The 518,214-nt window shown below is 41.5% G+C and overlaps 2 protein-coding genes and 1 long non-coding RNA gene across 5 annotated transcripts; 2 read left to right on the top strand and 1 right to left on the bottom strand.

Moving 5' to 3' along the window:
* Positions 1-85,423: 85,423 nt before the first annotated feature.
* Positions 85,424-91,283, top strand: LOC132679371 (uncharacterized). Its single transcript, XR_009610113.2, has 2 exons — positions 85,424-85,750; positions 91,055-91,283. It is a non-coding gene; the product is annotated as an uncharacterized LOC132679371 (long non-coding RNA).
* Positions 91,284-99,096: 7,813 nt separating this feature from the next.
* BMPER (BMP binding endothelial regulator) lies at positions 99,097-345,842 on the bottom strand. 3 transcript variants are annotated; one of them, XM_060632862.3, is made up of 15 exons: positions 345,453-345,842; positions 344,337-344,422; positions 314,879-314,978; positions 289,054-289,136; positions 284,820-284,910; positions 280,573-280,655; positions 213,330-213,429; positions 208,215-208,324; positions 204,478-204,618; positions 202,178-202,282; positions 198,884-198,929; positions 177,126-177,455; positions 170,199-170,535; positions 110,973-111,103; positions 99,097-99,421 (listed from the first exon to the last, which is right to left on the bottom strand). In XM_060632862.3, exons 1-15 carry the CDS (start codon positions 345,583-345,585, stop codon positions 99,240-99,242), a joined length of 2,058 nt encoding a protein of 685 aa, XP_060488845.2. In that variant the 5' UTR covers positions 345,586-345,842; the 3' UTR covers positions 99,097-99,239. The 3 variants fall into 3 exon arrangements, with proteins under 3 accessions (XP_060488845.2, XP_060488848.2, XP_060488846.2); XM_060632865.3 differs by having other exon boundaries at positions 345,592-345,842; XM_060632863.3 differs by lacking the exons at positions 344,337-344,422; positions 345,453-345,842 and adding an exon at positions 328,362-328,579.
* LOC144614846 (uncharacterized) lies at positions 344,441-346,560 on the top strand. The gene is made up of 2 exons (XM_078440671.2): positions 344,441-345,520; positions 345,838-346,560. Exons 1-2 carry the CDS (start codon positions 345,479-345,481, stop codon positions 346,558-346,560), a joined length of 765 nt encoding a protein of 254 aa, XP_078296797.2. The 5' UTR covers positions 344,441-345,478.
* Positions 346,561-518,214: the final 171,654 nt, after the last annotated feature.

Here is a 518,214-nt window from a genome sequence, read left to right as displayed (position 1 = left end):
GCAGAGCCCGATGTGGGTCTCAATCTCATGAACCGTGAGATCATGGCCTGAATCAAGAGTCAGATGCTTAATCAAGCTAAAATCAAGAGTCAGATGCTTAATGCATCCAGGCGCCCCAAAGTTAGGGGTTTTCCCCCTCTTTTAATAGACGTATTCATCTAAACCCTGGCAGTGCTAGAGACCCAATAGTCAAGGATTAAAGCACACTTTCAATGGTAAGAATAACACAGAACTAGCTATTTGAGCTCAACTCACTAACTCAGTGGCAAGAACCAGGAATCTCTTTGGGAGCTTCCTGGGAACTGTAGCCCTTTCCCTGCCTCAGTTTCCACACTCTCAGTGGCTCCTGACTCAGGCATGAGCTAGCACTTCCCTGGGCGACACTCCAATCTCTCTTGTCTTCACAGCCAGAACTTCTCTTCCAGCTAAAGTTGCCAACTGCTTGACAGCCATCCTCACTGGACTGGAGTCAGCTGAATCCCACACTGAATCCCACTGAATCTCACTAGCCAGTCTTCAAGTGTCTCCTGGGCCATGTCCTCAAGAGGGGGGTGTGTTCCTTGATAAAGTGTCAGGGCAGAGCAGCCCCAGGGACTCTTCCACCTGCCTTCCCCCTAATACACACACACACACACACACACACACACACACACACACACACTTGCTACTACTGTGAAGAGGAAGGGTGTCCAGCTCCAGGCTGATTACTGCCTCTCTTGGATCAGGTCACTGCCCTCTCTGCTTCTTCTCAGCAAGTATTGCCAAACCTCTGCACCCCCGTCTCCACTGGGAGGCAGTGCAATGAAATGGTTAAATCATGGGCTTAAAAGCTCATAAAATTGGCCTTACCTCCCAACTTGCTGCTTTTTAGCCAAGTGACTATGAAGAAGTTACTCAACCTTTCTGAGCCTCAGTCACCTCATCTTTAAAATGGGATTAATGATTATCCATGTGATTTTTAAAAAGATTATGTAAGATGATATGGGTGAAGTACTTAGTAATAGGGCTAATTCCTCATAGGTGTTGATAAATTGATGCTTCCAATGATGGATTTCTTCCTTTTGCAGTTAATGTGGAGGCTGGAAAGCCAGCACACAAACACACACACACACACATACACGTGCCACTTGCTGGTCTCTCTTTAGTGGGGACTAGTCCCTCTCCAGCAAAGTAGGGTCTGAGTCTCCTTCTAGTCACCCCTCTCAGTCATTTTGTTCTTGGTTCCTCTCACCAGGATCTGACACAACATTTAAAAAAGAGAAGGTAAACTCTGGAATATGGAGGCTCGGTTCCCCCTAGTTAGGCTGGTGATGCTCTTTGGGGCAGAGTGAAGGCCAAGCAAACAGAGAAACCACTGGAACCAGACAGTTTGAAATAAGTCCTCTAAAAGAATTACAAAGAAAAGGCATGGGATTCAGACCAGAAAAAGGCGACCATGTGGATGGGTCACTTGAGATGGGCTTTGAAAGAAAGGATTTTCATGCGCAAAAGGTAGATGGGAAAGTCGGTGTGTGCAGAAAGGGAAGCAAAAGCAAAACATCAGAGTTTGGAAATTATGGAGCCTAGTCAGTGTGGCTAAATCAAGAGCTAAATTTCTGGTTTTTCAAAGTAAAGTTTGGCCTCTGTTGATGTCTGGCTAAGCTTTTGTCTTTTCTGCCCATTCATTACAATGGAGGCCAGGAAAAGATCCTTCTGCGAAAATGTAGACAAGTTGAAGAAAAACTGAAAAATCAGCCTGGTGGTCTTGCTGGGTTTCTCTATGGAATCTGTACTTCCTGTAAAGGAGAAGCCATTATAATGTTCCCATTTGACCCCATGTTGATATATACATGTGATCTTGCCTATACATATGTGTATGGTATGTGTGTCTTTATTAATATATATTATATATATTATTAATATATATTATATATATTATTAATATATATTATATATATTATTAATATATATTATATATATTATTAATTATATATTATTATATTATATATTAATATATATAATTATATATTATATGTATATATTATATATTAATATATATAACTATATTATATGTATATATTATATATAACATATATGTTATATATTATACATATGTATATTATACATATACATATATTGTACATGTATTATATGTACAAATATGTGACTGGAATTATATATGCCCATGTGTTTATCTCTGGTTGGTAAGATTGTGGGAAATTTAAGTAAAGATCCCTGTTTCCTAACTTTCTTTTTTCCCTCTTTTCTCACTTAACAAATATTCAGTGAGGTGAGCTTGTTTGGACAAGAAGCCCACGTATGAAATAAATGGAGCTTTAGAAAACAAAAACAAAATGCACCTTGTTCATGTTACTAGTTGGCTTGCAAATGTCAGGGAACTTGAGGAAACAGAAGTAACATTAGCTAAATAAGATTCTACCCATAGCAGAAAGATTTTATTAATAAGCCCCCCTCCAGGCTACGTTTTCAGAGTAGACCCATGAAATCTTTAAAAGCTTATTTTAGCAATCCCCCTGAGATTTCCCAGCAGCTCCAGAGGAGTAAGTTGAGAATAAAGATTTCAAGGGAATTGGCCTCTGCTCCTCTTCCTCTGCTCCCATCCCAGCCCCACTGCACGTCACCACTGACTCCTAGGTGACACAGAAGAGGAACTGAGTGAGCTGCTATCTAGTTGTCTGACATTTTTGCCCATCTCTGACTTAACCCACCTGAAGAACATGCACCTGCGGCTTGCAACTTTACTCAGATTATGAGAGCAGTTTTGCCCAAAGGTTATTCATTGTTCATATAGAAACAGAGACAGTGAGTTAGAGATGAGAACAGAAGGACACAAAGGGGACATACCACACATGGCCCTGAAGGTATTGGGAATGAGTTTAGCTTTATTCTAAATGTGGAAAGAATGCATTAGAGATTTGGAGCAAGGCAGTGCCATGATCTAGTTAAGAAGGTCCTCTTACTGCTTTGTAGAGAATTAACTGGTGTGAAATGGAAGCAGGAGGACGAGTTTAGGGAGTGGTCTAGGAAAAAGATGATGCGTTAAGCTCGCACACATACATGAATAAATATATACATATACATGCATATATACATATATACATACATACATAGAAATACATACATACATACATACATACATAGAAATATCTATAGACACATGTATTTCTGTTTACTTGAAATCAAATGGCTACTATACTATGCCCTTATGTAGTTCTATTTCTTGTAACAATTATTTTTCCATCTTCTCTGAAAAATTCTTTTTGACAGGCATATAGTGTTTCATTGAATGGATGTGGCATGGGTTATTGAACTAAATTTTTGGTGTTTGTTATTTCTTTCCAGTTCTTATTGTAACGGATTATACTTTCACTAATGTGTTTGCCAAAAGATTGTTGAGCATGTCTCTGGTTATTTCCGTCTCTGGTTATTTCCTTTTGTTTAAAGTTTATTTATTTATTTTGAGAGAAAGAGAGACAGAGAGAGAGGCAGAAGGGCAGAGAGAGAGGGAGAGAATCCCAAGCAGGCTCTGCAATGTCAGCACAGAGCCCAATGCAGGGCTCAGACCCACAAATTGAGAGATCGTGACCTGAGCTGAAATCAAGAGTTGGATGCTCAACCGACTGAGCCACCCAGGTACCCCTCTGGTTATTTCTTTAGAGTTAATTATTGAAGTGCACTGGGTCAAAAGTTTTCTTTTGATGGGTTTTGACACAGAATGCCAAACTGCTCTCCACAATGGCTGCCCTAATTTATACCTACACCAGAAGTTTATGATAGTGCCCAACTTCATATACTCTCCCATATAATTTAAATTTGCCAAGTTAAGGGGCACCTGGGTGGCTCAGTCGGTTAAACGTCGGATCTCGTGGCTCAGGTCATGATCTCATGGTTTATGAGCTGGAGCCCTGCATGAGGCTCTGTGTTGAAACCTCAGAGCCCGGAGCCTGCTACATATTCTGTGTCTCCCTCTCTCTGGCCCTCCCTTGCTCATGTTGTGTCTCTCTGTCTCTCTGAAAAATAATTAAACATTAAAAAAAATAATAAAATACTTGTGCCAAGTTAATGGACAGAAATCTTACAGTTATTTTTTTTTTAATTTTTTTTTTTTTACTCTTTATTTTTGAGAGACAGGGAGAGAGAGAGAGATACAGAGTGCGAATGGGGGAGGGGCGAGAGAGAGGGAGACAGAGAATCCGAAGCAGCCTCCAGGCTCTGAGCTGTCAGCACAGAGCCCGATGTGGGGCCTGAACCCATGAACCATGAGATCATGACCTGAGCTGAAGTCGGACGTTTAACTGACTGAGCCACCCAGATGCCCCTCTTGCAATTATTTTAAGTGGTATTTCTTTGATTATTAGTGAGGCTAAATATATAGTGTCCTTTTTAATTTATTTTTTCTGTGCATTGTCTTAAAGTAGAGCAGAGAGGGGCGCCTGGGTGGCTCAGTCGGTTGGGCGTCCCACTTCGGCTCAGGTCATGATCTCATAGTCCATGAGTTCGAGCGCCACGTCGGGCTCTGTGCTGACAGCTCAGAGCCTGGAGCCTCCTTCGGATTCTGTGTCTCCCTCTCTCTCTGCTCCTCCCCTGCTCATGCCCTGTCTCTGTCTCAAAAATAAAATAAAAACATTAAAAAAAAAATTAAAAAAAAAAAAAGTAGAGCAGAGAGTTAATCATGAGCGTTCCTTAAATTATGGACCTAAGACCATAAATCATGCACAAAAACTTGGGCCAGTCAGTAAATTCTCTGTGATTTATTGAGCTATTTCTTGCATCTATCTGACATCTAGGTTGCCTCATGCCATCTCACTTGCTGAGCAAGCCTGGAATGAATGTAAATAAAAAAAAAAAATGCTTTGAAAGTTGGTTCAAGTTGCTATCTTGTATGTGAAACGTGGTGCTTAACAAATGATCCTACAACACTCTTGTGAATGCCATGCTGGTCTCGCTGTAAAATTAATTGAACAATTAGAGTTTGTGGCTCTCTAGTGAAGGAAGGAAACTCAAAGTTTCAGGCAAGCTGTGTGAGCCAGGAAGCCGCATCGCCAAGAGACATATTATAGAAAACGGCTCTCAAAGGCCATCCTTCATGACGGTACCAGGATTGCATGAATTCAGCCGTGGAGCCGTGCCGTCTGAAGCCTCACTTAAATGTAGCCGTGGCTTGCTACCTGTAGGAAGAAAGAAGTCATGCTCACTTTTTATTGGCAAAACATTAAAAATGTGAGAACTTCGAAAGGGCTTATAAGTTAGGGGATATAAAAGCGGAGAGACTGGTAGTAAAATAAGTGAACAATTTTGTGGTTTTCATTTCTGAGGTCTAGTCCTGAGCTTTTATTGACTCAGAAACAAATAGGTAAATCATTCACTGAAGTTCTAAGGCGCAGTCTGAATAGCTTTTGACTTTAATCCTCTACTGCCTAAATTGCAGCAGGAATGGGGTTGATGGGCATGTGTTTCTTTCAATAAATATGAAAAAGGTAGAAATCCCTTTTCTCATCTTGTTTTCTTTATTGAATCCTGTAACCTTGGAAATAAGACCGCTGGAATTAACGTAACTTTCATTTCTTTAAACGCTAGGGAATCATGGCTCTCAAGACCCTACCACACCCCTGGGTTAGGAGTCAGGATTAAATCTCAGCTGTTGACACTTCACACCAAATCACTGTATTCCCAAGGACATCATTCAAGCAACGTTACCCCTCAAACCATGTCATGGGAAAACACAGTATACCAGGATTTTTGATCTTTTTCTTCCTGGGGGAATGTAACACAGTCCTAGAAGGATGGAGCCTTTGAGCAGAAGAAGAAAAGAGGAAATAACATTTATTAAGCACCTTCCATGTACCAGGCCCTCTAGCTGTGCCTCATATGTTTTACTGCAGTTAATTCTCATAACAATCCTCTGAGATAGGTACGATGCCCCCATTTTCCTAATGAGGAAACTGGGGATCAGAGTAGTTAAGGAGCAGGTCCGTGGCCCCACAGCCAGAAGTAAATTTAGATCTGTGTGACTTGAAAGCCTATGAACCTTCTACTGCCCATTGAACATTCTGGATTTCAGGATCTGGGGAAAACTCCCCCTTAACTCAGGATGGAAGATAGAGGAGAGCAGGAGAAACCGGTGTGCCCCAGCCCAGCCTGAAAGGCCTTGACGCACAATTTGGCTGCACCTCTGTCATGTGCAGGTGAGGACATGGAAGCCCGGGGACACAGGCCGAGTTTCCTAGAAGCAGGGACCAAAGTGAGGATTGGTGAAGGGATGCAGGCTGGCGGGGGGGGGGGGGGGGGGGGGGGAAGCAGAGATGTGGTTTGGGGCTCCCGGCTGACAGCCAGCACTAGCTGCCCGACTTGTGAGAGGCCGTTGTGGATGTCCCCAGCCCCAGAGCAGCCTCTGCCGCTGACATCATGTGGAGCAGAGACAGGGCATCCTCCCTGAGCCCTGCCCAAAGTCCTGCCCCTGAGAGTCATGGGCAATGTCATGGTTTTGTCTTCAGCCAGCCACTAAGTTTTGAGGTAGTTTTTTTTTTTTTTTTCTGCAATGATAGATTGCTAAAACATCTGCAAAGCCTGTATCTGATGGGGGGGGAGAACATTCCCTAAAGTAAAGTCTAATTACTGTTTCCAACAAAGGGGAATGTTAACAAAGGGGATGTTAATCCCTTTATCTGTTTCAGCCATCCCAACCTCCAACCTGCCCTCTGATCACCACCAGTGTGTGCTCTGTATTTAGGAGTCTGGGTTTTTGTTGTTGTTTGTCTCTTTGTTTCTTCGTGTATCTGTTTTGTTTCTTATATTTCATGTACGAGTGATGTCATATTGTAGCTTTGTCTTTCTCTGTCTTACTTACTTCACCCAGCATTATATCCTCTATATTTGTGTGTCTGTGCACTCTGTGTGTCTGTGTGTGCCCAGCACGTCTCCATGGGAGTGTTCATATTCTATGTATATATCCATGTGTGTCGAGTGTTCCCAGAACTGTGCACCTGAGGGGCGGCGGTGGGGGGGCGGGGGTGGGTGGGAGGTATGTTGACTCTATGTCTCCCCCGTATGTCTGCGAGGCTGGTGTCCCTGGACTTGTCTCTGTGTGCATGGTGTGCCCTATGGACATCCTTGTGAGTCTATGTCACTATTTTCTGTGTGCCTCTGGACTCCTCTCTCTCTCTCTATTTCCGTTCTGAGGATGTTCCTCCCGTCCTGTGGTGTGTCCAAAACAAACAAACACACACACAAACAGATAAACAAAGAAGAAAAGGAAAGGAAAGAGAAAAGAAAAGAAAAGAAAAGAAAAGAAAAGAAGACATGTTACATAGTCTCTTAGAGACAAGACCTTGGACCTGCTCCTTAAAATCTGCAGCCTGATTCCCCTGAGAGCATATCTTACTACCTTTGGATTCTGTCAGTCATTTTCCCTGACATTCTACTTGTAGGAAGAGAGCATTGGCTAGGCCTGGCCAGGCTTGGAGGCTCATCCCTGACCTGGGAATGAGTATCAGACAGTCAAATGCTTGGATATAAGAAGCTGAATCTCAGGTGGTACAACATGCATCCTGTGTCCTGTGGAAGCATCCTGAGGGGATGCTGGGTTGTTACATCCTGCTTCTCTCAACCTTGACCTTTCCTACTCTTCTCCTTTCTGAGGCCTGCTTATGCGTTTCTTTTTAGACTCTAATTCTGTCTTTCTGAGAATTCCTTTGGATGCTTGCAACCAGAGAGCCTTACCTAATACACAAATTTTGAGAGGAAGTAGCCTCGGAGCATAGTTCTAATTTAGCACAGGAGGAAACTGAGGCCACGGGAGGTCGAGATTCAGTGCTCCAGGTGGGTAGCCAGAATCAGAGTCCAGGCTTTCTGATGTTCAGCCCAGTGCATGTCCTCTATTCCAAAAGGGAAGCAAGTCTTGGGATGGAATTTTCATTTTGCAGATGGGGAGAATGAAGTCGAGCCCATATAGGGGGAGTGCCTCTATGGTCAGAAGAGACCCAGACCCTGAAGACGGGCAAGCCTCAACACTGCAGCTACTCAACGTCTAGTCTTCTCTAAAGAGACACTCCAACTCTGACCAAAAAATCTAAACTACTCGCCAAGGTAAGTAGTTACCTTATGTTTTGAATCATTAGTAAAGAAATACATTTGTCTCTCCCAATTCAATTCTAAAAACTAATGGGAATTTAGGTTGTAATAAATGAGTTAATTGGGAAAGTAATGTGCCTACTTAGTAGAAGGTCTCAGAAGCATGACAAAGGCCCTGGAGTACATTCATGAGATGCTCTTAAAACCCACATAACAAAAGGATTTACACTTTTAAACCATGAATTAAAAACTATGAATCTATTATTCATGAAATGACTTAACATTAGTCAAGCAATTTCTACTTTCTTTCTCTTTCTCATCCTTAAGTTACCGATGTGTTTCTCAATTTTCTCTGCTGAAAATCATTTTTTCTTTATGTCTCCTCTCTTTATTTGTCAAGAAGATATGTCCTTCAAACTAAAGACATATCTTATTTTCTACAACATCTGTTGATGTTGAATCTATCCACACTGCTTAGATGTTTATAGACTCTGGCTATATTAGTTTTTCATTTCTGAACTTTTACAGCACTCATATTCTGGCAATTAAGTACAGTTTCTTACTTTGCTACTTCCCACCTGTGCTTTCAGCTTCAAGATTACATTTTCATGGATGGTAATAAATCTTTTTCCATCTTTTACATGCCTCATTGTTCACACAGAGTTGTAAGACAAGAGATTTTTTTTTTCATTGATTCATTTCTTCAACAAATATTTATGGAGAATCTTCTAGGTCCTAGGAATGGTTCTCACCTTACTGCTCCCCACGTGAAGATGATGGCATTCTGGCTTCACAAAGTGAATGAATCAATCAGTGCCTCTCTCAAGTCTTTACTCATTCAAGTGTCCCACCACCAAAAAGGGGAATTAGCCAGCTAGGGCATTATGGAGCCTGAGGCATATCCAGGTGACACATTCTAAGAAGAAAATTCACAGAACTTGACAATAACAAGTTAAAATACTCAGGGTCTTCGAATATCAGAGAGGTTGAAAGATCCGGGCTAGGAATCTGAAGACATGAGCTTTGCTTCCAGTTCTGCTAAGACCAATTTTGTGACAGCAGTCTACTCAGCCACCCTGAACTTTGGTATCTGAAAAATTGGGAAGATGGACTAGACATGCTCTAAGTTTCTCTTCAGGTCTAATATTCTATGAACAAAGAGCAAGGTAAAGTTCCTCTGGTTGCTAACCAGAAACAACAGGATAAAATTAGGAACATTAAAATTAAGGGTAGTTGTGGGAGATAGTTCCCCTAGTTCCCCTTAGTAAGACCTTCAAGGAATATCGAGTTGTTCTCAAAGAGGAGAGTCCTCCCTGATTAAAGGAATTTAACAATAAATCCTGACAAATATCATGACACATACTGCCAGCGTCCTAAGAAAGCCTTTGGAAAAAGTAAAGAGAATAAAGGAAGGAAACAACGATAAATGGGCTTTTTTCTTTCTGGAATATCTATTACTGTATAAAAGAATTTTACTAGTCCCCAGAAATATACCATTCTTTGCTTCTTAAACAGAATCAAAAGAAATGAGATGATGGTAGACTAGATTTGCAAAGTGTTCAATTAGAGTGACAAATTTACAAATAAACCCTTTTTCTACACAGGACTGCAGCTCCAAGACATCAAGTATGTTTGCTATTTTGTACAGCACATCAGAATGTTAAGTTAACGAGACACAGGAGTGAATAATATGTCAACATAACGATAAGCCTGAGTGACAAAGTAATCGAATATGAGGAAAACATTTTTGGAGCAAAGTGGTAACAGCTGCAATAAGGCATGAGATAAATTGTGCAGGATCCATTTAGCTCAGGAGACCCAAGTGAGAGGGGAAAAAAAAAAAGTAGCAGCCGGAGTTGAACACAAGCTTACATCGTGTCAATGTTCAAGGACTGAGGAAAACCCTCTAGACAGCGGAGGAAGCATACAAAGGAACCAAACTCAACTCAAGAAAGCAGAGCCTGTTTGAAGGCATGTAGATGATTTGGATCATCGAGGTATCACACAGAGAGAATTAATGAGTCAGAACAGAGTTGGAACATAAGATTTCCATAATGTTATTTTACTCCCTTTTCAAAATTCAGCGCTCTTCCTTGGAAAAATGTATGGTGCCCCCGAAGCGAGTCCCCATATAGCTTTGGAGGAGAACTTGAATGGATTCCAAAGAGGCAGAAGGCAGGAAAATTAAAAGTCGATGTCCAAAAACGTGGCCTCAAGTGTAGACAGCTGTGAAATAAAGCAGAGGTCCGAAAGCCTCCGACTGTAAGAAAATATATTCTCAAATGTACAAAGCTCTGTTAACATATAAGTGAGACAACGGGAACGTTACACCTTAATGGAATTGAATTCAAGTTTAAACAAATATCAAGGTGGTTAGGCTTTTAAAGTGAAGTCAGAAAATTCAAACAGATGACTCCCCTGGTAACAATATCTCAGACACCTTATCCATGCGTGTATTTCATGTCTGTTGGCTATGTTAACTTTTAGACTTCTCTATTTTTAAAATGGCCAGCCTGAATTGGGGTGAGAGCAGTAAATTTTAACAAAGATGTACAAATCACGTTGGGACCTGTGGTTGAATTGAAACAGCATACAAAAAATAAAATCTTGTGGAAAGATAAGACATTCTCCCTGTGCTCTCCTCTGATGGGGATATTTTAAAGTAGCATACGTTGAAACCAAAGATTCTTTTTTCCGTTTGAAACCGAAATTCTTAACATGAGCAAAGAAAGATGGTGTGAGTCCAGGGGCATGAGTGGATAACCCAGTCATAGCATTGCTCTTATATATTCGACACAGCTCTTCCGTGATCCTGGACATACAGAAAAATGGGGCAGGCAAAAAAAAAAAAAAAAAAAAATAATAATAATAAAGTATCCTTACTGAAATACCTCATATTTGAGCTAGGTTTTGCATTTCACAAAGTTTTCTGTGGAAGATATTACCAACATTTTCCATACAAGTAAACTGAGGTCTGGAGAGATCTAATTTGACCAATACCACAGCAGCTAAGAAAGGAGACCTTCACGCAGGTCTTCTGACACCTAGTCTAGTGCCTTCCTTCTATCTTGATCCAATGGAGTCTGTGGTGGAGAAGGATTGGGACATTATTCAAGGGGTTTACTTACCAAAGTAGCCAGTTACTTGCTAGAGAGCCTATATAACCATAAATGAAGAAGGCTCTTTCCCTATTTCCAGAAATGTACTGAGACAGGCAGGGACGCAAAAAAGAATTGTCTCTGTGCTGCACCTAGGGGGCATTGCGCGGGTGGGAAAGGGGAAGGAGAACTAACACTTACTGGGCACAAACTGTGTGCCAGACACAGAGCTAAGGGCTTCGCATGCTATTTCTCTTAATCTCACCCTGAAGACTAGGTCTTGGAAGCCCCATTTTAGAGCCAAGAAGACTGAAGAGCAGAGAAGTCAAGGAATATTCCCAACATTACCTAGCTAGAAGGGAGTCCAGATGGGATTTGAAAAGATGTGGGTCTGATGTCAAAACCTCCAATGCCGTGTTGCCTCACAATGTGCGTGTCTGAGAGTTACAGGTTACAAAAGGCTTGCGCCTACCTAATGTGACTTGATCAGAAGCACAGGGCCCTCTGCTCAGAGTCGGGCTGCAGAGTTGGTAGACAGGGCAGAGGCCCTCACCTTTCTCTCTCCCTTTAACCAGGGATGAGAGGAAAATCTCGTCTGGAGAGAAGGCTCTGGTGGACTCTCCTGAAACCAGAATCCGAGTGCCAATGTGGAAGAGAGAAGCAGATTGTGTCATTTAACGGACTCACCTGCCCCTTCAGGCCACAGCAGTACGATTGTACTTCATGCCGTGGTGTTTCTTGTGTAAGCAGCATCTGCTGGACACACATTTCAGAGTTTATTACAAACAGGAGGCTGGAACCTGAGGGAAAGAGAGAACATTCTTCAGTGTAGGGTGTACCATTCTCTTTTCGGACCATGAGAACTGCTGCACTGAGCCCATGACAGAAGAGTATCCCAGGAGGCAGATGTTCACCAGTGCGCAACTGGAGATTTATTTCCTCCTGGGTGGGGGGGTTGCCAGGGGAAACCATCACGTTGAGCTTTATGGCTCAGTAAAGAAATGTTAATTTACTCAATACCTCTGATTAAGCACAGATAGAAACTGCCTGTTCCCTCACTCCAAATTTCCCCACCCACATCCCCACATCACCTACCCACATACTATATGGTGCCAATTAATGAAAAAAAAAAATGGAGAAATGAGTCAGTGATCTTCATAGATCAGATAAACAAATATATGTTTTTCTAAACTATTAGGCTAATTAATACTAGCTACTGTTACAATCTCAGCCTTAGTGGCCTAACACAATAAAAACTTCTTTATTTATGTCACAGTCAAATAAAGACCCATAAGGCAGTAGCAAAGGGGGAAACTGCTTTCCTCCACTAGTGTGGTGTCAGAAGAGGCATGCTGAAGTAGAAGATTTAATAATTTAAATAAGATGCAGAGTTCCAAAACATAATGCCCAAGATACAATCAGAAATCACTTGTCACACTAAAAACAGGAAAAGACTCAATTTGAATGAGAAAAGACAATCAACACATAACACCAAGATCTCACAGATGTTAGAATTATCTCACCAGGATTTTCAAGCAGCCATCAAAAAAAAAAAAAAAAAAAAAATGCTTTAGTAAGTAATTACAAACAGACTTGGGACAAATGAAAAAGAAAAAAATCTCAGCAAATAAATGGAAGATGTAAAAAAGAACCAACTGGAAAATTTAGAACCGAATTATACAATAACCAAAATGAAAAACTCAGTTGATGGGCTCAATAGTAGAATAAAAAGGACAGAGGAAAGAATCAGTGAACTGGAAGATAGAACAATAGAAATTACCCGTTCTGAATAACAGAGAATATACACCGAACCGAAAGGAATAGTCTTTGGATATAACACAAGATCCAACATTCACATCATAAGAATCTCAGATGTAGAGGAGAAAAAGGGCGGGGCTGAAAAAAATTCAAAGAAATCACAAGTAAAAATTTCCCATATTTGGCAAATTACATGAACCTAGATTCAAGAGCCCGAAAGAGAATACATTCAAAGAAATGTACACTAAGACCCATTTTAGTCAAACTTCTAAAAACCAAAGACAAAAAATCTTGAAAGCAGCGAGAGAGAAGCGACACCTTACCTACAAGGGAGAAACGATCGAAATGACAGCAGATGTCTATCAGAAATAACCAGCACCATAGTTTTTAAGTGCTGAAAGGAGAGAGCTATCAAGCCCAAATTCTATATCCAGGAAAAATATCCTCCAGGCTTGAAGGAGAAATCAAGACATTCTCAGATGAAGGAAAACTACGAGCATTTGTCACCTGCAGACTCACCCTAGAAAAATGGCTAAAGGAGGTTCTTGAAACAGACAGGAAATGTAAAAGAACAAACTTAGGAACATCAGGAAGGATTAAAGAATGAGAGAAAAAGTAAATATGGGTAAGTAGCTTGTGCTTTCTTTTTCCTCTTGAGTTTTCAAAATCGTGTGTGATGTTTGAAGAAAAATTTACAGCACTGTTAGATGTAATTGTCAATATATGTAGGAACTATTTAAGTCATTATATTAAAAGTGGCAAAGGACAAGGGGCGCCTGGGTGGCGCAGTCGGTTAAGCGTCCGACTTCAGCCAGGTCACGATCTCGCGGTCCGTGAGTTCGAGCCCCGCGTCAGGCTCTGGGCTGATGGCTCGGAGCCTGGAGCCTGTTTCCGATTCTGTGTCTCCCTCTCTCTCTGCCCCTCCCCCGTTCATGCTTTATCTCTCTCTGTCCCAAAAATAAATTAAAAACGTTGAAAAAAAAAAAAAGTGGCAAAGGACAAAAGAACTTAATGTAGGATAGGGGTTCGGTACTTTATATTAACTGGTAAAATGTCAACAGCAGTAGACTTTTGGTAAGTTATGTGTGTTTAATATAATATCGAGAGAAATGACTTAAAGTTTTATAGAAAGAGAGCACTAAAGTGCACTATAGATAAGTTAAAATAGAATTCTAAGGTTCAAGTAACTCACAGGAAGACAGGAAACAGAAAAAAAAAACACAGAAATAAAACGGCAGACCAAATGAGAGGCTATCAGAATCTTATTTCATATACAAAATCTGACGTTCCTTTGCCTGCTGAACCCGATCCTCTGCTTTAGTGATGGGCTCCTCTTGCCTGAGTAAGTAGCTAAACAAGAAGAAATCAATTTTCCTCATACTCCAACCCATACCTACTTTTCACTGTCCCCAGGTCATGAGTGAAGCAATAACTCAACATACTCCAGAGGTCATTACAAAATTAAGCTGAAGAAGAGAACACTTACATATGAAAGACTCAGGTTCTATATTTAAATAGGTTGGGTTACACAGGGGCATATATTTGTCAAAACTCCTGTGCATGCTGAACTATTTAGGGGGAGAGGCATCAAACCTGCAACATACTTGGAACACGTAAAAGAAAAAGAGTTTAAAGAAAGAGGGATGAGAAACAGATATGTGATAAAACACATATGATAAATGTTAATGGTAGAATCCAGATAATGGGTATACACGTGTTTACTGTAGAATTCTTTCATTGTTACTTTGTACTGGACAATTTCCAAAGTAAACTGTTAAAAACTTTAATAACTGCTAATTTTTTTAGGCAGAAATAAGAAATATTTATAGAAATCTTTTCTTTTTTTTAATTTTAATTTTAATTTTAATTTTAATTTTAATTTTAATTTCCAGAGCAAGAAAGACAGAACACGAGCAGGAGAGGGCAGAGAGAGAGGGAGACAGAGAAACCGAAGTAGGCTCCAGGCTCTGGGCTTGTCTGCACAGAGCCTGATACAGGGCTCAAACTCACGAACCGTGCGACCATGACCTGAGCTGAAGTCAGACGCTCAACTGACTGAGCTACCCAGGCACCCTATAGAAATCTTTTCTGAGGGTACTTATCAAAGGAAGAAGGAAATCAGTTTTAAAATCAAGCTGAAGCTTTTATCTTTTCAAATTAGTGTTTTCCTTTTCTTTGGGTAAATATCTAGTAATGGAATTATTGGATCATAGGGTATTTCTGGTTTTAATTTTTTGAGGAACCTCCATACTGTTTTCCACAGTGGCTGCTCCACACAATTAATAATAATGGCCCCTCATCCATTCCCGGATCTGGAGCTCCTTAAATGGAGTGGAGTTTTTACCTTTGAGAAGGGATATTGTAACCACAATCATTAAAAAAAAAAAAAAAAAAAAAAAAAAAAAGGAATCTACATTTAGCCTTCCTCAGAGACATTTGGGGGAGACTATTAAAATCAACTAATAGTTATGACTCTAGCCCACCTCCCTGGTAGGCAGACTGAGACCCAGATCTGCCTTGGGATATATTCCCTGTTCTTGAGTGCAGAGGTGGAAATAAAATCTTCAGCCGCAAGCAGAATTCCTACACTGATTCCCAGATCCTTGACAGAAGCTATTGAGGCAGGAAGGGCAAAGTAGGAAACCTGAAACTCTTCCTTCATGTTAAATAAATAAAAACCAATACTGCATCCCTGTGTGATTTAGAGTTACTGCCACTTTCAGTCTGAAAACTTGCAGGGGTGGTGACTTCCCTCGTATCTCTCGTTGTCTCAAGTTAAATGCATAGAACTTACACAGGTCTATGAAAGAGAGGGTTATCATAAAGTTGATCATGTGGGATGGCTCGATTATAGCCGAGAATTGGCACAAGAGATACAGCCCCAATACCTGGTATACAATTATTAAACTGACAAATGTTTTTTACTGCTTTCTGCTGAAGAGAAATAACCAGAACAGTATGCTTTTACCTGACAAGGACTAGTACGTTTTGCCTCAGGGTTAATTCTCCTCTGTGGATGTGTGCCACAATTTATTTATGGGGAACTTTACCATTCCACTAACTCACAAGTCAATGATTACATTGGCCCAGTGCATACATAGGATCATGACAGAGTAATGCTTCTATCAGGAGACGCAGCAATGATTCCATTGAATTGGAACATGGCCATTTGGGGTTCTTCAAGCCACTAAGTTAAATAGACATAAAAGGAGGTCACAGTGTTGACTGTAATTATTGATCATAATTATCAAGGAAACATAGAGACATTTTTGGACACTATAGCTGGAGAGGAATATGGATGAAACCCAGACGATGTCCTCATATTACCATGCCTAATAGCAGAAGGTCATAGAAAACTACTGTGGTGCTATACAGGAAAGATGGCCAGGGGCTCACATCTCTCAGAAATGAAGGTGTAAAGAAGTGCCTGGGTGGCTCAGTTGACTAAAGTCCGGTCATGATCTCAAGGCTCAGGAGTTCAAGCCCCGCATCAGGCTCTGTGCGGACAGCTCAGAGCCTGGACCCTGCTTTCAGATTCTGTATGTCCCTCTCTCTCTGCCCTCCCCTGCTCATGCTCTCTCTTTCTCTCTCTCTCAAAATTAAATAAACATAAAAAAAAAAAAGAAATGAAGGTGTAAGTAAACTGGGTAGGAGAGCAAGAAAGTAACAATACTAGCCAGCTACAGCTCCATGATCTCTTGCCTAAAAGCATAGCCTCTACCAGAAATCCCTTCCTTATTTTCTCAAGTACATATATTTATATATTTTACCTAAATTCCATTTTGTTTCATTTCTTTCTCCCACTACGGGTTCTTGATGGTGAATTTTCCAATGTAGTTTATAGGTGTAGACTAACTGTGAAAGAAAATAGAGGAGTACAACGTGGAGATCCCAGACTTGGAACAGGATGCAACACTTGACATGACTTTAGTTGTCTCCTTTTGGGGCAGTTCTGAGTGCATTTTTTCCCCTAAGCAGAATAGTTAGATGATAGTATTATTTTTGAAAAAGAAGAGGATACATATGGTTTGTGAGCTCATAAAGGGACTGAGTCATGGTAAGACACGGGTTCACTTCTCAATACACAGGAAGCTCCTTTTCCGTATTCCCTGGGAGTTAGAGAGGAGTTTAACCCAATCAGTGCTCCCAATCAAAAGACACTGGAATAGCTGAGAAATTGTTTACACCAGTGGTGATATTGAGAGGCCAACTGTCCAGTAACATCAAGTGTCCAGAGGTAACAACACAGAGTGGCCAAGTTCTAAAACAAAAATCAGATCATGCATGTTCCCTTCTCCCCAAAACATTGTTTTAGGTAGCGTCAATATGGCCACCATTAACTTTATAGAAAGATGGACAAGAGAGGGGAAGAGAGAAAGGGAGAAAGAGAGATGAGGAAACAAAGCTGATTAAAATTTAGCCTAGGAGGGGCACCTGGGTCGGTTGGTTAAGCATCCGACTTCAGCTCAGGTCATGATCTCGTGGTCCGTGAATTTGAGCCCCGCGTCGGGCTTTGTGCTGACGGCTCAGAGTCTGGAGCCTGCTTCGGATTCTGTGTCCCCTTCTCTCTCTGCCCCACCCCTGCTTGTGCTCTGTCTCTCTTTGTCTTTCAAAAAAACCGAATAAAACATTTAAAAAAATTATGCTAGGAAAAGATGTGGGTATTGGTGCTGGTACATGAGATTTACTGAAGCAAATAGATCGAAAGCCCACACAGTTTTTGAGGGACTTCTGTTGTCAAAGAAACCATGATTCTGGGCTTAACACCTTCTTTGACAGTTTCACCCTTAAAATAATCTTTGGGAAACCAACCTTACAACAGCACAAAATGGGCTATGAAAGTCATACATCTTTCAAGAAAGGCCTGTTCTCCAATGCTCGCTTCAGGAGTGGTAGAGGAAAGCGTGTAACTAAACAAAACGAAACAAGACACGACACAAGACAAGACAAGACGAAACGAAAAACCCTGAGGGTGGTACCAGGTTCCGTGGTGTTCCTTTTATAGAGCAGAATGAAGGCTTAAATGAGAAACTTTGAAATTAGGTGGCCTTCCTGGTGCCGGCCCAGCAGGATCCCATCATTATTATGGACTGGTGCAAGACAAGTATCTTCTTTTTCTGAATGGGAGTTTTGTGCTACCCTTCTCATGCTCCATTGTTGCTTGTGGAATGTGTGAGGGGCAAATGACTTATTCATAGATAATTGTTTCACTGGGTCATCTAGACCTATGGACAAGACTGTATATCACACAGAGATCAAAGTTGGATGTGGTGACAGGATGGGACTTTAGTTTCCTTCCTTGATGAGAAGGTTGAGTGTATTTTCATGTGGCAAGAACAGCGGGACAAATACCACCTTTGGTGAAAAGGAAAAACCATGGCAGACTGGCTACCTGTTCTTCAACTTATAATCTATTTCGTTTACTTCTTAAACATACAACAAGTCTACCTCACAAGATTTCTTATAGTCAAGTGTATACAGGTGACTGAGTTCTCACCTATGAAATGTGAGCAGAAGTGATATGGGTTCCTTTCAAGCCTATCTCCCAGAAACCACCCATGGATCATTCCTGATGCCTTTGTCTGCTTGCTAGGTTCTCGTAAGTGAGCACGGTAAATTGTGAAACAGCAAGAGAGAGCCTGGGTCGCTGATTGCTGCTTGCCAATTACGAACATTCATTTCAAACTCTATGTAAGAAATCGACTTCTCTCATAATTTTGCATTGAGCCATTTTGTATTTTGCCACTTGTTCATTACCATGGTTGGATTTACCCTAGCTAGAAAATCTCTTCAGCATTAAATATAGAAGATTAAATCTAAAATATCGTAAACATATGGGTAATAACTCTACCAAAGAGATTTGTTTCTTTCACCAATATCTAGGCATCAGCAGGATGCTTAATCTAGGCAAATTTTATTCTCAATTTTCATACTCCCCATTTTAGCATTCAATATATATATATATATATAAAATTTGCAGAGCTATTCTCAGTAATTGACAGAACAGTAGCCTCAAGCGGCATCTTTATGTCTAATCTGGGGTTTTCTTCAGGGAGATAGACCCTGCAGAGAACCACACCAATCATTGGCATAATGACTCAAGACAGCAGCATCTACATCTATTGCACATTCTCCCCCCAGAAATTTTTCTGGGCGTGAGTCCCACATGTTGATCTAGCAGAAAATTCAATCCACTTCCTCACTAAGACAGAGTAAAATCGCAAGAAGTACATTTTTCCCCCCACAAGGCAAAGGCGTATCAGCTTGTAAAAAGAACTGCTCGGATGTTCTTCCTCCATAAGGAATGCGCACTCCCAGAGCAGTGGGGATCTGGAGAGGGGAGGTCTCCAAGTCAGTTCATACTTCAGAGGAGAAGACCCACTGTCCAAGCCCATATTGTGTTCCCACTTCCTGGGCCCTTGCAGGGAGACAGGGCATCCACATGATATGAGGGTTTTGCTTGTCTCCATGAGGACTGCTTGAGTTAGGAACCGGTATGTATAAACCTGCCCTGAAGGAAATGGGGAATAAAGCTGCCCACTGAAAGAGATTTGAATTCTGAGCAGGGAAGCCCACACTGTCCTATCCCTGTTTCTGCTTTTGTGTATCTTGATCAACAGTAGGTCTGCTACTCCCTTTATGCCACTTAATGCCACACTGGAGGCCTCAGATGCTCTGTCCTCTGTGCCTACACTTCTTCCCCTGCACCACTCTGCACAGAACGCACCCAGTGGCCTTCTAACTCACGTTCCCTCTGTTTTCCCTATAAGGCTGTGGGCTTCTCAGGGCCAGGGGCTGAGTCATGCCCATCTTTGCTTATTCCGTACGTAGCTCAGGGCCTAGCATGCACTAAAGGATCAAAAGGTGGAAACCGTTTGTTGTCAGTCTGGACAACTGGAGCTTCCCAAATTACCTTAATAAATCTCCCCATTCTCATTTCGGGGCCCAGGCATATGATTGCTGAAAAACCCAATTTAACTTAAAAGACTAGATTTTATGCACAAAGCACAATGGGAGATAGTATGAACTTGCTCAGTAGAGCAGCATTCCCATGGAAAGTCTCTTGTCTTCTTTCCATTGTCTCTCTCAGCTGTTCACTTGCTTGCGACCATCTTCATCTCTCACCAGCCCACAGATCTCAGAGCTCCCCATTCTTGCACCTCCGCCCCATACCCTGCTGCTGGAATGAATCACCCAAAGCCCATCTGATTCAGAAAGCATTCCATGCCTCTTGATTGGCTACAGATTTAAGTACAGACTCGAAGCCGGATACATTCTCAGGGCCTTTCGCAGCCACTGACTTTCAAAGATTTTCGAAAAAGCACACTTTCCCCCCACATTTTAACATCTCTGAAATCAGTTTGTGTCTTAACGTGTCTGGCAGCCATGTGGTGGGAGTGATACGGTTGCCACCGCCTGAGAACACACATCAGAGTCTGCAGAAGAAGTGCCGGCAGTGTGGAGGAAGGCCCACAGACAACAGCAGAGCAGGCACTCCGTTAAGGCATACCTCGTTAGCAGCGCTCTCAGGGGGAACAGAGGACAATATTGTCCTGAATGCACACATGACGCAGAATTCTGGAAGTGGTAGGGCTTTAGCGATTCTTTTTTTTTTTTTTTTTTAATGTTTATTTATTTTTGAAGGAGAGAGAGAGTGTGAGTGGGGGGAGGGGCAGACACACACACACACACACACACACACACACACAGAATCTTCAGCAGGCTCCAGGCTCTGAGCTGTCAGCACAGAGCCTGACGCAGGGATCATGACCTGAGCCGAAGTCGGCCGCTCAACGGACTGAGGCACCCAGGTGCCCCGGGCTGCAGGCGTTCTTAAGCCAGTTTATTCTGCTTTTTTGTTTTTCTGACTTCTGCATGAGAATAACATATGACGTCCAATTCTAAAAGAGCTCTTTCAATAAAAGAAATATTTTATGGCACTGCTAGTTGGCTGGGTTTTTATCTTTCTGAAGGGAGCCTGAAATTGTAGTGCATCTTACGCTGGTTAGTATTTTTAGATTTGGTTAAAATGGAATATACCAATCTCACCATACTATTAGTTCCTCATCTCTCCTTCTGTTAACCTTTTATACAGAACCAATCCTCACCACTAGTGATCCCTGGATTACTACTCTTTTCTGGCTTTATTTAACCCATGTACTGTACTGGACTTTTGGTATCGCTAATCTCCACCTGTTGACACTTCAACCATTCTTCAAATGCCAGCTTAAATGTAACTGACTCTGAGAAGTCTTTCCTATATCACTCATTTACTCTGACCTCCTCCAGTCTCTAAAATCCTGCATTGCTTGTGCGTCTGTTACACTTCAGATACAACCCATTCTTTTGAAATCTTTCTAAGGTCTGGGCACAATGGTAGGCACTTGAGAATCTGTCGTCCCATTTAATCACCACAATAACTTTTGGAGGTACGAATTAGCCTCCACTCCTCAGTGTGTTTAACTGATACTTAGAGCCTTTGACTTATATTTTTACATATATCTAGTAGGTGATAAGCATGGGTCTTTTGGCTCAAATCTGGTCTACCACTGAACATCAGCTTCCCTTTCTCCAAAGCCTGCCCTCCCCATCTACATATTGAATACACTGTATTGAATTTAACTGAATGTGAAATGCAAAATACCATTAAAAACTGAATTTTCTTGATAATAATGTTCCAAGTTCACTTGAAAAACAGGCTGAAGCTTTTTAAAATTCACTTTGTCGTTATTGGGCTGGTATTCTTTGTTAAACCCCATTTGCTCAAGAAAAATTGAAATTATGTTTCATTGTAAGAAAAGAATCATTGAAGCTTAGCCTCAGAAATTGCATAATTATTTTTCTTCTCCCTTTTGTTATTTTCTTACATAATAATGCAGAACTCCTGAAAATCTGACAACAGCCAGTTTACATTCACAGTATTAATATATAAGAAGTAGAATTCTCCCTTGTGCTTGTGGAAGAGTCAGCTATGGAAACACATAAAAAACATTTCCTGGCAAGGAAGAAGAGAGGATGTGCCTTTTCCCAAGAGCAGAGCAGAAGCAAGAGCAGCCAGTACCATCCTGAGATCAAACAGACCTGAATCACAGTTCAGGAACTCCCTCATTCTGTCATCTTGGGCAAGTTCCTTAACCTTGTTGAACATCGATATCCTCATTCATAGAATGAGAACCAGTAAAAACTACATCATAGTGTCAGTTTAGTACCAATTGAAACAGGACCTAAATTAAAGGCATTATCCTCATCCTCATTATCATTATTATAGACGTTCTTGATGGAACATTGGGCCATACCTAGGAAGAATACTGTGACATCCTTTGATTTCTGTTGAAAACAAAAACAACCTCTTGCTGCTGTGTAGAGAGTAGATTACAACGGGTTGGGTTAGGCAATCAAACAACTGGTGGCAGTTTTCCAGAGAAGAGACTGTGGAGGCCTGTACCTGGATCATGGCAGTGAAGATGTTTCAAGTGTCTTCAGTGGAGATGGTTTTAGGAGCTAGAATCCATATAATATGCTTTTGGATTCATTGTGGAGGATGGAGAGGAGGAAGGGATCAAGAATAACCTCTACGGCTATAGCTTAAGCATCTGGGTAGATGGTAGTACCATTAATTGAGTTGGAGAAGACTAGGGGGAAGTGGGGAGGAGGTCAGGTTGGAGGGTGGGATTAAAATGAAAAATTTAGGGGCGCCTGGGTGGCTCAGTCAGTTGAGCGTTCGACTGCGGCTCAGGGTGCGATCTCACAGTTCATGAGTTTGAGCCCCACAGTGGTCTGGGCTGCCTGCTGTCAATGCAGATCCCACTCCAGATCCCCTGTCCCCCCCACCCCCACCCCTCCTCCTCTCACATTCTCTCTCAAAAATACATATTTTTAAAAAACAATACATTTATTATGGAACAAAGTCCACTTTTATACATCACTAGCATGGTTTTGAAAACCAGAATTCACATTTTTATTTTAATTTTGGTGATTTCTTTATCTCTGTCCACATCCAAAATATTGATCCAAGTAACAAGTGTTTTCTACTCCTCTTCCTTTGCCACATGGGTGACAGGAAATATTCTAGAGATCTTATCAGCTTGATTCCCTCCTAGAAACCTTTTGGATTTTCCTCCCTCTTGCAGCCATTCATTACCTCAGCAGTTTAAGTCAGCCATCATGCCTAAAGCTTGAAATTCTCCCCACAATTTCCCTTGCAGAAGCAATAATTCTGATCCAGGAACTCAGGTCCTCAGAATGGGTTGGCTCCTTCGTCCTTGAAGGCAGAGACTCCTTTTAAGGCCTGGAAAGTGTGATTGTATCACCTGTCATGTCAAAGCACTTCCGAACTTCATATCTTTCCCCACACCCTCTTAGAATCTCCCTCTCAACAATACCCACATTGTTTTATTTGACAAACTCTTTCCTGATTGATTTATGAACATAAATTCAATTGTTACCTTATGGTCACTGTAATCACAGTTGTAATTTCTATGCTGCCTTTGCATTTAGAGTAATCACCATTACAACCCGCATCTGAGTGTCTTAAGCTCCCCCTCCCTGAAATTGTCCAAGCAGAGTCAGTCTAGAGGACCATGATGGATGAGAGGTGGAATGGGATGACCTCAAAGTAAACCTCCTTTTCTCAAATTCTGTGTATTTTACATTTAATATTTTGCAGAAAACCCAAAGCACTTGCTGATCACATGGCTGTTCTCCTTTACTAAAGCTTTGTAGTACCAATCACGTTTTACTTGATCGTATTCAGCTAAAAAGCTGAATAAGCAGAAATGGTCTCCGATTTACTACCAAAGGAGCTATTGCTGTCATCTTTCATTTTCCATGCACTTATCTGACATTTACAGGGAGTGGCTTGTTTTAAATAAGCATCTGTTAAGGAGGTAAGGTGTTGCACTAGAAAAAGTGACAGTGTTAGATTATTTTCTTCATTCTGGCACCTACCTAGCTAACTGAATTTGAACAGGGCACCCCACATCTGTGAGTCTTAACACTGCTCATATGCAAGATAAAAGGGTTTAACTAGATCAGGATTTCCCAACTTCTGCACCACTGACCTCTGGGGCTGGATAATCCTTTGTTGTGGGGGCTGTCCTTTTCATTGTAGGATGGTAAGCCGGGTCCCTGGCCTCTACTCACTGGATGTCACTAGCACCCTTTCTCCCTGGGTTTTGACAACCATAATGTCTCCAGACATTGGCAACTATCTTCTGGGGGAAGAAAACTGTCCCAGTTAAGAGCCTCTGCACTAGGTGACTATAAGAGGAAAATATACTTAGAAAAAGAGATGTTGGGGTCCCTGGGTGGCTCAGTTGGTTGAGTGTCGAACTTCGGCTCAGGTCATGATCTCACAGTTTGTGGGTTTGAGCCTCACATTGGGCTCTGTGATGACAGCTCAGAGCCTGGAGCCTGCTTCAGATTCTGTGTCTCCTCTCTCTGCCACTCCCCTGCTTGTGCTCTGTCTCTCTCTCAAAAATAAATAAACATAAAAAAAAAAAGGAAAAGAGTTGTTAAACAGGTAGTATCCTACCACCTCCATTAATGTCTGCTATAAAAGTTTTTTTTTTTTTCTTTGTAACTTAAAGATAACCACTAGTGGAACTTTAAAGTGGGTGTGTCCTTTACAGATTTCTACAGAAAATAAAAGCAAATAAAACCCCACCACTTATTTAAAATAGATACTAAACAAAAGCAGACTATGCAGCAGCACAGAGGCATTAAAAAAGAATTCAGAGCATGTCATAAGACAATGTCAGATCAAACACACCAGTGATGACAGGAACTTAAATGGCTGAATACATCTGTCAAAAGACAAAGGTACTCAGATTGTTTTAAAAAATGAAATTGAGCTATACACTGCCTAAAATAACAGATCTAAAACAAAATGTCTTAAAGACTTGAAGTTTAAAAAGAAAAGTATAGACAATGATTTATCGGGTAAGACTAAATAATAAAAAAATTGAAATGGCAAAATTAATTTTAAACAATCTAGAAATCAAAGCAAGAAAACTAAAATTTAACAACAAAGATTGTTTTGTATTAATAAAAGGAATAATTTAGGGTGAACATATACAATTAAATGAAAGGCATAAACTTTTATTCAACCAATAACAAAACATCAAAATATCTAAAGCAACACAATGACCTTTTATTACAAGGGAATCCAGGAAGTACTTTTTAACGATATCTAGTTGGCATCCCATATAGCATTGAAATTCTATTAGTAAGGAAAATTAGGAGTATGGCTCTTGTGTTAATAGCTGACTGCCTTGCCCACTGCCTAGCAACTATTATTGGGGATAACGGTGGGCAGGTGGAAAACTTCTGCTGGCTTAAGGCAGTTTTCATGAACGTGATTTAAAATGTACCTATGTGGAAAGCAAGAAAATACAATTTCTACCTTTATAAAAGAAAACCTGGTTAAAAAAAGGAAGTATTTTCAGTAAATTTTGTTTGACCATTGTTAGTCAAATATTTCCTGTGAGCTGAAGTATTATTCATTCAGGAAAGCAAAAGCAGGCACATAGTTCTAGGCACCCAATGAATCATATTGAAATAAATTACATTGATCTTTTTTTTTAAATAGAAGTCCACTGTGTGGTTTCCTTATTAATTCAGGATAACATTACACTTGATGAAGGCTGTCATCAGGCAAACTAGAATTACTTCCTTATAGTTCAGTTCCTTCATTTTAAAACATGACAGCAGAATGTGATAAGTACCTATTTTAACAAAACAACTCATGCTTGACCAATAAAATATATTCAAATAAAAAATATACACCAAAAACTGAGACAAAAAAGAAAAAAGACAGCAGAATGTGATAAGTACCTATTTTAACAAAACAATTCATGCTTGACCAATAAAATATATTCAAATAAAAAATATACACCAAAAACTGAGACAAAAGACAAAAAACACAATAATGGTAAGAAAACTTAGCACAATATGATTCATGCTTGAGTGATAAAATACCCTAAAATCAAATAAGGATGCACAACTTTTGAATAATATAATCAAATATGATTAAATAAATTAATACTAAATTTGAATAATATAATCAAAATGATTAAATAAATTAATACTAAATTTGAGGAGGGTTATATAATCATTTCATTGACCTACAAAATAATCGTCTTGAAAGTAATTGTCTATCAAACTGAAAATAAGCCTCAATCCATTTCAAAAAGTTGTAAATGTATAAGCTATAATATTTGATGTCAAAATAGTAGAATGATAACGTAAAATAATGGGAAAAAAGGTAGAAAAAAAGCCTAAGGAACCATTTCATTTCATAAAAATGAAAAGTAAAATTACACCCTTTGGAAGATACTGAAAATGAGAATTTCACATTTAAAAATATACCTGATGCAGACTTGCAATCTTTACGATGACAGAGTTGCTGGTATGACAGTGAACAGCGATGAAAGTGGATGAAGTATGTGCTGTGACTCCTCTCGGGGGCTGGGTAGCAACCCACACAGGAAGCAACTGGTGTAGGAGAGAAGTACAGAGTTTAGTGCCATCCTGGGTTTCTCCCTGGGGCATTTTCCAAATGGCAGCGGAGGCAGTGCAGAGCCAGGTCTGGTTGGGGGAAAGGAACAATGATAGAGCCACTAAACTATGTGGGATTGTGGGTCAGGGTACCTGAGAGGAGGCAGCTGCTGAGGAGCCCCAGAAGTCTTGGAAGATTCCATCCTTGGCAGGATCTTAAACTGTGCAGCCACCGAGCAAGATTCAGGTGGCCTGCCAGAGGGCAGCCGCTGGTGGCCAAGGGATAACAGGCATTTCTGAGGTGGTACAGGGGCAAGGACACTTTGGAGTTTTGACCACCCAGAAGGGAGACACCTTGGTCAACACCTTAGGCTTTCTACTGAGACTAAAAAGTTCACTGAACCTAAACATGAGTCAAATTATCCAAACTTATGTGCAGAGGAAAAATTAAAAAAAAAAAAGCCAGAAAAGAACATCTGAGATCTAGGAGACAATTGCAGATGATCTCATATATGTGTGATTGGAGACAAATACATATCCAAAGTGGATGCCTGGGTGGCTCGGTTGGTTAATCATCCAACTCTTGTCTTTGGCTCAGGTCATGATCTCACAGTTGATGAGTTACGACCCCACATCAAGCTTTGCGTTGATGGTTCAGAGCCTGCTTAGCATTATCTCTCTCCCCCTCTCTCTCTGCCCTGCCCCCACTGTCTCTCTTTCTCTTTCAAAATAAATACATAAACTTCAAAAAAAATAAATTTCTGAAGGGATACTGACTGAAGGTAGTCTAAAATGTATGAGATGTACCTAAGCCATATTCACAGGAAAATCAATAGCTTTATTCAGTTTAACAATCTTTAAGAAAAAAAAAATAACTGAAAAGATTATAGCAGACATAGACAGGACCAAATAAGTTTTCCAAGTACTTTTTTACATTCTGCACCCTACCTGTGGTCACATTGGGGCCTAGTAGATACTTTTGGCCCATGAACAGTGAGCAGGTGAGGTTTCTGCTCAAGTCTGAGGCACTTAGGAGACTGTCTCCTTCATCTCTCTTCTGTTACTCCAGCAACCGTGGCAGCTAGCCAGATGGCATAACCACAGGGCGGAGGAGGGCCGGCCAAGTCTCACTGGACTTTCCATGTGTGACATATCTTTCACGTTCAACCCCCTGTATCATATAGCATTAAGCACTGAACTCCAAAAATTATATGAATACAGTCAGAAAAAACACTAGAACAGGAATCCGGGCAGTCTCATGGCACTGGAAACACTGAACGCGGAGGTGGGCTTGCTAGGGAGATGAGACCATTATAAATGTCCCAGAATTTTAGCTGAGACCCTCCCCACCACGCACTCCAAGAGCCGCTCCCTAGGAGTAAGGACAGATAGAAAATACATGTGCCTCCCAAAACTAAAGTCATGGCAATGGCTGCTTGCATTAAGGTGATTTGCCTGTATTCTATCAGCCTGCCAAAAGAATATTAAATCCACTCTAGAGGAAGATAAAATCTTCCAGAGCCCCATATTATTTTTCATGGATAATGTCTGACATTCAAATTAAGAGGCATGCCAGGAAACTGGACCAAATAACTACAAGGCAAGAGGAACAAAGACATGTAATGGAAACAGACCATAGGTGATCACAATATTGAAGTTATCAGACACGGATTTTAAAATACCCACAATTAATGTGTTCAAGAAGTAGATGATGAGATGAGTAATTTCTTCAGTGAACTAAAATATACAGAAAATCAAAATTGTAGAACCATAAATAAGGCAATACTAAAGAATTAAATAGATGAGTGTAACAGCAGACAAACCAGCAAAGAGGATTAAACAGCTGGATGTAGTCAATAGAAAGCATCTAGATTTTTAAAAAAGTGTAAAATTAAAAACGGCAAGACTCAAATAGAACATAATAAAAATACCTATATAAAAATACCCAGGGGGCACCTGGGTGGCTCAGTCAGTTAAGTGTCAGACTCTTTTTTTTTTTAATGTTTATTTATTTTTGAGACAGAGAGAGACAGAGCATGAACGGAGGAGGGTCAGAGAGAGGGAGACAAAGAATCTGAAGCAGGCTGCAGGCTCTGAGCTGTCAGCACAGAACCCGACGTGGGGCTCGAACTCACAGACCGTGAGACCATGACCTGAGCTGAAGTCGGATGCCTAACAGACTGAACCACCTAGGTGCCTCTAAGTGTCAGACTCTTAATTTCAGCTCAGGTCATGATCTCATGGTTCATGGGTTCAAGATCCACGTCAGGCTCTGTGCTGGCAGCATGGAGCCTGCTTTGGACTCTCTCTCTCTCTCTCTCTCTCTGCACATTCCCCATTCATCCTCTCTCTCTCTCAAAAATAAAAATAAAACTTAAAAGAAAATGCCTACATTCTGCAATAGGGATCTAAGACGTGAAGAGAGAATGGAGCAGAAGAAATATGTGGGAAAAAAAATTGTCCAAGGACAATCTGAAATTTATAAAAACTATAAAGCCACAGATTCAAGAATCTCCATAAACCAAAGCAGCATAAATACAAAGAAAAGCACCCCTAGGCACCTCATGATAACAAAGAAAAAATCTTAAAAGCTGAGAGAGATAAAAGACACATGACCTTCTGAGAGAACCAATAAGACTGACACCTGAATGTTTAATAGGAGTGATGGAAGCCACTAGACAAGGGAATGTATTTTTACAGTGTAGATAGAAAACGCCTGTCAACTTAGAATTCTATATCTAGCAAAAATGTCTTTCAGAAATAAAGTAAAACAAGTTTTTGACGAAAAAAAGCTAAGGAAATACATTCCAGCAAGACTAGATAGATGATAGATAGATAGATAGATAGATAGATAGATAGATAGATAGTAAAGGGAATTTCTGAGGAAGAAGAGAAATAATCCCAGATGGAAGCAAGAAAATGTAGGAAGAAATGAATAATATTAAAATGGGAGGAATGTGGGTATATTAAATGACTATTCCCTTTTTAGTAAGAATAATGTCTAATGAGGATTCCAATAAATGTAAAATAAAAGGAATCAGTAACAATAGCACAAAAAAAGTGGAAAAGGATATAAATAGACCAAAGTGTTGTGAGTCCTTGCATTACCTGAGAAGTAGTAAAGGTATTAATTGCAGATATATTCTATTAAGTCAAGCATGCATTATAGGTAGCCACTAAGAGAAGAATGAAAGAATATGTTACAATACAACTAATAGAAATAAAAATGGATTTAAAAGCACCAGACTGATACAAAAGAAGGCAAAAAAAAGAACAAGAATAAAACAGGATACATATAAAACTGATAGTGAGTATATTTAAATCCAAATATGTCAGTTATTGCATTAAATGTAAATAGACTAAATTATCCAAATTAAAAAACTAAATACAGATACACCTTATATATCTGTATCACATATATCTATGTACATGTATATATATATATATATATATATATATATATATATATATATATATCACATATATATCAAATATGTATTTATATAAATATAAACATAGAGAGAAACAATAAACCTTATCTTATAAGATTATACCTTAAATATGAGAACACAAAAATGTTGAAAAGGATAGGAAAAAACACATGCAATCTCTAATATATATATTTTTAAAAGGCTGGCATAGCTTTACTAAGATCTGACAACAAAAATTTTAAGGCAAGAAATATTATTAGGGATGAAGGAGACATTTGTGATAATAAAAATTTCAATTCAACAAGATACAAAATAAAATAATTCAACAGGAAGATACAATGATATAAATTTGTGTGCAGCTATTAACATAGCCATCTTATATACCTGTGATAAAGAGCAAACTACTCCCACATGCAGCAACATGAATGAAGTTCTTAGACATCATACTGACAAAAGATCCACACATAAAAGAGTATACACTGTATAATCTCATTCGGATAATGTTTAGAAGCAGGCAAAACAGCTCTATGATGAGGCGAGTCTGACAGTGATTTCTTTCATGGGTCCAGAAGGCACTAACTAGGAAGGGGCTCAAAGGGGCTTGTAGGGTGCTGGCAGTGGTCTATATCCTGATCCTGGCGATGTATGGGTGAGATGGTTTTTTAAATACTCATGGAGATATACACTTGGGATTTCTGTACTTTACTAAGTATATGTTTCTATACTTTAAATTTAAAAAGAAAATCTATCTTCAAGAGATTCTAACATGCCCCAGGTTTGAGAATCGCAGAGCTCTGTGATACTTGACAGTTGGCTGATGTTTTTGCTTCTTCAAACCAACTGCTGTTTGTGAGGCCCCACCTCCCAACTAGACTAACTGCACCCTTGGCGACTCAGGGCACTGTGGACACTCCGAGTACCATGGGGCATAGCAATACTGATGGAGACCACGCACCTACACATAGATCCAGGATCCCACTCCTCTGACCTGTGGAGTTGTATAGCCTGCACTCCACTCATGAAATTCCTCCTCTAGAAAATACTAGAATATACCAAACACATACCCTATTTCATCAGTTTCTCTTAAATAAGCCTCAGCTGTTTCCTCTCACAAGTGGCAGAAACCTAGTGCTCTAGGACCTATATGTACTAACCTTCTACAACCTTTATCTTTCCCAAAGCTTCACAACTACAAATATCACTTTCTTCTCTCCCATCTACTACAACTCCTTTTCTTGCTCCTGATCACAGACCCCCACTCCTAATCACTCACGTCACTTTGAGAATGGGCAGACATGGCCTGATTTTAACACAAAGTGGTGGTAAGTCTCTACTTCTGACCACAGATACTATAGGACTCATTTGGGGAGCAAAATATTTTGGTTATTATATATAGAAATCTAGGAAAATGCTCCTTTGAGAACAATTTGATAATCAATGTGCTTATTTTGCAAATGTGGGAAGCATTGCAAACTATAATGCCTTGGACTGGTGCAGCGACTGGACATATCTGGCCAATCTACAAAGACATGCTTTCTCTTATTCATAAACATATGATTCCAGCAGAACTGGACCAGCTTCTTACATTGATATGATTAATACACTTATGGATGCATGTGTTTGCCGAAGGTGCCACTGGGTTCTCTCTCCCTGTGCTTGAGAAGAGGGAAGTTTCCTGGAGAAAAATATGCTTTGCGTTTCTGCTCGGGTTTATTTATTTATTTATTTATTTATTTATTTTACATTATGATAAATTGCACTGCGTTTTGGGAAAATGAAATGGTACATGTTAAAAATAAAAGAACAACAGAGTGGAGGAACACAATATGGGAAGCAGCTGGAGCATCTTAAGATAAAAGGGGAAAGTAGAAATGACAAAGGGTTTTTAAGAAGAATTAATTTCCTCTTCATCCTCTAAACAAACAAAAAATGTATCTGCTAGGATCCATTGGGAGAGATGAACGTTTGATAATGCTCATGTTTAAAGTGGTTTGGCATGATGGATAGATATCCAGTCTCCCCCACAAAAGAGCATTGTATCCTCAGTAAATTACTTTGTCTTTCTGTGCTTCAGCTTCCAAATTTGCAAAAACAGGGGCACCCAGGTGGCTCAGTCAGTTAAGTGTCTGACTTTTGACTTCAGCTTAGGTCATGATCCCAGTTTATGAGTCAGACACAAAAGTGTCTGACTTTTGACTTCAGCTTAGGTCATGATCCCAGTTTATGAGCCCCACATTGGGCTCCATGCTGATGGTGGGGAGGCTGCTTGGGATTCTCTCTCTCCTCTTCTCTCTCTCTGCCCTCCCCTTCTCACTCACACACTCTCCCTTTCAAAAATAAACAAAACTTTAAAAAAAAAAGTAGTTTCCAAATTTGCCAAAACCGAGTGGTAAGCATAGAAAAAACCCACATAGAGGACTTTTACGTGTCAGTCGATGTTTTAAGCACTTTCCTCATTTAATTCTTACAGTGAAGTGAATGCCATTATCATGTCTATTTTATAGATGAGAAAACTGAGGCACAGAAGAGCTAACAGACAAGTGGATTCAAACCCAGGCTGTTTTCTCAGTGTCTGTGCTGTCTTAAGCATTAAATTCTACTGCTTCTATTTTAGGTTTGAGCATGTCCCTTCACTTAAAGTGTTCCTCTTGCCTCTTGGACTCCTAGTTGCCACTAGGATAAATTCCCAGCTTCACAACATGCAATAGATGACCTTTCTCAATGGAGCTTAATCCTAACCTCTACAATCTGCCCTCTCCTGAGCTCCTGGCCTCAGCACTTCACCCACGCGGCCACATATGTTCACTATGTGTTCCCTGAACATCACCTGTGCTCCTTCCTGCCTTGAGCTCTTCTCTTGCTCCTTCCTGTGCCTGCAAGACTCTTCCCACGCCAACCACTTCTGATCTGCTTTATGGACTCCTATGCATCCTTCAGGTCCCTGAAAAAGTATATTTCCTCTCAGGAATTTCCTTGACTTCCCTGGGTGCAGTTAAGTCACCCACTTTCTATATTCCCATACAACTGAATAAAAATGTTTTTTAAGTTTTATTTATTTATTTTGAGAGAGAGCGCAAGCAGGGGAGGGGAAGAGAGAGGGAGGTAGAAAGAATCCCAAGCAGGCTCTGCGCTCTCAGTTCAGAGCTTGACATGGGGCTCAAACTCATGAACCATGAGATTATGACCTGAGCAGAGATCAAGAATCAGACACTTAACAGACGGAGCCACTCAGGCACCCCTCCCATACAGCTTAATGTGCACTTCTTCTCTAGTGTCTGTCACTCAGCATGACATTATTTTATGCATGAATCTGTCTCTCCTGCCAGATAATGGTTTAGACATTGGATTATCTTCTCTACTTATCTAAGGAATCAGTGGTACTATCCAGAGCACTGTGTTGAGAAGGATTCTCAGGCCACATTTGAGCTCAACAGAAGAATGTTCAATGCAGACTTCATAAGGGCAAGGGGCCTTACTTGATTTACACATTTTGATATCTCTAGTGCCTGGCTCAGTGTGAATACACAGTAGACACTCAATTGGTATTTGTATGAATGAGTGATATGTTAACCCTGTGTGTTACAGGAAGGGAGGTGAAAGTGGTGACATTCATGCCGTATGCTTTACAACCCTCTATGGTCTCTGAACTCCTCATGGCAGAGACCACATGTTATTTATCTTAGTATCTTTGGTGCCTCATTTAGTGCATTGAGGAAAATTTTATTGCTGTGTATATTCATGGTTGAGGGAAGTACCTTAAAGCTCAAAGAGGCCGTACTAAGGCAAGGAAGGGAAGGGGAAAACCAAGCCACATGACTCATTCTCTCCTCTGTTCTATAATGAGCCAAATGGAATACCACAGAAAGTATTTTCTGTGGCTAGAGGTGTGTGTCCCTGTATTGTGACATAGCAGCGATCTGCTGAGGGTTAGCAGAAAGAGGGAGATGGCAGCTACCAGAGGGGGATGGGAGGTTATGAGCCACACTCCGCATTATTACTCTCATCTCCAGTCCTCAGGAGTATCTTCATCTCCCTCACCTGTTTACTGTTGCACTTCATGTCCTGCTGGGTCCAAGGTTCATCCCCCAAAAGACCCTCTCTAGGCCCTTTGGACATGAAGAATTGTTATTTGTTTAATTCTACTGTGAAACTCCTTCCCCAAATTGTGACATGACATGGAGAGGAAGTTTAGTACTAAAAGTGATTACTATTTTTTTTTATAATGAACTAAAGCCAGTTGGGAAGTGTCCCGTCAACATGCCAACTTGACATTCACATGATTGTGTCTCCTGTATAAGGATATACTTACTATTTATCCACCAGCTGACCTTAGATTCCACTCTTTGGGAGGCACCAGAAAGTCTAAATAAAAAAGGCGGAAGATCCGAAGGGAGAGATGTCAAAGGGGTTCTGGACAATGAAAACACCTGAGCAGCACCAAGGGGCCAACTGCGTATTGCTGTATCCAAACTGTGCTGGTGGTGTAATCGGTAGAACAAACAAGCCTGTATGCTCTAAACAGGTTCTATTTTCAGACCTGCTCAAATAGCTCTTCTGAGAAGATGTGAACAAGAAATATTTGCTCTTCACAGAAAAAAAATGGAGTGTGACTTTTTTTGTTATAATTGACTTGAATCGGAATGAATTAACTTCAAAATAATTTGGTGGCATTTTTTGAGATGTTCTGGAAATATTGGCAGTGTCATAAAACCCAAGATAGCTTGGGGAAAGTGAGTGTTTCCTCTTTTCTGACCTTATTCTGGGGCTTGGAATGAACTCGCCAGGAGACCTAGAGCACAGCATGTTCAATAGAATTTTCTGCAATGATGGCAGTGTTCTACATCTGCATTATCCAATATGGTGGCCACTGGCCACATGTGGCTGCTGAGCATTTGAAATGTAGCTAGCGTGATCTTATTTTACTCTTTTCTTCAAAACGAGTTTTACAGTCTAACCAGGAGAATTTTCTTCTTTCCCCTTAACATACACATATATCTACAACTCCAAGCTTCAAGACCCTCAGGATTTTGGTATCACGAGCTATACCTGATCAAGAGAAGTCACAGAGCCCCACTTTTAATGATTTTCCCAGAATATCCTGAACCCCTGGCACATGCTATCTACCTCTTCGAGATCTAATGTAACCCAAAGATTTTTGCTAACCCTCACCACTTCACTGCTCTCTTGCTCAGCCACTGATTTTCCATCCCTCCTCCACCATGACCCCTCTCCCTTCCCTACCTTGGATCCCTAAAAGTAGCTCTGGAAATAATCTTACCCAAGCCCCTCATTTTATAGAAGGGGATACGGAGAAACAGAGAATAACTCACTTGCATCAATTCTCATAGGGAATTAACCCTCCCCATTAAAATCCTACCCCTTGATTCAAGGTTTATTTCTAGTACCCTGCTTTCCTGCAAGGCTTCCTCTGTTTTGTACCCATTGATAATTCTTTTCTGTGCATTTTTCTAGCATACTGCCAAAATCACCCATTTTGGAGCAAAGTCTTGCGTTGTTCTATTACTCTTTTCTTAACAAAAATGTAGAAGTCCAGAAAATAGAGACCATTTCAGCTGTCTTCCCACACAGTGCTGTGTATCAGAATATGTGCTTAATAATACTGTTGAAAGATAAAAATGACAGAGATCGTCCTGACTCCTAAGAGAATAGCGTGTACCCAAAAGGGAAAAAGAATAATCACATCAATTCTCCACCTCTCACACAAACTCCTGTGGAAGAGAAATGTTGCTTAAGTTTCCTTTGTGTTTAAATGGCCGCTTTTGATAGACTATGCCCAAGCACATATTTAAAAATTAAAATTATTTCCAACCTATGAGCCAGTCAATTCAATTTGGCAAGTATTTATTAAATTCAAAGACCTTTTACTACAGTTTAAAGGACAATACTTTCACACATGAAGGAGATTGAGATTAATATGGCAAAATGTAATTTAATTCAAATGCTTATTAAATGCCCACTATGAGCCAATGTGTAGCTCAGAGCTATTCAAGGTTGCAAAAGTTACTTTGGGCAGCAAAAGTTACTAAGGATCACTTTAGCAATATGGAGAGAATTAAAATAGACTTTATATGATGGTAGAAAATAACAAGGCTGATACTAGGAAGAGGAAGAAGACTTGCCTGTTATAGGAATTAGCTAAGCAATGGTGTTGATGAGGTACTGCATGTGATCTGCATAGACTTTGGCCAGAGTTGAGGGTATTTACTGAGAAAGGTGAGAATTTCACCGTTTTGGAAGTAGGGTCAACCAGCCCTGATGGGGACATGAGACTGGACTTGACTGCTCAGGTGACGGGGAAGCACACTAAATTTCTGAACTGCAGAGGGATATATGGAAGCATTAGTGACATATACACCAATTATGGCTGTTCAGTGGCAACAAAGAATAAGACATTGACCCATTTTAAGAATAATTGGCAGGCAGGAAACCATCAAAATCCTACAGGGGAACACAGGCAGCAACCTCTTTGACTCTGGTCATGGCAACTTCTTACCAGACACGTCTCCAGAGGCAAGGGAAACAAAAGCAAAAATGAACTCTTGGGACCTCATCAAAATAGAAACTTCTGCACAGCAAAGGAAACAAACAACAAAACTAAAAGGCAACCTATAGAATGGGAGAAGATATTGGCAAATGACATCTAATAAAGGATTCGTGTCCAAATCTGTAAAGAACTTATCAAACTCGATGCCCCCAAAATAAATAATCCAGTGAAGAAATGGGCAGAAGACATGAATAGACATTTTTGCAAAGAAGACATCCAGATGGCTAACAGACACATAAAAAGATGCTCAACAACACTTATCATCAGAGAAATACAAATCAAAGCCATAATGAGGTACCACCTCACACTTGTCAGAATGGCTAAAATTAACAACACAAGAAACAACAGGTATCGGTGAGGATGCACATAAAGGGGAACCTCTTACACTGTCTGTGGGAATGCAAACTGGTGCAGCCGCTCTAGAAAATAGTGTGGAGGTTCCTCAAAAACTTGGAAATAGAACTACCCGATGACCCAGCAATTTTACTACCAGGTATTTACCCAAAGGGTATAAAAATACTGATTCAAAGGGGCACATGCACCTCGATGTTAATAGCAGCACTATCAATAATCACCAAATTATGGAAAGAGCCCAAATGTCCATTGACTGATGAAAGGATAAAGATGCAACAACATGGATGGAGCTAGAGGTGAAATAAGTAAGTCAGAGAAAGACAAATACCATATGATTTCACTCATATGAGGCATTTAAGAAACAACAGATGAGCATAGGGGAAGGAAGAAAACAATAGAGGGAAACAAACCATAAGAGACTCAACGATAAAGAACACACTGAGGGTTGCTTGTAATGAGCACTGGGTGTTGCATGTAAGCTATGAATCACTGAATTCTACTCCAGTATTACACTATATATTACTCACTAGAATTGAAATAAAAACTGAAATAAAAAAAAAAGAATTATTGTCAGAATAATTTAAAGATATATTGTTTCATGGGTATAAAGAGTTTTAGGGGCGCCTGGGTGGCGCAGTCGGTTAAGCGTCCGACTTCAGCCAGGTCACGATCTCACGGTCCGTGAGTTCGAGCCCCGCGTCAGGCTCTGGGCTGATGGCTCAGAGCCTGGAGCCTGTTTCCGATTCTGTGTCTCCCTCTCTCTCTGTCCCTCCCCCGTTCATGCTCTGTCTCTCTCTGTCCCACAAATAAATAAAAAAACGTTGAAAAAAAAAAAATAAAAAAAAAATAAAGAGTTTTAGGGGAGGAAAGAAAGATGATTCCAAGTTTTGGGGTCAGGAGAATGAAAGGGTGTTTCACTGATGAATAAGGATTACGAGAGGAAGTGAGGAGTTCATGTAATAGGACATACTGAACGAGAAAGGATAGTGAACCTGCAGGCAGGGATGCTAAATCAATTTCAAAGTAGGGAATTAGAGATAAAATTAAGAATGGGGTTGGTTCCTCACAGTCCTTTTTGTCTTTCCTGTTTGTGTCTACACTGCTCCAGTTGAAATCAAAGAAGTCCCTGCCAACCTCTGCTGTTCCTCTTTACTATAGAACTCCAAGCAAAGGCCATTCTATCTTAGCCCATCACTATTGTGTGCCAACTCCTTAATCTGAGTCACCTTTCCAGATTCTTCCAAAAACCGTGGAACAAAATTTAACATGAGAGAAAGAATAATGTGTGTTGTACCATCACCCGTCATACCCAACATCGTTTTTTTCTCCTACCATTGCCCCTGGACAGAGCTCAAAACCAAGTTCTCACCGAGCTAAGGGCAATTTTTCTGCTCAGCTAAGGGGACATGATATGGGAGACTATGTCTCTTGTCATAGTTCTCACCTATAAGCCCTACTGTCAGATTGGATGTACACAGCCATCTTCTCTGCCCTAAGACTCAAGGACTCCATTTATGAATAAAACCATAGGAAGCCTGTCTTCACCTCTTGTGTCATGTCAGGGTTCTATGTAGGACACCCTTCTTATTTACACACACACACACACACACACACACACACACACCCCTTAGAGCCCTCACTACACTAAGAGTAACAATAATCAGAGACTCTACTAAAGGCTAATACTTTCTTTCAGTAATAAGGACCATGTGTTTCAGGAGATGTAACTAGCAATTATACAGGATTATTTGACTAAAGCCAATTGCCTAATCTTATGTAAAACATATTCCATTTTCTTTGAAATCTCTGATATGACCTGGAAGTTAGTTTAGGATAATAAGTTTCAAAATAAGATGAAATCATAATTCCTTACCTCGTCGAGTCCAAAAATTCCTTGGTTAGGACTTCCAATTGTTTCCAGTCATTTATAAAAGGCAAAACATTGCTATGTTGATAATTCTGCTGAACATTTCTAGCTGGCCTTTATGAAAGGGAAAATGATGCTGGTTCCAACATAATAGTTGATAGCTCAATGGGTCCAGTGTTTTTGTTGTTGTTGTTGTTTTGACTGCCAGTAAAATAATAGCTTGGAAGGGAGCAAAGGAAAAATAAATTCAAACTGTAAGTTTTGAGAATATGTTGGACCATATCATCTTTCTGAGAGTATGACTGGCTTGGCTAATAACCTTTCAGGAAGTGCATCAACATGCAGCAGGAGTGAATCCTGATTTTTTTTCTGACACAGTAAGAATTGTAAGAAATGGAAACACACTGAAGATAAAAAGTATAATTCACCGATCGTCATTTGCTACCGATTGGAAATAGAGAGTTCTATCCTAAATTGTTCCAGCAATTTTTCATACCCACAGCATGTCTAGGTAAAAACAGCTGGCTCATGCTCAGAATGTAAATCACAGCCGGACTTTTAAGTGCTTATTTTAAAGGTCACAGCTTTAAAGCTATTTAGAGAAGCTGCAGTGAGAGGTAGAACGAAAAGGAGAGCCGGGATAGAAATAGGAATCAAGTGGACAGAAGAGAGTCTAGTGTGACCATCAGGGCACATACTGGCAAAACTCAAACAATGATTTGTAGAGCAGTTGTATTTTGAAAATTAAATGTAGATATTTTTGCCATTATTGGCAGGAGAGGGCCTGGGAGGTACTAACTTCATAGCTGCTTTGAATTGTGACATTTATATTCCTGTAAAGTCACTTTAATCACTGAGATCTCTGGAAGGTTCATTATACCCTCCTCAAATTTTACCAGGAAATATATTTGATTCTGATCTTGCCACCCTTATAATGGTATTCCCAACACGTACAAGGTCAAGTCAAACCCGTTGCATAGCTTAGGAGATCATTCACCATCTGCTACTACTTTCCTAGTGTTCTCCTCGACTCCAACCCACTTCCATCATGTAAACCCTCCACACTGGGGCACCTGGGTGGCTCAGTCTGTTAAAGCGTCTGACTTTGGCTCAGGTCATCATCTTGTGGTTCGTGAGTTCAAGCCCCACGTTGGACTCTCTGCTGACAGCTAGGAGCCTGGAACCTGCTTCAGATTCTGTGTCACCCTCTCTCTCTGCTCCTGCCCCTCCCCACTCCCAAAGATGAATAAACATTAAAAAAAATTTTTTTTTAATTTAAATCTCCCACACCAACCATGTTAACATGCAATTCTGTTTCCCATGTGGGCATGTTCTCAAATGTGGTTTTCTCTGCCTGAATATGCCCTCCACCCTACAGTCAGGGTTCCAGTGTGATGCTCAGTCCTCCAACAATGGCAATGGCAGGTCTCCCCCAATAGATTTCTTCAAGGTTCCTTTTGCATCTTTTAGCTGAGTGGAACGATTTCCCTCTGCCAGACCAACCCCAACACTGCACATAGGACTAGACTTAGACAAAGTCAGATCCTGGACCCCCAAACTGGGGGCTCTGGCATCTGTGGGGAGTTCTGATGCATCTGACCGCAGGCTGTAGTGTATAGAGATGAGACAGGCTGCCTCTCAGAGAGAAGCAAAATGAAGCGGTCAGGCACACATTGCCACATGGCAGAGCAAGCTTACAGGGCAGGGAGGGAAAGAAGTATTCAGGCTTAATCCAGGAAAATAGAAGAGAAACAAAATGATCCCAGAGGCTAAAAGCGCAGTCAGAAGCAGCACTTCAAGAAACACCCTGTAGGGGCAGCTGGGTGGCTCAGTCAGTTAAGCATCCACCTCTTGATTTTGGCTCAGATCATGTTCTCATGGTTCGTGAGTTTGAGCCCTGCATCCGGCCCTGCGCTGGCAGTGTGGAGCTTGCTAAGGATTCTCTCTCTCTCCCTCTCTCTCTGCCTCTCTCTCTCTCAATAAATAAATGAATAAGTAAACTTAAAAAAATTACTTTTTTTAAAAAAAGAAAAAGAAACACCCTGTAACTGTGGGTAGAAGTGAGTTCTGACTTAGTAACAGAAGGACAAACTATCTAGGTTTGAATGGATTGGATTAGAGATGCAAATCAGATTATCCATTAAGCAGCTATAATTTTAGTTCAAGTTCAGTGTCTCAACATGCACAGTGATTATCTTCTTTTACGTCCAGTTGACTTCCTAGAGCACATAGTTTCCAGTGATTATGATGCCTCTCTTGAAACGTATCTGGATGAAATTGCAAAGAAAAGTTGTTATGTGCTAACTTTTTCTTTTTTTTTTTTTTTTAATGTTTATTTATTTTGAGATTGGAAGAGAGAGAGAAAGCAAGCCGAGGAACAGAGAGAGAGAGAGAGAGAGAGAGAGAGAGAGATGGAGGGAGAGAATCCCAAGCAGGACCCGTGCTGTCAGCACAGAGCCTGACATGGGGCTCGAACTCACAAACTGTGAGATCATGACCTGAGCCAAAATCAAGAGTCAGACACTCAACTGACTGAGCCACCCAGGTGCCCCATGTGCTAACTTTTTCAAAAGGGAGTTTAACATTACATGTTATTATAACACTTAAGCTCCAAAAAGCTTGTTTCCTTAAATATTATGACACAGGCAACTTTTTTTTAATCCTAGGCTATAGAGAGAAACATTTTTGGAGTTAGGGTAGACCGGCCAACCCTCATATTAAAGATTAAAGGAAATGCAAGTTTAAAAAATGTAAGCATAAAGGAAATGTCAATTAAGCCCGCCAGCTCATGCCAAAGGGGTGTTTTCCTTCTGGTGCTAGTTCAGTTCTCCAAGAAAGTAAAGGCGCTTTGTTTCAATATTCTGTTGCAACTTTGCCACCAGAAAAAGCGATCCTTGCTATCAGATCCGTATGCCATGCATCTCACAGTTCTGAAGATATCTTAGATGAACATTTACAAGCTTCTACGTGGAGTCCTTGTAGAATGAAGTGATGGTCGTCCATGATTTGGTTTTGCTGAATGGTTAACACTTTGGTAGATGGAGTCACTCTGGCTGAATGCCACACCAGTTGTTTCAAGGAATGGCATCTTGAAGTGACCAAAGGTGCTCATCTTTCCCACAGTGCAATCTTGGCATAGCGGCCCTCACGTTGATCTGTGCGCATGAGTGGACCAGGGTTCGTATGGAGGATTAAAAATTTGACTGGATTGGGGAACATTCTATGTCTATTAGAATATTTTACTATCACTCCTTCAATTACTGGTTTGAAAAGTATTGTCCGTAAGTTGGATAAAAACAGGCCAGCTTGGTAATGTGGCAGATGAAACAGAATTTAGAAAGGAATTCAGTAAAGTCAACCCAGAACAATAGTAAATTTCAACTTTATTAGAAAACCACCATCCCTTCCCAAACACTCACATATGAGATATACTTCTGGAAAGACCTGGGCTTACTTAGAATTGAGAATAAAGGCAGACTAGGGGAATTATCCATGAATCTGGTAAACAAAATCTTAGAAACCAGATCTCATCTGATATCTAGGAGATCCGTTTCCTCAACTTCATAATCCAGGCAAAACTTAGGAACTTTGTAGATCCAAGTCCCTTATCTTTTTTGGTTTATAGATAACACTAGTGATCAAGAAGTTTAAATTTTAGGGGCACTTGGGTGGCTCAGTTGTTTAAGCATCTGACTCTTGATTGCGGTTAGGTCATGATCTCAAAGTTCATGGATTCAAAACCCACAGCCAGCTCGGTGCCAGCTCAGAGCCTGCTTGGGTTCTTTCTCCCTCTCCCTCTCTTTCACTGCCCCTCCCCTGCTCATGCCTCACTCTCTCTCTCTCTCTGTCAAAATAAATAAATAAACTTTTTAAAAAAGTTTAAATTTTAACACATGCATAATGAAGATTTTCTGTCCCCAGAATGTTGACATTCTGTTGAGCCTTTCTCTTCACTAACTTGTAAGACCTACTTCTGTAGGCCTAGTGTAATTTTTTCCCCCTTTTAAAGAACATTTCCTCTCTGCCGTCTAAACCATAAGCTAAGTAGTTTATTGGATGCCTCCTTCTCCCTCCAAGCTCTCGTGCCAGGTTGCTTCATGAGCAAAAGGGCAATCTGGTGTGTCTTAAGCTAATAGTTAATTTAAGGAGCAAAAAGTCTTTAAGTATGATTTGGATATGCTTGACCACTGTAATACTTCCTTATCACCTTGAGAAGCAATCTGTCTGAAAATGATTCAGTAACCTGCTGCTGGTCTCTGTTGATTTTTTCCCAGCCTCTGACTTGGTATATCATGGGTGAAGCTACTCTGACCCAGGTTATTGATGTCTTCACTGAGCTTGTTCCTTAACAACAAGGTGATGGTCAGGGTTAGTGGAAACAGCTGTGACAGATTAACAATAATTCTTGGCAGTGAGAAACAGAGTTGCTTCTGGCCCTGGTTCTTTTTAACTTATATCTTAATTATTGGATTGCTTGTTTGTTTGTTTATTTATTTATTTAAATTCAAGTTAGTTAACATACAGAGTAGTATTGGTTTCAGGAGTAGAACCCAGTGATTCATCACTTATATAGAACACCCAGTGTTCATCTCAACAAGTGCCCTCCTTAATGCCCGTCACCCATTGAGCCCATCTCCCACTCACCTCCCTCCAGCAACCCTCTGTTTGTTATCTGCATTTAAAAGTCTCTTAGGATTTGCCTCCCTCACTGTTTTTATCTTATTTTTCCTTCCCTTCCCCTCTGTTCATCTGTTGTGTTTCTTAAATTCCACAGACATGAAGTCATATGATATTTGTCTTTCTCTGACTGACTTATTTTGCTTAGCATAATACCCTCTAGTTCCATCCACATTGTTGCAAATGACAAGATTTCATTCTTTTTCATTGCCTGAGTAATATTCCATTTTGCATTGTATATATACACCACATCTTCTTTATCCAGTCATCAGTTGATGGACATTTGGGCTCTTTCCATTATTTGACTTTGTTGGCAGCACTCTTATAAACATTGGGGTGCATGTGCCCCTTCAAACCAGCATTTTTGTATCCTTTGGATAAATACCTACCAGTGCAAGTTCTGGGTCATAGGTTAGTTCTTTTTCTAAGCTTTTTGAGGAAACTACATACTATTTTCCAGAGTGGTTGTACCAGTTTGCATTCCCACCAACAGTGCAAAAGTGTCTCCTGTTCCCCTTTCTCTGCATCCTGGCCAACATCCAGTTTCCTGAGTTGTTACTTTTAGCCATTCTGACAGGTGTGAGATGGTACCTCATTGGGGTTTTGATTTGTATTTCTCTGATGATAAGTGATGTTGAGCATCTTTTTATGTGTCAGCCATCTGGATGTCTTCTTTGGAAAAATGTCTATCCATGTCTTCTGTCCATTTCTTCACTAGATTATTTGTTTTTTGGGTGTTGAGTTTGATAAGTTCTTTATAGATTTTATAGATTTTATCCAATATGTCATTTGGAAATATCTTCTCCCATGCTGTTGGTTGCCTTTTAGTTGTATTGACTGTTTCCTTCATTGTGCAAAAGCTTTTTATCTTGCTGAAGTCCCAATCGTTCATTTTTGTTTTTGTTTCCCTTGCCTCCATAGACATGTCTAGTAAGAAGTTGTTTCAGCCAAGGATCCTATTTTTAGTTGCAGTTGAGAATAGGTACATATTCTTTTATATTCTGAAGAACATATACATTCTTTTCTGTCTCCGATATTTTTATTATGATGACATACAAATGGCACCCATATATAACTTGCATTATTATCTGATTATGGTCAAAAAGAATGGCTTAGGATTCAAAATCATTAGGTTTGGCAGACATCCTCCAAGATTCAGTAGATCTATATTCATTTTTCTAATGGCAGGTTAAATTATTTACTTACACCCATAGCACCATTTTGCAGGTATTTACCCTGAAGGGTTTATCAGGAGATAATGCTTAACGTTCAACTTTAAATTTTATATGCAAAAGTTCCTGGCCAAGTGCCTGATGCTCAATAAATAGTCTCCCTCACAATGATAAAGATGACTATGATGATGAGTATGATGGAAGCCACAGCGATATCAACACCCTTTGGATGTTTCGTGTACTGCTCTCCAAAGAGTGAAAAACACATCCGATTAAAAGGTACAATGTGAAATATCAAAATTAACCCTCCCCCCTGAAATTAATGTATGTCTGTTATATGACACAATGTCATCTTACATTCCAGAGCCACCTAATAGAAATGGCCACTGTTCAGTTGGATTCATTTTCGAACAGAGTGATTGTATCATTCTCTACAATCAGTGTTTGACAGCAACTGAAGATGCATCTCCTTAGATGTTTTCTAGAGGGATCTAATTAAAAGAATGAGGTGTCTTTTTCAGCCAAGAACACAGAATGCCTGGCCTAGATCAGGATAGTAGGAGCAGCAGGAGACCACAGGCAGGTGGAATCACCTGATGAGAAGCTGGAGGGGAGCACTTGGTCCACCTCACTGAGGGCCACTCTCTCTGAGCAGCAGAGTGAGAAATGAAATCAATGGGGAGTGTGAGTTATAGAAATGGAAGCTCTCCCTCCACTATGGCCCGATAACAAGTCATAGAGATAACACAACTGAAGCAGCTTTATCAGTGCAATTTTTCATGAATTGAGTAATTAGCTTCATTGACCTGTCGCTGGATACAAGTTCCCCTTTTCTGGGCACTCTTGGAAATATCTAAATTATAAGATAAACTCTATTATCATAAAAATGTGAAGCTCGCCACTTTGTCAGGTCTTACCCTGACTCTGCCCATGCTGAGACTTGGCTTTGGGTGAAAAATGCTCTCATGATTCACCTGCAGCAAAACTGCCACCTCTCAGCCACCTTCCAGAAAGTCATGGGCAAGCTGTCTTTGTTGGCTGCCTGGGCTCCTCTCTCAGCCTCCAATTCCACACTGCCTAATCCTGGTGGGGCAGGAAAACTCAATCCTCCTCGATGCCCATCCCCCATGTTTTTTTCTTGCATATTCTCATTTTTCTTTCTTTTCACCCCACAAAAATATCTGTGGCTTGCTCTTCTCAGACAGTTCTTCAGATCACTCAAGGACTTCTCTGTATAATTCCGCATATCTGAATTGTCCACCTGAAGCATTTAAACAATTTCTTTTCTTAATGAATTCCCATATATCCAATATAAATTCTAGACACTACTACTTAAAGGTAGAAAGTGTTAAGAGACCAACATGTATGAAACATTATTTTCTGTCAGGATTTCTCTGAGACAATATACCTTCAAGATTATAATGGGGATTAAATCAATGTTTGTGGTTTCTATTATTTCCATTTCACTCATTAGGAAAAAAGACAAAGTGGTGAAGCCACTAAGCGAGTACATAGAATGGATAAATGATGGTACACAGAATAAAACCCAAGTTAGTTTCATTCCCAACCCATGTTCTGGCAGTACAGCTGTGTTTCTGTCACGTTTATGAGCACATGCATCACCCTGGGTCTGGCTAAAATGCAGATTCTGATTCAGAAGGTCTGGGATGGGGCCTGGGATTTTGCGTGGGTGACAAGCTTTTAGGTAGGAAGAGGCTGTTGGTCTGCAGACCACAAGTTGAATAGCAAGGCTCTACAGTGCTTAGCTAAACTTTTTTCCCGGCAAAAAAGGCTATCCTCAGGCCAATCCTGTCTAAACGCCACAATCCCACCTTGGTGAGTCAAAATGAATGCATATTGACTTCATGGGAACACAGAAGATGCAGCATAGTATTTCCGAAAGTGTGCTCCTTAGAACATCTGCACAGAATTCCCTGGAGTGCTTGTTAAATGCAACTTTCGGGGCATGTCCTCAGCCCTAGTGGTCAAAATCATGGGAGGCAGCACCTGAGAAGCTGTTTTTATGACAAATTCTACAGACCCTTGTAATGCACCTTCGAAGTTGAGAAGCAGAGTAGTCTAAGCACTGAAAGGGGAGTGAGGATCCCGGAGGCCGATTGAGCAAGACCTACAGACAAAGGAACTCAGATGACATCTCCCTGAAGGGAAAGGAAGCTCTTCCTCTGTGGTTAAAGTGGGATTAAAGCTGAAAGAGTGAGCCATAAGGTTTGAGGGTTGGAAGTGGGCCAACAGACTAGGGACTGACAAGCAGATCAGCTAGGAGATCTTAAGGAGATTATTCTCTGCTCCTTAGGAGGAAGGAGTCACATCATCTTTACCTGCCTGCATAAAAACTTGATAGATATTAAATATTGAATTGATACATGCTTGAGCTGCTCTCTTGGCAATGCCTGTTGAGCAGAAGAACAGAAATAAGCTCTTACTTGTAAAGCATTTCCACCATGTGTGTTAATACCCATGACATAATCTGTTCCATAAATTACCTCAGTGGGTGTATAAGGACAAGAAATATTCATTCCCAGCTCACAAGTAAGCACACTGAGCCCCAGGGAGTGGTAGTAATGGTAGAGCCAAACTTCCAGTCTCCAACATAGTGACGGGACACTTCAACCAGTCCAAGAGCTCCCAGACTGGCTGTACATTAAAACCACCCAGGCCTACTGCGTCAGGGCCTTTAGGAGGGGACCTGGTAATCTGTATTTTTAAGAACAATTCTACTGGGATTCTTATGCAATCAGTCTATGGAACCATGGTTGGGAATCACTCAACTAGAATATGTGGTATGAAAAGAGCTTCCTATGACTCAAAGGGTCATATGAAAAGAGAAGAAGCAAAGGCATTGAGAACCTGCGACCCCTTTTAAAGATCAGAATGGTAGCAGGAAGATTCTGGGGTCTTCCCTGCTTGGAATGATGAGCTTAGAAGTAAGATGTCATAACCGCTGCAAGTGGAAACTTTAAGAGATTTTCTTTTTGAAAAATTGGTCAAAAGAAAACATAGCTCAAGACCTAGATGGTTTTATTAGCAAGCCCTTCCAGACTAAGGGACAAAAGTACATTTCTATAACTATAAGATATGGAGAAAGTTCCAGTGCTGAGTTTAGGATGAGCCCTCGCTGCAGTCCTTACTAGTTATGTGGCTTTCTCCAAGTCAACTAACCTCGAGATGTTCAGCCACCTTCTCTCCAGAACATAAAAAAATGTGGGAAAAGATGAGAAAAGATGAGTGAAAGCACATAATATGCAATGGGTGCACTTTACATGTTAGTTGGAATTGAATCTGAGGTTCCTTAGATGGGTGGGCTGGAGGTAAGAGGCAAGAAGGAGGAGATTTCCTACGGCGGCTGGCAAGATCCAGTGTAGCTCAGACTCTAGGATCTAGCCCTTCTGTCAGCACATCTGGTCTTCCTAATTGACATATGGAGCAACAAACTGAGTAGTGTGATTGAGGAGAGTTCCTTGGGGATGCAGTGCCTGAAATGTTATCATTTTATCATTTAGAGATTGCTCCTTGAAACATCTATTCTTGTGCTTCTCTTTGGGAAGTGAAAAAGCCCTAATGGGCTGACTTTCTTCTAAATTTTAATCATCTATTCTTTTGACCAGAGGAGCCAGAAGAACGTGTGTGGGGAGAATGGGTAGTTCGGGAGCACTGTGGAGAAAGGATGTGGTTAAGAGACGAAGGTGCCCAGGAAAGGGAGGCGAGGGGTGCTGAGGCCGAGTTCTACCAGCTTCACATTTTCCACACCATAGGTTTAGCAACATGGTGTGGTGAGATGAACTTCAGAAACCACTAAAGGGAGAGGTTTGCTACCAGAAGAAAATCTATCTGAGTCTGGCATCACTCTCCACAGATGGAGCAGGTAGCCCATATGAATTAAGGGGAAACCTACATAATAGGAGGATCCTTAAGAAGGAGGTAGATTCTCCTTATCAGAGTAGGGGGAATTTCTTTTAGTAGGACAAAAAACACCATTCATAGGAGACCAGTCTGTGTTGTCTCTTGAAGAAAACAAAATCTTCCTGTAGATTTGTATTTGCTGATAGATGACTCACCAGGAAAAGCAACACAAATATAAAAATATACACGAGTTTATTAATATTCATGGAAATGCACATCTGGTCACAATAAGAAACCATTTTATACCTATAATATTGGTAAAAATTAAATTCTGACAATGCCATACCTGGTAGGATTTGGAGCACAAAAAAACTAATCATTCTCAGAGAGAAAAAATTGGTATTATTAATTAGATAGTTTGACATTTTCTTATAAATTTGCAAATGTATATAGCCTAAATCCTAGAATTTCCACTCCAAATAAATACTTACATGTGTGCAAAAGGACACATGCAAAAGAACGATCATATAAAAGTTGTTTTTAAAAACATAACCAGAGCAATCCAAATATGATGGATAGAATAACATCAATTATTCAAACAATCCAAATATGATGGATAGATAAACAGCATGGATGAATCTTTGAAACATAATGTTGAGTTAAAAAAGTAAGTCACAGAACACTAAAGACTATTTGATACTATTTTTATAAAGTTCAAATATAAGAACAACTAAAAATTACATTGCTCAGGAATGTAACCAATATATAGCAACAACATTCAAAAAGCAAAGGGATGATAATGTCAAAGCAAAATCCAAGGTAATTGTTACCTAAGGAGAGGAGAGAGGGACTGGATAGGGGAAGTAATATATTCCATGGTATTATTAATGTTAGAGTTTTTTTAATCAAAAAATAAGTTTACTTATCTAAAAATGTGTTACTGTTAATAATCAAAAGTAGAGAGTGGAGACCATTCTTTTTCATTTTATCATTGAATCAAAAACATGTATTTAGATTATACAAATCATTACCAATCTAATTATGACTTGGCTGCAGTAATCCATAATGTTAGGTTTTTTTAATATGTAATATACTTCCAAGGAATAATCTATTATTTAGTTTATTTATTTTATGAGTAAGAGAGAGTGCACATGCATGCATGAAGCAGGGAAGGGCCAGAAAGAGAAGGAGAGAGAGAATCCCAAACAGGCTCTGTGTTGTCAGCGCAGAGCCTGACGCAGAACTCCATTTTGCGAACTGAGAGATCATGACCTGAGCCGAAACCAAGAGTCAGATGCTCAACTGACTGAGCCACCCAGGTGCCCCATAGTGTTAGTTTTTGATATGGGTAGTGGGTCATCAAAATTTAAATCACGATTCAAACTCATATTAATATTGCAAATATTCCTTTGTATGTTTCAAATAATTATAATGACAAATTCAGTAAGGTCACATTCATATTTATACGTGAATCCAGATAACTCAAAGTCTCTGCTTCATACCTGTTTTAATTCAATCTCTTAAAGCTATTCCCACCCTTAATGCATTTCTGGGAATCCCTCAGAGGTGTCTTATGTGCATCCAGAGATATATTGGCACTCACCTCTACTGTTTACAAGGCCAATAGCTTCTAATGTCCAAGGTGGGCTTCTGTCTCTATTAATGATCTCTGCTGATCTTCGCCAGTTGCCTCAGTTCTCACGGGGTCATGGAGGTTCAACAATCTCTTGAGAACAGAGGGGGAGAATGTAGTTTATTCATTGTTACTATGGTATTGTTTGACCTACTCAAACGTGTTGTGGAGTTTACCGAGCTAGATCTTCCATCTCGTATCCAGGGCCCTTCCTTCTCCCATGTTGCCTCCTACCAGAGTGACTGAGCAGGTACCACTTTAGTGCCTTTGGCTCAGTGTACCTGCTCCCCTCCCCTCAGCCTTCATCGGGGAACCTCTTGCTGTAATTGGCTCAACTTGCCACCTTCCCTCAGGCAAAGCGAATTCTCTTTCGGGAGCACAGGGGTCACTCCATGCCATCTGACTTCTGTTACCATTTCTTCCTGCCTCCACCAATCGCCCTAAACACAACATATACACAGAATTCAAACTTTATTTTTTAGCTATTCTCCTGTTCAACCTCCTATACAAGTCATGACAAGTTGGTGTGAGAGAGTAGATTACTTCAGCCAAATCCAAAACCCTTTTAGTCTGTGTCAATCCTTACCGGAAAAAAAAAGAAAAAGAAAGAAAGAAAGAAAGAAAGAAAAGAAAAGAAAAGAAAAGAAAAAAAGGAAAAAAGAAAGGAAAGAAAATTTTGTATCAGAACAGAAACTCAGAATTGCTCCTTCTAAATACAGGGGATGTCATGTAGGACTTAATGGAAAAAAAGATTGGCTTGACCAAAGAATTGGTAAACCCGAGATGTACCTTTCATAAAGGATAGTGTGTGTGGAGAGGAAGTGGATAGTACTTCCCACCAGACACTCTCAAATATGACCATCCTCAAAGTGGCAGGGGCTAGAGGTGAAGGCAGCCTACTGCACAGTTGATGAGAAGCAAAAAATAATAGTGTCTCTGGGGAAGGGTACGGAAGCTCGTACGGGAAGTAGCTAACTACAGCACTCACTCCCAGCTTATTTTTGGGGGTAGAGAGCATGCTTAATAAAACATGACAGCCCCTGTGGCCATGACATGCCCTGTGGGCATGCCAAGTAAAAAAGGAACATTGCCCAAGGTAGCTTTGACTTGAAGATAAATTCTTCGATGTAACAGGGATCTTGCTAAGCTGTGCCTCTGCATCTCGTTCTCTTTTTAACCCCAAGAGACAATGCTATTTAAGTAGACAACATCTACAGAGTCTATTTAAAGGTCTGTCTAAAGTTTCCCTTCTCTCTTTGTCTGGACTTGTATTCTTTGATAAAGACTCTCTCCTATTTCTGAGTGAAATCCCCTCATTTCCCAGACCGGAAAAGCGATGCCTCACCCAATAAAGTTGAGCAAAGGAAGAGAAATCATCCAACATGATAAGACTTGTAAGTTAAAGGAAACATACGGATCAAGGCTGAGTGCCATTTCACAGTGGCCATGATTTCCTGTTGCATGAGCATCACTGACTGACAGTCCCAGGTGCTGCTTCTCCAGACCTATCCCATCATTCACACGGAGACAGCTCTTCCCATGGGCTACTCCAGCACTGATGCAGGGCCATTCGTGCCAGACAAGAGATTCTCTTAACAGGTGGCTTTGGCTAAAGAACTCACCATCTGCCTCACCTAAACTTTCTTAGAACTTTGCTTTAGTCAGAGAACCTGTTTCTCCTTCCTTCCCCTCCTGCACAGGTGTCAGACCTCTTGGTTGGAGCCATTTTCCACCTTCTCCTGTTCTTTCTCCTTTATCTTTCACAGGCATTTTCCCTAAATTTTTTTGAATATCTACATCTGTCTTAGAGTGCACTGAGTAGAGAACATGAACCCACACATGAAATAAAAAAAGATTACAAATTCATCACATTTTGAGGGAACCTGCATCAGGGTAAAAAGGCTAACCTGAGACTTGGCAAATCTGCATTCAGACCATACATACAACTGCTTAAAACATTTCTAATGGAGACAAGAAATGTTCTGAATACTAGAACCTATCAATCCAGCTAAAGTCTGGCTCACTCTTGTGGAACCTGGGGGGAAAGGATGGATATTAAATATATAGAGAATAGATCCAAGAGAGCCAATACATGTGCTATAAGAAACCTAGGGAGAAGATCAAGGCAATAAGAGAGAATTAATGATTAAAGAAATAAAAAGACATCCCCTGAGACCCCGAGATTAAAGGGGTCACCTTCCTGCACCAGATTCTATCATTCAACAGCATAAGAAACAACAGAGTCACATTCTTAATTGCCTGAGGGGTCTAGAAAGAAGTGGTTCTAGAAAATTCTATCATAAATTCCAACCTCTACCAGTCATGTCCTTCGTAAGCTTAGGAGCAAAGAACAAGATTCAAAGAGATGGATTAAATTATAGTTTCTGATTCATCATTCTAAGAGACTGGATACCAGCTGTAACTTATTTGGAAACCTAGTTCCAAAATGATCTGTTAGTGACATAGCATGAGCATCATGCTATCAAATCACAAGGAAACGGGTGGTCTTCATGTGATGTGCTTCATCTGTGTGGAAAACTGGAGATTGATTTTCTACAGATTATTTTAAAAAACCAGGTTATTATTTTTGTAAACTTTTTATCAAAACTCAAAGGAGATCCTCTTAGCTACCTCTATGATAAGTCTGTCAGTAGGACCGGAATATGTGACTGATTACTTAGAGAAAAGGCAAGGTGTTTGGTGGTGAAAATATTATCACCATAATTCACTCAGCTCTGCCCAACCACACGATATGTCTACATAGCTATTTGTGTCATCAAGGTTACATCCAAATCCCAGTTAGTAGAATCCCACTCTGACATTTCTTTTTGAAAACAATAAGATAGGATATACTCAGTATCATTTGCTTCCAGAAGACAGATCTAGTTGTTAATCATTGGTGCCTTCACTGCTCATATTTTATACTCAAATTAAACTGATTGCTTTTGATGGACAGGAGAAACAGAAATCAGGGAACAGATTGCAATTTCAGGTTATCACGCTCTAGTTATTACCAATAGCTATGAATGCAAAAATTGTATTAAAACATGTGTGTCTCATTTCATGCGCCACAGTCCCCATGATTGTTCTGTTAAAGGCTCTGGATTTTGATTTTAATAAATTAATGTAACCACTCTGTATCTATTTATAGAATATATTAAAACCCCATATTATTTGGTTTGTGGTATATGAAATTATTTTCCAGTGAATCAAATATCCTCATTAATAAATTCCATATAGGTACACTATATGGGCATTATCAATTTTCAGAGAATTAGAACAAAATCGATTCAACGCTAAAATAGTCCTGAAAAAAGTTAATACCATAGATTTATATACTTGGTTCTACTATAAACTTTTAAAGTCCTGACTTATTTCATTTTAATGAATCTTTTAAAATAAACTTTTTGTTAATTTTTAATTTTTATAAAAATTTTATTAAATTTGAATATTTAAGAAAGGGAGGAAGAGAGTTGAAGGAACTTTTGATGATTTATTAAGATATGAGTACTAGCTACTTCTTTTTCATGGAGACAATGGGAAGCAAAAACGAGTACTGAAATTATGGTAGAAGGAAACTCTCACCAGGAAGTGTCCCCATGACTGCCTGCCAGCCCAGAGGATTTCAGAGAAACACAGATGGCCCACTAAAGAAGGAAAAACTCGGGCTCTACCCCGATGGTATACCATAGAAGAGGTGACATCATTGCTATAGAAGTGATGGGAAAGAAGATATGATTTGGGTAAGTCCCACTAAATGAACCGTACAAATGTTCCAGTGGTCCCTCCTTCTGACATGGCAATGCCTGGACTGTACTGGTTAAGAAATAATTTGAATATCACTCCTGGGTTTGAAGGGTATTGAGGCCATTGGCAAAACGAGACCAATGCAGCTTATTTACTGCATCATAGCTATGCCGGATGCTTTAAGCTGCAAGTAACAGCCAATTTAAGCGGGCTGAAATGAGGAAATGAAATGGTTTACGTAGTTATAAACTAGAGGAAGCCTGGCTCCAGGTCATTTGCCTGCTATCCCCTCTCCTCTGTCCTCATCTCTGTGTCCGCTACCTTCCAGGCTATCAGCAAGGTGGCTGTAGCAGTATTTTCCCTCTGTATGTCCACAGCATCATCCATAGGGAGAGGAACCATTTATCCCGAAGCTCTGTCTAAATGTGACAAAACTTTTCTCAAAAAACTTGGATAACCTTCCACCGGAGTCTTTCTGACCTGTATTGCAGTCCCATACACATTCCTATAGCAATTCCATAGTCATTAATTGGCTCAGGCTGGGGTTTCTGAACTAATTCCTAGCAAAGACAATGGTGTAAAAACAATGTTTCTCATATTCACGTGTGCCCTAGAGTCTCCTGGAAGGTCTGGCCCTTCAAGTTTGTGAGATACAGTAGGTCTGGGGTGGAAACAGAATTTGTATTTCCAAAACTATAATTTTATGTATTTATTTATTTTATATTTAAAAAAAATTTTTTTTTAACGTTTATTTATTTTTGAGACAGAGAGAGACAGAGCATGAGCAGGGGAGGGTCAGAGAGAGAGGGAGACACAGAATCGGAAACAGGCTCCAGGCTCCGAGCCATCCGCCCAGAGCCTGACGCGGGGCTCGAACTCACGGACCGCGAGATCGTGACCTGGCTGAAGTCGGACGCTTAACCGACTGAGCCACCCAGGCGCCCCCAAAACTATAATTTTAGACAAAGCTTATTTTTTCCCCAGGTTATACTGATGCTTCTGGCCCCAGGATCACCATTTGAGAGACACTGGATTAGACCAATCAAGAATGCAGATTATGGTTCAGGAAAGGATTCTGCAGTTTTAACAAGCTCCCATGTGATGTTGATGTTGCTGGTCCGCAGGCCACTCATTGAGTAGCACAGCCTGGGAGGCCTCCTCACACCCTTTCATCCCAAGTCATGTCTCTTCCCCTTTCCAGAGTATACTCTCCCCTCCTCCAACCCTATGCCTAGAATCCTTTTGTAGGGTGAGCATTTCCTCCTCCTGAAGAATAAGGAAACAGCATACCTGACAATAACCAACAAAGGGTTACTAGACAACCCCAAGACCTATCTTTAGCAGGTACATCACCCTCTGGGGTTCAGGGGTAAGGGAAGCAAAGATACATCACTGTGGTGCTACGGTCCAGGCATCTCAGACCGAGGCAGCATCCTCCTGGCTGAAAGCTTGGTGTCAGGAAAACCAGTAAGACTTGATCTCAAAAGGTCAGTATAATCTTAAGTGAAATGAGGGAGAGCTTTTTCATTTCAATAGCATCCTTCTTGAAAAAGGCTCAATCACACTATAGTGAGCATTGCAATTTATTACAAAAATACCATGATATGAGTGATCTCTTTACTCCTAATGCACTAGTCCTGGTCTGGGAGGGGAACATGTCAGCTGGGAGTGATATAAAAATTCATCACTATTCTCTGCCTTCCCTTTTGTCTATTCTTTGCTTAAAATGTTTTATTTAGGAGCCACAGGAGACAGTAGAAATGAATCACCTCCAAGCCCTCTATGACGCCAATGAATTATACTCATGAGAAACGATCACGTCTAAGGCAGGCAGGAGGGCCAGCGCAGGTAATCACAGTGCAATTACAGCATTAGGCTGAATAGCACTGGGCCAGGCCAGATGATGTATGACTTTTCTGAAGGAGAACAGGGTAAGAGCACTTGGCAGCAATGGCTAACGCTTCCTTCGATCATCAAACATCACACTGTATTTTCTCAAGAATGAGGTGAAGCACTTCCATAAGGCAACTTTGACCATGTGGCATGCTAAAGCAATCGCTTACTAAATGGAGCAGGTCAAAGAAAGAGAAAAATAAACCGAGAGAAGACCTGGATATTGTACCCTTTGGACTATCTCCAGCAGTGCGAGAAGCCCCATGAGCAAGAGGAAATGGAGACAGAGGAAGTGGATGTTGGCTGATTACACATATTGAGGAGAATGGCATTAAACATCTTGCCCTGGTAGCTGCTCTTCAAGAGTGAGCAGAGAGGTCAGATGTCTGGGTCTATTGATTAAAATCCCAGCAAAGTAGGAAGGGCTGAGAAGTTGGCTAAGTGGAACCAAAGGAGAGCAGAAGGAGAATGGGGAAGAATGTGAGGGGAGTATGTGTGAGCTTTGATAGCTGAGATGGAATCTGGGGTGGGCCAGTCTCCACGGGCTGTGATGCTTAATGTTCAGTGGGAGGAGAGGGTGCATTTTATTTATTTAGTGACTGTAATCACTTCTGCATTCAGAGCGCTTAATCTCATGGAAAGTGGCTCCCTTATGAATGTCTCTATTGAATATGGAACACAAGGCTTTGGCATAGTCTGAGAGAAGAGGGTTAAGACAAAGCAAAGATAAATTGCTCTGCTTAATAATGAAATGGGAATCTTGGACATTTAATAGGAAATAGGGGCCTGGGGATTGAGAGAAGAGATAGGAGAAAGTTCTTATGGGGGAAGACAGAGAAGTCAGCAATGTGGTGAGAAGCCAGGTCCCATAAGGAGTGACATATCAAAAGGTTTCTGTGGGTTAGAGAATGGCTGATAAGATATTAGGAATAGTGACTCCTGACAATGCAATTATAAGCCTCCTGTTCTGTGATGTAATCTCTCTGATATCCCGAAATATTTTCAGCAGAAGTCTATTAGATACAACCTGTCTTGTATTAGTAATGGCTTGGGGGAATAATTTTAAGTGTGCAGGGTCCATGTTTGGGCGAAGTCGGTGTATTCCTACTTCAGCTGCAGATATATGAACTAATGGATTACCAAAAGGAAACAGGAACTCTCAGATGGAAGCAGAGGATTGATAAATATTTTCAAATTATTAGCTATATATAGCTCATTAGAGGCTTTAAAGAGCCTTTTGGTTTGTTTTGTTTTAAGTAAACAAGATTTGCAGTACTCCTGGAGATATGAATCGCCCTTATAATTTTGAGAGTCATTTGCTTAAGTAGTCAGAGAGACTGTTTATAGGTATCTCACTGAAATGACATACTGTGTTCGCATCTTGAAATAACGAGAATGGGGAAATAATTTTCAACCAGGCCCCAGCCTGGAAGATAGTCTTCGCTAAACCTTAGAAAACCGTTTCTACTGCCTCAGCATGTGTGGAAAGGGAAGCGGTGCTGTCGAAGCACATCGTGGCAGACAGCGTCCTCGGAGAGACAGGAAGATTCTGGACCAGGAAGTACCGTCTGCCAACAACCAGGACAGGTGTTCTGCAGAGGGCATCAGAGGAACCAGTGGCTTCACCCACTCCATTTCGAGAATGAATGAATGAACGAAGAGTCCATATGGTCAACTATGGAGATGATAGTGTGCAGTGACTAGGAAAAAGGACCTTGGGGGCAAGAGGAAAGATAGAAACCGACGAGATCTGAGGAGACAGAAGAACCAGGCAGAAGAGAGGATTTTGCAATTCTTGGTGGAGACTTAGAAATTTATATCAGAAGCTCCTATGTGTCATTTATAACGTGTTATGTGTAATTTTCCTTAAATTGTCTGTATAATGAATTATGTATACAGTTCTTATTCTAGTGCCAAAACACGGGTTCTGTCATTGCCAACAAGTAGCTTGTGCTGTTATCATAAATGATTGGGCTACAGAAGCCCTCCAGGTATTAATGTAAACAGACACCTTCCAGACACAGTCGCTTATACCCAATCCTCACCCATCCACATACACAGGTAGACACACTATTATAGAAGATTCTGGGACTCAAAATGAACATAAAAGTTAGAGAGCCTGTTTATTTTTGAATCTAAGCCAAAAGTACAAGGTCATCAACGCGCACACACACACACACACACACACGCACGCGCGCAGAGAGAGAGAGAGAGAGAGAGAGAGGAAAAACAATTCCATATGAAAAAAATTGAGGGATAGAATGCTAGTTAAAAAAATCAAATCTGTTTTGTGGAAATTTCAGTGCCAGTTTGTTTTTCTTCTTAAAATGATCGCCTGCCTTCCTTCAGTGAGGAGAGATTGCATTGAGGAAATTACATTTTTAGAGAATCTGAACCTCCACATCCTAAAATTATCTAGGGAAAGTATTGCTGAGTCTATTTTATCAGGAAAGATAAAAGAAAAATATTCTAGGAAAAAAAAGAACAAAGGAAATAGATAAAATATAAGTGGCTAAGAAACACATAAAAAATGTTTAAGCTCTCTACGAAGCAAGAAATGCAAATGAATACAAAATACCATTTTTTCACATCTCAAATTGGCAAAGTTAAAAGAGAATGAAAATGCCTATTATTGGCAAAGGCATGGGAAAACTGGCTTTTTCTGGCACTCTGGTGGGAGTAGCACACGGACAGCCTTCTGGCAGGAGTGTTGGCCTGAGTATCAGGAGCCATAAAATGCACATAGACTTTGGCCCCATAATTTAACTTCCAGGAACGCTTCCCCAAAAAACAATGAGATAAGCAAATAAAAGATGTTCACTGCAATATTGTTCATGATGATTGATTTTTTGTTAAGTTCCAATAGTAAAAATTATTTCAAAATATGATTGCACACCAATACAATGAAATATAATTCAGCCACTTAAAATAAAGATGTGATTAAATAGACATTATCAACATGAAAAAAATGTTAACAATGTATTACCATGCAGACAAGCAGGTTATGAAAGAGTAGAAAGTTTTACACATACACACACGCACATACACATGAGGGAAGGAAACAAAGGAAGAATTTGCACCAAAGAGTTAAGAATCAATGCTTGTTATATGTGGAGGTGAGATTGTGGGGTGGGGTTTCTCCTTATGATTTATCTGTACTAATAAGTTTTCTATAATGAACATAAATTAATTATGTAATATTTGTAATAAAAAGAAAAAGAGTACATTCTTTCACTTCTGTCTAAGGGAGATTGGATTATTTTGTAACTAAATTAATGTTATTATTATTTGTGATTGTTTTTCCTAATAACAACACAACAAATAGGAATGTCTTTTTGTACGTGATCTGTATCTAAATGGGTCTCTAAAAGGCTAAAAACCCCTTTCATATTCATCTTCATAATAAATGTGTAGGAGGACTGAGGTCAGCTGTGTTATAAGTAGAGAAAATAAGACAGGCAGTGAAATTTTCTCTTGGGTTTAAGGAGGAATTAGAAATAGCTCTAAGAGGGCTTGCAGGGGGCTCAGTCAGTTAAACACTGGACTTTGGCTCAGATCATGATCTCACGGTTCATGGTTTTGAACAGAGCTTGCTTGGGATTCTCCCACTCCCTCTCCCTCTCTCTCTCTAGTCCTCCCCCACTTTCACTTTCTCTCTCTCTCAAAATAAATAAATTAAAGAAGAAGAAGAAGAAGAAGAAGAAGAAGAAGCATCTCTGAGAAAAGAAATGAAAGACCCTAGGCTGTTGTTTTGAATAACAGTTGATTTCCCCATGGATGTCAGTGGTAATTGTGTCATCATTGCAGCCTGAACACAGTGTGTTATTTGTCACGCAAAAAAAGAATCCAAAAAAAGATGTTTTACAAGCATCTTCCTTGAGCTAGGAACACATACATATATGGATGGCACTGACACTGGCATGTACCTCATGTTTCACACTGGATAGATGCTCAGGTTGTCCTCTGAGCCCAGCATGTCCTTAAGAAGAGATCATTCTCCTTCCACCAGGGTGAACCCCTCCCCCCCCCCCCCCCCCCCGCAGTAGGAAGGCAGGCTTTAGCAGCGCTTGGTGAGAAAAAGAACACAGAATGGGACATAATCAGGTTTCTCTCTTAACATCCCAGAGCCTTACCGCCTCCATAATGAAGAGAAGTTAACTGAGGAAGGGGAGAGAAAACCGGTGCATGTGATATGCACGATGCCAGGCTCCTGGTAGGGGCTGAGCAAGACTGGCCCTCTCTCCATAGACTCCTATACCATCTATACCATCCTATACCATCCTATACCAACATCTGCCACTTGTTCATTCCCCGCCCTGCAGGAGGATGTGGTCCCCTCAGCCACTGGTCACCCCCATAACTCTAAACCCGGATGGAGCTCAGCCAAGGAGCATGGGCCCTAAAGTCATGAGTGTTAAGCTTCAGGGATCTTCCTTACAGGGGCCCATTGGAGAGCTGGGAGTTTTGCTGAGAGCTGCAGAATGTTCTACATGGAGATGGGAAGACAGGTTAAAAGAAAAAGGGTTTCTGGATAAGTATCCCCAGTAAATTGCCTGGAAAGATCTCAAGGGGAAGTAACATGAATCTCCAAGGTCCCAGTAATCTGTTGTGATTTTTTACATTCTAAGTAAATATTTACTTTTATATCTAATTGCATGTTTGTATTTCTGTAGCTTTTAAGAGGCATCCCAAAATTGTGTAAACTCTAGTCCTCACAAAGCCTGGATCATCCCTGAGATCTTAGTTTACCTCTATTGCCATCCCCACCTTGGCCTCTGCCTGAAGTGACAGTGACATTTCTATCCCCAAGGCAGTCCACTCAAATACGAAACAGTTCTAAACAAATCCGTCAATGGAGTCTCTATAGCCTTAAAGTCCTGCTCCTAGGGCCCGTTTCTGCTCCCTGGAACCACACAGAATATGTACTAGCTCTGAAGTTGTTTGCCAGTCCTCACACCCAGTCTTTAGCCGTCTTTCATCTCTTTGCAACCCCCCAGTCTGCTGCAGTCTCTCTTCAGGTGGTGCCTGCAACTGAGCCCAGCACGAGAGGTGTGGGCTGACTCACCAGAGCATGGCAGGCGTGTTGTTACCACCTCCGTAATGCTGGGCACTCTAAAAGTAATCACCCTAAAAGGTCAAGTTTTTCCCCGAGGAAATAATGGTAATGAATTTTAGTGTGACATTTCCAGGGCCAAGACTGCCGCAGCCGACTCACTGCCTGTTGGTTGGAAAAGAGCTGTACCCACACGAACCCAATTCTGCCTGCTCTACGGAAGGTTGGGACTGATGTCAGGCACAGTCAGGTTCTAAACATGGAGGCACGGGGGGCAGCCTCTGCGTGGGACCTGTGTGCTCAGAAGGAGCCATCTTTGACGGCCTCCTTCAGGTTTGTCAGGGTCTGGTTTCCACACTGCCTTCTCTCATTCCTTCCGCTGTGGTCTTGACAATGGCTGTGACAGTGCATTACCTCAAGTTGTCGAAAGGACGCTTTTTCGATTATGTGCTCATAGGGAGAAGTTGCTTTCTCTGCTTTGGCTACCCACAGCCTCCACCCTCCCCCAGTTAAAGGAAGAATGAAACCGATCTGCCTCCTAAAAGAAGGTCTGAAACTGGAAGGGGCTGTCTTGATATCTTTGTCCCAGGATTTCCTGGTAAATAAGGACCCTCTGCTGATGTAATGCAAAGTGTCGTTCCAGAAGCCAGTTCTGCAGTAGGGATAGCTTAACAGAACAGGCATGACACCAGACATGGCTGAGATGTAGTCAAGGTACCGATGCGTCCAGGCACCACTGATGGGCTCTCTGACTCTTCAGTTCACCTACATACACACACAAACACACACGCGTACACACCACCCCACACACCACACACTTGTACCATGGTGGCAGCCTGTGGTGAACTTTCCATCACGGTGCAGATTGTAAACTGAGGCACAGTCATAGAGCTAACACGGGATAAAATGAAAGTGGTGTCCCAATTGAAACGAGCCAATGCAGGCAGTTCAAGCAGTTTCTATATAGGCATTTTATTGCTGCATTTATCAAGTAGGAAAACCTTAAACAAGTGAAGATATTTCTGGCATTTTCACACCCTGTTTGCTCTGCCCTGTGAATGTAACTTGATTTTGTCTTATGTCAGCACCCACAAGTTAGAGCACTTCCCAAGCCAAGAGCCTCCATAGATCCAGCTCTCAGTTACTCAGAGCCTGTTAATGTCAGTGCAATGGATTTGCACCGTTTGTGATCTGCCATGACCTGTGAAAATTCAGATTAACTGGGAGAGGGATAACTGCTAACAACAGTAAAAGACTAAATTTCAGTTTTCGGAAACAAGCCAAAATTGATTAAATGGGCAGATTGGCTTTGACAGCTCGTAGTTTGAGTGTCATGAAATAAACAACACTGGTTAATATGTTCTGTCATGGAGGACCAAGCAGATGATATTTCATGTTTTTTAGAACTGACCGAGATTACAAAACATCACACTAGAACAACCACTAAACTAGCTACTTGCTCATTCCACCCAGAGCCTAACGAAGTCCAAGTGAACTGAACTTACTCTTCATTTTCTTTCATGCACCAACCCACCCATCCATCCAGTCACCTGCAAAACCAGTTTGTCAACCAAATGAGACAGTATAGAGGTATTTTCTTGTTTTGAGAATACAGTCATTTTGTCAAGGTCTGACACATACAACATGCTCCATAAATGCTTCTTTGGCCATTTGGTCTTCAGGGCTTCCATGATTCAAAAAGCATATTCATTCAACAAATTTTGTTTTCGTGCTTTCCACATGCCCAGATCTATTCCTATCACCCTCATACAACAATGAACAAGACAAAGTGCCTTCTTGTATCGATATAATGTTGGGGAGGTGAGGAAGGAAGAAGAGGTGGCATAAGGAAAGGAAGGGAGGAAGTTATCAGTCTGTGACCAATGTTATGCAGAGAATAACTAGGATGCTCTGGGAATAAAAAGCAACTAGCTTTGCTATTTTGATACGATGCTTAGAGCAGACGTCTCAAAGCAGATGACATTTAGTTGAAATCTAAATGAAGAGAAGGAGTCGTCTGTGGCCAGACCAGGGGGAAGCCTTCCATGTAGAGTTAACACTGAGAGTTAATGCTCTAGGGTAGGATTGAGCACTGAGTGTTCATGAAAAAGAAAGAGAAACAGTGTAGCTGAGATTCAGATTCATTTAGAGCAGTGCTGTCCACGGTAAATATAATGCAAGCCACCATACATAATTTAAAATTCTCTAGTGGCCATATATGTATTACAAAATAGGTGAAACTAATTTTAATAATAAATTTTACTTGATCCAATGTATCCAAAATGTTATCATTTCAATATGTAATCAATACAAAACGTATTGAGATATTTTCATGCCCTTTTTTTTCATTCAAAGCATTCAAAATCTGGTGTATATTTTACACGTACAGCACATGTCAGTGTGGACTAACCCTATTTCAAGGGCCCGATAGCCACATGAGGCCAATGGCTTCTGAATTTGACAGTTCAGTTTTAGAAGTTTGTAAGATAGGATAAAGAGCTTGGATTTTTACTCTAAGCCATTGGAGGGTTTGAGCAGGAGAGCGATATTATCTGATTTACATTTTTAAAAGGTCATTCTTTGTGGGCTGCTTGTGAAAAATGGATTATAGGGGGACTACAGGAGGAGAGAACCAGAAGTCAGAGCAGCAGCTGGGAAGCCACTGGGTTGGTGCAGCGAGGGAAACTGGTGGTTTAGACTGAAGTAAGAGGTGGGTAAGGAGATGGAGAGGCTGGATTTGGCCCATGCACGATATGCAGGGTAAAGGCTTGTGGGTCACAGTGTTGAAATCAATACTTCTATATATACATTGGACTCTGCCACACTTCGTAAATTACACAGACCTTCAAAATATTGTTCTACTATTAAATAATGCCATGAGGACTGTGCTAGTCTTTGCTGAGTGTAAGATCCCCAGTACCAGGTCAAATAATAATGATCCATGCCGAGAAAACAGAATTAAAGCACAGGATGACTTAACACTGAGCCTGGAGCAGTGAAAAGAAGAAAGTGTAGACTTCACTAGCACTGGCCTGTAAGTTTCCCTCTCAATTGCCTGCCTATCTGTGGCCTGCTGTAGAAGCCTAAATTTCTTAGGATCCTGCCCTTGCCCCATTTCAGCTCTGCACAAATCACTGCAAATAACTCCTACCTTTGTTTTTTATTTTTTGGTTTTTTTTTTTTTTTTTTTTTTTTTTTTTTTTTTTTTTTTTTTACTCTCTTCCAAAAGAGACACCAGGAAGTAAGTAGTCCAGCCTCTCATCCATCTCCAGTCTCAGCTTCTGCCCTTCCCAGTCCCTCAGCCAATGAACCTCAAAGTGAGACAGGGCCACAGAGGAGAAGGAAAAAGTGATCTGCTCAGAGAAACTTCTGAGCAATTGTGGAAACACACAAGTGGGGAGACAGCCAGAAAGCCAAGGCAGAAACAAGCAACCTACCTAAATAGTCCACAGAATTAAAGGTCCCGTGTTTACATAACACTCTACAATCTGCTATGTGCTTTCCTATATTTCCTTGATTTAGTCTTCAGGAAGACCCTGGAGGTAGGTGTTTTTTCGAACATTTTCAAGAAAGGAGCTGACTCATCTGAGCTCATACAACCTGGAGGAAATGGAACCGGGGGCTCCGAATCAATCCCTCAATCCCATTACACCCATGCCAAGGTAGGAATGAGTCTGTGTGGCCACTCTGGGGAGGCAGCCATGATCAGGCAGCTGTGCAACACACAGGGAAGTCATACACACCAGGGATCAGTCTTCCATACTGAGCATGGAAGTCATTTAGATCAGGCCACGTGCACGCCGGGCACCTTTTCCTCATTTGTGTCTTCTCGTATTTGAGTTTCAGACACTGCGTGTCAATAAGTGAAGGGCTGCTCTGAACTGAGGCTATCAGTAGCATCTGGGATCAGCCCTAGAGTGGAGAATCTGGCCAGGGCAGGATGGAAAATGTTTTCCATCACAGTTTATTTAAATATTTCCAAATTAAGCTGACCAACCTTGAAATGCCTCGGAAAAGACAACCAAAACCCCTAACACCCTAAAAGAAAAAAAGCAGCTAAGATACATGAGCTATTTATTTCCTTTCAATTGTGGTTCTTGTCTAGATCTAAATAGAAAAACATTTTTAATACGGACTTGTTTCACCCTGTTTCCATCACAGAAGTACCATATGAAAACAAATTAACATCAGCCGATGCAGCATTTACTACTGGTAAGGCACACCTCTGAATGTTATACATTTAATCTTAGTAACAACTCTTAGAAGCAAGGCCCTACAATTATTCCCATTTTACTTATGAGGACAAAGAGAGAGGAAGAGAAGAGCAGGAAGTCGGTAACTGGCATTTATTGAGCACTTACTAAAGGTTCTCCACTGAAGGGAGTGTCTTGTACACTCTGAATTAACTCCTGAATCCTCCCACAATGCAAGGGGTCCTGCTATGCACATTTTACATGTGAATAAACTGACTCAGAGAGGCAAGCAACTTGCCAGAATTCATAGGACTCTATAATAGAAGCAGGATTCAAACCCAGGTCTTGCTAGTAAGTTCTGCTACTGCTGCCAGAGATCCTCGTGATTAGAGCGTCTCATATAAAACAATTCAGTGATGTGGAATTGAAGAAGACCATTATGTTCTGGTGCACGAACAGCATGACTCTTCCTTCATTGCCTTTTCATAATCTGGCTCACCGGTCTGTTCATTTGGCTGCTTAATAGGCATTTATTGAGTGTCTCCTGCACGCAGAGCACATGTACATCATTACCCTTGCTCTGTCTCTGAACATCTGCCCCCAGCATGGTCATGCCCAGTCTGGGATGATGCTATGCAATAAACCCAGGCCTGAACTGCTTTGCATAGCTGAAGAGAGAAGGGGGATATTTATTGACCAGAGACTATCCATCAGGCTCTGTGCTTGGCACTAGCTAGTAATCTAATACCACAATCCCAAGAAGTAGGTATTTGACACTCATTTTATTATAAAAGTGGACACCAAGGCTCAGATAATTTAAGTGACAGAGCTATAAAGCACCGAATCTTAGTAAAATGATATATATGCTACTTCCAATTGGCTACCCAGTGAAAATTAATGATTACAGCAAAAACAAACCCACAAAAAAACAAAAAACAAAAAAAAAAATCAAAGACAACCTGAAGAGCACTAGGCTTCTTAGGGTCAAAGCTAGTTATGAAACCTCCCTGTCCACCCCTTCTCCCGCCACCCCCCCCCCCAAAAAAAAAGAAGGAAGGAAGGAAAATCATTTATCAACTATTGACTCAGGACTAGGACAAGATAGGTTGGACAAACAACTCAAATCATATTTTGAATATTTGGGGGTCAGCCAAACTCTCAGGATACTCTGCCAAGCTTATAAACTCATTCAAAAAAAAAAAGCCCATGTGAAATTGATGGGAAATAGGCTCCACATGTGTCTTGCTCATTAGCTTAAAGTTTAAAACAAATCTTTTCAAGAGCCACTGGTGACACAAGAAATCTTTTGAGAGAGGGCTCTCCAATGATCCTCACCCCAATATAAAACAGGAAGAAAATCTTTCTAAAGTTGATTGAGGAGGGCACCTTTTGGGATGAGCACTGGGTGTTGTATGGAAACCAATCTGACAATAAATTTCATATATTGAAAAAAAATAAATAAAGTTGATTTTCTGAAAAACAGGATATTGTATGTGGCAAATGCCATTGCCCAGAGGTCTAAATGTGACTCCGCCTGGAAATTATAGTTCTTGATTGGGGCTATGAAATGGGACATTTCCTAAACCTCATTCATTCATTTATTCACTCATTCATTCATTCCTTCATTCATCTATTCATCAGATATTTTCAACTCCTGGTTTATACCAGCCATTGGGCGGGAAGCAGGAGATATTGTTGTGAATGATATATCCTCATAACAAAGCTGAGGTTTGAACTTTCCATTTATTCTGCCTTCACTTCCAAGAGCACATGGTTGGGGGCCATGTGGCAGCTGCTGTTATCTTCCAAATTCAAACAGAATATAAACCTTTTTTCCATTTCCAGACAGAATATTTTGCCTTCACATCCCCTCTATGAGACCATTTAGTCTGACATTTATTCATGCATCCATTTATTCACTCAGCCAACAATAATTAAAATGTGCCGAAGAGCAGTATACAGTAATGTATAATGTAAGCTCCACGGCCAGGCTGACTAGGCTTTTCTCCTTACTAGCTATGCAACCTCTCCAAGGCTCTATTTCCTCCCCTGTAAAATGGGGCTTCTAACAGGACCTGCTTCAAGAACTTGTTAGGAGGATTTAATCACACACAGGGCACCTGACACACTCAATAAAATGGTCATTGTTGGGGCGCCTGGGTGGCGCAGTCGGTTGGGCGTCCGACTTCAGCCAGGTCACGATCTCGCGGTCCGTGAGTTCGAGCCCCGCGTCGGGCTCTGGGCTGATGGCTCGGAGCCTGGAGCCTGTTTCCGATTCTGTGTCTCCCTCTCTCTCTGCCCCTCCCCCGTTCACGCTCTGTCTCTCTCTGTCCCAAAAATAAATAAAAAACATTGAAAAAAAAATTAAAAAAAAAAAAAAGGTCATTGTTGCTATCGTTGTTACTGTCATGTGCCATGACCATAATCAAACAAATCAGGCAAATCATAAAATCAGATGAAATTTACAAAGGGACCTTGCGGGGACAGACACCACACAAGCACCGAAACAGAAAGAAGTGGACTGTATCTGGCAAGTCTAATGTGTCCAGCAGCCTTGAAGCACTCCAGCTTGCAGCCACTTCATTTTTTGCCTGAGTGAACATTATACATAATTGATCACACTGCACAGCCCATACCTGAGAAAGCTGTTAGTTCAATAATTCACCCTGTCTGCTTGCATAACACAGACGTGACTCTCACAAGCTGGCCTGAGCAGCCATTAGTCAGGAGATGCAGTGCTTATGTGATGGTTCTAGAAGAAGTAGCCTGAGCATATCCCGGCACTGGGAGGTGAGAGACGACCCCTCCACATAGTGCTTTGGAAAAACAGGCCCACAGTGAATATCTAGGATGGACAGGTATCAGGGGCAGGAAATGAACTTCTTCCCCCAGGATGGGATGTGTGCTTTTTCAGTTTATAAGGATTAAACTTAGCAAATGATGTTGCCCAGAAGAATTGTTCCCTAAGGAAACTTGAAAGAGAATAACAACGTTCCAAGTAGGGTCAATTTACTCGTTTCAATGGTAAATAATCGTGCAAATGTGGATGAATGAAATTATCACAGCTTTAAACTCTATCTTTGGGACAAATAGAATGGTAAGGAAAGAGGAGTGAAAACTGATACAGGAAACAGGAAATAATCACAGATAAACGACTTGAGTATCAGAGAAGAGTCTAGAAAACACGGGCCAGTATTCATGCCTCCCACATGCAGTCAGTATTCGTGGGCTTCTACATTATGTACTGTTGCAGAAGGCCATTCGTTCATTCATCTAATAATTTATTTGTTGAATATTTTAAAGAGAAATTTTCCATATATATATATATATATACGCATATATATGTATATATACACATGCATATATACATATATACACATGCATATATATACATACATGTGTGTATATATGTATATATGCATATGTATATACACACATATATGTATATGCGTGTATATAAGTATACATATGTATATGGAGAATTTCTTTAAAATATTCAACAAATTATATACATATATGTACATACATGTATATATGTATATGAAGAATTTCTCTTTAAAATATCCAACAAATAAATTATTAGGTGAACAAATAACCCTCTGCAAAAGTGTACATATATAAATATACACATATAAATGTATATATGTGCATTTATGTATATGTGTATACATGTGTGTGTATACACACACACACACACATGAATGTATATATATTTGTGCAGTTACCAAAAAAGAAAAAAATTACGAGAGTAATAGACCTTCAACTGACAAAATTGACCCCCATGGAGCAGACCTAAACCCAACCTACAACCTGAAACCAAGCCCAGCTGAGCCCAGAAAAACACCACAGAATCCTAGCTCACTCATAAACCTGTAAGTATGAAATAAATATTGCTTCTATGGGAGGGCTGGGGTTGTTACATAGCATTATTGCCACAAAACCTGACTAACACAAGAAGTTAAACTCAGCTGATACTTGCACTCACATTCATAGTATGCAGAGAAGCGTGGAAAAGTCAAGAAATTTCCCTCACTCAGTGTTGCCCGAATATGGCCTGTATCAGCTGACAGAGTCACTCATATAAGTAGTCTGAAGTCCAGAAATCAGATGGCATTCCCATATGCTATAATCTAGGAAACGCTCAGTTATTTACAGGTGTTATCCACTTCCTTATTAATACTAATGCTGCCACTTACAAAGGGCTTGCTGCTAAGCCCTTGCATATATTACCTCACTGAATCCTCAAAAAACCAAAATGAGATCGTTATTAAGATTATTCTCATTTTAGGGGCACCGGGGCGGCTCTGTCGATTAAGCATCAGACCCTTGGTTTTGGCTCAGGTCATGATCTCGCGGTCCGTGGGTTTGAGCTCTGCGTCGGGCTCTGTGCTGGCAGCACGGAGTCTGCTTGGGATCCTCTCTCCTCTCCTTCTACCCCTCCCCCACTCAGGCTCACACAGAGAGGTTAAGAGAAGCATCCAAAACCACACAAGTGTAAATGGTGGAGCCAAGATTTAAATCCAGACGGTCAACTTCCAGAGTATATTAAACTGCCACTTTTGGAATCCATGGGGCTTGCAAAACTGTTCACACCTCCCTACTCCTCATCCAGCCCTATCCACAGATTGTTCTTCCACCCTCTGCTCCTTGTCAGGCCTCACTGATTCGGGATCCAGACAGGGGTTTGAGGAACCCACGTGTAAACTAACCCCGCGCATTGTCCTTAAGTAAACAAATCCTGTGATGACTCAGAGGTGGTCCTGCTGGAGGCAGGAAGGTGGGTTGTGGGCTAGGAACCTCCTTACAGCCATCTGGCTGTGGGCTATTTATTGGCTGGCTTCTTCCTTCCTTACTTCAGTGTGTTCTCACAGAAACCCCACAGTTGTTTTTTACCACAAACTTTCTCTTCCTTTCCAGGAAAGGCTACATTTCTTATTTTTTCTCTTTAGATACTCAATATCCCTTGCCCCCACTTTTCTCTTACTGCTCTTACAGCTTTGTGTATTTTTCTTTGGTTTACAGTCTTTGCTTTTACTGCCCTCAAAATTCCTCAAGGGCTTCTAAAGGCTTTTTATGTTTCTTCCATCTTCTCAGGATGCAGTGCAAGGCATATTTCATTCAGGTGGATCCAACATTGTACTTGGAAAAGAAACAATCCCTTCTGAGATTGTTTGGCCAAAGGAAAAAAAGAAAAGTAAAATTTCTGGATTACAAAGGCAGTACATGCTCATTGTAGAAAAAGTTGGAAAATACAGGTAAGTAAAATAAATAGAAAAGCTACCCATAATTCTTCCCTCCTGAGATTACTGTTTTTGGTTAATATGCTAACGTTTTTGATCTATTTCCTGCCAGTCCCTTAAATACATTTTAACATAATCATGATTTTACAGTACATGAAATTTAGTAGCTTGCTTTCTCACTTAATATTATAATGGAAACATTTTTTTCCAAATCCCTAAAAATTATTAGAAGGGCACTTGCCAAAGCATGCCAAGGACCATTGGTCTCTAAAAATATCCCACATCCAAAAAGTATGGGGACCATGGTCAAACACATTTGAGAGACAACGTATGTGACATGGCCCCATCTTGGAGATGTGCGTAGAGTGGTTTGTTTAAATACCTGAAAGCCGTGCGGTCAGAAATCTGTTTCATTTTATTTACTCAGCTATTCCCAACGACATTTGAGCATGCATCCCATTTTTTGGAGGAACAACTGTTAAAGTCCCACAAAGCTAGTGTCTTTTGAGGCCAGATGGAGGCCTGATGAAGGTGCTAGGGATTGCTTATTGGGTCCCCCCGAACTTCTCTCTGGGAATCAAGTGGTGTTAAATACGTGGGCCCCAAAACTCTAAAAACAAGACATTTTTATCAAGCTCTACAGGCAAACCTAGTCAAAGTTAAAAGAAGAGATTCAGGAGCATATGCTTTTCCAGATTCGGTTCACGTTCTTGAAGAAGACAAATCAAACTAACTCATTCACGCATTTCAGCTCGTATCAGTTGGTCACACACACTGCCAGGCCTCTGGCAGGCCCCCCTGGTTTCCTTTCTTTTGTTATTTTTCATACTTTGTTTTATTTTTTAGTTTTTACTTTTTCAATGTTTATTTTTTGAGAGAGAGGGAGAGAGAGACAGAGCGTGAGCAGGGGAGGGAGGGACAGAGAGAGAAGGAGACACAGAATCTGAAGCAGGCTCCAGGCTCCGAGCTCTGAGCTGTCAGCACAGAGCCCGAGACAGGGCTTGAACACAAGAACTGTGAGATTATGACCTGAGCTAACGTCAGATACTCACCCACCTGAGCCATCCAGGTGCCCCCTTAATCCTTTTTTTAAATGTTTATTTATTTTTGAGAGACAGAGAAAGAGAGCGCTGGCAGGGGAGGGGCAGAGAGAGCTCTCTCTCTCCAAAGCAGGCTCTGTGCTGACAGCAGAGAGACTGATGCAGGGGTCGAACCCATGAAACGTGACCATGACCTGAGCCAAAGTCGGACACTTAACAGACTGAGCCACTGGGTGCGTCTCTACTTGTTTACTTTCTCATTTCATTGTCCTCACACCCTTTTCACTACTTATCATTGTACCCATTTCACAGGTGAGTAAACTGAAGCTGAGCAAGTATGAGATACTGACTGCAGGACATGGGACTTCTGTCGGAGACCACACTCCCTGCAACATTGCAGCTGGCTCTGGCCAGTCTCTCTCAGCAGCCAGCAATGGGCACCCAAGCTTCCGATGTGGAATGAAAACTGGTGGTCTGAAGCCAAAAGCTTTCATCCTAAAACTATTAGCCATCTTCTCAGCCACTTTATTATGCCCCAGCCAGCATGGATATTTCTCTCTCTTATCATCTAGCAGCATCTTCCTCTGAATGCACCTCGTGTTCCTGCATATTTGGATTATACGCTAAATCTCTCTTTCAATCTCACACATTAAAAGCACTTCACTTAATGTATTGAATTTCGGCTCTTTTGGTACATTGGAAGATGTTAGGAATGCAAAATCAGAAATCCATTTTAAGATAGAATACTGAGTGGTGGATCACAGACCATCTTCCCTTTAAAGGAGAGGAATTGGAAACAGAGTTGGCATGCTCTGTGGGTTTCATTAGGGAAAGATGAAGAAAAGCAAACTAGACTTCACTGAACTATTCCCAGTCAAAAGCCTTATATATATTATCTTACTTAATCTTTAAATCCATATATAAGACAGTTGCCATTAACCCGTTGTACAGAAACTGAGAGTCACTGAAGAAACTACTTGTCTAGGTCCATGCATTTAGCAAGGAGTCCATCCAAGAGCTATACCAAGATCTTTCTGAATGTAAAGCCATATGGTGGCTGTCACATTCATCTACCACTTGCAAGAGAAATGACTCCAGATTCAGCCCCCGGCCAAAGAAAGTTTACTCGACCCCCAACCCTCGAGCATCTGGATTGATGGGTAGAGAAGCAAGGTAGGAATTGTATTACAAGGCCTGGGACAGTGCTGTGGGCTGGAGGGACTAGGCAAGTGTTCAGTTAGGACCAATGTCAAAGGAAGATCAGTAGACCTGAGACCTGGGATTCTTATGATCTCTGAGTACAGCATGGGAGTGGCCTGCAGGGGCCCAAGCAAAACAAGCAAACTGGAAACAGAAGTGCTAAGGGAGATGAAAAAGCATAGGAAGAAATGCAATCAAATATTAAAGTCCCAAATAATCAGGTTAGAGAACCCATGTAGTAATGAGATAGTGGGGGTAAATCAGAAGGAATGGATTCCTAGTCATGAGTTACATAATTCAGTCTTGGATTTTAAGACAGGCTAAAACTGAGGATGTTATTTTATTTATTTCTCCTTGCTTTTGTAGTTATTCGTTTGGTGCATTAATGAAAAACACATCCTTTAGCTATTTCACATATTAAGTTCCAGTTTCATTTACTTTAGTCCCCCCCCCCCACACACACATTTGATAACTATTAATGAATCCAGTATACAAGGCAACTCATAAAAATAACCAAGCTACAATTCATCACCTCCTCTTCTTTTGTGTCAGGGAAAAAAAGTCCACATGGCAGGACCTGAGTTAGGACTGCTGCCCTCATGGCCAGGGGTTGGCCCGGTTATGACAGGGTTTACTATAGGAGAGATGTTGCTGGATAAGTCTCAGGTTGCCCTCTCTACCTCCCAGGACAGTTACAGCTTGTCTGGACCAATAAATTCTAGAATATGACCTCCCTCCACCTAGCCAGTGAGGGAGAGATAAACGAATAGTGAGACGAAGTGCATTCATCAACTCTGGAAAGGGACAAATTCTCTCTTGAATAGAGTTGTGCTCTGACATCTCCCCTGCCCTCAACCAAGCATGCTTATATCTTGTTAGTGCATGTGAGACAAACTGGAAGTCCCCCCCACCCCCCAGGCAGAGAGCACACCCTACCAGGGTCAGTGTGGCATTAAGTATCTGTTACTTTTGACCATTCATAGGTGTGCTGGCTGGAGAGAGGGGAGATTCAATGGGAAGCTTATGCTAAGAAAGATGGAAAGGTGGCATTCTAAGAATCAACTCCAGCAGACTGGAAGTATCCACCTGATGCGTGGTGTCAAGAAGGATTCTAAGGCTCGCTAGAAAAGAGTTGCTCCATTAGCCATGACCGCCATAAGTTCCAGAAGTTGGATAGGACACCACTTTAACCAGCTCGTGAACCCTCTGCTATTCATAGATGTCTGGAATGTAGTACTGGTAGGACAAGCCCAGTGATGATCTGTTCATATGAGAGAAAGAGGACGTTTTGGAGAAAGATGCATCCTTAATACTTTGAAAGTCACAGTCGACCTCATCCCAAAATGACCCCCTACGTGGCAGGAGAAAAACAAGCTGAAATAATGTCCCAATAGAGAATGGTGCTGAGCTGGTGGAGAGAGCCATGTGCAAATTCCAGTGAGGGACTGCTCCCCAGCACAGACATGAGGGACAACGGGCTGTAGCCCAATGCCATGACACTCAGAGCAGCCTCTAGCCTGGTTCTCACTAGGCCACCTGAGTCCTCAGAAGAGAGAGCTATAAGGGAGAGCAGAGCCAAAGAATTTGGACACAAAAACACATAGGTAGTGCTGCTTTGTGTTTCAAGAGGGAGAACGGCACTCTTGGGGATAACAGAAGTTCTCACTCTCTCGGTATGGGACCTTTAGACTGGAAAAGAGAACTGGGTCTCCCAGAGCAGAGAAGAGAGAAGCATCAAAGTAGCAGTGATGCTGGTACCCAGACCTGCCAAGGCATTCGCAGATGGTCACCATGGCAACTGGTAGCCAGAAGGCCACAGGTGGAAGGTCACAGCGAGTGAGCTACCCTACGAAGTCTCTCCTCTAAGCCAGAGAAATGGGCTTGGAGGAACTATAGCTTACTAGGATCTTCCTCCAGGAGCAAGTCATGGAATTGGCATCTGTGATTCCCGTTGGTGACTTTTTTTTGTTGTCCCCCAGGGCCAATGGCCTGGAAATCCCTGCTTCCTGGTATCTCTGTCACCACAGCCCTGGAGGAGCACTGATGTGTTTTCTGTTCTGTCTGCCGCTCTGAGGCCAAGCCTGCAATCAGCCCAGACTTCTCCATTCTCCCCTAGATTTCTAGAAGGGCTTCTCATAGTTTTCTATTTCTCCCTTTCCCAAAACCCCTCGCCTGAGTTGCCTGACCAAGGGAGCCAATAAATCCCTCTTAAACTAGTGGGAGAAAGGAAAATACTTCAAAGAGCTGATTAGGAGCAAAGCAAATGTTTCTGTGGAAACATTTAATTCATTCCTGGCAAGCCAGGCCATCAGTTTGGAAAAACAGAGCTGCTGTGTGATCATCCAGCAACAAGAGCCGCGCTTTACTGTTCTCCCTCTGGAAGCCTATTCACTGGGCCACTGAAAAAAGAAAACAAGAACGAAAGAAAGGTAAAGCGGGCATTCTCTCTAGCAATCTGGAAGTAATGGCAAACGCTGTGAGTAACTATTGTTAGCAGGACTCGCACAGCGGGGGAGAGAGCCGGCTCCAGACTGGCCTGGGAGAACTCTGAGCATTGCCCCTTTTGGGTTCATCTCTGGGGCTCTTTCTTCTTATACACGAAAATGATCTCTTAACTACAGAGAACAAACAGAGGGTAGGTAGGGCGGGGGAGATGGGTGACGTAGGCAGAGGGGGTGAAGAAGGCAGAGGGGGTGAAGAGTACAGTTGTCAAGATGAGCACGGGGTATTATACGGAGTTGTTGAATCACTATATTGTACACTTGAAACTAATACAACACTGTGTTAACTACCCGGAAACTAAAATTAAAAAAGAAAGAAAGAAAGAAAGAAAATGATATTAGCTCTAAATGGAATACTGATAACTATTAGACCTCCTTGCCTCCCTGCCCACCACGAAGGGAAAGTGGAATTGATTTATTCACCACTCACGTGTCATTTCATTAAGAACTCACTGTCTGATGTTTGAAATACTAGCAAATACAACCACACACGGATCTGGGTGGATCTGGCGGCCTGAATCCGCTAAGGGACATTCAGTAGGCTTAACGGTATCAGCAGACGCGCAGCCTGAGGGCAACTCCTCACCTCCGAGGGAAGGCTCTGTGAAGGGATCAGAGTCCCCTTTCCTGTCAAGATCTGACCTACAGAATCAATCCAGCCCTCCAGCTGGCCACTACAAACTGAGGGGAGCGGCACATGACATGAAACACGTCCCTTCCAGGTCTCAGCCCCCACGTGAGCTTTGCATTGCCACCGCCACTGTGGCTTCATCTGACAAGGAATGAGTGACCAGGCCAAGGTCAGGAAGCCTGGTGGCGGCAGAATCCATGGCATTTCCCCAGACACCTGCCATGTCCAAACTGCACCCGACTGAGACCACCAGCGCTCTCCAGCTCACCCTCCATTATCTAGCCCTCAGACTCCCCAGACTCTTGGCTTCTACTATGGTCGCCCTGGACTCCTGCCCCCAGCCAGGCCCCCTGCTTCCAAAAGAGACACACAAAATGCAGCGGTCACCCTCATTCTGACAGCTTGTCAACACAGAGGGGAGCAGAGAGAGGTAAAGGAAGCTACCGTGTGCAAACCCCTGGGGCCAAGAGCCATTGCACATACCAGCCGCAATATTGGCATAAATCACTTTAGGAGGAAGATATCTCTATGTATTTATTCCGTTATTCTTTTACTGCACTACCAGGTTTGAGCCCCTGTCGTCAAAACCTGTGAAGGAAACGAGAACACAAAAATAAAAGATATGACCCTTTTCTGGAGGATTCAGCCTGGAAGAAGAGATGCACTGCCTAGCCCTAGACAAAGTTCCCTCCTTCTCCATGTCACAGCTCTGGAGACTGGGCCCCCACCCCCCTGCTCCCTCTCCAGAGCAGCCAGCTTCCAGTTTACCTGGGGAGGTCCCCTCCAGAGCGGGGCACTGGTGCAGAACACGGTGACCTCAGCCGAGCCCACCGGTGGCTACAAAAGCCAGGGTGTGGGCTTAATTGCTGATTCTACAGGGAAGCTTTTGGGGAAGAAAAGCGATATGAAAACAGCAATATGGAATTAACAGATGGTTAATTTCTCTAACCATCCTGGTCACTGGCTGGCGCTTCCCAACCTCTCCTGCGATAGCACTGGCAAGTCCCCCCACCGGCTGGTTTTCTGCGTGTTCAGGCTTTGCTTTCTGACCCTCATTACCTCCCCACCTCCACCTCCTGAAGGCTATTTGTCCTTTCCTCAGCTGTAGGCAGGGAAACTCCTGCTCCCAACCCAGGCTGCCAGCACCCTAGCCCAGGTCAGATCCTTAATTATAAGTAAACAAAGAGTGTGGAAGACGGTCAATTTGGTGAGGGTGAAAGGGAGACTTCAACTAGCCAGCGAGTAAATGGCAATGAGAGGAGGAGAGAGGAGGAGAAAGATACGAGAGAAAGGCAGCCAAGAAGAAAAGTGAGAGACTCCCAAAGAAAGCACTGCTATTTGGCGAGCTCGCCTGGAGCCAACCCTGCTGCCTCATCGCTTCCTTTCCCATAAAAGGTGTGGAAAGCACTATGTCCTGTTTCTGATTTCCTGTGAGATTGAGCTAATGAGAAAGAAGTGATGGAGGGTGGGGGGGGGGGGGGGCGGGGGCTAGTGAGAACACGTGAGGACAGAGGCCTTTTATCAAGGAGTCCGAAGGATAGAGCACTTGCCGTAAGTTAGATCTCATCAAAACAGCTTCGTGTGTGAATAACGCGTTTTCCTCACTAGTGGTTTTTGTCTGCGGTGATTAAGCCTCCACGTTCAATTCCAGATAACCCTCCCTAACCTGACATCCTCCATTCAGTCTACAGAGGGAGAAGTGGGGTTTGGGGAAGGGCTAGAGGGGACGGAAGAAGAACTGAACCAACACCACTACATTTTCTGTGCATGGCTGCAGCTGTGATGACAATGGTGGGCTTGACTGATGGCCACAGTGGGCAGGAGCACCTTCCACACAGAGCCAGCACCTCCGAAGTCTGTTCTATGGGGGAATTTAGTCTCCAAATGAAAAGGCTTCAGCCCCCAGCTCCAAGGGAAGTTCAGTGACCCCATCATCCCACAACACGTACATAATCATGGCGATGTCAGGCAATTTCCCAGAGGGTGACGGCTCGCTCAGGGTCTGCTTGCTGAGAATTCCAGCTCTAGCTTTGAAACTCAGCAGCTCCTCACTGTCCCAGCTCCCGCGCTGCTGCTCTCACTCTGCTGGGTCAGGCCCAGCCTTTCCTCCCCGGTTCACCTACACTCACGTGTTTGGTGGAGGCGTGAAGATAATACAAACTCGGCCACAGAGTATCTGTGGGTCTCTGGCCTCCTGCCTTCTTTTTACCATCCCTTTTTTTAGGACTTGTTTGATTGCCTTTAACTTCCAGGGCACAACTTACAAATTTCTGTATAACTTTGTATGTGGAATAAATGATATCTTTGTTTTCTCATTTCTCCCCCATCTAGACCAGCTCAAGAACTTATTGTTTCATACTCACGAGGCCCTTTAAAGAGTTTTCCTAAATAAAAAAGACCATATTCCAAGAGATAAGAATGCCTGCCTTAGAGTTTAGGACAGTCATCTTGTTCCTACATTATTATGCAATTTGGATATTTTCTAATGACCTATTCTAGTTCACTCATCCTGTTTTCTGTCATGTCTATCTTTTTCTATCTTAGAGTTCACAATTTCAGACATTGATCTTCTTAAGCTCTAGAATGTTCATTTTAATTTTTGAAAATAATGTTCAATACTCTGGTAAAATTTTCAAATGTTTCTTTTTTGAATGTAGAGTCCCAAAGAAAGTTTATTCTCCCTTTTGCTGGAAAAGGGGAGGTGGTGTTGATCATCTTAATCCAGTCCTAGCTGAGATGAATCTGGGCTACTCTGCATGTTTTGTTAGGCTCGGTCTACTTCTGGTTCACCCTTGTTTCTTGTATACAGCTCTTCGGGGCTTTTAACTGACTGAGTCGAGTGCGTTCATGCAAGTGAGTCTTAAACTCGACTGTTTTCTCAGCACAACGAGACTACTGTTCAAATGTTTTTTATCGTATCTCCAATTTTTCATTCTAGCCCCAAAGACCACAAAAAGGACCTCCCACTTCTCTGTCATCCATTTTTCTGTGTCTCTGCTTGAGTCCAGCTGGCTGTTCAGCCTCTGGTCCTTGCCCAGAATCAGGCAAATGGCCACAAGCAAAAAGCAGCAACAGATTTTCAGCTCACCTCTCTGCAGTTCTGAACTCTCTAGTCTCCACTTTTCAATCTTCATTGCTTCAACAGATCCCTACTGCCTTTAAACTAATTATTCTCGTATTTTACCCCGATTGTTTTATTTGTCCTTAGCAGAAAAACTGGTCTGCCCCCTAAACTTCCATTGTACTTATAAGCCACATTCCATTCATTTATTTTTAATTTTATTTTTCTTCCTGGGGTATCCAGGTCACCTGAGTTTTCCCAAATTATTTAGCATATTAGGAATGTCCATCTATTTATTATCCAAATAATAATATGAGAAACCAGGCTACATGCCTGAAGATATATTGGCCTGTTTTTTTGGCATTTTTTTAAATGTTTATTTATTTTTTTTGAGAGAGAGCTAGAGCGGGCAGGGGTGGGGGGGGGGGGACAGAGGATCAGAAGCAAGCTCTGCTCTGACAGCAGTGAGCCCAGTGTGGGGCTGGAACTCAGGAACTGTGAGATCATGACCTGAGCCGAAGTCGGATGCCAAACCGACTGAGCCACCCAGGCACCCCTATTGGCCTATTTTTGAATAGGAATGATTACAATCAGTAGAGACTGTGGAAAATTTTCTCCAAACAAAAAAACTCTGAACTTCTGAAATTATAGATTTCCTTGAAAATTTTAAAGTTAAGATGAAATTCTTAGGCAAAGATCTGGTTCCTTATATATTAGAGGCTCCCTTCTCCTTATACGTCCATAGCTCTCTGCTCTGCCCCAACCATTTCTGTAAGTTGAAATCTTTGCTAGCATATGAAAATAGTGCAGAATTAATAAGGAAAGAAGGGTTTGCTACAAAAACATTATGTTTCCTTTATGCAGCAAACTTCAAGGGTCATATCATGTTTCCTTTACACACACTTTACAGATGAAAAGTGAAATTCAGAGAACTCAAGTCATTTGTCCAAGATCAAATAACTAGTAAATGATAGAGCAAATAAGGGGTCTAATTCTGATACCCTAGAAAACACATGCAAATCCAGAAAAAGTGACACAGCATCATCTCTGTACTGGTTTCTCCATGTGGTATTATAGGGGAAAGGTGAGGTTGATTGGTTTATTTAGTTCTTTCCTGGAACCATCTGTTTTCTCATTTCTCCCAAAACTGAAACATATCTAGATGCCTATAGCATTCCAAATGTAGATTTTACAGATGTCTTTTTCTCCCTAAATACAGCACAGATTGTAGGTCCTCCAAGGGTTCCATGAGAAAATAAATCCTCTTGCAACAGACACAGAGATGCAGCATCTTGTAAGTACGGAATAGTCATATCAGAAGGAAATGCATATTTATTGGGAAAATTTTTGGTTAGGTGGCCCATCTAACAACAATGAGCTCTGCAGTAACAGAGTAAGAAATGGAATCTGTACCATCCTGCTTCAGTCCCATGAGACTCCTGGAGAAAGAAGCTATGGAAGGGGAAAAAAAAAACCCCAAAATACTTCTGTTCATGTGGTGGCAGGCATAAAGTCTCTAATAGGAGAAGCCTCCAACAATGACCTTCCTTGACCATGGGATAGAAATTGATAATGTCCCCAGCAGCTTTCTTCAGAGGCAGTAGCCCACTTCTTGTCAGCAGTGGACACTAATTAATATCTCCCAATTACTGAGGAACAACATGTGCTGGCCACTATGCAAAGTAACTTGCATAAATTTTATACCAATCTTTCCAGTGGGATTAGCTACCATGATTCCCATTACATAAGAAAACCAGGCTCAAAGGGAAGCTAGTTGGCCAAAGTCACATAGCTACTAAAGTCTAAATGAAGTCTGTGACTCCATAGCACATATTCTTTTCAATTCTTACATTCCGTCTTTCTACTTAGGCTTTTCATAATCCTTTGTACATAGGAGGAGGCTTATAACATGTGACCTGCTCATTTTTGAAATTGTCTAGGCATTGATGAGGTTTGTTTAAGCTGATGTTTGAAATCTGTGCAACTTCTGCTGTCTCTGCCACCTTAGGAAATTCACCTACGATTTCTTCTAATTTCTCAAGTAATTTGAAAAGCCACGTTCTCCTGGTTAAGTTTCGAAATGACTTGCTTGTGATAATCAAAGGCTTTCTTGCCTGGGATTTTTGGAACTACTCTATTTGACTGGTCTCGTGGAGTAAATTCATCTGCGGGATACTACTTGGTGCCTCAGTGTTACAGAAATGAGCAAAACATAATCGTGGGCCTCATGGAGCTCCTGATTCATTAGTTATGGAAGTCCATTAATTAACCCGAAGAATGATAAATCTGTATTAGAGAAATTTGTTGGTGCAGTTGGGAGTAGAGAAAAAAAAATGGCACCAATGTCCAACTCAGGAAATACGAGAAGCCTTCCTTAAAGGAATGCTTTAGAATTTGTCTTCCATCCATCCTCAGGACTCAAACTGCTGATGTTAAACTTTCTTCACCATTTCGCTAATAGAAGAGAGCACTCTCTTTACCTCTCTGGCAAGAGCAGACCCGAATAACCAACTACTTGTCCATCTGTTGAGATATCAAAAGCCCCAGGAGAAATTCTCTCCCCTTAAATTTATAGCAGTGTAGCTTCATCTTTTCACCACTTGGGTTTTATTCCACACTAACACATAAACACCCTGAGAGAGATAAGAAATGATAACATCCTTCCCCCCTCCACAAATTGGCGATCAAGGTGAAGAATATGAGAAAGATCTGTGGTATGTTAAATACTAACAATAATAAGTTCAATTGGTCTTGAATTCCAATGCTTCCATTTAATTGTTGTATAATTCTAGGTTTGATATATCTCCGATCAGATTCTTACTTTCCTCATTGTAGACAAAGAAACACAGCTGCTCTACTTGATTCTTGATGAGGATCAGAGAAACAAAGGATATGAAAGGCTCTCTGCAGTTATCATTGGGCAGAAAGAGTAGACAGGATGTGTACTGGAGTCAAATCAGGGATGCCACTGAAAGCAAGATTTTATGCACAGGGGATCTTACAGCCCCCTTACCGCAGTAGAGCGATGACAATAATGTCCTTTCTAGCATATCTGTATTTTTAAGGCAACCTATACTTCCCATGGCACCTGAGACCCCCATCCCATCCGCAATCTGCAGCCAAGGGTTAATTAGACTAGGAATGAGATTTGACGCCAAAGTGGCAGAAGCAATCAAAAATATTTCTGGAATAATTAGATTCTGCTTTTAGAGATTTGAAAGAGAAATTCATAGATTCAGTAAGAAGAAACTGACTCCCTAATGTCAAGAGGTAGATTGAGGTCAAAGAAGGCTACATTGATCAGGGTCTCTGCAGAAAAACAGATGGTATGTTCAAATCAATTATTTTGAGGACAGTTTTTAAAATAGGCTATTTATAAATGTATGAGTCAGGGTAGGAAAACCATAAGGAATAATGCAATACCCTAGGTCTAGTCATTTCAGACACCATCACCAACGAAAGGTAAGAAAATGTAAGACAGGGACAGTCACTAGAATCTAGAGTTATATGAACACAGCCATGTGCCCTTCAGTTGGCAGACAAAAAGTTTACTGAGAAGTAAGTACCAGATCTTACTCTGTTTTTTCTCCCCAGTCTTTGGCCAGTCCTATATAATAGCCAAACCCATCTAAAGCCACCTAGAAAGGGAACCCTTTGGTATAGACTTCTGGAGGAAAAATAGGATGAGAAAGAATAAGAACTGATCTAGAAGGCAAATTGAGCATATGGCGGCCAGCACATAGACCTTAATGGACCATGTGCAAGACTACTTAAAAGTAGCCAAATGGCTAGGAATAGCTGAAGAGACCAGAGATGCAGAGATGCTCTGACACACCATGCATCTGATGAGAGAATAGCCTAAGTTCCTGCTTCCATATTATGTGCTTCCTGTACCCGGAAATCCCTATCTCCTTTTACTGGTTCTGACTGAAGCAATTCCTTAGTCAAGCACTGCTCACCAATGCTCTACTCCCTGTGGTAGGCCATTTCAGATATGGCTCCCAGTGATCTCTGCTCTTGTAATACCTTTCCTTGAGATGTGGGGTAGGCCTTAGTGATTTGCTTCTAACATAGAGAATATACAGCAAAACTGATGGGATGCCACTTTTGAACAAAGACTGGCTGGGAAGCATAGACTTCTATACTCATCAGGCTCTAACGAGATGCCTCTCTCTCCTGCTTGGGTGGTGTTAGAGAAGGCTGAGTGGGGAACTAGGACTTTCCGACCCACCTGGTAGAAATAAGGAGAGCCCCTGCAGTGTCAGTGGAGGCCATGTGGGGAACAACAACAAGGTGCCCCCTCTCTGAGCCTGGTGGTATCAGCAGAGGTCTAGTGGGAGGCCTGAATCTCCACTCCTGCCAGCAGTAGCGATGAGCTGCCCCTGCACCCATGGTGTGAGTAGAGGCCAAGTGGAGACATGGCCTCCCCACTGGCAGGAACAAGAGAACTCTGCCGGTGCAGTGTCAGAGGAAGCCAGCTGTTAGGGACTGAATCGTGCCCCCCCCTTCATTCATACCTTGAAACTCTAATGCCCTGTACCCACAAGGCCAACAGCTATTTTCCCTTGCTTCGTCTCTGACTGTGGCAACTCAGGGTCAGCTGGGGTGAGGATAGGGAAGTGGCAAGAGAATTACAGCAAAAGTGACAGAAATCCTGTTTTACATAACTAGTGCTATTTGTAGTATCCGTTCAGCTACTTTCAGTGCTTTCTTTCTTTACTTCTACTTTGGGTAGAAGGCATGGCAAGTAGCCAAATTCTAGCTCTTTCTCGTGGAGCACATTAATGGCTCTGGTAGAGAATGAACCCTCCAATCCCATCCTAACAAGGAGTCTGCGCTGCACACCTCCCTGGCTGACCTCTTACTGTGTCCCCTCAGCTCCTTCCCTGAAGCAGTCGACCCCTGCAGACCCTGTGCCCTGGGTCCCACAGCTGGAAAATGGTCCACCAGGGCTTTCAGGGTACAGCATAGCCTCTGTCTTCTCTAACTAGAAGGGGCAATGACGAAGAGAGAGTATGTCTCTGATGTCCTCCTTTTCGACGCACTACATCTTCCGTCTCTAACATCCATGTTCCCATGTCCCATTGATCCAGACTCCCTACCCGTGCTTTGGTACCCCATGTAAGGGGATGGGTTCCCCAACTGTCTTCCGGTTCCGTGGCAGTGTCTGCTGATGGCTTAACCCTCCTCATCTTCTTCCCCCCCTCGGGTAATAAACAGGATGTTTGAACTCAGTAGAATATCTTCTTCTTGTGGTCCAGATTATCAGGGCTTCACGGTGGCTAAGGAAGTCATGCGAATCAAATGGACTTTTTAATTCGTGGCTCTGCCATTTATTAGCTACATATATTTGGGTGGGTCATTCCACCTCTCTAGCCCTCAATGTGCTTATCTGCCAGTGGGGAGGGCTCCCTCAGATGGATGGTGCACACGGCATGTCCCACAGAATGTTAATATCCCGTTAGAGGCTTTTAGATCACAGTCCTAGGTTCACAGCCATTGAAGTAGAAGTGTTCTCTGACAAACAAAAAATGATTCATTCCTGTATATAGAATTTTCAGTTTACTCCGATAGGGACTTCGGCTTCTCTGTGATTCTCCTGGCACAGGGCTTCCAGAGAAAATACAATGGAGAGAAAGCCCGGGGCATCTAGGGATTCCTGGCTATCTGCTTTCTAAATGAATACGCTTTCATCTGGTTCCATGTGAGAATTTTGTCCTCCTATGATCTATGTCAGTATTTAAATACATTTCTGTTTTAAACAACCTCAGACCTGTGGGAGCTTGTTCTAAAAGAAGTGTGATAAACTCCCCCATATCATATATATATATATATATATATATATATATATATACAGTTAAAAAAATCAAACATCTCGCCTGCCAGGGATTTATCTCTTGAAAATGACAATAGGCTGCCTCAGACTTTAAAACATCTAATTTGTAAGTGATCTATTTTTATAAAGGGCAGAGAAGGGGTGGTGGTGGGGAGGTATACAATCTCATTAAAATTCTCACGACAATTTAATGAGGATGGATTGTCTTCATTTTACAGTCGATGAAACAGGGGTTCAGAAAGATTAAGCAACTTTTTCAAGGTCACACTGCATGTTAATAAGGAACCTGGAATATGAAGCTAGCTTTCCCTAACTGCAAATCCCATGCTCTTGGTGCTGGCTATAGGAACCCCACTGATGCCACTGGAAATACATAGGGGTGCTTTGAGTAGGAGAAAGAAAACAAAACGAAAAATGAGTCTTCCAAGTTCTAGAGATAGAAAAAGGATGGGCACAGCTAAGCAATGACAACAAAAACATAAGAGACGAGAACCTGAGGACGATCTCACAGGGAAGGCACACGGGTCATCTGGTATTCCCTCCCACCTCTACCCCCAAGCCCTCTGTGTGACGCAATGCACCTTGTACCGTCTCAGGAATGAAACATACAAATAGCTGTGGGAATAGCATTCTGGGAAAAGGAAACAGCAAGTGCAAAAGCCCGGAACTGGAAACCTGTCCAGCATTTGGAGACAGCAGAGAGGTCTATGGAGAGCAGAATTTCTGGAGCAGGACTAGAGGGGGAAAGGATAAGATAAGATGGGAAAGGGAGCAGTGAGCCAAAACATACAGGTTTTTGTAGATCCTAGGAAGCATTTGGGGTTTTATTCTAGCTGAGATGAGTAGCTGCTGGGTTTTGAAAGGAAACAAGCAATACTCTGATAGAGCTTTTAAAGGTTTACTCTGGCTGCTGCTCTTGGGGTGCATTGGGTGGGGGGTGGGGGTGGGGAGAAGGGAAGCAAGGGTAGGAGAGGGAGCACCATCAGCAAACTCTTACAATAATAAGAGAGGTTGACAGTTTGGACCAGGGCAGGAGCTGTGCGATGGGGAGAGATGGTCAGATTTGGGATGTATTTTAAAAGTAGGGTTGACAGAAGTTACTGATGAGTGAAATATGAGATACAGAGAGTGTGGAGTCAAGGACGGCTCCAAGCTATTGTTCCTTCTCAGAACCTTTCCACCTGCTTTTTTGTTCCAGCAGTTGCTATGGCAACTAACTGCAGTGGGCGTAGCCCGGCAGCACCTTGGCCTCACTGCACTTTGCATCTTCCTGCCCTTTCTGCCCCAGACATTCGGGCACCTGTGGAAGCCTGGAAGATCCAGGAAGTCCACACCACAAGGGCAACTTTTGGCCAGTGGTGATTTGGAACAGGTGGGTAATATGCACCCTCCTTAGAGAGAATCCACTGAAAGTAAGCCCCCAGGAGCCCACAGCAGTAACCAGCTCAGCCGTATTCCCTTGGACAGGATTTCCCTCTTTCCTTGTGACTCTTCCCAGTCCTTTACTATTGTTCCCTGGGTTCCCTTTCCAAAATAAAACTCCTCCAAGTAAGCCCTTGCCTGAGGCTTTGCGACTAGAAGCGTCCTCCATTTACTGAATTGTAGGGAACTGAAAGGAGAATTTAGAGAGAAGAACGAATATAAAGAGTTTAGCTTTAGTTTGAGATGCCCGTTAGACTTACAAGTGGAGGTGGTGAGGAGGCAGCTGGCTGGCTTGAGCCTGGGATTGAGAACACAGTGTGCAGAAGAGACGAGGCTACTTGTTTGCAGTGGTCCTGTGTCGGGTGTAATGCCCCATGTTCACGGACTCCCCGCTATGACGAGTCTCCATCTCTCACTGTTCCCACAGTGGGTGACTCTGTTCCTGGCCCTGAAGGGCAGCTGAAGAAGACAACGAAGTGGGGCTCTGTGGAAGGAGCAGACAGTGGCGTGTCCTGTCTTGTGATGACAGCTCCCCATGCTCTCTTAGGTCTAGCTCCAGCAGATACTGTGTCCTCACGGCAGATGAGCAGTCACATTAGAATGAAAGCTTGTCGGAAAAAGTCAGTGCAGCCGCCTCTGCAGAGGGACCTTGTCTGATGGGATTCTCTTCCCTCCATTAAGATCCCCCCTGAGCTTTCAGGGAAGGAGAAGACCAAGTGAGATGAGGGACAGTGGGAGGTGGGGGAGAGAATGATCAGCTGTGTTCCCTGGAGCACCTCTGACAGCCTGGCCCCGGTCCCCAGCCTGAGTCTGGCTTGCACAGACACTGCAGAGACAGGACTTGGCTTTTGTTTCACTTCCATTTAATTTGCCCAAATGAAAACTGCAATTACTGAGCAGTTATACATTCCCATGTGCTTCAGGGATGCTGTCCCTGACATATTTGCCACCCCCATTTGGAAAATTCACCCATAAAGGCATCACACTTGCTTGCATAGTGTGTGGAAATCTGCAATGTCATCCTTTGTGCAGGGGATAAAAATTCACCCCAGGGTACCAATTTTAATAAGGTTTAATTAGACCAATTTGTAGTAAGCTGAGGTTTCCACTTTGCAATTTGACAAGCAGCTTGAGCTGCTTCACTACATTTTTATGTTCAGGAATTTCTGGATCTCAAACAAAAGGTCGAATGGAACATAAAATTCTATCTGAAAGACTCCTAAAGGAGTAGTGAATTTCTGTCATCGTGTGTGTGTGTGTATGTGTGTGTGTGTGTTTTAGAATGTCTTTACTGATGATTAAATGGTGATCTTGGGTAGCCATGGAGTCGAGCCCATCAATGAGGTCCAGGAGGGCAAATAAAACTGGTCCTCCTCTTGTGAAGACCTTGCTACTAGCTCATGGCCCTCTTTCCAACAGAGTACGTGAAAGGCTTTGCAGTTTCCAATACGGCCCAGAAATAATCACTCAAATTTACTTGGAGTTGGCTCAAGAGATCAGCCATCTTTCCTAGGGACGGCAAATAACTTTTATATATTATTCTTGGATCAGAAAACTGATTGAACTACGTTATCTTTATGATCTGCAACAAAATTGTGTTTACTGAGTTGTACTGTGATGCCATATCCCTGGAATTTCATCCAGGATCCTTAGAAGGAAAAATTCTGCAAAATTCACTCATATTGCTGTAGGGAAATAATTGAGGCCACTGTTCATCAGAAGGGGGATGCGGGTCAGGACACAAAAATGGAGCAAATGGAATAATTCTTTCTTCAATGAATGTTTGACATCAGAATTTATAGATGTTCTGCATAAAAACGGAAGGAATGCTCTACAACCAAAATAAGTTTCAAAAAGGTCTCTAAGGCAAACAAAGCCAGTCCTCTATGGAGATAGTGTCTACACTGCATCTACACTGCTGGGGGCAACAGAATGTTCTCCTGCTCTCTAAATATCTTCCCTTCTGATCTGATATAGCACCTTAAATGCCTACATTAGAAATAGACTACTGCTTAAAGATGTTAAATGCCAGGGGACTGAAGATAAGGAAAATGGAAATATGGTACCTAACACTGATAATGGGTAAGACCTCAGAGCAGCTTAAATATATTTTCAAAAAATTGATTCCTGAGGGAACAGAACCAGGCCAGCTACATTTTTTAAAGTTTATTTTATTTTGAGAGAGAGAGAAAGACAGAGAGAGAGAGAGAGAGAAAATGAGCAGGGGTGGGGCAAAGACAGGGAGAGAGAGAATCTCAAGCAGGCTCCACACTGGCAGCACAGAGCCCAATGTGAGGCTCGAACCCACGAAACCCAAATCATGACCTGAGCCCAAACCAAGAGTCAGGCACTCAACTGACTGAGCCAGCCCAGGTGACCCTAGGTCAGCTACATTTTAAAAAAGTGCCAGGAAGGTATTGGAACATAAGATGCTGCCAGGAGGGCAGGCCAGTTTGGAATGGAGATCAGGGAGAAGGAGAGGGAAGCACGGGAAAACTCCATTTAGGGAGAGGAGGAGAGAAGTAAGATAAAGGGACAAAACTGAAAGGTGAGAGGAAGGAGCTCCTGTAGAAAGGAAGGGGACACAAGTCAATAGTGACGAGATAGTTTATTTGCATTCCTGGTAAAACCTCTCTGGAAGCCACACTGTTATCTGCTTCTTCCCAAGGAAGAATTGCCATTGGCCCTGCATGCTCTAGTCCAGCTTCTGGGACTTTGGCCGGAAACGCTGAGATCCCATGATCTGTGAGGAAAAACTTTCCTCTCTACCAGGGAAGAAGCATGAGCAGAAAGCAGGAGGCCAGTTCTACAGGCTCAGGGGACATCTGGCAGGAACGCCTTCCCAGACATGTACACACCTGTGCCCATGACCTATGGTGGCTTACCTGGGGCACCTGCTCACACCCAGGGTCAAAGCACCAGGTAGGCCCAGGCCTACAAAATCCCTGCCATCCAGCCAGCATATGCCATCAGAAGGGCCAGGCCCTCTTACCCCTTTTTGCTCCTACCCCTAACAGCTTAGCCATCTAGATGACAGATCACAGCTTTGAAGGAGCTCAGTGGAGGTTTTTAGACATGGGGACTCTGTTCGCCTGTGTCATAAAAGGCACATTCCCAGAGGTAATGTGGGTCAGGCTATGCAGTTCATAGGATGAGAATCTGAAAACTGGATTTTATTTCCTTCCATTTGTCTGAAGGCAACATTGATTAGGCTACCCCTGCATGGTTCCTGCATGCTGCAGCCCTTCTTGGGCTGTGCTGCAGAAAGGTACACATACACGGTTGTATCTGTTGCATGTTTGCAGTTTGCCTCACAGCCTCACCCTGTCTCCTACTGGTCTTCCCTCCCAGGAGAAAGGATTGTGCACTTGTACTTGGAAGAGCAGAAACAAATGAAGTCACATGCGTTAGTGATGAAAAGAGAATAAACGCTGTTATAGGAGAAAAATAATATGCGTATACATTATTTAGACAGATATTTCCATACATTTGCTGTCACAAAACAGACGTCCCAATGAACTAGTCATATGAACAGTAAATCATGGAACCAATTTCAAGGAAAACAAGTTTTACTTTGGAAAATTGCATTCAGAATGTATGCACTTGGAATCAACTAAATATGAAAATTTTAACGTTCAATAAATTATACTGGGTAGAACTTGAATCCATTGAAATATAAAATTCCCAAAATTTGAAAACAATTTTTATTTTACCCAAGTTATTTTAGCGCAAAATATTAAAATGTGTATATCATATTGCTCCTTGATATTTTTCCCCTCAGAGTAAAACTGAAGGAAATAAATAGCAAATTTAGAGAATCATCACGGAAAAAGCCTTCCCTCCCTTGCTGCCGTCTCTATTCCCAAACAGAAGGGTGAAGCCGATGGATCCACTCCGATCCTCAGGAACAGTTAGACACAGCAAACACCTCCCAGCTCCGCTGGACATTCTGGTTCCTCTGGGATGCTCCTCCGGCCGCTATCTTTATCTCCTTTAACCAAAGCAACCCTACCAATCTGTGACCCGAGCCAACGACAGAGCAAAGAAGGGCAAGACATTCATGCCATAAATGATGGGGGATCTCAACAGGCAAACCAAAACTGGTTTAGAGTCTAAATTCACCTGCCAGCACCTTTGAACGGGATGGCCTAATGTATTAACAGACCACTGGGAGGATTCTCCCCCATGCATCTCAGGGAATCACAAAATTAGCATAGCCGTGTGGATCCATCATGGAAATGAAATCGCTCAGGCTGGGCTGCTCTATGAAAACAGATATTCCCAGAATGTCGTCACAGGAAACAGAGTGGAGAATGCTTTTCAGCATGATCAAGCAGCCTGTCCTACGTCCTCCCTGAGGTTTTCGGGCTGGATAGGAGTGGCAGATGCTATGGATAAGCCTGCCTTTTAATCTTCCCTTTCTTCCCACTGCAATTTCCTATCACAGCCAGTTAGTTCCGAGAACAAGTGAGCAAGCAAGTTCCGTAGACTGAGTGCCCCTAGTCTGGCTGTTTCCAGGAGGGCAGTGGGAATCTGTACTGAGAATCCTTTGAACCGCCTTCTTCCAGAAGTGTGCAGGTGATCCAGCAGGAACACCTCACATCACAGTCTCCCAAAGCAGCCTGCACAGTGCAGGAAGGGATCTGGCCAAGCTTCCTGCTGCCTTCCTCGCCCCTTCATGCCTGCTTAAGCACCCGAGCCAGAAGGAGCTGTTCAGGATCCAATTCTTTAAATTACATGTCGGAACATGGTGAAAATGGCAATATAACAAATGGTATTTACACTCCCGGAGCCAAAGTGAAACTTTTTCATCACCACAAACATTTCCTAAAGCCCAAAATTTCACCGCTCAAAGAACCCCTCAGAAGAATTACTTAGTAAGCCAAATTCCAGTTGGAGGAAGCAGAGAAGTTTATGTCAGCTTTTAAGGCATAAGCTGGATTATGACATAACGTGGCTAAAACATGACAAGATCGTTCCAACCAGAACTCTAGGCGAGCTATGTTTTCCAGGCCTTTTACCCGTAGGTGTGACCAGACCTGCTGACACTAGGACTGTGACACTGGACCCTAAGCATCCTCTGTTCCTACCATCAGCCAGCTCAGTAGAAGCCGTGGTTACTGCTTGGACCAGGTCTATAAAAGCAAGCAGTGCCTAGAGGGTCTGAAAGGCCCTCCTCACTATACAGTTCAACACGGAAGGTCAGATAGAACGGTCTCATTAGAAGCCTCTTCCCTCTTCTTTCCCTTTCTAGATGCTCAGAAGACACATCAAGGAAACTCAAACACACCTAGGTACAGGAAGCAAAGAGGGCTTATAACAAAATGCCAACATTTCCTCAGTCTCTGCTCGTGCTCACCCCACCAGAAATCAAAGGAAGCTTGCAAAGTCTCTCAGAGCGTGTGAGCTACACCGGCACAGCTCAGAAGAGTTCTGTGAATTTGTTGAACCCCGGCAGGACCGAAAACCTGGTGTTCTCTGCACTCCCAGGCTGCCTGCTTATTTTTTTCCTTATCTGCGCCATGACTTGTGCCTTAAACTTCCAGACCACACCATCCCTGCCAACACACACACACACACACACACACACACACATGTGCACACATGCACTTTTTTGCATTCAGCCTAGGAAGGAATAAGTAGAGCCTAATTAGCCTAGCAATGCTTATTTGAGAAGTCACTTTCTCTAGCAAAACTTCCTTGACCTATACCCAAGCAGAAAACCCCAAATTGGGCTTTCCGAGGTTCCACGGCCAACTCTGTGCTCCTCTGGTTTACCACAAGTCACAGGTTCTAGACTGTAACTGTCTTAAGGACCATGTCTGCATCTGAATGCTCAGGATGTCTGTGGAAGTAAAGAAAACATTTTTTTTTTACAATAGAAATTTCCATAAACCTGCCCCCTGCCAGTGTTCCTTACGTGACACACTAGCATAGTCACCACCCATCACTCAAGCCAGAAACTTGCCTAACTGCCATTCAGTCTGTGACACAGTTCTCTGCTTTTTCCTTCCTACCTCCGAGTTCTGGGGGTCTTTCACCTTTCACCTGGACTATCTCAGGGACCTCCCACCTGCTCTTTCCACTGCAAATCCCACCTCATTTCACCCGCTGAGACAAAGCTGTAGTCACGGAAGTGCCAGCTGCAAACAGCTCTGAATTTTTACCCCAACTTTTAAAAAATATTCATTTATTTATGTTGAGAAGGAGAGAGAGAGAGAGAGAGAGCAGGAGAGGGGAAGAGAGAGAGAGGGAGAGGGAGAATCTGAAGCAGGCTCTGTGCTGTCAGCACAGAGCCCGATGAGGGGCTCTATCTCACAAAGCATGAGATAAGGACCTGAGCCAAAACCAAGAGTCAGACGCTTAACCGACTGAGCCACCCAGGCGCCCCAGGCAAATGTTTTCTGACTGCATTACGGCATAAAACATTTTGGGAATGGCTGCCCCATAAATAAAGCTCAGACTTCTTGGCATGTGTAGGAGGCCCTCCCTTCATGGTGCTTTACCTTTCTCTTCACACCACACTTCTTACAGCACAGCCTCAATGCTTTGCCTTCCCTGTACCTGGAACATGTTTCTCACTTGCTTAGCCAGGCCCACTCTGAATTCCCCTTTAAGGCTCAAGTTTGTGTATAGATTTCCCAACCTCCTCCCCCACAGTGATGTTTTCGTAGCTGACTTTCTCAAAATTAATCTGAAAGGGAACCATAGTGAAAAATGGATCTCATGCAAATGTTTGTCATTCGATTGGTTTAGTGAAGCCCAATATAGCGACATGGCTCTAAAGCCCAAAAGGTCCCCTTAGAGGACTGAACGTCTGGATTATGAACGCAGGGTCAGCATAATCACCAGTATTGGTTTCTTCTCCTTTTTTGCTCATTCTTGGCTGCTTGAACATTCTCAATTTTCAGAATTAAAATCCTGGTTTCTGAAAAGATTTTCACTTCAGGATTTAGAACCGGAGACGATCTTTGCTTGTTCCTGAGGGTTATGTTTGCAAGAGATAGCTAATTAAGATATCTTGGCACCTGTCCCCTAAGGCATTCTCTTTCTCCCAAGAGCTTTTCAGCTCACATCTTTAGCGTTTGTTAGATCCATATGGATGTGAGTGACAAAGAGCAGTCAGTGAACAGAAACTCAACAAGGAATGATTCCACACAGAGCTGTTGCAACCGTGAGGCTTGGCCTGATTTTGTTTATGTAAGAAAAATTTACTGACTACCTACCAGGTTATTTTTCTTAATTAGAGTAATGTATTCGTGGTGTTTTTGCACCATTATTCTCTAAATCTTTTATATGTCTGAAACATTTCATAACAAGAAAAAGTTTTCCCGTCAAAATGGTTTATCCATGTTCAACGAAAGCTGGGGAAGAGTCGACCACTGGGTTCTTCTCATTTCATTAGGAGATGCCCTTTACAAGCTGGTGGACAGGTGCTCAGGAAATACTCAACAGGTTAATGGGGGGAGACCTTCCACCTGAAGAGTTGATGATTCTCAACGTACCACCTTTTTAACGAATAATCGCTACTGTCAATGTCAAAGATTCATTTTTCTTTCCAGCTCAAAACTTTTAGTTCAGGGTCTTGAAACATTCCTATTTTCACAGGGAGTGAGGAAAGGACTTCCTTTTACTAAGCACCAACTACATGTAATTGGACTCATAATTGTGCCTGTTCTTCATCAAGGGCGTTGTCCCTCATCAAATTCAATATTCATAGCTAATAGCATCATTAAAATAGGGATTCTATGTATGTAGGCAGGGTGATACTAACCCATCTTTTAATTTTATATATGCCATGGAACCAACATGAATAGCTAGTTTAGGTATATACATTGAAGAGCGAAATACAACATTTTGATTTCAAAGTCTCTAACTCCATAGGAGTTAGCCTTTGAGAACCCATTGAAAGTACCCCATGTAAATAAGGTGGGGCTACTATCACCAAAGCGCTTGGTTAATCTCCATTATCATCAGCCGTTAGACAAAACCAATGCTCATCTATAGCCCATGGCCAAAACCAGAACATGGCAAACGGACCATTCAGCTCATTTCCCCATGCCCCCCATCAGACAGCTGCCTGCTTGAATTAGTAGGCCTGAATAACCCTCTGTCCTTTCCACCTTCTCTTTTTTCTAGGATTAGGAATGGAAAAAATGTACAAAGGTTAAACTAGTCATGGATAAAGTACATCACACACACTTGTAATGATGCCACCCAAACTGACAGAGTTGGTCCATGAAGAAGAGTCTTTATCTTATTTACCATAGTTAGGTGTAATTAAAAATGCTGGGATAGAGGCTATTAAGCATTACTGGACAAAGCCACTCAGTTTTTGGATGAATCATGAACAGTAACCATTCCCAATTTTCCCTTCTGCATCCTCTTTTACGGAGGGAAAACTAAGAGCAAACTGGAAAGGAATTTAAAGATGATCTAAAAGAATTAAAGATAATCTAAAAAGGAACCAACCAGGAGAGGTCAACTGATTTGCCCCACACCTCCATTCAGTACAGGGGGAAAATACATAAGATTATAAATGTAAAAGTTTTGCAAACTCGAAGTGTCTCAGATGTCTCTGCAAGTAATTTCACCAGAGGCAGGATGCCTAGGTGTCCTGATTCTTAACCCTGCCTATATGCTACCCAGCCTCTGTGTGACAGATAAGCAAAAGTGTGGCCCCAAGTGCTTAAACAGTGTGGACAAATTCAGAAACTATATTTGGAAACCAAGTCCCTTAAAAAAACTCCCTTTCCAAGTGCAGCTCTAAAGCAATGACCTGGATACCTTGGGTCCCAGATATTAAGATGTTTAGGACCCATGGAAAACAGTAATAACCACATTCTCTGGTGGTTCCAGAGAACACATTCCCAGCCAGTCAATATTATACTCTGTACTTATTCAGTTTACTCGAACAACTAAAGATGTCCCAGTAAAAAATCCAAATTAATATTTTAGCTGTCATGTATATAGGTAAAAGGAACACAAATGTTGTAACAGGCAATGGCAATATGCTGATTGTAAAAAATTTGGGGGTTTCTGGGGAGGAGCCAAGATGGCAGAACAGCATGGAAGTTTTTTGTGTGTCTCGTGTCCATGAGACACAGCCAGACCAACACTAAACATCCTACACACCTAGAAAACTGGTTGGAGGATTAACACGACAATCTGCACAACCTGAACCACAGAATTCAGCAGGTACCATGGTGTGGAGAAGTGAACTTGGGGAGAGAAGCCAGCGGCAGGCAGGGAGCTGCTTTTGCAGGTGGAGAGAGGACGGAGACTGGGGTTGGGGGGAGGGAAGGTTACGGGAAAAGCACCCCTCCCCAAAAGCAGCTGGAGAAAAAGTGGAAAATTGGAAATAGCCACAGGGACTAAACTAAAAAGGGAGAAAGGAGAAAGGAGAGGGTTTAAATTCCGTTAAGACTATAAACAAGGGGAGTGCAAAGTCTGCAACTCCTCAGCTCGATACCTGGCAGTGCTCTGGGGGGAAGGGCGAATCCCCAGGAACAGAATGGGGTCTGGGAGGCTCTCAGGACACACAGGGTAAAGCGGTTCCACTGCTGGAAGGACATTTGGTAGAGACTGTTGAAGGCACCTGGTCCCAGCAGACCCCAGAAGGCGGCCACAGTCGCTGGTGCTGGGGCAAGGTTGTTAAGGGTGAAGCCTGGTGCCAGATGTGTGGTGTGATTTTCCTGAAACGCTGCTGCTACACTGTCTCGCAAACTTTTTCTGGGGCGGGCTGGCACCTGGCCACAGTCTCGGGGCACCGGCAGCAGCAGGGTCCAGTGGGCATTCCTGGGTGCAGCCAATATTCGGCCATTGCTCAGTGAGACCCTCCCGTAGAGGGGCGGAACGGGTCAAAGCCGTAGTCCTTTGGAAGTAAGGGGCCTGGGAAACAGCCACATCTGAGATGAAACTCGGGAGAGAGGTACTGGGGCCTGGTCACAGAGAGTGAAAAAGCGGGGGGTGGACGAGAGCTGAAGACAGAGGACGGGTACACGATTGCTGATCCCGGAGAACAGACTGGGTAGCTGGGTGGCGCCATTTTCACCGTTCCCGCGCATGCGCATATGCACCTACGAGTGCCGCAACAATCCACCCCAGTAGGCTAGCAGCGCCATCTAGTGGAAAGCGGAGCTGTTACACTGAGCCCCGCCCAACTGGGCCAACTTTGCTCTTCAAGAACACAAGTCTCACTGCCGGCTTAATTTATGGACTCTAAAGGGCTACATACTCTGACTTCTAGGGGAAAACGAAGCAATTTCAGTCCTACTTCAATCTGTTAGCAGGTTCATCTATTCAATTTTCTTTCTTTTTTTTTCTTTTTTCTTTTTCTCTTTTACAATTCTTTTTCTTGAATACAGAAAGAGAAAAATTTATTTTTATTTTCAATTTTTATTAAAAATATTTTTCTTTAATTTTTATTACTATATTTTTTACTTTTGTGTAAATTTTTCAAATTCTACTTTACTTCCATCATTTTATTTTAGTCTACTACGGTGTATTCACCTTTTCAAATTTTCAAACAGTTTCCCTTTTTTTCTTTTTCTTTTTGTCTCTTTTTTGTTTCTTTTCTTTTTCTTGAATGCAGAAAGAGAAAAACTTCATTTTTACCTTCAATTTCTATTAAAATATTTTTATTTATTTTTTATTACTATATTTTTTGGTTTTATGTAAATTTCTTCAAATTCTATTTTACTTCCATCGTTTTATTTTAGTCTACTACAGTGCATTCACTTTTTCACATTTTGAAACGATTTCTTTTTTCTTGTTTTTTTCTTTTTTATCTTTTTTCTCTTTTTCGTTTATTTTCTTTTTTCTTAAATACAGAAAAAGAAAAAAACATATTTTTAATTTTTATTAAAAATATTTTTCTTTATTTTTTTCTACTATATTCTTTTCTTTACTTTTGTGTATATTTTTCAAATTCTATTTTACCCCCATCATCTCATTTTAGTCTACTTCAGTGTGTTCATTTTTTCAAATTCTCAAATGATTTCCTCCCCCCCACTTTTTTTCTCTAATCTGTCAAACCACTTTCAATACCCAGACCAAAACACACATAGGATCTAGCATCATCTATTCGATTTGTGTGTGTGTGTTTCATTTTTCATTTTAATATTTTCATTTTAATTTAATTTCAATTTTTCTACCTCATTAATTCCTTTTTCCCTTCAAAATGACAAAACGAAGGAATTCACCCCAAAACAAAGAGCACGAAGAAATGACAGCCAGGGATTTAACCAACATAGATGCAAGCAAGATGTCTGAACCAGAATTTAGAATCACGATAATAAGGATACTAGCTGGAGTCGAAAATAGATTAGAATCCCTTTCTGCAGAGATAAAAGAAGTAAAAAATAGCCAGAATGAAATTAAAAATGCTAGAACTGAGCTGCAATCATGGATGGACACAGCGGTGGCAAGGATGGACGAGGCAGAACAGAGAATCAGCGATATAGAGGACAAACTTATAGAGAATACCGAAGCAGAAAAAAAGAGGGAGATTAAGGCAAAAGAGCATGATTTAAGAATTAGAGAAATCAGTGACTCATTAAAAAGGAACAATATCAGAATCATAGGGGTCCTGGAAGAGGAAGAGAGAGAAATAGGGGTAGAAGGGTTATGTGAGCAAATCATAGCAGAAAACTTTTCTAACCTGGGGAAAGACACAGACATCAAAATCCAGGAAGCACAGAGGACCCCCATTAGATTCAACCAAAACCGACCATCAACAAGGCATATCATAGTCAAATTCACAAAATACTCAGGCAAGGAGAGAATCATGAAAGCAGCAAGGGAAAAAAAGTCGCTAACCTACAAGAGAAGACATATCAGGCTTGCAGCAGAACTAGCCACAAAAATTTGCCAGGCCAGAAAGCAGTGGCAGGATATATCCAGTGTGCTGAATCAGAAAAATATGCAGCCAAGAATTCTTTATTCAGCAAGGCTGTCATTCAAAATAGAAGGAGAGATAAAAAGTTTCCCAGACAAACAAAAATTAAAGGAGTTTGTGGCCACTAAACCAGCCCTGCAAGAAATTTTAAGGGGGACTTTCTGAGGGGAGAAAAGATGAAATATATACATAAAAAAAATTGGGGGGTTTCCTATTGTCTATTATATCTAAATAAAGATGTTAAAAATTGGCCAATTTGAAGTTGATATAGCTTACTTATAAAATATAACACAGCACATCTTGAAAGAGAAAATGCATTGTTTTAAATATTGAGCCCTTTATTGACTACACTGTGGAACATAGTATATTGAAATGAAACATTAGTGGGTTTTGTTTTGTTGACATTTTCATTTATTCAACTGAAAAAAAAAGTCAGGAAATTCATCTGATGACCAGTAGTAAACTACCTGTAAATTAGAGCAAATACAGAGACCAGTCTTTGTTTGGACTGATATTCAATCAACTGGTCAGAAAAGGCTTTCTTTTTGTAGAATCATGACGTATTAACAGTCACCAAATAGCACTGGGCTAGGAATTTCTAGAAATAATTAATGATTTTCATTTTACACATGGAATAGTCATAAAACATAGATGGCTTACATCAACTCATATTGGCCCATCCTTAATTGCTCTAAGATTCAGACAAATGGCTATTCTTTCATATGTTGTGCAAAACTTTCCCTAAATATCTGCTCATGCTCAATAAAACTGACATGTCACCCAAACATTCTTTAATCTCACTGCGACATATAAATGGACACATCCATCATACACACATGTATAATTAGGTGACTCAAGGAATATGCAAAGATGGCAAGAAACCATTCAATTCTTTGGTTATGCTCTACTGACAAATATATATTTCTTGGCAACTAGCCAATCGGTTTTGGAAATAATATTGGACCATGACCCAATAAAGTCTAACAACCTATCCCTTGCTTTACATGCATCATTAGGTCCTGTCACCAATCACCAGTCATCTCCCTAGGGCATACACTCCTTTCTTTGGAAGCATGAAATGCCCCTAGATAACTCTGCCCTTCTCCAGAGAAACACATTTTCCACTCAACTGCAAGTCTTGATTCAAAGCTAAAATTAATGCAGGCAGGCAATTTAGGTCTCTTAGAAAACTTCTTAGAAATGACAAATGTATGTGATGTTAAAGCCATCCAATATGTCTGCATGCTGCCTTATTAAATTACAAACACCTGGCTTATTTATACAATGTATCCAATGGCTTACAGATTAGGATCCTAGAAATAATACATGTCTTATAGCAAAAAATATACATATAATAATCCACCTATAGTTTATATAAATGATGAAATGTTTCTGAATATATCTATATATCTATATATGTACACATATATACTCTGTGTGTATTTGAAGAATCAGCACACAAATACCGCAGTCCTTCATTGGCTCTTCCACTTCAGTGTCAAAGACACCGGATTTCAAAGTCTTAGGAGCAGAACAAAGGTCACCGCTGAGGACAAAGAACTGGCTTGATGCACCTTCCCTTGTGAAGGACCAGGTTGGCGGGACAGTGGCAACCTGCGATGCACGGCTTATTGCATGGACCGATCTCATTCCAGTTGTCACAGGTCTTGGCACATCCCGGGCCACAGGTATCATACACAGCTCCATGCTTACACTGGGTGGCTGAGAAAAGGAGACATGGGTGAGATGTGGAGAAAGAGCCACGTAGATTCAACCTCGGCCCAATGCCATTCTGCAGGCTCATGTCACCCACTGCACTGGCTCGTCCAAATAGCAAACATCCAATGTTCCTCAAACACTCTGGGAATCACCTGCCCTTGAAAAAACAACATCAAAGATCCACCTTCTGGGCTAGTGATCTTCAAAGTAAAATAAAATGGAAAGCTTTTTATTCCCAGGGAAGACAAACTACCCATTAGTGACGCTACCGGGAAGTCTATGAGGTTATTTGGTTATTGAGAACAGTATGAAAAATCAACTCCAAATTGTGCTTAGAGCTATCAAGTTGTGATAAATAGGAATATTTTGTGCAGCCCCATCAATATTCAAATACACAGAATTACACATACAGGAAAAAAAAAAAAAACCTACCAAGCTTACTGGAAATACACGACATATTTTAATCATAGTGATCAATTTGAGGCAAATTAAAGCAAGAGTGGGGTAAAACCAAATAGGGAAAAATGAGATGAGTGACTGGAGAGAGGGAAGTAGGTGGCTGTCTGGCCACAGAGAATACAAAAATGACGAGCTAGCCAAATCATAACCAATTTGCCATCTTTGTTTGCTTAGAGCTAGAATGATTCTGACAATATTCTAAGAGTTCCTGAAAACTCATGAATAGATTTGTCAGGAAAACAAACATTCTGGGAGTTGTATGACATACAAATTTTCCCATCTGAGTTATTTCCAGTGACAAAGAGGCCACCCTTTATCCTCATGAGTAGGAATGTTGACACGTGTAGGGATTTAGAAGAGGGACTTTCCAAGAATACCAATAACAATCTAACCTTCATTTGAAGTCGCTCCAAACAAATTTAATAACAATGGAAGAGTATCAGTTTAAACACCTCTATTATAGCTTATGCAGTTTGCAAAATAATACCTTGCAAAGATTGTAAAGAATGTAATTGTAAAACTGAAAAATAGGACTGGTTTTTAAGCAAGTGGGCCTTATATCGAATCTTTCAAATTATATAGAGTTATCACAGAACATTCATGTTTGACCATATCTAACTTACAATAAGGCTCCTCAAATACCCATTACACTAGTTAAACACAAATGAGAAAAGGGATGCTGTGAAAAGAGTAGTCAATTATCACTCACAAGTTCTTCCATATTATTAAAAAACTGAACTGTATGAAACACAGAATTTTGAGAGACATCTGAGTCAAACCTACTTTATAATACTTGGCTCTATAATTATCATTTTTCTGTATAGATTTTAATTTCCATATTAAGCTTTGGCATTTCTATCCCTGTCCTAGTTGCCTAAGCTGTTAAATAAACTAAACTAACTGTTACCAACCACCTGTTTTGAACAAAGCCACTATATACGATGCTTTCTTGTTAGAGATACACGACATGATATACCAATAGAGGGATGGGTTACGGGAAGCTATTGCCAGCCAATTATATTGAAACATCAAATATAGTCTTATTGGTTCTATGCCTGACTTACTTTCCCCTTTTTGAGGTGTTTTCTCAAAGGTAACTTCCTATCCAAAACAGTAGCCTCACATTCTCGATTCCTTTTCCATATTTTCTTCTTTATACATATCACTACCATTTCTATCATTTGTAACATGTTTATTCTGTCTTCCCTCACTAGAATATACACTCCTTCAGGGAAGAGTTTTCATTGAGTCTCCCACTGCATCTCTAGCTCCTAAAGGGCGTTAGGTATGGAAGCCAGCAATACATACTTGCTGAAAAAAAAACAAATGAGTTATGAAACAGATCTAACTACACCAGAGAGCGGATTGGACACTTTCCATTTGCCCCTCTAGACCTACTCTCTTTCTTTCTTGAACCTGCTCTATGTCTGTGCTCTGTGTTGATCTCTAGGGATGATTTCAACTGGTTCACTTTTGAATGGTGAACACTAGTTGGCAATTGGAGGAAAGGAGAAGAGTGAGGTCCAGTTGCTTATTTCCTTAGCCCTCTCCTTCTGGCATCACTGTGGGCCACTGCACCCCTCAAACAAATGCCACTGTTCCTAGTGAGTAGTTTTCATACTCTACAGAGCTCTCTCTGTCCCCACTTTCTGACAGTCAACCCCTCCCTTGCTTCCTTAGGCCCAGGAATGATAACAGCCTCTCTGTTATGACACAGGGTATGATATAATAAAAAATAAATATTTAGTCTTTGTCCCTGGTTCCTGGCACATAGTTCCTAAAGTCCATGGACTCTCTAGAGTATTAAGGGTCTATTGTATGCTAATGACATGACTGGTGGCTAGGGGACCCTAGATAGCTTCAGGATGCGACTGGTCACCAGAAAGACCAAGGCATGATTAGAGGGTTGGCACTTTCAGCCCCACCGCCCAATCTCCAGGAAGGGGAGAAGGGGCGGATGTTGAGTTAATCACCAGTGGCCAATGATTTCATCAATCGTGCCTGCATAATGAAACCCTTATAAAAACTCCTAAATGACTAACAACAAGGTTCAGAAAACTTCAGAGCTGAAGAACATATCAGAGTACTGGGAGGGTGGTGTACTTACTCCCCTGGGACCGAAACTCCTATGTCAGGACGCTTCTGTCCCTTGTTGTATGCACTTCTTCATCTATTCAATGGTATCCTTTATAATAAACCAGTAATAGTAAACAAAGTGTTTTCCAGAGGTTAGTGAAATAGTCTAGAAAATTGTTAAGTCTAAAAGGGAAGGGGGATAGTAAGAACACCTCCCTCCCCCTGCTTTGCAGCCAAGGCACACAGAAGTGAGGTTAACCTGAGGACCCACTACTTGCAACTGGCATCTGAAGCGAGGGCAGTCTTGTGACACTGAGCCCTTAAGCCTGTGCAGCCTTGTGCTAATTCTGTGTAGTGTCAGAATTGAATTGAATTGCAGGGCATCCAGTTGGTCTCTGAAACTTTGGAGAATTGGTTGATATGAGAAAAAAGCCCCACACATCTGGTATCAAAATATTGTGAGGAAGAACAGTTCATTTCCAGGGCCCTGGGCTTTTCTTTGTTATTTTCCTACATCCTACTTAATCCTTTATAAGACATCCATCTATTAAACTTACTTCAATTGGTAAGTTTGAGTGTGCCGTTTGTTTTCTACCTGGATCCCAAATGATACAGTAGATAAGCAAAAACTTAGTATTACTCATTAATGCTACATTCCCTAACATCACCTCTATAGTGTAACAGTATTAAGTTGCTTCGGCTTTTCATAATTTAATCATATTTCTTAGGCTACCAGGAACTGCCTGTAGCAAAGTCAGTCCTGAGACCTAAGCTCTGCCTTGATCTAGAGCCATCACCTAGCTTGGTGAATGTTACTACATCCACCCCAACTTCCCCTGTTCTAGACACTCCCCAACCTTTTCTCCCACCTCTCTTATCTGGGTGAGCTGTCCCTTGACTGTATTCACAGAGCACCCGCTGCCCACCTCCATTTCTGCGTTTGCAGCATGAGATTATAATCCTCTCTCCAGCTTAATCTAGGCTACGAGAGGGAAAGGCTATTTTGTTTCTCTATTTTCGGCAATAGTGTGGTGTTTAACGTGTAGTAGGTACTTAGAGGACCTGCATCGATATATGGATGAGTGAGTGGGTAGATCAACATAACTATTCCTTTAAATCTTGCTTGCTTTTTGGATAATCTTTTGGCTTTTGATAGATCCCTTCAAAGTTGTTGTTGTTGTTGTTGTTGTTGTTGTTGTTGTTGTTTTGTTTTTTGCTTTTCAGTGGCTAACAGAATACCCTATACATTGTATATGCCTAATAATTTGGAAACATCCTAGCTGAATACCATATTCACACACAACTATATCCGAGTGTTGTTATGTTTCCATGGACCAATGGTGTTCAAAACTGAAAATCAGTTTCATCAGGGAACTTCCCGATACCTGACAACCCCCTTAAAAAACCTAGCCCAGGTTATTTTAATATGCAGTCAGAATTGAGAACTAATCCTATAAACAACCCCCACATTCATACTTCGGTCACAGTAGAGACTCATGTCTTTTTAGCAAATGAGAAGGCAACTATTTCCAAAGGGGAGGTAAGTGCACAATGGAAGCTCCTACTGTTTCCCATCATCTTGCACCTAAAACCCTACTGGAGCCCATCCTCAGCCTCAGAGTGCCCACCCTTCCTCATCGATGATTTTAGGTCATCTGCACAAGCACCCTTAACTCATCTCCCCACTGCCCCTGCTCCACATCTGCACCCATCCTTGATTGGCCATTCCTGTTTTCTGACCCATCTCCTCCAGGAACTTGCTCTATTCTTTGTCCTTCTCATTGAACATTAATCTCCGTTGGCTTTGCTTCCAAATATTACCAACATTTTCAGATCAACACTAATCTTTGACAAAAAAAAGATTTCTTATCAGACTTACTTTCTTCTTCCTTTTACCTCCAAACTTCATAAAAGACTTCAGTCATTATATCCAATTCCTCTGCAATTAATCAACATGGGTGATCTGTCTTTCTTTCTCACCTACCACTTTACTGAAGCAGTTCCCACCAACATTTTCAGTCATGACTATATCCACCGGCATCCCCACTCTCCTATAACCTCTCCACAAAATATTTGGCCTTATTGTCTACTTTATCTTTGGACATTGAATTCTCCAGGCTCTTCTGCTAACACTTGGAGAACACCTCTCTCTTGGGCTTCTTTGCCTACTCCCCTGGCATTACAAGTTCCAATGACCTCCAAGACTCTTCCCCTTACCTTACCTTGTCTTCTCTCTCTCTATCAGTTACTACAGTTTCATCTCTAATTTCTAGTTCTGATTCTCTTCCCAATCTATCTTATCATTTTCCAAGTCTTAATTCAAATGGCACCTCCTCCAAGTAGCTTCCTGGATCTCCCCCAGAATGTCCTTCCTCCCTCTGCACCCCACAGCACTTTTCACATTACAGTTATTTATTTGTTTTAATCCCCCATCTCCAGGGCAGCTGAAGTTCTTAATCAGAGAAGCTTATAAGAGTCCCCTGAGGATATTTTAAAAGATATTTCTCAGCCCCATTCCCTGAAGACTTTTGCTCTCATTCTGCATTGGGGCCCAAGTAGCTGTAGATTTTTAAATTCCAGGGGTCACTAGGACAATCATCCCCGGTGGAAGAGGGTGACCTGCCAAGGCCCAGGCTCCTGTGGGCAGAGTCCCTTCTACCATGACCCAAAGTTCTGGCACAGGACCAAGCACACAGGAGCAGCTTATTAAATGTTAGTGCCTGTTGGAGGATGACTTAATCTTAATGATGCTCCATCCATCATCTCATTTCCCAGTGTGGATTACATTTGGCTGGCCTTGAGTTCATTTTCCACTCAGCTGCTTCCAGAAAGCCTCTCTGAACTCACTTCACCCTCCAGATACTTTGTTTCCCTTGAAACCGTGCAAAGATCACTTGCAGTACGAAAACTTGATAGAATTTCCTCTTTCCTACCTATGTTCTTTCCTTTCCCCACATTCTCTCATAGACACAAGCTCTCCCATGTCTCATCCTCTCTCTGACCTCTCAATTCTTCCTTCTGGCTCTACCACTTAACTTCCTGATGCTCTGCTGTGACATTTCACCTTTGGCCAACTGAACACTGATTATTTCTCTCACGATCTACAGGGAGAAAGTAGAACGTAGAAAATGCAGAACCACTAGGGGGAAAAAAGGTCTTTTCTCGTTGAACAAACACCATTGCCATTTCCATTTCAATTAATAAACATCTCCCGCGTATCTGCCACGTGGCTGGCATTCTCTTAGGCCAAGGAATCAAATGTGAATCAGGTATCATCTCTGACCTCCCATTACAGGAGCCTGGGTTTACCACCGAACAGGTAAAGGTGGCCCATAAACAGATTTAAAAAAAATTTTTTTTAATGTTTATTTATTTTTGAGACAGAGAAAGACAGAGCATGAATGGGGGAGGGTCAGAGAGAGGGAGACACAGAATCTGAAGCAGGCTCCAGGCTCTGAGCTGTCAGCACAGAGCCCGATGCAGGGCTCGAACTCACGGACTGTGAGATCATGACCTGAGCCGAAGTCGGATGCCCAACCAACTGAGCCACCCAGGCACCCCTAAACAGATTCTTAATAAAATGCAAGAGGCACTATATCAGATCATGAGAGCAAAGTACCATGGAGGAGTAAGAGAGAGACATCAACTTGAGGTTAAGGGGATGTCAGCATCTAGGAAGACCTCAGAGAACAGAGCCCACTTAGGTCTTAAAAGGTGAGTAGCAGCTGTCAGACAGACTGTGGTGGGAAGAGCTCCCCAGGCAGAGAGAGGGCAAGTGTGGGATGCGGGCAACAATAAACTGCCCGGCTCCATCAGGGGAAGGGGGTCTCAATTTGGTAGGTGGGAGCACGGAATTTGAGGAGGGAGAGATGGGGAGACAAAGGCAGACAAGTAGGCAGGGGCTGTGAATCTAGGCAAGGGGGAGTCTTGGAAGGGTTTTAGTTAAGGGATGCCATGATTAGATTTGCCTGCAAATTGATCATCAACTGTTATATGATCCTAGAAAGTGAATACTGACTCCGACCCTGTTTGACTCTTCTGTGAATTCAATGTTTTTTTCCATATATATAAAAGACAAAAGATATATTATTTTCAATCGATTAAGCATCTGGCTCTGGATTTCAGCTCAGGTCATGCTCTCGCGGTTGGTGGGTTTGAGCCCCATGTCAGGAGTACTAACAGCGTGGTCTGCTTGGGATTCTCTCTCTCCTTCTCTTTCTGCCCCCTCCCTCTCTTTCTAAAAACAAATAAATAAACTTAAAAAAAATAAAAAGATAAAAATAAAACCTAACTGTGACCAATTTGAACATATGCATTTAAAGAAGGATTCATCTGGTTAAATAATTTAAAAAAGAAAAACCAGCCAACTACCAAAGTGATTAGGGTTGGCATGCATTTGTTCTCTAGGGGACACACAAGCAGACACTGTGTAATGTGTACAAGCAGCATTATGTGTTACTTCATGTGGTAACTCAGAAAAGCGCTGGGTGTTAGCTTTATCAATAAATTCAATAAGCACGGCTCTGTGCCCTCTGGAACCCCGCTGCCTCCATATCCCCTACTGAGTGTTGAAGATCCCCGTACTGACTTTATCTCCTAATCCTTTACAGGAGGCACCCAGTTGGCCAAGGAGAAGCTCACTGTGTATAATTAAAGCCATTGCTACAGCAAAGGGCTAGAACCACCTGGAATTTATAGAGACAAACAGAGGAAAACCTGCTCATAGAACCCAGCAGGCTATCTGATGTGCTATAGAAAGACACATGCCACTTCGAGTATCCCAGATGCTTTTCCACTTATAAAATGCATTACTGAAAGTGCACTGACAATTAGTGTGGGCTACAGGGAGATGTCAGGAAATCTGCTGAGAATGGCCAAGTAAGATGTGAGGGCAAGAGCATAACAAAGTTACGGTCAGAGACTACCAACTGACAACTATCAGTGATAAGGCACAAATGAATAGAAATCGGAAAGACCTACATAACAAATATTTGAGTAAATTAGTTGATGCTTATGTAAATACGCAAATAAATATATACTCATATTTGACTATATTTTTCCACAGTGCTCTTGCTGGTCTGTTTTCATAATGATTAACTACAGAGGCTGTGAGGCAAATTTACCTGGGTTTCATTCCCAACCTACTCATTTTCTAGCTCTGTGGCTTGCAGCAAATCACTTAAATATTCCAAGCCTCAATGTCCTTATCCGTAAAGTGTGGGTAATAGAATGCTACCGTATAGATTATAATGCAGAATTAACAACATAAAATGTCATAAAAGTGCTAGTGTAGTCCTTGGGGCAAAGGAAGTGCTTAGAAAATGGTGAATGTTAATATAAACGGTCATTATTAAACTTTTATTCTAGACCTTTACGATGGTCCTTTGCATAGCATATTATATTCAGTAATTCACATGCTAAGCTTGAGCTCCATCAGTCCTTTTTGCCACACGCAGTGGGCATACGCTTTGTGCTAGTAGTCATGATAGTGCTAAAATCCGGGCTACATTTGGAAATGTCACTTGCTCATTCAGAGTTTCTTGCCTGGCTGGCTTCTTATTGGTTCAACCTCCAAGCTTTTTACTCTGGAAAATTTCTCTTCTCTGTATTAAGTGCCCTTACGTGCTGTCATAAGTCGAAAAGATCTGGAAGCTAAAAATAAGTAAAGGGTACTCTTATAGTCTTCAATATTCCAGATCAATTGGAAATGAATCCACTGAAAGATGCTGCATGTCTCCATAAATTTATTTTTCATGTGCCAACTGTCAACCTGTGCAAGTTCATTGTGTGTGTGTGTGTGTGTGTGTGTGTGTGTGTGTGTGTATGTGTGTAAAGGTTCCCCTGCAACTGCACAGAGTTATACTTCACTCAGATGACTCCATTAATTTTAAGTGGTAAATGAAATCTTTCGAGAGCCATATTCCTCGTCCATTAGAAAAGTAATTTTAGCTCCTGAGATTTGGTCCCTGAAATCAAGGGGAATGCGTAGTCCTCAAATGGTGCACCCAGACGGTGCTAAGTATAGCTGTGGGCTGGGAAGAGAGGACTCCTATATTCTGTATCTAATATAAGCCTTACCACAGCACCACCACAGCTAATGAAGTTTATAAGTTTCTTCAGAGCCCTAAATTACAGCAGGATGGATGGATGGGACGTGGCTCCGTATATCTTAGTCTTTTTCTGATAGATTCAAGGGAAGGAGGACTCAAAGGAGAGAAAGGGAGCTAGGAATATTCAAGGTGTACTAAAAGGACCTGGTCCCACAAAAACATCACTTTTACTATGCTACCCCACACTGATGCATTAGGTGAGAGGTAAGCCATTCCGTCTTACTTTTTAGGAGCCTCAACCACACCATGTTATTGAGATAGGGAACCTGAAGGACTCCATAAAAATCTATTTTTTGCTCCCTTTCCTTCTTCTATTCTTGCTAGGACCTGCACCCCTGTCCTGCACATGCCTTACTTTATGTCCTCCTTGTAAGGGATGAGGAATTAATGATTTCTTTGGAATCTTTCAACACAATAGATAATACCTAAGGAATGATAGGGTGAAGCCATCATGTTCATATTCCAGATCACTGGCATTAGACATCTTGAGGATGCCAAGGTCCCCTGGCTTCAGGGGATACATGACTTATGATGGACATCAGGACACTGTCCTTGTTCTGACCAGTTCCTGTATGCCCAAGAGGACATGTGCAGCAGACCACAATCATCAGTAAAAACTCCAGACCCCTAGCAAAGATGAGATTCATCTTCTACTTCCTTTCTGAGTCTCCCGGATGCTCTGTCTGTATCTGCTGTCTCTGTATCTTCAATAAACTCTGCTCTCACTTTCTGCTGGCTTGAGTTTGCTTTCCATCCTGTGTGAAGCCAAGGACCTTCTTGGCTGGCCCTGCAGGACCCCCCTCTGCATCCTCGGACCCAGTCCACCAGGATCACTGTGAGTTATTTTTATCAAATCAATACTCCTTTCAGAAGGGCAACATTGATAGACATTCTTGCTGTAGAAAGTGAACTCAGATACAAAGACTGGACTTGGGTTTGCAGAGAAGAGAGCAAATTCCAAAACGGAAGTTAGAAGTAGGTAAAAGGGCTTAGTGCTTTTCATGGACACAGACAAGTGATTTTGTCAAGGGGCAGCTTGGAGAAGTTTTAGTAACCCCCAAATACCTGTCATCCTACTCCCTCAAAGCCACCCAAGTAGGCATAAAAATTAACTCAGTGGTTTCAACTCTGGCTACAAGTCAGAATCACCTGAGAAGTTTTAAAAGCTATATAAGGCCAATTAAAACAGGATATCTGGGCATAGGTTTCTTGTTTATCTTGTAAACTCCCTGGTGACTCCAATGCCCAGCCAGACTGAGACTCACTGGTCTAAGTAAACAAGATGGCCACTCAATGAAAACACAGCCTCAAGGCAATCCTTCTTGACCTCTCTTCCAGCCAGGTGACCTCCACCAATATAGACATTCTAGAGTTAGCAGTGCCATGAACTGCCTTTTTTCTAATATCAGAGCTAAGGTTATTAGGATTAGTGTAGAATTAGTGCAACCCCCCTGTGTCTTCATTCCAGGCAAATCTGTCCCTTTTCGGAAAAATGTCTGCCAACCCTTGAAGTAAGTGACAAATACTCAGCCATCTCCTCTCCAGATCTAATTAGCAGCAGTAGCTTCTATGAGGTAGACACTCTTTCAGATGTTTCACATACATATCACTGGTGCGTATCACTCTGCGTCACAGATATTATTGTAAAATTCCAAAATATATTGGGAATCTCTTTTCTTCTCTCCTCATATACTGCCTCCATCTTAATCCAAGTCACCATTGTTTGTTCACCACCACACTCCTGCCTGGTCACCTGCTTTCAGTTTGCCCCGGCCAATCTATTCTCTACACAGTAGCCTGGACACAGGGTGATGTTTAGAAAGCAGAATGAGGCTTGCTCAAAGTCCATCAGTGGCTTCCACTACTCTTGGAATAAAGGCTACCACCCTCCCAAGACCTGCAAAGCCCTGCACGATCCAGCTCCTGCTTCTACTCCACCCCCATTTTATGCTTCTTTCCCCTGCCCACCATGCTTGAGCCACACTGACTCCCTTCCAGTTCGAGAGCATGCTATTTTATTCCTGCTTTATGGTCATAAAATATGTTTCTTCTGCATAGAATTCTTGCCCTAACTCCCTTCAATCCTTCAAGGCTCCTATCATCACTACGGAGAAGCCCTCCCTTGTCCCCATATAAATAGCCACCCATTCCCTCTCCATTTGTCTTTTGTTGCTCTGCCTTATTTGTTTCCTACATCACACTTAACATACTTAGCCAGTATTTTCTTGTAGAGTTACTATTTTCATCTGGTTCTCCTTTTGGACTGCCAGCACCTCAATGACAAGGGCTTCGTCTCTTAAGCTACCAGAGTACTCACTGTGTTCAGCACAATGCCCAGCACGTAGACACTTTGTAAGAAATAATTATTGAATGAACAAAGAAGTCCATTTTACAGATATCCAATAAGCTAATTAACTTGCCTGAGATCAAAGGACTATAACAAGTATTATAGAAATCTGTCTCTCAGAGGCAAAAGAATATTCTGCTAGGGTTTAACAATCTCTCCCTTTCTCACACAAACACACACACACACACACTTATCCTGAAGACCTTAAATGACTGTAATCATCATGAATATTCTTTGCGCCACATATAACCTTAGCCACAGCTGTGACTGTCCGTGTGCTAAGTACATCCAGCTGATAGCTTGAGGTTGAGAGGATTTTGCAACAGTGGAAATCCTTAAATTGTTCAAATGTGCTTGTCACAAAGCATTTCTCTTAAGTGCTTTCTATCCTGCCTAGTGGGAAGCCCTTGTGTTTTATCAAGTTGCAATCCAGTTGGACTATTGATGGAATTTCCCTTTGGCCAAGGGAGAATGTGGCCATTCGTATCAGAGAGTCTCTTTCATTGCTATTTTGGGGATTGTAGTGAACTTCTGATGGATGGATCCACCGGGAATTTCTCACCTGCACAGTTCTGCTGAGGCTCCCAGTGGACACTGATGCCTTCTCTCTGGCAGGCCCGGGTATATGCCAGAAATGACTCGCAGTAACAGTTTTTATGGACTGGACATTCACACATGTCTGTCACACAGGACCTAAGGAACCCAACAGAAAGAAATGAACATGTAAAAATATCAAATTATCAAACACCGTAAGCGTGACTTGCAGGAAAGGGTAGGTAAGTGGGATGTCAAACATTGATTGGCCATGAAAGTTTGCTAATTCACGTTGGAAATCTAAAAATGGCATAAAAGTTCTCCATGAAACCTTATTGGGTACCTCTGAAGAAGGTGATATTAGGTTCCCTTTCTTCTAGAGGATTGTCCAGTAGAACTTTCTGCAAAGACGGAAATGTGCTATAATCTCCACTGTCCAAAGTAGACTCCATGACCCATATCTGGCTGTTGAGCACTTGGGATGTATCTAGTGTGTGTGAGGAACCAAATTTTTTATTTGATTTAATCTTAATTGACTGGGATGCAAATAATCAATATGTCTAGCGGTTGCCATGTTGGAAATGCAGCTCTTAGACTACAGTCACCATTCAAAGTGCTGCCATTTTGTGAATAGCTCTAATACAAGAATAATAGTTTCTACTACAATATAACCAAAATAGTGCCCAGTATGATAAAAGTATAAGATCCCAGGGCTTTCTGAAGACATACAATTAAGATTCGCTTTGGCAATATCTTAGAATCTTAGTCTCTTGAGAAACACTGATGCTCATTCTTTAGAATGTGGGGTGACAAATTCCAAATAAAGCAAAACTTCCAGGCCTCGAATTAGACCGAAAGATAAAGAAGGTTGAGCCAAGGTCTTCATAGCTTAAGTTTAATTTTTTTTTTAATGTTTATTTATTTTTGTGAGAGACAGAGATAGGGCATGAGTGGGGGAGGGGCAGAGAGAGAGGGAGACACAGAATTAGAAGCAGGTTCCAGGCTCTGAGCTGTGAGCACAGAGCCCGACGTGGGGCTCGAACTCACAGACCGTGAGGTCATGACCTGAGTTGAAGTCAGACGCCCAACTGACTGAGCCACCCAAGCGCCCCTAGCTTAAGTTCAAATGTGGAAATGATGGGCCAGGACATGAAGAGAACTGAAATAGGCTTCAACATAAACCAACAAATTTTCAAGCATGTTGACCGCAAAGACACAGTGATGACCTTACGTTGGTGTGTAGTATTATCGTTTACAAAATGCTTCCACATGCAGTCTGTCACTGAGTGCTACATAGGACAAAGCACAGTCCCTATTTTATAAGTAAACAGGTCATTTTACAAATGAATACATGGGCCCAAAGTCACGTTAAAAAGAGGCAAAAGGGTGGACTAAATTACATCCCCTGAGACTACTGCTCTTCCTGTTATTCCACAGGACCACCTTCATCTTCACCTTCCAGCAAGTTTACTCCCTAACAATTCTGACTTAACAGTAATGCAAGAAGCCCTCAAGATTAAGAACATGAAGCTACCCTTATTTTTTTCATAACCCTTGCCAGCAAAACCTCTTCCTTGCAGAACCAAATTCAAGGCTGAAAGCAAAAACAATTAATAATAATACTCAAGATTACAAACAGCACAGATGATCTTGAAAAGTGACCAGAATATGATAATCCACTGTGAATATGCCAGCATTTTCTCTTGGCATGGGACGTGTGTACACATCTGATTACAGAGAGCAGCCAGCTAGCTGTGTGTAAGGGCTGGAGCGCTGCCTGCTCCCAACAAGAATTAAATGGCAGAAACCATATTAAAGAATCAATAGACTCACCATCTCCCTGCAAAGATATTACAGCCCAACTCTCGAGGACACAGCCTTGGAAATATGAACTAACAGGGACAAAAGAGGAACAGAACTGAAACCTAAGGAGCCTTCTCCATGTCATCAAGTGAGAAATTATTTGGTGACTGATGACTTAAGACAGAAAATTATTTGATGACTGATACAGGACAGGAAAACAGATCTCTCTCTTCTCCGGAATAATCAAGACTGCGTATCTTCATACCTCCTCCCACGTGCATTACAGAAATCCCATGGAATCCTGCTCACTAGAAAACCCTTTCTGGTACCCGACACCACGCTGTGCCTTTAAATTTGTGCAGAGCCTCCAGGCTTCTGACAAGGGCAAACGAAAGCCTGTTCTTAAAACTACGACGGCCTCTAAATGTCTGACTATGAACCCTCCTGAACGCCACGATCGCGATTGCCTTTGTTGTTTTGATTTTTATTTCAGACCAACCCACACCCGTCACATTCCGGCGCAGACTTTACATTACGGCCACATTTGGGCTGCTGGTGCTGACCTCTCAGCCCACCTCTGCTTCACTCCCAGGACTTCTGTAGTCCACCCTCTTCCCTGGCCCATAGGGTGCGGGTCCCTTTCTCTGGCATGGCTCCCATTGATGTGACGGGGATAGAGTGGGCGCCGAGGGGGCCTGGTGGAATGACGGTCCTTGTGTGGGAAGAAGATGGTCTCCACACGAGGAAACGTGTCCCCCGATTTGAAAAAGCATCTAACGTCACTCTGTAAAATTGTGTGGACAGTAAACAAAATTTAATTTGGGTGAAGGAAGTGAATGTTTTCCTTCTTTTTTATTTCTACCGGGTGTCTTAGGAAGCTATTTATACAATTTAAAATAAATTGCGGGCAGCTACATCCAATTCATCGAGACTGTTGGGAGAAAATGAGGTAGGCACACATTTAATGTTGAAGCACACATTTACTAATCACTGCATATAAGTATTCCACCTCCACAATATGCCACTCACTACGCAGATGCAGTCAACAATGTATCTGCCCTTTAAAACTAAGGACGACTCGAGCTTCTTCTATTACTTGGCACTCATGAGGAACAACATTTGAGGAAAAAGCATGTGTCAAAGCCACCCATCGCTTGAAATATTTCACATATATTTAAAGGCTTGAGAGATGTGTTTTGTCACGGAAGTTAAAACTACAAGATGTCTTTTTTTCACTTGTCAAGCTGATGAGTTTTATACACAAAATTGTACCCAGGGTTTGTGAAAGAATGGAGAAATAGATGGTCCCTACTCGGTGGGCAGAGTATGTAATTGTTAGCTCTCACATCGGGCATTTTGCCGTCGTCAGCTCTTACGCGGACTGTCTCATCTAGTCCACACGGCAATGGGACGTGAGGCAGGTCTTATTACCGGCCCACTTAACATCTGGGGAGACTGCAGCTTGGAGGTGTTGGCTTGCTCAAGGTCACACGGCTGATGACAGATCTGGAACTGCAAAACCAGGACTGTACTTCAGGGCCTTCTCATCTCAACACCCATAGTAATAAGGACGACTGCATTAGAAGATCTTTCTAGGGGACAATTGGGCAATACTTATGAATAGCCCTAAGAAAGTTCCTCCCTTTGGCAGGGAAATTCCGCACCCAAGAAAATAGTAATGCGTGTGGACAAAGATTCTACAGACGGGGGTTTTCATCATAACGCTATTTGAAATAAAAAAGAAGGCAGGAAGATGGCCTGTAATAAATTGCCTATATGTTGCCTAAATTGCCTATAATAGAGGCCTAGTTAAATACATTTAGGTGACCTCTATATCCTGCAGACATTGCAATGATGTTCTGGAAATACATTTTAAGATATGAGGAAACACGGAGGAAATATTGACTGAAAAAGAGCAAAACTGTGCTTCAGTATTGCGTGAAAACAAATAAGAAAACAAAAGTAACTGAAAACAGATATGGCCAAATGTTCACAGCGGTCTCTAAGCGGTAGAATTGTGGCTGTTCTTATTTTCTTCATATCCGAATTTTCTATAATAAACACATATCACTTTTCTAAAATGATAAATCAACAAAAAGAGTAACATGAGACATATTAATATTCCAATCAGAATTTACGGACTAGAGTGAGAAAATAAAGAATAAGGAATGGGAGGAAATTAAAATATCCATTTGTAGGTCTTAGTTGCTGAATATGTCTCCAGCTAACATTTTCCAGTCTGTACTGGTCTGTGCCTCCGACTCAGGTGTTGATTCTATTCACCGTGTGTTATTCTCAGACTCCCACCTCATTGGTCTACTGACGCTATGGACTTGACATCCAGATGGATGGAATGGATAATGGGATAATTAGGTATGCTTCTGCTGGAAGGAATTTATTAAGAAGGAGGAACTTATTAAGAGAAGCAAGCATCCTCAAATGCACTTCAAATTTCAGGGTTGGGCAAAGCAATTGTTATTCAAGTGTTCAATTTGTGTTTATCACACTTAATAGTTCAGTATGAGAAAAAACTCTAATTTATGACACAGTGGAATTGAATTTTTATATGTTAATGGAAGATTGTTGCTCTTCCCCTAGTCCGTGTGCACCAATACTGCGCATTTATATTCATGTTATAGGATGTGTAGGAGAATTTTATCACTCTTAGTAGTTAGTAAGATTTATGGCTTTGGTTTCCCTGCTTTCATGGCATTATTCTGTCCCAGTTATGTTCTGTTCGATGTTGAGCTCCTGGTCAGGAAACACAGCTGCCCAGCACTCCAGGGGGAAAACACAGGTTGCATTACAATAGAGCTTTTCCAGGGAAGCTCTACAGGTAATACAGAATAAAGGCCCGCCTATGCAAGCCCTTTAAAGCAGACTTTCTGTCACAGGAGCTTATGAATGTATCTAGAAATGATGTTCTGATTTATCCACCCTGCTCCTGGCACCTTTCCTGACAGCAGAGAGGTACAGGCAGGATTCTTGTTCCTTGGGGCACACATAGCTGTGCAACGCAGTGACATGGAGACAGGATGCCAAGGGGCACGGCAGGGTGCTCCCGAGCTGGTGCCGTGCCGGGCAGCACTTTGTCACACACCAGCTTCCCCCTTCTCTAATTATTTCATGTACGGTTGTCATGTCTCAATCAGACTCTTCAAAGGCCTCTCCTCACTGCGTCCAGCACAATACTGTCAGAACCCACCTGGGGTCAGTTCCCTCCCTGAAACCCAGCTTATCTAATTTACCTGCAAGGAAGCTTGCACCATCTTCTCCCCTCCATTAGGTCACAACCACTGCCTCGTGCAAAGCTCTAGAAAGAAGCCACTAGCCACACGGAGCTGTTTAAGTGGAAATTTACATTAACTACGAGGAAATAAAATTTTCAATTCACTTCCTTAGTCACGTTTCAAGTGTTCAATGGCCATGTGTGGCTAGTGGCCACCATGCTGGACGGTGCTGATCTACACAAGTTCCGTCATGGCAGAAGGTTCTAATGGATGGTGGTACCAGGAGTGCAGCTCCATCTGTGTTGGGAAACCATTCCTGCTCTCCTCAGAGAAGTTTGTAGATGTAGTGATACCAAGATCACTCACTCCTACTCTTACTGGGCACCTACAGAGAAAGTTCAAATTCAAGGTCACTGGCGATCTAGATCATCCCTTTTTCCTCCCCACCCATTCTTTTACCTGGGCATAGGGAATGTCTCATTAACCCTCAGGCTTCCTTCCACCTAGCCATTCCTGCCTTGAATGTGCTTCCTTCTTTTCCCCACTGGAAGAATCTGATGTCTATCCTTTAACATTCAGTTCAGCTGCTCCATGGCGCTTCCTGACTGGCCCAAGAAAAGTTAGCCCCTTCCTATTGGGTCCTATCCCCTCTACATCTTTATCCTAGCACATACCCTCTGAATCCTAATTACCACTTCCTCTGTGCGGGGGGGACTGTATCTCGTTCATCCAGCCAAACAGTGCTTTGAACAGGCAGCTCAGTAAATATGTGGTAAATCACCCAAAGAGCGAATAACAGTCTGATAACTTTTGCCCAGCTTCCACAGGGCCACAGTTGGACACTGATATTTGAAGAGTGTGAATTCCACCCTTGCCCAATCCTCGGCCAGTGCCTAACCCAGCCCTCCACCTGGGGCTGCTCACCATAGCAACCTCTGAACTAAGCTGCTTCCACAGGAACCTTGCATTTTCATTTTCAACTTCTTACACTCCTCTGCTGTATCCCAGAGGATTTTCTTTTTAATTTAATGAATGGCAGAATAAAGAATTTGATCAGAGAAGTCTGCCTTCATGACACACTTTCAGAAAAGCATATATTCAATATCATAAGAACAACCTATAGCTCTTCGTGTTATTAAAAAGGCAAGCCTCCAATACTGCTAAAATCAAAACATCAAACATCTCTCTGCCTCCTAGCAACAGCAGACCGAGTAGTTTTCCCTCTGCTTTTTCTGGCATGAAGGCCACCCCTGTCAGAGAGAGGTAAGCGTGCATGCGTTGGCTACCCAGAGTTTTGAAAGACAGATAGATTAACCATTGGGAACTCTCCACACTGCTTCTGGGAGAACAGAAGGGCAAGCCAAGAGTTGCCACAGCCAGCACCATCTGGGAGCCAGAGGCAGAGCTTTGGCTCTCCCCTCTGCCACCGGGAAGGGTCTTTGGCTGTACTATGTTGTTCTATTTGGAAATCAGCCTTCCTGAGAACAACAGTAGAACATGGCTACATCTGGACGATCACTAGAAAACCACACTGGGGTCATATGGCTTTCCTTGCTCCATGTATCTAGGAAGTTCACAGAATCAGGGGAAAGCATCTCAGGTTGGTTAGTGCCTGGGCGTCCCTGGGAAAAGGGGAAGGGAGAGAATTCAGGAAATAGTCCTGGCTGGGTGGACAGAAGTGTGTTTAACTACCAAGAGACTATCAATAGAGACTATTAATAAATCCACTTATACTTTAATCCTTGAAATTCTGCCCCGACCTCCCTAACCTGAATTGCATGGAAGTTACTAGAGGAGGTAGTCATACGAAGGCATAGCCATGCCACATTAGACCTAAGAAAATAACTTCATCCCTGGCTTTCTAGTGCCTACATCTGCTCTTCTCAATACTACATGGGCACCCTCAGCAATTCACATAAAAACAGCATTTTGACATAAAAAAATAGGGCCAAAAGATTTAACAGTGGGACACATGAGGTTGCTTTATTGAGATGTTAATAAGCGTGGGGAAAACCTGCAGAGCCAGCTGGTAGGGAGTCTGTACTGCTCCTTCCAGATCCTCCCTGAGCCAGCCATGGTTTGACATCATGGTGGCTTAAATATTGGTGAGGATATCTGATATCAAATATTGGCTTAGCTATTGGCTCTATGGTTGCCTAGGTTTCCAGGATAGCACAGCAAGGCCCGGTATTTCTGGATGAGCTTTTTTATTTTACAAACTCGATCTAAGGAGACGGGGCAGGAGAATCTGGGAGTCTACCTGTTTCTCTGGTTGTGGATACTGAACTTATCTGCAATCCAGCCTCATTAGGTCTCCCACACAGACCCACATACATTATACCTTTATTCCACTCCTAAGTGTGAAGAAGAATGAACTCATCGAGCCCTGTTTGTTCAGACGGAGGCACAGACATGAACAGAGGGATGCACCTTCAAACTCCAAATGACGTAAAGGGTATTCTGGGCCGGAAATCAGTGCAATGGGATACTGAAGACTAATTCCATGGGGGGTGGGTAAGGGTGTCTAGAAGTCTTTGCAGAGTAGGAGAGACATGGGAACTGGGTCGTGAAGGAAGTGTAGAATTTTGCTTCATTACAGAATGAGCAAAAGGGAATTTCAGGAAAAAGGAGGAGCCTGATTAAAAGCCGAGTTTCCAAATCACCAGATCTCAGATTTGATGCTCATGTGGTCCAACCTCGGATAGTAAAAAATGAGACAAGACAAAAAGCCCATGACAGTCACACAACCTGTTTCTGAAGACCACGTTTCCTCACACGGCAGCACAGCAGGTCTGTTGTTAAAACATTTCTTTCGGGGCGCCTGGGTGGCTCAGTCGGTTGAGCGTCCGACTTCGGCTCGGGTCACGATCTTGCGGTCCGTGGGTTGGAGCCCCGCGTCAGGCTCTGGGCTGATGGCTCAGAGCCTGGAGCCTGCTTCCGATTCTGTGTCTCCCTCTCTCTCTGCCCCTCCCCCATTCATGCTCTGTCTCTCTCTGTCTCAAAAATAAAATAAAAAAAAAAAAACAAAAAACATTTCTTTCTTCTAGGGATCCAAATCCTCATAATTTCCAACCTTACTTGTAGGTGTGACACTCATAGGTGCCACACAGAATCAGTCAGCGTGCTTGTGCCCGTGATGACTTCTCAGTTATCTTCCTGAGCTCCCCCATCGGCCTTGGGCGTTTGCTCTTTCTGCCTTGACAAGAATAAAAATCCGACTACCAAAGTAACAGGGAAAAACCTACTGAACTGCTTTCATAATTATTCACAATGAACCCCTTTTCTTGATTGCCTGCACTCTGTTCTTGTCACATATACATTGCCTACTTATATGTATGTAGTTCCGGTTTAAAACCTAGGGACTCTACATTTTTTGCCTAATTTACACTCTCTAGATACTGAAAAATATTGATTGCTTTAACTCTCCAAGGTTATATTCCCCAGGAGGCAAAAGGTGCTACGTGCCTGGCAGATACTAGGGTGGCATAGGAGTTCCAGAAATGGTCCTCAGCCTTGGACACCTTTCTAAAGCTAGAGATTGCTTTGTGGCTAACACAGCAGGCACAGAGACTCCCTTTAAAGATAGCAATGCTTATGATTTTCCATAGATGCCAATTTTAACAGGAATCCCTTACACTTGCTCTGAGCAGAGACCAAACAATCATGGTGCATGTTCTGGAGCCTGAAATATTTCCTCCTTTGATAAAGCCATCTATAAGACCATCTGTGGAGAATATATTCCCCACGGCTCATAGTTAAGTTTTCTTGCACCTTATGGCTGGGGAAGGTGTGTGCACCATCCTGCTATTTGCTGGAGAGACTAACGTGGTTAGAAAACACTCCTCTTGGGAAAAAATGAGATATTTTTGCTAGAGTATGAAACACTGGCTCCACAGAGGGAAAAGATGACCATGATTAGCAAACATTTGCTAGGTTGTCACTCTCCCAGTGATAACTCATTACTTCAGTTTGGGCAAAGAGGTCTAATAATCCAGCCAGGGAGAGAGGAAGCCTGGTCACTACCCCCCTCTAGTGGCTGAGAGTTAGAGTGCCAAGTAACCTTAATTCTTATTCCAACATTTGCTTCTTAACTCTACTTTTTTGAGGGGGAGGCTGACTGATAAAGCAGAACATGAAAATGGCTGCTCGTCAGAAAACCGATTACTTTTCTCTTAAACATGTTCAACTCATCACTGTCACGTTCACTGTAAAACAACCGTGAGGCTGGCTGGTGGACTAAATCCCCACATAATCTAAAAGTCTCTTGGTTTTCTGCCACAGAGGCTAGAAGAGCTGAGGCACTCCCTGCCAGAGGGCAGGTGAGGTGGAGCATTGGTGGGAAAAATCTCAGCTTTTGTACTTTTTGCAAAATCTCACTTTACTCATGCACTGGATCTAGCTTCACATACTCTGTTTTTGCAAAGACTCTCAAATACAAAAGAGCACCCGACCCTGCACCTAAGCAGGAGGTACCACATCTGAGGTGGTAACACAATCAGAGGCCAAAAGCGCAGCGTGTTGACAATGTTCAGCCATGTTCCTGCTTCTTAATTAGTAAAATGGTGGAATCACTGTAGTACTGGCATTCTAGGACTCTATCTAAATATGAACTTGCCCAGCCCTCAGCCAGCCTTAACACTAGGTGATATTCACACTTGGAAGATCTTCCAGAAAGAGAGATCGCTCTTTACCGAGAAAAATCTCCGGGCGCCTGAGTGGCTCGGTCTGTTGAGCGTCCAACTTTGGTTAGGGTCATGAGCCCACATTGGGCTCGCTGCTGTCAGCGCAGAGCCCACTTCAGATCCTCTGTACCCCCCCCCCTTTACTCCTCCCCCACTCACGCTCTCTCACTGTCTCTCAAAAATAAAGAACATTAAAAACAAAAGAGAAAATAAAGTCTCAATATCTCTTCTGTGCGGCAAGCCCAACTCATTCTATTTCTACCCCCGACATAGACGCACATCACCTTTGAAATCGTTCCATTCAGCTTGACAAACACTGTCTGCCCTGTGCAAAAACACAGGCCGGGCTCGGTGGAAATGTAGAAGGAAAGAAGACCCTGCCTTCAGCTTGGGACTTTCACAGAGTCATGGGGAGGGCAGGGCGAGACTGGGCAAGGCCACAGGCCGCAGGACTAAGGAGGCTCAGTCTGGGGCTCCTGTGGGTGCGGGTCGGCACTCTAGGGGGAGCTCCTCCTTCAGCCATGCTCCCAGGGCACCCTGCTCATCTCTGGACCCTGGGGGAGAGGAAAGTGCTCCCACAGGACAGGCCATCAGGGAGTCCGCAGAGGGAGGCAGCAAGGGGCAGCAAAAAGCGCTCCGGAGTTCCCACACCTGTGGGAAACCCCGCCTGGGTTACTTGGGGCACAGCCTTCTCCCTTTCTAGGCCGGTTTCCCCCGCATCATCGCTCAGAGTGTTCTCAAGAAAACAGACTGTCCGGTTGTGACAGAGGAGAGAGAAATTCATCCGCACAGCCGCATGCGGGCTAGCGGTGGGCGCCAGGCAGAAACCAGGGTCTCCAATCTTTGCCCCGCCGAAGCGCAAAGGGAGAAGGGTGCGTAAGTGGAGCTTTGTTTTTTTTCTCTCATTCCAGGGTGGCATCCCCCTCAGCGCCATCCTCGGGGACTCCCAGCCCCAGCAGTCCTCTGTGAAATCTTGCCATTGGTGGCCCAGCGTGCCGGGACAGGTCTGCGGGTCTAGACCACGGCTGCCTGCTGAGGGGTATGACTGGGAGCGCGCCGTCACAAGTTGGCAGTGAGGAAAATCCAAGGAAGTGAAGGCGCCCAGCATCTGGAGGCCACGCCCCAGCCATATGCAGCAGCCACCACCAGCCCAGATGCTTCAAAGGGGCCGATCCTTCCAGAGGCCTTGTTCACATTAGGCGGTGGAGGCTTGCCAAGTCCACAAACCCTCCACTACGTGCGTTAATAAAAGGGCAGAGTGGTGGCCACGCCCCCCAGAGGATGCATCGCTGCGGTGAACTTTTTCAGATGCTGGGTGCCTTTCATCAAGCATCTTCCTGCTTTGGGCTCCACAGCAAACCAGTATTCACATCCAATCACTGCGCTGGGATGGGGGTTTTTTGTGCTCCATACTCTGTGCAGCTTGGCTGTATAGGGAAAACTCAGTCCATAAGACCTAAGAGGAGTATTATTCTTGAGGGGCCCACCGCACCCTCATCAACGCGGGATGGCGCGTGGCCATTCTCAAATCATGGAAAAGAGATTCAGAAACCAGACATTCCCCAAACCCAAACCATAAACACCATGGGCCAACCACCTTCCTGCAGCTTCCCACCCTCTGCTAGAATGATAGCATCCTCATATAAGCCCCAGAGAGATGGAAAGTGAGGCCTGCTTCCTAGAAGCAACTGAGAATATTGCTTTGAAAGCCCCGGAATATTCATAGCCCTGAAAGTGGAAGAAGTCGGGTAAGGCAACATTTCCTCAGTGCCTGCTGTATGCCAGGTGTGTTGCTTATATAAGCACATATAATTTCGACTGCAAAATTTTTAACGGAAGGGGGAACTTAAACCCAGAGAGATCACAGAGTTTTTTTAAACGCCACACTGGTAGTAAGTGACAAAGCTAGGTCCATGTTCTTTTTCCTACAACACACTGCCTAATACAACACATGCTGTTTCCCCCACCCCTTCTCCTGGTTAGAACCTACTTCTCCTTCAATATGCAGGCCAATAGCTTTCTCAGGGAAGACTTCTGAGATCCCCAAACCAGTGGGGTTGCTATTAAACATTCTCATGGTGTTCTTGAGTGACCCGTGTCACAGCCTGCAACTATGTTCTTGTCTGATTTATCCCTCACTCCATCCACATCTCTATCCTCCCTCCAGGAAGGGCAGGTTTTATTTGCCATCTTTCACCAGCCCTGGTCAAGAGTTAAGGCTCAAAACCTGTTTTTCTGAGTGAATCATTTATAGATGTTTATACAGGCAAGGCAAGATAAAGTGAATTCTAAGATGACAATGAGAATGAGATGGTTAAATGGCCTGAAAAAGTTTCAAGGAGGAGTGAGCATCCCATGGATTTAAGTACAACCAACGGCCAAGGGGAAGAAGATCTGGAAACAGGCCACTGGATTAGGCAACTAAGAGGTCAGTGATGTTCTTAGTAGGAATAGTTTCATGGGGCAGAGACAAAAGTATTGAAGGAGGAAAATATATGAGACATTGAGTGAATACCATTCTTTCAGTAGGTTGGCAGTAAAGAGGAGGACATAAATGGGATGATAGAATGAAGGGAAGCCAGGGGCAGCTCTTGTGCATTTGTGTGTGTGTGTGTGTGTGTGTGTGTGTGTGTGTGTGTGTGTGTGTTAGGATCAAATAGACTTGAACATTTTGCACTGAGGAAAAAGAAGTCCAAGAGAAGATGTTGAAGTTAAAGAGATGGAGGGATTAGGTAACTGATAGAGTAATGTCACGAAGAAAATAGGTAAAGATGGGGTCAAGAATGTAGGAGAAACGTTGTCCTTCTCTTCAATTACAGTTGCTAGTAAATCCCTGAAAAAATTTCTGGAAAAAGTCTCACACACACACACACACACACACACACACACACACACAAGTCCTTTGGCTTATACAAATCAGAGTGTGGTAAGGGGTAAAAAAAAAAAAATCAAGGCTACCTTCTAAATCAGCAGTTGGATAAAGATCAATAACCCAGTGCAAATACCTAGCAGAGAAGGGGGTAGAATTGAATGAAATTTTCAAATGGTGTTTCCAGGTGAGGAAGGACTACAGATGAGGGGCAAGATTCCCACCTCTGGAGAATAAGAGTTCCACTCTATCGCATCCATGACCTTGGAGACCCATGGCAAATGAACTAAAATAAAACTAAGCCAGAAATTGAGTGCTGGAGAACTTGGTCCTTAGCTCCTGTGGAGAAAAACACAATACAGCAGGTTTCTTAAACCTTAATTTAATTATATAAAATTAGTGGTGGAACACTTTCCCCCAAGTCAGAGGACCTGACACTTAGACACCACTTTTTTTGTGGGGCTGGGGTGAGGCTTTTCTAGATGCTTTTCTTCCTAAATATTTTAATTTCTCATCTGAATAGTAAGTCTTAACAGCAGCCACTATGGCAATCTATCTTGGTAAAGGACAGTGAGTGCTCAGAAGTCCTACCAATAGGCTGGATGACTCATAAACAGTCACAGAGCCATAGAATCAAGAGTCTTAAAAGACCTTAGTGAACATCTACTTCCTGCAGGAATTCCTTTTATAACATCCCTGACAGATGGTCATACATCTGCATCATGTCGGTGATAATAGCTCAGTAGCTTTTTAGGAGTATCATTCCTGCGATAAACAATGAAGCCTTCTATCTCTCAGGAAGTTTTCTTATATATTAAAGGAAAACGTGTTCTGTAGCTTCCACCCATTTGTTCAGATTCTACCTTCTGTTACATTGTTCTATTCTATTCCAGCCTCCGTATGATATCCTCCTCAAACACATTACCAAAAGTAAAAATGTTCCCCTTGAAAGTTAACTTTTGGGGAACTTCCAGCAATATGCCTATTAGGCCATTTTTTTACTTCCTGTGCTTTTATTTTCTTTACACCTAGCAGTTAAAGGGCATTCGAGTTAAGTATAAACCTCCTTTCCCTTTTATTTATTCTTTCAACAAATCTCTGCTGAGCAGGACATTGTGCTCACCTCCAAGTTAGAGGCCAAGATGAAAAAGATAGAGTTTCTACTCCAACTACACAATGTACTAAAATAAATTGTAATAAAAGGAGGAAATCAATGAGTGCTATAAAAAGCATTACAGTATTACCAGGGGAGTGCAAGGAGAGAGATTATTCTGGCAAGGAGGGTAGGGAGTGAGAAGCTAGAAAAGATTTCAAGGAGGAGGTTTCATTTGAGTTACATCTTAAAAGAAAGAGCTCGTTTTACCCAAAGAGGAAGGAAGAGCTTTTCAGAAAACTCGTTATTTAAGAAATAAGAAAAAAAGTAAGAAATACTTTTGTTTGCAATGCCACCTGTGCCACTTAAAAATTCCTGATCATCAAGAGGAGGAACAAAAGTGTTAGGAAATTACCAGAAAGGTAGGTTGTGCTCATTTAATGGACTGCCTTGTATGCTATGCTATGAAGCATGAACCTTATTTGGAGATCAGGGGAGTCACTGACTGGTTTGAGCAGAAAAAGGATAGAATAGAAAACGTACCTCAGGAAAGTGAGCTGATGAAGTGACCCCTGGGGTCAAGCACCTATTGAGGATGACCCAACGACAGGTTACAAGAGCAAAAAAGACACAAGCAGGGATTTGGGGGGCAGAAGGTGATGGTGCCAGTAGAACCAGAGGGGAGACATAAAGCCCATGGGATAGGAGAAGGTATACCCCGTAGAATTTTTAAAGGGATCTCATGCCAGGCAAAAGGGAAGAGAAAGGGTCACATATGCCTCTGGAGATTTGAGCCTGGGTTTATAAAATCTGTCACCAAATAAAGAATGCAGGAGAAGAGACTGTCGGCAACAAGAGGAAAGAAAGACAAGGAGTTTGTAGTTAAACAACGCGGAATTTCCGGTAGAACATCTGGGCAGTGAAGGGGTGGTAAGTGGTTAGCAACTGGCTCTTGGGGAGTTGGGGAGAATAGAACCCCCGACGCATAGCCTCTTCCAATTTCTGTTGTGTAAATTCTCCCAGTGTATTTGCTTTCAGGCTCCCCACATGACTTCCCTGATCCCTAAGCATGGTGTTGGGAAGAGAGGCTAACAACTGCCTCTAGAGAGCCACTTCAAGCCAGCTCCAGCTGGCTACACCCGGTTAACAATGTGTAACAGGCGCTGGAGAGGGGAGATATACGTTGAGCCAAGAGGGTTCCTTATTTTTCAGTAAACAAAATGCGATTTTGTGTGTGTGAGACAAAGTTAACACCATGGCTACAGGCAGAGCATCCCTACTGATGTGTTCTAACGTCAGCCAAAAGTCCCAAATAAATTATCTCATTCTCCGTTACCAACGTTCATGTAAACACCATAAAAATGAGTGCTGACAGCAACCAATGAGTTTATGCTGGTTTTATTTTTCATAATATCCTAGAAAGATTCCTCCTTTAAGATTTATTATTGTTTTGCCTAGCATGAAATAGTAACTAAGTGTTTTGCTAAATCAATTTAAAGGTTGCTTTGTTTCACTGCCACCTTCACAAGTACCTCTGGGCCGTCTACTGTTTTATAATGGCTCATAATAATGCTGCTCAGTCAATCATAGGATGCAATTTGGCTTACAAAAAACTATAAACTATCTCTTTTAAGATTGTATAAAAATCTAGCAACAAGACTGATTAATACTGGGGCAGTCAGTAATGCTATGAAGTTGGTAAGGCATTGGAATAAGAAAGTTAAAAGGTGAGGAAAGTGGATAGCTCGTATTAACACAGTGATTCAAAGTCATGCACTGGGGAAGAAGATAGGGATGAGGGAAAATGAGTGGTCAAAAAAAGACTTTACTATGACTCAGCAGTGAAAAATTCTAATTTCTCCCCCATATCTTTCCAGTGATAGCATGGATATCTTCATATGCTTTCTTCCGGACACAGCAGCCACTCATGTGTTTTGTGCAAACACTTCTCATAATAATACTTAGGGGAACATAAACTCCTCATTCCTCACATAGCAGCCAAATGTTCTTTTTAAAATATAAAATAAATCACGTTGCTCCTCTAATCAAAAGTTACCACAGATGCCTTGTCACATTAAAAATATAATGAACATAAACCCTAATCGTGGTCCACATGCCCCTGACGATCTAAGCCCTTCCTGCTTTACATTTTCATCTCTGTCTTCCAGCCTTAGCTCACTACCTTTGGATGGGACTAGACTCCCTGCCATTCCTTAAACATGCCATGCTCAATGCTACCTTTGGCTGAAACGATCTTCCAATGTCCTGGAGGAGTGGCTTGCACCTTCTCAACTTTCAGAGCAATGACTACGTCCTCAGATGTTCCTTCTCTGATCATCAGTATCTACAAAAATCCTCCATCTCCTTTCATCACCCTCTCACACATACTCTACTCTATCTCATTGATTATTAGTTTAGTTTTGTTTGCATTCCCCAATGAGGATGTAAGCTTTGTGAAGGCTCTTGTCTGTCTAATTTCCTGCTGACTCACCAGCTCCCAGCACAGTTGCTAGCATGTAGAAGGTGCTCAGTAAACATTTGTGGGATGAAGAATGCTCCCACTCACATTTAACTGGACATATTTTCATGAAAGAAAAACAAAAGAATGACTAGTCCTGTCTCCACCATCCTGTCCTCCATTATGTCTGAATATAATGCTCCCCTGCCATGAATGCCACATTAAAGTAACACAGCAGATTAAATAACTTAAATACGTGACTTGGGGTCTTGTATAGAAACACAACCGAGGTTATACGTGTTGACTTTTCTGTGACATACTAAGAGCAACTCACAGTACTTCCCAGGAAGCCTTGCAGTAAGGTGAGGTAAGTGTAAGTATGAGTTCCCTTCAGTCACTCATTGCTCTAAATTGCATTTACGAAGCACCTACTACACAGAGGCATTGTGCCGATACACAGACAAGATGTCAAAATCTCCACCCTTAAAGACATAAAATAGAGAGTAACAGGTATAAAAAGAATTTTTATGCCATATGATCAGCTTTATAATAGAGATATTAAAGAAAGGACAAACAGCAGAGGGGAGAACGGTGAGTCCAGTTAAGAATGTGAGCTGTATATTGAGCAAACTTCATTGAAGGGGGACCAATAATGACCAGTGATCTCAGTTTTGCATAAGTTTGAAACACATACAGCCATTAAGTCCTGAAATGACAGTACCTACTTAGGGAATTACGTTTAATTTTATATGGCATGAGTGGTTGCATATATGCAAGGAAGGACCTATCAAAATACAACAAAGAGAGCACAGACAGTACAACTACAGACTATCTATTTACAAAAATAAGGGCAAAAAATACTGTATCTTTAAACAGAACCCAACAGTACATTAGAAGAATAACATATTAAACCGAGTGGTGTTTGTTTTAGAAATGCAAGGTTGGTTTGATACCAAGATGTTTAATGATATAATTTTCACATTAATATATGAAACAAGAATAACTATGTATTCATGTTGACAGATGCAATACAACATATCATAAATTATACATTTATTCTGGGTTTGAAAACTTTACAAATATGGTAAAACTGAAACGAAAGAATGCTTCTTTAACACAATGAATGATGTCTACCTCAATGTAAGAAGTCAGAATTATTCTTAGTGATGAAACATTAGAGGTATGTCAGTAAATTCAAAAGCAAAGGCTGCTTTTCAATACTATTATTAGGTAATGATATTCTAAAGTTATGCCTTCTAAAATTATACAAGAATGGGACACCTGGCTGGCTTAGTCGGGAGAGCATGTGACTTTTGATCTCAGGGCCATGAGTTCAAGCCCCACGTTGGTTGTAGAGATTACTTAAAAACAAAAATCTTTTTAAAAAAATAAAATCACACACAAAGACAAACAATAGACAAGATTTTAGAAAGGAAAGAGCAAAATTATACTTTGCATGCAAATTATGTGATTGTCTATAATTAGGAAACTTCAGAAAAAGAGAAGCTCTAAAAACTGTTTTACTAAATGCCAGCAGTAACTGCTTAGGAACTATACCCTACAAAAAGATCCAATTCACAATACCAACCAGTCAATGTAGAAGAAATGAGACTCAAAAAGTACAGAATCTATATAAAGCAAATAAAATATATAAACAAAAAGATTTCCTGGGATAATATAGTACACTTTATTTTTATTTTAAAAAGTTCTGTATTGTGTTAAGTATTAATGTGATACAAATCAAAATAATGAATTTGAAAAAATAATTTAAAATTCTTTTAATGTTTAGTTTTGAGAGAGAGAGAGAGAGAGAGAGAGAGAGAGAGAGAGAGAACAGGGGAGGGGAAGAGAGAGAGAGGAAGGGAGGGAGACACAGAATCCAAAGCAGGCTCCAGGCTCTGAGCTGTCAGCACAGAGCCCTATGCGGGGCTCGAACCCACGAGCTATGAGATCGTGACCTGAGCTGAAGTCAGAAGCTTAACCAACTAAGCCACCCAGGCGCCCTGTGAAAAAAATAATTTTTAAAAACCTCTTTGGCTGCTCAGTGGGGGCTAGGGTGTGGAGACAGGGTTAGTGTTCACTGCGGGAGAGGGATGCAGCTGAGGGAGGGGGTATAGAAACTGGAAACACAAAGAAATAATGATAATTTACACCAAGGTAACAATGGTTACTAATTCAACCAAGAAAATAGATTTTAGATATGTTTAAGAGCTTATATCAATATGATTCAGAAACTGATTGACTATTTGAGCATAAGAGTTAAAGAAGAGAGAAGAATCAATGACTTGTATGTTCAACAAATATTTGCTGAGTACCTTTTATGTGTCAGGCACTAAATTAGAGACCAGAAACCATGGATAATTAAATGAGAACACACATTCAATTCAGCATCCTCTTAGGAGGATGCATTAAAAGATATCATTTCAACACATAAGAAACCTACACGTATTTCTTTCACACAAAAATAAAATCCAATATGGAACTTTATTAGTGGAAATTATGAAGAAATGATGCCTTCAAATGAATAGTCAGAGGAGAATCTAAATGTGTTTAGTGAATGGAAAAGAAGAACATAGAACTGCAGGGAATGGTAGATGTAAAACTGAATCTGGCTCAGACTGAGCAAACTCAGAGAAGCCAGAATCATAATCCAAGAGGATTATAATACAGAATGAAATTCAGAAGTAGAAGAGGACTCAGGTCCCTGGAACACTGGTTCTCAAACCTCACTGCACCTTAAAATTGCCAGGGAACGTTAAGTCTCAGTGATGCCAGGGGTCTCAGGCTTCAGAGTTTCTGACTTCATTGGCTTTCGTGTGGCCAGGGTACCAGAAAACCCTAGAGTGACTCCCTTGTGCAGCTCTAACGGAGAAGCCCAGAATTGGATCCTCATCACTAGCTAGATCTTGGTTCATGGTCTAAATAGTTACTGTTAAGAAGGCCCTATTCTTCGGGGTCACAGATCCCCACTAGCCCCTAATTCTGCATAGGAATCTTCCAACATAGTCAATAAACTCACTTTTTTAAAATAGGGGAACTAAGATACAGATTTTTTACAATCTTCTACAAGCTAAATAGCTTCTCCAACCTTAAAAGTGCTAAAAGCACATTATAGTCTGTTGATTTTCTTCCATCTCTGTTGTATAAATAAAATTGGTGGGTCAAAATATAATCCTGCTCCCCCTAAAATTTCATCAAAATAATTTTTACTTAAATTTGGAAATACTGATTGGCATTGAGCTCTTATAACTTTATCCTTCTATGCCATAGTCTAGAAAGAAAGAATATGATATTAAAGAATGCACTATAAACACTGATTCCTGAGTTTCTATGCACTCTGAGAACATTATGTTTGCCCATTAACCTTTACACAAGAATCAGGTAATTGCAGAGGCAAATGTTATTTCAGAACTTTGAAGAAAATCATCCCTGTGTACATATCATAAACTCGGAGACAAACGAACACTCTGGGTCATTATTAGAAACATTCCAAAGAAAGAACTGTAATCTCTCTCAAAGTTCTGTACTCACAATGGGCTTTCAGTGGAAAGTCACTAAAAAACCAAAATTCTCAAAGGGAGGAAAGAGTTAAGGGCAAATAATAGGACTGCCTGAGATTTCTCATAGGAAGACTTTTCTCTTTAACAAAAGCATTTCTCCGTCTTTGCTCTGACTGGTGTCCACGTGCAGGAAAATTCACTAAGCAGCTAAAGGTCCAGATGAATTCGGTGCCCATGGTCCTTCCATCAAACCAGCAGCCTTGACCTCACATAGGGTCTCACCTGGGCTTTGTTAGAAATGCAGAATGTCAGTCCTACCCAAAACCTATGAAATCGAGCTCTGTGTTTTAACAAGATCCCAAGGGATTTGAACGTGCATTGAAATTTGAGAAGTATTGGTCTAGAAATGAGCTACAGAAAATGCAGTCAGAGGACAGCTTTGGCATCACCCAGAGTTGAGTAGAAATGCAAATTACTGGACTCCATTCCAGACCAACTCAATCAGATGCTGGGGGTGGGGGTGGGGGCTGGGGCCCAGGAATTGGCATCTGACCTACCCCTACAGGTAATTCTTCTGCACAGCCAGGTTTGTGAAGCAGTGGTCTGGGACAGGTTTTTGTTCCACCCACCCCTAACTCCAGAGCACTTACACTCTGAAAATGGGTAGTTTGGGCTGAGTAGGAATTAAATGGAAAAGAAAGGGAAGGGGTTGCAGTTTCAGAAAGAATGGTACATCACCTATCATCTATGCCATAGCCTGAGATCGTCTCATCATCTGATGATGGACCTTGGGTTCTCCTTAGAAATTTCAGAATAAAATGATAAATCCAGGGGTTTCAAATCTCAATCTTAATTTTTTTCAGAGCCTACTTTTAATTCCTATTTTTTTTTTTTAATAAAAAGTTTGAAGGGGCACCTGTGTGGCTCAGTAGGTTAAGTGGCTCTGGTTTCAGCTCAGGTCATGATCTCACAGTTCATGAGTTCAAGCCCTGTGTTGGGCTCTGTGCTGATAGTGTGAAGCCTGCTTGGGATTCTCTTCCTCCCTCTGTCTCTGCCTCTCTCTGTCTCTCTGTCTCTGTCTCTCTCAAGAAACAAACTTTAAAGAGTTTGGGTCCTGTCCCACTTTTCCACCCCTGTCCCCAGTAAAGATGTCTGCAGAGTATTAAAAGCAAACCTTCACAACGATGGACAACTTCTGATGTGCACATCTCTGAAATACTATTATCATTGTTATTGGTAAGTTTAATTTTTCCCATATTTTCATGGTGATTTCATTGTATAGGAAAATGCAGCTGCATCCCTCAAGGAGTTCACTGTGTGCTTCATTTACTCCCTCCCTCTCTCAACAAACATGCATTGAGCATCTCCTATATGTGAGGCCGGGATAGGTCACAGGGCGAGGCAGACTTAGTCCCAACCCTTATGGGGCTTAGAGCTAGGCAGGGAACAGCTAAGTAATCAGACCCTTAGCATGTTAAGGGCTATGGTAAGAGCTACAAAGAACACTGTAGGATGAACCTTCCCTGACTCCCAATCCTGAACTATGGGGCACTGAGGAGGAGGCTTAAACTCAGTCTGGGGAGTCAGGGATGGAGTTTCTGAGGCCAGCCGTTGGTGGCAAAAAGACTTTTCTTTTCTTTCAAAACGCTGATAATTGAGGCTTCATTTGTTCCTTCCAGTTCTGTTATATCCTTGCTACAAGAATGCATTTGGCTTTCTGTAGATAAGCAAAGGAAGACTGCCATCTTTTCTAAGTGTAGGAAAAGTCCTTGTTCCATATTTCTTCAGTCCTCCACTGTGCTCTAGATTTCACACAGTGCACTGGGTTATATCATAGATTCTTAGTAAATGTGATTGTTATTTGACTGAAAAGTAAAAGAAGAAGACTTGCTTTCTTCTGAAGTCCTGTTATGATGCTCACTGAATGGCAATCAAGCTTAATTCAGAGTTGAGTCAGTGATAAGGGCAGATTTGTATTTTGTCCTTACAACTAAATGTTCTCCTAATGAAAGATGACTCTATGATTCTTTATTGTTTAATATTCATGACCAAAACACTTGGGAGCCAAGGAGAAAAGTGAGTAAGAATGCAAACAAAGAATAAACTTTAAGAGTAGAAGACCAAAAATCAAGTCACTCTTTAAATATAAATAAACTTGAGAAAAATGGGAGGAATTCAGTTGGAAATCATAAACATTAAGAACTCTTGTACAATAAAAAGTAAGGACACCAAAATATTGAAACTAAAATACCAAATACTAACTCCGTTTCCCTGGGCAAGTAACTCAAACTTTTGTTCATCATGAAATATTTCAAACAGAAAAGAACAGAGAGTAATACAGCAAGTAGCTATGTACCCAGTACTCAGAATTCAATAATGTTAACATTCTGCTGTATTTGTTTTAGGTTTTTAAAAGGAAGAAAACATTAGAATTATAGTGGAAATTCTTTGATCTCCTCTATCCCTAATTCCGTTCCCTTTCCTTCTTCTCAAGGCAAATGATTATTCTTTCTTTATAATAATTCTATATTTTTACTATATATAATTGTATCCATGAATAATATGTGGTATTCTTTTTAATTTTACACAAATGGTACCACACTGTATATCTCTCTTGGACTTGGTTTTTCTACACAATATTGTGTTCTGAAAAATTATGCATGTTGACACCACTAGATCTAGATCATTCAGTTTAATCACGGGCAGTAGAGATTTCCAATTTGCAGCTACTATTAAAAATACTTCAATAAGCATTCTTGTAAGCATGTATATAGATAGATAGATAGATAGATAGATAGATAGATAGATTTGCTACCTGTATGTTATGTCAATCTTCGAAACACATTGAGACTTGTTGGAGTCTAATAAATGTCATGTGTTACAACATTTTTTACAACATTCCATGTATGCTCTAATAAATGTATATACTCCATTTCTTGAATGCAGAGTTCTGGATATGTTGATTAAATCACACTTAATTCCAAATGTTCAAATTTCTGCGTTCTTATCAACTTTTAACACACATTTATCGTGTGTTAAAATATTCCCTTATGATTAAGGAGCTCTTATATTCTCCTTGTCTGTTGGACAATTTTTGGTGGATGTATGAAGTCAATGTGATTGGAAATGGACAGGATCATGACTATAATATCTTCTTATCATATTGTTTCTAACATCGTATGTTCATTGTTTTCATGTTCAATTTTATTTTACCTCATATTATTGCTATAATAGCTTTCATTGGTACCGTTAGGATACATTTTCTCTACTTTCAATCTTTCTGTGCCATTCATTTACGTATTCCTCTTGAAAACCACATATATCATATATAACTACTTTTTTAGAAATGCAATTCTAGAGTCAATAATTTTATAAAAAATAATATTTATTTTTGAGAGAGAGAAAGAGAGTGAGAGACAGCGGGAGAAGGACAGAGAGAGAGGGAGACACAGAATCCGAAGCAGGCTCCTGGCTCTGAGCTGTCAACACAGAGCCCGATGCAGGGCTCAAACTCACAAACTGTGAGATCATGACCTGAGCCGAAGTTGGACACTTAACCAACTGAGCCACCCAGGCGCCCCTAGAGTCTGTAATTTTTAATAGGCAACTTTAATTCATTTACACTTATTCCAATTACTGATCTAGCTGGACTTTTGCTTCCATATTTTTATCATTTCTATTTCTAATGTTTTTTCTTCTTTATTTCTCTATTTCCTACCTTCTTCTATTCTCTTTAGGACAATATGATCTTGCTACTGTGCTATCCAGCAATTCTATTACTGGTTGTTTACCTATAGAAATAATGAAGGTATCAGAAAGCATATGTACGTGAAGATGTTCCATGAAGCATTATCTATAATGTTGATCTAGAAACATCTGTCCAACAATAGAGAACATGATGAAATATTTTATAACCACTACAAATATTTTGAAGCTTCTGTAGCATAAGGAGAAAATGTTGAATGATGTTTTATTAGGAGGAAAAGCAGAATATAAAATCCCATATATCCCATGTGTACCACTACATTTCAACCATGTAGACATAATTTGGTGTTTGGCTGGAAGATGTTCAGCCCATCTGGTTTTTGAGCAGCACTGCTGTTCTCTGCTATGGGTGCTAGGTAGGTCCCCTGGCACATGTGATTTGAACATTGGATTTAGCCTGTGTCATACATCCCTTGCTGCTTTTAAGTGTTAGCAATCCTAGCCAGTGATGTGTATACTCATCTAGAAAATTCCCCTATACTCACTGTATTGGTCAGGGTTCTCCAGAGAAAGACTGAGAGAAATTTATGATATTTATTTTAAGGAATTGGCTCACAAGATTGTATAGGCTGGCAAGTTCAAAATCTGCAATGTAGGCTGAAAACTGGAGACACAAGGATACTGCAGTTCATGAAGGCAATTCTGCTAGAAGAATTCCCTCTTCCTTGAGGGAGGTCAGTCTTTTTCTATTAAGACCTTCAACCGGTCAGATAAGGTCCACATACATTACAGCCGGTAATCTGCTTTACTCAAAGTCTACTGATTTAAATGTTAATCTGACCTAAACTATGCCTTCATAGAGACATCTAGAATGTTTAATCAAATATCTGGGTACATTTGCCTAGCCAAATTGTCACATAAAATTAACCATCACACTCAGCTTGTTTGTGTTATACATTCATCTATCCAGCCAGCCAGCAAATTTTCACTGAATACCAAATATATGCCAGGCATTATCTTCCCACTTACCCAAGGTGGTTTTCCCCACTCATGACAATAAATCCCAGATCAACTGGTCACCCTCCCACCCACAGGGAATCTGCTCTGGAAATGCTCCTCCCCTTTGAGCAGGGAAGGTCTGTTAGAGAGAGAGAGAGAGAGAGAGAGACAGAGAGAGAGATGCAAATATGAATATCATTGCATAGAGATAATGGGATAATTTCTTTTAAATTACCTTTCGTAACTCTAAGTTTTATTTTGTTTTGTTTTAATAAGATAGGGTAAATGAATTCAAGGCCTTCTTAAGAAAAAAGAAAGTGGAAAAACCATAACAAAGAAATGCACTGAAGGTAGAAATTTCGTTCTCAGGGATTTTCAGAGGCTTATGCTTAAATCTTTAACACAACGAATACAAGTTCTGGAAAATGCTTTTTCATCCCCTTAGGATGGCCTGCATTTATTACATTAGCAGAGTGTCCTTTTAACTGGCCTTACAGCAACCTTTTTGATGCCAAATTGGCAGAACGTCTTCTATCTCAACCTTCTGGTTTTGGGTGAAAAATGATTTTTGAAGCAAGTTTGGCTTGTGCTGTGCAAAGACTTTTCAGAGACCCACAGCTTCCAAGGTATTAAATAACAGCCGACCAAAGTGAAAATTAAAAAATAATAGTAAACAGGGCAATAATAACACTTTAGAAAGCCTTTCTTCTAGTTATCATAAAGATCCTGGGGTTAATAGGATAATGATTTTATTGCTTCTCTTTAAAGAGACTGACTGTCAAAAGTGATTGTCAACATAAGAGCTCACTTGTCTGTTTCTTATTACTTATGACTTTTTGACCCCACAGGGACCTGGATAAGATATGGTCTCTTTATATGAGGAGCCGAGATCAGTGCTTCTGAATCAAGAGACCCTTGAGACACCACGATATGAATATGTGCTTAGTACTTTTGACTCTGGTGGCCTTATTAAATTGGCTGTGACAAGGAGAAAGAACACAGTTTTAAATTCAGAATCACCTGAGTTTCTGAGGTGGCCTCCCATTGACGAATGAGGCAATTTGCCCTGAAGCTCTGACATTTTACTGTATCATAGATAACTCCCAAAAACTTAAGGGTAAATGAGATTCTGCTTGAGAGGATATGGATTTGCATTTATTGTCAGAGTCTGGCCCTCCTGCATTTAGTCATTATTGTCTGTGTAACAATAATAATACACATTAAGGAAAAATAATGACTTGAGAGTCCTAATTTACTTTGGAAGTTTATTAATGAATGATTGCTGGACTGGGGTAATATTTCTGCTACTCTTGTCAGGTTTCAAAAGTCTCTCCTAACTTCCACAATTTCGTAATTATGAAAAGTGACTAATTTAGAGAGACAAAGAAAATGAGCTATAGAGATCTAATACCTGACAAGTTTTCCTTCTTTGTAAATATAGGAAAGAGTCAATAAACTGAATAATGCAAGACACAATGCAGATGGAAAAACTATATTCCATTTTAGAAATCCCTACTCTACCCTCACCAGAAGGAACAAAGCATTCATCCATTCATCCATCCATCCATTTATCCTTCCTTCCTTCCTTCCTTCCTTCCTTCCTTCCTTCCTTCCTTCCTTCATCCACCCATCCATCCATCCATCTCTCCATCCAATATTTTGCTGTATACTACCACTGCCTACTACTAAGTAATGAGATTACGCCTGTGAATAAGACAGAAAGGTCACTATCCTCATGGAGTTTATATTCTGTCTCATTTTCATCTCATTCTTTCATCAACGGGAAATGATGGGAGCTTTTCATTTTTGTAACATAGGAACTAATGTCATCACATTAAAAGATGCTGAACATCAATAGTTGTCACGGAAATGCAAACCAAAACTACAATGAGATACCAATTCACACCCACTAGATTGGCTATCATCAATCAGTGAGATAATGACAAGTGTTGGCAAAGGTGTGGAGAAATCAGAACTCAAATTTACTGCTAGTGGGAATGAAAACTGGCAGTCACTCTGGAAAACAGAGGCAGGCAGTCTGGCAGTCCCTTCAATGATTAAACATAGAGTTACCATACAACCCAGCAATTTCACTCTGAAGAATTGAAAACAATTATTCAGATAAATACAAGACTGTTCATAGCAGTGCCATTCAGTACCATACAATATGGTACAAGAGCCAAAAAGTGGAAACAACCCAAATGTCCATCAACTAATGGATGGGTAAACAAAACGTGGTATAGTCGTACCATGGAATATTATTTGGCCGTACAAAGAACTAAAATACTGATACATACTACAACATGGATGTACCTTGAAACTATTATGTTAAGTAAAAGAAGCCAGTCACAAAAGGCCATCTATTGTGTGGTTCCATTCATACTAATGTCCATAAAGTATATAAGATTGCCTAGGAACAAGGGTGGGCTGAGACAATGTGGGAGGAGAGGGGTAGATAAAGCATACAGGGTTCATTTTTGAGGTAATATAAATTTTTTTTAAGTTTTTAAATTTATTTTGGTGTAGTAGGGGCAGAGAGAGAAAGAGAGAGAGAATACCCCAAGCAGGCCCCACGCTGTCAGCACAGAGCCTGATGTGGGGCTCGATCTCATGAACCGTGAGATCGACCCAGGCGACCCAGTAATAAAAATGTTTTAAAATCAACTACAGTGATGGTTGCATCTGTCTGTGGATATAATACAAACTGCTGAACTGTACATTTCAATAGGTGAATTGTATGTATATGAATCATAATAAAACTTTTTTAAAAGAAGAATATCATTGCCATTTTCTCAAGAGATTAGTCACTTTTCTCCTAAGGCAATCATCCTATTTCTATATATTTGTACGTGTTTATCTCTACTGTTCTTACTTGTATTAAACTTATTTGTGCATATGCTTATTGTCCCTTGCTAGAATGCCAGCACCTGGAGGGTAGGACTTATATATGCTTCGTCTTTGTAATCTCAGAAGCACCTAGGATAAAGCCATTTACATGATAAGCACTTAATATAGTTGTGAGTGATCAAACCATTGATTAGTTCAAAATTAAGAATTATTTGATTAATTGATAATTGGATAATTTTTTAGAGACAGTACATGACAATCTTTCTCACTTATCACACTTGACTTCCGGCTTTTAGTATGACGGTGTGATGACCTGAATCGTGCCTGTGACCTCTGCAATCCGGCCTAGACCCATCTTTCTAGCTTCATCTCACTTACTCATCCTCTGCCTTCACCTTGATTCCTTTCAGTTCCTGAAATAGGCCCTGCTCCTTTAAACTTCAGGACCTTTGCACTGGAGTTCTCCTGCACTGCCCTCCCCTAATTCATGCCCACTCCTCTTTGGATGGCAGCTTAAGGCTCCCTTCGTCACAACACCTTTCCTACGGCCTTAGACCACACCTACGGCCTTCATGTTATAGTATCTCACACTGCTCTCACTTTTTCTTACATCACACTTCGCACTTACCACAGTCAGCAATAACATTTACTCGTGTGACCACATAATGTCTTTCTCCTTGCTAGGCTGTAAACTCCGTGAGGACGGAGAATCTGCCTCTTTTATTCGCTTACACATTCCCAAGCCTAGCACCCACTGGGCACGGGGGAAATAGTTCTGAATGAATTCATGAATCGGGTTCTTAATGGTCAATAGAGAGAAACAAAGCGCAGAAGAACCTCAGTGCTAATGTGAACAAGACTTCACAAACCAACAATGCACATAGTGAATCTGGTTTCAAGAGCAAAGATACAAAGGGACAAGGAGAATCCATGAATGGAGCTGCTGCACACACTCGGGGCCCAAAAGTCAAGTAGTGTGGCCCGTGGCTGGCTGAGTGTGCAGTAGCACAGTCGGAGAGGTAAATCCCTCGGGCTTTGGGCCCATGGGGGTGGGAGTGAACTCCCAGAGATGCTGGAAAAACATGTGCACATGTTGCTGCTTGCGGTGGAGCTTATAAGAGGAAGGGGGAAAAAACACATGGCCACATGAAGACAGCTGCCTAAAAATGGAAACCCAGGCTTATTGTGCAGGAATCATCTCGCCTAGATTAAAAACAGAAAGGCAATAAAAATGCCAATTGTGTCAATAAATGCTGTCAGTAAGAGAGAAGATGCGCCAACACTCATTCACGGAACAGCTGCACTGACAAACCATGAGAGGAATCCAACAGGAAAAGAGAGACAGTGACATTGCCCAGACTACATCCCAGCAGCAGGGAGGCACGGACAGAAAGAGGGAACCCACAGGCGAACCCTGGGTAATTATGCACCTCCCCAAGCAGTGTCCTGGGCCATTTTGGCAAGATGACTGGTTACCATGATACCAAAGGGTAACTGCAGGATACTTTCAACTGAGCTTCTTATTGGAAATCCATGAAATAATACAAGCAAAGCTCTCAGCATACTACCTGGAACATGGTAAGAAGTTAATAAATGTTAATTTTTTAAACTGTTACTATTATTAAATTCAAGGTTTGATATTTTCCTACACAACTTGTTCCAAAGCTCCATGGACAACATTCGCTCCTATGTACTGAAAGCATCGTTAAAAAAAACAAAAACAAAAACAAAAAAACGTATCCTGATCAAAATAAATTCCAGATGGATTAAAGATTTAAAAAGCAATAAATGAAACCATAAAAGTATTTAAAAATTTATGTATATTTTTATGCAATCTAAGAGCAAGTAAAACCCATATAAGCATAAATGCAAAGGGAAAACCCATAAACCACAAAGGAAAAAAAAATAGATAACATATGACTACTAAGAAAAGAAACACTTGCTTATGATATAAACTATCAGAATAACAAAATAAATGACTAAGGGGAAAAACTACAACATATTATAAAAGGTTAATACCTTTAACATCAAAAGAACTCCCCAAGACAAATACCATTAAAAATGAGAAATCAATTTTTACCTATCATTTTAAAAAGAAGTTTTTTCTTTGCTTTTGAATTTTTTAGAATTTATTGTTTCTTTATTGTATCTTTTCATGAGTTTATTTTTTTTCTTTCAAGTTTTTATTTTGTTTGTTTTAATTAAAATACTCTGTTAGCAAGGGTTCTGGCTCACATATTGCTAGATAAACCATGAAATTGTCTTAGTCTTTCTGAAGGCAGTTTAGAAATACACACACACACACACACACACACACACACACACTATATGTGTATATATACATATATATATATATACATATATATATATATATATATATATGTATATATATCTCTCAAAAACCTTAAAATTTTCCTGCTGTTTGACCAGAAATTCTGTTTCTGAAAATATATCCTAAAGAAGTAAGGATAAGCACAACTATTCAGCTGCAAGGTATGTTCACTGCAATGACTTTTAGAATCATTATAAAAAAACCGTTAATGTCCAACATTGGCAGAATGGAAAAATGAATTATGTTACATCTATATTTATATGAAATGATTTAATATTTATAATTCAACTAAAACTTTGCCTGGCATATAATAAACTTCACATAACTATTTAATAAATTAAAACAAAAATAAATGAAACACTATACAGGCATTTAAAATAATAGTATAGAAGCATATTTACTGATACATAAGGATATGAATACTATGTTGTTAGGTGAAAACAACAGGTTACGATGGCGTATACAACATGATTTGGCTGTTGTAAAATAAGTGTATATGTGAATACATACACATGTACACCTCCGAACAACATAAAACAGCTATCTTGGTGGAGTTATTTTTACTTTCTGCATGCTCTGTGTTTCCGAATTCTCCTGTGGCATTTATGAAATGTGTGCGATACATTTTCAAAGCATACTGTTTGCATTTTAACTTGCTAAAAGGGAAGGATTTTATAAATCTTGTAAACTTTCCCAAGTGTTTAAATGTAAAATTTGTACAAAAGTTTGTATAAATTCTATTAGAAAATAGTCATATCCATTTTTTAGCAACCATTTAGATAATACAAGATTTTTTTCTTCTAGGTTCATTTCAGAATTGACAGAAATTCCCCCAGACCATAATTTTGCCTTATGCTATTTTCTCCTCAGGGGGCTGAAAAGGGTGTTAACCTGTGGGCTTCACACAGATTACCAGGGAATTACTTATCATCATCCCATACCAGCTGAGATCCAAACCAAAGCCTTGAATCCAGATTTACTCCACCTTGTTATCCCCAAAGGAGATTTATTTCCAGCAGACCACCCAACTGTCTCCAAACGATTGTAACATTTGAGCCTCATCCAACCAATGAAGTCTTTACAATCCAATTAGATCAACAGTGAATTCGTTTTGATTGATTGTGCAGACAAACCATATTCATAAAAACGTAACTGGGGGACAAATTAAATTTGAACAAAGAGTTGACGCACAGCCACAGATAGGTAAAACCCCAGGTATAGCTCACCGGGACAAAAACCTCTGCTAATAATCTAGTACTGAAATATTATGCTACCAAGTCTCTGATTTCCCATTTAAAATTCTATGAAACAGCAGGAGAGTCCATAAAAGCTTAAGAAAAAAAATAATAAATAAAAAGCTGTCTCCCCTCAATAATTTTTCCAACGAGCTGTTAACAGGATCATGTCACTGAAAACTAATTTAGGCATTAATCTTTCTTATGGAAATCCCAGCACCTACTTTTCCTTGCCTTGCTCTCAAAGCAGGTTCGGCCAGTAGCTTTAAAGGAAAACCACTGAACCAGAAGGACTTTTTCCCTTGGACACGTTTTAAGAGCAAAAACAATCTTTATCTTTCCACATACATTCTGGAATCCTTGTTAGTCCCTCCTATACCTTTAACACAGAGTTTTACCATCATTTTTCACTACCCAAAGGATTAATATTGCTCTACTCTTAATTCTTCTACACTCTTTATCTGATTATTCAATCTGGGTGCATTCCTCACTTCAAACGATAAGTTTCAAAATTAAAAGACAACGAGAACTGGATTAGAAAGAAGAGCTTTGGAGTCTGAGGCCAGCACCTTTGGCTCCCAGAGGAAACTTCCTTCCCAGATGCAGCTCTTTCAGGGTCTCCATAGGACACAACTAAACCTTTCCACCCTAGATCCATTTGTACGCATTCTTCCAAATATCACAGGAACACACAGTATATAAAGTCTGAAAGCACATACAACAGTGATGAGGAAAGTGACAAACATACTACTTCTGTGATTTCCAGACCAGCAGGCCAGCTGTTGTTCTCATCACTACATCCTTTCCTGAACTCTCCGGAGGCTCTGCGATCTGGCACTAACCCTCAGCGCTACACTAATCACACTGAGCAGGAAGCAAATGCTAACCTGTGCATCTCCTCTCCTGCTCGCCCTGCTGCCCCACACCCTCACTCCCAACAAATACAGACACTGAGGGGGTGTGGGGAGCAGGGCGGGGAAGGGGCAGGGAAATTGTTGGAACATGCCGGCCTGGGATTGGCAATTCGAAGTAACAAGACCTTGGTGCTTATAAAGCCAGGTGTCCTTTGCCCATGAGAAGACCAAAGATGATAAAAATGCAAACGACAGAGCAGAGCCAATGGAGAAACAGCCAGCAAAATCCACGGCACATGAGAGCCAGTGGAAACCTTGATACATGGTTCAAAATCAGGTCACCGCTTCAAAATCTCATCAGAAGCATGATTTCATTTGAAAGGCTTCTGGGGCAGTGGAGGGTTTTCCTGGGATGGCATTTTCCCTGTCACCGTATAGTGACTGTCAGCAGATTCTACATAACATTAAAAACCAGAAGGATACAAAGCAGCTCCTTCATTCTGCAAGTATGGCAAAGAAGCCAGAGCAAGTGGAGAGGAAATAATCCATTGGTATTGGTTAACCATGAGAAAGTCAAATTTTGAAAGAATCCTTTTAAGTGCCGACACACTCGGGATCGATTAGATTAAAGAAAATGAACTTCTAAAACTAGGTTGGCAGCAGGCATCTGGTATGGAGGAAGTTTTAATCTTGAGGCAGAAATCATAACCAGTCCAGTTTTGTCCCCGCCTCCCCCCGCCCCCCGCCCAGAGTTTGACCAGTACCCACATAACAGTAGGAACTCAATAAATGCTTACTGAGCTGACGTCTCTTTACTATTGTATGGATTATTCCAGTCAAGAAATCTGAAAAAGGATAACAAATTAATAGGACAGCTGTTGTATGACCTAGACAACTGAGTCAAAGTAGAAGTTTATACTCTGATTGCGAGGCTTAATTTTACAGATCAATTCCTCTAGACAGGAATACAGGGTACACAGATATTTGGTCAAACTTTATTCTGGGTGCTTCTTTGAGGGTGCTCTTGGAAGACATAAACATTTAAATCTATATACTGAATAAATGAGACTATTCTCCCTAATGCCAGTGGGCCTATCCAATCGGCTGATGATCTGAATAGAACAAAAAGGCTGACTTTCCTTTGAGTAGGAGCGAATTCTTCCTGACTGCCTTCCAACTGGGACAGTGTGGTTTTCTGGTTTTTGCGTGTTTGTTTGTTTGTTTTTGCTGCATTTGAACTGGAAATGAAACATTGACCCTTCCTGGGTTCTTGTGAGCCTGCTGCTCCTTTGACTGGAACTACACCATTGTCTCCAGCTTGCCAAGTCACCCTGCAGACCTAGGGATTTGTTAGCCTTCATAAGCACGGGAGCCAACTCCTTGTAATCAATCTCTTTATATCTCCTGTTGATTCTGTTTCTCTGGAGAACCCTAACTAATACACCAATCCATTCAAAAAGCACAATCCAGGTTGAGGGGATATAAAATGGGTGATGGGGATTCAAGAGTACACTTATGATGATAAACACTGAGCAATGTATGGAATCACTGAATCACTATATTGTCCACTTGAAACTAACATAACACTGCATGTTAACTATACTGGAATTAAAATTAAAAACTTAATAAAGTTAAAAAAGTCATAATCCAACCCCTCCCATGACTGCCCATTATCTTGCAAGAAATATTTTAGGCTCAATCTAAGACTAAGGCCATCTGGTAACCCATATTAGGGTAAAAATTCAAACTAAATAATACTCTAGGGAGTATCCAATGATTAGGAACATTCAAAAATCCATGGGGCTTGTCAGCATCTTTTTCTTGTTCTAACCCAGGAATTTGGCATCAGGTAGAAACAACTCTTAACTTCATGTTTCCCATGTAAGTATCTAAAAATACAGACAAAAACAATGTAGTCAGGGAAGTACTCTCCTACTCTCCACTCACACTCAGGATCCCTGCTAAATATTACAAGAAACCCTAAAACAGAGAATGTCTGCCCTTGAGAGAGGAGCAAACACACTATTTGCCACTCAACATATCATGTTGTTCTCTAGCATTCTGAAGATTGGTGACCAAGAGAAGACAGTGGAAGAAAATTAACATGGAAACCAAGGTCTCTGGTATGACCTCAGTGAGCAGGTCGGTTCCAAGCTCCAGTAATAAGCTGACTTCACCTTCAGGGAACCTTAAGGACAGTGTCCTCTGTTGGTTCTACATGCCTCCTTGGCTTATCCAGGGTTATGATTCAAGGCCATTTCTAATAAGCCAAGCTCATTTCATAACACCGGAACAGCCAAAAATGTACACCCTCCATGTAGGTCCAACCCGCCATGTAGGTCCAAATTGATATTTGGAAAGATGAATGTTTTCCATTTACCTATCAAAATCACTTTTAATAATTAGACTTCAAGAATCAGCACAGCTCTCCCACTGATATTTTTATTTTTTTATTTTTTATTATTATTTTTTTTAAGTTTTATTTATTTTTGAGACAGGGAGAGACAGAGCATGAACAGGGGAGGGTCAGAGAGAGGGAGACACAGAATCCGAAACAGGCTCCAGGCTCCGCGCTGTCAGCACAGAGCCTGATGCGGGGCTCGAACCCACAGACCGCAAGATCATGACCTGAGCCGAAGTCGGCCGCCTAACCGACTGAGCCACCCAGGCGCCCCAACCCACTGATACTTTTAAATCTGTACAAAATCCTGCAGATCCAGGATCATAGTCTGAAAGGGGTTTTTGTTTGTTTCGTTTTGTGTTACTCCCTATCACTACACTGGTAAATGAATATACAACAATTTTTAAATTACAAACATTTGTTGAGTATTTACTACATCACAGCTTTGTACTAAGTACTTTAAATATATTATCTCATATAACAGTTACAAAAATCTTAGGAGGTAAATATTGTATTATGTGTACTTTACAGATGAGGAGTTCAAGGCCTAGAAAGTTTTAATGGCACAGAGTAATGGTGCACCCAGGATTTGAGCCCAAATAGTTAGACAATAAGCCCTCACTTTTACCTATTACACCAAAACTCAACACATCAAAGAACCAAAAGTATACAACCTCACATGTTGAGCATTGAACCTCATATGTCACACAGTTTCCACAAAAAAAAAAATAGGGCCTGATATGCCATGAAATGAAAAGGAGTCGCATTGGAAAAATAATCCTAAAACATCATGAGCTGCTCTAGATTTATTTTTTAAAGACCAGAACACACAGGAGAGGAGAAAAACACCTGGACCAGAGTCGGTGTCATATTGCTATTTTACTTCCGAAAAAAACTCAACCTAAGTCCAAATTACATAACACTCCAAATGGCTTACTTAGTCAGTTGCCTCTGCTCCAATTTAATCTCTGGAGGATGTCAGATAGAGCCATGCTCAGAGGTTTGGCAGAAATTATAAAGTCTGAGAGAATTAGCATTCTAATGTCCAGAGGATACACTGACAAATTAGTTTGAGAATGCTGCATAGTTAATAAGTCATTCAAACTGACATGTCCCAATGGAGAATAAGATGCTGCACATTGAGTTGCCACATCTACTGCTTATATATGCTAAAAACAAAGAGTTCTATAAAGAAAAGATTTATTCTCATCATGATGAACCTCTCCTGCATCAAGTAACTACTGGGAGCCTCCAAGGCAAGGAACGTCATGCTAGAAGATGTGATATATAAATGTGATATAGTCCTCAACTTTGTGACACTTACACCCCCTGCTTGAGGAGTTGGGAAATGAGCTGAAGAAGTGACAGAGGATCTAAATTCCAACTCATGACCCAACAAGAAGCTAGGTAGTTTGGTTATTGATCGGCCAATCGATGTAGTCAATGCATGTAAGAATTCAGAAAAAAGAAAAAGCATGTGTCTTTGGTGGTCAGGAAATATTTTCAAAAGTCATGACATTTGGCTAGATATGGAAAGATGGGTAGGACTTGAAGGGATGAGAAAGTAGAATCAAGGCAAAATGCCTAAGAAAAAGGCAAGAGGCACAACAGAGCAGGGCACACTCAGAGCTGGTCAGTCTGGCTGGACCAGAGGGTTTGGAAAGTAAAAATTGACACCACAGAAATAGAAAGGATTATATGAGAATACTGTGAAAAACTGTATGCCAAACAGATTGGACAACCTAGAAGAAATGGATAAATTCCTAGAAGCATAAAATTTTCCAAAACTCAATCAGGAAGAAATAGAAAATCTGAATAGACTAGACTGTTCACTAGTAATAAAACTGGATTGGTAATCAAATACCTACCAATAAATAAAAGTCCAGGACCAGATGGATTCACAGGTGAATTCTACCAAGCATTTAAAAAAGAGTAAATATCTATTCTCCTCAACTAGCCCAAAAATTAGAAGATGAAGGAAAGCTTCCAAATACATTCAACAAGGCCAGAATTATCCTGATACCAAAACCAAAGACACCACACACACGAAAAGAAAACTACAAGCCAATATCTCCAATGAACACAGATGCAAAAATCCTGAACAAAACATTCCCAAACCACATTCAACAATACATGAAAAGGATCATGTATTGTATCATCCACAATCATGTACATCCACAACATGTATCATCTACAATCAAGTGGAATTTATTCTAGGGATACAAAGATGTTTCAATATTTGCAAATCAATCAATGTGACACACCACATCAACAAAATGGAGAATAAAAAATCATACGATCATCTCAATAGAAGTCAGAAAAAGCACTTGACAAAATTCAACATCCATTCATGATAAAAATCTCAATACATACTTCAACATAATAAAGGTCATATATGAGAAACCCACAGTTAACATCTTACTCAATGGTGAAAACTAAGAGCTTTTCTTCTAAGATCAGGAAAAAGACAAGAATGTCTACTCTTGCCACTTGTATTCAACAGAGTAAAGGTTTTATTTTTAAAAGTTTGTGGGGTAGAGACTGGAGCAATCCTTAAATGCCAAGCTAACGAGTTTGGACTTTGTCCATTAAGTAAGGGAACCACACTTAAGATCTTTGATGATGATACTGAAGAGGTCAAAGTAGCACCTGAGTGTGGAGCTCATCAGGTAGAGAGCTCTAGAGGAGGAAACAGAGTCTAGCAGAGGTCACAGGTTCAGGAGTCTGGGGCCGTGGTGCTGGCTCTTGGGAATGAGGTCCTCACACTGTGCCTGTGAGTGAGAAACTCAGAGGAAGAAGGACAGCGATGCTGGCTGTGCCCTATCTACACATGCTCTTTATGCCTAGATGCTTTGTGTTCATGTCTCACTGGGTTCTAACAACCACCCCAAGTATAGCTCTTATTCATCCCATTCCACAGACAAAAAAAGCTCAAGAAAGTTACCTAATCATAGAGCTGGTACATGGAAGAAGTGATATATACATAATTTCTTAGGATAAATCAGTAGAGGCGGTAACTGGTTGAAGAGGGTGTGAAAAGCAGGACAGAGTCAATTATGCCTATAAGGTTTCAAGCAGAAAAGACTAAAGGTCTTTCCTAATAAAAATATGAACCAAGAGCACATAAGAAAGGTAGGGTCCCCTTTCTAGGGTAGTTGTTTTCCCCATAAGTGTGTGAAGTACACCCCTACACAGAGGATTGCACTCTGTTTGTTCCCACCCAGGCTTGAAATAAGCCCCCTAGGTGGCATAAGCTTTGCATACATAGTCTTGTGGCACCTGTGGTTAGGTCCACATGAATATTATATTGATAAGAAGCAACAATACCTTCTGCGAGATGGACTTTGGGAGCTGGGACACTGAAGGCCTGAATATCAATCCAATGCTTATGTGTCCCTCACAGACTGGGCCACATTTGGAAAATAGGCCTGTGATCTGATTATCCCCATCTCCTTATCTGTTAAAGGGCAGCAATGAAAATTGTCTCGATGCTCCTTTGGTTCAGGAGCAATGTTAGCTTGAATGAAACAGTGCCTCTGATCACATGGAAGATAGTTTATCTACTCACTTCAAGGCAAATGGACCCTTTGGAAAGGACACAGCCACCTTTCTTAAATAGGACTGTGAAGTAAGCCTGCACTTTGTACACTTAATTGTCTTAAACTCTGTAAGTCAAAAAGGGACTAACTTCATCCTCACTGAGGAATCTACATATCACAAATTATTTCATCTTCCACTGGAAAAATAACTTGACTCATGAGTCAAAGGTCAAACCATTCTCATCACTGGTGAGTCCAGACATCACTGATTAGCCCTCTGTGATGAACTTGGTTTCTAAGCATAAATATGATTGACTTTGACAGGTCCTCAGGTGCTTTTAGTTTTCTTCCAATGTCATCTAGAGGGAAGAAGAATGAAACCCAAATTGAACCTGTCTTCTTAGGCCTCTTTTAAGAAAGTCCAGATCAGGACAAGAAGGCGTGTATGACTCCAGGAGCACGCTCACAATCTGTTGCCAGCCTCTGCAGACGTACGGAATGTGTTCAGAATTCACACAACATGATGGCCCTGACAGCCCAATTATGCACAACACGCCTCAACTTGTAATTCATCTGTGAGATGAACTTCACAAAAGACAGCAGTTATGAGCAAAGATGACTAACTAACATACTCGTAAAAAGCTAAGGCATACTGCATCATTTGCCTCCCTCCACCTTGTAGAAGATGTACCTCCTACCTTCACAGAAAGTACACATTCCTAGTCAATCATTTCTACATAGGAGGCAATTTGTAATTAAGAAAAATCCAGAAGACAGATTGTTGAACAAAAGAAAGCAAATCAAGGTACATATATGAAGTAAGGGACATCTCTGGGAATCCCACAGCCCTGAGATTATGCACAAATCAGCTCTCTCCATTCCCCTTTCCAAGCTGAAAGGTGTTTCTGAACATGCCTTACTCCAATTTTTCAGGTTGGGAGATCCATGATGGGAACATCTCATGTTCTTCCTGCCACCCAGGCAATGGGTCAACTGAGGGAAGATAAGTTTGCAAGGGAAAGCCAGGGAACTAAGCATATCCAGGAGCAGAATGTGTCTGGGCTCATTTTGGGGCCTCTGCAACCACCACTGCACACACATAGCTCAACCCCAGACCATTTGGTTGGGTTGAATCATACTTCTCTTTCTAGAGATGGCTCTAGAAATTTCTAGACAAAAAGGGAAAGTGGTCCTGAGCTCAGGAAAGTGTAATCCATGTGTTCCTAAAGAAAAGGAGAGACTGTGTAAGAATATGAGAGGGGGGTGGGGAGGAAAGAGAAGAGAAGAGAAGAGAAGAGAAGAGAAGAGAAGAGAAGAGAAGAGAAGAGAGAGAAAGGAAAGGAAATTGCCTGACAAGCCCCAAGATTACAATGGCCCATAATTACCATCACTCAGTTAAAGCAGGAATTTCTCTTAAGTCCCTCTAGCATTATGCTGGGGTGTGGTGGGTGTGTGAGAGGAACATAAACACACATGACAAATGGCCTCTTTCCTCAAGAGCTTTTATCTCTTGAGGAAAGCTGTCCTATAGAGGAATAATGGTAATATATCCAAGGCCAAATGGAATTAGTGCATAAAATGGAACAACCAAAGCATGAGAGGCACAGGGGAAGGGGAATAAATTTTAGCTTTAGAAAATGCTTTTAGAAAGCATTTAAGCAGTCCTTAAACTGAGTTGGGACAGGGAGAGGTAGGGAAGGACAGTCCCAGCAAATGACAGGAAACAAAACCAAAGTCACACTCATGAGAAAGTATGAAGTGCACTCAGGGGTTGCCAGATTGGCTGGAATACAATGTAGGTAAAAATGAGCAAATCTAAAAACATAAGGAATCACCAGATGGCAAGGAGCCTCGACAACCACACTCAGGACCATGAACTTGACGGAATAAATGATAGAGTCACTAAGTGCTCCTGAGCACCAAGATAGGCTACGCTAGGTTTCACCGCTGGCCCCAGCACCACAGCTTCTGGATGAGTTTAGAGCCCCCTGGATGAGCCCGCCCCCTGGGAGACTGTCTGGTGTTCCAGGTTCATCTGTATTGTTAGAATCGCTCTCATGATTCATTCTCTTGAAGGTCCCAAGAGTTCTTCCATTTCAGCAGCCCTGCAGAACCGGAAACATGTTACCCCTCTGCGACACCTGTATTTTAATCAGAACTACTTTTTCATTTCTTCCTTTCTTTTGAAGGGAAGTTACTTAAAGAAAAAAAAATCAGTGTCCTTCCAAAACTTTTTTCCAAGCAAAATTCAACAGCAATCCCTTCTCCCTAATGCCTGGAAGAGGAATGGAAGAAATGGTAGAGTTTCAAGTTTATGTGATGGTGGGTTATCACTCAGTGCTTACATTCAGAAGAAATAATCTTTTATTCAACTTTACTAAAAAACTGAGACAAGGGATCAAGAGGCACTGGCCAGAAGACAGATGGATAACGTCTCCCATCCTCTGTAGAATACCTAGATTCAAACCATATGGTCACAAGAAATGATTAGGGAAGGGAGCAAAAATGCCAGGTCCACTTAAAGCCCAGTGCTGGATTTTCAGTAGTTGGACCCTAACTGAATATGAGGGCACAGTTCATTCTCTCTATACCCATGTTTATTCTATCATATTTCAAATCCCTATTCCCAGAGGTGCTGCTCATGTCTCAGGGAAGTTTCTCTTCTTCCTCACAGTAAATACTTTGGGTAGCTCAGTCGCTTACGTGGCTGACTTCGGCTCAGGTCATGATCTCATGGTTCCTGAGTTCAAGCCCCGCATCAGGCTCTGCACTGACAGCTCAGAGCCTGGAGCCTGCTTCGGATTCTGTCTCCCCTCTCTCTGCCCTTCCTTTGCTCATACTCTCTGTCTCTCAAAAAATGAATAAATGTTAAAAACATATTAAAAAAAAAAAACCCAAGGCCCTTTCCACAGTCTGTAAAGCCCTATGTTTCTGCATTTTTTTCTCCCTCTGCCCCTCGCTCCTTCTGCCTCCAGTACAGTGGCCTTTTGTTATTCCTCAAAGTCTCCAAGCCCCTTGGACTCTGCCTGGAAAGCATTTTTCCTAAATTGGGGTACGGCTCACTCCCTCTCTCCCTTCAGCTCTCAGCTCAAATGGTACCTTATCCAAGAGGCTTTTCCTCATCAAGTTACAGGAAACTGCTTCCAGCCCCCAGCAGTGTTCTCCGTCCCCTTTCCTGCTCTGTGTTTCTCAGTAGAACATGAAATCACCTCATGTACTACACATGCATTTGCTTATTCTTGCCATCCTAACCACCCTTCCAGGTCATGAGAATAAAAACTTTGGGTCACAGCTGCATTCCCTGAGCCTAAGAAAGTCCCTGGTAGAGGTGTTCCTCACGACACGGTGGCAGGAATTGTGGTTAACAGGAACACAAGCAGGCTAGAGAGGGAGAAATGGAAACATCCATCTCCCCTCCACAGGTAAAAGAGGACCTTCAATTACGTTGGTGTCTCTCTCCCAGTCTCTGTGTGATAAGCCATTGATTAGTTTAAACCAGTGGTTCTCAAGGTGTGGTCCTCTGACCAGCAACATCAGCATCACCTAGGAACTTGTTAGAAACTCTCAGATCCCACCTCAGACCTGCTGAATCAGAAACTCTGGGTGTGGGGTCAGCAATCTGTGTTTGGACGGGTTCCCCAAGTGAGTCTGATGCCTGCCTAAGTTTGAGAACCACTTGTCTAAATGAGTCAACTCATGTGACTTTCCCAGTTATGGTGATTGATTGGTTTAGAAATGGGCACAAGACTCAAAACCAAGGAGGTTCATGAGACTTGCTGGGGTTTGAGGGAGAAAAGACTCACCCGTGTCTGCATAATTTGTCTGAAGCTCTAACCAAGAAGTATTTGGGGCGGGGGGCAGGGGGGCTATATTCCAACATAGACACACTGTGGCAGGAACTGGAGAAAGCACAATCCCCGGGAACCTCATTTAAACTCTGAATCAAGCCATGAGCGAAACTGAAAAATGCCCTGACTTTTCAGTCACACGAGTCAATTAATACTCATTTTTACAGATTAAACCCATTACTACTAAAGCTAGTTTAATTGGGGTTTTCTTTAAATGCAACTGAAATAAAAGATCTAATTCATACAAGGCGAGCGACAGTACATGCTACAGCTAAACTTAGGAAATAGAGGATGCCTTCAAAGTGCAAAGAAAAGTTATTCTGCCACTTTAACACCTGGACTCTTGCACTCTCCCTGAGCTGTGATTCTCCACCACCCGAGGGGTGCTCTGGGCCTGAGACTCATGTGGGAAGGGCCTTACCCAATGCTAAAATTGAGGGAAGGGAAAGCAAACGGGTGGCTAGATGGCCCAGCGAGGCAGGGAATGAGTTACTATTATCAAGATCTGAAGGACAGAGCCTGAGAATCAGGGAGCAGGCAGGAATGGGCCCAGTGGAGAGTGAAAGGCACAGCTGGGCAGATGGAGGAGCCGTGCTGGTGCCTGGGCTGCTTTTCACTGTAATCTTGTGGCTCAAGGTCTGGGAAGACCCTTTTAAGAACCAAGCGTGAAGCAAACACAAATGACCTTACGCCTCATAAATATGAGCTATTTCACTGATCAGTGTACAATTGCCTTGCCCTGTTTCAGCATCCCTAGTTGCTTCAAAAAGTCCTGTTAAGAGACTTTCCATCTGATGTAAATAATGAAGCACAAGGCCAGTAACTAATAGGGGACCAACTCACAAACAGGTGAAAGCTCTTTGCGGAAGTGTGACCCAACTGCGTGCCTTCAGCCCCTGTGACACACTAGAGTCAAATTACAACTGTCTCACAAAACAGTTACCTGGACTCCTTTTCTCTGCATAGGAAAAGAAATTGTTCTATTAAAATATAGATAATTATGGGGCGCCCCCCATAAGTGGGTTAAGCGTCCAGCTTTTGCTCAGGTCATGATCTCATGGTTTGTGGGTTCAAGCCCTGTGTCGGGCTCTGTGCTGACAGCTGGGAACCCGGAGCCTACTTCAGATTCTGTGTCTCTGTCTCTCTTTGCCCCTCCCCCACTCACGCTCTGTCTTCTCTCTGTATCTCTGAATAAACTTTAAAAAATGTTTAAACAAAATATAGATGATCAAAAGCTTCAATGTGTTATCAAGCCTTTAATGGAAGCCTTTGACAAAAATATTCAACAACACAGTACAGATTAGGTCCGGGCGGGAATGTTGAAAACCACACCGGCACTCATCAAGCTCCCAGCACTGCTGGTCCAAGGATAACAAAGAATAGCAAAGGTCTGAACCTCGTGCTGGTGTCTTACGGACTGTGCAGTGGCGGCGTGGACATGGCTTGGCATGCGTGTCTGTGCGTGTGTGCCCACATGTGCAGCAAGTGTGCCTTGATCACTCCAGATGTGCCCTGTGAAAGAACACGGTGTGCCCAAGCATATCATAACAAGTAATATAAAGCCCTGCCCGAGATATAACCAAGTCAGTGATACGGTCACCCATGAGGGTGAGGAGAAAACCCACTTGAAAGCTCCATGAGAAGGATTTACCTTCAGGGGAAATATGATTTGACATATAACATGAGTGAATCACACTGACAGGTGAGATTCTGTGTCCTGGGACCTTATTACGTTGAACACAGGAAGTACACAGAGCTCCTTGGGATGGGCACACAGGTAATTCAGGCTTGGCTACATCACTTTAGGGGCATATGAATATGGCACAAAACTCCCTAGTTAGGCCCCTCTCTTCTTGCCTCTGAGCTTGGTTCACTGCTCCCCATCCTTCTGATGTCAGCTCAAATATCATTTCCTGTGAAGAGGGAGTTCTCTGATCCATTGGCCTCCCTCTTCCCCTATACACACACCTACTGGGTCTGATCCTCCTGTAAAATCATCCTCTTATACACCAGTTTTCCTTTGAAACAGACACATATCACAGCACATTTATTTGTGAGGACACTAGATTACTGCCTGTCTCATTCACTAGACTATAAACCCCATGAAGACAGGGACCATGTCTATTTCACTCACCACTGTAATCCCAACACACAAACATCACCTGACATTTAACAGGGCTCAAGAAACATCAGTTAAACAGCTGAAGGGAAAGAAGGAGGGAGGAAAGAGGCAGGATTTTTAAACCCAGCGTCCACTGACCCCTACACAGATAATTCCCTGCTACATGCACAGGTGTGCATGCATTTTTCTGGAAAAAGGACCCTTAGCTTTCAACAGATTCTCAACAAGGACTGTGACTTCCCAGAAGTTAAGAATCCTACCAGTATCTCATCAATCTCAACATCTTAAGAAGTGAAACAAAAATCAATTTCTTTCTTTATAAATTACTTCTAAACAATCTTGAAAAGCAAAAGAAGAAAAAATATGAAAGAGAAATACTTTACGGGTGCAGAGCACCAGAACCAAGGATCTCTGTTCCATGATGAACTCCGCCGTTCACAGTGGTATCGGGCACTAGTGTGCCTTAGTGCTAGGATAATACCGTGGACCAGAAAAACATTTGAATAGAGAGGTTCCTGGGTGGCTCAGTTGGTTAAGCATCCGACTCTTGGTTTTGGCTCAGGTCATGATCTCAGGGTTCATGGGATTGAGCCCTGCATCAGGCTCTGTGCTGACAGTGCAGAGCCTGCTTGCGATTCTCTCTCTCCCTCTGTCTCTCTGCTCCTCTCCCACTTATGCATGCATGGTCTCTCTCAAAATAAATAAATAAATAAACAAATAAACAAACAGACTAACTAAAAAATTTTTTTTTAATAGGAAAACGGTCACCATTTTGAAATTCATATATTTCTCCTTAAAAGACCAATAGGATGAAATTGGTTTACTTAAAAGTCAGCCAACATAAACTGTAGCATAAGACTTCCAAAGCCTGAACAGATAATTTTGCTTAAAAGAAAATATTTTAAAAGAAAAAAAAATGAAAATAAATTGCAGTATATGAAACATTTGCAAAATCCAAGTGTTTTTAGCTCCATTTAGAAAATGGAGAAAATTTAGGGCTGAGGATGAAGGTTACAAGGGGGAACTATTACCAGATTATGATGGTAATGGTCAAAAGCATAAGCTCTGGGTCAAACAGATTTGGTTTCAAATCCTGACTCTGCCTCTTTTTTGCATGGTGACCTTGGGTGATATTTTTAACTCCTTTAAACTCTAGCTCCTCATCCACACAAATGGAATACTACGGGCAGGCAAAGCCCTTAGAGGCCACTCGGCACATAGCAAGCACCCAAACATGTAAGCTCTTACTCCTCTGTTATTGTAGCATTATCCATTATTATTAACATTGTAATATATTACTAGGACTCGCAGAGTTTCTGGCACATAACGCATGTCAATCAATGCTAGCTAACACGGTCGTTGGTACCTCCTATTACCGAAGCCCATGGATTCATTATATAGTAATTCAGCCCTCTATTTCCAGTCAACTTCAGGATCTTACTCTTTTTATCCCCTCAAGTAAATACGAACCTCAGCTTTTCTACAGTCCTTATTTGCTATTAAGGCCAATAAACCCTAATGGTGGCCACAGAACTATGGGTCAGTATCTGCTTAATATCTTTCCTTCCCGCCTTTGATCACAAAGACAAAATGAAGACTCCAATTTCCTGGTTTCCTTTTCATATGGAAAAGCTTTCAGGGGCTCTGAAAGGTCTTCTGGCCCATATTCTTTGAGCAGCTCAAATGCATCCTACCTTCATGCTCACACATGGGCCATTTGCTTGTGATGCAATGAACAAACCAGCTTGTCTTCTCTCTCTTTTAAAACTCCAAACACTAGGTAAGACAGTAAAGATCATAAGGAATGGCTCTTTCATGTTAAAAGAATTATTAATTCCAGGATTGTCACCAGATTTCCCCATTTCCTTGCAAAGCATTTATTTCTCTATTCTCTGTGCCCATTGACCGGGCTCTTTAAAAGCCTAACGCCAGTAGAAAGGAAACAGATTTTTACAGATACATCCTGTTGGCCGTTCTGGCCGCACAATCCTGGCCCCTGTCTCCGGGTCTGTCTGAGTGCATGAGGGAAGAGAGGATTTGGGTAGCCCTGACTCTGCACAGGAATCCTGGGCTCTGATCCTGATCAACAACAAAGCTACACGGTGTTCAGTCCTCTCTCCCGCCTCACTGGCTGGGTCCTGGGTCATCTAAAAGTGACCCAGGTGGTTCCCTGCACCGGGCTCTCAGTGAAAAGGCATCTCAGCAACCAGGAGAACTTTGACTCTGGATTCTAATTCTGACGCACAAATAACCCAGCAGGGCAAATCCAGCCCTTCTGGTTGGCCTGGCCTTATGAACAAGGAGGCAGTAAGACCAGTACCCTTTCACTCACAAAAACAGACATAAAAAGATTTACTTTGGTGCTTGTACTTTGAACGACACACCAAGAAAATGCCACTGAGGTCCCATTACCGCTTTGGTCTAAGAGGGCATACACTTAGCTCCTAACCCCCTAAGCCATGGGTCCCTCTGCATTCTCATCTCTAACATCTGGAGATAGACTGTAGAGGACAAAACCAAAACCAAAACCCACACATAAGCCCCGTGATCCAAAAAAAAAAAAAAAAAAAAAGATCATTGAGACAAAATCTCAGAGAATTGAGTCCCTTGAGGACCCATAAACACCTGGAAGCAATTCTTCTTGTAATTCTTCCACTTTGTGCAGAGGCTCTCCAGGTGTGGTCCCCCACCCGCAGCATCACCTGGGAACTTGTTAGAAATGCACATTCTGAGGCCCCACCCTAAACACACTGAATCAGCTCTCTAAATGATTCTGAAACTTGCTAAAGTGTGAGAGCATAGAATATACAACAGGTGCACAAAAACTAGGAAATAAATGAGTGAGGAATAAATGGAAAGCTTTGGCTCTACTGAACCACTGCTCCGAATAACCTGCTCCAGTTAATGTCTGAATGACACTACAGTATGCCCCTTCCATTGTCTGATGGATGGTGGGGCATACACTGTTATGATCTGGCTGAGGCCTTTGCCTCCGGGCCCACTGTCCACACCCCTCATTGTTTATGACACTGCACCATGGAATACCCTTCTCCTAGCTGCCTGGGCCAGGCTCTTGCTGGCCTCCACAGCTCGAACATGCAGTCTTCTATGGCTGGAACCTTTTCCTCTGTCCTTTTCCCCAATACATTCCTCCTCTTTTTTGTGCAACTAAACCCTACATATGTTTTAGGAAGTCACCTCCTCCAGGCAGCCACCCCCTGGCAGATTCCCACAGCATCGTGTACATCTTCTTTCAAAAATGCATCCCTCCCTATGTACAGTCCTGTTTACTTGTCACCCTCACTCACTAGCCTGTTCTGCAAGTTCTGTGAGCCAGAGGACTGACTCATTTATCTCATTCACTGCCATATCTCCAGCACCTTGAACAGCGCCCACTGAATTATGTAATCAATCAATCGTGACTCTAAAATAATCCTTTTTACAATAGATAATATATATCTATTTTATTATTTATTGATTTCACTGACTCCTAGACATGAGTAATTGACCATAAGCCTAGAAAAGAGGACTGTGGATATATAAAACAATAATTCACCATTTTTTTCCCTTAACTAAACTACCCCTTGGTCTTTTTATTTTTTTTTTTAACCATATGCACACTTCTGAATTCTTTTCCCTGGTTGAACCATTTCCCCTCTGAAAGCCTGCGTGTGAATGCCTACGACTCCTTGTCTGTGCCAGGTAAGAAGAAAAATGAGATTGAATTGCAGATTTCCATGTAAATAAAGGAAAATGTGTAGAAGGATCCAGGAATGTAAAACGTTACCTCTTATTTTGTATTCACACGCTCTCCATTGATTTAAATTTTTGCCAGCTCGATTGGGAAATGGTCAAAGAGTCCCAGATGGCTGTCAAACTCAGTACAGCTCTGAGCTCTGGACCAAAGCCCTGTAGCTGCTCCCACAACATATGAGGGCCACCATGACACCTTGGAGAAGTCCACGGTGTTGCCAAGACACCAGCTAATTCTCAAGATGCTGCACCTGTCCCTGTGGTTTCACTGAGCCACAATGCTGTACTCATAATACATCAAAGTTCCAACAAATCTGTGTGGCCTGATGGAAGCCAGCCTACCCAGGGCCATCTCTGAGGACTCCCATATACAGGTTCTCTTGATTCTTAGTTCTGGCACCCAACTGCATACCCTGATTTTCTAAAGGACGATGTGAAACACCAGGGCTCAGGCCTGTCCTCACATAAGCCACTATATCTTGCTGCTGATACGGCCAGCAGAAGTCAGCTCCTTGGTCATTCCATCTGGGCTTTACAAGGGGAACCTCATTCAGCCTCATAAGCAACCGTTGCTCTATTTCATGACGAAAACCATGGAAGTTCAGAGGTGTTAGATCCCTTGCCCATAATCACTTCACTTATTTCCCAACTTGTTCCAGAAAGGATTTAAATCACCTTACAAAACTACATGCAGAATGAAATAAAATGAAACTTAGTAAATGAGGAAAATGCACAAGGTAAAAATGAAACCAGGATTGTGATTAGTTTAAGAAATAAAATCCTCAACTGAAGTTCTGTACATTTGATTGAAATGGGTCACAAACTTGCTCTGAGCTGTCTGGTTACCACTGGCAAGAGGAAAAAAAATACAGTCCATATCCCAAAGGACTTTTCTCATAAGAGAAAGCCTTGTGTCTTTTATCAGAACCTTTAAATACTTCATTTGCAAACAGTATTAACCAACAATATTTTCTACATCGAAACAACAGCAACAAAAGAAATGAAGAGAGGGAAATAGGGCCAGGGGAAGCCACAACAAGAAGACATGAGCTACTAGGAAGGTCTAAACCTCAAACAGAACTCAGGAACCCCCCTCCCAGGTCTCCTAGGAACGATGTAGCTAATACCCCAGTAAGAACCTTGAAGCGTCATGTGAAGGTTAAATTATGCTCAGATACTATTAAAGAAAGCAAAGAATATTGACATGAAAAAAGTCAGAATTTTGCATACATTTCTTCTTTTCCAGTACTCTGTATTCTTCTAAGAAAAACAAAACATGACACATGAACTCCTTCTATTGTTAATCTCTACCCTCATTAGGGATGAGTTCAATTTTTTAAGTTCACATCTAAATGCTCATCTAAGAGAATTAATTGTCCCTTCTTCCCCTCCCCTTCTGGGTCCATACTGTCAGTTGAAACCATGTGTGAAGCGCACATTGTGAAAACTTTAATGAATTCCCAACTGGCTTTTGGGTTTGTTTGCCTTGTTTTGTTTTAAGAAAAAGCATCCATTTCCATGCAAGATATGAAGAAGTTCTTCCGGCTGGGTCTAGAAATGATCACATAGAACAAAACCAAAACACGTCTTCAGGCTCTGGAGCCAGGCTGAATAGGTTATACTGAGGGCTAAGTACAAAACAGGTTTCTATTTCAGAGCAATGAAATCATATTAATAATAAAATTGCCATTGACTGAGCATTTGCCATATTCCAGGCCTGGAGAAAATATCCACGTGGAGTGCCTCCTGCAAGCCTCATAACAAACCCTCAGAGCAATCGGATAGGTCCTCTTACCGCCCTCTTCTACACATGGCACATCCGGGGCTTCAGCAGGCGAACTCACCTGCCCAACAGCACACAACTTGGGAATGGAGGAGCTCAGAAATTAATGCAGATTCCAAAGTCTGCCTGACAATCACAGGCATTTTGTACCATTTTATCCATCACTTATTAAAAAGCATTTCTTTGTTTATTCATTTTTTTTTCTATTTAATCATTCAACATATATTTTTTCGAGTACCAGGAAATATAAATATTTCACACGCCTTCTTAGGTGTTGGGCATACGATAATGAGCAAAACATAGAGCTTCAAGGAGGCTACAGCTTAGTAGTGATAAGGTTTTTAAAAACACACTTAGAATACATTTTTCAAATCTGCAATGTTAAGGGAAGTACAGAACCACGTAGTAGAGACAGGGAACCCAGAACTGGTGGTGTCCCATCAAACTATATAAAATGGGAAAGTTTGAAATAGTTAAAAAAAAAAAAAAAGAGTGCTCATATTGCACTTTCTGTCAATATTTAAAGAACAGTAAATCCAAAGACAAGTCCAAGTTGCTTTCTACATAGAGTAGCTGTCTATTACTGTGTAAAAAGGTTAGTGGCTTAAACAACAAATTACGTGGCTTAAAACAACACACATTTACTATCTCTAGATCAGGAGTCCAGGCAGGGACTCTGCTCAGGGTCTCACAAGGATGTGATCACGGTGTTGGCTGGGGTTGTTGTCTCCTCTGGACCTCAATGGACAAGGATGTGCTTCTGAGATCACAGGGCTGTTGGCAGCATACCCATTACTTTCTTGTATCTTCCTGACAAGTATGTGTTTTTTTTAATTACTTAATTTATTTTTCATTGAAGTATAGTTGACATACAAAGTTATATTAGCTTCAGGTTATAGCATGGTGAATCAACATTTACAGACATTACAAAATGCTCACCGTGATAGGTCTAGTTATACCTATCACCACACAAAGCTATTACAATATTGTGGACTGTATTAACTATGCTGTACTTTTCATCCCCATGACTTATTTATTCCACTTCTGGATATTTGCCTAAAGAAAAACACACTAATTCAGAAAGATATATGAAGCATTATCTATAATAGGCAAGATATGGAAGCAACCTAAGTATCCGTCAATACATGGATGGTGGATAAGGAAGATTTGTACATATGCAATGCAATACCACTCAGCCATAAAAAAGAATGGGCTCTTGCTATTTGTGACAACATGGATGGAGCTAGAGGGTATTAGCAAAGTGAGTCAGACAAAGACAAATACTATATGATCGCACTTATATGTGGCATCTAAAAATCAAAACAAACCAACGAACAAAGCAGAACAGAAACAGACTTAGAGATATAGAGAACAAACTGGTGGTTGCCAGACTGGAGGCGGTTGGGGGGAAGGGAAGGGTGGAAGAGGTGGAGGGGATTAAGAGGTACAAATTCCCATCACTTTCTCAAAGTGTCAGCCGTGGCAGCCTCCTTTCAGGTCTTCAAACAGGCCACACCCTCCCAGCCCTGGGGCCTCTGCCCTTCCTCCTGCCTTGGCCGGCCTCCTCGCAGTCCTTTCCCATCTGCAGTGGATTCCACTCAAAGCGGAGCTCCTCATGCAGCCTCTTTGTGTGCACCTAATTCAGAGTTAGCCTCCCTGACTAACCAGCCTGTTTCCTCCATTACTCTTCTCACAGTTGGCAGTGACCTTGTTTCCTATTTATAGTTGTCTGCTCATGCTAGACTCCGGGTCCTCTGAAGGAAAAGTTTTTGTCTCTCTTGTTCCGTCCTGAATTGCCAACCTGCAATGGTACCCGGCACACAGCAGGTGCTCAGTTGAAAGTTGTAAAAGGAGCAAAGTAAATAATTAATGAAATCCTCTTCCACAGACTCGTGGCGGAGCAGGATATTTGAAAACTTGAATGGACAGTGAGAGACGTTGAGACCAGCCATGGACGTTCTTACCAGAGTTCCCAGACCACAACAGGGAAATGAAGAAAACACTATCCACGTCAGCTTCGCTCTCACGGATGGAAAATGCCTTACGCTCATAAATAATGAAAATGTAAGGAAGCTACACCAGACTGTCTCCTGCTTACTGGGAATAATCAAGGCATCCCCTAAGCAGCCAAGAGAGGTGCTACAAAATAATTAGTGTTTGACCTGTGACAATGACACTCATTCAAATCTGTGTTCAAAAGCCTCATCTAATTGCATCCCAGAATGTAATTTTCTGAGGAGAAACACTGCAGGATTCTAGGAAGTTGATGCTGAAAATAAATTCAAAGCTAACATTAAAATCAAATCAAAATTAGATTTAACCTTGAGCCAGGCAGGTTGTATAGTGAAAAACTGACCTTGCCCCAAAGTCTGGCCCTGGTCTTTGGCTCCCCAGGGGTGTGAGGGAGTGATCCCCAGGCCCCTGGAATACCCTGCCTATCCGGAGTATTGTTTTCTACCTGGGGGCTTTGGACACCAGACACTCTAACAATGGGATTTATGGTGGGGGCTTTGGGCCATATCACAACAGTCCCAACCTCCAGAGGAACTGGGTATGAAAGGCATTAGCATGGCCTCCAGGAGGAGCTGGAGACCACGTCATCCATGTAGATAGCAGGTGGTAGTCCCAGGAAAATCTTGGGATACCAAAGGCTCAGGTGAACTTCCGTGATTGGAAGTATGCTGTGAAGAGTGAATATTGCCAGCACTGTGGCCAAGAGGAGTTAATGCCAGTCCGTGACTCCATAAGAGATAACAGCAGAGGCTCATGCTTAGCCCTTTCCTGGGCTCTGCCCTGTGTCTCTTCTGATCTTAATCTGTATCCTTTCCCTATAATAAACTATAACCACTAGTGTAACAGCATTCGGTGAGTTATGTTAGTCCTTCCAGCAAATTGTTGACCCTGAAGGTGATTTGGGAATGCCTCCAAACTGGTGGTGTCAGAAGGGAGGGTTGTCTTTGTAGTTGGCTGGCCACACAGTTGGCTCAAACTCTCCTCAAAGGGTAACCTACTTGCTAAGATAGGTCCCATTTTTCTTTGTTTCTTCTTTAAACCATAGTGTTCCTCTCTTTTTGATATGAAAATTTAAACAGGAGATGATTTTAGACTTGGATGCAATGATGTTCCAAGCAACCCTTACCTTTCTAAGCATACTTATGTATTTTTCTTTCTGCTTTGGCCCCAAGAAAACTGGATTAACCTGGAGGGCCCTTCTGAGCTGAAATCCAGGCATCTAGAAGGCAGTTTAAAACCTTTCTTTTGGGTTATGCTGGTGGGGCAAACAGGAAATAATCTACCTGTGGCTGCCATGGAAAAGAATAAATGAAAGATGAAGGGAAAAACCACAATGAGGCTTTGATTCCAAAGTGGCAGAAGGCTCAGGGCCAGTGACAAGGTAGAAGGAGTGTGCCTCCTTGGTGAGAATACTGAGAATTCTCAGTACTGAGAATACTGAGTGAGAATACTGCACAGGGTCAGTTGGCCATGGCAAGATCACCCCACTGGAGGTCAGTTGCTGTGCCTCCAGAGGAGGAGGCTAATTTGAGGTCCTAAGACCAACTGAAAGAGACCAACACAGAAGTGTCTGTGGATGAAAATACTGCGTAAGAAGATGGCAAGGCCAAATCCTAGCTGAGACACAGAAGAGGAGCTGGGAGGTCCAGGTGGCTTTTACGTGAATTGTGAGTAGACACAGGTAGGTGCTAAGGTCCAGAGGCAGTCACAGCAGTAGGCTCATGCAATAAGAAGCGTGGACAGTTCTTGGAGAATTGAAGGTAGACCAGAGGCGCTGCTTGCCCTGACTAGTCTACTCCCTGATAAGACCGAGATGCATGCACATTCTGACTATGGGTGTGTAGCTGCGTGTGGGGATAAAGACGTAAGATGGACGTGGAATTGAGGGTAGCAGAAGTCACAGTTAGTTCAGAGAGGATGAAAACAGGAGAGACCTTGGAAGGGAGCTAAGAAACATTTCCTTCCAGGGGTGACTTCCAGGGGTGATGCTGGGTGAAATGCAAAAGGGTAGGAAAGATATTCCCCATTTCCCTGTGAACCTAAAATCCAATGCGGGGGAGACAATGGCAGTGCAATATAGTATAGGTGCTAAGTAATGATGAGCACAATCAGCATATCTAAGAAACTAAAGAAAGAACATTTATAGCAGCCTGGATGAGACTTGAACTGTACCTTCAGCTGAAATCAATGTAGAAAATGAGGGCATCCCAGGCAAGGGAATAACATGGACCCAGAAGCAGGAATGTACATTGTATATTTAGGTACAGTGAAAGGAATAGCCTAGGGCAGAAGTTAAGAGTGAGAGCAAGAGCCAGAGAGCAAGAGGGCGAGAGAGAGAGCGAGAGAGTGCTAATAAGTAGGAAGCTAGTCTGACAGGTGGTACAACTCAGGTGTCTACTGCCACCTGGTGTCAGCATACCTTTTTGACAGATTCAGAGGGACTCCTGAAAGATTAGTTTGCCAAAAGAAAAATAAAAAGAAAGGCCCATGTCACACTTAAAAATGAACATCTCATTTGCTTTAGGACTCTAGTTCTAACGGCAATTTGAGACAAGTTATTAAAAGATGTAAAGAGAAACGTTCTAAGCATGTTCTTCTTTGAAGCAAGGGAAGATTGATTTTAATTATAGAATAGTAGTGAGCTTTATATGACTTTCTCACACACACACACACACACACACACACACACACACACACGAAGTCTGTACTCCTTGCCTGATCTCTTCTCTTGTTTTATAATAAATGATTAGTTTCCTTTATAGGAAAACACAAAGTGGGTTCTCCACAGAGTCTGTGATCTTCTGGAAGGAAGCCACTGTCAGTCCCAGGACGCCAGTATATCCAACACCGTTGTGCTATCGAAGTTCTAATATCCTCTTGCTCTACCTCCCGCCCCCTACCTCCCGGTACCTCTGCAGGAAGGACACATCTGTGAATCCTCTGGCATTACTTCAATTCCTTACAGCTGTAAAAACCACTGCATGGAAAGAAAAGAACATTTCCTAGACTGGGAATCCCCAGACACTTTCCCATCCCGAACAAGTGAACAGAGCTTTTGCTCTGATGAATTATACCCCGTTAAGGAGAGCAGAGAGAGGAAAACAGCGCCGAGATGACTGTGGTCTATGAATGTCTGGGCTTTGTGGCAGTTCCCATTCATTCTTCTGACTTCTCTCCTGCCCTGACTTAAGAGCCCTGCTTTACTGGGAGGTTACACTTTCTTGTTACTATTTTATCCAGGATTGGGTCTGCATTAAGGAAAAAGCCCATTGCTGATGTTTCATACGCAGTAACTAGGTCTTCTCTTTCCCCAGTATGACCCACAGAGCCCAGCCCACCTCCTTGCCTCTCCCATCCCAAGGCTGCCAAAGTTTTTCTTCAGTGTGGCCCAAGGCAGCAGTGGGGAGCAGATTTGATATTGGCTGCTGAGGGTCTCCAGGGAGCCTTTGAGGTGGGGGATGGGGGGGTGCATCTGCCTATTCCTCCTGGATGTCTCGGCTGGCATCCGGGACACGAATAGACAAGGCAACATGAGGCCGGGAAAGTAAGGTGAACAAGAGAAATGAGACGAGAGGCTTGAAAATACTCGACATTTCCCCCTCGGGGAAGTCTCTGTGTGAATCCAAATAGAATTCAAATGACTTTGCATCAATTTTTCCACACTACACTATCTCCCTAGCTTCTAGGAATTTCTCCATAACACACCAGTGAAGGAGAATGCAAAACATTATTAAAGGGAATTATCTAATTTAAGAACAAGTCAATTAGCAACTCTAGGACTTAAGACACATTAACAATGCAGCCAGCTAAAAATTTTATGTGATTCATAATTAAATCACCTTGCACCTAAACATATTTGATTAATGAATTAAACCAAATTATGCTGATCACAAAGATTAAATTAATATTTAATTAAATATCACATTTTTCTTTTTTTAAATATCACATTTTTATGCCAAATCAGCCCACGAGGGGTAGAATTGATTTCTGAATAAAAATTAGCAAAACCTAAAAAGTTTCCCAAAAGAGAAAAAAAAATTTTTTGGCTAATTTCTTACTCACAAAGTTTTTCAATTTTTCAGATGATAGTTTACTATTTAAAATGTTGAATTGGATAAAAGACCAAAATAAAATAAAAATAAGAGTCTAAAATCCTAGACATCTCAAAAGTAAATTCTAATTCAGAAAAATTATAATTATTATTTTCACTTTATAAGAATATTTCTCATACTTATAATAGAATTTGCCCTGTGGAATTTATCATATAATTAAGAAAACCCCAAAAAGGTACCATTTCCTCAGAGAAATGTCTACTTTGTTCCCTTTCTTCTCCATTGTCACAAACACAGTGGTGCTTGGAAGGCTGCATTTGTATGCTATGTGACCTTATTCTTTGTCCTTGAGGGAAATACTCATATTTCTTTGGAGGGTGAGGGGGAAATACAAGGAGTCAAATTTATATACAATTTATGTATATGACTTTTCATGATATCAAGGCAAATCTCTTTAGTCCTGTAATGATTCAAAACTAAGGTCACAACCACAGTCATGACTGTGTTTTCAGGTTCATTTTAGAAATTCCACCAATGACATAAAATATATAAGCAAAAATTTACATGGGTGAGATATCATATGATTGCCATTTTCTTCTTTATTCATTTTAATATTATTTAAATGTCATACAATGAACATATATTACTCTTAAAAGACAAAAATGCATTTTTATTTTTTAAATTTATTTTTAATGTTTATTTACTTTTGAGAGAGAGAGAGAGAGAGATTGATTGCGAGCCAGGGTGGAACAGAGAGAGAAGCAGAAGCAGGCTGCAGGCTCTGAGCTGTCAGCACAGGCCTGATGTGGGGCTCGAAACTGCGAGCAGCGAGATTATGACCTGAGCTAAAGTGGGATGCTTAATTGAGCCACCCAGACTCCCCCAAAAACACGTTTATAAAAAGGATTTCAGGGGCACCTGGGTGGCTCATTCTGTTAAGCGTCCAACTCTTGGTTTCAGCACAGGTCATGATCTCATGGTTTCACGAGTTCAAGGCCCATGTCCAGCTCCGTGCTGACAGCATGAGCCTGCTTGGCTGTCTCCCTCTCTCTCTCTGCCTCTCCCCCACTTTTGCTGTCTCTGTCTCTCTCAAAATAAATTAATTAAACTTAAAAAAAATTTTTTTAAAAAAGATTGCAATGGAGTCTTCTCTTATACTATCTCATTTAGTGTCACCAATGAGAAAGAGTTGACTTTTAATTGTTCCAGGGATTTATCAGTGAGAAGCTATCCAATTAGTTCTCCATGATGTAAGCAGGAGAAGATATCAGCAATCAGAGAGATAAGTAGCTAAACTGAGGACAAGATTCTCTAGGGAAAGAAAGGGACACAGGACAATAACACACGGTGCCAGTACTGGCTGTCTACCATGTACAACATGGCACTGCCCATTGACCTTGGTCCTTGGAGGAGAAGCCCCACCAGGCCATTACTGTCCTACCTATTCTATAGGTAAAGAATCTGAAACTCAGCTAGCCACCAGGGTCACACAGCTAGAACACCGCAGAGTTGAGATTAGGTCCAACTCGGCATCACTCAGCACATTCTCTGTCCATTGCTTCCTAAAGCCTCTCTGAGGTTTGGTCCTCATCGGAGATCCCATGGAACACAATTACCTTTCTATGTTGACCTTGTTTATCTTCTTTTTCCTGTCACATGTATCCTTGAAAGAAAGGAAGAAACCCGAAATCTATCCAACATTGGCCACCCTCACCCTCACTTGAAAATGCAGGAAGGCGCACCTCGTGGTTGGGGCATGAGATCATCAGCAGGATGTGTGACAGGCAGGTTGTCCAGCTCCACTCTACTGAGTTCCCCTGCCTCTTCCAGGAAAGAGTGGCTGGCCGCAGAAGGGTGCCCTGCCACTACACCATGCATGGCAGAACGTGAGCTCATCTCCCATCACATCTGGTGCTCCAAACCTCAGTACACAAAGATCCCGGGAGCATTCTCATAAACTCCCCAACTCTACACATCAAGCCCCTTCCACAAATAAGCAACCCCCACTATAGTGCTGTGGTGGCTGCAGCAACTTCCAAGGGCAGAAGGCAAACATTTGCCTGGCCACCTAACAATTTTGGTTCTCTCTGTTCATGACTATGCCATTTCTCATGACTTCTGCCAAGGTGTTAATCATATTTCTGTTTGCAGTCCAGGGATCATAATATGAAATAAATCACCAAAGGGAAAAGAAATAGAAATTTGCAAAAAGGGACTAATCTCTGCAGCCCTGCTCTTCAATTTTTGTTTTCAACACACTCCTTTGAAATGAGATAAAAATCAAAGGTGTAGACTATTGGGGACCTGGGAGAAGTACAGCCTTTCCTTTCTTTGTTAGACAGAGAAGGGTCTAATCAAAATCTGCAACCGAGGCAGGGGAGCTTCCCAAAGAGTCATTATGGTTGCTCATCATTTAATTTAATTAATAGAAGAAATTACAGGAGCCATCAATTACATAGCATTTGGGCACATGCATTTACATTATAATCACATTAAATCTGAATTACAACTCTTTCAGGTAGGTTCTTTTATTATCCCCACTTCACAGATAAGCAAACTAAGGTTTAGAGAGCTTAAATCATTGCTCAAGGTTGTAAAGCTGGGCTGTATTTTTAGCCCCAGAAGACCACAAAGTTCTTAATTGGTATGCCCTACTGCTTCCCCTCAGACTTTCAAGTGATGAGTATTTAGATTCCAAACAAAGCCTGGTTTCTCTGCCTAGCTCTTCAACTCACTCCGAAGTCTTACATTAAGATTTTTCAATTTAAAAAGCCATGCAGGGGCACCTGAGTGGCTCAGTTGGTTAAGTGTCTGACTCTTGATTTTGGCTCCAGTCATGACAGTTTGTGGGATCAAGCCCTGAGTTGGGAACATCTACTGTCAAGTGAGGAACCCACTTGGGATTTTCTCTGCCCTCCTCTGCTCACACACGTTCTCTCTATCGCTCTCTACTCCCCACCCCAAAATAAACAAATAAATAAACCTTCTTTAAAAAATGATCTTTCAATTTCAATAGACAAGGGTGGGGTCAGTCTAGGGGGTGGTACAGGAAAGAGGAAGAAGGGAACCCAGGGATTCAAATTATAACAGGAAAATGGCTTGAAAGAGCTAAACGTAGGAGTTGGACCCAAATGGTTTGGCAGACACAGCCATGTTTAGGGGTGTGTGATGACAGGGACAGTCCTTTTTCCACTCCACTTTGAGCTGTCTTTGTAGAACTTTATCTTTTATGTCCAAAGATCAAATAAAAAAAGATCACATTTAACGAGAACTAGGGGAAATAAACTGGTGGCAATTAAAGAGTAAAAATAACTTTTCTGTGGCTTCAGACCACAGGAGTTTTCTCATTTTAAGAGGCACAGGCAAATCACTTAAACAAGGCCTTTTGGGCTGTGTCTTCTCATGTTTCCTCCCACACCCATGGTGGTTAAAGTTATAGACAGTCATAGCTCTTGAACCCATGGAATTGTGTAATAAATGGAAGTACAACCAGGCCAGACTCATCAACTCACAAATTCAGCCTCGCAGCATGGAAGAAAAGGTTATAGAATCCATATTCTCAATGAGAGACCTCTCTTCTTCCATCTTCAAGCCTTCTTTCTGCTCTCCCCTAAATTTGGTTGTGAAGTCTGATAGTTGGCCAAGATCTAAGGAATCCTCATTTCACTGCCTTGTTTTCCACCTGCAGATGTTTGGGACTAGACCAGGAGGCAGACCTGAACTGTTCCTCGGGCCTCAAATGACCAAGCTCACTCAAACACCCAAGTCACCCAGAGTTGTTTGAGATTCCCATCTCTATCCTAAACCACTGTAGTTTAGACAGAATTTGGGAAGCACTCCTCAGTCTTAGAGTCAAGCTAACACCTAGAAAAATCACCAGCCTTCCAGTGAGCCTGCAGACACAAAAACAGAATGATCTATAGGAGACAGCTCTGAAATACTCCCTACAATTTCTTTATTTGGGACACAATGTGGTACTCAAAATAAGATCAGTCTCAACACAAGAAAGAAAAAGTGTTTATCCTGTGACTTGGGGTCCCTTGTTTTGTATGCCAGAAGATTTGATATACTCTGTTTCAAGATCAGGTCAATCCTTGGTCTGTAACCCAAACCATCCCCCAAAACACTGTACTTACCAGTAGAAAGTGGCATAGTCCACAGTTGAGTGGCAGGTCTGAAACTCCCAGGATTTGAGTTTTTGGCATTCTCGATGAGCTCGGAGCTTTACCTTCACTGTCCCTTGACACAGTTCAGGCACTGGTTTTTTTCGAGGTCTGTTGCAGAACTCATTGGATTCTACCCTCCAGGACTCAGCAAAGTCATCCACATCAAATTTGAAGTTTCCGTCTCCACCAATTAAATCATCACGCTTATGTCCATTGTAGTTGCCACAAAGACCACAGAGTTTGCCCTTGAGATGAGGGGCAGCCATGACTTCGACAAAACTGTCTCCATCCCAGGATATTTCCAAACCTGGAGTAAAAGGAGAGGAAAAGAGGATCAACCACTTCTAAACCCACCAATTATTCCCAAGTGCATATATGTAAGGACACAGTACATATGACTAACCTCTAACAAGGAACACTAAGTGTCTATCCAAATTCCTGTTACTGTTTAATCTCACCACACTAAATGTGGTATGACATTACATGAGTCACTTACTTTTTGGGGTTCAGAAGTTTTAAACTGTATAAAGTTTGTCCTAACCTGATACCTTATGTACCCTGGCTTGCCTTGCAGAGGACTCTTCATTGACCGTGGTCCTCTAAGGTTTATAGTTTTGCCCTTTCCTATAGTAATTGTGTTGGTCCAACTTGTGCTTTCATTTATCCAATGATAAGTGAAATGTAGAAATGTAAAGATAACAAAGATGATAGTTTTTAACATAATCTTCTTTTTATCCAAAATTCCTCCATGCAATTATACCAAATGTCAAATGAAAATTTCCAAGTTATTTGTTATAGTGGAAGTATCGAGGTAATAAATATATAGCTTCTGAATAGATCCTATTCAAAGGAGAACACTTATATAAACACAAATGTTTGCCTCCTCTTTGTTTTACAGACATCCCTGAAACAAGGATGGCTGTTTAATCAATGTTTCCTAGGGTTGAGTTGTTGTGGAACCCTTCCAACCTTCATAGCCCCAAGCTGATCATAAACTTCAACATTTGAGAAGGCACTGGAGGCTACCAGGCCATGGGGGAAAGTTTCTCGTGTGCTAGATAGAATCAGCAGGACAGTACAATCTTGTTCACCAAGGTAATAATCTTCACTCCGGAAGGCAGAAAATATAGGCTTCTCTTAGTTTGCTGAACTGACCATCTAAAATATTGGAGGCTCTGTCTGTAAATATTCATGTTTTTTCAGATACGCTAGCCCAAGACTTCCAAGATCCATCAGCCGATGAAATGACCCCATTGAATAGAATTTCTATATCACATGTAGGACAGCCAGGTTATGTGGTCACACAGCACAGATCAGTCTGACTAAAAGGTCAAGAAGAAATGTTCTCATGTACCTCCTGATATTGTGTGTGAAGACACTGTGCATTAGATAAAGTTGAGGACTTTTATGAAAAGCCTTTTGAGGTTCATTCCAGTGCAAATGACAAACTCTTCTTTCTGGTCAGAGTTTTTCTTTATGTTTCAGGTGTGCATTGGAAGCTTTTCTTACTCTTTTCCTGATATTACCCTGGCAGTGCCTGAGTTTCCCAGCAAATAGACAAAGTAGGTACCAGTTCTGTGACATGAACACCAGGAGAACATCTACAAAAAGCTGATATTCATTTCTGCCCTAGGACTTCTCCTTATTCACTGTCACTGTCTCCTAAGAGTGACAACCCAAAGAAAAAGTTTTTGTTTGTTTTTTTTTTAACAGAAAAAGTCTTCCCATGTATGTATTTTTAAGTCTTACCCTCTTGGGTTTCTAACAAAATCTAGTCTTTCATTTGGCCTTTTACTGAGCCTCTGGAAAAAGCAACATGACTTTCCTCTTAGAAGACCTTGCAAGACTAGGTTGGTGGACAAATGTCCAACAGATGCTCAGAAGTTGGGGGATAAGGCAGTGATGGGAAAGAGAAGGTCAGAGGAGGAGGGAATGGATGTCGTCTGGATATAAAATTGGCATAAGACAAAATCAGAGTGATGTCAGATTAGTAAGAAATGCCCAGAAGTAAGATTCTAAAGCCAATATTCCCTAAGTCAGAACATGATCCAAGAGGAGAGAAGGCTGGCCAAATAGCATTCCTGTGAGTAGGCCACACAACTGCCACAAGAAGGAGTTACAAATCCACGTTAGGGAGTTATTGACAGAATAAATCTGTGCTGTAAAACTAGGTTTCTCAAGAAATAAACAGGCCCATATGGAAATCACTGTATGGTACATGAAAGGAATGGAAGTGTTCTTAGTACAAGGCAAATGGTAGAGAAGACCTCTTGGTATGGAGAAGAAGTTGGATTCAGAAAATTAAATAGAGTTGGATAAAGAAGCAAGAAAGAAGGTCATAAGAAAGTCTCTCTTAGAGAGAGGCAAACCAAGAAACAGACTCTTAACTATAGAGAACAAACTGATGGTTACCAGAGGGGAGGTGGGTAGTGGGATGGGTTAAATGGGTGATGGGTATTAAGAAGGGCACTTGTTAAGAGCACCAGGTGTTGTATGTAAGTGATGAATCCCTAACTTCTACATATGAAACTAACATTACATTGTATGTTAACTAACTGGAATTTAAATAAAAGCCTGGAAAGGAAAAAATCTCTCTCAGGAGTAATTTGATGAAGAGAATAGAGTGATGGGGCAAGATGATCTGAGAAAGGACACACTGTGAGATTATCCACACACTGGACTGCCCTCCTCTGTGGATCTCTGTGACACAATGGTGTCATCTCCGACAACTACAATTCTCCTATAAAGTGATTTATATTTTTTCATACCCCATCATCGAATACATTATCTGGCACCTAGTGTGCACTCACTAAGTGAATGAATTACCCTGTAAATTGATACATTTTGAGTTGAATCTGCAAAGCCAGAGAAATTGTGAATTTCATGCTAGTTAAGACACTGAAATAACAATTTTGAAAAAAAGACAAGCAAACTATAATATGATTTGTAATAAACTCTCTAAGGTATAGAAGAAACATGACCTCACAAGCCTGTAGCCAGGCAGCTGCCCAGCAAGAGAAATGAGGGAAGAAAATCAATTCCATACAGCATTCTAACTTTTAGAGCATAATTCCAAAGACTTTCCATGTTGCAAAATTTTCCAAACTGCAAATCTCTTTCCTAGACAGTAGGCAAATACTATTCTTCCAAATGCCACAATGGTTGAGAATTTATATCCAAAGGAGTTCCAACATCATTACTGACAATGATATAACAAATTTGAGAGTTTGGGCAACTGAGTTCGTGTGAAATCAACTCACAGTGGACAAGCCAGTCATTATGTTCTTTTCATGCAATGGATTGCCTGTCCGTTGCATGTCTGGGAAGATGCAGACCCACCGTTTTTAGCAAACTCTTCTCAAAACTCTTGACCTCTCAGTCATAAAACATGGTCCCAAAAGTAAGAGAATAATTTGTAATTCACTCTCTCTTCCTCCTCTTTCCTTTGTTATTATTATATTAAGAGGATTTTCACGGACCAATGCTAAGGGATGACTTACCCAACTACAGATGGCTTTGTCTACTGCTATATCATATACATATGTGTTTGCATGATTATTATTACCCTCTACGTGAGTAAAATCTATGCAAAGTAAATTACAATAGTGACAGGCAAAAAAAATGAGTAAGTTATAAATGAAGAAATTGCTCTTTCAAAAGACATTTTAAATAGGCATCTTACGAGATGAAAACATTGTGGAAGTGTTTGAGAGGCCGGGGTTAGTTCTTTCTACAGCTGGGATGAGTTTCCCAATTCCTCTGCACGGGAAACTGAGTAGAAATAACTGGCAGAGTCAGAAGGCCAAAGCCAAAGCACATGTCCCATCTGGAGGTGTAAGCAGCAGCCACATTCCTTCCACTGCATAAAGCGCCTTCCAATTATCCCTTCTCACCAGTGAATGTTTTACCAACTTGTTTTTCACCCTTCAAATGTATGAACAGTCTCCACACCACTGGTTTTGGGGTTGTGTTTTTTTGTTTTGTTCTGTTATGTTTTGTTTTTTGAGGGGGAGAAGTCATTGTTCTTTTATTTTCTTGCTGTTTTTGTTTTGCTTTGTTGTTGTTTTGTTTTTGTTTTGGGTTTTTTTTTGGTTCTTCTTCTTTTTTTTTTTTTTTGGTCATTATTGCTTTTGCTGTTGCCCAACTTAAAGACAGAGGAGGTACAAAATCTATAGAAATACCATAGTAATGCTTAAATATGGATGGTTTTTCTGTTCAGATTTTATACCAAAGGAAAAAAAAGAAAAAAATATATATATATAGTCTCCAGGTTCATAAAGTGTAGAACTCTACCAAAAATAAAATAAAAAACCACACTCCCACGTGTTAATGCCTTCGGGTGGAGCTGACGTAACTCTCTCAGGTAGAGTTGATGAAGTGAACAGATGGCAGAAAGGAAATATTTTTAAATTATTCACTAAGTGCCAAGAGTTGGGGTAGGAGTGTGATGGGGGTGGGCAGTGCTTTCTCAAGCTACTAAACCAGCCCCGTGCCCTCTGTACCACCCCGGTTGTTATTAGGTAAGGCAGCTACAGCCTAATCCCACCAAGCCACACGGCCACCTGTGCTCCTCTGCCAAATGATTCCGTCATGAAGTGCGGAGTTCATAAAACACAGGGGCCAAGAGTCACTTCTCCCCACTTCCCAGCCTCCGAGCTGTAGGCTTGATATAAACTGTTATTTTGAAAAAAGTTCTCTTTGATCATATGAGGCTTACAAAATTACAAAAATAATCTATGGGAGAAGAACACTCCAAGGATATACTGTGATATTTTAAGTAGACAATCAATAGGTGATTAAAAAAAAAAATATCCCTAAGGCGTAGTACAGACTGAGATTGGTCTTGGGAGAAGACTAGTATCTGGAAATGGAAGTGTTCCACTCATAGGATAATCTCAAAGCACGGTTAGTGCCCAGAGGAATACAGTTCTTCCCTAGGAAGCAGAAAGTTTATGCTACGCGTAATTGTTCAGCTGGGTATTAAGGGCATCACATGACTTACTTGCATCATGGTAATAATAGAGATGGAAAGAAGAAAGGAAATTGTAAAACTGAGTTCAAGGCCAAGAAGAGTTAAATTCACTAATCTAATTATGGTGTTTATGATCTATTATTATTTTCCTAGCAGCCTCATCCTTTCACTAATTTTTACAATGTGGAATCCTTACAAGAGTACACTTATTCCATACGGTATTGCCAGCTATGAGGGGAACAGTATCGAACCTCCTAGACTGTTAGCAATCTTCCAGTATCCAGGATCCCTTTGAAAATTGGGCTGTGGTTGACCAATAATTTCCATATCAGTAGAATCCATTGTGTTCAGCTGGCATGCAAACAGATAAGCAAGGTGCTTCTAATTAGTGCTGTATAATAATGAGCTATCTTGTGCACAATTTACAGGGAGCCACAAACTGTAGCCTTCGTTAAAAGAATGAGCTGAGGCCTATGTCTACAGAGTGACATGGCATTTGAATAAAACAACAGGTGTCTGAATTTTCTGAGGAGGACTAAGCCCTCTAAAATTGAATAAATAGATCTCTTCACACCTGCTACATTCAAAGTGAAGTTGGGAAACCTCCCTTTATAGAATGTTCCAATACATTAATATTTAAATTTTTCTCACTGCAACCATGTTATGCTCCCTAAATAAAAGCTCCCTAAGCTTCTCCTTGGCTTGCTGCCTTTGTTTAGCTAAGCTGGCATTCCATAAACTCAGATCAATTTGTCAAATGTATTTTGGCTTGAAGTGAAACAATTAACAAGGTTCTGAAGGACAGCAGAGAACAGACTCTGTAGTGCTTCAGAAGTGCCTGCTCTATCAAATATTTCCCTTTTGGATCCATATTATCTAAAGGAACTGGAACATAATTGACGCTTTGACACTGTTAAATTCTCACAAACACAAAAAGCAAGAAACATACTGATTTCCTCAAGTATCCTGCTGACCGAAAGAGCATACACCAGGAGAACATGAAGTTCAATATCCAAAAATATGCATTAACCAAAGGTAGCATGGAAGGAACCATGATATAATTGAATGTGTAAATGAGCTGAATTCATTTTGGGGGCCGCTATTGAAGGACTGCGTTCTGCTTCTAAGATGCCTCGTTAGCTATGCCATCCCGCAGGCAAGAATTTGAGCCTTCACCGAGCCCCTGGAGTAACCTGCTAGCAACGATGAACAGTTTGGCCTTGGGGGGATGTGTCTAACAGTGGAGTGGAATAGAGGGCCCAGTGGGTCTCAAGTAACATGGGATGCTGAGAAAGAGTAGTGGCAGCACCTCCGTGTACCCAAGCCTGGGGGACAGTGCTTTCAGAGCAACCTAAGCATCTTCCAGTGGAGCTCATGGTTCTAGACATCAACCCAGCAAGTACCTTCCCCACGGTCCAGAATGGACAGCACTGCTGGTCACACAGCCACGCACACTCCCATCTGCACACACACACATTTGTGGTTTCCTTTTGAGGATTCCACCCCCCCCCCCCCCCCCCCCCCCCCCCCCCCCCGGTCCTTGGACAGATGCTAACAAGAAAACTCTTCCTCACAGATGTGAAACTGCACATTATTGGCTGAGCTGGGAGAAACACTGACAGTTCCAAGCTGGACATCAATGTCCTAAAACTACAACAAAACATGAGAAAGAAGTTATTTGGAGTGCACAAGTGCTATTTTCGGAACGAAGATGTCAGCAGATTACAAGGGTGGTGTGACTGGTGCCGGACTGCAAGGCTCCGCGGTTTGCAGATTTCTCCAGCTATTTTGTGGTATCTTCCAGGTCTCAGGCGGAAGCCCTGGTGAGCAGGGATGAGGCAACGCCTGCTGCAGAAACACTGAGGCGGCGTTGCTGTGCGGGTTCGTGAGGCAGAGGCGACAGCCAGAGGGACCCAGAAGCCCACCTGCTTTGGTCGTCACTTTCAAGAGGTAGCCATCCAGGTCGATGTGGAACTGCGGCGCCTGGCAGGGCAGCGCGATGCGCGAGCCGTTCCAGCGCACGGTCAAGTGCTGCTGGAGGCTGACGGTGCTGGAACCCAGCACCAGGTCCACAGACTTGGTCCAGGAGAAGGAGCGGGTCCTGCGCGCGTCGTTCTTCACCAGCACCTGAAAGGGCGAGGCAGGGGAGGAGCAGTCTTTTGTCAAAACGTACTGACACGTCCCCTGAAAGTTAAATGTCCGTCCGTCAAAAGTGTTGTAGTGGGGATCTCCGAATACCGTGCAAACGCCAGGCTCTGCGGATGAGTGAGAGACAAAAGCAGGTCATAAAGGATTCAAAGGATTCAAAGAGAAATCAGGGGTCCCTGCAATAAACCTGGAGGGAGCACCTGCCAGGCAAGGGAGGGTCTTAGCAGAGATGCACTAGTGGAAATCAACTTAAAAAAAAAAAAAAAAAAAAAAAAAAGAACTGGTTGTTTTCAAAGTCTGTGCCAAACCTCACAGGGCATGCAATATTTCAGGTACTTTTATACGTGAAAGTTATTTATAACACTTCCAAGTTTTTAAACCATCTCTGTTTTGGAGCCTTGATATACTACTATGGTCTTAACATAAGCTATGGAGAAATAAAACTAAGATAATTTTGTGCACAGAACTGGCCTCACTGCATAACACATATAAACAAAACCTAAATAAATAAATAAATAAATAAATAAATGGCAGCAACATAAATGACAATAGAGCAAAGTAATAGTATTATTTCCATTTAACTGATTCAAAAACATGTGGAAACATCGTATTCTAAATGTCTTCATGGGTCTTCATTTCTTAGAGGTATTGTATTTCATTTTTTAGAGGTATTATATTCAACACCCATGTATTTACTAAGGACCAATAAATAGAATTGCCAAATAGATACATGTTTAAATACCACTAGGAAACAAAGTACTAATAAAATTAATAGTCCCTGTGTTTTTTACAAATATAAGGTTCGATATTTTGATCTGTGTATCAAAATCTAAAATTGGGGAAAAATAAATTGTAAAACCCATCATTTAGTAGATTTAGGAAATTCCAATGCATTCATCACTTCAAAATACCATTCATTCAAATATTTGTGAAACCCAGGTAAAGTTTTACACTTGGAGCATCTCAAAAAGTTTTAGAGAAAATTAAACATCGTTTCTTTTTCTTAAACAATATTTGGCATTGATTTGTTCTCCACGTAAAGATTTTTTATCTGTTTTCAGGGAGGCATGAACAACCAGGAAATGAGGAATTCATTTAGGTAAAGCAGCCAACATGATGAAAGAACTATAATCAAAAGATCAATTTCCAGTTAACACCAGCATAGGTCAAGAATATGAAACTATCCTAAAAGCAATTGCTCTGAATATGTAAGAGAATAATTAAAAGTCAATACAGAGGGAGGATGTGCCAACTGATCTGATAGGACCAATGGGATCCAAGGCAACCATGTGCTTTTAATTTCTAAAGTGTTTGGAGAGTAATGTTGTTTTGTATTATGATACATTATATCATTACATATGTCAATTACATTGGACTCCATATAAATCACATGTATTTGCAATTTGGTAAATTAACTGCCTGTTCTAAGTTAGCTTTCCTTGTCAATAACTCATAGAGGCTCAAAAAGATACAGATTTTTGTGTGTAGGATAGTTCCAATGAACAAATACTTCAAGGAATATATAAAAGGCACTACTTGGGGGAAGAGGGTGGAAGACCAGGATGGGGAGAGAAGCTTTGAGAGCTCAGTGACAAAATTTTAATTTGCCCTCCATTTCTGTTCCTTTCTTGTCCTTAATCGTTTTTTCCTTGTGACTCCAACTCCACCCCCCACTTTCCTAATCCTATATCCACCCCCAACTAGTGTTCCCACCTATCTAACCAACCCATAATGAATGTTCCAGTCCTCTCTCCACACGATTGCTTTCAAAATTGTCCCATCACACATTTCCCTCACATTCTAACAAATGGAATCTCTCCCTGGCATGAAAATGCTGGTTTTTTTCATTGACAGGGGGCAAGGCAGTTCTTGGGACACCTTGCCACCAAGTGGCATCAGGAAAATTATAGTTCTGGGTTAATACTATCGTGTGCCACAAAAAGACTTGTCACATGACCACCAGATGCACCAAATTCAAGAGAAGGGCTTTTTCAGAGTTTTTAACACACCCAAGAAATCACCCAGAACCAATCAAGGCTTTTGAGCTTTCGAGCTTGAAACAGATGGATCTCAGCCTGGAGAGGCCAAGGCACTAATGGAGGAGCTGAAATACTCCAGAAGAAATCCTCTCTCAGCTGGGAGCAGGATGAGGAAATGCCTACACCACCTGCCCAGAGCCTGCAATTGGCAATCCTCTCCTTGCACCATGGACAATCCAGGGCTTCTGCTGGTTTTCTGACAACTGCAACCAAATTATTATTAATAAAACCAGTAAGAGCTAGCATTAACCAAGGAATCACTACCTCCCCTAGTGCTGTTCTACATGCCTATTGATCCCGGATACATTGTAAGAAAATGGATATTTAGATTGTCTCCTAACATTAAACAAACAGCTAAGCCCTTGGTAGTAAATCCATAACATGAACTATTATCTAGTCATTGAAAAAGTTTATGAATCATGTTCACGATTAAGGAAATACTTATGACATGTTAAGTGAAAAATAGGAAACAAATTTCTGTCTACAGGATCATCTTAACTGTGTTAAAATAAATACACACACACACAGAGAGACTGTAAACTGTGGTTATTTCTGGGTGGCAGAACCATGAGTGATGCTTTTCCTTCCTTTCTTCCTTTTGCTTTTCTGTTTTTTGTTTTTGTTGTTATAATTTTGTTTTTAAAGTCAAAATGTGAGCGCTTGTACATAAGACCAGTTAAATGACTGAGCAAATCCTCAAAGAAGCAACAGAAAATATGTAGCCTATGGTGGCCCCAGGGAAGGCTGAGCTTACTCATAGCTGGGCAGAAAGCAATGAGGGACATCCAGGGGGACCAGGCAAGGGAAATCATGTGTGAACAAGGCTGTCAGGAAAGATATTTTTCAAGAGGCCCTAACTTGTGGAAGAGAGGGGTTTGGAGATCAGAATGATTTTTCTGTGTAACAGCAAGATAGAAGAGGCCAACAAAATTTCATGACGAGGAAGATGCTTGAGAATTATGTGTTGCATTTGGGGACATTTGTATCATGAGCTAAAATAATTTTGAAACTTGGGCCCTTTTTCCTGGCACCTCAAGGTCTCCATGCCAGATCCTGCAGGAGCAATGAGCATGTGCACTGGAGGATGGCTTAAAGTGCGAATCTCCAGGGACACACAAGCCACCTAGCTGGAAAGGACAAAAGCTAGACAAACATTTAAGGGACACAAATGAACATTGTAAGCTCATACCATTTTTTTTCCAGCAGACCCAGTGAAATGAGCTGCAGTCCAAAAAGTCCAGATGTCTGGTCACACTATTCTGGAAAGCTTGGAGTGATGGTTAGAGCTAGATAAATGGACCATTCTATAACTAACCTTGTTTGAATGTGTCTAAGAGGATGGAGAGAAAAATTCCAATTTACAAGTAGTGGTATGTTTTTTTCTAAGTCCTTTAAATAAAATCATCAAATGTCATTTTTGGTTTGGTTTGTTTTCCTCATATGTACACAATGTCTAAGCATAAAAAAACATTAGAAGTATATAAACCCAAATATTAAGAGTGGGTTTTTCTTCTCTTAAGTAATAGAATTATATGTGACATGTATTTTCCTCTTTCTTGTTTATGTGTATTTACATTATTATTTACATTACATTTCATTATTTACAATGACTAGGTATACTTTTGGAATAAGAATATTTGCCTTACAAAATTAAAAACACTGGATTAAAACACATTGCTTTGATGTTCCATGCTTTAATAAGATTGCAACGAGAATTAAGAGAGTCAGGCTGTTTCTAAAAACATAATTCCAATATTTTTCTCTTAACCTCATCAGGTATAGGTATTTCAGCCACTGGTATATTTATTCTAATGAAATGCCTTCCTTCTGAGAGCAGTGATTATTCTCAAAACATCAGTCAAATAAAATTAAGGGAAAATTATACAGAATGTTATAAAGAAAGTAAGAGAAATCAAACAGACTCTAAACCCCTCTCCCCAAAACACAACCAAACAAAAACAAAAGAGAAAGGAAGAAAAAAAGTATCATTCATGGTTCTGCGACCAAGAAATAACCACCGTTTACAATTGTGTGTGTGTATGTGTGTGTGTGCAGTGTGTATGTGTATTTTAACACAGTTAAGATTATCCTGTACATGAAATTTTATTTCCTCGTCACTTACCATGTCGTAAGATTTCCCCAGTCATTAAAATCACTTTGAAAACATAGAAAATGACTCTCATCCTCAGTCCTTTTCTCCTGCAAAGAGGAGGGTTTCCCCTACTCATGGCACCACAGCACCACACAGATCAGCACATTTCCAGAAGTGTCCTAACCACAAGAAAGTCTATCAAATAAAAAACGGTTTTAAACGTTTCTCAACACAAATTGCAGGGAATCAGGCCCTGTGGGACTCTGGGTCCTTGGGTCATGCAGGGAACCCCAGGTGGGTAAGCTTCGTGATGATGTGCCAAATTTGGGTAAAGAACCGGGAAAGGGTGGGATTAGAAACACTGCCCTTAACACAAGCCCTGATGCTGTTGGTCTACGCTCCTCCTGAACATGACGTAAGCCTCTGACATAAAAAGGCTGTGAGTGCCCCAGCAGAAACTGAACTTCTGCATGCAGGAGGCTCTGGCCTCACGCACAGGTGTCCCTGACAGCTGTTGCCCTGCGCACTCCAGGGGCCAACAGATGCTCCAACAAGCGGCACCCGGATTCCTAGAAAATTTTGCATCTTTGTCTTCTTAACGAAAAATTTAATCTAACTTTACTGTGCGAATGGGGGCGAGGGTGAGCAGAAAGCCGGTAGTAGGTTTCTTTCTACAAATCTATAATTCACCAGACAGACTTACAAATCTATATAAGAAAAACTGATTTTCAAAAGTTGAATAGGCACCTGAAACTAATATATATATATATATATATATATATACACACTATATATACATATATATACACTATATATATATATACACTATATATACGTATATATACATATATGTATATACATGTATATATACATATACATACATATACATATATATACATACATATCTACATATATAATATATATATGTAGATATGTATGTACATATATATACATACATATCTACATTATATATATGTAGATATGTATGTATATATATGTATATACGTATATATAGTGTATATAGTATATATAGTGTACATATATATAGTATATATTATATATACCTATATATACACTATATATACATATATATATGTGTATATATATGTATACATATATAGAGGCATATATAGTGTATATATATATAGGAATATACAGTGTGTATATATATATATATATATACACACACACATATATTAAGTTGAGTAGGGATACCGTTAAGAATGTAAAGTTCTTTTCACATATTTTCCATACACTCACCAGTCTCAAACAGAAAATCAAAGAAAGCAGTCCATACCTTCAAGATCTAATCTGAAATACACCTAACCCCAAAGCCATGGCTGACTTTCTAGGGCCTCCCCAACGGAGCCCAGTGCTTCCTCTCACCTTCCCCCCTGCAGTAGCCTATGCCTGTCCCACACTTGGCAGTTCACAGTACATGGATCCTTCACTTCCTGGTTCAAATGCCAACTCCGCACAGTGCCTTCCCCAATGACGCAGCATCCCTCTAAGTCCCCCAAGCAAAACTGACCAATGGTTCAGATTATCTGGGACAGCCTTAACTTCAAATGCTCCATCCTACAGATGCATTATGTTTTTCAGTTTGAGGGTTAAAAATGTCACCACCAAATCCACTGCAGACTTATGATAAATCAATTTCTTCCATAACTTATAGTTAGAACGTACCCTTAACTCCCAAATCAGGTTTTAAACTCCTTATATGTAAGTTCTGTTCTCAGTGCCTGGCACACTTCCTCGTAAGTTGGAGGTATATACATACGTATTACATGGATTCATCTTGCATTACTCACAGCAATGCCTGCTATAATACAAGTTAGCTATCCATAAATATTTGTTGAATGAATGGGTTAATTAATTAAAGAATACATGCTAGTAGAAAAAGCTAAACTGCCCACACTGAACTTACTAAAATAGATGGGTAATGACTAACATACAGCAGGTTATCAACAGGATTTTTCTTAACCAGTTAACTAATTGGATCATTCATTAATGCTCTCAAAAAAAAGGAATTAAGGCTGCAGATGAAATTAAGGCTGTTAATCAGCTGACCTTGAGATGGAGAGATTATCCTGGATAATCCAGGCAGGATGAACATCATCACAAGCATCCTCAGAAGTGAAAGAGAAAGGCAGAAAAATGAGCGTCACAGTGACATAGCACAAGGTGGACTCAGCTTGCCATCGCTGGTTTTGAAGACAGAATAGGGTCTCGAGCCAAAAAGGTGTTAAAAGCCTCTAGGTGTTAAAAAAGATGAAAACAAACAAACAAACAAACAAACAAACAAACAAACAGGTTCTCCACCAGAGCTTCCAGAAGAAACACAGCCCTGCTGATACCTTGATTCTGCCCATTCAGAACCACTTCAGATTCTGATCTTCAGAACAATATGTGTTGTCTCAAGCCACAAAGTCTGTGGTAATTTGTTATAGCAGCAATAGGAGACAAATACATTTGGTGATAGCTGAGGTGAGTAGTCTAAAGTGACTAGTTTATGCCAGGAACCATGCCAGACGCTTTCCACATTTTGGCTATCCCCTTTAATCCTCACTACTTCTCTGCACGCTGTATATTATTACCCTAATTTCTTAGCAATGCAGTCAGAGACATTGCCATGTTGCCCGTGGTCACTTGGCCAAAAGCAGTAAAGACAGAGTCCAACCCAGCTCTGCAGCTCTGAGGCCAGTGCCTTCCTCATCACCACTTGATGCCTCCACTATACCCTGTACACAGCACCCTGCTCAGTGGTCGTTAACTAGCTGGGATCACAAAGCTCTTTGGGGATCTGAAGAAATGTGTGAGACATTCTTCCTCCCAAATGCACAGAAACGTATCCACTCAAATGTAGAGGTTCATGGACTCTCTGTCCCAAGACTGATCAAGGAATCCATCACCTTTAGCTTAAGAACACTATCTAGAAGTTAATTATAAATGATATTATATGGTTCTCTTATTTGATATGTTTATATTTCATCTCCCCAACTACATTACACATTCCTAAACTCAGGGTCTGTACCAGCTTTTTTATCCATTTCCTCCAGAGGGCCTTCCAGAATACTGGAAACTCACCAAACTTGTTAGAGAAGATTCAGTTTTGTCTTTCTTGCCATCCAAGCTCTGACCTTAATATGTCTGCTGTCTATAAACTAGAAATTATTATTTATCACTTGAGGGCTGTGCACCTGAGCTGAAAGAGGTGGGCTTCGCATCTCTAAGTTAATCTCACTTTAGAGCTTTGCAAACATGAAATATGTTGCATTGAAGACAGTCCTGGGTTTGCATCCTAGTCTTGCCACTTAAAGACTACAAAATCATGCACAGACTACCTAGTGTCACCTCAAGTTTGTTCACCTATAACGTGGTTCTAAAAACAATTACCTTGCAGGTTGGTTATAAAGATAAAGACAGTATTGGAAAAGCGCTGAGAATGTAATAGATGCTCAAAGAGTAGTTACTATTAGTTTTATTATTATAAATAGCATGCAAATCCAGCAAGTCCATATCCACTGCTGGTGAAAATAGGGCTGGATAAGATTGCAGCATACATGTAAAACATACATGTTTTGTTGTTGAAAAGACAACATGAGTTGAGTCCATCTATAAAAGACATATAAGCATACATGTAAAACATACATGTTTGTTGTTGAAAAGACAACGTGAGTTGAGTCCATCTATAAAAGACATATAAAGTGTAGATCTGGGGCTACAACAGAGTAAGCCTTCTAGGCCAAAAGAAGAATGTTAATCAAGTCACGGGGCAGCTTGCAGAAGAAGAGCAGGACACCAATCTGACCAGAGTGGCGAGTTACTTCGGGAGATGTGAGACACCCAAAACGTCTAAATAAATTGGCCTGAGATTTATTGCCAGCATGAAAAGTTTAAATGTATTCCAAAGAACCAACATTCCTTAATGTGTTTCCTATGAAACATCAATCCTGCCTGTGACTCTGCCAAAATAAGTAGAAATAAAAAAAAATCTCGGCGGCTCAAATTAGTTCAGGAGGTACTCCATACTCTATCACCCTCCTGAAAGTTTACCCTGCACATTGGCATATAAAGGACCCTGCCAATTCTGCAGCAAAGAGACATATTTAAGTTTACTTGACCCAGCATTTTCATCATGTATTTAATCACAGAAGCTTGTTTTGAAATATTATTCATTACTCTTCCTCAGCACTAGTGTTTTATAAAACAAACTTTGGGAAACTGCGAGAGACAGTGAAGGAAGCCGGAGTTCTTGTGAAGGCCAGGGCCCTACAGAAAGGGCTGAAGGAGAAAAGACAGAGGTTAGTTGCAGTCAATAGGTTAAAGCTCTGGCCACTATGGAAATGGGAAGGGAATTATTTATTAGAAAAACAACACAAAGAGACAATCAAGCAGATTTGATGACTTATTAGCAACGTGGGGGACAAAGGCCAAAACGATGAGAAATAACCTTAAGGCCCCAAATCTGTGCAGCTGGGTTAATGGGGGTGCCAGAATTCAGTCAACAGATAGGGGTTGGAATCAGCCGTTCATTTCTCCATCCAACTCCCAACCAACACAATTAGGAGAATCAATGGTAGCAACTGTTAATAAAATTCAAATGCAGTACTTTGGAAGAATGTGGTCTCCAAAAAAATTAGGAGCTGAGATCTACCCTATTAGCATCTTGTCAAGAAGTCGTGTGTGAAGGTCCTAAGAAATCAGAAACGTGAATGAGAGAGCAACTCCAGGAGGGGTACTGTGGAGGCAGAGCTGTGAGCTCACAGGATGAGAAGGTGAAAAATAAAAGGAGAAGAGATATGTGTTCTCAGGACAGATGTGGAAAGGCAGAGCAGAGGAGCGGAGCAGGGGCGAGGAGGCTGGGGGCGGAGAGTAGTAAGAAGGGATTGTGATCAGAAGAAAGAATGATAGTACTCATGAATAAAAACTTCACATCAAAGGGAACTACATAGTGCAGCTAGTGAGTCATTTCTCCAAACTCCCAGGGAAGGTTAGAACTCAAGTGTTGTAACCCAAGAGACTGGAGGTTAAGTGACCTCACAAATGTAGATACGTTTTTAAAAGGTGAGCAAATACAAGTGCTTTCAAACAGAAGCCGCTAGTCATGCAGAGAGAAAAGAAATTGGCAAACTTCATGTATGTTTGGAGGCAAACCTCTAAACGAATAAAAATGTAGTCAACAGAGAACATAGAATAGTTCTCATAAGTGTTGGCTTTGGAGTCCCATAGAGCAGCGTATCAGCTGCCCTCACCCTATTTATTTTTCAGACTCTTAGATCTCTCATTTGCAAAATGGAGCTTCTACTCCGTGGATCATTGTGAGGATCAGAGGACAGGATACACAGAGAATGTTCATCACAACACAGACTGACACAGACTTACACCCAATAAATCTTTACTGGCAATAGGACCAATTTTAGTGGCAAGAGATGTAGCAGTTTTTATTGTTCTTGTTTTGCTCTTAGTAGACGTGACCTCCAGAGAGGAATAAATCTGCCTCGGCTTTGCATACAGTAATGCGTAATTTATTATACAGTGTTTTCTGTAAAGTGAAATATTCATTTCAGAATCTAGGATCTATATTGTTTGTTTGGTCACTTCACTGTATTTTCGGTACACCAGTGCTAAGGTTTGGTCACCAGTTCTTTCAGTCAAAACCGGGTATATGCATCTTTTTCCAAAATTCAAGATGGCAGCCTTGACTAAATGTACCAGATGTCTAGTAATGAATTTATATATCTCTTTCTGTTCAAAATATATTCTTTCAGGGGCGCCTGGGTGGCTCAGTCGGTTGAGCGTCCGGCTTCGGCTCAGGTCATGATCTCACGGTTTGTGGGTTCGAGCCCTGTGTCAGGCTCTGTGCTGACAGCTCAGAGCCTGGAGCCTGCTTCGGATTCTGTGTGTTCCTCGCTCTCTGCCCCTCCCCCGCTCACACTCTGTCTCTCTCAAAAATAAACATTAAAAAAAAAAGAATATTTTCCTGGTGCACCTGGGTGGCTCAGTCGGTTGAGTGTCCGACTTCTGCTTAGGTCATGATCTCACAGTTCATGAGTTCGAGCCAGGTGGGGCTCTGTACTGACAGCTCAGAGCCTGGAGCCTGCTTCAGATTCTGTGTCTCCCTCTCTCTCTCTGCCCCTCCCCTGCTCATACTATGTCTCTCTCTCTCAAAAATAAACATTAAAAAAATAAAAATAAAGAATATTTTCCTAAGCAAAGACCCAAGGAGGCCATATGTTATGTAAGAATGAATATTGGACCAGAAAGTTAACAACAACAACAACAACAAAACAGGTTCTCATTCAGCTCTTCTAGTTAATACTACCAAAGAGCCTCAGTTTCCTCACCTGGAAAGTGAAAAGGTTGACCCCATAATAAAGGTTCATTCATTTATACAATTCTTTGGTGCTGAAATGGTGATGAGTTTGAGTGACAGAGCAACTCTACTCTTTTTTCTTACTCCTGGTGGAAATTCTACACAGTTATTTCAAGTTTAAAACTATAGTATTTTAATACCGTAAGTACGAAAATTTGGAAAGGTCTTCACTTATCACTGAAAATACCTCAACCCTGAGTTGCCAGACGGGGGGATGAGGGGTGGGGTGGAATCTGGAAAACTGAGTGGACATGGAAAACCAAGCCAGTATGATTTGTCAGTGGAGTACAGAGAACACCAACTATCACCACTCTGCACCCAAGCAGGCATGGAGGTGTCACCACGTAGATGAAAGCCTGGGCACTGAAGTGGGCATTTCCTCCAGGGTAGGGTGGAGGGAAATGCTATTAAACTGGAAACTCCTCCTAACATCCTTCTCCAATTTCTAATCCTTAACCTTTATAAAGCCCTCCGGACCTTCTCTTCCTTTCCCAATTGCAATTGGTTGTTAAACTGTATAAAATGACAAATAAGGCAACGGTAGATATTCCAGCCCAGGCCCTGGGGCCAGATTTCACTATAGGAATTCAGGCTCCACACTTACCTTGGGCATACTTCTTAACCACTAAGCCTCAGTTCCTCAGCTCTAAAATGGAGCTGATAACATCACTTGACTATAAAATGGCTGTGAGCATCAAATAAAGAAGATCAAACGAGACAGCCCACGAAAGTGTTTAGACACAGCGGACACTAAATAAATATTAGCTGCTGCTGCTGCTGCTACTGCATTTCTTGCCATTATTATTTGATGATGATGATGACTGTTAACTAAACCATCAGAACTTACCAAGTACTTACGCCCTGTATGGACTACAACAGGTGGTAGATAAAAGATGACCCCTGATAACCTCAGGCTCCTCTTTCAGCTTTTCACCAACCCATGGCCAGAAATTGTAAAGTAACGGTATCCCTTACAACAGAGCAGCAAAAAAAACCAGGCAACAAACTGGTGTCCTCATGTCCCTTCCAACGCTGCTCCTGCTGGTGTGGGATTTCCTAGCCACCACGTGTGACACAGTTGGGTTTTATTTGCCACCTCTGTCTGCTGGTTGAGCCTCAGGAGTGGTGACAAACCCAACTCCAGATGCTCCGGCAGAAACTTCAGTGGCCACTTAGCTTAACACCTCCTTGGCAGGGTTAAAGTCAACACCCCAAATTCTTATTCTACAAGCATCTTGAGCTCTGGTTTCAAATTTCCTTGCTTTCCTGAATTAAGGACAGACCCTTGGTGTTAAGGGACCTGGAGTTGCCTACAGTCTCAGGGGCCAGAAACCTTGCTCCAACACAGAATTACTAATTTGCAGAACCTCTGTCAGTGGAGATTTCTCATAAAGTGGGCCTCGAGGTCACAGTTTCGTTAAATTGTTGTTGCAGTCCCCCTCCTACAGCCACTCTTTAATTGGAGATACCTGTAGGCATACCCAGGGAGTTAAGTAAGGTGTGCCAAAACCAACCAGAGCAATTCCACAGCCCCTGTCCTGGGTGCACGCAGCAGGCAGGGCCCTCTCTGAGAGCAGGCACACTAATGCTGTGCACAGCTGGAAACTAACCCTGGGGGAGGGTTTAAAAAGTCACCTGGCAACTGTGAGCCTCCTTGCACCCTGAGTTGCTGAAATCTGATATTTCCTGTTACTTGTGGGACGTGTAGCTGAGGTTATGTCAATTAAACGCACATCTGTGCTCTGTATACCGTACCCGCCTTTGTGTTATGTAATCTTGAACTTTCCTTTTGAGTTGGGATTCTGATGGTTAGGGCTAATGTAGCTAGAGGCACAGTTTATTGAATCTATGGGGTCTGAGTTTGGGCATCCACATCTGGGCTGCCTTTCGTTGCCTCTGGTCTTGTAGATGGTTAAGAGATTTAATTCTCTCTCAGAGTCCATGTCTCTCTGTCTCTGTCTCTCCCTCCCTCTCTCCCTGTCTACATACGCGCGTGCGCGCACACACACACACACACACACACACACACACACACACAAACACACCCCTCTCTTATCAGTGAAAACTTTGCCACTAAGTATTATTTCCATGCCTGAAAACTGACATTCTGCCAGCAAAGAATTTATCCGATTCAAGTCTCGCCGTTGGGTGGTTAGGTCAAGATTTCACCTACTACTTTGCCAACTCACAGTAAGATAGCATTTTACTTAAACCAAGTGCTACATGCACAACAGACAGTGGCCTTCTTGGCACCCAGTTCACAGTCCTGTGACGCCCAGCACAGGCAGAGTGGGATCCGCTCTAGGCTATAGCTCTTACTTTGGCAAGAAACAGCATTTGCATGAAAGCTTTATAAAGTTTATTTAGCTTACTTCAAATATTTTATTTTAAATAAATCACCCAAACCAGATTTAATTCTTTTCATTTGGACAAGGAGCGAGAACGTCCATGTTATTAAAAGACAACAATGCTTTTCATTCTTCCTTCAGGTCTGATTTTAATATGACTTTTTTTTTTTATTTTGATAGAATTATCATTGCCCTTTCAGATCAACCCCACAAAGACGGCTCTACTACGGGGAGTACAACAAGGTTTAGCCTAATTGTTGCTTTTTACCTAATGAATTGTAAATTACTACTTTCGCAGAGAAGCCTGTGAAAATGTTCTACACATTTACGTCAAGTTTCCTCTTTGCTATTCTTTTCAGGGGTCTGCAAGAGCCCCAAACACTACCAAGACAGACTAACCCAGTCAATAAGGCAGCAATTATGCGGGATTTTAGAAACAGACAATCCAGTGTCACCTGTGCCGGAAATAATGTGACACTCATTTAATGACAACAAATAATCAAAGTAAGTTTTAGACTATTTGAAGCCATATAATCAATCCTTTTCATTTGTGTAGGAAACTATATATGAATCTAAGTATTTATTCTTGCCTCTTTCCAAGAAGGATTGTGAATAGCTTATGGGCATACATACTAAATGATTCAAATCACATAAGGGGAGACATTTAAGACAAAGTAAGGAGTCACTTGTTACTCAAAAGCTGCATGCTATTAGAGGTGGGCTACAAATTTATTTCTAGCTTCCTAGCAACTAAAGCAAAGATGGTGACTTTTAACCAGTCAAGATTAATTATGCCTTTATAATTTTTTTGGAGGGCTAAACAATGAAAATATAAACACACTCAACTAAATCCAGAGGCTTCTAGTCTGCGTTTTTATACCAGGTTTGTTCTCCTACTTCATCTACTCATTGGGTGTTGAGAGTAAGTTACATGTACCACAGGTGTTCATGTCTGCATTCACCCTGCTGTTACCCTCGTTAAGAGTATCGATCATTCTCAACCATTTGCCCTGGGAAGGGGGTCACAAATGACCCCCAGGGGACGTTTGGCAATGTCTGGAGACACTGTTGATTGCCAAAATCTCCAGGAGAGAAGTGCTACTGGCCTCTAGTTCGTAGAGATCAGAGATGCTACCAAACAGCATACAATGTGCAGGACAAAGCCCACAACAAAGAATTACCTAGTCAAACTACATAGCACTGAGGTTGAAAATTGCAGCAACTAATGGGGTGTGTATGGTTGTGTGTGATTTTGTTCGAATAAGATAGAAATCAGTCACTTTTCTCGTTATAGAAAACACTAGACTTAGTTTGTACTTCGTTGGTCTTCTCTAGAAACCCATATGTAAGAAGAGCTTTTGTAAATGACAGATTAGGAAAAAATGAGCCCGAAGTTTGTTCTGGATCCTGGATATAATGCCAAAGGAATTTCAAAATAGAATATCTTTAGGCCACAGCTAAGGGACATCAGAATATGTCTACCCGAATGTGTTAGGAAAATCTGGGCACTGCTTAAAAAAATTGGAAGTCATCCCATCTCTTAACTCAATCTAAATAAATAAACCTTGCCAATAGAATGTGTTTTATAGCATCGGTGGAAGAACTGCTGGAGAGCAAGAGAGAGTAAACAGATGGAAAGGACACCAAAGGAAATTGAGAAATAGCCATCTGATGATATCACGTAGATTTGGACCAAGAACCACATGCCTGGGCTCTTCCCGCACTGACCTGCTGGATGCAGGTGCACAGGGTCAATGGTCTCCCTGGTGCCCCAACAGCTGGATGGTTTTGTCCTTTGCCAATTGCCTCTCTTAGTGACATAAGTTTTACAAATACAATAGTTAATATGACCTGTTAAAAACTTGGTATTATTTTGTCATGTCCATCCTTCTATTCTTTTTCTCATTTTTTTTTCTGATAAACCACCATTAATATAGGTTTGGCAAGGCTAGTTCATAGTGGATAAACTAATAATGAAATGTAACTTTTTGTTCAACTATCTCAATAATCATCACCTTGATTCTTGTAACATAAAGTCAGATAATTCAAGATTTGGGCTGTTTCTGCACAAGACTTGTCCTATGTTTTTATTAAACTGATAAGCAATGATCCTGCCTGACAGCACTGTGATTAGCAGATGTAATTTATCTGTGCTCACACAGATTGAAGAGCTTAGCTAGGAAATCTTAGGAGTTCCTCTGAACTTTGTCTGCTTCAATAAGGAAATGCTTTCTAGAGAAATGCAAACATCTTCACTGACATGGCTATAGAGGAAAACTTCACCAATTTAAATTCTACTCTGCTCATCTAGAAACGAAAGAAGCTGGAGGTAGCCTCCAGACCATCCATAAAGAAAGTTTCCTCACAGCGTTTCTGGGAGGTTGATTAAATGTAATAATTTATACACATTTTGAAATCAATTGGTGTGTTAGTCATAGCTAATTCTTCTTCCTGCACTAACTGTTGGGCTCTACTAAGGCATACTTGGCTGGCTTTCTTTGAGTTGTTTTATGTATGTCATTCTCTTTAAATAAAAATTATTTTACTAAATCTACAATTTCATTTTCATTAATTCAATCAACATTTTTATCTAGTGTATAATGTATAATTGTTTAATAGCTCTCTATCATAGATAGTGTGATAAATATACAATAAATATATTTATAATATATCACATATGTATCTATTGTCAAAAAAAAAAACAAAAAAACGCCAGGATACCTTTTAGCTATGAACTCTGATTTTAAACATGTGGAATAAACAAACTTGTGCCCACATGAAAGCTGCTTTCAGCCATCATCTAAGCCCACTTCTCTAAGGTTAACTAGTTTATAAAATACTTTCTAATTGATTTCATGGATTTTTTAAATCCTGCTTATACATTAAAACACTTTGACAGTGGGGCGCCTGGGTGGCGCAGTCGGTTACGCGTCCGACTTCAGCCAGGTCACGATCTCGCGGTCCGTGAGTTCGAGCCCCGCGTCAGGCTCTGGGCTGATGGCTCGGAGCCTGGAGCCTGTTTCCGATTCTGTGTCTCCCTCTCTCTCTGCCCCTCCCCCGTTCATGCTCTGTCTCTCTCTGTCCCAAAAATAAATTAAAAACGTTGAAAAAAAAAATTAAAAAAAAAAAAAACAAAAAACAAAAAAAAAAACACTTTGACAGTGACATTATTAATACTCCCCTTTTGATGAAACACTTCAGAAAACTATCTGCCTACAGGAGAGTATAAGAAACTCATTTCAGAATTAAGACACACATAGACTATCTATCATATCAGATATCCCATGCATATCCCATGCAAATGAAAATGATAAGAAAGCTGGAGTAGTCATATTCATATCAGACAAAATAGACTTTAAAACAAAGACTGTGCCTGGGTGGCACAGTTGGTTAAGTGGCTGACTTCAGCTCAGGTCATGATCTCACAGTCCGTGAGTTCGAGCCCCGCATCAGGCTCTGTGCTGACAGCTCAGAGCCTGGAGGCTGCTTTGGATTCTGTGTCTCCCTCTCTCTCTCTGCTCCTCCCCTGTTGTGCTTTATCTCTCTCTGTCTCTCAAAACTAAATAAATGTTAAAAAAAATTAAAAAAAAAAAAAAACAAAGACTGTAATAAAAGGCAAAGAAGGGTATTTACATAAAAATAAAAGTGTCAATGCAGAGAGAAGATATAACATTTTTATGTTAATGTCATGTTTGTTTATATTAAATGATTTATTAAGTTTATATTAAATGTTATATCATAATATGTAACATTTAGAAATATATATGTACCCAACATAGGAGTACCAAGATATATAAGGCAAATATTAACAAAACTAAAGGGAAAAATTGAAAGAAATACCATAATGGAAGACTTTAATATCCCATTTTCATCAATGGATAGATCATTCTGACAAAAAATCCATAAAGAAACATCAGCCTTAAATAACACATTAAACCAGATTGACTTAATAGTTAGGTATTATACAGAACATTCCTTCCAAAACCAGCAGAATACACATTCTTCTCAAGTACACATGGAACATTCTCCAGGACAGGGCACATGTTGAACCATAAAAGTCTCAATAAATTCAAGAAAATTGAAATCATATCAAGTATCTTTTCCAACCACAATGGTATGGAACTAGAAATTAATTACAAGAAAAAAAAAGGGAAATACAAAAACATGAAGATTAAACAACATGCTACTTAGCAACCAATAAGTCATCAAAGAAATCAAAGGAAAAATCCAAAAATAACTAGACAAGTGAAAGCAGAAATGAAGCATACCAAAACCTATGCAATGCAACAAAAGTGGTTCTAAGAGGGAAGTTCACAGCAATACAGACCTATCTCAAGAAACAAGAAAAATCTCAAATAAACAATCTAATTTTATAACTAAAGGAACTGAAAAAAAGGACAAAGCCCAAAACTAGTAGAAGGAAGGAAATAATAATGATCACAGTGGAAATAAATGAAATCAAGACTAAAAAGACAATTAAAAAGAACAATGAAACTAAGAGCTGGTTCTTTGAAAAAATAAATAAAATTGACAAACCCTTAGCTAAACGAGCCAAGAAAAAAAAGAAAAGAGACTCAAAGAAATAAGATCATAAATGAAAGTGGAAAAGTTAAAATTGACCTCAGAGAAATATAAAGGATGATAGGAAACTACTATCAACAATTATATGACAACAAGCTGAATATCCTAGAAGAAATGGATAAATTCCTAGAAACATACAATCCTCTAAGACTAAAACATGAAGAAATATAAATTCTGAATAGATGAATTTTTTGTAAGGAAATTGAAACAATAATCAAAAATCTCCCCCAAAACAAAAATTCAGGACCAGAGAGCTTCATTGGTGAATTCTACCAAACGTTCGAAGATTCAATACCTATTCTTCTCAAAATTTTCTAAAAAATTGAAGAGGAGGAAAAGCTTCCAAACACATTTTTAAGGCTACCATTACCCTGATACCAAAACTAGATAAGGACACCACCCAAAAGGAAATTACAGGCCAATATCCTTGATAAACATAGATGCAAAAATCCTCAACAAAACATCGTCAAATCAAATCCAAAAACACATTAAAAGGATCATATACACAACCAAGTAGGATTTATTCCAGGGATGCAAGGATGTATTCAACAACCACAAATCAATCAATGTGATACATCACATTAACAAAATGAAGGATAAAAATAATATAATCTCAATAGATGCAAAAAAATCATTTGACAAAAGTCAACATCCATTTATGATAAAAACTCTCAGCAAAGTGTATATAGAGGGAATATACCTCAACATTAAGTCATATATGACAATCTTACAGCTAGCATCATACTCAACCATGAAAAGCTAAAAGCTTTTCCTCTAAGATCAGGAACCAGATAAGAATGCCCCTCTCACCACATAGTACTGGAAGGACTACCCAAAGCAATTAGGCCAGAAAAAGAAATAAAAATCATCCAAACCAGAAAGGAAAGAGAAAAACTATCATTATTTGCAGATGACATGATACTATATAGAGGAAACCGTAAAGAATCCACCAAAAAAAATTAGAACTAATGAATGAATGAAGTAAACTTTCAGGGTACAAACTCAGTATTCAGAAATCTGGGCATTTCTGCACACTAATAACAAAACATCACAAAGAGAATTTTTTAAAATTTTTCACTCACAATTGCATCAAAAAGAATAAAATATCCAGAAATAAATTTAACCAAGGAAATGAAAGACCTGTACACTGAAAACTATAAGACACTGATGAAAGAAATTGAAGGAGACACAAATAAAGGGAAAGATAATTCATATTCATGGATTAGAAGAATTTATATTGTTAAAATGCCCATACTACTTGAGGCAATCTACAGATTTAATGCAATCCCTATCAAAATGCGTGTCTTACACATCTAGAACAAATCATACTAAAATTTGTATGGAACCACAAAAGACCCCAAATAGCCAAAGCAATCTTGAGAAAGAAAAACAAAACTGCAGGTATCACACTCCCTGATTTCAAACTATACTACAAAGCTATAGTAATCATATTTTTTTGGTAAAAAAACAGACATGCAGATCAATGGAGTAGGACTGAGGGCCCAGAAACAAACCTATACATAAATGGACAATTAATGTATGACAGAGGAGCCAAGAACATAAGATGGAGAAAGGACAATCTCTTCAATAAATGACTATAGGAAAACCAAACAGCTACATGCAAAAGAATGAAACTAGACCTCTATCTTTACTATACACAAAAATTAACTCAACTGGGTGTTATGCTAAGTGAAATAAGCCATATAGAGAAAGACGGATACCATATGTTTTCACCCTTATGTGGATCCTGAGAAACTTAACAGAAACCCATGGGGTAGGGGAAGGGAAAAAAAATGAGGTTAGAGTGGGAGAGAGCCAAAGCATAAGAGACTCTTAAAAACTGAGAACAAACTGAGGGTTGATGGGGGGTGGGAGGGAGGAGAGGGTAGGTGATGGGCATTGAAGAGGGCATCGTTTGGGATGAGCACTGGATGTTGTATGGAAACTAATTGGACAATAAATTTCACATAATAAAAAAAAAAAATTAACTCAACTGGGTTTAAAGATTTCAATGTAGAACCTGAAACCTCAGAATTCCTAGAAGAAAACACAGGCAATAAACTCCTTGACATGTCTTAGGGACGTCTTTGTGAATCTGACTCCAAAAGCAAGGTAAACAGAAGCAAAAATAAACAAGTGGGACTACATCAAACTAAAAAGCTTCTGCACAATAAAGAAAACCATCTTCAAAATGAAAAGACAACTTACTGAATGATAGAAGATATTTGCATACCATAGAGCTGATAAAGGATTAATATTCAAACTATATTAGGAACTCATATAACTCAACAATGAAAAAACAAAAACCCAATTTAAAAAATGGGCAAACGCTCTGAATAGACGTTTCTCCAAAGAAGACATCCAGATGGCCAACAGGCACTTGAAAAGATGTTCAACATCACTAATTGTTATGGAAATGAAAATCAAAACCACAATGAGATATCACCTAACAGCTGCTAGAGTGGCAATTATCAAAAAGACAAGAAATAACAAGTGTTAGAGAGGATGTGGAGAAAAAACAATCCTCGTACACTGTTTGTGGGAGTGTAAATTGGTGTAACCAGTGTGGAAAATAGTATAGAGATTCTTCAGAAAATTCTGCTATATGACCCAGCTATTCCACATCTGGGTATTTTTCTGAAGAATACAAAAATGCTAATTTGAAAATATATCTGCACCTCTATGTTCATTGCAGCATTATTTACAACAGCCAAGATATGCAAACAATCTAAGTGTCTACTAATACATGAATGGATAAAGGAGATGTGGTATATTTCTATAATGGAATATCATTCAGCCATCAAAAAGAATGAAATCTTGCACTTGTGACAACACAGATGGACCTTGGGGGTATTATGCTAAGTGAAATAAGTCAGATGAAGAAAGATAAATACCACGTGATTTCACTCATATGTATAATCGAAAGCAAAGAAACAAATAAAATTTTTAAAAACCTCAGAGATACAGAGAACAGACTAGTGGTTACCAGAGGGGAAGGTGATGGGGGAAAGGTATGTGTATGAAATGGATGAAGAAGGTCAATTCTGTGGTGATGGATGATAACTAGACTCGTGGTAATTACTTTGTAGTGTATTCAGATGTTGAATTATAAAGCTGCACACACGAAGCTAAAATAAATAAATAAATAAACAAATAAATAAATAGATAAAGTGCAAGCTGTCTCAGCGCCATATGAATTTGAAGAGGACTAAAATGGCAATTTGCTAGTCATATGTCTACATGTGGGGATAACACTGAACTTGTTGCTATGCTCTGAGTGATTAGCAGTGCAGTCTCAGTCAGCTTTCAGAATAAGCCATTTTGGGGAGAGAACCTTCAAGAACTCAGTTAAAAAGAACAGGATTGGGGTGCCTGGGTGGCTCAGTCAATTAAGCAGCTGACTCTTAATTTTAGTGCAGGTCACGATCTCACGGTTTATGGGATCAAGCCCTATGTTGGGCTCCATGCTGGCAGAGGAGAGAAACACTAGTCTGTTTTCTCCTTCTCTCTGCCCCTCCCCTGCTTACACAAGCGTGCACTCTGTCTCTCCCTCTGTCTCTCTCTCTCTCAAAATAAATAAATAAACATTAAAAAAAATAACAGGATGGCCAAACCATTGCCACTCTAAAGACCTCTTGTTTAACTCTGCCAATAGCAACACCAAACGTGCCAAGGTGAAATGGTAAAGAGGGTGGGGTTGGAGAGGGGGAAATAAGTGTGGCTGTTTGGCTTTATAATGATACAAGGAAAATCCCTCCTAGATTATGTATATTGTTTGTTTTACTGGATATCATCTTAACTGCTATGACTGCAGATGCTATTATTTAAAATGCATATTAAGTTATGTGGTCCTTCTTTAAAAAAACCTCATCAGACCATTTAACTTCTAAATTTCTATTAGCAACAAACTCTAATGGAACTATCTCAGTGGTGCTTCTGAGAGAGGATTCCAACTGATTTAAAGTCTGTAGAAAAGTGGGATGACCCCATCCCATACCTAGAGACACAAAATGTGCAAAAACTTATACCACCATTTTTCTTGCTGAATTATAAAAGGTGAAGCAAATATTAATAGCAATTTCCAAAGGAATAAACTTACTTTCAGTGCAAATAGGACAGCATCCTTTCCTGTTGAGAATTTTACCCTAATCAAGAGGAAAAAAACAAAAAACACAAGAGCTTAATGTTAAGAAACAGGGCACGCTGAAGACAAAACTTTTTAAAATACCAGTTCAACTAATGAAATCAGTCCGAGCTATATTTGAACTCAATGCTCAGATGGTGATGATGATAGTGAAAATGAACTTAGAAGTATCAGGTTCTAATGCCAGGCAAAGTCATTCAGGAAGCTTTCTTGCTCTTATCCTCTGAGAAATACAATATCTAAAGGACTCACTGGTGTGATTTTTTTCACATGGAGGGAAGATGCAGACAGTCTGGATTACACCTTTTCACTTATATCCAGACTAGCCCTCTAGAGACCAAGCACACACATAAAAATGAGAATCGTCTATCAACCTCTCGATCCATGTAAGGCCTTCATTCTGTCTTTGCTTGTTGGAGGGGCCCAAACAATACATCATAACCCAAGCACAGGCCTATGGATATGGACAATATCTGTGCTGCAGATCAAATTCATTCAGGATTTCTTCTTTCATACAGTGGTATGCTATCCATGTTAAGTCACTGTTACCCAGTCAAAGCCAATGAAGCTGAGGGTTTTGAAATGCTGAGTAATTTTCCATTACCTTTCTGGAAATACAATGTAATCTCCTATATTCCGTTCTTTCTCATTTTTTTTAATGCATGACGTTAAAAAAAGGAAACATACTCTCAGGGCCGACATCAGAAAATGGCATTGTCTTATCTCTGACTCAATGAAGCTCAGAGACAAAAAGAAATGTGGTCAATTGCCACTACTGATCAATTGCATATAGAATAGATTTAGGTACTCAAAAAAAAAAATCATACTGACTTAAAAAATGCTGGTTGATAATTGAGGAACTAGAACATCATCTGATTCATTTTTGCAGCAGAGCCAGGCCTAAAATGGTACATTAAAAGCTATGACAACTTTGCGACTTAAAACTTAGTCTCTCAGCTCACTCAGCTCTCCCTTGGTTTGGGGCATTAGGACCTATTTTCATTGCCTAAAGCTCTATTCATTTCTATTTGGCACAGAGGCCCCTTTTAGTTTCTTGTGACTGAAAGAAGCTGAGGACAAGATCAAATGAGGTCTGCTCTAGCCAAAATCAATGAGGTTGGCTCCCCCTGGAGTAGTGGCCTCGAGGGAGTACAGAACAATTTGAACCAAGGCCCTAGGGTGACTATATGAACCCCCACATCGGCACCTTGGCAGAAACTGCCATCTCCTTTCTCCTGGAACTGGGTGCGGCTGGTAATCTCACTGAATCATATAAGGAATAAATCAAGCACAAGCTATGAAGTCTAGGTCCCCAAGTTATATGATGTAAAACTCTGGACATGTGACCTCACTGGTAAGAAGGGTCTAGTAACAGCACTCAACTCAGAGGGGTGGTCTCAACATTAACAGAGTAATGTCCTGTGACTATACAGAAAGTCTCAGTATGCATCAGTGATGATGAGATGGAAGTGTTATAATGACCCGTCCTCACTGGAACCCCCTACAGGCCTTCTCACAAAAGGCACTCCTTTGCCTCCGGGGAGGGCTTCAGGGGAGGATGGACAGGAAGTCCAACCATAAAACTCTTCAACAAGGCACCCACACTTCTGGAAAAAAAAAAGAGGAGCAGTAGCCAGGAAGAACAGAGCAGGGAATATAGTCTGCTTCTTTAAAAAAAAAAAAAAAAATTTAAATTTCCCCAGGCAATGCAAGGGAGGGGAAATAAGCATTTAACAGGGTTTCCATGGTAGAACTAAGTTATCTTCCAAAGTCCTATGCTGGCCCCTGAGGAGGGAAAGTGTAAACCGGAGGAAAGGCTGGAAAGATGCCTAGAAGCAGAAAGGTGGCCCCTGGGGCAGGAGCCAGGCCCAGACAAGCTTTGACAAGACCAGGAGGGGGAGGAAAGGTCTGCACTTGGAGAGCTGGATGCTCCTGGCTCAAATGAGGCCCCCACAGAGGAGATGCTAACAAGATGCCACGGACATAAAGAACGCTGACCTCCCCACAGCAAGAGGACAATGAAACCCATCAACCCTGCCACAAGTGGCAGGACTCAAGTAAAGCTGGAAACTCCACCATTGCCTGTTGGGGCTAGTTACTTGAGCCACCAGGTTGGCACAGCATCCTGTTTTTGTCTTGTAGAATAAGGAAGCCCATTATTACCAACATGTGCTGCAGGAGTTCATTAGCAGTGAGGGTTCCCCAAGGACTGGCATAAATGATGTGATCCCATTTTTCCCAATGAATATTTATAAGCAGACCATGTTCAAGTCTACTTATTGTATCTCCCTTTTTTTTTCTTTTATGGGAGATTTTCAGTTTTATGTCTGAGGCTTTTTAAAGCAAGACTAATTAGGGTTTTTCCCCCCTTTTTTTCTCTCCCCCCTTCATTCAGTTGTGCAATAGCAACAGCTGTTGTTTTTTTGTGCCTCATTTGGCACTCAAGTAAAAACAGCAACTTTTTGTTTATAATAATAACAGATGTGAATAAAATTAAAAGCTGTCTATAACAGAGAAGGGAGGACATGTCCCGAATATATGGATATATTTTTTTCATTCACTGGAAGGTATTGAATAGGTTTGACATTTTCCCAAAATGCATAAAACCTTGAAAGGTTTCAAGTTGCCGAGGTGAACTCAATGAAGCTCAAGCCGTAGAAGATAATGATTGCTTTATTCAGCATGCTGGAACTGTGGGTTTCTGAAAAGAGATATTTCCATAGGGGCACTATTTCCATTTTGGGCTACAGTGGAGGCCAGGGTCAGAGAGGGAAAACATCAGTAAAGGGGTCGGGGGTGCTGCTAGGCCAGAGAAACCCCTTGGGGAGTTTATTAATAAACAACTACATACACTTTGAATGGCGAAGGGAAGAAATCTCTGATTTGAGAAGAGGAAAAAGAAAAGAGAAAAATATGGTGTTCAACAGAAAACCCTGCAAAAGGATCAAGAGAGCAGATCTAACAGGAGTTGGAGACATTAAAACAAAGAAGTGGGAGAAGTCAATGAGAAATAGGAGACTTGGGTCAAGTATAAGGTAGGAGCTATCTTCCTACAAGGCTAGAATTTGGGTGGGAAGTGCAAAAAAGAAGGAGAGAAATTTGCAAAGGGGGTTTGTGGCTATTGGGGGACCCAGAAGTATCAGGAAATCTAGATTCTGTGTTCAGAAGACGGCATGTGGCCATGCCACAGGTAGGACGTTTCCCAAGACCTGAAGGTAAAGAAAAAGTCAACCTGCATTCCAGACATACCTGCGGGCAGCTGCTGATGGGAACGCACTGCTTCTTTCGACACTCTGTCTTGCCTTTCACACAAGCACAGATGGTGCAATTAACAGAGGACCACATCTCTCCATCCTATGGGAGAGAGCACAAGATTCTGCTATCAGCTGGAGGCTGATGGGAGCTAATCCAACAGGCTGGGATTTCTCTGCCAAGGAGAGCATTTCTTACTCTGAGTGAGAGATCCATCATCAGACTAAATTACTCTGAGGTGTCTATCTACACCTACCCAATTTGAAGGTGTGTGTAGGTGTGTGTGTGTGTGTGTGTGTGTGTGTGTGTGTGTGTATGTGTGTTCCCCCTCCAGGATATAAAAAGAATTCTTATGCATCTAACCAAACCATATTTGCATCGTGCTCCTCCTACACTGTTTACTTAGCTTCACCCTGGAAGACAAGCATGAGTTGAACATGATGCAGTAGCAAAGGTCTAATGTTCCTGTGTGATAGACCTGAAATGTTGAAGCTATTCCAGGCAGCAGCAGTTGAGATGTACAAAGGTGGTGAATTTATTCCCACATGTGACATGGTTCTGGACCACACAGGGTATGATCCATTCAAAGAACAGAGGCTAATTCACAGGACTCTCATTGCCCAGGCAGACACTTGATCAGCAAGCCATCCAAATATGTGGAGCCCAGATGGAATACTCTGAATACCATGCCCCTGCCTGTCTGATACTTTCCTCCCCAAAAGCTAGATAGCACCTTGGGACACATTTCCTAGCCCACAAAGGGCTGTTTGAGGAATATTTTTGGCTCATTGAATCTATAATATGCAGTTGCCAAATACCCAGCCACAAGAAGCCCTGTATCTCTGGAGAACACACAGGGATGTGCATCCTAGCTTATGCAAGAGTAGATTACAGGCACAAGGGTTGGATGTGAAAACAAAACAAAGATTCCTTCCTGAGTTTGTAGATATAAGCAGAAAAATTTGTTAAAAACAGAGGAACTATCTCAGATTTTGATGATGACTCCTCTTCCTTTTCCTTCACACATTTTGAAGCTATTTAAGGACTATTAGAACCTTTTATTTCTCGAGAAACAAAGACCTAACTGAATCTGTCCTAAAGGGCATCTGACGAGTCCAAATTCTCTGTGTGCACATTTCTAGGATTTGGCGTTTCAAAGATGACTCTCTGTAAATTATTTTAGGCTTCATCACATAAAGGAACCTTTGTACAGTAGCCTTGAAAGCACTTTGCACACAATACCATCGTGAGAGGGGGTCTATTGCATCCAGGTGCTCTGGAAACACAAGAATGACTTTATGTAAAAAGGATACATGAGTGGCTCTGAAAGCCTGGTGTAAATACAACACACATGTGACCCCCTTCTTTTGGGCATGACACATCATGTCTTCTTACTGATTCCATAAGAATCAAGACTCTCCTTCCAACTCTATCAATGCAAAAGAAAATCTGGCCAAGTACAACATGAGGATCTCCCACATCTGACTTGATTCTGAGGGTCCCAGTCTCAAGAATGTCCTGAGATGATACCTCAGGTACAGAAAGACTCCCTCCACCCAAAAAACTAAATGGAAAGCAGTTTGGACAAAGATAACAATCTTCATCCTGACGTTTACATGGTCACTGCACAGCTATGCTGTCAGAAAACTACGGGTAGTATTTGATAAGTAGCAGATGGTCAGGAGACAACCGTGCTAGGTCAGTTGGGGCAAGGCTCTCTCACCTTTGCTCAATGGCTGTGCCAGCATGAACATCCTCACCCGAATATCTTCCAAGTGATAAAATCTCTTTGAAAAAGCAGCTTTGTAAAAAGTTCCAAAAGTATTAAGCTATAGGACCATCAGGATCTTGGAAAGGGACACTGAGCATCTCTGACTGAATGAGGTGTCCTCAGCATTTGGGCTCCCATAAGAGTACCATCCAGAGGTGGGTGGGGGTGGAGGGGTATCTTCAGCTCAATCCCCATCACTGGATGACCACATTTGGAAAAGGCAATAATGTTTTACAGGCTTAAAACACTTCGTAAAGCAAAAATAAAGCTGAAGAAAACCATTTTTTCAAACAGTTGCTTCTCTGCCCCATGTATACTTGATTTTAAAAATATGTATATATATATTGCCATATAAATAATTACATTTGTGCACGCATAGACACACACACACACACACACACACACACACACACACACACACCATATGTGTCTACAAAATATGGAATACTCCAGTCTGCCTTTTATCTGGAGCTTTTTACATTTCAGTATAGTACAATAGTTCCCATGAGCTTGGCTTGTGACATACCCGGAAAACCTTGTTGCCAAACTTGCACACTTTGACATCTTCTGGAGGCACTCGCAGGAGGCACTCTTCACAACACGTCTCCTCCCCTCTGACGCAGCCACCAGGGTGGGAGCATTTCTTCTTACATACTACAGTAGAGTCCTGGGGACCCAAAGGCAAACCAGAAATTAAAAATGATTTCCATCTCTACCAACCATCTTACCTGGCCTTCCTTTAACAATCCACAACTAACCGCTTTAAAACATATTCTGGGGGCACCTGCATGGCTCAGTTGGTTAAGTGACTAACTCTTGATTTTGGCTCAGGTCATGATCTCACAGTTTGTGAGTTCGAGCCCCATGTCAGGCTCTGCCCTGAGCATAAAGACTACTTGATTCTCTTCACCTCCCCTTCCCCCCAAAAAGAAAACATATTCTGAAGAAATCATATTTTAACTTGTTGTAATAAATCTTTCATCTACTTCAAAATGTTATTTGCTGACTAAACATCCGGATGAGAAGGTGAAGAAGCTATGAATAGTCTGACATACCCTCACTACTTTCCAAGTGTTTATAATTTAACGTTCAAGAAGCTGATGATTCCACTCTGGCCAGCGTGTGGCAAGAAGGTCCAACTCACTATGGGCCAACCAGTTTCCCTCTTCCTGCCCTTTTCCTCTTGCATGCTTTTCATTAACATGACTCTCTTGGGTCTCCTCGAGGGCATTTGCCACCTTTGAGGAGTTTAGCAGAAAGGCATGATATCCAATCAAATAGCAAAAATTAAGAGCTAATGTTCCTCCTCAAGATAAAATTCCTTAGTGTGTTCCATGTCCACAGAAGAATTGAATGAGCTATGCCAAAACTGACCATTCTAGACTCTTCTATAAAATATGTAATCTTTTTTTTTTTAAATATGTAATCTTAACCAGGTCGCTTAACCTCTGAAAATGATGAGTTTATATCTGTAACTTTAAGAGGTATGGCTTGATTTCTAGCCAACTAAATTGTGCCCGCCAATTCATTGAACAACATGTTGAAGAAAAGTTCAGAGCAGTTTAAGAAAAGTAAACTCTTCTAGTTCCCCATCCAACAAGATGCAATTTCACTGGAGTAGGTTATCAGCTACAATGAATGTTAAGAGCAAAATATTTATGAGACTTGGTGGCAGGCAGGGAGGGAGGAAGGCAGTGTCCCTGGTAGATGGACAATCCCTTCACAGTGTGGAATTAGTATCAGACCAATGATAGGGAAATGAGACCAAGCCCTCTCCTTAGTTAGTATTGAGAGATAACTCATTCAAACAGGTTGTATAAATCAACGTATGTAACTTCTGCAGCTTCTATGTTAATCCTATGACTTCAACAGGTACTTCTGGTATTATCTCCTATACTCCTACTGACTTATCCATCTAAGATTAATATAACAATGTGATGATCCTTTTAAGAAAATGGCATTGGTTGTCTTTTATTTTTAAGGTTCTACCACATCAGATAATGGATAGGACTCAGCATTGGACAAGACCAGGGGGGAATGCCAGTTCATCCATTAGGTATGTTATCTTGTGCAAATCCATCTCCGTGAGCCCCAGATTCCTCATCTTCAAAAACCTACTTCTCAGGTTTATTGTGCAGCTTAAATGAAATATTTAAAGTACTTGGCACAGTTTCTGGCACATAGAAATTATTATAGGTCAACTCATTAATTGGGGGAAAAAAAAGTCCTTTGCCAAACTGCACGTATTGATTTCTAGTTTGAAAAACAAGGACACATACTAGCTCTCAAGTAATGCATATTTCATGGTAGACTCCCCAGCTTTCATTACACACACACACACACACACACACACACACCCCCCACCCATTAGATCATATGCCTGGCACTAGTTTAAGCAATGAGAATATTGAGATGGATAGATGTGCTTCTGTCTACAAGGAGCTCACAGGGCAAAAGGAGAGAGAACCATGTGAACTATTAAATTGCAATATAATGTCATTAACAGAACTAGTAAAGGTATAGAGGTAGCAGAAAAGAGGGACAATTACCTACTTATGTGAGTCCCCTAGTCAGTCACTAGGGGAGGAGCTAACATCTGAGAGAGGCTGTTGTTCATGAAGAGGAGTTTGCTATTCAAATTGAAAGAAGATGAGGTCGCTCAAGGTAGAGGAATCATCAAATATGAAGGCACAAAGATTCTGTGTTTTAAAAATTGGTTTTAAAAATAAATCACTGCCATAAAGACTCTGTGTTCAGAGTACTATGAAATAATTTCCTGCACCTGTCATGGCACTGGGTGGAGATGCTGGAGAGGGAAGCTCCAAGCAGATAGAAAATAATAATGATTATCCAAAATGATTGAAGCCTGATTCTTGAAACATCCAATTTCCCAAAGATGACTGTGAACTCATTCTCTCATTCTCTCTCTCTCTCTCTCTCTCTCTCTCTCACACACACACACACACACACACACACACACACACACAAATCTCTTGAAGGAACAGTATTAATTACACTTCTTTTCAGCACTGAGAAATACTGTCTGATCTCCTCTCAAAGAATCCATGAGACCCAGAGCAGTGCAAGCATAACAAATTCCCATTCGTGGGACGTCTGGCTTTCCTGCAATCAAGAGAACTTGGGGATGTGATGTGTTTCATCAAAGGTTTAGCATCCTCAAGAGGAAGCTATAACCTGTGAAATTCCTGGAGAGGAAGAGAAGTCATGAGGATGAAGGCCAAGGCAAACAGAAGGAGTGGCTATAGGTTTAGCATAGGAAAATATAAACCATGGAAGAGAGGAAGGAGTCTCAGGAAAGTATTCTCAGGCTTAGGAAATACTCAGTGTTCAGTGCCAGGGAACAGACAGTTCAGCCCCTACTCGGCCACTTCCCTGAAGTAGTGCATGCTACTTAACAAAGCATGCCTCAAGTAATCAGGAACTTCTGAACTCCAATCCCAACTACTGACTCAGAGCTGACATTGAGCAAAACTCTCTTCCTTCCCTCTCTAGCCCTTTAGCTATTAAAGACAAAACAACAACCATCACCGCCAAAATGTATTCTTCTAAATTCATGTCACACAGATGTTTGCATTAACTCACTAATGAATGATTCTAAAATCTTCCATTAAGATGGTTCTCTTCTTGGTTTAAAAAAAAAATCACTGTATAAGCACAGTCAATGAATGTGGGCCGTGTATTCCTTTAAAATTCTGGAGCTGCGGAATTCTTTCTTTACCAGTCATTAGGCCTCTGGTTGCCTTTTGAAAAAAGCAAGCAATGCTTTTCTTACTTTTCAAGTAAGAAATGGTACAATGAACAACACATAAATACTCCCCTCTCAAACTACCAGGTTTATCTTTGTGATGAACTGTAAATCCTTGTCTTTCTTTTCTCTTGAATGTGATTAAAGTCATTTTTATTATGTGGTATGTTAAGGAACTCATCTCGGATAGTTAGAACCAGAGAATGCTGCCAGAGACACTCTGTGTCTGATTTTAGAAAATACCTTAGGACAGTCCCTCAGACTTTAGTTCTCACCTCCAGAAGCTAACTTGTAGGTCCTGGGAAGGTAACAGTGAACTGTAATCTGGGTCCTATGTTTGAACGTCCTTACAACCTTAAGCATGATTTCAAGTAGTAAAATGGCATTAATAATGCCTCCTTCCAATAAATGACAGATCATTATGTTTGGCTATAAAGTTAACAGTAACGTCCCCAGTGCAATCATTGTCGGATCATAGCCCCTCAGAACCACCTTACCCGGCAGGTGCATGCAGTGCAGTTATCATAGAGAAATGAAGATCCGTTGTCATAAACATCACTGCGAAAGAGGCAGCTTCCAAATGGAAGGTCAAACACTTTCCTCTGACCTAGAGGGAAGCAACGGCATGGTTAATGCAAGACAGAAGCCAGGATTTCCCACTTTGTCATCAACAATTCTATCACAGGACTGTTAAACATTCTCACAAGACCAGGTAAATCTGGTGCACAAAAATAGTCCTCGGCCAGATGTTCCCTGGAGTAATTAATTTAGAAAGTTTTTATTATAAAGAGCTTGACTCCACACTGAATCTTGTAAGTTCAACAAATCTTTATTACCATCATAGTGAACCAAGATGACCAGATCTATTTGACCTGCCCTCGTGGAGTTCACAGTCTACCGGTGAGACAAACGCACAAAAATGATTTAAATACAACAATATGGTAAGTTCCAGAAAGAAGACAATCTGGGAACTGTGGGGACAGGGAGGACAGAGAAGACTTCTTGGAAGATGCAATGTCTCAACTGCATTTTAAAGAATAAGTAAAATTATCCAGGAAGTAGGTATTGGCAGGGAAGAGGCACAGGAAGTCAAGCTATTCCAAGAAGGACTAGAATGAGTGAAAAGGAGAACCAATGATATAGCATCTCAGCTGGAGAAATTACAAGTCCGTTGGTATAAAGGATGGCACTAACTCAAAATGCACATAGAGGCAGAATCCAACCCACATGTCAAGTGCCCAAGCTTTCACAGGCATCACACTTCTGTAGAATTAGCGTGATTTTCCCTGATATGAAGATTTGATTTATGATCAAAAGGTCCAAAAAGTAACCCCAAACAAAGAATGCAATCCAATTTCATCTTTTCTTTCAAATTGTGAGATTCTACTCCCTGGAGCATATAAAAACATCCCTGACATGTTGCTTGAGTCAAGCAACATGTTAAGAAGATGAAGATTCATAATCACTCATTAGATTTACAACCATACTCTTTCTTCTTAAAATTTTTTATGTTTTATTTATTTTTTGGGGGAGAGAGAGAGAGAGAGAGAGCAGGGGAGGGACAGAGAGAGAGGGAAACACAGAATCCAAAGACAGGCTCCAGGCTCTGAACTAGCTGTCAGCACAGAGCCCGACATGGGGCTCGAACTCACGAACCGTGAGATCATGACCTGAGCTGAAATCGGACACTTAACTGACTGAGCCACCCAGGCACCTCCACACTCTTTCTTCTTATAAAAAGATTAAAAGCAAACTCTAGTTATCAGGAGGCCCAGTGAAATGCTGAAAATACCTACAGGCACATACTAAATGCCACTCTCAGAATTCAAATTGTTAGAATTACCATTAACAGGAATCACAAAAAATGTCATCTTCCTGTTACAGTCAACTTCAAGGCTAGGATACGGTATAGATGCAGAATTAAATTACTAGCTTGGTCCTTACTACCAGAAGTAAACTTGCTTGTCATCAAAAGATGACAGTGAGTTATAGTCTGGGTCCCACATATGGACTCCCTAGTGACCTTGAGTAGTTCTCCAGGCCTCACTTAGTTCACTTGTAAAATGGTAACAATAATGCCTCCTTGCAGTAACATACTACCCTCTCTGCCTAAAATGCTAATATAAAAAAAATAAAAATAAATAAATAAATAAATAAATAAATAAAAAAAATGCTAATATGAAAGTAGGCAACCAAAAACCCTTTCGTGGTTAGACAAAATCGAACTAAATGACTGTATTTGCTCCTAGCAAGTATTAATAATCCAACTAAGACAGGCATTCTTGTGTGCACCCCCAGGTCCTGAGTTTCTTGAAGCTTGTGGAAGCTTGCAGACTAAATTAGAGGACTGCCTGCAAAATGCAAAATTCTGCCTTTCTCTAGATTTTCCTCTAGGCCCTGAGGTATCAGAAAGCTGTGTGCAGGCCATCTACTCAATTGTTTCAACTGAGCAATGTTTAAAGATGGGGATAACCTGGTTTGCCTTTTTCTTATCTTTCATCTACATGTGCTTCATGTACTTTATAAGTGACCTTAATTCCTTTTTGGCAAGAGGCAGGATATAGATACATAAATATAGTCAAGCTTCTTTCCCTACCAATGAAAATACATTTTATGGTTGAGCTCCACATTATTCCTCAGAGGACCTTTCACCTCTTAGAATGAACTGCTCCTTCCTGTGTTCCCATAGCTTGGAGCTTTTACTACATTTATAGTACCCAATATTGTGGCATAGATGGATGAATGAGTAGGTGAACAAACAGATGGATAGATTGGAGAACTGATGCACTAGTAGGTCACCAAATAAAAAGACTCTTCAATAATATCCCCCTGAAAAAAATATGACCAACTACTTACCTTATCACTCAAAGATAATTTTTACCTAAAAATATTGATGTAAAGTCTTTATCATAGAGCCTGGAATTCCCTAAACAACCCCAATAAGTGGCACATAATGAGTGTTATCGTTATTAGCGGTGGTAGGATTCAAATATGATCCTAGGCTGTGTCATTCTAAGAGGTGCATTGGGTGCTCAGTATACACAAACCTCTGATGAGTCTCTTCATTGAAAATGAAAAAAGAGAGCTAGAGAATGTTGCAATGCAAAAGGCTAAGGTATGTCATGTAAATGAATCCTGTCAAAGGAATATGTCATAGCAAATTGGTGTCCAACCAGCCAAAAGTCTGATTAGTCTAAGATTTCAGGATCTAGAAAGTATCCTAGTGTTTCCTTTTTTTTTTTCCTTTCTGTCTTTTGTTGTGTGGGTATATTTCTTTTTACCCCCGAGGAACACAAAATCTTACCGTAGTTCCAAAGTCATCATGGCCCCAAATTAAGATGAAACATTCAAAAGAGTGGTTCAGAGAAGTCCACATTCAGCTTAATTTAAGCCATTTCTACATTATTCCACTGGGGTTTAGCCTAACCAAAAACGGTCTCGTTTGGGAGAATTAAGATTTTTAAGTTTCCTAAGACTTACTGTTCCTTTTGTAGTCTGTCTTATGACCACAAATGGACAGGAACGTCTGCATTCAATACAACAGCCATTCCTCATATGAGAAGCTTCTGAGTTGACTCAGCACATCCATAGTATGGGCTTCAAAGCAGTAATCAAGTCTACTTATCTTCAATGTCAGGCCCCAAATGCCACCTCTTCTGTAATGACTTTCCTGCTCAGATGGAATGCTGTGTCCACCATGACCAAAAGCATGACGATTTCAACAACAGTGAACTGGCTAACTCTATTCCAGGAGTACAAGCACACATTGGCAACCCAGGAAGCACACGTATCAGTGGAAATGTCTTTAATCAGGCATGTATAAACAATTTTCTTTTGTTCTTTTAATTACTTCATAGTTACTTAAAAAGTATTACATGCATGCGTGTGTGTGTGTGTGTGTGTGTGTGTGTGTGTGTGTGTACATGCAGCAAGAAGGCAAACATTAGATGAAGGGTTGACAGGTGAATCCTGTAAAGAAAAGAAAACTGCCTTAGTTTAACAAGATACCTTTATTCAACAAGTTGGTTGTAGAAAGATAGACTTTAGACTATGGCTGTGATAAGCTGGGAATGAAAAATATCAATCAACAGGAGATTCTGGAATTGAGAAAAGCAAGCTATGAAAGAAAGGAGAGAAGATTCAGAAAAAAGGGTGTGGACAGTAGCTGATAGGACGCTGGAGCCCAGATACACAGTGACATTTTCCTAAAGGCATAATAGCTGAGACCTCTTAAGAACAAAGGGAGGATCCATTAAGGATCCATTTCATGTTGTTCACTGTGCTCCACTAAAAGGTAATCACCCTCATTGACCACAAACCTTCAGTAAAATCTACTACACAACTGTTGATTCAGTAGCACCACAGAATGTGAAAAGACTGGAGGGGAATGTCCCTGCAAGTACAAAATGATGTTGAAGGAGGAGGAAGAGGAGGAGCAGGAGGAGGAGAGGGAGATGAGGTGGAGGTGGAAGAGGAAGAAAGGAGAGAGAGGAGGAGGGGGAGGAGGAGGAGGAGAAGGAGGAGGAGAAGGAGGAGGAGAAGGAGAATTAAGAGAAAAACAGCAGGAGGAGACCAAGCCAGGGGTGACTCAGAAATGTATTAGCCTCCTCAAAGATCCCTCAAGATTCTAGTGGGGTTGCTGGAGGATTTTAGTGGGAGATGCTCTATTGTATTCACACACTGGGTCAGGCTACTTTTCTTTGAATCTTAGTCTGACCTCAACCAACTCAAGAGTTTGAAGATCATGTGTAAGAAGCTGACATTCGGATTATAAACAAGACCTAAAGGATCTCTTGCCCTAGAGACTCTCCATCACAGGCTGTCTCTTTCAACTGGCAATGTATATGCCTCTCTCCACATCACCACGGAGGCTGGGCAGCAGCAGGTTAAAGCCTGGGCTTAGGAATCACAGGAACTCATATTCAGGTACCAACTCTGTAACTCACCAGCTGTGCCACCTTCTAGGAATCTACTCCCCTCTCCTGCAATAATACTAACCACAGCATGTATATTACATATCAGAATGATATACTTAGCACCTATACGGCACAGCTTCTTGAGAAAATTCAATGAGAAAAAGCATGTAAAGTGATTTTCATAGTACCTAGGAAATAGCAAATGCTCAATAAAAAATAGCTCATTCTCCTTTCCTGTTGGCTACTTTTCATTGCTCCCTTCCAAACCTCTTGCTTTTGGTGTCATCCTCCTGCATACTTTTGCCTCTAAAAGTAACACTAGTCTATATTCTTCCATGTGTTAATTTCATATGCCTTTAAAATACTAATCATTTCTACCAATTGTCATATGCCCAATGAAAGACAGTTTCTTCAATACTGCTCTCGCCATCAGGGGTTATCATCCCAAGTTGCCTGGTGAACCAGGTTTACAGATACGAGGAAGCACAAGAGAAAAGAAACACCTGTAGAGACCTCAGACAAGAAATAAACGCTGGGCACACCTTACATTCCTATAACCAGAAAAAGCAGTTATTTCTAATAAGCCATGAAACAGGACAACCTGAGAACCCCAACATAACAATGTGAATGAAGACTCTTAGCAGAAACTCCTAAGAATAAATTACATTGTTCTTTTATCTGAAAACAGTCACTCACCCAAACATTTGGGGCAGCACTGTCCTGGGGGAATGTGGCTAAGGTGTTGAGGACAGGAGAGAATAGGACAGACTTCTCTCACGCACTGTATCCTGCCTCCCTGAAGAAAAGAGAGAGAGAAAAAAGCACATTTAGAAAAGTAAGTGCATTTATACTGTATAATCAAGATACCTGAAACAAACCTAGGGTCTTCCCTGGTATCGGGTCCTTGGGGTGACGGCTCAGGTCTGTGTAATTTCTCCCAACTATCCTTTTTCCTTTTATCTTCCCTGGAGGCCACATGAACTGTACCCTCGAAAAGACTGTCCCTGAAGAGATTATTACAGTATTACCTCTCCCCACCCACCCACCACCTTTCTTTACCTTTTTCCTTCTCAAGACTAGTCAACTATCTTCATTGGCTTGAGATTGGAGGCTTCCAGTACTAAAACTGGGAGAGTCTTAGGCAAACCAGGAAAAGTTGGCTTCCCTTTCCGACACCCAAGCAAGCAAAGGAGTCCTCTGGGCATTACTGAGGCTTTTCCTCCTCTTTCGGACCCTCATCTTTCTGTAGGTTCTGCAGACATCTTCCTCCAGGAATACTTCCTTTTCTGTAACTGCTTAAAGGTATTATTAGGATGGCTCTTGGAGGTTTAGATTTCATGAAGCAGCCAATCCGCTGAAAATGGATATGCTGCCAATATTCAGAAGAACCATTTCACTGAATTCACTCAGCTAACCAAACTTTTCTATCACAAGTAGAAGGCAAAAGATGATTGATATTGGAAGGAATGGCAGAGGCTTAGCAGCCTATGGGAGAAGTTCTAGAGCTTTCGAATTTTTCCCTGCCCCTCATTCTCCACCCTTCCTGTCCTCCTTTCTGACATCCATTCCTTCCTTCTTTATCCCAGCATGCCCCCCTTTCTCTAGCCATCAGTATCTCTCCCCTCTTTCTGTGCTTTCTTACAACTTGAAGATGCAACACGCCTACTCCCCCTCCTCGATGCCTCTGCCGAGGTGTCTGTTTTCCCAGCCTCAGCAACTTGTAATTGAATCTTCAGAAAGCTGGGGCAGGAAAAAAAAAAATAGTGCTTTCTAGTCAATTTACACCCAACACCTTTGTAAGGTTCATGTGAAAACTATCCTGTGCAAAATGAATTGCTACTAAATTTATGAATAATTTATTTTTTTCAGAAAATCAGAAGATTTGGTAAATAGATCACTAGACAAATGGAATTTCAATGGATTGGCTTCTCTGGGATTTGAGCTAGAAAGCAAAGGAGTAGACCCTCAGGTACCCGCTGTCTGAAACCGGTAATTTATATCTCAAGGGGCCTCAGGAAATGAGGAACTCACACTGTAAAGAAGGGAAAGATTCCCTGCGGCATTTCCTCACACCTTCTCCACCACTTTATGCAATAACACCAGACGTTAGCCGTCTGGATCAAATTCATGCCCATCCTAGCATACTGCTGCCATCCATTGTTTCTGCTTTCCCTTCCTGCTTTTGCCATTTTTATTATTACAGTTTATTTTTTGGTAGGGGTGGATGAAAAGGGTAGGACATGTTATGTCTTTTTAAATATTTATTATTTTTAAGCCACTTTAATGTCAGATTCTTCCCCAAACCAAGAGAGAACATACAAAAATACCACAAAAAGCTCTTCTGTTGTTTTTACATTATTTCCAGATCAGCAAGAATCACTAAAAATCTCCTAAGAATCCCTGGCTGTTTTCTGTGAGGTTCCCTCACTCAGCTCTGCGTAATCCTAAAGTCTGGCCTTTCCCCAGACTTCAGAAGCACATAACCTGAGTCTAGGTCAGACACCGAGGTCTGCCCCAGCTTATACATAAACCACAAAAGTTAAATCTAGAGGGAGGGCAGAATGCTTCCCTTAACTTTTAATTTCAAAAAAATTCATCTGCAAGCAACTTCCTAAAATCATGAAGCCTCGGGCCACATGAGGCTGCCTGTGTGTTGGCTTCTCTTAGGTGCACAGAGAACATATTCTTTTCATTGATAGTCTCTGTTCTTGTTGGATCAGCATCTATTTTCCAAGCATATTTTAAAGTTAAAATTTTTACGAAATGTTACATAATTGCATAGGAGTTAACTTGTCCAGCACTTCGGAAAGCTGGCAAAAGATTAGGTGGGCTCCAGTAATTTTTCGTACAATAAGGTCAAAGAGCGGATTTTGCATATATAATACAAATGCAGTTTGTGTTTCCCAAGAGCCCCTTAAAGTAACTTGAACTGCAATCTGGGTTTGCTGGTTTAGTCAAGTTTTATTTTGTTTGGGTTGCAGGATTGTGGCACAGCCCAAGTCCCAAGGCTGCATTCCAATTAATACCTCCAAAGAAAGTGCCAGGCTATTTCGGCTCACAACCTGCTTCTATGATTTCAACTCAGCAGGGAATCTGGTTAAACTATGAGATGTGGCTATGCTGTAAACTAAGAAAGTTAAAATAGCAGAAGTGAACATTTCTGTTTCTAAAAATGTACTAATTCCTACTGTAACTGCACTAACTCCGGCTCTGTCAGATTAGCACACTCTTTTTAACCGGCCTCCCTGCCTCAGCTCTCTTCCACGAACCCACCTGGAAAGTTCCATATGCCCAGGATTCATTTCCAACATCCATCCATCATTTCATTATTTGATCAAATAGTTGTTTAAGGCCTAGATACGCTGAGGATACAGCGGTGAATATAACATACAAAAATCACTCACCTTATGGAGCCTATGTTACCATTGCGCATGTCCCCATGCTAACGTGGAGGATGAGTTACCACTGCATTTGGGATAAAGTTCAGGCTAAAAGTCAATTGTAGAAGCAACTATAGCCTCACTAAAATCTGCTTCTTTTTCTCCTGACATAGACCAACACTACATTTCTCAGACTCCCTTGCAGTTAGGCCTTACGACTGACTACGTTCTGACCAACAGGAGGTGGATGGAAATAAATAACACGCTTCTAGGCCTGACCCATAAAGGTCTCTCACACTCAGTGCTCCACACTCTCGCTTTCTATCTCCGCTACATGGATAACCACCTGAATTGAGGGGATATCAATAACTTTGCACAGAATGGAAAGAGCTTGCTTCCCTGGGTCACCATGTGGAAGTCTATCCACTAAACACTCACAATGAACTATTAAATGAGCAAGAAATAAATTTAACTGCATTAAAATACTCAGATGTGGGGTGCCTGGGTGGTTCAGTCAGTTAAGTGTCCGACTCTTGGTTTTGGCTCAGGTTATAATCTCACAGTTCATGGGATCAAGACCCGTGTCGGGCTCTGTGCTGACAGCGCAGAGCCTGCTTGGGATTCTTTCTCCCCATCCCCTGCTCGCACACGTGCTCTCTCTTTCTCTCTCTCTCTCTCAAAATAAACAAACTTTAAAAAAATAAAATAAAATACTCAGATGCATTAGATCTTTATTACCACAGTTAGTCTAGTTGGTCAAGATACCCCATAACCTTCTCTCCCATCTCCTTTCCTCACAATATCAACCTGGAGAGGAGAGTCCATTATATATTTTTTATTGTCCCCAGGCACATCTGAGGCCTTCCATCTTCTTCATATGTACCTCTTTCCTTCTCTCCCCCCCATCATTGACCCCTATAAAAATCCTGCTTCATTCAAGGTCAATTTGGGGCCTCTTCTCCCCTGTGAAGCCTTCCACACCCCTTAATTTCCCAGTGACCCCCTCTATCTTTCCATATCTTTCCCTTTCTCATGTATATTCCTGTATTCTTGACACATACATAGAAGTTTAATCTGGCAAGATGACACTGGTTTTGCCTTCAACCTAGACTTTGGTGACAGCAAGGACCTTTGAGCCTAATATCCTTCAGGAACATGACGGGCTCAAGGAAATAACTCAGTAAAAATTTCTTAAATGAAAGGAAGAGCCACCACACATGATGGGCCCTAAGAATCTAAATGAATTTCTCAAATCGCTGTGAACTACAGGATGCTGATAAGCTGGTATAGTTTCAGGGCTGTCTGCATCTACTTACCTTGTATCTCCTTGGGTTTTACACATTTTGGGTACTAACTAAATGTTTGTTGGTGCTGATATATCAAAAAGCAACACTCAACTTCACCTTCTAAGCTGGCAGGATTTCTAGGACCCCATGTGTTTTGTTAAGTGTTTGAAAATTTCTATATGGTTAAAATACACAGGGACTAATCACTATTCTCATCTGGTCAACAAGGAAAGGAACTCTGGGAACTTCCACAGTACTGGTGAGTTACGATTTCCACCATTTTTCTTTAATTTGTTCTTTACAGGTGGTCATTTGTTCTTTACGGGTGGTCATTCGGTCATATCCAAGTGCTTCTCCAAAAGTGGCTGTTTTTAAAAGAAAGACATGAAACTTGTCCCGAGTCTATTTTCTACCCCCTTATTTTTGTCTTAGCTGATTTAGTCAAGAACACAATTGCTTGGTGTCAAAGTTTACCCTAGAGTAGCAGTCTTGCTGCATAATAAAATCTATCTTCCTGAATATAGTAATGAATGCAAGATGATAAAACCACAGCCATATGCATGCAGGATTCTTCCCCCACCCCTGAGGACCATTGAGAACTGAGGGCTGGAAACCATACTGTAACGTGACATAGCACTCATCTCTTGAACAGCATGCAGAGTCGGCTCCCCAACAGGAGGTGGGAAGCAGAGTAGTACATTTCTAACCAGTTAGAACCAATCAATTATACTCAACCACATTCTAGAAGGATTTTTTTTCCCCCAACGTTCAATTGTTTGAAGAGAATGGAGTTCTCCATTGATTCTAGATGAAGGTGAGAACAGGGGAGAGAAGACCAAGAGGGGCTAGTATAGGGGAGAAATATACCTTGAGTGCAAAGAGATTATGTGTGACCCACAATTCTTATATCATAACAGTCAATGAATGGTACAAAGCTGATTTGTGAATAGAGTATCCACTCTGAATTGCAAATTGGGTCCAAAAACTTCACAAGAGGAAAAGGATGTCCTTATCCATGCTTCTTTTTGGCCTGCAAATTTATTTTGGTAAACTTTCAGAGCATGCCAGTTACTTCCATGGGTCTTGGTATTTAGCCTCCCCTGTTCTTGGCCAGTGTAGAACAGAAAAAAAATCAAAGCAAAGATGGGCAGTAGGTAAGCTGTCCAGCTGAGAGAGCAGGAGTAGAGTGGACAATGGAAGAGAGAACACCCCAAATTGTAATGAGTGATGAGCCTACGTAGAGAAATGTATTTATAGATATGATACATACACAAGGACACATGTATATACATATACACATGCCATATTGACATATATGTATATACCACTACGGTATAATAACGTGTGTGTGTGTGTGTGTGTGTGTGTGTGTGTGTGTGTGTGTTTGTGAGAGTTACTCACTAGACCAGAGTTTTTCAAATTTGGCATTATTAACATTTGGGGTCAGAGAGGTCTCTGTTTTGGGAGCCATCCTGTGTATTGTAAAATGTTTAACAGCATCCCTGGCCTCTATCCACTAGATGCCAGTATCACCCTTTGTCCCCTGGTTGTACCAAACAGAAATGTCTTCAGACATTGCCTAATGTCTCTGGAGGACAAAATCATTCCCAGTTAAAAACCACTGTACTAATAAACCAATGCTTTCTCAAGCCACAGCCCAGGAACCCGCATTTTTAATAACTTTCCCAGATGAATTAAATGCTGCTATCCAAGGCACTGCATTTTGCAAAATGTGTCACTCACATGAGCTTCTAGCAAGCAGCATTTAAGGCTTATTAACCTTGTGAGTTCCTCCAGCAGCTAGCACATATCCCAGCTTATAACTGTGCTCCGGACGTGTGTTCTGAGTGATAGAGCACATTTCTCAGGTGGGGGAGTTGTCTCTGGGACATGAGCCAGGCCCTACTTCACCTCGCTAGGGGCTGGGGGCCACTTTTACTCAGGCTTGTGAAGGAAGAGGGCAGCAGGAGGAGAAGGGAGGATGGAGTTGTGGTTGAGGTTGATGGGGCTGAATTCACCAAGTGGTTCTGTGCTGAGACCAATGCAGGCTTTTTCATCGTAATCTGTGAGGACTCTGGAAACTGTCTACCCCAAGAATCTGAACATTGTGCTACACATGGGCTTATGTTTCCAAGTGATAAAGTACAACTTAACTTTGATTCTATACACACAGAGTCCAGAACACGTCAGCAAAAGCTTGACCAAAGTACTTATTCTGACCCATAAAAATCTTGAGCAATCACCCTTGAAAAGTGCCCCCCCTGGACTGACAAAAATAAAACCCTTTTGTCTTTCATACCTATTCAAAGAACCATGACCTGATGCTCTGTCTTGAGAATCCAGCCTAAAACAAATTCCTTTTATTTTTTCCATCAATTAACGTCTCCAAGTCCAATTGTATTGTTTATATTATTGCTCTGGTTTCCTATTGCTGCTATAATAAATTACCACATAAACTCAGTGGCTTAAAACCACACACATTTGCTATCTTACAGCTCTGGAAATCAGAAATCTGAAGTCAGTCTCCCTGGGCTAAAATCAAAGTGTCAGCAGGGCTGGATTCTTTCTGGAGACTCTAGGGAAGAATCTGTTTTCTTGTCTTTTCCAGCTTTCAGAGGCTGCCAGCCTTCCTTGGCTATTGGCCTCCTTTCTTCATCGTCAAAGGCATCAACAAAACATTCTCAAAATCTGTATGACTCTGACCCTTCTGCCTCTGTTCATAAAGACTCTTTTAAGAGGGTCCATCCAGATAATCCGGGATAATCTCCTATCAAAATCCTTAATTTAACCACATCTGCAAAGTCTCTTTTGCCATATAAGGTAACAGTCATAGGTTTTGGGGATTAGAATTTGGATGTCTTGGGGGTCAGGGGATCCATTATTCTGCCTACCACATATATGTTAAACAAATGACATTTAATTTCACTGTTCCATCCCAGATGTAATATTTCAGGCCTAATGTGACTACAAAACACTAAAATCACCCATTCTATCATCCTTTCCCTCCTTGAAGAAGCTAAATCCCTCCCCCACCCCACCTTTTTTTTATCAGAAAGAAAAAGATAGCTAAGAATCTCAATTTAAATCCTGGTCAGGGCGCCTGGGTGGCTCCATCGGTTAGGCGTCTGACTTCAGCTCAGATCATGATCTCACTGTTCGTGGGTTTAAATCCCACTTTGGGCTCTGTGCTGACAGCTCGGAGCCTGGAGCCTGCTTTGGATTCTATGTCTCCCTCTCTCTCTGCCCCTCTCCTGCTCACGTTCTGCCTGTCTGTCTCTGTCTCTAAAATAAATTAACATTAAAAAACAACAACAACAACAACAACAACAACAACAAACCCCACATAAATCCTGGTCATATGGTTGCTGAACTGAGCAAGTTCACACCCTATTACTGTTTGTTCTTCCTACGCTCTTCCCTAGTTATTTCATTGTACCTTTCAGAAGGTGATACGCAACTCAGACAATCTGAATTTCACATCCTACGCACTCTCTCTTCATTGTTATAGGCGACTCATAAATGTCAATGGACATCTTCAGGAGCAACGTTTTAGGTGTTAATAATGTAGGAAAGCTTTCCTGTTGGCCAATAGGCCCCTTCAGGGTCAGCACGCTGGGTGAGCACTCATCCCCCAAGCTCAAGCTCCCACCACGCAGTATGTTGGCTGTTCACCCTCTGGCCTATACTGGTGGGCCCCGTAGGGACTTCATGTCCTCTGGTGGCCAGACAGATGACTCCCAGAGAGTTTGACTGCTCATCATATTCAAAGACGCTCACAGAAGAATGCCTGCACTGGCATCTTCACGGGTTTGCACAGCCCCACAGTGAGGTCTTAGCCTGCTGGCAGCATTATCAGGCCAGCTTCCAGCAGATGCAGAAACCAGCAGGTCCAACTGGGTTGTGGAGACAGTGCTGGGCTTAAGTGCACACAGAGGCAGAGCCAGAGTTTGCAATGGTGTAAAATAAATATTAGATTCTTAAATAACCAGGTGATATAAATACATTTACTACTGTTTCTCTAACTTCATTTTATTTTTTTTTAATTTTTTTTTTTAAACGTTTGTTTATTTTTGAGACAGAGGGAGACAGAGCATGAACAGGGGAGGGTCAGAGAGAGAGAGGGAGACACAGAATCGGAAACAGGCTCCAGGCTCCGAACTGTCAGCACAGAGCCCGATGAGGGGTTTGAACTCACGAACCGCGAGATCATGACCTGAGCCGAAGTCAGACGCTTAACCGACTGAGCCACCCAGGTGCCCCTCTAACATCATTTTAAAAGGAAGTTTCCATATTGTGTTTGCTTAGGCCTCACATTTAAAGGTAAAATTTGCCTATATTCTTCGTTGAGTCCTCGTTCTTAACTCTGTCTTGTCACTCAGCTGAATGGCGGATTGTTGTTCTTGTTTTTGTGTTTTCATGTGCTTGCTTTGGAAAAGAAAATTTTGAAATCCTTCCTCCTCCCCACACCCCACTTCACACAGAGGCTGACACACACATTGCTGATAAGACTGGAACACCGTTTGAGGCGAATTCCAACTGGTTCTGGGCTTCCACAAACATCTTAGTGTATTGTCTATTTTAAAAGCAGGAAAATAAGACCACCCTATGGGACCACGCTCAGATGAAACCTCTAAAGAAATGCCCTGGGAAGGAAGGGATGGGGAAGGCCCTGTGAATCGGAAGAGGTTGGCCAGCAATAGTATGTTTGGTGTCTACAAGCAGGCGCTGAGGGATGGCTGGAAACATAAGTGATCTGCCCTGAGGAATATGAAAACCCTTCCCAGGGCTCACAGAGCAGAGCAGTAGGGGCTTACTGATAAGGTCTGAGAATCTGGTCCTGCGATGCTGGTGAGCAAGGGTGTCCTCCCTCTCTCAAACAATCAATAAAATAAGCAAATAAATCCACAAGAGAACACCCTCCTACTATTGCAGATTCCAAGGGACCTCCCAGACCACCCCAGTAGGATGCTTCTCAACTACCACCCAAAAAGAAAAAAAAAAAGGAAAAGAAAGAAAATGAGCCCTTTTCCTTTTCTTGCCTTTTTTTTTTTTTTAATCAAAGTTCAATCTTTCATCCTCATGTAAGTAGTCAAAGCCGTTACAAGCCTACTGCTGACACATCAAACGCTTTAGCTTCAGTCTGGCCTGCTTCCAGGAAGATGAAAAGAACAATCATTCAGAACTCACACCTCCCATGAGTTATGAGCCATTCCTGAAAGGAAGGAAATAACCCCATCGTGGAGGAGAAAGGGCATTTTTCATATTCCTCAGGTTGTCCACACCACAGCAAAACTGGAGATGCATGGAGGAAGAGGCCCCATGAGGGCTCAACAGGGGCAAGTCTCTACAAATACTGACCCCCAAGACAGAAAGCCAAGCGTCACTGAGGAACTGTTTCTCTGAAACCTTTCAGCTGACTTTTAAGTTTGGCTACCAAAAACAGTATATGTGCACCACCTGCCTTATATATTGTTTTATTTTATTTCCAATGTTTCGTTTGCATTTATCATTTGCCCCAAACTAGGCTGAGAGTTTTATCTTCCACAAGTGGCTCAGTCTTCCTAGCTCCACAGCGAGGCCACAGTAACATCACAAGTGTTTGGTTTTCACTTAAACACCTACTTGGAGGGTCATGAGCTAGAGCTGAAAGTCAATCAAATATGTGTGTGCTCTAGTAAGGTTTCCTGAGGAACAAAATTATCTGTTGTCTTGAAATGAATTAGTCCTAATTAAGGTCTATCTGGATCACCTCACTGTATTGACAAAATTATACTTAACAAGTCTTTGGGATAGTTCCTAAATATAGTACGCTTGAACACACTGCTAAAAAATAAGATTACACTTACACTTCATTTTCATTTCTGAATAGCAGTGGGCTAGTCATAGCATTTTGGCTTTCGTTTGCCGTTCAGCAAACATTTGAGTTTCTGTGTGTTACATATAGTGGTCTTTAAATAAAAAATTTCAAAATCTTCATTCAATATACATTACCTTTTACAGGTCTCTATTTTGTATCAAGTGACAATTTCCTGAAATTCTAACAAAATCTAAAATGGTTAAGTAAAACATGAAGGAGAGTCCTATAAACACCCTGACCTCCATTAAGGGACACTGTCCAGGGAGACCAGAGATTTCTGGCACTATTCATTCAAACTAGGGGTGCCCCTGGGGATTGGTCTTCTCAACCAATTCAAAGTTTGTGTTCTGAGACAAACAGGCTACAACCCAATCTTGGCAAGCTCTTGGGACGATCATAATCTAGGCCAAAAATTATCAAAGGAAAAGAAGTATACAGGCTGTTGGAAACAGCTGTGGAAGGGGTGGGAGGAGGGTCCCAGTTTGAGCCAAAGCTAGCATTCTGACATGTCTGGGCAAGCCCAGTGAAAGGGAGAGGTTCATCTACTTAGCCTCTGGTGAGGGGAAAAAAAAAAAAAAATCCATCCTAAGGGAGGAAGAGATTAACACAACAGAATCATTGGTTCCAAAGCCTAATCATAGAAGCAAGGCGTTATTGCAAATACAACTTGGCATCTGTCACTCAGTCATCCCAAGTCCAGTGTCATGGATGGCTGTGTTGGTCCTAGGGGAGAAAGATGATGGAAATAAAGCCTAAAAATCTGTGTCCTTGAAACCTCTGACATTCAAATACAGACCCCACTGATCTTGGATTCCTATAATTGAGTAAACCACATAGAAAAGAAGGTGTTCCTGGTCCTTCCCACTTCCCCTCCACACTGCTTTATCATCACAGGTCTCCAGGGTATTAGCAGCGATGTGCAATCAAAGCGAGTGGAAATAGTAGCCGTGCTAGGCTGAAAAGCAAAGCGCCTATGACATGGTGGCAGTGCTAAAAAGAGGAAACAATGGCAGACAGACCATGGTAGAAGATGGACTTTTATCCAGTCCAGGAAAATGAGATTTCCTGTATCATGAACTCTGACTTGCTAAGAAGACTGGTAATCAGTGTCCAACATTGGACAATATGAAACAGCACCTAATAGACAAGGCAGGGGTATATTCTCTGACAAATGGATTCATATGTTGGTCAGGTAGAAAGAAAAAGTGGCCTTTTACAGAAAGAATGAATTATATTAAATCAATCTTGAGGAATGACATCAGGCCAGGTTCAGAAGCGTTATCTTGTAATCTTGGCCAGAACATGCTACAAAGAGGCCAGAAAAGGGAAGATACCTGAGTGAGGTAGCATCTGGATGGAAAGCTTGCCTGGCCATGTATAGCTCTGTAACTGTGACAATACCTCAGCAACCACAGGCATTTTTTTCAAGACAGATGGAGAACCAGGCCTGGACAGGTCAAATCCTTAACCTTACAGATAGGAATGGAAAAAAGCTCTATCCTACAGAAAGGACTGGGTTCAGGACTGGGTTTTTTAGGCCATAGCTAGGATAGCAGTTCAAGTGCTTGTCAGAACTTCCCTAAATGCTTCAGTGAAAACCAAGGATAGTCTCCATAGTTCCTATGAAACTAAAGGAAGAAGAGTGGAAGGCCACCTTTGATTGGAAATCAAAGGAAAGCCAATCCACTTAAAATAGCTGCCAGGACTTTAGTGGTGAGTGGACCAGACACAAGCCCCTCAGAACATGCCCAGGGGCTCTCTCTAAAGACCAGTGTTGAAGAGGTAAATATGCGGGGGGCGGGGGGTGAGGGAAGGACTAGGACTCGGGGAGGCAATGGTTCAGAAATATCAAGCATTTTATTATACCAGGCCAACTGGAAGATGATGGCAATGTCTTGAAAACAGGCAGATTAAGTGAAAGCCTACTTACAGAAGATGAAATATCCATCCCTTTTCTCACCAAGAAATCCAGTGTTCCCACTGGTCTAGGACAAAGAGGATGATCTACTGAGCCTTTTAAACCGTCTGGCCTCAGATGGCCTCTAGGCTCGATTCTTGTTTGCTTTTTGGCAAACCCTCCCAAGCAGACTCTAACTTTGAAATCACAAGTGGCAATTCTCTAGGATCAATTCTGCCTGGAAAATGGTTGCCTTCAACATTTATTGCAACATTTTATCACAACAATAATAAGATATGCCAATGGTGGGGGAACTTGGGCAACCACAAGAAGGTAAGGATTCAAAATCCACAGTTCTCAACGGGTCTAATGGGTTTTACTTTTTTTTTTTTTTTTAACATTTTTTTAATGTTTATTTATTTATTTATTTATTTATTTATTTATTGCATTTAAATAGAGAACTTATTCTTTATTTTTTTTAATATAGGAAATTTATTGTCAAATTGGTTTCCATACAACACCCAGTGCTCATCCCAAAAGATGCCCTCCTCAATGCCCATCACCCACTCTCCCCTCCCTCCCACTCCCCATCAACCCTCAGTTTGCTCTCAGCTTCCAAGAGTCTCTTATGCTTTGGCTCTCTCTCCCACTCTAACCTCTTTTTTTTTTTCCTTCCCCTCCCCCATGGGTTTCTGGATCCTGGGTTTTACTTTAAAAAGCAGAAGAGGGGGCACCTGGGTGGCTCAGTCAGTTAAACGTCTGACTTCAGCTCAGGTCATGATCTCACATGGGTTCCAGCACTGACAGCTCAGAGCCTGGAGCCTGACTCTGATTCTGTGTCTCCCTCTCTCGCGGCCCCTCCCCCACTCACACTCTGTCTCTCGAAAATAAATAAAACGTTAAAAAAAAAAAAAAAAGCAGAAGAGTTCTCAAAACTTGGAAAATGTAAGGAGCAGTGCTAGCACCAGAATTGTTCATAGCAAAATTTTTAAATGACTCTATTCTCAAACATTCTTAATTCCAAAGGGTACATAGGAATGGAGGAGGGGACTCTCAGTTACACACATATTCCAATGTTATAAGCAAAAGACTGAAAATCTTTGTAAAGAGGCCATTTCTTTCATCTAACATTTATACATAAGGTATCTGCATTGAAATATGCTCAAAACTCCAAATATGGTCTAACATTAGAGCTGTAGAACAATCCCCATGAATGTGGAAATGATACTAAACTTCAGATAATGCTTTTTTTAAATGCTTATGAACCTAGTTCATGAAGACATGAGCAGCTCTGTGCCTTAAGCTCAGCACAAACCAGGAAAGTTTCCAGATTCTAAATCAAGAAGGAAAACTGGGAAACCACATGATTCAAAGAAACAAACCCCTGTAAGGGCTCCTTCTGACTCCAGTTCTAGCCTTTATTACTTTGTGCCGAAGTTACTTAACTTCCCTAAATTTCAATTTCTTCATCTGTAAATTAGTAAAACAACAGTACTCAGTGTCACAGAGTTCATGTAAAGCGTAGAATAAGATGATGGAGGAAAAGCTTTTAGGCCAGTGCCTGGTGCATAGTAAGTGCTCATTAAATGTTAGCTCTTACAAATGTTTAAAGTCAAATTAATTTTGAATCCCAGCCAGCTCCATAAATGAATAAATGAGTAGCCTTGGGCAATTTATTTAATCTGAGTCTTGGTTATTTTATTACTAAACAATGCCATTTTCCCCACAAAGCTGCTGTGAAAATTTTATGAGTGAATATGCTTCAAGTGCCCAGCACTTGTACTTGATCTATAAAAGTTACTGATAAAAATGGACCTTCAGCACCCTCACCCCCACCCTGCTTTCTTTAGGATCCTCCATTCAAAGTATGTTTCACTGGCCAAGAGAACAGGGCTGTGAAAGGTATAGGGCTGTGGTGGCTTTTCCTCTGAATTAGTTGGAGAACATTTGTGTTTTTCTTGGCACTAGGAACACATGGGGTAGTCTTTGGGGTGCACAGTAGTATATACATCGCCCATGTATTTGCATAAAGTTTCAAAGCACTTTCTTGATATATACAGTATGACAGCTGCTGTCACAATATATTTATATAAGTTCTACACAGATTTTATAAAATAAACTTGCAAATGTTTGTTTTCCTAAGGAGGGGTGTGTTTGGGGGGTTGATGGAGATAATCATTTCATCTCACTCTAGAAAGTAACACATGCTGGCACGCTCCCTTGCTGTATTGCCACAAGAAGGCTGGTGTTCCCTATGAAGACGTGAGGCAACCCCACAGATACAGTAGGTCACTCTATAACCACTTTTTTAAAAAAAATGCTTTTTCTGTAAAAAAGAGCGTTAATGGGCACCATAGCCACAATCCATCTAAGGCCTAATGGGAATAATGAAATAGGTGGCTGTGACTTTCAGCACCCAGAATCCCTCAGGCAAACTGTCATAGCCCCAGCTGACTTTCCATCTTTCCATATGATGGAGTTGATGTGAAAGACAATGACAATTCCTTACCAACATATGCCAATGTTTATCTCCGCCTTCTTTCAGAGCACCAGAAGAATTGTCTGGATTGCACAAATCTTTCCCTCAAAGACATCAAGGTAATTTATAATCAAATTATCTTCTGTAGCATCTCCTAAACTAGTACTTTGCGGAATCCTGTTTCATAAGAGGTTACTAGGGCTTCCATTACATGACTCCTATAAAGAAAGAGTAAGTTGTGCAAAACAAAGTTAAATAGCTTTCTTTATTGCAAGACTTTTCTTATTCTTCAATGCATATGGATATCCAACAGGGACATTATAGGATACGGTGTTTCTCAAACTTATTTGACCACAGAACCCTTTTATCATGGCATCTGTACATATTCCAGTACAATATAATGAGGAACACAATTCGGAAAACGCTAGTCAACTACAATTTACTACTATATACCTGCCCTAAGTATCTACAGCAACAGGGTCTTTGCTCTTCGGGCAAATTTCTTGGCAACAATTTTTGGTTAAACAAGTTCTTATATTGAGCAATCAATATTCTTTCACTGAGCAAGCATTTCCATCTCCTCAAAGCCTTCCCCTCCCATAAATACTACATTATATAATATACTCTTCAAATTCAACATTACATTTTGATAGATTCCTAAAACCATTTTAACAATGTTTTGCTTTATTTATTTATTTTTTTCATCTGAGGGATACTATCAATATAAGTTATCTCAGGATTCCTGTCAATTTTTTTCACGATTATCTTGATTTTTTTTTTTTCGGAACCTTTACACATTTTACTATAGAAGAAAAGAATTCTTGACTTCAACATGGCCTTTTTCCAATTCCATAAACCAGGTCACCCTACCAATATGTGGCATTTCTGGAATATTTATAAATACCATAGTATGAAAACTACCTCCCACATCCTCTGAAAACATAGCTGGCTACAAATTCCCCAGGCAGACTATGTGGGATATGTGGTTTCCATGCCTTTAAAAGAAGGTATTTGTAGGATATGCTAAGGAATATATCAACCAAGTCTTTCTCTAGTTTTTGGGAGCAGGGGGTTTTGTTTTGTTTCGGTTTTGGTTTTGGTTTGGTTTTTTGCCTAGCAAACTTGCCCCTCAATACCTGCCTCTAGGTGGCCTGTAAAAAGTGACATATTATAAACAAACAGAACTCTTATAGATTCCTCAGTAGGTGGTAATGGAAGAAAACAAACATCCAAGGGAAAGGCTGTTTACCTCTGTAACTCCCTTTAGATGAGACCACATGGGACTACAAGTGAGGCCCTGATAGCCCTGGGCTAGGTGAGGTCAAGTAGCTGTGCAAATGGAATTTAAAAAGGCAGGAGCTTTGGGGATCAGGCAAGGACACCAGACTGGGAGCAGCCAGAAGGATCAGTACCCTTCCCAGTGTCTCTCTTCCACTTGTGTCCGGTGTTTTCAAGAGGCAGGAATCAAAATAGTATGAATTTCAATCTCTAGCCCCTTATTTCCCTGATATTGAAATTAAAATAATATCAAAAAAACATTATTTTGTTAAACGTGAGAGGTTTGAAGCAGCTTCTCCATTAATATTTTTCATTTTTACTCATGACCTTCAATTTTGTCTCAACATGCATGGGTACTTTTATATCCACAGTTCAAGGACTATTTTTTATTAATTTATGCCTCCAGTGCCTATCATAATATATTTTTCTAATAAATAATTACAGTTTTTGTTGACAGACTGCAATACCATTGGGTAATCTACCTTTTCACTCAAAATCCTAGCAAGCAATTTTCATGATTTTTTCATAATTAACATTTTATTGCCCATTTAATATTTCATTATGTTGAGGATATTCTTTACGATGAACTCGTAAACACTGTTCCAAATTCTAATTCTCTTTAGTTTAGAAAGGTCTCAGACAGAATCATTCAGGCTAGTCACCATATCCCCAGCTGGCTGTCCATCTTTCCATAAAAAGGAGTTAGCTAGATGTGAAAGACAATGAAATTTGTCCATAACTACACATTGACTCCTCTCTTCCCCTTCAGGTAGATGGAGCCCACGCGTGGTGTCTCCTCTCAGGTGGACAATGTGCATATCTGGGAGTCTCTAGATTGGAGTCCAGCAAAGATATCTTATGGGCATTTCTGGACAGACGCACAGGAATCAAAGGGCAATCGTAATGCTAAGAAAACTGGGAAAGGGGCAAAACATGACTTATATTTAAATTAGACATGGATTTCTACTCTGGGCTATATGTGGAAAGCCAACCTTAAACTAGTGGTTTTCAAAGTTTTGCTTTTCTGTTTTTTTGTTTCAGGTTTTTTTTTTTTTTTTATCTCAGTATCCCTTTACAGTCTTAAAAACTATGGATCCTATCAAAGAGTTGTTGTTTACGTGGGCTATGCCTATCTATCAATATTTATTGTATTAGAAATTAAAACTAAGAAGAGCACCTGGGTGGCTCAGTCAGTTGTGTCCAACTCTCGATTTCGGCTCAAGTCATGATCTCATGGTTTGTGAGATCGAGCCCCGCATTGGGCTCTGCACTGACAGTGAGGAGCCTATTTCGGATTCTCTCTCTCCCCTTCTGTCTTGCCCCTCCCCTGCTTATGTGCACTCATGCGCTTGTGCTCACTCTCTCTCTCTCTCTCTAAGTAAATAAATAAAAATTCAAAAAAAAAAAAAAAGAAATCAAACTGAGAAATTTCTAATGTTTATTCATTTTTGAGAGACAGAGAGGAGAGAGAGAGAGAGAGCACACGCGCATGAGTGGGAGGGGGCAGAGAGAGACAGAATTCAAAGCAGGCTCCAGGGTCTGAGTTGTTAGCAAAGAGCCAGATGCAGGGGGGCGGGGGGGGGGGGGGCTCTTACTCATGAGCCATGAGATCACGACGTAAGCCAAAGTTGGAGGCTTAACTAAATGAGCCACCCAGACACCCCAAAACTGAGAAATTTTTAAAACTTGTTCATTTTAAAAGAACAAAAATCTATTGCATCAACATAGATAACACATTTTTATGAAAAATATCTATACCATTCAAAATAACACAAAACAATTAGTGAGGGAAGCAGCACTATTCTACGTTTTTGTAAATCTCTTTAAGGGCTTGCTTAACAAGATATTGAATTTTCCTACTTGCTTCTTTCAATTTATTGTAATGTGTTGTTTTGGGTGCAGTATATGAAGAAACTCCAGCCTTACACAGATTTGTAGTCAGAAAATAGAGGCGAATTTTCAGAGCCATTTCATATCATTGTGGATACTCTTTTTTGATGCTATACCAAAATTCAACAATCTTAAAAGTTGGTTGTAATGTGAAATTCAAAACCATACCTTACAGGTTAAGTGGAAATTTTCCCCATGCATGATTTTGTATCACTATGTATTGGTCATTTGGAAAATATTGATTTAGGTAGATCTCCCAAATGTTGGTACATTTCATTATCAGATATCAAAAAGAAATTACATTCATTAATACCATCTTTCATCTCTTCATAAAAGTCTTTAAATATTAGAAATATATCAAGTTCGCAGTGGCAAATACAAGGTTTCCAAAATTCTAATTTTCACATGAAAGCTCAAATTTTTATCACTGATTTTATCACTAGACTGCCATTTATTTTCTTTTAAGTGACACTCCTTTTTTTTAATTTTTGAGAAAATGTCTGCCAAATGCCTAGTCTGAATAATTTGCCTGCCCATCATTCTTTCAAGTAAAAATGGAATTCCCTGGAAAAAACATGCTGGCTCAGCTCCCAACTCAAATAAACACATAAGTGATTTTCCTTTAGATATCCACTGTATTTCAATATTCAGCAGTATTTTTTTCACACTTCTCATGTTAAAATGATGTGTATTCAAGAGTAAAACTTAATAAAAACAATTTTTTGTTTCGTCCAAAAAAATTTTAAGTAAAAATGGCTTATAAATTTTTTTTTTTTAACTAAGAGTACCTGATGGTGACCAATATAATGACCTCTTTGGTGCCACTGCCTTGATCCATGCTAAGGCTCTAGCACTTTTACCCGCTGTCAGTGTAAATGTGAACATAGCAAAAAAGGCAAAAAGTGTTTTAGTATTATGATAAAAATAGTTTTAAACTCATAAACCCTCTGAAACAGTCTTGAGGACTCCCAGGGGTCCATGGATTACACTTTGAGAACCGCTGACTCGAATGCCTTGACTTTCACATTCTTGAGGTCTACCTCCATGAAGTAATTCTTATAACCATGATAAACAAACCAAAGGATAGCAGCACACTTGGGTCACAGAAATGAACTCTATGGTCCCAGGGAAACACTGTACATCATCACTTACGTCGGCAAATTCACTTAGTGGACTGTAATGCCATATGGACTTCGGAACAACAAAGGGATAATCAACACCACCCACAGAGCCAGCCAGATATGGGCAATCAAAGCTTGAAAACACCAGTTTTGCTCCAGTAAAACTGTCAAGGATCCATATTAGTCATTTACACCCATATTTTCAGATATTCAATAGAAAAAAAAGAAAGCCTTTTGTGTGGGTAAAAAATGCAGTATAAACCCAGGAGGCAAGACTGAGAAAGAGCAGATGCTTGTGTCTCTAGAGTTTGTACTTTTCTCTAAAAACACATCTGTCATCAACTTCAACCTAGAAGACCAACAAAGTACTTTTATAAATAAACACAGTGGCCATTTTCATTTTAGTGACTCTGAATTCTTGGTATTCAATCTGATGGCTGTGAAACACCAGCTAACCCTCTTCCAGTATGCTTTGGGGAGGGTGTCTTCACAAGATGGTCACTGTCTTGAATAAACCAGAACCTGCAAGAATCAGATCTGATGTGCTATAGTCAACAACATGGCATTTTTAGCTACTTGTTTAGAATTTCCGTCTAAAGAAAGATATATGAGAAGTTTCCACATTCCTCCCATTTCAAAACCCAAGAAATCCTTGCATTAAGTTGACTCACAAAGAAGAAATAATCCAGTGGAGAACCTGTGATTCATAAAAATGATGGTGGTTGAAATGTTTCATTGCCTAATAAAGTCATCCTTTGACTCTACCTGGTCCTGTTTCCCTACCACTGCTCCAAATCTGTCTACCTAGAGCCATGACCCTGTCCCAGTTCCTACAGCAATCAGGGCAAAAGAAAGTAGGGGGTCAACCAGTCTCAATCCTCTACCTTCCCATCTCCCCAGAGGTACCTGATACTAGATTACTTTCTTTCTTGCTAGGCTGGGCCAAGAGCAATATTCTACTCCTAAACCCAATGTAGGGTATCTGGAATTGTTCCTGAAACTCCAGAAGTTCTTGAGCCTTTATCCTGACATCTCCTGGTGATGGGCTTCCCCTGCCCTCCCAAAATCCCTGGAGCTGGACAAGCTAACTAATAAACACTGTTTCAACTTCCAAACAAAGGTAAAATCCTAACAGGTAGGTCAGAAATATCCTGGCAGCTCTAACTCCAGAGCTTTTCCTTTTAGGAACTAACTACCCAGGAACACACTCTACGCTCCCCTGCTATGTCCTAAATCTGGTTCATAGACAAACATGCCTGTCACCTGAAATCAGTACTATTCTCCCCTCTGCCTTCACCCAAAGTGACTCATGCTTTATGGCTAAGCTTTTGCATGAGCCCCTTTTATTTTTTTTATTTTTTTTTTTTTCAAGTAATAGCATTAAATGTTTATTCTATTTTTTTTTTTAATATATGAAATTTACTGTCAAATTGGTTTCCATACAACACCCAGTACATGAGCCCCTTTTAAATCACTGAACACTTATTCTGCCTGCTATCCAGGACCTAGAGTTCTCTTTCTGCCTCTGAACCCCAGGATAAGGGGCATGAACTTCCTTCTTATGGGTACGATTTCCTAAAGAGGATCTGACCTTTGCCTCCCTGGATGCGTGAGCCCCAGGCATTCCCGATTCCCAGAAGGAGATACTGCCTCCTGGGATCCCCCGACCTCATCTCAGGCCCCAGGCACTAACTGTCTGAAGCTGGGCTGTGAAGGTTTTGCTACCCTGTGCCTGTCCCTCTGCCTGGTTGCACCTCGAGTTTTTGAGTCTATCCTCTGCCTCCTCCCCCCAGTTATCACATCTGAGAGCCACTATACTTCCTAGACACAAACACATGTTCAGAAATCAAAGAAAGCATTTCATAATATTGTTTCAAACATCATAAATCACTGAATTAAAAGGCCAAGTTAAGGTTTATGCTTTCATTGGCAAACCATTTTAGGGGGTACACTTTTTATGTTTAGGGGGAGCTAAGCCAGTTTCAATCTCACTTATAAACAGCAATTATGTAAATAAAATTTGTGTGGAGTCTACAGATCATTTTATCTATTCATTAAAACAGAACCCCTGAGTCATTGCTTATAAATTACTATGCCTTTATATCTTTCCCTAGTTCTAGAAATCCTGCATTTCCTAACCTTAGAGAAGAATCAAGAGTCAAACCTTCAGCTAGTTTCTCCAGATATCTTCTTTGAACACCTTCGTCAGAATTACAGGAGTCATTTGCTAAAAATGCATATTGTGGAAAAAGGAGGCCATCTTGAACCTACTTTATCAGAATCTGAGTGCAGAGCCTGGAGTTTTAATGAACACTTTCATATTTAGGATTTGTATTATTAGTGGTATTAATATGTCACATTCAGGATAATAGATGAATAAGGAGAGAAATATGCAAAAGAACAAAAATAATCCTCACCAACCACTGTAGGAAATCTATAAGTAATATTTTAATTGATGAATGAAAAATGAGGAGTACATGTATTTTATTCGAGAAAGACATCAGAAGAAACAGCTGAAAGCACTGGAATTTTTCACTTATGGGGTAAAGGATATAGGGCAGAAGCGGGGTACTATTGGTTTTGTTATTAACATCTAGAGACATTTTATTTGTTTTTGTTACTCACATATTACTTAAGTAATATGAAAATACATTACAAATGAATAAAATAAAATACTCTATCCTTCAGGCTTCTAATTCTTTCAGATTAGTATTTCCATCCTACTTCCATTAATCTGTGGTAGTAAAATGGGACTTCTTGAAAAAAAAAACACATAGGAATCAAGGATATTGCTGTTGTTGTTTTTTTCCCAATTTTGACTTACTTTGATAGGAGACAAAATGTATTCCAACATATTATTTTATTTTTTTAAATGTTTATTTTTGAGAGAGAGAGAGACAGACAGACAGAGCATGAGGTAGGGAGGGGCAGAGAGAGATGGAGACACAGAATCCAAAACAGGCTCCAGGCTCGAGCTGTCAGTATAGAGCCTGACGCTGGGCTTGAACTCATGAACTGTGAGATCATGACCTAAGCCAAAGTTGGACACTTAACCAACTGAGCCACCCAGGCGCCCCTCCCACATATTATTTTAACCATTAGTTTGGCTGTCTACTTCTTCAAATGATTAAAGAAATTTCACAGAAACTTTCGTCTCAGTAAAATGTGCAAAAACACCATTAAATTCCTACAAGTGGTCAAAAATGAATTTGAAACATAATAACTTAGACAACTTCAAATCTTCTGTGTGATCGCCACACAATTCCTACAACTATGTCCCAGCATTTAGGATAATTTGATGTTCTCTAGAAACTCCTGTTATTTTTCTTGACCCAATCTTCATGTCAAGTTTGTATAGCAGGGGTTGGGGTTCGTATGTTTAGGGTCTCGGGAGATTTGAGATTATTTAGAAGTCTCTTCAGGGATGTTGGAAGTTGGGAGGGATGCCCTCTGGACAAAGAAATATGGAGAGTCTGAGAACAGGGGAAACATTGGAGAAGGACAGCGAGCTAAGAGCAGTAGCAGATTCTAAGACTAACCTCCCTCCCCACCATGGCAGCAGTGCTGCCCTCTACCAGCAAAAGAACACATAAAGGTGCACAACCCACACACACATCAGATTTGTTTCCTACGCTGAGTTAAGTTCAAGTTTTTTCATCCCAGGTCCATCATACTTCATCAGTGTCAGCCAAGACTTACACTGAGGAAATGTTCTAACTGAAGAGTCTGGGTTCCCAACAACATATGAGGATGGGCCGTATGTGGCAAACTGTGACAACTATGGGCATTGGTGTAAACAGGATAAATTATTTATGTATCACTAAGTCAATATTTCTTTGGTGTCATTAGGGAAAATGTAAAGGCCTTTATACAACATGAAGGGGATTAACTGGATGCTTCCTCGGTGAAGCCACTTACTTGAAGAGACCTCTCTTGGGTAAAGTGCGGCCCAAGCTTCCTTAGGTTATACCTTCCCACTGTGGCTCCCCCCAAGTCTTAATTCATCTTACTGCTAGTTTTAAAGAGTGTTCCAAGTTGGCTCGAAGCCCCTCAGATCACATATCAACCCCTGTGACAAGAGATATATTACTGTTCATTTTTGACTTCCAAGGGGAAGCCCAAAAGGGTGATCAGTCACATTATCACCATAGACAGCATGAGACAACTACTGTATCTGAGACAAACTCTGGGCTATTACAGGGAAAAGGCAAGGGATGTTTGAGCATTTTGCCAGCATGATAGATCCTTTTCTGCCTCTTCTCCTGGCTTTTTTTTCCTTTTCTTTTTTGGCAAATGTTAAAGGGAATGGTCCACCCAGTCATAATCTTGTTAAGTAAAGCCAAATCTAAATTACCCTTGCAGGCTATTTCTTCTACCAGGCACAGCAGTAGATCTCAGAAAGTTGGCTATAACAAGACTCCATTATATGTCTTATAGACTCTTAAAAAAGATTTGAGTTAAACCCTGAGTTGAACTTTCTTGATCAAGAAAACTTTCATAAGGAAGTTCAGATTCTTCCTCAAATGCTTTGAAGTCCCCACTGCCTTATGGAATTTAAGAGTTATCTCTCTTAGAGGCCATGGAAACCTCAGGAAACCTCTCTTAGAGGTTGCCGGAGTAGCTCTCTTCATTGTGAATTCCCTAAACCTGGCACAGGACAGAGAGGGCAAAACATGGGACAGGGTCCCTGGAAGTACCCTCACAGAGCACACCCAGAAAAAAACGAGACAGGGACGGCAAATCCTACTGACTGGGAACATTTTCGATGATAAGTCCGTAGTATTTTCAAAATTAAAGCAGCTCCCTAAGTCCCTAATTGGGAAAGAATCTCTAAAAGGCCCATCATTGGATGACAGGGCCCTGGGAGTTTCAACATAGGTTGGATAGCTTTCATCACTGCCAAGATGACTCTATAAACCATGATTGATAAGCACCATGGAGCAGAATAATCATCAAATTTTTAAAAATTCAATAGCTCCTACTGCTCACTAGTATCCCATCATTGCCATCACACCTCAAGAGCAACAATATTCCACAAGAAAGTAAGTTCCTTGATGACAGGGACTCACCTCTTGGTCATTGCTACATTTCAAACTTCTGCACAGTGTCGGGTCCTTAATAACTAGTCAAAGGATGAATGAATGAATGAATGCTCCAAACACAAAGGATGAGTATAGCTTAGACAAACTGGTATTTTCTTGACATAACCGTGTCCACAGGAATAAAGTATTATTAACCCAACAAATACTTTTTTATGTTTCTTTTTTTAAATTTTTTTTTAATGTTTATGTATTTCTTGAGAGAGAGACAGAGTGTGAGTGGGGGAGGGGCAGAGAGAGAGGGAGACACAGAATCCAAAGCAGACTCCAAGCTCCAAGCTGTCAGCACAGAGCCCGACGCAGGGCTCAAACTCACGAACTGCGAGATCATGACCTGAGCCGAAGTCGGACACTTAACCAACTGAGCCACCCAGGCGCCCCACTCTTTTATGTTTCTACTGCATCAGTACAAAAGAATGCTGATCTGGTGCCCTCAGTAAAGCATGAGAACATGAATGCAAGAGTCACAATTCAACAAATTCTTTGAAGATTTGTTTCACAGCCAGACTTTGGTTCCACTTCTAGCTCAGCCTCTCCTTAAGTGAGCATAGGTATATCTGCCTCATCTGAAAATGTAAGTACCTACCTCCAAAGACAGTTACAAAAACTAAGCAAAATATCACCTGAACATCATGCACAGTCCTTGACATATATAAAGTCCTGTAAATACTACTTCTCCTTAGGGTAATGACTATAGAGAAATTGTACATTTTGATTAGATTTCAATTCATTAAGTCAGATTAAACTCTTTTAACTGAGGGACCATCTAGAATTAAAAAAGAACATGCTCTTACAAAGTCGCACAAAGCAATTAGTCTCACTTAATTAGATAAAAGAAACCTTCATCACAATTGATAATTCAGTGTTGCCAAAGAATTCAGCGATAATAAACATCAGTGGCTGGAACTCATGTCTAGGAGCTAGTCATGCTAAAATACTTTTCCAAGAGTTTCAAAAAAATGTTTAAAATCCTCTTCCCATATTTCCACTAGCTTTGTCCAAATAAAGAGCCATTTCTTCCACAAGTCTGTGATTCTACTGCAGCAAGGTTTGTGAAGCATATCTCACTCCACCAAATATGAGTATTTATAAAGCAATTAACAAACTGGAATGTAAAGGGCCAGTTAAACTAACCCTGCATTTGTCGTAAGTCTCTCTCTTTATACACACGCGCACACACACACACACACACACACACACACATATCTACAACATGTGTGTGTATATATAAATGTATATGTATATGTGTATGTATATTTTTTTTCAAAGAAATGTGCTCTTCAGAGAGGAAGGATAATTTGATTTTCCTGTTTGGGAAAATGCACTTATAAAAGGTAAGATCCCACTGGAAGATCTATGCTGACTGCAAAATACACTGACAATCACTTTGTCCTCATTTTGCGCACTACTGACTGGCACTCTTGCCTACTGGGATGCAGCAGACACTTCTTTAAGGGATAATTCTGGGTAATTCAGTCCAGTCACCCTGCCCCTCAAGTTTTCTCCAAGGACTTCTCATTTTCTTTCTTTCTTTTTCTTTTCTTTTCTTTTTTTAGTTTATTTATTTTGAGAGTGAGAACACAAGCATGGGAGGGGCAGAGACAGAGAGAATCCCAAGCAGACTCCACACTGTCAGCACAGAGCCCGATGTGGGGTTTGAACTCACCAACCACGAGATCATGACCTGAGCCAAAAGCAAGAGTCGGCTGCTTAATTGACTGAGCCACCCAGGTGCCCTCAAGGACTTCTCATTTTACTCTCACAGTTTATTTTCTCCAAGTATGGCTCACAAATCACATGCAACAGAGTAATGCAGACAGTTTGGGTAAACCACAGATTCCTGTAGAGTGCCCAGATCTTTGGAATCAAAATTCCTGGGGTAGGGCTCAGGAACCTTCATTTTAACAAGCACCTCATGTGATTCTTAAACAGACTAAAAGTTAAGCATTGCCTATCTGCATATGCTTCCAAAGGTGACTACTATCTATTCCCAGGGCCTCGACCATCAGACTAGTTGGAGACCCTGGCTGACTTCTATACCTGGACATCCAGTAGACAGAAAAAACTGAACACACTTGCCATCACCCACACTCCCCACCCTGCCTGCTTAAGCCATTGTCTATTCCACAGGGGGTAGTCTAATTAAGTTTTTCACTGCTTAAATCTTTCAGCGCCTCCTCTCTACTCTCAGGATAAAAGTCAGTAAGAAAATCTCCAACTACTTCTCTCCCCCTCTTGCTTCCACTACTCACTACACTCATCCTAAACCATTTCTTAGATGTTTCATGGTTTCTCTGATCCCTGAGCCTTTGCACATGCTGGGCTTTCTGCTTCCTTTCCAAATTCGTCTTTCCTCTGACACACCCACATCCACGTTCATTTTCAAGATTTCAGCCTGCTGTTACTTTTTCTGAAAAACTTGAAGAAGAGCCCCTTTTCCTCCCCCTCCCCAAACTAAGGTCAGTTTCCCTCCTGTATAGACTCACTGGCACCTTCTACTAGTCTCTGAGCACCAATCACTCATGTGCAGAGATTCTGAGTACTTCATGCCATTTTATGCTCCTTACTATACATGGTTTATAATTGCTGGTTTATTTACTTTCATTCTTCACTACAACTCCATGACTCAGGAACTATCTATCTATCCTATCTGCAACTGTACCCCCATGTGAAGCACAAGGCCCGGCACACAGTAGAGCTCCACGTGTATTTGTGAAATGCATCGATGACCAAATGAGTGTTCCTTGCTGCCTAAACTCCCCTGAATATGAGAAGGATGCTTTTGTACCTGTGACATCACTCCAAGGAGGAGATTAAACTCAGCAACATCAGGCAGCTTTCCATGAAGGCTGCGTGAGCTCATTCTCCAAGGACTTTATTGAGGTTGAGAGTACAAATGACTAAGATCATAGGGAAGAAAAATTTTTTAACGCATCTTGGCTCCCAGAAGTAAAATCTGAGGGGGCTGCTGAGACAAGAGTCAGCCTTGGGTAGCAGAGCCCTTGATCTTGGTCCCCTGACCAGAGGAAGTCTCCCGGTCTGCTAACATTCCTTCTAATCCCAGCTGTCCATACCATGTGATTTATGAAAGAATCAAAACTCAAGTCTCCATGGTATACAAGCTGTTTGGAAGTTGGTTGGGAAAGTGATGCTCTTTTGCAGTTTTTCCAAAGTTATATTCTAGACCCAGTGACGCAGTCCTGCAGGCAACTTGTTTCCAAAACAGGACAACCCATTCCCCAAAGACCGACTCTTCTTGGAATAATGACATCAGATGTCAACCATATCATCCATCTGTAGAGCTACTGCTCCTCAGTCCTCCGATAACCTGCAGTTTTCTTTTCCTATTCTGAGCACTGATGAGGATTTTATAAGCCAATCAGGCACTGGGCTCCTTCCTGCTACTCTCATATCTTCACCCATCAGACCCCTTTCTGAGTCAAGGCAAGTAGCACATTTCAGTTCCAAGGGGAGACAAGGAATACAAGGCATAAAGCCACATGGTTTGTGTCTTTTTTCTTTTTCAGTTTTGTTTTGTGATTTTTACCTCCTGGGAATTTGTCTTTCATCTTCCAGATTTACAGGGAAAAAGTAAAACAACTTCCAAGGAAAAATTCCTCTGCAACATGACTTCTCTGTGGCATGAAACATCTCAGGAAGTATTTGCGATAAAGTCAAGGCAGACCTGCATCAAAAGGATCAGAAACTTGAAGGATTAAACAAGTGTGAGCCACATTTAGGATTGTAAAGGAAATACGGAACCCGTCTTGGTGTCCAGTTTCATCTCTAAACTTTTGCGAGGTGTGCAGAATCTTGCCAGGGCTAACGTGATGGTGAGATCCATACAGACCTTCTAAATGAGGATCTGAAGGTTATAAAACTGAGCCCACCTTCAATACTAGGACTCTGCTTGCTCAGGCTAGCTTTAAAAGGCTAGAGCCATCTAAAATTCTCAGTATGTGCTAAAGGTGAGATTTCCCTTTATATTTTAGGGCACCCAGAGTGGGAAGTGGTGGAAAGTGGCAGATTTCCATTTGGTCGCTAAGAGGGGAAATGTTCCCTTATATTCCCAGGTCTCTTCCTTGAAGTCAACCTGTTTTTCTGCAGCCCATAATGGAATCCTTCAAACTAATATTTCTGTGTTTTCTCTTACTGAGGAAGGTTGAATCGCAAACTAGGTACGGTTACTGGTTACTTAGAATTCGGTAAATGCAGCCCAGGACACGGTCAGTGGTTTTAGATCCCAGCACTAACAAGATAAGTAGTGGATTTCAAGTCACACTGAAGTGAATGCTCCCTTCCCCAGTACTCATTCATGACACAACTACTGGCCTGTGTTGACAAGTTCAAATATCTTCGGTGGAGGTACCCGGCAGAACAGACTGGTTCTCCCAGGAGAGAGAGCAACGTAGATAACAGTGAGGTTAAAATTTTAGAAATAATAAGAAAACATTGGGCATGCAAGCTTCTATGGCAACAGCAGCTGGCTAACCCTTTTACTCAGTAATTCTCAAAGCCTGGTCGGCAGCCTCAGCATCACCTGGGAGCTCTTTGAAATGCAAATTATCAGACCTACTGAGGCCCCAGACTTACTGAATCTCTGCCTCTGGAGTGAGGCCTGGCGATTTGAGTCTTAACAAGCACTTCAGAAGATTAAATTTGAACATCACTGCTTCACCCAGCAGTCCCCAAATCTGGCTAGTGACTAGCATCACTAGGCAGCATTTTTTTTTAATACACATATATTTTGCTGTATTTACCCAATTGCTTTTTACTAATATCAGTACTTAACAGTATTTCTTTTTAACATTAATGTATATAAAAGGCATTATTCTTAAATTTTGTGCCTAAGATTTTTATTGTAAATCCTGTTGTTACAGCTTTTTTCCTAAGACTTATTTCTATAAGTAGTCAACATTTTTTTCAATATGTGTGTAAAAGACAAAACTTATCCTAACATTTAATTGGCTGGCCACTATTTCTTTCACACTTGTATAAAGGGAGTTGTTGTGTCTTCTGAAAATTAAAGTTATTTCTTCACCTGAAAAATGAGACTTTTAAAAATTGAGTGAAATTCAGTTTCAGTAAAAAGAAGAAGTCATCCAAAATAGACCAATGCCTGGTCTAGTTGTAATGCCATGGTTTTGATAAGAACATTTCCCCATAAACATGGCTTCAATACTTTCCATGTTTAGGACTTAGATTGTGTGATAATTATCCTAACCCTAAAGCAGCTCACCACAGAACTACAGTCAAAGCCCTGGATATCATGTAGTTCAATTGTTTTATCTGTGAACCCAGTGTGTTTACAGCACCTATGCATCACACAGAGCTCTGAAAAGATTTTGCGATTTTGATATGCACCAGGCATTTCCCTTTCAGTCCCACTGTAAATATAATTGCTTATCACCTAGTGGTACATCCAAATAGTAGAATGCACAATGTAAATCTTTTTTTATGACAAGGCAGCATTTTAAAACTTTCTAGTCCCAAGTACTACTTCCTACCTACGGAACCAGAATTTCCCCAGCTTAAATGATCAGCCTGCAATTGAGGCCACTGACTCACTCACATTATTAACCAGCACAGTGAGCAAAAAACCTCTGGGGAACACCTGGTACTCCACTGGGAAGCTGCCAATTTTCCAACTCCTGCATTACCCAGTCTCTAGAAATTCTCACAAATCTCTTCTGCTTTAATATCAAGTTGATTTCTGATTTAAAATTACGTTGATTTCTCTTGTTTGTAATAAACAACAATATTAACTAATACAAACATTTTACCTAAAAATTCTGAATTTGCAATAAACATATTTTAAGTGATAACCTGCCTGTTGCTTGTCCTAAGAGCTGGAAGAATGCATTTGGCAGAATTTTAAGATGAACAAAGTGTTTTGTATAAGCAGGAAGTTACCCAGATAAAACTGGAAAATTGGGAACCGCAGAGGACAACACATTACAAAGAATTTAACATCCACTATACGCAAGTTGATAAAGACAACCCCATCACTTTAAACAAATTCAAGTTGCAGTACACATTCAGACTAATTCCACCCAGAAACTAAAAGAAATTGCAGATATGATCTTAAAATGTAGTCAGTGATCTAAGAATCATGGAGAGCTGAAAACAGTTTTAGAGATGGGACAGGACAAACACTGCCCTAATTTTGAAAGAGAAGGGAAAACTGAATTTTAGAAATTTCAGACCAGTTTAATAATGTGCTTTAAAAATGTTTCCGTATTGCATTAAACAGGTAGGTTTGAACATTCCAGAAAGTCAGTAAAGTGATCATGGGCACATGCAAAAATTATTCAAAAAACAATCACAGTGGAAAGCCCTCTCAGCTCTGTTTTATATAGTCACTGGGGATCACTGGGGATCAAAGGATATTTGAACCATGTTGTCTCTTTATTTTAGTGAGATAACTGGCAAACATCCCATTACCTTCCGGGAGAGAGGATAAAACAATGTGTGCAATGCCACCCCAAACAGAAGTTTTCATCTGTGCAGTAAATATGATCAGGGGATAGATTATGGCCCTGAGTTTTCTTTAAAATCTTTAAAACTACAGGACACCTGCGTTTCTCAGTTAAATGTCCAACTCTTGATTTCGGCTCAGGTTATGATCTCACAGTCCGTGGGATCGAGTCCTGCATCAGGCTGTGTGCTGACAGTGCAAAGCCTGCTTGGGATTTTCTCTCTCTCTCTCTCTCTCTCTCTCTCTCTCTCTCTCTCTCTCTCTCTCTCTCCTCCTCCTCTGCACATGCACTGTCATTTTGGGGGTTTAAGGGGGGCAGGAGGAGAGGCTAGTTTTCTGATCTAATATCTAGATGAAATACCAAAGCCATTATTCCTCAAATATTACTGTACCTGCTCATTAAACATGTGTTATTTGCCAGAAGCACTGGGCCCAAGGTGGGACACACCCTCAGATCCCTCTGCTTGAGCCCCATCGCTGGGAGGAGGGCCTAGGAGCTCTAGACTCAGAGCTCAGCTCCTATTCAGTCCCATGGGTTTAGAGGACTCCATCTTCAACCGAAGCCCTTTCTGGTCAGAATTAGCAGACAGTTGAGAAAAACCAATATTACTCTCATCAATCAAAGTCTTCATGTGCTCAAATGTGCATGTCCCCTTTTGAACTTTTTCGTTTCTGCTTCTTGCATCTTACAAAAGGAAAGTTGACGGTGCTGTCAGAGTAGCCACTATTGAGGTGCTTTTATCCACAGGCATCTACAGGTAATTAGGGAGAGCAAGCATTCCTCACTCACTTCATATTCTCTACAGGTAAACTTCTCATAGGCGTGGATTTACTTCATTGACAACATTAGTCTTAGGAGGTATCACTTTTACCCCTCTTACTATGTAATAGGCCACTCTTCGAAGCACTTTTAATAAACCATTCAATCTTCTCCAACACTGTGAAGTATTATTATTATTGTCCTATTTTTCAGATGAGGAAAAAAAGGGCACAGAGCAGTTAAGTAACTTGTCCAAGTTCACACAGCTCACTGGTGGTGAAATTTGAATTCAAACTCAGGTACTCTGACTCCAGAGTCCAGTTTTTTTTATCCTCCACGCATAATCAACTTCTGTGTATTTGTCCCTTAACCTGAATTTCGGTACACATTTAGATGACTCATCAGAGGACACCCAGTCATGATACACTGAGCACGAAATGAGAGGCTCTGTATTGATCACATAGGTATTCAATATTCTGCTTCCCTTCTAGGGAATAGGATATCACAGGGGATAGAAACGCTACTTCCTAGTGGGCCTATTACTGATAAGAAAGCAAAACGAACTTGTAAGCATCCCTTTAAAAAGAGGGAGGGGTGCCCGGGGTGGCTCAGTCCATTAAGCCTCTGACTTCAGCTCAGGTCATGATCTCGTGGTTTGTGAGTTGGAGCCCCACATGGGGAGGGGTGCTCCACATTGCTTGGGATTCTTTCTCTCTTCCTCTCTCTCTCTCTGCCTATCCCCAACTTGTGCGCTCTCTCTCTCTCTCTCTCTCTCTCTCTCTCTCTCAAAATAAACAAACTTTAAAAGACAAATAAAAATTAAAAAGAGGGAAATACTGAAAATGTCAGTAATCTAAAGTTAATGATAAATGAAAATGAATCATTCTATTCTTGCTAACATGTAAAATACACAGATATTCTCTCTATCGTGCTGACTGGACTCTTATTTAGTGAACATATAAACCATTTATAAAGAGGTTTCCTTACAACCTTCATTCCTCCATATTATTTCCAATAAGACCTTAATTTGCTCAACCAGAATTCTTATACTAGGTGTTTTCAGAGCCCACGTCTCCCCAGATGTGAGGAAATGCTGTGCTCCATGGTACTGGCCTCACAAAGTGGCCACAGCGTGGCCAGGAGGCTCCACAGTCAACAGATGAATGGGTTACTTTCACTGGCCCAAGCTCATCACATCACAATGCTGCCTTCAAGGGCCACTGAAATGGGACCCAGGGCTGCCTCACACATTCACAGAGCACAGGACATCCCTCTTCGCTTGGCTCCCTAAACATTAATGCCATCCTGTGCATTTCAGGAAGCTTCCCATCTGCTGCCCCTTCTCTGCAAATAGTGAACGTTCCTCCAGATGTCTGCTTGTCATCTGTCAAAAACACCTGGACTCTTCCAAAACCAGCTCTGCTTGGCTTTACTCTGTTTTTTTCAGTCTCTCTACTTGCCTTTCCCATATTCTCCCACATTCAGGAGAGGAAGAAGAAAAAAAGAAAACCCACACAATGTGCCTTTTTTATAGATGTGGTAATCCTCCTTTGATTTAATTTGTTAGCTTATTCACTCATTTCATCCACCCAACAAGTGTCAAATGAGTGCTAGTATTTGTCAGACATTGTCCTAGGCTTTCAATGACATGGGACAGCAGACACAGTCCAGATTCTCCTGGAGCTTGCAGAGTAATCTATGGACAATGAAATAACCCCATGAGACTATAATCAGATTCACTGGTATGTGAAATGAGGGGAAAGAGAGGGAACTATGAAGAGCCTCTAAGAGTTTTAAGCAGGAGAAAGACATGATCAAATTTTCATTTAAAAATTTTAATACCTAATAAAAGTTCATGGTAGCTGCTTTTGGCTCTAGGCAATGATTATCAATGGCTGCTATATCTCTTAAAGGGAAGGTTGATGAGAAATTTTAAAATGAATAGATCAGGCTGACAACACCTGAATCCATACATCAAAGTTAACCTCACAAAAATGGGTACAATCAGACATTAGGTGCCTAATGGAAGTTCATGATATCAACTATGACATATTCTTTCTAGAAAATCGGACCAATGTCTGATCAATCCTCTATATAGAACTACAAATTTCCAAAGGACAGAAGAACACTATAAATGACACTATGGGAATGCCATCAGAAAACCTAGAACCTGGGAAATTCCAGTACGCAAACAATTTGATTCATTTATAAATAAATTATAACAACAACAAAAAAAGAGGGAGATGGAAACTTTGAATTAAGAGAAACTTAAAAGACTTATAAGCCAATTGTAATATATGGACCTTGTCTGAATACAAACACACCAATTTTACAAAAAAAGTGAGAGAGAAATTTATATGCCAACTGAACATTGAAGTAAAATTAAGGAATTATTGGTAGCTTTTTAAAGGTGTGATCATGTATTGCTGCTTTTTTTTATATGAATCCTTATCTCTTAAAAATATATACTGAAATATGTACAGATGAAATAATCTTAAGTACAGAAGGTGCTTCAAAATACTCCAGTGTATATGAGGAAAGTAGTTGGAGGTCTAGATGGAATAAGATGGACCCTGCACTGATGGCCATTGACGGTACATAAGGGCTCACTATACTATTCTCTCTTCTTTTGAATATATTGATTTTTTATTATAAAACTTTTGAGAAAAGAATGTAAGATTTTGGTAATGCTTGCACAGTTCTAAATTTACTTTATAAATCATTGAATTGTACACTGAAACTAGTGAATATTATGCTATGTACATTATATTTCAATATATTTGGTTTTTTAAATTGGTTTTTTTACATTTTTGAGAGAGAGAGAGCATGAGTGGGGTAGAGGGGCAGAGAGAGAGAGAGAGAGAGAGAGGGATAGAGAGAGAGAATCTTAAGCAGGCTTCATGTTCAGCATGGAGCCAGACACAGGGCTCGAACCCACGACCCTGGGATCATGACCTGAGCCAAAATCAAGTCAGATGCTCAATCAACTGAATCACCCAGGCACCCCTCAATAGAGTTGTTTTAAGAATCCAAAAGAAGAATTGAAAATACGAGATCTTCCTATTAAAACAAAAAATAATAAAATAAAAATAGCAAAGATAAGGAGACTAGTTAGGAAGCCTTCAAAGGAGATCAACTGAGTGATGACAATAGCTTGAACTGGAATGGAAGCAGTGAAGATGGAGAGGAATAGATTCAAGAAATATTTACACTACAAACTCCACAGGGCTTGGTGGATGGTAGAAGGTGGGAAGAAGGAGAAGGTGCAGAGTGTAATTCCTAGGTGGCTGGCTCTCAAGTGGACCAAATGCTGTGCTACTTTGCTGAGGCAGGGAACTGCAGAGAAGCAGGGTTGGTGGGGGTGCTCACAAATTCTGTTATGGTACCCGAGGAATAACCAGCAGACATGAGCAGGGGCAACTGGAGCCCAGGAGAGAGGCTCAATGCAGTGTTCAGCATGCGATTTCTAGGTCTTGGCTTCTTCTTGGCCATGTCTGTCTGCTATTGAGCCAGGTCTTCCAAGCTGAGACATTTGGGGATTCCAGAAGTCTGACAACCTAAAAAGATGGCAGTAAAAGACACTTCCCTTTCAGAAAGTTTGAGCTAATCATTTTTAAATATAGTTTAGAAACACTGATTGTAAATTTTTAATATTCATTCCATTTGAGACCTTCTTTAGAGGAGAGTTTAACCCAATTTGATTTATTCTTATGATTGATTAGTTTTTATTTTCCTTCTCCCAGACTTTTGCTAAGCTTGTTGTTCATACTTCTTTGATCATTTTATTTGGTTGTGATCATTGTTATAGGAATACTTTATTGGTATAAAGTGGTGTTGGTATATTTTGTTTATTGGCATATTTTCTTTAATTTTATTTTTCTTTAGGGTTGGAGAAAACCTAGGGTCTTTCTGCATCTACAAGCATCTATAAGCATCTACAAGGGTGTAGAAGGAAGTGATGTCTGGTTGTGTGTGTGTGTGTGTGTGTGTGTGTGTGTGTGTCAGGTAAGAGAATGAGGAACAGGTGTTTCAGGACATCAGCTCTTTTTCTGGAAGACAGTTTAAACAAAGGAAAATTAAATATGTCATAAACTGAAAAGTAAGTCCATTTCTTTAAGCCCTATTTGCCTTATGATTAATGCCAGTTCCTTTGAGATACCAAATTAGATTTCTGCCCATGTCAATTTGCAGAGTTCTTGAGAGTTTATTCTTTGAGGTTTGGGGGCTATTTTTGTGACATATTGTAAGAGGCTGCATTGAGGACTACCATTTACATGGGATTTTAAAACTAAAATCCCACATGAAATCAAACTAAAATGAGAGGCATTTAGTCTCCACTGAACTTTTAGCCTTTGCCATCTTTTTAGCTTACAGAAGTTTCTCATTCCCAGTCCTCTTTTGTACAACATCTCAGTGCAGTTTGTATTGGAAAACTGACTTCTCTTACTTCTCTCTTATTAAGTTCCTATGCCCCTTACCAATTTTAACCTAATAATTTGCAGATTTCATTTGGCTTCATTTATTCCCATTGTTGCTATTTCGAGGCCCTCCCAATTGCTGCATGACATTCAACTCTGGATGCATTCTTGGGGTTTTTTTCCTTTCAATTAAATGCTTCCAGAAACAAAATTTCGGAAAATGGGTTCACCCTAGCTGACTCAGATCTGAAAGCCTTTCCAAAGAGATTTTTACAGGGAAGATATTACTGGCTTTAAACTTCAAGCAGTGAGTTCTGGGCTACATTTTGAACCTGGTTTTCATTTTTCATATCTCCAGCAATGTAAAATTCCTAGCAAACTAAAAGTCTTTTCTAAGAAGGGCCCAGATCTCTGGAATGTACTTGTTCTCTTTATCCAAAGGAATTTCAAGGTACAGTGTAAACTTGCTTTGCTTGCCCTGACCAATTGAAAGCAGCAAAGCTCTAATTTATATTCCGGTTTAAAAGATTTTCCTTTAATGGAAATTTTTACTCATCTTCCATAGAGTGGTATGAGGATGAGTGAGCTCAGTCTATTGTGAAACTTTGCATATGCAAAGTATGCCTTTTATTTCCTTCCAATGATACCTTCAGAGGCAGGGAAACAAGTTTCTAATAAATTCTTTTCCATTGTTTTTCTTATGTTTATTATTTATTTTTGAGTGAGAGAGACAGAGCAAATGGGGCCGGTGGTGGTGGCAGGGCAGGGATGGGGGGGAGTGAGACACAGAATCCGAAGCAGGCTCCAGGCTCTGAGCTGTCAGCACAGAGCCCGATGCAGGGCTTGAACTCAAGAACCCAGAGATCATGATCTGAACTGAAGTTGGACGCTTGACCGACTGAGCCACCCAGGTGGCCCAGGTTTCTAATAAATTCTTAAAGGTACAGCATCATTCCCTGTCCTTGCTACTTGAAGTGTGGACAAACCACATCCACTGCACATGGGATCTAGTTCAAAATGCAGACTAGGGCTTCACCCCAGACCTAATGAATCAGAATCTGCATTTTAACAAGATCCTTAAGTGATTCACATACACATTAAAGTCTGAGAAGCACTCCAACAAGATTCCAGGTGGTGTTGTTCCTGCTCTTGTCCTTGGACTACACTCTTGAGAAGCCAGAATCTAGGGAACAGAAGAAGAAAAAGTACAGTGGTACTATAGAAAAGAGATGGCCAGAATGAGTCTCCAGAAGCAGGATAGAAAGCTAGGCAATTGTGGACCCTGTTAGGTAAAGAATTTGAGGAAAGATGTTTTTTAGATGTCAGTAGAAGAAAAAGAAGTTCTGGAGGAAGAGAATAATAAAGACGGCCTTTCATACATACACATGCACACATGCATGTATCTATGTACATACGTGTGCATATATGTATAATTTCTAAATTTCATAACAATTTTGTAAGGTACACATTTTCAGCTTTTTAATAGAAAAGAATACTGAGGTTCATTGAGTTTAAGGAGCTTACCTAAAAATCACGTAAGAAGTCAATACTGTGCAGAGGTGTCTGGGTGGCTCAGTCATTTAAGTGTCCGACTTCAGCTCAGGTCATGGTCTCGCAGTCCATGAGTTCAAGCCCCACGTCAGGCTCTGTGCTGACAGCTCGGAGCCTGGAGCCTGCTGTGGATTCTGTGTCTCCCTCTCTCTGCCCCTCCCCCACTCATGCCTCTGTCTCTCTTTCTCTCTCAAGAGTAAATAAACATTTAAAAAAATTAAAGAAGTCAATACTGTGCATAAATTGAAAGCTAGATTTAGCCAACTTCAAAGCAATTCTCAGAAAAAAAATATTCTCACTTTATTGTCTTCCCACAATCGAATGAATAAATGATTAATCATTTTATTTATTTATTTGTTTGTTTGTTTATGTTTATTTATTTTTCAGAGAGTAGGGAAGGGGCAGAGAGATGGGGACAGAGGATCTAAAGTGGGCTCTGTGCTGACAGCAGAGAGTCGGATGGAGGACTCAAACTTACTAACCTTGAGATCATGACCTGAGCTGGAGTCAGATACTTAATCCACTGAGCCACCTAGGGGCCCCTGATTAATCATTTCAATTTCTAACAGATAACCTTATTAGAATCAGTACCTGGTTCAAAAGAAGCATAAGACAAAAACCCTGTTCTCAAAGAAAACATCACTTACTCAATATAAATTTAAAATTTTTAACCCAAATTTTACCAAAAGTTATACTTCAGAAAAAGAGACTCCCCTTAAAGTCAAGCAGTCACAAATCTTTCATATTTAGAAGGCATTTTCTAAATTACTTTGTCCTGAATATCAAATTACTATTTAGGGAAGACCCATTAGCCCGAATATACATCAGTCAATACCAGCTGAAAGGGGTCAACTAGTGGAATCTATAAAAAAGAAAAGAAATTTGACAAGGATATGATCACTATTCTTAAAGTAAAAGTTCACATTTTTTAAGCATAGAATATCCTCCTAAACAAAACTTGTCAAAATTCACATTAAAAAGTACTATAGCGTGTAGTCACATTGTGAAATTCATGACTATAACCCCAGCAGAGATGAACAAAAACAACGAATATCCCTAATGTTGTACTAGTGGATGCTTGTGACAACGCCATGCATGAGCTTAATAAGTATTGGATCTCAAGCAACTTAAATGAAGATGAAGGTGGTTGACTGTGGAAAACCATGACTGATGACTCAAAGAGTAGCCCTACTGATGTCAAAGGTCCGTGATGAAGATGCATATAATTAGTATCAATAAAACTGTTCTCATAAAAACTGAGACTAGAGCAGCTATGTCCCTTAAATAACATTTATATAACAAGCAATTGTCAATATGTATGCATAGCTAAATTTGTAAGCTAAAATTGAAGGTAGACCTTTGACTATCCCATCTGCACCCCCCAAAAATATTTTTATTCAAGTGGACTCAAAAAATTTCTCTGGAATTTTCTCGTTGAAAAAATGGAGGTCAGCCTCCCTAACGCCATGGCATGTATAAGCACTTCTAGTATTCAGGAAACAGAGAGAGAAAATTACACAACAATGTGATAAGCGATAATAGTGAACTATGCACAAAATGCGAACAGAGGAAGGAGCAAGAAATGGGGGTGACCAGGGAAGGCTTCTCAGGAGATGACATCTGAGCTAAATTTCAAAGGTAAACAGAAAAGGAACTGAAGGGAAACACTACAAACATAAGAAACTGCATGTCCTGAGTCACAGACATGAGAAGACATGGCATGTGCCACGAAGTGTGTGATTTGTAAGACATGTGAGAGAGGGTGGATGTATAAACATATTTGCAGCTGGAAGTAACTGTTTAACCTACTGCCCCTGGGGCTAAGGTAGGAGACAGAAACCTGGTAGCTTATCAGAATTACCTGGAAGGTCACCTTCCTTCTAAGATTGGGTTATTTCAACAAAAATACTTGATGATCATTTTCCTGCTCTTGTGCCCAAGCAACCAGGCAACACAAAATCACAGTACAAGCCTAGAGAAGCGTGCAAAATAATGCTCTTAAAGAAAAATGCTTGGGGGAATTTCCAATTTTCTAAAAACAACGGAAACGAACTGAACAGATCAAAGAGGAAATGTGGAAATCTCAGCCTTAGTTTAGAGCAGCTTTTTCCATCACATTTATCTCTTGACAGGGCAACCAAAGATAATGACTGCTCTCACACATTCGTAAACTTTGTGTAGGGAGGCATACTTTTCCAGCCACAGGACACTTCTTTACTCTTTTATTGTATTTATTTTTTTACATTTCATTATATTCAGTGCTAATTGTTATTATATGGATAGTACTGATATTGTTAAATAGTCAGTTCTGCTACTTGCATTGGGAGGAGGCAATAATTGGAACACCTGTCTGGCATACAATGACCAATGTGGCCCTTACTAGAGCTAATGGAAAGTCTTCCCCAAAAGTAAATCCCCACTTCCAACAGAGCACCTTCATGAAGCACAGTTTGGGTAGGTTCAGAAAAGCTATTTAATCTCCGTTTCCAGTCATTAAGAGTTCAGAGAGAATGAAGTCTACTCTCAGAGCATTAAATATCAAGCACATTCAACAATTTTGCTTTAATATAGACTTTCACTCCTATTACAACAGAATCGAATGGCTACTTCCTTATTAACATGATGCTATATCAACTCAAAAACCAAACCCCATGGGTAACAGAGAAACACTGGGGATATTGTCATTCAATTTAGGAACAAGACAAAGACATCCACTATCACCAGTATCATTTAACATTGTTCTTGAGATGCCAGTCAGCAATTGTACAAGAGAAGGATGGAAACACATAGACACTTTACAGAGGAAGTAAAAATTATTATTGTCAGTGACATGTTGGTTCATAGAGAAAGCCCAAGCATAACTCCAAGAAACATATCAACTAGATGCTATTTAGAACTAAACAGACTATTTAAAAATTGATAAATAATTAGAAAATTCTGGAAAATTATGAAAAGATGAGTGACATAATATTAAGTAAAACAATCAGAATAATAAGAAAAAAACTGGGGAAAATATTATTTTTAATCTCAGAGACTGGGAAAGTCCTTCCTCATAGTGACACAAAATCCAAATTTTAATAAAGAAAAGCCTAATGAATTTAATGACATAAAAACCAAAATACTCTGTGTGAGAAAAATGTTACAGAATAGGCAACAAAAAAAATTATAAAATGTACTACATATCACAGACACAGGGCCAGTTTAATTTATAAAAGCCCTTAGACATCCATACAAACAATCAACAATCCAGTAGAGAAATACATCAGATACTTCACAAAAATGGACATATATATGCCTCGAGTGTCATTAATATCATTAATTATATCATTAATTATAAGTTTGCTTGTTAAATGTCAGCACTTCCAAAATCTGAATGAGTCTTATAATCAATGGTTCTTTAAATGTGATGAACTGTACTACATACAAAAATATATTAAGCTGCACTCACAGGGAGAGAAAATCAAATTGAAACTACAATGAAAGGATATTTTTCACCAGTCACGTTGACAAAATAAAACAATGGAAATACTCTATTACCAAGGAATAGACCAACCCGCACTCTCACCCGCTGTCCATGGAGGTGAAAATAACTTGAACTTTCAGGGAGAACAGTGTGGCAGTGCCCAACAACAACTGAAATGTGCACTTTGATCCAGCAACTGTAGTTCTAGGACTTCAAAATGAAATATATACAAGTACGTATCAATTACATCACTGTTTATAAAATCAAAATATTGCAAAGAACATACGCTTGCATCCATAACTAAATTACCCTATGCCCATGAATAAATTATCCTCTACCTACAAATGGAATAATATGCAGCCATTTAAAATAATGAAGCAGTGCTTAAGTACATCGATTTGAAACAATATCCAACAGATGATTAAGTGGAAAGAGTAATGTAGAACACGATGTAATAAAATATTACCATTTGTAAGGATAATTAGGTAGATGTAAATGGAAATGAATATGTTTATGACTGCATATGCATAGGCTATTTGTGAAGAATACACAAAAACCTAGTGACTATGGTTACCTCTAGAGAATACTAAAGAGACTGAGTGATGGGGTGAGTGGGGAGACTTCATTCTCACATTTTATCATCTTGTACCTTAGAAAGGTACATGTGTATGTGAAACTTATTCAAACAATTAAAATGTTAATTTTAATACAATGTGTATAAAGTTTCTAACCTTTATATATTTGTATAAAGTTTTTAATTTTAAAAGCAGGGCATAGAAAGGTTTGCGTATCGCTGACACTCACAATCCCGTCATTTTACGGATAAGAAAATTCATCGATGATTAAACAACATGCCCAAGGTCTGTCCTGGCAGACTATCTCAATGTCCTTTCCAATGTTAAGGTTCTATGTTTTTATCTTATTTTATTATTGTTAAGGAATACAGTGAATTAGATATAGGAAGGGACAGTTTAATCACCATTCACTGAATTCTGACCTAATCTAGAAAAAAATTCTCAGAAAATCATATTAAAAAGGTACTTTGGCAGATAAAGGCTGGTCTACTCTTAAACAGTTGTAAGAGTAAAGATGCTCCCTAAATCTCCTTCCATCTGGCCTGTCCTCCATTTCTGAAACAAAGGAATAATCACATAAAACGTGAATTCGTTGCTTTGTGAATGTACCAGTTTGTACTAACAGTCAAACTAGAGCCACCAAGTTCATGAAGCTATCTCTCCAATTGCATCCCAAAGGGGAAGGAAAAAATTACAATATACGGGTGTCCTAGAAACATCACTATTTCCAAGTAATACACCAACACTCTCAGACAACTGGGAACTCCTGATGACTAAGTGATGTCCATCTGTCAAATCTACCCAATTGCTAGTTAAGCAGAATATGTCAGTGACCCTATCTAAAAAGTGCCTCTTGCCCCAAGCAGCAGTAGGGTCACCCAAAGACAACAGCACAGATTAGAAATCTTGATTTCAGGAGTACTCATCAATTTAGCTCTGGCTGTTTTTATCTGCTTTCTGGTTTTATCATTATTCTTTCTCTTTTCCTTGGCAAATGACAGAATTTGGTAAGGTCTCCTTTCCAGTGAAACCTAGCCAAAAATACATGATAATTTTAAGGATTCCTTCATGCACTGTAAAACCTAACTCTTTTTTGTAATTATTACTATTTTAATGTTTACTTTTGAGAGAGAGAGAAAGACAGAGCGTGAGTGGGGGAGGGGCAGAGAGAGAGAGCAGGAGACACAGAATCCAAAGGAGGCTCCAGGCTCCGCACTGTCAGCCCAGAGCCCGAAGTAGGGCTCGAAATCATGGACAGCGAGATCATGAACTCACAGACCACAAGATCATGACCTGAGCTGAAGTCGGACTGAGACATCCAGGAGCCCCTAAAACCTAACTCTTAATTAAGAAGACATAAACCAAAATCTCTCTCAGAATTTAAAAACGCATCATATTTTATCTATTTTTTTCCTAAGGCTTTTAAGGCAAAAATAGCATTATGTATATATCTTTAAATAGAGAGGAATACAATGATTACTTCAGAAAAAAATTATTGCTTTTATTTAGATTATACTTTGGCCATTATCCTACTTGTTATAGTAGCTTATTTAAATAAGAAAAAAATTGGAATTAGAACTCTGTAAATTTCTAACATCATAATAGAAAAATGATATATAATATCCAGAGTTGCTAAGCATGCAGGAAAACACACTTTATATATATACTAAGAACTAAAATGTGAATTAAGAGAGTATCTGTGGAACACAAATGGGCAAAGCATAACAAGAAATGTAAGAATATTAATATCATTTGGCTAGCAATCACATTTCTAAAAACATATTACCTTAGAGAAAACTTAAGGACACACACACAAAAAGATTTAACCTCAAGGGCTTTCCTAGTACTTAAATGAGTTGATAAAATGAATTGTAAAAGTAACATAAAATGATTCTGGACAGTTTACAAATTCTAGAATGGTAGAGTAAGGACTTGTGAAAATTCACTCCTCCATAAAGCAATAAGAACACCATCAAAAATTATCATATCATCACTTTCACAGCTCTAGAGAAGAAAGAAAGGCTTACAATAACCTGAGGAGCATTTATTAAGGAAAAAGAACTGAACTTCAATAAGAACAGCAGGTTTTATGGCATTTTAACTTACATTCATCTTGTCCCTCTCTACCCAGCTCTACAGTAGCCTTGAAAGGCAACAGCCTCACAACTACAGTAGCCTAGCAGCCACTAGGGAGAGATGAATGGGTTTGGAATTCCCCAAATATCCCCTCCCCAGAGCATCTGTCACTATGTCATATCACAAAGAGCTTACTGAAAAAATTCACTCTCAGAATTTGTCTAATTTATCTCCAACTTAGAGCTCACTCTATCGTATCCCCAAGGCATTTGTTTAAAATGATCAGTAGTAATTGTTTAACATAGTTGCTGCCTAAAGCAGCATTACCAGTTAGAGTTAACAAAACACTGACCAAAAAAACCTAAAAGGAAAAGTTGAGGAATGGTTATCTCGACAGGGTTTTGAAAAGATCCTACATAATCCTGAGAATCTAGAAAGCCACACACATGTGCAAGACAGTATGCATGCCCAGGAAACACCTGAGAAGGCCCAAATCTCTCACATCTGGCTGACCTTGAGGATTTGCACAATCAGGAAGTTAAGAACAGTATAGAATTATAAACGTCCTGCTAGAATATTGAAAGCATGCTCCAACACACACACAGAGCCCCTTGGCAAAGGTTGGGATACATATAGTCTCAAGACACACAAGGAAATCTCTATCCAATCATGAGCTGGCATAAAAGTAACTAAGCAGAGATTCAGTGGCCACCCATGACAAAGAATACAGACTTTACAGAATTAGTCCAACAAAGTCACCAAACAAACAAAAAACAACAATAAAGAACCACAAAAACAAACAGCAATGACAACAAACCCTGGAAGGGGAAGTCTGATTTTTCAGAGTTGTTAATGTTGCATTATTTAAAATGTCCAGTTTTCAGGGCGCCTGGGTGGCTTGGTCAGTTAAGCATCCGACTTCGGCTCAGGTCATGATCTCACTGCCCGTGAGTTCGAGCCCCGCATTGGGCTCTGTGCTGACCGCTCAGAGCCTGCAGCCTGTTTCAGATTCTGTGTCTCCCTCTCTCTCTCTGCCCCTCCCCTGTTCATGCTCTGTCTCTCTCTGTCTCAAAAATAAATAAACGTTGAAAAAAAAATTTTTTTAAATAAATAAATAAAAAATAAAATGTCCAGTTTTCAACAACAAAAATTAGACATACAAAGAAGCAGGAAAATATGACCCATACACATATATACATAAAAAGCAGGTAATAGAAATCATCCTTGCTGAAGCTCAGAGGGTGTACTTATTAGACTTTAATTCAGGTATTATAAATATATTCAAAGAACCAAAAGAAGTCATGTCTAAAGAAAAAAAAAAAGGAAAGTATAAGAATGATGCCTTATCAAGAGAGAATATAAAGAAAAATTGTTAAAAAGAAACAAATAGAGGGGCACCTGGGTGGCTCAATCGGTTAAAACATCCAACTTCAGCTCAGGCCATAATCTCACTGTTACCAAGTTCGAGCCCAGGGTTCAGCTCTGTGCTGTCAGCCCGTTTCAGATTCTGTGTCTCCCTCTCTCTCTCTCTGCCCCTCCCACACTTGTGCTCTCTTTCTCTCTCAAAAATAAATCAACATTAAAAATTTTTAAAAAAGAAACAGAAATACTGGAATTGAAAAGTGCAATAATTGGAATAAAAAATCATTACAGAGGCTCAAAGCAGATTTGAACTGTCAGAAGAAAGAATTAGGGAACTTGTAGATACATCGTTGCCATTATCCAGTCTGAAGAACAGAAAGAAAAAAGAATAAGGAAAACTAAGCAGAACCTCAGATATATGTATGACACCAGTAGGTGTCCTAAATATAAATAATGGGAGGAAAGAAGAGAGAGAAAGGGGCAGAAAGAATACATGAAAAAATAATGGCCAAAATTTCCCCAGATTTGATGAGAAACATTAATCCACCCATCCAAAAAGTTCAACAAACTCCAAATAGGAAAAACTTAAAAGAAATCCACAATCAAGCCTATGATAGTCAAATGATAGAGAGACAGAGGCAAAAAAGAGGATCTTCCTTCATTATAGCAAAATAAAAGTGACTTATCACTTACAAGGGATCATCAATAAAATAAACTGTTGACTTCCCACTGGAAACCACTGAAGCCAGAAGACATATTCCAAGTGGTGAAAAAGAACTGTCAACCAAAAATTCTACATACAGCAAAACTCTTGTTCAAAACAAAGAAAAAATCAAGGCATTCCCAAATAAATAAAAACTAAGAGAATTCATTGCTAGCAGAACTACTTTATAAGAACTACTGAAGGGAGTCCTTCAGGGTGAAATGGAAGGACATTAATCAAATCCACATGAAGGTATGAAGGTCACCATCAAAAGTAACTACACAGATAAATATAAGACAGTATGAATGTATATTTTTGTATATTTGTCTCTCACTCCTTTTATTCCTATATGATTTAAAAGAAGCCATAGAAAACAATACTAATAAATTGTGTCAATAGCTTATAACTTATATAGGTGTAATTTGTATGACAGTAATAATAGAAAGGAAAAGGAAAATAGAGATATATTGGAACAAAGCTTTTATATACTATTGAAATTAAGTTGGTATTAATTTGAACTAGATATTTTAAAATTGAGATATTAATTATAATCCCCAGGCAAACCATTAAGAAAATGACTCTCTCTCACTCTTTTTCTCTCTATATATAATATTTATTATTAAAATATTATATAGAATATATGATATATAAATGAAATATATATATATAATTTAAAAATATGTATAATATATATAATAGCAGACTGAATATAGACTAAATAGTAGACTAAAACATATCTACTTAATTAAAAAAAGTAGCAATGGTGGAATTTAGAAACAAACACAAAAAGACACATTGAAAACAAATATTAAAAAAAAGCAGATATAAGTTATCTTATTAGAAGTTACATTAAATGTAAATGGACTATGACTCTGCCAATCAAAAGGCAGGGATTGGCAGAATGGATTCATAAAAAAGAGAGAAAAAAAGCATGATCCAACTATGCCCTATCTACCAGAGGCAATTTTTAGATTCAAAGACACAAATAGGTATAAGAGAAAAAGGCCGAAAAACATGTCCTTTGCAGCCAGTAACCAAAAAGAACAGAAGGGACTATATTAATAGACAAAAATTACTTTAAGATAAAAATTGTTACTAGAGATAATGGCCATTTTATAATGATAAGAAAGAACTTTATTAGGAATACATAACAATTACAAACATATATGCAGCTAACAAGAGGCTCAAAACACATGAAGCAAAAACTAAAAGAATTGAAAGATACAATAGATCAATAAATAAAAATTGGAGACTTCAATACCTCACTTTCAATAATGGGTAAAACAACTAAGCAAATCAAGAAGGAAATAGAAGACTTGAACAACACTAGACCTAGAAGATACATACAGAACACACCAAAACAGCAGAATATATACTCTTCTCAAATATGCATGGAACTTTATCCAGGATACAACGTGTGTTAGGCCATAAAACAAGTCTCAATAGATTTAAAGAGATTGAAATCATAAAAAATGTGTCCCCTAATCACAATGGAGTAAAATTAAAAATAAGTAACAGAAGGAAAATGTTGAAAATTTTAAAGTATATGGAACTTAACACACTCCTAACACCAAAAAGTCAAAGAAGAAACAAGAAAAATTAGAAAATACTTTGAGGTGAATGCAAATAAAAACACAACATACTAATCCTTAAGAGATGCAATTAAAATAGTACTTGGAGAAAAATATATTCCTATAAACACATACATTTAAAAAGATGAATGATCTTAAATCAATAACTTAACACTCCACCTTAAGAAATTGGAAAAAGAAGAAAAATTAAATTCAAAGTAATAAAAAGAAAGGAAATAATAAAGAGTTCAATGGAAATAAATAAAACAGAGAATAATCGAGCTCAACGAAACCAAAAGTAGGTTCTTTATAAAGCTCAATAAAATTGACAAACTAAATAGAGAAAATGAACAGGAAAAAAAAAGAAAGAATAGTCAAGTTACTAAAACCAAGAATGAAAGTTCATCACTACTGACCTTTCAAAGTAAAAAGGACTATAAGAGCATAATATGAACAAATGTATGCCAACAATCTAGATGTTCTATAATGAAATGGTCAAATTTCTAGTCATACACAAACTACTGAATCTGACTTTCAAAGATAAAACAAATCTGAATAGATCTATAACAAGTAAAGACATTGAACTAATAATCAAAAAACTTCCCATGAAGAAAAGACCAGGCCCAGATAGCTTCAGTGTTGAATTCTACCAAATGTTTGAAGAGAAATTAACACAAATCCTTTACAAAATTTTCAAAGACATAGGAGGGAATACTTCCCAATTCATTCTATAAAGCTATTATTATCCTGATCAAAAAACAAAAACATCATCACAAGAAAACTATAAACCAATATCCTTTATAAATATAGACACAAAAATCAACAAAATACTAGCAAATTGAACCCAACAATATATGAAAAATATTATACACCATGACCAAGTAAGATTTATTCTAGAAATGCAAGGTTAGTTTAACATATGAAAATTATGGAGCCCCTGGGTGGCTCAGTCGGTTAAGCCTCCAACTTCGGCTAAAGGCATGGTCTCACAGCTTGTGGGTTCAAGCCCCACAGTGGGCTCTGTGCTGACAGCTCAGAGCCTGGAGCCTGCTTTGGATTCTGTGTCTCCCTCTCTCTCTGCCCCTTCACTGCTTATGCTCTGTCTCTCTCTCTCTCTTCAAAAATAAACATTAAAATTTTTTTTAACATATGATAATTAATCAATATAATACACCATTTTTATACAGCAAAGAACAGAAACCATGTGATCATCTCAATAAATGCATAAGATACATTTGAACAAAATCCAACACCTATTTATATTAAAAAAACTCAATGAACTAGAAATAGAGAGGAATTTCCTCAACCTGATAAAGGCATCTACAAAAACACCTACAGCTAACATCATATGAACAGTGAAATGGGTTAGCTGATAAAACAAAACAAAAACAAAAACAAAAACTTTACAACCACTTCCAGTTCTTTCTCCAACATTTAATTTTGAAAATTTTTAATTTTTTAATGTTTATTTACTTTTGTTTTTATTCTTTAATGTTTGTATTTATTTTTGAGACAGAGAGAGACAGAGCATGAGCAGGGGAAGGGCAGAGAGAGGGAGACACAGAATCCAAAGCAGGCTCCAGGCCCCGAGCTGTCAGCACAGAGCCTGATGCGGGGCTCGAACTCACAAACCACGAGATCATGACCTAATACAAAGTCAGATGCTTAACTGACTAAGCCACCCAGGCACCCTAATTTTGAAAAATTTTAAACTGTCAGAGAAGTTGCAAGAATAATGCAATAAACATCCATATGCCCTTCATCTAGAAATATCAGTTTTTAATATTTTGCAATACTTTTAGGGAAAGAGAGAGGGAGAGAGAGTTTTTTCTGAACTGTTTAAAATCATTTGTAAACATCCTACCCTTAATTAAGCATGTACTTCCTAAGGCTAGGAACACTTTCCTTTTTCCTTTATAACTACAATGTAACTGTCACATTCAACTAATCAATCAGTACTATCATCTAAAATACAGTCTATGTTCGAATCTTCCCAATTTTGCTAATAATTTCTATTGAGTATTTTCTTCAATCCAGGAGCTATAGTCCCAATCACATGTTGCTCTTAGTTGTCACGTCACTTTCCTCTAGTTTATCTTAGAACAGTTGCACAAATTTTTATTTTCCTTTACAACACACATTTTTTAAGAATCTGGGCCAGTACTGAATTTGGATTTGTCTGATTGTTTCCTCCTAGTAAGATTCTGGTTAAACATTTCTTGCTGGAGTACTACATATTTAATGTTTCAACCATTACTTAAGATGGCAGGTTTGTTTCTTTAGAATGATGGTGCTATTTCTCCATTTTTGTGCAAGCGTTTTTTGTGGGCAAAATATCAAAAGAATGTTTACCCCAAATTCAGCTGCCTCAGCAACTTCTCAAAAAGTAACAGAATAGCAAGCTCTAAAATGACCATAACTCAAAGGGTCAGTTTACAGTTCATAAAGGGATAAGCAATATGAAATCCATACACTTACCTGCATTACATTCATTCTTTAGTCTAGATACATCTCTGGATATTTCTTAATTATCAGCTCCTTTTTTTCACTGAACAGACAAGTGTCTATTAGTTGCAAACAGGTAGAGTTTGGGGTCTAATACACTAATACACTAGTGAGGCGATGGTGAGCCCTTTCTTGACCCCATTATTTAAAATCACTATCTACCCTACCCCAACAACATTCTCCACGTTCTCTGCTTTGCTTTTCTCCTCAGTACTTTTCACTCTTTGGAATTCATACATTTAACTTTTTCTCCTGGTTGCTGCTTACCTTCCCCACTGGAATGTAAGCCTCATGGGAGTGGACATTTTTATCTTTCTAGTTAATGGTTGTATTCCCAGCATTAGAACAGTCAAGCTCTCAGTTCTAGTGGGTCCAAAGCAAAAACTGTTATTATGCGAGTTAGTGAATGAATGAATGAATGAATGGATGGTTTTACTTCGGGCACTAAAATATGTCAAAGTCATAAAAGCATTAGGAAGTTGGGATATTTGAGCCACAGTACCCCTTTTCAAATAGAATTTGATCAAGCTGTCTTTAAACCCATTTCTTCTCTCATCAAACTGGTCAACATGTGAGTTTTTTCATAATTCATAGGTTTGTTACAGAAAAGAATTACAAATGGGTCATTTAGTAGATCAGAAAAAAATGACCACAATTATAATCAACTTGTGACAGACAAATACAAAACTTTGAAGATACTGGGCACAAAGCTCTGGATATGATACCCTCCACCAGAGAGTTTGGGATGGTCTCCAACTCACAACCATGGTTACCTTTGAAATTCTGAGGAAGTTGGGGAAACCAAAGAGGTATTTAGAAGGAGAAAATAGAAAGTTAGAAAATAGAAAATGGAAAAAAGAAAAAAAAGTTAGAAAATAGAAAATAGAAAAAAGAAAAAAAGGGATTGGAGAATAAAATGAGTTGAAGGAAAGGCTCGTCTCAAGAAAGGAGAAACTGATTTCAGAAAAATATTCTTTCTCTGAATGAATTCAAAAGTTCTTGTCAAACTATATATTTTGTAAACACTCAAATGGTATAAACCAGTAAGTACAGCAAAGCCTTTTGCACATTAAAAATTTGCAAGTACAAGAATTATTACATAATAAAAATAAAGTTCTAGAACAAACCTTCCCATATTTGATGCTTTTTTACAGGGGGATGACATACCTTTATAAAGTCTGAGGTTGTTGGTTTTATTTTCTTTCATTCATCCTTCCTTCCTTCCTTCCTTCCTTCCTTCCTTCCTTCCTTCCTTCCTTCCTTCCTTTCTTCCTTCCTTAGGTTGTTGCTTTTAATCCAAAACTATCTTACCAAGCTTTAAACTAGCCACAGGACCTTAACTTAGAATTTTAAATTCTCGTTCACCAAATGGCATGTTCTCAGCACATGAAACCCACTGTGTTCCCAGTGCCCAGGAGGGTAAAGGGAAGTCAAAATTGGATTCATTGCCTAGAAACTTCAATCTTGAGTTTTGACTCTGAGACTGTTGACAAAGTTTTGCTTTCCTCTCTCGGAACATGTAAGAGAATGGTAAGAGGCCGCTCCACTACTAGAAAGAATAATTTAGTGTGAAATATATTTATGGCCATTGCCAATTTTATGTTCTGGGACTGCGAGCAGACAGGGAGAGAGGAAAGAGATGCTGAGAGCTCCTTGCTAACTTCATACTACAAGGCACAAAATCCTGAGAGCCTCTCGGACAGGGAGACTTCTCTCCTGCTGAGGCCTTCAAAACTTCAGCTTCTTGGAGAAAAAACAAGTAAGACAAAGGAAAGGTTTTCTGGCTTCTAAATTATACTGGCCTTTCCTCTCTGAAGAGCCAGGCCGCCACTGCGCCAGATGCGGGCGTCTGGCAGGATCTCTGCAGCCAGAGGATCACATCACACTGTTTGGCTACACAAGCCCATGGTTAGTGCTGCTCCCCACACAGATCCAGCCAACAACAACAGCCCTTCTTACCATTCAGCCTTGACCCTATGCACATGCTCATGACATTCTCAAGGACTGTGCTGAAACTGAATGGGAGAGATTTGTTTGAAGATTTGTAAAGATAGAGGAGGTAATCCAACCTGACCCCATTAAATATTCAAGTTGAGAGTTCCTAAATTTTGAGAATTCCTAAGTATCTACTTCCAAAGAAGGAAAAGCATTTGAGAACTCTGCTTAAATTTGAATTTGAGTCTGTTCTGACATTCCAACAAGTTACCATTTAAAATTGAGCAGTGTCTGTGTTTGAGGGCACTAACCAGACTCTCACTGAGGTCTAGCTGACCTGGGCAACATCATAAAAATCTGTTAGTGGGCCTTCCAAACCAGAAAAAAGCCAATGCATAGATGATTTGATTGTGTTTTCCAAATTAAGAAAATTAAGCTATTTATCTTGGGCAGGGTGGTATTCAGAACTTTCAAATTTTAATCAACTGTTGGTAAATACTATGATTAGAATTCTTCATTCTTAGAAATGCCAAAGCCTTGGTATTGTTCATCCATTTATCCATTCAGCAAATATCTGTTGAGTGCCTACTATGTGCTAAGCTCTGTTGTAACTAGTAAGAATATATCAATGAACAAAACAGTGTCCCTGCCCTAACAGGGCTTATATTCTACCAGGGCAGGGGTCAAAAAGAGAGAGAGAGAGAGAGAGAGAGAGAGAGAGAGAGAGAGAATAACAGAGAAAAAAAAAAAAAACCAAGGATATCAATGGCAATTAAAAAGCTATGGGAAAAAAATAAACAAGGTCAATTTGATAAGAAGGGTCAAATGGCAGAGGGAGTTGGTAGCAAAGTAGGGTCACCATTTGGATACCAATGGAGGATTCAGAGCAGAGGGAGGCAAACCCTTAGAAATGATTATTCTAGCGGATAACTAACTTCCATTTTATTTCGTCCTGATTTCTTAGCACAATGTCAACCTGGCAGACCAGAAACAGAATATCATGTGATGGGATTAGGCAGGAGGGAAGGTCCTGTTGAGTGTGAATGCGGGACCTTCTTGTGCACCTTCCATCATTGTTTAGACCTGTGCTCTCCAACATGGTAGCCACTCATCACAAGACTACTGATTACTTGAAATGTGGCTAGTCTGCAAGAAGAAGGGCTTTAGGTATGAAATACACCCCAGAAGTTGAAAATGTAGTATGAAAAAAGAAAAAAAAGAATGTAAAATATTCCATTAATATTTTTAGAATGCTTACGTATTGAAATGATAATATTTGGGATACAAGGGGTTAAAAACAGTATATTATTACATTTATGTCACCTGTTTCTCTCTGACTTCTTTCAACGTGGCTACTAGAAAACCAAAAATTGCAAATGTGGCTCACTCTCTATTTCCACTGGATAGAGCAGGGTTGGAATGTTGCTAGAACAGTGCTTAGACTTTCCCACGGTGTCTAAGAAGATTCAGCAGCTCTTTAAATGAAGAGAAAAAAATGACTCAGACTGAAGAATACTGTCTCCTTCTGAGAAAAGAAAGGTACTGGTGCTTCAAGGCAGAGAGGCAGCATGTTCATGCCACCTTGTGTAGGAAGGACAATAATCTGACACCAAGAAGCTATCTGGTAGGTTTCTTCTCTGAACACCAATCCGGGAAACTCTGGTTTAAAATATTTAGCTATGATATGCAAACAAAAATCTAAATTCAAACAGGCTGCCACTGAAAGGACTATGACTAAAAATTATTCAGTCCTGCAGGAAAGGAAGGCATCTACTAAGTGCTGTTAGTAGGCAGGACACTATGTATCATCCCATGAAATCCTGAGACAGCCATCTGGGACATCTTTTATTTAAAAAAAAAAAAAAAAGATACGGGTTGGGGTGTTTGGGGCTCCAAAGCCCTAAATTTTCTTTGAAATCTTTGATTTTATTTCCTTAACAAGAAGCAAGAGAACCTTATCTTTTCCATTGTGCATAAAACTCTTCCTACATGGAATAGCTTTGTAGGTCCTGTTTGCTATGGCAACCATGTTTAGATGGAGGAAGAAGACATAAGGTTTCTGGCTATTTTTTGCCAAGAAATGGCCCCCTATTTTATGAATGAAGAAAGTGGGGCTCAGAAGTATATTCATTTGCTGAAAGAACAGAGCTAAATTAACCCCGCCCCACTAATTCCAAAGACTATGTCCTCCCACCAGGGCACACGGGCCAGATCCCAGGTGGAATATACCAAATTCACCTGTCATCTATCACGTGACTCTATTAATATTATGGTCATAGCTACTGCACCCTGTGGAAAACTCAAGCCTCTTCTGTACCAACATTTGGACAACACCTGGGATGAGGAAGCAACACTTAACATCTGCACAACTCTCCAGAAACAAACACAGCTGAAAAGGCCAGGTGACTCTCCTTAGAGAACCTCAACACTCTTCCAGAAAATCCTCAACCCCATACCATTTGGTTTTATACTAATGTGGAAACATGTCGAGGCACTGAAATGCCTTTCCATCTCTGAGCGATGAATCTAGGGTTGTAAAATAAGCTACAACCTACACATTCAGCAACATAATGATAGAACCCAGCAACTGGAGTTCTATTCGTGGCTCTCACTCCCCACCTGTTGTACTGTCTTACCTTTGCGTTAGGGGGAAAAAGAAAAGCTTCCTCTACTTCTAATCATTGTTCTGCAAACAAAACCCACAAATACATTTCATGAGCAAAGACCTTCACAAGATCCAAAATGGATGAGATCCTCTTGCTCCTCATTCTAGATATGTTAGAGGCACCAGACATGTCTTGATATTTTAGAAAAGCTTTATGATTAAGAGCCAAAAATCTTTTTAGTTTTTTAATATAAGTTGTGGTATAGCTACAATAGGTAGACTTTTTGCATCTTTGAACATAATTTATAATAATATTAACTATTTTAGGGGCACCTGAGTGGCTCAGTTGGTTAAGCATCCGACTTCAACTCAGGTCATGATCTCACGGTTCATGGGTTCGAGGCCCACGTCAGGCTCTGTGCTGACAGCTCAGAGCCTTGAAGCCTGCTTCAGATTCTGTGTCTCCTTCTCTCTCTAACCCTCCCCGACTCATGCTCTCTCTCTCTCAAAAATAAACAATAAACATTAAGAAGCTGAAAAATAAAAATAATTGTATTAACTACTGATTTAATTGTGCATTTGTCAAAATTCATGGAATATGTATAAAAAGAGAACAAGTTTCACTATGAATAAATTAAAAATTAATGCATTAATTTTTTAAAAAAAGTAAATTCTAAAATGTAATGATGACCTATTATTATATTAGAAAAAATAATTCTATTAGCTGGTATTTAGAGTCCATCAAATAACTTACTTCCTTGGAAATTTAAGAGCTTTTTCTGAGTTGGGAAATTATAGAACTGAAAAGGTTCTAATAAGCCCTTCCCGCCAGAAGCAGGACAGGACCCCAGTTCTCCTCAGCCTGGCCAGTGACCTTTTGCCCACCACAATGCCCCCTAAGGGATACAGAACACATCTGCATGCTCTAAAACTATCCAGAACAATGTAGTAGCAAAGGAAAAACTTTTAAAAATACCAAAAACTTCACTGCACTTTTCCTAGTGCTTAGTCAAATGCTTTTACTTACTGATAGAAACTTAGAGTAAACATCCAGTTTGGTTATAAATGAAATCTTGCTTCAACATATGAAAATTTTTGCATTGGAAAAAATCCTTACAGCCTGATGTTTTTCTGGCATGTGTTCTGTTCTTTCAGTTAGCGGCCTTAGTTATTAAAGACAGCTGTGTCCATTGCTTATGAATATTATGGATGCTGAAAACCTAATAACAAAACCAAAAATTCTCAAGAGTCCCCTCCCTCTACTTTTCTTGAACTTGAAGCTGAAAAGAAACACATTTCCCACCAATGTCAAGAACTCTCACTCCTGTCATCTACCAATCACATTCATAAACTCAGATTGGTATGGGAAAAGAACCCTAAAGTCAACACAGCCCTACAACCAAAATGTGAAAGTATATTAAAGCTTGTTTTGTCAGATTAAAGCATGAAAAAAAGTAAGATGTGTATCAATATGAATGATGTGGTGAGAGTAATTCTTCATACTCATTTTGAAATTAAAAAGTAACTTTTCTATTATTGAATTTTTGTTCTTAAAACATGACCAAAGTATACTCCTTTGTAAGGAATAACTGCTTTTACTGATGTTTTGATTACATTACAAATTTATCTTTAATCAGACCGAAAATGAAACAGGTATGTTTTTTCCCCTCACTAAAGAGAATGTCATGGACAAACTATGGCCTTTGTTTTTGTTCATTATGAGTAGCAGTTTTTTGTGTGTGTTTAACTCCAGCAATATTCAGAGGTTTAAAAAGTCCCCACATAGGACATCTGGAATAGAATACTGTTAATCATGATCAGATTGTCTGATGCTGATGTGTATCATAGGGAACAGAAGAGGCCCTAGAACAAAACAGCAGTGCACAGAACTGTGCGATAGATAATATTTGACACTGGATATAACTTGGGTTGTTTATACATTTCATGGTGCTCCTTGTACAGAAGGTTCATCCAGATCCTGGAGGCCTGTCCCCTTTCCAAATAGCAAAATCTGCTTGATATTTCAAGCTGGACCTTCTAAACCACACTAAGTATTTAGGTGGGTTTACAAGGGATGATTCACTGCACTGACTCAGTGTAGGCTCAGGGATGAGCTTTAGAAGACAATGTTGGATGTGTTCAGGGGAAATATTCTTCTGCGTGGCTCCCTGCGATCCCAACACATTGCTGCTTACATTAAACAAGTGGTATCATTTAAAATTCCACTCAAAGGGAATGGTGGTAATTGAAGCCATTCACAGGACCACAAAAGCACTGCCACCCTCCAAATTGAACATTTGAATGACATTTAAAAGGTGCCAAAATGTGTAATCAATTCATTCAAAAGATAATTCCTGAATATCTCATGTGTACAGAACTCTGGGATGGTTATTCAAGGAGAGACCAAGATGGCAATGAAAGTGAGCTACACTACTTTATTAAAACAGGCTATCGTGCTGAGATACTGATGAGAATCAAAGCACAGCAGCTTAAGGATGTCTGGAAATGACAGGGAGAATGGAAGCAGAAGGGAAAGGAAAAGGGAAGGAAGAGCACAGGGAGGGGAGGGGGAGCCATAAAGCAGAAACAAGGAGCAGACCCATAGTACTAATTTTTTAAAAAATTAAGTTTTCGTGGTAATAACAAAAAAACAAAACAAAACAAAAGATCAAAACATCTGGAAATATTCTAAAGTATCACAACACGGATGTTTTATTCTATTTTGTTGACAAAATGGAGTATTTCTTTCTACTTTTACTAATAGATGTTTCCTTTCCCTTCCTCCCACACCACAGAGAGATACTTTCTGACACTTACCCTCCCATGAGGCTGAGGCATCACCCTCACCCCTCCCTCTGAACACTGCCACTTGGAAGTCTCCTTGTCAGTTTTTGGAATGCCTGGGTGGCTCAGTCAGTTAAGTGTCTGACTCTTGATTTCAGCTCAGGTCGTGATCTCAGGGTCATGAGATCAAGCCCCACGTTGGACTTCACACCGGGCATGCAGCCTGCTTGGGATTCTCTCCCTCTCTCTCTCCCTCTCTCTCTGCACCTGCCCTTCTCTCTCTCTCTCTCTCTCTCTCTCTCTCTCTCTCTCTTTCTGTCTCTGTCTCTCTGTCTCTCTCTCAAAATAAATAAACTTAAAAATTAAAATAGAATAAAATAAAATACTTTAGATTGGATTCTCTTCCCTCTACAGATTTATCATAAACCCTTCAAGTCACTATGCTCAATGAAAGAAAAAAGTGAATATGTAGCTTATTGCCTTCAAGATTGAAACAAAGTCCCAAGTAGGAAGGTAGAAGGCTCTATATTGTATAACTCATTTCCAAGAACATGGATACTCCAATCAGAAAGTGTAAGACCAGGCATTTAGTCAAATATTTACTGTTTCCTACATTCAAGACACTGCACTCAAAGGTGTAAGGCACGTTATGCTTGTCCACAAGAAACAAAATCTAAACCACAGAATGAGGGAAGGTAGGAAAGAATGGAAACAAGAGTCCCAGTGGAATAACAGCCTGAGAAGGGATCAGGAGGGATCTTTCACACTCTGAGCCACGAGACAAAGAGAAACCTGTGGGGAGACAGAGAGACTGCAGAGCTGTGGGTTAGGAAAGAGGCATTGTAGAAACTCAAAGAATAGCTTCACTTTAGCCTAGGAACAGGTACAGAAGATCACTGTCTCAAAATGAAGGGGTCAGAGGTGGAAAGAGAGGAGCTTAAACAAAGAAAAGTCTCAGATTAATTACATTTGAGAGGTAACAATGTAGACTCACATTTTGTTAATATATTTGGATCAAGATCAGAAGAGAAAAGATTGGAAGAACACACAGGATTTTTGGCAAGCTCTGCCAGTATCCAACATGCAACATACACACTAAGGTACAACTATACACACAGCATTTTTGTCTGTGCTTTTAAAAACACACCTTTGCATAACAAGGAGGAGATGAATATCCTTCATACATACATACATACATTCAATAGAACTTTAAGCACTCGGTACAAAAATGAGAAATAAAAACACAAGTTACAGAAAAAATACAACAGACTTTGACATATGAATAATATTCAGTTTCAGAAGTAAAATGTCAATGAAAACAAGGTTTACAAATGAAAAAACACTCTTGGTGCAAGACACCTATGTGTTGAAGATTGAGGTGGAAATTAGGGCATCACTTACATGAGTTATTTTAGCAACACACACACACACACACACACACACGCACACACACACAGAAGTGTTCGTATCCTTGACCCGTTAATTATACTTCTATGAATTTAGCCTAAGAAAACAATCAGAGAAACAAAGAAAGATTAATTTTCAAAGATGTTTGTTGCTTACTCATAACCGTGAAAACTGAGAACAGCATTAGTTTTTTTAATACCAAAAAAAATGACTAAATAATTCATAGTATACTGATAGAATATTATGTAGCTATTAAAAATATTTTTCAATTTTTGGTGACTTTTTAATGAGATGGAGATATGTTCACAATATAATGATAAATGAAAATAACCAAGATACAAGACTGCATATAGAATGTGATCCTATCTAGCTTTATAACTATATGTAAATATGGAGAAAAAAGGTTGGAAGGAAATGTATCAAATCCTATGAACAGTGATTATCTTTGAATTGTACAGTTGTTTCTATCTGTCTTGTCAGATAGAATCCCACCTGGAATTTTTATAATTATATAATTATATATAATATTATATTCTATACAAATTATATAATTTATATAGTTGGTACATATTATCATATAATATCATCTTATACTTTGTACACGAAAAATGCTGCAGGGTGGTTCAATTTGGGATGCATTTTTAATATACCCAAGTCAATAGATTATAATTGTCTGGAGATAAAAATGAAATCTTCTTCATCTTTGAGTGCTCAGTGCCTAATATACTAACACATAGCAGACAACCATCGTTAAATTAATAATGGTTGGCTGGCTGTAGAGATAAATGATGGATGAAAAGATGGAAGGAGGAATGGCTAAACAGGTGGGAAATTCTTCAGCATTTAGTAAAATCAATATCCTTCCTGGATTTTTAGGAGATAAAGGGAGCTCATCATTGTGACAGAACTTAAAGAGTATAAAAGGGAGAGGGGAAAAATTGACGGAATGATCTTTGCAAGGATACAATGGGATAAGATTTAACCAATCGAGCTCATTTTCTTACCAAACTCTACTCAAATATGTAAATGCATCTGCTTTTAGATGGATAGGAGAAAAGCAACTGCTCAAAAGCAATCATACAATTGCCCCTTCATTCTACCGAGAGGACAAATATCCACTCACAGAACCACTGAAACTCATGTCCAGGGGAACCCAACTCCTCTGTATTATCTCTAAAGAAGGCTCTCCCAATTGCTGCTTCAACTCTGTTGGTGACTACTGCAAGGGATAGATAGGCCCCATCAGATAAACATTTATTTCTATCTCTTCAGAAGCAGAGGCAGTGAGACTGGCTCTGTCCCAGCAACTATCACATGTTCTTTGTGTATTCATAATTTCTTGGCGAGGAAACACACTATAGATCACAGTGTCTCTGTTCTCCAACTGATGTGAGGGTAACAGATATGTGTTCTTCATCCACTCTGGCATCATGGTGACATATACTTAGGCTGAATGCCCAAGGCTGAAATCTGGTATGAGTTTAAACTTTCTTAGACTTGTGAACTTCTGAGAGAGAAGTGTAATTCACACTTTTATTGTGTTTGTACCTCTTGCACCAAAATTGCACCAAAAATGCTCACCTCACCATTATTTCTCTCTCAAAATGTCTGGTTGCTCTTCACTCCATAGATTCAAATGGCATTTCCCACTTCCAAATGCCTATAATCAGACATAATATCTCAAAATTACACTGATTGGTCAGGGGGAGGGAGGGTAGATGAGAGAGAAATGACATGTGGCTTTATAATCAAGCAGTTCAAGATTTCAATTCTTATTAGCTCTTTGATCTTAGGCAAGCTTTTAAACTCAGAATCTCAGTTTCTTCACCAAAAAAAAAAAAAAAATGGGGCTAATACCTCCCTGGATTGCAGGACAATTTTGAAAATTAATGTGAAATCATTACATGTATCTGGCACAGGATACACACAGTAAAAGTAGCTTTTACTATCAATAATGCTCCTGTAAATAAATCATTTGCTATCTCTTTTCAAAGTATGTGTTTTCCTATAAATGTTCAACTGTCATCTAGAAAAACTGTCATGTTATGTAGAAAAATAACTTTATAGGCTGCTTCAGTTATAAATTATATAAAGAAATAAGCATAAGGAAGCTTAGAAGCCACAAAAAATAAAGACATATATAGGGACTAAAATCTAGGATTTGGACTGAAAACACATGAGGCAGGGCTAAAATAGGATTTCAAATATACAACAGTTATCCCCAGACTTTTTAACATCAAAAAAAGTAAGCTTCCTGTTGATGTCAGGAACTCCTTAAAAGTACTCAACTAGTAATACAGATAACTCAACGAGGCTCATGAACTCTTTAAGATCCCCCTTGGAGCCCTGGCCTCGCTGTTCCCACCAATTCTAGACTAGTATATCATATGAGTCTATCAGTATACCACTCCAAATCAAGACCTTACAGTGAAAAACCCACCTTAAACTAGATCCTGCCACCCAAAGCTCATAAATATCTCACCTTTGCCTTCTTCCTTCTAAAACATTATTTTAAACCTCTGTCAAGGTAATGACCAATAAACACAGTAAGCAAAAAACTTGGCTTTGCCTTACAAACAGGTTACTTTGGTGGCATTTTCAAGAAGCAAGAATTTGACACCCCCATGACAACAGTTGTACATTTATGGATTCTATCTAAAGAGAATGGCATTACAATAGACTTTCCAATAGAAGTCTTAGCTGACAGATTACAACTGCTCCGATTCATTCTAACATAAAACACCAGGATTCAGAACCTCATGATCTAGCCAAAAATAAGTATAGCACCAGCTACTTCTCTAAGCAAGTTGGAGGCCCCTCCTAGTGGTCAAGTGTTATCCACATCTTAAAGAAAAGACTCTTTTTTTCAACTGACTATTCAAAACCAGGAACTTTTTGTCCTCAGGGTGCTGGTACATACACAATGCAAAACAGAACATTCCAACAATTATACCAACATTTCAGACTACTTTTGAAAACTATTCTGAAGGTTTGGGGCCCACACTATTTAGATAAACTGCCCACATTAATCCAATTCACTCGATAATTGCTCAATTCTCCAATTTATTGCCCAGATGTAGCCAAATTTCTCCCTGTGGATAAGGAAGATATAATGACAGCCTGTGTCTAAAATGTGCCAAATTGCACATATTACAACAAGTAAGGGAGAGGCCCTGTGAGAAGTTTCAGGCACGGAGGGTCCCAAGTCCCCATGCAGGAGGAACAGCCGTGTGGATGGGAATATGTAACTTGGATTGCCGTGGCATCACGTGACCACAGAAATAATGAGATGTCTCACTGCTTCCTATTGTAGGGAAGTGCAATCCGAAGCCGAACACACTGGAACAGGGAGAGGTCAGACATGTCTCCCAGGGCAAGGTCAACTCTAAAAGTTGCGAATCATGCTCTCTTTTCAAAGCTCTGCCACAGCAAGTGGTCCTGACAGTTGGCAAGTGCTTCCTGCGGTTGCATCTTCCTGCTGCCATGAGTAGTAGGAATCTTTGAGGCTTAAAGTGCACGTTCCAGAGAAGACCTCTCCAGGGAAGTCATCTGCATTCCATACAAAGCAATTTATTATAAGTGCTACAGCAGCTGAACATAAATCCATCTTCCTTTCTGAGCTCATCTACTGTGATGTGCATCTCTCTATTCCCTGCTGAACTTGCAAAGACTAAACGTGCAGGGGGAAACTAAATTAGCAGAGTGGAGAGAGAGGCAATGGGGAAAGAAAGGAAAATCAAACTCAGCAGTCATTTGTTCATAAATTCAGCAATTACTATGTATGCCCATTACATATCAAGCACTAAGGATACAAACCATTTTTCCCTCATGGAGTCAAATACAATCGTCACAAACAAACAAATCTAATTATAAATCATTTTAAATGTTTGGGAAGTAAAGTATGGGCTGCCCTAAAAGGTTTAGCAACATGACCTGATCTCATCTTGAGAATCAGACCGAGTTTCCCTAAAAAGGAAATGTTTGGGCTTCCGAGTGCGGGTTAAGTGGGTATTAGCTAAGCATGGGGGGTGATAAGGAGAAGAAAGGAGAGAAAAGGCAGCCCAGGTAAAGGCTATGAGATATTAGACCATGCTCCTCAAACTTTATTTGGCAAGTAAATCCTCCAGGGAGCTTATTAAACTCCAGATTTCAATTCAGTAGGTCTGGGGTAGGGCCTGGGCTTCTGCATTTTTAACAAGCTGTCAGGTAAGACCAACACTGCTGGTTGGGTCCACGCTTTGAGTCATGAGGATCCTGAAGATCTGCCCAGGGGCCAGAGCAGACAGAATGTGGGAGGGCCACAGATGAGGCCAGAGAGCTTGGGGAGAGGTCGGGCCAAGCCAGGCTGTGCAGAACATCTTAAGGAATTTGGTCTAAGAGGAACGGGAACCATGAAGATCTCCATTTTCTTTGTTCTCTCCAAATAACCTTCTTAGGAGTTTCACTTTCCCTGGGAGACAGCACTTTGCAATATCTAAAGTGTAAGTGAGAGCAAAGGTGTTTATGGACTTCATGGCTTCTAAGAGCCAATAAAGTACAGCTCCTTCATCACAGACAGCCCATTAACAACCCATGTTTATTAGTAAAAATCCTCTGAACTTAATACGCCTTTGTCAGCAAAAGTAATTGATCTTGGCCAGTTAATTTGGCTCGTTTTGCAGACTGAGGACTTGCCACTCTTTTAAGAGTATCCTACAACTCTGTGGGCTTTACTCCCTTCGGTAAGGAATTTCCAAGAACGCTGAGCCCACAGGGTTCTTAAAATAGTTTACTAAAAAAGAACACAAACATCTCTCATTGGCACCTTGGTCTTTAGTCTTACAAGTCTGAAGACATTGGGTTTTACAGAAATGTCTGTGCCAACTGCCACCATCCTGTTCCCTGAAAACTTGACCAAACAAAGGCAAACGGAACTGCATGCTATCCAGTTAGGCAGGTAGTAAAAAATTCAAACTTAAACAAAAAAGAAACAGATGCATGCTTTAACCAATGCTCGGTATACTTTATAAACAATTCTGTGCTTGGTATACTTTAACCAATGCTTGGTATACTTTATAAACAATTCTTTGCTTCTGTGTTAGGAAAGAATCCTCCTCTTTCCATTTTAAAAGGAGCATAGGACCTGTTCACACTGAACACGTGCCATAGGGAACGCACTCCAGTATGACTCAGACAACTCTATAGAACAGCCAGAAGCACTCCAGTTTTCACCCCCCTGATTAGTACTAGGGCTCTGGAGAAGTAATTCTCTTGGCTCTCTTATTTATGTAATGGGTACATGGGGGTTATACAGTTTAACAAGGGATAGTAAAGCGCTGCATTTTTCTGTGAGTCACGATGATATTCACACCTAAAAATGTTAGATGCTCTGCTTCTGGAATGAGTAAGAGCAAGAGGTTGTGAAATCCTCCCCAGATATCGTCACGCATTAGCATGCTCTCAACTGTCTGGAATGCCGTATATACTGGAATGCCTGCCCTACATCGAGGATGTAAAATCATGCGCAAGGCATCTGTTTCATTATCTAAGGAATCCATCTCAATAAGATGAAATGTCTTTTCTGGTGGTCTGCCCCTGTCACCACATCACAAAAACACGGGTAGACCATTTTCACAAATTCGGAGAGTGAAACAAAAAAGGGCCGAATGTAAAATGTAAGCCACATGGCACCACTTGGCTTATGTGATATCTCCTTGAGAGCGAGGAGCACCTCGGAGAGTTGGTAAGTCATCCGTCAGAGACGGAGTACACACGGGGGATGCCTCACACGTGCATGACTCTGTATGGGGTGCTCCCAGGCAGGCAGAACTCTAATGAGAACGGGATATCTACCTACAATAGATTCTCCTAGGCAAGAAGGCGTGGGTCAGCTCTGAAGGGCAGAATTGTCACTGGAAGAGAAGTGATTACTGGGTTTCAGTGTCCTACGTCATAAGACAGCAATAGAAAAGAAGAATACTAGTGACACTGAACACTCACAGTGCTCAGTGGCGAGGTTAGAAAGACATGCAGAAGCTACAACCTGCTACCTGGAAGTGTGTGTGTGTGTGTGTGTGTGTGTGTGTGTGTGTGTGTGCATGTGTGTGGGTGCATGTGTGTGTGTGTATGCACGCACATGTGAGAGAAGGAGGAAGGGAAAGACGGCAGGTGAGCTAGCCAGTGAGAGCCGTGAGCCTTAGGAACACAAATGAGAAAACTGCGGTTGCTACCATCTGGGGAATGAAGTGGTCACCAAGTTAGTTGCAGTGGGGTGGTGATAACCGACTTTGAAAGCTCAAGCACTCACCAGGTGAAGAAGGAAAAGAAAGGAGTTCCAGACCAGGCCAGCAGCATGAGCAAAGGAAAACACTGATGGTCCAGTGTTCTAAAGACATGTGCATGCATATATACATATGGGTATATGCATGTGTATGCACATATATACATACATATTCAGAGACATGAAAATATTAATGCATAGTTCATGTGTGTACATGTGCCATATACATATACAAATATGCCGTAGCTGACTATGTTGCTGCCCCACCTCCATCCTCTCACCCTTACCACATGAGTGTGCATGCCAGACTCCCAACGGCCAGCACCTGTGCTTCTTCCTCTCATTGCTAGAGGCCACTTTGTCACCTGAGTGGCAGGCTCATATTGGTACCCAATCAAGACCCCTCTGGAGTAGAAGGGAGTTGCTGTAAACATATCTCATGTTCTTCACCTCTCAGCAGGAAATTCTGAGGCATGAATCTCATACTGGCTTCCAAAATTTGCCCGGCAGGAGTGCACTCTGGTCGGGTACAAGGATACTTGCTTGGTTGGGTACAAGGATACTTGCTTGGTGACACCCCCTCGCCAGGGTGCCTCCCCTCCCTCCCCAGAGTCATCACTACACTCCTCTGCCAGTGTCCTCTCTAAGGAAATGACTTACATGTAAATCCTTATCTCAGGGCCTGTTTCTGGGGGAATCCAAACTTGGACATGTAAATGTGTGTGTTTGCATTTATATTTATAAGCATGTTTACATAGATTTGTATAGTTATGTGGATATATACACTTGTAGATATAGACGTACACACATACAAATATATATGCACACAGATACCACATACATACCCCTGGGCCAGTCTGTACATTTGCAATGTTACTTCTAAAGCAAACATCCGTAGTCATCACTTTCAAGAACAGGGCCATTTGCTGCCAAGACATTATCTTTTTTTTTTTCTTTTAGGGTACTACATCAAAAGGCAGCAAAGTGAAAGAATATTAAAAATGAGGTTATTTTAATAACAAGCTACAAAAAGGCAAAGCTTACACCTCAAATTTTTGTGTCCACAAAAAGAAAAACTGCCCTCAGGGCCCCCCTCATATCCAAGCCTTCATACAAATGTCCAATCCCCAAGCAAGAGCTCCCTCCTCTCTTCTACTTATCTTATTAGCTTAAAAACTGACATTAGGAACATAAGAAAAAGCCATTCACTGCCCCTCATGTGTTAAGGGTGGCAACACAGAGAGCTAGAAAGAATACAGGATTAGGAAATTAGGAAATTAAAATACAGGAATAGAGAAAAGATACAGAATATATGTCTGGAGAAGACTCACTAGCAGGAAAGCTTTGGCAAGTAACATCTCTGGATTTTTATTTCTTCAATTGAAAATGGAAGCAGGACTTCCAGGCGCCTGAACTTGGCTCTCAGGTATGTTTTGTTCAGCATGCTTGTGTTTACAAACACAAGAGATCTGAATGCCTTGAGCACATTTGAGTTTGTGACCCCTGTACATATAATTCCTAAACTCATTCGCAGTTCCCAACATTGGATAACTTTGTGTGATTGTCACCAGTAAAACCGCAGCAGCCTTCCATCCTCCTGCCACCTGCTGAACTTCCTCTCCAAGGAGGCTTAGCTGCCTAACCTTGGCCCACCTTTATGGAAAAGACAATTCATACAGATGCAGATTTAAAATTTCCTACTGAAATGTGTCTTGTTTTTCTTCAATTTACCCAAAAGAATGAGACTAAATTTAAAAAAAATTATCAGAAAACTTTACCAACATGGAAGAAATAAAATTAAGACATGGGCAGCAGTTAATGGCTTATTTACATAAAAATAACATAAAACTATTTAAACATAATTAGCAAGAGGAGAAAAACATGGCAGTTGAGTCTGAATATGCAAACTTCTGTTTATCAGGAAATTACTTTTGTATTTTTGTATATTATTATAGTATTATGGGTATTATATACCTCATATTACATACTTTTTATATACTCTTCTCTCTGCCTCCCTTCCTTTCTTTCCTTCTTTTCCCCCATACAAAAACCATCACTCTTGGTCATGTTTACCTTAATATGGACTGTCTAGGTTGTGTGTGCATGTCTGATGTAGGGAGAGGGAAAGACTTTAGAAAAGACATGCAGAGAAATGGCAAATGCTAAGACTATGATTTATGATGGTTCACATTTGATTCTACTTTGGTGAAATTAGGATACTGAAGTTCTCTATGTATGTTTTTTTTTAATATTCTGATATGCATACTATATGTTCTTCATTATAAAAGATTAAAAGTTTTAAAAATATATGGTTGTGCTAACTCCCTACTGTAAATAACCTGGAGCACTGCATAAGACTAGATTCCCCATCGTCACCATTACCATCATCACCACCAATGATCTTACTCCAAATTTAAAATACATTTATTAAAAAGATCCCTTTAAAATTATAGCATACGCCAAGTTTCTTCTTTCATTCCTAAGCACTCTGAAGCTATCCTCAGTATATGAATTCAAGTCAAAAATTCTTAGAAAGGCAAGTCTATGGCTTTGTCCTTACTCTGCTCTGAATCCACAGTTTAGTGGCCATTTCCTCCAATCCATCCCACCCCCCGCCAGTGAAAATGACCAAGCCTCAGATTAGGTTCTCTCACCCCACAGAATACACTGAAGCAAGCTGCACTTATCCCCATCTGCTTCCCATCTGACTACATTGAATAACTCTACAGCTGCCTCAGCCAGAAGCTTCTCTGCCCCAAAGAAGAGAGAACCCAAATCTTCCCAAAGAAGAAGGCAGTGGAGGGAAACCAGCCTCCCTCCCTCAGTCTTCATTCAAACCAGTGATTCTCAACCAGGTGTGATCTTCCTCTCCAGGAGACAATGTGACAACATCTGAAGACATTTCTGGTTATCATAACTGAGGGGTGTAAGTGCTATTGGCACCTAATGCGTCATAACCAGGGATGATGCTAAACACCCTACGATGTACAAGACAGTCCATACCACAAAGAATTACCCACCCCAGAATTGCAAGAGTGCCAAGATTGAGAAACCTGCCCTAGAGCAGCAGACCTTTTCCTTGGGTCCACATCTGGAGGGAGAGGAGGAAAGACTGTAAAGAAACTCAAGGCTGTTCTTGGTGGATCTCACCCACAATGAACCAGAAGGGACACCCTTAGAACATCCAGGGCAGTACTTACAACACAGGAACACCTGGTACATTTGTTTCCTTCTGGCTGAAATTCCTCCCCTTCTCGGTACTGCACACCCTCAAACACACAACCTAGAAAGCAAAGAAAAGTTTAGAATTAGGGCATGAGCCTTTGCTCAGCTTGACACGATGCTTCTGTCCACTGCTCATCCATCTCCCTCATCTAGCTCCCACCTCCACCTCCACCTCTACCTGGCAGAGTATCCTCTTTAACCAGGGGACAAGATCACTTCATAGTTTAAAAAAAAAAAAAAAGTACAAAAGAGTGACAGGAGTCCAGAAACCTGAAGATGCTAGAAAGCGAATAAGATGATGGAAGCCAGGTCAGCCCAAGGGGGAGCACTGGATAGTGGCGAGCCCTACAAGTCTAAGGAACTCCCCATGACCACCCTGACCACAGCCAGGGGAACTAAACCCCAGAGGGGCTGGAAGAGGCAAACAGGAGAAGGCCAAGTGAGAGAAGTCCACAATGAGCCACACCCAGCAAATGACACAAATGACATGACCACTTGGTGAGTATCCAGGGAATATCCAGCCTCTGTCAGGCTCTTTGTATCCCTGATCTCATTCCATCTTCACAGTGAGTCTACAAAGTGGGGACTCTTGTAATTATCTCCATGGATGAGGGAAATATGGCTGAGAGAGAGGAAGTAATTCCCCCAGTAGGCAGGTGGCAGAGCTGATATTCAAACTCAGCTCTGACCTACCAGTTGCACCACACACAGGTTCGGGCACCAGGGCAGGAAGGGGAAAAGGCAGGGCAGGAGATGCCACACAGTTTTTCAGACCTACCCTATGTGATATTAAAAAGGCTTAGCCACAAAGTTTGGCTAAAACTAGGATGAAAAGCCCAGGAGGTGTCTCCAATTCAGAATGATCCTCAGGACACTGCTGTATTCTTTTTTTTTTTTTTTTTTTTAATGTTTATTCATTTTTGAAAGAGAAAGAGAGAGCAGGGGAGGAACAGAGAGAGAGGGAGACACAGAACCCGAAGCAGGCTCCAGGCTCTGAACTGTCAGCACAGAGCCAGACGCGGGGCTTGAACCCATGAACCATGGGATCATCATGACTTGAGCTGAAGTCAGATGCTTAACTGACTGAGCCACCCAGGTACCCAGGACACTGCCGTATTCTTAAGAAATCCCACAAATGACTTGAAACACAGGCTGACCAGTAACCCCTGTGCCAAACAGGCCATGAGAAGACTGTCAGCTTATGGCTGACACTTTCCTCAGGACTGTCTTCACAAGATGCTTTGCCAGAATAGCTGAGGTCACTTTCCACATGGTAGACAGTGTCGGAATGAACACAGTAGTGCCAATAATCAGCAAAGGGGGCTCTTGTGAGAGACTGACTCATGGCCCTGAGAGTATTTAAAGGCCTGCCACCTGAAGTCATCGACAGAACTCACCAAACTCTTGAAGCAGTTGGTTCTTGATAAAAGGAAACAAGTATTACCCATAACCACCTAATCTGGCTACAGGACCTATTCATTTTAAATCTAGATATGGAGCCCTTTGTTCAACTGAAAGACATGAAAACAAATGCTACTGAGTCTGAAGCTAAATCACTGAGGGAAACTGTGGTTTTAAAGTCTATTTGATACCCACACCCAGAGCTAGCACACAACCACCTCTTTGCTGTTCCTGCTGATGCAGACTCAGTAAACTTGGGTCCCTCCCAGAGGCTGTATCTCAGCATTGTTAATGATGGCAGGTGCCCAGTTGTCTCCTTTCAAAGCACGCTTCCAACAAAGGGTCTTCAATTCTTTCATGTGTTTGCACACTGGTTTTGTCACAGATTGCCAGACAGATCAACCACAACAATCTACATTTGACAACTTAAATAAAGGAATTTTAAATGAAAATTCTATGTAAACTGTTCCCATCACAACCCACCATCACTGAGTAAAGAGTCAGACAAAAGGAAAGAACCGACAACAAGAATGTCCTGAAATCTGTTTCAGGAAGAAGCCGACCGCAGACTGTACGTGTTTGTCATTATGCAGAATACCATTCTGTGATCAATGACAGATGTCAGTCCTTCTGAATTACCAAGGAGAATACCCCATGGCTTTCCTTGACTGTCCCTACCTAGACTTGGCTGAGTCCTCCCTCCCAAGACAAATGATAATACAGTCTGTATGTGGCCTCTTCTGAGTCTTCTGATTTATATCCCACAGGTTGGCCTTTGAAATTAAAGACAGAGAACAGAGTTGATTCTTGACCCCATCACCAAAGGCACACAGCCTGCCGAGGTGTCAGGGGGCCAGCGTGTGGCCCTGGCAAGCTAGCTTTTAAAGATTTGTCTCCCAGGGCATCTGGAACCAAGCAGAACAATTATTACGGTGTGCGTTTGGGGTGGAGGGGAGAAGTAGGCAGTGTAGTATAGTGGCCAAGAAAGAAAAGGGACCAGGCCCCAACTCTAACTCACAGGCCTTGGAGAGGTCCTTATTCTCACTAGATCTAATTTCTTCTTGTGCGAACTGCGGACATAACTCATCCCTCCCCGGACGGTCAGGAGGGCTTAGCACTGCAGTATGTGGAGGCACAGAGTTCAGGCTTTCCTTCTAGGGAACTCAACCAAAAGCCAAGCGAAAGAAGCAGTTGCTCAAATATGATAACTTCAACTGCTGGAATAAACTCACTCAGCTCTTTGTATACCCACATTTTCAAAGGCAGCCTAAAAACATGACGATCTCGTAACTGAGGAGGAATGTTACATACACTGAGTTGATTCTGTACCAATAAAGCAGCAGTCTCTTCAACACAACTGAATTCATATTTAAGAGCTACAATAAATTTTAAATCTACATGGCATATAAAATTTGCTCTGTTATCAGTCTTAAGCTTGCCGGTGTATAGGAATTATCTGGGAGGCCTGGATTCCGCCCTCAGAGATGCTGATGGAACTGGTCTGAAATGCAGCCAGGGCATCAAGATTTATTTTTTAAAGCTTCCAAGGTGATGTTAATGTGCAGTCTAGAGAACTACTGATCTAACTTAATAAGGCCTCTTTAGGCATTTAGGGGTATGGTTACATAATACAAAGCATCTAATGCATTCAGAGGCAAAAGGAACACAAGCTAACTGTTTGATAGATACAAAATGATTGGATTATGGAAAGAAATCTTTTACTTTCCACCAATTTTTGGCCTTCCTGTAAGCTCATCCAAGAATACAAGCTCCACAGAAATCCCAATGTGAAAAGGAAATCTGGCTCAAAAAAAGACTGTCCAGGGAACTCAGGAAGGTTAGAGGTAGTGGAGAGCAGCTGTCTTTACTGTCATTCAAAGATGAGAAAAAACTGGATTCTCTGACAGGGACTCAGGTCCAGGCTGATCTCAGACTGTATTTGGGTGGGGGAGGGGAAGCAGCTGCCTGCAGAGGGAGCAGGGCTCATGTTTGCAGAGCATCTCAGCATAGTACTGAGCCATTCCCCAGGAAGGTTTGCAGAACAGAAAGCCCCTTGGAAACTGGGTACTGGTTGTGAGTATCGCCTCCAGTGAGGAAAAGCACTGAGAGTAAAACCAAAACTCAGAACATCTGTCTGAGAGCATGGGCCAGGGGCTTAAAGGATCAGAAAAAAATCTCTCACCTCAAAATCCCTGGGCTTGTACCTAAGGGCAAGAAAAGATGCAGGAGGCCTTTGTAATCCTGTTCAGAAAAGTAAAAGGAAACACTCTAGCCACTGGAAGGGAAAGATCCTTTGCTGTCAGCTAGGCAGTGGGGCCCTCTAAAAAGACAGTGGATTCAACTCATTGCACCACACCGAAAATTGAGACCGGCAAAACCCTAAGCTAAATTCACTTAGGGACCCAGCTCTCAGTTTTCAGAAAACATCTGGTCACCTCATCACCAAGGCAAGCTCTAGCCAAGATACTGCAATATGAAGCAGTAAAAAGACATTTCTGGAAACAAGAGAAAGCCACAGCTTTTCCTTCCAAAGTAAGCGTTACCTGTGGCCCTGTGGAGTGGAAAGCAGGCCTCTGGAGCCTGGAGCACCCACGTGCCAAGACCTACAGCACATTGCATTCACGCTGGGCACACCAGAGAGTCCAACCGGACATTTCTGTGCAAAAGGAGTTTGCTCTCTAAACCCGTTATGTACACAGCCACAAAGTGAGGAAAGTTCCAGTCAGGAGGGGGAGAATCCTGCACTCTTGAGAGAGCTCACGGAGATTTCACAGTGATGTGCTCAGGGAGTCTAGCAGCCTTCCCTTCCTGAGAATGTTACCTGGACATGTGGGGCAGCACGTTCCCAGATGCTTGGAAGGGTTTTTACAATGAACAACACATCGCACCTCAGACTCTGTGACAACACCTTCCTGAAAAACAGAACGCCACAAACATGTCAGCCCAGAATTCCCATTGAGGAGCGATTCACTTTGGGCAAGTAACCCAGGGAATAGGGGAAGAGTCCAAACACAAGAGTGCAAAGGAAGGTGGGTGACAAGCCCAGAGGACATGGCACAAATGAGGTCACATCTCCCGGCTCACACCCCTGATGGTTTCGAACTCAGGGCACAAATCCTGTCTTGACCCTGCCCTCAGTCTTTCTCTTTGGCTCAAATTTCTTTCTTTTAAATCTAGTATTTAAGACCGTCCTACTGCCAGTCGGTAGTTGACAGAGTCTAGCGTTCATCCACAATTGTTTTAAGTTGTCAACACTTACTCTATTTTCTATAATTGTTATTCTACTTTAAGCCATTAATTATGAGGCACAGAGTATGAGCATAATACCCCAGCCTGGCATCTGGAGACCTAATTCTTTTTTTTTTTTAATTTTTTTTTTTAACATTTATTTATTTTTGAGACAGAGAGAGACAGAGCATGAACGGGGGAGGGTCAGAGAGAGGGAGACACAGAATCGGAAGCAGGCTCCAGGCTCTGAGCTGTCAGCACAGAGCCTGATGCAGGGCTCGAACCCACAGACTGTGAGATCATGACCTGAGCCGAAGTCGGCCGCTTAACCGACTGAGCCACCCAGGCGCCCCTGGAGACCTAATTCTTTACCACACTTCTAGAAATAACAAGGCCATCTTAGGAGTTTCACTCAGCCTCACATAGAAAGCCTGGCTCTCAAAAATCAAATGATGAGATTAGATAAAACTACTTTTTTAAAATAATTTTTTAATGTTTATTTATTTTTGTGTGTGTGTGAGAGAGAGAGAGAGTGGGGAAGGGGCAGAGACAAAGGGAGACACAGAATCCGAAGCAGGCTCCAGGCTCTGAGCCGTCAGCACAGAGCCCAACACGGGGCTCAAACTCATGAACCACAAATCATGACCTGAGTTGAAGTCGCACACTTAACTGACTGAGCCATCCAGGCGCCCCAAGATACAACTACTTTAAAGTTCAAACTATATATGGAAAAATAGAGCCTTTAGATCTTAATGATGAAATCAAATGACTCACTTGCAAATGGATCTTGGGATTCTAGTATTTTAATGTCAATTGAAACATTTTTTACATTAATTTTCAGAGTTAGCCTTTGAAAAATCTTCTCCATATTCTCTGTCCATTTTATAAGTGGATTTTGTGTGTGTGTGTGTGTGTTTGATTTTGTTTTGCAGGGAGGGGTGGCACATGCTAAGAAAAAAAATTAACAATTTGACAACTGGATATTTTTCTTCATCCTGTCTGCTACCATATTATCTCAATCCAACAAGGAAAGTTATATCCTAAATATCTTCGTATCTGTCAGGCCTGAAGATTCCACTACCAGAGGAATTTATTGTGGTCTATATCACATTTGGAAAAGAAAAGAACAACAGTCAAAATATCACAGTATACCACATCAAAAAAGGATCTGTGCTTCAGTTATATAACTGAAGCAATACAAAACGCTATGGCCCAAGATCAATTTCCCTTCAGTATCTGCAATCCAGATGGAGGATTCAGATTTGTTCCCAGCGTGAATTTCCTGTCTGTGATCTTCAGATTTTTCTCTTTAGTAAGAAAGTAAAAGTGGAAAATAAAGGTAAAGTTTTCACCATCGGAACTCTTTTGGTAGGAGGATAGAAGAAAGAAGCTAGAATTCAGCTCAAATGGAAATAAACCAGGTAGTCAGACTACCTGTTACCTGCCTGGTACACCTATTGTGCCCAGTCCATACGTCTACCATAAGTGTCTTTAACCACAGACTGACTTACTGCTCACGTTACTCTATGAGATGTACCATCCTCACTTCACAGGAGACAAGACTGAGAGGTTAGAGAAAGAAACACGTTATGTGAGTGGCAGAGCCTGTGTTTTTTTTTCACTCACTACACTGCACTCTCTCCTCTGTTACTGATTTCATGCCCTGGGAAGGGAAGAGCTTAAGAGTTCGCAATTGTCTCATTGTGCAGAGAAGTGTCTTAAGTGAAGCCTCCCCTGAGGTACCAGTAAGTGGCTCTTTCCCGCACCCACAGGTGAGGTTTCATTCCCTAACAGAGGAAGAAAATAAGCAGGAGTGGGAAGGTGCCAGCTGAGCTTTTACAACTACCTTAGAGGGTTGCTTTTAGGACTATTGAATGAAATGATATTTTAAAACTGGCAAGTAGGACTCGGGCAAAGTTTTTCAAAAGGAGGAGAACGAATGGGGCGCCTGGGTGGCTCAGTTGGTTAAGCGTCTGACTTAGGCTCAGGTCGTGATCTCTCAGTTCGTGGGTTTGAGCCCCACGTCGGGCTCTGTGCTGACAGCTGGGAGCCTGGAGCCTGCTTCAGATTCTGCATTTCCTCTCTCTACCCCCCCCCCCACTCTTTCTCTCTCTCTCTCTCTCTCTCTTTCTGTCTCTCTAAAAAATAAATAAACATTAAAAAAAATTTTTTTTAAAGAAGGAAAATGAAAAGGCAAAAGTTCATCTTTGGTAGATAACATCCCCTCTGGGCTCTATTCTGCAGTTCAGCCCTTCCTGACTCCCAGGGCTGTTAGTCCTTGAGATCTCTTCCAATAATAATGGGATATTCCTGCATCATTCTCTGTGGGCCTGATGAGTAGCCGGTGACCAAAGACGATAGGCACTAGGAGTCTCAGTGTCCACAACTGAAAATGGCTTCATGTGCTACTCGGTCTACAAACTATTTCCTCCCACAGAATAGTTTTCATTTAATTCAAACAAAGTCTTCATCCGAAAGTAGCAAACGTCACCACTGTTCCATGAAATTTGGGGATATTCAAGACCTCTGGCTGTTGCATAAAAATGTTATACTATACTCCAAAAGACAGAGGGTTGTCTTGTTTCAATTCCATGCAAGCAGGACTTTCCGAGTGCCCCTCTGAAGGAGGGGAAATTTCATTGGTCAAGAAGCAGGGTGGGGTGGGTGGTGCAAATTTTAGAATGACTGTGGACTTTAGATATTATTACAACTCACTGCTCTCATCTCTTCGTTCCATGAAGCATGAATTTACAGCTCTCAGAGCAAAAATTCAACAAATATTTATTGATTCCATTAATCTGTTATTGGTATCTGTTCTGTCTCCTGCTCATTTTCACAAACAATTTAGATTTACTACACAAATGATATGAATATTTAGCCAAATAAATAACTGATGACCTTAGGAGAGAGTGTGCCCACTCTGGGTATATAGCAGCATGGCTACATAAAAGTCGGATTTCAATAAACTAAATGTCAATATACTTGAGATAAGATCCAAGAGTAATAGGCATTATTACACTAACCTTTCTTTCCCCTTTCAACGCAAGAGCGTATCCTGGGACAGTAAAAGGGGACTAGGGGTAAAATGATTTAACAACATCTTCTCTATAGAGAATTTTTAAATAATGCCGAAATTAGATGAGCATTTTTCTAAATTATTTCCTTAGAGATAAGAAAAGGAGTTTGAATGTTTAGATTCTTCATTTCTCCTTTCGTTTCTCTTGCTGTGTTGAAGCCCTATAACAACTAGAGTCATGTAGAATCAGCGCCCTTGGCAGAGAGCAGCCAGCACCAGCCACAGTGGGCTCCTTAGGAATTGAACTGGTGTTTCTCAAATTTGTCATGTTGAAATCATTGAGGTTAGAGTGTACTAATTGCTTTGATTTAATAAGCTTACAGATTGGCTCCCATTCAAAATGTTTCTAAATCAGAGAAGGAAAACATATATCCTCTAACAATACCTCTTTCTGCTAACAGGAATTCATGTTTTGCACAAAGTTGACTCACAGGAAGACATGAATTTTCCCCAAGGACATATACATCTTTCCGGAGATTTTCCAGGCACAATTTAACAATGGTGAACAATTCCACTGCATGTTTCTGGAAGCAAGTGCGATATAATATCTACTCTGTGCCTGTCTTGTTATGGTGAGCATCACAATAAATATGTATAAGGATACAGTTGTTTTTTTATTTGTTTCTCATTTCTGTTTCACTTTTTTTTTTTTTTTTTTTTTTTTTTTTTGTTTCCTTCTGTGCTGTCTAAAAGGTGCTTCTGCGGAAGACTTTACTGATTCCTTTTCAGTGGAAAATAAAATAGACTTTACCTGGCACTGACGTAGAACACAGGGTTGTGCAGGACTCTGCCATCTGAAGGAGCTGTTATAGGTACTTCCTTCATAGGTGCAACCTAAACGTGAAACACAGAAGCAGGAAAAAGACCAAGAGTGAATATGTGTTTCCTTTTTCTTTGGAGCAAAAGAAGTTATGTCTTCTAAGCCAGGACTAGCAATAGCAGGAACCATCGTGTTCCTTGGCTATTTTCTCCAAAACACAACTAAGCCTTCTAAATATCCACTTGGTTTTCACTTACATTAATTCTTTGACTACTAAGCAGATTAACCCCCAAGACTATGTTTTCAAATGGAAAAGCATGGATTGATGTACTCCCTTGGCCAAAATGCATGACCTCATGACTTTATGCTCACTGACGTAGGAGGAGCACCAGGGCTAAAATCACCACTGTGAAAGGGGATTTTTCATAAGGCTTAAATGAACACAAAATTGCTGAAGGTCAAGAGGGAAGGTTAAAACATGGTAGGAAATAAAAGGATATTAAAATACAGGAAATGATTATGAAATTTTATATGTATCTAAGACTCTTGGCAAGCTACTGTCTTCACCAGATGAAAACCTCCCATCTCTTGCCTCCCAGTTTAAGGACTATGATTTCACATTTCACCTTGATCTTACTTTAAGTAGTGAACTAGATTAAGGAAATCTGAAACCATAAATTTATGGGTTATCACAAGTTAATTCACCAGCCAAAACAGAAGTCATGTTCATTCATTGGCAAAAACAAGTCAAAGGCCAGAGATCCTCAAAAGAGGAAACAAGCCATTTAGCTTAAGTCCCTGTAGAAAGAGCCAAAGAAATAATGGCACAAGGATCACAGCCTAGATCTTAATTTAGCTTGACCAAATATCGCCCTCCACCTTGTGTGGTACACTTTCAGGGAAGATGTTACTGCCTGTGTCACTAGTCACTGTATATTAGATTATGAGGAGCCCACCAGGCAAAGGGTCTTAGGAATTACAGTCTGACTGCTTAGCCCAAGGAGTACAGAAGCAGGAACACATACACGGGATAATGCAGAAATAAAAAGTCCTGCCTCTCTGTACCAATGACTGACTTCTGACAAGCCAATCAACCTCAATCCACATCAGTTTTTCTTGTCCAAGATACAGACAGAAGACTCATATCTCCTTCCCTGAATTCTTTTAGATACTGCTGTGGTAATGAAATGAAATAAAATAAAATAAAATAAAATATAAAAGCCCTCTTTACACACACAAAAAAGAATCCTAAAGTCCTGAAGAAAATTTCAAGAGACAATTTCATAACTTGGAACCATGATCTGAATTCTCAGAGAATTATGAATGATTGAAAAGAGCTCAGTAATACTCTTCTCTCTAGTTCCTACAAATCAAATTACTGAAGTACACAGCTGATTGGAAACATATTAGGGAAATGCTTTCACTATATATTTTTTAATTTCCTTTGCATGAAGTGTTACAGTGATAAAATGTTCAACCACAGGAACCCCTAGCACACTTACAAATACTTACGCCAAACCAAGAATGAATACAGTAAATTTTCAACAATGAAAACCAATATAAAACAATTTGGGCTAGCATAAATCTTACTGAACAAACACACTTACAATAGATGTTCCATGCGCATGTCTGATCCACTAACACAGACTCACTTGGATAATAAATAACTTGTTCCGAGAGATGGAGGCGGGGAAATCAGAGGACCAAATCCAATTCATGTTAAGTCCAAGTAAATATGAAACGCCTGCCAAGTCTGCCAGTGGAGTTTCCAAATATGTTATATATTTTCATCCTCTGGATTAAAAAAAAAAAAAAACTGAAAGAAAGGGCGATTTTCTGCTGCTAATAGAGCGAGCAAAGATCTTGCCTTTTTTACTCTGGAGGAGGAAGTACACTACAAAACCATATAGACCAGGCAGGAACTGCCAGCCAAGAGACTGTTCCTACACAATGCCAGGTCATGCGTGAAGGGTCCCAGGAGTGGGACAGGCCTCTCTGGATTATTCCACTCAATACGGGATAAAAGGTATTCAAACAAGTGGTCCTCAGTGCAGAGAACCTAGCAATGCTTTCTCCCTCAAGTAAGTGTCAGTTGGAAGGCTAGCTCCTCCACTGTAGTTTAACATACAAAGACCAAGGTCAAACTGTGAAGTGCTCATTGCTTCATGTTCACATGTCAGTCTACCACAGCTGAGTCCATGGAACAGATCTTCCCAAACATTGGATGAGTCTGAACAACAGAATAGACTCAAAACATTTGTGTTAATCTCTTTAGCAAGTACAGTCCATACCTTTTCCTTTTTCTACCTGCCTTCACTAACATCAGCTAGTACGGAGACCCAGGACACCAAACATTCTAGCAGACTGCGTATCTAAGGACTTCCTGGGGTTAAAATACTTTTAAAATGGACATTTTCACCGCACTTTGGATTTCTGTTCTAAGATAAACATGTTATTTAATGCAAGACACTAACATGAGCTCTGTGAAGACTTACATATACAATCAAAGAGAACCTCATGCTTACCTCATGTTATCTCTTATTTTGTGTAAGGCAAATTTCTTTATAATAAATTATATTTGCCACTGATTTTATGCTAATAGGGAAGACAGGCAGTATCTTGCCCCTCTTTTTTTACTGAAACCCCACAGGAGGAATATACTAAATATCTCTTACTGGCCAGGGTAGAAAGAGAAGCAAAAATATATTTCCATCATACCTCAAGGCAGTGCTTCTCAAACTACCTCCAGTGAAAGACAGTTTGTCTTGGTTTTGTTCTTCCAATAAAAGCCCAATTTCTTGTATTATATGTAATAGGCATAAAATTACTCTGTCAAATTATAACAAACATTTACGGGGCACCTCGATGGCTCAGTTGGTTAAGTGTCCAACTCTTGATTTTGGCTCAGGTCATGATCTCACAGTCATGGGATTGAACTTGCGTGAGGCTCCACGCTGGGTGTGGAGAATTTAGGTCCTTTCACATCCAGTTCTAGATGGATGATATTATTCAGGCACTTTCTAATGCATAATATCCTTTGCATAATATCCTTTGCATTGAGACTGGAATTAAAGGACAGCAGATTCAGGAACTAAATGAAAGGGTGGGTAAATGGGGCAGAGGAATGGTCAGGCAACCAGTAAAGTAGCTTTTCCTTTTTCTTTAAATACTTTTAAATCAACTTTTGACACGGGAATTTATAAATATTCATTAGTTTTCTTCTGGTGACAGAAAGCTTCTCAGATTCCACAAGCTTCGATGAAACTACCCATACTCCAGCAGGAGGAAATAGTTACTTTCTGATGAAACCACTACTATATATTGAGAACCAATAGTTCTCAACCTAGGGCAATTTTACCCTCTCCCCATCCCCCACCCAGGAAACGCTTAATAATGTTAGAAGATATTTTCAGTTGTCACAACTGGGAGATAAGAGTATTATGAGCATCTAGTGGGATGCTCTCAACACTCTACAATGCATGACAAAGGGTCAACCAACTCAAAATGTCAATTGTGCCAACACTGAGAAACCCTGATCAAAACCATCACATCCCCCAATAGTTCTTCTCTACAAAACGAAACTAAAACAAAAACAAACCTCAACTAGCTATATTCACTTATGTATGTAATTTTGGCTTTTTATATGTTAAATATTTTCAGGGTGGGGAAGAATTTCAGAGCATTTTTTTTTTTTTAAACAAACATACTCTTATAGAGAAGCTTGGCCTGGTCAACTAGTCAATTCAGAAAACACACGGCAAATGGTAACAGGAAGTACACAAATAAATTGAATCCACAATTAAGCAATAAAATTCATTTTTCCAATTAGCTGTGACCTCTTTCAACAGTCACATTATCCCAAGGGAGACAGCATACCACACATTTTCATCATTGCTGTTAAAACAGCTGTTAAAAATCATCAGGGCCATAAAAAGTGGCGTTGGCCTTCTAATGAGCCTTACCTCCACCTGGTCTCACCCTAAAAGGGCTTAACCTTCTCAACTGTCAGGTAAACATTAGTCTAAGAGCATATAGTTGGATCTTACCATTACCAATAACAACCCCAAGCACCTCCCAACATAGCCCCAACCTGCCTTTCCGGCCCTTTCTTTTTCATTCTTGGAACTCCATCTAGGTCCCTGGGATTATCTACTCTCCTTAACCATAACAAACTTGAAGGCTTCTTCAAGCAAATTCAAGGTCTTCACCTTGGGCTACCTGCCTCCACCATTCCACTGAAACGTCACTCTCTCTGGCTGTGGCTGCCTACTAAGTACCCAATCCAAAGGACACTCTTTACCTTACAGGTAAGAATACCTTATGTCTTTACCTTACAGGATTCTCTGTGGTGTCTGGCCACCCTTCCTTTCTTCCACCCTTCTCCCCACCACCACAACACACACACCTTCTAGATGTTCTCTTCTAATTACCTATCCATTGTCTCCACTCCTACTTCAACTAAGCTTCAACTAAGCTGCTGGCTGTTTCTCCCCCCAGAATGCTAAAACAGGCTTGCTGGCTGTTTCTCATGGGCTACCGTGTGTGCTCTTTCAGACCTTGGTCTTATTCTCATTCATGCTTACACTCTATCAATGACTAATGGTTCATAGCCTGGCTGAGGTGTAGACTGATATCTATCCCCAACCTTTCTTCTCCAAACCAATTGGATAAGAGTATCTAGAAGGAGGAAGTGGGAGAGGATTTAAAACCTTTACTATAAAATTGAAACTTCTTAGCATATACAGCTGTCATGCCTGGTCTTGACTCACTTCTGCATTCTCTTATCTGCTACTCCCAATCTCCCCACACTGCAGACATGCTCCACTTAAAACACTCCAAATATGCCCAGAAGATCTCATCCTATGATTTTTCAAATGCTGGTCCCTTCTTAAAAAACCCAGATCTCCTCCATTCCCTCCTTCTCCACCATCCCCACAAAGACACATAGGTTACCCAAGATCTCCTTCTTTGCCTGGCCAAATCCTTCAAGACTCAGCTCAAGGTCATAGCTTCTGGAAACCCTTCCTAGAAATTTCTCCACTAAAGGAGTGCTCCTGTGCTCTTTCCCCATGTGTAGGTGGCCTTTCAAATGTCTTTTCCAGGTCCCTGACAGTACTTTATGTGTATCAGTTACTTAAGAAGTGTCTAATTTCACTAGGAATACATAGTAAGCACTAAAGTGCAGCTATTCCTGCAAACCACAGGAAAAGAATTTTGAAAAGAGGACATTCCTTGGACTGCCTATCTTCTCTTATCAGGTGGACCAGTTCAATTCAGTATTCTACTTCCAGAAACAGCAAAGCTTTCCTGGAGCAACTCAGATGTCAAAATCTGTCTCTTCTAATACTGACTAACTCTACCACGCCCATGGACCAGGCAGCTAGGGCTGAACATAATGAAGGAAAGTCCTTCAGCATCCAGTACTTACCAAACCTTAGAAGAGAGAAGCTATCAACAGTTTCCAGGTCCCCTCTTCCCATGCTGTGCAAGCCTCCTCTTAAGTAAATTTTCAGGAAGGCGCCTTTCTTTCCCAATTCCACTCTGGTCCCCCAAATTTCTAGTCTATCCTTGTCTTTCACGGGGGGAGGGTTAGCAAACTGTAATACTTACTTAAAGCAACGTTGGGGTCTTTGAAGTCAGTTCATGCGACATGGTACAGGGAAGCAGAGCAGACAGTTCTGCCATTCTTTGCTGCTTCCGGGCCACCTGATAGGCTACCCCCACCCCTGGGACTTGGTCAATAAGCCCCAAATTACCCCAGTCGAATACAATTTTTTTAATGAACCACTTTTCAGACACTGTTCTCCAGAAACATATGGAAGTATAATCAAGAGGGATAAACATAAAATCTGACTAGCCATTCTAGGGCTTATATCGTGTCCTTAGGAGTTCATTTAAAACAGTCTTTTATTACTCTCCGAGGCTGTACCTACCATGAATCCTGCAGGCAATTTTGCTTATTTTTGGCTAATGGGAATTTTATAGTCAAACCATTTCCTCAATCCCAAGAGAAAGAATCAGCCCCATGAACTGAGTTCTTAAACAGTGGTGTGTGCCCCCCACAACATTCTTTTTCATGGCTTTTTTTGTTTTGTTTTCCAATTAGATATTAAATATATCATTGAAGTCAAATGATCAACAATAGAAAAAGAAATGGCAGAAAGCGATTTCACTTAATTTTTGATGGTTCTATGAATAAAATCCCAAATATGCAGAAATATCAGAGGAGTATAGACAATTTGCTAATTCAACTCACTTCACCAGTATAAAGGAACATAAAATTGCCACGTGACTTACTTGGATTTCTAATCTATGTGTTTATTGAAGACCATAAAGTGAGGAAATTGTGGCTTACAGAGCCAGTCTCGTAAGTTCATAAGATTATAATACATACAATATCTGGCATTGATATTAAGGTAATAAAACAGATTCTATGAGCCACAAATAAATTAGGATTCTATGCAATAAAATATGCTTTCAAACTTTTAGTATAATTAATACAATAAAGGAAATATGCAATGCATTAAGGTAGAAAAATGCTTGCAACAACTTTTTTATATGAGCCACATCACCCATCATTCCTGCATTTGATCTGTTCTTACCATAAACCCTCCTGAATATGGGAGTGCTTCTCCCTCTGGACTGAATCGGCATTGCAACAGCCACTCCATCCTCAGCACCCCATTGTCAAATAGCCAATACCCATTGCTTCTCAACAGGCATAGGAGAAAGAACTGGGTTGAGCTCATATGGAGCAAAAATGGAAAAAGAATAAAAACAGGAGAGACTGTCCTGTTAAGTCATCAGACTGGTTTTCTAACGTGGGCAGGGAAAATGTCACCAGAGGTCATTTCCAAAGTAGAGTTCCAAAAAATATTTTCAGAAATATCACATAAATAATCCTCCAACAAGAAAAAAGCAAAGAAGAGAGAAAATAAAAATCACTGCATAATTATTAAAGGTGAGGCACTGTACAAAGAGTTTTCACATGTGATTTCATTTTATCCTCATAAAAAGAACTGTAGGACAGAGAACATTTTACCCCTATTTTTTTTTTTAATGAGGAAATCAAGAAAGGCTAAATTACTTTCTCCAGGTCATACAGCCATTCTTTTTATCTCACTCCAAAATCCATGTTCCATTCATTATTTGGTTCCTGCCAGGCACACAGAGGAAGCTCAGAAAGTGGAAGCTTCAAAAGTAAAAATGGCATCCCTGGGGAATGTGACATGCTGCCTCCCAGTGATACTTCAACATCACATTCCAGTGATGTCTAAAGACCAAGATGATAAAGTAAAACGCAGGTTTTGTGGCTGAAGAGGCAAGACCTGACTTTGGGGGTCTATGTTTATTTTTTTTTATTTTTTTTTTTTTTTAATATATGAAATTTACTGTCAAATTGGTTTCCATACAACACCCAGTGCTCATCCCAAAAGGTGTCCTCCTCAATACCCATCACCCACCCTGCCCTCCCTCCCACCCCCCATCAGCCCTCAGTTTGTTCTCAGTTTTTAACAGTCTCTTATGCTTTGGCTCTCTCCCACTCTAACCTCTTTTTTTTTTTTTTTTCTTTTTTTTTTTTTTCCTTCCCCTCTGGGGGTCTATGTTTAAACTCTGTTCTGAACGTCTTTCCCTTTGGTTATCAGTCATGCTATGCCATAGGCCTTTTGGAGCAATAAATAATAAGGGATCAAAAGATCAAATTCAAACATCTAAGTTTGGGTTCATGCATTTTTCAAAATAGGAACACGTTTCACACTTTGGGGTACACAGCAGCAATCTAAGAAAATAAAATTTATTTGACAACAGCCAAACAACCAACAATTTCATAGGGTAAATTATGGGGGTCACAGATAAAGAGTCATGAATGGGACCCTCAGTTTCCCCAAAGCAATTTCAAGGACATCAGAGAAATGTCTTAGACTAGCATGAAGAAGAAATGAGTTATATACAACATACATATGACATGCCATCTGTGTGATTAATGTATTGACCTGCACGATGTTTATACTTTGGGAAGCATATTACACAGATGTAACCTTTATGGTTGATTAGATAGGATGCATAGGGCTTACTGCAGAAAAATTGTCAGAAATATCTTATCACCCCCCCCCCCATTTTTCTTTTACTTTTTATTTTGGAAGAATTACAGATTCACAGAAAGATACAAAAAAAGTATTTTTTTCATGCACCTTTCACCCAGCCTCTCCCAGTGTTAATGTCTTGCATAACTATAGTAAAATATCAAAATCAGGAATGGACATTGGTGGAGTCCACAGAGCTTATTGAAATTTTACTGGCTTTACTGGCTTTACATGCACTCAAGAGTGTGTATGTGTAGCTGCATGCATGTGTGTGTGTGTGTGTGTGTGTGTGTTTCTATGCAATTTTATTACATGTGTATCTTTGTGTAACCAATAAACATTCAAAGACATTCAAAACATTCACAGACAAGGCCCTCTCAGCCTATTCATTTATAACAACACTCACTCCACTAGCCTTTATCCCTAAGTTAGGACAACCATTAATCAGCTCTCCATCTGTATCATTTTGTTATTCAAGAATATTATGTATAAATGGAATCATATAATATGCCACCTTTTGAGACTGGCTCTTTTAGAAAAATTGTTTTGACATACATCCAAGTTTTTGCATGAATCGATAGCATCTTCCCTTTTTATTGCAGAGTAGTATTCCACAGTAAAAAAAAAAAAAAAAAAACAGTTTTTTGAACCACTGAAGAACATGTGGGTTGCATCCAGTTTTTGCCTATTATGATTAAAACTGCTGTGAACATTTGTGTATAGAGTTTTGAGGTCACACTGGTTTTCATCTGACTGGAATTGCCCAAAAGAACAATTGCTAGGTTATATGATTAAGTGTATGTTTATTTCTATAAACCATTATAATCATGTCCAGAGTAGCTGACTCATTTGATATTTTCACCAGCAACATGTGAGACATTTCTGACATCTTTACCAGCATTTGTTAATCATGCTATTTTTTTCTTTAGCCATTTTGATAGGTGAGTAGTAATATCTCACTGTGGTTTTGATTTGCATTTTCCTAATGGCCAATAGGATATTGGTATCTTCTTGTACTTTATTGCCATCTGTGTTGACATTTAAGTCAATGATCAATTTTGAGTTCATTGTTATATAACATATGAGGTTTAGATCATGTTTTTTTGGTTTGTTTTTTGTGTTTTTTTGCCTATGTATGTCTAATTCTTCCAGCACCACATGCTGAAAAGGTTAGTCTTCTTCCACTGAATTGCCCTAACACCTTTGTCAAAAGTCAGTTGTGCATTTTGTATGAGTCTGTTTCTGAGCTTTCCATTCTGTTCCATTGATGTATATGTCTACTCCTCAGCCAGTACCACGCTATCTTTACTACTACAGCTATATTAAAAGTCTTGAAATTGGGTAGGCTGATTTTTCCCCCTTTATTCTTATTTTACAAAATTATTTTGGTTATTCTAGGTCTTTTGCCTTTTTATATAAATTTTGGAACAAGCTTGTCTATGTCTGCAAAATACCCCTGTTGGGCATGCCCCTTTTTATACCATTTAAAAAATTATTTATATGGGAAAATCAGGCTTGATGCATACATCATCTAGGAGCCTCTTCCCTGCAGGATGAAGCCTGCCTGTGTTTGCCAAGTATACTTTCATAAAGCATTTGTCAAAGAGCAGTCCAAGGACTGAGTACATCCCTGGGGGGCCCAGGGAGGGTTGAGGGGGGTGCTGTAAGAATGCAGATTCCTACACCCATCTTTTTCTTCTTATCTGCCACCTCCTTCACCCGGGCTCTTTTCTAGAAGGTTTGAGCTGCCTTATTTGCTTGGGATGATTTTAGGACTGTGTGGCCAGCAGAAAAGGTGTCTGATTAAACAGCCTAAACTAGAGAGTCTTCTGGGAAGCTGTGTGTGGCCCCCCTTTGGTATCATGCCACAAAATCTGAGGCAGGTCTTCATTACATTTAAAACATGGATAGATAAGGCATTAAAGAGAAAAATTCACCTTCTCTGAAAACAGGACAGAATTGAAAACGACCTTCGCCTATTGACAGAAGCTGTAGAAGAGATTGCCAAATATCTGACAAGAAAAGTAGTCATTGATGGGCATGATCATACTTGAAGAGGGATGAGGAGAATTTGCCACCAACAGATAAGCCTAAACCTCATCTAACATGGAGTTCAAGGAGACGTGCTTAATGGGAGCTCTGCGCTATCAATCATCTGTGCTTCCTGGACTTGAAACCATGGATTTCTGGATTTTAGCTTGTCAATAAAGCCTTATCCTTTAAAATGCATTTCTTGGGGTGCCTGGGTGGCTCAGTCGGTTGAGTGTCCGACTTTGGCTTGGGTCATGATCTCGCGGTCCGTGAGTTCGAGCCCTGCGTCGGGCTCTGTGCTGATAGCTTGGAGCCTGGAGCCTGTTTTGGATTCTGTGTCTCCCTCTCTCTCTGCCCCTCCCCCGCTCATGCTCTGTCTCTCTCACTCTCAAAAATGAATAAATGCTAAAAAAAATTTTTTTAAATAAAATGCATTTCTTTTATTAGTGGCATTTGTTAAAAAGAAGAAAAAAGTGAACACCTAGCATGTAGTCAGTGGTGGGCTTCTCATGTTTAATAATCAGCTCTACACAAGAGAAAAACCCTGATTTTGCAGTGTGTTCCAATTTCCAAGGTGTAAATACTCACATCATGGTCTATTTCGAGTGACCAACACGATGTCACTGAGCAAACTCCAACACACCACTGTGTACAGAGCTATGTATTTTAACAGTGGAGGCTGTTGGGTCTGTGAAGCTTCTTCTCTTCCTAATAGCAGACCATGAACATTTAGCTAGAGTTTAGGACATTTCATGGGCGTCAAAGGTTATGCTGTTTATTCTATACACCTAGATAAATAACTTAAGAATACCAACAGTCACATATTTTCACTCATGACATTATATCTGGCCCTTCTTTTCCTAAACCTTCCCCTATCTACAAAGTCATAATTGAACCAGAAGAACATTAACTCCAGTGGCTCCCAGGCCTGTTGAACATCAGAACCACATGGGGGCTAATTAAGAATACAGATGCCCAGTGGAAAGAACCTAAATGTCCACTTTGCTGGATGAATGGATAAACAAAAGATGTTCTATGCACACAATGAATTATTATTCAGCCTCAAAAAGGAATGAAATTATGAAATATGCTACAACATGAAAACCTTGAAAATATTGTGTTAGGTGAAATAAGCCAGTCACAAAAGGACAAATACCGTATGATTCCACTTATACAAGTCACCTGGAATAGGCAAATTCATAGAGACTGAAAGCAAAATAGAGGTTACCAGGGGCTGGGAAGGGAGAATAGGAACTTATTGTTTAGTGGGTAAAGAGTTTCAGTTGGGGATGACGAAAAAATGTTTTTAAATGGATACTGGTAATGGTTGCATGACAATGTGCATACATTTAATGCGCTGAACTATACATTTTTAAATCGCAATTATATGTATTTTACCACAACAAAGAATACAGATGCCTGGGCCTCACTAACTGGAAACTAAGACTCACATGGTCTGGAGTAGGACTCAGGCATCTGAATATCTCACAATCGGCCCTGGCCATTCTGAGGCACATCCAGGTTCAGGACCCTTGTGTTTTACAGAAGAGGAAACCAAGGTCCAGAAAGGGGTGGTTTGGCAAAGTCAAGTAACTAGAAGTGGCAGAGTTAGTTAGATTCTGCATCTAATCATCTAATCCCAAGTCTAGTCCTCTTTTACTTCCTTCTTCAAATGATAGTTTCTATGACTATCTTCTAATCCACAGGCCCCAGAGCACGGAACTCCTTTGTCTAGATGCGTGAAAATATTACCCTGGCATTTGCGTTTAGCTCCTGAACGTGGTGGGGATTCCAACTTGTTATCCTTGCATTCACAGCCTCATCAAGGTGGCCATACCACAGTCCTCAGAACCCAAAACATCAAAAACTCAAGTGCATTTTTAAATCTGATCCCTCTGTCTATCCCAGGAATGGCTGAGAGAATCCCCAGACAGTCTCAGGTAGGCACTGGGCTGCTTCATGGGGTAAACATCAGCTGGTCAATGCCCAAACATGTCTGCAGATAAACATCTTGAGCCCTTTAACCACCAAGCTACTGGAAGCATAATTAGCTGGCTATGGTAGAAATAAGCTCATCTGAGTGAAGGATGCACTCAAGTTCATGGACATACCAATGTACTTTGTTCACCTGCATATCATCAATTCTGTTGAATATTAGCCTCTCTAGCAGACAGATTTCTAAGGCAAACACACATTAGCTCTCAAAATGAGATTCCTCTCAAAAACAAAACCTAGAAAGTACCAATTTTTTTCTGAAGATAAAGAGAGTAGTCCCTGATCAAAGCTCATTAAGAATGGTTATAATCGATGGAGTGCCTGGGTGGCTCAGTCGGTTAAGCGTCCGACTTCATCTCAGGTCATGATCTTGGCAGTTTGTGAGTTTGAGCCCCGCATCGGGCTCTGTGCTGACAGCTCAGAGCCTGGAGCCTGCTTCCGATTCTGTGTCTCCCTCTGTCTCTGTCCCTCCCCTGCTCGTGCTCTGTGTCTCTCTGTCTCTCAATAATAAATAAACGTTAAAAAAAATTTTTTTAAAAAGAATGGTTATAATCGCAGCATGGTGATCATTTTTAAAATAATAAATAGATGCATGTACATTCCTGCATCTTCATAAATAGATATATGTCACACATAAAGACATACTTTCAATTTTGCAGTTGCCAAACTTAAGCAAGAAATCAAAGAGAACCTAGACAGGCACTGGGGGCTTCTGCGTCAAATCATTTCTTTCCTGTAGTTTCTAATGATGCACCCCAACTTTCCATTCAGAACACCTAGCTTTATTTTTTTTTTTCTCCGTTCGATAGCTTCCATGAAACAATGCCATAAGAAGCCTCAAAGGAGATCAGAATGTTTTGATTCCAAGACATTTTCAGATGATAAGCATCACTGATTTCATTCCTATAGTGAAACATAAGACAGGAAAGGGGTGGGGGGAATCATCTTAAAGTACAGAGAGGTTTATGCTTCACGGCGGGCAAGTTACAAGCAGTCACAGAATAGTTTTAAGAGCAGCTGCAGAAAACTCAAAGCCAAATTAGAGGTGTGTTTTATATGATGTGATAAAAGAAAGCAGATAATCATATCAAAATGAAGGCAACTAGGAAATCTGAAGTCCTAACTGCATAATATTACTTGGTAACTTTGTACAATACAAGGAAAAGCTACCAAAAATTACATTGAGGTTATCACTAAGTCTGTTAATACTGAAATATACTACAGCCACCACCGCATAAAAAAACACAGAGGCGGTGGTGATTTTAAGGACTTTTTTTAACCTCTATGGAATTCCGTGAAGAAACAATAAAGTATCAGGATCGTGGGACTGGTTTATAAACATTCAGCCATTTTTCATTCCTGTTTATACATTGTTATTCTTTCCCTGTAATTCTTACTCAACTCTTTTTTAAGCTATGCAGAATCCAAAAAGGACGTAAGATGTATTAAGATGCACATGGCCGAGTAGCAATATACTAACTATGCAGTTGACATTATGAGTTACTAACTACGGAAGACTGAAATTTGGTCCAAATTTTCCTATCTTCCTCTCACTGCCCTTTTGCCAACATATAGGCAACCATGGTGTGCCAGGCACAGGCCTCACAGCCGAGAATACTACAGTTGCTACCTACACAAAGCCTCCAGTTGAGTGGGAGTTACAGAAAATAAAAATGCTAAATGACAATTGTGCCTAGTCTTAAGAAGGAGGGATTTTATGACAAGTAGCCATGGAGTCTAGGAAGTGATGCCTACAGTGAGAAAGGGTACATGTTAACTACATGACATCGAATGGAAAAGCAGCCCACGCACAGGAAACAGTATGTGTGAAGCCCCATGGCAGGAAGTGAGTACAGAACACAAGGGGAAATGAAAGAAAGTCTCCTATCTGGAGAAGTCCAAAACAAGAGAAGGATAGAGGACAGGCAAGAACCAGACCTTGCGGGCTTGGTGGCCACCAAACCGGAGAAGGAGAGAAAGTAGCCAAAAGTCAGCATTTGCTAGCATTTACAGTGTGCAGTGTGATCCATAACCTATCTCCTAGCTCTAAGCATCATTCTCCATAGATGCTTCTATTTGCCATGCATCCCAGAACTGCTCTCAGTATGGCTGGTAGACTTCGAAGATGAACCCCAAGATTTCCACTCCCTGACATATCCACCTTGTGTAATCCCCTGCCCTTGACAATGGGCATGACCTATGAATGTGATGAATAGCACTCCCATGAGTAGGCTATCTCACTTAGCAAAGGTAAAGAGATTTTGCAGAGGGGCACCTGGGTGGCTCAGTCAGTTAAGTGTCTGACTCTTGATTTCAGCTCAGGCCATAATCTCATGTGCTCTGTGCTGGGCATGGAGCCTGCTTAAGATTCTTTATCTCCCTCTCCCTCTGCCCCTCCCCCACTTGCACTCTCTCACTCTCTCAAAAACTAAATGAATGAATGAATGAATGAATGAATACATTTTACAGGTGTAATTAACATTCTTAATTGGTTTGACTTTGAGCTATTAAAAAGGGAGACTATCCTGAGTGAGCCTGACCTAATAGGTGAACCCTTTATAAAAAGGTCTATAGGTCAGAGAGATGCTCTCCTCCTGACCTTAAAGAAGCAAGCTATTCCACAGATGCAAGGAACTGAATTCTACTAACAAAAACATGAGCTTAGAAGATGACCTTGAGCCTCAGATGAGACCCCAGCCCTGGCTGACTTTAAATGCAGACCTGTGAGACCCAACTACACCATACCCAGAATCCTAACTCGTGGAAACTATGAGACAACAAAGAGTGTTATTTTAGGCCACTAAGTTTGTCATCGCTTGTTATGCACAAACAGAAAACTCATAGACTACGCATCAGCAGCTGAATGGAGAGAACATCTGTGTTTTAATACAGCTGTCAGGCCCACACCTGACTGAAGTACTTTACATTTTATACAACAGGGAGACCGGGGCCATCAGTCTCCTCCACCACAATGAAAACATCCTCAACTTGCCCATTTTAGAAGAGTGAAAACTGATACACCCAAGCCAGCAGCAAGCCTTGGAAATCTAATCTTCTAACTTAAAGGCAACCACAAACTCTTCACTTAAACTGCCTTCCAAAATCCTACAGAATTTAAAAAACAGAGGCCCTCAATAAAAATGGGTTGAGACAAATTTGAAAGCTGATCTCTGTTTCATGTTTTCTTACTAGTTTTAACAACTAAAACAGATTTTTGTAAAGTATGATTTTAATGTTAACAAGATTTTTTTAACGTATAAGGTTATTTTTGTTTAAATGGTTTATATTATGGGAAGCCAATCTATGAAATCTAACATTTTATGCATCTTTATTCAGTTAGAGAAAAAGAGGGGAAAAAAATAAACCCCTCTAGTTCTTTTGTTATGTTTTTTTTTTTTCCTTGTCTTTAAAAACCTATAAACAACCCCCACTCAAATTTCTGGGGCTAGTAGATATTTTTAGTTATACTTCATAAGTTAAAATATATATGCAGGCATTCCATTAATCTAACAACTTTCATCAAGAAACATATCAAAAATTCTCTTAAGCTCAAAATCATGGTAAAAATAAGCAGTGGCAACTGGAACTGAGTAGCTCAATGGTGGGATTACTTTCCGAGCACTGCAGATCCCCAAGATGTTTAACTGATAGGTTAGAGTCTCGCATTAAAACTGCTAGAAGTAAAGCTAGTGGAGACTTCCGTTTGGTTGAAAATTAAACACACATACACAGTTATTCAGAGGTTGGCTCCAGAAGAATCACCAAGAATCTGCTTGTCTCCAGTAAAGGATACCAGGTGGCTGAAGTCAAAAGTGGGAGAAAGCCTTTGACCATACATGCTTTGTGTAGTTTTAATTGTATGAATGCATTCTCTATTAAAAATATTTTATGAAAGCAGGTACACACATACTCATGAAAGACCAAACTCATCTAAGTTGTCCCCGTGGGACATTGCTGCAGTATAAACAGTCACAGATACTGAAGAAGAAAAAACGTTACATTAGGGATTCCCCAAAAATGTCGGTTAGTAAAAAAAAAGTCCCCACCTCCTAAGCCACGTGTTGTTTTCAATCACCTCCACAAAACTTCTCTACCCACATATTTCCCTTGAAATTGTGGGTTCACCCAAGCTATAAAAGCCCATGGAGAGAGAAGGGCTATGGCAAGGCAAATACTGAGGCTAGCATATCTCTCCTTTATTTCCAGAGCCCTTCTAATTCTCTAAGTCTCTCCTCCCTCCTTCTTATCTCATAGCCACGTGATACCAGGAAGAACAGAGCATTTGGAGTCAGTCCCCTCTCCCACCTCTCAGCGACTGTGGGATAGTCAAAAACATCACTTCATATCCCTAAGCAAAGTTTCCCCATCTGTTAAATCAGAATAATAATAACCACCCCCTCAGGGCTGAATATAACAATATCTATAAAAACCTGAAGATTGGAATTTGTCTTTTCTTCCAAAATATTCTGACTCTAGTTCACAGTATAGTTTAAATGACAACTAGAGCATTAACCTGAAGGCAGCTGGTTCCTTATTTGGGTGTGAAACCTGGGGCAAACTATATCTGGGTAAATCACATATAATATCTACTAAAGAATTTGATCATGTCTAAAAAAAAAAGGAAAACTGAGGTTAAGGAAAGAGCCACTCTTTTGTTTGGGCAACAATCAATGCACCCTTAGGATTGCCAAAAGAACTCTGGTTAAAAGCAAACAACTAGATTTGCACAAGGCTAACAGCCTTTCCATCTTAAACTGTTTAAACAATAGGACAATTTACTCTGTCAACATAGGGAGTGTGATTATTTTTAAATAAGCCTTTTTTTAAAGGTCCATTCCCATTCTATGGTATGTGACTGCCTCCCCACAAACAACCACAAGCAGTATGGTCATCTTCCAGGTCCCTCTCCAAACAACACTGAGAAGAGGCCCCTTATTCATGACCTTGAATTGTATAAAGACAACATATAGTTAATAACGTTCAATCTTTTACCATTATTCATAGTTCCCTTTTACTGGGTCAGTAAATAGTCTCTATAAATGAGCCCAATCCCCTTAAAATTCTCCGGGCAGGCTGTGCTTTCTTAATTTTTATTTATCAGAGTCCAGGATGATTGGCCTAATTTTAGAAATTAGCATGCAAATATTTACATTTTGCCTCTTTCCCTTCATTTCAGGAGACATCATAGGATAATTTTTACATCAAATATAAAAGTTAAACTGTTAAAAAACTCAACCCATGGGATCACAACCCATAGAAAAGTAAGACAAAGCATAGAGAAATCAAAGACAAGAGAAGACTGTGGAAAATAAATTCCACTTGACAACTATTTTCTTATATCTTTCATCAAAGTATTGCAGACAATTAATATTTCATGCTCTATATGAAGAAAGAGGATGGAATTTGACCCATAAGTGTTGGAAACACACCTTATTCATTTATGATCCACTAATAACAAGCATATATTCAGATAACAAATACATTATTGTTCATGAAAGAACCCGAAATTAAAGGGTGATTCTCAGTCCAAGTAAATACAGAAATACTGCCAAGACTGTCTGTTTGTCTCCCAATGACCTCATTTGTTTTCATCAAACAATATTGAGTTTTTTCAAATTAGATTAATCTTTGCCCTGTTGTTTTGGGCTATTTGGATAAAAATTTATAACCACTTTAACATAAAATAATCTCAGAAGTATACTGAAATACTTGCTTGAGAAAAACTATTTATAACTTACTTTTTTGTTTTAAAGAATATTTGGGCTTCATAATAGTTAAAAAAAAAATTGGTAAGCAATTTCATCTGATAAATACCCAGCATGTAGACCAGAAAATACTTGTTGAATGAATGAATGAATGAATGAAACAAGCAATCTGATTGAAGCGAATAGGAACATAAATGCATGTATGCATATATACACATACCCATAACAATCTTTCTAAGAATTCTTTGGAAATAGGAGTTTTCATATTTCCGTCTTCAAGCACGTCTACCCAACAACTTCATTTCAATATCAACATCTTTTTCAGAGTAAAATAAGTAGAAGTCGTAATAGGATTCTATTACATTTTCATCTGATCCTTCCTCCCTCCCCCAAACAATCAGCAAACAAAGAAAAACTTGTTCCAGATTTGTTTTAATACTCTAGGTCTAAAGGAAAGCCTAGAAACTGGTATTTTACCAAGTTCCCTAAATGATTATGCGTGGCAGACAATGTCTAAGAACTATATCATGTCTTTGTGTGTACCATGACCTTCACCTGGGAGCTTTCCCTTCAACAGCCCTCTTTGGATGGGATTAACTCCTTGTTCATAGAAGTGAGTTGCCCCTTCTGGAAAGCCTTCCTTGGAACACTCCCCAGTCCCTTACCCACAGGCTGTCTTCCGACCCTTTCCCTCTGCATTCTGGCTCCCCTTCCCTAGGAACTTCCCCTCTGGTGGGTATTTTTCTGCCCCACCACAGAGCAAGCTCCTTGAGGACACGGACACCCTCTGGCTGAGCTTCGAGTCACTAACACCTTGGCAAAGAAATGATTTAACTTCTCTGGGCCCTTAGTTACCTCACATGTAAAGTGAAAAAGGTGGAAATTACCTCACTCTTGTAAGGACTAAGTGGTGAGCATAAACCCACTAACCTAGTATCCTGCACTGTGGGAAAACAAGTCCCTTCAGGGCTACTACTATGAAGATAAGAGAGAGATAAGGCCTTAAAATCAATCAGACAATTCATACCTCACTACCCGCAGGGCTTCAAGGATACTAACTGGAAAGGCAAATGCCCACCACCCTCATGAGCATCTGAGTCACAGCTCTTGGGAGATACAAACGGGTTCCACTTTAATCACACCCGAAGGTGATCGGTGTATAGAAGATCATGTTTCCCTGAAGGAACAATGTCATCATGAATGTGTGTTCCTGATCAGCAGCCTGGCCTCAAACAAAGAATGGGAATAACTCGTAAAGATCCTTAAAGAATGGGCATGGTCATAAAGACCAAGATGCAATAAATATAAACATCTGTAATTATTTAAGGGAATGAAATTAGGCACCACATAATCATAAATAAGCTATGAACACTGATTATAGAAGTGGCCCAAATATAGGACAGTACACATAGAATAAAATATAAGCATAGGGGTGCCTGGGTAGCTTTGTCAGTTAAGCGTCAGACTCTTGGTTTCAGCTCAGGTCATGATCTCAAGGTTCACGAGTTGGAGCCCCGTGTCAGGCTCTGTGCTGATAGCGTGGAGCCTGCTAGGGATTCTCTGTCTCCCTCTCTCTTTACCCTTCCCCAGCTTGCTTGCTCACTCTCTTTCAAAATAAATAAATAAATAAATAAATAAATAAATAAGAAATAAGAGGCAAGTAAAATATTTCCTCCTTTCTTTATGGAGTCTCTATTCTAAATCTAGTCAATTCAAAACTGCAGCTTGCCAACATATGGCAAAATTCTGTGAAAATAGTATCATTCAAGTCTTAACTTATTGACAACTGTCAGTGCTTTCTAGACTACATTGAAAAGCAGGAAAGCAACTGATGGCCCTCAACTAGGCTTTTTTTTTAATGTTTATTTATTATTGAGAGACAGAGAGAGACAGAGCATGAGCAAGGGAGGGGCAGAGAGAGGGGGAAACACAGAATCCAAAGCAGGCTCCAGGCTCTGAGCTGTCAGCACAGAGCCCAGCGTGGGACTTGAACTCACAAACCGCAAGATCATGACCTCAGCCGAAGTCAGATGCTTAACTGACTGAGCCACCCAGGCGCCCTCAACTAGGTTCTTTAAAAGGCACTTGCTACCATTTCTCACTGAACCACAGAAAGTCAAGGAAAATACCCCCTGTCCTATGGGGGAAGTTGAGAACAGGGAAGAAGTGGGATAAGAGTGCCCACATAGCAGTCTAAAAAGGGAATCGGCAAGATGGGCAGTGGTGAGTTTTTAAGGCGAAAGCGGCCGGTATGCCTAAATGTTGCCAGGTGTAACACTAACTCTCCCACGTTTCATCCATCACCTTTTAAAAAGGTCCTAAAAACTGTGAGCGGAATAGGAAAGGAGACTAGCCTTGTCTTTTTCGGAGGCCACTGAATTATATTCTTTTCAACTGAACATTTGCACACCTCTCCCCATGGCACATGGATTTCTTAAGAAACATACACACAAGGGCACAATAGTCACGACAAGCTGGTTCTCTTCTTAGCAAAAAACTGAAAGTCTAAACATCTATCAGTGGAGAGATGTTAAATAAATTACTGTACATGTATGCTATGGAATCCATAAACAGTTAAAAAGCATGAACTGGCATGGGAAAATTCCCAAGTCCTACTGTTGTTGAAATTTTTTTTTAAGTAAACTGTAAAAGATTATATACCACTTAATTCCATTTATGTAAAAATAAAACCACACATACAAAATTACATATATATGTACATATGTGTGAATAAATATGTAATAAACTAAAAAATATCTGAGAAAGATCCAATGAGTTGATAATGGTTATTATTTCTGAGAAGAGTGGATTTTTGTAGTCTGAATAGGACTTTTTTTTCCCTTTTGTTTAGTTTTTTTGGTATGATAATGTATTAATGCAAATTGAACTAAAGTCTAAATTATATAATTATGCTCAAAAGGGAAAGAGGAAGAGAGAAAAGTCCAAAGAGAAAACAGAAAGTCCCAACAATGATGGTAGGTGGTTAGTCAGTTCTTGAGGATCAAACTCCCCCTCATTTATTACACAATTGAACAACTGGGAAGGAGTTTTGATGTGCATTCACCAGCCCTTCAACATTTTAGTTACATTTTCTTGGTCATTAATCTATTTCACTTTATATCTGATACCATAACTGTAGTAATATAAAATTTCCAAATAAGAGGGGTACATAGAGTCAGAGAAACAAGATGGACTCACAGCTACAAAGGGCAAAGCAATTTTTTACCCCAAAGACGCACTGATTGAAGTAGATACCAACCAACACTCTACTAAACACGTGGTTTGCATTCCCTTATCCTCTTGTCCTTTCTTTATCTGGTACCAGTGGTTCTCAAGCTTCAGCCCCCATGAGACGCCCAGTGGAGACCTGGAAATGTAGAATCAGGGACCTGGGCCCAGGGACACAGCAGGCCTGCAAGCCTAATGGTGAGATCATAGTCTGTGCCCCATCTCCATCATCATCTAGTCCGTAACCTTGGACTAGTCACTAAGCGTCTCAGTGGTACCATTTTTTTCATCTTCAAAATGGGGTTATGACAGTACCTGTGAGGATTTAATGCCTGGCTCTGAGTAAAGATTACCTAGAGTAGCTGCTGCTATTTGAATAAAAAGAAAGATGATCCCAGTTCCTATTATTATTGCAGGGCAAGGCCCAGGAATCTACATTTAACAGGTGATCCTGTAGTCCATTGCATTTTGAGAATCACTGCTTATACACACGATTCCTTCAGGTAAGAGAAAGGACAGACAAAAAACAATATTCAAGGGCAAGTCAAAGCAACTATCAAGCTTTCACTATTGCTTCACCCAGTTAGCAGTGCTAGATTTTGCCTTTCTGCATACCTGCTGGTAGAAAGGCTCTTCTAGAAGGGCTGTCTCTGCTGGGAAGCCTGGTAGACACACCCTCCACCTATCCCACCAGGTCAGACACATGCTGTGCTCATCTCTACAAGAGGCCTGACCTCACTGTGCCCTAATCTATCTGATGAGCAACTTCAGAATGAGCAGAAAGATGGTATCCTTGAACGTAAATGCCCTTCAAAATACAGAGGAATGAAGTCCATCAGTTCTCTGCTGACCATGTGTTAACTGATCCAAAACCAGAGGCTCCATTTCTTTGCTAAGAAAAACTAACTGCATATTATTCCCTGATCTGATCAAAATTATTTGACCCTGAGACAATATTGCCTAAACATCACTCTGCTCTGAAGTCAAGTATTATCGACAAAATTCTCATTAATATGATTCCTCACTGAATCACCCTCTTTGAATAAGAAAAGTCAAAACCCCCAGTGTTAGCATGGAGGACGCTGGTTCAAAGAGGACTTCGGAGAAACACAGCTAGTTTTCTGTTGTTATTATTGTTTCTCCCCCTGTGTGAACGAATGGTGCAGAAGGGTTAAGGAGAGGTCCATCCAGATTCCTTTGGATGCCAAATCCAGCGTGGTCTGTGGGTTCACACTGACTTCTCCCTACCCAGGTAATGCTCCTCTTGATTCTCTCTTTCCAGTCATTTTTATTTCACTGTGTGTGCTCTTTGGTTTCAGCTGTTTGTCTTTCTTTCACCTTCCACAGTGCTCCAATTTAAGATACAACCTCAATGCCCAGAAATGGAGAACGACCAAGGGAATGTTGATAACCTTCCCATAACAGAATCTCATGTACCCATCAAGGGCAATATTTCCAAGTTAGTTGCAAAGATTTTATGCCCTGATTTTAAGTGGAAATCTTTTTTTTAATAATGCAACATAAGTAGTAAGCTATTAGCTAAACACTTTTACACAGGGAGAAATATGGAAAGAAATATACTAAATATTAACAATTGTAACTTCTGGTGGCGGGGTTATCAGTAAATTTATTTTCTGCTTTCCTACACTTTAAACTATTTTTCAAAGCTTCTTCTATGAGCATATGTTACTATTCTGATCAGAAACACATAAATAAGCCAGTAGCTAAGAGCGAATACAATTGTTTCTCTTAAAATCCATGAGACAAATAGTATGCGATGGAGTAGAAATAAAGAAAAATGAAGGGGGTGTCTCTAACATCAACCTCCAGAGCTTGAGAATTCTGATGCGTTCAAGAGTCTCTCTCATGAAGGATCACCTCAGAGCAGGTTGGGAATTTTGACCTCCCCCAAAAGGCTGACACTACTAACAGAAAGAGATCTCAGTATGCTGTATTCTCTAGTCTATTCTTGGGCCCAGTTTAATTGGAAGAGCCTTATCTTCTTAAAGCTCAAAAAGAACATTCAAGAAATGGGTTTGTTTTGGGTATCTCTTTCTCTTGGGACCGTAGGATAATCAGAGGGAAAAATGACCATAAAGGAAACAGCAGGACAATCAGAAAAGACGGTCATACACTACAGCCACAGAAAGTTCCCTGCTGTACCACGGTTAATGAGGAAACAAACCCAAAGCCTTGGGCACGTTCCCTTGACACACGGTGCTTCCATCCTGTGGTATCTAACTGGCCTCTCATTGGCAAGGCAGCCTTATTAATCGCTGAAAGATGAAGACAGCAAATAAGCAGTTCAAAAAATAAAGAATGAATAGAGGAGCTTCTTTAAGGTGAAACAACAGTAACTTGGACACACACTGGCTCACTAATGTGTTTTTCACTAGAATCGCTTTATCTGACCATCTGCTTGGGAGATTCCTAATAGATTACCATTTCAGGCCTCGCATTGATAGCTCTCAGAAGTCAAATGGGTAAAACATCTGACTCCCAACTTGTAAGAAGGCAATAGGTAAATGGTTGATGCAAAAGGCTCTGAAAAAATATCATCCCAGCCCACTCACCCCTGCTCCAAAAAGGCTTCAGAAGGTATATTTTTATAGTCCAGTTACCAAATATTTAAAGAGCACCTACTATACTGAAATTAACTGAGAAACGCTTACATGTCAGGCTGTGCTAAGCACTTTGAATGGACCTTCCCACTCAACTGCCTCCAACACAATTATTACCCCCATATATAGGAGGGAACTGGGGGAGAGATTCCATATCTTTACCTGCCTAAGTAGAGATGTTGGTGTATTCTTTTCTTGGGGCTACCATAATAAATTACCACAACCTTGGTGGCTTTAAACAACAGACATTTACTCTTTCACAGTTCTGGAGCCCAGGAGTCCAAAATCAGGGTGTTGGCAGGGCTGTGCTCCCTGTAAAGGCTTTGGGAAGAGCCCCTCCTTGCTTTCTCCTGCCTCCTAGTGTCTCCAGGTGCTCCTTGGCTTGTGGTGGCTTAACTCTAATCTCTCTCTGTTGGGTTTGATTTTGCTTTTTTAGTTTTTAACTTTTTAACTAAATAGTTTACTACAATAACTGTAGTTATTAACACACAATTGGGCATTAATTCTTGAAATGTGGATTTTACATAATAGTATGTTTTAAAAAGTTCACAGGATCTTTACTGAATATTGAGACTCATGGGTTGTCATTAAAAATGGCTGCAGACTGGGGCGCCTGGGTGGCTCAGTCGGTTGAGCGTCCGACTTCCGCCCAGGTCATGATCCCGCGGTTCGTGGGTTCGAGCCCCACATTAGGCTCTGTGCTGATGGATCAGAACCTGGAGCCTGCTTCAGATTCTGTGGGTCCTTCTCTCTCTGCCCCTCCCCCACTCTGTCTCTCTGTCTCCCAGAAATAAACATTTAAAAAAAAAAATGGCTTCAGAGAGTGGCTTGTGTGGCTTAGTTGGTTAAGCATCTGACTTTGGCTCAGGTCATGATCTCACAGTTTGTGGGTTCGAGCCCCACGTTGGGCTCTGTGCTGATAGCTCAGAACCTGGAGCCTGCTTCAGATTTTGTGCTTCCCTCTCTCTCTGCCCCTCCCCCACTCTCTCAAAAACAAATAAACATTTAAAAAAATTTAAAAAGACAAACACCTATCCCCCTCCCCAGAACAACTGAACGGGAGTCCCAGGGAACAGAGCGCAGGCGTTTATATCTGCCTTTCCCATAATATGGTTGTCTTCTCTGTGTATCTGCCTGTCTCCACTCCCTGGTCTAAAGACACTTGTCATATTGGACTTGGGGCCACCCTCAGCCAGTATGACCTTATCTTAACTAATTATACTTCCAAAGGTCCTATTTCCAAATAAGGTCACATACTGAGGTTCCTAGTGGACATGAACTTTGGTAAACACTCCACAGCCCGGGACTGCTGGACTCTGGCATAGCAGTGTAACTCCAGAGCCCACATCCTGAGCCATGATGCTCTCATTGCCTCTCAAGGGACCCCCTCTGTTAGGCACAAGGCGATGTCAGAGCATGACACGGCTCCCGTCCCCAAGGACTTACAAACGCAAACAAGGCGATGAAGGAGAAAAAGCACAGCCATGAAGAACCCATGTGGACTTCTGTGTGCCACAGAAACATAGACAATGTAGGCTGGGGGCCTTAAGCACAGGCAGCATGTGGACAGGTGGGGAGGAGAGACCTGAGCCGAGGCTAAGCGGCTACAGCAGGAACAGCATGTTCAAGAGAGAGTGCGTGCACTGGAGGGCCGTGGAAAACGAGGTTGGAGTAAGGATATGTTAGAAAGGCTTCCAAGGTGAGGGGAGCAACGTTGATTCATTTTTGAAGTTAAGAAAAAAATGAATAGGGATCAAAATGATAAAATTCGGGCTTACTCCTCTGGCAGAGGAAGGCAGGGTGAGCATGCAGCCAGGAGAAACCATTGAAACTTCTTGACAAAAGAAACAGTGCACATGTGAATACCAACATACATAGGCATCATGTCTGTAGCATCTCTGTCACACTTAAGCCACTTGCCTTCGAAAGGAAACCAAATATGCAGATGGCCACTCTTCTTTCTTCCCTCCATTAGAAGAGTCCCTATTACTACCAACCTCCCCAAACTCACACACATACACACACACTAGCTTCCCTCCCAACACCCACTTGCACCCCAGCCAAGAGCCGAGTGAAGAGGAAGGTGAGAAAAAGAGAAATAAAAATGCCCGAAGCGACGGCCAGAAGAGAAGGCGGCCAAGACATAAGTCACCTTTGCACCGCTCACAACAGGCTCCCCTCTGCTTGATGGCCAGGGCACAGTCTCTCGACAGCACTGGGCACTTCTCTCTCTTACAGGTCACTTCCTTGTTCTAGGCAAAAAGAGACAAGAGACATTTGAAAGCAACTCCAAACAGAATCCCCAGAAGCCTGACACAGGTTTTCCTAGCCTCCCTCTTCCTATCTTGCCTTCAACTTGGCAAGAACACTCACGAAAGCAAATAGGATTTCGCTCTCTCTGGAACAGAAATAGTCATCCAGAAACACAGAACTTTTGAGAAGGGCACACGAGAAGGGATGAAAAGTCCCTTCTTCAGAAACCAACGTAACCCAGATAACCGAACGCCGAGAGAAAAGTGTTCTCCCGCTCTGTTCTAAAGTTTCTCTTTAGTATACACTATAGGAACGATAATATTTGTGTAAATCATATTTTGCCCATTGGGCTACCTGGGCCAGGACTGCATCGTGAGAACAAAAATATTTGCACACAGCCGTCCAACAATCCTTAATAGTAGAGTGCATTAAAATGCAGCAATCTAAAGTTCCAACTCAAATAATGACAAAGTTGAGTATTGAATCAGCTCAGTTAGAGAAAAAATAATATTCCCCACGCCAAGCAGAGACACAGGCGTCAGTGTTTTATAGCCATGGGACAGCTGCATTATATTAGCACTTATGCTAATGAAGTGTGGTGAGCATTTGCATCTTCGGTTTTATCCTGAAAGGTTAGCTGTTAAAATGTCTCAGAGAAGACCCAAACGTGATGTATATGCCTGTTTATACACAGACTGGATACACGTGCACCAAGAATACAATGTCACAAACCTCAACAAGATTTGAGTTTCAGTAAATTTCTCCTATATGCTAGGCGCTATGGCTTTCATTCCTACTTAACTTCTGCGAGATAAGCATTATTCATATCCCCAGTTGATAAACAAGAAAACTGCTGCTCAGAGAAGGTATATATATATGACCTGAGGAATCCATTCTTCCCCCCCCCCCCCTTTTGGTGTCTGTTATGTGATAAGGTCCTTCACGGAGCTAACCTCATTTCCTCCCACAATCTGTGGTCCTCATCCTTAGCTGCAAACCAGGACCCTTGTGTGGTTCTTAACAAAGACGGCACTGTCTCCCACCCCCTGAAGCTCCGAGCTGATTGATCTGAGGATGAGACCTGGGTGCTTCCCGAGCTTCCCAGGTAATTCCAACGTGCAGCCACTCTACGGAGCACATTCTTGTTCCCAGTGAGGCTGAGATGGGTTCGGGAGCTGTCAGCAGTCCCTCAAGTGATGGTAGACCTATAATCTGAACCCAGGTGGCCCAGCTCCCAGCCCTCCAAAGCTCTTTCCCTCCCCCTCTCCTTCATAATGATGGCTGCATCAAGACTCACTGTAGGTCACAGCCCTTCAACTGATTCTCATAATTTTTCTCAAGTTACAAGCAAAATACATAGTATGGTCACAACTCAAATTTAAGAGGTATATTTTAAAATATTAATAGTGTCCCTCCACTACCACTGAAGTCATCATGAGCAATGATCAGGGATATACGCTGCCTGGCATCATTAACAGTGACTTCATTTGGCAAAGTGCAGTTCCCACAAGCCGCAGTTTGATACCGACCCCGCCCCCACCCCCACCCCAAGACTCTGGAAGTGAACACACTTTCTAAGCAGAACTTCCGTTAGCACGGCTTATGCAAACCTGGCTGCAGCTTTAGGGAAGGGCCACCCCCAAGTGCATCTCCTCTCTGGAGGGGAAAGTCCTCAGGCATGGGGAGTTCAAAGCTCTAAGGGCGGTCAGAGTGGGTATGAGACACAATTCAGGGTCTGATAAATAGGAAGACCCACACTTTCTTAAATATAGGAATCCTTTGCTAAATTAGAAACCTGGGAGCCAGTCAAAATCCATAACAGGATCCCAAGATTCATAATAAATAGCTTGTAATTACAGTCCAGCACAAAAGTCATTCCAACCAGATGGTTTGTAGCTGCACATCTGGAATTTTTTTGTTGTTCTCTCTCTCTCCCTCTCTCTCTCCCTCCCTCTCTCTCTCTCTCGCACACACACACACACCCCAAACCTAAACTTTAGCTCTACTTTTACTGCAGGATTTCCCCCCTTCTAATGACATTTGGAGTTTTTTCATATTCTACCAAGCCACCATATCTGATCATCTCCCTGGTGTCTGGTTGACAAGGATATGAAGCACATGCTTAGAATCGCAGGCCCTCGAAGAAAGCAAGAAAAACTACAGAGCATTGCTGGTCAGAGGCTGATTCCTCTGTCTCCTTAATTGAGTCCAGCAGCTACAGAGTAAATTTAAGCACAGGTTAATTAAGACCACTCGCTTTGCTGTCACTGATTTTGCGGCAAGACAAAAACGCTGGGCTGCAGCCGGCGGCTCTGGTGAGAAGCCGCACGCACGAAGCCACTCCTGCAGCAGCCCATCTCCGCTGGCTTCCTCATCCCCATGTGCGCCAAGTGTCCTCTGCCCTGATGCAAGGCCATGGCTCGTTTGGCTCACTTCTTCACTCAAGAAGCCTTTTCTGATGCTGATTCATACTTACCAAACACGTTCTGTGTACCGGGCTCTGTGCTAAGAATTTTATATGCATTATTTCACCCAAAAAAATCCACATCACCCCCATTTTACAGATGAGGAACCAAGGTTAAGAAACTTGCCCAGGGTCACATAAAAGTCAGATTTGGAATGCAAAGAGAGGTTTGTCTGACTCCAAAGGCAAACATTTAAGTGTTGCACTTTGCAACTTCCAGGCACTCAGGATACAGACAAGAACAAAACAATGTCCCGGCCCAGAAGCCCCAGGGGAGACTGGTGCCTTCCCAGTCGTTCCACACAAGTGAAGTGAGCTCTCTAACAGCAGCAGGATAACTCCACAGAGCTTTGTCATCACCAACCACGGGAAGGTGTACAAACACCAGCTGTTTTCTGGTAATGAGGACAATTCTAACCATTCTGGATATCTGATAGGTAGCTGTGCCTATATATCTCTGAAATCTAGACTGGCATCCCCAAACAGACTTCCCAGAGATTCCAGCTTGGGCTTGAATCTCTCCAAATCTAAGCAACAGACACAGTGGTAGAAAAGCACTGCAGGAAAATGTCAGAATGTTCTAAAAAACAGACCTCGCCAGTGTTTAAGAGTAATAAGCCTTATCACATTTTTCATGCTCTGTCTCTGTCTCCTGGTGTTTATCACTTTCTAGGGTCAGCCTGCCTGTGATTTACCTGTTGTCAAAGGTATCTGCATTATTGCCTCCTTTCCAAAAGACTGAATATATCAAAACCCCAAACATACCTCTGGAGGCACATGAAATGAAGTGCCAACATGCAAAAATAGAAGGGGGGGCATAGGGAGTAAAAAAGAAAAAGTCTACATGGCTGGCAACAAAGCTCTATAAGGATGTGAGCCAAACCACAGCTCCAGCCACAGCCAAGTTCAAACAGGATTCCCGCAGCCAGCTTGTTGTGTCTGAAGTCTGCCACTAGATGGTAGCACAGAGTTCCCTGGGCTTAGGAATTGGGACCATGAGACCCGGTAGTGGCTCCTGAACATTTTTCAGCGTCTGCTGTTGAGGGAAATGATCTCCCACTGTAGGGAAGTGGTAGTGGGGTTATAGAGAAGATAGCCGATCACCACTGGGAGATTTTCCTGTTTGCTTTCTGCAAGTAGAAAAAAAATGTTTTTTGAAATGCTTTTGTTCTCTTTCAAGCCAATGTCTTGATTTTTTTTTTTTCTCAGATTCTTCCGGGACCAATCCTATTATGAAATATGTAAAGTATTACCTGACCTTTCATTTATATTTTTAAAAATAATAATAAAATAGAAATGTGGAGAGGAAAACACAGCAGCTAATATGATGAGACCGATCAGGGAGAAAGGTCAACAGGCAGATACTCTATTTTTAGACTCTGAAACTGTACCTCAAATATCTTGAAATAAGAATAAAAACAAAAATATCCGGTGCCCCGCCTGCTGAGACTCTACAGCCATATTAGGAAGCTGGCAGACCACCTGAGTGTCTTCCTAGAAGATGGCATTATTTCCCTTCAGTCCTTGTCTCTTATAAAACCAAACCCTGCCCTTGGGGGCAAACAGCTGTCATTTGGCAAACTACCAAATTCTAAGTGCCAGACCCTTTTGCAAAAAATCAAGAAGGTTGTGAAGTTGCAATACTTTTCTCTGACCGGATGAACAACACTCAATACGTCAATGAAGTCCACAGGCCAGGGAGTATCATAGAGGAGATAAAGAGGTAACTGACAGTGGCTGTCTTTCTTCCATTAGAAGCCCTGAAGACTATCCCTTCCTCCTATGTATGTGCAACCCCCACCCCCCAACTCTGTCATTGAATCATGGCAGTCTTACTGGAGGAGGAGCTTCTAAGACTGTGTTGCCCTCCAGAATCCCCCTACCAAAATGCAAACGTCCATGGGAGTGGACCCATATTAACCCTGACTCATCTGTCCCCTTCATCAACAGCTACTGTCAGGGGACGGATGCCCAGCATGACAACTCTGACAAGTAAAGACACAGTGTAGTTCTAGAGCAACCAAACTGAAGACTTGATATGTGTGCCACGGTACGCGGTGCCGTTGGAGCGAGGAGTCATGCTACAAGCTTCCTCTCTGTTCTCCAGAAACCTACAGTGTTGGAGGAAACAAGACGTCACACGTTAGCAGATCACACCAAAACTGCAGTGCAGCTTCTGGGACCAAGCGGGAATGTCACCTTGACTCAAAAGCCATCGTGGGCGGTGAGCACAGATAGGACATTTTGACCCCGAATCAAATTATTTTTCTCTGTGAGAAAAATGGTGTTTTGTTTTGTTTTGTTTTTTCTCAATGGTGTTTCACTACTCGAGAGTCTCAAGATTGATCACAGAGGAATTTGTTTTTAGGATTACAAATATCTTGTGTCAAGTTTCCCAAGGAGGAAGGTGATCCGACATCAGCACATGTATTCTCCGTGGAATTTCTAGTCTCCCCATGCATGAAGTTAAAGAGGTCAACTTTTCCTTGAAGTCCCCCGTTGTAACCCAAATCCAGCCCCAAAAGAGCCGAAGGGAACTTTATGGTACCTTTGAACGCAGGTCACAATTTCTCCTAGGCGATATTATAAAACTTCTCATAAACAGAAGAATAATACTTCAAGTTTACATAGCACTTTTCTTCTAAAGCGCTCAGCAGACATTATTTCATTAATCCTCACAGGTTTCTTAAGATTTGCAGATGGGGGAATGGTACACAATGAAGTTAAGTGTCTCAGGTCCCTCAAAGAGCTAGCGAGCAGTGGACCTGGGAACACAACCTGGTTCCCAGGCCTGGATTAAGGGGCCAGCCAGGGAGGTTAGTTGCTAAGGCACAGCATTAAAATTTATGGGTGTATCATATTAGAATTAGGTTAGCTCCTACATGACTGTTGAGATTTTAGGAATAGATTAGTATGTAGCTGAGCTAGTCTGGAAATCTTCCGGAAAGAGGCCACCTGGGCCCAACACACAAGGTCTCCGGCCCTTTTATAAGGTAACCTGTCAAAGGCACCGTGCAAGGGCTGGACCGGGACTTGGGCAAACAGACTGGACTGCAGAATGGCATGGTTCTAGAATTCAGAGATACAGGCAAAGGCTGAAAGAAAAGACCCAGAGTGGGCAGGTTCCATTGCTTGTCAGTGGGTTTGACAAATGGGACATAAAATACAGTGATTCTCTGGAACATACGGTCAAGGGAAATCCTTTCCAAGGGAGCATGAGCGCTCATAGAGGAGCCAACACAAGCCTGTACCTGCTCCAGCCTGTCTCCTTCGGACAAAATCTGTTCTTGATCTCTGAGACAATAATCACCGGGCAGGTGGGGGGAACTGAGATAGTTCAGTGGTTGCCAGTGGCAATATTAAATTTGATTGATGATTTATTGTTTTAATTAAGCTTTTACTTGCTTGTCCTTTATTACTGATAGTACAATTGACTTCCCCATAATTCTTGCACAGAATGAGCTGGAAGAAAAAAAAGGGATGGGGGAAATTTGGTCCACTACAAAGCTTTAGTTACAAGTATGAGTCTCTGAGCCATATCTCTCAGCTCAATGAAAATAGGAAGAAAAAAAAATGGAAAGAGAGAAAAAATTAACAAAACCATTTCAAAAGTGAGGAAAGGGCGATTAGTAAGGAAAATGACTCAAACTTCCCAGGCAAGAGAATGTTTCCCAAGATCTCTTTTCTTCCCCAATTGAGTGAGGTCAGTACAAGAGGTGGGAGGTGTCTGAGGTCAGTAGGAAAGGTGGCAGGTGTCGATGGCCCTTGCTTTTAATGTAAATTAGCATTTTCAGACCTTTCTGAACCCCCAACCTCCACCACTCTTTGCAAATTCCTTTAATAGCCAAAGCGAGAGAGCCGATCCATTGCTAACCGAACAATGAAGTGGCATATAGTTTTCCGGGCAGGGTGCTGAACTATTAAGAGTACCTGGCATTTATAGAAAATCTACTATTTGCCAGACTGTGCTGAGCATGTTTTGTGTATTATATCCTTTTTAACCTTTGCGACAAGTCTCAAGAAGGTACCAATTTACCCCTATTGTTTTCGATAAGAAAACTGAAGCACAGAGAGTTTTAAGGGCTTCCCTGGGTTTACACAGCTAGTCAGGGCAGAGATTCAAAGCCAGGACTCACTGATAGCGGTGTTGGTGATTAAATCACAATGCTACACAATTTGGTTCAAAGGCTAAGATGAGCCATCTCTCCCTCAGAGCTAGGAATTTAAATGTTTGCCTTTGTTAAGCACTCCTCATTTTCAGACCATTATAAACCTTAGTGGTTTATGGTTTCATTTTGAACACATGAATAAAAATAGTGCATTTTAAGATAGACAGATTAAGTCCCTGGCTTAAAACTCAAAACAAGCCTCAATTTCTGAGAGCCTGGTCATTTGCAAAACAGATCAGAACCTGGATCCTTAGCCTCCGAGCCCTGTCATTGCTTCCTCAATTTTAGCAGGAGGGTGTCTCTCCGGGAGGCTGGTAGCACCCGGAGGCCACACTTTTGGAGTCTTAAGGTAAAAATCCCTTGCAAGAACATATTTTTGGAGACTTAATGTGCAAGCATCTTGCAAGGACAACACAATTCACTGCACTACATCTGGGAGTGTTATTCTTTCTTCCTCCTGTCTAGGCTCAGCGAGCCTTTCCCCTGGAGACCTGGACCCTGGCAAATGCGGCCTTCCCCGGCCCTGCGAACAGTGCAAACTCTGAACAAAGCTGCCCTTGAAACTCAGCCATTTAAAAGACTTTATGAAGCCCACCGGGGCCCCCCGATTATTTTGCAACAAGTCATATCCCATGAAGAAATTCACTTCTCTGCAACACAAAACAGAGGGAGATTAAAGAAAAAGGCAGGAGGGGTAAGGGGGGGCTGGAGAAAAGAAGTAAGGCCCCCTGCTGTTCTGTCTGGCCAGAATCGTGTCTTTTAGTACCCATATCCTCTACAAAGACGATGTTCTGATGATATATGGCCCTAATACATCACTAAGTGACAGTGCTCTCCTGATATTGTACCTTGAAAATATGACACGTGCCAGAAGAAGCAACGGGGGATTAATAAGGAGGCCTTTTATATTTAACTTACCTAACATTTCAATTCTTTTTTAATGGGCCTTCGTTTGTTGGAAGGGATTGTTTTGGGTTCTATGCTGTTTAAGGATTTAGGTCTGGTGGTATTGTTTTTTTTCTTTTTTCTTTCTTTTTTTTTTTTCTCCTTTTCAAGAAACCCTCAGAACAAAGAAACGCAGGCCATTAGAATGTCCCGGCTACTCAAGCACAACTCTGATTTAAAACAGGGCAGTGTCAGACAGCTCCTCATTCTGTTTAATCATATTTTGAAATAGAACCAAAACATTAGAGATGGCAGAACACAAAAGAAATAACCACCAAATAAAAATAGTAGCCCGAAGAAAGTAGCACTGCCTGGTTTTTATTACACCGTACGTCTTATAAGCGAGGGTCTGCGGGTAGCACCACGTTCATGGAACTGTAATGGATGGGACACAAAGCAGCCGGTGACCTCGCACATCGGACCCTGCCACAGGCACGGCTCTGACAACTCCAGCCCTCAGAAGCAGAAGGGAAAACCAGAAGATAGGCTGGTCCCCTTTTGCCAGGAGACGGGAGCCAAATATGTGAAGCGAGAGGAATAAATGTGGGCATCCTTCCTTAATTTTGCCCAAATTCTCAAGCCCGCTCCTCTCTCCTCCCCAGCCAACCAAAAGGGAATCAAACAGCTGGGACGTGGGATGGGGCCGGTGATACAGAGGAAATGTCTACAGATTCCGGACCAGGGGTGAGAGGGGGTGAAATCCTTCAAAGTAACGCAGCCTCCAGCACAAGCGGTCCAGCTGTCTCTCCCAGCACCTTTGATGATTTTACTTTGCTGTGCGCCCTTCAGCACATGAAGAATAATGAATCTGTTTCTTCCTCCACCCAAAAAGAAAACAAAGAAGAAAGGGGAGATGAAATTCTCTGAACATTTGTATGCATTTCTGGTGAGTTCTTTTACTCTCCAGTTGATGGGAGGCCAAGTCCAACCACCAGCGACATCTATGATGCTGAGGGCACAAACCGGGCTTCCTCCTCTCTGGGCAGTGGCGTGGAGGCTGCCCACTAGTTTGGCGGGAGTATTGGAGAGACTGAGGAGTGAAGGAGCTAAACATAATAATAAAGTTGGAGCACCTCCCACAGGAAAGGTTGCGATGTGACGTCCAGGAAGGATGCGTGGAGAGATGATCGTGGCAGTGCCTCTTCTGACCCACCACCATGTACAAACCAGGCTCTCTGGCTAGACAAAGAGGCTGAGAGGTCAACGGACCCTGTCAATTACGCACATAGAGGATTCTCTGCCAAGAATGCAAACGTCCAAAGCGTAGAGATGGAGTGTCTTAGATCCCATTGGTGTCCTGCCGGGATGGTGGGAGGTGGCAGACCACCTCCTCTTGGGGCCAGCCCTGAAAGGTGTCCCCCTCGTCAGCACATGCCACTTCCTACATCTTCCACAGTGGGTGGGACTCACCAGGTCCTCACATGTCCCTCATTCCTGTGGGTCAACAACGAGCCACGGAGCAGATTTTTCACAGAACAGAACAGAAGAGTTTTCTCAGGTTGCCCGTGAAAGCTTGTGCACTGTTGGGAGCTACAAAAATACCTGCTCTTGACAAGTAAATGGAGCTGACATCACAGGGAACACAGGCAGGGTGGAGGGGCTGCTCGCAGTCCATCTGTCATCTTGACAAAGTAACTTTCTGGTCACTAGTGAGACACTTTTAAAGACATCTGCACAATTGACCCTGACCACCAGCAATCACAGAGGCTTTCAAAGGGACCCCTGGGATGACAGGCTGTAGAGCTGATTCCTACTGTCCTGCCTCTGAATAACGGTAAAGGCGGTGTGAGGCATTAGATGCTGGAAAGATCCCTGCTCCTGGATCGTCTTCCCATCCATACTGACTGCAGACAGTGTCCAGTTAGCCTGAGGAGCATCAGGCAGGAGAGCAAGGGGAAGCAGGGGCCCTCTAGCTGGCTGAAACTGGAAAAGCCAGCTCCAGACTTCCCATATGAAGGCAATTCTGTGAGCTAGGGTTGGTCTGACTCATTCACCAGGGCCATTAGCAGCATGTTCCCTTCACCAAGGCTTTCCCAAGGGCCACATGCAGATGTCAGAAAGCACTGAAGAAGCCACAGATTTATTTCATAGGTTTAGAATGTAATTTTAATCCACGAGCTTTCATTTTCAAACTCATCAAACAATCAACAAATGTAAATTTTGTATATAATACACATCAGATTAAGGTGTTACAGAGAAATGACTAGGTACCCACCAAACATTACATAAACTTGCTGCTAAAGGGATTCACAACATGTGTCCTTTTTACTGTTTGTTTTTATTTTTGAGAGAGAGAGAGAACAAACAGGGAGGGGCAGAGAGAGAGAGAGACAGAGAGAGAGAGACAGAGACAGAGAATCCAAAGCAGGCTCCGTGCTGTCAGCACAGAGCCCGACGCAGGGCTTGAACTCACAAACCATGAGATCGTGACCTGACCCGAAGTTGGAAGCTTAACTGACTGAACCACCCAGGTGCCCCATGACCCATTTTTAAAAACAAAGGGCCAACCCTGATTACTACCCTTAATAGTTGATTTTTAAAAGAGTTTCACCATAAAACAGCTTGTTGAAGTCTTTAACATCTAAAATAAGATAAAACTGTCAACAGAAAACAAATGGCCTTTAGGAAATGTGACATCTTTGTTATAAACCTGGGTTTTTCTGTGGGTTAAACATTTGCACTGCAGAAGTCAAAACTATCTGACTAAAAATCTGTGAGTCTGGTTAATAAATATTTTTTGAGCCCCTGCTGTTGGCCAGGCACTGTGCCAGGTTTTGTTGGGAACAGAAAATATGAATCAGATACATCTTCTGCCCTAGAAGAGCTTACAGTCCAAGAGGGAGAGGGACCAGAGCATGAACACAGCAAAAGCACCTCGTATGTTGCAACACAAGTGGCCCATGGTGCTGTTCATGAGTTCAGAGGAGGGAAAGGTCAGTTTCAACCAAAGTCCACTGCCGCAATCTCCCTGAGATCATCCAACTCATCTTGGTTCCTTAGCTACTATGTGGGCCACTGAAGGAGACTAAAAAGTTTTGTTACACAGTTATCTCACTGAGACAGAATTTGACCGACATATGTCAGCACCTTGGGATGTGACAACCCACAAAAGGAATCTCCTTTGACGAGGACATCCCAGCACACTCCAACTTACGTGCAGCAACATGGCTCAGCATTGTGAGCCCTGGAACTGTCTGTTTTATGCATATCATGGGAAAATATTGTGTGCCACGTTATTCTTGCTCTAGGGAATTTTAAGATTTAACACACTTTGCTGGTCTTGCATCTATAAAATGTTTTAGGCAAAATGTAAAATACCAACATATTGAATTTTGATTTAAATACCGAAACTAATACTTACAATGCTACCAAGTATAAGCAGTAATATATATTTTAAAAAATAGTTTTCTATAGGAAAAATTTTGTTTTATAATTATCATTGCTTATTATATATATCTTACTCTGATTATGTTATTGTTCATGGGACACAACTTTCCATCTTTTGGTATATTTGTACAATTTTCTTCTATCAGATTTGATACACAATGTAATGTGAACTCTGAAAAAGGCAAGTTATCATACAGAAAAAGCAGATTTACAGTAGAAATCAAATTTCATAATTTAATTTTGGTGGTTGGAATTAGCTAGATCTTCAAATTATTGAATCAAAAAATTAAACACAAATAGCAGATACTCATTTATCCGACAGATAAGCACTGTCCCGGGCCAGCACTGTCTCAGGCCCTGGGGGTACAGCATGAATGGCAGAGCCCACATCCTCACGGAGCTGATATTCTAATTGGGAGACATACAGGAAGCAAATATCTGCCTGATAATAGGCACTGACAAGGACTTTGGAAACAATGAAGCAGGACAAGGGCACAGAAGGACGATGTGTACTGGGGAGAGAAAGACCCTCGATAAGAGAACATTTTTACCAGAGACCAGAGTGAGGGGATGAGAATGCGTAATATATTGGATAAGTGTGTTCCAGAGAGAACAAATACCCTTGCTGAGGGGGTGCTGGGTATCACCTGTGCTGGGAGCCAAGGATGGCTCTGATGGGGAGGGAAGGCCAGAGGCGGCATCAGGAGCCAGATCATGTAGGGCCTCGCAAACCACAGTTATATTTCAGACTGTGTTGTGAGTGAGATGAGAACCACCAGAGGGTTTTTCATAAATAAGTGAAATAATTGGATATGTACTTTTAAATGGTCACTGGTTGATAATATATTGTCCAGAGGCAAAAATGATAGTGGAGGTAGTCAGAAATTCTCAGATATATTTTCAAGGATTTGCTGTCAAGATTTGCTAATAGACTGCACATAGGCTGTAAGAAAAAGAAGAATTAAAAACCCCAGGGCTGACGGCCTGAGAAAATGCAGCAATGTAGCAGACCCTGCTGGCTGGAAAAGACTGGATTTGGGGGACAGGTGGGAGAAAGATCTCTGTCTGGGCCATTTTAACTTGGAGATGTTTCCGGGACATCCATGTGCACATTTGGATAGGAGTCTGCACTTGAAGGGTGAGAGAGCTGGGACCATAAATGTGGGAACTTCCAGTGTATGGATGGGTTTTAAGCCATGAATCTCTATGAAGTCACCAAGAAAAAAATGTAAACAGAGAAAGTATCTTGATTGGATCTTGGGGCCCTCCAATTTCTAATGTTTGAGAAGAGATGAAAGGCCCAGCAAAAACAAAAAAGGGCTAAGAAAGAATAGCCAAAGAAACAAAATTCTTATAAATCCCTCATACAAGTGCTAAGAGAATACTATACGCATAAGTGTTACTTACACACACACACACACACACACACACACACACACACCTGTACAAAATCACTGGCTCAGATGATCACATTAATCCAGTGACCACCAGAGGTCACCTTCTCTCAGCACCTGCCACCATGCCAGATACCTAGGGACCCAGAAACTTCAGGATGGAACTGTCTCTGTCAGTTGAGGCTCACAGAGACGTTGTCTTGGCCACTGCTGGGCGCTCCTTGCCCCTATTGCTAATAAACAGCATGCCTGCCAAGCTACATCGCTGAGGGAATAGATGCAGTTTAGGAAAATTCTGACTCTCTAGAAGACCCGAGAATGCCAGGGGAAAATTCTAGGACCAATATCCCCAACCAACAAGGCTCAGACCCACCAGAGCCTAGTAACCAAAGGCTAGTTGAGTATTAAGGAAGAGTGCGGGAGGCAGAGAATATTAACCCTTAGGAGTAATGGAAAGAAAAAGGGGGGAATCCTTTATTTAGAATTTTCCTTCTTGGTTATACTAAGACCTAGAGCCAAAACCCTGGGATGAATAGAGTCCACAGTCAGACCCTGCTTTCAATTTCTGATCCCAACAAATGTGGCTCTAAGCTGAGAGGGTGATCTCATCTACGGCAGGGTAACTAGGATAGAGGGATCTAGGGAAGAGGCCTGCACTCACAGGCAGCCACTGGCCAAGAAACAGGGAAGCCAACACCCCACAACCACTTTGGGGCTCACTCTGGAAGTAAGCAAGAGGCAGAGAGGCCAGCGGAGAAGCTAGAGCTAAAGATATGTTGCAACTTTGGGATGTGTACTCCTCTCTGTCCTTTCAACAAAGAATTTCCTTCCCACATATTGGAAGGCTGTTAAAGTTCCCCTGGGCATTCTCTCCACCAGGCCAAATTGTATCAGCCCATCATCATTAGCGGAAAATATTTACTAAACCCCCACCTGGGCACTCGGCACTGCTCTAAGCTAGCCTTTTCGTTCTTCCTAGCTATCCTTTTCTTGACTCCTTAATCCTTATAGCAAATGGCCTACCTTCTGGCCTTCCACCTGCTCTTCCAACTCCACCAATGCCAGAGAGCTCCCCACTGGACACTCCATCCCTCAGATGTTTGGCCACCATGGTGTTGAGTGTAGGAGGAACAACCACCCCACTGTAATTTTGTTTGTACATTTCATTATCAGGCTGAAACCAAGAATTAGAAACTGAAACTGAGAAAAACAAGGCAGAAAACTTGAGGAGTGGTGACATCATGGAAATGCTAAGCTAATAACAGAGAGAGAAAATAATATGGTAAAAAATAATAAAGATGGAGATGATAAAGGTGAAACCCTGGAACAATGGAATGTCAGGCCAATTTAAAAAGAAAAAAATTTTTTAAGGATTCTCATTAAAAGTATGGGAAATAGTTTAGCAACGTGACCAGAATTAATGTGAAGGCAACATCTTGACTTTACATTCTCCCTGATTAAGGAAAGGAAAATGTGGGCAGAAATGGAGTGGCATAAAGAGAGAGAAAAGAACTAAAATTTCCCAGAATAGTTCTGTTCTGGATGAGGAAGGTACCTGCTGGATGGAAATTGTTAGCAGAAGGAAACAGCTTCTATTATGGAGGTTTGGGAAGGGAAGGGCTGGGGCGTCTCTAAACCCCACCTCACCTGGCCCTCAACTCTTTATCGATTGCCTGTTTCCTCCAGATGCTGCAGGATTCCAGCAAATCAGTCTGAAAAGCCTGGCTGTTTTGTCAAATTGCTACATCTAGTTGGCTCATGTTGAAGAAGCAACAAACATACGCCACATCAGCTTCATCGTGCAGCTGCTGCCCATCACAGAGAGACCACAGAAAACAGAGTGTGTCCCTGTGAGAATCCATCACACGAAAGGGCTGGCAGCAGCCCAGAGGGTCAGCCTGCCCCACCCAAAGGCGCCAGTCAGGGCTCTACCTAACTGGACCACAAGGACTGTTAAAAATCTAATCCTTGGGGAAGTTATTTGCTGGGTCTCACTCATCCCCTCGGGGTGCTTTCTCAACCCTTGTGGTCAGGAAACATTCTCTGATTGATAACTCTATGGAGTCTACCCGGGATGGCCCAGGATTCCCGTCCTTGAATCACAGTCCCAACTCTCGCTCATTTGCAGGGTGAGCTTTGTCTTGCTTCACTTTTCTGGGCCTTAATTATCTCACCTAGGAAATAGGTTTCTTGAGAAAACCTGCGCTACCTCAGAAATGAAGTCTGGCTTTGAGGAAAATGAAGATCAGGCTACCCCCCCCCCCAATTTATGAACACAGTATTTATTCATAAAACAGTTGTTAAGAGGTGCTATTCTAGATGCTTTGAGTGGGAGTGAGAAGTCAGACACTATTCCTGCCCTGAAGAAGCTTGAAGTCCAGCAGGAGAGACGGCCATGAAAAGAATTAATAAAACTTCAGGGTAGGCAGGAGTAAAGGTTATAATACAAGTGACCAACATAAGTCTTCAAAGAACAAATGACTCATTTTGATTGGGTGACAAAAGGAGGCTTAAGAGATGAAAGGACATGGGGTGCCTGGGTGGCTCAGTCAATAAAGCGTCCAACTTCGACTCAGGTCATGATCTCACAGTTCATGGGTTCGAGCCCCGCATCAGGCTCTGGGCTGACAGCTCAGAGCCTGGAACCTGCTTTGGATTCTGTGTCTCCCCCTCTCTCTCTACCCCTCCCCTGCTCAGGTGCTCTCTCTCTCTTTCAAAAATAAAATAAAACATGAAAAAATTAAAAAAAAAAAGAGATGAAAGGACATGAAGAGAAAAAGAGGCACTTCAGCAAATACCATTAGCGTGCAAGATGACTGCGTGAAAGGCCCACAAAAATAATATTCTGTAAATGAGAGATGACCTATTGTTAAGCTTTGTACCAAAAAGAGAACTTCAATTGTACCTATCCCCTGTTTAACGTGTTGCTTCATTAGGGGATTTACCTATATTTATGTTTATATTTATACATCCTTCCCTTTCCGTTAACCTCAGCTGGGAAGAGTTTTTCAAAAATTGGCCCTTGCATAGAGTCACTGGAAGAGTTTATTAAAAATAGAGACTCTCTGGTCCCCACCAGACCCTCAGAATCTCTGGAGGATCTCTGAGTCTGCATTTTCAACAAGCTTCCTCGTGGTTCTTATGCATATTACAAACTGAGAGCCAAAGGCAAAATCCTTACCACTGACTTGTCAGTGTGAGATAAGACCAGTAGCCGTGTGGAAGGGGGGGGGGGGGGGGCAGGAAGAGGGAAAGGCTACTAGCCATGGGAAATACAATCGTCTGTTCCTTGTCACCAGTGCCCCAAACTCCACTTGAAGGGCCTCGCCCACCTGCACATGACCATGGGTTCAATCCCACATTCACACCTCTCTTTTAGACTCTAGTAATAGAAAGTAGTCTGCAAACTAGATCCATTATCCAAATATTATACTAAATACATACATACATATTATGTGTGTGTGTGTGTGTGTGTGTGTGTGTGTGTGTGTATAACCTACCACAGTCAAGGAATAATAATTTGTTCTGATTAATCAAATATTCCAACCAAGAGTTAATACCCATGGCTAGCAGAAGTTCATCAATTTTCAAAGAACTCCAGAGCAATATAAGACATCTAACTTCAAAACCATCTGGAACATAATTTAATTTTTTGTTCATTTTTTTTAAAAAGTGTTTTTCCAATCTCATAGTGCCTCAGGCCATTATTAACATAAATGCTCAATAAATATGTGCTGAGTTTAATGACCATCAATCATTTTCCTCCTTCAGAGAATACCATGTATTCCCTCTCACTGGTACTAAGGTAAATGAATACTGCTTCTCTTTCTACCCCTACCACATCAGAAGGGGTCTGAGGATGTACACAAGAGCCATTAATTCAGAGTCGGGGGTTCAGAGATTGAGAGGTGTTAGTTTCACTCACTATACCATCACATTTTATGTTTAGTTTATGAACCCAGTATAAATTCACCCTTAATGTAAAGGCTGCGTTATTGAGATACATTGCAATAACCTGTCAGGGTAACTATCTCCAGTGAAAAAGCCTTAAGATGTTCAAAGTATATATTATGTTGAACCACAAAAATTGCTGTTTCTGAAGGTCAACACCAAGGATCAAAATTTTCATATGCTTCAATCAAACACCAAAATCTGAGAACCCTGTATGTCTGTAACTTGACCAAATAGTGTGTAAATTACTTTAAGCAAGTTTCTCTTTGCCCTTGTCCAGTGTATGCTTTATATAAAACAAATATATATATATATATATATATATATGTATGTATATACACACACACACATATATATATGTATACATATACATACATACATACACATACATATATATATATTTTTTTTTTTTTTTTAATAAATCCCAACTATTCCCCTACATGTACACACACAAGCATTCACAACAAAAAGGAAGCCACTGCTCTCTGGTATATACATTCCCAGCACATCCCAGGAAGGAGGACGAAGGGCTACTTCCTCCAACAGAAACCACCCCTGGACTAATAAGACTGGGAAAAAATGGCACATTCTTGCCCCCATCCCAGCCATTCAGCTCTTCCCCAATTCCCTCTTAGGGGAAAAGGAATTTCCATCCCAGTGCTCACCTATGTGCTAATGGGACTGTGAGCCAACCTCTGGTGGGTCCCACTGGGCACGGAACCACCGTTTCACATGTGCTTGAAAACAGGAAATCACCACATCGCAATTGCAATTCCAACAGCCCCCATTCCCCCCAAGGAGCATAAACACAGGTACGCGGCCGCTCTCGAGTGGGAGAATATCTGATTAATCTTTCACGTCCTCTCATTCAGGAAAATAGTATCCCCACCGAGACCAAGAAACACTGCTATGTGAGATGTCTTGATGCTACTGCTTTTATACTATAAATCCACAAGGCAGGAGACAGCCAGCAGGCTGTGAGGGCCTCTAGGATTTGTGAATTTCTGAAAGGTAAAGGGATGGAATGAAGCAGTCAAATTCGGCACAGCAAGGCTTTCCCAGAGGCAGAAGCTTCAAGCACCACAGACCACAGACACAATGCAGGTGCATCTGACCCAAGAGGGAGCAACTGTCATATCTCCCCTCAAATAGTTCTGCTTAAGGAGAAAATGAAATAGAAAAGGAATTCCCCCCCACCCCCACTCCGGTTTTTTCCAGTAAGAAGCTCTAAGAATAAATACGAAAAAGAATGCAGATGTCATTACTTTGCTAAAAAGAAAGCAGTGAGGGGTTAAAGGAATCTTAATGCCATTGCCGGGGTCCACAGATTTCTCAAAGAGGAACCTAGGAAAGATAGGTTTTAAAAAAAAAAGCGATGTTTACAGAGAAAGGAAAAGAATTAAGATAAAGATGCCAAAAATGCCTCTCACCGAGGCCCAAAGAAATACAAGAACAGCTTTGGCCCTTCTGGTTTTCATGCCTTTTTTTCTGTGGTCCAGGCCCAGGCTCTCTCGGAATAGTTTCCTGAGGTCACCCCCAGATGAAAAGGACCAAGCAACACAACCAAAAAGGCCCACCGCACAGGCTTGAAAAATAAGACACTCAGCCTAGGCCTGATGGCCTAGGCAGCCATGAGGAACCATCTAGCCAAAATCCATTTAGCTGACCAAGAATACAAGAGTTATTTGGGAAATGCCTGTTTTTTTAAGTCAAATGGAATGGCTGTTATCTCTATTATTTTTATTATTATCTCTATCATTCTCTTTGAAGTGTCTCTGGGGTACCATCACTCAGGCTGCAGGTCCTTTCCCAGAGTGATTTTATGGTTATTCCATCAAAGGGGGGCGTTTGGGGCACACACTCTGGTCAGTGAAGATGTCACTTGTCCCGCCCCCTCATTTTCTCTTGTTAAGTTACCTTCGTGAAACCTTCTAACTGCCATTCAGGTTACAGACCTACCTTTGAACTTCTCATTTGGCAGATCTGGGTTAGTACCACCCATTACCTAACATTTAAAAAAAGAAAAAAAAAAAAAACCTCATTACACTACACAACATGTACGTACAATAAGGCCTTTGTCCTTAAAAGAAAAACATAATTTTCAACAGAGTCAGCTCCCAGAAGCCAAGGGAGCTAACATCCAAAACCCAATATAAACATTAGGGCTTGTGTCAGGGTTTCGGAGCTCCAGCCTCACTAAAAGGGGAGGAAATGACCCAGACCAGCAGCTACAAGGATGGGGGAAGCATTTTTCATTGTGACTTTTGAGAGCAGGAGTGAGATAATCCCAGATCCTTCCCTCTCACACCTCCTGTATTGTCACACACATTGCTGCCTTTGACAGCAGGATATTTCTATAAGAGAGAATGTTCCTTTTGTCACAAAGAAAAGCAGGTCTTAATGTCTATAGGACTCTAAATTTTCAAATGAGTACATTCTTTCAAAGGGAAAAGTGTGTTTTTGTAATGATTATTTAGGATGTCTTTTATAGAGAGGGCTGACCTTCTGTGACAAACTCTCTGGGAGAATCATGTTCTGGAACTTGGAGTTCCATTCTTGGGGGTGGGGGGGAACTAGCCCAAGTGTTAACAACCCAAACTATAAACAGGAAACTCCAGCCTGACTCCTACTTAAGTCCCAAGGTTGCGGACCTCTCGCTGAAGCTATGGGGCTTGCAGAGATGACTGGACAAGGTTCTTAGACTTGCAGACTTCATCTCCTAAGACATAAATTCACCCAGGTAACCGCACTACAACACAGAGCATGCTGTTGAAGAGAAGACAACACGCACGGTCCATGGAGTTGATGGGACCACTGGCTGCAAACTACAAAGCTGCGTGGATTTGTAGGGCCCACGTGTCAAATCCAGTCATATCAGTGAATCTGGGATTAGCCTGTAAAGGATGAGGCCCCCCACCACGGGCATGCATGAGTGACTGTGCTTGGTCAGAGTCACAGTCTCAATTGGAGGGGACTCAGGAGTGCCAGGCTCAGAGGGTCCACTCAGTAATTAAGTTTACATTTTTGCCTCCCACCTGCCACCTCCTGACTCAACGGTAAGTGCCGAAAAAGGACAACTAGGCCTCGCCGTGAAGGCCACATTGTGATTAGTTGTCTGTAGACGGGCACCAATCAAGGAGGTGAACTTTTGAAGATGAAAAACAGAGAAGCAACTCGTCTTCCTAAGCCCCGAATACAACCAGCATTTTCCATCTTTTATCAGAAAGATAGCGGTCACCTCTATTGAAGTTCCACTGTCTACCTGACAGTCATTCACAGTAAACATATTACATAAGTGTAGACAAAAATTTAAATAAAGGGGCACCTGGGGTGCTCAGCTGGGTGAGCGTCCAACTTTTGATTTATTTCAGCTCAGGTCATGATCTCACAGTTGGGAGATGGAGCCTCGCGTCTTCAGGCCCTGCGCCGGGCATGGGGCCTGCTTAAGATTCTCTCTCTCCCTCTCCCTCTCTCTCTCTTTCAAAATAAATTAAGATTAAAAACTAAAAAAATGAAATAAAAACAGTCCACTTAATCGCTTCTTAAAAGCACTGCAGAGGGAGTGATTGCACAGCACTTAGATAGTGGCAGTATCATTTTGGAGGTGCTTACCATATTCCAAACCCTGTTTTAAGAACTTTACATGTTTTAGCCCACAGTTCTGACCAAGGCCCTATGATGAACACAAAGAGACACAGAAAATTAGGCAACTCACACAAAGTCTTACAAGCCAACAGTAGGAGTAGACTTAGGAATCCCTACACTATTGTTCCTTAAAAAATATACGCATTAAATCATCTGCTAAAAGCTGGTTTATGGCACACACTTCACTTTCTTCTATTCAGGTTCTTACCCTTAATAATTCCATTCATACTGTTATGCAAAGGCCTTTCACAAACATCAGTACGTCTAACCCACAGGTATCACCTCAGATAATGGCTCCAGTCAACAGATTCGGGCCTGCATTATTATTCCTCTTTAGAGATGAAGCTGCTGGGTACACAGACCATTGCGATTTGCCCAGAACTCACGACTGAGGCTCAGAGAGTACAAGTCACCTGTTTAGTGATGCACAGCTACCAGGTGGCCCCCGTGAGACTTGAACCCGGGATTTCAGACACCAGGGCCGCCACTCCACAGCTATACTTCAATGACAAAGCAGATATTGAAAATTTAGTGAAGAAAGAAAATATTTTTCCTGAAGACCTAGCTTAGGGATTAAATTATATCGTAATATTTTTAAAGCACCATTAACAGTTTAATAGAGCAAACTTGAAAGTTCATAATGGTAAGATTTTATATTAGCCAGGCTCTTTTATATTGTTGCTCTTATTCATTAAAAAAAAAAAGGAAAAAAAAGCCTCAGTGTGGTCTTGTCCATTTTGCCCTTAACTATAGAAACATTCCAAAGATGTCTGGAAAAGTATATTACTTTTATCCACGAAATTAGTTTTGTTTTGGTACCTTTTAAAATTTCTTGTGGCATTTAACACTTTTGCTAAGATCTTTCCAAATCAAAGTTTGGAAAATTTGTGATTTTTGCAGTAAATTTTCAGAATCGCTACAGCAATCTTAGCTTTGGATTTCTATCAAATGGGGTTCCACCAAATTCCATCTATGATGAATTCGATTCCATGTGAAATGTGCAACAGGTACCAGAGAGGTGCGCACCATCACTGACTGTTTCAAATAGTTCGATAAGATGATGAGAAAGGTCCTTCTTCGACATTCTCCTAGAATCTTCAGACTAACATTGCAAAATTTAATACCCCTGGTCTTTCTGTTCTTCAAACCTCTTCTGCCTTGGCCTGCACTTTGCTGGTTCTGCTCCTTCTTCTATAACTACTCAGTCTCTGCCATGGGTTTCTACACTTCTCTACCCTTCTCTTATTTTTTTTTTTAATATGAAATTTACTGTCAAATTGGTTTCCATACAACACCCAGTGCTCATCCCAACAGGTGCCCTCCTCAATGCCCATTACCCATCCTCCCCTCCCTCCCACTCCCCATCAACCCTCAGTTTGTTCTCAGTTTTTAAGAGTCTCTTATGTTTTGGCTCCCTCCCTCTCTAACCTTTTTTTTTTTTTTCCTTCCCTTCCCCCATGGTCTTCTTTTTTTTTTTTTTTTTTAATTTTTTTTTTTTTTAACGTTTATTTATTTTTGAGACGGAGAGAGACAAAGCATGAACGGGGGAGGGTCAGAGAGAGAGGGAGACACAGAATCTGAAACAGGCTCCAGGCTCTGAGCAGTCAGCCCAGAGCCCGACGCGGGGCTCGAACTCACGGACCGTGAGATCGTGACCTGAGCCGAAGTCGGACACTTAACCGACTGAGCCACCCAGGAGCCCCCCCCATGGTCTTCTGTTAAGTTTCTCAGGATCCACATAAGAGTGAAAACATATGGTATCTGTCTTTCTCTGTATGACTTATTTCACTTAGCATAACACTCTCCAGTTCCATTGACGTTGCTACAAAGGCCATATTTCATTCTTTCTCATTGCCACGTAGTATTCCATTGTGTACATAAACCACAATTTCTTTATCATTCATCAATTGATGGGCGTTTAGGCTCTTTCCATAATTTGGCTATTGTTGAAAGTGCTGCTATAAACATTGGGGTACAAGTGCCCCTATGCATCAGCACTCTTGAATCCCTTGTCTACCCTTCTCTTAAATACAACCCTTCTTCTAATTACTCTTGTAGGCCCCTTTATGGAAAGCTCGGCGTAGACAAATAATTTATTACGAAAGTTTTGAAGTGTATTTCAATGTAGACAGGTACCAAATTGCTGTTCTCTGGTCCGGATTTCTCTTCTGAGCCTACTGGGCTTTTCTACTTGGAAAATCCATATCCAGGCCAACTCATCAGGTCTAAACTCACGACATGCACCCATGTCAGTAACCTCTTCTCTTCTACATGGTCTATGCCACTGACTAGAACTCTCAAAATTCCCTTTAATTCGCCCCACCCCCCACTTCTGTTTTACTGCCAAGTGCTAGCAACATGGGCTCTAAACTTCCTCTGCAAGTCTTGGGGTCTCAGCACACTCGTGCACTTTTTTTAAGGTGAGCTACCCAATTTTGATTATTGCCTGAAATTTGTGCTACCACTGACAGTATATACTATCATGGTAATATCTACCAGATGCAGTAATTTGCCAAATGGGTCAAGCAACAGGATAGAGCAAAAATGGAATTTTGAAAGTAAGCTCTGGGAAGCACACTATTCCATTCAGGTGACTGCACCCTGCTCTCAAGACAGTAAGTGATTAGCAAAGTGACTGCTACAGAGACACCATAGCATTTCATGCCACTTTAATGACACCGTATTTCATTACTGTCTTGCTGGGCGTGGCTTGGAGTCTTTTAATCCACATATTCTAGAACTGGAAGGTGGTTAAAGAAATTCAGAAGAACAAGCGACATTGGTTTACCCCAACATCTTCTTCCATTCTCACTGCCCCTTCTACTCCAGGCTGCTTGCTCTCGACTGACCACAACAGATCCCTAGAGTCTGCTGTCCAAACTCCAGCCTTGCCACACTGGAAACATCCCCACAAAAGCTCCTAGAGGCATTTATAAAAAACACATCTTACTGTGTCATGTGGCTGCACCAATATAGAAATCCCACCCCCCACCCCCCAATTACATGAGTGAAACCGATCTCCTTATTATTGCACTCAAGGTTCTCCCCTGGCTGGTTCCCACCAGACTTTCTAGCTTCAGCTTCTATCAGAGCTTCAGGCCCTCAGGACTCTGCCATTTCCACAATTCCCAGGCACACACTCCTCTGTGCCTTTCCTTCAACAATGCCTTGCCACAACAAACTTTCCTCTACCCATCGAGGTCCCAGATAGTCCAGTCAGATTTCAATTACAGCTGCCTCAGCTCGGGTTCATGTCTATTATAGTGCTTTTCTGTCACTCCTGTGGAACTTATTTATGCATGTGTCTTTCTCCCCCATTAGACTGTGGGCAAGGGTCTGTCCTATTGGTCTTTGCCTCCCCAAGGTGCCCAACCAACACAATGCTTCAAACACAGAAAAGGCTAAAAATAATAAAATAAAATGGAAGGGGAGAATGAAGTGTGGAGAGAAGGAAGAAAGAATAATATTATTGAAATTATAACCTGCTATCCCTAGTGCTTTGAATACTGTTTTATAGAATTAGAACTGGGAATCGAGAGGTCTTAAAATACACACTCAGCTCATTTGCTGATCTTAACTAAGTTCAACAAGCACACTTGACCTCCCGGTACCGTGAAAGGTGGTGTTATTCGTATTCTTTTTATCACAAAAGAGTCAATATACCATCAGCTGGACAGAAGTGCCACAGAAGAGGGTGCGAAAAAGTGATATCCTTTATTTGTTCAACAAATTTTTTATGAACGGACCTTTTTTTCCATTGTTTTGCCTTGCCTGGCTTTTCTGTCTGATTCTCCTGCCTTCGCCATAGCTGTACCCCAGTCTACAGAAGGGCTCCCCTTCTTCAGCATCATTTCCTAGACTTAAAACACAGTTTACTGTTGATGCGCAGTTGAAAGACCAGAGACCATGTTTAAAATGGGATGTGGACGAGATGGGAATGAGGTAGGGGAGCACACGACTAAATGGGCGGCAAAAACCCACTCAGGTCTGGAACGGGGTTGAGAGACTTCCACGAGGCGGGCCAGGAAAATCCCCATGTTGCCAGACCACTAGGCAGTTTTTCCAGAATTACAGCGCTCCTGAGTCCCAACTCTATCCCTCTGCCAATAAAAGTACAAGTGAAGGTGACCCCACAGGCATAGAGATGTAAATACTCTGCAGAAAAACGAGGCCCCTCTTCCATGGAAAGTTTTTTTAGTGTTTAATGGAGAGCAAGGGGAAAACTTATACCAGGGCTCACAGACCACTGGACCAATAAGGAAGCAGCCTAGATCGGCCCAGTCCAAGTCTGGAGGGATAGAAAACCCCACAAATGTTCCTGACTTAGCCCCGTTCATTCATAGCGATGGGTGGGCTTGGCATCATTATCCCCATGCTGCTTCTATTTTTTTTTTCCCTTTTCTGATGAAACTTTGCATCCTACTCCATGTGAGGAAATAAGAATTTAAACAATAACGTCATCATCAACAACAACAACAATGAATCATTCTAGAGAGCTCGCTCGATGCCAAACCCAGGGCTAAGCCTTAAATGCTGTTGTTCACTTGATTCTCACAGCAGATCTCTGAGCTTGGTATTAACATTCATCCCACTCTCCAGATAAGGAAACCAAGCCTTGGAAATGTAAGATAGCCTTCCCACGTTTACCACCAGTTAGAGACAGAGCCTAGATTTGAACCCAGGCCCATCTGATGCCAGATTCAAAGCTCTTTGCCAAAATATGATGCAATGCCAGACAAAAAAGCTCACTGCATTGCAGGTCTTCCTTTGAAAGGGTCTTCCAAATTCCAGACCAAAATCACTTGAACCACCCCTGAAGAGAGCCTATGTCAGCTTCACAGAGGTTGAAATAACTCTTTGAAGCTCTTAGAAGTACTTAAAGATGTCTTTAAATAGTAAACAAAGAAAAAGTAAAAAAGTAGTAAGAGCAAATTGGTTTAGTGGAGACGAAATTGGCTTCACATCCCAGTTCTGACTCTTAGTAACTATGTAACCTCAGGACATTTGCTCTGCCTCTCTTAGCCTCAGTAAAGCATGGGTAGAAATAATTGCTTCAGAGGTAGTACTGGTGAACTTGCTAGCACAATGCTAGAAATAAGTTACTTCCCTTAAAACTGTTCTATTGAATACATTGTTCTATGGAAAGGCAATTGATCACAACACCTTCTAAACAGAAAACAAACAAACAAACAAATCCTGACCACTTCCTTAGTGATCGAAACACCTGTGATAAATGTGATATGAAACAATTTTCAAAAACTTATGCAAATCTATGTATATGTGCATATACTAAGGGCAGTATCTCTCTGAACACATCTGGACTACTTCATATTTCCTTTCTCTCTTTCTCCCCACCCCCATCTCTCTGTCTCTCTCTCTGTCTCTCTGTCTCTCTCTCACACACACACACACAATGAAATCCTGATGTAACATTATCTCTCTCATGCTCAACATGTGCCTAACACTTGCTCAGATAATAGATATCTCTTCTCTAGCCAGTTAATTTCAACAATAAAAAAAAAAAACATGAGGATGTTATGGAGATAAGGCATCCCAGAGAACCGAAGATGCTGGTAGCTACTTCTTTGGTGACAGAGAACTTTTGTGATTAAAAGGTAGAAGACAGCAGACAAAGTCTCCCCTGTTCTCACCACTTGGTTGACTCTAAGACAGGTGGAGCCCGCTTCTTGTAACACCAAATTTCACGTTGCTTTTTATGAGCAGAGGGTCCATTTCTACATTGCACCTCCGGATTTAAAAGAGGAAATTTAAACCTCAGAATAATGTTTTTTGCTGAACAAAATGTATGCCAAACTAAGCTCTGACTGACTTCTGGTTTTCTGAGTCCCGGCCTCCAAAGTTTTCTCAGGTTTCCAGGACTGGGCCGAACTCATTGGCTGGTGCCATTTCCTTCTATGTGACACTTAGGTGGAAAAGGGACAAGAAGTAGGAGTGCCACCTCAAGTCACACTTGGTGGACGTGGCAATGCCCAAAAGATCCAGAGAATTGTTTTAGATTCATTATCTGAGCATGGCTGGCTCTTATCAGCTGTACTTCAGGAAAGGCACCAACGTGTTTTCCTAGGCATTCTGGGGGAAAAAAAAAAAATTCCAGCAAGCAGGGGGAAAAAAATCATACAAAACAGCAGTGAGTCTGAGCCTTCCTTCCTCAGCCCCATAAAAGCCCGTTTTTTAAGGCGGAAGAAAGCCACGCTTTGCTTTCTGACTAAACAATGGAGCACTGGCATCTTTGATCTAAACTGCCTACCGGATTCCCTCAATTTCATGACAGTGGTCCAACTTTCACCTTCCCCTTGAATAGATGAACTGAAGCTTTTCTGACTCCTACACTTTAAAACTATATCCATCACCAGTAACAGACAGGTTATTCTTGGATCACAGCGGATTCTGGCAAGATGCTGGGCCGAAGCAGACGAGGATAAATGAGAATACGATTATTCAGTTCTGCTTGCCGTGGCCACCGTGCCCGCTGTCATCCTCAAAATTCCCACAGAAATGAGCTCATTCCACTTTAAAACATTTCGGAGCTTAAAGGTTTAAATCAGGCCAAGTTGATTTTGTGGGGTTTTTCAGGCTTTTACACTGTAATTACATACAGGACTTCATGCCACCTATTTCCTCCCAACTGTAACATTTTACGTCTTTTTTAAGCATACGTTGAGGTTAGCCTTTTTTTTTTTTTTCTACATGTTATGAAATAAGATATGAACTTGTGCTCAGCTTTAGGTACCTTTCTGCCAAAAGGCTGGACCAACACAAACTAAATATGACTATTTTCTTTATCCAAAGTACAGTTTTGACTATTACATACCCTCTTAATGTACATACATAAAACCGGCTCACAACCAAAGCTCCCTGCAGGTCAGCTGAAATCATAACGAGATTTTCCTTTCATATAATGTGATTAACAAATGTTAGCTAACTGAACTCCAAAAAGACTCAAAAGAAAAAAACAAAATAACTCAAGCAGCACCGAGAAGTAAAATGATTCAACAATCTTCGTATTTTTTCCTTGCTTTTTCACACCTTTAATTAAGCAAATAGCCTGTTCCACTTGATTATAGGTAGGTGCCCTAGAGGCAGATGAAACCGAGAGCGAATTCCAGCTCTATCTACTACAATATGAACTTCACAAGCTACAAGACTCTTTAGCCTCAGTTTCGTTGCCTGTAAAATGGGGGTAGTAAAAGGTCTCAAAGGACTTTTGTGATGGCTAAATTAAATAATGCGGGCTTAGGTAAGTGCCAGCAAATAAAGTGTTTCGTAAATGTTGCTGTTACTGATATTATCTATCTGCTAAAAATGGCTACCTTCCAACCTAAGTATACAATGCCAACCAGCCTCACTGCAGTCTGGGGTGCTTTGAAATCCAAGGACTGCAGTAGATCCCTCAGAAACTTACCAGAACATACACAAATAGAGAAGTGGCCATCCATCTATTCCTTCTCAATTTTATCAAGTCGTTACAAATGTTTGGAAGCACCGACTATGACAGCTTGGGTCCCATAATCCTAAACCTCTGCAAAGGTCGGGAGAACGTATCACTGAACCTTTCAGTTCCTGAAGGAGCTCAAGACATCTTAGGAATAACAAGTGAATGGGATTGCCAGAGTCAGGACTTCACATGTTTATAAAAGGATATCTAACAGCTCTCACTCAAGGCAGATACCTTCAAATGTTGAAGATATAAATGAACTTGCTATCCTTCGGAGCTTAATCAATACTTTTTAGAATAAATAATCATTCCCACTTGAATCCCAACTGAGGCTTCTTTTCTCTTCTGATTCATTCTTTTAGCTTCAAAACAGCAGGATTCTAACAACTCTCTTATTTTCAGTAAGGCTGTGCTCTCAAAGAAAAGCACTATTTTCCACCCTAACGAGAATACTGAAAAGGGGGATTGCTCTGTGTAGAATTTTTCATAATGTTATTCGGGAACAGTTTGCAAACTGTATATTTAAACTTTATAAGTAGTAACACTGCCAAAGAGAAAAACACTATTTTCACATGTGGAGCTCCGAGCACATTTAAATGTTATTCAGTAATGTCCCCTAAAATCTTAAGAGATTAAGATAAAATAATTTACTCATTTTATACAGATAAGATCAGTGAAAAGGGAAGGTTATCACTCCCCCAACCCACCCTCCACCCCCCACTACATTTGTAAATATACAATGGAGACAAAATTTAAATGCAAAACTTCAACAGGTCATTTAGTGAAGGATCACTAACTGACACGGGAACTGGTAAAATCTAAAGAGCCCCTTTCCTGGCTCTCTTTTATTAAGGTAACAACATTTACCATCTCAGCAAATGTAATGTATTTTTACCTCTGTTTCTGTTGATTCCCTTAGTCTTCAGAACCTGATAATCATTTGATACAGACATTCACCTTCACTCATTTATCATTTTGCAACATTGACCTCATCCCTTGTCATGAGAAAGTTTGGGTAGTTTAAACCCAGATGGCTTGGCTTTCACCTAAATTGAGAAGAATCCCTTCTATGGTTCCATACAGCATGTTGATCTGTTAACTAGCAGTCATCTATCACTTTTGGGCTTTGCATTTGACTGCCTTAATGTGTTTCCAACAGGGTTTTGTGATGTGTAGTTCTTAACCAAGTTTTGCTAAAAGTGATTGGCATGTAAAACACTGTCCAGCAAATATGTTGCTCTTTGTGAGTCTACATTTCATCTCAGAAATTCGTGTTCATATAACTTAATCTCCCCCATGTGGTTACTCATTAGATCTTATCATTAAGTATTAAACCAAAATAAATGGAAACAAATTTTTTTTTTTTAGTCTATTAGCCACTGCCAGTGTTAACGAAGCAGCTGACAGCCAAGTGTCATTCTCTGTTAAGGATAGAATGTCCTTTCTGACTCATGCTCCCAGATCAGAAATATAAAGACTGTTCTGGAGATCTTAGGGTATCACAGGCAGAGAAATCCAAGATTACACCTCATCCTCATGTTTGTTCTCTGTGACTGTCACCTCTCTTTCCCCTTGTCAGGGATATCTTATCCCCGACTTTTACACTTAAACGTTATCTCATCTTCCCACTAAGACGACAGAATCAAGGCAGAAAGTGTGGGGGCACCTATGATTTGGTGGCAACAGCCATTCCGGGAACAGACAGTGCCAACGGTAATTTTATCACTGAGACGATGCCTCACAAAGCCCATCTTAATTTTATTTCTATAAGGATGATGTCAAAAATAAGAATCCCAAAGAAATTCAACTGAATTCAATTTGCCAGCTATGTGCAGTTTTGTAATGACTAAAAACCATTTTTAAGATCTGGTTATATTATTACATTTAATGGATTCACCTTGTCTAATGGAGCGATGGGCTTCACATTACCTGATCTCCATACTTACCAAGCAGACACACATTATACAAGGGTTGTCTGTGATGAATGGGATCTGGAGGACTTCACCTTCATTTTCACATTTCGCAACAGAACCTGAAGTGAAGGGGAAAATTCAATCTCACTGAATGGCATTATTGCAAACATTTAAATTTTTACACTAATCCTTTTTGAAGCAACTACCCAGATTCAGAAATCTCTAATGAGTTTTAAATTATCAAACTCAACAAAACCAAATCCCCCCAGAAATAATTATTTTAAATAATTTTATTTGAGGTTTAAAAAAAAAAGCCTGTCATATATAAACAGATTTTCTGCTCTCAGATGACTTAAGTACAAATCCAAGCATTTCACTGACTCTTTAATACTCCTCCTCCTTGATGAAGGTATTTCAACTAAACACATATCCCCATATAAGAAAAAAAAAAAATTTCAAAGTGGACATTAAGGCAGAACAAAATTCAGGACTGTGGCAATGAACAGGCCTTTCTATGAATCTGCCTCATATAATCTTGAGTTTAAATCACTTTTTGAAACAATCTTCTTTCCTCCTCTCTTAGAAACGGACTCAATATTTTCTTTTCTGCACCAGGTGTCAGTAAAGTATGTCCTTCAGAATAGTAGCTGAGGTCTTCACCTGCCTGAAAGCATATCATTATTATATCCTGCTGATATTACCCTTTTAAAATATGACAGTTTCTTTAAATTCAAAGTCTGGAGTGCCAGTGTTTTAAAAAGCACTCCTTACACAGAAGCTATGTCGGAACCTTGTAGAGTGAGAAAGAAGGGTATGTGGAAAACGGCGCAAATGTTTTTCCTTGATACGTACATGAAGGGAAGGGATCAAAACAAGGGTTGAGGAAAACAATAAAAATAAAGAAATTTCTCAAATTCCAATAGAATTTCTCTTGATGTTAACAGCTTCTCAGTCCTCCACCCCTTAACCTACTCACTGCCTTCCCACCCCTAAACACGGCGGGCTTCGCTTCATCCCCACCGGCCAGCGAGTGGCAGGCGCCAAGGTGCTCGCTCCCCACCCTCCGGTCTCCCGGGCGAGACAGTGCCTCGGCTCCCAGGTACCAAGCCTGCGTCCGGGAGGGCCGGTCCCTCCCGCCCCCTCCCCTACCTGTCAAGAAGGAGGAAGCCAGAGACATGGGGACCCCCGAGCAATTGAGCAGCAGCAAGACGCAGCAGGTAATCCCGGGCGAGCGCCGGCAGGGACGCTCAGCCAGAGCCCTGACGCCGGAGAACCAGAGCATCGTCACCTGGAGGGAATCCCGGGCGACTGCAGGTCCCGCGCCGCCGCCTCTGCTCCGCTACCGCCGCTCGCAGTCAAAAAGGGCTCTCAGCCGGCGAGTCGGGAGACAGTCCGCGAAGGAGGGAGGCGGGCGCCCGGGAGGGGGGGCTCCGGGGGGGGGGGGGAAGCGAGGGGCGAGGGGCGCCAGGGAGGAGGGGTCCTGCGGCCAGGCTCCTCCAATGCGGTTTTTTTTTTTTTTTTTTTTTTTTTTTAGGGAGTTGCTCACAGTGGCTTAGTCGTCGGCCCCCCTACGCCAGAGATGGGGCCGGGAGGAGGGGACGGCGGAGCAGCCGGAGATAGGCCGAGAGGAGAGGCTGCGCTGCCGACTGCGCACCACCGCTCCGCCGCCGCCGCCGCCGCCGCCAGGGCTGCAGCTACTGCCCCGGGCGCTGCCGCCGCAGCCGCGTCTTCCACTCCTGTACTCCCCACCTCCCGCCGGCCCCGCCGGCTCTCCGTCCGGCCGGCGCGCGCGCACGCTCCCGCGCCCAAGACGGGGGCGCACCGGCCGCCGCCCGGAACCCGCTGGGGGCGCCCGGGTGCAGGAACCCCGCGCCCCGGACACGTCTCAGCCGGGCGTCCAGCCCGCTCCCCAGCCCCTCCAGGGAGGCCGCCGGCCCCGGGTCGCGGATCCGAGCCGGGCAGGCGTGTCTCCACGGCCCGGCGCGCTCGGTGCCTCCTCCCTTTCCCGGGGAAACCCTCCCTAAACGGGGAATGCCACACCGCTTCTGCTCACGCCCGGGTGCCCCAACCTTATGAGAGAGCAGATAATGGGGCGATAGGGGCGCCTCACCACCCTGCTGTCTCCCAGGTGCCCCAGCTTTGGGAAGGAGCGACAAACGGGGCGCAGGAGGGGCCCAGCAACTTTTCACTCCCGGCTTTGCTTCCCTCTGGCGGGGGCGCGGCAGTGGACTGCTGGGCTGAGCGGACACAGGGGTGAGGCACCTCCGACATCAGTGTTCAGTGCTTAAGTGTCTGCTCGTGGTGACATTAGGGAGGACAGAAGTTGAAACGACAGGCAAGGTCGATTAATAAAAGCACAGAGGCGAACGCTTTTCGCCCTTAAAAAAGAACAGTCGCTCCAAGACTCCTCCCTTCCAACCTCTGGCGCACAGGGGCGGGGAGGTGCCGTTTGACTAATCATTCATTCAGCCGCGAAAGAGGGAGGGACGCGCCGGGCGGCTTATCTCTGGCGGGGGGCGCCACCAGGGACTCCGCAGCTCGCAGCTCTGTCGCCGCCGCAGCCTCGCGGCGCCCTTCTTGCCTCTGCAGCCCTGGGTGTCGGCGAGTCCGGCACGCCCCGCGGATACCTCCGCCGGAATCGCGGCCTTCTGCCCAAGCAGTAGCACCCAGCCTCTGCTCAAAGAGGGGTTGCAATGGAGAAGAATTTTTGTAACCAAATTGTGAAGGCGCGGGGTGGGATTTAGGGAACATTTAGCTTGGGCTGGAATCTGATAATCAGCTGTCTTCGGAGTTCACCGTGGGTTGCCGGCTTCCTCCCCCCAAGAATGGAAACCGGGTCCCGCGTGCCTATCCTCCTGGCAGACCCGCCTGGGAGGATCCCCAAGACAATCTTTGCCTAGCCAAGCACTTTTCTTAGCGGGACGCACTTAGTCTCCCGGCGAAGTGGGTTGTCTGCAGCCCCAGAAACCAAATCTTTGAAAATGAATTAGTCTGTTTGCTAATACATTTAGTCTAGTTCCATCTTATCCCCTCCGCGCTTGGGGCGGGAGTGAGGGGTGCTGTTTATGTGTTTTCATGTTTTAATGCAGCATTGCCCACGTCCCGCACATCAAGGAGCTGATTGGAGCACACTGCTCCGACAGGGAAAAAATAAGGGAAGGGAGAGCTGTCATTAGCCTAGCACGCTCCATTTCCCTCTCAAAACAGGTTTTTAGTAGAAAAGTTAAAAGAAAAGAAAGATGATGTGTGGCTCTTTTGGGGGTCCCCCCTCCCTCACCAAAAAACTGGCCGTGGCCAGGCAGCTTCTTGAAAATCAGAATGTGTTTAACGTATTTAACCATAAAGAGGGAAACTGTAAGAAACAAAAACCCTCCAAACCCAATCTTACCTCCCAATTCATAGTGACTGATTAAAAAATAAAATAAAAACTTTTATTACTAGATAAGCACAATCCGTTGAAACCACTATCTTCTCAATCTAAAAAGATTCTCTCTGCATGGGGTTTTTAGAAAAAGATGTTAATCACAACTTAACTAGGGAAACACAGAATAATGGGGAGACTGAGAGACCTTTTATCGCTGCAGACTTAAGCAGTAGATTTGGATAAACACACATTAAGGAACCAGAGGAAATTTGAAGAAGGCCTGTGAGTTGCTCTGATGTGCCTTCTCTGGCACCAGCCACACACCCTCAAAGGTTTGCATGACAAAATTCTTCATGATGGAATCTAGGTGTGTGTGGCCTTTGTCTAACAAGGGGCGAGGTGATTTGGGATGCATTGAAACCCTCTCTGTAGGTACAAATCCAAAAACCACCTGAAAAACATTTTCATCTGTCTGTAAGTTTACGAATGTGAAAGATGTACAGAAGCCTTTGGCAAACCCTACTCCCCAAAGCATCCGACTCCCCAGAGGACTTACCAGAATGTTCCTGCACACATTCATTGCTGCTGCTACTACCCCTTCAAGTGAAGGTCTATCAGCTGCCAGTTGGTCTCTATCTACACAAAGCTGAGATATTCCAGGGTCCAAAAAGAAAGAAAAGAAGGCCTCATTGAATGACACATAAATCTGCTTTCACAATTAAAACGAATGGTGGTACCACCCAAATCCCAAAATGCTCTTGAGGGAAATCGAAAGAAGACAATGAATGTTTGGCTTTGTTTATAGCATTTTTCAAGGAAAGGAGGTAATGGGGCTCAAAGACTATTGCTTAACTCATGACCCATTCCGTTCTCAGATAAAGTGCTGTCTCGTCCTCTTTACAATAAAATATATCACCTAATCTTACTAAAAGGAAATCAGGCCTGTGGTAGGAGAAATTCTCCTCATCTCTTGCAAAACTGTGATACTGAAGTTGCAGTGAAAAATCCAACTAATATATAATTTAGCCAAAGAGATGATGTGAACCAGCATCCTAAAAATAGAAACAAATAGATCCATCAAAAAGGCAGCAGGGCAAAGGAATAGTGATACCAACCACTAGGGAGGGCCGAAAGTATTCCATAAATGTGTGAAGGTTTTGCTTTATAAAAGACATCAGGCTACGCCTTTTAGACTTGATAAGGATAAGGGGTGGTGCTCCTAAGGAGTTTACCATCTAGTGAAGGAGATAAAGCATGTGTGTAAATGAAGGCAGTACAAGGTAGGAATGAATGTGGAAGTTTCCCCTTGTCTGCAGACTCTCAGTGGGTGCCTAAAACCACAGATGGTACTAAACCCTATATATACTATGTTTTTTCCTACACACACTATGATAAAGTTTAATTTACATTAGGCACAGTAAGAGATTAACCATAACTAATAATAAAATCAGACAATTATAACAGCATACTATCATAAAATTCTGTGAATATGCTCTCTCTCAATATCTTATGGTACTATATGCACCCTTCTTTTGCTGAAGCGGGCTGATAAAACACCTATGCCATGAGATGAAGCTAGGTGAATGACGCAGGCTTCATGACTTCAGTGAGGCAACTACTGACCATCTGATGATTCGTCAGGAGGGATCATCTGCTTCAGGATCTCAATTGACCACTGGCAACTGAACCTGCAGAGAGCGAAACCACAGATCAAGGGGCATGACTGTGTAAAAGGAGGCGATAACACGCCCTGCTGTGGAAGTTTAAAGAAAGAAGAAATTGAGCTTCCTGGAGGAAGTGGCACAGGAGCTGAGCCTTGAAAAAAGGGGAAGCTTTAGTAGGGGAAGCACAATCTGGCAAGAGCAGAGAGTAACAGCCAGGAGTCACGTGGTTGATAGAGAATGGGGAGCAGCCACCCAGTTGGCTCTATTTGTTGGTAGAGCAGGAGCTGTGGGAAACCTGGGAAATCATGAGGAATCTACCGGCAGCACTTAAGGAATCCACCCCTGATGAGCAGTATAAAGTTTACCATGGAGTAAGTGCCTAATTCTTCTTTAAAACAGCCAGATGAAAAAAATAAGTAAATAAATAAAAACTAAATAAAATAAAACAACCAAACTACATTTCTGGAGAAAGGAAATTATTTCTGCAGGTATGTTCAGCAATCTGCACATGTAGTCATTATTAATCATATGGGAGAGCATCATTTCCACTACATCTTTTTGAAAGGGTTTGGACGATACAATGCATAATACACATGAATCCGTTTCTCAACCTTTTTAGTAATGGCTACATAATTCTGCTTGGAATGAAAGTACAAATGTTGCTTTTAACTATTTTTTTAAGCACTGGAGATCTTAGACATCATATAAACCAAATTCCTGCCCTTTCACTTTAAAAATGAGAATCTGAGAGCTAAGAGATAAATGACTTTCCCGAGGTCACACAGCTAGTTAATGGCATAGCCCATTTCAACAAAGTTCCTCTGGTTCTCAGACATGGTGCTTTCCATTACAAATGTTCTGCCTTCTTAAGTCATAGGAATTATAGGAAAGCACCACTGGATGTTTTATATACAATGAAAATTAAAATTACAGAGTTGAGGCAATACTCAAAAATCTATTGAACTGAACTGGCAGCAAAGACACAAATTCTAAGACCATAAAAAGCAGACCACGACTTAGCTTAGCAGCTGTACAGTGAATATACTCTTAGATCACCAGACTAAAATGTTAAAGAACTAACTGTACTCTCTTCTGGGCTTTGCTACTGTTTTGCTTCGTTTCTGTTCCTTCAGGAAGGGGTGGGCACCATTGTAGCTGGTGAGAAGTCCTCCAGATTCTGCCAGAGGGCTCTCCTGTCATTCCAAGAAGTCAGAGTCTCTGAAATTACTTTTTTGTGGCCGGTGGGGAGAGTGGGGACAATGACAAAAGCATCCTTTCAGTGTCATTGTTCTATTTTACTTAAATGATCATTATTAAGATTGAACTGCTAAGTGATTAGCCTGATCTTTTCTCAATTAATCATTTTCTTCATTATTTGTAACCTTAAGGTTCTTTTCGTACGACTAAACTCACTAAAAGAGTTTATCCATTTCTAAAGCAGGGCATTTTGATAAAGATGATAGAACCGAGGCATTTTGAGACACAGCTGCTGTTATTTTGTTATCAAAATAACAAAATCACTTTTCTTTATTTTTAGGGTTTTTTTAAGTTTATTTATTTATTTTGAGAGAGACAGAGAGTGTGCGAGCGAGGGGGGGTTGCGGAGAGAGAGGGAGAATCCCAAGTGAGCTGCCCAGCCAGCTACAGAGCCAGACTCCTCAAGTCTTGAACTCTGGAAACTGAGCCAAAATCAAAAGTCAGACATTTAACCAATTGAGCCGCCTAGGCACCCCTTTTTTAATTTTTGAAATAATATCGTAGTACATAAACTCCCTGTTACTCCTCCCTGGCTCTCACCCACCTCCGACCTTACTCAATTCTTGCCTCAAGGATGATGGTACCTCATGAGTAATGAGATAAGGTTCACGTGTTTCATGTAGCATTTGTTCATTTAAACGTCCATGAGCCAACACACCTGTTTTGGAGTGTCATAGATTCTCCAGTTCTACAAGTACAACAAAAGTGGTTATTGTTCAAAGATGTTTTTTAATCTCCATCAATATCTAAAATATTTAATAAATAACTCATTTTGATACTGGAGATTATAAACATCAGACATAAATTTGACTCCATCATTAGGAAGGCACCATGTTGCTCATTTATAGAGAATAACTTTGAGGAAGGGTCCTTTACCCTACATTCTATCTGGGAAGTCACTCCCCAAACCAACTTTGCCCAATCACCAGCTTCATGGGCACCATAGCCGCAGCCCTGTCTATCTATCCGAAGTGGGGGATAGTTGAAGGAAGCACGACCCAACCCTAGGCACCAGAACAGTAAGCTAATGCCGTGCTCATTTTGTCCTAGATTGCATGAGCCCTCCTATAAGATTTTAAATCAGTCTCATTGAATTGTTCAAATCCGTTCAAACATCAACATAGCAGAGAATGTCACCACTGCCTCAGAACTGTTTTCTGAGATGATCTATAGACTCAAAGAAAAACTGTTCAACACTACCTACGTAACAATGTATACCACCAGGATGCTAGGTAACATGTACAGAGGCTGGCTGTCCTCCAGTATCCATTCTTCCTCAATACAGAGCCCCTAATCTGTGCAGTGCATGTACGGCTTATCAGCAATAAACACCACTTTCCTCAGCCTCTCACAGATAGTGACCCCATGAGGAACTTGTAGCCATAGGATAGAATGGAAAGCATCTTTAGAGGAGGGACGTGCTCTTCCTCCTTCCCTTCCCTCCTCCTGATGGCTGGAGTATAAGCATAAATAATGCCACTGGAACTCCAGCAACCACCTTACCACCTTGTCCCGTGAAAAGAGCTTTAATGGGGGGTTGGGGGTGGGGGTGGGGGTGGAAGCTTTAAGGACAAAGAAGAGCAAGAAAGAAGACAGAAGACTGAACTCTGACAAGAACTGCAAAATGAGCCCTGGGCTGACTCCCTCTGACTCTCCTGAATCTGAGAGGAAAAGCAGAATCTGCCTTCTTAGTTTTCTATTTCCTTGTTACTTTCAACTACGCATAAAATCTTCTGAAATATTTAGAACTGAAGAAGAAGAAGAAGAAGTACCCAACAAAAAGTCAACTGTATTCATTGATTAATCTATGATTTAAAGATTGAAGCACTTTCAGAGCCAAAGAACAGATCTAGGATGTCAATCACCTGTGGTGCCTGTTTACTTACGTCTAACGAGCTTCAGGAAATTCAGGGGGAGCTTATTCTTTCTTTTAAAAAACAACTTTTAAATATTTATACTCATAGCAGCATTATTCACAATGGCCAAAAAGTAGAAGCACCCTAATTGCTCATCAACGGATGAATGGATAAGCAAAAATGTAACAGGTACATAAACTAGAATATTATTCAGCCTTAAAAAGGAAGGAAATTCTGACATGTGCTACAACATGGATGAACCTCCAGGTCATTATGCTAGGTGAAGTAAGCCTGTCACAAAGACTAGCACCATACATTCCCCTTCTAAGAAGTAGCTAGAGCAGTTAAATGTATAGAGACAGAGAGTTTACAGTGGTAACTGCCAGGGGCTGAGGGGAGTTTTTTAATGGGTGGCGTTTTGCAAGACGGGAAGAGTTCTGGAGATTAGTTACACAACAACGTGAATGCATATAACACTACTAAACTGTACAGTTAAAAATGGTTAAGATGGGGCGCCTGGGGGGCTCAGTCAGTTAAGCACCTGATGCTTGGTTTCAGCTCGGGTCATGATGCCAGGGTTGTGAGATCGAGGCCCGTTGTTTTGCTCCTCGCTGAGCAGGGGAGCCTGCTTGGGATTCTCTCTTTCCCTCTCCCTCTGTCCCTCCCCACCTAGCACAGGCTTGTGCACTCTCACTTTCTCCTCTCTTTCCCTCGCTCTCATAAAAAAAAGAAAGAAAGAGAAAGAAAGAAAGAAAGAAAGAAAGAAAGAAAGAAAGAAAGAAAGGAAGGAAGAAACTGGTTAAATGGCAAATTTTATGCTATGTCTATTATACCACAATTAAAATGTTCAAGATAATTTTTTTAAAAGATAACTTTTATATTTTCTTCTTCATTACCAAATCAACATAATGGCAGGCCCCAAAAGTAGGAAATACAGATTATCAAAGAAAGAAAACATTGTCCTGTCTTATAATCTTATTAAAGTGACTGGCTTTGTGCTAAGCAGTTTACATATTACCTCATTCAGTTCACCCAACAAGCTTATGAGGCAGGTACTATTGTTAGCCCCATTTTACGTTTAAGTGCCATTAAGCACCAAAGGTCAAATAAATTGTTCAAGGTCATACAACAGGGAGTTGGTTGAGCTACAACCAGTATCCAGGCAGGCCAACTCTGGAGCCCTTGCTCTTACTAATTATGCTATTGTGGATGTTTTTGTCACTAAGTATTCTTTGGCTACATCATTTTAAGTAATGACATAATATTCTATTTTATGAAAGTACTATAATTCTCTTAAATCATTTTCCATCTAAGTTGTTCCCAGTTTTTTCCTACTATAAGAGATGCTTGAGTGAACATCCTCTTACTATTCATATTTATTTCCTTGAGGATAAATTTCATTAACTGGCAGACCAAAGGCATGTGCATTAAGACTTTTGAATCCTATTTTTACACATTCTTAATCAAGGATTCTTTTCCCCTTCGGTCTTAGAAATCAGCCAGACTGACGTGCTTCTGTAGGAGCATCAGGAGCTCTGAACTGTTTCTCAGTGTTATCTTAATAGATGTTTGTAGATGCAGAGGATATACAATTAATTTAAGGCTTGTTAAAAATAAAACACATCCCATTGACTTTCTAGACTCCATTGATTGCGTGGTGCAAATATTTATTTAAGGAAATCTTAAAACAAACAATAGTGACTTATTTAACAACTATCAGCTTCGAGGCACAATATCAAGTGCCTGTGAGCTGGAAGATAACGATCAGTTCCTCCCAGTTTTCTCCTCAATCCCTTCCTAAAAGCATCCTCTTTCAACTTGAATTTGCAGTGGCTTTTCCTTCCCCAAGCCATACTTTCCAGTACCTCCCGCCGGCAAGACAGGAATCATATTTAATGAACAGTTGCAGCATCTCTGAGAAGGCAACAAAATAAAAATTTCCAGTGCCCAAGATTTAATCCATCAAAACTATCCCATTAACTCGAGCTTAATTTATAGTAGTTTGCTACCCATGAGATTAGTTAGTGGTCATTACGGAATGAAGAAAATTAATTTCACTAATGTGGGAAGCATTCAAAGGGAATTCTTTGAAACTAATCCAGTGACTTAATATCTGGTCCTAGTTCTGCCACTTGACATTTGAATGATTTTGCAGCAAATTAATTAACTTTGTAAGGCTCAGTTTCTCCACCGAATATGTGGGTGAAATAGCATCACCTTGGCTTGCTCATCAGGATTGGGTATGAAATCATTTTATAAAGCGCTACATTAAAAAAAGGAACTGAAAAGGGGCGCCTGGGTGGCGCAGTCGGTTAAGCGTCCGACTTCAGCCAGGTCACGATCTCACGGTCCGTGAGTTCGAGCCCCGCGTCAGGCTCTGGGCTGATGGCTCGGAGCCTGGAGCCTGTTTCCGATTCTGTGTCTCCCTCTCTCTCTGTCCCTCCCCCATTCATGCTCTGTCTCTCTCTGTCCCAAAAAATAAAATAAACGTTGAAAAAAAAAAAAAAAAAAAAAAAAAGGAACTGAAAACTAGAGATTTGGGATATGAAAGGACCCTCAGAAAGCATCTAATTCTACTCCATCATACAAACTCTTCCACTGAGGTTCAAATAAATAAAGTAACTTGCCCAAAGCTATGCTGGACATGATTATTATTATTTATTTATTTATTTTTTTCAGAAAAGCAAGGACCTTCTTTGGGAAATATTCTTCAAAATATATAGTTTTACTGAGGTCTGCTGAACTTTATTAGCCTCTTCTCCCCACCCTCCCCACACACCCTCCCTGCCAACAGGGAGATCATGTGGCCCAAACTGGGCCAATTATAACTTCTCATCCCTCTGACCACATTCATTGGTCAGGAACTGAAAACATGACCCCAGCTCTTCCGGATTTTTCAAACTTCAGCTGAGGTGAAAGTACCTTTTGTTCTCTGTTTGAAATCTGCCACATAGTTGGCCTTGAATAAATGTTGGCCAACATAGATGTTATTAACGATAATAATCTCAAAGTTAATATACCAATATCTAAGTACTACAGCACCTGCTATCATCAATGCCTGAACCTAAAGCACTAAAACTAAAGGTAGATAATTTGGGACATTAGAGAAAGATCTGCAGAGGAGGAAGGAGACTGGTCTTGCAGGACCCCTGAGATCCAGGACGGAGATACCAGGAACCTGCTTCCCCACTCTTAGTCTACCCTTATCTTCACAATCCACGTCAGTCTTTGCAAGCCTAGAAATCAGTCTTAAGGCTGTTCAAGGCAGTAAATCCACATTTATTGAAAACCTACTGTGTGGGTAACAGGTGCTCTGTTCCCATTGAAGTTATCATAGTTTCTTTCATTTTCTTCTCGTTCAAGTTGCCATAATTTCCACTACTCTGAGATGTTATATTCTGTAGAATATAGAGACATATAAAGCTGTCATTCATAGTTAGCTATTTAAAATTTTTTTAATGTTTATTTATTTTTGAGAGACAGAGAGAGACAGAGCATGAGCGGAAGAGGGGCAGAGAGAGAGGGAGACACAGAATCCGCAGCAGGCTCCAGGCTCCGAGCTGCCAGCACAGAGCCTGACGGGGGGCTTGAACCCACAAACCGTGAGGTCATGACCTGAGCTGAAGTTGGATGCTTACCTGACTGCAGCCACCCCTATATTTAGCTATCAAAATGTGTATACTTTATTTGTGTAGACAGGAGTAGGGGAGAACCCAACACCTTCACTGAATATTTTAACTAATGGGGGGGGGGGGGAATCAATTCCAGAGGATCTAGTTCCACTGCATTTCTCATTCCCGGTGAGGTTTATGATGGAAATAATTGCTGGGCATTAGCTATTGTACTACTGACAGATGCCATTAAATGGACCCCAGACAAAACAAACAAGTAAATGGCAGTCTATTTATGGGTCACTTTAGTCTCTACTGCTATAAATAGCTTGTCTTTGGGCCTTATAATAGGTCTTTGCTCTGTATCACATGTGAATGTGTTACTTTTTGCTACTCAACATCTGGACACTCTGATAAGCATAAGCATAAATGAATTCCCAGATGCGAATGATGTGAAAAGATGCTTTTTCATTTTGAAGTGTGTCATTGGGTCTCCTGCTCTACTCTTCCATGTAACGAATTCCCTAGATGACAGAAGAGTCAGTATAAAAACCTGAAAAAGTGGTAAGTGTAATTTTAACACGTTTTTCTTAAGTTAATATCATCATTACTTTCCCTTAGAGTTTGGAAAATAATTCTCCTGAAGCCTAAATTACTCTTTGATTGAAGGCAAAATTCCTTCAGGTTTTTCTTGCAGTAAACACTTTATAATCCAGCCTGGGTGAAGGAATAGAATATTCTGGTACATTCGGTGTTCTAGTTGATAAAATATTTTAGTTGAAATATATAGCATACCGATTCTCAAAGCATTGGGAAACAATAAAATATAATTAATATGCCATGAAATAAATTTTTATTTTGATGATTCAAAGGAACTTCAAATCTTTAAATTCCTTGAAACTCAAAGTGTGGTTGCTGAACCAGCAGCATCTGTATCACCCGGGAGATAGTTAGAAATAATTGAATCTGGGGCGCCTAGGTGGCGCAGTCGGTTAAGCGTCCGACTTCAGCCAGGTCACGATCTCGCGGTCTGTGAGTTCGAGCCCCGCGTCAGGCTCTGGGCTGATGGCTCGGAGCCTGGAGCCTGTTTCCGATTCTGTGTCTCCCTCTCTCTCTGCCCCTCCCCTGTTCATGCTCTGTCTCTCTCTCTGTCCCAAAAATAAATAAAAAACGTTGAAAAAAAATTAAAAAAAAAAAAAAAAAAAAAAAGAAATAATTGAATCTAAGACCCCATCCCAGATTTACTGAATTCGAATCTGCCTTTCAACAAGGTCCCCAGGTGAAAAGTGTATACACAAATGTTTGAGAAGCACTGTTAGTACCACAGGATGGTCAATTTAAATTTTTTTTTAACATTTATTTATTTTTGAGACAGAGAGACAGGGTGCTAGCGAGGGAGAGGCAGAGAGAGAGGGAGACACAGAATCTGAAGCAGGCTCCAGGCTCCGAGCTGTCAGCACAGCTCATGAACCATGAAATCATGACCTGAGCCAAAGTTGGACGCTCAACCAAATGAGCCACCCAGGTGCCCCGGGATGGTCAATTTAAACACCACCTTTGTAGCATAAATATAGCGTAAGCGTGCCCAAATTGTAATGAATTAATAGAGTTTTAGTTGGTAAAAGCAAGGCGCGGCACTTTGCTTTGTAGTTCACAATACTAATTCATTAAGTTTGGCTTGCATAGAAAGAACTTAATTTACAAATGGACAAAGATTTGGGCCCTGGTAATGAAGACCTGACTCACATAAGTGAACATTTCTGCTATAGCATCTTCATTTGAGGAGCCCAGATTTTCAAAACAATAGCTCAAGGTAAGCAGCATTTGTCGTGTGCAAACAGAAGCTCTTTGTGACTTGTTCCTGTTTGGTCAGCTCCATTGTCTATGCTTCTATACTTGGGAAAGATGGAAAGATAATTTGTGGGATAGTGTGTTATGAGACTGTGGAATATGAGTGGCACAGATTCTGAACTATTGTGTATTTGATTTCCTAACATACTTTGAAATGGGGATAATAATGCTGATGCTATCTTTTATGTGGATTAAATGCAATAGCATATCCCAAGCCACTAAGTGCCCGGCACATGGTGCAGCCTCAGTGTGACATTTGTACATTTCTGTGTGTGGAGTTTGTCATAGTTTATTTCTCATTAACCCCCTTTGAGAAATAAACAGTGTTTCAGAACTGTTTTATCTAGGGCAGAAGCATTTAAAACCTGTAAGAGGGAGGAGCTAATGATTGCTGGTGAGGCGGCTATGGATCCTGCGCGGAGACACAGCGCCCAGCCGCCCCGGAACCAAGGACTGAGCGCTTTGCCTCGAAGGCCCTGTAGGTGGCAGCACTGAGACTGTAGGAGTCCGCAGCCCAGCGCGTAGCGATTCCAGAAGCGCCAGCCTAGACCTAGTGAGTGGTTCGGCCGGGTCATCTGCCCAGACCCCGAAAGTGCAGAGTTTGCTCCCACGTATGGAGAAACTGTTCTTTCCACTACCTGTCAAGATTTCCTTTTCCGTTCTCTCTGGAGCAGCCTAACTTCTCTTTCTGTGTTTACATTTGATTGGCTTCTCTATTAGGTTGAGTCTAAACTTAACTCAGAAAATTGGCATTCCATTCTCTTTCTGACCGGTTCCTTTTGATTTAAAACCCAAATATTTTGGAGTGGTCTTTTGAGAGTGGCTTCTTCCTCCTGATCATCCTGAGGCACGCCTGCCCCCATCCCCACCCAGTTTTTGGCAAACCGTATATAAGAAATTGTAAACCGTATACAATAAACGTCATGCACCATTCTAGGCACGTTAGGTACCTTTGCTCATTCAATCCTTAAAGCCAGGCCACGAGAGAGGTAGTATCGTCAGTAACTTGCTCAAAGTCAGACTGCAAACCAGGGTTCAAACACAGGCATCCTGGTTCTTGAATTGGTGTTTTTAACATCACACTGAGCTGCCTCTTACCTAAAGATTGTAAAAGAAAATTTTCAAGCCATCAGGTAACTACCTGCAAATTGAAGAGATCTCAAAAAGGACATAAGTCTCTCTTCTTCCGGAGAGTGCCCCAAATGCAGATAATAACTCTTCTGGCCCACAAATACACAAGCTAATGGGCTCGGCAATGGCTTAATTTGGGCTTTAACCAAGGCAGCAGGGAGATGAGAGAGGCCGGGTGTGGCAACAAAACAGTGAGTCCCATTCACAAGTGTTTGGAAAAACAAGAAGTTTCCTTTTCACAGGTCAGGAGTAAAGCCACACCCAGTCTGATTAATGTCAAGTCCTGACGTCAACTCTGTATCCTCAATCCCATCACACTGCTGCGGGGAGACCCTTTTCTTATTTTCCCAGGGAGATCTAAAATAGAGGTAGAGTGGAGTTCAATTCTTTTATGGTCTTTGGACTCCAACAGACCAGGGTTCCAATTTGTATTTCTGGGCTTACATGAGGATATGTAACTTCACTGATGGTAAATGCATTTCTTTGTAAAATGGATCTCTTGCTAGCACCTGCCCCAGAATAACACGGGATAATCCAGATGGAGCTGTTCACAGGGTACCCAGATGCAGTGAGAGCTTCTCCTGGGCTTTTGCAGTAACAGTCTCAAGGACTTCTGTTTCCAGCTTCTATCTGGTCAAAACAGAGACCCCACTCCCCTACCACCTGCCAGATCAATTGTTCTGATGTAGAGCATTATGGTGTCATTTCTGCATGTCGTTCACAGACCTTCACCAGCTCCCATGGCTCGGAAAAGAACATTTGAACTCTACACTGACTATCAGAGTTTACTGCATGTCCCTCTCCAGTTGCCGATACAACCAGTGTCCTTCACACAGCTTGGGCTTCAGCCAACTGAAGGACGGGCTGCACACCCGCTTGCCCCCACGGTTTTCCTCTTCCATCACTTCACTTTTCTGTTTCCTCTGCCTACTCCTGGAAGTCCTGTCCTGTCCAATACCATAGCCACTAGCCACACGTGGCTGTTTAAATTAATTAAAATTAAATTTGAAGTCCTCTCCTCAGTCACACTGGCCTCATTGCCAGGGCTCTGTAGCCACACATTTTAGACGGCACAGATTATAGCACGTTTGCCTCATTGCAGAAGGTTTCACGAGACCTTGCTAGCCTAGAGTGAATGTCTAAATCCTAACCATCCTTAGGGACCAACCCAAATGTCACTGACGCCACAAAGCCACTTATGTGCCTCCCCAGCTGCAAGTTATCCTTCCCAAAGCGGTAGAGATTCTGCTAGCCATGACTCACCCGGCTGACTGGTTACCACTGAGACAGCCAATGTCCCAGGCCACATGTCATTTCAGCTAAAGAGGCTCTTTGGTTTCTGAGCCACGTGTGGTAGACAGGTGGGCATGGGGGCTGGAAACACCAAGGGATAGGACATTTAATCTTGGTTTTACATAAGTTTGGAGCACGTGTTCCATCAGCAGTTGTAGGAAGTTTATATACACTATCTTATTCGACTCCTTCAACTGTCTCAAGCAGATAGCATTATCCCTAACCTACAGATGAGAAACCGAAGAACACTGTGGTTAAGAAAGTTGCCCAATGTATGGTATGCTTCATTTTTAGGGATGCTAGCATTTTAGGGATGCATATGCTCACTCCCAGGGAATAATCAAGCCAAATGCAGACTCCAGATCTTTGTAACTCAAAGTTGGGGCTTGTTCCATACACAAGCAGCCTGCCCCCAAGCCTGTTGCAAGGTTGTCTTCATTGCTTTCAAGCTAATAAAATGATTGCAGGCAGAGCTGAGGAAGAAGGGGTAAAAAGAGGGTGGATATTCCTGAACAAAGGAGAAGAGTATCAGGAGTAGAACTGTCCAAGCCTTTTTTTCATGTAAATGTGTTACCTCATTCTCATCTCATTTCTTAATTCTTTGAAGTCCCAGAAGAGGAAGATTAAGTCATAGTGTGTGTGTGTGTGTGTGCGCGCGCGTGTGTGTGTGTGTGTGTGCCTGTGCAGTCTTATTACAGGTATGCAGGGTACAGGAAAAGAAGTTAGGGGATGTGAAACAGTGAAAACAAAACAAAAAAAATCTTTCAATATCTCTTCATTGATGTGTGAAAACAATTTACAGTATTACATAGAACCATAGGAAATTGCTACATTTGTTGAGTCAAAATGGTTGCATACTGGCATTTTCCTTTGGTTCAACCTAATAATTTTTTATCAATTATCAATTAGTTTATCAATTTTACTCTCAATTGTTATCAATTAGAAACAATGGCTATTGAGGAGTCTAGCCCTGAATTTAGCTCAATCCAAGTATGAAAGCTTTGAAAAACCCTGTCAGACATATCTGGGGCACAGAAGTGGTTCCCTTTGCCTACAGCCCTCCAGAACTTGAAAACTGGGAAACCAGGCTGCTTTCTGAGCCTTCAACTCTATGGGAGCCATAAATCATCTAGAGATATAAAAATCCTCTCCAGGAGCCAGAGAGGTGGCCCCAGGTAGCTCCTAGCTGAGGACATTAACATATCTAAGGAAAGAATGTGGATATCAAAAGGGGAGTCTTGAGGGCGGGGATTGGAAAAGGGGGACAGAAGCTAGCCCTGGCTTCCTGGCTTGCAGGGATACTCTCCTAGTGGAGATAGAAGGACAACAATGCCATTAAGATAAGCCAGCTCAGCTCCCTTGTAACCCTGGCTTTCTTTGGGGATTTTTCTGGAGGGGAAGGAATTCCTTGTTGTCTGCTAGCCATCCCTAAAAATGCAGCAGTGTTGTTAAGGTGGCAGAGAAACAAGGCAATTCATACCCCAGTCTCTTCCTCTTCAATGGATGCCCTCTCTTCCAGTCTCCTGCCCTGGACAATATTCTGAATCAGAAGGGTCAAAATGAAGGTTGGTCTTACTTGTATGAGAACCTGGTGTAGAACCAGAGAGAAAGTTAAATCCCCAGAATATTTATGTTAAGGGGAAGAATCTATGATTCCAAATGTGTTTGGCTAAATTCTTATGTCTGTGCCAGAGGCTAGTACCTTGTGACATTTCACTCCCTATTAAACTGATACCCACAGTTTAATGGACACATTTAAACAACCACCACAAGCCAAACTACCTTCAAATGTTAACAGCCGCTACCAAAGACAGAAATAAAAGTGAAGAAGAGTCTACCCTTGTAACTATGGTCACATGTCTTCCTACACAAATGGGTTACTTCTGACCCACCAGAAACAACTCACACTAAGATATAAGTGCACACACAATTTTTAAAATAGTGTATGATGTTTATTTTAGCTATCTTTACGAGAAGACTTTCAAGTCTTGTAAGAAAGATCTCCAGAGGTTCAAATCCATTTGCTTAGTGATAAATTGGCCTTGAAATGTGGAACTAATGTTTTTGCTCATTTCATTTAATAGTTTTTAAACCTTGTGGCCAAATCAGCTCATCTTTGGAAATTTCTAAAAGTCTAGAAATAATTTTGGAACTTAAGTAATACATTTCTGTTACTTTTTTTTAAATTTCAACTGTGATGTTTGTAATTTGGTTTTTAAAAAAAAAAAAATACTCACAGGAGGGCCTAGAAGCAGCCTCAATCAACTAACCCATATTCCTAGCCAAAGAACAGATCATTAAAAATATTTGAGAGGTTGAGATGGTCCTGTAATGAAACTACGCAAAAGGCTTCTTTTTGGTTTTTAAGAAAATGTGAATAAAAGGGGCCAGCAGTTTGTGTTTTGTTTTATTGGTTTTTGTTGTTGTTGTTTTTTAAATAATATCCAACCCCCAAAAATCCAAGTGAATGTTTAAAGTCTGGTTGATATTCAAAAATAACCTCTGAACCATATAGTCGTCTTTTGAAAGATGAAAAAATAAATCCCAAGGAAAGGATCTGACTTGGCCAGCAAGGCCTTGGTGAATTCTAGCAGGTGTCCTCCTCATTCACTAGTTACCTGATGGCACCTGGAGGCCTGGGGTCCTGTCTCCAGCCTGGACCATATCTCAGTCCCCACTGCCATTCTCTCTTCAGACCATCCCTCAGGCTGGTCCATATTTGCAACCCATTAAGCCAGAGATTGCTGCTGATGGTCAGACCACAGGATGAGAGTGAAGATGGGCCAGAAATGACCTGCTCTCTTTCAGTGGCAGCAATTCCTGTTTGCCTCGCCCCAGGGCACTTCCAGCCTGACCTCAGCTTTTAGCACCGTCTTCACAGTAAGATTGTAACCTACTCAAAGGGTAGGGGTAACAATTTAGGTATCTTTCAATCTCCTTGCTCTAAAACTGAGGTTGTCATAAAATCTAGTACAAAAACAAAAGGGATTATTTTGAAGCTTGAATGCCAGCGGACCTCAGGCAGAATGGACACCCTTAACTGCCCTAGCAGCATGGCAATTTAAATAGATACTAGTGTGGATAAAGTTCACTCAGTACACCTAAGGTTTGTTTCAATTGGTTGCAAAAAGATACAAGGTTGTAGAAAGTGAGCCGGGCCAGAATCATACTTGTGCAAGCTGTGCCCAGGAGGGCCCCACTCTTGGTTTAATGCTCCCCCGTTGATGTCTTGGAATTCTTAATAATTTCGAACAAGGGGCCATTCTGCATTTTTATTTTGCACTAGGCCCTGCCAATTGTATGGTTGGGCCAGAGAGTGAGATCCACACTTGATTCTTGGGGGCCTTCTAAATCAACACGCAGAAGACCTAGGTCTTAGTCCTACATCCTTTGACTTCAACTGGTTTTTCACTCAAGGTTTTTATCATCAGCATATTTCCCAACCAGATAAAGGCGGCACCTTAAACAAAACCACACTGATGATGCAGTAAATGCACGTAGTCGTCTTCATTCATATAAAATATCAGCAAGCAGCCACGTAATCTGTTTCTGTGGTCTGTGGTCACTTCAGTATGTAATGCCAGGCACTGTGTTTGACACTGGAGGTAGCAATTAGCAGGAGATCACAGTCTTTGCTTTCAATGGGCTTCTAGTTGAAACAGATAATAAATAAAATGACTAAGTCAATTACACATTAGAAAGGGACTGACTCTAGGAAAATAAAGCAAAAAGAAAAGGCAGTGGAGATGTTTTAAATAGGATGGTCGGGGAAGAACTCAAAAGAAGATGCCGCGTGAGCCACGCTTTGAAGGAGATAAAGGTTCAGGTCGTGCACTCATAGGCTGAGAAGCAGAAGGTGCAAAGACTCTAGGGCAGGTGTGCGCTGTTGGAGGAATAGCAAGAAGGGAGAGAGAGAGTGAGAAAGGAGGAGAAGATGAAGGCATTGAGTCATAGGAGCCTGATTTTACACAGATTTACAGATTGCGGAAAAAAGTTTACTCTGAGCAGGAAGGGAAGTGATGGAAAAGTTTTGAGCCTAGAAGTGACAGGACAGGATGGAATAGGACTCTTCTGGCTCCTGTGTGGAAGGGCAAAAGGCAAGTAGGGTGAAACCAGGAGACCAGATAGGAGAGTATGGCAACCATGCAAAGAGAGATGCTCATGGCTTGGACCAGATGCCCGGCACTGGAGGTGATGAGAAGTGGCTGGATTTGAAATTTATTTGGAAGGTAGAGCTGACGGGATTTGCTGAAGGGTAACCACAAATAGTAACAATAACCATGACAAAAATATTAACAAGATCTTAGACCATATCCTTCAACAAGCCTAACTTCTGGCCAACTTGGCTACCAACGTGAACTCAGTCCATCTTCACAATAACCCTGGGCAAGAATTATTATCTCCATTTTGCAGATGAGGAAATGGGACTCAGAGGACTTACGTAACTTGCTAAGGACACGATCTAGTAAGTAGAGCAGACGTTGATTTATGTCAGTCCAAAACCTTACCAGCACACTGTACTGGATAGATACTAGATTTCAGAGTCAACTCTGAAAAAAATAAAACCAAAAAGAGTGAGAAAAGTCGTATTTGGACTCTGAACTTTCTTCTCTGTTTATCAACCGAAAGGGTTGCTAATGGTGTGTTAGCACAGCAGTACCACAATGAATTTTGTGCTGGGAAAATGAGAGATCTCCTACCAGGCACTAATTGAAGAGAAATGAGCTCAACTCATTCTTTGAAGAACTTTAACAACCATGGGATTATGCCAGTAGGGTAGCACCTGAGACAGAGAGATACCCACTAAGGTGGCTTCCTACCAGCCACTTTCACAAAAAGCCCATAGTTGCCCCTGGGGTTGTGAGCAATGGGAGGCATGGACTACATAAATGGCTCTCCAGTTGATGGGAGGCTTTCACCCCGGGGCCCCAATGGACTGAAAGGTATCTGCCATCCAGATGGGGATGGAAGGGGTTGAGGAGCTGTCAGCTAGAAGTGAATGATGGAAAGGGGGCTGGGAATGAGGCCTGGGAGCCTCCTTAGGAGAGGCAGTTGTAAAGTAGCTGGCTCATCTTCCCCGTTCTAACAGGGCCCTCATCAAAGAATGCGATCAGTTCACGTACTTGGAGGATTGCCATCATGTGTATCTACAGTTTATCAGAAATTAAGAGCTTGGTGTGGAAGACAAGGAAGCAGACATGGAACAGGTGCCTGGGTGGCTCAGTCAGTTAAGCATCCGACTCTTGATCTCAGTTCAGGTCGTGATCTCACTGTTTGTGGGATCGAGCCCCACATCAGGCTCTGCACTCCTCCCTCACATGCATGCATATGCTCTCTCTCGCTCTCTCTCAAAATAAATACACTTAAAAAAATGAAGGAGACATGGGCTGCTTCTAAAAATAAGTAATGAGAAGATGTTCTATTGCTGCACAACAATCCGCCCCAGAATTTGGTGGCATAAAACAATGACTTTATCATGCATATGGATTCCATGTATTGGGAATTGTGACAGGTTACAGTGGGCACAGCTTACCTTTGCTCCACAACATCTGGGGTCTTCCTAGGACTATACAAAGATTGGGGGGCAAGGTGATTTGCAAGTTGTAGACTAAAGTCATCTGGAAGGGTCTTCACTCATATACCTAGTACAAAATAATGGCTATTGGTTGGGACTTCACTTAGGACTGTTGGCCAGAACACATGACCTGGGCTCCCTCAGAGCATGGCAGCCACCTGAGAGTCAGATTTCATGTACGGAAGTTCAAGCCTCCAAAGGTGAGTGTCCCAGCAACAAAGGTGGCAGCGGGGTTGCCTTTAATGACCCAGCCTCAAAATTCTTGCTGTCAATTTTCCTGCATTTTACTAGTTATAAGCAAATCCCAAGCCCACCCAGACCAAAGGGTAAAGGACAAATATCTAAGAATTTGTTTGCATGTTTAAAACCACCACAGAGGAGCTTTATATATCCTGGCATTTGGTAAGCCTGCACTTATCCCAAGATCTGGGAGGAGAGGGGAGGGTGCTATGACCTGCAGGGGTGTCTGTCTACAGCAGGAAGTGCTTCCATCTGTTCTCTGCTCCTTCCCCACTGGCCGTTGCTCCCCCTTACTTATTCTCTGAAACCACATGGATTCTGCCCTACCTTAACTTGGTGGCTTTGGGAGGATATTATTTTCCTAATGGTTCATCAGAATCTGCAAACTCACTCTTATATTCTCGTGCTCCTTGCCTTACCACAATGATTAGAATTTCAGGTGACCTGAGTTTGAGTCCTGACTCCAGAGATATTTAGTCATTTGACTTTGGACAAGAGGCATGACCTCACTGAGTCTCAGTTTCCTCACTGACAAAATGGAAGTTTTATAAGGATTAAAAGGGATGATGGTTGGCAGAGAATAACCACTCAAGAATCGTAAACTGACCCGGGCTTAAACTGCCAAACATAATTCTCTTTTTTGTTAACGATTTTCCTACTCCTTATACTTCACTCATGGTCTGCACCCCAGACCATATTCACATCCTGACCCCCACTTCTACTAGGTAGGTGGCCTCGACTGTCCCTTGATCCCCTTAGCCTCAGTTTGTCATCTGTGTACAATGGATAATAATACAGACCTCGAGGGTATTTGGGTATATAAAGTGAAATCGTACATATAAAAGCAGCTCCACAAGACCAGGCTCTTGTGAAGGCTAATTCCATTCCCTGTCCCATTTCACCCCCTACAGCACCCCCATTTTTTTTGACTTTGGTACCACTGTGCCTCACTGAAGTGGGCAAAGTTCACTCTTAAAGATTCAGAACTTTCTTCCCAACTCCATCTCATGAGCCTCTTTTATCAGTAATCTTTCTCAATTTCCCAGTCTCCCACTAGGAAAATTCAAATACCTGAATCTTTTGCAATGGGAGGTTGCTTAGAGATAGAATGACCTAGGGGATCCCGGAGAAGAAAGTCCACGGGACAACCCATATCACAGTGGGCTGCCTTGCCTGGAGGCCTGGGTAAATATGTTAACCAGGCCTGACTCCAGCCCCCTGGTGGGGAGGCTGACACCCGCCGGCTAAAGGGAAAATCCCTCTTGCTGGATGACTGTTACTCAATTCCCAGCCTTTGTACTGAAGGAGCAAGAAGGGCAATATTACCAAAGCCCAGGGTTTTCTCATGCAGGACTAAACAGAGCATAGCGTGACAGCAGCTGCCGGGGTGTGACTTCCTCCCAAGGGAAAAAAAAAAGCCTTAAAAATTTCTCCCCACCAAATGGGGTAGGCCTTAAGTGATCCCAGCCCTCCTAATAGTGTCTTTGCTCAAATACCCATCTTAGCCACAAACATGGTCCCTGGCAGCCCAGCAGAAATCATTCCCCCAAGTAACTGTCAGTTTTCCTTCCTTTTTTTTTTTTTTTTTCAAATGGAAGAAGAAGTTATTTTCAATGAAAGGAATCTGAATGTTTACATTCCTTAGACCAAGAGAAAGGAACAGCCCCTAAGACAAGGCTGGCCAGAAAGTTAAATGGGCATCCTCTTCCCTGTTTCTTCCTCCGCCTTCTTTTAGGAAACACTATTTGGTTGCAGGTGTCATCTTTTTTTTTTTCCCCCACATTACTCCCTGTCTACATCAGTTCATTGACTTATGCCTTCAATGAGCATTTAATGAACATCTATTCAGTGCCTGGCTATGTACCTTGGTTACATAAAAATGAACTGAACAGGATCCAGCCTTCAAGATGGGCCTTGTGTGCTCTGGTAGGAGATGATGGGATGGCCAGATACAGGAGAACAAGTAAATGTCATCAGGTATTCGAGCAGCCACACGGGAGCATCAACAGCTTCTGGTGATGAATGAGCAATGGATGAATGGGTGTTTGATGTTTGCTGTGTGGGAAAGGAGCAAGAGAGTGTTTCAGCAAAGGGCGGCCTGTGCAAAGGCATGATGCAACCTGACCCTGTGAAGAACCACAGGTCATTAGGTGCAAGAAGGACTTAGCCGGAAATGTAGCTGAACTCACTGGCTAGGCTGGAACCTGCCATGCTATGGAATCTGGGCTTTTCTCCAACTCTCAAGACAGCTGCTCTTCCAAATTAGAACACCTGGCCGGCAACTTGCTGACAGTCGCACCCAGGGACATGAACCTGGTGTTTCCTCAGTTTCCCCCATCTGCAAAACATAAAATGATTGCTTCTCCAAGTCTTTCCATGGCCAGGATGAGCTACACAGAGAGCATTATATGGCTTCCAACTTTCTTCTGCTTTATTGGTTCAAGAGTGAAAACATTCATTTATTTTTATGGGACACATGGGCTCAGGGTTTTTATTATTATTATTAAAAATAAAATTCTTGAGAAAAATTCAAAACTTTGGTTTCACAGCTTCCTACAATATTAAGTTTGGACTCTGTGTCTCTCAGGCAAAGCCAGAAGGGACTAATCTATAGTGAATGACAATGAACCACATGGGTTTCTTCAAAACAAAACAAAACAAAATGAATGTGTGCATTACTTCCCTCACCCCTTCCCTACGTGTTTCCCCAAAAGAAAGACTCATGATTTCACTTTTGTACTGTTCAAGAAGAGGACATCCAAGTAGTGAGCTGGCCACTGGTGGAATAAGTAAGGCTTAGAGCTGGTTGTTTCTGTCCGTGATCACCCAGGATGTCCAGTTTAACAAATGAGAAAATTCTGCTTAAACAGAGAAGAGAAGTGGGGCACCTGGGTGGCTCAGTTGGTTAAGCGGCCGACTTCGGCTCAGGTTATGATCTCACAGTTTGTGGGTTCGGGCCCCGCGTTGGGTTCTGTGCTGACAGCTAGCTCAGAGCCTGGAGTCTGTCTTTTTTTTTTTTTTTTTATTTTTTTTTTAACGTTTATTTATTTTTGAGACAGAGAGAGAGCATGAACAGGGGAGGGGCAGAGAGAGAGGGAGACACAGAATCCGAAACAGGCTCCAGGCTCCGAGCCGTCAGCACAGAGCCCGATGCAGGGCTCGAACTCCCGGACCACGAGATCATGACCTGAGCCGAAGTCGGACGCTTAACCGACCGAGCCACCCAGGCTCCCCCTGGAGTCTGTCTTCGGATTCTGTGTCTCCCTCTCTCTCTCTGTCCCTCCCATGCTTTCTCTCACTCTCTCTCTCTCTCTCTTTCTCTCTCAAAAATAAATAAAACATAAAAAATTAAAAAAAAAAAAAGGAAGAGATGTCTCACCCTTTTTCTTTTTTGAGTATGGTTGACATGCAATGTTACATTAGTTTCAGGTGTACAAAGACAGTGATTGAGCAACTTTATAAGTGATGCTGTGTTCACCACAAATGTAGCTACCATCTGTCACCATACAACACTATTACAATATCTTTGACTCTGATTGTTCTTTCTTTCCAGCCTCAGATCTCCAATTGAGACCCAGTGTTTTCATGCTGAGGTAGACCTGTCTCTGAATGTACTCATGTGCTGGGCAGTGAGGGGTAGGAGCGGGGGTGACGATGCTGTAGTGAGGTCAGCCCAAAGTGGTGGGAAGAAGAGTAGGCTTTGGAAAGAGGTGAGCTTGACTGAGCAGTTAGGTAGCATAGAGCAGTGAGTCTTAAACTGGGGTTCAGGAAGCCCTTGCATCAGAAGTGCCCACGCTGCTCGCTTAGAACGGACATTCCTTCAACCCCATTTCGGAGTTGCTAAGTAGAATCTTTGGGAGTGAAGTCAAGAGCCACCATCTTTGATGGGGTTTCAGGTGAAGTTAAAGAATTACCAGGGAAGGGAGTCAGACTAGTCAGACAAGGAGCCTTCCAACCCAGGCATTGCTACTCACTAGCATGTCACCCGGGGAAGCCTCAACTGTCCTATGTGATCGAGATAATGATAGTACCTACCTGCATCAGTAGGATATGGTCAGCTGCAGTAAGCAGAATTCTCAGTAGTGTTTTCAGTAATAAAAGTGTTTGATCCTCTCACATAACCAGAAGGCTAGAGCGGGTAATCCCAGAGTGGTCCGGTTCTGCAGCTTTGCACTCCCGCCAGCCCTTCCTCCAAAGTTGCAAGATGGAATCAAAAACACTCAAGCTTCCACACAAAGGGCACAAGAAGAAAGGAAAGAGTAGCTACACTAAGCTCTTCCCACAAGGGTTTCTGTTAATGCTACCTTGGGAGACCTCACCGTACATGTCACTGATCTGAACACAGTCAACCCCCTCTGCAAAGGACTGAAGCAAATGGTCCCAAGAGAACGGAAACTCAAGTCCATGGTAGGCTTCTGGTGGGGCTTTTAAAAAGGATTTCCCTGAGACCTGGACATCTTCACCATCTGAATAACTTGACTCAGTGAGCAAGGAAGAAGAAGCCAGGCAAGATGGGGAAACAGGTGCGTTTTTCCTCTTAGTCAAGAACCATGTAGCAAGGTTTGTGTTTTTGTTTTTTGTTTTGTTTTTGTTTTTGTTTTTTCCTCATGTCCTTTTGTGTAACTCAGCTGTAGCCACTAAATAGTCCATATGTCCTAGTCCAGGACCTTGACTTCCTATTCTATTTATATAGTCTTATATGTGCTGTCCTTACTATAAGGTGGTTCAAATCTTTGAACATGGATAAAAGTAGGTATACACACACACACACACACACACACACACACACACACCCTGAACAATATGGAGAATTCAGGAATAAAAGAGTATGTTCATTCTGCTGTAACTCCATGTAGAAACCTCCCTCACCTTGAATTATCCGTTGACTCTCCTTGTTCTTAAGAACTTCCTAGATGGAGCTAACAAGAATGAAAATCAAAACAATTCAGGCTCAGGGCCTCACCCCAACCCATCTCCACCCAGAGAAGGGCTTAGAGCCGGCGCAGAAAGTAGGAGGAGATCAAGGTATTGGTCTAGTGGACAAACCAGAGAGAGAACTGTGAGCTCTCCTGGGGAGCCACAAGACTCTCACTATGTGATAACCAGTCTAGACTGTGTTCCAATGGCTGGGAGACACCCCCCCCCCCAAGTGCAGGCTAATAAAGCAACCCGCCCTTTTGCCGTGGCTTCCCAGCTGCTGCCACCCTGGAGTTGTCAGGAAATTTGTGATAATTCTTTTTATCGATCATCTCTATTGATTTTGTCTAGGGTGAAAATATACTGCAGACACATTAAGTAGCTATTACAGGCAAATTGTCTCTTAATGAATTGTACCAACAGACAGGATTTTACATTTAACTCTGACTGGGTCTTTGACTTTCTAGGCACTGACTGATCGTAGAAGGACTCGATTCTAGTGGAGAATCCAAGCTGACAATTGACTGTGGTGATTTTCCTAGATACTGTGGAGGAGTGCTAAAACACACCCAAGTGAAATTGCAGAATAGTATCTCATTAGGAGAGGAAGCAGATCATCATAAAAATCACAGGAACCCTGTGACAAGAATCAGTGTTGTGACTCAAAAGCATGTTAATGCCATTTTCCCAAAATTTACACATTGTTTTCAATTTGGTCTCTATATTTCAAAACTCCAGCAACATTTTAAAAAGGCATCACTTTAGGTGACGCCTCTGTCTCATCCCACAACTTTTTTTTTCTTCATGTTTATTCATTAGAGAGAGAGCAAGAGAGCATGAGCAGGGGAGGGGCAGAGAGAGGGGGAGACACAGAATCCAAAGCAAGCTCCAGGCTCTGAGCTGTCAGCACAGAGCCCGATGCAAGGCTCAAACTCACAAATTGGAGATCATGACCTGAGCTAAGGTCGGATGTTTAACTGACTGAGCCACCCAGGCACCCCTCATTCCACATCTTAAAAGTAGATTGTTGCTTGTAAGAGGCTGGAATCAAACAAGATTTTGGGCCTTGTCAACGAGTGTGCTTCGTCCTCCTTCATGCGTTTTTGTTCATTTGTCTTTATTTTCTCAAAAAAGAAAAAGAAAGACCGCATGTGTGTGCCTGTATGTGTGGATGCGTGCATGCCTGCGTTTTGGCAAAACTGTATTCAGAAGAATGTTTGGAAGCTTAAATCTAATATGCTAAGTGTTAGCCAGCAGCAAAAATTTCCAACTCTGTTATCACATCCCCAAAAGAGGGCTTGAATTGGAAATGTCACTTTGTGGTGGTGCTAACAGATACTCTAAGGATCCACTATTACCAGAAGCAAGCCTTTGACTATTATTATTTTATAATGTAACGGGCAAAAATCGCAGTAAAAATGCTATCTCTGATGGGAAAAAGCTTCTTTGCCAGACTCTTAAAAATTGTAATTTCAACAATTTGGCAAAAAAAAGGACCATATTTTTGACACAAATAAATTATGACTATAGGCAATGAATACAGAGGCCAATGTCCCAATTGTACTTGAATTTTGGTTTTGAAGGGAACAATCATTTAGGGATGGTTAGATGATAAAACTGCACTTTCCTTACACAATATACGGGAAATAGAGTATCTCTTCCAATCCTCACTGGCCAACACTCCAGAGTCCTTTTGGTGCAGATTCAAATGAGGGTTCCTCTCCAACTCAATAGAACCTAGGTTGCTGCTTAGATCCCACGCACTGAACCCTGACTAAGGTCACGTTTTAAGCTTACAGCTTCGGTCCTTCTGTTCTTCTGTCAGCAGAGGCTCTATTCCAAGGCTGTTTTGCTTCTTGGTTACAAGATGGTTGCCAACAGCAGTAAGTGTTCATATGCTTCCTCATTCACACCCAGCAGAAGAAAGAAGGAAAAAAGGAAATGATCTCTCCCATCCTGGATGTAAATCATTCCTGTTTGCATGACTGGGTCACGTCAATCTTTTGCCCTCTTCTAAACAAATTCAGATGCCAGGGAAAGGCCATGGACTCCTTGGTTTATACAGGTCAGGACATTTCTCTGGAGCTGGAGATAATGTGGACCCTTAGACTAACTTGGGACTCTGTTCAGAAATGAGGAAGTAGATGTCAGGTGGGCAATGAAAGGTGTCTGCTACACAATCTTATTTAACATTTACTATGATCCTATGCCTTAAGGATGATTTTGATTCATGAAGAAATTGAGGCTTAGAGTTGTTAACAAATATGCCCAAGTTTATGCAGCTGATACGTAGTGAAGTCTGGGTTTGAACTCAAGCATATTAAATGGTGAAAGCCCTTAACCTCATCGCTTTACCACTTCCGTTTAGTTGGAATGTTACAGGGCTATGATCCCAATATTTTCCTTTATAAATGTTTATCAGCATCTATACCACAGAAAATAGCATTTTCTATTAGTCATATGGGTAGCAAAGAAATCTAGGCAAACAGGGTATCAGCAATCAATTCAGTTGCCTATCGTCGCTTTTACTTATCTATTGCTCTACCTCAAATTTTCACGGTTGTTATGTTAAGGGGTAATTTTCGAAATATGGCGAAGTCATCACCCTCATACAGATATAAAATGAACATGTGTTGGATTTTATGTAACTCATCAATTAAACGAGGGAAATAGTAAATGTTATAACTGATTCAAAAGAGAAGACAAAGAAACATAAATGTATATAGGGGAAAGGAATGTTGAAATGAAGATGAAAATGGAGATAACATTAAATTTGAGGGGGCGGGCAGAAAGGAAGGCTGGGCCATCCACTGGACAGAATTCATTTGCATGTCTATAATAAGAATTATTTTGGATTGAGATCAGCTGTCAACAATTCACAGAATTCTTAAACTGCTCCCAAGGAACCAGAATCTGGTAACTTGAAAGAGTGTACTCCATACAATGTCGTTTTCCACCACAGCACATTTTTTCCCTGTAGCACAAACCCCGAGTTTCTCATAACTTAATCATTTGAACTGGACTCAGCTGGGCAGGGGGCTCTGCTGGGTTCACCTGAGGTCATTCTTGGTGCTGCCATCATCTGAAGGCTTGACCGAAGCTGGAGAACCCAGGCAGTTGCTGCTTGTTCTAAAATTTGTACCTGCAGGATTTTAATGTATGGTGGTAACTGAGTCATGACACAGGAAGACTAATACCACTGAAAGAAGATTTTCCCTACTTACATTTCGTAAGAGAAGGGGGCATGCCACACCACGCATGGCTACATGGGGAAGTTCGAAGTTTTAGTCAGGAGGCAAAAGCAGGGGCAAAAGACAAGTCTGTGCCAGAGCCTTTATTGAGGTTTAGGATTGTCGAGTTTGAATATTTTCGATAGGCTCTGGGGCCTGGGGTGCTGTCCCTAGCTGTCTGATAGCTGGCCCTGGGGTGATTTGGAGCAGGGGAAATACTGGCTTGGAGTGTGGGGGTGAGATAAGCAGGTAGATGGCAACTTGGCACTGAATCAAGCGATCTGCAAAGAAAACTCATGCTCCGGGCAAGCTGACCACCACCTCTAGGAGTCAGCTGGCCACGGGAGAGGCAGTGTCTCCCCAGGTCTGAAAGCCCCTGAGGTGTCAAAACATTACAAGATACAAAAAAGAAAAAAACATGATTGATACAGTGCTGCCATCCACTGAGTTTCCTCAGTTCTACTCCACATGGCCTCTCATTCTCCAGCAGGCACACTGGGCTTTCCTACATGGTGGCTGGCTCCAAGAGGGAAGGCAGATCTCTAGAAACCAAGGCTCAACAATGACGTGATGTCACTTCCACTGCATTCAATAGGTCAAAACAAGACACAAGGATAGCCCAGGCTCAAGAGTTGGGGAAAAAGAGTCCATTTTTTAATAGGAGCCACAAAAGGATTGCCGGCTATATTTAATCCACCCCCAGAAACCAATCATATCACTCACCAAATTATATTAAAATTGCTTGTTGATACATTCAACTCATACAATACAGAATAAGCTTTTTATGGGCATAACATACCTTATTTATCTTTGTATCCAAGGGCCTGAGATACAATAAACACCGTTTGTCCAAAGCTAATGGGTGGGAAGATCATTCAGACTGTTGGAATTAAATGAGCAAAGACAGAGAGGCAAGAAAGTACAAGAATGACTCACATTTAAGTTTTCCAATTTAATGTATGAAAGACGGTAGAAAACAAAAGTTATGAGAACCTTGTATTCAAGAAAAGGAGGTGGACTTAGTTTGGGGGGAAATAGGATGCCATGGAAGGTTTCCGAGTGAGAAAATAACGGTTACATTAGTTTTCTAAGTTTGCTCAAATTAACTTATGGATCTGCTGAGGGACCAGTTTAGTCAGTTATTTGCCATAACAAAGAAAGATGCTAGAGGAGACACAGGGGCCACCTTACCATGCACGGGAGTCAGTCAGTTGTCTGATGCTTTAACCTCTTGGCACATCAGCACTGTCACAGAACTGCCCAAGTCAATTTGGTCATTCACAGTCATCCCTTTTGCTTTGGTCGATTTCTTTAGCCTCTATTAGAAAAAGGTGGGAACTACAGATCTCTCATATCCTCAGGAGCAGCACATTACAATGAAAGCAAGTCTCCCATCAAATTCTGCCTCATCCACAAGCAAATATTAACATGCAGCATAAAGAGGCCTTGGAATCCACTCTTGTAAGCTCAGAAAAGTATAAACTCCACACTTCAGACTCTTTGGCAAGTAGCTTACTAGAAGGTTTTACTTGAGACAAAGGCCACAATGTTCTAGCAATAGATCCTAGCTAACGTGAGTCAAATCAAGCCACATAATCCCTCCACGTGATGGCCAAATCCAGGGCTGAACAAGAATCCTAGGGCTAGGGTACTATTGAGAAGAGTATTGGGCTCTGGGCTTACCATATTCTTATGCCTCTTACATGCAAAGGCAGAGGTACTCTACACTATTTCTAGCCAATATATATATTTTGTACACCACTCCTTTTATAGATATATGTACATGTGTTTCTAATATTATGATATTTAACAAATGCTCTAGATTGCATTTGTAAATAGCTTTATTGAGGTATAATTCAATTGTAAGTATAATTAGATCAGCTAGTATAGATTAAAACAGGATCCTTGTAGTTCTTGTGTATTACTTATCTACTGCTGTATAACAGACTACCCCAAAACTTGATGGCTTAGAAGAACATTTGTGAGTTCCTAAGTTTTGGTTGGGTCAGGATTCCAGACAGAGTTCAGTGGGGGATTCTGCTTCAGGTCCTCTCACAAGATGCAGTCAAGGTGTTGGCTGGGTCTGTATCTACCTTATAGCTCTAACTAGGAAGGAGTAGCTCCCTCCAGTTCACTCAGGTTCTGGTTGGTAGGATTCAGTTCTTCGTGGGTTCTTGGACTGAGGGTCTCAGTTTCTGTGTCTGGGGGCCACTCTTAGTTCCTTGCCATGTGTACCTCTCCAACATGGCAGCTGTTACATCAAAGCCAGCAAGACAGAGAATGCTAGCAAAATGGAAGTCACAGCCTTTGCTAAGCTAATCTCACAAGTGATATCTCATCCTTTTTGCTGCATTCTCTTTGTTAAACCAAGTTGTTTGGTCTAGCCCACATTTAAGGGGAGAAGGTTGTATAAGAAGAGTACTGGGAAGCTGCCTACCACATCCTGTGTTAACTTCCTGGAGGCTTTCGATTAGAGTTTTTTGTTTTTAGACAGAGAGAGAGAGAGAGAGAGGAAGAAAACAAATGGGAGAGGGGCAGAGGGAGAAGGAGAGAGAGAATCCCAAGCATACTCCACACCTAGCACGGAGCCCCACGTGGGGCTCGATCTCACAACCTTGAGATCATGACCTGAGCTAAAATCAGGAGTCAGATGCCTAACTGACTGAGCCACCCATCACTCCTGATTAGACTTTTTCAAATGTTAACCAACCACCCCTGGTTAGATAGCTTCAATTAGTAAGTAGTAAGTAGTAGAGAAGGAAATTAACACAAGTACCACCTTAAAGTCCACGTTGCAATATTTTAAAATCAATTGTAAACAATATACCAAGCACTACCACCCTCTTTACCTGACACAAACCACATTTTTCCAGATTTTTACTGAAAATCATTTTATTTCTTCATATAAGTTCTCTATGATCACTGACCATTTTATTTAGCAGATCAGTTCTAGAGGCCTTAGGACTTAAGTTTGTCTGGAGGAAAGTCAGGGCAGGTTAAGATGCAGAAATAAATAGGTCCAAGTCTTAGAAAATTGGGATTTTTTAGTATTATGAAAGGTTTACACCAACAATGAACGGCAAAGCGAAGTTACCATACATTTATTGAAGTTACCAAAGTTGTGTCTGGGAGCAAACAGTTGTTATTCAGGCCATTATTTTGAAGAAAAAAAGCAAAAGTATGTTTGTCTATCTTGAGTAGAGAAGAAAAAAAGGGTAGCAGGATTATTTCTGCTGAAAATAGTCTACTTTTTCTTGGGTATTGAGAAATACAAACTATATATTTTGACAAGAAAGAAAATATACTTATTTGTGATGTAATTTTTAATTCCTGACATAGAATTGATAACTTCTGTTGTATGACTTTAATGCAATAAAATTATCTTTCTGCAGACAAGCTTTCAAGCAAACTTCTTACCAGCCTGTACTCTGAAGGGTGGTACAAGAGAAGATAATGAACTCCCACCCCTGCACCAGATTAGGTTTCTTGGAAACACAGGACATGTTGTTATCCATTGCTTTATTCAAATATGACTTGGATAGAAAATCATTCTTGGGGTGCACAAACCACAGAAGGCTTTTGGATGCAACACAGACTCCAAAAATTAAATGATTCCAACCTTGCAAAGTTTCAATTGGATTCATGTATTTATAAAAGCCATTTTTCTTCAGTTTGGTAATTGCAAAGGCAAATCAACAGTGGGCAGAGCGCAAACTTCTAAATGGTGTCATTAGGCGGCCAAACCTATAAAACGTCACATTATTAAGGCAATGTATAGGTCACTCAGTGTTATTGGTAAAATATTTTATTCTAACAACAATAACAAACTTGTAAAGTGGCTCAAATGAAAAGCAAAAGAAATCGTTCCCATCGGCTTTTGGAAGGAGAACAGTACTGCCATATAACCAGCAATAAGATGAAGATTTCTATTGTTTTTGATATAATTGATAGTATTTTGATTCACATCAGATTGGCTATTAAATAAAATTCATGTCCGTCTATCACATAAAAATACAACATTTTCTTCTGATAACCTCGCAAAGTCAAGGCATTCTCTGAGCATGAAGCTTGCTCGCTCTGATGAGAAACAATAAGATCTTTATGTGGCTATTCATTTTGTGGTATAAATAACTAGAATCCCAGATAAGAAAATTATATTTACAGCCTAACTTTATTATTTTAAAATTGTTGTTTTCCTCCTTAAACAAGTCAGCTGACTCTGGATTGCTGGAAACCCCTGCACATTTTATCATGACTGGGTCAGCAATATATTCTTGGCTTCAGAAACATTGATGTTGAAAATTGAACATCTGGCCTTCCCTTTCTATTTCCCTCCCCACCCCACTCCCCACTATTTCTCCCCCAAATAATCAGCATTCCATCCTTTGCCTCTCTGGCTTAAATGGCATTTAAAACTTGAATTGGGTGTATATTATTTTTATCTGTTTGGGGAGCCAATTGAATAGTATTTCCAGTTCTGAAAATCTCCTACCAGTGCCATTTCCCGTTATTCCTTTTTATAAACCACTGAAAAGCAAGGGCAAAGGTTATTCTGATGGGTGGAATTAACTGGTCACTAGTACAAGGAATTACATCCTTGTCCAAGGTCAGAACCCTTCCTCTTTCTTCCTGCCTGTCATTGATGTTCTTTAAGTAGACCTAATGAAATTTCTCCCATAATGATCTTCCAGCCTTGATGTTTTTGGAACCCTAGAACTAAATGCAAAATATAACATGTATGTGATATGTATGTTCCCTTTTTCTTGACTCTAATCATAGTTTCTCAAAATGATCTATACACCTAAGACTTTAAAAACCACACTTCTGGGGCACTTGCGTGGCTCAGTTGGTTAAGCATCCCACTCTTGATTTTGGTGCAGGTCATGATCTCACAATTTGTGGGTTTGAACCCCCCATCTGGCTCTGCACTCTCAGCGTGCTTTGGATTCTCTCTGCCTCTCTCTCTGCCCCCTCCCCACTCACATGCAGGTGCTTTCTCTCTCTCAAAATAAAGAAATAAACTTCAAAAAATAAAAACCACATTTCTAAACCAAGATTAGTCACTTACTCTAAAGAAGCATCCAAATGCCTTTCTTGGACCACTGCTGTTTTTTGTACGGTATGAGGGACACTGCTGAGTAGAGACTTGCCAGGTAAAACATATAGAGCAGGCACACTGAGTGGTCCTACAGTGTTCCCAATGCATCTGAGACATGCAGTACATATTGGAGTGCGGAACATAACCACAATGACCCGAATTCCATTTGGACCCCCACACTCTATTCTTTATAAAAAAACAGATCATTCTATGGGGTGCCTGGGTGGCTCAGTCGATTAAGCATCAGGTCATTGGCTCAGGTCATGATCTCACAGTCTGTGAGTTCAAGCCCCATGTCAGGATCTGTGCTGACAGCTCGGAGCCTGGAGCCTGCTTCAGATTCTGTGTCTCCCTTTCTCTCTGTTCCTCCCCTGCTTGTGCTCTGTCTCTCAAAAATGAATAAACGTTAAAATTTTTTTTTAAAAAACCCAGATCATTCTTTTCTTTATTATGTTGTAAGAATCTTTGGTAATTCTTGCCTGTCCACTAGAAGATGTCTTTGAAGAGCAAGACTTAAGTTGTATATTTTTTCCTAACTCTCTAGCAATACGTTTTGCTGCAATGTTGAAAAATACCACACTTTCTGAGGCCTTTGTAGTACATGGTTAACTAAATGTTTTGAGAAGTGTGCTTTCTGTGGACTTTCCTAGAGTCACTGAGATGTGAATAGAACCCAGAAGAATTCATTTCTGCAGTTCCATTTTAAAATAAGGCTGAGAATGGAAACGATCACGTTTTAAGTGGAACCGAGCTTCAACTTTTAAGAGATGCTGTAGATTTTTGAGGGAATGAGGACACATATTTGGGACCCAGGATTCCCATGTGGTTTCCAGCTTCTAAAATTTATCTCATGTGTTTTAAGTGTTTGGTATAAATTTTATGAGACTTCACATTTCTATCCAATGTGTTAAGATTTAGATTAAGACCAAACTTATACACCTTTTTCTTACTTACGAGCAATGAAATGATACGACAACAAAAAAGAGTGACTTTATTTACAGCATTGATGAAAAGGATTGGCAATGTGATAACCCTTACTTTAAAAATGTAATTTTTTTTAACATTTCTAAACTAACTTTTAAAACAAACTGTCTTTTTTTCAAGGCAAGGTCCTTGGAACCACTTGGTGAGTATATACTGAATATTTCACTTTCTTTTTCCTGTGATACAGCAAGAAGTTCATCCAAATAGAACCATGCCTCCACCACATAAATCATTCAGAAGATCTGGTAACTTTCCATGTGATTCAGTTAAATCCTTTAAATCCCACAGGAGAATTTACTTGCTTTTGGCATATTTCACCATATTAGGAGGAAAACCAGTCTCCAGGGATATGGTGGTTAATGAGAATGGGCCAAAAGCAGATGTCCTAAACCCAGTTTTGTTAGCTTAGGCATTTTCAGATGGCGTTTCTCTTGGTCAAAAGTTCCTGAAGATGTTTCCTTTCCAGGTCTACTATACCCCCTAGACTCCCCACAATGCCTTTAAAAGGGTAGAACCTTTTCTTTCATAATTAAAGACAAGACAAATGCAGAGGAAAGTTAACATGTTGAACTAAATTCACTGGCACTGGGCTGAAAACCCAACTGTATCTAATATCAGAATTGATGGGCTTGAGGGCAGCAGAAAGAGATGAAGTGAAATGAGGAAGAGAAGTAATCAGCACTCTTGCTGGGAAGGAGGGAGGCTTTGGGAAGCAAACCAAGTCTTCCCACCTTTCCATTTTTCCTAGTCCCCGTCTACTTGTGCATTTTCTGAGCTGAGATGGAAAGCCACCTTCTGGAGGTGGTTGGTATTTTGTGGGTAATGCAAATCCTAAAACTGAATTTTAAGCCAGAAGCTTTCCCCCTCCATTTCTTTAAATTTCATTATGTAAACCTGAATCCACAATGCCCAAGAGAGACATGCCATGCTCGTAAGAAGACTACAGTGTGTTCAGTGGTGTTAAGATCATCACACACATTTTGTTCAGGAGACCTTTCCTTCACACCAGTGGAAGTGGAAGGGAGGAGGCAAAGTCAGGGACTGGATGCCATCCATTATAAATTGGATCGATGCCACAATGGAGGGAAGTATCTCCTCTGAAAGACTTGACATACACAAATCTACAAATCACTAACTGATGTAAATGTTTCTCAGTTTCAAGAATTCGAGAGTAAATTTTAAAAATCTTATTGGGGCTCTCTGCTGAAGGCCATGGCAAAGGCTGGTCTCTCCCATGATCAGATTGGCCATTGGTCATCCTTACCCTAGGGAAGTTTGAAGCATCTGTATTTCCAGACTGGAGGAGGGAAGACATAGGGTAAAGAAGGAAATAAAAAGTGTTCAGAGTGTGGCCTCTCACTCTGCCTTCATTTGTAATCTTAGCAGTTCCTGATAAGCTCTCCCACCTTTTTCTTGTCCTGCCAGTTCCTGAAATTGAAAATTTCCCAGAGCAGACCTATGCAATTTATTGAATTTCTACATACATATTTGCTTTAAAATTCAATAGATCAGCTAGCAGAGAGAAGGAAGAAAACCTCTGCATTCAGCCTAACCTAAAAGGGGCATGTATGGATCACTGAGGGGTCTCCTGCTCTCCCTAAGTCTCACATTGGGGCTCATTCTTTCTTAAATCAAAAAACCCCCAGACTGGATCTTAAATAAAGTCTGTGTGCCCCAAATATCAAGTTAGATATAAGGTATATTTGTTGAGAAGGAGAGAAAAGGTAAAACAGAGGTATGAGAGTAGACACCAAGGCATGTCAAAGGGTGTACTATCAACTTTTCAACTGAGTGTAAGTCGGTGAAATATTCCAAGCCTGCAGCTGCGACCTGAGCCCATGGCTCCAAACTTGGACAGAATGGCTCCTTCCAAAGTCAGCACTTAAACTAGCCACCCCCACTGCAAGCCCAGCCCCAGATGTCGAAAGAACTGGATTAATCTAAGGTCTTTCTAGCCTCCCACTGAGCATACATATTTAAATTCTGGGACTCTAAGCCAAAATTCCCCAGTGGACCACCTTATCCTTCATTAATTGAAAAAATAAACAGTTCTGTAGTAATGGAGAAGGGCCCTTTTTACACAAATGTCTTTGATGCTAAGGTTGCTGCAAGGATATGTGTCCCCATGCCGCCTGTGAATTTTAACACCAAATTCAAGGACCCCACAATACAAGGGGGCTACCAATAGTCAAGAACAGAAGTGTTTTCTGTAAAGGGAATGGATGGGTAATTACAGTCACTCTGATTCCAGTTTAGGGGAAACACACCAAGGGGTGGCTAGGGCATTGGGGAGTAATAGCCCTTCCATTCAACACAAAAGGCAGAGCTCAACACAGTGATGGTGTGACTGCCACCCAAACACCAAGCTACTGCTTCTCTCTTGAGGTGCTAACAGCCTATGACATTTTAGCTACTGATGCTGATCCTATGGAAGGAGCCCATAGTATGCTATTACCAACCTACTATTTTTCCATTTGCTTTATATATTGCCATCATGGGGGGGGGGAGGGTAGGAAATAAGAGTTTATCAATATTTCCTTTATGTTTACTTTGGTTGGGAAAGGAAGAAGCTAGTATTTAAAACCAGTTGCCTGGTTTTAAATAAGTATGATAACCTCCCTGGATGTTACTTTGTCCTCTGTGCAGAATTTTTTTCAAGAAGGTGAAGAACACATACCCTCAAGGTAAAAAGAAACACCCTTGTGTGTGGCAAAATAAGAAATGTGGTTATATACAATTGCCATGTGGATGGACCAACTCACCACTAGCCCACACCAATAAACTGAAAACCCACAGTCAAGCCTGTTGGTTAAAAAAACACATGTGCTCAAGTTAAATGGGCTTGGGTTCAATTCTTGACTTCTGCCACTTAGGTGGGTTATTGTCTTCAGTCAGATTCTTCCAAAACCAGACCCTAAGCCAAAGATTCAAATTCAAGTGGTTTATTATCAACAAAGAGCTCCCAGGGAAAAAACGGTAAAAGTTCAAGAGGGAGACCTGGGAAAAAGAAGCTAAACAAAGGTCTAATTTTACTTAAAGACCAGCATCAGCCTGATCCCTGCAAAAGATCTGCAGGGTAAATTACATCCAGAGTTTATCCAGAGGCAAAGGAAGATGAGCTTTTGTACTTGGGCGTCAGTCATCAGCTAGTAGCACTTGGACACAGGTTGGATGGCTGTGGTAGCCCATGGGCGATCCTCTGAAGAATTTTGCAGCTACAAGCCACTAGCAGCAAGATTCACCAAACTGAGGGACGGATGCACAGCACTAGTGGAAACTGAGAGGATTTGGTGGGTGTACCAAGAGTGGCCACTGCTGGGACCGGGCAAACTTCTCACCTTCTCTGAGTCTATATCCTTTCCATGTAAAATGGCGACACTAGCAACTAACCTCAGAGGATCGTTGTGACCACGAAATGGTGACACCACATGCAGAATGCACAGATCTTGACACAGGCTAAGTGTTTGATTAAATATTACCCAGTCTCTCACTGGGCTGTCAACTCACAAGAGCAGGATAGCACCTCTTTCATTATTATTGTCTCCCCACTCACGAGAAAAGTGCCTTGTACATAGGAGGCACTCAATAAACATGCGTACAGCCTTAAGGTAAAAACAACACAGGGATGCATGAGACTTTGCCAAAGACAGAAAACTAAATTCCATTGGGATTAGACAGTAAGCTCATGGCAATTCAAAAATTCTATATCGACAACAGAAAGAAGCAGAGTTCTCATGTGGGGAAGGGTAAGTACATGATAAAAAGACTTACTAAAAAGACTTTTATTGGCAAAAATCAAAATCACTTTTTTCCCTGTTTCAGAATGGGCTGGGAGTAGAGAGGGTCTTCTGAGTTGCCTTCAATGCATTGCATTCATGAGTCTCAAACCAGTAGTCTGACTTCTTAGAAATGAAAAAAGGATTGCCTAGTTCAGCAGTTCTCAAGTTTTTCAGTACCAGGACTTTACATTATTAAAGGTAATTGAGGACCCCAAAGAGCTTTAGTTTATGTGGGTTATAGCTGGCAATATTTATAGAATTAGAAACTGAAACTGAGAAAATGTTTAAATATTAGTTACCTAATTTAAAAATAATACATGTTAGCATAAATGATATTTTTATGAAAAACAACTATATTTTTCAAAACCAAAAAAAAAGAGAGAGAAAATGGTGGCATTGTTTTACGTATTTGCAAATTTCTTTAATGTCTGGTTCAATAAAGTTAGCTAGATTCTCTCTGCTTCTGTATTCAATACATTGGAGTATGTTGTTTCTGTTGGAGTCTTTAGACTGCATCTTTAAGAGGACCCTGACTGACCTCTTTCATAGGGCCACATTTCCAATCATCAATGACTCCTTTTAAAGCAATAGTTAGCCAGCAAGTCAATCTCATCCAGAAAGATTTTCTGTTATTTGGTCTGTGTCCAGGACCAAGTGGTTATGCAAGAGAATTTTATCACCTAGCCCTGCCTTACAATTCAACAACACGGACTATCTGGAAAAGGGAAAGAACAATTACCAGACAGCCCACAACCAGCCGGAACACTACTGTGTGGGCCAGGGTGTTCTGCTGAGCATCTGTTCTGTGGTATATTAACAGCCATGGCATGAGAATAAGTTAGGGAAGCTCAGGGTTAAACCAAAGTCAACAGGTTTCTTTATTGCAGGGCTTTTCAAACTGGGAAGACAGTACATTGTGTTTCCCAAGTTTATTTAAGAATGAGACCCCTTGTCACCCAGCAGCTATCACTCAGGATGAAGAACACATTTTGAAAACACTAACATAAATTCCAATGGCAGAGATTGGGTTCGTGGGGACTCAAAAGCTCCTAGCCCAGTTGAAAAGCCACAGACTCGAAATAATTTCTAACAAGGGTTAAGGTACTTTTGTACCCTGAGGTTTCCTTCTCCAAAATTCCAGAACTTCATTAATCTAGAGTCCATTTCCAAGGTCTGGCTTAGTAACACGATAGACCGAACCAGACATGAAGTCTAAAGCTAGAGACTATCAGAGCGAAGTTCTTTCCTACACCCGGTACCTCTTCTCCCAGATACCTGCATGGCTTGCCGGCTTCCCTCAAGTTTTCTCAAATGGCATCTCCTGACTAGATCCCCCTCTTACTACCCAATTCAAAATTACAGTCCCACTTGCAAGCACTCCCTATGCCCCTATTCTGCTTTATTTTTTCCATATCACATCTCAAGTAACATACTGTATAATTTACTCATTTGTTTTATCACTATCTCTCTCTACTCCGAGGGCAGAAACTTTTGTCTCTTCTGTTCATGATTCAGTCTCTAGATTTGGTGTCCTAAATCTAGAACATTGTCCAGGACAATTCCTGGTGCCAAGTAGCCACTCCATGAATATTTGTTGAATGACTTAAGAAATGAATCAAGAAAGGCAAGATGTCGGGTTTTCACTTGAGGTTGTGGGATGTGTTTTATATTTCTTGATCTTGCTCTTCCGTTCTCAGCCTCTAGATCCCAGGATGCTAGGCAGTTACCACGATTACATTTTCATCCTTCAGTACTGCCCAACTCAAGCCCCTGACACCACTTTGGTATTTGGCGTGAAACAATAGTAGCAGCAGCTTCTGTGTTTCCAAGGCTCTCACTCTTAGTGACATCACACAACCATCCACAAAAAGGCCAACTTGCAGAAGTGTTAAGGAGAATGGGGAAAATATTATTTTCACTTCCATACGAATAAAAATGAGCGGATATAAACACAGAGATGCTGCTCTGAGATACAGCCATTGACCATCAAGAGACAGTAATGTAGTTTGCTTTATTCCCCTAATATACTCCATATTTAGCAGTATTTGCTAATTTTCCTCTATTATAAGCAACTTTTTAATGAAAATTATAGTATATAACTCTTTCATATTTAGTTTATATCTCTATGGAACATACTTAAAAGCATACATACTGAATCCCGCTGTAAACTTTATCCTGTGATTATTTTCATCAAGTCCAATTTCCCATGTTTAATTATTCAGATCTAAATTTTGAAAGCAGTTTTATTTTCCCATCAATTTTAATGTTACCATGTATATAGTTCAGCCATGAACATTTTATTTTATATTGAATATTTCTACAAATTCTTTATTTGGTGAACTTTTGTAGTTTTCAATATTATAAACAAGAGGTGACTTTTCAGGCACTGAATCGTAACACATATAACACCTTATATTTTATATATTTTCCTTAGTAATATATATTATGAATTGAATAGCAGTCTGATAGTTTGTATTTATTTCTGGGCTAACCTATGATAAAATTGTAAGTAATTCTGACATATCAGAAGGTTGTTCCATTATGAAAATACATTCCTCATTTTCAAAAGTCTTCTTTCAACTTTGATGAATCACAATAGGTTGTATGGCATCATCGGCACATCCTTGGGTCAGAATGGTAGGGATAAAAACAATGGGGCAAAATGTTCTACTTTGGATCAGCAAAGGCCAAATGGAAGACATTACATTTCAGTTGGGCATTGAAGGATAATTAAGCTTTGCTGCCAGAGAGAAGGAATACAGATGGTCTTCGGGCAGCTGCTCTGCCCCATCGTTTTCACTCCACCATTGGAACAGGTGGAAGGTATGAGCTAACCCTTCCAGCCTACTTTGACTCCTGTTTATGAATCTGTTACCCTAATTGTGCGAACACTGATTAACCATCTTCTCATGCAGTCTTTCTCAGATGCAAGGCATCCTCTGGATCAAATGCCATTAAATCATTTTACTTCTTTGATCAAATTCTATACCACACATTTACACATTTTGAATATTTTTCCCATTTTCATTTTTGTCCTACTGAATTTTTTTTATCAGATTATATTCCTTATACATTTTAAGATCTTACGCAATACATCTTTAACTGAGGTACCGTTATATGCTGGGCAATGTTTTAAATGCTGGGAATACATAGTAAATGAGGCAGATATTAATTCCTGCATTCATGGAACTTAATACTGAATCATTAATCAGTACTTGTCTAGAAATAATTTCAGAGTAATAACCTATACTTTTGTAAACTTTCTTTTTGAAATCACTATTTCTAACAAGTTCAGTGTTTCTGGGTCCAATTTTGAGATTTAATTTATTTTTTAAGAAGACTTGATTCTTCTATCAGGTTTTTTTTTTTGTTTTTTTTTTTTTGTAATCTGTGTCTTGCCATGTGCAATTTTAGCTGTTGACAGTTTTATTTCATGTCGATTATTTCCACCAAGTGTAATTTTTTTCCTGAGCCAATTTCTGCAGTATCCGACATGACCAACATATGACCCTTTAAGCAGGTTTTCAAGTATATTAAATTTTACCACTTGCATCTTTAGGCATTGTCAATTTATTTTGTGTTGATTATTTCTGCTGAGCCAAAAATCTCCCCAGCAACCTAGTAAAAATGTCCTTTGGGTCAAATTTGTGGGATCAAAACTGCAAAATATTTTTGATTTTGGTGTGGTAAAAATTGTGATTTGTATTTTGGAAGAGATGCATGAGAAAAGTATGAAAAGTAGTACTTCTTATACTTTAGTATGCACACAAATCACCTGTGGTCTTGGTAAAATGCAGATTCTGATTCAGTGGCTCTGGGGCGGGGCCTGATACTCTGCTTTTCTAACAAGCTCTCAGATGAAACTAATACTGCTAATCTACAGAGTGAGTAGCAAGGCCATAGAATACATGCTTTGTGGTCCTGCATGCTGGGGTTCAAGACCCTTGCTGTTCTCTAAATTTGAGGAACTTATTAAGCTCTGAGTCTGGTTTTAGTCATTGTTAAAAATATTCATTCATTTATTTATTTATTTATCTATCTATCTATTTAATGAGAGACAGTTTCTTTATTTTTTTTAATATTAGTTTAGAGAGAGTGCCAGTGGGGGACAGGGACAGAGGGAGAGAGGGAGAGAGAAAGAGAGAGAGAATCTCAAGCAGCCTCCATGCTCAGCATGGAGCCCAACACAGGACTCAATCCCATGACCCCGGGATCATGACCTGAGCCGAAATCCAGAGTCACTCAACCAACTGAGCCACCCAGGCATGCCTGGTTTTAGTCATTTTTAAAATGGGATGATAGGGGAGCCTGGGTGGCTCAGTCGGTTAAGCGTCCGACTTCGGCTCAGGTCACGATCTCACGGTCTGCGAGTTCGAGCCCTGCGTCGGGCTCTGGGCTGATGGCTCAGTGCCTGGAGCCTGCTTCCGATTCTGTGTTTCCCTCTCTCTCTGCCCCTCCCCCGTTCATGCTGTGTCTCTCTCTGTCTCAAAAATAAATAAACGTTAAAAAAAAAATTAAAAAAAAAATTAAATGGATGATAATACCATTACCTACGTGAGAGGTTTGTTGTTAAGGTTAAATAAGATGATTCATGTAAAGTACTTAGCACAGAGCACTGGGGATTGTACGGAAACCAATTTGACAATAAATTTCATATTAAAAAAATAAATAAAGATAAAAAAATTTTTTAAAAACGTAAGACAAAAAAAGTAGTTAGCACAGGGTTTCACACCTAGTAAATAATGGGTGGTAACCCCTTATTAACTGACAAGTAAAAGCACAAGGCAGGTTTTAGGAATGAATGGGAAGTACCCACACTCTGGGTACTCACAGTGTGGTCCTTGGAGACCAGCAACATCTGGGAACTTGATAGAGATGTGAAGTCTCAGACCACACCTCAGACCTACTGAATAAGCATCTGCATTTTTACAAGAATCCCTGGAGATTCGTGTGCATAATGTAGTTAGAGAAGCAAAGGCACTGAATTTAAAGGAAGGGACAGGATGCAAGCCTGGAAAGGTATCCCAAGGACTGTAAAGCACTTGGCTTTCCCCTTGAGGACTTTGAAACCTTATTTTTGCAAGGCTGTGGGGGTGAAAAATACCCTTCCTATCTACTCACCCACTCAACCCCACATTTCCATGTCGGGTACTATTAACCAATAAACTACTCTTTCCAGCTGAGCCTTTGTTAATCTTTGGATTCCTATTTACACAATGCCCTAGACAAGGCCTTATCAATGGATCTGGAAATGATGATTTGCCATCACTGCAAGGGACCATATGAAGCCATCAAAGAAGTTTAAAAAGGAAAAAAATGAGAATATATGTAAGGGTTTAGAAGAGTCCCTGGTACCTGGTAAACACTCAATAAACAAGAGTCAAATAGTTCTACCTAGCCTAGCAATGTGCCAACATTTTCTCTAGACTGTGAGTAAATGAGAAAACTTAGGACACGGTATTCATATTTTTGGATGTTATAATGCCCTTTTATTGTGAAATGACAGGAAGAATAGAAAAGAATTTTTCTTTTAATTTCTGTATGGCAAAATTAAAATGTTAGCAACCCCATATGCCCTACGGCTTATTTTCTGCTTTCCTAAAGAATGACACCGTGAATACTCAGCAGTGATTATGTCCTGTACTTCTGGTCTGTGGGTATTTGGGTCACTTGGGCTGGCTGAAAAAGGCCTAAGCAGAGTGGAGCAACACTTCTTACTGTTCTCCCCCTACTCACCCCACAATGCCTGCCTTTGAAAAAGTGACGATGAGAGTATTTTCTTCTGCCAGTGGCATGCATTGTCCCTCTTACCGCATCACACCAGAGTCAACTCTGCACTCATAGAAACACTGTTGACCAGTACCGGGAGCCCGCAGCAAGTCCAGGGATGGGGGTGGAGAGCCACTATGGGGGAGTAAAAAAGTGCAACTGTCCCCGTGAGGCACAGTCTGCTGAGAGTTGAGTCTCTGTATCAGCAGCTCTCGGACAGAGGCTAAAATCGGTGGGAGTAGCCAGTGTCCAAGAGCCTGGAGATGAAGAGGGCTGCTTTGCACTAGGTGACCCGAGAGGACTTTCCCAATGTGAACATTAGCCTTTTGGACACCAGCGAAGTATTGGCTATGTTTCCTGGATGCTGCCCCACACCAGGATACCCTTAGCTCCCAGAGCCAACACTGGCTTTGACATGCCTGTGCTCCTGCTTCCAAGAGCTCAGCTCAGCTCGCTCAGCGATTCCGAGACCAAACTGTCCTAACGGGATGAAGAACCAAGGTCTATTGAGGTTTCAAGTTCCCCTTACTTAAAAACATTTTGTAGTCATTGTTTTTTTGTTTTTTGTTTTTTTTTTTTAAGGTCAAACACAGGAATCTATGTGTTATAGTACACGAGGCACTCCTTCTTCATACACTCCCTGGTGCTATGTATGCAGTTGCACTGCTATCTGATTCCAGAAAATTAATATGCAAATGGAAGTAACAATCAGGCCATATAGTTAAATACAGTGTTCTGTGTAATTCCCTGACTGGTTTCTTATCGGCAGGGCAACCCAAGAGAGAAAAAGAGGAGGGGAACCAGAGCTCAGAGCTGCAACATGTTGGGCTGGTACAGGAACCCCATTTAATACCACACTGTGTCCCGTATTTCCAATGGGGAACTCTCCCTGACATCTTTTCGAATACCCAACTCACCCAAGCTCATCATTAATTCTCTTTCAACAGATTCTGCATAAAAACATCTCTCAAATAATGAAGGCTTTGGTTCTACTGGATTGCTTTGAAACAGCAGCCCTTAAAAACATGATTAAAAGTTTCCATTGAAGTTTATTATTAATGAATAAGGTTTTGTATTTATGCATATGAGGCCTTCTCCAGAGAAGGATTTCAAATTCCTTTCTAAATGAGGCCTGGGACAAACATAACCATCTCCCTTCATGAGTAGATACACTAGAGCCGGTCTATGTGGCCATTAGGGGCCATGACTTAAAATGTAAAGTATTTTAACCTCTTGTGAAAAGTTGAAAAAGAAAAAGGAAAAAATGGTGCTCACCATCTCCCAGCTGCCTTGTTGTATTAACCATGTCTTTTATTTTCTGTATTCTGATGCTTTGACCTCTGGGGCCTTACTGACCCTGGAGAGACTGCCCATCCCAGGGTTAGCTAATTCCTAGATAGGAACAACCCACCCATGAACACATTTTTCAAATGCACGCCAAGTATTCCGGAGCCCATACTCCAACCACCTCCTTTATCAGCCTCTCACACTCCAGGCCACAATACATCTGGTCACCTCAGGGCCAGGTACCAGACAACTAGGGACAGCTCCTCTGCCCTTCAGTCCACTGAAATTATTTAGTCTGGCCAATGTTAAATCTGCTCACCCTAACTTGCTTGTTCCTTCTCACAGAAACCACAATAAAAGCTCTTGTCTGAGGTTCTCTCTCTCCCTCTGCCTTCCAACTGATCAGTTCTTCTCCAAATGCCCCCCTGCCCCACCCCCACCCCCTATGTGGCAAACCCCTTCCTCTTGGGAACTGTGAGAAACTGTCTTTTCAATGACAATCTTCGTCCTGATCTGTTGACCTGACCATACCTCAAACTTTCTATGAATACACTTTATAACTATTATTAAACACTTATTTACATAATCTTGACATTCTAGACATCTTCTCTCACCAGGTGAGAACAGCATGTCTCTAGTTGTTTTGTTTCCCAGTTCTCCCAGAAGGCTCCCATAATCCTCTGTTTCCCCACCACCTTTTCCCTGTGCCCTATTTGCCAATCCCCACTCCACTGCAAGGGCAGCTCGTCTCAGAGCCACCACCCTCACTAGGCAACACTGTGACATTCAGACAACTTAAACCTTCAACACCTCCCAGGAATTCCTTGCCCCATTTTGGGAATCAACCTCTGAAGCTGCTCACTTCTGCTACTGCTTCCAAAAATGTGGAGTTTATTTCATTTTATCCTTAGCAGGGATTACAGAGATGTGGTTATATCTCTTCTTCCAGAAATTCCTTTGAGGTTTCTTAAATGACCTTCTCTCTATGGATGTTGAGAGTTCTTGGATGGGTAAAGAACACATTTCCCTCCCTCCTTCCTCCGATAATTCATTTCAATGGGGCCCTATTTCCCTGAGAAAGAGACCTTTGCCACCAGCATGAGTGAGCAAAGAGATCCATTTCCTTCTGGCCCCCATCCCCTTACTTTCAGGTCCTCCTTCAGGAGGGTTTGGCAACAATTTTCCACACAAAGAGGACCCACGTTCACATTCAATCTTACGAAGACCAAAGTAAGTCCTTCCAAAAGGTACACAGAGAGGAGAGATCTCACAGTTTGTAGAACTGAACCCTGAGTTGGGCTCTGCACTGACAGCATAGAGCCTACTTGGTTGGGATTCTCTCTGTACCTCTCTCTCTCAAGCCCTCTGCCCCTCCCCCTGCTCACTCACTTACTCACTCACTCTCTCTCTCAAAATAGATAAATAAACTTTAAAAAAAAGGTGAAAAACCAACGCTCCAGAGTCAGAGTACTGGAGAAACTAGTGCACACTTATCCCTACATATATACATATACGTACAACTCACCCAAAAGGTAGGTCCATATCCTAACACCTGCTAAGTATGCAATTTTGAGCAATTTATTCTCTAGGCTTCAGTTTCCTTACCTGTAAAATGGTCATAATAGTGGCCCCTACCTTAAAGGATTAAATGAGATAACTTATATAATGCCCTTAACACATCGTCCGGTGCAAAGCAAATACTCAGGAAATGTCAACTCCTTTTATTGTCCTTGTACTTTCAGTTTAAATGACCCTTCCTCAGGAAAGCCTCGCCAGACCTGAGATTAAATCTGTCTCATATGTTCTCACAAATTCCCACTCAGCCCCCTCCTGTGTACGTACATAATACAAATTAAAGAGTATATGTATAATGTATTCATACATATATATCTTCAGTGTGTAGCACAGAGCTGTTCACATAACAGATGGTTAGTAAGGGTTTCTGAAGGAGCAAATAGGTAACTAGGAAAGGACCCCTGACCTCTAAAGTTATAAATAGTAATGGCAAATGTGGACAAATTCATACAGCATTAGACCCTTGCAAAATACTTCGTTCTTTCACAACACACCTCCACAAGTAGTTACCCAAAAAAGAGCCCAGCTTTGGTAAAGCTGCAAATCCTTCTAGAAGTACTGCTGTGTTCGGGTCACTGCCTGTCTCCAAAGTCTCCCTAGAGAAAACACAATAGCCCTTTTACTTTCTAATTAGCAGGGTCCCCTCCAGAACATTCTAGCACTTACAAGAAGCTTTCATTCACCATGATTTCCCCCTAAAGAAATTCTAGCTCCATACTATTCACTACTTTTCCTCATTAAACTGAGGGGAGAACTGGGGATGAGAACCTTATTGTTTCCCTGTCCTCAGAATAGAATATTTCTCCCGTGCTCTTTTGCCAAAAATGTAAGATGTAAGAAAGGAACAAGAACTGATTATTGCCAAGATATCCATGGATAATACCACCCATCTAGGCCACACACTCTAGAACACAAGCAGAGGATTTGCTTTTCATTTCTTTACTATTCGATAAAGACAGATTTACAAGGATACGGTCTGGCTTCTATGGAACACTCCATTATTTGGAAATGTCACTGTAACAGTGGCCACCCTGTTTGAGTCATTAGGTCACCTAGAGGTCACCGAGAGGTGTAATTCCTTCTCCGGTGTACAGAGGAAGGCAGGGGTAGGGAGAAAGCAACGCCTGTGTTGGAGTCACAGGCGTAGGCGCCCTGGCCACAGACCGCCTCCCCACCTCACCTCCTGACACCAGACAGCTACAGATGGTAACCATTTTCATGTTTTCCCAGTTAGGTTTGGAACTGAACCAGTGTCAGCATTCTTAATTCTAAGAGCAGACACTCTTGAAAATCCCATTTCTCTGTAATGGGATTATTTGGGGTCAGCTTCTGTCATTTACTTCTTTCTGTGCTTCTTCCCAGCCTTGAGCTTGGTGCCCAGGCTTTCAGACCAGGAGCCATTCGGCACCCCTGTGCTGTGGCAGAGAACACAAATGTCATAGAAGGAGGAGGACAGGGTGTCTTGTTTTGCATTGTTAAAAATTACTTTTCTGATTTTAAAAGTCGTGAGTGAAAAATGAAGGCTTCCAAAAAAGTATAAAAGCAAAATAAAATTAGTCATTATCTTACCATTCAGGAAAAAAAAAAAAAAAAAACTATCACCATTTGATGCCATTCTTCCAGGCTTTGCAATGCAACATATACCATACATATTTTCTTTTGTTCTTTCTATATCCTTGCAAAACTGGATCACGTAAACACTGGATCTTGGTAAATCTCCAAAAGAACATTCCCCAGTTTATTAAGTGGTTTTAATCTTTACAGCAAAAGTGCAATGTTAAATGACAAAGGTGAGAACACAATCTGATGTAGGCTCTGCAGAAGGCAGAGCAAACAGGTACAGCCTGGCTTCTGAGCCCAGCAAACCTGTAATAAACCACTGGGGCCTCCAACTTACTAGCTCTGTGTCCTTGGGCAAATGATACAACCCCTTTAACCCACAGCTTCTTATCTAGGGCACAGAAAATGATTAGCGCATGCCCAGCAAACAGGTAAAGACACAAATAATGTTAGTACCTTTCTCCTTCTAATGACAATGTGGTGCCCAAAGAGACTTAAATCACTTCCTCTGGGTAAACATTCCTAAGAAACAAAGGTCAATTTACATGATAATTACTGATTATATCGGTCTCCTCTGGCTGCTAATACAAAATACCACAGGCTGTTAGCTTAAGCAACAGATATTAATTTCTCACTCTTCTGGGGGCTAGAAATCCAAGATCAAGATGCCAGCTGGTTCAGTTTCGGGTGAGAGCTCTCTTCCTGGCTTGGAGATGGCCACCCTCTTGCTGTGTCCTTCAGGGGGCAGGGCAGGAAGAGAGAAAGAGAGGGTAGGCTTTCTGTTGCCTCTTCCTATAATGACTCTAATCCTATCCGATCAGGGTCTTGCCTTTATGACCTCATTTAATTGAAGTTACTTCCTTATATGTCCTGTTTGGCCCTGTATAGGCCAAATACAGTCATGTGGGGGGGGGGGGGGTGGTTAGGGCTTCCACATCTGAATTTGAGGACACAGTTCAGTCCATGGCACTGATAAATAACGTTAACAAAACATTAATTTATTCCTGTGGAGAAAATTAATTCTGTGCTTTTAGCCTACAGTTGAGTTGAACATACAGAGAAAGAAGAGGGCAAGATGAGCCCTCCCCAGTATAATAAGAGAAGCACGGTGAATCTACTCCCTCAGGCAGATCAGCAGTTTCTTTGAGGCCTTCGTTAATGCCCAGAGAAAAGCACAGGTCACTTCTGCAGGCTCCAAGAGGAAGTGCTGAGGTGACTGCTCACTGCTTTGAAGGCTTGTGCTATTGGGAGTGGCTTCTAGTTTTACATCAGGAGAAGTTTCTGGTTTCAGGAGTCTTCCTTGCTTTACATGAAGAAGAGATAAAAAGGATATTAACTCCTTTTTGGAAAATTAACCGGCATCCCATCTGGCATCTCAGCTGTTGGAGGGATTTCCTAGTCTTGATGTAGCTAGTTGGTCAATGATGTAGCTGAGGAAGATTGACATTCATTCCAGTATGATGGATCTTGACTCATCTATTCCTGTGTCCCTCACTTCTATCCAGCCCTGTAAATGCTGGTCTGACCCTGTGACTTCAAGCCAGCTTCTTCTGAAATTCAAACCTCTGAGGGGCCAGATGTATTCCACCTGCAGACTGTGAGGCAAGCTTTGGTTCTAGAATCCTATCTATCATTCCTCTTCATTTTCTACATTTTCTACATTCCTCTTCATTTTCTACATTTCTTGTTCCCTGAGAAACTTCACTCTGAGAAATGCCTTTGTCTACTGAAGAGCTGAAGTATCTCATGTCGTGGGAGCTATGCTCTAATTTCTCCGTGATTCCTGACCTCCAGATTTTGCAGACTAAGAAATGTATTCTGAAGGATTCTCAGAACTGTCAGTTGAGTACATTCTGCCATAAAAGAGGGGACATTTTAAATTTGGGAGAAGATATTCCTAAAATAAATAAGTCTTTCTCACAAAGGGCCTTCGCCAACCTTAAACTGGCATATGGTAAATTACTACAGTCATTTTGCCACAGATTATAAAATATTACCAAGATGGCACCAATCCATTGATTAGAATTTTGAAATGGCCTCTTAGTCTGTTCTTCCTTTTTCTCCTTTTTAGAGCTGGTTCTATTTTATTTTATTTTATTTTATTTATTTATTTATTTTTTTTTTTAATTTTTGGGACAGAGAGACAGAGCATGAACGGGGGAGGGGCAGAGAGAGAGGGAGACACAGAATCGGAAACAGGCTCCAGGCTCCGAGCCATCGGCCCAGAGCCTGACGCGGGGCTCGAACTCACGGACCGCGAGATCGTGACCTGGCTGAAGTCGGACGCTTAACCGACTGCGCCACCCAGGCGCCCCGAGCTGGTTCTATTTTAAAGCTGGCTCTGCAGTAATCTTCTCACTGTGTCTTCCTCCTGTCCTTTTGTCTCTTTTACCCACAAATTTAGCTGACCCCACAGGATCCATGGGTGGTAGACAAACAATTGTGGTCAGAGTTGAAGGGCATGCCAGGTCTGGAGTGGGAAAACAATTCCTGCCTCTGTATAGAGGCACCTCAAGTCCTGCAAGCATCTGGTCTGAAGTTATTGATGTGAAATAAATTTACTCTATCCACACTTGGAAGTTATATGAGATTCTAAGCTCTCTGAGGATAGGAATTAGTTGTCTTCCTTCTCCGTATCCTCTGGCATAACACAGTCTCCGGCCCAGAGTAGGGCTTTGATAGTTTCCTGTTGAATTTATGTATGTTGAATGATTATTCATTCATTCACCTTAATTATAATCATTTTTTCCTTCTGATCCCCGACCTCATTCAGCCAAAGAGATTTCAAAAGAACTGTGATTGAAAAATGAAAACACTCATTTGGAAGAATACATGCATCCTTATGTTTATTGTAGCATTATTTACAATAACCAAGATATGGGAGCAACCTAGGCATCCATCGGTAGATGAATAAAGATGGTGTGGTATTATACTGTATAAAGTATATACACATATATATAATTTATGTGTAATGGAATATTACATAGCCACAAAAAGGATGGGATCTTGTCATCTGCAACCACACGGATGGACTTAGAGGGTATTACACTAAGTGAAGTAAGTCAGACTAAGAAAGACAAATACCACATGGTTCCACTCATATGTGGAATCTAAAAAACAAAACAAATGAATAGACAAACAAAAACCAGAATCAGACCTATAAATACAGAGAACAGTCTGAAGGTTGCTAAAGGGAGGAGGGTGGGGGATGGGCAAAATGAGTGAAAGGAAGCGGGAGATACAGACATCCAGTTGTGGGATGAATTAGTCACAGGAATAAAAGGCACAGCATAGGGAATATATAGTGATAGTATAATAGTGTGGTACGGTGATAGGTGGTAACTACATTTGCGGTGAACATAGCATAATGTACAGAGACGTTGAATCACTATGTTGTACACCTGGTGAAACCAATGTAACATTGGATCAACTGTACTCAAATCCAAAAAAACATTTTTTAAAATATTTTATTTAAAAAAAAAAACCACAGGAATTGTGATTGGGACCCATCCACCACCATCTCAGTTACATATTACTATATTTTATTCTCAGAAACAACATAATCCAAGAATGACAGGGCTTGGAATAGAAGGGAGCCAAATGCCATTAAGAGAGCAAATGCTGACCAATGTTTCTTCCTTTGCTGAGACTTCTTCCTCCTACTCTCTCCTTTGCAATGGACTGATTCATAAGACATAAATGCATGTTCATAATAACCTCCATCTGTGGACCGACTCATATCATTTTGTGAACTTCAGTATCTTGGCACTTTACGCTTATTTTTAAAATATTTACTTAAATAAGCTCTATTTAGATCTTATTCAGCAAAAGAAACATGAAATAATTAAAATGTCAATAAAGCCAATGCAAAGATTCACACTAAGGGCCTCAAAAGAGACTGAGAATTTCAGAAATATAATAAATAAAATATAGAATGCTCTGGATTCCAGACGTCTCTATAACCAACATTCCCACTGACTCATATCCTGAAACAGGATCACCTCTTCACCTTCTTCAACCAAATCACTGAGCTGATACAATCCAGGAGAGTTTAAGAAATATTGCTTAAAGAGAGACATGAAAGAAAGGCTAACCTTTCCACCTGATTTTTCCTTATCACCAATGGAATACCTAAACAGTAATGGTATAGCAGTCCAACTCTTATTAACTCAAGCAGAAATAAGACATTTTGGAAAGAAATTGGGAGAAGTCTTAAGATCAAATGGATGCTGAAACTAGGTCTAGGCAATGGCAAGAACCAATGGAGCATGGAGAACCGGGTGAGAAGAGTCATGTGGCTGGGACCACCAAATACCCCTGCTGGCTCAGCAATGCAACTAACTTTGAAGTATTTTCTTCTCTATTGTGGTATTTACTGGATATTCAAAGTCCCAGCAATAGTTTCTGACTGGTCAAGCCCAAGTCAATGTGCCTGGCCCTAAGATCACATGCTTGGCCTTTAGGTCACATTCCTGGCCCTTGAACATGACAATGGGTAGTAGAGAGGAAGAATCTGGACTCCTAGATTCCATAACATGAGGCACAGTCTTAGAATTGCTCTCATGTTAACCCACTTTCAAAAGGGCATTCCCCGCAAGAATGGAAGGTTGGAATGCCAGTAGGAAGATCGGGGGTTTGGACATTAGAAGCCAAGAGACAAGAAATATCCATTAGAATTGCCCATGACAATAGGAGTGTACCTCTTCACTCTGAAACTGGCGTGGTGTCAACTTAATTTAAAATTGTGTATGTATTTTAAAACTTCTCTCAAGTTGGGGAATCTCTTTCAAAGTATTTTCCCTAATAAAGTTAATCAAGAACATGCTAGATTCAAGCCTCTACTTCCTTTCTAAGATAATTTTTTTAAATCAAGTTAAGATGTCACACTCTTATTAACAAAAGCATGTCACAGGCATATCTCTCACCTCATCCTCATTCTCCTCTGGTTTCTAACTGAGAAGGAGAAAATGTACCACACAGTGATGCTTCAAAAGGAAAAACACTCTGGCCATAAGGCAATAAGAAATCTTCCTTTGAGGATTAGAAGGAGAGGAAGGGGAGCTGCCAGAAGAGAAAAAGGAAAACAGGTGAAGGTAGAGATGGAAACTGGTTGGTATCCAGCTACTGTTGGGTATCTGCTATGTGCCAGACACAGTATGTGCTTATCATATTATTATCTCCAAATCACAGACAACAGACATTCAAAAATTTAAACCACCAAATGAATAAACGTGATGCTGTATAGAGTTAAGGGGTCATGGTATCTGATGTGTCCAAGGGTCTACATGCTTGGCCAAACCTGGTCACCATGTCCCCAGCCAAATCTAGAGAACGTTGCATGCCTTGGCTTCTCTGCCCACAATTCTGCTACCTCTTAGGGCTTGTAGCCCTTCTCCAAATCCCAGAGCAACTGACTCGAAACTTAATAGGCTTTATTGTGGAATCCAGCCAACCACCAGAGCCACACTATTTTAGCCCACCTGAGTATCATTCAGCAACTGCAGGATGAACCATACCTGACAGGTCTGTCTTCTCTTTCCTGCCAGAAGTCCAGCTGAGCAATCTTGCCTCTGTGCTCACCCGGCATCCTGTGATCAGTCCTGTCGTATCACTAACCATAATATGTGATGTTGATTTGTCATGACCACGTAGCATGCAGAACCCAGCCCAATGCTTCACATGTGGTAGGCACCCAATAAATGTTTGCCAGCAAAAAAATAAATAAAACAGCAATGATGCTCTTTGGACTTTGAGTATGGGATGCCTTAATATTGTATATGAACTACTTACCAATGAGAATATTCCACCCTGCCTAGTTCCACCTTCCTCAACACTTTGTGTTTCTAATATCTATAATGTATCACACCCATACATGCCCACAGGATAACAGAGCCACATCTCAACTATGTCCTGAAGTCAGTGACTTTTAGCACTATAGAAGCGGTGGTATACAGAACAATGACCAAAGGATGCAGCCGTATCCTTAACTGTTAATGGAATACTTATTCAGTTTGTTTTTCCTAGGGCAAGGAATTACAGACTCGTTGGGAGTTGCAACAAAGGTTGTTCTGTTTATCTCCTACTTAAACAGTAATTCAGTTAACTGGAACACCTCATCCTCTGAGTGTTCTTGTTAGTCAAGGCTTTACTGTCCTATTCTTGGGCAATTTTTCTCTTCTTACATCTGCTTCATTTGTATAATCAATATACTGCTTTTATGGAGAAAGTCTAATTATAATAACTTACATTTGTACATGGTTAAAAAGCATTTTCTGACAATAATCTGTAATAAAGGCAGGAAGGCATTAATGTCCCTATTTTATCTGTGATTAAACTGAGTCTTATATGGCTAAATATGCCTAGGTTCACTAGACAGGTAAAGAGTTCCCATCCATTCATTCAACAAATATTTTCTAAGCACCTACTGTGTGCTAAGTGCTGTGTGGGATCCTGGGATGCAATTGTAAGCCAGATGGACAGGTTCTCCTCTCTCCCAACACGTCTGGCTCCATGTCTTGCCATTTCCCTATCCCTTGCAGGATCTCCACCCCTTATCAAATAACTCCCCTGCAGGCCCCTAAAGAGTCTGCCCAACCACAGAAGAAAAACTGAACCTATAGATTTCTTCTAGGGGAAGATGGCTGGACACATCCATATGAATGGTTTAAGCATCTCTCAGCGTGGTGTGGCCAGGACTTCAGGCTCCTTACCTCTACCTTCAAGGGGGGACGGAGTTCAGGTCACCAGCCACACTGTACAGTCCATTGTATCTAGCTTTGAAGCCCTTGCTCTTTCTGATATCAGTGGGTCATTCGCCAGGCAATAAGCAGACTTGAAAAATGCTGGAAGAGAAACAACTCTGGTGCTTAAATGTGGTACTTAGAATCAATATTGCCTCCTTGTCCATCTTTCAAGACTAACCCAAAATGTAGAAATGTCTATGATGTATAGTTATGTTTGCAGGGATGAGATTTGGTTCTTGGTCTACTGGAATGTAGAGAATAACAAAATGTGTTGAAAAGTAGTATTACTGTAACTTCCACTTTCTCTTTCATCCAACTCTATGGAATTTACACAACGTGCTAAACACAGTATGTCAAATCATTCAAATTCCCTCTTTCTTCCCAAGAGAAGCTTCTGGAGCCATTTAATTTTTTTAAGTTTATTTATTTATTTTGAGAGAGAGAGAGAGAGAGAGAGAGATCAAAAGCAGGGGAGGGTTAGAAAGAAGGACAGAATCCCAAGCAGGCTCCACACCATCAGTGCAGAGCCCAATGAGGGGCTTGAAACCACAAACCACGAAATCGTGACCTGAGCCAAGCTCAAGAGTTGGACACTCAATCAATCGACTGTGCCACCAGGCGCCCCTGGAGCCATTTTAGTAGGCAATGATATTTTATCAATAGTGCATCTTGGAAGGGTCCAGGGAAGACAGCTGCAGAAAACTGATGGGCCAAGGGTATAGGTAGTAGATAAGCAGCCCAAGCCAACTGCGTATCTTTCCTTCTGGCCCTCTAACAAGTGGACTTCTATGACTTTGGATCATAACTGAGACACCCTATTTCCAGATTTTGGATATGGCTGGCCCACAGCTGCCCCAGACAGTAGGTAAAACCTGTGGCCTCCCCAACCTGGGCAATAATCTCAATGCCTCTTTCAGACCATTCTTGATGTCCTTGCATTTGCTTTTATCCCATTTGTTCCTGGATTTCTGGCTCTATTACTTATGCTCTTATATCTACATGTGATACCTTTTGGTCAGCAACTCTCCAGCTTCCTGTTCTGAAGATTCAGTCTTCAAGTTCCTCCTCTCCCTAAGCCTATTCTTAGTTTCATTTAATTCTTAGTTGGGTTGTCCTTTATAGTCTGAAGAAAACAAACAAACAAACAAACAAACAAACAAAACACCAGCTCTAGCCCTGGCCCCAACAAGTTCTCCTGGACAAATCATTCTTAATATCTTCCTTTACTTCTCTCTTCCTACTAGATCTTCTTCCTATCCTAAAACCTAAGCTAGTCTGTAGTTGCACCAAACCAAACAGTTGTAGGTAGAAATGATCAGCTTTAGGCAACAATGAAGCTAAATACAGCCCCCAATCATTGGAGTAGTATTTGGAGAACTGTTCACTAAAGTCAAGAGAACAGTGATTTCTGAACTTCACCACCCTGAACAGGACATCACCACCACAGCTGGTGACTGCAGTGTGGCTCTACCACATGGTGCATGGAGGAGAGGTGAATGCAGTCAGCCGGGCTTTCTGCATCCCCTGCCCTAAACTGCCCATATGAAGACATCCAATAAACACACACAGCTCAACCACCCCTCCAACAATCATGGCAAAGGAAGAGTCAACCAGCACAGGGGACTCTTTCAACTTGATTTTTAAAGATGCCACCCTGTCTGCAAAGGGAAGGATGGTTTGGAGAGGGGGAGCACAGAGGCATCATGCTGTCAGAAGGAGAACTGACTGGAGTGCCCAAATGGGGTAGTGGCATTGGTAATGGGAAAGATGGTAGCAATCAGGAGACCCTGCAAAAGCAGAATGGAAAGGGTCTCACGGGGAAAGAGAGTAGGAAACGTGAATCCCAAGTGTGTAATTTGGATTAACGTGTGAATGTTGAAGGCTTTAGCTCTGCTGGAGGTTTGGCACAATGGGTAATGAGTTTGTTTTGGGACATGTTACCTTCAACGCCCTGGAGGGCCCCCCACTGCAGACTTCTAAAGGTGAGTTTTGGACAGAAGGGCTTGGAAAATGTTTACATCACCAGAGATTCCTACTTGGAGTCAAAGCACAATTTGGTTATAAGTTGATAATACGGTATCAATACAAAGAAAACAATATCATATATTTTCATGGCAAAGCAGTTCTCATACAAGAACTGCTATATGAGCTCATCAGAGCATGAGAAAGAGATTACAAAATAACGGACATCATAAGGTTTTAGGCAAAGAATATTTTGTTCCTTGTGAACTATAGAAAGGTGTGTATGTGTGTGTATGTGTGTGTATATGTATGTGTGTGTGTATATCTATCTGTCCACATGTAGCTTCAGGGCCAGGACTAGAAAAGGGCCCCCAAACCACAGTAGTCAAGATAGACAAGTATTTTAAATATTAAAATTAAAATTTTATATATTAATATTTATATATTAATTAAAATAATATTTATATATTGTCTTAAAATTAAAATAAAAATAATCCTTTAATGCAATATTTGAAAAATAAAAATTAATACAAAAATGCATAATAAACAAAATATCAAAATTTTAAAAGAATACAGGATCAGTTATAGTGCCATACCCTGCTGAACTATTTTGGAACCTGAGGCAAAGGAAAAATCAATAAAATTGACCCTGCTTCTACTTGTAGTTTTTTATATTCTGTTCATGATGGGGTTTTTTTTGCATTAATTTTGATTTTTAAAAATATTGCATGAAAATATTATTTATGTTAATGACTGTGTTTTTTGGTATTCCTTTAAGTTCTGTGCCCAGGGCAAGTATTTCTCTCACTTCACTTTAATCCTGATCGTGTGCGTCTGTGTGTGTGTGTGTGTGTGTGTGTGTGCGTGTGCATGCGTAAGGGAGAAATAGTGAGAACAGGAACATAAAGTCAAGTAGACTTTCACAGAAAATTTAAAAGACCCTCAGCATGTGCTGTCATTCTGCCCCAAGCAAAACATTTAATCTCAGATTTCATGCTGTTGTTGTGGCTGTCCAAGATACAGATATAGGGCTCAAGACCACATTTAAACACCAGCAGCCTGACACAATCATTTTTAAGCACATCAGTAGCGTAAAAGAGTCCATGGGCTACCTTTTCTCAAATCTGTGCTGCCTGGAACCCAGAAAGGACCTGAACTTCCCTTCCCATATGGACCTTTCTTTTATGATCCTTAATTATGAGAGGCCACACAGAAACTGGGGGCAAATGACAGAGCAGGCTGGAATCAATGATTGGCACTTCATTGGGTCCATCACAATAGAAAGGTTTCCCCATGTTGACATATCTTTTGCTGAACACAGGATGTAATACTTATAGCAGCTGGCAAGAGAGAGTCAGTCACCCAGATAATCTGAGTGAGAATGTGTGGAAACATATCCAACATGAACAAGGCTCCAGTCCTTCAAAGGTCAATGATAGCCCACAAGCAGTTATAGGAGGGAAAAGATGGCTGCTGCTACAGTGGACAGAGAGAAGGCAGCACATTCAGGCAAATATGGCAGAGCAGAAAGGTGCTAGACATAGAAAAGCAACTGGCTTGGAATCAGGGCTCTCCTCCCTGCCTCATGGCTCAGACTGAGATCTCCAGGTTTCAGAATGAGGGAGCATGAGGCTTGTTCCTAGTTGGCTGCCCTTGCCTGTATAACTCTGGGGTCAATCTAGCCTGACACTTATGTCTACACAATCTAATGTCACCAACAGATTGGATCACACTGACATAGGCCCACGTGGCAAAGAGACCATCGGTCCTCTTAACTTTATCCGTTCTGAGTGGTATGTAGGCAAATGAAAGTGAGCCTTTGGCTTTCTAAAACCATTTGATATTTCCCAGATTTTGAAGTTCAATTCAGCTGAAATCTGAGCATCCACAATTTGGGGTGTTGAGTTCAAAAAGGCTAGATGACTCATACGCCAGCAGAATCAACTATCAAGACTGTGATTTTCAATGAGATAATTAAAATGGTTTCTGAGACCGTCTACAGGTATGGCTTCTGCAACCTTTGGGGTGCCAAATAATGTTACATTTGCAAAGAGCCTCTCAGGCTGCCAAATGCCAAATTCACTTCAGGGTTCGACTTCTTAACACATTTATACTCCTTCAGAACGTGGAAATTCCTAAATATCTTTAATTTTGTTTAAATGCCACCTTATTTTATTTGGGTTGGGGGTCTTAAATTATTAGCTCTGCATGATTAGTTTTATTAAGAAAGACATGTCATGACTATGGAAAGGAGGTATTATAAGCCCTTCAACTGTCAGGTCATAATTTGAAAAGCAGCAAGGGATTTGCAAGAGAAAGAAGTGAAAAAGATCCAGATGAAATCAACCAGCCAGCATAAGACTGCCTAGAATAAACTTTAAAGTGCTTTCCCCTGTGCCATCTGAAATGGTTTGAGGAATGGGATTTCCATCCTTTCCCTCGAAATGCATAGCGGCCCTGTGGATCCAGTGTTTATATTTTTCCCTACCGGAATTTTCCTGAACAAAGCTTTATTCAGAATCGTCTAGGAATCTGTGCTAAATGAATGCAAGTCATTACTTCCTTAATACTTTCAGATCTGAATGTGTAGGGCTAAGTTGGGATCTTTTCCTTTATGTGGTCACTGGGCCTCGATCTTCTCTTTAGAGCACTTCTTTCGGTTTTCAATTACACATTCATTGTCTGGTTGTTTGGGCAATATCTGTCCCTCCCCTTGGACTGTAAGCTCGGTGGCTACAGGAAACCTATCCATTTCATTCACCACTTATATTAGTTTGCTAGTGTGGCTGTAACAAATTCACATAAGTTGAGTGGCTTAAACAACAGAAATATGTTAGCTCACAGTTCTGGGGCCTAAAAGTCTGAAATCAAGGTGTTCATTTGCAAGACTGGTTCCTTCTGAGGGCTGTGAGGGAAAGATCTGTTCCAGGTCTCTCTCCCTGGCTCATAGATGGCTGTCTCCATGTTCATGCGATATTCTAACTGTCCCTTCACCCCATCTTCCCTCTATACATATCTCTGTGTCCAAATTTCCCATTTTTATAAAGAGATAGTTCACACTGGAATGGAGCCCACCATAATGACCTCGCCTTGAGTTGATTACCTCTATAACAACTGTATCGCCAAATGATGTCACATTCTGAGGTACTTGGGGTTAACATTCCAACCTATAGTTGGGGACGCAATTTAACCTGTAACATCAGTGCATCTCCAGCATTTAGAGCAGTGAGTGGCACTGAGTGGGAGCTCAATAAACATTAGCAGCACGAATGAAATGCTCACCACTTTAGCTCAAGGCCATCCCAAAAGCTTGACCAATCTAAGAACCTGTTGTTATAGGCCATCTTGCTTGACTGAAAGAGTAAAGAGAGAGAACCTATTCACAGGATCAAAGACATTATTAGTTTCATACTTTCCTCAGCTCCTTAGTTATCCCTCAAAAAGACAACACTGGTGCTTTGCCATATTGAACTTTCCTGTTGCATTAACAAGCAAGACTTTCGGCAACAACATTATAATAAGGAAAACATATTACAAGGCCTGTTACATGTCAGTTTTGTTCATGTGAAAGTACATTTCACTAACAAAATTATCCATATTGTTTTAGTGTGATTCAACATTCTCTGAGCACTCACAATGGACACATGGCCCACAAAAAGTACAGCGTTCCAGGGATTTATATTCAACTCAATTAAATTCAAACCAATAAACATATATTGAATGAGAGCCACAAACAGAGAACAGAACTTCACATTTTGGAGATTGGGAAAAATGAAAAGATGAGGCTCCTTCCCTTAAATAGCTTATAATTGAATGGGAGATTGAGTTGCCTTCTCAGAACATTTGGTGACAAAGGAGGATATGCTCAAATACAGAGAAGAAGTATAAATGGAGCATTACGTGGTGAGGAGGTGAGGAGGATCAGAGAATATCTGGCAGGTGAAAGAAAGTTTTCATTCCACAAGCAGAAATAAAAGGGAAAGGATGATGCTTCTAAGGAAACAGCGTGAACAAAGGTAGAAACTTTGAGCCTGGCCTACGTACCACAGAGGATATAAAGATGAGTTAGAGCTTAGTAAAGAAATAAACTACTGTGAGAGATAAAGTAGAAAGCCAGAAGATGGGGAGACAATGGAGAAGGCTTAATAAGTAATTGGTAAGTATTTGAGATAGACCTTAAAAGAAAGTCGAATATTCAGAGAGGGATGGAAATGTGTCAGTCCAGTCTAAAAACACATTTTGACAACACATGGAGAACAAAAGCACAGAGAACATCTGGAAAACTACAAGAGCCCTTTTTCATTGTTTTCTAAATTTTTTAAATGATGGTTGTTTTGGGTTTTTTTGTTTTGTTTTTTTTTCTGTTTTTTAATATTTTATTTATTTTTTGAGAGAGAGAGAGAGAGAGAGAGAGCACAAGCAGAGGAGGGGCAGAGAGAGAGAGAGAGAGGTTCAGAGGATACAAGTGGGTTCTGCACTGACAGGCTGACAGCAGTGAGCCTGATGTGAGCCTTGAACTCACAAACTGCAATATCAGGACCTTAGCCAAAGTCAGACACTCAACTGACTGAGCCACCCAGGTGCCCCTCATTTCTTTTTTTAGCAGACTGCACGATGGAGAAAGCAGAAAGGTAAGTTGGAGCCCATCATACAGGGCCCTGGTGACCATACTGAGGATCCTGAACCAGATACTGTAAGAAAGAGAAGCCATGCGAATTGTTGAGTGAGGGCAGGCAGGCCTATGGTCAGAAGTTCCCTGGGCAGCAGTGTGTGTGATGGCCTGGAGCGGTCAAAAGGTGGGCACCTAGACTGCCCCAGGCCAATTCCTCTAGAATGTCACCCTCAGGTGGACGTGGATGCTTGTTTTGCTCACTGCTGCATTCTCGATGTCTTGACCAGTACCCAGTACATGGCAGGCATTCCGTTGATTTTGGATTTTGAGTAGGAGCTAGGAGAGAACTTTCCTATGTGATCATGAAGCTATGAAAACCTGAGTCCATATCTGTTGACATTCCTGGGTCCCACCTCATGGAAAAGTTGGTGTGCATACAGTTAGAGAACAGTGGAGAATCCTGAACCCATTTCCTATCTCTGCTCTCCTTGCATTAGATTATGAGAACCAGTTTCTGCCCAAGCTTGCTTGAGTTAGGTTTCGGTCACTTAACCAAAAGAGTGCCACCATCACTGTGCATAGCCCAGCCTCAGCTTAACCACCTACAGTGAGAGAGAGGTCTTGAAATCAGCCCCCTGACAGCTCCTGCACACCATCCTCTGGAGCTATGCAGAGATAGTTCGCTCACTACTGTACTTCTTAAAGGTGACTTTCATGGTTGGTGTTGTGTGTGTGTGTGTGTGTGTGTGTGTGTGTGTGTGTGGTCTTCTCTTTCACAGGTAAGAAGTGCCAGTTCTTCCCACTCCTTCTCTTTAGATTATCCAAATCCTGGCTCATCCTCTTCACGTAATCTCCAGGATGTCAATGTCCCTTTTTAAAACCTAGTGCCCAGAAGTAAGCACATGCTCTCAGGAGTGGTCAGACTCTGAGACCCCTTGAGCACCATAACTCAATGGTGGTCACCACAACTCATTTTACACAGCCTGAGCTTTATTCTAACACACTGTTGTCTCAGGCAGATTTAATGTGTTGGCTCAGAACAATCAGGTCTTTTGGTTTCCTCACCTGTAAATGGGTTGGGAAGGAGGGAACATCAACTTTTCTTGGAATTTCTTTCCCCTATGTCATGATATGATTCTAACTACATGACTGAGTCTTACGCAATGATTGTTGTTCCCCTGGATGCAAGCCTTTCGTCCTCTTCCCTGGTAGCTAGAACAATCTCTTGAAGACTAGCAAGAGATGAACAACACCCAGGGAGCAGGAAATTCTGACCAGGGAACAAAAGTCCTTGGTAGATTCTGAAAATTCCTTGATATATACTAGACATCTTTTGAAATGGCTTCCACAGATCCCTCTTTGTGGTATTCGTATCCTTGTGTAATTCCTTCCACATGAATGTGGCTGGACTGGTGGCTTCAAAATCTAACAAATGGAATACTCCAAAAGTTACTCCCAGAATTAGGTTATAAAAGACAGCGACTTCCATCTTATCTGTCCTGTTTTGCTTTCTTACTTGTTGCTCCGGTAGAATTCAGTTTTCATGATGTGCACAGCCCTATAGAGACACCATTTGGCTAGGAGTAGGGGTGCCTTTCTTCCAAAATCCATCAAGGAACTGAGGCCCTCACTCCGACGGCCACATAAGTGAGCTTGGAGGTGGGTACTGCTCCAGTCAAACCTTGAGAGGAATGCAGCCCTGGCCAACATCTCGATTGCAGCCTTACGAGCGACCGAGAGCTTGAGGACACAGCTAAGCTGTGCCTGGACTCTAGACTCGCAGAAACATGAGACAATAAATGTCATTATGGGTGACTCATTCCATAGCAAGAAATAACTAATATACTTGGCATATGTTTTGCTTAATAGGTAACACTACAAATTGTGTGATCCAGAATTTCACAGGAGAACTTTTTGCAGTTTATTTTGATAACTAGCTTAGGGAAGTAAGATGCTGAAAAGGAAAATGCTTTTTTCAGAAGAAGTGGGCAGCCTCAAACCTCATCCTTGTTTACCCCCCACCTCTACTGATGTACCAACCACCCTGCTTGTTCACAATGTAATCTGTTCTTGAGTTTATTTTCTCAAAGTATCCTCTACTGTCTTCTAAGGATTCAAGTGCCTTTTCCATTTTCCCAAGCCTTAGAATTAAAGCCCTCGCAGGTCAAGACCATGTCAAGTTCATTAATCATTCTACCTTCTGTTCTGGCAGCATCATATTTAATAGGTTTAAACACATGGCATGGCCCATATTCATTTTTTTCTGACCTATAAAGATGACCATTCCATATGGTTCAACTTAACACCTCTTTGATATTGTTTACTGCTCTGTGTTGTCATTTTTTTTTCATGTTTCAATCTCCTCTTCTAGATGCTGGCAACTTTATGGCAGGAAACATTGATTTATTCATGTTTGAATCCCTGGCATCTGGCCCAGTAGATGCCACATGGAAGACACCAATAAAAATTTCAGAATTGAACTGTTGATTTGTTTACATTGTCTTGTAAAGCAATTAATTATTCATCAATTCGATAAATATTTCAAAGAACCTGTGTGTCGGGACTGGGCTAGGTGCCAAAGTGACAGAAATGAATCAGTCCCTGTCCCTGAAGTGTTCATCCTCTAATAGTAGAGAGATATATAAATAAACAGAAAATTACAATTCAATATGGAAAGAGCTTAAATAAAGGTATTAACAGTGATTAAAAAGTCACAAACAGAGCTAATTATATTTAGAGTAGAAAAGTGTCTTAAAGGAGGAAAATTCGGAGCTAGCAGAGAAGTGACTGACGGTGTAGTTCCCAGGCATGGCCAGAGGGCAGGAGAGTTAACAACACACAGGCTTCCCTCAACCAGAGGAAGACGATGCCCCAGGCTCCTATCCTTTGGGGGTCAATTCTGAAGAGTTTTCTATCTAGTTCTTCAGAGATCCCAGCATGATGAAACCTCTGAGATTACACTCTTTAATGTACTAAAAACCATTTCATTGTATGCTTTAAGTGGGTGAATTCTATGGTATTCACTTAAGAATGTAAGAGAAAGAAGCTTCTCTTTATATGTTCCAATTATATCTCAATAAAGCTATTCACACACACCAAAAAACACCCGACTCTATATGGGTTTTCCCTGCTTCATACTCCTGCTTCCTGAGATCACTTCCCAAATAAACTACCTTCACCCAAGTCTGTGTTGAGTTCTGCTTTAAGCAGAACCGAAACTAAGACAGATCCCGTATAATTGCTCACTGAGTCACATTTTTAGTTACTCCACTGACATTCATTGAGGATGCTATAAAAACAGGCATATGGCAGTTCCTGCAGTTGGAGATATTGCCAGGACATATGTTTGCCTTATCTCTTGATGTCTATCAGTTAAAGTCCCACATTAATGTCTCTCAGGTAGGGCTCCAGAACTTTGCCTGTTATGCCACTGAGGGGCTTTGCTTCAGCCACTAGGAAATATCATCCAATCTCTAGCTTGGCTAATGCAATTAAGTAGGACAGTATGGCCTGTAGATGTGAGTTCTATTTTTATCTTTAGTCTTGACACTGTATTCATATTTATTTCTTCCTCGATCCTGCTTTTTTTTTTCTTTTTAAGTAGGCTTCACACACAGCGTGGAGCCCAACTCACTACCCTGAGATCAAGACCTGAGCTGATATCAAGAATCAGATGCTTAACCAACTCAGCCACCCAAGTGTCCCTCAATCCCGATTTTTTAATTGTGTTTAATCATTTTAACATACATATTTCTTGTAATTAGCCTCAAATCTTTTATGGATAAATTGGGGTGTAGTTAAATTGAATAATGTCACTTCTGTCATACTCTTTAATGAACTGCTCAATTCTTCCAAAAAACCCCCCACAATTATAAACTTTTAAATTATAAGAGTAAGGCATATTTCTTGTGGATAACATGTTTCCTGTGGTGAATATGGAAAAGTAGAGGGGAAAAAAAGCCCTACCATAATCCCACCAGCCAGATATAAACCAAAACATATTACTGATTATGTACTTCTGGTATTTTTCTTATACGTATATTATTTACCAAAGTTATTTAATTAATTCATTTCATTCCCTGCTTTTTTCCACTTAACATTATATTGGGAGAATATTCCTTTTTCCATCACTAAAAAGTCTTTCAAAATGATGTTTGTGTCTTCAGAATATGTATGTCAAACTTTATTTAACTACCCTCTTTTACTGGGAATTTTATTATTTGCAAACTTTTCATTAAAATGGTGTGATTTAGGGGCACCTTCGTGGCTCAGCTGGTTAAGTGCCATTTTCTTGATTTCAGCTCAGGTCATGATCTTGTGGTTCCTGAGATGGAGCCCCCACATCGGGCTCTGTGCTGACAGTGCATAGATTCTCTCTCTCTCCCTCTGTCTCTGCCTCTCTCTAAATAAATAAACAAATATGTAAATAATAAAATAAACATTTTTTAAGAATAGCGTGATGAGGGGCGCCTGGGTGGCTCAGTCGGTTGGGCATCCGACTTCAGCTCAGGTCATGATCTCCAGGTCCATGAGTTGGAGCCCCATGTCGGGCTCTGTGCTGACTGCTCAGAGCCTGGAGGCTGCTTCCGATTCTGTGTCTCCCTCTCTGGTCCTTCCCCGCTCACACTCTGTCTCACTCTCTCTCTCAAAAATAAATAAACATTAAAAAAAAAACTTTTTTAAATAGTGTGATGAAAATCCTTGTATATATACCTCTATGTATAGTACTAATTATGTCCCTAAGATAAATTATTAAAAGACGCATTGCTGAGTGGCAGTGTACAAATACTTATCCAAAAACCCATAACAATCTACACTCTTATTGGCAATTTAGAAGTATGAACATTTCCAAACCCCTCACTAGTGCCGGGTGCTATCTTTTTAGAAAAACATCGGGGCGCCTGGGTGGCTCAGTCGGTTAAGTGTCTGACTTTGGCTCAGGTCATGATCTCTCAGTCTGTGAGTTCGAGCCCCGCGTCGGGCTCTGTGCTGACAGCTCAGAGCCTGAAGCCTGTTTCAGATTCTGTGTCTCCCTCTCTCTGACCCTCCCCCCTTCATGCTCTGTCTTTCTCCGTCTCAAAAATAAATAAACGTTAAAAAAATTTTTTTTTAAAAACATCAACTTCATAACATACTGCTCAAAATTAAACAATCCAATTAAAGAGAGTGGACCCATCTGCCAATCACTTTCTCTTAAAATAATACCTCCCCATAAGTTCCTCAACTTCTTAAAAGCAAAAATATTTGATTGAATAACCATGTATTGACCATCTGCTTGTGTAAACAAGGTCCTCAATTCTCAGTTCCTTTAGGCTGTACCAGCTTGATGAAATTTCTTGGCTCATGTCATAAGTAAGACTTTTCCATGTGCTTGGGAAGCTCAGCATTACAAATACAGCCAATAAGAGGAAACCCCACAGCTACACATTTTGGTGCAATGCCACCATTTGTCAGACACTGTTATAGATAATGTCTTTGGAGATTTTAGAAGTGTGCACTGTGCCTGGCAAGTGGGACATATGGAAAGTTCCCCTGGAGTGTCAATTTTGAAATGAATTCCAATGACAAGGTCACCACTTCAGTTAGACTTTCCTCCCAGAATGGCAACTTTGCATAAGTTCCCATAGTCCATATATGGCTGCCACTCACGGAGGGTGAGATGGTGAGATGAAAACAAATCTCTTTCTTTGAGGTCTATGTCACTTGGAAAATAATTAACTTTAGCAGGTAGTTTTGACATCTTTGAAATCCTGGCTTTCAGGTGACCCATAAAAGGAAAATTTCAGTTGAAATAAGTTGCTTCAGAAAAAAGAATTTTCCCCCAGACAAGGGCAATCAAGCAACTCATCAGGTGAGGCTTTATTTCGGAATCTAGAGCATATTCCAGTGTCAGCCATTCTTGGCCAAGAGGTAAGAGGTGATGGGATGGGGATGGCTTTTGAGCTGGATCCCATTGCCTTCCTTTTCTCAGAGATCTATCGTGCTAGTCCATTTTATTCCCCTGTGTGTTCCAAACTTTGGTCTCTTTTCTTAGGGGGACATGCAGACCAGGTCAGATTTGGTGCCTGGAAAATTGGAGGTGATGCTCTCTTACATAAGAGAGCAGGCATGGCCCACTCTGGCAGACATGGTATCCATTCCCATCTAATACCTGGAATCCCAGAATCCTCTTTCCTTGTGCCAGTACTGGTGCCCTCAGTCAGATTTCCCCTGCTTCTCATGCCACTGCACAAGCTCATGTGTGCACATACACACACACCCACACACAATGAGTCATATGCCCAGCAGGTCCTTTTTACATGCCCTTTTGCATAAGAACTTATTGTTTAGTTTTCCTGAAATTCAGTTCATTTTTCATTCCTAGTTTTTCTATGTGTTAGCGTCACTTTAATGGGGAGACTAAGGCGATTCAACAGATGCTTCACCATTCCTTTGTTTTGTGTATTATATCCCTTCAAAAATGAAGAAAATTTGCATTACTCAATGTCTACCCATGATATAAATAAATGTTTTATATGTAGTAGAGTATAATTGCCATACTCTAAGTTAAATTATCCCATTTTAAAACTTTACTGGAAACATATTGATTTTCTTTAGAATCCCAAGAGAGAAAGATTGAGAAAATAAATATCTCCACCCTGCTACAAAGCATAAAAAAATAGCACATTTTGGCACAACTTGGGTTCAGAGAAAGGCCAAGAAAAAAAAAAAAGTAAGCACAGAAACATACAGCCATAGATTTGTGTATCCTACCTTGTTCCTGAAAGGACTTACCATGGAGGAGAAGAAAACGCACCAAGATTATGGCAACTTCCATGTCAATTCACTGAGGTTAAAAGGAAAGACCCAAGCCTCTATTTGGATTTGGGTTCTTAGGACTTTATCTCAACCATCTTCCAAGATTGTGAGCAGAAGTTCAAGGAAACTTAACATGAAACCAATCAAGTCAAGATTTTGTGGGTCAAAGCTAATATATTTTTTGCCTTGGGATTCACCATAGTGCAAAACAACTTCCCCTTGACTCCCCCAAGTTTTGCCCACCAAGGAGCACATGCTTCACTCTGGAGAGGAAGTCACATGTACTTTTTTTGTATGTTTTCCACATCATGAAACAATCAATTTGAGCTTTAGGTCAGGAGCCACAAACAGCCAACAAAATGGAGTGAGACTGTGAGTCAAGAGGAGTCATGAGTCAACAGCTGAAAGGCTGCCCCCATCCTGGGTTGATCCCGCCAGTAGGTGTTACTTTAGCCATTAATCCGGGGCGCTCCATGGATGGAGGATGGTCCCCTCCTGCCAAGAAACACACAACAAAACTCCAAACCAAACTGAAATCTGCCAATTCTGCAAGTCTCCTCTGAACACTGAGTTGGGCCGCTAAGACAGGATGCAGAGCTTGCCTGAGAGGGTTGACAGCAGCCCTGCCCAGCTGGAACAGCAATGGAGAGCCTCTTGGTCACCACTGCAAGTGACTTAACTTCATCATTCAAAGTGGCTTTTGGCATTAGGATTAGTATGATTTAATGCAATCACAACAATAACCATCCTTACCTACTGTCTGAGGCCACCAGAGCCCATCCAGCACTGTTGGCTATTACCTTTGGCTTCATATACCATGATCAAGTTATTTTCAAGCATGCTTTTCCTGTCCTCTCTTGGTTTTACTTCTCTCTAAAGGAGCTTTACACCCTAGTTTAAAGACCCAAATTCCCCTTGTTTCCCCAATTAAAGCATGTGTTTTATGAATTCAAAGGACTTGGGAGCAAACGGAAACTTTTCTGCTGACCGCCTGTGACCAACATATTGAAAAGGAGTCCACCAGTCTGATTCCTGTGGTCCTTGAGTGTACATTATATGCAAAAGGTCCTCCTGGCCAGCAGGGGGCATTGCAATCTGTCACTGTTAGGACAATTGGCTTGTGGATTGTTCGTAAGTTGCTTTCTTGTTCATTGACTCAGACCTATACCTCTAACTTCTCCTTCCTCCCTTTCTCATTCTCTTTCTCCTCTTTCCTGGGGTTAGAGACTTTACTTTAAAAAGTAAAGATGTCCTCGGAGGTCATTTACACCAGGCATCAGCAAGCTTTTTCTGCAAAGGGCCAGACAGTAAATATTTTATGCTTAACAGGTTATACAGTCTTTTGCAACTACTCACCTCTGCTCTTGTAGCTAGAAAACTGGCTCAGACAATATGTAAACAAATGGGTATGGCTATGTTCTAATAAAACTTTATTCGTAAAAACTAGCAATAGGCAGGACCTACCCAAAGGCAGGACTCCTTATAATCTAATATCTTCATTTTCTTTTTCTTTCTTTCTTCTTTTCTTTTCATTTTTCTTTCCCTTTCCTTTCCTTTCCTTTCCTTTCCTTTCCTTTCCTTCGCTTCGCTTCGCTTCTCTTTGCTTTAGGAAACAGAATCCCAGAAAGGGATTTGACTTGCACAAGGTCCCATGGCTAATAACAGATATGGAGGAGGAATCAGGGTTTCCAGACTCCCTTCATAGAGCTCTTTATTCTCTGCTGTTTTTCTAGAGTGAAAGCTTATACCCAAAAGGCCTGAAAGAATCTCTTAGGTGCCTGTGACTGGCTAAGATCTATCAAACACCCACCAAATGAGAATACTTTATTACTTATTCACACAAAATGATATACAAACATGATGCTATAAATACTAGCTTCCTTGTTTCTGATCCCTGGGTTGGGTCACGCACTTATTTCATGGTAGAGAGAAGCAGTTCTGGGTCTAATTCCTGTACAGATCTGTTACCTTTCTTGTAGTTCATGAGCCCATATTACATCCTAAACTATGATCATCAATTTCTTATCTATTTCCCAAACTTTACCCCTAGTCACAAGAAGACAAGGTGAGAGAGAGCATATGGAAGTATGGGATAAATCCAACTCCTCACCACTGGAAAACAACTGAAAGAATATGCTCCTCTTTCAAACAGCTTTGATAATAAACTAATTTGCCCTATTATTAGATGAGTACCATTGTTTCGACATAGATAAAAATCTTTGAGAGGTATCATGATGAAGCAGAAATAATCTATGTTGTCAGATCCTTTTTGTGTTTTGTTGAGTTTTGTGTGTTGAACTAGTGGTCAAAGTTTCCAGATGTGAACAATGGAAATAATGAAATTTTCCCTAGAGAGCTCTTACTCAGATTATGCATAGGGTGACCATGTAATTTATTGTCCAAACCAGGATACTTCTGAAAGTAAAGGGAGTTCCATTATTACTTATGCTAGAACCAATAAGCAAAATCAGGGATATGGTGTATGGCCACCCAAGTTATACAACATGGGTGCATGGCACAAAAATACTTGACAAAGCTTAGTTTTCTTTCTCTTCCTTTTTCTCAAGAATTCAAGCAATTCTACAGGAAGGCCCTTTTCTTTCGTTTCTAAATATACTCCAATTGTATTCCAATTGGTCATTCAAGCACTCTGATTGGACAGTGAGGCCCCCATTTACTAGCTCTAGGTAACACTTCCCTCCACCAGTCCTTTCCTAATACTACAGAACGCTAGAGCTGTGTGATTCCATGCACCCTGCCTTGCTCGCACTGCCCTTCCAACCTTTCTGTGATACCAACAGGGCTGGCAGGGTGGGGGTCGGTGGGGGGATGGCATTCACTATTCTGCCGAAAGCACAGATGGTAATTTGAAACAACAACATTCCTATTTGGGAAGGAGAAATGTTGTGCTGTGAATACGGCTTATGAAAGCATAAAGACTGAATGCCTTGGATGTGGCAAAGGGCCACGTGGGGGTTTCTGATCAGTTCAACCCATGTACACTACATGAACTTACTTAGAAATAATAAAGCCTCTATGCTCTCTCAGTCTTGTATTTGTCTTAAACTCAGGCCCACCAAATTGTGCCAAATTATGTGTTGTTCAACTTGCACTGCTCTGAGAACACTAAGCTCATTTTGCAAGTTAACTGTGCCGTATTTATAAGATTTCAGCATTTCAACCAGGAGTTATCGGCAGAGAAAGGGAAATAAACAGATAATTTTTTAAAAGTCAAAACTACAGTCGTTTTTCACGTCAAGCTTGCATCCAGTTTCAATTCGTTTGCATCCCTCTGTGACATTTACACACATGTACACGTAGGCAGACTCACGCTATACAGTACTCTGTGTATGAGAGCATATAAATAAAGAGATTAAGATAAACATCATGCATTGCATTTCTGAATTTTGCATCTATTTTAAGACAGGACATTTTGGATGAACTTTGCTTTCACTCCATAGAGTCTTTTTTTCTATATGAAAATGTAATTTATTCATTTCTATTTCAGGCTATTTTTTCCAGGCCAAGAAAATAATAATAACTTAGTAACCCTTTTGAAATGTTACATATCCAATACTTTTTAGAAGTTTCTTCCCCTTTTTCCTCCCCTTCTCCAATCTCCTCCAATACCAGGCACACACTGTTAGGAGTTAGGAGCGAAAGTTCAGATCCCAGTTCTTCCACTTCCTACAATGTGACGTTGATCAAGTTACTTGACCCCTCTGAGTTTCAGTTTCCTCATCTGAAAATGGGACTGGTGACAGTTCCCACTTCACAGAGTTTCTGTAAAGATTAAATACATGCAGAATACTTAGCAGTTTGGCAGGCACACGGCAAGCAGTCCAAAAAGGCTGGCTCTTACTCCTACCCCTGACAACTCAGCATAGTTACTTCCCCTCCCGTACAACCTCCCCCTTCTCTCCTTCGGTGATAGCTTGTGTTCAGGGCCTCTTTGCTGCACCCCTGGATTGTGGCAGTGGTCTCCTATCTAGTTTGCATGCCACCTGTCTCATCCTACCTGCCTATCTGTCCTGTGAACACCTACTGAATGTCTTTGTAAACCAGCATTTCATTCACATCTCTTCAAAAACACCTTTAAAGTCTCTCTCTTCCTACCAGATAAAACCCACATCCCTCATATGTGACAATTCAACATCTGACACAATCTGCTCTCATCTCCCTTTCCAACCTTACCCTGGACCCCAAATATGAATTACTAATTGCCTCCCATAACCCACCAAGAGCCACCCCCTTCTCTGCTGCATACCTTTCCTTCTCCAGGGGCCATCTTAATTTCCTTTCCTCTATAAAGTCTTGTCTACCTTCTCCATCACTACTGACCCATCCCTACAACAATAAACTCTGCTTACTATTGCCATAGCTCATTTGGCACTTAGTTATAAACTATAACTATGCTCTATGGTCAGTGGGCTTTTGGGGAGCAAAGACTATATTTTAGACTGTTCTAGATTTCTGCCACTTCCACATAGTAGATGCTCAATAAAAAGTTTGTTGAATGAATGAATAAATGGAGAGACATTAAAATACAGTAAAACCTTGGTTTGAGAGCATAATTCATTCCAGAAACATGCTTAGTATCCAGAGCACTTGTATATCAAAGCGAATTTCAAGAACCAATGGCTCAGTTGTGATCATGTGACATTCGGTGTCACATACTACTCGTATTGCAAGACATTACTCATCTGTCAGTTTAAAATTTATTAGAAATGTTTCCTCGTCTTGCAGAACCCTCACAGAATAAGTTACTCACAATCCAAGGTTTTAATGTATAGGCTATAAGAAAGAGGTCAGCATTTTACAATCTAATAATCACACTCAATGATAAAGACCAAAGGCCCTAATTTATTATTACTATACTAAACTTTTCTACTCTATAAATGCATAAAATGCTATCACTCATAGAAATGATGTTGAGATATATGATTGACATTCCTTTGGGCTATTTCTTGTGGATTAATATTTCAGAGAATTTGGTCAAATCCAAAATAAATGCAAAAAAAAAGCTATATTTAACTATCATATTAATCTCATTTCAGGGGCATAATCCTCTGAGATCTATCTACCTTCTACTAAATGTCCAGGGAACAAAGTCCATTAAAGATTATCTAACCTACATACACCAAGCCATCAAATATAATAAGTTAGAGATTCGAACAGATCTTTATTTTCTAAATATATACAAAATACCCCGAAGCCCCTTTTAAACCAATATTCGCTGCAAAGGCAAGATAATTTGCTCTGTGCATGGAGAAATTTGATAATGTTTCAACACTGCCCAAATGTCTGAGGCATATGCTACCCATCAGACCCCCCAAAATGTATAAATGCATCTGTTTTTACTCAGAGCCCCCTTTTACCTCTCTATGAAGTGAGCAAAACTGAAAAGTCACAAGGAATAAAAAGACGGTTGTAACATACACACACTAATCCCTTAATCCTCTTGCCAGCGCCCAGGGTATCAGGGCCAAGGACAGTAATGCCGATGCTAATACATGCTGTCTGCGGGAGCTGTCACCGCCGCCCGTGTCCCCAAGTTCTATGTGTCAATACCAGAGGGATTACAGAGAGACAAAGTACATAACTGAGTAACATTTGGGTCCAACATGGATCCAGTTTCCCTGTGTGTCAGTGAATGCTGAGGAGCCAGGAGCACAGCGATGACACCAGCTGAGCTCTCTGCAGGCAGCTGCGGGGGAAATTCGTGTTGCAACACAAAGTAATGGGCCCAAGAGCCCAGAGAGAACAATTCGGACCTGATCTCCAAAACAGCAGGGCTCGCTTAACTCCTACTTCACCAGACAAGTTCCCATACAGGTGAAATCTAACAGGAGGACATGTTGGCTTTTGAAACATCTGGGTGCTTGGAAACCAACATCAAAAACCACCTCCCCCGCTGTTTGAGCCAGAGCAACCACATAACTGTCTCAGCCTCCCACTGCTCTGTATGGAGAACAACCGCTGGGGGGTTTAGTGAGGCTAAGGGAAGCAAAGGACACAAATGTCCCTGGTATGGCTCCTGCAACTCCTGGAGCTGGCTTGCAAGGTGAGAAAGCAGAACGCACTGCTTGGTGGCCCTTCCCTGACTGAGGGCTACACACCTCTCTCTCTGCTTGGGCTGGGAATGTCCAGGTCAGGGGAGGCACCACACTTGTCTTATCTTTATTTGAAAACCATCGTCTAGGGGCACCCGGGTGGCTCAGTCGGTTAAGTGTCTGACTTTGACTCAGGTCATGATCTTGCAGTTGTGAGTTCGAGCCCCACGTTGGGCTCTCTGCTGTCAGCACAGAGCCAACTTTGGATCCTCTGTCTCCTCCCTCTCTGCCCCTCTCCCACTTGTACGCAGTCTCTATCTCTCTCTTAAAAATAAATACACATGTATACATAAATAAATGGCATCATCTAAGACACCAGTTCTGCCCCACCACATCTTCCTAAAAGCCTCCATTCTCACCCAGCTGGCATTTGGAGGCAAAATGGCAAAATGGATTGGGTCAAGAAGCCAGTGTTCCCGGGAGTCAAGGTTGATTATGGCTAGAAGAATGACAGGGAGGCAATGAAAGGAAAAACTCCTCTCATGCACCAGCTCTGTGATGTTAGGAGCTTCATCGGGCCTCTCGCCTCACCTGGAGAGTGGAGATCATCATGTCTACCACTTTAGTCTAGTGAAGACGGAAGGAGATGATTTATGTAAACAGGACCTGGCATTGTTTGTAGAACTTTGTAGCCACTCGAAAATATGCTATTAACATCCTCTTTCTGAACACAGAGAATTCCCAGAACACGAAATGGGTAGGGACAGTGAGACCAGAGTGGCTGGTCCTAGACTCTACCAGATCCATGGAGTATAAGAAAAAGGCACTCAATCCCAAGGAGAGAAATATTCTAATACCTTCACAGTTGCTCTGACAAATAGGGGCTTCACTTTCCACATCCTGCTGTAGGACATAATGTCACTTTAGCAGGATGTAGGAGGCCTTAGCCACAGTCCTTTGTGCCTCACGAGAGAATGGAAAACACAAAGGTTTGGGGGTTCTCAGCCTGTCATAGCAAGTGCTCAGTCAGATTTTCTGGATACTTTGTCTCTTACAAAACAGAAAAATGAGCTGGGAGGGCTGGGCACAGTGCATATCCAGCTTAGGGGAGGGACAAATAGATTAGGGGAAATTTCGTGTAGGTATTAACAAAATTGAGGCTTACTTTAGCCCAAAGTTTGCTTTCCATCACACTATTCCATTTTTAATGTGACAGAGAATACCACGTGCTACGTTTCTTACTAAATACATTGTTTATATTCCAAATCTCTGAGGACCAGTCTAGATGAGGAGTGGGTAAAAGGAAGGACTTGGGGCAAGCCCTGGTCCCCCTAAGTACTGGGAATAACAAGCCAGACATTCAGACTTCAGGGCCTCTGTTTCCCTAACTTGCCTGCTGGTCTTTGAAGATGGTCTTCCTTATGACCCCGATGAGGTTAAATGACACAGTGTCATGTAAAGAGAGACTGTGAGAAGCCAGCAACTAGAAATTAGATAAGAGTTCCAGATGGCCTTTGATCCTCTGCCAAGGTTCACATGAGCACCTGTGCTGGGCCAATTTTTGAGAGTTATTCTTGTTACCTTACAGAATCCAACACCAAAATGCCTGCTTGACTTCGTCTCTTCCTACTCTCCCCTGGCTTCACACAATCCAGAGCCAACTGGCCTCCGTGATATTCCTTGAAAATGCATGCATGTTCCAACCCCAGGGCCTTGGTACTTACTATTTCCTCTACTCAGAACACTCTTCCCCAGATACCTTCATGGCTTGTTCTTCACATCATTCGGGTTTCTGCTCCTATGTCAACTTCCTGGAAAGATCTTTCCCAATCACTGCATCTCAGATAGCACCATCAGACCTCACCTGCCCCCCACATCACTTTCACTCCTTAGCCTTTTACCCTACTTTGCTTTAATTCCCAGCAGTTATACATTCTTGTATGTTATATATTCATTTGTATTTGTTTATTGTCTGTCTCTCTCATCAATGTGTAAGCTCCACAAGAGCAGAGGCTTTTCTTGTTTTGTTTATTGCTGCGTCCTCAGTTACTACATGTGACTTACTAAGTGCTCAATAAATATCTGCTGAATAAGGAGAAGAATAGTATTCCTCATATCACAGGATGCTAGAGCGGTAAGGAGACTTATGAACTACATGCTTTCATCCTTTGTTTCACAGAGGAGGTGTCTGAGCCTGCTGAAGGGAAATCGCTTACCTGAGAGCCCACAGTTCCTAAATCTAAGACCATAGGAGACAGGAGAGGTGATCAGCATAAAAAAGCAAACATATCTAGTGTGGAGAAAAAGCAGTTCTGGCCAAAAAGAAAAAAATTGAAAAAAGAAAAAGAAAGGAAGAGAGAAGGAAGGGAAGGAGGAACAATAGCTACACATTTTACTGTCGAACAAGAGACTAGAATCCAAATATGTTTAGATAAACCTGAACTAATATTTTATATCTAAAAAGTACTTTGCAAATAATATCTCTTTTTCAAGCAGACAGTCTGCATATAGGAATGGCCCCTAAGAGGTCCATCTGTCCATTCATCGTTTCAGTGCCATGGGAATATCCTAACTGCTGAGGTTCATCTAAAGAGCAATTACTACTTGGGGTCAACTCTCCCACGTGCAGCGGAACTCCTCATTCTTTTTTTTTTTTTTAATTTTTAATTTTTAAGTGTTTATTTTTGAGTGAGAGAGAGAGAGAGAGAGAGAGAGCACAAACAGGGAAGGGGCAGAGAGAAAGGAGACCCAGAATTCGAAGCAGGCTCCAGGTTCTGAGCTGTCAGCACAGAGTCTGATGCGGGGCTTGAACTCATGAACTGTGAGATCCTGACCTGAGCTTAAGTGAGAAGCTTAACCAAACCACTCAGGCACCCCAGAACACCTCATTATAGATAGAACAAGGGAAGGGGGAGGAAAGAGACATTGAACTAGGCGCTCTGCCAGGGGCTTTCAACGGTCTCAGTTAATTTTCATAACGTCCCTGCAACCACTTTCCAGATGAGAAAACTAAGTCTCAGAGAGTTAAATGAACAGCTCAAAATCCCACAACCAATCTGTGGCAAAGCCAGGACCCTTAACTTGGGTCAGTCAGTCCAACTCGAGAGCTCATGGCTTTTTCACTCTACTTGGCTATTCTCTCTAATTTGTAAAGAACTTCAGAGAAGAACCCCCCAGCCCCACTGTGTGTGTTTTCACTAGCTTTTTTACACCCACCCTGAGGCAAGGTTGAGTCACTGGTCTTTTTGAGGTTTCTCAGTTTTCACAGAAGGATCTGATTCTACCACCCAATCATTAGTCTGCAAAAGCATTCTGATTTGGCCACGCAGAACACACGCATCCATCAGTATCCCCAAAGCCACTTCTAAATAAACATACAATCCAAGTAAGAGCAAAGCACTTGCTGCATAACAGCAGCTTTGAAACTCCTGGCCTAGCACGAGGGTGTCCAATTATGCAGGTTTGCCTGGGACCAAGGTGCATCTGGGGATGTGGGATTTTCAGCCCCTAAACTGAGAAAGTTCTGGGCAAACTGGAAATAGTTGCTTACTCTACCCAGCATCCACACTGTCAACCAGACTGTCCCTCTTAAGCCTCCATCCCATGAAGAAATTCTGAGGCCACTATTTTCCTTATATAACATCACGCTGTCTTTTGCCCAACTTTTGATTGAAGCTCCATTGATAAAAAATGCCATTTGTAGAAAATGGATTAAAACATATGCATTTTATTCATTTTTAAATTTTAGCTTTTAATCCTGGATTCATTGGAGCTCTACAAATACGTACCAATAGATGAAATTTTTTAGTGTTTTCACGTAATTCTTTTCAGTGGATGGGCTTTGGTGTTTTGCCCTTCTGTAATACTGAAGACACAATAACGATACTACTGAATTTAGCAGGGAGGAGGGGAGTGATGAGGACAATGGTCACTATATTGACACTACTCCAGTGTCATCCTTAATCTTCTAGAGAATTTATTTCAGATTTAAGTGCCAGGAAACTTTCTGTCTCCCTTGAGAAACTATATTTTATAAAAATTAGTATTATATACCTAATGTTGTTTCCCTTCTTATTTTGACCAGCAGGCAACTAATTGCCAAATTTGTTGTTCAGTATTAAAAATTGTGTAAGACTCTTCTGTCTACGTATTCACATTTTAACTTACCGCCTTTTCCAGATCTTAACTGTTTGTGTACCGTAACAAGATGATAGGTGAGAATAAGATCATTTGTATATTTCATTATAACTTTCAATTTCTCCTTACAAGTGAAGTGGGTATTATTTAGGGGATTTAAAGTTCATGTTGGAATCTGTCAGACAAAAGAGAACTTCTGGTTCAACACTGGAATGGGAATTTAAGACAAGAGACAGCTGAACAAACATAGAAATGACTGGTTCACAATTTCCTAATTTATTTCAACATTTGTCAACACCTTCTATATATTACCTAGGAAAGGTGGAGAATACCCAACTGAAAGTTTCATGGCTCCCACCCCTAATTCACTCTATTCACATGATCTCGGGTAAAGTAGGAAACAGCCAACAGTAGGTCCTGTTGATCAACAGGTGACAAATAATGAGGCTTAGGACATGCAGTCTTATATTCTCAAGTTACCTAATGGTAGCCTGGTACAGGGCAGGTGATGGGTTTGGAATGGACTCTCAGCCCCAGTGTTTGTCACCAGTGTCACCTTGGTATGTCATCTAAACAGTTTGAGTCTCTATTTGCTCATTGGTAAAGAAGGAATAATAATATCCACCTTAGAGAGTTATTAGGAACACTAATTAAAATCACGCATATGAAAGCATCTCCCCCACCCCCACCCCCAGCCTCACCCCCCGGCACAGTGCTTGGCATAGAGTGAGACCTTAAAAAAAAAAAAAAAGTCTTAGTTGTTACTACAGAAAAGTTAATCCTCAGACTGACAGGGTTCACACTGTCCCTGGCAGTGACTAGAGATTTTATCATAAACCTCTGGCAGCGTTGTCTAATATAACTTTGGCCACTTTTGCTCATTTGTTAAAGGATACTACGCAGGCCCAAAGCAGAGGCCCCACATTAAAGCGGTTATTATAGTGGGTCACTGGGGTTCTTTTTCCCCAGGCAACAATGAAACTGCATTAACAAGCATTCACCAGGGTAAACCATACGCGAGGAACATTAGAACTTTGCAAAAATAATAAACTCTTAAAGAGATACTCTGCTACCCAGGCCAGCCTTTGGTGATTCTTGTTTTTTGCAGATACCTCTCAGATTTTGTTAGCTAAGGACACGTCGCCTTGTTCTGTCCCTCTCACCTCCCTCTCCCTTCCTTCCTGTCTCCATTCATCATCCTCCCCTGACTGAATTCGATATTCTGTGAGCTTTCCCACCACATCACCCTCTCCAAATTTAGGTGCTGAAAGAGGCAGAATAAACAGAACTGGTTACAAAGTTAGCCCCATTCTTGAGATCACAGATTCCACCACCAGAAACAGAGAGACCAACAAGGAAGATCAATAAGGTCAAGGCTCCTGAATCACCATCTGGAAGCATCAAAATGCTTCTGAAATGCTCCAGGCTAGAGATTCAAAGAGGGAAGGGAGAGCGCCAGGAAGCAGAATGGCAGAGCACCTCCAAATAAGTTCGGTTCCAGGGTATGATTTGAATATGTGGAGCCTTCAAGCACAAATTCACAGAGCTGACTCTTAAAGGTTGTTTGGGCCAGCCCTGATTTGGTAGATAAATCAATCTCAGAAAATTTTCACTAGCAGAGAAATGAAACCTGCCTGAGAGGCAGCCCACACCCCTTTTGTAATAACTATACAAACTGGCCTGAAGTTCCTCTTTCATATTGAAACTATCTCTGTATTTAATGAGCACCTGTTGCGGTGTTGTGCTTTTGGCAAAGGGGGTGCAGTGGGGAATTCTGAAACAAGAGACACATTCCCTGTCCTCGTGAAGCTTACAGTCTAGATGGGGAGACAGACATTACTCAAACTTGACTGATGGGCATGGGATAAGTACTCTGAAGGAAGGAGAAAGGATAGTTCCATGGCACTTAGGCTGTAGGGAAGGGGACAGGGGAGAGGGTAGCTGGAAATGCTCTCTGTTAGAGCATTAACCCTTGGGGCACATGGGTGGCTCAGTCAGTTAAGCGTCCAACTTTGGCTCAGGTCATGATCTCACAGTTCGTGGATTCGAGCCCTGTATCCCGCGGGCTCTGTGCTGACAGCTTGGAGTCTGGAGCCTGCTTCGGATTCTGTGTCTCCCTTTCTCTCTCTCTCCCCAACTTGTGCTCTGTCTCTCTGTCTTTCAAAAACATAAATAAATGTTAAAAAAACATTTTTTAAAAAATAGGAGTTAACCCTTGAATGGGGGTAGGGACCAAGGACATGCCAGAAAAAACAGCTCGTTCTTTGTGGCAGGAGGGATCATTATGCACTCAAGGAACCAACAGATAGCCCACATGACTTCAATGTAAGGCAAGTGAAAGAGCCAGTAGGCCATCCAAAGGATTTTGTCTTTATTCGCTAAGTGGTGGGAACAATTCAAGGTGTGTGTGTGTGTCTGTGTGTGTGTGTGTGTGTGTGTGTGTGTGTGTGTGTTGGACGCAATATATGCACCTACTCATATTCCTGCCTCAACTCTCTCCCAGACCCTTGGCTACTTACTTTTGGGGAGCCTTAGATGACACAGCCATGGGAGCTGCCACCTCACCCCTAGCACCAGCCCTTTTCTAAGCTCCTCCTGCCCCCCACTGCATGCATGTCAGGCTCCAGCATAGGCTCCAGCAATGGCCCTGGCTGGCTTAGTCCTGCCAGTTGGCCCCTATGGAGGCTTTGCCTCCTCCCGCCACTTCTGGGACCAGAGGAAACTCCATGTCTTAGGACTGGGGTCTGACTTCTGTAGGAGCTGCATCCAGAGGAGATGGGAAGGAATCAACAAAGAAATTCTTTCACCCTGCTTATCCTTCCTCTTATGGAATGTCAGAGTCCTGCTGGTTCCACATGGCTTGTCTGGAGATGCCCAGCTGATTGAGCCACTACCTGAGTCTCTTTGTGGAGCTGTACTAGCCTCATAATCACACCATCATCTCCTATTTCCTTCCTTTTTTCCATACCTTACTTCTCTTCTACCTGGCTCTTTGTTCCAGACCTCCAACAAAGTTCTGCCTCAGGCTTGGTGTTCTGGAGAAATTGTGTTATGTAGGCGTGTGTGTGTATGTACATGTGTATGCATCCAGTGTATCTGGTGAGAAGAGAAGGAGATGGGACCATGACAAAGTCACGCAGAGTCAAAACATTCATGTTTTGTAAAGGTCACATGTGGCCGCATATGGTGAGTGGAATGGGGTGCTAAAGGCAATGGCAGTGGTCCAGGTGAGAGGTGATGTTAACTTGGCCTCCTTGTTCCCTGTTAGTTCTTTCAATGTTCCAAGATAGTAGTTGCCTGCCTCTGAAGCCTTCTCTTCAAGTTAAATACTTGAGCTCCTTCAAGAGCCTTCTGTTCACGCTCATCTGCAGAGTTAGCTTGTCAATATTCGTCTTAACATGTGTTTCGTGGAACTGTATGCAATAGTCCAGGTATCCTCTGACCAGCCAGAGTAGAAAGACGTCAATTCCCTCTTCCAGACAGCATATTCCACCAACATGGCCCTAGTGCTGAACCACCATTTCCTTCCCGGATGTGCTTCAAGTCTTAGAGCCACAGCACCAGTTCTGGAGTCGAAGACACCTTGCTCATTCTCTGCTTGTATCCTAGTTACTGCTATTTTTGTTGTTGTTGTTTTAACTGGCATGTTGGGCCTTGTATTCATTCCAATTAAATTCCATCCTATTGCGTTTGGCCCATTGCCCCAGCCTGTTGCAAGTTTGAAAGGAGATACCTTGTAGCGGTGAAGAGGCAGGGGCTCAGAAAGCAGACAGTCCTGGCTCCAGTCCTGGCTCCTTCTCTTATTAGGTGTGTGATTTGTGGGTATTGTTTTAAGTTCTCTAAACCTAAATTTACTCATTGAGGAGATGGGTGGAAAAAGAGTACTGCCCTCTTAGTCAGTTTCTGTTGAATAATAACAAACATTCTCCAAATTTCAATGGCATACAGCAACCCATTTATTTTTACAGTCATGGGTCCACAGATTGGCTGTGATCTGGCAACCAGGGTTGGACTCAGGCTCCCAGTTGCATTCGTATCTGCTTTACTTGAAGTCCAAACTGGTACCTAAACTAAAGGGCTAGAGACTATCTGGGGCTTGCTCTTCATATGCAGATCACAGCAGTGAAAGAAATCAAGCCAGATGCCCCAAAGTCACATAAACTGTTCCTTTGATGTCTGCTAACATCCCATTCATTGGTCACAGCAAGTCTCTTGGCCAAAGCAAACATCGATGGGGTGGGAGCTCACACTCTGCCTACACTAATACTGCAAAGTCACATGGCAAGGGGAAGGATGTATAATTTTATAACCAGAAGAGAGGGAGGAATTGGGAAGTATCGTCTTATTTTCCATCATTACTTTCACTGGCCTATTGTAGGGAATACCCAGGTCAGGTCTGTGAAGGGCTCAGCACAGTGCCCCGCAGAGTCAACATGAGGTAAGTATTAGCCATCATCACTGTTTGTTCCCAAGCTGTCACCCAACATTCTCACCGTCTTTCCAGATTTAGGTCATTCAGAGCCACACCTGTCCTCTTTAACTGGCAAATTCTTTGCCACTGATATAATTCATTGCAGTCTGATGCAGAAAAGATGCCCCTCTGCCAGGAGCCTGGGGAAATGAGCAGTGGTAAAGAACAGCCAGCCCCAAATAGGCAGAGACTACATGAGGCAACAATGCCTCCCTTAGGCTTCTGCGACATCGAAGACCCCTTCTTGCAGAAGTAGGATGGGCATCAGGGAGAAAGGGCAGACTTTTGAGAACTTTAAGAATTTTTCAGGAGAGAGGTGCCTCGGTGGCTCAGTTGATTGAGCATCCCACTCTTGATATCTGCTCAGGTCATGATCTCACAGTTTGTGGAATCGAGCCCTGTGTTGGGCTCTGCACTGGCAGAATGGAGCCTGATTGGGATTCTCTCTCCCTCTCTCTCTGCCCTTCCCCCACTCATGCCATTTCTCTCTCAAAATAAATAAATAAACATTTTTATAAAGAACTTTTTTTAACGTTTATTTATTTTTGAGACAGAGAGAGACAGAGTGTGGATGGGAGAGGGTCAGAGAGAGAGGGAGACACAGAATCTGAAACAGGCTCCAGGCTCTGAGCAGTCAGCACAGAGCCCGACGCGGGGCTCGAACTCACGGACCACAAGATTGTGACCTGAGCCGAAGTCGGATGCTCAACCGACTGAGCCACCCAGGTACCCCGAAATAAACATTTTTTTTAAAAAAAGAATTATTCAGGAGAATTTTGCCACTAACATGTTAAAAAAAAAAAACAAAAACCCCATATTATCGCCTAGATGACTTTTTCCCAACTGGAAATGAGGAGAAAATTGGCAAATTGGCAAAGAAGAAAAAGTGACTTATCTCTCAGACTAAAGTGAGCCTTCTCTCAAGTGCAAATTTATACAACCATTTTAGAAAACTGTCTGGCAGTAACTGTTAAATCTGAGCATACACACACCCTACAATCCAACAGTTTTACTCCTCAGTATACACCTCTCAAAAATGCTTACATATGTGCACCACCAAATAAGATGTACAAGAATTTTCAAAACAGCATTATTCATAATAACTCCAAATTGGAAACAACATAAATTTCCATCAACAGTAGAATGGATGAATAAAGTATATGATACATGATGAAATATACCATATGTCAATTAAAATTAACAAGATACTCTACATGCAACAACATGGGTGTATTTAAATACGATGTTGAATAAAAGACGCCAGATGTAAAAGACAACACAGTGGGGACACCTAGGTGGCTCAGTCAGTTGAGCATCTGACTTTGACTCAGATCATGATTCACGGTTTGTGGGTTCAAGCCCCACATCGGGCTCTGTGCTAACATCTCAGAGCCTGGAGCCTGCTTTGGATTCTGTGTCTCCCTCTCTCTCTGCTCCTGCCCTGCTCTCACTCTGTCTCTCTCTCTCTCAAAAATAAAACATTAAAAACTTAAAAAAAAAAAGACAACATAGTGTATGATTCTATTTATATAATTTTTAAATAGGTTAAAAATGACCTCTCCTCTTAGAAGGGATAATAATTATCTACGGAGATCAGAGAGGGGTAGAGACTGGCAGGGGACATGAGGACATTCTATTTCTTGACATGGATGGCAGCCATATTGGTAATATGGGCTGGATTGTATCCCCCAAAAGATATCCACCTGGAACCCCAACCTTATTTGGAATAAGGGTCTTTGCAGATGTAATTAAGGTAAGGATCTGATGAGAAATCACCTGGATTAGGGTGGGCCCTGAAGCCCACGATGGATGTCCTTATAAGAAACGGAAAAGGAGAAGACACACAGACACAGAGTGGAGAGGGTCATGGGAAGACTCCTGTGAAGACAGAGTCAGAGATTGAAGGGATGCCGCCACCAGCCAGGAAATGCTTGCAGCCACCAGAAGCTGGAAGAGGCAAGGAAGGATTCACTCCAAGAGCCTTCAGAGGAAGCATGGTCCTGCTGAGGACCTGGATTTCAGACTTCAGTCTTCCAGATCTGTGAGAGAATACCTTTCTGTTGTTTTACACCATCGTGTTTGTGGTAATTTGTTATTGCAGCTCTAGAGAACTAGTACAGATTTTGGTACTAAGGAGTGGGGTGGTGCTGTAGCCAATGCCTAAAAATATGGAAGTGGCTTTGTAATTGGATAATAGGTGTAAGCTAGAAGAGTTTTGAGGCAAAAGACAGAAAAAGCCTAGGTTGTCTTGAAGAGATGGTGGAAATATGGGCTTTAAAGGTGATTCTGGTTAAAGCTCAGAGAGAAGTGAAGGTCAAGAAAGGGAAATCTCTAACCTCTTAAAACTATGTATGTTATCATAAATAGAGTCTCGAACGAAAGGCAAACATTAAAGGTACTTCTGGGGAGGGACATGTCTTTAGAAACAGGAGAAAAAGCAACCCATGTATAAAGTATGAAAAAAGTTGGCTGAATGGAGTTCTGCTGTTGGGTGGAGGGTAGAACTTGTGAGCTGTGAACTTGGATATTTAGTTAGCAGAGGAAATCTCCAGGCAAAGTGTAGAAGATGCAGCCTGGTCATTCCTTGCTGCTTATAGTGACATTCAAGAGGAAAGGGATAAATTGAGGAAAGGAACTGCTAAGCAGCACCTGATGATGCGAGAGGTTCTTGGTGTATCCATAGGAACTAACACAACAGGCATGCTGTGCTCGCTTTGCAATGTACTCATCAAGCTGATGTTTACAAGTTATATACTTTTATGTACATGCGTTACACTTACATTTTTTTAAAGGGCAATACAAACTCATGGCTGAAAAATTAGGAAATAGACAAGCACAAGTAAGAAAAATGTTTAAATTTAAATTTAAAAAATTTTCACTACCCATATTTCTAATACCTAGAGACAACACCTGTCAACATTTTATTTTATATTTATTAAGATTTTCTTCTACATGGTTTTTTATATTTCTACATATATTTTTGCCAAAATGTGAAATGTCTTATCACACATTCTGATCTATTGGCTACTTTTTTCTCTTAACAATGTATTTATTGGCAGATAATTTTTCTAATAAATATACTCCTATAGGTCACTCTCAAGGCACAAGATAGAAAAATCCTAGGCTGCCTTACTATCAAAAAGGTGGTAAGTGCTTTACAGATTTACACAGATTTCACAGTAACATGCTTTATTCTTGTTATTTTAGTTGAATGTCCTTCTTTAAATTTATTCAGGAATATAGACATTTATAAAGTAAAAAAAAAAATCTTATTCCTTAGGGTAACTTATTTAAATTTTCACTTCTTTGATTATAAGGAATATTAAATACATTTTCATATTTGTATTGCCATTTCTATTTCTTTACTGTGAACTGCCTATTAATAGCCTTTGCCCCTTTATTTCTATTATAGTGTTTATTTTTTTCTTATAAACTTGTGATGATTCTTTACATATTGAAGATAGTAATTTCCTATTTGTTTGACATGTTATAAATATTTTTCTCAGTTTTACTATTTGCTTTTCATTATGTTTATGATAAATTTTTATGCATAATTTGATATTTATGTAGTTCCATATCTAAACATTTTTTATGGTTTCTGCCTTGGGGTAATGCCTGAAAAGACCCACCACATACCCAGATTACATGAATAGTTAACTGAGGTTTCCTCTAGTGCTTTTATGGTATGCTTGTCTTTTTGATTTTTGATCTTCCTGGGATTTCTTTCAGTGTATGGTGAGAGGTAAAGGATTAACTTACTTTTTTAAGTAAAAATTATTCTAGCATCATTTATTGGATAATCCTTCATTCACATTATTTTTAAATGCTAGGTTTTTTCCCCAGGTACAGAAAATAGACATATCCTTGCTTTGGGGGTCCATTTAGTTATTCCATCTCTTCTGTTTCAGGTTCTGCATGTTTATTTGAATGCAACTTTATGTTACAATTTACTATCTTTCACTGTAAGGTTCCCCTCCAATTTCTTCCTTTTAAATATGTTTTTGTTATTCATGTGCACCTATTCTTGCAGATAAACTTTAGAAGTTACAAAAACAAATCTATTTGCATTTCAATTGTCCCCTTATCTGAGGTGGATATGTTCCAAACCCCTAGCCTGAACCCATGGATAGCGATGAGCCCTATGTATACTGCTTTTTCCTATACATACAGACCTTTGATGAGTTACATTTATGAATTTGGCACAGTACGAGTTAACAGCAGTAACTAATAAGATAGAACAATTATAACAATATGCTATAATAAAGGTTATGTGAAAATGCTGCTTCTCTCCCTCTCAATATATCTTATAGTACTGTACTCACCCTTCTTGCCATGAGGTAAGCTGATAAAATGCCTACGAGATGAGGTGAAGCTGGGCGGATGATGTAGGCATCGTGGCATAAGTTCGGTGACTACTACTGACTGTCTGATGATTCATCAGAAGGAGGATCATCTGCTTCTGGGACTGCAGTTGATGGTGGGAAACTCAAACTATGGAAAGTGAAACACAGATAAGAGGGTACTACTGTAGATTCATTTTGTGGAGAGCTGCCATCTTCTTAATAAAGACAGAGTATTCAGGAACAGAAATGCTGAGTATCTGGGGAAACGGTAACAAACACACCTGTGCAACTGATGGAAAGTATTCCTGTAGAATCCTGTAGAAGCAGAGAGACGGATGATACTGGATCGTTAGGCTGTGGCCAGACAGCATTTAGATTTCTCTTAGAAGCAGTACAAAGCACTTTTAAGGAAAGTTAGTCTCACAAATGCACATACACTAATGAAACTGGAGAGACACAGGATGCAAGAGACTGACGGAGGGGGGCGGGGGGCGGAGGGGGGGGGGGGCTCCTGCACTGGTTTCGAGGCAAAAGGAATAAAAGGATCGCAGAAGTCAGGACCAGGGGCCTCTCTGCAGGTGTGAGGAGAGAGAAAGGAGGCTCTTGCGAGATTGCTGATCTGTCAGGCTCCTCTGACAGGGAGAAGCCGCTGCCACCAACAGAAACCAGGAAGTCAGGAAATAGCTCCTAAAAGGCAAGGGAGATGCCCAGCTCAGGTTTAAACAGGCTGAGGTCAAGAGATGGTGTGACTTCTATGTGGAAATGTTCTGAAGGTGATTATAGATCCTTCCTGAGAGTGAGAATTGCAGAAAACAGAGAACCTGGTGCACAGGAAACCCTTGATACATGTATGACGTTGAACTGAATAAGCGGTAAGTTTGATAGGATGTGAGAGCTGAAAACCATGTTGCAGAAGAGGGAATATTCACGGAGCATCCCTAAATCCTGTTGAATACTTTATTTACAGGACAGAAGGAAAACTAGAGTCAGAAGAGGAAGCAGGTAAAACAAAGCAGCAAATAAGCAAACCAGTGGGTAGGATGGTTGTGAGTGTAAGCAACTATTGCCAAACATTATCTAATGATGACTTAAGGTGAACACAAATGCACAAATGCAGGTTTTAAGTCACCTTATTTGATCCTTGTAGCAATTATGAGGGTAGAAAATGCTAGAATGCTCCCACCAGCGAAGAGTGGCTCTAATTCATCCAAAATTTGCACAGCTCATTTGAGCCCCATCGTTTGTATTTGAGAACATGACTTCATTTCTATGCAGCCAGCAAGAAAGAAAAATATCAATTTAAATAGGATTGTCATGGGGACAGAATGTGTGGAGTGCTCAGTGCAATCTGTAGAGAACCCTCACCTCATGGTTTATCATTGTTGTAACAGGCTGTGTGCACAGATATGTACATAGAACATGGTGAGCAATTCAAGGGATTTTCAAGGGTAATCTTGACTCTGCATGATTTTCACCCTTGGCAATGACTTCCATATTCTAATTCTTTCATGACACAACTTCACTCTAACTTGGTCCTTTCACATAGTTTTTATCATGTCATTTTATTACACTCAAGTTGCCATGATCCCATTATCTGAGCTCAGCCTTAGAAAGAGTTCTAGGTAGAAATTTCACACAGATCACATAGATGGAAAGGATGTAGCTGGGACTCACACTCATATCTATTGTCCACAGACCGTTCCATCACTACTGGAGGGGGAATAATACAGTGGCTAAAATAATGGACTCTAAAGTCAAGCCCTCTGTGTTCAAATCTTAGCTCTACCAGGTTTCATCTGTGTGATCTTGGGCAAAATACTTAATCCCTCTGAGCTTCAGGGATCCCATCTGTAAAATGGGGCTAAGAATAATACCTATCCCATGAAATTGTGTTTAGGTAATTGTTAAAAGAGTTTGATATATGTCAAAAGTTCAGAATACTGTTTGGCTTATGATAGGTCCTCATTAAGTACTAGCTATTAATTTTAATTAGCACTCCACATAATTTTCCATCTGGTTAAGTAGTTAGATAATTTACTCAGATACATACAGCTAGTAAGTGGCTGAACTTAGACTCATAGGCTTCTTGACCAATTCAAAATTGTGTCTACTATTTTATCTTTGCTCAAACATGTGTATACTCAAGGTAATGAGCTATGTCCAGTTTGGGTAACAATATATATTTGGCAAAAAGCAAAGACTGCTTAATTTAATTTATTTTCATTAGTGCAGGCTTTCTGCGGGCATGTTTAATATAATTATACACACACACACACATACATACACACAAATACATTATTGTGTATGACTGACATGTTACTGATCATACCACTAAAAGCTATTCTAGGGCCACTAGGAAGAGTGAAGAGTCCCCACAACCAGTTAATGACACAGGCCCTCTTGTACAAACTCCCAAGTCTGAAGAATGAAACCAATAATGAGTACCGTTTAGTGGGAGCCTATGGTATGCTAAGCTCTTTATAAATATTATCTCTAAGTTAAGTCTCATCACTCCTATTTTACAAAGAGGAAAAATGGGGCCTAGGGAGGTTGTATGGCTTCTTGCAGGTCAACCTACTAGTAAGAGATGAAATGAACATCCAAGTCCGGGTCTAATTCCAAAGCTCTTATTCTCCCCTCCTCAACCATGCTGCTTCAACCAAAGCTAACAGAAATTAAAGAAGAAATTAAATGGTTAGGATTTATAGATGATGAACCACCATAAAAATTCACTGTTGTGCACTTTAAAAGGGGGAAAGCTAGCCAGTTGAACATTGGTTAAGGGAATGCTTTTACAACAAATACATTTTTTCCTTTTATTTTTCATGTTGTCCCAAAACAAGAGAACAAAGGGTCAGTCCAAGTTCATGGCAGGTAAATTTAGGGAAAAAAAAAAAAAGAAAATATCTTTTCCTCTCAGCATGGAGCCTCTGTATGGAATTCCATATTTGCAGAGCCAAATTTCAGAGTTATAGTTTTTAAAGGCATTTGGTTTGATTTAATGGCCAACACCAATGCTGGCTGTTGACTGGGCAAAGATTAGAGTAACCAAGTCATGCACTTCAGGGCTTCAGCTGGTTTCTGCTGAGGCCAAAGAGGGAGTTTTCTTCTTTCTGTCACTTTTACCATCTGTCACAGAACCCAGGAATCCAGAGGTCCCCCCACTGTCTTGTGGGGTTCCAGGTTCCCAGCAGGGCCAGTGTGTCATTGACAACCCACCCAACCAAGGCCCAAAGACTCAGTACCCACAGAAGTAGCTAATCCAGTCACTCAAGGGTTACCCCGTCTAAACCCCCAGCCACAAAGTGAAAACAGAGCAGGGTCTTTGTTTATTGATTTGCCTAGGACCCTCTGACTGGCAAAAGAAGAAAAAAATTACACGGCACAAAATAAATGTTCGATTTCTTTTATGTAAACAAGATCAGGACCAACTTGGCTGTACAAAGCAATTCTTTGCATGTAAAGCAAAAAATAGCTCCCCTGAGGAGGAAGGAACCCCAGCCCTACTCAGCCTTCTCTCCACCCTTCCCCCCAACCCTTTTCGGTTACCACTGCTTTTCCGCCAATGAATGTCTTATTCAGGGTCCCTGTGCGGGAGTCACTACAGGCAATGAGCTCACCCCCTCCCCATCACCCTATTCAAAATGTTTTCTGATCAAGATAAAGGCTATGGAGACTATGCTGAAAGTCAGTATTATTGCAAATTATCTCCATAAAAAGGAAAAACGTTTATCCAAAAATCTCAGTCTCCTATTTCTTTCTGTGGGGCTCTGACCAGTCCCAAACTGCTTTTATGTGGGTTTAGAAGTGGACCAAAGGGAGAACTAGAAAAAACAAAACAAAACAAAACAAAAAAAACCTCCAAACTTCTTTTTGTCAAATACCCAGATGGTGGATGGCAATTTGGATGCTAATCCCTTAAACAAGGGTCTCAAAAACTTAGTTCATCTTTTGGGACCAAGGAAGTTAATCCTAAATCCTTGTTCAATCTTTATTCATGCCAAACTCCAGTGACTTAAGCAAAACATCTGCCAACTTGGATCACATGACTCGGCTTCACTAGCCAGTATATCTATGGATAGGAACATTTTAAGGAAAACAAAAATCTAGCTGAACCTTCACCCAAAACTCAATGCCAACACAAACGAAGACACTCAAATTTCAGAAGACCTGATTTCCTGTGGAAAAGGGGCTGCTTTCATTTTTATATAGGTCCCATTTTCTTAGTGCATTCAAAATGAAGGCAGGACAAATCTCTCTGGAAAACCCAGTTCCCTTACAGTGACACCAAGCCAACTGGTCATCAGGCATTTAGGGGAGAGGGTATTAGTGATGCTTCTAAAGCTTTAACTGTTAGGGAAGCATCTGGGTTCATAAGGTTCCACGTTATTGAGTGAATGCAAAGGAGATAGAAAAGAAAGGATTCTTGTACCTGATGAACTATTTCTCCCACTGAGGACCCAAATTCTGGGGGAAGGCGCTGAGAGCATTTAAATGCCCACTGACTAAGGATGCAAATGCAAGAATTTTTTCTTGGATGTACTCAGTATGAAAAATCCTCCACAAGAACACATGGAGCACTCATGAGAATAAAAATGGGGCCATGGTGGTGTCAACACTATCTTTCCTTCCTGATGGCTATGATTTCACCACTTGGTAAGGAATGCCCCAGGAACTGAGTGTCCTTATTCAACAGGACAGGAGGGGACACAGGGGCATACCCTCTCCTACCTAATCCTGCCCTGTCCCGACCATCGTGGTGCTCAGGGGAGAGCTCTTGGGTGTGGAAAGAGACAGGTATAAGAAAAAAATGACCAAGTCTTATAGGGTCCCATGCAGAGTCCTAGTACCCCACCCATACAGCTTCCCCCAGGCCTTGAGTGAACTTGTGGCAACTCAATTTTTCTAGGTAGCAATGAGAACAGCCTAAGAAGATGAACAAGAAGAGCTAGTGAAATGTGTGTTCACATAGAGATGCATTTATAGCCTGACTTACTCCACCAAGGATTTTAGGGTGCAGTGACTTCATCCTCAAAGGCCCAGATGAAGCTCTTCATAATGGTTGACTCAAATAGAGGATTCAAAAAAACCACAGGACAAAATTGGGGAACAAGCCAACAGGCCCACCTGGATGCAAGCCTTTGGTGGAAAATGCTCTGGTGGTTGAGACTTTTCTGTATTTGGCATTTCCACCTTAGTACAAACTATGTACCACAGATGGGGGCTTCTTTTCATTCACTATGATGTCTGTCTTACCCACAGGCTACAAACCAACTATCTTCAAGGCCAATCTCATCTAAGGTTTGCCAGAGCGGAAGGATCTATGGTACCATGGATATGAAAGGTGAGAATTATTATCAAGTGATATATGGCATCCACCCGTTTCGTATCAAAAAGCTGCAAATCTCTAAGGCAATTATTAGGAGAGAGGGCAATTTGAATTAGAAAAAAAATCAGAATTTTAGACTTTATAAGAAATAGATGTTATTTTTTAGAGGAGTTTTAGATTCACAGAAAGATCAATCAGAAAGTAGAGAGTTCCCATGTACTCTCCCCTGCCCCCACATATGCACAGTCTCCCCTTCTATTAATATCTCCCACCAGAGTGGTACATTCGTTCAACTGATGAGCCTACACTGACACATCCTCATTACCCCAAATTCATAGTTTACATTAGGGTTTACTCTTGATGTACATGCTCTGGGTTTTGACAAATGTATAATGACACACATCACCATTATAGCACATACAGATTGCTTTCACTGCCCTAAAAATCTTCTGTGCTCCTACTATTCATCTCTCTCTTCCCACCAGCCCCTGGCAACCACTGATCTTTTCACTGTCTCCATAGATTTTCCTTTTTCAGAATGGCATATAATTGAAATAATACAGTATGTAGCCTTTTCAAATTGACTCCTTTCACTTAGAAACATGCATTTAAGATTCCTCTATGTCTTTTCAAGGCTTGATAGCTCATTTCTTTCCAAGTGCTGAATGCTATTCTATGCCTGGATGTACCACAGTTCATTTTTCCATTCACCTACTGAAGGACATCTTGGTTGCTTCCAAGCTTTAGCAATTACGAATAAAGCTGCTATAAACATCTATGTGCAGGTTTGTGTGTGGACATAGATTTTCTATTCATTTTAGGAAATACCAATACATGCAACTGCTGGATTGTATGGTAAGAATATGTTTAGTTTGGCAAGAAACTGCCAAGCTGTCTTCCTTAGTGGCTGTTCAATTTTGTGTTCTCACAAACCATGAATGAGAATTCCTGTTGTTTCACATCCTCAAAATCATTTGGTGTTGTCAGTGTTTTGGATTTTGGTCAGTCCCTAAGTAAGTCCAGAAAGTTTTTCCAAAGTACATAGGTAGCAGTGATAGGGAAATAGCTTTGCCAATTTTTGGCTATGCAGGAAAGATTCTTATGGAGAATATAGAGTTATTGATTTCATCAGGGGTGAGGAATAGCCTTAGAGATACTTGTAGAGAGTACTTTCTTGTGGCCAGCACAGTGAAAGACACACTCTTCTAATTCTCCTTACACCACCCCCCCAAGATAGGGAAGGACTGTACCCCACTTAATATATGAGAAGAATGGAGTTCAGGAACTTGCCAGAACTCAAACAGCAAGCAGAAGAGTCAAGATGTGACCACCAACTTGTCAGCTCACAGGCCCAGCCACATTTCTACTATCCCACATTGCAGAAGGCAGATAATTTTTGCCTAAATTAATTTTCCTCAAGGATCAATTTCACTTGCGCTCCCAGGACCTTCATTGTGAAGGGAAAGCTGTATGAGGTGATCTCCAAGGACCCTGTAAATTCTAGCACTGCCAGAGGCTTAATGTGATTTTTAAGCCAAGATGGGGCTGGTTTCACAAAACCGCTTAGGTAGAGAAAACCGCCTTTATTATTCCACCTCTGATATAAGTCCGAATTAACAGCTTTCATTTTCCCATTTCAAAAAAAAAAAGGAACCTGTGCCAAGCCTACCACTTGCTTCTCTCCAAATATATCCTACATTCCTGAGAGGCATATTTATAACTAAACAAAAAATGAAGATTGATTATAATGTCATGAGAAAAAGCAGGGAATAAACTATTTTGCCAAATCTAGCAAGGTTATCACCACTCTTTGAAAGTATTCTTTTAAAAATGCTGATCACTAAGTACGAAGCAGAGAAATCCAATCCAAAGCAAAGGATAAGGAATGGGTTGGGTGCTTCACAATCTCTGTCTTTCAAGTATGGGAGCTAGAGTCACTAGCCTCCAAAGGCAATGTGGTGCCAGGAGTATTGGTGATAAATATTTAAATTCAGTGTCCACTGACCATTTAATCTGTGCCAGGCAGTTTGTTAACTTTAAGAAAAAAGATGCCCAAGATATAGTCCTTACCCCCAAGAGCTCCTGGTCTTTTCTGGAGACCTTTGACTCTGTTTCTATCAAAACACACATGGCCAATGACTTTCATATCCCTGGCACACTAAGATAAATGATTGCAATGTTCAGTTATACCCAATTCACATTCTGGAACTATATCTCCATCACTTTCTCTATCTCTATCTCTATCTCTGTCTCTGTCTCTGTCTCTATCTCTATCCCTATCTCTATCCCTATCTCTATCTCTATCTCTCTCAGATGTGTATATGTTGGAATAAGGAAAGCAAAACCAGCATAGCTCACTCATAGTAACAGTGAACTAGCAATGATGATCTTGGCTTTCTTTAACTCATAACAAAGAAGGAACATGTTTGAAAATGTTTGTACTTTATTATTAGACAGCAGTGACTTGCAACCACCAACTAGTGTATTGACCCAGCAGCACACGGAACCTAACATGAGGCTAAGATTCATTGGTCATGTGGGAACGGAGGCTCAAGTTCAGGTTGCTGCATCCTGCCTTGCAGGTTGTAAACTACACAGCTCCAGAGGGTGCCATTCACATAGTCTGTGATGTGAACGACGCCCCCTGGAGTTGTGTAATGAGATGAGCCTGCCCAAGTTGGACTTTAAAACCAGTTTGGAACTTCTCACATACCTGCTTTGACCAGACTAAACTTCCACCCTACAACCTTCCTTGTGGCCAAACTACACGGACTGTTTTTCACAAGGGAGTCCCCTAACCTGACTTTCTGACTTTGTAGGGAAGAAGAGAAAAACAGGGATGCTGGTTTTCACCCTAATCAGTCTTTAGGATAACTTGGTTTCTTATGAGCCTGAGATCTTTAATACAGAGTACAATCCATCTGTACAGGAGGGAAAACTAAAGATGATAAGGGATGTCTCCACCCCCTTGTTTTCTGTTGTCAAAGGAAAACAGTAATCAAAGCCTAGGGCCAATCACATGGGAAGGACTGGATAGCACAGCACTTGCCAAACACCTGGCAGGTGCTGGAGTCATGGGGGTTCTGAGGTGGGGGCAGTGCCAGAGGCACATTCTAGGGACAGCAGGTAGCCCTGCCTCTGCTCTGGTGACAGTGTATGACCTGAGCAATAAGTAGCTCCAAGAGGCTGAGAGAGATGCAGAGTGTCTTGACTTTGTCAGTCTTGACTTTGTCAGACTTTGTCTCCTCCTCACCAAACCTCCTTTAAAGACACTGTGTGAAGATGGTTTATGAGTCAGGTACTCTGGCCTGTCCTGTGAAAACGCCTCCCACTCGCCCCGTAAATGAGCCCAGATGTTTTGGGCACCTCTTTAATATATCCTCATCAGAGTTTCTATACGGAAAAAGGCCGTTAGGAGTAAGTGCTCCTCATTCCTGAGAAAACTTCCTAGTCATCATGGCTGCTTCCATTTCCTTGGACAAGCTGCTCCGAAGTTATTTCAAGATGGCAGCAGGAGAAAGATGGATTACTTCTGTCAACAGGGAGTCCTAAAGTCCTGCCATTCACTGAGCAAAGAAACGTGTGCCTGCCATGGGCGGCTGATAAGGGAAGTGGACACAGGATAAACTTCAGCCCAGCCAGCTGACAAAGCTCAAACACAGCCTTTGAAAAAACAGCAACTCCCGGGCCTCTGCTTTGTGAAGGCAAAGACTGTGGGGCTTTGTTCGATTACCAGGCTGTTACCGTCAGCAGGAGGCTTGCAATTCTGAGCTGCTACTGCCTGCTGCGGGGACAACAGGACAGTTTCCTCGTAGGAAACTAGAAGCATGAGTTGTCCAAAAAGGGTCTTTCACCTCCAATGCCTCACCTTTCTGGTCCTCATCCCTGTCACATAAAGCTCTCCACTCTGATCATTATAAGGAGCATTTGTAAGAAATGGACTTCCCAAAGCTATTTCAGAACTGGATGACTACTAACACTTATTGGAGCATTTACTATAAGCTTAATAAAAGTAAAAGTTTTACATGCATAACCTCATTGAATCTTCACAACACTCTGGCGTCATAAACACAGCATTTTATAGATGAAGAAATTGAGGTATAATAAGGAGACGTGCCTTGCCTAACATCACACAGTTAGAAAGGTGGTAGCTGTGGGATTTGACCTCCAGCCAGATGGGTCTGATTTCAAGACCAAATGCTCTTCTATTAAGTGCCCTGCTTCCCTTGCCCCTTCTTAGTCTATGGAAAGAGGTCATACTGAGACAAGTTTCATAGCTTGCAAAGGCTTTGGAAGCCTGGATTACAGGTTTGGAGAATCATAAACTGTGCATGCTCCAATGCAATAAAATAATAACCCTGATGCTAATAATAACCATGACTCGTTTCAGGAGTCCCTTGTGTCTATGCTTGTCCCCTTTCGAAAGATTGTCCACTTTGCTCGTTCCTATCTTATCTTGGTTAATCAAGCCATCTTTTACTTTTCTCTGGCTCCTATAAAGATCTCCTTGAAGCTCTCCCCTGCTAGATAAGCCTCCCAGGGTTCTTTCCCCTTGCCATTAGTCACAATTTCCTAATGTTGAGCTTCTGCCAGAAGACAGAGGAAGCGGCTCCAAGTGCAAGTGATTAGCTTGTATGTGGGGCTTTGACACAAAGTTTTGGTCACTTACAAAGGCAAACACACAGCTGGCTCACGGGCAGTGGCTTGTCATTTTCCATCACTGAAAAAATGCAAATACCAGTAACTGGTTGCTTCAAAACATCTAGTCCCTTAACTTCTGTGGGGATGACGAGACAGACATCTGAAGGCGGTTACTGGATCTCCACAGCATTCAGGCCAGTCTGGGAGCTCAACTAATCAAGGCAATGTGTACATTACTGAGGGCTGTTTTCTAAAAAGCACTGACGGTCCATTAGGACCAAGCACCCAACCATACAGAGAGTTACAAATGAAACATGTTATTCCTATGCCGTTTCTTTAACAAACATTCACCTCATTGCAGTGTAGAGTCCAGAGCCAGAATACAAAACTGCATAGGAAGCTTAATGAAAACTGTTATCAAAGAGAGCGGTTTTGAATTGCATTTAAGTACATTTCTCGAGTGGCCATTATTTTTTTAACAGGCGTGGAAATACTATATTTTTATTAATGACTTTCTATTTATCTCTGGGATTTAAATACCTTATTTATGTATGCCTTCATTCAATTAACATTTCATTGAACAACTACTATGCACTTGCAAGACAATAGGAATGCGTAGATAATACACTGAGGCCCGATGAGTTCACTGTCCCATAGGGATGACACACTGTAGCAGGAAAGATTAGCCAGCTTATGCTGCAGAAACAAACAACCCTAATATCTCACTGGCCAAAATTAGCAAAGATTCTCACTTATGTCACATGTCCATTGTGGGTCAGCACTTGCCTCGGTTGATGAAGCAGTCACCATCTTTAACATTGCCAGTCAATATGCTAGAAGAAAAATGTCTGATGAGACTTGCAGAAGCAATGAAATAGTCCATTCCAGAAATGACACTCCTCTCTTCCACTCTCAATTCATCGTCCAGAACTAGTCATTGGTCTCACTGAACCACAAGGAAACCAGGAAGGGCAATTCTACCTTACAGTTAGATTTGGGAAGATCCAGAAACATTTAAGAATAGTCCTTGGGGTGCCTGGGTGGCTCAGTCAGTTGAGCGTCTGACTTCAGCTCAGGTCATGATCTCATGGTCTGTGAGTTCGAGCCCCGCATCGGGCTCTGTGCTGACAGCTCGGAGCCTGGAGCCTGATTCGGATTCTGTGTCCCTTTCTTGCTCTGTTCCTCCCCTGCTCATGCTCTGTCTCTGTCTCTCTCCCTCTCAAGAATAAATAAAACATTAAAAAAATATTTTTTAAAGAATAGTCCATATACGTTAGCAGATAATTGTGATACAATGTGAAAAGTGTTATAATAGAGAAATGGAAAAAAGAGGGACCAATAAACTAACAACCTTTATGGAGTAATTACAAAAAGTTCCTATAGGAGGTAGCATTTGAGTTTAGTGTTGAAGGATGAAAGTTACCTTTCTGGGGAGCTAGGATATGAGCATTCTAGGAAAAGAGGAATTATGAAGGCAGAGAATAGGAAAACACCTTTCATCTGAAGAGTGGAGGGAAATTGTGTGTGGCTGAAGCATCACATTTGGGAGGGGCAGAGGGAGAGGAGAGGTGGCAGAGGGCAAGAGGCCAATTGTAGAGGATACTTTGCCTTTCATGGGAGTTTGGTTTCAACCTGTAGGCAACAGCAGAAAACAGAGAGTATCCTACAGGGGAGAGTCATGCAGTGGAGTGTCAGGAGTATGTTTATTTGTTTTTTAGGAAGATAACACAGAGGAAGCATGGTTGAGGAACTGGAATGGAGAGGGAGGCCTGCTAAGAGGCTGTAGCTATAATTTAGGTGAGAGACAGTGAGCCTGCCTCAGGCCTGCCAGGGAAGTCTGAGACATAAGAGGCATTTCTGCGGAAGAACTGATAAAACCCTAATGTTTTTTCATTAAAATTATTAATGTTTTTAATTAATGAGGGGCTGGTAACTTGGAAATCTTCAAGACCACTTCAAGACTGCTAGTTTAAGAAATGAGGCAAGCTCTGGAAAACAGTTTGGAGGTTCCTCACAAAATTAAAAATAGAACTACCCTACGACCCAGCAATAGCACTACTAGGAATTCACCCAAGGGATACAGAAGTGCTGATGCATAGGGGCACATGTACCCCAGTGTTTATAGCAGCACTTTCAACAATAGCCAAATTATGGAAAGAGCCTAAATGTCCACCACTGATGAGTGGATAAAGAAGATGTGGCTTGGGGTGCCTGGGTGGTTTGGTCGGTTAAGCCTCCGACTTCGGCTCAGGTCATGATCTCACGGTCCATGGGTTCGAGCCCCGCGTCGGGCTCTGTGCTGACAGCTCAGAGCCTGGAGCCTGTTTCAGATTCTGTGTCTCCCTCTCTCTCTGCCCCTCCCCTGTTCATGCTCTGTCTCTCTGTCTCAAAAATAAATAAACGTTAAAAAAAAAAAAAAAAAGAAGATGTGGCTTATATATAGAATGGAATACTACTTGGCGATGAGAAAGAATGAAATCATACCATTTGCAGCAACATGGATGGAACTGGAAGGTATTATGCCGAGTGAAATAAGTCAGTCAGAGGAAGACTGATACCATATGTTTTCACTCATACGTGGCTCTTGAGAAACCTAACAGAAGACCATGAGGGAAGGAAAGGGGGAAAAATAGTTACAGAGAGGGAGGGAGGCAAACCATGAGAGACTCTTAAATACAGAGAACAAATGAGGGTGGGTGGGGGTTGGGGGAGCGGGGAAAATGGGTGATGGCATTGAGGAGGGCACTTGTTGGGATGAGCACTAGGTATTGTATGTAAGCCAATTTGACAATAAGTTATATTTTAAAAACAATTAAAAAAAAAAAAGAAATGAGGCAAATGTGATACCATTCCCCAAGACAGGCAATACAGCTGGAGGTGATAAGCTTAGAGGCAGAAGAATGATGAGCTCAGATTTGGACATGTTGAACTTGAGGTGCTCATGGAGATAGTCTTCAGAATATAGAGCCCGGGAGTCTAAATCCATTAGGAGATATGACTTTGTGATCGATGTGATCTGTGAATAATGCATGTAGTTGGCAGCTGAGTCCTGCTAATAATACAGTGTCTCATAGAGAAAACTAAAGAGTTAAGTGCGGATATATAGAAACATTCTGAAGTCAGTTTTGTTAAACATTTAAAAACACACATGTATGTACAGTAAAAATTCAGGGGCAAAGAATTTGGGAATATCTCATCCATCCAAATGCCCTGAGAAAATTTACTTCCAAAATTTTAGTTAATATCTACCCCCATCGAAGCAAAAAGTTCTTGCCTATGAAAATGTAGATAATTTAGAACAAGGAGATGTATATATTTCAGTCAGAACTGATTTGATGTTTAACCTGAGGAAAGAATTTTGAAACTGAACTTTTAATGACAATTATAAGTAATCAATGCAATTTTTCAAGTGACTAATCAAGTTTGCAGGCTTTCTGCAAATTTGGGTGGCCATCCATAGGAATTTTCACTAAGCTAGGGTTTTTTTTTCCTTTTAATTTTTAATTAAATTGGCCTAAGTCAGCAATCAAGGTTTCCATGTTACTATGTAATGTATAGGGTAGCAAGTACGCTGGGCTCCCACCAGCTCCAAAAGAGATCATTTAGAAGGCCAGAGGGAGAAATCTGAACTCTCATTGTCAACGTTCCAAGAGATAAACAGAATATTATAAGTCGTTCTGAGGCAACAGGATCAGGGTTTTTAAATAAATCATATTAATTTGTGAATAAGACAAGCATTATTCTCTTCTTTCAAAATTTAATAGAGCTTTTGTTTTTGCCAAGTAGGAAGGTAACTGTTGAGCTGTGTGGCTAGGGAACATATCTCAGACTTTCTGGTCTTGCCTCTCCTGTGCATGCCCAGGTTACACCCACTTTCTAAGTAGCTAACCCTGACTCATGGGGTCAGTCCACTTCTGGCAGGCCAGCTCAGCAGCTACCTACCTCTTATGGTAGGAAAAAAAAAATATTTCTTCCGGGATAATGTAGGAATTGGTAACAATCTACCCATTTTCAGAAGTGAGAGGAAAGAATAAACCAGTTGGATTCTACCAGGCTTTTTTCTAGGTGTGACTTTTTCATAAGCCCAAGTAACTGAGAGGGGTCCAAGCCTGTATTCTTCACACACAGGCTCTACATGAAGCATGGGTCTGTCTAAACATACTTTTCCCTCCCTTGCTAATCTATGTTCTGAAAAGCACTGGCTTGCGAACTTTGGGGGCCCAACTCACACTAAAAAATACAAATATTACTGAAACAAAAGTCTCACAAAACACCATTTGCCCTTACAGCGTGCAACATGCCTGATATTTCCCAGTCTGTTCTATTTCATTAAGAAAGGTCTGCTTGTATCCTTCTAAATGACTCATGACCCACTAATTGATTTTGACCCACAGTTTGGCAAATAGTATTGCAGAGCATCCCTTCCTAAAATATACATTTAAACCTACATTGAGGAAAGCAAATAACATTGGTAATGCTTTGACGCTCTCAACAACATAGAGAACTATTGAATTTCTGAGGTCATCAATTCAGGGCTGATTATCTCTCATTTCACATGGACACTGAGCAGATTCCAGTAGGCCTCAACTCTGTGGAACCAGATGTCGCTTTTGAAAGAATTTTCACCACCAGCCCATTTACTGTGTCTGGCCTTTACCTTCTCAAAGCCCCACCCTTTTTTCACTCAACGTCCAGCTAAGAGGCACTTTAATTTGCTGATCCTAGACCAGCACTATTCAATAGAACTTTCTGTGTTGATAGTAAAGTTCTATGCCTGCACTGTTCAAAATGGTGGTCATAAGTGGCTGGGAACATTTGAGATATGGCTAATGACCCTGAGGAACGGCATTTTAAATTTTAGTTAATTTCATTTTTCAAACTTAAACAGCCATGCTGTAGTTAGTAATTATCACACTGAATAGTGCCAGCTCTAGATAAACCCTCAAAATATGTTTCCATTTTTTTCAGTATATACCTTCCCCTATTACTGCTTTTGGTTAATTGCATTGGCATCACATTGACTTTGTACTCTTCACACATTATCTGCTTCACTCTTGGTCCTTTAAAATTATGTTTATAGACAAATGATTCAATCCATCCATTCAGCACTCTCCATTTTCCTGCCATTTTCATTTTTTAATAAATTTTTCTTTTTATTTCCATCATAGCCTCATTTTCCTAGACCTTTCAACATATTCATTTTTGCAATATAATTTCATGGTTTTTTTTTTTAATTTAAAAAAACCTAAACACTGGGGCATCTGGGTGGCTCAGTCAGTTAAGTGTCTGCCTTTGGCTCAGGTCATGATCTCCCAGTTCGTGAGTTTGAGCCCCGCATCCACCTCTGTGCTGACAGCTCAGAGCCTGGAGCCTACTTTGGATTCTGTGTCTCCCTCTCTGTGCCCCTCCCCCTCCCCCCTCATTCTCTCTCTCTCTCTCTCTCTCTCTCTCTCTCTCTCTCAAAAATAAGCATTTAAAAAAAATTTTTAAAACAAACCTAAACACTAATCGTAGACTCAGTATGTAAACTATGGCTGGTGAAGAGGCAGTGGTTGTGGGGCGCCTGGGTGGCTTGGTCGGTTAAGCATCCGACTTCGGCTCAGGTCATGATCTCACTGCCCGTGAGTTCGAGCCCAGCGTCGGGCTCTGTGCTGACAGCTCAGAGCCTGCAGCCTGTTTCAGATTCTGTGTCTCCCTCTCTCTCTGCCCCTCCCCTGTTCATGCTCTCTCTGTCTCAAAAATAAATAAACGTTAAAAAAAACAAAAAAGAGGCAGTGGTTGAGATTGGTGGTGGTGGGTGGAATGGACTTGCTTTGGCCCTGGAATATAACTTTTTTGCATCTGTAGGTTGGAAATGTATATATTTTGTATCTGAGATTGGAGAGTGTGTAAGTAGCGAAACTAGTCTACTTGAACAGAGTAATATGTTGGGGAGTAAAAATGATCTTTTAAAAAGACACTTTCTGTCCTTTTGATTGAGGGAGGTAGACAAACATAGGTAGAAGTAACTGTACTATGAGACTCCTAAGGTGATAGCGCTGTGAGAGTGGTGTATTATTGAGGGTATTGGAGAAAGAAGAGTTCTGAGTTGGGAATGGAGGTATTGAGGGCACCTCAGAAGAAGTAACTTGTAGCTGAGTCTAATGCATTGGCAATTATAAGGATTTAGGAACAGAGAAGAGCACTCCAGGGTAGGAAACACACTTAAGGGAGAATTACAGAGCTTGAGTGTGTGGCATATTCAAAGAAAGTTAAGTTATCTAGTGTCTTAATGTCTGATGTGTCTAATCAAACCTGCTTTTTAGGAAGATGAACTCATCAACAAATATTTACTTTGGACAGCAAGATAAAAATAATTGGTTAGAGGAAAATGAAACTGGAACAGGGAGATCAGCTCCTAGAATAATTAGATAAACTAAGTGAGTGATAACCCTCTAAGCCAGGAGATGGCAAACTGTCCCATGGGCTATTTGGGACCAACAGTCCATTTTTGTAACTAAAACTTTATTGAAATAGTCATGCCTACCTTCCCATTCACATATTATCTATGGCTGCTTTCACTGTACAAGGACAGAGTTAAATAGTTGCAACAAAGACAGTATGACTTACAAAGCCCAAAATATTTATTATCCAGCTCTTTTAAGAAAAAGTTCACCAACCTGTGGTCTAGAGTGGTAAGAGAAGGAAGGGTGGAATGCACACCAGGGAAATGATGGAAGTGAAATGCACAGGATTCAGAGGCTGATGGCACCATGGGATTCATTAACATGGGAAGTTTAATTCAAGGTGTCTTTAGGCTCTCTAGCCTGGGAGACATAAAGGAAACCCATTTTACTGAGATAGGGATGAGAGGAAGACAAGCTAGGCAAAAAGGTAAGGAGTGACGTGTTGTTTTTGAGACCCTGTGGCACATACATGTGAAGACGAATAGATTCATCGTCTCTGGAGCCGAAGAGAGACATCTCAACTGGACACGTAGACTTGGGAGCCATTCTCCTGGAGTTGAGAGGTGATAAGAAGATGATGGACCAAAGAGAGAGGAAAGGAGAGAACAGGAACACACAGAAACTTGGGAAGGACATGTCAACATAAGCAGCACACAGAGAAAAGAGAACCAGTGAAGAATTCAACAGGAGGGTAGGAGGAATATCATAGCATTACGGAACTAACAGATGGCAAAAGACGTATGGGAGAGAGAGGATGGCCAGCAGAATCAAAAGCTGTCCTAAAAGTCAAACAGAATTATGATGTTTGGGAGGAGGTGACTGAACACATCAGAACATCACTGTTGGTATTTGCAGACAGAACCCAAGGAATTAACAGAAGAACAAATTGTTACAGCAAATGAAGACTAATCCTTTGAGATCTTTAGCAATTAAGGAAAGATGAAGACCAGATGGAAGGGGAAGCAGGTCTAAGGAGGGCTTTCTCGAGGAGAGGGTAAGCTTATTTTACACAAATGTCAATAGACTGGCATGAGGACATTTCCCAGACTTTGGACATTTTGCAAATCACTCAGAAGCCTTTGTTTGCTTCCTTTGGAATGTACATCATTGCTATGGTCTGAAAGGTTGATGCTTCTGGAACCCAAGTGCAAGCAAAATGAAATGCCCCTTCTAACTCCATGTAAAAATCTTCTTAAGGTTTCCAAAAATGTACCAAGGCCTTTTAAAGATCTTTACATATAGATCTTTATGTCAAGAGCTTCATATCCTTTGAGTTCCAAAGGTGGGAAAAGGCATAGTCAAATCTGCCAGGTTGAGGAGAGGTTAGCATCTGGAGTCTTTGACTTCCCCAAGTGGAACAACCCTCTCTCCTAAGCCCAGAAGGTTTGCCCCCAGACTTACTTCTATGGAGCCCAGGGTTCCAGCTCTCAGGAATGTGCCTCATCTTCTGGTGCTGCCTTTGAACCATCAACTTAACATTCAATTGCAGACAGCTTTACCTTAGAGAGAATGGAATAGGAAATGAAAAACTTTCAGGTTTGGAACCAGTAAGTCTTGGGGTTGAGCCACCTGTCCTCAACCAGGGTCTATTTTGCTCCCCAGCAGATCTTTGGCAATGCCTGGAAACATTTTTTGGTTGTCACAACTGGAGGTAGGGTACTAGCATTTAGTGAGTAGAGGTCAGAGATGCTACTAAACATACAATAATGTATAGGACCTGCAACAAAGAATTAAACAGCACAAATTGCCAATAGTTCTATACAACATGCTCTGATACACCTATTCTACTGGAAAAGGTGTCATTCATTAATTCACACTATGACGACTGACATATTAATGTGTCATGTTTGCTGATGGTACTTTTGGTTGCCTGTCCAAAATCTATCTTCCACTTCCTTTTTCCTAGCAAACCTTCAGTTTACTTCAGAAAACCACCCATTCCCAGACACAAAGGGTAATTAATACATGGCAATACAGGTTTCGGGGTGCACATGGAAACTATATTGGCCCAAGCAAACTAAAGGACTGGAGAGTAGTACTAATGAATGTTAACAATAGGCTGTTCAAAGAAAAGTGTATTCATACATACAGGTAGACACCTATGCCTAGAGACCTGTATGTATATATACCTATATACATTTATTACAAGTATTTACTCATCTAATGGATGTGTGGAAGCCAATAGGCACACACACAAACATAAAACATGCATTGCTCTTTAGTTTCAATTCCACACGGTCAATTGATTTTTAGAAAATATTTTAATCGGCCTTGCCATTCTTACGTCTATAACCAACCTATGTTTATAACGAACAGATGAGTGAGTGTAATACTGACATGAGTGTTGGCTGCTTTCGTATATGTTAACAAGACGATGAAGAAACATAGTCAGAACTCTACTCATTTGTCCATGATGTGAATGACTTCTTTGCTGAATCAGATAACACTGGAAGAATAGCCCTGGAGTTTTTGTACTATTCACAATGTAACAGTTTTAGAACAACACTGTTTAAAGTTTAATCTTCATTGTTTGCCTTTCTCCATCACTTTCTTAGTAGACAACCAAAACACAATAAATCACGACCTGATTTATAGCATTTGCCAATTTCTGAGCTATAAATACTCCCACCATGGCTAATTTCAAGCCACTGATGTGGGGTTGGAGAGGGAAGTACAATGGTACATCACTACCTACCGTCACCCTCATACAGGTAGGATAGATGTAAACCATGTCAAGGGCACAGGTAATAGTGAAAGTAGTGAAATAATTAGGAAGTGATGAGCCTTGACTTTTTATTATCTTTGTTTTTTTATATAACTCATTTCTTTTTATGTTTACGTAATTTAATTTTTAGTAACAACTATGTTTAACAACTAGCATGCAAAATTCCTAAAAATTTGGCAATTGGTACTCACAAGCCCGTACAAGCCAACACCAGCACAGCAATGACTGGGGGCAAAGTTTTCTTTTTCTCTCCTGCAGGGTGTGAGTAAGTAATCACATAAACCCAATTTCCACTGGCAGCCATTATAACCAGGAGAAGATCCCGCCTGTGGCGAAGGTCAGTGGTAAGGAAGGCAATTTGGAGAGACAGAAAAAGCCTGAGTCCTTCATGCCACACTTCAGTTAGTGATCAACCTATGTCTGGAAGACATCCCTCCACTGATCTTTTCTGCTCATGCAAAATAACTCATGTCCCTACTGTTCAAGCCACCTTGTATCACGGTTTTATGCTGTTTGTAACTGAGATCATTCCAACCAATACAGTTTTGTTTTTGTTTTTGTTTTTTCTCAAGAAGGAATGCCTTAATGAAAGAAATTATCCCTAATTATAGAAGTTTAGGCCTTTGAAGTTGAGAGAGTATTTTTAGAAGCTTCCAGAGGACAGGAGAGAGATTTGGCTTATTTTACCCATATCTTTATTCTTTTCCCTGTCATCCTGCCTATGCCAGGCTCTCCTTCAAAACTCAGTTCACTCTGCTTCTTGTCTTTGAAGGCTTCTTCTCCTCTTCCATTCACCGAAACAAAGTAGAATTTCTCCCTTGATGCCTTTGGTGTATACAAATTGTGTATCATGTTTCATGCGTTTTTTTACAAGTCTATATGACTCCCAGCTTCCCAGAGTCTAGCTTGTTATATAATTTTTTTCTGTATCTCCAGTACCCAGCACAACAGTATTCAGTAAACGTGTCAAGGACTGAACTGTGTCCCTTCAAAGTTTATATGCTGTACCCTTGAACCCTAACGTGACTGTATTTGGAGATGGAGCCTTTAAAGATGCAGTTAAGGTTAAATGAGGTCAGGGTCACTGGGGTGGCTCAGCTGATTAGGTGTCTGACTCTTGATTTCGACCTCAGGTCATGATCTCACAGTTCATGAGATTGAGCTCCAGGTCGGGCCCTGTGCTGACAGGGTGACAGCATGGAGCTTGCTTGGGATTGTCTCTCTTTCGGCCACCCCCGCCCCCATTCTTCTGCTCCCCTGTCAAAAATAAACATTTTTTTTAAAAGGTTAAATGAGGTCATAGGGTGAGTCCTAAGCCAATAGGACTGGTGTGCTTATAAGGAGAGGAAGAGATACTATTGTTACGGAGCAAAGGCCATGTGACAACACAGAGAGAAGGCAGTCATCTGCAAGCCAGGGAGAGAGACTTCGGGAGAAACCAAGCTTGATGGCATCTTGATCTTGGACATCCAGGCTCCACAACTGTGAGAAAAAAAAATTCTGTTGCTTAAGCCTCCCAGCCTGGGGCATTTTGTTGTGGAAGCCTGAGCAGATTAACACAAAAGGAGTGCTGAATGAATGAATAAGTGTCCTTTACGAGAGATAGTTCACACATATCCGTTGATCCCCTACTCTTAAGCACTTACATGCTTTCACTACACCGAGAGTATGATTTTACCAAAACTCTGACAAATTAATTTCATTTTGGCTAAGAAAAGGAAGAAAACAGCCTCTTTGCCATAGAAAACATAAAGAAAGGTATTTTCTCCATAAGTCCTTCCATATCCCTAACTTCTGATTTTTTCTCTTTTAGGTTTGCTTTACACAGAGAATGATGAACCCAGTCGAGACCTGGGAACTATACACAAAGAGGAAATATGACCAAAGAAAAGGGTCGCTTTCATCTCTCATGAAAGCAACGCTGTTTTTGTTGATACATATGGAAAAAATCAGGGCCAATTATGCATTGTGATTTGGCACTGGAGTTGCAGGCTCACCACAGGCCTTTTCTTTCTTTCCACAGATATACCGTTACAGTCCACGGGAGCCCCGAGCCCTCCGTTACTGGCAAAGCCACTCCTCGGCGAGATGGACCAAGCCAGAGGCGTCTCTGTCACTGTCAGGATGGGCTTCAAGCGCAAAGAGCATTTCCTGTCCGCTGGCCCTAAGGAGTCAGAATTATACTTGGTGAAGGCAGCCCCGAGTTAGGTTCCCAGGGTAGACAGTCACACACTGTTTCACACAAGTGGGTGTGGGCACCCTGTCTTAGCGCTCTCTCTGACCTCAGGGAGCCCTCAAAACTAGTCTTCCTAGTATTTCACTAGCTGCTTATTTCACATGGGCTTCAGGTTGATAATGATCAATCTCTTTTCTGATCTCCTGGTCTCAATCAACGATATTCAGACTTTTTTAAAAGTGGAGACTATCAGGGTGTTAGGAGACATGGTTCTGGGCCTCTTGTCTGCTAACTCACTGTGTGACTTTAGGCAAGTTCCTGCCCCTTTACGGACCGGACAGCAGTCTCCTCATCTATGAAACAAAGGGGTTGGATTAAGTGGGCTTCCAGCTGAAACCATCTCCTGTGCTGCCCACTACAGTAGCAACTAACCACACATTGCTGTTTAAATTTAAATTAGTTAAGTGAAATTTAAAATGTAGTTCCTCGGTCTCACATTTCAAAGGTGTTAATAGCCACATGTGGCTGGTGACTAGCATATTGGACTGCACAGATAGACTATTTTCATCACGGCAGAAAGACCTGTTGAACAGCCTGGATCTAATGCTCTCATTTTATCATGACTATAGATAATTTCATAACAAAGCCTGACAGCTGAATAGCACTTTCGTGTTTATCACAAAAGTGTATATTTTGTGTATATTTCAATACATCATTACATTTAACCACCCAAAATAGGTAAGAGAGGTATTATTATGCCCTACCTTATCAGATGAGGACGCAGACTCACAGATTAAATGACTTGCTGTAGGGTCATGCTACTAAAGACCAAATGCACTTTCCAAATCCAGTACTCTAACACATGGCACTAAGTTACAGGGCAAAGACGTGCGTGACCTCACTAAGGCCACTCCAACCCATGGTGGTGAAGGAACTAAGACCCAGCTATTAAGAGCTGATCCAGAGACGTTGTGCCTTAGTTGAGATTTTAGCTCCACACGCCCTGGCTGTGTGACCACAGACACATTATTTAATGCCTCTGGGCTCCTTTACCCTCTTCTATCAAATAGGGATGGCACCAGGATCTGCTGCTTGTGAGAATTACGGGAGCAGATGCAAAGAGAGTGCTTAGCTCAGGAAGTCAAGCACATAACAACTACTCGCCAAAACTTAGCTACTGTGATGATGAACGCGAGCACTACCTTTATTCTTCCCCAGGACTGCATTTCCTCTCCGGCCCAGCGGACACACTGACAGCTCCTGCAGACTTACTGCCAGCTTATCTGAGGAAAGACACTACTCTTACACATGGACAACAACTCCCTTTTTTGAAACCTACTGAGGAATTTGGCCTCATAAACTCCTGTGGCCATGAGTTCCCCAGATTAATTACAAGTTGTTTAGGAAGAGCTCTCTCTGAGGGATTGGATTAATCCGCCTGGGCAGCCTGCCATGAGCAAATGGCTTTTCCCCTTTAATTTTTCCAAACTTTTTTGGTGCCAGGAACACAACATGTGCCTGCCCTAGAGGAAGGCCTGGCCACAGTAGGTGCCACCAGTGCATAGGGATGAGGGGTGAGGAGGTGGGGGTGGAGGGCACCTGCAGAGCCTTCCCGGTGTCTCTCCTCGAGAGCAGGCTACAGCAGCCTGACTGCAAAGCTGGCTCTGCCCAGCATGCACTATGTCTTCTGGAAAAGGCACGCAGACACGTGTCCCCCAGTGATGACTTTTCCTTCCCTGTCCCACCACAGTGGAGTGCCTCAAAGAACAATATTTATGCCGACGGAGCCACAGAGCGTGGGGGGCCAGGCTACAAAGCCCAGCTCTACAAGAGCTTGGGGGTTGGGGGGCTGACCCCGAGCAGACCGGCGGGGCACAGGACAGACTCCACAGGTGTTTCCCCTCATCCCGCCCAGCCTCTCCTGGGGCCCAGCCCAGGACAGAGGAACTAAGCGAGGATCCTTTGGCCATGCTTCATTTTCCCAGGAGCCGGGAATGGAACTGTGGTCAGACCCTCGGTGTCTCTCGAGGGGAAACAATGAAGTGCTTTTGCTACTGGATGCAGCCTGTTGAGCATCTCGGCACAGAAGGTGTGGTGCAAAGCACCAACGGGGCCCGTTTGTGGAGGCTGTCTGCTGCCTGTCACATAGCACCTCGGCCACAAACCACATGCACACCTGCGCCGAAGAGGCACTCACAGCCTCGTTCGTCCGTCCATTCATTCATTCATTCATTCACTAACTCAACAATAACTTACCGAGCACTTGGTCTTGGGATGATTCTGGGAGAAGTAAAACTCAGTTCCTCTCACAAGAACCTCAGAGACCAGGGGGAAAGCGGAAAGGATGAAAAAAAAATTAGTTTACTGAGATCTGAGCAGAGGGCTAAGGGGTACACACAGGTCCAACGGCCTCTCCACGAGGGGACGGCATGTGAGCTGCGTCTCAGAAGCTAAATGAGAGTTTAGAGGTGCTGGCTTGGGGGATGGGGCGCCAGGGAGAGCTCTTTGTGCAGCCTTGTCAACCACTATACAGACTTTTACTCTGAGGGATGAAAAAAGCCTCTGGTGGGTGGTGGGAAAAGGTGTGACGTGATCTGAACATACATTTTCATGGGATCACTCTGGCTATTCTGTTGATAACAGATTGTCGAGGGGAAGAGGAGGGACAGATGCAAGAAGACCAGTTTGGGGGTCTCTAACAATAATTCAAAAGACAATGATGTGGGCTTCTTAACCCAAGCCCCAACAATCAGTGTTGAAGGAAGGACACACACGGGCATTATACCATCCACTTGTGATATTCTTTACCATCTGGTCAGATCAAACCTCCCTCCTTCAGCAAGGACAACGCTCAAATAATAGTTACAGTCTCTATCTTCTATTCCTTGTTCTAATTTTCCTCCAAGTCATCAAATAAACACTAGGCTCATTCAATTTCCCTTCACAGCATGCTCTCTGAATCTAAGCACTTTGCAGAGTGCCGGCTCCATGTTTAGGGTGGTAGGAACCCCATTCCATGGAATCAAGGGGACCCTGCCTTTGGAGAATAATACTGGATCAAGCCAGACGAGCACAGGGGGATCCTAAAAATCCCCTCAGACCCAAGCATTTCTCTGAGGCTTCAGTACCAGAGACATAGAATGACAGATACCTAAACGCCACGTGAGTACAATAGATACTATTCTTTCCAGAGTTCTAGGGAGAGACCCTGGCTGTCGTATAGCAGACTCTCCTTTGTATCATTTCTCTCCCTTCCATGGTGAGCAGTGTCCTTCAAAGGAAGCATTTAGAGGAAAATGTCTCCACAGGCCTGATCCTTTTCTTTGAAAACATAATAACGCTCAAGAATGACAACAATGTAAATCACCAGAATCATTAGGCAGAATCTCAATGAATTAAAATTGCTTACATCAGGGTAAGATTAGGTCAGCTGCCTCTAAGGGAACTAGAGCGCTGGGGTTTGCTGACTCCCAGCCTTTCAAAAGCAAATACTGTCAGAGCTCCACCGTCTCGGTAGCATGGATAGTCAAGCCTGATAAGACCAACCTTGTCTGGAAAGGAACAAATTATCATGCCACTCAGTCTCTGAGACCCCTTCATTACCCATCCCACAAAGACAAATTACCCTGGAAACACTGATAGGATTGACCCTCCAAAAAGCTAGGTCTGTCCTGCAAGCATGGGCCACCTCTGCTCAGAAAGTGGGTGGTGGAAGAGGACAGGGTTACCCAGAAGGTCCAAGATGCTGCCTCGTGAGAAGGGTTACATTCAAATCACCAAGCGAACCCAGGAAGGTCTGAATGCCCCAAGGCGGGTGGAAATCCTAAAAGCAAAATAGAGCCATTATGTCTCAGGCCTAGGAAAAACCTGAGAGATTCTGGTGCCTGAAACAAATAACAGGAAATATATGTCAGATGTATGGCTGCAGCATACATCATGAACAAAAAAACAATTAGAAGACGACAGAGGAGCGGGTACAACTCTTGATAACTACTGAATACAATTTTCACCGCGGAGAGGCAGGCAGTTTGTAACCACACTTATTTTAGGACATCAGGAGTGACTTGCCTTGGGAAGCTAGGATGAGTTCCTTTTTCTTTTGTCTAGTTTGTAAGACAGTAACATTTATCTTCCAGAAATTGGGACTTGATTCCTTCTGAGAGTAGAGGGTACTCCAGACCTCCACCGACCATGACAGGAAGGAGAGAATCGCCTGAAGGATTAAATATTGCTGCAAATCGTCCAGTTGTGTCTGAATCCCATGTTCCATTTCCTGGTGTCCTTCCCGTTCACACACAAGTCTTGATTTATCCAAATTGTGCTGCACGACTTGGGCCCTCATTTCTTCATTTGTGCAATCTCTCCTAATGGGGTGAACCAACACCTGAAGGCACAGTCCTTCATGCTTGGGTTCAGAGGTCAGACAGCCTGGGTTCAAGTTGCACCCTGCCACTTCTTTTTTTTTTTTTTTTAATTAAAAAAATTTTTCAATGGTTACTTATTTTTCAGAGAGAGAGAGAGAGAGAGAGAGAGCATAAGCAGGGGAGGGGCAGAGACAGAGGGAGACACAGAATCTGAAGCAGGCTCCAGGCTCTGAGCTGTCAGCACAGAGCCCGATGTGGGGCTCGAACCTACAAACCACAAGATCATGACCTGGGCCAAAGGTGGACACCTAACCAACGAGCCACCCAGGCACCCTGTGCCCTGCCATTTCTCAGTCGGATAGTCTCAGGGAAGTTGCATAATAACTCCATACCTCCTCCCCTTCTCAGTGAAATTTTATTCTCAGGAATAAAAAGAAAGCAGTCAAGAAGATTGAATTAGATCATCCATGTAAATCACTCAGCTCTCATAAAATACCTGCAGAATTGAATTAAGAATAAACTAGGGATGAGGAGAAGGAAAGAACAAGGGTCTGCAGAATCCATGAAACATAAGCCTTAAACCCTTGGTCCTTGGGTAATCAAGAGCTGACCTAATGAAAACAGTAGTGACTATTCAACAGCAATTCATTTTCATTTTGGAGAAAAATGGTTTTTTTATTTTAAAAATTAGCAATCATTAGAGAAAATGATTTCAGATGGGTAGCAATGCAGTCATCATGGTCGCCAAAATAAAGGCAAGTGATTCAAAGTGGCCCGGGCAGAAAGAAAGGTCTAGAAAAGGTTTATCGGCAGTCTCTGAACATGGCCATTCTCTCTACCCAGCAAGGAATCCTCCTGGTTCATCAGAGGGAGTTTAAAATAGACGATACGGGAGCCAGCCTTCCCAGGAAATGAGAGGCCCAGAATGGAAAGGAAAGGTCCAACAATTCATTTTTTAAGATATTACATGATTCTCAAGTATTATTTAAATAACAACAGCTCAATGAAGTATCTCCGTTTTACAGATGAGGAGAGTGAGGCTCAGGAAGGGCCCCAAGGTCAGGCCACAAGTTAAGTGGAAAAGCTGGGATTACACTCAAGTGTGTCTGACTTCCAAGTCAGTGCATCCAAACATCAGGTCACTAACCCACACATGCGGAAAGAGATATCAGTTAATCTACTATGCCCCTTAACAAGCCAGTCTTTCATTAATGACAGATAGAAATGATGGTAAAGTGACCTTTATCCTTTCCCTTACTGGGTCTTCCCTCTCCACCCCCTCCCGTAATGTAGCTACCCTTGGGCATGTTTCTGTGAGACAATATGAGGTTTCAGTGTCCCATAATGTCAAGCTGCCAAGCAGGAAAGGAAAGCCAGTTTTAACAATGCATCTCATTTTTCACCTAATTAGTACCAACACACTTAGGGATGTTAAGGGTGAAGTCTGACTTGTCAGCTGCTGGCAAACACAGACCCATCAGTGTAAATCTCATCCTGGACCAGGGGAGGGGGTGGGGGGATTTCCCCAGTTGAAGGCTGTTGTTCTTGGCTGGGTGGTTGGCGAAGCAGGGTCCCTTCCCTTCTACGTCTATGGTTCTGGGAGGGTCTGGTGCTGCCTCAAAAAAAACGCTGACCTCCCTTCCAGCTGAGGACTCTCATGTGATTCTTTGCACCTAAGAAGGCTGGCTCTGAGGGAGTGAAACGACAGGGCCACCCCTTCTTTCGCCCGGGGAATAGAAGCTGCATTATATCAACTGTCCACCACTATGGATTCTCCCTGCTCTCTATTTACAAAATGGAAACAGATGAATTCAATCAAACATAAGCCCCCCGAATTATGGCTTCCTTTATACCTTGTGGTAAAGGAGTTTATACATAATTGGCACATGATTTTCTCCGGTGGTTTCAAGTTGTTCCCAAACGTAAAAAGGAACCTTTCAGTTTGGGAATGAGATGGTTTTGTTTCAAACCAATCCATCATGCCTTCCAAAGGCAGAGAGGGTGGGTCGGCTCAGTGAAACCAGGAAAGTGGCCAGCAGGTCGTGGCCTCGCTGCTTTAATTGGGCAGATTGAGGCAGGCGGAGGGTCAGTGAGAAGAGAAGCACAAAACCTCCTTTTTGGCACTTGCGGTGGTTCTGGGGTGAGACTCTGTCACGTTCGGGATGGAAAGCCACTGGCTCCCCCACATTTACCACTGCAGTCTCTGTTATTGGACCATGAGATACAGAGGTAAGTCCTCCCCTTTTAAGGGTCAAGATCAACCAACACCAAACGACTCCACCTCTTACAGATGCTATAGATCAAAAACACCATCCACCAGCAAAAGCCAATTTCCATAATTGGCTGGCACCAAAAAGCAACGTAGTCATCCTTCAGCTATGTTTACGCAAATCTTTAATGAGAGTCAACAGAGAAAACAAGGAACGACCACTCTACACTTGGCTTTAAAAAGCTGGGATTGGAGCCTGAGAGGTCATCCTAAATTACTATTAACAAAGTCAACAGGTTAATATGTGTTCAAGGCTTCGTCCAAATGGGGCGGCCAGATAATGATCCTATTACATTAAGGTAAACAAAAGGGCGATTGTGCTCACCCCGGATCAGGAGGCATCTTAAAAGCTCTTTCATATTTATTTTCCACAACTTAGCAAGCCCACAAGGGAAATGTTCAACTTCGTTAGAGAGGATTGCTTACATGTTGTGGAAACAGCAGGTCACTCCAGGTTCTCAAGGCATTAAAGATTCATTTAGGAATTTTACCGCGATCATAGGCCTTAGCGGTTCCGCCTGACAACTTTCCTCGGAGACGGTGGAGACAGATTTGGGATGAGAGAAGTGCCACACGATAAGAGAGAACATCTGCCACAGCGTGTTACAGATTTCTGTGTGGGGGCAAAGAGGCCTTGGTGATCAAGAAAGTCTGGATTGAGGGGTTCCTGGGGTAGCTCAGTCAGCTAAGTGTCTGACTTCAGCTCAGGTCATGATCTCCTGGTTTGTGGGTTCGAGCCCTGCATTGGGCTCTGTGCTGACAGCTCAGAGCCTGGAGTCTGCTTCTGTGTCTGTCTGTCTGTCTGTCTGTCTCTCTCTCTCTGCTCCTCCCCTACTCGTGTTCTGTCTCTCTGTCTCTCTCTCTCTCTCAAAAATAAACTGTAAGATAAAAAAAAAAAAAAGGAAAGAAAGTCTGGATCGATTGTGAACCCATAGTCTTCCAAGCTCAGGAAATCAAATGTGACCCTTTGGGGTGCTACACTGAGTTTGGTTCCTCTTTGATCCCTCTCCCAGACAAGCAGGAGCCAGGGGCTCTGGTCCACAGAGGAGAGTAACCTGGCAGGAGCCCAGGCCAAGTGTGCATTGGGTAGTGAAAGCCAAGGGGCTCAGGGTCCTGGGAGAAAGCTTTGTACGAATATTGCTAAAATTAAAGCCTGGACCATTTGCTCAACTGGGGGCAGTGGAAAGGGACCACTGGAGGCAGAGCAATGGTTTGGAGATTGTGAGACAGCCCCTGAGGAGGAGTCCCGTGCCACTATTCATGAGACCTGTGGTACACAGCCTCTAAGATGACCTCCAATGATCCCTACCTCCTGGTGTTACAGCCTTGTGCAATCCTATCCCCAGAGCGTGAACTGGACCTAGTTCTAACTGAGAGAATATGGCAGAAGTGATGGGATGCTATTTTCCAGATGAGATTACTGTCAAAGTAAACCAGAGCCAAACAGAAGTTAGAGGAGTGAAGGAAAACTTTATTCTGGAATGATTACAATAGAGGAAGAGTGGCCTCGCTATAGAACTGGGCATGATTCTGAGTCCAAGAAGGACAAATGGGGATTTATGGCCACAGAGCTGGGTGGGGATCAGTGGATATAAAACAACTAAGAGGAAACATGAGGAATGAGGGGGATCTGGCTAACCTGACCCAGCAGGATTCTTGCTGAAGGCAAGCCAGGGTGATAAGATATGGAGGGTTGGGAATGAGGATTTTATCAGATATCAAGAGTGGTCAGATACCAAGGGTAGGGGATTCTCGCTAAACTGATTCAGTAGGATTTTTGCTAAAACTGGAATAAGCCAGCCAAAGACAGAGCCAAGGTCTGAGCTTTAAGGACTTAGAGGAGCCTGACTCGAGTTAGGTCAAGTAAGGTCATTACAAAAGAGAACTGGTTTCTGTCCTGCATACCCTTCTTGCTCTCCCATGTGCTTGCTCTAATGGAATTCAGCTGCCATCTTATGAGCTGCCCTGTGGAGAGGTCCATATGGCAAGGAACTGAAAAAGAGCTCCAGTGGACAGAAAGAAAGCTTTCCAACCATAGGCTTCAAGGAGTCTAATTCTGCTTGGGAGTAGTCCCCCCTCAGCCTTCAGATGAGACCACAGCCCCAACTGACACCATGATGGCAACCTTGTGCCTCAACCTTGAGGCAGAGACACCCACCTAAGCCACACCTGCCCTACAGAAAGTGTGAGATAAATATTTGTTATTTTTTAAGATGCTAGATTTGCGAGGGGGGGTGGTGGTGGTGGTAATTTATTATGAAGTAAAATAAAACTAATGCAGGGCCTTTATGGTGTCAGATGAAGACCATGTGTTTCCTTCATTTGCTATGGAATCAAATGAGCAGGAGTCCTGCTGTAATTCACCATCATTAGGCACCACAGCAACTCACAAAGGCCACAGCAATTGTGGAATAAAGCAAAGGGAACAGAAAGGAAAACCTACCAGGGTATTCTCTCCAGATAAGTTTTATGACTAAAAAGAACAGAATCCATGTCCAGGATAATAACAACCAAATGGAAGAAACCCTTAGGGTTTACAGAGTGTTTTATATCTGTGATGTCATCTAACCCTCACAAACACCCTGCAAGTTTCTTCTTGGACCTCGAGGGATCATTCAGAAGGATTAGTAGAGGAGCACAATTTCCCACATACTCAAGTCCGAAAGATGGTCCTTGTTTATTTGAGAAGGAGAATGACCTCTTTGACTGAGCACAAAGCTTCAGGTGAGGAAGGAAGGGGCTGCCTGCCTAGCCAGCCAGATAGGTTGCATCGGTCCCTGCCAACACACAGAGAGAAAGGCCACAAGTAAGTCATCCTCACACCTGAGCCCCAGAGCAGAGGCTATCTTCAATTCTGCTAATGATGGCATTGATATTTGTAGAGCTAGTCTAAGTTAGCATAGCTGGGACATGGTACATGTGGAAATTGGGCCCAGGTCTGACATCACATCCTGTGGCATTTCCACATCCCAGGTTAAGTTGTTGACTGATTAGCATACAATCCCAAGTTAAGACCACTTCCTAAATTGCCCTTGCACTTTTCTCCCTGCCTCAGCAGGAAACAAAAGAACAAGGAGAATATGAGAATATTAACAAAGAGGCTTTCGCATTTGGAATTATCTCACACCCTTTGATGTAAAAGATCAGAATGAACAGGCATTCCCAGTATGTTGGGGCTGAAGTTTATCGTTCTTCCTCTTCTCCATTTCTCAGTTCCAATCAATCCCCGATCATTTGCCCTCCTAAATATGGAGCAAATCTGTTTCTTCTCTTCTTTACTGTTCTCACTGCCACAATGCAGATGACATCCTCCCTCACCTTGACTGCTGCATAACCAGTCACCTCCTCTTTGGGCTGGGGCCTTATCCATTGAGCAAATTTGTCAAAACCCAGATCTGACCCTATTGCCTGTTTCTTTCAAACATCACAATGTCTCCCCCAAAATTACAGGATAAATCTCCCTTCTTAAAAAACATACAAGGTCTTCCATGGAGGGCCTGCCTGCCATCTATCTCAGCAGCCTCAGCTATTACCCCTCCCTGCCCCCTAGTTTATGTTCTGGTGCGTCTGGGACTGCTTCTGTTTGCTCAGACGGATCATGTTGTCTCACACTCCAGACCTTTGCTAGTACTGTTCCCTCAACATGAAATGCCCTTTTTCTCTTACACACTTGACTAAATCCTACTCCATCCCTAAGACCTAGGCACCTCTTCCTGCCCTTCTTGCCCCACTCCAGTGTAGTCCTTCCTTCCTGTGTTCCCATTATACTCTGGGCATCTGTCCACCACCACCAGACATCACATTATAGCATCATCCATGAATGTGGCCTACCTCCCACACCAACTTGGGGCAGCAGCCTGAGAGGAAAGCATGCACAAGTGGCCAGAAAGAGTACTCAGTTTTGAAATAAAAAGACAAGCAAAGGAGTGGGTTCACACATTTACCTCCTTGGATACGGATTCAGGCTTGCTCACTTGCTGTTTTCTCAGAGCAAAATGGTGACGTAGGTCAACCTAAGTGGCAAAAAAAAATCCTCTTTCTGGATTCAAATCAAGCACGACACTGAGGGCATTCTAGGCAGATGTGAAAGAACATCAGGCTAGCAAGAGCAGAAGTATGGATATGTTTATAAGAATAGTAATGCCACCAAATGCTCCACTGAAAAGCATGTGAGGGGCAAATGGATTTGTAAGTTCTCTAATATTATCTTTTCTGGGGGAAGAAAGTATTTTCAGGTCAAATAAATTTGAGAAGTGCTGCATAATTGTACATTATTGTATATTAAAAGCTCTGAGAAGTTCTGCAGCTGTTTTTAAAAGGTATAAATGTTTTTGATCTAACATTCCCAAAATACATTGGATTATGGCCCATCCTTCCTTGTGTTTCTTTTCCACAACATCATCATCCACAGTATTCCCATTCTAAGTACATTTTAAGAAGTGCTAGTTTAAGGAAAGTGCATTTAAGGTACAGAATCAAGCAGCCCCCAGATTGAGTATCTGCCCTACCATGTTCTAGCAGCCTGTGCGGCTCATTTGAATTCTTACAGCCTGGGTTTCGTTGCCTCTGCAAGAATGGACAGCAATATCCACCTGGTAGGTTGCTATGAAGATTAAAGGAGATACCTTAAGTTAATCACTTGACAGTAAGTATTTAGTCATGAATTCAATTTCTGTCCCCAGTATTACCTTATTATTCTCCTAGAGCCCTATCTGCATGGCCTTAAAACCTCTGGCAAAGAAGTAAATGCCAACTGCATGAATACTTGCTTTTTAGGACACCGAGCAAGCAAACACCAAGCTTTACTAAGTTGTTCTACTAAATCAACCTAAAACAGCATTTGCTGCAGGCAAACCAGCAAACCCTCCTGTTGAAACTGACTAATCACTATTTCCAAATAACGACTCCTTTTGTGCCATGGATGTCAGAAGACCATGACACAGACAATAAAGCAGAATGTCCTGGCGCCCGTGAGACGCTCCGTTATAAATTAGCTCCCCAGCTAGAGAATTGGGGCCACCAGGGCACTATTCAGGACGCACAGCACACACAACCTTCGTCTTGTTTCTCTTCCTTTGAATAAAAATGTGTCTGATGCTTCACCTCCAATGAAAATATTCCACAGGTTGTAAAAAACAAAAGTAATAACACACTTCGTAGGCATGCATAACCATGAGATAATTGTGCTTCTCAGTTCATTGATGTCACCCCCCCTCCTAACCGGGGCGTTAGAATGTATGCCTTGTTGTGTGGTTCCCCAAAATATTATTCGTAGGAGGTTTATAATAACAAAGCATTACCATAATAAATACTGGTCACAAGAGTCTTCTATCGAAGGAGAAGCCTACTAAACGTGCTCACATTCCCTACCCTTGAGTCGAGATTAAATTTCACTTTTTTAATCAAAGATTCTAAATCCTGAGAACTCTAAACCTTGAAATTGATACCCTTTTTAGAAAGAAAAGTTAGATCGGAACTGTCAGAAGGAGAGATCAAAATGACATGAGGCAAATCAGATGACGTGTGTGTAAGAGGTTTTCTTTAGTTCAGCTGTCAGGAAAACATTGAAGCGTCTTATCTCCGCAAAAGCCCCAAAGCCACTGTCCCAGGCCAGGCAAGCCGAAATTGTTTTAAGAAAAAATAAAGGCACAAAAGGCTTCTTAGGAAATTCACATTTAAAGTGTTACTTAAGCCCACAGCTTCGACCAGTAACAAATGGGGAATCCAGGATGGAGGTAGGCAAATGACAGAAGAAATTATTTATACTAAAGATCAAATCCTGTTAAGAACTCTGAAGAGACCAGGGTTGTTTAATTATTCTACCCTATTACCCTATCAAATATTCTTTCAAGTAAATGGGTCAGGATTTAGACCTTAGAAATTCAATTATTATACATAATTTTGTTGGAGAAGCATTTGTTAAAATTCGATTTGACCTTCAGCTTTGATTGAAAAGAGAGCCTACTTTTAAAAAATACCCTTTATAATGAAGTATTGGTAACTTCTCTTGAGGGGTCACTGTCTGGAAGTCTCTCAGATCATTTAAAATGGACAGTGCAGCAGGATTAAATCTGTAGTTAAGCAATATGTGACACACTGGTTTTTAAAGTCGCTATGTTTTAAAAGTTCCATTTGCCTTAACCCTTACAAAAAATATTCAGAAAGGCTTTGCACGTGCGCTCCTGTCTTTGTAAGGAGTACATAGTGATCCTGGGAGAATAAATTACTCGCCCAAATTCTTCACCCTCCCTTGCCCTGGCCTCGTCATGGGCCAAGTGTACGTCCCTAGCTATATCGGTAAGTGTTCCATCAGAGAAGCAGAATCATGATGGTGGATAGGCTGGGTTTATTACAGGGATGAGAACTTATGCGATCCAGGGAGTGAGTTAAGCAGTCCATTGATGCACTGTGCTCACATCTGGCGCCAGGCCTGAGGCCAGCGGGACCAGCACATGGGAAGGAAATCTGCATGCAAAGCAGGGGATAAATGGCCAACTGGAGCCTACAAGGATGAGCTAGTTCCTACATGGGTGTCTCACTGCCTCCAAGACCCCAGCATTCAGGCAGACCTGCAGAAGAGTTGATGCATTCCTCCCAGCACAGGGCTGCCCGTGAGCCCGGCCCACGGTTCAGAACAGCTGAAGAAAGAAGTCTGGTGGGACTGGGGCACCTGGGTGGCTCAGTCAGTTAAGCGTCCGACTTCAGTGCAAGGTTAGCCCTGCACTGGGCTCTGTGCTGACAGCTCCGAGCCCAGAGCCTGCTTCAGATTCTGTGTCGTCCTCTCTGCTCCTCCCCTGCTCTTGCTCTGTTTCTCTCTCTCTCTCAAAACTAAATAAACATTTTAAAAAGAATTTAAAAAAAAGAAAGAAAGAAGTCTGGTGGAACTAAAGGAGCTGGGGGGTGGCTGCTCCCCCACACCAACAAGGCAAGCCAATCGATTGCCAGTGAGAGCAACAGCCGGAGACATGACCATGGCTTCACTTCCACCTTCCAGATAGTGTAGCCCTTGTGGGGCTAGCCCTATTCCAGAATCATGTGAGAAAGACCATTCTGAGAAACATAGCTCCAACTTAGCTAAGCCACTTAGCTAAGTTCGAAGTCAGCCATTGGCTCTGGCCAATGGTATGTGGGGAGAACTGACGGTGCACCAGTTTAACGTCCAGAACTTAAGAGACCTTAAGTTCCACCTGCCCACGTGTGTCATCTTGTGCAGAACTGAAGAGATAGCAGAGCAAGTTCAACACGACCCAGCAGCCACAGCCTGAAGCAGAGGACTCCAGCCAAGCCCCAACTAGACGAGCTAAATTGCCACCAATCTGCAGGTGTGTGAGCAACGACAGGTGACTGTGGAAGCCCCTGGGTTTGGGGAAGCAACTGCTGCAGGCCTACCTTTACCTGATGATCAAGGACCCCTCTCCCCACCTATCACTCTCAGAGCCCGAATCCCTGCAATGTAGCAGGCCCTGCTGTCTACAAGCACATGCCCACTGAGTAAGGCAGCTGAAACCCTACAATAGGAATCTAGCCCACTTGCCTAATTTCAGGACACCCTCTTTTCAAAAACAAAACAGCATCAATTCAATGTTAAATCCCAACTATGGCCATAACAATACAAAACCTTGAGCCTTGAGAAATGCAGTTAAAGCAATACACAAGTCTCGCATAGAGACAAACCTAAACTCTGATTGAAGGACATGAAAAAATGAAAAGATACACCATGTTCCTACATGGGAAGAATCAGCATTGTCAAGAGGCCGGTCCTCCAAATTAAATTATGAATGTCCTGCAATTGCTCTTAAAATCCCAGCGGGGTTTTGGGTGGGGAAATCTTGGTAACATCATGAGGGAAAACAAGTGCATGGGAATAGCCGAGAACTACTTTTCCAAAGTAAGGGAAGCACACTTGGAGCCTGGTGGCAAAGCCTCTTCTGGCTCCGAGGATGCCATGAATCTTTGCTTCAAAGACCTCCATTTCTGTTTCCTCTCAAGGACAGAGAACTCCATTTGGAGACTTAATAAAAGCTGATGAGGTAAGCGCATATCCATGAACACACAAATGAAAGTTATGTGTGTGTGTGTGTGAGAGAGAGAGAAAGAGAGAGAGAGACTGTGTTTGAATTTTAGACATGCCTTTCCATTTCTTGAGCTACTTCAAAAGTCTGGAAGTTGGAATTTGTCCCTGGACAAGAGAGAAAACAAGAGGCACCCCAGTGGCTCCCAAATTCGCCCCTGGTGGTGCAGAAGCTGTCAACTGCTTGGTGGTGATTTAGACTCAAAACAGACCGCTGCCCAAACCAAGCGTAAGAGAGTGATGTGAGAAGTTTCAAGTTTTGGAGTAGATCTGAGATGGTCAGAGCTGAGGTTAGTTTGGTCTTTAAGAAAAAGGCTTCATTTGCACTCAAAAGCCTTCTGTTTGTAACCATGAAAGCCCTGAGTATCAAGGAAATCACACACTAGCCATCAAGACTCAACTGCCGTTTTTTCTGACTGCTAGGCTGTTCTTGATGAGAGCAGCATCAAGCTATCGCCTTTACCGTGATAAGATTTCGTGAGAGAGCTCAAGCAAGCAAGTTTACATCAGCCAACAAATGGTCCCCAGCTCCTGTGTGCCAGAGTCAAGAAGAACTCAGAAAACAATCTAACCAATCTTGGCCTGCTCCCAAGAAGGCCATGGCCCAGAGGGAGCCTGGAGGTTGAGTGAGGTCTGTGGATAACAAACCTGGGGCTGAATGTGGTGAGTGAGGCAGCTTGGCTAGGGGGAGGATTCTATAGTAGAAAGTCCTGGGTTTAAACTCCTCTTCCATAGACCATATCACTGTGAGTAAACTACCTGGCCTCTTAGAGGCTTTACTCCCCATCAGCAAAAGGAAGGTAATCCTGGATCCTACTTGATAGATCCTGGTGGGATTAAATAAGAAAATTATGTAAAGCCCTTAACACTGTGCCTGACACACATTAGCACTCTGTAGATGTTTTGCATATAAATGATTGTTGAAAATGATGTTGTAAGTGCTGAGCTGTAGATATTTTCAATAGGCAACAGGGGGTGGGGCTGGAACTATTGATTGAGTCTAAGGAGTTGGATTAGGCTTCTCAGAGGATGTAATGTTTGAACTGGAGCTTCAAGACTGAAGGGGATTTCAACAACTGGTGAGGAGGGAGGGCTTTCCAGAATGAAGAAAGAACAAGTGCAGAGGGTGGGTGGAGGTGAAAAGGGACATAGTGGGGGTTGGCCAGTGCCAAAGTGTGGAGTGGGAACTTCATCACATAGGCAATGGGTGGTCATGGAAATCCGTGAAGCAGGAATGATCCCCAGTCTGATAATATCCATTTCTTATACCCCCTTTCCCTTCTAAATATAAAACTTCAAAAATCAGAGAAAAGCAAATGAGGGATGGCTAACAACTAGGTGGCCCCAGAGTCCCCTCGTCCACCACACTACAGATGCTGTGCAGCCTATTATTACACTGTACTGCATGGGACCTAATCTTCCCGCCATACCCTGGGCAGGAAAGCCCGGTTGCCAGGCTGTTCCATTTTCCCAGAGCCCCTTCAGGTATAAGAAAATATTTTTCCATTGGGAGTCTACTAAATGTCATGTCTAATTTAATCCTAAATACATTTCCACAGAAAAAGGAGTCAAATGAGTAAACCTCTCCTATGTCCCTGATTTCTTGTTTCCCTAGCCCTTCACCCACATCTCCGTTCCATCGTTGTTGGTTTTTTTTTTTCTTTTCCTTTTTCTTTTTTTGTAAGGGAAGTAAAAGTGGACAGGGGAGGGAAGGGGGGAACTCCGCCACTTACTAATTTGTTTTCCATCCTCAGCCCTGCATTTCTTTCTCTGTGACCTGCACTGAGACAGGACAGATGGAACAGTGCCAAAGGGAGACTAACTTATTTATCTTGAAAGCATAAATTACCTCCAATTATCAGGATACCAATTATATCCAAGTGAGCACCTCTGCCTGTCCTTAAACATTTTGGTTTTCTCAGCTGCTGGTTGAAGTTTTCACAAGGTAGTAGAAGGTCAGAAATTCAGGGAGGAATTTAGCTTTGCTGTAGATCTAAGCCCCCTCCCCATTCTACCTCTGTTTTCTTCCCTGCTCTTCCTCGTGGGAGGACATTCAATGATTCTGACCAGAGTCAGATGGTGGCAAGAGCCCTGGTTAGGGACAGGAGACCTGGTTTAGCATTGGCTTGCCACCACATTCCCATGTGAAGCCAAGCTCCCATTTCCCCTAAGGCTCACACTCCACATATGTAGAATCAGAGGACCAAAAATGTTCTCTCCCAAGATCCCCTCACTTTCTCACTGCCATGACTTCAAGATTTCAACTCAAATTCACCTTTTGTTTCTGAATCATGCTCAGTTTGGTTTCAAATGATTTATTAAAACCCCCGGTGCTGTATGTGTTAGCACAGAACTACTCAAAGTGTTGCCATGGACCCAGGCCCATCTCCAGACTGTTACTAGTCTGTGATGAGATAAGCAGGCAAAGTTGAGAGTAAGCATCAGAATAGTTCTGGCAATTGGACATGGATGTGACACCCAAGCATGTGACAAGGCGCCCCACTGGTTGCACTTGCCTGATGAGTTGCGTGTGGCACCAACTGTGTCTGAGTTACATACAATAGGACCACATATAAACGGAATGGAACTCAGAAAGAAATGAATACTCCAGCCAGATGATCAAGGTCAGCATCAATAGTCATAAACCACATTGATAGTTTGTACCCTTGATGTTATGTGGTGAGGATGGCCTCTGTGGTCTTCCTCCTGATAGCTCATAACCCCGGTCTTAAGAAAAAATACCAGACAAATTCCAATAATGGGACATTCTACAAAATGCTTGACCACTACTCCTTAAAACTGTCAAAGTCATCAAAAAAAGGCAAGTCTGAAAAACTACCATAGCCAAGAGGAGCTAAAGAGTCAAGCTGATTAAATATAATGTAGTATCCTGGATGGGATACTAGAACAGATAAAGGACATTAGGTAAAAACCAAGGAAATCTAAATAACCATGCACTTTAATACATTCATTTCTTAAAAAAAGAAACAAACTTGTCCTTACCACAAATAATTTAAGAAGAATCATTCTAAGCTACACTACTTGCAAAAGCCCTAGAGGGTATGGAGAGTAAGCATTACAGCTGCCATTTTATGGATTTTATGGATGAGAGAACCAAGTCAGCAATATTTGGTGAATTAGGAAAGAATCAGGTTTGACCCCACTTCTTTTGAATTCTATTCTCTCTCTTGCTTTGATACACTTGCTTTTCTAAGTAGATAGTTATTCAACTTTAAGCTAGTTTTCTGATTAAAAGTAATATACTTGGTATAAAAAAGTAGAAAGTATATACAAGAATAAAGAAAGAGATTCCTTAAAAAAATCAATAATTTCCCAATCCAGAGCAAATGGTTGTTAATCTTTAGTCTTCCTTGTTTTTTCCTTTTCCTGAGCATTTACCACTCACAAGCGTGAAGAGGAGAAAGTGGGTAATGGAATTCAGAGAGAGAGAGAGACAGAGAGACAGAGAGAGAGAGAGAGAGAGAGAGCACTGGGCAGAGAGGGCCATCCAACAAGAGATTAGGATATGGCACATCCCCTGGAGAGATGCAGCCTGCTGGCTGGAAAAGGGCGGGGGACAAAGAGCAAAAGTTTAGGGAGTAGTGGAACAGAGTGAAGCTCTATCTAGACCAGAGTAGCAGGATCGGATCATCTGTACAAATGAGAGGATACTAGCTGAGATGAGGTAGACTGAAAACGCAAGGGAAAAAGGGCTAGATGGTAAAACAAGGCACTGGAGGAGGTGAGAGGGATGGGGCCAAGAGCTGCAGCGGGGGGGGGGGGGGGGGAAGGGGAGGGAAGGGACAGCATTGGAACAAGAAATGACTGGATTCCTCAGAATCAAAGTAAAACAAAGAGAAGGGTAAAAAATCCCAGCAATTTCTAAAGCACAAAGGACTTAAGCCAAACGACCTCATCTTTGTTTGGCAAAGTAGGATTTGAGGTCACCTACTCCTAACGAGGGGACAAAAATACAATCAGAGTTTAAGTTTGAAACATTTCACAGCTGCATCCATGGACAGTGGTTACACTGGAACAAACTGGATTTGACATCAGTGCCCTTTTGACCTCATGATAGCAAAACCCGAAAGGAAGCCCTGTAGTCACCGGTAGGCTTTCCCAAGCCTGGCACTAATTGCTTCATCTGCAATGGATTGAATTCAACATTCTCCATGTACAGAGATGTGACTCAGCTTGAGCCACACTTGTAACCCTCATTAGCCAGAGAATGATGTGATATCGCACGGTGCGATATTCCAGTGAGGAACCTGAGGTCATGAAGAACATCAGGGCCCGTTACAAAAAGAAAAAGAAAAACCACAGTGAGAACAAACTTCTAGAAAATGTTGAGTAGAGCAGGACAGGGGGGAGTTATGGATGCATCCAAGGAGTTAAGAGGAGGGAATCTTCTCATAGGTCTGGTAGACACTGCCACTGTCGGAATGGTGTGCCCTCTCCCCTCCTAACTTAGAAAGAAGGCCCGATTTTGTTGGGAACAAGATGCCCAGACGGAAGACTATACTTCCACACCTCCTCTTCAGATGGAATGGCATATGGCATAGTTCTAGTCAACTTAGGTAAGCTGACGTCGGATGACGTTTCCAGAGAGCCTCTTAAGATGTGGGGACGGGAGCAGAAGGAGGAGGAACACAGATGGAGCCATCTTCTGCGGTTTCTCTCTTTGTCTACCCCCTTCATCCTGCCTAGAACATGAAAGAGATGCCTGAGGAGAATGGGGAATAACCATTACTCTGCAGGGAAGAAAGCCAAGAGATCACCAAGAACCTGGACGCTAACATCCTTTGCGCCACGGTTCCAAGATCAGCAGCTGTGTGCCTCCAGACTGCTCATTGTCTAAGAAAAATAGAACCAGTAATTTGTTTAAGGCTCTGCTTTGGGGGGCTTTGTTTCTCTCAGCCGAACATAATCCCCAGTTCATAAACGAGGCAACATTTCATTTCGATCATTAATTTAGAAATAGTGTGTCAGATATTTGCTTGTACTAGAGTTTCACGTAGCAAATGCCCCCTTGAAAGAACCAGGCCATCCTTTAGGGGCTTGGAAATCCTTTTGTAGAACTGAGTGTTTTGTTTTGGGGGTGTCTGTCTTTGCTGTAAAGCGAGCTGACCTACATGCACAACATATGATAAGCATGAAGCGGCCCAACTGGTTTTATTAGTTTTCCTTGGGCTTTGGTCTAAAAAGGTTTCTTGCTGAGTTGATTTCACCCCCGATAACTTCCTTCACACTCCACTTCCTAATCGAAAAAGGCCCACATCAGGGGTAGAGAAACGGAGACCAATCCTTTCCCACCCCTCTCCTGGGACTCCTTAGCTCTTTACTATACCGCTGGGCTGGCTTAGCAAAAGCAATTTGATGTCCAGAATTTCCTGGCAGCCTTCCATGAGTCTGTCTGCCTCATCAGAAAACTCCAATCAGTAAGTCTGTGGGCTAAAGGGAGTCTGATCTCACTGGTGGTGTTGCCACATTTTGTTCTTTCTCTGATATGTTCTGTATTCACAGTGGTTTTGTTCTTTTTCAGTTCTGAGAGCTGACATGATTTTGGAAAGTGAACGTGCTTCCCTAAATTCTGGACCATACCCCCTCAGGTGATATTCTCTAAGCCATAACCTTAAGGTAAATCTCCCCAGAGGAGGGCTTTTTGTCTTAGATTCCAAGAGCTACCATTCCTAAAGCCTTGATCTTAAAATTGTTATTAGTTGCAATGTAGCTTTCTAAACTAAAGGGGGAAGGGCAATACACAGAACCAATAAAAGCAGAGTTGTTCTGATTAAAGTGTAGGTAGGGTGAGGGGAGGGAGGATGTATGTGATGGGGAGACAGCTGGGAGCCCCTTCAGATTAACCATAGTCTTTCTCCAAGGACAGGATCCATGGGGATCCTTCAAGGAACCCGGGGGTTCCAAGGAACACAGTCTGAAAACCATTTTGCCAGTAAGCCCAGAGTGGCAGGAAAATATTTCAGATTGTCTTTAAGATAAGGAAGCTAGGGGTGCCTGGGTGGCTCAGTCAGTTAAACATCCGACTTCAGCTCAGATCATGATTTTGCAGTTCACGAGTTCAAGCCCCACGTTGGGCTCTGTGCTGACAGCTGAGAACCTGGAGCCTGCTTCAGATTCTGTGTCTCCCTCTCTCTCTTTCTCTGACCCTACTCCACTCATGCTTTGTCTCTCTCTCTGTCTCAAACGTAAATAAACATTAAAAAAAAATTGAGATAAGGAAACTAAAGGCAACTTGCATCTAAGACACTGGAGACTTGGTATGAAAAGAGTCTACTTAAACCTCTCCCTCCATTCCCAAATCATAATGATCATTTTCAAGTCCCTTGCATTTTGTCCGGATTTGTTTTCAGTGGGCTTGAAAAGCTTGTTGATTTGCCAAACTAAATGGACTTGGATCATTACTACAGCTCCCTAGCATTTTCTAGGTTGCAAAGTAATGATCCTGCTGTGTCGGCAGATGACTATATTACATGACCCACAAGCAGTGACTGAGAATTAAGGACTGAATTAAGGGACACATTCTTTGGGGAGTGGTAGTTAGCATAAACAGTAGGTATTCCCTCACCCACAATGCCAAATTAGATTTCTTTTATATGTTCTAAGGTTTTACTTTGCTTTCCTCCAATATCTGCCCATGTCTCAAAGTGGACAACTTGCCCTCCATAGTCTATAAACATATATAAGCAGACACACCTAAAAGACAAAAGACCCTTATCCACCAGAAACTCAGTCTCCTTACCATACCAGCCAAATGGAAGAGTAATCCCTGGTATTTCCTAGAGCAGCTCTGGGGACCAAGGAAATAAGGTCACAAGAAAGTTCTCGACTGCAATGCCCAACACACCCTAGAAATTCAGTTTCTTTTGTCCTTCCTTCTCCTTGCCTTAGTGGGGACAGGAGAGGACAGAGTGGACACGCGCTGCATAGTTCAGGAAACTCAGAGTAGGTGAGTGGTTGGCGTAGGGAAAGTCCTGCACTGGGCCGTGGCCAACCTGTGTGAGCAGCTCTTCATCTTCACACACACCAGCATTCACTCTTTCTTCCTTCGGCTTGTTTGTCTTTTACTCACTTGTCGGGCCTCTGAGAGGGGCCCTTCACCGCTTGCAATGGTGATCTTTGTTCTGCCTTGAACAGGGCAGCTTCCAGTTCATTCCAAAAAAACTGGCTCCTTAGAAAGGGTTTCCTTTGACCAACAATGGAGTTGAACGTTAGAGTAAGGAAAATGTTTCCCCTTTCCTGCTCTGATTTGGACCCACTTTGACAGACTAGGAGAGACCTAGACCCCAAGTGGCATCATATTCAAAGCATGGCGAAGAAGCCATGTCCACTCAGACCTCATCCTGCAAACCATAAAATTCCACCACAAAGCTGTCTTTAAATTTCTCCGATGGTTGGAAGCTATACTACATTCAGATTTTATGAGTACACCAAGCTTTGGTAGCAACAAATAGAAGAAAACCTCCAAATGCTGCCTGACCTCCAATTCCATCTTGCCTTTTAACATTTCTAAGGAAGTTTCTGTTCTGCCTCTTGCCAAAAGCTGGAGGTAGTAGTAAGAGAAGTGATATATTTTGATTTCTTCTTTCAAGCCAGGCCCAGTGCAAGACACGTGGCACCACTTTAACCCATGCAAGAGCCCTTAGGGCCAAGGATCAGGAACCCCACTTTAAGGTGAAGACATTGAGGTTAAACACTGCAGAGTTCATCACTCAAATGATGAAGCTCCTGGAGAGTGGAGCTATGCTGTGTTCACTTTTGTCCCCAGACCATAGTTCCTGACATTTCAGGGGGACTCTGTCAGAAGGGTCAGTTCTGTGAGTACAGGGATGACGACTGCGATTAGAAACTCAGGCAAATGTAAGGTGTCAGTGAGTGTGCGCAGGCTGATGGGGGGAAGGTCTGGAGAAAGGCCTTCTGCGCGGGGCTGGGGAGGCTGCTGTCTGGATTTCCTCACTGATGGGTTAGGGGTTGCAAAGAAAAGCAGGCTTGAGAATAGGAGGGCAACACCTGAGCTTGAATCCCCACTCTGCCAGTTACAACCTCTGTCACTTTTGTCATCTTATATGGCCTCTTTGAACCTTCATTTTCCATCTGAAACAAACAGAGATAACAATATTTATCTCAGATGGTCATGTGTATTAAATGAGAAAACATACGTGATATTTCCTAGCCCACAGCTTGGCATATAAAGGATGCTCCATATATATTTGTTTCTGCCCGTACATATTTGTTATGCCCTCCGTACATTTTGTTAGGGTTTATACTAAGCATCACCACAACCTCCAAAGTTCACAATCTCCATGTCTTTATGAAACAGTATAGTATCTAGAAATGATGACTTTTTAAAAAATTCAGAATAATGAAACGAGAATACGATACAGTGGAATTACTGTCTTCATTTCACGTTTTTTCCCCCTGTAATTGAAACCATTTTCAAGTTTTATTTAGTACAAAATTAATTTCACATTTTCATCAAGGAACTCATGTGGATCCCAGGGTGATTCAAATTTTCCAACACAGAAATTCATAGCATTCATTACTGGTATTTTTCAAGACAAAAGACTTTATGCCAGAGGAGACCGTTTCAGTCCTGCTATACGAGCAAAATAAAAAAACTTTTTACATGACACTTCCAAATTCAGGGTGGACATTAATGTTTTGTAAGAGAGCTGATAAAAAAAATTCATCACTCAGCCTCAACTGTCTCATTACCCAAATAAAAAGCATAATTTCATTTACCTTAGAAATAAATTGGGTTCCTCTTGAACTGAACTCAGAAATGACACTGGATTTGCTTGTCAGGGAGAAACACACATTATGTCAACATGTGTGGGTAAAGTTCTAGCCACAGAAACCGGGAGAGTTGGCATCCTGCACTTCCCTGCTGACCCAGGCTACCTGGAGCGACCCCAGGGCTGTTGCACAGAGGCTAGGGTGATACCACATGGCATCAGAACTAGGGCCCTTTGAGGCTGGATTCTATCCCAGGCAAAGAAAAGCAGAGGCTGCACTTTGGGACATCAGACCGAGGCATTTTAGGGAGCATTCCCTGCTGTTAGTCTCCAGAACATAATCTAGTGTCAGATAAAACAACCAAACTGGGGCAGGTGAGCCAGGAAAAGGTGAGTGGGTACCTTCTGGACACCCCTGTGTGCACGCTGCTTCAACGTGTTCCCATCAGTCCTGACCCCAAGATTCCTCACCTGCCTCTTTCTGGTGCTGGAATCAAATCATCCTCTTCCCTAGCCCTGCCCCAGGCCCTGGGAGCACCTCTTAGCCACCTCCAGGATGCATCGGTCCTCAGTTCCCTTGCAGTTGGGAGATTTGACATTTGTTCCCTGGCTTAACTCTCTTAGTTCATGGTCCCTCTCTCTCTCTTTTTTTTTTTTTAATTGAGGTAAAATCTACTTAACATAAAATGTGCCATTTTAACCATCTTAAAGTATACAATTCAAGGGCTTTTAGTAAATTCACAATGTAGTGCCACCATCACCACTCTCTAATTCCAGAACATTTTCATTACCCCCAAAGAAACCCCATACCTATTAAGTAGCCACTCCACACTCCCTGCTCCCCCCAGCCCCTGACAACAGCTAATCCACTTCTGTCTCTATGGATCTGCCTATTCTGGACAAGTGGCCTTCGTAAGCAGCACTGTGGAACCCTTGGCAAAACCATGAGGAATGAAGTTCAAAAGATGACCCAACCCTTTTTAAGATATCAACATGTCTTCAGCAAAACAGTAAATCGCCCTCAGAGTAGATTTAGCGTATTTTGTTCTACTATCTCATTCCCTAAAACCCATCTGTGGCATTGCAATAAACCTAGACTCTTGATCAACAGCATGCACGCATGGACAGCTCCCCGTGTCTAAATATGTCGCTGCATATGCATGTGTTATGACACATATGTGTTCTGTGAACACAGAAAGGTGACTTCCCATGGTTTCTATACTAAGAGGCTTTGTTACTATCAGCTGAGAGGTAGCACATGATGAAAAGGCTAGTGAGAAGGGCTCTCATTATAGCCCGGCACAGTGGGAAAAACAGGGCCATCTGATTTTGGCCAAGTCGCACTTGTGTGTGGGTTTCATGGAATCTGTTTCCCTCTGGATCTACTGTCTTTGCCCGTGGAAGTTCAGGAAGGGGGTTGTAATGCATTGATCTGTCCGAGGCCTCCTGGCAATACTTGAGGAGCACAATACAGTTTTGTAGAATTATGTTCAAAGGTCAACCCTACTTGTTAAGATTCTTAAGGTGTCTGTTTCATTTAAATCAAGTTTTGTGTTTGTACATGTGTGTTTTTTAAGGGAGAATGGAATCTCCTGAGAGAACAATCCCACATAAATTAGAAACACGTGCAGGCATTCCGTAGGTCAGCTCTGTAAAGATGTGTTATTATATCTTATGTTTATAGGAATTTTATTCACAGACAAGGCCACATATGAATTGTATGACTCTCTGGTGCCCAGGCTATTGGGTTCTTTCCATTCCAGTATAGTTGTTTAAGATACAAAAAGTCTTTTCCTCTCCTTCAGATAGAGATGAGGAAGAAAAACTATTATAAGTTAAAGAGCTAGACATTAGCTAAATAATGGGGACACTTGAAACATTTCAATGCGGCATCTCGTTTGGTACCAAAAAAGTAGAAGAGACACAAGGTCTGTGTGGACTGTATTGCTCTATAGTGGCCTCGGCCTGTTTTGCTTCCATTGTGATAGCACTGCCCACTTAGGGGCCAAAGTCCTATCTAAATATGAGGCAGATTTAGACACAAGATTAATACTGTTCATGGGACTTTCTTCACTTAAAATTAAATACATAAAACTACATTACATATGCTGTTTACAATTCCTGCTTCTTCCCCTGCCTTCCCAAAATTGTTTTATCACACATGCCAACATAATGGACTAGGAAAACAGGAATAAGAAGGAAAAGAAGACTAACATTTATTGACTGCCTTGTCTTCTACGTTAGGCTTTACTCTATTTGATCTCATTTTATTTCCTCTTTAATGTTTGTTTATTTTTGAGAGAGAGAGACAGAATGTGAGTGGAGGAGGGCAGAGAGAGACAGAATCCAAAACAGGCTCCAGGCTCTGAGCTATCAGCACAGAGCCCGACGCGGGGCTCGAAGACACGGACCATGAGATCGTGACCTGAGCCACAGTCGGGTGCTCAACCGACTGAGCCACCCAGGTGCCCTGATCTTATTTTATTTCTTAAAACCGCCAAGTGAGGCAGATAGAATTCTCTCCATTTTACAGATGAAAAAGCTGAGATTCAGAGAGATTGAGTAACCCATTCAAGCACATACAGCAACCAAGCACTGGAGCTGGCATTGGAAGCCAAGCTGGTCCAACTTTAAGAATCACAAAATGTTGTTGGTATTTGACTAGAACCTCCCAAATACAGTAGGATGAGCCTTAGGCCCCTAAGGGTTCAGGGGCCCTTAGGGAGGGGCCACAGCAATGCTGTGAGATTATCTGGGCCTCACTCTGCCCGGTGGTGCCATGGGAATAACACTGTCTGCCCCTTGGGCCTCTCAGGAATAGCATGAACCTCAAACAAAGAAATTTATGGTGGGGGACATGGGAGAGACTTTGAAATACAAAAGTAAAGTCATTGTTAATATGGTTTAGTGATCTGCTAATCTCCCCACAGTGGGATGCACAGGACACTACATTGGAGTAAGGGAAGAAATTAATTATTCAAACTTATTTTTATATTTCATTTTACCTTTGAAAGAGCAAAAATACATAGCTATTAATACCAGAGGACGTGTATCATTTATCAATAAATTCACAGATATCAGGAGTGGTCGCCCCCTCCCCAATTTTTTACTGATTACAACTTGATCAGAAATGGTTAAAGACCCCAAATCTATGCAATAAACAATATATATCCAAAAATACTGTGATATTGTTGGGAGTATATGGGCAGTCGTGGTTGTAGACACACAGTGAAACTATCCCAAGTGAGAAGTTCAGAGTTCTACTAAATGTCAAATATTTGTTATATTTGTTTTTAATGCATCCCAGCATAATGGCAAACCATAAAAGTCACTTTTTTTGTTTTTGTCTTTTAATGGATTGCAATAATGGAGTGGAATTATTCATTATATTAGTTCAAACACATTGTCACCTTTGGTTTATGTAAGGCGAACTTTTATTTTACTCATTCATTTACTCATTCAGTCAGTCAGTTACAATGCCATGAATACTCATGAGCCCACTACTCTATTTATGAACATAGAATATATTTTCTTTATTTATCTGTGTGCCTATTATCCTATATCTGGCCTTCCCACCCAGAGGTAACCAGGATCCAGAATTTTATGATTATCATCCCTTTGCTTTAAAGTTTGATCACATACATATGAATGCCTGAATAACGTATTGTTTGATTTTGCTTGTTTTTGAACTTTATAAGAAGAGTATAATGTTCCAAGAAGTCATTTGGGACTTGTTTTCATTTAATATTATACTGAATGAAATCCATGTTGTTGTAGGTGGCTATAGGTCACTCCATTTCACTGCTGTGTGATATTCCATTGTATGATTATACCATAAGTTATTCATTCATTTCCCTGAGGACAGGCATTTGGATTATTTCCAGTTCTTTGCTACTAAGAACAATATTTCTTTGAACATTCTTATATGTGTCTCCTGGTGCTCATGTGTAGGAATTTCCTTTGGGAATATACCAAAAAGTTGAAATTGGGGCAGTAAGGGTATGTGAAAGTTCAATTTAACAGAATAAAATCAAATTATTCTCCAAAGTACTTATACCATAGGGGCACTTTCTTAGCCTATTTTATTCAGTTTTCTCATATGGGAAATCTGACTAAAGTGACTACCTTACTGGTACCCGTGAAGACTAAAGTAACTAAACAAGAAAATACCAGTGCCCTCCCTAGAAAACAAAAAACTGTCCATAAATTAGCATTTACATCTCTTTCTCCCAGTTAGCTTAAAGTCATACTTGGCGCAGACATTCCTTCCCATCTATACAATGATGGGGCAAGACAGGAGGAACTCTATGCCCACTGTATTGACACTTCATGAGTTAGTGACAAATGCTGGACTAGTAGCAGGATATGCTTTCTCACCACCCTGGTACTTATTCCCAAAATCTGTGGAGCACATGAAGTCTTTGGAATTCCTGCAAAATTGGATGACAGCTGGCAGGTCCTTGGTGCTAAATAATGGTGGAAATTACAACAGGAAGAGAACAAAACTAATGATAAAAATGTACTTAGAATGAAATCCAACCTGTCTCCCAAGGTCATGTGTGACCCATCTTTGCTGACTTCTCCTGCCTCATTCCTCCCTAGCAGTTCACCTCTTTGCTCTGCAGGCCACAACCATTGATCTCTCTCTCTCTCTCTCTCTCTCTCTCTCTCTCTAAGTTATTAATTAATTAATTAATTAATTTAGAAACATGAGCAGGGAAGGGGCATCTCTCCACTCTAGAGAGGGAGAGAGAGAATCCCAAGCAGGCTCCATGCTGTCAGCGCAGAGCCTAATGCATGGCTCAAATTCATGAACCATGAGATCATGACCTGAGCTGAAATCGAGAATCAGATGCTTAACCGACTGAGCCACCCAGGCGCCCCACAGCCATTGGTCTTGTTCAGTTCCTGAAACACTCCGGGTATTCCCTGCCTCAGGGCTACTGCACATGCTATTCCTTCTGCTCAAAATGCTTTATACCCCACTCTTTTTGTGGCTGGCTCTTTTTCATGCTTTAGCTCTCTGCTTAAAGTTACATGCTCAAAAGGCATTTCCTCTCCTACCCTATGTGAAGTAGTTTCATACTTATTCCAAATATTCTCAGTCTCAGCCCTTGGGGTCTTAATAACATTTGCCCACATTTGTAGTGATTATATATATATTTATCTGTTTACTTTTATTTTCTGTTTTCCTACTAAAATGTTAGCTCTGTGATGGCAGAATCTATTCATCTTAATCATTCTTCTACTCCACAGCCTCTAGCATAGTGCCAAATGTTTGCCGAATGAATGGATGTATTAAGTCTCCACTAGACATCAAGTTTTATGTAAGCCATTCTACACACGTAACTGCTTTCATTCTTTCAACAACCCTGTGACATAGCTTTATTATTAACCCCATTTAGAAGGTAAGGAAGTGGCTAATGGAGGTTAAGTAACATCTCCAAAGGCTTTCACATATAAGGAGTGGTAGAGCTGGGATTTGAACAAAGATCTGACTTCAAAGTCTGTGCACTTTCCACTGAATCGTGAAGACCATAGGAAAAGATATTTAAGGAATCCAACTGATGTCGGGTGGCCTTTTTAAACTGCCAACCCAGAGTTGCCCTGGGAATTTCTCATTTTCTATCCTAAATCTTGGAGCAGTGTTTTGCAGTATTGCACAACATACAGATAGAAAATGTCACCTGACTTCTTTATCTGTTAAACAAACATTAAGAACAGCTATTTGGCCAAACTCCTGCTATTGTTCCCTCATCTATCACACGACAGTATTACTTATCAATGGAAAAGCATGTTCCCAAAATGTCACAGCAGGACTTTAAAAGCTAAATAGACCCGTAAATCATCCTTCTAAAAGCAACAAAGCTGACCTCTTCCTTAACACTCAGATATTTAATCTGTAAATTATTCAGCTTGTGCTATTTCTTTTTCCCAAAGTTTAAATAGTAAAGCAGCTATTTCCACTTCTTTTCTTATTTCCCCAAGTGATTAGAAAGAGGCACTCTTTAGAAACACAGGCCACAGTTACATTTTTAATAAATAGATTAAAACAATAGGTTTCCTTGGCCCACAAATGTACTATGCTCTCACTAAAGGAGCACGAACACCAAAGGACAATTGTCAGAATACAAGGAATTCCTATTTTCAGGTAATAGTGGGACAGTTACTCTTCTGTGGGCCATCATTTTAGAAAAGACTGGACGGCCACACACCTTTCTGCCAACCACAAATATTATTTCTCTCAAGATTTAACTAAAGACTATGTCCCTCGGGGACTCTCCCCTGGACTTGTCCTGATTCATGCTGCTCAATCCCATTCTCAACACTTACATATAACACTCAGAGCACATTATTAACTTTGGGCTTAGGTGCTTCCTTATGTTTTTGTTAGTTCCAAAAACTTGCTGCATGAGCAAACGTCCAGTCTTGTCATATTTACATGGCAAACATTTCAAGTGCAGGGGTAACTTCTTTTCATTCTTATGCGTCCCACACATGTCTGAATGCATGCAGTCATTCTTCCATCCCTCGAGCCATTCCAGATCTTTTCAGAGCAACTTTAAGGTTCTAGAAATGGTACTAGAGGCTCTTGAAAGATGTATTTACAAGTTGAATTTAATGCAAATAAAGAGATACTAATTCAATATGCATAGAAAAAAAATACACCAGAATGTTGACAGTAGTTGTGTTAAGTTGAATAGAATTCCTTCATTGATTTTTTTCTATATTTTCAATGAGAACACAGATTTATTTTATATCAGAGAAAAGCTATTTTAAACTACATCGAATCTCTAAATTAAAAGAATGAAGTCAAACTTACAAAACAAAGAGGCAGATAGAAAGAGTGAACAAGCACTCAGATAAGACTTAAGAATTTGGATTTGAGTTGAGACTTTGCCCCTTACTGTGTGATCTTTTTAAGACTTGGTGTCCCTATCCATAAATTGAAGATGAAAATATCTCCTTCATAGAGTTGTTCGGAGGATTATACGAGATAATGTGACTGAAAATGCTTTGCAAGATTGTGAAGGGCATTAAGTAATGAAAGGTATGATTACTTATGTTGTGACTTGGGTCTCATTTCAATTGGCCAGTGCTGGAAGTCAGGCCTGTTGCTGACACCACTGAGCATATTATAGGATTAGGAGGCTCAAGGCCAATTATCCACAGCACTGGTTTAAATGTTTGATTCCTCCCACCCCATGGATGTCACAATTTGCTCCAGATGAGTGAATGTCAAAAATGTCGTACTGATTCAAGTGCCTTCCCTACTTGAAATTAAGACCCAGGCATTGGGGACCACAGAGAGTGGGTTGGTGATTTCTTGGGCTCATGTTTCTTTTGTCTTTTTCTGGGCTAGGATAAAATTACAAAGGTCTATTTTGAATTTATTCTCGTAAGTCAGGGAAACTATAGGGAGCAAGTTGATTTATTTTTCCTGTCCATAAGAAAGAAAAAAAAACAGTGGAATTCTGTCTATTTCTAAGATAAGACGGTAAACTTTGGTTTAGAGGAGAACAAATTGCATTTCTACCCTGACCAAGTCTAATATTTTATATTATCCCTCTAATATTTTATATTATCCCTCTTCTAAAACTCCATTAAAATTATTGGAATTTACTGTGCCTCCTGCAAAGCTCGGAGGCAAATCTTCATTCCACATGTCACTTACCTAACTATGGAAACAAACCCCTCACGGTATATACTAACGCACTATTTCCCCCTCATTCTAAATTTCTATGCACTAAGCAAAAGGAGTTCTTTTCCAAAATTACTCGACAAAAGTTGGCTAAAGTCAAAAGTGACCTAAGAAGTGCCAAGTAGGTCATCAGACATAAGGCATCCTCGCCTCCTCTGAACCTCAAATTTTCAAGCATCCTCTCTCCCTTCTCTCCCTCTCTCCCTCCCCCCCCCCTTTCTCTCTCTCTCTTTCATTAAATGGAAAGATAATGGCTGTTGAAGTCAGATTACCCTGGGTTCAAATCCCGATTCCACTTACAAGGCTTATGGACATGAGTAAGCCAGTTGGCTTCTCAAAGCCCTGGTTTCTTCATGCAAGTAAGAACACCTAATGTGTAAAACTGTTATGAGGATTAAGTGAGATTGTTGTAAAGCATCAAGCACGATGCCTGGCACACAACCAGGCTCAATAAATACTAGTTTCTATCTCCACTCCTTGGCCTACTTAGTGCTAGTTTGAGCACAGCATATGTCTTGATTATACCTTCATCACAAATTCCTGGACCTCTGGCACCTCAGATGTTCCAAGCATTCAGGGGTAATAAATTGGGGGAGTCCCCAGGGCTGTGGGAAGCCTGGCTTCCCAGCCTCTTAAGCAGACCACCTACTGCTGTCTGCAACAGCCACCCTGTGAGGAGAGCAGCTGCCAGACAAATGGACAGGGGATAGGTCTCCACCTGCACCTCCACCCCCTTGCCTCTGTACAAAGAGGGCAGCCATGGTTCCCCAGGAGACACCAGGAAGACATTTCAGTGTTTCACATGACAGATCAGCTTGTGCTCTCTGACCCAGATTAGACTTGACCCAGAACCAGTTTACTCGCCTATGTCACCAGCAAAGGATTTTAATTCACTCCCAGGAGACTGTAAGGAACACTTGGACCAGTAACACATGTAATCTCGCTGAGCTCTGCAGTGAGCGTGGGTAAAGCTGTAGGCTTCACATGCTCCACTAATATTTCACTGACCTGTCAGCCTCAGCTTGTCTGTGGGAGCAGGCTACACATTCAGCACTCCCGTGTCCTTGGAAAGTTGGGGGAACGAGAGGTGAGGAGGAGGCAGGAGAAGACTCCAAAGGGAAGAAGAAAGGAAAACATACTTCAGACCTAACAGTGGCTTTCGGAGCGTGGCCCCAGACCAGTAGCAGCAGCATCACCCAGAAGCTTGTTGGAAATACAAATTCTCAGGTCCTATGAGGGCCCTACTGAATCAGAAACTCTGTGGTGGGGCTGCACAATCTGTGTTTTCACAAGCCCCCATGTGAATCTGTGGCATGTTATAGTCCGAGAACCACTGACCCAGCCAAATAATGTTTAGGTAGACTTAAAAGTCTAAGTTTAAGGAGAAAAGTAAGAATCCAGGGAAGTATAATTATGATAAAGGAGAAAAACCCTGGATTTGATCAGAAGGCCTTCATTTGAATTCCAACTCCAATAACTGCTGTGTGATCTCAGGCAAGTTGCTTAACTTTTCTGAACCTCAGTTTCCCTGTGTGTGAATAGAGGTAATTAGACCTCCCCTGAAAAGATGAGATGAGCTCTCCATGCATGGATGGTCTAATGTTTATAAACTTGTTCTTTCTCCAGCTACATCACACAATTTCTCCTGTATAGCCTCAGGTCAGGGTCTCTCAACCTTGACACTATTAACATTTGAGTCTGATAATTCTTCATCATGAAAGCTGTCCTGTGCATTGTAGGATGCTTAGCAGCATCTCTGGTTTCTACCCAGTAGTTAACTATAGCTGCCTCCAGTTGTGACAACCAAAAATGTCTCCAGACATTGCCAAATGTCTCTTGCAGGGCCAAATTGCCACTAGTTGAGGACCACTGCCTTAGAGTGTTCAGATGCAGCATAAGCAAAAAGCAAGAGCATTGGATTCAATTAGAATTAAGATCTATATGCTAGTTTGTCTACCAACTGGATATCCGACCTCAGATGTATCTAGTAACCTGTCTGAGCTTGGATTCCTCACTTGCAGAATGGTGATTAGAATGCCTACATCACAGGGATGGAGTAAGCAAGATTGCAGAGTTATTATACATAAGATGTTCAACAAATTTTCAATTCACAGTGAAAATCTGATCTCGGCTCCTTTGATTTGACTACTAAGAGACAGAGGGATAGATGCTAGGAACTGTAGATGGTATCTCTTAAATTACAAAGTAAGGGACAGCTAGAGTCATGAAATAGAAAGAAGGCAAGCCAGGGTCAAAGAGAAGGGTCTTCACCCTGCTGAGCTTGGTACAACAAAACACCTCTCTTCAGGAAAAGGACAGGAACAGGCAACTCTTTTGACAGGTCATATGACAGCCCATTTCCTCAAGTCCCCCTTCTGAAGCTTGGAGACAAGTCAGTATCAGAGAGCTGCTGCTCCAATCATATCAGCATGGCCACATGAGAAGCAGTGAAGAAAAGGTAGTGGTTAAGAGCTTTGGGGTCTGATTCTCACAGACCTGAGTTCAAATCCTAGGTCTATGCATCTTGGTTCTGCAAGCTTGGCCAAATGACTTAGCTCTCTGAAGCTCAATTCCCTTATTCAAATGAGGAGACAAATAGTAGCCACCTTAGAATCTTTACAAAAACGTATATGAGCTCATGTGTGTGCAACACTTAGCACAGTGCTTAAAAGTTACCATAACCTTAAGAACTATGATCCTTGTAACGTCATCACATTTGACCAGGCTCAGGGCAAGCATGCATGATAAAACTGAGAACATTGTCTTTTAACAATGAGCATAAGAAATGATACATTGCAGTACAAGGAGAACTGGTTCAGCATTTCATTCTCTACCATTCAGTCTTTTCAAGATCATTCTGAACCTCAGAACTGTCCAAGCAGGGAGGCTATAGCTTTCTGCCAAGCCCTAAAAGATTAAGCACAATACAGCTTTAAAGAAACACTTTCTTTAACACCCCTAGGTGTACGTGCATGCGTGTGTGTGTGTGTGTGTGTGTGTGTGTGTGTGTGTGTGCACGTGCAGAGTGACAGAACAAGAGAGTCTTCTTGAACTCAATAATGACTAGCTAGAATGTCTCACTTCAAAGACAGGAAGAAAAGACCTCTTCCCATAAGGTCACCAGGGGATCACTTACAGTAATGTGGCATTACACACACTATTCATTTTATCTACACAGTCACCACTTGAGGTAGATATTATTATAGTCCCCATTTTATAGATGAAGAAACTGAGGTTTATAGGGATAATTATGCTTATATATTATTAGGCAGACAGAGAACTGGTCTAAATAATTATTTTCCTAATTCTTAGAGAGATTTTACAGCCAATCTTTGTCATCTATTTCCTTGGCTAATATTTTCCACAATCAGAAGAATTATCTTCCTCTGCACTATGTTCGAGTTGCTCTGAGACCTGATTTAGGGAGGTGAGAGGTGCTGGGCTGAAGCCAGGGTCACGGATTTATGGTTTCCTCCAAACATCTTTATCTCCAGGCCTGGGAAAGAAAGTCACAAAGCTCTAGTTTGGAGTTCCTAATTTCTGCACCAGGATGGGGCTCTCAGCCTGGATAATGCCTCCATGATAATGCCTGAATGGCAGCTGGCAGACACCTATCTACATCTTGGCCATATTTGGCACCATTCTGGGAAGCTGAGGTCCTCCTTTCCTTTTTGAAGGTTACCAGATGTCACTGATTCACACACTCTTCATTTTCAGAATCCCAGTTGATCATAAATGTAATGGCTCTGAAATCTGCCCATTATTTATTCTGGGTCTGCATGGACTGAGCCATCAACAATCTCTGCACTTCTTGGGTGGTTTTTCAGAAATAGTTGTACTTTGCTGTCCTCCTGAATTCTCTAAAATCTAGACACTGAGAATACAATGAACCAGGCTCTAAAATTTCTTGCCCTGGACTCTTCTCAGTGGTTTCCTGCAAGAATCCCTAATAAGAAAGATTCTTATTAGATTGGTAATCCCATGGCCCTGATCAAATGGCAAATTATAAGTTTTGGAGGTCTTCTCTAATTTTCTTGATAAAGTTCACACTTTAGTCCCTTGTAGCTCCTTTATTTTCAGAGAAAATAAAACAAAATCACGTCTCCCAGGTGCTCCAGTATGAGTCCACCTGAAACCATTTGGGACAATTCATTAAGGAAGATGCTTCGTCAAGGATGGAGTTGGTGGATATGATGAAGTGACTCTAATTAGGATTAGCTTCTAATCTTAGCAAAGACTGGCTGGGAATCACTTTTGCCATAAAACTTTCACCTCTTTTAAGCTTAGTCCCCCTGTCAGTGAAAGAAACCAAATAATAAGCAAGCTTTGTAACTGGATTCACAAATGTCCATGTCTAACTCATTGGCACCATTGGCTCTTGAGTCACAGCACTCACGAAGCAGTGAGAAGTAATGTAGAGGAAGTGAGGAACGTGGCCTGTATTGATTCCCAATCTAGCAAAACTACAGCTCATGCTGGAACTAAACTTGTCTCCGAGGTTTTGAGCAACATTTGGTCTTACCATCTTTTCCTCTCCCAGACACATCTGGACGGCTGGGTTCCAGGCTAACTGAGAATGAAATAAATGATGAAATCTTGCAGCCAGAAAGCCTGTTTATTTTTGTTTAAAGGTCTTAAAAATTATATCTTGGAGGAAGTGTGGTCTAATTGTTAAAATTGTGAATGATCCCTAATATCCTGGGTTCTAGTCTCTTTCACTGTTAGCAACTCATCAGTCAAGTCCTTTGGTGATTTAATGTAAACTAAATGTGTCCTAATTTTCCCGGTGAGTCCTAAGAGCTTAGAATTAAAGATGTTAGGGGCGCCTGGGCAGCTCAGTCTGTTGAACGTCCAACTTTGGCTCAGGTCATGATCTCACAGCTTGTGGATTTGAGCCCCGTGTCAGGCTCTGTGCTGACAGATCGGAGCCTGGAGTCTGCTTCGGATTCTGTGTCTCCCTCTCTCTTTGCCCCTCCCCCACTCTCAAAAATAAATGAACATTTAAAAAAAAAGAATTAACGATATTATTCATATGCACATACGCATCTGAAATACAGAGTTTAATCCTACGCAAGGAGCTAGAATTTACAACCAAACTTGGCCAAGAAAGAGAAGCAGGTATTAACTACTTGCAGGGAGGCACCCAGGAATTAATGATTTGGTTCTCAAACTGAGTTTAAAGATGTCCCCTCTCAGAAGTCTTCAGAGGCAGTAATGAGTACCAATGAACAATTTCCAACACTTCAAAAAGTCCGGTGGAAGCTGCATGTTGATCCTTGGTAAGACTGTGTAGGCAAACTATCTAAAGTTCTACTCAACTGGTAGTAGTTGTATTCTGAGCAGAAGCTCTGATAAACAGTCTTTGATTAATAAAAAATCCAAAAATAAATTTTATTACTAATTTAATTTTGTTTGCTAGACCGAATCATTATCTATAAGGGAAAAAAAATTATTTTAAAAGGGTACCTGGTACAGATGTCTGTTCACTGGACCATTGGGTGGTGAGTTGGTTCTGAAGAGGGTTGAAGAAGTGGGGTAGAAAGCTAGCATGAGTATAAAAAGAAAATACAGTAGGGGCTCCGGGGTGGCTCAGACAGTTAAGTGTCTGACTCTTGATGTCAGCTCAGGTCATGATCCCACAGCTCATGTGTTTGAGCCCCATGTTGGGATGCTGAGAGCACAGAGCCTACTTGGGATTCATTCTTTCTCTCTCTCTCTCCCTCCCCCCCCCCTCAAAATACATAAACCTTTTTTAAAAAGGAAAGTAGTGGTTCTCTAAATAGAATGCTTCTGGGGTGTGATACCCTAGGTATTTCCAGGGTACCTTCAGGTGTGTTCTTCCTCCCAGAATGAGCCCCTGAAGTGCTGATTGACTACAACTTGATAGTTTGTCCAGAGTGGTGAGGGCAAAGTGTTCTTTTTGCCGAAGTTTCTTCCCAACCGGTTGTGAACCATACATTGCTACCAACTTCTAAGCATCAGGCTACTTGTTGATACACATTACCACCCAATACAAATTTCACACAGGCACAATTCTGCCAGGAGGTGGGCTGTGCCAGGTCCTGGCAACCTGAGGAGAAGGCCAGGGGATGCTCGTTCTCCCCCAAGCACACACAGCAGACACTGTTAATCGACCACAGATCCCAACGAGGATCTCTCTCAAAGCAGCATTCCAGACACTTACTACTAACTGACTGAAGTTAGCAGAAATTCTACTTGCCTACCCAGCCTGAAGATGAAGAGGTCACGTAAACTTAAGATAGCGCTCTTGGGAAGCAGTACAGCCGAGGATCATGGGCCCACCGTCACATTAAACTGGTGTCAAATCCCCACCCGGTCACTCAGCGAGCTGTGTGTGCTTGGGCAAGTTACTTTGCCTCTCTGGGTCCTGGCTTTTTTCTCTCTTAAACAAGGATTGTGTCATCCACCAACAGGAATACTGTAAGGATTAAGTGAGAGAACATTTTAAGCCCAGCAGCACAGTGCCTGGAATTTTGTATGTGTCTAACAAATGCTAATTCCTGTATTAATGACAAAAGCAGTTGGGCACCTCCCCTAGAACTCCAAATTCTCTTTGGCTCTTCAGCTCATGAGTGTATTTGATTCAGCTGATAAGTAAAGGTATGAAAGGAACAATACATAAACTCTTGTGAATTTAAGGGTATGTTAAGAAACTAAACACAGACTGAGAAATGCCAAACATTAAGTTTTATGGATCAGCTTTGACCCTATACGACCCAGTATTAACAGTCCTGTTGTGCCCAATGTAGGCACTAAACAGATGGTTAAACCTATGAAATCACATACATATGCCATGAAAGCAAAGGGAAGAAAAGCAATTAGGGGACAGAAGTGAGCAGACCCACCATTCCCTAGGCCATTTCTGGCCCAAACCTTTGTTCCAGGTCCTGTGACAGAGAATCATTTGCCTCAGCAATCCAACTTCACCATGCAATCTTCCTCTGCTTCCTTCCTCTGGAATAAATAGAGCTTGTCCAGGGTCTGCATGACCTGATTCTCCAAGCAGATACCAGCTCTCACTGAACTCACAAGCATAGAGGGGAAAACCAAAGAATCAACAGAGAGAAGGCTACTACCTTGATCTATTTCTAAAGAGCAACCCTGCTGTGTCTGAAGGGGCAGACAGGAGCTGTGAATGTAATTATGACCAATGCTAAGATTGAACCCATGAATGGTTTGGCTTGAGTTTTTGCAAGAGATCAGTTGTGTAGCATAGCAGTGTTTACAGGTTTATAGATCTGCCTGGGGCGTCCGACGCCCTTGACTATGATTTATTATTACAGGACAGAGATTATCTCAGACTGGGCTGGAAATGGATCTTGGCTGAGTTATTTACTCACCGGATGCAATGTGTGAGAGTTGATGGCCTTGTTTCTCAATTTGTCAGTTGTAAAGGGAGTCCCCAAGGCTCGATTTCAGACCCGGTATTGTTTACATAGCCCAGCAATAATACATCACATGTGGCAAAATATTACAAATTCATTTTTATGCTGATGATATGGCTCATGCATAATAGCAGCTAATGTGCTTCTCTTTTTAGTTGAAATTGCAGCTAAGTTTCTAAAGGCACAAAGGGCCTTTTGTGTTTTGAACCATAAAGAAGAGAAAGTATATGACAGTTTTCAGAAGGACTAATGAAGAGTTTGATCTGACTCGGCTGCCATCTGTAAGAGTCCCATTATACCAGTTACGGTCATTATATACCATACCATCTGAAGATATCTGTCAGAATTTTTAAGACTATTATTAGTAGTAGTAGTAGCAGTAGTATTTTGGAAGCTATGGAAAATGACTTGCCATTTTACTGTTTGCATTTAGGTGATGGGAAAGGAATAGCCTGAACGATGATTTCCATCTGGTACTTTATTCAAATGGCTCACACCAACCATATGGAGACAACACACTGGCACATACACTGTGTACCAAGGGATACACTATGTTTAAAACAATCGCCACATAAATCAACTCACGATGAGTCACAACAAATTGCCTGCACTCTGTGTCTGAAGAATCTTTAGCAGAAAAAAAAGAAAACACCAGCATATTTTAAAGAGCACAGAGATGCCCCAAAGAGGCAAAAGCTGTATTTGGTTTCTGGATTTGGACTCTGAGAATACAAATCCTGGGCATCTTTCTCAAGAAAGATGCCTTTTAAATATGATTTCATGCTCTATGACACTAACAAATCAAAAAATAAACAAATAAAATGGCAGCCTCCTCAGGAATTTGGCGGGTTTCAGATGCACATTTACGAAAAGGAAAAGGAACAAAGCGATTTCATAGCTTTTTAACAGATATGTTCTAGCCCTAAAAAGCCCTCCTCTTCCCCACACTGAAAGACAGCAAGTAGCCGCTTGGCCACGGGTAATTTGGATTTAATTGTGTTTGCTTAAACCATACATTCCACTCCCACACCATAAAAATGAACCCTAGAAATCTCAAAGACTTGAGAAGTCTAGAGCCTATGTCTTGTTTGCCTTCTCAAAGGAAGATTCCCAGGAAAGCTTCATTGCAACCTATGTGTTTACCTTTGATATCGTTCTAACACACATGCCCAGCAGCACTTCATTTTAAAGCATTATGTATCAAAACATGCGGACAAAGTGCCTCCAAAGAGTGGTATCATAGCCAATTGTTAGAGGAGGTGAATCAGACAAGGTGGGGATGGACCCCCAAAGCCTTTACTCTCATTTGCATGTTGCCTGAGGAGCTTACAATCATTCGTTCATTCGTTTTTTTGACAAACATTCGTTGAGCACCTCATCTATGCTGAGAAGAAGAAAGCACAGTAGTGAGAGCACAGGCTTGGAAGTTGATGAGCCTGAGTTCAATAAAAGGCTTTGCAACTTTGTAAATGAGTGACCTTGGGTGAGTTATTTAACCCCTTTAAACCGGCACAAAGTAGGTCAATGAAGCTATGCCAAAGAAATAAATAACTAAGTTTTGGTTTCTTAATCTGTAAAATGTGGCTATCAGGGCCTACCTTGTAGAGTTGTTGAGGATCTGATGAGAAAATGGACGGATAGTGCTTTTCAAGTAACAGTTCTTCCATTAGCAGTCAGTGTCTCCGACCTTTGATCTCCTGGGAAAGCAGACAAGGAAATCAACAATTATTCTGCAGTGTAATTGAAAACCAAACCAAATTGGGGGTGAGAAGACACACGGTGGGGAGATTCAGAAAAGGCTTCTCAGGAGAAATGAGTCGAGCTGTTTTATAAGACAGGTAAAACATAGCCAGGCTACAGAAGGGAGGGATGGCATTCCAGGTGAAGGGATTGGAACGTATAGCAGCAAATAGGCGTGAGGGCCTGGTGCACGCCGATCAGGCTGCTCTGTGTGGTTCAACTTTCAGGCCAGAAGACGTAGGCCCCGTGCAGACCCTGCTGGGTCTGGCAGGATAACGTGAGGAGCCTGCGTGTGCTCTGAAAGCTGTGAGCTATGAAGAGCCTGCAAGGGCACTTTGGGTTCTTCAATTCAAACCAAATGACAACGATGGAGGTTGTGGTGCTGTGACTTATAATAAGAACTATATATCTGATATTCATCCCCATTTCTGACTCAGAGCTCCTAAAACTATTGGAATTTCCTAAATGCTGAGAGCGATAAAGGTGGCTAATGTTATGTAAATGAGGGGATTTGGGGGCCTCACCTTAAGATGGGGCTGGTTGGCAGAAGAGCCAAGCAGGAGATTAGAGGGTTGGAACTTTCGGTCCCACCCCACTTACCTCCAGGTAGAGAGGATGGGCTGCAGGTTGAATCCACAGCCAATGGCCAGTGACTTAATCAATCATGCATATGTAATGAAGCCCTCATAAAAACCCACAAGGAGCCGGTGCAGAGAGGTTCTCTATGGTGAATATAGAGATATGGGGATAGTGGGGCATCAGGAGAGGACACGGAAGCTCTGTGCCCTTTCCCCACACTTTGCCCAATGTAACTCTTCCATCTGACTCCTCCGGAGTTCTCTCTTTTTATTTTTTTTTTTTAATTTTTTTTTCAACGTTTTTAATTTATTTTTGGGACAGAGAGAGACAGAGCATGAACGGGGGAGGGGCAGAGAGAGAGGGAGACACAGAATCGGAAACAGGCTCCAGGCTCCGAGCCATCAGCCCAGAGCCTGACGCGGGGCTCGAACTCACGGACCGCGAGATCGTGACCTGGCTGAAGTCGGACGCTTAACCGACTGCGCCACCCAGGCGCCCCAGTTCTCTCTTTTTATAATAAACCAGTAATCTAGTGAGTAAAATGTTTCTCTGAGGTCTGTGAACCACTGTAGCAAATTAATTGAACCGAAGGAGGGGATTGTTAGAAACTCCGATCTACAGCTGGTTGGTCTGGAGCACAGGTAACAACCTGGATTTGAGATTGGCACCTGAAGTGTTGAGGGTGAGGAGTACCTGGGTGGTTCAGTCGGTTAAGCTCCGACTTCAGCTCAGGTCATGATCTCTCAGTTGGTGGTTTCGAGCTTTGCGTCAGCTCTGTGCTGAGGGCTCAGAGCCTGGAGCCTGCTTCGGATTCTGTGTCTCCCTCTCGCTCTGCCCCTACCCCAACTCATGTTCTATTTCTGTCTCAAAAAATAAATAAACATTTAAAAATTGAAGTGTTGAGTGTGCACAGAGCGGGGTATGGCAGGGCTGAGCCGCTTAATCTGTGGGATCTGATGCTGTGTCCGAGTAGGTAAGGTCAGAACTGAGTTGAATAGTAGGACACCCAGCTGGGGTCCGGAAGCTCTGTGCTTGGGTGTGTGGGGAACCCCTCCTCCTCCCCCCCCCCCCCCCCATTGGAATTGGTTGCAGAATCTTTAGAAGCACAGGTAAGAAAGAAACCCACAATTGGGCTTCTTTGTGGCAAAGAACACCTGCCACAATTGCTGCTGGACAGTGGGAGGTTCCAGGAGACAGCTCTTACAGAAGCCACCAGAAAATTTGTGGGAGCCACCAAGAAACCTATCATTCCCCTGAAGCACTCAACTATAAAGGACTTCTGAAATCTTAGTTTTCGTATTTTCAGCCTAGTGGTTTCAATCCTGAATTCCTGAATGTAATCACCAACCCCACCTGCTTTTGTATTTTCAGCTTTTCACCCCTGAGCCTTTTATCTTAACATTTTACCTCTTCTGCTTTCATGTTTGTATCCTTTTATCTTGTTAGCTGAGCCTTTTATCTTTTATTTTAAATGTTATCCATTTTATTTCATGTATCTTTTCTTACAAAGATTTTAAGTGGATTTCTAACTAATCCCCCATTCCTTTTCCTTTACATTTTTTTTCCTTGCCTTGATGGCAATGTGGTAGTTATATTCTTGTGACTTTCTAGCTTCCTTTTTTTTTTTTTTAAAGAATCTCTTCTTTTTCTACTGCTTCCGATTCTGTGTCTCCCTCTCTCTCTGCCCCTCCCCCATTCATGCTCTGTCTCTCTCTGTCTCAAAAATAAATAAACATTAAAAAAATTAAAAAAAAAAAAAAGGGGGGGCACCTGGGTGGCTCAGTCGGTTGAGCGTCCAACTTCAGCTCAGGTCACGATCTCACGGTCCGTGAGTTCGAGCCCCACGTCAGGCTCTGGGCTGATGGCTCAGAGCCTGGAGCCTGCTTCCGATTCTGTGTCTCCCTCTCTCTCTGCCCCTCCCCCATTCATGCTCTGTCTCTCTCTGTCTCAAAAATAAATAAACATTAAAAAAAATTTTAAAAGAATCTCTTCTTTTTCTCAATTTCCTCTTCCTGCTCCTCTTTGCCTTCCTCCTCATCTTCCAATTTACCCTGTTTGCATTTGGGTTTTTAATGTCTGAGAAGACAAATGCTAATTGGGAAGGAAACACCATAAGAAGCTGCCCATCGACAAAGGAGGCTAATGTCCTTCTCAGGTAACTGCAGTCCCTTCTCAGCCACCCTGAAAATAGAACCTGAGCTCTTCTCCCCATTCCTGCAACCCAGCTCCCTCCCCAGCTCCACCAGTGATTTGTCAGGCCCTTTAAAGCATGGATTAAGAGAGTGAGAAAGAGAAAGGAAACTTGCCTATGAGAATAATAGGTTAACACCTCCCAGGGGATGGTTCTGTGACACCTTCCACACATACCCATAAGTTACTACAATACTTTTTCTTTCTGACATTGTATCCAACAGACTTTATGGGAATTTTTCCACGTGTAGGAGCAGGGTGTGTGTGTGTGTGTGTGTGTGTGTGTGTGTGTATGTGTGTGTGTGTGTACACGTGTGTGCATCTTCTCTTTTAAGAAAATAAGATTATATTATACATACTATAAGGTAATACACTTATTTACTTAATTACAAATACATATCCACATCAGGAAAACTCATCCAACATGACTTATTTTTTATTTTTTTCTTCAGTATGCTTTTTTTTTTAATTTTTTAATGCTTATTTACATTTTAGAGAGAGAGACAGAGAGCCAGAAAGTGTGTGTGAGCAGCGGAGTGGCAGAGAGAGATGGAGACACAGAATCCAAAGCAGGCTCCAGGCTCCAAGTTGTCAGCACAGAGCCCGACGCGGGGCTCGAACCCACAAACTGCAAGATCATGACCTGAGCTGAAGTCGGTTGTTTAACTGACTGAGCCACCCAGGCACCCCTCTTCAGTATGCTTTTTAATGCCTATCCCATTTCATGGGTGAACTATAGTTTGTGTGATTCCTATCTTGCCATTTTTAGATATCAGACATAGTACAGCAACCAACATCCTCATAGCCACATCTTTGGACACACCCATGATTGTTTCCTTCAGTGAATTTCCTAGAAAGAGTCTTCCTCAAGACTGCACATCGTAATGTGTTTGTGTGTGTGTGTATGTATTGCCTAACGGCCATGCAGGAAGGTTGTAGCAATTCAGTAACATAAAAAGTGCCGGTTTCTACACACCCTTCTGGGCATGAGGCATTCCCATTCTTTGGGATTATTCTTTATGGCCTTTGTCAATGTGATCGCTGGGAAGCGGTGCTGCATTTGCCTTTTGTAGGTTCCCAGTGATGTCGAACATCTCACACAGACACGTTCCTGGCTCTACCTTCATCCCTTCCCAAACTGCTTTTCCCAGCCTGAACTTTGGAGTATTGCCCTGAACGTACATTGGCCAACACTGTGAAGGAAAGTCCCACAACACATGTGTTTGGATTCACTGCAAGAATGTTGTGAAGGGTTTGGGTCATTACGAAAAATAATGCCTTTTCTTAGGACTTTAGTACTAGGAAGAGCTGTGCTTCTTATGAATATCCAATTTATTTTTATCTTATTGATAACATGCAATGTGCAATTGACTGTGTTGTCTTTTTTTTCTTAATCAACAGCTAGAAAGGTCAGAGTGTTTCCTCCCAACCTCCAGCCAGTTTATCCCACATGCCTATTTGTGTACCGACCTCACTCTTGGCTCCTTCTTATCTTTCCAACCCTTATTTCCCTTTGTCATATTTTCTTCATATTTTAAATTGGATTGCATCTTGTTTGGCAGGCATTTATGCAATGCTGGGTGTAAATAAATAAAATATGGTAATCTATGAGTTGATTGTGGCTCATTATGGTTGGTGCCGCCCAATGCCTTAGCAGTCACTGATACTGAGCCAATGTGGTACTTCTAAGAATTTTTCACCTCGTGGTGAACATTGAAAATGATGATGTTGGTATGATTACTGAGGTAAATGGAGAAGATGCTCAGAGGCAGAGGACATTGCTGAGGGGGTCCTATACCTACCCTGTCCCATTTCCCAAGGTAGAAAAGACCCATTGTTGGCACACAGGTTGAGAGGTACCGGGCTGGTGGGGAAAAAAAAAACACCTCACAAGAGTAAAACTAATAGAAGAGAATAAAAATCATTCCATTTTTGTGCCTACTTAAAAAGAAATGTTTCCCCCAAAGAAATATTTATTCTTTAGCTATACTACAAATACAATAAGAACAGTTCACCAGTATGGAAACAACCTATGGAGAGCTGCTACCCTTCCATCCTTCCTGGAATTTGTGCCTGCATATCCTTTCTTCCTTTTTTCCCTCATGTTCCTTTAACAGTATTCAAGCTCTTCTCAGAGCCTAAAGCTGGCATTTTCTGTTCACGGAGATCGTGAATTCTTTGGCTCTTTATCTCCTCAACTAACTCCTGGGTATCCCTTTCTCTTTGCTGCATGCTCCACAAACTCTGCCCGCCTCCCTCAAGACTTTCTCGGTAGTATCCACCTTTCCATCTCCTTGGTCTCCTCCCTCTGCTCTCCCACCAAGCCTGGCATCAGAGTAGGATTCAGACAACTGACCTCACTATTTTCCTCTCTCACAGTGGCAGAGGTGAATTAGATGTTCACCATACCTGCTTCACTTTTCTAGGCACACGGCAAAGCCACCTTTTCTATTTTCTAGCACACAGGCACCCAGGTCCAGTGCAGGACTGCATTTCACCCACGAAATGTGAGAGAATTGGCCAGGTCACTTCTAGGCCCAGGGAGCCAAGAGCGTGTGTTTTCTCCTTTCTTTCTCTCTTTCCTCATCTACAGCTGGATCATACCACAGAAGCTTCAAAGTCCCATTCTAAAGATGGCATAGCCACAGAGTGAGAGGAGTAGAGACCCCTCAATGACCGTGTGGAACAGAGCTCCCTACTAACCGCACTAGATGGTGGCATGGTGGGGAAATCAACCTTTATAGTTTAAGATCACTGAGATGTAGGAAATTATTTGCCATAGCAGTTAGCAGACACTAATTAATATATCAATTTTTCTTGCTGTTTCTAAAGAAAGAAAAAATAGGCCTTTCTAACATTTTATAGCTTGTTATTATTAATCACAGAGGAACAAGATTTTTTTTTTTTAAAGCAGGAAAGATTTCAGGATTATCAAACTCTTAGAACAATGTTTCCCAAAGAATAGTTTGTAGAGCATGACCATTCTAGGAAGTACATGGTAAAAGAGTGGACAAAGGGGGTTCTTTGGTTTAACAAAATTAGGGAAGGCAGAATGAATAGAAACAGGCTTCCTCGCTGCAGGACTTCTCAGAGCCTTTAACATTAAGCCGTATATAGTGACTCTCCACAAGGGGGCTCCGTGGAACAGATCTGTCTCGGGTGAAGCACTGAAGATCAAATCTGAGAACAGAACAAGAACTGGCTCCTTTCAGATGTGAGGTTTCTACCTCTAAGTCCCTTTGGATGCAGAAATTTTATTCCATTGGAACCCTGCTATAGTGTAGAGTTCCTTCTAAAACTGACCTTCTAGTGACTCCTTACTCCCCAGAAGAGGAGCCATTCCAGGGTTGACTGTTCCATCATCTGCCTCATCATATGCACCAGACCCACCAGTTTGGGCAGGGCCAGTGCCACTCTCCCTGCATAAGCTTTGGGCCCCTCCCACTTCTGAGCTCTTGCTACTTGAAACAGTCATGGCCTCTTTCTGGGAGGGCAATAGAAATCACAGCCTCTGATTAGTCAACAGTCAACTGCAGTTGAATAGTTGACCTGGTACAACTAAAGAGAAGGATGGTGAGGGGCATGCCATGTGTGGCTGAAGGGAAAGAGTGAGGAAAGACAATACAGTGGAGGAAACCAAACGAGTGAGACAAACAACTGAAGTGTGTGCTTAATGATAGTCCAGAGGGGCAAGATACATGGTTGTCCAAAATCCATACGAGCACATTAGCAGCCAACTGCCTACAAGCTTCCTGGCAAATAGAGTTGAGATTTGCATAAATTTCTGAAGGGGAGACTGTCTGAACTTGCTCTGAATCGCATCCAACTGAATGGTGTAATGCTTTAGTCTTCAAGCCTCAACACCAACTCCAATTGTAACACCTGCCTCTGCCTAAAACCCCTAGACTCCATCCCCGGGGGCTCACTGAGCACAGAGCTCAGCAGACAGGACTGCTTGTGAGATATTTCTAAGACACACTAAATATGCATTTTAGGTTTCACATCTCATCTGGAAGATTGCTACACCAACACCAGGAAAGGTCTCTGTCAGCTCCAAACCAGAAGGAGCCATTTTCATCCCCAGAATAAGGCCTGGCCACAGGAAACACAGAGGAAGGGGCAGTCCGGGATCCTGGGTGCTGGATGTCTTCTATGGCATCATCTGGCATTTGTCACTCCATTAGTGCATAGATGTAAGGGTCATTAGTGAGCACCACTGCCCCTTCCTCTGTGTTTTCCAAAGGACCGCCATCCTGGAGCTCAACAGATGCAAGTAATTCAGCACTCAACAATAATTCGAATCGGTGAGATGGGATGAAATACATGCAATAATGCATTTATGATCTCTAACTCTAACCCAGTAGCCAGCAGTCTCTTTTGTTCACCTTTGGTTTCCTTACCATATCTCCTAAATGTGTTTAGTTGTTTGCATCATCGTCATCTCCGGGGTACTTTTTATTTTTTTTTATTTTATTTATTTATTTTTTTTTACCATAGAAAAAATAAATTTTTATTTAGCGCACATCTCTGAAACTCAAAAGTAATTTCCGGGGTACTTTTTAAAGCACAATGCCAAGGCCCCTCACTAGACATTGCAAAGCAGAGTTAGAGGGAAGTGCCCGGGAATCTGTATTCTGAGAACTCTGCCCAAGAGATGCTTCCCCACGCACAGTCTGAAGAATGCTGTAAAAACAAAAACAAAAACAAAACAAACAAACAAACAAAAACCCCCAAAGCTGCTTAGAAATGAAAAAAAAAGAATGTTGTTTTGGGGTTTCTGCTCCCGGAAGTCACCTCTCCCACCCAGAACCAAGAATGAACTGCAGACCTACCCCACGTGCTCACCCCCTGCTGCCCTGAGAACACCAGAGCTACCCCGTTGGTGCTCTTTCCCAGACCTCCACCAAGCCAGTGGGACCTTGCCTCCAAGGCAGGGTCGTATCCTTCCTGCTCTCACCCCAATCCCACCTGTACAGCCTCCTCCAGGATACTGCTCCATCACATGAACTTAGACCCACAGGTACTGCCCAGTGAGGTTCCTGTTCTCCTCCTCCAACCATGAGAACAGGAACAAGTGTCAGGTTTTTCTTCCCTTCACAATCAAATCTCTTAAACCTCCTGCCTGCACCTGTTCCCCTCATTCTCTCCCTCCTACTTACTCTTTAAAAATCCTCCACCACCAGACGTCTGCCCACACCACCCTCCTGAATCAAATCCGCAGCATTTGTCATAAAAATTATGATATATTACACCCAAAGGTACTTTACACCTAATAAAGTACTTTCACACATATTTTGTCATTTGGACATCATGACCCTGTGGGGGGCGGAGGGTGGGGGGGAAGAAGTATGTAATATCTCAGAGATTCCCAAACTTCAGTCTAGATTACTGCACACCGTCCCAATTTTTGTCACATATATTTGCCCCTGCAGTACTATTTCCTTAGTGTTTTTCTTAAAATGACTCCTATCTTAACTTGATTGGTTTGAAACAAAAATGTATGTAAGTGGAGAATCACTATCATTTGTCATAAATAAGAGAAACCATTAAAAGAAGTTCAGTGAATGGAAAATAATGTTATTAAAGTTTAAAGTCAAAGCGACTCTGGCCTGTAGGCCTTTAGTCAAAGGTAGACTTCTGAGCCCCTGAGGAAAGTCAGCAGTCCTGTTTTCCCACTGCTCCCACCCAGGGAGCCAAGGAGTAGAAAGACCCAGCTCTACTGAGTTTCCTCATGGCCTTTCTGGGTTCACAAGGGGTCAATATCTACCCCTTTCCCTCTCCAAATACCAGGCCTTTCCCAGGACCTAGAACCAGACACTGCTCCCCAAACAGTGTCCAGCCAGGGGGAAGAAGCACCACACCTGTTTTCCCATAAGGATCTCAGCAGATCTCAGCGCCTCACTCACATCCAGCTGCCCACAGGTTTCTGCATGGCCCTAGAGGAAGCAAAGAACTGGGGTAAAGGCCCCCTTCAGATGGCCATGTTGTTAACATTACTTCTATAATTCTAGCTGGAAGCTATCACTTGCCAAGGCTTTGAGCCCAAAGACCATTCACATCTTGTTTAAAAATGAGATTATCACATATATTAGGATGGTTATTAAGAAAGAAAGAAAGAAAACGAAAGAAAGAAAGAAAGAAAGAAAGAAAGAAAGAAAGAGGAAAGGAAAGGAAAGGAAAGGAAAGGAAAGGAAAGGAAAGGAAAGGAAAGGAAAGGAAAAAAAGCAACAAGGGTTTTTGTGGATGTGGGAAAATTAAAACTGTTGTGCATTACTGTTAGGAATACAAAGTGGTATAGCCGTTGTGGAAAACAGTGTGGTGGGTCCCCCCAAAAAATTAAGCTTAGAATCACCATGTGATCCAGCAATTCCTCTACACAAAAGAATGGAAACTAGGGTCTTGAAGAGCTATTTGTAGCAACATTATTCACAATAGTCAAAAGGTGGTAACAATCCGAATGTCCATCAACATAAGAATGGAACATTATTTAGCCTTAATTAAGAATAAAATTCAGATACATGCAACAACATAGTTGAACCTGAAAGACATTATGTGTAGTACAATAAGCCAGCCACAAATGAACAAATACTCTATGATTCCACTTACATGAGATGCCTACAGTAGCCAAATTCATAAAGACAGAAAGTAGAAGGTTGGTTACCAGGGGCTCTAGGGAGGGAGGAATGAGGAGTTATTTTTATGGGTAGAGTTTCAGTACGGAATGACGAAAAGTTCTGGAGATGGACAGTAATGACAGTTGCACAACAATGTGAATCAATTTAATGCCACTGAACTTTACACTTAAAAACAGTTAAAATGGTACATTTTCTGTTATATATATTTTACCACACTTTTTTTTTAACTGAGAGCAGCAGTTATATGTTAGAAAGGTGTTAAAGTCAGATTAGCCCTAAACTGAGACTTTGTGCATGACCAAATCAAGACTGAAATTGAAATGGAGAGCAGATAACTTTCTCTCCATGTGATTCAATATTATCGAAGGTCACATTCCAGCATCTCCAAAACCACCAGTAAAATGTTTACCAAGTTTTAAGAAAACACTCTCATAATATCTTAGATACTCGTTACACAGATAAGGACACTGAATCCCAGACACAATAGATATAATAAGTGAATTTCCCAAGGTCACACATGGGAAATGGCTTGATATAGGTTGTTCTGATTCCCAATTTAGTGTCAGCCCCATTAACTCATAGTGTTCCTTCCTACCCCGCTCTCTTTTCTTCTTCAGTATCCAAGACACTGACCTCTTTTTGTTCTCCTCCTACCCATTTTTCTTTCTCTATGTTTTCTTGTGATTAAAAAGAATTAATAGGCTTTGTTTTAGAGCAGTTTTAGGTTTATAGAAAAATTGAACAGAGAGTACAGAGAATTCCCACATGCCACTCCTTCCCCCAGTTTCCCTTATTATTAACATTTTGCATTAGTGTAATACCTTTGTTACCACTGATGAGCTAATATAGATGTAATGTTATTAACTAAAATCCATAGTTTACATTACGGTTTACTCTGTCTCACACATTCTGTTGGTTTTGAAGAACGTCTGGTGACATGCATCCACGGGTACAGAATCAGACAGGACAGTTTCACCACCCTAAACACCCTCTGTTTCTCTTTTTTCACCCAAGTCAAACGATTCTCCGAAGTTTCAATCCTGACCTGTTTCTCTTCTTGTTCTATTCTCTCCCTTAGGGGACCATTTTGATCCCCACATTTTCAGGGACCACTTGCATCCTAACAACTCTCCAAGTTAAACCCCCACTAGCCTGCTGTACATCTCCACTTGGACGTCAGAAGCAAGCCAGCTGTGTACTCAGCCCCCAACCCCTGACCACCTATTTCTCTTAATGACAAGTCTCCCTCCTAGTCACCTCATCACCCTGGAATCAACTTTGACTCTTCCTTCCTTATCCTTTGAGGCCGAGGCCTTAAAAAGAGGGGGGAGGGCACCCAGTGACAGGCTGGAGTCATGTTCGTGATGAGCTTAGACTCTCTGGCTGCAGGAATCTGTCTTCAAGTCCTCTGACCCATGCAAGGTGAATGGCAAAAATAATGACCTGGTGAGCTAGCAGCCATTTTCACAGAAGTGCTTCTTTGTAGTCAACCTAGAAAGGCCTCTCCCTCCTTTTTCACATCAAACAGGTCTTTCCCCTCCTCACCCCCAACCCCCTGTTGCCTTTGATGTCTTTCTTCTCTAACCCAGGTCTTGGCACTGGTGGGAAAGAAAGTCAAGATGAGACCAGATTCACTGATCACCAATAGAATGATGGAGCTTATTCTCTGAGGTCACAGCTCAAAAAATTCACTGAAGTTTTTTTTAATATAAACTCATCAGTTTAATAAAAATGTACTGTAAAAAACTATTGATAACTCAATGTTTGCCCTCAAGTGGTTCACTGAAGAGTTGAGGAGAAGCCTATGTAAGTAAGTAATGAAAATTAAGTGTGATGTGTATAGTAACAGAAATTTTACAAGTTTAGAAAAAGACAAAGGAGTGTATTGGTTAGAATTGTGGCCAGGTGCATGTAACAAGAAACTGAAAACAGTGACATAAGCAAATTGGGGTCACTTTTCTCAAGTTACAAGAAGTGCAGAGGTTAAGCAGTCTAGGGCAGGCATAGAAGCTCCATGAAGCCATCCGGGACCAAACTCTTTTTATCATTCCCCTCTGCCATTCCTCATTTGTGACTTTCACCATCTTGCTTGCAGGATGACTGCGTGCATATCCAGACATCAAATATGAATTTGGGGCAGGAAACACAAAGTTTAAAAGGCATGTGCCAAGTGAGAAGGTCCCTTTTGACCAAGAAAGAAACAGCTGTCCTGGAAGCACCACCCAGGAAGTATAAGCTCTACTTACATTTCACTAGTCTGAATGGTGTCACAGGGCTGCCTTAGGTGCAAGTGAGCCTAGATATTCAAGATTGTAAGGTGAGTGCATCGCTACACTGAGGAAAATTTGAGATCAATAAAAATGAAGATCTGGGACAAGCCAGCATCATATTGTGGGGATACTCCATCAGCTCTGTGGAGAGGTCTACGTAATAAGGAATTAGGGCATCCTGCCAACAATCAGCTCTATTATGCCAGCCATGCAAGGGAGTCATTTTAGACACATGTGCTCCAGCTCCAGTCAAGCATTCAGATGAATGCAACCCACCTATAAGCTAACTCCAGTTGCATGGGAGACCCTTAGCCAGAACCACCCAGCTCAGTCACTCCTGTATCCCTAGCCCTCAGAAATGGTGTGACATCTTAAGCGATTATTGTTTTAAATGAGTTTGGAGGCAATTCATTACACGGCAATGGATAACTAATATGGAAAATAAGAAAGAAGAGATGGAGGGAAGATAGATTGAGCAAGTAACTATGCAGGTGGGGGACCCCTTTTAGGTAGACAGAACACGTGTACCGCTCACCGAGCCAACACGGGGTGGTCACGGGGAGTTGGAAGGAACACCACCACTTCCATTTTGCTTCCATCTATTGGTGGCATGGAGGTAGGTGAGGTGGGGAGAGAAACACAAAAGAAGAAGGAGATAAATGTAAGAGCTGGATCATAAGGGGTCTTGAAATTCTTCTTAGGAATCTTGGTTTTATGTTATAGGCAAATGAGAGCCGTTGAAGGTTTTTAGGATGGGATAGTCATGATAACGTTATATTTGAAAAAGATCACCCTGGAAATAGTGGGGAACACGAATGAAACACAGACTTCCTAGGACAGTTAAAAGAACATTCTGTTTGTATAATTAGATGTACAATATTTGGCAACCATATGGCTTTTAGGTGCTTTGCAGAGACTGTGGGCTAGTTCCACAAGGCCTAAAAAAAACGGGGTATTTGGCATCCTTATACCCAAAATGCAAATAGGGGACAATGAGCAGAGTATACCTGCCTGGCCTCTGAACTTAGACCCAGGCCTGAATCACATTCTGCTACTTAGGCAGCACCTCACCACGGGTGAGTGCACAACGCGCAGCCAGGCAATCACGCTGTCACTTCTTTCTGGGCAGTAAGAATAAAAGTCGAGAAGCATCAGTGAAAGATGATATGAATAGCCAAAATAAGGGCAAAGGATATTCCCACAAAAACGATTTCTGGTCTTCTTTCCCCTGCTTCCAACTTACAGATCTCTGATCCAACTTACTTTAGTCTTTGCTCTCAGTCATAATGTGTCATAAGGCAGCTGATAGAAGGTGATGTGCTTTTCTAAGAATGATCTCTTTTTACTCTCATAACTGTTCAGTGTGTAAAAAGAAATTAGCACTTGGTTTTGTCACTTACATTACAGGTATATTATTTTAATTTGGAAGAAATTGAAGACCTAGCATGTGCTGGTTATTGGGTACTTAACAAGATAAATAGGCCAGGTCTCAGCCTGGAAGAGTGGAGTATTTTGTGGGGGGAGTCAGATCTTGAACAAATACCAATCATGCCAGATGATAAGCCCTACCCTAGAGGGATAAACACTCTTCCCTGAGGAGCACAGACAGGGGAGTATTTCAGGCTATTCAGAGTGGCCCCCAAAGGTGTAATGAGGGCACACTTGAATTTGGTTTTGAAGAATGAGTGGAAAGCTCACCAGAAAAATAGGCATTTGAGCCAAAGGGGGTTAGCATGAGTAATGTTCAGGAGCATAGACATGCAAACTGTTGGGGAAATGTAAAGTATTTCAGCACTGCTGGAGGGAGGCGTGTATAAGAGAGTGGCAAGGGATGAAGCTGGAAAGAAAGACCCTCACCAGGGAGATTAGGCTTAATTTTCAAGGTGGCAGGAAGCACCTGGGATGTCTGTAAACATTATGTTCAGCTCTTGGACTTTGGAAGAGGCATCTACCATGGCTCCTCCTTCTGACCACTCAGTCTTACAGGATTGGGGTTCTTCACACAGCGGGCTCCCATGGGGAATGCGAGTATCCATTTTATTGCGGACTGAGTCTGTCCTTCTTTCCTCCAGCCCACTGGAGTTTCAAATGAGAAATAATGTGAGTAAACTACATGACCGTAAGACACTTAATCCATTTGGTCCTAAGGATGATTTATCAAGAAAGCAAACCCATTGCCAAAATAGAGGAGAAGGCTCCTAGAGTTGATTTACACTTGCTGGGAGAACACTAATGTCACTGCATTTCATGTTCCAGTCAGTCACTGGTCCCTGGCCACTGGAATGCCTCCTGACCCTGCACAGTATGATTTGGAAGTAGAACAGCACCATTCAGGCCATAGCACCAACCAAGCAGGAAAGCTTTAGGGTCCACAAAAGTTGTCACGAGTCTCCCCTCCATCACGGGCTCCAATGATGTGATTGCAGTCCTCATGGTGGCCTCATCCAGGGGCCAACCTGGGTGCTCCATAGAGACACCAGGCGCCACTAGGACTGAAGAAATTATTTATCGCCTGCAGCTTACAGGGTTGCAGGAGGAGGCAAACCTAGAAAATTCCACTGTCCCATGGTTCAAGGAACACCCAGCCCAAATATTATTCTGCGCCAGGCATTTACTGCCCTTCTCAGCAACGCTCTGGATTCCGGCTCTGGGGCATCGCCATGCCCTCCTCCGTGGGAGGAAGCCCCTGCCATCTCCACCATCCCATCCAGCCCTCTCAAGTGACACTGGACCCAGCCAAGGAGCATACCAATCGAACTGGCAACTGCCGCCTCACTACCCATGAGACACATAAGTATCTTGGGGCCAGGACCTCACGCTGTTTTGTAACATAAGCACTTTCCACACAGGGTGCATAAGTCAAGGAGGGTCTGATTGTGGACTCCAAATAGTCCCTATCGCAGTGTTATTGTAGCCTCCCTTCTTCCTCCTGATTATTCCACTCAACATAATCTACAGCATTCAGCGATAAACCTGCTGGCACTCAATTTATAGGCAAACAATTCCCGTCTCTTTTCAGCCACTTATCTTTTCCAGCAGTCAAAGAAAAACTATATATAGTGTCTCTCTGGCGTCTCATTCTCTCTCTCTGTCTCATTTTTTTTGACACAAGGGAGACCTCACGGTTTCATGTGGGGTAAATGAGCAGAGTCTAGCTTCTCCCTGGCACATAACGAATGTGTACAAGAGCAGTGCGGGCTGGTGATGCATGACTGTGTGATGAGCCTTCACACCCAAACTCAGATGTGATAAAAGCAGAATCAGCGTTAGCAAATAAAACAGCAACAATACCAATTCACAATCGTAGTCCTTTACAAAAACATCTACTGCTTCTTCACAGGGCTCAGTGCCAAGGAAATGCCATGGGAAGTCTGCGTAGTATTTTATTTATTAAGCATTTTCAAAACATCTGATCGCATTTCCGTAACAATCCTAGCAAGAAGGTAGAGGTGAGAGCTAGCCTCATTTTTAGATGAGAAAATAAGTTCGGTACATTTATTTGCCAACGGTCATAGCACTGGTCCGTAGCGAAGAGAGGGATAAAACGGACAGGTTTCTGACATTTAATCCACTGCTTTTCTCATTCATTCTTTTGTAGTTTTATCCACATTAGGCTAACTCGGTTGTACCCACACTCCATTACACACACACATTCACACCTAAATACAAGTATGCAAGCTGGAAAAGCTTGGAAAAGTGGTTAAAACTTCTCTTTGTTACAAAGTTTATGATATTCTCTACCTTCTTCATTGATGCAGTTAATCACTGCTAACAAAATGTTCTTAGCACTGCAGAAGGAAAGTTAACCTTTACTTGGTTGAGTATTTTCTGCTCTCTACTTTTGGAGAAAAATATAAAATCCCCAGAAAACAAGTAGATAAATGGGACTTTATCAAGATTATGCCCCAGATTACTCAGCTTCATTCCCAAACCTGCATCTCTAGTCCTCTGTCCTATGAGCCGAAAGTGAGTGTCCCATTTGCCTCTCCCTCACCTACTGAAATGGGAAAGAGATATGTAGTTTAGGCAAAATAGCATCAAGAATTAAAAGCTAGGGGTACCTGGGTGGCTCAGTCAGTTCAGCATCGGAATCTTGATTTTTCCTCAGGTCATGATCTCACAGTTCATGGGTTTGAGCCCCACATCAAGCTCTGTGCTGACAGTGTGGAACCTGCTTGGGATTCTCTCCCTCTCTCTCTCTCTCTCTCTCTCTCTCTCTCTCTCTCTGCCCTTCCCTTGCTCATGCTCTTTTTATTTCTCTCTCTCAAAATAAATAAACTTTAAAAACTAATAATTAAAAACTAAAAGAGGTTTTGCTTAGGCTAAATTAAAAGAATAAAACTCCCCATTTCCCGAGTGTTACAGGTAATCAAGGTTTTTGTCTTTGGGACTTTAGGAGGTTTTTACAAAACTTCTCAGAACAAAATGCAAAAATCACTCACTACAGAAAAGCACCTGCCCATTATTTTTAAATGTGTTTTCAAAGACTGGACCCCCCCTTTATCCCAAATTCCAGATCACATTCTACCAGAAATACTGGGATGAGAACATGTTTCTTTCCCCACCTCTAACCCTGGACCTATTTGGTTCTAATCAGACTTCTTTAACAGCAGCACTTCCTGAACAAGGATTCTGCTGGGAGTCCTGTGTGATATAGGTCCAGGAAAGAGGGGGTTCAGGCAAAGTGTGGGGGCAAATTCCAGACAGATGAGGTGCTCAGCAAGTGCGTGTCAGATGAAGGACAGAGCCATATGCAGTTCAAGAGTAAGGAAAGCTATCTGACCCAGAACAGGAAGAGAGAACTGGGGCCCAGACAGAAAGATCTTGGTCCTCATGGAAGAGAGAAGCTATGTGAAGTTGGCACAGAGGACAAAGGTCCTGATCTTCCCTGAGGAGCTCATGGTCTAATGGAATGGACCAGCAAACCAATAAGCATCATGCATGTGAACAAAGAATGATCAGGCACAGGAGGGGTTGTGAGTCTGTCTGATACTGTAGTTCAGGCAAGGTATCATACTGAAGGTGATCCCCTCCCGCCCCCCTGCCTCCGCTGCCCCAGAGCGGAGACTGGCAGGATTTTTCTAGTTACGGAAGGATTGGGGAAAAGCTCAAACAAAGCTAAATAGATTGCAGTGGGTTGAATGGTTGTCCCCCAAAGTATACCCCCATCCTAACCCCTGGAATCTGGGGATACAACCTTATTTGGAAAAGATGTAAATGAGTTAAGGATCTCCAGCTGAGGTCATCCTGGATGATCTGAGCGGGTCCCAAATCCAATGGCAAGTATCACACACAGAGGAGAGACCTACTCAGAGAAGAGACGGTCATGTGAAGAGGGAGGCAGATATTCGAAGGATGCAGCCACAGCCGAGGAACCACAGAAACCATGAGAAGCTGGAAGAGGCAGGGAAGGATTCTTTCCTAGAACTCTGTCAGCCTTGCTGACACTTGATTTTGAACTTCTGGCCTCCAGAATGGTAAGAGAACACATTTCTGTTGTTTAAGGCCACCAACTTTGCAGTAATGTGTTGTGGCAGCCACAGGAGATGAGTGCAGAGGTGTGAGAAGAAGGCTGGTCCCGGCCCTGCCTGCCCCAAGGTCCATCCCTCACCTTTTTCCTGCTTTGCTCTCTGTGGCAGGGGCTGAGCCCTGCAGGCTGCATTTCCCAGACTCTTGTGGTTTCCAGGGGCTCAGCCAATGGGAGGCACTTGGCAGGAGACTGGGGGTGTAAAGAAGGGAGCATCCAGGGTATTTCTTCTTGCTCTCTCAGCCTCCGGAGGTACCTGCAGCAGCTGTGTCTCTGCCTTGGCTTGCATTCCCACCAAATAGGATCTCTGTGATTCCACGTCTCCCTGAGTGATCTTAGCCCCTGGTTCTAAGTCACAATAGTTTCCAAATTTGAGCACAGGCCTTTGTGGGGAGGGGAAGGAGAATAATAGGCTGATGCCAGTTTGGGCTGGGCTAGTCCACAACCACTGAAAGCCATCAGGACACCAGCAGCAGAGCTTTGAGGCTGCTCTGACCAAGAAAATCTCAACAGAAGCTGCGGGTTCTGATCCCTGACTTGACATCCACTGGTACCCAGCGCAGTCACATGAAGTGTCCAGACAGTTCCCGGCAGGGGACTGTTTTACTTTGCTAGGGCCACCGTAACAAAGTAGCACAGACTAGGTGACTTAAATCACAGAAATTTATCTTCTCCCAGTCCTAGAGGCTACAAGTTTGAGATCAAGTTATTGGCAGGGTGCTTCCTCATTTGTAGACGGCTGTCATCAGCTCATGTCTCCACATGGTCTTCCCCCTGTATGTTTCCACGTCCAAATTTCCTCCTCTTCGAAGGACACCAGTCATATGGAATTAGAGTCAGCCCTAATCACCTCATTTAACTTAATTACCCCTTTGAAGATTCTGTCTCCAAGTGCACTCACATTCTGAGGTAGTTGGGGTTAGGGACTTCAATATATGAAGTCAAATCAGCCCGTAAAAGGACTTATATACCCACGGCAGACAGAGATAATGAGAATCATGGCACGCCCAATGGGAATCAGATGTAGTCAGCAGGTGTTCAATAAAAAACAAAGGTGCTGGATGGAGTCAGGGGTACTTGGTAGAAACTGTAAGGTGCTCATCAGGTGACAGCAGCCCTGCCCAGCGAACAAGGCCAGAGCAGGGGAAAAGGAAGATGCCTTATGGCATCTGACCACATGGACAGTTAACAGTAGCCTCCGGGAGCATGTGAGGAGCCAGCAAGGACTACCAGAAAGCTTCAGTTGAGATTCTAGTGGCTGGTAAGGACGAGAGTTAGCAAAAGAAAGTTTTGCATTATTAATGTTTGGGTTTTTTTGTTTTGTTTTGTTTTTTATGGGTACCCACAGGTTGATAAAATCTGCAAGGTAAAATCTGAGCATTTTGGAAGGTATTAAGTTCTCCCTACCACCACACCCTCCCCACCACAACACAAACATACACAGATGGTGTCTGGCCTCCTTTACATAGCATCCCTGTGGAGATAAAAACAAGAAATCAGGGCCCGCAAACAGTCACTGCAAGGGAAGGGAAAATCAGACGGAGGCAGCAGGAACTTGACTGGGGGCCCAGTTCAGTCGGAGCAGCTATGTTTGTGTGTTGGCCACATGTAGATGTGCCGCAACTCTAGGACCATAAGCCTATGTCCAAGGGAGCCATATACACGTGCTTTTGCAGATGAGACGCAATTTATTAATATGAGACTCTGCAGGGTGCATAGCAATAAATTGTAATTCGTGAAATTTATAAACTGAGATAGCACTAGTGAGGGTCCTGTGAATTGTAATTCTCTCAACCTGACAAATGAACTGCTCTGAGCAGCGACAGCTTCAGCAGGGTGAGAGGAATAAATCAGCCGGCTGAACTGTGGTAAGAAAGCAAACAGTTTTATTGGTCTACGGATCTTGAGAAATGTTGATTAAGTCAGATCTGGAATCCCCCCACGGTTGTTTTACAAGCTGCTTTATCCTGGAGACCCCCCAGGCCTCCCCATATTACTACAATCTCCCAGGAAAAACGGGAAATGAGTTGTACTGTGTTTGGGGTAGGAAACAAAAATATATTCCTTTATGGTCTTGGGAAAAGGTAAGTCTGACCATTCAAGGAGTCTTCTGTGTTTCCAAGGTCTGCATAGAAGAAAACTTTATGGGAGGTTTTTGATAACCTCTCAGTCTCCAGAGAACAAAGAACAGAAAACACCTTCAGTTGTGGGACCCAGTGTTTGAGAATATATTTAGAATAAGCAAAGCTCATCGGAGGTTACAAACTCACAAAGTATGGATTTTACTCAGCAAGAGTAGAAAAAAAAAGAATGTGGTGGGCAACATTTAAACCAGAGACACTAGAACAAACTGCTTTTAATTACATTTGTGTCCCAAGAGAATCCATTTGCTATCAAATAACTAATGTGCTAATGACAGTTCTGTTCATGAAGCAGGTCCCCTAAAGACTCCATTCTAGGAAACGGTTTGATTTCAGCAAATGGTCACATTTATTCTAAACTGTAGCCTTCAAATTCAACATGTCATGTATTTAAGACTTATATTCCCTCTAGTTGATCTGAATTACCAAACAGGAACTATTTAATTGGGAAGTTTATTTGCAAGAAACAGCAGGAGAGAGGTAGCAACTCTGGAGAGGGGAAGGAAAGGGAGTAAGATTGGTTAGCCATCCACATGCCCATGAGTACTATGCTCAGGCTCTCATGACTTTCAAGAAGCTACTATCCTCCCCTGTTAGAAGACTGAGACGCAGAGACAACTGAAAAAGGCAGAAATTAACTGACAACTAAGTTCACGCCCTTTCTTTTCAAGTTGAGAACCCTGGAATCCTCCAGTTAAAAGAGTTCTCTTGGGGTGCCTGGGGGGCTTAGTCAGTTGAGTGTCTGACTTCGGCTCAAGTCATAATCTCACAGTTTGTGAGTTGAAGCCCTATGTCAGGCTCCATGCTAACAACTCAGAGCCTGGAGCCTGCTTTGGATTCTGTGTCTCCTTTCCTCTCTCTACCCCTCCCCCACTTGTGCGCTTTCTCTCTCTCTCTCTCTCTCTGAAATAATAAACGAGTAAACTTAAAAAAAAAAAAAGAATTCCCTCCATGCCATGCATCATCTCTTTCTTCCTGCAGATGCAGACCTAGCCGGGTCCCAGACCTAGACCGCTGCCTCCCTTATTCATAACCACATCTAGGGAAGGACCAACCACCTCCTCCCTCGGGCAAGAGGCCCAGGAAACTCAGTCTGTGCTGCCCAATCGGAAGGGGTGCCATGCTTGAACAGAGAGAGAAGGTGTTATAGGCAATGCTCCTCCTGTCCCATTGGAAGTAGAGCCCGCCTGTGAGGCCCAGGGAGTGTCCAGTTTCAGGAGCTGGCTGCCCTAAGACTGAGAAAAGCAGGTCACAGCGGTGCTGCGGGGCAGACCCCAACAATTTGTCGCAGCCACAGGGAACTTCCGAAATGTCTTTCACAGAAGCTCTGGCCCTACCAGTAGCAGGAGTGTGTTTGTGTGGCTGCAGGGCACTGGCAGCCCTCACCGCTATCCCAGCTCCCCAGGGTCGGGCAGATAATCAGCCACAGCGATGAAATCTGACTTCAAAAACACAGATCCTGGGGATGTCCAGTTCCCAAACATACATTTCCTAATGCTGTGAGACATCTGGGCTGATCACCAAGATTGCTACTGCCTGAAGGGAAACCGGAAGGTGGAGGCCTGTCTTGCTGTCGTTGCTCTGGTGACAGGACCTACCTCATCTGACCCTCCTCCTCACTCCCTGCCCACTCTGGGCTTGTGGCCGTGGGCTCCTAAGTGAGAGTTCTCTACCCATTCCAGTGGACTCATTCCCAAACACCTTCACACCATCACATTACCTCCCACCCCTCCCCGCTCCAAAATCTTTCTTGCTTCCTCTTAGCCGAGAGCAGTGTTTGAATGAAGACACAGATCTCCTGGGGTTCCTGTTAAAATGTAGTTTGTGATCTCCTAGGTCTGGGGTGGGCCTTGGGATTCTGCATTTCTAAAAGCTTTCTGGTGACTAGGATGCTGCTGGTCCTTGGAAAACACTTTGAGTAGCGAAGACCAATAGGGTATGCCCCAAGTTTTTTTTTTTGTTTGTTTTGTTTTTTCAGTTTATTTTGAGAGAGAGAGGGCCAACACAGGAGGGGCAGAGAGAGAGGGACAGAGAGAGAATCCCAAGCAAGCTCAGTGCTGTCAGCGCAGAGCCCAATGCAGGGCTCAAACTCATGAACCATGAGATCATGACTAGAGCCAAAATCAAGAGTTGTTAAGCTTAACAGACTGAGCCTCCCAGGTGCCCCTTTGTCCCAGATTCTTCAACAGGGTGTTAAACGCTCTGGCCTACCTCCCCCCACTACCCTTCCAACCTCCTTTACCTCCTGTTCACTTCCTCCTCCCCACACCTCTGCTCTGCTCCAGGCACACAATCCTAGCCCTCGGGACACCTCCCTCAACCTACTGCAGGGCTCTGGGCCTGCCATTTCCCTTGCCAGCAAAGCTGGCATGCTTCTCCTTGCTGTTCAAATCTTTCTTGCATGCAACCCTAGCCTTCCCATAAGGACCATTGTCCTCCTAACAGGAAGAGCTGCTTTCCAGAGTTGTGGTACACTAGGGAACAACCCCTGCTTTCTCAGGAAGCATCAAAACCAGGGATTGTTTGGGAGACAAAGACCTGGACCACCTCCCTCCCCATGAAGCAAGCCCAGAAAACTGCCTGGGCTGGCCCATCATTCTCCAGCTGGAAGCCCTGCTCCATGATGGTTATTCTGGAAGCAGCAGAGTTTAGCTGTGTTCACCCGTTCAGGGCCCAGAGTGCTTCACGTGGTGAAGGAACACCTACGTCAGAGGAGCCAGCTGACACACATAGAGGAGAATGTTCCTGCTTCACATTGGTGCCGCCGAACACCAGCTGGTGAAAAGCAGATCCTGTACTTTCTATAAAAACACTTTATACCATCTGATATTTAATTGGGACATGAACTCTTAGCCATCCTTTTTTTCAATCTAAATATTCACAAGCCCCTATCCTGACAAAGCCGCCAAAGAAAGGCTATCTGAGGCACTCCTTAATTTTCCCTTTTTGTTTCCAAACAATGAAACTCCAGCCAAGATTTTCTGGTTATGGAACCTCTTCCGATCCTGATATCTCACTGGCTGTGGAATTATTGAGAACTGGAATGAAAATTTCCATCTTATCTGCCCTCTGTTATTTGGCAGGGAAGGGTGTGGTGTTACAGTTTGCAGTGGGGCTTGTGGGGGGCGGGTTTAGTCTTGCAGAGACTGAAGTGGGTTTCTCTCTTCCCCGGCTTTGCTGTCTGTTGTTTTGAGGGAAATGGGTAACCGGAACCTAGAATCCCTGGATGTGACGAGATAACATTGACTATAGGCAATTCTATTTACTGATAAAAATAATATATAGTTTTCAAATAGTCCCGTAATGAGTCACTTCTAAATAGTCAGAAGTACGTTTCCTGCAATTCTTCTTTGAGACTTGAATTAATCGTTTTATAAAATTACTCCCCTCACTAAGGTACTCTATTGAATGCACATAGAATTAGCAACATGGTCTTAAACTTGCCATAACCTAGACTTTGGGGACGCACCAGATATGAATCAAAGTCTGGAGTAGATTCTCTCATAAGAAATACATTCTGCTTCGAGCTCCTCTTCCTGAAAGTAACAAAGAATAGCATAAGATCAAGAGTTAGAAGAAGTCTATCAGCAAGTTTCCATATTGCACGATCGCTGGCAAAAAGCAAATATTCCAAGTCACTGATGGATGTAGCTGAAGCCTAATCTAAAACCGTGAGCGACACAGGGGACTCTTGAAGAAAAACTCGAGAGAACTTGAATGCCTCATCTTGCTCTGCCACTCAGCTCTGTCTGAACCTCAGTTTTCTTACCTGGAAAGTGAGATTAAT

This window comes from Panthera onca, chromosome A2 (assembly GCF_046562875.1).
Source record: "Panthera onca isolate mPanOnc1 chromosome A2, mPanOnc1 haplotype 2, whole genome shotgun sequence".
Taxonomy (NCBI): Eukaryota; Metazoa; Chordata; class Mammalia; order Carnivora; family Felidae; genus Panthera; species Panthera onca.
The sequence above is the reverse complement of the archived record's forward strand: the minus strand, read 5'-3'. Positions and strand labels throughout refer to the sequence as shown.

What these genes read in the sequence shown, in the direction of transcription:
- LOC144614846 (XM_078440671.2), top strand. Translation starts at nt 345,479, where the DNA reads ATGGGGACCCCCGAGCAATTGAGCAGCAGCAAGACGCAGCAG. An exon ending in GCAGCAGCAAGACGCAGCAG is followed by an intron (nt 345,521 to 345,837) that starts GTAATCCCGGGC and finishes TTTTTTTTTTAG; the next exon opens with GGAGTTGCTCACAGTGGCTT.
- BMPER (XM_060632862.3), bottom strand. Translation starts at nt 345,585, where the DNA reads ATGCTCTGGTTCTCCGGCGTCAGGGCTCTGGCTGAGCGTCCCTGCCGG. An exon ending in GGCTTCCTCCTTCTTGACAG is followed by an intron (nt 344,423 to 345,452) that starts GTAGGGGAGGGG and finishes CCTTCACTTCAG; the next exon opens with GTTCTGTTGCGAAATGTGAA. An exon ending in GTGCTGCCCCAAATGTTTGG is followed by an intron (nt 208,325 to 213,329) that starts GTGAGTGACTGT and finishes GCTTCCCTCTAG; the next exon opens with GTCAGAGGAAAGTGTTTGAC.